The sequence below is a fragment of the Acinonyx jubatus genome, chromosome D1 (genome assembly GCF_027475565.1).
Source record: "Acinonyx jubatus isolate Ajub_Pintada_27869175 chromosome D1, VMU_Ajub_asm_v1.0, whole genome shotgun sequence".
Classification (NCBI taxonomy): Eukaryota; Metazoa; Chordata; class Mammalia; order Carnivora; family Felidae; genus Acinonyx; species Acinonyx jubatus.
Genome location: NC_069390.1, coordinates 95,153,471 through 95,604,926, shown reverse-complemented (window position 1 = coordinate 95,604,926; position 451,456 = coordinate 95,153,471). Strand labels below are relative to the sequence as shown.

The 451,456-nt window shown below is 50.7% G+C and overlaps 1 protein-coding gene across 3 annotated transcripts; it reads left to right on the top strand.

The window, feature by feature from the left end:
* The first annotated feature begins 18,378 nt into the window (after positions 1–18,378).
* On the top strand, positions 18,379–446,575 carry GRIK4 (glutamate ionotropic receptor kainate type subunit 4). Of its 3 annotated transcripts, XM_027036754.2 has the most exons (21): positions 18,380–18,557; positions 143,995–144,100; positions 149,590–149,721; positions 271,106–271,270; positions 282,839–282,936; positions 287,559–287,724; positions 297,650–297,828; positions 302,101–302,154; positions 329,514–329,675; positions 339,770–339,922; positions 340,607–340,711; positions 363,338–363,445; positions 369,773–369,976; positions 401,228–401,341; positions 413,583–413,692; positions 417,634–417,807; positions 421,393–421,558; positions 423,084–423,309; positions 427,212–427,340; positions 441,668–441,786; positions 445,761–446,575. In XM_027036754.2, exons 3-21 carry the CDS (start codon positions 149,640–149,642, stop codon positions 446,115–446,117), a joined length of 2,871 nt encoding a protein of 956 aa, XP_026892555.1. In that variant the 5' UTR covers positions 18,380–18,557; positions 143,995–144,100; positions 149,590–149,639; the 3' UTR covers positions 446,118–446,575. The 3 variants fall into 3 exon arrangements, with proteins under 3 accessions (XP_026892558.1, XP_026892555.1, XP_026892557.1); XM_027036757.2 differs by lacking the exon at positions 369,773–369,976 and having other exon boundaries at positions 18,379–18,557; XM_027036756.2 differs by lacking the exon at positions 271,106–271,270.
* Positions 446,576–451,456: the final 4,881 nt, after the last annotated feature.

Here is a 451,456-nt window from a genome sequence, read left to right as displayed (position 1 = left end):
CATCCCCACTCCTGGATGGCCATCTTCTAAGAAGAGTGGCAAAAATAAAATACTGTCGTTGCATATGAGCAGTTGCTTTCACTTTTTGCTGTCCTCTTCCAAGCTAAATGACTGGCTCACCAAAAGTTTAATACCACTTTGAAAGATAAGAGGGTCTATCTGGATGAATAGTTGCTTTTCAGTTGGACTTGATGGCTTTCTACTATGATGAATGTCCTAAAATATTACAGGTAAATAGCTAGATGTAGGTGTTGCCCATCTCTTTCTCTAACGTGAAGTGTAATTCGTATTACAAACTGCAAGCCCTTGCCTGATCTTAGCCGTCAGGGAGTGGGTTGGTTCTGCCACCTGTTATTAGGGAGACACCATCATTCCCTGAGCGTCAGCCGAGGCCTTGATGTGAGATCATTTAAGGTAGGTAGAGCTCTCTTTCTGTCCCAGTCTTTCCCCCTTATTTGCTTAGGGTGCTTTGGTACCTACCTATAACTTAAGGCTTCTTTTATAGCATTTTATTCCAGGGGATCTCTTTCTTTGTACATGTGACCACGGGGTGGGGCCACCCAGTCAACATTCTGATCAGTAACAATAATGAGGGTGTATCTTGGTAATTTTTTAAAGTTTTTGGAGGAGCATCTGTACAGAGAAATTTTTTCTGCCCTCTATTATTTTAAATAATAAAGGGCAGCCATTCTCAATCTTTTTTTGGGCAGGGGGAGAGTGAACAGGGGAGAGGGGCAAAAAGAGAGAGAGAGAGAATCTTAATTTAAATTTTTTAAATGTTTATTTTTTGAGAGAGACAGAGTGTGAGCAGGGGAGGGGCAGAGAGGGAGACACAGAATCCAAAGCAGGCTCCAGACTCTGAGCTGTCAGCACAGAGCCTGATGCAGCGCTCCCGGAGGATCTGAAGCGGGCTCCATGCTGACAGCAGCTAGCCTGATGCGGGACTCAGACTCACGAATCGTGAGATCATGACCTGAGCCAAGTCAGACCCTCAACCGACTGAGCCACCCAGGCCTCCCTAGTTTTTCAAATGCCTTCAGCCTGTCCTGGTGGAAAACAACCAGATCCCCATTTCTGTTCTTGCATGCAGTCTGGTGTGCCATGTTGTTTTGGTTGAAGTCTATGAAGACAATCCGGCTTCACACATCTATTTTAAAAAGGGGAAAAGTATTTTAATAGCTTTCTTCAGATGATTGTGGATCTTCTTGGATACCACACTGAAACTTCTGACAAGTAGTAGTTTCTTAAAAGAGCTGCAGTGTGGAATCTGAAGCCCCATCAGTAACATTTTTGTCCTTTGTTACACTAAAATCCATCAGTCCATTTCATACTTTAAATGGGTGAAGGATGGAATCTTTTACCTATGCATAATTTTGTAATATCCTGTATCAGTAATTTGGGAAACACTGATTTGCCGAATTATGTAGGCCTTCAAATGTTGACCCTTTTTTTTTTTTAATGTTTATTTTTGAGAGAGAACATGAGCGGGAGAGGGGCAGAAAAGAGTGAGACACAGAATCAAGAGCAGACTCCAGGCTCTGGGCAGACAGCACAGTGCCCGACCCCGGGCTCAAACCCACGAACCTGAGATCATGATCTGAGCTAAAGTTGGACACTTAACCGACTGAGCCACCCAGGCGCCCCCGTTTCTTTATATGGTATCCAAAGCTCACATTTATTGACCTCAATGACTGATCTCATCAGAAAGCTTCATGGTGGTGGACACAAATTTCCAAATCGGTAGTTCAGTGAAAATAGTTATGACTCTTTATGCCCCTGAAAGAGTCTCGGGGACTGCCAGGGGTTTGGAGACCATACTTTGAAAACTGATCGTGTGGTGAAAAGACCCTGAACTAAGACAATCCAGATTCACTTCTGCTTACTTGCTGTGTCACCATAAGCAGGTTCCCTCTAGATTCCATTTCCTCAGCCGTAAATGAGAGTCAGTAATACTTAACGGAGTTGTTGCGAGGAGGGAATGAGAAATTTCCAGGCGTGCGATTGGTGTCTAAAGATGGTGGTGGTGGTGGTGTTTTATTCTAGGAGTTGAATGCGTAAAGCAGGGACGGTGAAAAATGATTAATGAATTTAGAACATGTAAATATCTCTCTTACTAATGCAGCCATATTTCATGTTTTATAATGGTTTTGTATGTCCAAACTCTAGGCTCGTGTGTGTGTGTGTGTGTGTGTGTGTGTGTGTGTGTGTGTGAGAGAGAGAGAGAGAGAGAGAGAGAGAGAGAGAGAAGGAGGAAGGGGAGGAGAGAGTGTATGTTCATTTTTTCAAAATTCGTTGCTAGCCTCTATAATATACTCTTTTAACCTAATTGTTCTTTTAAATGTAAAGAAAGAAAGAAAAAACTTGATTTAGTAAGAACCTTGGTTTTTAAGAAACCTGTATGTTGGATGTGTGCTGCTTTGGTGTTACTGTTATAATGGGACGGAGTGTGGTTGATAGTCGATGTTCCAGAAACTTCAAAATCATGTGTATGCAATGTGCTAGTACTCCTTGGGTTTATCTTCCAGTTAAAGCTAGATCTTGGCTGTTTTGAAACCTCTTTATTTCCTTAAAATATATGAGCTGCTTATATTTTTTTTAACTTTTTTGTTTATTTTTGAGAGAGAGAGCACAAGTGGGGGAAGGGGCAGAGAGAGAGGGAGACACGGAATCCGAAGCAGGCTCCAGGCTCTGAGCTGTCAGCACAGAGCCCAACTCGGGGCTCGAACCCACGAACCATGAGATCATGACCTGAGCCGAAGTTGGATGCTTGACCGACAGAGCCATCCAGGCGTCCTGTGCTGCTTATATTTTTAACTAATGGGAAACTGAGTTATATTGTGGTTATTTAATGAGACTTCGTGTTTTATCTTCCTGAAAATGCATATGTTGCCCATATCTACTGTAGTGAAGACCATAAACAATATTCAAATTCATATGAGTATGAATTTCATATACTTTGAGACCTTTTCTAGAGAACCCAAACCCTGTAGCCCAGACATCGTGGCCTGGAGTCCAATTTGTGGCAGGGTTTCTGGGGTTTCTCCCTGCCTTCTCCTCCAATCCTTAGGGAGAGCCATAATAAGACCAAGGAAGCAAGACCAAAGTAGAGTTCTTTCTACTCTCTGCTCTTATATTATTAGTTCATTGTCTAACCTAGAACAAGTCATTTACCCTATCTGGACCTCTGTTTTCTCATCTTATACTGAGGAAGTTAGATGATTGTTCTCTTAGGTCCCTCCAATGCTGATAGTCCTATGAAATTGATGGGTAGTCTCAGGTAAGCTCTATGCTTTCCTGACCTCATGTGTTTCTCCAAGTAAGAATATAATTTTAACATCACTCACTGAAGTTTGTCCTTAGAAAATTTTTTCTCCCGTTCTTTGGAATCTCTTCTGATAGATGTCTCTAGTTCAGTATTATCTACGGTCTGATGAAGCATTATTTACATTTCTTCTTCTGTCCCAATCTCACTGCCAGTTTGTAAGAATCTTGGGGGCTTTGGTGGAAGCAAATCTGACATTCCTGGTTAGAGGAGACTTTTTGAGCATTGGCTGAGGAGAGACTGACAGATCTTACCTCCGTTCCCGCTCATGTCCTGAGTGATGGCCTCTTCTGAAAGGTTTATGAAATTTGGCAAATTCACAAAAGTTGAGTGCCAGGAACATGAGGTAGCTGGATTGATTATTTAGCAAGCAAATGCACCATCAGAAAAACTGGTCCAGCTAGCAAGAATAAGTCTTAGAGAACTTGGAAGCTTTCATGCAATCAAATGTCTGTGAACTAACAGCTCAAGTGAAACGAAGAGAGACACAACAAAACTGTCCCTATGTCTTGCCACCTATTGAAAGTAAAAGCCTCAAATTTTCTCCACTTTTTTTCTTTTCCTTTTAGAAAGTGGCCTCTTCAAGATAAATTCTAACTCCATTGGGCAGTCAGTGACATTTGGCTCGAAGACACAGAGAGCCTAACGTTTGCTTCTTGTGGGGGTATTTGCACCGTAACAGGAGTATGTAGGGAAGGTTCTGGATCTTTAAATGTGAGTTATGATTGACTGGCTTATATTCTCAACTTTTTTTTTTTCCTGTCTCTTCAGAGAAGTTCTGAGCAGATTGCAGTTAAGACTGGGCACATGTAGGCAGATTAAAATAAGCAGGGATCTTTCTATCTTGGGTCAGAGTATCTTGGCAGCCATGACTTGCGGGTTGACTGATTAATTGGTCAGTTTATTCCTAGCTTTGTTTCATCAAACAAAGAGTTGGAGGAGCAAGGTGTTTGAAATATTTTGGGGGGGAAAATAAAATACGGGCCTTAGAGGAAAGAGGCAAAAGACCAGGATCCTTTACAGCATTTGTCACGAGGGCCTGTGATTTTTTTTTTTTTTTTTTTTTCTCTCAAAGTGCCTTCCTGATTTACCCCTTGCTCTGTTCCCACCACGACCAGGTCATTCCGCTCCTCTGTCTGTCATGCACATGGCTCCCTATCCCGTTTTCCAAAAAGCCGCTAGTCCCCTCGTGTCACTGGCCTGCCCAAGAACCATGATGGCTTTCTGGTGACTGCTGTGTGGAGACTGAACTCTGCTCAGTTTCTGAGACGGTCATAATTTATCTGGGCGACTCGATTTCCCTCTCCCAGCCATTGTGACCCTTCCCCTCCAGGAAGGCTCAGCCTCCTCCCCGCCTCCTTCACCCTGCCTCCCAGGTCCTGCCTCGACCTCGGCTTTTACACCAGCCTGAAACCTACCTGGCCATGTATGTCTTGCTTATGTTTTCGAGCTCACTTTTTTCATTTTTATGCAACTGCCAGTTGCTGTTCGCTTTGCCTCATTTTTTTCTGCAGTTGTGCTTTTCCGCTGCATTCCACCAGACCCCCCCTTTTCCACTTAGCAATACAAGTATAGGCGAGTAGCCACTCTGCAGAGTAGTGTGCTACGTCTTGGGAGGATGAAAAGCAGAAGCTACAGCACACTGTGTGCGAACCACATGTCAGGTCCTACCCCTAAGTGCGTGGCCTTTAATCTCCATGGGCACCCCAAGAGGTAAGGGGTTTTTCTCCCCCCAACTTTTTTTTTTAAATACAAATGGGGTAACTGAAGTTAGTAATGACTCTGATGATCCTCATGGAATAGCTAGAATTCAAGAGAAAGTCTGGCTTCCACCAAAGCCTTGTCTTTACAACCCTGCTGTGGAAGTAGTTTCTTCCCTTAGAGGTGCCTACGGCCGAATAGCGAAGACAGGTGCACGACTGTCACTCCTCTGTCGTTCTCCCTGAGTTAGAAGTCACTTACGCCGGACCAAGGGGCAGAAATTTACATTTCATTTCAGCTGCTTGATCTTGGGACAGGTTTAGACACAGCTGAATTCAAAAAAAAAAAAAAAAAAGGACAATTCCAGCAACTGAGTCAGAGTAGAGTGGAAAGGGGAGAGTTAGTACCTAGGAAGGCTGGCGGAAAGCTGTGGTAATAGCCAACGGGAGGCTCGAAGTCGCTCGGGACGGAGTAGGGGAAAATGGCGTCACTGAGGTACGATTTACAGATGTCGGCACGTAAGTCACCGTGCGGGGGAAGGAGGAGTTAAAAGAAAAGATGGTCTCGTGGACCTGAGAGACTGGTGTTGCCATTAGCAGAAGTGAGGAAGCGTGAAGGAGAGAGGCCGTGGGGAGAAATTAGTTTCATTTGACACGTTGAGTTTAGACAGCAGCCTATCAACAGAGATGTCCCCCAAGAAGCTGCAAGTGGACTTCTGGAGCATCACTGTATTGAGTCATACCTGCTAGTGTCCTGGCTGGATATAGAACCGGAACACCGTGTCCACAAGAGCTCGGGGTGGAAAGTACTTCAGAGTCCCATCAGCTGATGAACAGGTCAAGGAAAGGCGCATCCACACGATGGAATATCATCCGGCCCCGAAAAGGAACGAAGGACGGGCACGTGCTACAACAGGAAGGTCCCTGAAAACTCCGCGCCGAGTGAAGAAGCCGGTTACAAAATACCACAGATTGTAGGATTTGTTTACATGAAGTGTCTAAAATAGGTAATTCCATAGAAACAGAAAGCAGATTACTGGTTGCCAGAGGCCGGGACATGGGAGAATACGAATGGGTATGGAGGGATCAAAATGTTCTGGAATTCGACGGTGGTGATAGTTACACAACCTGGCAAATACACGAGCACTGAATCGTACGCTTTAAAAAGGGTGAGTTCTATGGCATGTGAATCATACCTTTTGAAAACTGGAAGAGAGGGGCGCTCAGTCGGCTGGGCGTCCAACTTCGGCTCGGGTCATGATCTCGCGGTTTGTGGGTTCGAGCCCCGTGTCAGGCTCTGTGCTGACAGCTCACAGCCTGGAGCCTGTTTCACATTCTGTGTCTCCCTCTGTTTCTGCCCCTCCCCTACTCGCGCTCTTTCTCTCTCAAAAATAAATACACATTAAAAAGAAATTTTTTTAAATGGAAGAGAAAACAGTACCTCAAAGATCACATACTTTGTTCCCATACGGGGTGACTCAGCGCCTTCTTCCATCTCCGCTCCCACTCGTTCTCAGTGCTTAAAGAGCTCCTGTCACAGGGACCTGGCTGTCTCACACACCTCATGGGCTTGTGTGGATGAAAACAAAGCAATAAATGAATGTAAAGCGTGTAGTACCCAGCACGTAGTCAACACTTGATAAATGGCAACAATTTTTTCTTGCTTCTCGCCTGCCCTTTACAACACTAAGTACCTAGTAAGAGCTCAATTATCACACGTGTTTGGTCATCGGACGGCCTACAAAGCCTGTTGAAGCAATGACATTATTGGAATAATCTGTGAAAATGTGAAGGTTGGTTAGTGGTTTCATTTTTAAAAAAAAAAGCCACAGGGCTCCTGGGTGGCTTAGGCAGTTGAGCGGCCGACTTTTGCCTCAGGTCAAGATCTCACGGTTTGTGGGTTCGAGCCCCATGTCGGGCTGTGTGCCAACAGCTCAGAGCCTGGAGCCTGCTTCGGATTCTGTCCTCTCTCTGCCCCTCCCCCTCTCACAGTCTCTTTCTCTCAAAAATAAGTGAACATAAAAAAACAAGATTTGAAAGAATCTCGATGGGATCTACCCTGAGGTGCTTTCGGATCTGGACCGCTGCATGACGGCCCAGCAAGATGCCAGGCGGGCTTTGTGTTTAGTTTCAGGCCCTCCCCCAAAGATCCAATGATATTAAGAGCTGGGGGCTGTCTTTGTTTAACCTAGACCCCCAAGCCTTCGTAATATCCCTATGTTTCTTGGTAACTGAAAGATAGGAAGATAGTTTGGAAAGTGAACGAGAGTAATGACGAGTCGTCTCGTAGATTCTTGTCCTAATCTCGGAATTTTTAATCGTGGTTTTGGCTACGGTCGGGCAAGAGCTAGGAAATGATGCGGCGCTAAAATCCTAGACAGGAGACAATCTACGTAGGTTCCACCATCTGGAAGATCTGGTGACCTTTTACAAGCCACTTGGTAACGTTACATTAGTCCAGCGTGGTCCTGTGTTGGCTGGAGATGTCTGGGTGACCTGTTGCATGGCTTCATAAAACACTGTAATAAACCCAAGCAGAGAAGCCTTCAGTAGCTCTGCCCCTGGGGAGCGTCTCTCCCACCTCTCATTTCCTCTGCTTCCTGCTGCCCACCCCGTACCCGCTACCCACACGGGGCGGCTAGAACCTCGAAACACCAATGTGCCTTTCAGGGGCTCAATACAACTGAAATGTCCCCACCTGCTCCCTGAACTGGTTGGTTTGTTTCCAGATGTCGCTGGTGTGAAACATTTCCCCTAATCGATGTCTGAACCTCCTCGAAATTCATTCAGCTAGGTGGCACACACCCTATTCAACGGAACTCCGTGGATGGGAAAGTAAACCTGACTTCTCTCGCCTCTGGAGACAGCATGGTATTTCTTATTATGTGAGGTTATTGTTCTGCTAGGACGTTATTAATGAGCAGAGTCCCTGCTGGAGATGTCATTGCTCCTTCCTTCCTTCAGCTGCCAAACAGTTTGGAAGTAACTTGGAAACCAAACTTAATTTCTTGAGTCATCTCCTCTGGCTTTGCGTCTCTTTCTCCGTTGCATGCCACTGTAGATAATTTGGTGCCCTTATCTGTCCATTTCCTCTGACCCTCGCCACCGATAACATGATTAAACCCTCCACTCTGGTGCTTTCCATTTGCTTCAAATTATTTCTGATTACGTGTGCTGTATTTTCTTTATTTAGACCCAAGGTATAATTAGGGAAGAGAGCTGGACAAAAGAGTCCATTTTTTTCTTTCTCTCACCATGGTGTTGGGGTGAAAAATGCCGTCCGGCACGTCGGGTGAGATCCCAGCTGGCCCATGTCTTTTGTAGCAGCCAGAGGGGGGAAGCTGCCTATCTACACAAATCCAGATGTGCGAAGGTAGCTTGTTTATCTTACTTTGTGTTTAATGAGATTCTTCAGATATTGCTACTTTGAAGTATTGCTTCTATTTTTATTATCTAACATTTATTAAATGGCAACCATGTGCTCTGTTAAACACAAAGAATAGTATGGTTCTGTCTGAATTAAGAATCTAGAATGCATATGAGATCAGTTTCAATGCCGGCGACTAAAAATACACAGAGTGGACAGTGTATGTCGTCCTAGGGTATGTTTTCCAAACATTTTCTGTGCAATTAATAAACATTAGACCCTGCCCCTGGGAGAGACAGATACAAAACAAGGCACAAGATAAGAGAGATATAAATAAAATACACTGGAACTTACTTTAAAAGGAAGATGGATCTAAAAGTAAGATTTAGGGGCACCTGGGTGGCGCAGTCGGTTAAGCATCCGACTTCAGCTCAGGTCGGGATCTCGCAGTTGGTGAGTTCGAGCCCCGCGTCGGGCTCTGTGCTGACAGCTCAGAGTCTGGAGCCTGTTTGGGATTTTGTGTCTCCCTCTCTCTCTGCCCTTCCCCTTCTCTCTCTCTCTCTCTCTCTCTCTCTCTCTCAAAAATAAACATTTAAAATAAAATAAAGATTTAATTTTTGCTCTTGTCTCAAGTGATAGGTTGGTTTTTCTAGCTACTTTGGGTTTTGGTCTTACCAATGTTTTCCATTCTCTCAAGAACGTTTTGATCTTTTCATTTGGCCCAAGGCAAAATTGGCTTGGCTCAGTTACAAGGCAAAAGCCTGGAACTTTAAGGAGCAGGAATTTGGACTGCAGCTCACTTCACCAAGAAGTGGCAGAGATTTGTTCAATTGAACACTTTGTTCCACAGGTTCTGTATGTATTACATCATGGGGGCGCCTGGCTGGCTCAGTCGGTAGAGTGTGTGACTTTTTTTTTTTTTTCATGTTTATTTATTTACTTTGAGAAAGAGAGAGAGTGTGCCAGCTAGAGAGAGAGAGAAAGGGAGAGGGGGAGAAGCCCAAGCAGGCTCCACACTGCCAGTACAGAGCCTGAAGCAGGGCTCGATCCCACAAACCGTGGGATCATGGCCTGAGCTGAAATCAAGAGCTGAACGCTCAACAGACTGAGCCACCTAAGCACCCCACATGTGACTCTTGATCTCAGGGTCATGAATTCAAGCCCCATGGGCGTGGAGCCCACTCAAAATAAAAATTTTAAAACTGAACAAAGAAATTAAAAAAAAAATGTATGTCTTACATCAGGATGTCAGAGTAGCGGAAGGGGAATTTTCTGGTTTAAAATCGGAAAATACAACTTGAAGGCTCATAACTTACTACTAAATGGCTTCCTCTCCCATCTTTGAGATGCGGATGACACCAGTAAGCCCAGGGCCGTGATGAACAACAGATAGGATCGATAGTGCCTTGTGAGAGCCTGTTATAAACTGTGAAGTGTTGTGCTAGTTGTTAGTGCCTGCTGTGTCAGAGCAGGTGGGCCAGGTGCCCACATGATAGAAGCGAAAGGTATTTCTCTTGAGAATGCCTGCTATCTATTTGCATGTATATGTAAGAGATTTATTTTGTTTTTAGTGAGTAGGGTGCATGGGCGGCAGTGTTGAGCTGAGGGCTGAAACTGAAAGGGGCCAACTCCTAAAGAGGGGCCTCTCCATGCCTCTCAGGAGTGAGGGAGCTTCTGGAGGGCAGGGACCACGTCTGCTCATGCGTGCGTCCCCAGCACCTAGGACAGGACCGGCACGGAGCAGCCAGTGAGAAGAAATTGTTCACTAAAGCCAGCTGAACCCTGAACACCACGCCCCGCGGTAACTGTTATTTGACAAACTTTCTCCCCTCTGCCCCCACCCACTTCTTTATCCAACTATGTCACGAAGCAGATCTTATATATGAACATGAAAAAAATAAAAATAAAAAAATCTTGTCTCTGGGGGCTGGGAGAGACTCTCATTCTATTTTGGTTATTAAATGTCTACCCATCTATGTGTAGGTATTTTACGCTCAGGGCTGCTTTTGCCTTTTTTTTTTTTTTTTCTTTCCCCAAGTTCATTTCTCTATTTTTCTTACCCCGCCAAGAATCTTTTTTTTTTTTTATTTGTAATGCTTCTTAACAGAATCTGAAGCGGGCTCCAGGCTGTCAGCACAGAGCCCATCGTGGGGCTCAAACTCACGGACCGTGAGATCATGACCTGAGTGGAAGTCAGACGCTTCACTCCTTAACCGATTGAACCGCCCAGGCGCCCCTTAACCCGCCCAATTTTTAAGTCGACCGTCTCACCTCTACTGCCGGCCTAATTAGCGTTTGAAAAGCAGTGCATTCCATCAGACTGGGGTGGGGGGGAGCGGAGGAGACCACGGAGTCGATTTGTATTCCGAGGAACAAGGTGTTATTGTGCAGGCTAAGATTCGCCAAAGTGCTTAATGCTTGAAAATGCATGAAGAAAACCATCCTTCCTGCAGCAGGTGGTACAGCCTGACTCCAAGGCATAAAGCAGTAGATATGAGATACGTGTTCATTTTCCTCCACTCACTGTTTTCCTTCCTGAGTGTGTATGCATGTGTGCGCATGGTAAGAAGTCATTTAAAAAACAAGCACGACGTTCATCTACTCAGATTGGTCTTATTTTGGAACTGCCGTCCTTTCTTGTAAACAGATTTCCTTTTTTAACAAGGCCATTAATGCTATTTACCTAATAACGCTTGAGTATATCAATCATATTAATTTTGTCGATGAAGCATTTAAGTGATTATTGCATTTCCTAATATTAAGTATCTTCACTACATTTAAAGGAAAGCGCCCATGCATCTAAACAGAAAAACCCAAATGCATACGGCATGTTTTTACTTTTGACAATAGGAGTTACATTTCTCCCAAGATTGAATTTTTTTTTTTTTTTTTTTTTTTTTTTAGCCTTGGGCCAAGGAGACAGACTGAGAATCAAGGAATTTAGAGATGGAGGAAACCTCATTCAACCTCCTAATCCAATGCTGGAATCCCTTCTCTCGCAATCCTGGCAGATGGCCATCCATCTGCTTGTATACTTCCAATGCTGGGGAGCTCATTATCTCCTGAGGCGACTCATAAATTCTTTCTTATTTGAGCTAAAATTGGCCTGTAATTTCTATCCGTTTGTCCTGGTTATGGAGCAAATAGGAAAGGTCTTAAGTGTCACATCTTCCTTTAGTCTCTTTTCAATTAAGGTAACTGGATTCTACTAAATTAAGACTCTTGCCTGGAATCTGGAAGAACAGTAGTGGAAACAGCTGAGGGTTAAGCCATCGCAGAACACAATACTTGTCACAACTGCGGCTAGCTGGTAAGCACCCCCTCTAGGGGCGCCTGGGTGGCTCAGTAGGTTAAGTGTCTGACTTCGGCTCAGGCCATGACCTCACAGTCTGTGAGTTCGAGCCCCATGTTGGGATCTGTGCTGACGGCTTGGAGCCTGGAGCCTGCTTCGGATTCTGTGTCTCCCTCTCTCTCTCTGCCCCTCCCCAGCTCTGTCTCTCTCTCTCTCTCAGAAATAAATAAACATAAAAGAAAAAAGCGCCTCTTCTATATTCAAACTTGGGCAAAGCCCACTACGTAGTACAGTTCTTGGATGTAACTCATCCCTCATTTAGGAGTCGTAAGAAATCTGTCCTGGGTGAAGAGAAATCGTACTCTCTCATTCTTTTTACTATTCTGAATTCCTTCACAGGGCACAGGCTCCTAAAACTCACTATGAGCTAAAATGTAAAGGTTTTCCTTTACAAGGGAAAATTAACGGCACCGGAACATAAATTTTTGAAAGTAGAAACCATGTCCAGTTTTTCTTTCTGTCCCCCTTAGTGCCCGATACCATTCCTGGCAGATAGAAGCTGCTTGCTGATTTATTGGTTTGTTGAGCTCAAAAAGAGAACTGGCCAACCTTATGTTGAAATATACACGTATTTGGGAATGCACATACACATGCATCTATCTATCATGTATCTTCCTACCTACCTATCTGTAGAGAGACACATATATACACATACACATTTTTTTTTTTTTACCTTTATACTATCCTGGGGTCATTTCATAATAGTTCATAGGAAGACTTAATGCCACAGTACAGACAAAACCGTTCTCTGGGTCAACTGCAGACCCTAAACACCTGGGGTAATGTGACATGTGGCATCTTATTCATTTGTTTACTTATCTTGGCATCTTTGTATCCTGCGGTGGCTGGCTTGGGAAGGTAGACCCTCTCCTGTGTGCCCTCCCTTGCTAACGTGCTTGTGCTTTGCCCCCAGGTAGAATGTGCCCCCCTGGGCACCCCTATTCCTCATCTTCCCACCTCTCCCTCCTGCTCAACTGGATTGCCTCTTGTTACTCAAGTTACTCCTGTTATTGGAGATTGAGAAGGACAACAGTGGAAGGGGGAGAGAAAGCATAACTTCTTTTTTCGTATAATTTAAAAATTTTTATGTATTTATTGAGAGAGAGGCAGAGGAAGAGAGATTTTTAATATTTATTTTTAATAACATTTATTTTTTAATATTTTTAAATTTTAATTTTTAATATTTTTATATTTTAATTGTAATTTTAAATTGTAATTTATTTTTTAATATTTTTAATTATTTATTTATTTTTTTTTTCAGCGTTTTATTTATTTTTGGGACAGAGAGAGACAGAGCATGAACGGGGGAGGGGCAGAGAGAGAGGGAGACAGAATCGGAAACAGGCTCCAGGCTCTGAGCCATCAGCCCAGAGCCTGACGCGGGGCTCGAACTCATGGACCGCGAGATCGTGACCTGAGCCGAAGTCGGACGCTCAACCGACTGAGCCACCCAGGCGCCCCTTAATATTTATTTTTTATTTTGGAGAGAGCCAGTGTGAGTGGGGGAGGGGCAGTGAGAGAGGGGGACAGAGGATCCCAGCGGGCTATGCGCTGACAGCAGCAAGCCTGATGCCTTGGTGGGGGGGGGAGGGGAGGGGGGAGGTTGGGGGACTCAAACTCACCAACCGCGAGATGATGACCTGAGTCAGACAGCCGACTGAGCCACCCAGGAGCCCCAAAAGTACAGCTTCTTCAGTCTTTGCCTAGTCTTTACCCAATTTGACTTAGGTGGGCTTACCCCATCCTTCCTCACAGCGATCTTTGTCCGATGTCCTTCACGCAGCTCCCTCCTGGAGCCAGAAGCCCTGAGTTTTAACTCAGCTTTGCTAGATAGAAACCACTTCACTGAATGGTTTCTATCGATACCGTGGTATAATGGAACCTGCCTATACTGAGCGTGAGAGCAAATGAGGAAAGGTGGGTATGGAAGTATAAAGCCCACCGCAAGTAAAATGCATTTTACCCTCCGACCTTGGTACCGGTTACCAGCCTTCATGGTGCAGGTGAATGCCACTGCCCCTTTCCCACACAGGATGCAGGTGCAGTCGAGCGGCGGGCCTCCAGCTGCAGTATAGGTCTATAGAGGCTCCAAGCAGTGCATTCTGGGTGCCACCCAAGCCCGTGTGTGCTGAGGAACCTCGGTCCCGACGCTGGAATTGCCATAAGCCACATGCCCCTGCCGCCACCCCCACCCAGTCTGCCAGCCTAGACTACGACCCTGCACCTGAGTTAACTGTATGGGAAATATACAGAAAACGACCTGGTCTCAGAATTGGGCCATAACCGCTAGAAGGAGATGTACTACCTCTACGAACCCCAAGAGGCCAAGCCCTGGATTCACCTCGTCTTCTATTTCGTCTCCAGTGCCTGGCACGTAATAGGCACCAAAGATTTCCTGAAGAAGAACTGACTGCCATGGCAGCTGATCTCCTCTGCAGAGCAGTAAATGGAAACTGAGACACAGGGTGGGAACGAATCTGGTTCTTACATTAGGATAAGGAGCAGGACCACAGAAGGAGAGGCAGGTTGTATTCTGAGCGAGGAGGATCCAAGTTTTCGCTGAAATTTCAGTGTGAGCAGTATTCTGTATGTCTAGACTAAGCAAATGGAGATAAGAGAGGCTGGGGGAAGGGAGATGCATGATAACATAGTTGTCAAGCGGAGGTGGGGCTTCTTCCCCGTTCGACGGAGTCCTCTGCCGAGCAGGCTTGGGGGCTATGTACGTCGAAACCCACATGCACACAACCCTTGGCCATAATGTCATTATGCAAAACCAACACTCAGCGCATCCTTTAAGGCATGAGTAAAAACTTGAAGTAAAAATCAAAGAACAATTCTCTCTCTAATTTCAATTCTGCTTCTAAACTGGTTCTGTTAGACATTATCCTTCAGGAATGAACCATTCATCCCCCACACAGGTGACGAGAAGGACACAGAATTATTTTCATGTAATCTGGAGTTTGAGCGTAGTATGCTGGCGGGGTTGCTGCATTTTTAACACCGCGTGGCGATAAGGATATTCAGTCAGGCTCTTGCTGGCTTCACCCTCAAGCCCCTCAAGTCGAACCCCACCTTCAGCTTACGTTTGTAAAGGCTTCAAGCTTAGCAGGGACCCGTGGTTTCATACCGCCGGTCAGGTAATCCCATCTGGCTCATTTAGACCAGCGACAGAAGCAAATCTGATTTTCCAGAATGGCAGTCCTCCGTAGCCCTTACTTCATGTTGCTTCATTCATTCAACACAGTTACCAAGCACCTACTATCCCAGGCATTATGCTGTTAATATGGATTTTTTAAGTCCATACTCTCATTATGAACTTGTGATCAACCTTCAAAGGGATCTTTGGAAAAGAGATGGTAAATTTAAGAACAGCTATTCTGCTTTGTGGATATACCTGAGGCTAATACAAAGAAGGGAGAAGCTAAAAATAAATCCAGGAGAACAAGTCTGTAGTCTTTTAGTGAACGAAGACATGAAACAAGTAAGCAACCGTAAGCTCTAATAAGTGCAAGAGAATTCTAGAGAGGGGAGTAATTAATTCTGCTGGGAAGAGACCAGACAGCAGGGTAGGAGAAACTTCTTGTAGGAGGAGATTCCTAAACTGGGTTTTGTGTGTATGTGTGTGTGCATGGGGGTGGGGGTGTCTCCAGGCAGAAATCAATGTGTTAAAGCAGAGAGACATAGAATAGGAGAACCAGAGAACTAACTGTGGGCAGCTTGGCATTGATGGGGTATGAGACGGGCAGTGGTGGACGATGGGCGAGGCCGGATAAGTCAGCAGGGAGCATATATGCCGAGGCGTGTTGGACTCAGTGTTACTCTATAGGTCATAGGGGGTCGTGGAAGGGTTTTGAGCTGGGGGCTCATTTTAGGGCCATCCCTCGGGCAGCCATTTGTGGGGCGTTAGGAAGCCAGTCTAAAGGCGGGGGCATCAGTTCGAGACTGCACTGGTTTCTAAGAGACAGTGACACACTGATGGCATGTCCCATGAAGTCAAGCGTGGACAAGTCACTTGGTCACTGTGGTCCTCAGTTGGCCCTACCGATGCAGTGGGCTCGTTATGCACTAGTGATAAACCTCCAAAGGGACCTTTGGAAAAGGCAGGGTAGGTAAATTTAAGATCGAGTAGTCTTCGTGGATATACCTGAGGCACTTTCAAAGAAGGAAGAAGCTATAAATAAATCCAGGAGCACAGACTCCTTCCTCAGATCCACTAGAACTCCGATTCACTAGACTTCCCCATGATGCCCAGGCTGTGAGGGATGCTTTACTCTGCTTTTTCATTCAAGACATCAGGAGCACCCGGGGGGCTCAGTCGGTTAAGCGTCCGACTCTTGATTTTGGCTCAGGTCATGATCTCACAGTTTGTGAGCTCTAGCCCCGCGTCCAGCTCTGCACTGACGGTGCACAGCCTGTTTGGGATTGTCTCTCTCTAAGTAAATAAATAAACTAAAAAAAAAAAAAAGAGAGAGAGAGAGACAGAGGAGAGCATCCTTGAAGGTAGCTGAGCTGGACCAGCCTCATTCCCCTTTGACATAGCCCTCTGTGGAATCTCCAAAATGGTCTGGGCTAACCTCCCCACCCCATCCCCACCCCCCAGCGGAGCTTGGGAACTTAGCTTGTCCGGAATCAAATTCTGGTGGGCAAGTGGCACTGAGGTCGAGGAGTAAAGGAAGTAGAGAGCAAACTGTGAGTACTCAGCAGCCGGAAGCAGAAAGAAGGCACAGCCGGGGTGGGGCTGGCGCCAGGGTGGGGCTGACCGCCGCTCTCAACCATCTGACTTGGAAAGGGGCAGAGGCCTGAAGGGAAAGAAAGTCAGAATCACCCCTGCAGGGAGGGGAGCGACTGGGGTCCTCATTAGGTCACTGCCCAGGCCACCTCAGACCTGTTAGCAATCTCTCTGACCTTGTCCAAAGCTCCTTCCCGCCTCCTTGGTTAATAGGCTGGAGTTCACCAGGCAAAAGAACATGAAGCATTGCACTTCGTGTTTTTTCTCCCCCACCCGACAGCTTCTATCGTCTTGCTGATCTTGCACCCTTTGGTTTAGGGTCCTGGATCCACGCTTGGCATTTCGGAGTTTGAAGTAACTTTAGAGATTAGTCTGCTTCTCTCCGGTTTAGAGATGTGGAAACGGAAGCCGAGGGACGTGACGTCCCTTGCCCAGGAAGGATCCCAGGGATGCCCCTCTAATGTACTTGCTGCTTAGCCCAGGGCCGTCCTTCTGTCCATTTCGCCAAACGAGGCGCCAGCCCCAGGGACTAGGGCTGGAATTAGAACTGGATTCTGTGTAGCCTGTTCGCCCCCGGCGTGGCTTGTTTGCGGGCTTCCCCCCCTGCGAAGTGGGGTTAGTGTCACCTTGCAAGGTTGAGGCCAAGGTTATCGAAAACGGCACTGTTAAGTGCGGCAGTCACGGCACACAGTAGGTGCTAAATAATGTCTTCCCCGAAGAGCACGCACCACGCCAGCGTGTGGGGTGGGGGATGGGAAGTCAAGTCGGGAGCCACATTCCGGCCTGCGGCCTGGGTGGGTAGGGGAGTGGGAAGAGCAGGACGGCTGGCCTTCCCTGGGGAATGCACTGACCACGAGAGTATCCCGTCCCTTCAAGCCCAACCGGTGGGGCTGGGGACAAGCGGTCCCCGGAGGGTCTGATTAGGCTGTGGGTGTGCGGATAGTGGGTGTGGGGGCCCAGGCCTCCGAAGACGGGAGGGCTCTGCGATCAGTTCGCTTGTCTCCTCCCCAAGGCCGACGTGCGGGGTGGAAAAGAGGAATAACGTTTGAGGAGGTCACGTGGCCTCGGGCCTCCTTCCTCGGGATCGGGGCCCCGGTCCCCAGCCTCCTCCTGAGGGCAGCCGCGCCGTAGTAAAACGCGCACCGCCCGCGTGTCAGACAGTTGGGTTGCCCTCCCGGTCCCCGCCCCTCTCTCCCTTGCTCACTTGGGGCCCCGCGCTCCGGGCTGGACCGTGCGCCTCTCCCAACCTCGGGGTCCTCATCCGTAACCCGAGGAGACGGCTCCTCCCCAGACGCTTGTACTCAGAAAGCAGCGCCCGGGAACTCCTAGACGCACGCTGTGCCTGTCTCTCCAGCCCCCTGGTTACCATTCGCTCTTCTGCCTCCGCAAGCGAAACCTCCCGCTCTCCATCTTCGCCGCCGCGGGGCCGCAGTCTCCGGCCCCCGGGCACGCTCGGCCCCCGTGCGCTTCCCACGCGCCCCACCAGGGGGCGCCCTTCGCCCGCCGAAGCCGGCCGGGCCCTAACTCCGGGGGCCGGAGCGGGCTGCCCCCCTCGCGCCGGGCGGTGCAGGGCGCGGGCCGCGCCGGGGTTCCGCCCTCGAGGTCGCTACACCGCAGCGCCCGCTCCCCCGTCCCGCGGCCGCCCGGCCGCGCGCGCCCCTCGCGCCCGAGCCCCGCGCCTCCCGCTCGGCCTCGGTCTCCCCCCGCCCCCCCGGGGCGGCGGCAAGTTTGCCCGCGGCCGCCCGCTCCTCCTGCGCCTCGGCTTTGGGGCGCGCCGGGCGAGGCTCGGAGCGGGCGCCCGGGGCGTGCGGGCCGCCCGGCCGCCGGGCCCCGAAGGGGCGCCCCCCCGGCCGGCGTGCGCGGGCCGCCGCAGTTCCGGCGCTGGCCGCCGGGCGGCGCCCCGCGCCTCGGCCGCGCTCCTCCCGCGCTGCCCGCTCCCCGCTCGCTCGCGGCCGGACACAGACTGCCTTCAGCTGCCGGCGGATCGCGCTGGGGCCGCCGCGGCTGCTGCGGAAGCAGGGAAAACCGGAAAACAACAGCCCGGCGGCCCGGCCCCAGCTCAACCCCCGGAGTGCGGAGCCGCCCAGGTAAGGGCAGGGCCCTCCGCGGCGTCCCCCCAGCCTGCCCCTTGCGCTGCCCCCCGCGTCCCGGCCGCGCGGGCCCCGCGCGCGCCCCCTCCCGCGCCCGTCCCCCCTACTTCTGACGTCTCCGCCTCTCCGTCCCCCCGGGGCCGCTGCCCCGCACCCTTCCCTGCCCCCCGCCCCCACCGTCTCCCCGGCGCCCTGCCTCCCCTCTCCCGCCTTCAGCCCGCCGGTCCCCTGCGCTCGGATCCCTGCGTCTCCCGGGCTCTGGACCCCCCATCGCTCCGCTCCGTAGTTCCTCCAGTCTCCATCCCCGTTTCCCTCCCTCCGCAGCCCTCCTCCGGGCTCGCGGTGCTCCCGCTCTGGTCCTCCCCTTCCCCTGTGCAACTCCCAGCCCAGCGTCTGCCCCCCTGCAGGGCTGCCCGCCCCTGCCCGCCACCGGCGCGCTCCCCCAGCCCTCGTCACCCCCGCTTCCCTCCCGACCCCAGCTTCACTGCCCCATCCCAGCGCAGCCCCGGAGCCCACGGGCCCCCCCTCCCCCTTTCCTCGCTGCCATCTGCCTCCGCTGCCCCCTGCCCCTGCGCTGGACTCCGGCCACCACCACACCCCCACCCGACACGCCGGCTCGCTTCGGGGGACCGGCGTCCTATCAGGAATGACCCTCTTTTCCCTGGACTAATGAGGCTCCCACCCATCTCACCCTAGTTCACCCGAGTGGGAAGTGAGGGAGAAACTCTGGAGACCTGCATTTGGGCGTGTGATGGGGGAGGGGGCTGGAGGAGGAGGGGGGGAGGGGAGCTGATTGAGATTCTCTCCAGTGAGGACTGGCAGAGCGGTGAGCTGCTCAGACCTGGCCAGGGTGGAGGGCCGGCTTGCGACAGCTGGGACAGGGGTTTCAAGGCACTGAGAGCACCTGTGTCTTTCCCTGGCTCCCTTGAGCTGAAGAAAGTGAGAGAGGAGGAGCTGGAGCCCGGGGAGAGTTGGCCAGCCGGCCTGGGAGGGGGAGGCCGCGGTGGGGGGCTGGGCCAGGGCCCTGGGGCCTGCCTGCCTGGCAGTGGTGGGGCACTGCGGCCGGAGCTTCTCCCCCGCTGGACCTTTGGCTGCACGGCTCTTGGCACCTCTACTTTATGCTGCCATCTTCCTCCTGGTGCTGTTGTCTGGTGATGCCACGAGGTGCCACCTCCCTGCCTCCCTCCAGTGGCTCTCCTGGGCATGTCTCCCAAGGGCCTGGGTTGTCTGGAAAGAGGAGGGGAGCTCTGGGCACGGCTGGGGCCCTTCGAGACCAGACCAAGTGGTCCTGGGACTGGCCAGGAGTACGGAGTCCTGCCAGGAACAAAGAGAAGTACCTTCACTTAAGCTCCCTATGGTCACCTGGGTGACGGGGACACTTCCCGGAGCATCTGCAAACAGCAGGCTGTCCCCTGGGATAGAGGCGGTCTGGGCCGGCAGTGGGCAGCTGAGAGAGCTGGTCCCACTTTGCTCCCTGAGTGTCTGTGCTCGTGTGATCGGGGCGAGGGGTCTGGAGAGGTCAGCCGTGTTCCGCTCCCACCTGGGACGGAAGCCCCAGGAACTCCACCGGGCATCATCAGGCTGGTTGTATTTGCTGAAGCTGCAGCCCATGTCTCATCATTAATCAGGTTTATTATTTTCCACACTGGCTGGATGTGTTCCTCAAGGTCGCGACCCTTTGGAGAGTTAATCTAATATGCACACATTACAGTGTCTGGGTTTGTTTAATTTTCCGTATTTTGTTCATTTCTTTCGGAACGAACCTTCTGCGGGGAGCCATGGCCCGGGCTTGCCCACCAGCTTCCTGCCTGCGTGGCCAGCTCCGTCCCGCAGTCCTCCTGTGGGCCTGCCACCGGAGACCAGAGGCCACGCTGGTCCCCGGAGCTCTTGGCAGTGCTGGGTGGGGAAGAGGTGGGGTGCAGCAGAGGGGTCCTGGGGAGGACATTCTGGTTTCTCTTTGTTTTCCCCCTCCCCACCCCCCACCCCCCCAGGCGTCTTGATCATTGGCTGACATTTTCTCCAGCACCAAAAGTTCTTCGTAGACACTGGGTCTGCATCTTGGTCTGGCTTTCCAGTCTGCTTTTCCCCGGGGATGGAGAGGGAGGGAACTTTGGTGGAGTGGGAGAAAAGTGGGGACCCTGGAGAAGAGGTCCCAGCCGCTGGGCCGCAGGGGCTCCTGGAAAGAGATGGAAGGAAGGGAGAAGGGCGGGAAGACCTGTCCTGGGTGAGGGAGGGTAAAGCTTGCTGGAAAGCAAGAGGAGCAGCAAGTAGGAAGTGGCGGTTGTGTGGCTGGGGTGGGGGGGCAGTGGCAGTGAGCGTGTGGGAAGAAAGCACCTTCTGTTACTTCTGCGTAGTACGAATCCCTTATGCGTGGAACGAGTGCCACGGGTTTCCAAATGCTTCATCTGATCTCTACTAGGGCCCTACAAGCATTTCATCTGTACTGTCACCCTCAAGGAGGTATCGTTGAGCCCCCAGAAACCGAGGCTCGGAGAGGTCAGATGACCTGTCCGACGCCCTGCAGCCACTCCCGAGGCCGCCGGACTCCCGGCCCGGTGCTCTTGTGCCGCAACTTGTCTCTGCTCTTCAGCCCTCTCTCCCCCCAGCCCATGCTTCGGTTCATCTTTACGTTCTCCGCTGTCTGCTCGACATTCTCTCCTCCCCGTGGGGTGGGCCGGTCGTTCGTCCCCACTTCCGCCCCAGGTCTCGGATCTGGCTGATTCTTGGTGCTGCACCCTCAGCCCCTCGCCTGGCTGCTCCAGCACCCCGGATGTCCGGCCATCCCCACCCCAGGCAAGCTCTTCCTCTTGACGCCCTCCTGCAGAGAGTTCCTGCTCCTCACAGGCACTGGTCTGGACACCTCGGACCCCTTGGTTCTGTGTCCTTCTGCCTCCCCCACTCCACTCCTCTGCGCCTCACCCTCTTGGCCCTCGGTTCTAGACAGCGGTGCCCAGCCTGACCTTTCCTTGCCCACTGCCACTGTCCCGCTTGGGGCTAGCAGCTCACCCCTGGGTTATGCTAACACAGCCTCCTCCCTGGGCAGCCTACAGGCTCCGCTTCCCAGCACCTGCTGCCACACCCCCTTTCCTACGAAAGATGGTGCTTGTAACATGTGACCACGTCTCGGGGAGTCTCAGTGCCCCGCCCCACCCCCCAGGTTCCTGGTGTCACTCTCTGAGTGACCTTGAACAAATTGCTTAACCTCTCTGAGCCTCACTGGCCTCACCCATATAATGCTGAGAGCACCTGCAGCTGGGCTCCTCTTAACGCTGCCCTCTTGCCGCGCTGGTTTCGCTCCCAGCTCCTGCCTGCTACTGCTGCTTATCCGTCTCTGTCGCCCACCCAGAAGGCAAGTCCCTTGAGGAGCCAGGCCTTTGCCTCGTGCCTTTTCGGTCCCTGATTCCTCACCGAGCGTGCGCGGTCATTCAACACGCATAGATTGGCCCCTTGCTTAGAGTAGGAACGTCAGAAGTAGTTGTTGGTTGGTTGGAACGTTCGGTTACAGAAAGCAGGGTATGCCTTACGTTTAACACGTCCACCATGAGAAAACAGTTTATGCCACGGTACCGGGCGAGGTGACTCGTGGGAAGGATGGAGGGAATCAGTTTGAACACTGTATTGACCGCACGCTCTGCTCATTTCACGGAGTCGCCCCAGCTCCTGGTGAGTTACACGTGAGCACCTCCAGTTCTACAGATGGGGGAGGGGCGCCCATCGGAGCCACGTCGTAGCTCAGGGAGCGCTCCAGAACCCCACCACTCCCTTCCCCTCTCCCTGGGCCTCAAACTGGGAGGGGGCGGCTCTTTGTGAAAAGATTCGACACAGGTTTTCTTCGGACAGCTCAACGCTTCTGTCATTTACACACCTCCGATAGGCAGGGCCCGGCGAAGCAGGTCTGGGGTTTGGGTGGAGAGCACAGGAGGACACACATGAGGGCTGTGTGGCCGTGCTCGGGCCACCGTGGTAGCTGGCGGCCGCATGGGGCTGGAGCTCGGTGAGGAGGAGGAAGGACTCGGTGGGCAAGGCGGGCTGCCCAGGCAGAGTGGGGGCCGGGGATGTCCTGAGGGCCGGGGAAGAAGGGGCCTGGCTGGGCAGGGGCAGGGCAGAACTGACTCAGAGGTAACCAGCCTTGAGAGCCGGAAGGAAAAGGTTCAGGTTGGTGCATCGGGTTCGCAGAGGAACCCTGGGCGGAGGAGTGAGGGCCCCATCAGGGGTCTGAGGGCTCCGGGGGGGGGGGGGGGGGAGGTGGTGGGAGGAGGGTGCATCTGAGTGGCGTTTCCAAACTACAGCAGAACGCACGGACAGATTGGGAACAGCAGATGAGGGAGGGGCAAGTGTCGCCGAGAACTTTGAGATTTACAGCCCCGGAGGATGGTGATGCCGCATCAGAAATAGGGAAGCCAGAAGGGGAAGCCGGCCTGAGGGAGAGCTGACGAGTGTGTTCCCAGACATGCTGTGAGGCAGGCGGGCGGGAGCATTTGGGGATGGAGCCTGGGTGGCCTGGGGACTCTGAGCAGCCTTGTGCGAGGCGGGCGCCTCCGACCTGGCACCAGGCTGCTGTGCGGGAAATGACTCCTGTGTGTGTCACCCCCGGGGGGGCCCGAGCCCAGCTTCGCTCTGAGCATCGCTCACAGGAGTGTGTCCCCAGTGCCTGGCACTGGGCAGGTGCTACATGAGTATTTGTCTTATTAAGTGGCCCCAAGTCCTGTTTCACAAGTATTGGTTCCAGAGAGAAATTCCTGGTGGAACGCGGTGGGTGAGGAGAGGGGAGGCGGGCCGTGTGGGCCTTGGGCTTCCAGGAGTGGGGTGTGCCGGGGCTCCCCCGGCTGCCTCAGTTTACTCTTTGCGATCTCGGGCACATAACACACCTGATGTCACGGAGCGCCTGACTCCTGATGATCATCCTCTGCTGGCTCTCTGGACGGGGGGAGGTGGAGGGGGCACGACTCCCAGGATGGAGGTGGGGGGGGGGGCACAGCCGGCGGTCTGGGAGAGCGGCTGCGGAGTAAACACAAGTTGAGAATGGGCGTTTAAGGGCCAGAGTTAAAGAGGAGGATTTAATAGAATGAGAAATCAATAGCCCAGAGGAGGCTAAGATGCGAAAGTGAGAGGCTGCCTACAAGGGACACTTAATGAAAAAGAAAGATTTTAAGAAGCCGTGGAGGATGGCGGCACCTGTCGGGGCGGCCGGGGTACTTGCTGTTCTCCAGCCCGGAGGCTCCTGAGCAGGGAGACGGGGTCTCGGGAGTGGACAGTGCTGCCCTCACCTTTTGGGGGCAGCTCTCTGCTGCTCTCGGTCTTTCCGAGACACCCTTTTCCCTGCGCCAGAGGCTGTGTGGTACAGTGGTCGGCCACGCCTGGCCCCGATGGCACGGGATTCAAATCCGGGCCTTTGCAGCTGCAGCGGCGCGCCGTTGGGCGGGAGCGAAGGAGCCTAGGAGCAGCCCAGCAGGTGCCCCGAAGGCCAGCGAAGGGTTGCGGTCGTGGCTGTTACAAGTATGGTTACGTTTCCATCTTTACAGAGTTTCTCATAGCCCGGCTCGGCTCACGAGCCGCCACGGAATCACGTCCCTGGCGAGGCTGGTGACGGGATGGGAGATGGGGCATGGCCCTTTGGGACTTGTTTTTGGTGAAGTCACTTGGTCCAAGTTATAAGGTGGGTAGTGACGGAGCTGGGGTGTCAGCCCAGGGCTCCAGGCTCCCCGGCCTGCGTCCTTTCTGGGGGGCTCTGTGGCCCTCCATACAGGAGCGGGAGGGGAGGCAATGAGCGACATCAGTAAACCATTTGGTCCCATCTTGGCATCCAAACCAAATTGGATTGGCACCAACCAGGGGAATGATCTTAATTCTCGAAGGCTCTTAGATTGTGAACTCCTTGGGGGCAGAGATATGGCCTGTGTTTTTGTCTCTAGCAGAAGGTTCGAGTAGTAGGGACAAAGTGTAATAATAGCTAGTGCTTTTCAAATGCCTATTATATATCAAGCACAATACAAAGCGCTTTCCATATCTTAGTTCATCCTCTTAAGAACTTTAACCTTGAAGATACTCTTTATGGTTCTGTTATTATTTTAGGTACTATTTAGGGTACTGTTATACCCATTTTATAGGTGAGGAGGCTGAGATTCAGTGTAGATGATTAATTAGCCCAAAGTCCCCTAGCTAGTAAGTAGCAGAGTTGGAATTTGTACCCAGACGGTGTGATTTAAAAAAAAAAAAAAAAAGGTGTGTTTTTTTGTTTTTTTTTTTTTTATTAAGTAAACTTTACCCCCAACATGGGGCTCAAACTCACGACCCTGAGATCAACAGTTGCATGTTTTACCAAAGGAGCCAGCCAGGTGCCCCTCAGGTGGTCTGATTTCAAACTAGGTGTCAGAAATCTCTTTGTGCCTGTGTGGGTGCATGCACGTGTATGTGACACATGTACTGGGTTTCCCCTGACCTCCTGGAGTCCCCCTGTGGCTGCTTCACTGTCTTGTCCCCCATCTTGTAGGCAAGGAGGCCAGCTTGGAGGGGCATAAATCTTCCCTATGCTCTGGTGCTTTGCTTGTCTTTCCTTGGCCTGATTTCTTTGACCCCCAAGCGAGAGGTCACGGGCAATGTGGGGGAATCGGTTAAAGACCACCCTCATCAGAGCTCCTGAGTGGGCCCTGAATCCTGTGTCAGTCTCTTCCATCCGGGCGAGGAGGGCCTGGGGTGGAAGCCAGACCAGGGCAGCTCCATGAACCATTGACGAGACTCTCTCGTCGAGATGAGAAGTTTGAGTGTTGATGGAGCTCGGGTGACCCTTGGCTCCTCGAGGTCACAGCCGCCCCACCCTGCCCACACCAACCAGCATCAGTTTACCAACCATCCCCTTTAGGGCCCTGGGGCCCAGCTGGCTGGCGTGGCTACCTGCATCATCAGGAGGGAGGTCTCGCTGGGGTCTTGGACTCTCAGAGACGTGATGGGGTGTCTCTGGAAGAAATCTGATGGAGCACCCCTGTCACACTTGAGCTTGGTGATCTTTCCAGCATCTCCCCTAGCCTAGTTTAGTTCGTCAGATCATGATAGAAGAACGTCCCCGGCAAGATCGAGACAGGGTGGGAATTTGGGCGTCTCTTTCTGGAGGCAGCTACCTCTCTCAGAGGCGGAGAAGACTAGAGGGAGGGCCAGAAGACCCCTGGGGAGTCATTTCCTGGGGGTGGTTGTGGAGCTTCTCCCCAGCTGCTCTCTGCTCCTGGGCTCCTGTCAGACAATCAGCCCTTATGCGGAAGCTGCCAGTGCAACTTCCTGGTGGGGATCCCATAGTCAAAGGCTTCCAGTGTTCTTCTTGGTGATTTCTGCCCCTGCCCCAAGGATCTCTCTCAGAGGTAGATGGGGCACCTAGGGAGTATCGTCCCAGACTCTCCGAATTTCAGTAACTAGCTGAAAACCAGTGTTAATTTGGTGGAGAGGTTGGATCAGATTCCAGGACTCCCGTCCCCCGCTCAGGGCTCTGTCTGCACACCCAGTGCCTTCTGAAGGTCACCTGTGCTCCGTGCAAATAGTGGAGGCAGTGGTCCTTGGGCGCACCTGCTCTGCCCAAGGTTGAGACTATTGCACAGAATCAAGCAGCATTGGTCCAGAAATGCCTATTTTCCTGCTCGGAAAACTGAAACCCAGGGTAATGAAAAATAGAGCCTTGTTCCTGGAAGGAACCTGATCATTTGTTCAGCATCCTACCTGATGCTGTCCTCTCATCTGCAGACGGAACGTCCGCTGGCTAGTTATCCAGCCTCGGCTGCCTCCTTTTCCTCCTGTTCCTCCTGTTCCTCCCCGTCTTCTGAAAGCTGACATTACTGAGCACTTATTATGTTCTAGATGCTTTACGTGTGCTAAGTTGACCTACCAACAACCAACCCTGTGAGTAAACTGAGGCCCAGAGAGATCCTATAGCTTGCTCAAGGTGATATACTAGCGAGTGGTATAAATTTGGCTGTCAGGGCCATGCTCTTGACCACTTGTGCGGCAGCTGGAAACGAGGGGACATGTGAGAACACCCAGCATGCAGTCTGGCATACAGAAGGTGCTCAGGAAATGCTAGTGATTTTCTTCAAAAAATACCAGAAGGTTTTACCTGATACTGAGCCAAATCTACTTCCCATGGGTCCTTGTTCTGCACCCCTCCTGGGAACCCCAGAAGGTACCTCTACCCTTCTTCCTGTTCCAGTCCTCGGGCTGTGAAGATACCTCATGAGCAAGAAGCAAAGCCAGCATTCAGTCTCTTCCTCACTGGGTTGCTTTCCAAGACTCTTTTCCCCACACGGAGTCCCCTTCCTGGGAAGATCAGATGGCTTGGTGAAGCTCAGAGAGATGTCTAAGGCCAGGATGCCTGGGCGGGTAGGTGCCTGACCTTTGGCCACAGGGCTCTGTGGGTAGTTGCCACACATCCATTCCCAGTGATCGTCTCCTGAGCGCCTCTGGTGTGCCGGGCACGGCCACAGAGTGGCACTGACCGGGCATGCCCCAGGACCGGGCCCTTGTGTGACACGTGCACAGACCCCTTCTGAATCTGTCCGATGCTACACTGGGCCTCGTGTCCTGGGGGCAGGTGGCTGAGGACCGAGGTGGCCCCCTGCTCCTTTGAGCTCCTACGAGGCTAGGTGGTGTTGCAGATACCCCGCCCCGTCCCCGAAAGGGCCAAAAAGTTCAGATGACCCAAATCTAGTAGTACAGAGTGGGCAACTAGGTGGAGAAAGCTCGCCAGTTTGAGCTAAAATAGCACCGTCCCATTCTCCTTTGAAAAGTGAGAGTCCTGCCAGAGTCCAAAGTAAATAGGCTGGAACATGCGATCTGCCAGGTGGGGTGCAGATTGGAAGTAACAAGGCCACCGGGCTGTGTGGATAGTGGAGAGTCGGCTGAGAAAGTGCATTTCCATCAGCATGAGGTTGGCCAGGCAGGCGGCTGGCCGGCCGTCCCTCTGACCCTCTGCTCCTCTTTGGAGAGGGGGTTAGCCGAGGGGGATACTTGACCTGGGGCCTCGGGAGCTGGGACGGAGCCTCCCTTTGTCCCATGTTCCTAAGCCGATAACCGCTGCTTATCTTGTTGTGTCTTGTTGTGTCCATTGTCCTGTGTCATCACTGGAGCCCCGGCTGGGCACTGTAGGGGTTATTAGCTCCATCTGACCCAGGAGAGAAGGGGTGCTCCAGGAGCCCGAGTTACTTGCTTGCCTTGGGTCATGCAGCTGAACCACAGCACTGCCCTTTTTCCGCATCCATGGCTTCTCCACGGTGGCCTGTGCTTCTCCAAGGAGCCAGTAGGTGTCTCTGTTCAGCCCTCCAGTCCCCGCAGAGGAGGGACTTCCATTGGAGCAGCTCTGTTAGGGGAGGGTCAGGCCACACTCTGATGCCTCCAGGAGGTCAGCAGGGGTCATGGTCTGTCTGTTCTATGACACGAACTCCTCTGGCCCAGGGCCTGGGTCTGTTTCTCAGCATTGCATCCCCAATAACTAGGACAGTCCCACCATATAGTAGGTGCTCAATAAATATTTGCAGAATGGTCGGCTGCTTTTGTGAGCCCCTTGTCTGCAGAGGCCGTGGATGTGGCATCCCTAAGCTAGTGATGAGCGTTAGTTCTGGAAAGCTTGGATGGGCTGCTTCAACTCAGACTTGTTTAGTTGTGAGGATCTCAAAATACATTTTCTCCTTGCATTGCGGGGTTAGCATGACCCATAACGAACAGAACCAGTACAAACAGCAACTGTGCATGGCGGGGGGGTGGGGGGGGTGCTGGGATGGCTCAGTTGGTTGGGCGTCTAACTTTGGCTCAGGTCATGATCTCGCGGTTTGTGAGTTCGAGCCCCATGTCAGGCTCTGTGCTGACAGCTCAGAGCCTGGAGCCTGCTTCGGATTCTGTGTCTCCCTCTCTCTCTGCCCCTCCCCTTCTCACACTCTGTCCATCTGTCTTTCAAAAATAAATAAGCGTTAAAAAAAAAAAAAAAAAAAAGATCAACCGTGGGTCTTCCTGGACCTTGGCCCTGAGCACTTCATGCCGTCCTTCAACCCAGCCGAGCCTGGCACGAAGGGCTGGGGGGCCTGGACAGGTGTGTCTAGTGAGAACAGAGGTGGCCCATGCATGGGTGAGGGGCTCTGACTTGAGATCAGAGGGGTGGCTCGGGGAGCAGAGGCCTGAGCCCCGTGGATGCTCCTCCAGACACGCAGGGTGAGCTGGGACCGTGTGTGCCCTGAACTTTGTTCACTTGCACGTGGAGTTAGCTGTGTCGGAGGGCGGTGGGCAGGGCGGGGCGTGGCTAGGAAGAGGGACCCAGGATGTAGGGGAAGAGAGGAGGTCCTGCTTGACCTCCCACCCCCTGGATTCTGGGGCGTGATCAGGAGCTACATGTGGAAACGGGCTCAGTGGCTCCGGCCACCTGCTGCTGGCCATGGTCAGCCGTGTCAGCCTGGTTTCCTCCTGTGCCCATTTCTGCTGATGGGTGGTCGTGGGCTGAGAGGGGTCTGGGGCCGGGCCTGGGGTGACTTGTAGCCACTGCAGGGGGTTTAGGGATCAAGGGAGATTTAGGCCGACCATCTCGTTTTACAGTTGAGGGAACTGCTCGCAGAGGGGAGGTGACTTTGCCCAAGGTCACTCGGCTTGCAGAATCGGGGTTCCCCTGACCCCTGGTTTGCTCTTGTCTCGCGCCCCCTCCGACTCACGGGGAGCCTCCTTTCAAGCCAGGGGAGCCAGTGCCCTGCTCCACTGCCCCGCCCCTCCCTGGCCGGGGCCCTCCCCAGCTTCTAGCCATCCATCCTGGACAGGGTGCCGAATGAACCACAGATGCAGGCCCTCCTCTCTGGGAGTTGTCATCCCAAGAGACGTGGGGAGAAGAGGCGGGGAGAGGCATCACACGGACCCACGGCGGGCAGTACCCATGGGCCTGTCGGGTACGTGCCCAGGTTAGCTGTGCGTTGAGATCCAGGGTCCGGGTTGAAACGCACAGAGCAGGACAGGCCGACGACTCTCCTCGGAGCGATCCACAGAAGCTTCTTAGAAGAGGGGACTTCCTGGCAGCATGGGTCCCTGTCTCTATTTACTGTGTAGCCTTAGTCATCTCAGTTACCATATCCGAAGCCTCTGCTCAGCAACAAAATGGTGACAATAAAGAGCCTCTTTTCCTAGGGCTTGGGGAAGAACAAATCAGGTAGCATCTGTGAACGGGCATCTTAAATCATAAGGTGCTTTCAGTACATACTGTGTGACTTTATTTATATAAGATTCAAGAACCGGCAAGGCAATCTTCGGTAATGGAAGTCAGGATAGTAGTTACCCTTGCAAGGGGGTGGGGGGCTGCCTCCAGAGACTGAGACCTGCTCCGTGTCTTGATGTGAGAACTGATCATATGGGAAATTCACATTCACTGAAAAGTATGTGCACTTTTCTGTACATACATTATACTTCTGTCTTATTTTGTTTTATTTTAAATGTTTATTTTTGAGAGAGAGAGAGAGAGAGACACAGAGTGTGAGTGGGGGAGGGGCAGAGAAAGAGGGAGACACAGAATCTGAAGCAGGCTCCAGGCTCCCAGCTGTCAGCACAGAGCCTGATGCGGGGCTCGAACTCACAAACCATGAGATCACGACCTGAGCCGAAGTCGGACGCTTCACCAACTGAGCCAAGTATACGAGCCATATACTTCTGTTTTAAAAGTTTTTAAAAGTGGTTATAATGGCTAAAGTCTGGTCGCTTGAAGAGGAGGCCTGGAATGGCATTAATAGAAATAGAAGGTGATATTTGTTGAACACATTTTAGGCAGGGTGCCGCCCCTGTCCTGTGCATTTTCTCATTTGATCCCTTACAACAAACCCCATTTTGCAAGTGGGGAAACTGAGGCTCGGAGAGGTGACATAAATTGCCCCGTGTCACCCAGCCAGCCCGTGGCGGAGGGGGGCCCAGGTCAGGCGTGACTCCAGGGCCGGCGTTCTCGGCAGAGTGTGAAGGACGGAAGCGTTGCCCTGACCGCCTCCTCCGCTAACCGGGGGCGAGACTCCTGGCCTGTGCTGTCGTCGCAAATCCGACTGTGCCAGGCTCCTGCTGGGCCCGGCAGCTTGTGGTGGAATGTGCGGAGCGGCCACTGTTGCCGTGCTGGTCCCAATCTGGAGACGCCTCTAGAATGCGAGTCAGTGGGAAGCAGGAGCCAGAAGGAGCGCGTTTGTCTGGAGAGGAGCGAGCCGTGCTGAGCTCAGTGCGAGGGTCTCCGGGGTCGCGGTGGGGAGGGGGCGGCGTGGAGCCCTCTGGGGTGGATCCCTGCCAGGTGAGAGAGGGGGAACGCAGTATTTCTCCCAGCAGTCGTAGAAGGAGGAGGGAGCCGCTCTTCCTAATGTATTTGCATCTTCAGAGACACCTTCCTGCTCAGGAGAAGCCAAGGCACACGCTGGCATCTTCCAGTGGGCTGGGGGCTGGGGGGAAGATGGGAAGTCAGGTGCTTTTGTTGCCTGTATTATTTGGCTAAGTAAGTCAGCCAAACTCAGACTAAGCCACCCTGACGTGTGGCCTTGTCTGCCGGGAGAGAGGTGGCATTGTGTTCGTGTTTATATGCAACTGGCAAAACGGATAAAGCCTCATTGTTGTCCAAGGTTTCCAATCAGATGGTGAAGAAGAGGGCCTGGTGGCTTCATTCAGGGTGCCGGAGGGCAGACAGCTTCTTTACCAGATGAGCCTGCTCACCTCCTCTGGGGCGCCTGCCCTGATTTAACCCCTTTCAGCCCTTTCCCGTCACATCCCGGCCCTCAGCAAGGACATATACACTGTGAATAGAGTAAATACATTCAGCAAGTTCTGGTTGTTTATGATTTACTTTGTCTGAAGTCTATCTCTAGGACACTGATCCTGTTACCCCCATTTGACTGGAGGCTGACTGAGGGCAGGGAGTTTGAGGACCCTTCCTTTGAGTCTGTCTTGGGGATTCCATCTACTTACCCATCTGCAGTGCTCACTCTAGCTGCCCAGTGTAGCCTTGGCTCTCTGCCCCAGGATGTTTGCACATGCTGTCTACCCTGCTTGGAACCCCTTCCTCCACCTCCTTTCCTTCTCTTGCTTCACTCCTGTATATGGATTCCTCTTCCAGGCAGCCCTTTCCTGCTGCCTTCTCCAGCCTGAACGAGGTCCGTCTTGTGTGCTCCATAGCCTCCAGCACTCCTTCCCTTTGGAGTCTCCTTGACTGGGCCGTGACCTCTGGGGAACCAGAGATTGGATTGGGCTGTCCTGGCCACTTCTGTGCCCCAGACCCCAACCTAGTGCCTGGCATCTCGCCGCATGTTTGTTGAAAGAGGTGAGACCATAGCGCGCCCAAGAAGGGAGCAGGGTTCCAGAGCTGCTTCTTCGGGAGCCTGGTTGCTGTGCCTGCCTGTGCCGGAAGGCTGCCCTTGTCTGTGACTCCTTCCAGCTGAGTATGAGCCCCCGAAACAGCTGCTAGAGGCAGGGGTCGAAAGCCCAGCCTGGGCGCCAGTGACCGCATCCTTTTTTGCTCAACAATGAATTCCTGGCAGCTGCACACAGGTGTGTGTTCTGTGGCATAACAGTGTTCCACAAATATGCCTCGATAGTGAATGTGTAAGACCCCTGCAGGGAGTGGGGAGGGGACCAGGAAAGGGTCTGGCCATCATTTATCCTTCCATGGAAGCGGGTGGGGGTGGTACCCGTATCCTACACTTCTTGGTAGAGGGAAGCCTTCCTCCCACGTGTCCTCCCCTCGGCCACCATCTCCACTACGGGCGTGCTTGCTTTTGGGTGCTCTCGTATCCAGCTTCTCCATTTGATGCTCCCAGCAACCCCAGGAGGTGAGTGTTACTGACCCATTTCACAGATGAGGAAACGGAAGTTCCGGGTGGTTTCGCAGGCGTGCTTGCACTGTGTCACTTGACTGGTAAGCGGGAGAGCTGGGATCCTGGGATCCAGTTCGTCCGGCAGAACAGCCCTACCATAGCTGCCCTTCCTTCCAGGCAGCTTGGTGCCCTGCTTAGGAATCGGGGAGCCCCAAGGGTGAGTCCTCAGAGCACCTTCCTCTTCTTGCTTGGTGCCCGAGAGTCTGTGACCTTGGAAGGGCCTGTGTCCCAACCACAAAGTGTGGGTGGGAGGGGGAAGTCTGGCTTTGACGAATGGCCCTGTGGTCCCAGGACATGCAGGGCTAATTCAAGTGCAAACAGTGTATTAGTATTTATTACTCATGCTCCACTGCTAATAAAATTTGAGTTTTAAAAATAATGGTGAGCAAATGAATTGGTCGATGGCCTGTGGGAAGAGGATGCAGAGAAGGATATTTCATGGAGCAGAGTGACAGGGGGACCTAGCTCCTGCGGTTCCTTACTGGCTAGGGGATGGGAGGGACCGTTACTGGGGGCAGCTCTCCACTCCTGGTCTGGTTCGGGGAGTCGTTAATCTGCATGTTAACGTTTGTCAGAGAGCATTTGTCAATGGCGGCAGTGCCACCCTCCGGGCTGGGTGGATACCTCCCAGGTATCTATTTCAGTTATCTGTGCTTAAAATGCGTACTTGGGAAAGTCACTTCCTGCGGTGACCCATGCCCGCGATCGGTGGGCACCTCTGCCTTTGGCGCCGGAGTTGGGGCAGCAGGCTGGTTTCTGCCAGGCAGGGCAGGGACCTAAGGAGTTTCTCAGACAAACCGAGGGACAGACCGTAGGCTCCACGGTGTCAGAGTATAGGAAGAGGGAGAGAGGGCCCTGGGGTGTTGCGAGGACTCGGAGCTGGAGAGCATTTTGGGGGTGAGGACAGCTCTGATCGTTAGACCCCTCTCCCCTCTCCCCTGCAGTAGACCGCACCTCTAACCCCTGTAATTCATCGGTCCTGCTTGCGTCTCAGGAGCAGCGTGGGCTGGCAAGAGTATAATTTAAGAAAGACAAGGCCTGCTACTCTGTGACTTTGAGCAAGCCATTGATTGATTGATTGATTGATATTTAATAAATTATTTAATATTTATATATTATTTATTTAATGTTTATTTTTGAGCGAGAGAGTGTGAGCGGGGGAGGGGCAGAGGGAGAGAGGAGACAGAGACTCCAAAGCAGGCTCCAGGCTCTGAGCTGTCAGCACAGAGCCCGATGTGGGGCTTGAACCCACAAACCATAAGATCATGACCTGAGCCAAAGTCGGGCGCTTAACTGACTGAGCCACCCAGGTGCCCCCTGAGCAAGCCATTTAACCTCTTTGTGACTTGGTTTCCTTCATCTATAAAACGGGAATGATGAGACCTGGCTCGTCATAGATCAAGAGGGAAAACGGGGCCGCGTGAGCAGAAGGGAGGTGCCGGGCCTTCCGATATTTGGAGACCGCACTCACACTTTCCTCAAGAAATTGCTTTGCTTCAAGCTGGGCTTCTGGAGGGCTTAGAAAATGGGAGGGGTCTTGGGATTTGTGTGGGTAGGTAGTACTCGAGACAGCTTTCAGCATGTACCTGTTGGGAACAATGGAAGGAGGAAGGGCATCTTCCTCTTCTAGCCCTCCCTGCCCCCACCATGCACTTGCTCCATAATGTTGCCCAAAATAGTGGTCGGACACTGGGCGTCACCACTGTACGCCTGCTGTCCAGCTCTCACCCGGCCTTGAGGTGGGCACCCGTATGATCCCCTCTTCCTGCAGCAGGAAACTGAGGCCCCGAGCTGTGACAGGCCTCCCCAAGGTCACAGTTAGAACTGGGCTCTGACTGGCTCCTTCAGCACCCTGTTGCCTCGAGGTTCCGGCCCAAGGATGTCATGCCCAGGGTCTTGTCAGTGACCTTGGGGTGTCCCCGTGAAGTGGCTGCCCTCCGTTTTCTCCCCTTGACCCCAAAACGGAGGCCTCCGTCCTGCCCTGTGTCTGGATGCCCTGAACGTGAAGAAGGATGTCAGTGCCCCTGGCACGTATGTTGCCTCCGAAGTGCCATGGTTTTCAGGGAGCTGGACTTCCAAAGGCTGAGCCAGGGCCTGTGCCCACTCGCCTGGTTGCTTGATTCTGATTTTGGCCTCTTTGAGTCTGGGCTTATTTCTCCCGAGTCCTCAAGTGAGCTGGCCACCTGCTCTGAACATCCTTGCCCCAGCCCCAGGCCTGGCTCTCTGCATCTGCCCAGGCCTACCCTGTACCCCAGGGTCTCTTGATCTGTGTGTCCCATTGGGGTCTACCTGAGCAGGGGCACAGTGACCCTGCTGGGCTATCGGGGAATGTCCCAACAACTGGGAGGCATTGACTCAAGATCTTCCCTGAGGGGGAAAGGGTATTGTTTAGATGTTGCGTATAAATGAGTAATTTTGTAACTGTTAATTGAATGTCCATTGATTGCCTGTCAGAGGTTTGATTTAATCTGTCCTTCCCTTCTGAGTCTCAGTAGACTGCTTAAACAGTTTGCTTGCTTGGTCCTCATTTTTCTTTCCCTAACGTGGACTCCTCCCCTGCACCCCCCAACCTTGGTTTCATTTCACTGGCTTCATCATGAGCATTTTTTGTTTTCTGGTACCAGCCTTGGCCTCCCTGTAGCCACTAGTCTCTCCCAAGTGGATTCGCATGACTCATTCCCCAACTGGAGTTTTCTAAAGTATCTGGAGACCCAGGTGAGGACAGAGTCGGCCTGGTACATTTCTTTGGGGATTTAGATGCTTTGAGATGTTCTTTGGAAGACAGAGAAAAGGGGTCTGGAAACTTACAGGATGAGGCCTGCTTTTGCTCGTTCGTTTATTCATTCGTTCGTTCATTCATTCATTTGTTCATTCATTATTTTGGGGGCATCAGCTTTATAGCAGGCCCTGTGTTCAACTTTATACCAGGCCCAAATTGCCTGAGAATTTGGCATGATGTCTAGGCGGAGGCCAAGGCAGGGAGCCATGGGGACACAGGGAGGACATTGGAATCAGACATAGGCAACAGGGAAGCCTTCCTGGAGAAGGAACAATACTTGTACTGCAGCTTGAGCGGATTTCAAAGTACCAGTTGGAGTTCGTCTGGCAAAGGAAAGGGCAAAGGCATCCTGGGCAGAGGGAACAACGTGTGGTGGCTGGGCCAGAGCGAGACCGGGGAGAGAGGTGGCCAAGAGTAAGGCAAGGGGCTAATTGTGATTACAACCGAGCACCCACTAAACATCAGGCAGGGGCGAAGGGCTTTCCTTGGATTACCTAGTTCACGCCTATGACAATCCTAGATACAGGTACTATTAGCATCTTTTTAAAAAAAATATTTCTTTTGAGAGAGAGTGTGTGAATGGAGGAGGGGCAGAGAGGGAGAGAGAGAATCCCAAGCAGGCTCCACGCTCTCAGCACAGAGCCCGGGGTGGGGTTCCAGCCCACAAACAATGAGATCATGACCGGAACCAAAATCGAGAGTCAGATGCTTAACCGACTGAGCCACCAGGCGCCCCACCGTTAGCATCTTTAATCACTGAGTTGGCAGAGCTCAGATCCCACATGTCCTTGGTAGAGGACCAGAGATAGGAACTCAGGCAACTGATCCAGGGATGCTGGTTCCTTCAGCACCCCTCTGTCTCATACCTGTTGTCTGGCCCCAGGATGTCGGGCCAAGGGTTGGGTCAGTGACCTTGGGGTATTCCCTGCGGAGCCAGATTATGGAAGGTCTTATGTGTGTGTGCTAAAAAAGTTTAAACTTTATCCTGAAAGTTACAGAGAGCCACTGAGAAATCTTAAATAGAGGAATAGATAGATGAGATTTGCTTTTAGAAATAATTGCTCTAGGGGCACCTGGGTGGTTTAGTTGGTTAAGCGTCTAGCTTAACCAGGTCATGGTCTCACGGTTTGTGAATTCAAGTCCCACATTGGGCTCTATGCTGACAGTGTGGAGACTGCTTGGGATTCTCTCTCCTTTTCTGTTCTCCCCCACCCCCTCTCTCAAAGTAAATAAATAAACTTAGAAAGAAAGAAAGAGAGAGAGAGAGAAAGAAAGAAAGAAAAGAAAGGAAGGAAGAAGGAAAGGAAGGAAGGAAGAAAGAAAAGAAAGGAAGGAAGAATGAAAGGAAGGAAGGAAGGAAGGAAGGAAGGAAGGAAGGAAGAAAGAAAGAAAGAAAAAGAAAAGAAAGAAAGGAAGGAAGGAAGAATGAAAGGAAGGAAGGAAGAAAGAAAGAAAGAAAACCACTCTGGCTGCAGTATGGAGGATGGGTGGGACTTGACCCAGACCAGAGGCATAGAGAGCAGTAACCTAGTTTGGCAATGACCCTGTGCAAAAGCTAGGTATTGACTAAGGCAGGGGGAGCGGGGGCTTTGGCGGCAAGGAGGAGGCAGGACACCTAGGGGTTGACTGCGTATGGGTGAAGGGTGGTGGGTAAAAGTCAAGTGTTTAGATGATTCTCAGATTCTTATTTTAAATTGTTTAAAATTTAATTCATTTTTATTTATTTATTTTTAAATTTTTTTTCAACGTTTTTTATTTATTTTTGGGACAGAGAGAGACAGAGCATGAACGGGGGAGGGGCAGAGAGAGAGGGAGACACAGAATCGGAAACAGGCTCCAGGCTCTGAGCCATCAGCCCAGAGCCTGACGCGGGGCTTGAACTCACGGACCGCGAGATCGTGACCTGGCTAAAGTCGGACGCTTAACCGACTGCGCCACCCAGGCGCCCCTAATTCATTTTTAAAATTTACATCCAAGTTAGTTAGCATATAGTACAACAATGATTTCAGGAGCAGATTCTTTAGTGCTCCTTACCCATTTAGCCCATCCCCCCTCCCACAACCCCTCCAGTAACCCTCTGTTTGTTCTCCGTATGTAAGAATCTCTTATATTTTGTCCCCCTCCCTGTTTTTACATTTTTGCTTCCCTTCCCTTATGTTCATCTGTTTTGTATCTTAAAGTCCTCATATGAGTAAAGTCATATGATATTTGTCTTTCTCTGACTAATTTCACTTAGCATCATACCCTCTAGTTCCATCCACATAGTTGCAAACGACAAGGTTTAATTCTTTTTGATTGCCAAGTAATACTCCATTGTCTATATATACCACATTTTCTTTATTCATTCATCCATCGACGGACATTTGGGCTCTTTCCATACTTTGGCTATTATTGATAGTGCTGCTATAAACATTGGGGTGCATGTGTCCCTTCGAAACAGCACACCTGTATCCCGTGGATAAATGCCTAGTAGTGCAATTGCTGGGTCGTAGGGTAGTTCTAATTTAATTTTTTGAGGAACCTCCATACTGTTTTCCAGAGTGGCTGCACCAGCTTGCATTCCCACCAGCAGTGCAAAAGGGATCCTCTTTCTCCGCGTCCTCGCCAACATCTGTTGTTGCCTGAGTTGTTCATGTTAGCCATTCTGACAAGTGTGAGGTGGTATCTCATTGTGGTTTTGATTTGTATTTCCCTGATGCTGAATGATGTTGAGCATTTTTTCATGTGTTGGTTGGCCACATGGATGTTTTCTTTGGAGAAGTGTCTATTCATGTCTTTTGCCCGTTTCTTCTCTGGATTATTTGGTTTTTGGGCATTGAGTTTGATAAGTTCTTTATAGATTTTGGATACTAACTCTTTATCTGATATGTCGTTTGCAAATATCTTCTCCCATTCCATCGGTTGCCTTTTAGTTTTGCTGATTGTTTCCTTTGCTGTACAGAAGCTTTTTATTTTGATGAGGTCCCAATAGTTCATTTTTGTTTTGGTTTCCTTGCCTCTGGAGATGTGTTAAGAAGTTGCTGCGGCTGAGGTCAAAGAGGTTTTTGCCTGCTTTCTCCTCGAGGATTTTGATGGCTTCCTGTCTTACATTTAGGTCTTTCATCCATTTTGAGTTTATTTTTGTGTCTGGTGTTAAGAAAGTGGTCCGGGTTCATTCTTCTGCATGTCGCTGTCCAGTTTTCCCAGCACCACTTGCTGAAGAGACTGTCTTGATTCCATTGGATATTCTTTCCTGCTCTGTCAAAGATTAGTTGGCCATACGTGTGTGGGTCCATTTCTGGGTTCTCTGTTCTGCTCCATTGGTCTGTTTTTGTGCCACCTTTTTTTAGTTTTTTAGCCAAAGGTTACAAAAATGTATTTTTTGAAAAATACACGGATAAATCTCACCAAAATACAGTCTTGTCAGAAGTCAACTTATCGTTATGATTCCCAAATCAATGAGAAATATCTTTGTTGATCATGGAGAGGCCTTACACTCACATTCCCTAAAAATGAGAAGGGAATGCCTGTAGCTGCTGCAGGCTGGGTCTGCCTGCTGATGAGGAGACTCGCTTACTGCACGGACCTTACACTGAAGACTGTTAGTTGATACAGCATCCACTCACCAGCGTTATTTAATAGCATGTTTCCCCAAACACGGAAAAGATGTGTATCAAAACTCCACAGGGTGAAAAAGAAAGCATTCCTAGTACTTGGTACCATCTAGATGGGACCGCGAGGCTCATTAGCTACAGGATTCCTCACCGCGGTTTCCCCATCCAGGACAGGGTGCTTTCTTCTCCCCAGTTTTACTGAGATACAATTGACGTGTGTGTCTTACTATGTAGGTTTAAGGCGTCCAGCATGATGGTTCGACTTACGTATATTGTGGAATTGATCAATGAATTTAGGTAGCATTCGTCAGCTGGTAGATAGATAAAAAGAGAAAGCAAAAAAGAAAAAGAGAAAGAATTTGCTTCCTTGTGATGAGAACTTAGGATCAGCTCTCTTAATGGCTTTCTTGTGTAGCTTACACCCGTGTTAATGACAGTTGTCACATACACGGCACCCTCTAGGACTTCTATTTATTTTATAATTGGAAGTTTATACCTTTTGACCACCTTCCTCCGATTCCCCCTCTCTCTCCCTGCTCCCCATCCCTGGTGACCGCAAGTCTGATCTCTTTTTCTAGGCGTTTGGATGTTTGCTTTTGGCTTTATTTATTTATTTTTTTTTAGATTCCACATATAAGCAACATCATAGGGTGTCTGCCTTTTTCTGTGTGACTTATTTCACTTAGCATAATGCCCTCGTTCGATCTGCGTTGTTGCAAAGGGCAGGATTTCCTTGTTTTTCGTAGCTGAGTAATATTCCACTTACACCGTTTTCGTGTCTTTTCTGTTGCGAATAAGCCTGCAGCGAACACTGGGGTGCAGATACGGCTCCAGCATCGTGTTTTCATCGTCCTTGGCTGAATACCCCAAAGTGGGATTGCTGGATCATATGGTAGCTCTCGTTTTAATGTTTTGGGGGAGCCTCCATCGTGCTTTCCGCAGCTACACCAGTTTGCATGCCCACCAGCGGTGCACGAGGGTTCCCTTTTCTCCACATCCTCATCAACATTTGTTGTCTCAGACTCTTCTTTTGGGGCAGCTGGGAGTCATTCACCACGGCCGGGCTGGGAGGAGAGGGGAGACCAGGAAAGGCCTCAGGCAGGGGCGCAGGTTCCTCCAGGGGTTCCTCAGCCCGAGAGACCTGAGCCCGGTTTACTGGCTGAGGAAGATCAGCAGAGGTAAAGAGCTGAGGATGCCTTCAGTTGCCAGAACTGAGGGGTTTCCTGGGACCTGGGACTAAACCTGGGATGTTCCTGGGCAAACTGGAACGGTTGGTCATCCTGGGAGAGTTTACTTCCGCTGGCGAGCTGGTCAGTGTTTGACAAGGAGCTCTTCTGGAGGAAGCCCCGATGTGTAGTATTTACCGAATGCCGTGGTGTGAACGCTCTCGCCGTGGTGTGAACGCTCTCGTCACGGTGTGAACGCCCGTGTATGGGGGGAACGGTCTTGCCACAGTCCATGTTAAACCACCAAGATGATGTCGCTGAAGGCAGAGTTGGGAAGAAGTATCACACCTAGTCTTGTGAGCTGGTTTGGGCTTGCTCTAGTTCACATCAGGAGAGAACCAGAGGGAGGGACCTGGGAGACCTGGTCCCTCGATGGGGACCAGAGCGAGGAGGAGGGGCTCTGGGTCACGGTTAATGTAGCGATTGGGCATGGATTTCAGACCAGTCCCGGAAGTGAGACCCCGCTTGGAGGGGGTGTGGTGGGCCAGGGGCCAGGGACCAGGGCCGGGAGAGTGAAGAGATCAGCCTGGGAGGGCGCGTGACCCCCAAGGGCAGATGCGGTCAGGAGTGCAGGTTTCTTCTTTTGGGGAAAGAAGAAACAGTGACCAGGAGCCCTGCAGCCCCGGGGAGCCAGGTTTGGCAGGAGGGAGAAGCCCCATGGGGGCAGCCAAGGGCATATTTGGACGACCATGTCTGTGCTGTGACTTGGCTGCTAAGGGGGGCAGTGGGGAAACCCTCTTACCAAGCGGGCAAGGTTGGGGTGTGGATCAGCAGCACTGGGCGGGCCTGAGGAGTCAGGGGAGACGTTGGTGGGGGCCTACCTGCAGGTTTTGGAGCCTCTTTCCTCAGCCAGGCCCCCCTCATTCTGACTGCAAAACTGAACGCCCAGCCTGGGAGCCGGCCCTCCCCCCAGGACTGTCCAGGCTCCCCGTTTGGAATAAGGCTCAGCTTGGAGAGTCCCTCTCTCTCTGTGCTGTGCTTTGTCTCTGCTCTTGGGCATGTTTTGGGGGTGACCCAGACAACAGGAGCTGGTACAGCTCTAGACTAATGACTTCTGGGGCTTAGGGAGGCAGCATAGTGGCCTCAGCATCGGAAAGACCTGAGTTTAAGTCCCCTCCTCATCATTTAAACTCCAAGAGACCTTAGTCAGGATGTTTAATTTCTCCAGTCCTCAGTTTTCTCCTCCATTAAAGGGGAATAACAGCAGCCCTCACCGTATAGACCTGTGAGGATTCGATGAAATAATCCATGGAAAGCGTTGGGCACCATGTGCCCGTGCGCATAGACATCGCTCAGTTCATGTTAGATGTGATCGCTGTGGACACGTGTCCCTTCCGGCTGTGCCCTCAGATGTTCTTTCGCATCCGCATCTACCTCCTTGGGTGAGTGGGGTGGTTTGACTCCCTGTCTCCACCGCTAGAGGTGGAAGGGAGGCAGCTGAGGGGCCCTGCAGTTTCTCTGAAGCCCTGTCCAAGTTCAGGGTCTTCTTAAAGGAACACCTGCTGGTTGGCATTCTGGTTGGCACCTTCCAGTGGCAGCTGAGAATGAGTCTTGGACTACGATCCAAAGGGAAAACATCCCTGTCTGTCCCTCCTGCTCTCTATTCCCTCCCTTCTGTATTCCTCCCCACAGCACTTCCTATCTGCTAGTATGCTGTATATTTTAATTATTTTGTTCATTGTCTGTTTCCCCTGGCTAGAATGTAAGCTCCGTGAAAGCAGGAATATCTGTGTTGTATTCACTGCTCTATCTCCAGCATCAAAAACAGCCAGGGGCGCCTACGTGGCTCAGTCGGTTGAGTGTCTGACCTCGGCTCAGGTCATGATCTCGCAGTTCGTGAGTTCAAGCCCCGCATCAGGCTTACCGCTGTCAGCACAGAGCCCATTTCAGATTCTCTGTCCCCCCAGTTGCGCTCTCTCTCTCTCAAAAATAAATAAAACATTTAAAAAAAAAAAGGAACAGTCAGTGCCTGGTATACACTAGGTATCAAGTAAATATTTATTGAATGAATTAGTAAGTGAAAGCCCCAGACATCCTGCAGGCTTATCCTTGCTACTTTTGTCAGCTCTTACATCCCCATTCCAGAATCTTCCACTGTTTATAAAGCCTGATCTAGACGGGCTTGCCATAGCGTAGTACAGACAGCTTGCTGGAGGCCCAGGAGGGAGGGAACAAATCATTCTACCTAGGGGGACCCTAGGACACGATTCACAGAGAAGACGGTATTGAACTAGGCTTCGAAGGATGAATAGGGGTTTTCTGAGTGGGCAAGAGGAGAAAGGCTGTTCCAGGCAGAGCCGGTGGTGTGAACAGAGGGCACAGTGGTATAAAACGTGGTTCATGCAGTGGTGTGAATGGCATGTTCACAGAATAGTGGGGGTCTAGATGTAAAGACGCTGAGGTCTAGAGGAGATGAAGTGTAAGGCTTGGGATAGGGTCTTGCCGATGTCTGTAATCATGCCTAGGGGGAGGCAGCCGTCGTTGAGAGCCCAGCGTCTGAGTCCGGGCTGCTTGGGTGCCCATCCCAAGAGAGCTCTCTCCCCCGCTTACAGCTGCAGGCTTCTTCTGTTTGCTGCAAAGCGGGGATAATGGCAGTACTCACCTACAGGACTGTAGTGAGGATTAAGTGTGTTAAATCTATGAAGCACTTAGTACCTGAGCGAAGTGATATAAAATATTAACTATTATTATTACAGCAGGAGCTCAGTGAATACTGAGTTTTTATATCCACACCCTTGCACATATGCTCACATTTGCATTGCCACACCTATTCACCCCTTGCTCGTGCATAACGAGCCGTCCTTAAGATCGGAAAACGAAGCCTTCAAGTCAGCGGGCCTGGTGTTAATTTTTCGGTAGGAGGCACGATTGTATGTGCATCGGGTATTTGTAAACTCAGCGGGCTCCTGCTGGCCGCCTGGCTGCATTTATGCCTCGGTGGGACAAAGCCAGGGTTGCACTGGGAACCAGGACCAACAAGAGGTGACGGTAAACTCATTCTCCGGGGAGCAGTGGGAAATCGTAAAGGCGGTTCTGAAAGCATCGCGCTGAGACATCGTGGAGAGGGTGAGAGGTGCTGGAAGTCTGCAGACAGGCAAATGTTTTCACAAAGAAGGAAAAGGTAGGCTAAAAAATATGATAAGACAATAAGTATGGTGCCCTCTTCCGCCAATATTTTGAAAGAGTCTGTGAAGCAGATGGTTTTGGAGCTCTGGGAAAACAAGAGAGGTACTCACCAGGGCTGGCAGCAGTTCAGGAAGAACACGCCAGGTCAAAGCCCCCTCCCTTTCTTTTTCAAAAGCTTACCACCTTTGAGTATCTTAGTCATGGGTGTCTTAATCTCAGAGGGTCTTAAGCCATGTCTTGATGGTGTCTTTAGGGATAAGATAGAAAGCTGTAAAAAAAAAAAAAAAAGGTGGAAGAGGAAGAGGAGGAGGAGGAGAAGGAAAGAAGGAAGGGAGGAAGGAAGGAAGGAAGGAAGGAAGGGAGGGAGGGAGGGAGGGAAGGCTATAAACTCCCCTGCGGTACAGACAGGTGGATTCATAGCCGGCTGAACAGTCGGACCCAGGGCATTGATTAAGGATGGGGGTAGACCTAGCAAGAGCTCATATTTGTGTGACGAATGTTAACTGAGCCCTTTCTGTAGGTCTCTAGTGCCAAGGGCGTCATCCTTGGGTCCGTCCCGGGTGACATATTTATCGAGGTCTTGGATGGGGAGAGAGAAGGCAGACTGTCGAATTCACACGTGGCACCAGGCCGGCCAGGGAAGGGCTACCCCACTGGCTGACCTAATCAGCGTGTAGAACGATCGATAGGCAGAAAGATGGGCCCAAACCAAAGACAATGGAATTAGCCATGAGCGAATGGGAAGTCTTGCGTATAGATTTTCTAAAAAAATCAATTACATGGTCGCAGGATGGGGAGGCCAGGCCTCGCACATCCTTGGCAGTGGGGCTGACCGCGAGCTCTGGCTGCCCAGTGCGTGCTGAGGACCACCGCGTGCTCAGCCGAGGGGCGTGTTCTCCACCCTGCACCCTCATGAGAGCGTGCTCACGGTGCTCTGTGCTCCGTGCCAAGAGTCTCGCTCTGAGACATGCTGACAAGAGCCGCAGTGCATTCCGGAGCAGGCTGGCAAGGTGGCAAGGGGCTGCAGGAAGGTGGGAGAGAAGATTCTCCGTGGCTGCTTCAGACGTTTGAAGGCTTGCAGTGTGGCTAAAGGAGAGAGCCTAACTTCTCTGTGTCACTGTCCCTTACTCTTTGCCCCACGAGTGGACACATAGGGCTCCTCCTTTTCTTTCCCACAGCTCCGTCATCCTCTCCTTACCTGGCTAATGGATTGTTTAAAAATGAGGGAATGGAAAGCAGGGGGAAATGTGGGTTGTGGTCAGTGGGGAGAGCACCTAGCTGGAGAAGTGTAAAGACACTACGGTCCCAGCTGCATAGCAAGCTTCAGAATAGTCAGGATCACCTGGGTGGCTCAGTCGGTCAAGCGTCCTGCTTGGGCTCGGGTCACGATCTCACGGTGTGTGAGTTCGAGCCCTGCGTCGGGCTCTGTGCTGACGTCAGGGGCCTGGAGCCTGCTTCAGATTCCGTGTTTCCCTCCCTCTCTCTGTTCCTCCCCCCTGCACATGCTCTGTCTCTCTCTTTCTCTCTCAAAAATCAATAAACATTAAACAAATTTTTTTAAACAAAATAGTCACCGTCCTTAATAGGGATATTGCATTGCTACTTATTGGGCACAAAGACAAGGCAGATGCATGTGTATGAATGCGACCTTGGGGACCTCGCCAGAGCAGCTTCTGTACTGCCTAGGGGAGTCCTCCCTGGAAGCAGACGCAAATGCCTCCTGGAAGTTCTTTACAAACCTCCCCCCCCCCCCCGCTGGACAGAATTAAGCCTTCCTTCTCTTCTGGTCTCCAAACACTTTGTACCCACGTCTGCCAGGTGTCTGTGCATGTATACGTTATGGCCGTGCGTTTGCAAAGCTGCCCTCCCACCCCCACCACACCGTGGAACTGCCTTCCCCTCGTTGTCGCTTCCGCCTTGGCCCCGCGCCACGCACAAAGTAGTTGCTCAATAATGAATGAGTGAATCTGTTGTAGAATAAATACACATTCTTCTGTGCACAGGTTGGAACGTATACTCATTTGTTCCTAAAAACCGCCCAAACAAACAAGCCTTTTCCTTGCTAAGAGGATGCAGCCAGGGTGGAGGGCAGGGATGTATAGATATTTGTGTGTCATACAGCAAGGAAAACCACAGAGCAAGTTTGTGATTTATTGCCCAGGCCAGTGTTTAAATAAGAACCTCGTCTTAATTACTTAGCTTTAATAAACAAAAGTGTGTTTTGATGTCACAGCCACCGACTCTCATACATTACACAGCCGTAATGAGGGCAGAAGGCTTTCTTTGGAGACAGGAAGAAACAGGCATCCGACAGCACCCACCGTGTCTGAAGCTCCGCACATCCCTCCGGGTCTGTGCTTGTCTCCAGGTGGGTCTCCTTTCTCAGACGGGTTTGGTACCAGGTCAGTGGGGAGGGGGATGTTTGTGGAGATGCTGTCCCTTCCTGGGAAGGAAAATGGAGCACCACAGTTGGTTACAGGCAGGTGCTTGTATAGGGAGGCAGCCTGTGTCCGGGGTCACCCCTGCCCCCACCCCCGTCCATACCAGGCAGGTGTCTGATTCCCCACCACGAGGTCTGCCTTGCAGAAGCCTCCCTCTCCCAGGGCAGGCACATCCAGCCATTCCAGATCCTTGGGACTTAACATTCCAAGCATATTTCCCCTTTCTTTCTCCGTGAGTTAGAATCCATTTTCACATTAGTAATGAAATTGTCTGTATTGCATTAGCCATTATCATTGGCTTCCTTGCCTCTTAGGGCTGGCCGGGCACACTGCCTCAGGTTCTCCTTCTCCTTCTGAAGTGCCGAGATGGGCCAGGGGCTGGACTTTGCTGCTTGTCTGAGACCTTTAAACAGGCAGCCTACTTGGTCAGTCACCTAGAGCTCATCCTAGCGAAGGAGGAAGTCAGGAGAAAAAGAAGGGGTCGTTTCTCCATGGGCGAGTCAGTGCAATTCATTGACAATTTGAGTCTGCACAGTGACAGTGGTGACTCCAGGCCAGGACTCAGGGCTCCGACTGTATCCCAGGATGGGCGAGGAGCCTCCTGGCAGAGGGGAGGCCAGTGTCCTCGCTGGGCCAGGGGCCAGGTTGGAGGTTTCTTTTCTCCTGACTCTCTGTGCTGGGAAATTCTGTGCAAGGGAAGGGAAGTGGCCCTGACTACCTGCCCCCAAAGCTCCCGGGGAATCCCCAAGGCCAAAGCCACTTCCAGATCAGTTGAGAGGACTCAGGCTCTGGTTGGGAGAGGGCTCCCTAAGGTAGGTGGTTAGCACTGGGGCACTCTGCTGAGGGGAAGGTGCCCTAAGAGGGATCATCTCCCTGTAGGACGAGAGCACAGCCCTCCTTGCTGGGGTGCTGGGGTAGCTTCATGGGATGGTCCCGGGCCTTGCGTCACTATGGTCTTGAAGAGGCTCTAGGTAAGAGGTCCAGAAAATCACAGGGTGGACCCCTGTGGATGAACCGTGAGCATCTTAAACTCGCAGTGGTAATGATCCCTTACCTTCATATCCGTGTCACAATGGGTCACCAAAGGAAGCCGTTTTGCAAACACAGTCTCCTTTGCTTTTTACGACAACACCATGGGAAAGAGTACTATTCGCCCCTCTTTACAGCTGGACTCCCAAGTCCAGTGCTCTGCCTGGGATACACAGTTGCCCCTTGTGGCCATTTACCGTGAGGGAAGCTGGCCAGGGATCTAACTGGAAGTATTTTAGGTCCCACGAATCCTATTTGATCCGGAGCTTAATTCGAGCTGCCATCGGCAAAGTTATTATCATTATCCAAGGTATTTAAAGTGGTTAAATATTCAGAGCCATGTCAGCCTCTCCCAGCTGAACAGGGTCGCCAGACACAGAAGGCAGATGCCTCCACTGGGAGCCGGACAGTGGGTCTCTGCAGAGGGCGTGTGTGCTGGGGTGGTTCAGTGGATCCCTTTGGGGGGTAAGGAGGCAGCCAGGTAAAGGGAACCGGCAGCTGTAGGCTGTTTGGCTCTTGAAGGCCTTCCAAGGTTGCTCACCAAAAGGAATTTAAAAATACTTGAGTTACTGTTGGGGCGGGATGGGGGGTTGGCTATGACTTTGTCACAGGTGCAGAAAGTGTTTGGCAACAGACGGCATAGGGTAGGGCAGATGGGGATGAGAACAGAGTCCGTTGTGAGCTGGCCTGGCCTCGGTTCATTGAGCCCCTGTCCGTGATGGTGACCCCGGGTTTGTCAGAGGGTCTGGCAAGAGATCACCGAGGTCCCACAGAGCTGGGCATCCAGCCGGGAGAGAGCAGGGTGGCTTTATCATGAGAAAGTATGGCATGTTGCTTTAAGGGGGGGAAATAACCCAAACCACACAGTGCAGGCTCTCAGCAAAGGGGTGTGGTCATATTACCAAGTTTCTTCCTGAGGATGCTCACCCGGGGTTTGTAACCTGGGGTTTATTAGCACGTAGGGGTCACTGATAGGGTTCAGGGTTGGGGTACAATGTTGACAGCATTCATCAGGTTCTCAAAGAGGGCTGTAACCTCAAAAATACAAAGAAACGGGGCGCCTGGGTGGCTCGGTCGGTTAAGCGTCCGACTCCGGCTCAGGTCATGATCTCGCGGTCCGTGAGTTTGAGCCCCGCGTCGGGCTCTGTGCTGACAGCTCAGAGCCTGGAGCCTGTTTCAGATTCTGTGTCTCCCTCTCTGTCTGACCCTCCCCCGTTCATGCTCTGTCTCTCCCTGTCTCAAAAATAAATAAACGTTAAAAAAAAACTAAAAAAAAAATACAAAGAACCACTTGTTTGTTTGTTGTATAAGCCCCGCCCCAACTGGCCCTGCCCATCACTTCAGTGTATTCCCCCCCACAACACCCCACTCCCCACCCCCACCGAAGGTTGGGGTCCAGGCACAGGATTTAGATATAATTTCTTCCTTCCTTCCTTCCTTCCTTCCTTCCTTCCTTCCTTCCTTCCTTCCTTCCTTCCTTCCTTCCTTCCTTCCTTTCATGTTTATTTATTTTTAAGAGAGACAGGGAGACACAGAACCCAAAGCAGATTCCAGGCTCCAAGCTGTCAGCATAGAGCCTGATGCAGGGCTTGAACCTGTGAGCTGTGAGATCATGACCTGAGCTGAAGTTGGATGCTTAACTGACTGAGCCACCCAGGCGCCCCTAGGTATAATTTCTTGAATGTGCTGTGCTAGTTCAGGTTTCAGGGACTTTGCTGGCGTTACTCTGTCTTTGCCTTCTTCCCCAGCTACCGAACTCCTACTCATCCTCTAAAACCCAGTGCAAGCCTTTGCTGGGCTGTTCCCTCTGGGCAGAGCTGACTGCCCCGCCTTTGAGCCGCCACTAAACCTTCACCAACTTTCCTGGAGCACCTGTCACTCAGGGTGTTGACACTGTTGATTCCTGGGTCTGTTTCCCCAGATGACTAGGCACTTCCTCAGGGCAGGGCTGTTCCTACTCACTTTTTTTTTTTTTAAGTTTTATTTATTGTGGGATAAAGAATGTGCGCAAGTAGGGAAGGGGCGGAGAGAGAAGGAGACAGAAAGAATTTCCAAGCAGGCTCCACACTGTCTGCGTAGAGCCCGATGCAGGATTTGAACTCACGAACCGTGAGGTCATGACCTGAGCCAAGGTCCGACGCTTAACCGACTGAGCCACCCAGGTGCCCCTGAGAGCACATTTGTGTGATGGGAGTCAATGCGAGCATGGAGCTCTGCTCACTCAAAACCGCCTTGTCTTGTAGTCTTTAGAGTGTTCTTTGGCTGGAACTATATTAAGTCAATGTAATGGAAGGTTATTTTCCTAAGATACTTTGTTTCTAATTATAAGATGATAGATGCTCGTTGAAGATCATTTAAAAATACAGCGAGGCAAATGTGAGAGGGTGGGAGTCTTCAATCATCCTATCATAGAGAGTAAAATTAATAACAGTAATAATGAGTGACACGTGTTGAAGAATTGTGACGTAGTAAGCAACCATTCTGAGGGCTTTAAGACATTATTACTATTAACCCTCATTCATGATTTTTTAGTTTTTACTCAAAAAAAAAATATTTTTTTAGTGTTCATTTATTTTCGAGAGAGAGAGAGAGAGAGAGAGAGACAGAGCATGAGCTGGTGGGGGGGAGGTGCACAGCGAGAGAGGAAGACACAGAATCTGAAGCGGGCTCCAGGCTCTGAGGCGTTCAGCACGGAGCCCGACACGGGGCTCGAACTCACGAACTGCCAGATCGTGACTTGAGCCAAAGTTGGTTGCTTAGCTGACTGAGCCACCTGGCACCCCAACCCTTCTTTATATGTGAGGAAAACAGATTCAGAGATGTTAAGCAACTCAGCCAAGGTCACACAGCCAGAAAATGAGGACATTTTAATGTACACAGTTTGGCTCCAGGACCCCTGCTCTCAGACTCCCTGTCTCTTATACGAAATAGCAACAGGGGCGCCTGGGTGGCTCAGTCGGTTGAGCGTCCGACTTCGGCTCAGGCCATGATCTCGCGGCTCGTGAGTTCGAGCCCCACGTCGGACTCTGTGATGACAGCTCAGAGCCTGGAGCCTGCCTCAGATTCTGTGTCTCCCTCTCTCTCTGCTCCTCCCCCGCTCACACTCTGCCTCTCTCTCTCACAAATAAATAAAAACATTAAAGAAAAAAAATCACTCTCTAAAAAAAAAAAAAAAAAAAAGAAATGGCAACAGCTATGAATTTTGAAAGGGAGGAGTTGAAGCTGTTTACTAGGTTTTAACTACTCAGGACTCCAGAAATCTTGATTATAATTGTCAGGTAGGGACCACCAATTCCAAGAATCTTTAGATAACAACACCTAGAGGTTGTTTAATTCAGGCTTTATGAAGACAGAGCAAGAGTTATTGAGAACCATTGAGCTGCACTCCATAATGAGAAGTTCATTCGGTTGATGCTGTGTGATGAGCCGTGGATGGAACAGGGTCCTTCCCGCCTCAGCGAGGGGCGTGGCTCAGGGCCTGAGTGCTTCACACTTGACCTGTGGGCCCCACATTGTGGTCAGGTGCCCCACAGTGTGGCCTGGGTACCCTCACTTTCTCCCTGAGGCGCCCCTGTGGCCAGCGACCAAGAATCCTTGGTCTTTGTGGTTGGTCCAGGTGTTGGCCCTGAGATACAGTGGGTTCTGTGTCCCCCGTCCCCACCCCCCCAGGGTCCCTTGGGACAACATCCTCCCTCGCTGAAAACCACCCCTTACAGCATTAATTTAGCCATTTCAGACTCGTCGATTCATCCCCCGTTGATGGGGGTTTGCTTGTGGATTTCTCAGGGCTGCACCTCAAGAAAAATGGCCTAGAACTAGATGTGTCCAGAGAAGTGATCAGGGGTGTGTTCCAAGGAGGCGGAAAGAGGGGAGGGAGGGTGAGCCTGTGAGAACAGACCGGACAGTTTGGAACGATTCCCTCTGGAATAGCGAGGGACTTCCTGAGGGACTGTGCCCGCCCGCTTCCTGCCAGGCTGTGGGTGTGTGGCTTCTGCACCTGCTGTTCCAATCGCCCGGTTCCTTCTCCCCAGAGGTCCACTCTGAGAAGGGGGGCTGCAGTCTGGGCCGCAGTGCAGCACCTTGAGGGGGCTGGGCACAGCATGACCCCGTGGGAGTCCTGCCACACAGAGTGTGTGGAAGGCGGAGACTGGAGTCTCTGGTGTGCACAAGCAGGGCGCCTGGGGCCGTGGACACCTCCATGTGTCCCTGCCCCTTCTGAGTCACAGACACCCTCCCATCTACCTCCAGCTCCTTACTGTATGGTTCCTAGGACTAAGGAGGGAATTTGGGGGTGCTTTAGGCCTCCACCGACAGGCTCTAAAACGGAAACATAAGAAGTCTTATATTTCCAAGATTCAGAATCTTGCTGGAGAAACCAATTAGGACTTCGATCTCTAATCCCAGGGTCTGGGACCGAGCACAGCTTCCGAACGGTGAGGGGCCTCTGCCATCGCTTTGGCCATCCAGCTTAAACCTCCTGCGTGCAGAGGCTCCCCCCGGGAACCTCCTCCCCCCCCCCCCCCCCCACCGGGCTCCAGCAGCTTTCCCTCTCCACGCTGGCGCCTGGTCTGCTACAGGCCCTTTCCTGGGCCTCCCCGCTACAGAGTGCTCCCTCCTCTGTCTCCCCTCCTCCCCTCGTCCTCCTCCTCAGGCGCTGGTGCGGTGCTCTCCACCAGGAAGCCTCACTTGGAAGCTTTTCCTAGAAAGCACCCCTCTTCTCTTGCCCCCTCAGCACCCCGGGCAGACCTCCACCGTGGCCTTTAGTGTCTTTGCTAGTTTGTTTTGACATCTCTCTTTGCTGCTAGACCCTGAGTTCCTGGAGGTCCAAGACCTTGCCTTGGGCATCTCTGCGTGTCTAGCTCCTAGCACCCGGGGACCTCAGCGGGTGGCTGGATGGCTGCAGGGACAGACAGACGAATGTGGACTCGCTCCCCAGCAGAGCGGGACTCCCTCAGGCTGGTCACACCGGCGTGAGGTCTCACACACGCTTTCAAGACAGTAATCGGATAAGCAAGGGGAGAAGGTGCCCGGGTGGGGGCTGGAGCTGGTGAGCCCAAAGCACGGAAGACTTCCTCCTGTTTGCAGCCACTCAGAGGTCGTTTTTAGTCCTAACAAAAACACGCGGGTTCTCTGCCTGGAACATCAGAAAATCTTTCTTAGGGAGAGACCAGAAATTACATGAGCTCATCATTATTTTTTAATTAAAAGACAGCAACTGCTTGGTATTTGGTACATTCGGGCCCCTCCCTGTGGGTCCACTAATGCGCTGAATTTATTTTTTATAAGACTCTGTTATGAACCTGCTCGGTGGAGAGAGCCTTGTTAGAGCTTTAAGAAACTTCTCATTAGCGGGATAAATGTGCTGGGTGCAAGGGGAATGTGCAACGCACGGCTGCTGGGCTCCTGCCAGGGTGAGCAGGCTGCCTGGCCTTCTGTCGGGGGGACTCCCGAGTGTTCCTGAAGGCGCACACACCGGGGAAGGACGCCGGGGAGACGCATGCGTAGGCATCCAGCTGAGAGTCTACCTGGTGCCGGGATGCAACTCAGCCTGCCCCTCCTTCGGGCCTGCCAGACTCTCCAGAGGCCCCTGCTCCCCTCCCCTCCGCCCTGCCTGCACCGGGCCTCGGGCCATGTTACAAGTGCTGGCCGTGGCAGGCGTGTAGATAAGTAAAAGACCCAGGACACGGATGTCCAGGTGATGGGCCTTTAATTCTGACTGTGCGGCAGGGGTGGGTGAGGACGCACAGAGGACGTTGAAGCGGAGCCTTGATCGTTAGGTAGAATTGCATGAAGTTGAGGAAAAGGCGTGGAGGCCGGGAAGGGATTCCAAGCAGAGCGAACACCCGAGCCAAGGCATGGTGGCGTGGGAATAGGAGGGGTGGTCAGAGAAGGTCGCACCGTCTCGCTCTGCGGGACGTCAGGCTTGTGGGAGGGAGGAGAGGAGTAGCAGCTGGAGGTGGCGTGGTTCCCGATTGCCTTGCTGGGGGGATCAGAGCGTTCTTTTTGAGGCACGGGGGTCTAAGGGGAACGACGGGACCCTGTTGGGGTTTTGGGAAGGGTATTGTGATGGCAGTATGGAGGGCCAACAGGTGGAGAGTGGGGGTCTCCAGAGAGACCTGAAGGGCACACGCCCTAAAGTGGAGGCACGTCCCTGGGCCGCCTGCCCCAGCCCCGAGACCCCTTATGTTGCATCAGCAAACTTCCTTGGGGTCAGACGGATGTCTTTGTGCGGATGCACAACTGCAGACTCACGTTCTAGGCCAGAGAAGCGTTGCATGTCAGAGCCGGAATAGGCCCGAAGGTCACTCTCCCAGCCCCTTCATTTTACAGACAGGACACCAGAGTCCTGAGGGGTTGAGATTCATCGAAAGTCGCTCAGCAGAGGAGGCGGAATTTGCAGGGGCGAAAGGGCAAAGAACACCTGCGCCCATACGATGCCCCGTCAGACACGCAGGCCCAGGCGCCATACGTGGGCTGTGGTCTTGTGCGGGGCCGGGTCTTCCCTCTTCCCTGCTTCACCGTGGCAGGCAGCTGAGGGATCGTGGGCTCTGAAGGATGCTGTCTTTCCTGGCTGGTCCTCCCGTAAGAGACATGCCCCCTGGAGGCCCAGTTAGTGGCAGTTGTGGACAGATGCAAAGTGTAGCAAAGAAAGAGTGATAACGTCCGGCCAGATGTGAGCGGTAGTAGCAGGTGTTGAAAGGGCTCTTTCCTTTAAAAGGATTTAGAGAAGGAGAGAGCAAGGGGAGGTACAGCCAGCATCCCGGCCCTGAGCCTGGAAAGGTGACATGTCCCGAAATGCCGCTCAGCTCATAGCAGGAGCCTGGGACAAAAAAGAGCGGAGGCTGAGAAGGGCTGGCTTGGGGGCAGCCAGTGGAGCGGGGGGGGGGGAAGGGGGGTCAGTCTCTGAGCGGACAGAGCCCCTTGGGCCTGAGCAACCCCCCCACCCAGCCCCTGACCCCCAGCTGCCCGGGGTGCTATCTGGAAAAGGCACCCGTGGATATCGAGGTATGAAGACGTAAGCTCTGCAACACCTCCAGCCACTCTGCTATCAATAAATTAGCTTTTATCATTTAAGCCAGTTTGAGTTGGGTTTTTTGTCACTTGCGTGGATTTGATTCCAAGTGCAATGAAAAGCCGTTAAAGGATTTCGAGCTGAGGGGTGACAGGATCTGATTTATATTTGAAAAATACCGCTCTGGCAGCCATGGGGAGAAGGGACCATGGTGGGGTGAGAGTGGGAGCTGGAGACCACTCAGGAGGTGGGAGAAGTGGCTTAAACACGGGGGGCTGGTGGTGGCCGAGCGGGCAGATGCCACGGTCACGGTGCACGCTGGCATAAAATCAGCGGGACCGCCACCCGTCAGTGATCTGGAGGGATGTGGGGCGTCTAGGAGGAGGACCAGGCTGCAAAGTGACATCTGACAGGTTTGAGGAGGGAGGGGCTGGGATTTCTCCATCTGAGATGCTGATTATATGACCGAGTACAGAGATAACAGGTCAGCAGTCGGATGTGGGTCTCTTATTCAGGCTAGAGGTCCAGGTTGGGGAGTCGCCAATTATTAGGAGGAAAGACAGTAATGTGCGGAGAAAATAGAGATGCTGAGAAGAGGGGTGGGGACGGAGCCAAGAGGGGTGGGGACGGAGCCCTGGGGGCTGAGAGCCAGGCAGAAGTGGAGAGAGCAGCATGGAGATAGGGAGTGAGGAGGCCAGGGCAGTGTGGTACCCAGCATCTCACGGTGGGGAGGGCCTGGAGAATGGGGAGGGGAGGGAGCAGTCAACGGCGTCCATGGTGGTGAGGGGTCACACAGGAAGGAGACAAGTGCAGAAGTGTCTGCAGGGTTTGGCAATAGGGCGGTCCTTGGGGACCTTGATCAGAAGCCAGACAGGAGCTATGGAAGAGCAGACAGGAGGAGGGGACTGGGGGAAAGAGCGTGGGAAGGTCTTTGAGGGATGCTGTGAGCAGACGCAGGGACAGGAGTAGTGGCTAGGGGTTGGAATGGAAGGTGCCAGTGAGCGCGTTTTATTTTTATTTTTTTATTTCTATTTTTTTTTAAGTTTATTTACTTATTTCGAGAGAGAGAGAGAGAAAGAGAGAGAGAGAGAGAGAGAATCCCAAGCAGGCTCTGCATTATCAGTGCAGAGCCCAATGCGGGGCTTGAACTTCCAAACTATGAAATCGTGACCTGAGCTGAAACCAAGAGTCGGATGCCTAATAACTGACCGAGCCACCCAGGTGCTCTGAGCGCATTGTATTTTTAAAGTCTGGAGACGCCAGAGCGCGTGTGTATAGTGATGGAAATGACAAGGGGTACGGTGACCAAACTGATAATAGGGGAGAGGGGGTGACTTCCAGAATGAAGACCTTGAAAGAGGGAGGGGTTGGAAAACAAATGGTTTGGCGTATAGTTGGACGGATGACAGAGAATGTGACAAAAGACAGAGGCAAGTCTGTAGACCAGGTGGTGGGAAGTTTAGGGGGCTCCCGTTGACTTGTGTTCTCAGTGGACTGGGGGTCAAGGCCATGAGCTACAAGTGATGGGCAAAGGCGTAAAATGCCAGTCTGAGGGAGTTGGGGTCGCTCTCCCAGGGATCTGTGGGGGGAATTGCAGACAGGACAATGATGAGCGCCTATTGGAAGCTTCTGGTTATACACTAAGGTGCTAGTAGCCAGCTGGTCGTGTGGGTTTGTCCTGAAATGTTCAGGTGCTGAGGTGCGGGCATGGAGAAGATGTGTAGTTGAGGGCAGGGGGACTTGGGATTTAGCTAGGTGAGAAAAGGTGGGGAGGAAGGCGCGAAGGATTAGAGGTAATTTGCAAGGGGGATATGCATCATTATAACGCTGTACAATGATGCATATCCCCCAACTCTCTAGATAGAAGAGACACTGGAAGTAAAGATTTGGGGTCATCAGCTAACAGGCAGCAGTGAGGGTTTAGACAGATCGCCACGGGAGAGTGTGGGGTGAGGAGGAGGAAGGTCACTGACCAAACCTGAGAGTCAACACTTATGGGGTGAGTGGGGGAGCCTTTCGGGGAGACTGAGGGAGGAAAACCAGGCCAGGCGGTGCCATGGAAAGCACAAGGGATGCGGAGATGCTGTGGCCAACTGTGTGGCTTGCTTTCAGGCAGTCCCCGAGGCTAGAATTGTTTACGTGGAGGCCACCCGGGAGAGAGGAGAAGGTTTTCAGGAGAGAGGTGGAGGGGCCAGCTGGAGCGGTGAAGGAAGGGGAGGAGGCAGCAACAGGGAGTGGGGTCAGAGGATCAACAGTGTTAGATACGGAGGGAACCAGACCCAGGTCTAGAGAAATGAGAAATCAGTTAATTTTCCAAGAAGCTGTAGGAAAAAGAAGTTATGATCTGAACTCGGGGGTTATATTTGGAACCAGAAAACAGCACTTGTCTTCCTCAGGGCCTGGAGCTGTGAGTGAGAGAGTCCTCTGGGCCTGGAGAGGCGGGGAGAAGTTAAAAGGGGTCAGAGAACAGGCCAGGAGTGAGGACTGGTACTGTTGACTCTGAACAGGCCGAGTAACTGCACGTTGCCTGCCCGTCCGTCACCTGTGCCCCGAGATTTCTCACCCTGTACAGAAGCTGACTGTGGGCTCCCAACAGATTGTGGGCTCTTAACACTGGCAGAGTGGGGGAGGGGCCAGGGGAGGGGCCAGGCCCCAGGGTCAAGGTCAGGCTGTAAACCCAAGAAACCACTTTGGAGGGAGGTGCTGCTGTGATGGGTTCCATGCAGGAACACTTACGTTAAGGCGGATGTTGTAGATTTTGCTCCCCCCCCCCCGCCCCCCTACCTCCACAGCGCCCCCCTGGTACCTGCCCCATGCTATCGGCAGCCACAAAGCTCCCTGAATGAAAGAAAGGTGGATGAATATCTGACGTTAAAAAACTAAGGTCAGGCCCAGACGGGATTAGCAAAAATATCCGTGGATTGCACGAGTGTTTTGAACCCAGGCTATCACTGGCAGGGACAAGTTTCTGCTCTGAATAGTCGGTGGGGGCAATTCATTATTCTTTGCCATGAAAGCCTTTGCATGTGGCCTAGCTTGTTCCGCCCTCTGTTTTGGTGTCAGGGCGTGTCAGGGCGGTGGTCAGATCTCCGTGTGGGACCACAGTGTCTCTCAGTCTTATAGCCCCCCCCCCCAACCCCCGCCCCGCACGGGCTCCTGCCTCCCCCTGGGTTTTCTTTTTCTCCAAGTTTCTCTTCCCTCCTCCCAAGCTGGTGTGTGGCATAAAGTCAAGGGGGGAGGCCCTGATCCCTTCCAGTCTCCTGTGAGGGGCTCGGTTGGAGAGCTCCTGGGCATCTTTTCGCCTCCTGCCAGATGAGGAATGTGCTCAGCTTGGGGGTGTGGGGAGGCCATCCCTGGAGGAGGTGGGGGGAGGAGACTGCAGCCACATTGTAATGCCAGCATCCTGGAAGGGTGGCCCACGGGAGCCCACTGGCGGGGCGGCTGCTCCAGCTGCCTGGGAGACCAGACCACAAGCTGCTGCCCACGCGCCCTCCAGGCTCTGCATGCTTGGGTCAAAGTGCAGGTGTCGCTGTGCCGTTGACCCATCCTTGTCATGACTTCATGCTTCGCTCCCACAAATGGAGACGTGAAGCCCCAGAAAGCACGGTGTTTCTGTGCTCTTCGCAGGCTGGGATTCCGAATGCAGAGCCCAGCTAGCGGCTTCCTGTTTATTCATTAGCTGTGGGAGCTCTCATTACTGAGTGGTGAACCAGAAGCCACGGTGAGGCAGCGGGGCCAGAGGAGGAGTGGAGAAGCATCTCCGCAGCTGACACAGCACTCAGAGGTCTGGCTTTTGTTTCTCTGAGTCGGATTTGCACCGAGGTTGCTAAGAAAGCTTTCTACCGGGTCTGCTATGTGCTCGGCTAGCCTAGCCAGCACTCCCAGACTTGCTCATCTTCCCTCAGTAGAATTCACAGTGGGGCTGAGGCTGCTGCCAGATGCACACAGCGGGCATCCTTCCCTCTCCCGGCCCACCTGCCTTTCCTGACCTACCCACTTCTAGGCAGTTTCTTTGGCAGATAGAATTGAGAAGCGTCCAGTGTCTCCATAGGGAGGTGGGAGGAGGGGCAGAGGCTTTGCCCTCCACCTGCAGTTCTGTTGCCTCCCAGGGGAGCTGTGAGTGGCACGGAGTATGCAAGTTCCTTTTATGTCTGTCCCCAGCCACTCTGTCATCATGAGAGGCCTTGGGGCTTGTTCCCACCGTCACCGTTACAGATGCCCCTGCCCACTGAGAATCGTGGCCGGGCTCAGGCCATTAGTCTCAGGGGCAACAGAAATTGCTTTGCCTTGGATTTGACGATTTAGGCAATGACAGCGTTTATACGGGCCCTTCCTACTTATGTAGAGGTCATATTTCTAGTGGTTTATTTACAAATTGGCTGTTGGCAACTTGAAACCGGTTCTTAGAGAAATACACTTTCAGGTGGTGATGAGGTTTCCATGCCGGCATACAAAGGGCTGTTGAACTTGGACGAAAGCCGGGGATCAGATAGTTGGAAGGGGTGGGTTATAGGTCAAGGTTTAAACTGAAGAGAAGATTGCCAGGGGTGGGGGTAAGCCTGGGTAAGGAAAAGGTTACTGCCCCTGGGTCCACATAATAATGCAGTCAGACTGGGGCATGCATTCATTCATTCATGATTCCTTTCATCTCATACCCATATGCAATTCCTGTTTTCTCCATCCTCAAAACATGCCCCAAATCTAACCCCTTCTGCTGGCTACCACCACCCTAGTCCCATTTGCCTTCCCTCTCCACCTCCCTGCTTCCATTTTCCCCCTCCCCATGCATCCTACCTGCCCCCCCCCCCACACCTATTCTTAATATCACAGCCAGAGTGAGCCGTTTAAAATGCAAGTCAGCTCAAGTCATTTTGCCAGGATGACACAGGGTGCGTCCAGGAGGCAGCACCTACCCCTCCACCCGCTATCCGATCAATTCCGCTTACCTGCTGCCAACGCCACGGAGAGACGGGGATGAGGGTTTCTCTGGCACCTGCTTTCTTTTGGATCTGCCTAGTTTCCTTTCGTCCCTAGGTTCTTGCTTACTTCCTCAACATCCTGGGTGACATCTGTCTTTGGAGCGGGCTTAACACCTAGCCTTTGCTTTAGGACAACAAAAATGGCACCTCTTTCCTCTTACCTACTATGTATGCACACGAGAGGAGAGGAGAACACTTCCTTCCTTCCTTCCTTCCTTCCTTCCTTCCTTCCTTCCTTCCTTCCTTCCTTCCTTCTTTCTTTCTTCCTTTCTCCCTCCCTCCCTCCCTCCTTTCTTTCTTTCTTTCTTTCTTTCTTTCTTTCTTTCTTTCTTTCTTTCTCCCTTCCTTTCTTTCTTTCTTTCTTTCTTTCTTTCTTTCTTTCTCCCTTCCTTCCTTCCTTCCTTTCTTTCTTTTTCTTTCTTTCTTTCTTTCTCCCTTTCTTTCTTTCTTTCTTTCTTTCTCCCTTCCTTCCTTCCTTCCTTTCTTTCTTTCTTTCTTTCTTTCTTTCTTTCTCCCTTTCTTTCTTTCTTTCTTTCTTTCTTTCTCCCTCCCTTCCTTTCTCCCTTTCTTTCTTTCTTTCTTTCTTTCTCCCTCCCTCCCTTCCTTTCTTTCTTTCTTTCTTTCTTTCTTTCTCCCTTCCTTCCTTTCTTTCTTTCTTTCTTTCTTTCTTTCTTTCTTTCTTTCTTTCTTTCTTTCTTTCTTTCTTTCTTTCTTTCTTTCCTTTTTCTTTCTTTTTTTTTCCTGCTGTGCTCCATAGGTTCATAATTGCAGTAATTCATCTCTTCTCCACTCTGTCCTTAATTGTGAGTGGCAGTCACGTTCCCGCCCCTGTGTCAGTCTAGTAGAGCCTCTGATTCCTCCTCCTTAGTCACTCCCCCCTGCTCCATCTGGCCACCCTTCCCTCCTGGGCCTCCAGCCTCCCCTTCCTGGGGTGGGCTGACATCCCCCACTTGGCTGACCCCTCCGGGCAGCCTCCTGCCCCTGGAAGGCACCCGCCTCCCGTTCCCGCTGCAAAGTTGGCCTGATAGGCTTAGATCACCCTGACTCTCGGGCAGGCAGCTGCCTCTTGGAGCTGCCCCGTGCCAGCCTCCGAGGCTGACTGTTTTCTCCTCTGCCTCCATCAGTGCGTTTCTGGGCCCTGTGTGATGACCACATAGAATTAAGGACTGCAGGAGCCCCTGGGGGTCATTTTGCTCTTCCCTTGCCCCCTGCCGCTGGCAAGCACCGAGGACGAACCCTCTTCCCCGGCCAGGGCCTCCCATGTCCAGCTCATCTTCCATTCCTTGCACACCTCTTGCAGGCACCTGTCCTCGCGTTAGGGGAAAGAACGCTCTACCTCCTGCTGCTGGAGTCACCTGCCTCTGATGCTGCACTCCTGCTGTCCCAGCCTCTTCTCTTGACCACTTGTTTACAGTGTCTCAGCCTCTCTGCCGTCTGGGTGACGGGAGCACCCAGCCAAGACAATCTGAATTAATTTTGCAAGTAAAATTTCATCAGACGACCTATCAAGCGCTTCACTAAATCAAGACATATTACATCTCGTGTGTGCCCTGGGCCCATTTATCATGAAAGTCAGCCCCTGAAATGCCAGACGAGCTTAGGCCCGAAAGGAAGAACATTCTTATGTGAAGTGTCTCCAGACCCGTGACCCCAGAGGCCTTTCTCTGCTCTTTTGCCGAGAAGGCATTGTTGGCAGTACTTGGGATTCAGGGTTAGATGGTCCGGAAACAGAACCCCTGCTTTGATGCTTTCTAGCTCTGCGGCTCTGAGCAAGTTGCTCAACCTCTCTGAGCCTCAGTTTTCTTAACGCATAAAATGGCAATAATATCTACCTTAGAGGGCTATTACGAGATTAAATGAGACGAGCCTACGTGAAGTGTCTGTATTAGAGTAAGTGCTCGGGAAATATTAGCTCCTTTCCCCCTTATGAAGTAAGTAAAAAGCCTCGTGGATGTTTTTGGTTCATTCATTCATGCTGACGTAGAGGTATGAACAAGTGAGTCGATGAACAATGAACAAGTGAGTCGATGATGTGCCCGTGACGGTTCAACGAATTCAGTTGACAGAGGGGAGCGAGATGGCTTCAGGGGACGTTTTAGGTTCACATAGAAAGAAAGCAGGCAGACGTTTTCACCTTTCGGACATGGTATGGGTTCCATCGGTGGGTCCCTGTCTTGTGTCTTACTTTTCTTCTTGCTCTGGCTCATCACCTGTGAGTGGGTGGTTTTACAGAGACTTCTGAGGTCCTTGATTGGGCCTCACCATAGTGATGCTGAGGGACGCTCACCTTTTTGCTTTGTTGTTTGGCTTTGTTTTTGTCACCTTTCCAGGCAGCAGTTGACTAGATCTGTTTAGGAGCAGGCAAAGGGAGGTAGAGGCACCTGCTTTCTTATGTGCTGACAACCTACGTTAGGATTCCTTCCAGAGAAGGAATGGTGGTGGTGACTCCGTGGGGGGTAGCAAAGACCCCCTTGGGCCAGGGAGTGGCAATTCTGCTCTAAGCTCGGCCTCCTGGGAGCTGGGAAAGTGAGGTCCTGGGCTCCCCAGGCCTGGTTTTGGAGGGGGCCCGGGCTCCCCAGCTTCCTCTATCTTCTCAGCTGTGCATGCATGAGGCATGTGGGCACCAGCACCCCTGTGAAGGCCGGTCATGTTTCGTTGGGTGCTTACCAGTGCTGCGTCCTGAGCAGAGAGGGCCAGACAGAATCTTTCCACCGGGAGCTCCCAGACCTAGTCAGGCTGTGCTGCTTCACTATAGAATGAGTTACAGGGTATAACTTCCTTCTTTAAGCACCAAAATGTAAAAATATATATATATTTTGGCCACTTTAAACATTCCCATCCAAATGGCCATGAGAGAAGTATCACTAAAGGGCGCCTGGGTGGCTCAGTCAGTTGAGCGTCCGACTTTGGCTCAGGTCGTGATCTCACGGTCCGTGGGTTCGAGCCCCGCGTCAGGCTCTGCACTGACAGCTCAGAGCCTGGAGCCCACTTCGGATCCTGTGTCTCCCTCTCTTTCCGCCCCTCCCCTACTCGTGCTCTGTCTCTCTCTGACTCTCAAAAATGAATAAATGTTAAAAAAAAAAGTTTCACTGACATCTTTTTTTTTCTTAAGTTCACTAACAGACATCTTTTTTTTTCTTAAGTTTATTTATTTATTTTGAGAGAGAGAGGGGAGAGGGACAGAGAGAGAAGGAGAGCGAGAATCCCCAGCAGGTTCGGCACTGTCAGCACAGAGCCCGACGTGGGGCTCGAACTCACACACCGTGAGATCATGACCTAAGTGGAAATCAAGAGGCATTCATTCGCTTAACCGACTGAGCCACCTGGGCGCTCCCTGTACACAGAACACAGTTTGATCATTTTTCTCATTACTCAGGGTCATTATGATAAACATGAGCTATCCCCCGGATATTCTGTGGCCCACATCACGTGGCTCCAAACTGCTAACTTCTTGGGTCCTTTGTCCGTTTCATGATCTTCTTCTCTCTCCTCTTTACCAGTTGCTTCTTGTCGCCCTTGCCAGCCTGCCTGCCTCCCTGGTCTTCATGTCCGTTTTTGCATTTAGTGTGAATAAACTCTATCTGCATTAGGCATAGAGTGGAGTCTGGGAGGGTCTCTTATTTATTTTGAAGTCTTGTTTCTTCTTTGATCTCAGAGTTGAGTCCCCTGGGTAGGTGGTGGTATCAGACTGCCTTGTTTTGTTGCTGCATTGTTTGCACACATGCCCGGTTTGGGTTTTTTTGTTTTTGTTTTTGTTTTGTTTTTTTTTTGTTTGTTTGCATACATGCCCGGTGTTTAAGTTCATTTATTGAGACATAATTGACATGTAGCATGATATTAGTGTCAGGTGCACGACATAATGATTCGATATCTGTATAGATTGTGCAGGGATCGTATATGACTAGTTTTCCAGATGCATTTTTAGATCATGGTAGACAAGAGACCTCACCTTCCATGTGTTATGCTCTCCCCTCAGCAGTGCTCCGTGTGTGACAGGGACCTCAGACATATGTGCACACTGAATTTATCAGTGACTCTACTTAATGAGATAGGAGGTGAAATTGAATATAGCATAGAAGTACTACTTACTAGAAAAAGAGTATTTCTATCATGTGTACAAAAGAGACAGTATGATGGTGGGTAAAGCTCGGTAAAAATTGGGGCTTTAATTTCAGCCCTTCCCTTTACTGGTTGGGTGATTTTAGATTACTCTGTGCCTCAGTTTCCTCATCTCAGAAATGGGATAGTGACAGTGGCTGCCTCATAGAGTTGTGAATTAAATGACAAGATAGCTGTTAAAATCGCTTAGCACGTACCTGGCATGTAGTAACCACTCGGGGATGTTAATAACAACGATAAAAAGCCTAAACGTTTGATTTGGTTTAGGAGAGTGGTGTGAGCTTCGTGGGTGGTTTTCTAGGGGTCATTCCTCTCTGCCCAGGATTTCCCTCTCCTCCTCTTCCCCTCTCCCATGCCTCTGGGAAGATCTTTCTTTGGCCTCGGCGCTAGATGGATATTAATGCAGAAATATGAGGGCTGGAGATTTCCACAGCCTTTGAATAATAGGCATTTGGAAAATTAAATATTTCTGTCAAGTATGCGATCAATCTTGGCTGTTTAGGAAGGTGAGAAATTAAAATTGCAAAACAGCCCGGGAGGGGAGCGAGTTGGCCAGCCCCCTGTGTGTGGTCTCCGTACGAGGGTGGCTCTCAGCGGCAGCAGCTTTGGAACAGGAACGGGAGCATTCTCCGGGGGGTTGAGGCAGGCAGGAGAGGGTAGCTTGCGGCAGACTTTGAAGTTCGGCCGTTTTGATGGAGACTTCCCGCTTTTGTGTTCTAGATCTGCATCTGGGGGCAGCTCCTGCTGGGCTTGAAGCCTCCTTCTCTTCTTTCCCTCCTGCTTTGGCCCTACTGCCCACCCACCAGCCCTGCCCACCCGCCAGCGAGGCCCCCTGCCCTCCTGCCTCGGAGGAAGCGGGGGTGCTGCTGACCAGAGCCCTTCCATTCTGTTAGTTCCTTCTGCTGCTGGAGAGCCACACTGAAAGGGCATGCCGCTCTGGGCGTCCTCTGCCCCGGCAAAGACAAAAGCTGTGAGAGGGTCTTGTGGAGAGGAAGGGCCTCCCAGACCACACAGAGGAGCAGCACACATATTCCCCAGGGGTCAGGATGCAGCAAAGACAAGGAGACGCGGGGGAGGCCTCTTTACATAGGGCACTGTCTGTCTTCCAGAAGAACACGACCATTGCCACAGCTGCTTCTCTCCTCCCCAAGCCCCAGGGTGGCCCAGAGACCCTCCGACTTATCTGTGTTTCTCTTTCCTACTGCTTACCCATCCACGTATCGGGGTTTGACTCTTGTCTACACTGCATACATCTGATGTTAGGAGTGTGAACCAGCCCCCAGGTTTTGTGGACCCACATGAAACAGGCTACCAACAAACCAAAGCCCATCTGGGGGAGAAGGGCCAGGGCTGGTGAAGATACTCTAAGCCACGTGCTGTTCTTCCCTTCATGCAGTCACTTACTCAGCAAGCGTGGATAAGTGGTTGAAACATGCCCTATGTGCTGGATACTGAGGAAATACACGTAGCGGCGAGAACAGACCGCTTACCTTGTGCTGGGCATTGTGCGACATCCTTTAAACACATTAATTCGTTTAGCCCCAAGTCTTACGATAATATTGTTATCATCTGTTTTAGTTGCTTTTTTAATATTTATTTTTGAGAGAGAGAGAGAGAGCATGTGTGCGTGGGAGATGCGGGGGTGGTGGTGAGGAACAGAGGATCCAAAGCGGGCTCTGTGCTGATAGCAGAAAGCCTGATGCGGGGCTTGAACCCACGAACTGTGAGATCATGACCTGAGCCCAAGTCGGAAGCTTAACCAACTGAACCGCCCAGGGGCGCCCCCCCTTGTCCGTTTTAATAAGGAAGCGGTTGTGATTCAGAGAAATGAAATGACCTTCCCAGATGGAAGAGCTGAGAATCAAACCCATATCTGACTTCTGATCACTTTTGATCATTTGTCAGTAAGGCCTTGTTGAAAAGTCAGGAGGGAGCCGGGCTCTGTTCCTGAGAAGCTCAGTCGAGAAGGAGAGCAGGTGAGTATATTTGAGGGGCAAACTCAGGGAGTAGGGAGGGCTTCCTGGAGGAGGTGACACCTAAGCTGAATCTAGAAGGATGTACAGGAGGCAGCCAAGGGAAGAAACAGAGGTGGTGCTGTTATGCCCAGAATTCGTGATCCCCAAAGACCACCAGGGAGCCGAGTCCAATGCAAAAGCAAAAGAGCTTTTATTCGAGCTAGCTCGAGCTCAATCCCCTACCTGCACTGATGCAGTGGTGACATACCGGGGAGAGAGAGCGAGTTTCAAAAGCACAAAGGTTTTATTGGGGTCTAGGGGCAGTTGGTAAGGTAATGGCTTTGGCCTCAGCTGATTGGCTGGGGAAGGGTCGGAGTCCTGTTATGCAGGTCACCAGGTGTGTTTAATTTTTTTTTTCTTAACATTTATTTATTTTGAGACAGAGAGAGACGGAGCATGAACAGGGGAGGGGCAGAGAGAGAGGGAGACACAGAATCCGAAGCAGGCTCCAGGCTCTGAGCCATCAGCCCAGAGCCTGACGCGGGGCTCTAACTCACGGACCGCGAGATTGTGACCTGAGCTGAAGTCGGATGCTCAACCGACTGAGCCACCCAGGCGCCCCACACCGGGCGTGTTTTGATCGGAAAGTTTGACCGGGTGAGCGGGAGGTTACTCAAGGGGAGGAGGCGTGGTCAAGGTGAAGGACACAGAACAAGATGGAGTCGGCCGGCGTAGGCCCGCCCTTTCAGTGCATAGTAAGGCTGAGGGAAGAGCTTCAACAAACACCCAGAATTGAGTGAGAATTTGTGTCTGGGTAACGGCTGGCAGGCTGGAGCCAAGGTGCAAGGGAGAGAGAAGAAGCCAGAGGGGTGGCAGAGATCAGACGTGAAGGGCCTTGTGTCAGGCTAAGGGCACCAGAAAGCCACTGGCAAGGATTTATCCATAAGGGAACAGGTTGAGATCCTCTGGGGATGGTAGGGTGGCTACATGACAGGAAGTGGAAACATCATGAGGCTGCGACAGATATTCACGAGAAATGTAAGCTTAAACTAAGGTCTGCAAGTCGACAAACTTGAGAGATCTCTAGAAGGCAGAATCCACAGGACTTAGTGATTAGATATTGGTCTGTCATGTGGAGAAAAGGGAGAAACTGGGTCTCAGGGACCAGGGTGGGCAGGCTGTCCCCAAAGACGTGTGGCCCACCTGCTTGGTGGCAGTGGGGATCCTCACCACGGACACGAGCCCTGTTCTGGCCTTATGTGGTTGAACTAGATGCATTCTGACCACTGGGCTGTGGGAAGCATGTGATTATTGAGATGTCAGTCATGCAGGCAGGGGCCCAGCTGGCTCAGCGCCTACCCCACCCTCCCCTCCCTGAGGCAAACCCCTTCTTTGTCCCTTACAAACGAAGTAGGCTCTTTCTGTATTGGACATATGGACGGAGTCTATTATTGGCCTCTTTTCCCGTATGGCCTAGGGGGTGCTTGGCCAGTGAGTACTGCGTTTGGACCTAGCTTCTCCTAGGTTACTAACATATGGCCATGGGGAAGGCAGCTGTCGGGAAGCCTTCAGTGCAGGAGAGCCAAGTTCCAAGTTCCCCTATCCCCCAGCCTCTCTGGGCTCTAGGGGACACTTTCTAGGGCCTGGATGAACTAGTGCCCAAGGAAAATCTTGTAAAAAAGAGATAAGACAACTCCTATATGTCCAGGTTCCGGGGAAGAAAGCAGGGTGGGTGGGTGACAACCTGAACTTTCTGGAGTAAAATGTGAACTTCTACGAACTGAGGACCAAAAACTAAGTTCATTCCGAGGCCAAGCTAGGCCAGCGGCTGGCAGGGAGTGGCAGCAGCCATCTTGTGGTTAAGGATGGGATGGGTGCCCTTTGTTCACCATCCAGCAGGCTTCTTCTCTCGGCTTCGCTGAGAGAAGCACTCATGGAACTCTGTCCTTTGGTCCTCCATCCAAGGAAATTCCATGTGGCACTCCTGGTTATTGGCTCTGAATGCCCCGCCACCCTTCCTGGAGCTTCATAGAAGCCCACCTCTTGTTCAGAGAGTTTATGAATCCCCGTCTGCCTGTTCTGGGATCAGTTGTGCCTCCCGGGCCTACCTTGAGCACCAGCCACCAGTCTCGTTGGACTCCTGACTGATGCCCGAGGGCCTGGCACATTATCTGTCCCTCCCGGAGTAAGTGTGCCAGCTGTGTCTCATGAATTCAATACAGACTTCCAGGGAGCCTGTGGAAGCCTTTGGAAGTTGGGGGTTGGCGCGGGGTGGGAGTGCGGGGCGGGGGGAGGGGGTCGTCGTCGCCGTCCTGGTGAGAACGTGTGCAGTGGGGAAGCTGGGGAGTGGGGTTGGTGACGTCCGGGAGGAATGGATTGGTGGCCCGAAGGAAGAGCCCTGGGGCCTGGGCGTGGATGGCACGGTGACCGGCCGAGCCTGGAGCCCCTGCCCGGCTCCCTCTCACCACGTGTGCTCTAGGCTTTCGTTACTCTGGCAACTCGTCCAGTTCAGACGGCGGCAGGCAGCTGAATCCAGCCCCTTGTTAGGGGGGAAAATGCTCTCATTGAAGCGCCCGAGCGGAGCTTCTGCCTTTTATTGCAACCGGCGCCACCGGCTTCCATTTGTAAACTTATTAGTGTGCGCGCGCGGCGAGAGGGCCCGGGAATCCGGGCTGCCGCGCGCGGGGAGACGGAAGGGGGCGACGGCCGCCGCATGCTAATCAGGGGGGCGGGCTGAGCCGCGGGGTGAGCAGGGGCAGCCGGCTGTGAGCGCCCCTGCCCCTGCGTTGCCCTTGGCCCTGTCCGCTCCGATTCTCCGACGTTACGCTACGCCAGGAGTGGGGTCCAAGCGACTCACGGTTGGGAAGGGTCTTAGGACCCAGAGAGGAGACAGGTGCTTCCTGGGGCAGGATCCCCCCCCCCCCCAAAACTCGCCCACCCATCAGACCAAGAGACTGAGAGGCTTCCTGCCCTGGGGGCGGGGGGGGGGGTCCCCAGGCCCTGGGCTCCCTGCAGACGCAGCCCGGGGGCGCTTGCCCACCCCGCATGGGGAGGCAGCCGGCCCCCGGAATGACGATGCGCCCGCGCCTCCTTATTCTGAAAGGGCAGCGGCCCGGCTGCGGTAGCAGGTAATCAGCCGGACAGATGGGGCCGGGCGCGGAAGTAGATGTTCTCAGTGGAGACGGGCGCCCTTCTCCCCGCCTCGCTCCCTGAAGCCTCCCGAGTGGGATGACGAACAAAGCGTGGGCCTTCCGGAAGTCGGCTGCTTTGGACCCATCTCAGGACTTCGCACAAGGGCAGCTCTTTGTTTACAGCGCCTCTCTCCCCACCCCCGCCCCCCCATTTCCTTCTCTCCCACCTCCTCCCCCTTTCCGGTGATCTGCTCCACGCGGGGGCGGGGCGAGGGGGGGGGGCTGTCTGACACCCCCTCCCCCCTTCTCTCCGCCCCAGTCCTGCTTATCCTGCTGGGGACCCTTCACCAGGGAGGTGACACACGCTTGGGGCCGAGGCAGTGATGCTGGGGCAGGCGTGGGAGGACGGACTGCGGAGCCCGCGTCATCCGGCCCGTGGGGAGCGCTGTGCTGCTCTCCTGCCAGCGGGCGGAGGTGCCCGGCCACCACCGCCACCGCGCGCGCGGCTCTGCCGGCTTTGTGGCCACCAGCTGCTGACCTCATTAGGGCTCGTATCATGGAGGAGCGGGTGGTTAAAGGACCATAAGAACCAGAGCTAAGTGGCTGCGAAGATATTGACAGCCTCCCCGGAAACTCGCTTTCCAATGAGCTGCTGTATCCCCTCCTTTAATTAGCAGGAGGGAGCTGGACAAGTTGTTACAACTGCAGGGAAAACGATAAAAGATGGCTTTGTATTAGTGTGGCAAATTGTATTAAACTGAGAGAAAGGGTAACTGAAACATGACAGCCGTGTGTGTACTGCCTCCTGAATTTGTAATAACCCAATCTTGTTCTGAATCATCCCTGCGTTGGCAAACGGAATATAAAGCATTTAACAGATCCAATATTGTAGAAGGTACAACAGAGAACAGCCGAGTGGGGAGGGACAGGTAAGGGAAGAGGGCCTCCAACCCAGGCAGCTTTCACTGGTTAATGAGACCCGGGCAGAAATAGGGGGTCTGGCTCATGGCTTTGTCTCATTAATTACTCCTGCCCCCCTGGCTCTTTCTTACATCTCCGCGTTTCCGCTTATAATTCAGAGGTAATATCTGGCCACAAGAGAAAACTTAACTAATAGCACACTGGTTGGTAGGGAATGGGCAAAGCCATCTTTTCCTAAAGGGAGTAAAGTAAGACAGGAAATCAAGGGGAAAGAGCTGAGCTGTGCGGCTGTTCTGGGCTTGGAGGGTGACTTTGGTACTTAAGCTGGAAGGGGGATGATGCCATGTTTAGTGTGCATTAGCTGTGGTGCCAGTGACTGTCATCTTGATGGACACGTGGGTGAGGCCCAGAGAGGTTAAGTCCTATATCCAGGGTTTAGTAACATGGCAGCTTGGTCTTGACTTTGGGCCTTCAGACTCTAGGTCTCAGATTTTAGCTGAAAAATGAAAAGGGGGAAAAAAGGTATTCGTTGGTAGAGACCCTTCAGTGAGGAATTGTAGTTCTTGAACCCTAGGGGATTTCAGTATCTTCCGGTGGAGGTAAGATATTATTTACTCTACCCTCTGCTCTTTGGGGAAGTGACTGGTCCAGAGATGTTAAGTAAGCAACCTGTTGGAGTTGACTGTGGAGAAAGGAGATCAGATCCCACATTCCTTCCTACTGAATAAGGCCTCAGATGTTGGATAAATCCATGCTTTTTAAAAATAGGGTCTATTTAAGATGATCGAAAGCTACATCTGTAGACTAAGCTTAACAGCTTCTTCCTGCCATTTTCTTCTCTCCTGTCCTCAGTGGAGACAGACGTGCAGATGTGGAGACATGCTTGCTTGTCCCTCTTCCTAGATCTGAAGGCTGGCCTATAAGGCTGACCTCTCCCCTCGCTCAAATTTTTCCTGCCGAAGACTGAGCTAGACCCTCTGAAGGGTTTTGCTTCCCATTCAGGAGTGATTAACATGTCCCTTTTCCCAGCACGGAGAGGAAATGAGCAAAACAGTTCTGTTAAAAAAAAAAAAAAAAAAAAGACAAAAATATGTAATACAACCCCAGGCTCCAGTTTGGGTTTGCAAAGTGGAAAACAAAACAGAACCATTTTCCAGGTACTTTTATGTTATTGCCTCTATAATGTGCCCAAAAATATTTTCCAAGTGATTCATCTACAATCCAATAAGAACAACGGCTGTTGCCATTCGTATGAAAGGAGCCGGAGAGCATTAGTGAGCAATTTTATTTTATGAAGGGGAAGTGGCACAGGTGTTTGGAGCCATTTGCCTCAGGCATCAAGGACTGTGCCCGGGGCGTCTGTAGCTCCAGGCAGGGCAGCTGGCACTGTTGCAGGTTGGATAACAGACCAACCAGACAAGAATACCCCATGGTTAACTTTGGGACAGGGCTCCTCAGTGGTGGAGGCTTTTAACTTCAGTGCTCTGGTCTCCCGCCACTCAAAGATCTCTTTGTAGTCTGCTAATTTTCAAAAAATATTGTTAACAGTAATAATTCACATTTGCGAGGGACTTTGGAGTTCACAGCGCTGCCTTTTATCCATCATCTGATGGGATCTTGAGAACCACCCGGAGATTGAAACAGATACTTTCACCCCCATTTTACAGATGAGAAAACTGAGGCTTCGGAAAGTTTACTACTTTGTCCACAGTAAGAGCCTCCCCTTTTTTGTCCCCCCTTCTCATTTCCATATGTGAGTGTCCCCTCGTAAATTATTGGGGATTTTATGTTGAATTCTAGCTTGGAGCAGGAGGTGTGGGCTTCCGTAAAGGGTAATGCTGCACAGTGGCAGTCACCGGGACAAGAGGAAGGCTCTTAACTAGGAAACACGAATGGTCAAGAGCACGTCAAGGTGGCAGAGGAGAAACTTTGGGCCTTACTCTGGCGAATACAGACTTGGAGGAAGCCGGACTGTCTCCGTACAGATGGGCAGGGGCTAGGAAGGGTAAAGCGAGAGCCCCGGAGAGGGTCTAAGTGGACCGACAAAGGGCAGATTGGGTAGATGAGTGTCCCTCTTGCTCCTTTCCCCTTTGTATTTCTAGGCTGTTAGAAAAGTCTTATCGAATCATTCTAGTCTCATTAGTTGTGCTTTGGGGATTAAGGCAAAGGAACTGTGTCCGCAGCAGAGCATTATTTGAAAGGGATGGTGGCTGTTTTCTGAGACCACCCTGTTGGTGTCTGCAGTAATGAGTGGGACAAGATGCAGCTTAGGGGACAAGGGTAGGGGAAGAAAGAGCCTGCTGTCCGTCTCACTGGAAAGCCTCCCTCTACTGCCAACCGTAGAAGGTCAGGGTTTGAGGATTTTGAAACCTGATTGTACACCATGACACGAATATACTTGGAACTATACTGAACTGCACACTTCAGTGATTGAGATGGTAAACTTCATTTTGGGTATTTTACCAATAAGAAAAATCACTGATTGTAATAATTGCTCATAGTTATAAGTCAAAAGGCTTATAAGGGTTCTAACAACAGCCAGTATTTCTCTGCCTTACCCTTCCCTTACCTCTCAGCCTCCCTCCTTAGAAGCAATGGCTTTCAACTTGGTATGTTTCTTCTGACATTTACATATCTCTATAGGTCTAAATAATATGTATAGTGCGGTTTAATGCATTAATTATATTATCTATTGACTTTCTCTTTATGGTAATGAGGATTTAGTTCTCTTACGTTGCCGTCTCCTCTGATTCTTACCCTCTATATAGAATATTTAAATTTTAGTTAAATCAATACTCAGGATTTACATTGTGCCTATTTGAGTATTATTCACAGCGGACTATTATATTATGGTTGTGTTTCTTTTTGTTTTTTTCTTTCCCTGAAGTTAATAACTGCTTTGTTTGGCTTAATTTTTTTGCTTTCATTTTCTTGGTACTTACCAGTAGCCTCTCAGGAGAATTTTCCTCGGGGCACCTGGATGGCTCAGTCAGTTATGTGTCCACCTCTTGATCTTGGCTCAGGTCATGATCTCACGGTTCATGGGATCGAGACCCACGATGGGCTCTGTGCTGGCAGCACAGAGCCTGCTTGGGAGTCTCCCTCTCTCCCTCTCTCTCTACCCCCACTTGTGCTCTTTCTCTCTCTCGCTCTCTCTTGAAATAAATAAGAAACCTAAAAAAAAAAAAGAAGAAGAAGAAGAATTTTCTTCTAGGTCAGTCTCATCAGACACTTAGCTCCAACCTGCTCCCTGGAGACTTTGCCTCCACCCCGCTGTTGTGGCTGGATGACCAGTAAGGCTGTTATCCTGGGACTTTTCCTCGTCTCTGGTCCCAGGGATTCCCTTTGCCTTCCTGCATACATTCCTTATTTCTAGGGCCTCACATCTTCTTCTTTTTTGGCTTGGAGTTTACTAGGAGTTTTCTCTGGTTCAGAAAGTGTGCAGTGGCCAAAGGCCTGGTGAGGACAGTTCGCAGTGTGGTGCTACGTGCCCTGGGCTGGTGCCTTCCGCACCAGGTGCACAGCACTCTCCTCTCCTCCACCCCCCATTCCCCCGCCCCCCCCCCCAGCCGCCTGGGTAGGATCTCCTGCTTTCTATAGCCCCTGTGACCCTATTTCTTATCCCTTCCCCCTGCTGAAGCATTTTGATTTTTAGGAAGGCAGGGCCCTCAGACATGTCACACTAGTGAGGATCAAACTGTCTTGAACCCACATCCACAGGGTCAAGTCCAGGGCTCTTCTTCCCTCTGAGCTGTGATCTGTACTCCTCCTACCATGACCAGGACCAGTGCTCCCTGGTCCTTGCCACTGATCATCCCTCTGGTCTCACTCAACATCCCTCCCTTCTTCTCCCCTTCCTCCCTAGCCAGTCCCATTGTTGATGTCTGTCTCTCCAACAGTCCCCTGTGCCCTGGCCCGGTCCCTGTCCAGGGCATGGTGTCCCCCGGGGGAAACCCCAGAGTCTGCGAGATGACCCAGCATCTTATCCTTTTCTGGGTGGCCGGTCTGCTTGGTGCCTCCTCCCTTTGTCTGCCACAGAGCCCCGCTCCCTCTGAATTAGCAGGAAGTCAGTGGAGGGGATTCCCTCTACGCCAGGCCTGGTTGCCTTTGCCTGGAAGAATTCGGGTCTGAATCAAGCAAGGGAAGGAGTAGCGCATCGGGGAGAGAGTCAGGCTCCTCTCCATCAAGTCCCTTGTAACTCAGTAGGTAGGCACGTGTTGTGGTGGCAAACAGGGTGGGAGAGGCTGTCTTCTTCACAGGCCGGCTCTGGGAGGACTTGCCTGGCCCTGCTGGAGGAGGCTGCCTCCTATCCTCTCCTTTTTCATCCTCTCCTAAAGCATCACCTTTCCTGGGAAGGTTTCCAGGCAGAGTGGAAGCAAGACGGCCATTCATGCCGGAAGTCCTGCACAAATACCATCCACAGATAATTCCCGCTCTGCCGTAGCTGTTAGTTTTCATCTGCCTCTCCACAAAACCTTTCTCCGAAGTGCTGAAGGGAACATCACTGATTGATTTGTGTCTTTCTCCTTTACATTTCCTCCGCTCCCTCCCTCTCCTTCTGATTGAGCTAGAAATTAGCAATGAAATGACCCAAGTAAGGCCATTAAATATTCTGCAAGGAGAGAGAAAAATCAAGACTGTACACTATTCATTCATTCATTCATTCATTCACTCACTCTATGGTATCTTACTGATCGAAGAAAGCCCTAGGCTCTGGTGTCATAAAAATCACAGCATCTTGCTGTTTGAGGTATTAAGTGTATTTAAAGCAGTGTGACCACTTGTGGACTGTAGTCACCCCAAGGCCATGAGCCCGGTTGGTTTTGCTCACTCGGTATGGGGCCCTCAGGATCCGGCTTGAGCAGCAGGACAGGCAGTTTGCTCAGAGTGAGAGCCCCATAAATGTTTGTTGTTGATGGTGATGCTTGATCAATAAAGCTAATCCTGCCATTGTCATCAGGGGATAAATCAGTACTCGCGTGTGTGAGAATTTCCCCTTGAACGTGTTTCTGAGGGTGCTTAATCAGGCTCTTTATGGTTTCCAAGAGCTGGGGCATGATGAAAAGGGCCTTGGCAATTTGCTGCTATGGAGAAGTTGAGCAGAAAACAGGGACTCAGTGAATCAGTCCGGGCCCCACCGCCCACCCATGCTACCCCACAGCTGCAGGGGACCCTGGGCCTCAGCTCAGCAACCTTCAGCTCAAGCTTGCAGGTTCTTTGATGTCAGCTCAAATCTTGTCGCCCAAGGAGGGGGGAGGAGGAGGTGGATGTCAGGATGGAAAGTTGGAACTGGAGCATTTGGGACTCAGATGGTGGGGAGCCGGTATATGAGAGAGCAGAGTGGGAGGGGGCAGGGGGAGCGGGTGGGGCTAGACTTGCAGTCAGCAGGCTGTGGTCCTGGCCACCACAGACGGTGTGTGCAGGGGCCTGAACCAGGAGCTAGGGAGCCACAGAGGTCCAGGGCTTGGGGTTCAGGACCCGCTGCCAGCCCCTTCTGGGTAGGGGCGGCCTGGACCAACAGCCAAGCCTTTGCTCTCACTCCGGCTCTTCTGTACCTCAGAGGCCTGGACAGAAGGTGGCTGAAGCGTGGCTAATGGCAAGGCCTTGGGACTCCTGCTGACTCCCCTCCACTGGCTCAGTCCTGACAGCCTCTCCTGGCACATCCTCTCGCCTCCGGGACCAACCCAGGGCCTCCAGGACAGACTCCCTGATGTGAGATTTAGCTCTTCATCACGTGCCTTCTCTGCAGCCTTATTGTAGGCTTCCTGAGAGCAAGTTGGGAACCCCTTCCCTAGTCCCAACATGCCCTAGCATGTGTCAGGGTGTGGCAGGGGCTCCATACGTGGTGGGCGAGTGGAGCAGTGGGCCACATGCCATGTGGCTATGCCAGAATGGGCAGGGAACCGGGCAGAGAGCAACTATCCAAGATGGAGTCTCTGGGCAGGATGGACCGCCATGGTTATGGTGTTCCCTCAAGGCGAGAATGATGGCGGGATGGTAATAGTAATGACAGCAGCAAACACTTGAACAGTGCGTGCTCTGCCCCAGGACCTGTTGGAGCACCTTACGCAGGTATTTTTCACTTAATTCATTTTTTTTTTTCCTCGTTGAGTTCTTAGTACAGCCCTATGAGGCAGGTGTTCTTATTACTCCCATTTCACAGATGGGGAAATGAAGGCACCTGGCTTACTCCTTGGCATTCTTCACATCTCTCTCCTTCTGGAAGGCTCTAATGCCCTCCACCTCCCCATCACTGCATTTCTTGCTCCTCCTGGCTGTTGGCTTGTCCCCCTTCCCTAGGACTGACCGTGTCTGGGCAGGGATCAGGCCTGTCTTGCTCATATTGCAGCCCCTAGTGCCTGGCGTGCAATGGATATGGAGTAGATGCCCAGTAAATGGGTTTGAAGGAGTGAATGAGCAGACTGAGAGCATCCTTTGCTGTCTCTCTGCTGAAGCACTCCCCGATCAGTCCACGGGGGGGGGAGCTCTTTCTTCCGTATTTCCCCACATTGCCCACTGAGGGTCCATACTGAGTGACAGGGAAGGGGTCCCTGCCATCGAGAGGTTTCCCACATCTTCTGCAAAAGAATCCCTTCCCTTGAATTTCTCCTGAAGCTCTCTTCTGCTTTTTTGAGTACCCCCCCCCCCCACTTTGCCTTCCGTGAGTTCTAGGAAAGGGCACATGAGGGCTGTTCCCAGTAGCCTTCAGAGGACCCTGCCATACCCGCCCCCACCCCTTCCCTCAGGTAGACAAGCTGAGATGATTCAGTTTTGCACATTTGTGCCACGATCCTTTGCTTGCTCCGTTTGAGGACATGCGTATTTTTGGCAACATCTGCAGCGTGGTAAGTTTTCTGCTCAGCCTGTGGCGGGCCGGGGGTGTCTTTCCATTTGTTGTCTCACGCCTCTCCTCCCCTCTCCTGGCCCAGCCACTGCCTTTTACCTGATTTAGTTTTCGCACCCGATTTGGTGGCTCCTCAAGAAACCCGCCTGCATCACTTCCCTCGGGCGTGTGGGTCTTAGCACCGTCCTCCAAGCCCTCCTGCCCCACCGTGATGTTTTTGCAGGAGATGCCAAGGGTTTCCCGAACGGGGTGTGCTTGTGAGAGTGAGTGTGTTGGGGGCACGTGCCTCACACACTGACCCGGGTACCACTGTATGTACAACTCCTGCTCTTAGCTGGTTCTCTGCCACTTTCCCTCCAGAAACCACCAGCCCCTCTGACCTCCTGCTCGGCATCAGAAAGCTACTGAGGGGGGCCCTGAGCAGACTGGCTCAAAGGGGGTCCAGATGACATTCGGCCACCACTGGAAGATACAGCCCCTTTTGTTTTCTAGGAGGTGACCATAGGAAAACAGTATGAATGGTCATAATTTACTGGGCTCCTGAGTGAATTTGTATATCATTCTGATTATTGAACGTGTTGCCCAATTGTAGCTATAAAAAGGAATGGTCTGTCTTCCCCATGAAAGCCTGGTGCTGGCTAATTGTTGTTTAATTAGTTGATTCCAGTGGTCGAGGGGTGAGTTTGGAATTATAATTACAACTCCTATTATGTCAGGGAGATTGCTGAATTAATTAGTGGGACAATAGGATTCTTCATTGTTGACATCTTAAGAATCCATAATAATAACTTTAAACTGGGTTGCGATAATGGAAGTTGGTAATAGATTTGTCTTCTCTGCTGGGAGAGGCTGGACTTCAGGAGGACCAGGGCCTCCCTTTCTGCCCCCCCACCCAGGAGAGGGATGGGAGTGTGGAGAGGCAGGGGTTCTTGACTTGGTGAGTTTTGACTGGCCACGGGTGGTGGAGGAAGTAGGGAGAGATCACACAACTGTGCTTGGCTTTCTCATGACCTGAGCAGGTGGAGGCCAAAGGTAATGGGAGATGAGAGAGAAGAGGAAGGGAAGGGTCCAGCCAAGAATGTGTAGGGTTTAATTCAAGGGTCGATGAAGAACCTTGCTTGTAGCTCTGGTGATCATGGACAGCCATGCTGGCCAGGAGCAAGTGGCAGTGTCTCTGGAGAGGCAGGCCCAAATGGTGACATGGCCAAGGTCATGCAAGGAGCTGTTGGAGCTGGATGGGTCCTCGTGAGCCTGTGTTCCCAAATCCCCTCTGTGACTACCAGCCTGTGCCGTGCCAGGGACAAGGTTGGCTGCTGTTTGGTTCCAGGTGACCTTCTGCTTAAGATCCGACCGTAGCTCCCGCTGGGCATGCCCATGTGGGGGTGGGGAGCTGGGAGGATTCTGCTCCCTCTTCTCCTAAGCTTTGCCCTCTCCTTCCCTCGTCATTTTCCTCCTCTCCCCAGGAGTCACCAGAAGCATCTTCCATTCTGGATATAAAAGAGAAATACTGCACTGTTGCTTCAGCAAGAGAGGTGATAATGAGAATATAGGAGAAACTGTTTATCCAGGTAGTTAATATATGAATCATCTGAAGGTCACGTGGCATCTTCCTTTCAAAGAGAGATTCTTGTCCCAGCCTCAGCTGCGCACGTGGAGAAGTAGGGTGGGGTACGGTTTTGTCCCAAATTCTGTGTCTTGTGGAGTCGAGCCGTTAAGCAAATGCCTGAGATGGAGGGGGGCCAGGTGGTTTTCTGGGTGGGTGAGCGGGTGGTGGCCTCAGAGTCTGAGTGTGGAAGGGGGTGAAGTCCTGTGGAAAGCACAGGATGGGATGACAGAGATCTCTTGGTTTGGAAGGACCTTCTTCCTTTAGCTTCTGAAGACAGTTGCCCAATGAAAGCTGCATGGGACCCCATTCCAGGCAGCATGTCTTGGGTGCTCATTTTCCCCTTTCCCCCACCTGTGTCCCACTCTGCTCTTCCAGGGCCAGGTATCCACTAAGGGAACAGGGGGCCCTGGGAGCTTCTTGGAAGGCAGATCATGAAGATTTAACGGGACATTTCCTGCCGGACAGGGGGCTCTTAAAATGCAACTAATTTAGATAGCTGGGGATCACAGAGTCGTTTCACCTGTCAGCTAGCAAAGGCCAGACGTGAAATTATGCCAGTCCGTGCTGTTCTGTCTCCAGCCCTGCACAGCCTCACCCCTGGGCTGCAGCTGTGCTGGCCCAAAGCAGCTGCCGGACAGCGTCCCTCCCCCCTGGCGGCCAGGTGTTGCAGCACAGCCACACTGGGGGTAGTTAACAGTGCCGAGAGCTTCATGAGGATCGGTGATGCCGAGCAGGGCCCAGCAGCCACGAGCCCCTGTGCAGTGCACAGACTCCTTGGCTCTAGCCCTGGGGACCACAGCCGCAGCCCAGACATCCTTTTGATCCCCTTGATCCCCTGCAGCGGGTTTTCCAGAGCCTTGATCTGTCAGGATCCTACCCTTTTGGCAGAGTGAGCCAAACAGCTGAAGGGAGTGAGTTAGAGAAGGGGGTGCAGTGTGCGAATGCGTGCATGCGCGTGCATGCGCGTGTGTGAGACAAAGAGTCAGACGGGCAGACAAAGGGAGAGAGACAGGGCAGACCGGGAGAAGGAAAGAAACAAGGCTGGGGGCAGGGAAAGAGTAGGGCGGTGGTTGCCTTCCCCAGAGCAGGGACGTTTGGTCAAGGCTGGTCTCAGCCGTGAGTCTATACCCACAGGAACCTGGAAATAAGAACATGGAGGGGCCCAGGTGGGCACAGTCCACAGTCCTCTGGGGCTCTCTGGTCTGAGTCTCCACTCTTGGGCTGAGAATGTGCTGGATTAAAGACCTCCAAGAAGCCAGGGGGGGGGGTTTAGAGCTGCCCGTAGGCACGCGATGGAACCAGCTGTAGGTGTGGACCCCAGAAGGCTCTGCCACTTACAGTGGGGGCGCCCTCTCTGAGGTCACGTAAAAGTGAGGATGCTGTTGCCAACCGCATGGGGTTGTCACGAGTGTTAATGAGACAACACAGCAAAAACTTCTGGGACATACTGGGCAGCGGGCGAGCCGCTGTTAGCCACCTTCCCTTCCTTCTGTAAATGAGCTGCCTAGTCATACACATGCCTGGCTCTTAGTCCAACACGGTATAATCAGACTCTGGAACCCGAGAACCATTTTGGAGCTGCACAGCAGGATGGGGGAAGGGGGCTGGGCCCCCCCTACAGTGCCCTGTCCTGTATTCCTCCGTCTTGTGTGGCCCACCTCCACAGGTACTCAGAGTGAGAGGTGGAGAGAGTTGCTCATGCCAATAACCCCCCAGCGGCCGGGTTTGAGCCCTGGCTCTGCCCCTCACTGGCTGTTGCAAGTTCTGGGTTAGGTGCTCCCACCCGGGGGTGGGACATCCACTGTGCCTTCCCCGTGCCTGAGTCACGTCTCACCCCAAGGTGAGTGCCCTGGAAGGCTCGGAGGCAGATTCCTTTCTGAAGATACCAGGAAGTCCATGCAGCCTTTGTGCCTGCCCTGGCACCGGGGATTCTGGAGAGGCTAAGGCTGGCATGATGGCATGTAGGGGGAACTGGCGGGGCACCTTTCCAAGGAGGTGACATTTTACTCTTAGACCTGGAAGGTCAGAAGGAACCCCACACACGGAGGTCAGGGCAGAGCCTTCCGGGGGAGGGGGATTAGGCTGCAGCAAAATCCCCCACGTAGGTCATGCTTGGTGTCCTTGAGAGACAGAAAGATGGCCAGAGTGGCTGGCTCGCGGCACACAAAGGGGAGGGTGTGCGGCCAGAGCTCCAGGCGTGGCCTTGGGGGCCCGGAAGGAATTTTGGATTTTGCTCTCAAATGAGATGAGGAGGCAGGGGAGTCTTAAGCAGGGGGTGACATAATCTGATTTATATTTGAAAGTAATTCTGACTGCTCTTTAAGAATAAACTATAGGGAGGAAAAGTCAAAAAGTGACTGAGTAGCGGCTGGCTGAAAGCTGACAGAGGCTTGGGCAGAGGGCGGCCCTGGTAACAACGACACAAGCCTATCGGGCAGGATTCAGATACGTGTGCTTTCCTTTTTTTCTTTTTTCTTTTTTATTAAGGCCCACTTCACATGCACTAAAATTCACCATTTAGCGTGAAGTTCTGTGAATTTTGACAAATGCCCACGTTGTGTGACCACCGCCAGTTGAGATATGCAGCGTTTCCCATCGCCCTGCAGATTCCCCTGGGCCCGTTTCAGCCCCTCCCCTGCCACCACCCCTGCCCCACCCCTGCCAGCCACTTGTCTGGTTTTGTCCCTATGGGTTTGCCTTTTCTTTTTTTTTTATTTAAAAAAAAAATTTTTTTTTAACATTTATTTATTTTTGAGACAGAGAGAGACAGAGCATGAACGGGAGAGGGGCAGAGAGAGAGGGAGACACAGAATCGGAAGCAGGCTCCAGGCTCTGAGCCATCAGCCCAGAGCCTGATGCGGGGCTCGAACTCACGGACCGCGAGATCGTGACCTGAGCTGAAGTCGGACGCTCAACTGACTGAGCCACCCAGTTGCCCCTGGGTTTGCCTTTTCTAAAAAGTCATGCAAACGGAATCATACAGGATGTAGCTTTTGGAGTCTTAGCACCATGCGTTCCTTCACTTAGCGTCACATATTTGAGAGTCAGCCATGCTGCTCATAAATGAATAGTTCACTCCTTTTTACTGCTGGGTAGTATTCCATCTATGAAAGTTCTGGTTTATTCATTCACCACTTAAAGGACATTTGGGCCGTTTTTCATTTTTGGCAGTTTCAAGTAAAGCTGCTGTAAACTATCGCATACAGATTTTTATGTGAACGTAAGCTTTCATTTCACCCGGGTCGATACCAAGAGTGGAAATCCTGGGTCATCTGGTGAGTGCATGTTTAACTAACCACTGACCTGTTTTCCAGAGTGGCTGTGCCGTTTTGCATCCCCGCTAGCGATGTATGAGAGTTCTAGTTGCTCTGAATCCTCGCCAACACTTGGTGGTGTTCTTTTTTTTTTTTTTAAAGTTTATTTATTTTTGAGAGAGAGAGAGAGAAAGAGAGCTGGCGAGCACAAGGCGGGGAGATCATTACTTGAGCCAAAATCTAGAGTCAGACACTTAACCAGCTTAGCCACCCAGTTGTCCTTTTTTGCAAAAAATTTTTTTTTAATTTTAAAAATATCTTCTCTATTCTAATGGATAGGTAGCGATACCTCATTGTGGTTTTAATTAGCTTGTCCCCAGGGACTAATGATGTAAGTATCTTTTCATCTGTTTATTTGCGGTCCGTCTGTCTTCTTGGGTGAGGTGTGTGTTTAAGTCTTTTGCACATTTTTGTATTGCTTGTTAGTTTTCTTATTGTTGAATTTTGAGAGTTCTTTATATATTCTGGATGTAAGTTCTTCATCAGAGATGTGATTTGCACATATTTTCTCCCGGTCTGTGGTTTGTCCTTTTCTGGTCTCCCACACTTACTGTCTCTTGCTCTCTCTTAAATCATAAGACCCCAGGATATTTATGAAAATAGAAGGAAGACTAAAACCTCTGTAATTCTTTTATCACAGCCGACTCCTCTGTTGTCATTCAGACAATGGTTTCAGAAGACAGCCTCTATGAGGCTTTTATCTTGATGGTCCAGATTTTATAGTTTCTTTTTTTTTTATTGTAGTAAAAATAACACAAATTTAGTATCGTGACCATTTTTACCTGTAAAGTACCAGAGCACTAAATACGTGTATACTGTTGTGTAACCAATCTCTAGAACTCTTTTCATCTTTCACACCTGAAATCTTACACCCATTAAGTAACAGCTCACTACTTTCTGCTCCCCCAGCCACTGGCAATGACCGTTCTTTCTGACTGTCTGAATTTGGCTACTCGTTAAGTGGCATCATTCCGTATTTATACTTTAGTGACTGGCTTATTTCACTGAACACCGTGTCCTCAAGGTATATAATCCATGTTATAGTATGGGACAGATTTTCCTTCGTTTTTAAGTCTGAATGATATATTCCATTGTATACATATACTACTCTTCAAATGTCAATGGACATTTGGATTGCTTATACTTTTTGATTATTATGCCTCTATAAAATTGGGTGTAAAAATATCTCTTTGAGACCCTGTTTTCAACTCTTTTGGTTTCTTTTCATATCTCTTAACAGTGCCTTTGGAAGAGCAGAAACTCTTAATTTGATAACATCTAATTTGTCAGTTTTTTTCTTTTATGGATTGTAGTTTGGTATTGTATCTAAGTACTCATTGCCTAATGCAAAGTCACAAATATTTCCTCCTATGTTTTCTCCTAGAAAGTTTATAATTTTAGATTTTTTTGGTTTGGTCCATGATCCATTTTGAACTATTTTTATATATGGTGAGGGGTATGGTATGGGTTAAGGTGTTTTTTTGTTTTTTGTTTTGAATATGTGTGTGTGTGTATGTGTGTGTGTGTGTGTGTGTGTGTGTGTGCAAATGGATATCCACGTGTTTCAGAACCATTTCTGTTTTTTAAAAATTTTTTTTCATGTTTATTTTTGAGAGAGAGAGAGAGAGACAGAACATGAGTGGGGGAGGAGCAGAGAAGAGAGGGAGACACAGAATCTGAAGCAGGCTCCAGGCTCCGAGCTGTTGGCACAGAGCCTGACATGGGGCTTGAACCCACAAATCGCAAGATCATGACCTGAGCCCAAGTTGGACACTTAACCAACTGAGCCATTGGGCCCCCCTCAGAACCATTTCTTGAAAAGATTATCTTTCCTCCACTGAGTTTCTTTTACATTAGATATGTTTTTGAGATGGGATTGTTAGGATTTGTGTTTGGCTGTGGAACACGAGGGAAAAAAGAGAGGAATTAAGAGTGACTGAGTGTTGGCTCAAGCATCAGGTTGGATTATGGTGCGATTTTCTAAGATGGGGGAACATAGGGGAGAACAAGTTTGGGAGCTGGGAGTTTGGAGTGATGTTTTGGAAAAGCCCATGAGGCATAAGAACATTTGGCAAGGAGACAGCTGACAAAGGAGTCTGGAGTTCAGGACAGAGGTAAAGGCTGGAGATATACGTTTTGCAAGTCACTGGTGCATAGAAGCAGGTCAGCCAACACGTAGAGTGCCATGCGCCCAGCACAGCAATAGAGTTGTGTGCAGGGGGTGGTGGGGCTCTGGGGCAAGGCATAAGGTGGGGAGCACGGAAGGACCTTAGGGGAGGTCACATGAGTGGGTCTCAGTGAGTGAGTAGGAGTTTGCCAAGAGAGGACTGGGGAATGGCATTTCAGGGGAGGGATTAGAACGTGCACAGGTGGAGGGGCATAAAGCGTACGTTCTTCATGAAACTACAAAGAGTTTGGAGAAGCCAGAGGAAAGATGCATGGGCAGGAGGATGGGGAGGGGATGAGTCTGGAAGAAGACAAGGCTTATTCAGGAAGAGCCATTATTTAGAGAGCAGAGTTTAAACTTTCTCATGTGGACATTGGGTGAATCAGTGACAAACTTTCTGTGACGTCTTGACCATCCCTCTGTTGTCACATGTTTGTTTCAGGCAAAGAACCAGGGCCATAGGGACCAGGAGACAGGAAGCAGGAAGGTCAGGGAGGAGGAGTTTGTTCACTGTGAGAAGCAGAGTGTCTGCACTTGACAGGGGTTGGAAGGATGGAAAGTTAGAGATGACAGTGAGGACATTTAGGACAAGTACCCTCCTCTTTTAGTGTCCCCTCCTTCCGCCCCACACCAGCAAGACTTACCCTTCTGAGTTGTAGAGTGTGTTTGTCCCTAGGGATCCCTGATTAGCTGAATCTCTCTGTGCTTTGGCCTTCCCCAAACCTGATGTGCAGTTGAAATCAAGACACCTGCTCGTTTCTCCTCTGCCCGGGCATGGCAGTGAGGGGGGGACCAGACAGGCCTTCTGTGGATGGGTGATGGGTCTGATCCTTCATCTGTTGGCCTAATCAGACCCTGTCTGTCCTGACAGGAATACAGATGCGATGCTTCTTCTTCACTCTGTCTGAAATTGCTTTGTAATAACAGTAGGAGTTAGAGAGGCATTTTTATTGATTAAACAATCGAGGCGATTTGTCTTTACAAAACTGAAAATATAGAGGTGTCTCTTTCTCCCTCTGTATACATTACGCATGCTTATTTATTAGAGGCAACAGTCTCTGCTTATAATCAAGCTGATGTTTATGATGGGGCTGCTTTACAATGCCAGGCTGAGATGATATAATGGGAGCTGGGGTGAAAAGAAGCCTCATGTAATGACACTGACAATCAGGGGTGAGAGGCCCCCAGGGAAGGCGGCGCCGGCGGGGATGAGTGGTTGCAGGGAATCGTGGAGCCATTTTGATATGGAAAAAGGATTCTTCTAATGTCGCATGGAGAGAACAACATGGCTCTGGATTGGATGGCTCAAGGTTGGAATCCTAGCCCTGCCGTTTATTGCCTGTGTCACCTGGGAGACGTTACTTACAGTCTGACACCCCAAATAGGGATAAGGACATCTAATAGGATGGCCTATGTGAATCGCTTAGCACCGCATGAGACATAGGGACAGAAGGGAGTTACTCTCTCGATCCCTCCAGAATGGGGTTTCAGGTCGGGGTGGGCGTGTTAAGGTGCTTGGGACGGCAGCTTGTGTACCGGGCAAGTCGGAGCTGCTCAGGATTGAAGTTCGGGCCCAGTGCATTCGTCCCAGATCCTGCTTGCGAGGCCAGCCTGCTGGCTCACGCAGCAGGCACGCCTGGTGTTGGGCTGTCTTGGGCCCTGTTGTTGGGCCCGGATTCCCGGGCCAGGTACCGGTTAGCTGCGGTGCTGGGTGTGTTTTCACGGGGAGGCAGCAGGCGGCTGGAGGTTGGTGAGCTGCCTTTCCCACTGGGTGGGTGGAGCATGGCCTTGTTGGACAAGGATGCCGCTGCTGGAGCAGCCAGCTGCATTATTAAGAGATCTTTCTAATTCCAAACTGATATGGCGTAATTGTTCCAGCCCTGCAGGGCTCTGTATGAAAACCGCTGGCAGTCACTTGGCTCCCGGGTTTGCTAAATCGTATTCATGAATTCAGTTTATCACCCTGGATTGTGAGCCTCGGCCCACAGACAGTGGGCATGCAGACTCATGAGGGCGGGCGGCTGGAGGTGAGCAAGACAGATGTCCGGAGCACTCATCTCTGCTGGTTTGTGGCTAGACCTGGCCTGCCTTTGGGGACGCCCAGAATCCAGAGGGAGGCGAAAGAGCTTAGGTGGGGCTCTCTTCATGCTTCTGTCCTCAGGTTTCGCGGTGCCTGGATTTGGGGTCCGTGGGGGCAGAAGTTTCTTGGAGTATGGTGTTCTTGGTGTTGGAGTGTTAGGGCGAGGTGACCACCCTGCCAGTCAACTCTCCTTCTTACTGCCTGGCAACTGATGAGTAAGTACATATCTGGTACTTACTGTGTGAAAGCACAGAAGGGGATAGGGTTTCAGCGGGAGGAGGAGGCAGCAAGTAATACAAAGTCTTTACTGGCTAATCTCGAGTAGGTTTTCAGAGGGCAGGGAGTTACTGTGAGCTAGATGAGTGAGGAAAGTCTTACAGCAGGAGTGGGGTCTGTAGGATTCAGTTGGTGGGGTGGCCTGAGAGGCATCCCAGGAGTCAAGGGTGTAAGCCAAGGGCAAAGCGTTTGGAATAATGAATGGAAGAGTTTGGTGTCAGGGAATAGTGCGGGACAGTGTTCTCAACATTTTGGGTCAGATGATTCTTTGTTATGGGGGCTGCCCTGGCATTGTAGGATACGAAGCGGCATCTCTGGCCTCTACCCACGAGGTGCCAGTTATATCCAAGCCTTACAGCCCCGAGTTGTGACAACCAACTGTGTCTCTAGACTTGCCAGACATCTGCATGCAGAGTTGTCCCCAGTTGAGAACTGTGGTGTAGGGGATAATCAGAGATAAGAAGAAAGGTTGGCTGGGCCATGTCTGGAAGGGCCTTGGGTTTCACATTAAGAAGGTTGGGACTGTATCTAACCAACAACAGAAAAAAATCAACCTGACTGAAAACTGGGCAAAAGACTTGAACCGGCATTTCTCCAAAGATCAATAAAGGGCCAATGAGCATATGAAAGGATGCTTGATATCATTAATCATCAGAAGTGCAAATCAACATCACAGTGAGATATCACTTCACACTCAATGGGAAGGCTACTACCAAAAAAAAAAAAAGAAATACTAAGTGTCGACAGGGGTATGGAGTTGTGCACCGTTGGTGGGCCACAGTGGAAAACAGTAATATGATTCCCCCAAAAATTAAAAGTACAATTGCTGTATGATCTAGAAATCCCACTTCTGGGTATATAGCCAAAAATAATTGAAAGCAGGATCTGAAGAAATATCTGCACATCCATGTTCATAGTGGCACTATTCACAATAGCCAAGAGGCAGAGACAACCCAGATACCTAGTGATGGATCGGTGGATGAACAAAATGTAGCACATACATAGAATGGAATATTATTCAGCCTTACAAAAGGAAGGGAATTCTATCACAGGCTACACCATGAGGACATTATGCTAAGTGCTATAAGCAGGTCACAAAAGGATGAATATGGTTTGATTTCACTCATACAAGGTATATTGTCAAGTTCATAGATAGATGAAGTAGAATGGTGGTTGCAGAGCTGTGGAGAAGGGACAAAAGGAAATTGTTGTTTAATGGGTATAGTTCACTTCTACAAGAAGAAAAGTTCTGGAGATCTGTTTCACGACAATGTAAATAAACTTAACACTACTGACCTATGTGCCTAAAATGGTTAAGAGGGCAGGTTTTATGATATGTGCTTTTTACTATAATAAAAAAATGAAAAAAAGAAAAGACTTAATTCTGGAAATAATGGGGAGATATGGGCAGGTGATTCAGAGGTACTACTGTGCAGCCATCACCACCATCCATTTCCAGAACTTTTCCAACTTTGCAACCTGAAACTCTGTACCCATTAAATGCTAACTCTCCATTCCTTCCTTCCCCAGCCCCTGGGTCACCATTCTTCTCTTTGTCTCTAGAAATTTGACTACTCTAGCTCTCTCATAGAGAGCCCCTCCCTTTTGTTTTTTGTTTGTCCTTCTTTTAAACATTTATTTATTTTTGAGAGACAGAGCGCAGACAGGGAGGGGCAGAGAGAGAAGCAGACACAGAATCTGAAGCAGTCTCCAGGCTCTGAGCCGTCAGCACTGAGCCCCATGTGGGGCAGGAACCCGTGACCTGCGGAAAACAGTGGAAAGATCATGACCTGAGCTGAAGTTGGATGCTTAACTGACTGAGCCACCCAGGCGCCCCAGAATATTTGTCCTTTTGTATCTGGCTTATTTCACTTAGCTTAATGTCTTCAAGCTCTACCTTTTCATTAAATGTTTTTATTTATTTTTGAGAGAGAGAGAGAGAGAGAGAGAGAGAGCAAGCACAAGTGGGGGCAAGGCAGAGAGAGAGGGAGACACAGAATCTGAAGCAGGCTCCAGGCTCTGAACTGTCAGCACAGAACCTGGCATGGGGCTCGAACTCACAAGCCGTGAGATCATGACCAGAGCTAAAGTAGGACACTTAACCGACTGAGCCACCCAGGCGCCCCACGCTCCACCTTTTTAAAAGCTGAACAATATTCCATTGTGTGTGCATACCCCGTTTGTTTACCCTTTCATTCATCAAAGATTCCCCCCCCTCCCCAGTTCTTTCGTCATCAAGAGGTTTTGCTCAGTTTGGAACTACCTTCTCTGCCAAGGGTCACCAAAGTCAGATGCAGTATGGTACCCGGCTGGCTGGTAACATAAATGTCACAAGCAGGCCAAGTGGAAGGCAGTTGTTCAACAGCTTGTATTGGGCCCAAGAATGACCCCTATCTAGTTATACTAGCTAAGTGGTTCTCAAGTTTTACCGGGCATCCGCATCATGTGGAGAGCTAGTGAAAACACAGATTGCTGGGTCCCACCCCCAGAGTTTCTGAATCAGTAGAGAGTCAGGAATTCTGATGAATAATTCTGATGCTCCCTGTAATTTTGATGCTGCTGGTCTGGGAGAGCCATTCTACTTTGTAATTTTAACTCATTGCCCAGGCCAAACAAGACAGCTTGCAGGCTGTAGGCCTCTTCCTAGCAGAGGTCAACATCCTACCCTGGCCACCTTCTGAATGTTGAAGACCTGCCTTGGGAGGGCTTGACAGTTTGGAGGCTCCTACTTTTGGCCCAAGATAGTGTCAGGAACTCCTCTTGGCTCAGCCACTGGAACCTCCTCCGTGTTGGTTACCCATGTTTCGTTCTACTGGGCCTCTTGAATAAGATGACGCTACTGGGCTGGAGGGCAGAGCTCAGAGTGTTGGGAAAATGCACAAAGACACTGAGCCTTTGACCCTTTAGCTTTGGGAGCATTTCCTGTTTGCACTCTGTGCCTGCCGGTGGGGGGGACTCAGGCAACAAAACATGACCCTTCCCATAGAGGATCCCCTTGGGCCTCTCACCACCCCCTGCCGGCATTGCCCGTCTGTCCATGATAATGGCTGTCCTCGGCAGGGCACATTTGTCTCTTTTAATATATATTTAAAAGGTATTGATAGCCAAAAGGGCCGGGGGGACCCATGCACAGCCCTGCCTTGGCAGCTGGCATTTTCCCATGTAAAGGCTTCTCTCTCCTTCGCTCCCAGAAGGCCAGAACAGGAAAGGGCCTTAAAGGTCATGCGACCCAAACCCTTGAGGCCAGAGAGGGAGGTAAGGGTCACAGGGTCACTACATCAAGCAGGGGCAGAGTCAGCCCTGGGACCCTGGTCTTTCTTACTGGTGCATCTTGCCAATTCAGGGACATACCTATGTATGAGGTACGTGCATAGGTAGAGGTACATACGTACCTGGAGGTCTCAGTACCTTGGCTTTTTCTTCTTTCTCTTTAGTGTTTTCACCTCCACCCCAGCGCCTGCCCCTGATGCTCCCTCTGCTTCCTCTCAGCTGTCCCGCCCTTCCCCCCAGGCCCTCGTGCCTCACTTCTTGAGTTCATTCTGCCTGAGCAGGACATTTCCTCACGGCCTCTGACTCGGTCTTTCCTAGGGCAATAGAGTGAAACTGTCACGCAGGCCCTGACGTCCTACCTGGAACAAACACTTGGCTTTGTGTATCAGCCTGGTGGCCTGGGTCTGTGGTCCCAGACGAATTCTTAGTTATTAATCCCCTGCACCCTGCTCTCCAGCCACCTGCTGCTGGCCTGTTGTCTCCCGCACTGCTGTATCTCTAGGATGTGCACAGGGCCTGAGATGTAATTGGGACTCGGTGCGATTGTGGAGTCATAAGTGGGTGCATAGATATGCTTTGTTCCTTCCCTTGATTTGGATTTGGGTGTCTTCTTGGGACCTCCAAATCCGACCTTACAGGGACTCATGCTTGAGCGAGTGACGCATGTCAGTGGGATCTTAGGCCCTTAGGAGGCAGCCTGTGCCACAGGGTCCCTTTCTCCAGGCCCCACCTAACCTTCATTTGTGGCACACTGACTAATGCCAGGCACCTGCTAAGTGATTCACACCCATTGTTGATTCTCTCAGCAGCCCCTGAGATGGGTAGGGCCATCTTTATTGGTGTGGAGAGGTTGAGGAACTTTTAAGGGTCTTGCCTTAACTAGTCCTCGGCTCCCTCCCTTCCTTGGCTTTCTGGAGGCTGTTCTTGAACTGAGGCTTGAGACAGTCACTTCCTTCTGGTCTGGAGGGGTAAACAGAGGCAAATCACCCCATGTGGAAGGATCTGGCCCTATCTGGGGACTGGGCTGTCTCACCCCTCTTCCCAGGCCTACAGCCGGCCTCTGGCAGGCGGGCCTGGGCATGACGGTGCCCCTGCTTGGCAGGGGAGCGAATCCATCACCAGGGCCATCCTACAACCGCCTTCCCTGAACAAGTCTGTGCAATTCCATGTCACTTCATACTCCTCCTTCTGATGTCTTCTCATCGTAGCCAGAGTTCTCATGTCGTCAGTTTAGCCTAACAGCGTGTTGGAAAGGTGAACCCCAGATGCCTCAGGGTGCACCCCTGCTCCCTTCTGCCCTTCCCACCCTCCCCTCTACTGCCGCCTCTCCTCGGAAACTTCCCTAGGTCAGGGCAGTCACACACAGCTGTCCCCTGTCTTTGTCCGGGGGCTCTGGTGTTTGTTTGAGGCTCTGGATTGATGCTCACAGACCAATGTTTTTGGTGCCAGGGAAGTGCTGATACTTCCGCTTTGCTGAGTTGCACGGTCCTTGTTCCGGGCCCCCCTTCGAGCTCCCCCTTCTCATCTGTGTTTGCCGGCACAGGAGCTCGTGTTCCCATCAGATGAGTCAGGGGAGAGATCTTGGAAGAGTAATTAATTTGAGCAGATGCGTGTCAGTGTCCTAGGAAATACAAGATGTCGGTACAAACCACCTGTGCTTGCTCTGACCGCACAGCTCCAGGAATGCAGGTGGGCCCCTCTTTAGGAAAACCCACTAGGTCAAGGCCGTTTGCATCATCATCAAAAAAAAAAAAAGTCACTTTACAGAAGGATTTGCTGCTAGGTTCCTTAAAATTGGAGCTCTGTTAGTTTATGTAACTGGTTTATAGGTCATTAAGTACTTGACAGAGAGGCTTTAGGGACCGGAAAACTTTATGTTCGAGCTGAAGAACCAGTGCCAATTACAGATTCTTCAGAAATGAAGCATCTCAGAGATTGTGCGTAAGCCCTTGGGGACATGCTGTCTGGCTCGCCAAAACATGGCCGCACTCACCCTTTTAGAGATGGTTGCCGGGGATTCCTACAGAAATGTACCTGCTTTTCTTTAATGATGAACCCTGCGCTACTTTCCTGATTGATCCCCCCCCCCCCCTCAGCGCTACATCCCCTGGAGGCCGTTAGGGGTGGGAATGCCCCGCTGAAAATCAGGGTTCAGTTCCTGACCTTAGAAGATTTTCCTGTAGTCTGCTGCTTCTCTAATAGACTCCCGCTCTGCTCCCCAAGGCTTCCTTGCTTACCTTCTCTCACTTCGGACCTCCCTGCTCCCCTCCCACCCCCCCTCAGGCCGAGCTCAGCATCTCTCCGCAGAGGATGCGGACCAGAGCCTGCTCCAGCCCTGCCCCTCTTCCTGGCCATGAGCGGAGTCGTTGGCACACTAGGCCCAGCTCCCTCACCTCCCAGTCACTCTCCTGCCCGCTTCAGTCTGACCTCTGTCCCCACCTCCCCTCCCCCCTGGGCAGGTCACCGGTAGCTTTCATGTGGCCCGGTCCCACGGACCCTTTGCTCATCTTGGCTTCTCAACAGCATTCGGCACCCTCTTCTGCTTGGAGACACTTTTTCCAGGCTCTGGACACTGCACTCCCCTGGCTCCCTTCCCACCCCCCCTTGTGCTTGTTCCTCCTTTCCTCTTGTCTAGATATCGGATGTCCCAAGTGTCGGCCCCAGGCCGCCTTCTCTTTCGCTTCTGCGCTGTTCTTGCTAGGTGAGCACACCTGTTCCCAGGCACTAAATACCATCTATACAGATGACTTCCAGATTCCTCTCTTGAGCTCTGATCTTGCAGTTCCTTCCGTGTACTTGGATTTCTCATTCAAATGTCCTACAGGTATCGCAAATGTATATATATATATATATATATATATATATATATATATATATATAAAATCCCCCAACAACCCAAATGCTTGATTTCTTTCCCCAAATCTGTTTCTCCTTCAATCTTCCCCTGTCTCACGAAATGGCGTCCAGCAGTTTGCAAGGCCAGAAACATGGGTGTCATCTCTGACTTCTCCCATCTCTCACCTCCCATCCCCTATCCCATCACGTCCAGCTGGGGTACCTCCCGCATGTGTCTCGAATTTATGCCATCTCCCCTAACACCCATCAGTCCAGGCCACCATGTTCTTTCCCGACCTAGGACAGTAGCCTCCTCCTTGGTCTCTCTACTTCCACGTTTGCTTCCTGTCCTTCCCTTAGCACGGCATTTTAAAAACATAGGCCATTTCATGTTACTCCTCTGCTTAAAACCCTTCAGTGGTTTTAAGGATGATGAATAAAATCCTGACTCCTTGCTGTGCCTTATGAGGCTCTGTATGATCTGGCCCATCCTTGTAATTATCCAGCCTCAGCTTGTGCCCTCTTCTTGATTTGGTTGTCCTCCAAACAGCCATTTCCTCTTTCCTCCCATCTTCCGTTGGAGCAGAAGCCTGATTGTGTTCACACAGAGGGGATTTTTTCCATGAAAGTGGTGGTGGTATTTTCAGGGGAGATGAGCCCTTCCCTCCACCTCCGTGCCAGGAGGGTGATCATGGTAAGGCCATGACTTCAGTGCCAGTGATTGGTATCATGGCGGGTGTGTGATTGGTTCTGCGCCTTGGGACTCAGGGAAATGTCTACCGGCAGCTTGTAGGAAAGGTGGGAGCTTTGTGCATGGAGTTGTTGCCTCCATGGCACCCTTCCTGCTTCTCAGATGCTGGGTGAGGATGTGGTCCTGGACACCATGAGGCGAGACACTGCCAATGCCGAAGGGGTACAGATGGGGGTGCAGGTCCTCAAAGACATGATTAAACTGCAGAATCCAGCCTGTAATCAACAGTCTCCTCTTGAGTGGGATAATAAATGTCTTTACGGTTCCGGCCACTTTTCGGAAGGCTTTCTGTTGCTTACAACTGAACCCATCCTCACTGATACTCTTCCTCCACTAGCTGTGTCAGCCCTTGGGCAGGCCACGCTCTTTCCTGCCCCAGGATGTTTGCACATACTGTCCCCTTTGTTTGGATCCTCTCTACCTGGTCGTGGCCAGCGCGTTGGGTCCCACGTTGCCTCCCCATCAAGATTTTCCTGCCCCTGTTGTTTCTTTGTCTCTGCTCTGATGAGTTTCGTTGGTAGCCTCTAGCACATTTTGATAGTATTTCTTGTGTTTTACTCTTTTCTTCCCATCTAGACTGTGAGCTCCATACGGGCGGAGACTGTGTCTCTTGTATACTACTTTGGCCCAGTCGCCATATACAGTGCATCACGGAGAGAAGGTCCTCAGCTCCTGTGTTCACTGATCGCGTGAATGGAGGAACAGTCTGATCCATGCTAACTCTCCCACCTTTGTCCTCTGCTACTCGGTGACATCTCACACTTTGTACCCTAGCTGTACTGCCCTATGATATTATAGTTTCTAGAATGTTCTCTAGTCTCTTTCTCTCTAGACCTCTGCATGTGCCTGGCACAGATCTTTCTACTTCTCACGGATACTCCCAACACTTCCGTAGGTCTTGGCTGAGATGCAACCTCTTCCCAGAGCTTCCCTCCCCAGACCATGTTCTTCCAGGATGTTGTTCTGACCCAGCAGAGCCCTTACTGGACTGTAGCATAGGTCCCTAATTGTCTGCCCCCTCCTCTGACTCTGAGCTCCTTGAGGGGCTGCCTCTTTATCCCTTTGTTATCACTGTACCCCTAACACCCAGCTCATAGTAAGTATTCGAAACTCGGTTGCTGAATTGATTTCCTCTAATGTTTCTGAGTGCTCACTGTGTGTCCTACGTTGTGCTCAGTGTTCGGGATACAAAGATGAATAAGAAATTGTCTCTCTTCTGACATTCTAGAAAGGGACACCACCCTGGTAACCAGTAGACATAATACAATGTGGTGAGTGTGGGCAAAGGGGCTGTGGGGACACGGATGAGGGAACGGTGAATTATGCCTGGATAGTAGGATATGGGGAGCCAGGGAGAGCTTCAGAGATGAAGTAGGGAAACAGCCGGAGTAGGATTCCAGCCCACAAAGTTATTTCCAAAGAGGAAGGATGAATATCTGTATTTATGTATCTTTGTTTAGGTCTGGGTATCTGTGTCTATAGAATGTATAGAAGAAGGGGCCAGGGTAGGGAGGTAAGTGGATGGGCGGGGTGGAGTCTGAAAAGGGGCTTCAGCAGCTAGACATGTGTTCCATCCAGTTTCCTCCTCACCTGGTGCTTCTTTATGTGTAAATACTGGGACGGGGCATCGGAGGGCGGGGGGTGGGGGGGTGGCAGTTGCTTCAGGACCTTGGCTTGGTCAGTGACTACTCTCACACAGCTGAGAACACACCAGCCCCACGCCAGTCCAGCCTCAGGTGACTTTGTTCCTACAGTCCCTGGTCGCCAGAAGCATCTCCATTCACCTTGGAAGGCTGACCTCTTTCCTCCTGGGTTCCAATCTGGTTCTGCTCCTTAGCTGCTGGGTGACAGGGTGCAAAGCCCCTCCCGCTGTGACAGGGTGATGATGCTTCCCAAGTGGGGTTCTTGAGAGGACTCGGGGGGATGCTGAAGCACGCAAAGCACTCTGGGAGCTCCGTGATTGCTAGATCCCTCCTTGCTCATCCCCTTCTTGGCTGGCTCTACCCAACAGGTGTTGCCCTCTCCCCTGCTCTTGCCTCAGCCCTCCAGCTCCCTCAGCTGAACCCCATGGCGGACAGCAGAGTCTTGGTGTAACGTGAAGGCAATTTCTTTCGCTGCTTCTTTTTATTTTTATTTATTTATTTATTTATTTATTTTAATTTTTTTTAATGTTTATTTATTTTTGAGACAGAGAGAGACAGAGCATGAGTGGGGGAGGGTCAGAGAGTGAGGGAGACACAGAATCGGAAGCAGGCTCCAGGCTCTGAGCTGTCAGCACAGAGCCCGACGCGGGGCTCGAACTCACGGACCCTGAGATCATGACCTGAGCTGAAGTCAGACGCCTAACCGACTGCGCCACCCAGGCGCCCCTCGCTGCTTCTTTTTAAACAACAAAAATCAAATTGCCTCTCCGTCGTACTTGGCTGCCTCAGCCGAGCGCCTTGCCAACATTTTACATTAAGGGATCTGCGGGGGTCCTCCAGGTTGTGGGCTGTGTGTGTTGTGCCTATTTGGTGCGGCTCCCACTTTGTCTAATTTCCTGGTACAGTGCAGCATGCTAATTTTTTTCTCCTCAGGTATGAGAGGAAAAGAGAAATTGCGGCTCTGGATGGGTCCCTCCTCAGCGGCCTCCGTGCGATGCCCCCAAAGTCGTGCTGTAGCCCAATTAGAAACCTGCTTGGCTTTTAGGAGCCAGAGTGCCTGCCGACGAAGATTCCTACTCTGGGCCCTAATTACCGCTTGATGGAATGAATAAAGACATTGTGTTTTCTGCATTTTACTTACAGAGTTGCTGATGCAGTGAATGTTGGATGAAACGTCTCTTTCCTCCAAAGAGATTAAAAACCAAGCGCCTCAGCGACTGATCCAAGTGGCTGTCTTGGCGACAGATTCCCTCCTGCCCCTGTGCGGCCCTGCAGTTTAAGCTGATCTGAGGTCAGGGAGCGTGGGTCCTAAGAGGGACCTGTACTTGCTACTCTTGTGTGCATCAAGGTGGAAGGATGCCTTGGCCGTCTAGTGTGGCTGAGTACAAAGGAGACGAGGACTTATGGAGCGTTTGCTGTGTTGTCCAGGGTTTTCCCATCCATTCTGTCATTTCCTTCTCACAACGACATTTTGCAAGAGGTTGCCAGCCCTGTTGTGAGGGTGAGAAGCTCGGAGTCAGGATCCTGCCCGAGGCCACACACAGCTAGCAGGTGGCAGAATGGTAGTTTGAATTCAGCCTTCTGGTGCTGACTTTATGGTCTTTCCTCACTGGCCCCCGGACGCTTCCTGGCCTGCTTGGTCCGTCCGCCTTAACCCTGAGGGAACCAAGCAATTCTTTCTCTGAAGAGTGGATGGCAAAGCGTGGTGGTTAACGTCCGCTGTGTAACAAACCTCCCCCCAATTTAGTGGCTTAATGCAACAAACATGGGGCGCCTGGGAGGCTCGGTGGGTTGAGCGTCCGACTTCAGCTCGGGTCACTATCTCACGGTTCGTGAGTTCGAGCCCCGTGTCGGGCTCTGTGCTGTCCGCTCAGGGCCTGCTTCGGATCCTCTGTCTCCCCAACTCTCTCTGCCCCTCCCTTGCTCATGCTCTCTCTCTCAAAAAATGAACAAGCACTAAAAAACAAACAAACATTGTTTTTCACAGCTCTGTGTTAGCACAGTTGTTCTTTGGGTGTGGACCGACTTGACTAAGGCAGGGTCTGGGATGGCCTCACTCGGTCTCTGCTGGGGCAAACACCATAGGGTCTCCCCCTTTCCCAAAAGGCTATTCTAGGCCTCTTTTTCCATATATATTATAGGTGGATGTAGACAGAGACATCGGTACAGATATCCATCCTACTCTTTGCCCGTAACTGTCAGTGTGAACTCTATATTTACTCGTTCATGTGGCACTAGAAGGTTCCTCGGAGCAGAAGAGGGACATCCTAATGGACAACCACTTTTAGAGCTTCTGTTATTTTATGTCAGCTCATCTCTGGTTGGCCTAAGGAGGTCACACGTCCATGCTCAGATTCAAGAGGTGAAGAGACGCCTCTTTACTGGAAGGGCCAGGGAGCCCCATGACGAAGGGCATGCGTCCAGCGGTGGGAAAGCTGTGAGCATTTTGTGATCTCCCGTAAAGGGTAATGTTCTTCAGGAGGCTGTTTCTCGATTCCTGGTCCTGCAAACTAAGGGCTTGGAGAGGGGGGCCTTATGGACCCTCTGTATCTGGACAGGATGTCACCAAGGCTGTGCCAGACAGGTGTTTCTTTTCTTTTCTTTTTGTAACGTGCAGAGAATGAGAAAACAGCACCTCCCTTTGGTAGTTTTTCCACAGCCTCATAACTGGCCATTATCTTCCATTATTTTTTTCTTTCTCTGGACCAGATGCTGGAGAGTCCATGTTTGGACTTGGTGGTAGGGCCCGTTCCTGCTCCGCGGCTTGTGGCTGCAGGCATGATGGAGGGGACAGCTCTGTGCTCCATGCCTCGTCCTTCCTCTGGGCCTCATGCCTGCTCTCATTTCTCCGTCTGAATTTTACATCTTTCCACCCCCGTGATCTGGGAGATGCAGACCGGAGAGTTTTAGGCTCATTGAGGGAGGGAGAGGTTCAGAGGAATCAGTGCGGTGATCGAGTCTCTATCTAGCTTGCCAGCTCCATCTCAGATCCTGTATTCCTGGCCCACCAGCTCTCTCCTCCAAGGCCTCTAAGGCCGTAGTGACCGGTTTTGTGAGTAGAAACCGCTCTCATCAGAGATTTGTGGCCACCAGTTCCAAGGCAGCCTGCCTTCGGCACTTTTGGGGCGTGGGCTTCATTTCAGGGTTGCTTCTGAAGCTCTCCTTCCAATAGGGAGAGAACAGGGCAGTAGGAGGTATAAGCATCTTGGGCCTTTCCCAAGCTGCACCTTCTTGGGATCTGTTACTCTGAGAGCAAGTCAAAGACAGCAAGGCCCCGAAGGCCTGTGACCCAAAGGTGAAAGGCTTTGGGGCTGCTTAAAACTGTTGTCTGGTTTTTGGTTTTATCCTTTCTGGCCTTGGCTCGAGCACCTAGCACAGGGCCCAGGAGAAAAGCTCCAGAAGGGAACTGGAATTCACCCCTTGACCCCTGTGCAGGTGGCTGAAGCCCTCTGGCAGAAGGTTCTGGGGAGGACGTGTTGGCAGCTCCCATTTAGATGGAAATGTAACTGGTGGAAGGGGGGGGCAGGGAGGTGAGACCCTCAGTGTGGGGGCCCTGAGGCTATCTCACCAAAGGCTACACTGTTTGCTCTCAGAGGAGGCTGCCTCTGGGGAAGGTGGGGGGGGGGGGGGTGGAAGGGGGGTGGGGTGAGGCACTCAGCCCCTCCTGGCCCCAGGCTGACTCCTTAGGCACCTGTACTGTCAGCCTTTATGGGTCGCTCAGAGCCTAGAGAGTTTTGAAAAGGTGTTATGAGGGTGGGTTTTTTTTTTCCCCCTTTGTCTTAAAAAAAAAAAAAAAAAAGATAAAGTGTTTTCCTGCAAATGAAATGTCAGATCAGCTTTGTTGGCCCAAATGGCAGCCTTCCAGAAGCAGTGCCTCAGGCTAACTCGGGGAAGGTGGGGTTCCCACTCTCAGGGCCTCCCCACAAGGCCTGCCTGGTTCTTGTCTGTTCCTTCAAGAGGGCTGAGGAGGGACGTGGGTCTTCATTTTGCTCCTCCCCTCGGGGCTGTGTGGGGATCCCCTTCAGGAACGTTTTGTATTATGTATTGAAAGTGAAATCGGGGGAGGGGTAAATCTGTCGCTTGCTTCACATACCCAGAGAGGTCGGGGACCTGGAAAAAATAAAAAAAAGATCGAGGACTCACGAGAACTCACCCAGCTCCCTCATTTTGGGCCAGAAGGGCCTCGGGCAAGTGACCCGTTTCGAATCACACAGAGCATCCGTGGCATTTTGTTTAAAGATCAGATCCCCATGTTCAAGGGGGAGGGAGGCCATAGCGAGGAGGGGAGGCTTTTTCTCCTTTGCTGGCGATTTGCAAGCAGCTTGTTTCTTAATTGATTGTGTGTGTGGTGGTGCCTTTGTTGTTGTTGTTGCTGTTGTTGGAATCACTCCCAGAAGTAAAGGGGCTGAGATGAGCAAAATAAATAAGGGATAAACAGGCCCATCGCGTGGGGGAAGCGCGTGGGGGAAGCGGAAAGTAAAAAGCCACTGAGAGTTTGGGGTAAAAGTGATTCCAAGCTGAATGGGGCACAACTGAAGCCGGCCCGGATGTGTTCTTCATCCAGAGTTAATGAGACAGAAAAATAGCAGCATAAATGATGCAAACCTAGGGCGCGGTTCCATATTTTGTTTTCTACTACCGTGGGGCTAAGGGGTTGGTGTTTTCTTTAAACGTGGAGCCCCGGGCTTGGGGTGGGCCCCGACTTTTGCAGGCCCCTGCGGGCCCAGAGGACTGAAATGGAACTCTAGCCTTCTGGGCCATTGATCCTCGCCTTTGATTTTGCCTGGGTCCCTGCCACCCAGCTCAGGCACCCGCCAGGTACCCTGGGGCCGGCTTCCGTCTGCTCTCGTCCTTCTCTTTCATCCGGGCATCTCCTTAAATTTCCAGCTTGCACCACTTATGGTATTGATCCCAGAGCTCCTGAGGGCCAGCTCCATGCAGATTGGCCCCTCCTCTTTGGGTGTTACCTTTGACAGGCCGTGGACCCCCCACTTCTGGTTTCTCTGTAATGATGAGGGTGTAGGAAACATCCTTTTGCGATTCTCAACTGGTAAGCATTTTTGCTTCCTGGGGCCAGTCTCCATTTAGTGGATAAAATAGAACTCTGTAGGAATTGATTACCACCCTGCTGACTTCTCACAGGCCGGCAGCCCCATTCAGACACTGCTAGGCCCTTTCTGGGATTGGGTGAATGGCCCTAATGGGGACTGCCTGAAGAGGAAGGAAGGGACCGGCTTGGCATCACAGCCCTTTGGGGCCGGCACCGATAGCCCATTTTGAAGATGAGAAAATAACGGCCCAGAGAAGTGAAGGAGCACACGCCAGTCTTTTTTCTTTTTTTTAATGTTTATTTATTTTTGAGAGAGAGAGACAGAGCACGAGCAGGGGAGGGACAAAGGGAGAGAGAGAGAGAGAGAGAGAGAGAGAGAGAGAGAGAGAATCCCAAGCAGGCTTCGCACTGTCAGCACAGAGCCCAACATGGGGCTCGATCCCACGATCCATGAGATCCTGACCTGAACTGAAACCGAGAGTCAGATGCTCAACCGACTGAGCCACCAAGGCACCCCCTTACTGTGTTTTCATTAGTATTTCGTTAACACTAGAAACATGCCCACTGTGTTCAGTGCTAGCTCTGATAAGAGAGGTTGAAGGCAGAAGAGAAGGAGGAAGAAGGCTGAGGAATGATTTTTGACTGGGGACTCTCCAGAGCTGAGATCACAAATTGGGGGCAGGGGGGTTGGGTCCCATGGGCAGACTTGCTTTGTCCAGAAATGCCGTTCCTTTGAAATGACTTTGAACGTCTTTGGGCAGGGAGGCACTTTCCAGTGAGGCCACAGGCCCACCTTTTCCCGCTGCCACCTGCCTGCCCAGGTCACACTTAACTTTATTGGCTTGGCTGGCTCAAAAGAGTGATTCTACACATCTCTCCCCAATTCCACGTTCAGTGACATCAGGTTGGTAGCTTGAAATTGGCCATTTTGGGCCTACTCACAGCATAGATATCAGCAAACACTACACATCAGAGCTTTTTATTTATTGGTGTTAGTTTATCACTTGAAAGCTGGTGTACCTGCACCCCACTATGGATGGGCTTTCATCACTTGCTCTAAAAACCTTTCCCAATTTGTTCTAGCATGTTCACCTAAGTTAGTTTATTTAATTCGGTCTCATTTTCTTCTCTCAAAAACTCTGCATGGGGGATGTCATTGATCCTATCTTGAAGACAAAGAAATGCATGTAGGGTAGGGCCAGAGCTGGGATTCAAAGATTAGTCCTTTGCCTTCAAGTTCAATGCCCCTTGCCGGCTTAGCTCCTTAGTTCTCAACTGGGGGCAGTTGTGCCCGTCAGGGACATTTGGCGATGTCTGAAGACATTTTCGGTTTTCACAGGTGGAGGTGGCACTCTTGGCATAAGTAGACGGAGCCCAGGGGTGCTGCCGCCCCTGCTACAGTGCACAGGGCAGCCTCCTCAGGAGTCATCCAGCCCCACGTGTCAGTGGGGTCAAGGTCAAGGCACCCTGGCATAGCTGATGGTGCCCCATCGAATATTTCCCTTCTTTTCCTGTCTCAGGGAGAGAGGAACTAAATGAAGGTAACTTTCATTTTGGCCGGGAAGGGGGAGCACTGTCTGGGAAGAGCTGATGGTCCAGCCAAGGCAGATTTCAGAATGGGGCTGGTTCAGCCCTGACTGGTGTAGGCGCAGACCAGGGAGTCCAAATAAGCTCATAGTCACCACCAAGCAGTGGGAGCTGTGCCCTGAATGGAGAGACATGGGAGGATTTCACAAGAAAAAGAAGTAGGGGGAAGGTGATAATAAGCAGAAAGAGTTCCTGTCCCAAGAAGGACAGCCAGCCAGCTGGATTCTGTTAGCCCTAAAATCTGAGCTGGAGAAAAATGTAGTCACAATTCAAATGAGAGGTTTAGAGGGGCCACATTGGTGGTTCCCAAATCTGCCTCATTGTCAGAATAGGCCAGGGAATTTTAATAAGGAAAAAAAGGGGCGCCTGACTGGCTCATTCCGTTAAGTGTCCGACTTCAGCTCAGGTCATAATCTCATGGTCCATGAGTTCGATCCCCGTGTCGGGCTCTGTGCTGATAGCTCAGAGCCTGGAGCCTGCTTCTGATTCTGTGTCTCCCTCTGTCTCAGCCCCTCCCCCACTCATGCTCTGTCTCTCTCTCTCTCTCTCTCTCTCTCTCTCAAAAATAAATGTTAAAAAAAATTTATAAGGAAAAAAAATTTTTTTAAGTTTATTTATTTATTTTGAAAGAGAGAGAGAGAGAGCGCGCGCGCTCACACACGTGGGGGAGGGGCAGAAGAGCGGGGAGAGAATCCCAAGCAGGTTCCGCACTGTCAACACAGAGCCGGATGCGGGATTTGAACCCATGAACTGTGAGATCATGACCTGAACTGAGGTCAAGAGCTAGATTCTTAACCTACTGAGCCACCCAGGTGTGCCATTGTAAGGAAAAAAATTTTACATGGCCAGTCCCCACCCCAGACTTAACTGGAAATACCAAGAGCGAGGCCCAGAACTCATGAGTTTTCAAAAGTTTCCAAAGTGATCGTGATGATCCACCGGGTTGGAGGTCCCCTGGGATAGATGGATGTGAGGGCCACTCAACATCCAAATGAGTATTTGAGGGAGGCTAGGAATCAGTAGTCATTCATGCACCAAATGTTTGAAGACTCGCCCCAGGCAAGGCTCTGGGCTTGCTGCAGGAGGGCACACAAGCCTCCTGTCCTCTAGGTGAGCACAGGATAGTGTTAGGCACGGGTGACAGTCGCTCTGAGCCTTGTTTTTCTCACCCGTTGGACAGGACAGGTACTACTTAGAGCATAGGGTCTCCATGAAGTTGACTTCAAAGAACAATGTGAAAACCATCAGCAAGTTCCTAGCTGAGCCTCTGGGCCGTCGGGGTGTGTCCAGACTGTTCCAGGCGCTGAAGGATATTGAAGTGAGGGAGACCTGGTCTCGATCACCAGAGAGCTTAGAGTGTGGTAGGGAGGTGAGTGTGTAAGTCCCCAGCTGTCACGTACAGAACACCAGGCCGCTCTGTACACAGAGTAACACGTGCCCTGCTTTCCGTGGGTCTGGGGCAAGAGCGTACAAGGCCAGGGGAAGCTGCTTAGAGAGAATTCCCAAGGAAGTTGCCGGATTTTGCAGGATGAATACGGTTCTTTAGACAAGTAAGGTGCAGAGGGCTTGTAGACAGCCAGCGTGGAACGTGCAAAGGGGCAGGGGTTTAAACAAGCTGTGTCCGGGGCCTCTGGATCTCCCCTTCCAGAGTCTCTAGGCCCTTCATTGTTGCCCTCTTTTTCCCTCTTTCTTCCGTCTTTTCCTCCTGGGGAGTGGCACATATCAGGTGCAGACACTCGAAAAAGTTCACCTGCTCGGCGCTTGATTTATTGTTCAAACCTTCGGTAACCGATTTCCAGTCTCATAAAATATTAAATACATCCATATATTGAATATCACATTTTGATATGTTTTCACGCCTCATTTGCCACTGAAGTCAAGGACAGACTCACATTTTTCATGGCATGGGGCCCAGATTTGTCCTCGTACGGTCTTTTATTATATCCCCTTCCCCACCCCTCTGGTGCAGACCCGCATTCCTCGGTGTCTCACTTGAACAGCCACCCTGACAGCCACTTGGCATGGACCTGTGAAGGCCCAGGGCAGGGAGGCCACATATATCATCTCCAGGAAAGGTTATTTACATAGCACTGTAAACATTTGCAGAAGGGCAAGGTCTCTGCCAAGCATCTCCAGATCCCACATCAGACGGTGGCCAGGCCAGTGGCAGAGGGTGAGGGGAAGAGGCTGTATGGTCGTTCTTTCCATCCAGTCCTGCTCTTATGGTTTCAGCCGACATGTAATGAGCACCTCGCGAGTGTCGGGTGCTGAGCTAGGCCTTGGGGATTTTAAGATGCTAAACCATTGGCCTCACCTTCAAAGAGAAAGATATGTACGCCATTCAGGGCACGAGAGTGCCCCAGGGGTCCAGATAGAAGCATAGGGGCTGTGAGTGTGGAGAGGAGGGCATGGAATTCTCTCCTGGGGGGCCCTGGGGGGAGGCTGATGGGCAGCAGGAAAGACTTCATAGAAGGAGTGATCCTTGAGCTCAGGGACTAAGAGTAAGTGTGCAGAAGGAACAGGGAGGATGAGGACGTACCATGAGGGAGTATGTGCTGTGGAGGGGTGTCCGGGCACTTGCCAGGGGCTGCGGGCAGGGAACTGCCAGCATCTGTGCGGTGGGTAAGCGAGAGGGGCATGTGGAGAGTGATTCCCAGGATAACGGGGTGGTGACGCCATTCAGAGAGAGAATTTAGGAGGAATAATCATTTGGGAGCAGAAAGAGGGTTGGCTAGTTCAGCTTGGGCGTGTTGAGTTTGGGGTGCCACAGGGAAGCATCCAGCAATTGATGGGATCTGGAATTTAGGAGAGGGATGTGGGCTCGAGACACAGATTTGAGCTTCATTTGGGTAGAGACGCGGCCAACGCCATGGGCTCAGATGAAGTCAGTTACAGTCATGTAAGGGGTGAGAGGAGCGGGTGACTGAGGAAAGAGCTGGGGAACACGAGAATTTATGGCACAAGCTAAGGAAGAAAAGCCACCTGAGGAGTGACCAGAGAGGACAAACAAAAGCCAAGTGAGACCGCAGGAACCCAGGGAGGCAGTTTCCAGGAAGGAGGCGGGAGGAGGTGACAGGGGCTACCAAGAGACAATAAGATGGGACTGAAAGCATCTGTCGGGCAGTGAGGAGGTCAGTGAGGGCACTCTAGGCTGGGGGCGGGGGGCGTTCTCAGTTGAATGGTGGGAGCAGAAGCTGAGAGCAGAGGCAGTTGTGTGACGTTTATGAGCAAGGAAGTGTCAAGGTCAGTGTGGCATTTCAGAAGATGTTTCTGGAGCTGGCGTGCACGATCGGAGAGAGGAGAGGCAGCGAGGAGGCTGCTTCAGGCATCCCGGGTCCTGGCCTGGAATGTGGCAGTGGGCTTAGAAGAGAGGAGACAGATGGGCGGCAGCTTGTGTGGAAGACTTGATAGGGCTCAGAATCGCTAGGCTAAGCGGGGCGCGTTTATGGTGGCTCTTGGGCCGGCCCCGCTGGTCACACTCTGCTGGGGGCTTTGCAGACTCTGCTGTATCATGAGTGTGTGTGTGTGTGTGTGTGTGTGTGTGTGCAGAGGGGCGGGGGGGGGGATGGTTTCAGGTCTGAACGCTGTTGTCATTGACACACATAGCCGCTGCCCAATCCCTACCGAGAGGGTGACCTTGGCCGCGCTCCTAACCCCTCTGAAGCTTTTCCTCATTGTGGGGAAAACAGTGATGCTCACCTCCCAAGTTGTGAGGCTCCAACGGCTGGTATTTTCAAAGCGCCGCATGGGTTGTGATGACCTGTGTGGGTTTTTAACTATCATCAGGACCCACGTCTTTGGGAGGCCCAGGACGGTACCCGCCGGAGCTGATCCTGCTCTCCTGCCCTGCTTCTCTGCTCGCTGGGCCCCGAGCACCCCCCAGTCGCTCCCTTTTGGAAGCGCCGTCGCGTGCTGACCTTGGATGCTTCCCCCTCAAGGTGGACAGGCCTGGCTGGATGGCAGCCTGTGGACAAAAAAGTGACCTAGCAGCAGAAGCCTTTTCTTCTCTTCCCTCTTCCATTCAGGGCTGGTCGGCAACCCACTAGCAGGGAGCTTATTGAATCTGATTTGCTGAAGTACAATAGCAAATTGATTTTGTAGCCACCAGCGCCTGTAACAAATTCCGAGTGAAGTTTGGATAGCACCATTGTGGGGTAATGACATTTTAATTGCGTGTCATATTTAGTCTGGCTACGTTTTGGAGGCCTGGGGCAGAGGCCCAGCCCCAGCCTCTCCCTCCCCCGCAAGCCCAGTCTGTGTGTCCCCTATCAGAGGTGTTAAACCCCCTTGCCCAGCTGCCTCCTGCCTGGGGGGCTGGGCAGTTGGGGGTGACGCTGGAGACCGCTCTGGGCTCAGATTTCCCCCCCTTTCTCGCTCGTCCTTTGTTCTTCCCTCTCTGCTGCTGCTTTCTCTCCCTCTTTGTACTGTTTTACAGACCTGCCTCCTGCTACTTTGTCCTCCTATTGCCTTTTCCTCTTCCACACTCAGTTTTTCTACCCCTTCTTTTTCTGATCTTCCCTCTAACCTGCTGTGTGATCTTGGGCATGTCACTTACCCTCTCTGAGCCACAGTCCTCTCATTTATGAAACCAGGTGGTTAGGCTCGTTGGTCTTCTGTGATCCTTTGGTGTGGATTCGATTCCTCCATGTCCCTCTCTCCCTCCCCCGTGCCTTTTGCTCCCTCCTTGGATTTCTCCCCCTCGCTTCTTGGCTTCAGTTGTGCTTTTTATGACCAGCCTGCATTTGGGCCAGGCAGGGAGCAGGACCTTCCGCTCTCCATGGTACGGGCCTAGGCTGCCTTTTATGGCCTCTGAGCCATCCACAGGAGACGGATTTAGGAGACAGCCGACTGCTCCCCTCCCCCAGAACAGCCGAGTAATTGAAGAAAACATGAATGTTAATGATGCATTTAGCATTTGGAACTTAGAGGGGTGATTAATATGTTGTAAGTTGTATATTAACACCTTCACTGTGGCATAATGAAGACAAAATATACACTCTGAGATGAGATTGTTTATTCTCTTGTGCAGCACTCCTGGATCCCGGCCCCTTAAGCCTGAGAAAACACCGTGTTGCTGTGTGTGTGCAGGAGGGAGTGGGTGGGAGGGACAGCTTTCTGGCATCATGGGTCCTGCTAGTGAGCTGTCCCTCCCACCTGTCTCTCACCTGGCCCAGGAGCTGGGAGCGGAGGGCGGGGGAGCATGGCAGGTGGAGAGCTGGGGTCAGCGGGGGACCAGATGGTGGAGAACAATGTTCTCCAGAAGCAGCGTGCCCGGAAGACGTTGTGGCATGTTCTTCGTGGCTCGTGGAGCAGACTCTAGGTGTTGGAGCAAACGGGGTGCATCTTCAGACAGCCCCACTTCAGAGAGGGTGAAGTGAGGAAAAACAGGGAGATAGGAACCCCCTTGGGCGTCTTGAACTTCAGGGACTTTGGGGATTCACCCCCCTGCTCTGGGGAGGTCTCCCCTCCTGGATGGGAGGTCCTTGCTAAGTCATAGGCTGGCCCACATGAAACATGTTGATGGGACACTCTGACTACATTCTTTTTCCCTGTTGGTGCCTTGGTCAGGCCTTTTAGACTAGAGCCAGGGGCGCCTGGGTGGCTCAGTTGGTTGAACGCCTGCCTCTTGGTTTCAGTTCAGGTCATGATCTCATGGTTTGTGAGTTCAAGCCCCGCGTTGGGCTCCGTGCTGACAGTGTGGAGCCTCCTTGGGATTCTCTCTCTCCCCCTCTCTCTCTCTGCTCCTCCCCCATTTGTGTGCTCTCTCGCTCTCAAAATGAATAAATAAACTTTAAAAAAAAATAAAAAAAAGACTAGAGCCAGAGTCGGAGAATGTCAGAGCAGGGAGTCTTGAAAGAGCCTGCCATAGTTGATCATTGGAAGTGGGGCACAGCTTGAGGCAGAACCAGGGATGCCAGACCGGAGCGCTAAGGCTGGGGATGGGCCCCCCTCCGCCCCCCGACGGCGTCGCTCCTTTGGCTATGTGGACCTGTGGATGGCTCAGTTGTGCAGGGTGGCCAGGGAGGAATTCACGTGTGACCATCCCCTGCAAGTTCCAAAGTACAGAACAGTAGGTAGTATGGGCGCAGTGGGCACAGATTTGAATCTCAGCGCTGCCGCCTACGGGCTGCACGGCCATGAGAAAGTCATTGCTTTATCCAACGAGGCACTAATACTTAAGATGTAGTGCCACTATGAGGACCGCTTGTATCCCCAAACAGACCTACTCCACCGTGATCCGAAGTGGTGTGTGCGTGTGCGAGGGGGAGTGTGAAATACCAAGCATGGTTTCTGCCACCAAAGGGAGGCACTCCAAAACTGAGGCTACCAGTGGTGCATTGTAATTCTTGTAATTCTTGTATTCTTGTCATCATCGTCTGCTTGTGTGGCTGCAGCCTGCCCACCCACCTCCCGCCTGCCCTTCAGGATTGAACTGATCGCCTCCTCTGGGGCTGCCGCCATACCGCCCCCCGCCTGCGTCTGGATGTCCCCCCTCGTGCCTGAACGTACCAGCTTCTCATTTTCCAAGATTAATCATCAGTTTTTTCACGCTTGGCGGGGAATGCTGTGCTTTTGGGGTTAAGGGTCCCCTCGTAGGGACGGGGAGCCTGAGACCCAGCTTACCTCTTTACAAGGCCAGTGGTACCTTCGGTCCTGCTGCTTCCACAAAACCATCCCTGCTAATTCCATCTTTTCTGCTCATTCTTCTCTTGACTTCCTTGTCATCTTACCTTGTCCACCGCTCACTTGCTTACGTAGCCTATTTCCTGCAGGCTCTTTGGGGATATACCTTTTCTCTATCCCTGTTGGACACCTCTCGCCACTTTGAACTTTCAGGGTATGTCTGTAGTAGACTCTACTATTAATATCGTCTAAATGGTGTTTCATTGAATGAATGAATGAATGAATGAATGATTCCTATATTTCTAGTACAGGAACCTATCAACCTGTTATCTCATTGTTTGTTATGCTAATTTTCTTACTCCTCCAGGGTTCTAAGCTCTCAGAAAGCGAGGATCTTTTGAAATACTTCTGTGTCCTCAGAGTACTGGACAAATAATGTTTGTTTGTGTTTTGTTTTGTTTTCTTATTTTTTTTTTTTAATTTTTGAGAAAGAGAGAGTGAGAACAGGGGAGGGGCAGAGAGAGGGGGAGAATCCCAAGCTGGCTCTGAGTTGTTAGCACAGAGCCCAACATGGGGCTTAAACTCACGAACCATGAGATCACGACCTGAGCCAAAATCAAGAGTCAGATGCTTAACTGACTGAGTCACCCAGGCTCCCTTGGGCAAATAATGTTTAATGGGTAATTAGTTACTCATTGATTTCTTCAAATTCTCTATCCTATTAAGACTTTTGAAGAAAAAAAAAAAAAACCTTATTAGCCTTGCTAAGGGGTGACAGCATTCGAAAGAATTGACTGAGCCTGAGTCCCAGCGATGAAACATATAGCATGTAGGATTCAACATGATGGGTAGAAATCCTAAGAGTTTTTCTGATCATGCCCTGATAGACACCAATTACATTAATGAAGGCAAAAGATTTCAGTTGAAGGGAATTATTAGACTTGACAATAGAAGTTGTAAATGTATCCCTCATTAACAGCTTGGTTAATTGAGCTGCCTCCTGGTGGCTAGTGACTGGCACTGGGGCTTTCTCTGTGACATCTGTGGAAGGAAGAGGGGACCTCTGCTTGCTCTGCTCCAAGCTGAGACCATGCCATGGCTCTGAGCTGCCGTCACGGGTGGAGTCCTGGGTTATGGGCTCTTGTGGGCATGGGGTAGGGAGCATGGGGCAAGGGAAATGACCTCTGAGTCCAGGGAGGCGAGCGGGGCCATGATTACGTGATGTGAACCTGAGTGTGCGTGAAAAAAACACTCCATACAGTCACGCACCTAGGAAGTGTAGAGCTCTGTATGTGGGTGGTGGGGATTCTGGGCTAGACAGTCATTTGAGCCGGAAGGGCCGGCCTCTGCTGGGTCATCTTGGGGTGTGAGGATAATGGGAATGATCACCACTATCTGTATGTAGTTGTGGGTGAGAGAGGATGGGTTCTGGAGGCTGGAGAGACCTATGCTTGCAGCTGAGGCCAGCCACTTCCCAGCTGACTGACCTCGTGTGAGTCACTAAGACCCTTTGTTTCTTCATCTCTTGTGTGGGGTATTCTAGTAACTACCGGCACACCCGTTTTATCGTGCTTCGCTTCACTGCACTTTGCGGATACTGTGCTTTTTACAAATTGAAGGTCTGTGGCAGCCCTGCCTTGAGCAAGTCTGTTGGTGCCGTTTTTTCCAACAGCGTTTGCCCACTTTGTGTCTCCATGTCTCATTTTGGTAACTCTAACAATATTTCAAATTTTTCATGATTACTATGTTTTATTTATGATGATCTGTGTGATCAATGATTACAACTCACTGAAAGCTCAGATGATGGTTAACATTGTTTTAGCAATAAAGTATTTTTGTTACCATTTTATTTTTTTTTATTTTAGAGAGAGAGAGTGAGCAGGGGAGAGGGGCAGAGGAAGAGAGTGTGGAGTCCCACATGGGGCTCAATCCCACGACCCTGGGATCATGACCTGAACTGAAATCAAGAGCCGGATGCTTAGCCGACTGAGCCACCCAGGTGCCACTAAAGTATCTGTTTTCATGTTTATTTATTTTTAAGAAAGAGAGACACAGAGTGCGAGGAGGGAAGGGGGAGAGAGAGAGGGAGACACAGAATCTGAAGGAGGCTCCAGGCTGTGAGCTGTCAGCACAGAGTCTGATGTGGGGCTTGAACCCACAAATGATGAGATCATGACCTGAGCTAAAGTTGGATGCTTAAACAACTGAGCCACCCAGGCGCCTCTAAAGTATTTTTTAACTTAGGGACATACATTGTTTTTTAGACATATTGCTATTGGACACTTAGTAGACTACAGTTATAGTGTAAATATGACTTCTGTATGGACTGGGAAACCAAAAAATTCATTTGACTTGCTTTATTGTGATCCTTGATTTACTGAGCTGGTCTGGAACTGAACCTACAACGTCTCTGAGGCATGCCTGTATTTCTCTGCATCTTGTAGAAGGAGACGTGGCTCCCCAGCTGGGACTAGAACCCGGGTCTTGTTAATTCATGTCTTACACTTTTCCACATGCTACAGCCAAGGGAAAGGGGACCGTGTCTGTTTAATTAGCTAATGTTGGTAAGAGCTTTGGAGATACAAAGCTCTCGATAAGAGCTAATCCTCTTAATTCTGCATAGGGCTAAAGTGTGAATGGAATGTACGAGGCAAATAGCACTGCGGGAATTGGCCAGGAGTGCAGGGCAGTCCAGAAAGAGAGGGAGGGAGAATGCGTTTGTGCATTTGTGTGTGCATACATGTTCCTACGTGTGTCTGTGCGTGTGCACACATTATATATGCTCGCTTTGAGGGTGCTGCGGAAATGATGGAAGGGGAATAATGTATCAGCTCGGATTTGGGGGAGACGCCCTCCATGTCTTTCCATTACAGAAACTGTGTGATTCTATCCTTGGTTGGAAGGTGACCCCAGATTTGGAGACAGGGAAGCTCTTATGTTCTGAATACACATCTATGTGGTCCAAGGGTATGATCTAAGAGCCTGGCACAGGGTGGGCTTTCTGCAAGCCTACCCACTCTTTGTCTCAGGATGTCTGGTAGGATTTAAAAATTGGCCTGATGAATCCTTCTGGCGACGTCAGCAGCCCTGCTGTAACCTGGAATTGGGGAGTGCGTGAACGCTCTGTTCTACTTTGACTCAGTGGTATACGACCTTTTCTCCCAGCGTTCAGTTTTGGTCTTACGGGATTGGTGGGTTCACCCTCTCCTCTGTTCCGTCCTTCTCTCCATAGGAAGGCTCTGCCCACGTCCTTGCCAGTTTCTTTCTTCTTCCCTCCCCCCTGCCCCCCTGCTAGGTGATGAAAGCAGGCCCTCGCCACAGGGCCTGACCCACACCCTGTGTCAGGCTTGCTCCCCAGAGGCCCATCTGGGATGAAGACCCTAAGTGCAGGTGGTTACTCGGGAGGTGATCCCGGGGAACCATCATTTGCCTGAGAAACGAGAGCAAAGAGAAGACAATAGAGCAGGTTCGAGGTTGTCACTGGGGGCAACCAGCACCCAGACCACTGGGGACTGTGAGGGATCCAGCAGTGCAGTGGGCAAGGTATTCCGTTGGCCACTGACTGCACACTGGCACGTCTGCCTGTGTACGTGGGCTGCGTGGGCTGCAGAGACCAGAAAGTTCTCGGGTGAGTCGCAGGTGCCTGCAGCTGGAAGTTCTCGGGTCGCTGAGTGCGAGGGGCGGTGGGCGGGGCCCCCTGGCTTCTCCCGGCCACTCTGACCCGTGCTTGGCCCCCTGGGGTAAGGGGAGCTCCTGCGGCCGTCCCCCGCTCGCGCTCAGATGCCGGCCACCATGTAGGCTTAGGAGCATTTCTAAAATTTGTATTTCCTGAAGAGCCTGGCAGTGGTGATCTGATTTATGAAAACTGCAAACAGGCAATCATTTGTCTAGGGTTTCCTGTGTGCCCAGACAGCGTCCTAAGTGATTTTCCTGCGCACCTCACCTTCGTTCTCGTGCTATTCCGCTAAAACAGGTCTCATTATGCTTAGTTTCCATTTGAGGCGACTGAGAGGCGCGGGGTGCTTAGGTGATTTGCCCTGGTTCATGCAGCTGGTAAGAGGCAGACCTGGGACTCTAACCAGGCCCTTTGACCTGCCCTGCACAGCTCTCCCGCTTTGTCTCAGGCTCTGGGGGCCTGCTTATGCCGGCGAGCATGTCGAGGTGCTGAACGGGGTGGGTGGGCCTCCTTCTGCAATGACACCCATATGAGATAGAGTTGGTCTCAAAGTCCGTTAATTACCCCCTGGATTATGGATTGATTGGTACCTGCACCTGGATGGATGGAAGCCGCCTTTAAACCAGGCTCTGAGGCATGGCCCAGCCTCCGGCCCTTTGATGAATTTGTCTCTGCCTGGCAGGGTCTGGCAGCTGCCCGGGCCCAGCTCTCTCCTCCATTCCAGGAAGCCCGGCTATGCCAGCTCCTGCTTGTCACTCTCTTTGTCCCAGGGAGCCCCTGGAGATCGCTCAGTAACACATTCTACCTGTTGGGCCTGGCTGGCACTCCCCTTGCCCCCAGGGCCTGCTGCAGTCACTTTGTCATCAGGCTTCATGATTGTAGCTCATGGACCGAGGGTCCCAGGGCCCTCTTTAACTGGGTGCTCAGTTTTCATTTTAATCGTACAGCTGAGGAGCCCTGGAGTAGGAGATCTTGATTTAAAAACCACTAATTGCTTGTGTGTCCTTGTACTTCTCTGGGCCCTAGTTTTTTCATGTGATAAGTAATAGAATCCATTATCCCTTGTAGCACTTAGATCCCAGGGGTCAAGGAGATGTAGGATGTGACTGGGTTACACCAAGGGCAACAGGCTAACGACTGATTTCAGACACAAGTCTCCCTTGGGTCCTGGCCATCTGCCAGCCCGCAGTTCAAGCACCCAGGGTTCTTATAACAGTCACAGAGACCTGGGATCCTGCCTGTCCTAGGAGCTTGAAAAAATTGCTGGCCATCGATCTTTTTTTTTTTTTTTTTTTTTTTTAATATTTATTCACTTTTGAGAGAGTATAAGCAGGGAAGGGGCAGAGGGAGGGGGACAAAGGGTGTGAAGGGGGCTCTACACTGACAGGCTGACAGCAGCGAGCCTGATGTGGGGCTCAAACTCACGAACCATGAGATCATGACGTGAGCCAAAGTTGGATGCTCAACCGACTGAGCCACCCAGGCGCCCCACTGCTGGCTATGGATCTTTATGGGGTAAGGGGCAGAGGGAAAATGTGGAGACCCATGCATGCCTAGTGTGGCTGGGGAGAAGGGCTGTGGATGAGGCCAGATTTCAGCCACTGGAGCTTGGGCCAGCCCCGGGAGCTGAGGGGCCAGAGGAACAGACCAAGCCATGATGGATTGTACCCACTGGGCTTTTGGGTCAGTAATCCCTTCACTGAGGGATCCCAAGGTACGGCTTAGCCAGAGCTAAGTCATAAAGATAGCACTGGAGAACAGAGCTTTCATAAGGAGGTCCGGAGGAAGAACCCATTAGATTGTTCTTTCAAATTGGCTATGGCAGACGCCCTCTAGGAGCCATTACGAGCTCTCTCTCTCATCAGATGCAAGCTGGCTACTTTGTTCCAGAAGATTTGACCCTAAGCTGTCCAGCCAGGGTGGATGGAATAGGAGGTTGGCCCTACAGTGCCTCAGCCTGAGCTGGGCTCAGCTAGCATGCCCGAGTGTCTTCAGCCTCCCAGCCAGCCCTCAACCCAGCCCTCTCTGGACACCGTCTCTGCTTTCCCAAAGAAGAAAGCAACATTGACCGAGCCACCTGTTAGATGCCTGGCACTGTGCTAAACTCTAGGGGATTCACCGATGGGCCAGACAGAGACCCTTCCCTCGAGGGGCTTAGCTCCCATGGGCAGAGACAGGACATGTGCGCACGTTCCTGGCATCTGTGGAAGATGAGTACAGAAGAGGAGAGAGTGCCGTGGACTGGGATATAGGTGAAAATTCCCCAGGATTCACCAGTGTGAGGGTGGGGAGGGGGTGGGGTTTCTCTCTAGGACAATGGCATAAGCAAAGGCCTGATGGCAGGTTCGTATCCCGGCCCAGCATGGATGAGCCAGGGGAAATGAGGCTAGATCTGTAACAAGCACCTGGGAACAGTGGGCAGCTGTAGCCCATGTGCAAGAAGGGAGGCAGAGCCTTGCGTGGGCGGTATGAAGCTTGGAGCTGGACAAACACCAGGTGCCAAACCCCTCCCAAGAATGGTCAGAAAACGCAAGGTCAGCAGGTGAAGCCAAGTTGAGCAGACAGGTTGCAGACATGAGACCAGGCTGCTCAGATTTTACCAGGTACCCCTCTGCATCAGGCAATGAACCGATGAGCTTTTCTCGCTCTGAACAAGCCTGTGATACACCATGATGGCCTGTGCGAGTGACGCCAGTCTCCACCCCTCCGCATCAAGCTCTTTTTACCAGGCTCGGGGGTTCCTTGAAGGCCCCCCTCAGCCTCTGCTAGATTGGTCAGAGGGGGTTCCGGGAGTGATAATAGACCAGTGTGGCTGGAGCAAAATTCGCTTAGGACAGAAATTCTCCTTGCCAACCTTTTCTGAGCCCCCTGAATGTTGGTGAAATGTTACACATACGTAGTGATGTGTATTTTTCTGGAAAAGAGTCTGAAACTTTCAATCAGATTCTCAACATGGCCTTTTCCCCTCCACCAGACGGCTAAGATTTAGAACCTCAAGGAGGTCTGTGAGAGCAGCATTCTGTCTGCCTCCCTTTGCATTGTATTCCCGGGTCCAGTCCAGCACCTGACACTTACTCAGTGCCTGCTTCGGCCCCTTGGGCCACTACAACAAAATACCACACACTGGGTGGCTCGGTAACAACAGGCCCTTGTTTCTCACAGTTCTGGAGGCTGACAGTCCAAGGGCATGGCAAGTTCAGTATAACCATCTTTTCACTCTAACCTCACATGGCGGAAGGGGTGAGGGAGCTCTCTGGGGCCTCTATTATGGCCCTGATCCCATTCACGAGGGCTCCACCGCCATGACCTAATCACCTCCAAAGTCTCCCCCTTCCCGATGCCATCACATCGGGGGTGAGGATTTCAACATACGAGTTTGGGGGGCGGGTATATTCAGTTTAAAGCAGTGCTCAATAATTGTTGGATGACTAGATGATTAAAAGGCATAATGGTTCATGTGGATGGGGAAAGCTTTTAATGCAGACGTTTACGGCCCTGTGGAAAACTTCTTGTTCAATTTATTTAATAAGCATTTAGTTAGCGCCTGCCATTTGCCGAGTGTTATAGAACTATTACTGCCTCAGCGACTACCACCACTCTGTCTGTACTTCTTCCAGCCCCTATTTATTAGGCCTGCGTGATGTGCCAGGCATTGTGTTAAGCCCTCTGCAAACACGATCTCATTAATCCTTACAACAGTCCGGTCGAGTACATATCACTACAGACGAGGCTCAGACAACAGCTAAGTCACTTGCCTGAGATCACACAGCCAGGAAGCGGAAAAGCTCTAATTCCACTTCAGATCTGCCTGACCCCAAAACCTGCATCCTCAGGTTAATTTCAGGGCTGGGTGGCTCAGTGCTGAAAACAAGGACTCCTCTAGCCTCGTCTCTGTTGCTGCAGATTGGCTGAGTGATGCCATAGAGCGGTCTACATGGCCTGCCCAGCCCAGAGCCCCTATCAGCTAGGGAAGGAACATCACTCCGAGTCCTGGGTGAGGTCAGGAAAGCTGCCGGGGCTGCACTGAGTCTGGAGGGTTAGCGGGTGACCCCGAGGGTCCTCTCCCCACTCATGCCTTCCTCCCGGTCCATTTTCTTGTCTCTGATCAGCTGGCTGCTTGGAGGTCTGCAGGCCCCTTGCCAGATGGGATCAGGGGATCGGGCACTTGGAGCTGTCAGGGAGAAATATTGGAATCATTTGAACAGGTAATCATAGGATATTGTGAGCTTGTTCGGTGCAAAGAAAGCTCATTGGCGCAGAAAGCCTCTCCCAGATAATCAATGGGCATTGCATCTGGGGGATTTCCTGTGGGTTGGACACAAAGGAGGCTTATGTAGGGCCCTGGGAGTGGGACAAAGGCCTGGGCTGGAAAGAGGCCACCAGGAGTGGTGGCCGTGCTGTCCTAGGGGGAGTTGGAGTTAGCGTGCGCCTTAGACTGGCAGTTGAAAAGACTAAGATCTAGTCCCATCTTGGTTATTTACTAACCACACGACCTTGGCCAAGACATTGTTCTTTGGGCCTCAGTTTCCTCCTCGCTGAAAGGAAGGGGCTTGCTTGCATGATTTTAGTCCATTCCCTCTACACTTCTGTCATCCCTAGATGCTTCTCAGCTGGGGCAGCAAAGGGCCTTTGTAATAATTAACACGGCATGGGGTGTAGTTTGTGCTTGTCTTCGTGTGTCTATTATTATTAGCCACAACAACAAATATGGAACAACTAACGTTCCTTTAGGACGCAGTATACAGGGACTCTGTGGGACAGGAGGCCTAAAGAGGGTAAGTGACTTGCTCCAGGCCACATAGCCTGCAGGGGGCAGAAGTGAGTTTCTTGTCTGCACTTGGACTCCAACGTCCGGGATCTCAGCCGGAGAGATGGACCAGCTTTTCCGTCTTTCTGATGTGATCCAAGAAATACGTTTCAGAGCCCAACCCGGATTACCCACAGATAGTTGTATTATCAAACTGAAATACTATGTCTGTGTGCTGTGATGGTTCCTATCTTCATCGCTCTTGGCTTTGTCTTTTCTGGGTATCGTTATTGTATTAGCGTCTCGTGGCTGCCGTAACAAGTGATCACAAACTGGGTGGCTGAAAACAGCAGATGTTTCTTCCGTCACAGTTCTAGAGGCCGGACGCCCCCAGTCAAGAATTGTGTGTTGTCAGAATTGTGTGCCTTCCAGAGGCTCTAGGGGAGAATCTGTTCCATGCCTCTTCCAGCTGCTGGGGGCTTCAGGCCTTCGTTGGTTTCTGGCTACATCACTCCAGTCTCTGCTGCCTGGCCACACGGTCCCTTGTGTCTCTGTGTCACGTGGATACGTGTGATCCCATTCAGGGCCCACCTGAAAACCCAGGGTAAGCCTTTTCCCCAAGGTCTTCGGCTGAATCAAACCATTTGCCATCTAAGGTAATATTCCCAGGTTCCAAGGATTAGGATGTGGACCTAGCTTTTGAGGGACCACCTTTCATCCCACTACAGTTAGGGACTCGTGTATGTTTCAGTGTTTTTCCATCCGTTACCCTCACTATTCTTGCTCATCAGATAGGACCCCAAACTAATAAACACTGTATGTTAACTATACTGGAATTTGAAAAAAAAAATCAATGAAAAAAATACACAAAATTAAAAAAATATTGGATACGCCCTTGTTAACCTGTGAGCAATTCCTTGCTAACTGGAGCAAGACGTCACAGGCTTACCTGGGCATTCCTTGCCCTTGCCCTGGAACTTGTCCAGGCTGCCCTGATTTCTCTCAGCGGTGAGCACTATTTCTTTGTGATACAGTTCATCCTATGTCATTAAAAACATATACTGGTTGCAGTCTACTTAACTGATTTCAAGGACCCACAGTTTGAAAATTACAGTGCTGGGCTATTCTGCCTTTCCTTGTCCTTCCCACAAATTTCAGGAACTTCTTTCTCCTCTGGCTGTGAAGCACTGGCAAAGGCAGAGCCATAGCTCCATTCGCTGGCCCTCCCTTGGCCCTAGGACCCCTGGCTGACGGCCTCCCCTTTCTGGGCTTCAGCTCTCTCCTCCCTTCCCCTGCTCTCCCCTCCCCCACATCCTCGCCTCCCCATTCTGCCCCTCTACATCACTGTCGGGCCTCCGCTTTGCCATTCTAAGAGGCTAATGTGGAAATTGCTCACAGATGGCACAAACAATATGGAAAAGAGCCTCTCTCTTCATTAGAGCAACACAATATAGTGTTTTTAAATGATTAAATTGTTATCGCAATAATTATGCCAAAATCCAAACATCTCCGTGTACTGCTTCAGCCTCTCATCAAGGGCTCCTGAGGGCCCCCGTGGGGGTCCTCAGGCAGCAACACCTACAGACAACCCAAGGACGGGCTGCCCAGTCCTTTCTGTGGCCTTCAGTGTGGCACCTGTGGACAGAGATCTGGGCTGTGTGGTTGTGCTCACTGCAGCCTCTCACCTGTAACCAGGTGCAAAGGCTGGGCCCCAGGCCAGGCTCTAGCAACTTTTTGCCTTTGGCGGCCTCCCTCCCCCAGCAGTCCCCTCCTGGCCCCCCATCCAGGCTCTGCACTCTAGCCCACAGGTGCTCCTGGAGGTCTCGCCCGCCTCTCTGCACTGGCCACCCCAGAATTCCTGGTTGTCTCAGTACCCTCTGGAGCCAGCTGGCACAGAGGAGGGAAGGCAAACTGAGTGAAGTCCTTCACAGGACAGACCCTTGATCTCTTACCCTTCCCAGAGTATTTTGCATTTTTTGGAATGCCTTGGGAATTGCTGGCATTTCCACCTTCCTTACCCGTTCGTGCGGACCCTCAAGTCTTTCTTCCAGTACTGTGAACAGGCTCCCGCCTCCCCTCCTGCCCTCCAGCCCTGCCCTGCCTGCTGCCCCAGAAAAAAAGCTCAGAAAACCACACCAGAGAGAGACCGCTTCATGCATCTGGTTATCTGATGGGGAGGCCATGGGGTGGAAGAGAGACTTCGGTAAGGTGAAATGCACCCGTGTTAAATAAAAGTAAAGACCAGCAATCATGAGACTTCATTTTAAACAAATATTTAGAAATAGATTTTAATTTCACAGTGCGATCAGCTGGGAAAGAGATCGAGCAGAGGGCAATAAGGAAGGGAATGACCAAGGAGCAGCTGGGAGGGAAAATGGAGCCAGAAAGAGAAATGAGTGAATTTTTTTACGTTTATTTATTTAGAGAGAGAAAGAGAGTAGGGGAGGGGCCGAGAGAGGGAGGGAGAGAGAGAATCCCAAGCAGGTTCTGTGCTGTCAGTGCAGAGCCTGACATGGGGCTCGAACCCACGAACTGTGAGATCATGACCTGAGCTGAAATCAGGATTCGGACGCTTACCAGACTGAGCCACCCAGACGCCTGGGTGAATTATTAACAGACTGCTTCATTTTAGGTTAGGCATTCAGTTACTGCCTCTTGTCATTAACATTGGAAATGACTGATTGGTCAGCTCTTCGGCTGCTCTTTCTCTTTAGATCTTGGAGTCCCCCCCCCCCCCGCCCCTTTTAATAGGGACCGCGCCATCTGTCCAGTAGAGGAAACATTTTGGTCGGGGTTTCAGTGGACAGAAGTTCCATCTGGCCTGTGTTGTCTTATCTATTCATCCCCGGTTCCAAGCAGAGTGCCAGAGATACGGTGTCAGCAGCGGGTCTGGTGGGAGGGGGTGGGTGGACCGGTGAGTCAGCACTTCCAGGTGGAGCTGACACGTCGGGGGACCCACTGGTCAGCAGGGGGAGACGGGCAGATGAGGGTGTGGGGAGGTGTCCGTGGTGGCCACCCCTGCCCCGCCCCAGGCTCTGATGCACAGACACCGCTCCACACCCCTTGCATTCAGATTCTACCTCCGATTAAGGGCCCTGACACAATATCTGAAGAAATATGAAAAGCCAAGTTCATCTGCCAGGCTAGAATTACATTAAGGAGGATGAAATTAAAGGCTTTTCATGGAAAGAGATCTCTAGGATAATTTGATGGAAGACTTTAATTATTTCAGAGTGCCCCCAAAAAAAGATGCTTTAAGAAAGAATTCATTTGGGGGAATCGCATAAAAATGTTATGTATGAGTACCTCTTTGAGTTGTTACAGCTGCTATTGATCTAGGGCCTGTTGGCAGTCCACGAAAGGGGGCCTCAGTTCCCTGCCCATTCCCCTACACGCTGGTGACATGCCCCCCGGACCCTGCCCCCAGGGGAACAGCGACCAAGTCATGGAATGTGGGTTTGAGTTACTCTCATTAGACACCAGGAAGAACTTTGCAGCCATTTTACCGGTTTAATTGACTTGGTGCAGATACTTTTTTGGAAGGAAACTGGTGAGCATCCTGTGCCACCGGAGGAGGAAGCGTGACTTGTGTTGAGTGGGAAGGCAAGCTGTTCAAAAGGTTGTGCTGTCTCAGGACCACACGGGGTTGTGGTTCTAGGACCCTGTATCCGATGGCCTGACCGTCTTTCCACCACCAGACCAATACTGCCTGCACATGAGCTCCCTTCTCAAGCTCATCTTGATCCGGGCTTTCCCCGGGGAGCCCCGAGCCCCGAGAGACCCCCCCAGAGTTCACGCCGTCTATCACTCTGTCTGAACCTCCATTTGGATCCAATCTCAAGGATGGCCAAGCTGCTGTCCACTCCTTGCTCTGTACCTACAAAGTCTGGAAACCCTCTCACTGTTCTGTCAGCCCATGCCTCCTTGTCCAGGGCTTTGCAGGAGGACAGTAGAGTCACCTAGCCAGAATGTTCTAGGGCAGAACACAATAGAATGTTTGCGTGTACCTGATGTGATTGGCAGAGAGCCGGCCTGAGCACTGACCAACACCATGGTCAGCACACCAGTTCCCGAGTGCCACCTGGTGCCTGGAGGCTCAAGGGTCTCTTCTGCCCGAGGCCCCAGGCACACGAGTCAGTGGCACCCAGGAGCAGACCTGGCCATGCTGATCTATTCTTGGGAGCCCCTGGGCCGGTACTGGGGGTACGGGAGGGGGGGTTTGTATGGTTCACTGGCCATCTGCGTCATAGTCCAATTTATTTACTGTGAATCCCCAAGGATAGAACATAGTAGGTGTTTCACTAATATTGGTTGATGAATGAGCATCATGGAGCTTAAGTTACTCCAGATCTTTATTCATAAAAAGTTACACCACTTGCCGTTTACTCGCAGAACTGACATTAGATGGGAGCCTTCGCTCTCTTGGTCTTCCTTCCCCAGAGGAAAAGGCGCACAGCAGGTGCGGGGAGAGCACCAGACTGAGAGCCGTAAAGCAGAGCTCTAGTCCCCGCTCTGCCGGCGTTGGCTGTGAACATGGGCTCTTCACCCAAGTGTCCATCCGTGCTTCTCTCCAGTGGGGTGGGCGGGCTCCGCTCCCTCCCCCCTGGTTCTGGAGTTTTCTCTCCTTCTGTCTTCCCTGCTCCCTCCTGGGCCCCGTGCCTCTGGGAGCGCCAGGCTGGGCAGTGGGATGAGGCCTGCAGGACCAGCTGTTGCCAAGCCCCCGCCCTGTGGTCCTCACCTCCTGCCTGCTTGCCTTGTATGACCGGGGCCTTGCCATCCTTTATCAATCTGCTGCACACACACAACCCCGGGGCTGGCCAGAAGCTCCTGAACTCCCAAGTCACCTCCTGGGGAGAAAGGCCACCTGTCCTGAGGGGCAGGCACTGCAAAGCTGTAAGTACAGCTCTTGGCCCCTGGGCTCCTGGGCCCCAGGCAGCATGAGCACGCGGCCTGGGGGCACCTGCTAGAGCAACGCACAAAGGCCTGACTATCCTTGCCTGGAGCAGCTGAGCCAGACAAGCAGAGAGGAGCCCTTGAGAGAGGCCCCCATCCGTCTGCGCACTCCCCAATTCCAGCAGGATTCTAGCAGAGTGCGAGTTGGGGAGGGGCAGAGAGAGAGGGAGATACAGAATCCAAAGCAAGCTCCAGGCTCTGAACTGTCAGCGCAGAGCCCGACGCGAGGCTCGAACTCACGGACCGTGAGATCATGACCTGAGCCGAAGTCGGCTCATTCTTCAGGTCATAACATATCCCCGGCAGAATAAATGGCGAGGCACACTCCAGGGAAAACTCCTGAGCTCACGTCAAGGTGCTGCCCACAATCACCGTGCCCCTTCATTTCCCTGAGCTTCAGTCTCCCTATCTGCGCAATGGGCGTAGAATGCCCACGATGTGATAAGGGGAGAGCTTGTGACAGTGCTTTGAAAAGCGTAGCCTTGGGGGAGAGGGGGCAGCCTGCGGCAGGGGTGCTAAAGGAAGGCTGGGGGAGGGAGGGAGGCCTGCTCCATGGAGGGGGTGCTACAAGGATGGCTTGGATGCGGGGAGGAACTCCCCACTTGGCCAGCTGGTGGGTAGAGGGAGGGTGAGTGGGCTCCGTCTTTATCCCCTGGGCCTTGATGTGACATCTCTGACCCTGGCTGCTCATGGATTTGAGTGCTGTCTTCTCAGCTTAGAGGAGTTATTTATCTTGCCCTGGAAAAATATCTTCAGTCCCTGGCATCTGGAGACCCCAGCCACCCCTGACACCACTCACTGCTTCTTGGCTGCCCGTTCCCTTGGCAGAAATGAGGATTCTGACTCTTGAAAACCTGTTTATTTGGTGTTCACTGGGCCTCTCTGACTGTCACATGCCCCTTTGGGTGAGAGCATCCCTTGGAGACAGTAGGTTCCTAAAGCCAGGAACTGGGTTCCCAGCATCCCCCGGACAACACATAGCCTGTGCGGAGAGCCAAAGCCCATGAAGCCACAAAGATTGCCAGCTGCATCCCGGCACCGTGCACTGGTCCATGTTATTGTCAGATGGAGGAGGAGAGGGTCTTGTGGGAGCCTGCCCTGTGGGGCCCAGGCGGGCCCTGAGGCCTTGGCAGTCTTGTCAGCTTTTGGGGTGGAAGGTTTCTCCAGAAAGGGTAAGAAACCCCATGCTCAGTTCTCATTTTTTCCCTCCTACACCATGAAAAATAAATGTGAAGTAAAGAGGGTTTCAGGGAAAAATGCATCCCTCTTCCCTCCTTCCCTCCCTCCGTCCTTCCTTAAATATTTATTGAGCAAGCTGTGTATGCCTTACATTATGCTAGGACATCGGGCGTGAGGAGCGTGTCTCCTGCCCTCTCAGGAACTCACAGCCTAGTCCGGAAGATGAAATAACCACCAAACAAGGTAGTCAAAGCAGGCCTGCACGCACGGATAGCAGTGCCATAGCCATTCTGGCCTGGGCCAGCTTGGGGAAGCCCAGTGGAGTCCGGGAGGGCACCATGGAGGAGGTGGCCAGAGTTGGGCCTTGGACGATAGTGGGGGTTTGGAGAGGTGGGAAGCACGTGGTGAGAACGGAACTGGTTCAGGGTGGTGGTTGATGATCCGAGTTTGTATCCTGTCTCTACCACTGGATACCCATGTGGTCTTGGACAAATCACCTTGCTACCTGAGCTTCAGTTTCTTCGCTGCAAGAAATGGGGGCAATACCAGTATCTCCCTCGTCGGGTTGTTTGAGGATTAAGTGAAATAAAATCCCAACCACGTGGGGCCAGGTTGCTCCAAAGTCAGCACACCTTTAAGAAATGGTGATCACTGTTTTTCCCACCGCTGCTGGTGCTGTCTTCTGCCCTTCGCCTTCCAGCTGCTCCCCCTCCATGCTCCTCGTGCTCTCCCAGCCTCCCTGAATCTCTCTTCTGGGCCACACGTGCACCTGGTTATGTGCTCAGGCCTCTGGCCAATCCCCTCTTCCCAAACAGAGGAGGCCAGAGCACCTCTAGCAGGTGTGAATGAAACCCAGCTTCCCTCCTGCTCTCCTCCAATCGTCCTCCCCGGCAGAGAGTTTCCCCGCCAGCCCGCTGTTGTTTGTATTGACAGCTCCAGCCACCTTGGCCTCCCTGGCATCCCCCCCATGCTGGGCAGCTGGGGAGCTGGCCTTTCGCTGGGAGAGGCGGGATGCTCTGCCCTCAGAGGCACTGTCTGCCCACCCCCGCTGGAGCCTGACATTTTGTCTGCACCAGGCCAGAGGCCACCGTGCTGATTGGACCCGGCCCAGCCTTCCTAGTGTTAATCCAATATCGTGAGCCTGCGGTTTGGACTGGCAAAACTCTGGTGCAGAACGCCCGGCCCAGATGTGAAAGGTACTCGGTGTTTGTGCTGGTGGCAGGGGCACAGTGGGCCCAGGGCAGGGAGCACCCCTTCCCGGCTGGGGTCTAGGAGCCCACTGAGCTCGTTCTGCAAGTCAAGTGGCTGGAGAGTTGCCTCTCTTTCCTCCCAGCCCCAGGCTGCATGGCTGTGCCTCTTCCCTGTCCTTCACAGCCTTGGCCCTTGGCCACCTTTCACCTGTCAGTCTCTGGGGTGAACAGAAGGCCCTTCAGCCCAGACGTGCGAGCCGAGCCCCGCGGGAGTGGGCAAGCCAGGCCTCCAGGGGCCTGCTCTTTAGCTCAGACAGAAGGCTGCCAGAATATTATTGTGATAATATTCTGAGAGTGTTTCGGAAACAAACTGAAACATGCTTGAAGGAGAGCAGTGAATCACAATCTTGGGCTGTGTGTGTTCCTGGCAGCCTGCTGGGAGGAGGAGGCAGTCCAGGCTTTGAAGCAATACCTGTGCCGTGGTTCTGAGCTAACAGCCGTCTCCACCCGTCCCTGCGCTGCCAAGAAAACGTGACATCCGAAGAGACGCTAGCTCCTGACTCCTCAGGGTGCCCGGCTGTGTTCTGGGTGGCTGGGACCCTGTCACACGAGCTCCCGGTAAGGGAGAAACTCTTGGGGGTGAGCTTATGTTACGGTTCCTGAGTCCATACCATGTTGAGCTAATGAGGGGCACTTGGGTGGCTCAGTCAGTTAAGCATCTGACTTCAGCTCAGGCCATGATCTCGCGGTTCCTGAGTTCAAGCCCTGCGTCGGGCTCTGTGCGGACAGCTCAGAGCCTGGAGCCTGCTTCGGCTCTGCTCCTCCCCCACTTGCGCTCTGTCTCTCTCAAAAGTAAGTCAATGTTAAAAAAAAAAAAAAAAATTAAAAAAGAGCTAATGATTTAGTTTTGCCGACTTTAAAATTATTCCAGGTCCCTTCGTGCATTACTATCAGGTGCTGAGGAAGGGTGGTGTGGGATGCTGGGAAGTACACCGACCAGGTTCTGGAGTCTTGGCTGTGGGATCTCGGGCAAGGCCCCTTCTCTTGTCAGACCTGTTTCTTCCTCTGTGAGATGAGAACGTGTGCCCAGGTGACGTCTAAGTTCTTGGAGAAGCCCTCTGGCCAAGGAGATAAGAATGTGCAGGGGCCATAGCGTTGGATGGTTTAGGTCCAGGTCCCTGCTTTGTCGTTGACGAGCTGGCTAGCCCATCTCTGCCTCACTTCTGTTGTTTGTAGAATGGGAGTAATCCTAGCACCAGCCCCTCCCGGGCTTTCGTGAGAATTAGTAGAGATGCACAGAAAGCATGGAGTGCAGTGTTTAGCTCGGAGACAGCACCCCAAACATGTCAGCTGTCACATCTCTCATTGCCAGCATCATTATCATCACCATGCCTTCCATTTCTGACAGTGCTGGCTGCCAGGCTGGTTGGGAGTTCCAGAACACTTCTCAAACTTTAATGTGCTCACAAATCACTTGGAGACCTTGTCAGAAGGCAGATTCTGGGGCGCCTGGGTGACTCAGTCGGTTAAGCGTCCAACTTCGGCTCAGGTCATGATCTCGCCATCTGTGAGTTCGAGTCCCTCATCCGGCTCTCTGCTGACAGCTCGGCGCCTGCTTCGGATTCTGTCTCTCTCTCTCTCTCTCTGTGCCTCCCCTGCTAGTGCTCTGTCCCTCTCTCTCTCTCTCTCAAAAATAAATAAACATTAAAAACAAACAAACAAACAAACAAAAAGAAGGCAGTGGAGCCCAAGGTTCCACATTTCTCACAAGCTCCAGGGTGATGCCGCTGCTGAGGTCTCTAGGCCACGCTCTGAGTAGCCAGGGCACAGGTGCACATCTCGGGCATCGAGGCACAGATCGGGTAGACGTGTCATCCAGGGCCAGGCCTCCGAGTGGGATGGGAGCCTCTTGGGGTCCAGGAAGAGATGTGACAAGTCTCATAAGTTCAGAAACCCAGTCATCAGAGGAGAGAGAGAGAGGGTGGAGGCCGGTAGGGGCCATGAGGTCAGGAGAGGTCTTTCCCCGCTGACGTCACGAAAGAGAGTTTGAAGATGATCCTTTCCTTGAACTCTTAATTCTCATAGTTTAGGGCTGATTGTTACGACGGCCCTATGAGTCTTGGGCTTGCCTCTCAAATTACGTTGAAAGCTCTTTGAGGATGAGGGTCTGTGTCCTATCTCTTCTCACCCCAGAGCTCCCCAGAATCTAGCTGGATTTGCAGGAGGCGTGCGGGCCACATCGGCCTGGAGCCCCAGCCTCGGAGCTTGGTGGGGTGCGGGTTGAGGACGTGGGCTTTGGAACCGGGTGGCCCCGGCTGCAGGCCGGCACGGCCACATACTGTCTCACGCAGCAGGCAGGGGCACGCACCCTTCCCTCCGCAGTCTTCCTCATCTGGAAAACTGGGGACAGGAGCAGCCACCTGTGAGATTCATGGGGATTAGGTGACAAAGCATGTGAAGGGCCCAGCTCATGGCGGGGCTTCCGTACCCGGTTGCTCCCTTTCTGTCCTCCTCATCTCCCTTCTTTATCTTCACCTGCATTCTCAAGCTGCAGCATATGCCCTCTTGGCATCCTGGAGCCACTTAGAGCTCTGTGCTCATCTCTAGGGGCTTTGCTGTGCCGGCCAGGCCTGCCTCCACGTTCGCCCTAGGCCGTGAGTCACGAAGGTCTGAAACTTGTCCCGCTTTTCCTGAGTGCCCCTCCCCTTTCTGCCTGCCCCCAGTTCATCTTGCAGAAAACTTTTAGGAACGGTGCTCAGTGCTCGGTGCTCGAGGCGCACTGCCCAGGGAGTCCTGCGGGCGTTGGGGGGAGGGGTGGAGAAGCACCAGCTGAATTGGGGATTCCCAGTCCCCCACAGGTGTCTGCACCCAGAGCCTCCAGAGACCTCTGTGTTCGTGGGTGAACAGGCCTTTCTCCCGGGAACCTGGGCACGTTCGTTCTGTGTGCCAAGAATGGGGACACTAAGGTCCATTTCTCTGCGGGGCGTTGCTTCCTAGGGACACTTGCGTTGGGGGAGTCACTGCTAATGCCTCACCAACCGCCCATGTCTGTCACCCTCCTATTAGAGTTCACACGTGGTTTCCTTCTTCCTCGCTTAGAGCCTGTAAGGCCCGCCACGGCATCATCCTCATTTTACGGACGAGGAGACCTAGTAGTCACCTGGTTCACTGAGGGACACAGATGGCAGCACCTCTGTCACCTGGCTCTAAGTTCATTGCCTCTTGCCTTGGGTAACAGCTGCCCTCGGGGCCACTGGTGCCATGGCGAGGACCGGAGTCAAGCAAGAGCGCTGTCTGTGCGGTGACAGTGATTTCCGAGTCTTCTTGGCCTGAACCTTCATTTAGGATGAAATGCCGTCGGCAGGGTAATTATCATCACCGGCATATATTTAAAGCGCTTAAATATTTGAAGCCATGTGAGGCTCGCGCAGCTCTCTGAATCAGAGAGGCAGCTACTCGGGGGCCCGTCTCCTAGGAATCCCAGCCCTTCCTGATTAGGAGCAGACGGCAGGCCCTCTTGCGTCCAGCAGGCTCCGGCTCGTCTCTGCACCCCCGAGCACGGGTGTGTTCTCATGTATTGATCTTAAAATCTTTTGGCTTAGAAGTTTCCAGCACGTTACCCCGCATCTGAAGTGAGGCTGCTGCACCTGCCGTTGGTGGTGTTCAATTCGGGACCCGAGAAGCTATTCACTGTTACTATTCTATGATAAATTCTAAGCGTGAAAACGGTACCGATGGAGCTTTTTCAAGTAAAGAGGTTAAATGAAGATGAAAAGCTTCCTAGGTGAAAGGGGAAGGGCCGTGTTGGGGCGTGGGGTGGGGGCAGGGCTGGGACAGGGCATGTGAACCCCTCTCCCCTCTGCCGGGTTTTGGTGATGGTCGCCGGGAGGAGCCAAGCAGAGGCAGAAAGAAAGCATGGCTGGGTTGGGAGATTTTCGTGAGAGTAGCATCCCACTCGCAGAACGTCTACCATGAGATGTGCAAAAAAGGCCGCCGCAAACCTCTTAGCTTATGCAGCTGAGTAGCTGTGAGCATGTGGGGGTAGTGTAGCGGTTAGCAGTGTGGACTTTGGGGGGCCAAATGTGGGTTCAAATCCCACATTGCTTCCACTTGAAACTGTGCAATGTCAGAACAGCAGCGGCACCTTGCCGAACCCCATCTCTAAAATGGGGCTCTTTAGACCTGCTTGCACTCTGTGGGAGGATTAAGAGCAATAATGTACGTAAAGTGCTTGGCGTGGTGCCTGACATGTTATAAGTCACCTAATAAATGCCAAGAGGTGGACTGTGGTGCCCTGTGCTTGATGGCACTCTCTTTGTCTCTCTCTGAGGTGGTTAGAGTATTTGTTGTTGAACGTGACAGCTAAGATTCGCTGAGACCCCGCGACATGCCAGGGCCGCGTGTGAGGTCGCACAGCCCATGGAAGGTGCGGGAGGGATTCACGCCTCCTTTCTGTCCGTTGCTGCTGCTTCCCAGGTGGGAGCAGAGGTAGCCCGGAGAGGCCTCCACCTGTTACACACAGTCTTCTGCTCCCTCAGGGGTCCAGCCCTGGTTAGCTCCCTGCAGAGCCTGTCTGTAGGGCCCTGCTCTGGCCTTTCTGGAAGGAGCTCTCCCAGGTGCAAGCCTCCCAAGCTGGCAGCTTGCCTTCCCCTAGAGGCACTTCAGAGAAAGTCTTTGTTCCCCTGGGGATCTATTCAGGGCAGAGTCTGTCAGACGGGGGACCTGTTGCTATGTCTGGAAAACCCACTGATCTGGAGACAGCAGGTTTGGGAACAGAGTTGGGAGACCATAGAGGTTCATCTCCTGAGCTCTCATGAGACCCTCACAGGCAGGAGGGGGACGATTCCCAGCTCCCAGGGGTTTTCTCTCTCTTCTCTCTGCCAGTCTCCTTGTCCAGCTCAGGGAGCCAGCGGGCGTATGACTGCCTGGATGCCGGAGCAGATGGCCAGACCGGGTGGCCTTTATCTCCTCCTTCCCCGGGGAAGCTAGAGGCCACCGTCTCCCCCACCCCCTGCTCAGTTGCGCTCAGTCTTGACAGCCAGGGAGCAAAGCCTGGGAGAAAACGGACCACTGGGACCCCGGGACCTTGAACAGTCATGGGATTTGTTTCCTTCTCTTTTCCCCTTTCTGGACTGAGAAGATGGGAGGACAGTAGAGGGCAGCTAGGTGTGGCCAGAAATCCCTTTGGAGCCTTAGGTCGTGGGTTCCAGCTCTGGCTGCTGTGAATTTTTGTCAGAGGTAATCTGGTTGTGGGGTCACACACCTAGCAATTCCCTCCCGCTCAGGAGCGGGGAAATATTTGGGTAATTCTTAGAAACGACGGAGCTGCCCAAAGCGCGCTGAATCAGCTACGTAAACTAAGAGGCAGAGGTCAAAATCCTGTTTGTTCTTTGCCAGCCTGCAACTGCAGATTCCCTGGCGAGCTGTGCGTGGACACACCCGTGACCCCCGCCAGCTTCCTTCTGCCCTGAGCATTTGTACATTTCTTCGTCTACTCCCTCCAGGGCCCCCTGCAAAAGGTGCCTCCCTCTACCGTGCCCCTTTCTCCAGGAAGAAGCGAGAAACTCAGCATGTCACACGGCCTCCAGGTTGAGCAGTGGCTTCAGGTGCTGTAAAGGGCGCTAGGGAGGTGCCCGCCATTGATGTCTCCTTGTTCCTGCCCAGTAGTAGTTACAATTTTGAGTTCAGGCAAATCCACTTTATCAAAAAGGAAATCCCCCAGGGAGGGGTAGTACTGTTGGACTGCTTGTAGTCATGGACAATTTAGTATGAATTAATCTGATGCTGTCGGTGTGGCTACAGAGAGGGAGGTACAGTGTAGAGTGGAAGGGGCATAAGGTCACTTGGGTGGTAGCAGAGGGATAGTGAAAGAAGGGAGCCAAGGGCATTGAAGATGAACAGGATCTCTACTTTGCCAGCTTATCTCTCATTTGTCTTAATTTTTTTTTTAATTTTTTTAAATGTTTATTTTTGAGAGAGAGACAGGGTACGAGTGGGGGAGGGGCAAAGAGACAGGGAGACACAGAATCCGAAGCAGGCTCCAGGCTCCGAGCTGTCCGCACAGAGCCCGACGTGGGGCTTGAACTCACGAACCACGAGATCGTGACCTGAGCCGAAGTCGGACGCTTAACCGACTGAGCCACCCAGGCGCCCCTTAAAATTTTTTTAATGTAAACTTTTTCATGGAAGTCCGTCAACTGTATAAACAAGTGAAGAAATCATAAGAGTACGGGTTTGAAATTTTACAAGGTGAACACACCTTTATCCAACACCTGGGTTAAGAAACAGCACAGTTGACCCCCCACAGTCGCCCAGCTAGTCCCTGGGACCCCAAGGTCTCCACTGCCCTGACTCCCAGTTTGCCTCTCTTTGAACCGTATGAACTCGGAGCCCTACAATACGCATCTCTTGCATCTGGCTTTCTTTTGTTCAACCTCCTCTTCGTGGGATTCATCCATGTTACGGTTTGTTTTTGTTGCTGTGTTCCATTGTGTGGATATGGTGTAGTTTATTGATTTTGTGCTTGGTCAGCGTTGGGATGTCTAGTTTTTGACTGTCATGAATAATGAGGCCTTGAAGGTTCTTGGACGTGTCTTTCTTGTAAGTTATTTACTTTGAGAGAGAGTGTGCATGCCCGCGTGCACATACACACGAGCAGGGTGGGGACAGAGGGAGGGAGGGAGAGAGAGAGAGAGAGAGAGAGAGAATCCCAAGCAGGCTCAGCTCTATCATCACAGAGCCTGACGTGGGGTTCGAACCCACAAACTTGAGCGGAGCTGAGGTCAGGAGTCAGATGGTTAACCGACCGAGCCACTCAGGTGCCCCAGACATGTCTGTCTGTCTTAGTTCTCTTTTATACCTCAGGGTGGATGGTGTTCTCCTGGGAAGCCTCCTCTGACCTCCATCTCCAGGGGAACTTAGGATCCCCTCCACCCCCCCGCCCGTTGCCCCCTCCATGGCACTCTGTAGTACTCCCCGAGGGCAGGAGTGTTGAACAGCAACATTTTAACTCCTTAGGCCGGTGCATGGCACTGAATAGATGCTCAGAAGTGTTGGTTGAACAAATGAGTGAACAGATTTGCTTAGGGCTGGTCTTTATACCAGCTGGTCTAAGAAAACCAGTTTAGGAAAGCTGTATTGGGTCATCTTGGGGACCGGCCAGGATTCCTCCCTGGAGATGGTGTTGTTCTCTGCGTCCTGAGTCCCTGAGAATGGGACTGGAGTTTAGGACCGTGGTCAGAGATGTCTGGCTGGGCAGGAGCAACCTTTTCTGGAAGTTTCCCAGACACCCGGAGACTCAGCTCATACAAAATGAGCTTCTCCCTCCTTTGTGTCTGAGGACCCCGGTGCCCTGGGCTGCCCTGGACGTAGGCCTTTGGTAGCCGGCTGGGAGGGAGGAGTCGGGAACAACAGAAGAGAAAAAGAAGATGCAGGAAGGAAGGGAAAGCGGGGGGTGGTGGCAAGAGGGAGAGCAGACACGTGAACAAATATTTTTCCTCTCCTTCCCAGAGGCAAGGCTCGGAGCCTGTGATCTCGGGGGAAGCGAGTGACCTCGTGTTTGGACTGTATTGTTTTCACTAGCAAGTGACAAAGTGGAAGCAGGAACATGAGGCTGTAGAAATACAATGTCAGGGTGCCCTCGAGGGATGGGCTCCTTTGCCCACCCCCCCCACCCCCACCCCCTGCCTCAGCGCTTGGCAGACCCCTATCGCAGCCGAGTGAGAAGCTTCTCGGGCTCCCTGGCTGAGCAGTGTTGATTGAGCAGGCTCTTCTTTATTCATACACCTTTTGCTGAGCTGCATAGCAAATACGCTGTAAATTTCAGTGCTTTAGAGAGAGCTTGATACATAAAACAGGACTACCTCCCCTAATATAACGGAGGCTGGTCAAATTCCACATCATACATCAAAGCTATTTGGGGTGCCACTGCTGTGTTTCCGAAGTAAACATTACTTCTCAAAGAGGATCCACACCCAGAATAATTACTTGTTGGAGTGATCTGAGGCTAAAGCTGGTTTAATCTATTCATTTGGCTCAGCCCAGTTTTTTCCCCAGTGAGGAGTGTGCTAGAGCGCTTAAAGCCCACACTGCAGAAGGCTTCTTCCTCCTGAGCCCCTTTGCCTGCAAAACCGCACCTCCCCCGTTCCCCGTTATCTTGTTCCTGGGGATGGCATCTAAATCCCCATGTTATGCATGTATTTTCATTAATTTAGCAATTAGGTCGTGCTCACTATCTGCCAGGCCCTCTTTTAAGCTCTTTAGCAAATACTCACTTCACCTTCACGGCTCTAGGCAAAGGCACCTATCTTGAACCCCATTTTCCAAACAAGGGAAACAAGGCACAGAGAAGTTAAGTAACCTGCACAAGATCGCACAGCTAGTTGGTGGCGGAGTTGCGGTTTGTCCCCAGAGTCCGAGCTCTTCATTACCACGCTCTGCTGTCTCTCAATTATATCTTCTAAAGTGGCCTGATAACCAGGGGCCCACCTTTTTCAGCAGCGAGAAATAGCTTTCTGTGCCTTTCTTAACATCCTTCCTATCCGAGATGGCCCCTTGACCTTAGAAGAGTAGAGGGTCAGCCCCTGGGAAGGAAGTCACACCTGTGCAGGGCTCAGCTGAATCCAGAGCACCACGGACAGGTGCAAGAATGAACTTGGAGCTTAGGCCCAAACGGTCTGAGCTCTGGATGGGAGAATTCCAAGGGCTCGCTTTTAACTGTCTTCCTGGTTGACAGATGTGCCACAGGTGCTCTTGACCGTCCCGGGGTTCGCTGTCCCTTTCTCCTGATGGTTCGTCCCTCTGTTCTTTGGGGGTGGGGTATCATTCTCTCCCTGGCCACCTGAGTTTCTCCTCTGGTGGCACCAGCATCCACACAGTTGTTCATTCTAGAAGCCTGGAACTCCTTCCCATTTCTTCGCGATCCACGACTTATCACCTGGTATGTTAGCTCCACCTCCTAAAAAGGTCTCCGATGCAAACCTGCCTCTCCCTGTTGCTACCTTAGTTCGGGTCACCCTTAGATCTCCCCAAGACCTCGGCTCCCATCCAACCGATCGCCCCAGACTCCAGATTTAACCCTCTAACACTGTTTTCAGATTGCAGTCAGAGTGATTTTTCTAGAAGTAATTAATTCTGATTGTGTCATTGCTTAGTTGTAACCATTCAATGGCTCACATTACCCTTAGGATAACATTCAAATTTCTAAGTGTGGCTGCCAAAGCCTTAGATGGCAGGGTCCTGCCTCCCTCTGGGCATCATTTCTCACTGCTCTCAGATCCCCAAAGATCTCTGTTTCCTCTCCCCTTCAGGTCACTCCCCTTCTCTCTGGCTGACTTTAGCTTAAACATGCTTGCTTCTGAGGAGTCCTCCTGATGCCCTGACTGTGGCATGGGGGACCCCTTCCCAGTGTTGCCATGGCAACCAGGCCACACTTTCTCCATGATAACACTGTGCACCTCGTATTTGAATTTGATGGCCGTCTGTGTGTTTATCTGTTTTCCACATTGTCATGTGTCCTCGGCACCTAGTACGGGGCTGGTTTGTGGAAGATAGTAAAAAAAAAAAAAAAAAAACAAAACATTTTAGGGGCACCTGGGTAGCTCAGTTGGTTGAGTGTCTGACTCTTCATTTCAGCCCCAGGTTGTGAGGCCAGGGTTGTGGGATCGAGTCCCACGTTGGGCTCTGCATTGAGCCTGGAGCCTGCTTGAGACTGACTCTCTCTCTCTCTCTCTCTCTCTCTCTCTCTCTCTCTGTTTCTCTTTCTCTCCCTCTGCCCCTCTCCCCTGCTTGCGTGCGTGTGCTCGCTCTCTCTCTCTCTCTCTCTTTAAAATAAAGGAAAAACAAAACCCCAAAACATTTTAGTAGTACTCACTACGTGAAAAGGGTGTTGATCAAGTCAGGAGACTTGGGTTTTAGAGCCTGCTCTGTCTGGCACCAGTTCTCGACCTTGATCAAGTCATTTACCCTCTCTGAGCCTCAGTTTTGTATCTGTGAGGTGAGGACCGTGTATTAGGTGATTTCCAAGGTCCCTTGCAGCACTGAGATCCTGGGATCTGTCTTCACCAAGAGTTAGCTTTCCTTCACTCTCTTGATTTTCCAGGCTGTGAGGACCTGCCGTCACCCTGCCCTTCTGTCCGTCTTCCTATCCCTTCGAGATGTGCTGATAAGCAGAGCCTGGCTTCCTGGCTTCAGCTGGGCTCTGACACAGCCTTGGGTTCTCCTTGTATCCAGGACGAGAACGCCTTGAAATTCTCTGATGCCCTTCTCACTTCATCTTGTTTGCTGTCAGAACATTGTAAATAGGAAGCTTCTAATGCTGCCTTTGTGTCTGAATTGTCACAGGAATCGATAGGAAGTCCTCGAATCTTCATGCTCCTGAGGCCTCCCTTCCCCCAGCAGAAAGAAATGGGAGACTCCTGGAGGCCACAGCCCCCGCCCCAGAATACACACAGCCTTATCCGCCCTCTGAGGATAGAGTCTTAATACCCACTTACTGCTCACGTGTTTCTCGTATTGCTTCACTACATTTATTGAGCACCTTCTGTATAGTAGGCGTTGCTCTAGGTACATTGGACACATAAAGAACCAAGCAGACAAAATTCTTTGTCTTGGGGAGCTTATTACGTTTTGGAAGGTGTGTGTAGGGGCAACCCGTATACATGAGGAACATAAATAAGGCAGTAAATTACATAATAAGCTAGGAAGTGGTAAATGCTATGGGAAGAAAGGAAAAGTAGAACAGGGAGAGTGAAGGCCTCCTGAGACTGGGATTTGAGTCGGGGTCTAGAAGAAGGCGAGGCCATGTGCCAGTCTTCCGGGGAATGTTCAAGGCAAAGGGCAGAACCCATGCAAAGGCCCTGAGGTGGGACTATGCATGGAGTGCACGAGGAACTTGGGGGACTCAGGGTTACACTTCAGAGCGCAATGCCAGGTGCATAGTAGGCCCGCCACCAGTATTTATGGGAGGTCTAAGCACAGACTGCTGGGCCTGCAGCCAGACGGGCCGCAATTCATCAGACCGGTGCCATGTACTAAATCTTCTCTGGTCCCGTGGGAGAAGCTGGCGGGTCTGAGTCAGACATGCTGTTTGCATCCTGGCCCCTCGCATATTAGCTTTGTGATCCTCGACAAATCGCTTACCCTTTTGCTGAGTTGCTGTTTCTTCGTCTTTGCAGGAGGGTTCTGACGAGGGCCTCAGAGGGGTTTTGTGGGACCGGATAGCGAAAACACGTGGAAGAGGCTTACTCACCTGCACATGCATGGCGCAGAGTGGATGCCCAGTGATGTTAGTCCCCGGGACACCCTCTCCCTAGTCTTTGGGCCAAACGTTTATTTTCTCTGAGCCTCAGTTTCCTCTTCCAGAAACAGTATAGTCATTACCAGGCTGCCTTCTGCCTAGACTCCAAGTCAAAGGACGTAGGTAATAGTACTTCCAACGTAGATGGCCAGTTTCCAGGGGCAGGGGACCGTGTTTATGTGCGTACGCACAAACGTGTGTGCCTATGTGTATAAACATGTGTAAGATTGTGTGTGTGTGTATACTTCTGCGACCCAGGCGGGTTTCTCTTTTATGATTCGTAAATGCTTCAAGGGCGGGGACCCTGCCATTTTATAGAAGACCTTATGCGTCTCACACGCACTAGGTGCTCAGTAAATCCTTATTGAATGAATGAACTTGTGCTAATGGAAATGCTCTTTGCTGGATTAAACGTGTGGACAAAATCAGTAGAGCTGTTTGCTCCCAGGTAGTAGGAATGTGGTGCCGTTGCGAATTAGGTTTGGAATATATTTACTGGGCACTTAACTATGTGCCAGGCACTGTACTGAGCACTTTATATGCATTTCTCGTTTAAAACTGCCAACGGCCCTGTGGGGTAGGTGCTGTTATCGTTGCTGTTTTATAGATGCGACATCCGAGGCTGGGAGGTCAGTGTCTTGACCACAGCTAGTAAATGGGGGAAGCAGGGATTGGAACCCAGCCTTCCGGAGCTTGCACCTGCCTGAAATGTTACTGCCCCTTTTCATGGTCTGATCTCTCAGGAGGAGGAGGAGGAGGAGGAGGAGGAGGAGGAGGAGGAGGAGGAGGAGGAGGAGGAAGGCTGCCCTTGCAGCCAGCCCGGGAGGAAAGTCCCTGCAGTAAAGGCATTTCTCAGGTCATTGGCAAATGACCCTTTGCACTAAAAGGGGAAACGAGGAAGGGGTCAGCTTGCCAGCAGGAGACCATGAACCATGAAGATGGTCAAAGACAAGGCTTGCATTGTGCTGTGTCCCTGAATTTGTCCTTTTCCTTTCAGCTTCAGAGCATGTTAAGAACTTGGTGGAAATATGAGAGCCTTGGGCCTCATGTTTCCCTGTTAGATGCCTAAAACCTGGCTACACGTATATGTAGATGCACACGTGGTGTGCAATGCACGTCTGTATGTGCATGTGTGTGTATCTACAGCCTTCAAGATGGGCGTAATGGTCTGTCTCTACAAAGCCTCCTGAGCTGTGCTTGGATAGCGCTGGAGCTCTCTGCCTTATAGCAGCACTGCTTTGAGCCTTCGCTGAGTGACTGCACAGCCTAGCCTGTGCCCAGTGACCGATGTCTGTGCCTATCTCTCCTTGAAAGAACGTCTGTGTCATATTAGCTTTCCCCCCACTTGCCCCTAACGCCTAATAAATGCATATTGGGTGTATGGATGAGCAGATGAGCGGTCTTCATGCTACCGTGGTCTCCACCAGCTTTGGTGAGCCCGTCCTCTACCCCTGGTCACTCGTGTGGGGGCTGGTATCACGGAGGGTGCCCTCCTGTGGGGCGGAGCCCTTGGCCATGCTGGACATCCTTGGCATCCAAGCTCATGTAGGAGTATCAGGCTGCGTGGAGCTGGATGTTCTTCCCGTGCTCTCGGATCTGTGGAGGTGCTGGCCTGGACAGCCAGCTGTGGTCTACTGGGAGAACTTTCTTTTGCAGTTCTGGAGCGTTCCCCATCTGGCGCCTGCTGGCTTCGCGTCCCCTTGCCCGCTGGCTTCTCCTTGGGTCTGTATGGAGAAGGAAAGTGTTGGGAAGTCGTTCCTCCCCATGTTTAATGTGTTCCCTGCCTGCTGTGTCCCCCTGTGCTCAAGTTCCGGACAATTACCCTCCTGCCGGGTTTTGTTGCTGAGCACAGCAGGTGGGCCTTGTTTGTAATTCACTTGCACCATTAACGCTGGGTTAGCGCCATAAGGGCGACTGATCCACTCAGTGCCCCCCAGCCCCAGATGCCACTTGATAGCAGGATGTTAGATTGGCTTGGGGGTCGAGGCATTTCAAAGCTCAACCTGAGGTGCTTTCTCCAGTGGAGAGCTACGAGAAGCTTGACGTATTGGCAGTCACAGAGCGCTCCCAGTCCTCCACACTAATGGTAAATCTGTACCCAAATACCAGTCCCCTCAAATCACGGTGATCTGGCTCGGGACGATAACAGCAATAGTCACAATAACATAGTAACAGCTCTCAGGAAGCTCGGTACCAACACTACTAAGATCACAGCGAATCTTTGAAAGCCGCCTTAGGAACGTCTCACATCTTCTCCATTTTGTGGGCAGGGAAGATGAGGTTTGGGGGAGGCTACCCACTTTCCCAGGGTCGTTGCTAGTAAGAAACAGAGCCCCGGCTTGGAGAATGGTCTGAAGTGGACACAGAGTTTGTGCTCCTAACCCCTGCCTTGTCCTGCCTTCCTCTGGGAGGAATTATGTAGAGTTTTGTGGATGGAGATGGGGGGCAGGGGGAGATCTCCCAGCTTGCCATCCTAATTATTTTTTTTCCCTAGCATTGTTACTAAGATGAGTCACTGAGTGGAGGGTGGTGGTGGGGGCGGGGGGGGGGAGAGGTGACGGATAGGATTAAAACATCCTCTGTAGGTTCACTTTTATTAATTAATCATACATTCATTGAGCTCTAACTAGGTGGAAAACCTTGTCTTAGGTGTTTTGGAGGAAACAATGGTAAATCATTCATCTGTTCGATCAATCTGAGAGACGGGGAGTCAAGCGTGTATTCTAGAACAAAAGACAGAGAATAAAATGTTGGGGGTGGGGACGGAGGAGGTAAGCAGAAACCAACCAGGGAGATCAGTTTAGAAGGAGATCTTCCCGACTTTCTGATTACGTGTTATGAAAACGTTTTGGGGCCACCCTGTGACATAGGGCATGTCGCACTGTCTGCTCTTTTATGGGACACTGAGGGGCAGAGAGACTTTAGGACCCGGGACACCACGGTCCTGCAGGGAACAGCGGCAAAGGCAGGTTTGAACACGGGCCTCCTGACCCCAGGTCCTCCTGACCCCGGTCGCTCTCATTTGGGCCCTATCCAGTCTCTGCCGAATGTTTGATGTCCCGTGTCCTGCTGAGGCCACAACTCTGGAGCTGCCTCGAGTGAGCTCTGCTTTCCTTGGAGATCCATGAAGTCTACGTTCCTACCCAAAACTCGGTGGCCCAGAAGCTTTGATTTCCAGTTTGTGGGAAAATCTAGTACCCTAATGTTCAGGCAGTGCGGGGTCAGTTCCCTTCAGGGACGACTCGCCCCCCATTCACAGCCCCTCACACGTGGCTCAGTGCCCACTCACCGACCTCCCTGCTGTCCAGGCCACCTGGCACACCTTGGTCACGTTGATTTCCTTAAAGCACAACTCCAGTATTGGCCCTCCCTTGCCCAGAAACTTCCGGTGGTTCATTATTGCCTGGAGGATAAAGTCCAAGCTCCTTAACCTTGGCGTTCAAGGCCTTCTAGAATCTGACCCCAACACTTAACCTTTCTCTGGATAGCGTGCTTCTGCCAAGTTGGTTAGTCACTGTCCTTTGGACACTGTCCTTTGCTTTTCCTGGCACGTGCTGGAAGGTCTCCTTTCCTAAGCAGCGTGTGCCTCAAGGCTCAGCGTGTGCCCACACTGTCCAAGAATCGTGCTCACCTGTCCAGGCCCAGGGATGCTTTCTGCCTCTGTCTTCCCAGCGCTTCCTTCCCATTTGGCGGCGAAGGCTGCCCTGCCTTGGGGAAGCCGCTTCGTTACTGTCCTGCATCCTGCATTCACCAGTGTGTTGCTTATGACCTCATACTTCTCAGTGAGCTCCTTGAGGACAGACCCCACATCCGAGAGGTCCGATGGCCTGTGACTGCCCAGCACATCACTGAGTGTGCGGCGTTTAGCCCCGCCCAGGGGGCAGCCTCATTGGCTGCCTTTCTCTCCCCTTCTGGCAGCTGGAGCTGGGCTCCCCTGGTTATGTGCCTGTTTTACCACGGTCCCTGGGCGGGGGGTATTGAGTGTGGGGACAGCTCCCCTGCTTAGCTAAGGAAGTCATATTTCCCTGAGGCCGCTCTGAGACTGTGTATGCCCCCGGACTTCCAACCCACAGACTTGTGTCGTGTGCCTGGAGATTCCGTGACTTCTTCTAGGTCATGGCACAGGGAAGGTGATGGGACATCGGCAGGCTGAATGAGAGCTGTGCTCTCTTCTGTGGCGTGGGACAAAGGCAGAAGCCCAGGGCAGCCACTGGAGAGGATGCCCTCTGCATTCCTGACCCCCACAGAGACTAGCTGAACACAGCGGCACCCCCAATCAGGGTCTCCTTTCGGGGGAAGGCCCTCCTTTTGCCCAGGGCTTGGGATCCAGCCAAGAACTAGAGCTCGTGCGTGTATGGGGCGCTCAGAGGTGAGCGCTGAGGCTGCAGGTAGACTGGGATGGTGGGCGGTAGCTGGCAGGGGTGGGGGGAGCAGAGGGGAGGTGAGTGTTTGGCCTGGAGTGTGACTGGGACGGCAGTGTGTCCTTGGACCAGGCTCCAGGGCCAGCTCAGAACAGCCACACCTCTTCTGGCAGCTGGTGACAAGTGGCCCAGACAGGCCGCGAGGGACCTGGGCAGGCCCAGCAGTCAGTCACTGAGCACTTGAACCTGAGGTGTTCTTAGCCTCACTGTACAGAGGAGGGGACCCAGGCTCAGGGACGTAAGCAACATGCCCACCTGAGAGCCAGTCATTGAGAAAGTTGGGATTCTTTATTGTTTTTTAAATTATTCACTAGATTTCTTAATTGAAAAAGCAATCCAATCTCTGAACACGCACACAGTAGAGAACACTTCAGAATGAAAAGCAAGTCTCCCTTCCTACCCTGACTGCAGTTCTAGAACCCTCTCCAGGGGGCAACTGGCCAGCAGCCAGTGACTGTTCTCTGCCTCTCACGGAGCCTGGTGCCAGGAGAGGGCCATCAATGCTAACGGAGCTGGAGGGCAAGGAAGGGGTAGATGGATCCTGCACGGGCTGTTAGGTGATTCCCAGAGATTGTGCTCAGCTTGCGTGACACCCACACAATAAGCCCAATTGCTTTGCCTCTTGAAGGGGACACCCCTTACTTTTTGGTGCACCTTTATTTTACAATATCTAGCTTTCTTATCCTCCTCACCCTGACTCCTCCTGTACCCCTGGGAGTATAAGGGGAACGTCCCAGGCTTCCCAAGGAACGAATACACCTAGGGATAGCTGCTTTGTCCCGTTCTGGCTAGGACTTAGGAAAAGACGACAGGACCTTACTTTCTGCCGATGGTGTCAGAGACACCGAAAAGACTGGTATGCACATGACTGTGGACAGGACAGACGCAGGGAGGTCTCTACTTGGGCGTGGTGGGGCCAGGCCAAGGGACAGCTCTGTGTCTGGGACCCAGCAGCTCTCAGGTCCGGGCTTGCTTCTTTGTCACTAACATCAGAGCACTTTCCTCTGGCTTTAACCTCAGTGGAGCTGGGACAGTGTCTGCTTACCATCACCTGTGAGTCTATAATAACCCAGCTCTGGCTTCGGATGGTTAAATTCTGATGCACCTCCCCTCCCCGCGTCAGGCAGCTCCCACCCAGCCTAGCCTTCTCTTCTCCCAGGCTGCACGGCCTGCCCTTTCCAGATCTCAGATCTCCGTATGCAAGGTTGCAGTGCCGACAAGCCTCTCCAGGATAGCCCCTCTCCTCCCAGACACCCAGACAGCAGGAGAGGGAGAGCTGTGTTTATCTGCAGGTAATTAAAATGCTGTCCTGAAAAAGCAGCTTCTCTCTGCAACTGCCTTGTCCCCTGCTCACTCTCTATTCCTCTGTGGACACCCTTGCAAGGTCTCTCTGCTCTAAATGTGTTACCAACGGCTCCGGCTCTGGGCAATTTTATTTCAAAGCCTCGGCTCACGTGGTCTCTGCTAGGAGCTCGTCTCCCCCAGGGCCCAGCCTAGTGGCCTCAGATAAATGCCAGGGACATTTTTCACCATCCAGAGCCAGTCTTGCCCTTCATATCCGACCCCTGGATCCTCTTCCTGGCTCACTAAGGCGGGTGATTAACTCCCCGTCTTCTCCCCGGTAGCCATGTCCTTTGCACCGGGAAAGAGATCCATATGCTGTGGCCTCCTCACCTTGCCTGTGAAGGAAGCTAGGTCCCGTACGAGGTTCATGGAGGCAGCCGGCATTAGATGCAGAGCCATATCCGGGACCTGGGGGCGCCTGATGAGGGAGACTGGACGTAAACACAACAGATACACGGAGATGTTTCTGGTTTCTAGCCTTACGAATCCCCTGCCATTTCCTTTTTTTTTTTTTTTAATTTTTTTTAACGTTTATTCATTTTTGAGACAGAGACAGAGCATGAATGGGGGAGGGTCAGAGAGAGAGGGAGACACAGAATCTGAAACAGGCTCCAAGCTCCGAGCTGTCAGCACAGAGCCTGACGCGGGGCTCGAACTCACGGACCGCGAGATCCTGACCTGAGCCGAAGTCGGCCGCTTAACCGACTGAGCCACCCAGGCACCCCGCCCCTGCCATTTCCCAAACGCACTGCGCTGGCCTCCACCAGCGGTCCGAGTCTCCTCCGTGTCGTTCCTCTGTCTGGGATCTCCTTCTCCCTGCTCCCTCTGTCCCCGTTGAGAGACCTGGCCAACTCAGGTCGAACATCCTGTCCTCAGGGAAGCCTTCCCTTCCTGCCACATGAGGTCCCCCTGTCACACACTCTGTAGCGTCCTGCACTTTTCCTTTATTGTCTGTACTTGTGGCACCTGTGCCCTGGCTGTGGGATTAATATCCCTCCCCTGACTGTAAGCCCCAGGGCCTGGACAAGGCCTGCTGGTAGATACTCAGTGGAAATATTCTGTTGAGTGAATAAAGTATAAATCCTGTAGCGGTATTAAGCGTATTTATACACCTTGGCCAGGCTACCGGAAAGGAGCGATATGCACACCGTTTTGCTTAGAAAGCATTTCACTCACCTGCAAAGTAGCGCTCTGCTCGTTCACTCATTTGGTCCTCTTGGCAACGCTATAAGGGGGGTGGTAGGAGTAGAATTTCCCCACTTTACAGAAGAGAGGTTAAGAGATGGGGCCAAAGTCAGCTCTCCGCCGCCAGTCCCTGATCTTTTTCCTCTGCTAGGCTGAGTCTGAGCGAGGAAGGAAGACTAACTTCTTCAGGAAAAGCTTGTGGTATGGGGTTGGCTTGGAGTAGCATTTGGCAGGTTCTTACCGCCCCCCACGCCCCGCCCCGCAGTGGCAAGAGGCATGGGAGCCCATCTTGTTGGGAGAGGATGCAGGTGTGGTCCCGGGTACCTGTGTACGGGACCGGAGGGAGTCCGGAATGCGGGTGGAGAGAGGAAAGAAAGGAGGTTCACGTTGACTGATGGCAGTACTAGTTCAATAGCTTTTCGGGGGAGGTCCGATTGCCCTTGGTTTACGTTTGTGGAAATGAAGCTCTCAGAGGTTGAGTAACCAGCTTAAGGACACATAGCGGCGTCCGGGAATGGAAGCCAGGGACGTGTGTTCTGGTCCCTGGTAAGAGGCAGTTGTTTAGAAGTGGATTGAGGGCATCAGTCTGATACCTACACAGGAGGCGGCTTAGAGGGGAAAAGAGACTGGTTGTTCACCATGTCTTGCTCATTTGTGTCCAAGAATTGGGGACAGCTGTCCCTTGTCACACGTCCTGAGTACTAGCAGATACCTGGGGGTGCTGTCCTCCCTAAATGTCCTCCCCTGATATCAGGCCTGGGCTGGGCCAGCCACGGCTCTGCATTTTATCTTGTTGAGTCAGGCCAGGTCCAACTCTCAGGGCGACACAAGCCACCTCTGGCTAACCTGGCACAGTCTCATCACAAAATCCTGGGAGCATCTCCTGATGGTAAATGGTAAAAACTGAGGACACCTGGACCAATTGTGTTGCCAAGGGACACACTCAGACTCATTTTTCTGTTGCTTGTGTCCCCTGATTTGAAAAATGTGCAGATGGGCCCTAGATCTCCTTGGATTCGACTCCCCTTCTCCAACATCATGATAATCATTATCATCACTTGCAGTATTTCCTCAAGTATCAACTGTGTGCCAGGTTTGGGATAGGAGAGAAGGCATGTGTAGAGGATGGTAGAACTAGGTCCTGGAGCTGGTGGCCTGGGGCTCCCGTTGGCCAGGCGAGTTACCTTAGTAGATCTCACTCAGCCTCCCCCCTTTGGTTTCCATGTCTGCAGGTGGAGAGGACGAGAGTATCTGCCTCACGGGCTCTTCTGAGGAGCAGTGGATCTGAAATAGTACTTTGCACAGAGGAAGTAAACACTCAGCACGTATTACCACGGAGTATAATTCCTAGAACTGTGGAATGGCACAACTTAAAAGAACTTAGAGATCGTTGACTCCAATTCCCTCATTTTACAGAATGAGAAACTGAGGCCCGGAGAGCTATCTCCCAGAGCCAGTGAGCACCCAGGTCCCTGCCCCCTGGGACAGACCTATGTCCTGGTGTCATGCTACTTGCCAGGGACACAGAATACTTATGCATGCTGCCCAACTGTATCAGGTCTTGAAGGTTGATTCTCCCTTAAGGAGGCCATGGAGCCTGGGGGTGGAGGGGCTCCGCTCCCCTGTCCTGGCCACCCTGCCATCCTGCCTCCCTACACACTCTGTCCACGATGTTGGCTGCTGCTGGGAGTTTCTCCCAGCCAGGGGGTGGGGGTCAGAACAGCAGAGAAACCCACATCCATTTGTCTTGAGGAGCCTGGAGCATCATGAGGAGTAATCAAGATCTTGTTGCCCACACATGAGAGGAAACCTGTAATTAATCTGGCTGCCCCTCTGATTTCCTCTGTCCTCCCTGCCACCAACACCATCTGGTAGCTGTCAGCCTCCTCTCGGACCCACCCTGGAAAATCACGATTAATAGTGTAACCGGCCCGTGAGGACGAGAGACAGACCAGCAGAGGGACTGCTGACAAATCGGGAGAGGAGAGGCCATTTAGCACAACTGGGCCAGGGGGGTCCAGACGGCGTGCTCGCTGCCTGAACACCGTGAGCCATGGGCAGTCTGTGCGGTCCGTGAGTACGAACTGACACTCTTGGGGATCTACAGGCACACCTACTAAGCTCCTCCTCGGTATAGGCAACATGGCAGGTGTGTCAGAAAGATACCCAAAAGGGATGTTCCCTTGCATCCCATCACAGTCTGGTGATGGAGAGAGAGGGCATCAGTAAGCGTAGAGTTAAAGAGCCGCTCGCCCATTCATTCACCCATTTCATGAGGTGTATTTGCAGCCATTGTGCCAGGCGCTGTCCAGGTGCTGGAGGCGTCGCAGTGAATAAGAGGGAGAAGGCGTCGCAGTGAATAAGAGTGTGCATTCAAAATACAAGCATGGGGGCTCCTGGGTAGCTCAGTCGATTAAGCAACCAACTCTTGACGTCGGCTCAGGTCTTGATCTTGCGGCTCCTGAGTTCAAGCCCCGCGTCGGGCTCCCTGCGGACAGTGTGGCGCCTGCTTGGGATTCTCTCTCTCCCTCTCTCTCTCTGCCCCTCTCCCCACTGCTCACCCCTCAAATAAACTTAAAAATTAAAAAAAATATATAAGCATAGGGGGCGCCTGGGTGGCTCGTCGGTTAAGCAGCCGACATCGGCTCAGGTCAGATCTCACGCTCCGTGAGTTCGAGCCCTGCATTGGGCTCTGTGCTGACAGCTCAGAGCCTGGAGCCTGTTTCAGATTCTGTGTCTCCCTCTCTCTGACCCTCCCCCGTTCACGCTCTGTCTCTCTCTGTCTCAAAAATAAACACTTAAAAAATATATATATATAAGTATGGAAGGGGGGCAGTCAGAGATGTCTGGAGACATCAAGGAATCCTCTGGCTTGAGGAAGCCAACCCGTCCTGAGATTCTAAAAAAATGGAAATTAGGTTCTCCTTTCAGAAGAAGTGGTGACGTCTGCTTTTTGGTGTTTGGATGAGGAAACATCTTGGGCGGGTAAATGGTGGAGCAGAGCTGGGGCTGTACATAGCATGTCTTCCCAGCACTCATGGGGCAGTGTGCCTGCCATCAGGCGCTACCTGCCACGGTGGACAGTGAGAGCTGGAGGTTCACGGGGAGCCTGTGCCGTGGAGAAATTGGGTCTAGATTGGGAGTTCCTTGTGGGCAAGGGCTCCAAATGTAAGTCACGAGGGAACACTCCATGCTGACAGAGCCTTTTCCACATGCATTAGCTGACTGGATTCTTTCATTATTTCCACAGGTATTTTTTGAGTGCCTACTATGTGCCAGCCTGTGCGAGGCATTGGAGACACAGGTGGAAAATTCCAACGCGTTCCCTGCTCTCCTGGTGCTCATCACCCTGTGAGGTAGGCATTGCTGCTCCCATGTAAACCGATGAGGAGGTGGGCTTTGAAGGGAGTCAACTACTTGGGAGTGTTCCCTCAGTGAGGTTCAGAGCCAAAACCAGCCTGGCTTCCATCCAGGTGTGGCCCGATGGGCAGACTACCCATGTCTAGAACCGTGCCCTCAGTGACACAGGAAAGGACTTTGTTTAGATTCTCTGCCTTCTAGGTTCCCAAAAGTACCTTAGTGAGGCCCAGCTCTATTCAGGTGAGGACTGTCAGAGACCCTGGGAGATCTGAAGCCATACTTAGATACCTGCTTTGAACTTAAATTCTGCCCGAAAAGAGCAGTAAATGCTTATTTCCCTCCCCATCCTGTGATTACTCTTTGCCCGGATCTATACCGTGATGTCTGCGTAGGTTGTTGGTTTTAACTGCAGCAAGTGTACAAAATGTATGAGTCAAACCGGGAATTTAGTTCATGTTGGTGTAAACTCAGCAAATGCCTTTTTAAAAAATGCCTCCTTTGTTATTATTTTTTTAAGTAAACTGTCGCCAACGTGAGGCTCGAACTCATGGCCCCAAGACCAAGAGTTAGATGCTCTACTGACTGAGCCAGCCAGCCGCCCGCTCCAGCAAATGCCTTTTTGATGTCATCTGTCCATTTATTCATTTGACCAATGTTAGTTGAGCACCTGCTATGTGCCAGGTAGCATGCTAGGTGCTTGTCACAGTCCCTGCCATCACTGCTGCTGGTTCTGTGGGAAGATAGCATCCTCGTAGCAGGTTGTGTGCCCTGATGAGGAATGTTCCAGGCCTGGTGGCAGCATATGGGGAAGGGATCACAGAAAAACGGAGAGGGGAGAGAATGCAGTTTAGCCTATAGAAGCCCAGGCCACCACGGGTTGAGGCCATATCCGGTGTGGAAACTGGCACAGAGGTGACATGTTTGAGAAATCAGGGCTCAGGCTCTTCTAGAGTGTCAGGTGCAGTGGGGGGGGGGTGGGGCGTTAGGGACAGGTGAGCGGGAGCCAGGTCACGAAGGGCTTGCCTGTTGGAGTGAGGAGTTTGCCCTGGATCCCTGAGGCACGTTTTAGTAAGAATCCCCACCCCCAGCCGAATGGGGAGCCACCCAGGGAGGGAAAGACCCGAGGGAAGGAGGCCAGGAAGGCTGCTATTGCCAAGGTCTGGGTCCCTGCCGTAGAATATCCGGATGGGGGGAGCGTGGGAGTCCATGGTGATGCAGAGAAGGTCTCGGAGGCAGAGTTGGGCAAGTAGTGACTGCTCAGAATGGGGTGTGGGGAGGGAGCAATCTGGGGCGTCTCTCAGCTTTCTGGCTTGGGTGATGAGTGGGGTGTGGTGCCGCCTACAAAGAAGGAAGATATAGGAGAAGCAGGTGGTGCGCGTGGTGGAGAGGATACCTTTCGCCTGGGACGGGGAGCGTTTCGAGTGCTCTGCAACACCGGTGAAATTTCAGGAGGCGGCTGTATTGTGCATTCAGCAGAGCGCTGGGCATGGGATGCTGATTTAGAAGCTACGCCACGCAGGTGGTAAGGAGCCACAGGAGGAGGAGAAATTCCCCAGGGAGGGACAGTGTTAGTGGGAAGCGGGCCTTGGTGCAGTATCTCCAGGATCATATCTTTTTTATCCCTAAATTATTTAAATGTTTTTGGGGTGCGTGGGTGGCTCAGTCGGTTGAGCGTCCGACTTCAGCTCAGGTCATGATCTCGCGGTTCGAGAGTCTGAACCCTGCATTGGGCTCTGTGCTAACAAACAGCTTAGAGCCTGGAGCCTGCTTCGGATTCTGTGTCTCCCTCTCTTTCTCTCTCTCCCCCTCCCCTGCTCATGCTCTCTTTCTCTGTCTCTCAAATGTTAAAAAAAAAAAAAAAAAACTACTAAAATATTTTTAGTTGAGGGGGGACTGGGTGGCTCAGTCAGTTGAGCGTCCGATTTTGGCTCGGGTCATGATCTCGCGGTCCATGAGTTTGAGCCCTGCATCGGGCTCTGTGCTGACAGTGCAGAGCCCGGAGTCTGCTTTGGATTCTGTGTCTCCCTCTGTCTCTGCCTCTCCCCTGCTTGCACTCTTTCTCTCTCTCCCTCAAAAATAAATAAACATTTAAAAACGTTTTAAAAATATTTTTAGTTGTTAACGGCTGCCCTCTTTGGTTCTAAGACCAGATTCATCTAAACATTAAAATGAAAACAAGACCTGAAATTTCGTTGTGCTTTTTGGTAAAGAATCTGAAAGCTTCATCTTCTTGTGCTCGTATATAAGTGGTTAGGCTAGACAAGAAAAGCCAGTGGAGTCAGAGACCTGGCCAGCCCTGGCTTTGCCTCATAGCCACCATGTGACCTTGAACTGGGCACTTCACCTTTCTGGGGCTCAGCTTCCTCACCTGTGATAGAGTTTGTCCTGTGTGTTAAATAAGAAAGAGACTGCGGAAAGAAGTTTGCAAACCAGTGAGCGTTACCGTCATGTAACACGATGGCTCTTTTTATTCCTGCAAGGTTTGAGAGGAGATTGTTTTCTCTTCTTTGTGCCCTGGGTTATACAGTCGAGGCTGAAGAGCAGCCTGGGACCTCAGACATTGTGGTCCTCACACGTGGTCTCCAGAATTAGCTAGGCTTCCGCCACGAACGACAGAAGTCAGGCCTGCACGAACTGGGTGTAGTTGTGTCATCAAATAGAATTTACACAGGCTAATCTGACACCTATTTAGCAGTCTGAATAATAATTACCATGTGGCGTGCTGATCGGGCATAAATGGAAGGCATTTGACATAAATGATTATGGTTAGTATTGCTTTTATATAGCCTAACCAGATTTTTACAGTTCTTTTCTCTTTGACCGTTTATTCATTTATCCATTCAACAAATATTTATGGCAGCTGTAATATATGCCGGGCCCTGTTCCGGGCCCTGAGGACAGAGGAACAAGATTTCTGCCCCGTCCCCCGTCCTTTGTTTGAGCTTGCATTGCACTGGGGAGACAATCACCGAACGATCAACTTCATCCATAATGAGTAAGAATGTCAAGCTTTTCTTGAGACGGTATTTGCCGTAATCTGTCATTGCACCAATACCCATGAATTAAAGGACAAAGATTCTGGGCCGGATTGGCCAACAAGCAGAGCTGTCTTTGCCTCTGAACTTTACCTTTATTTCCCTCTGACCCCCAATAGCAGGGTGATTGCTTGAGGCCTTCCATCGGACAAGTACAAACTGTGCGTCTGCTGTGTAAAGTGGACTCTGGGGATATAACAGCACGCTGGCAGCTGTCCTTGCCCTTAAGAAGCCCACACTGATCCCATGTGTGTGCACATAAAGGCAGCAGCAATGGGGAGACGTTCTGTCAAAGCCTCTCTAGGCCGCTGCAGGGGTACGTAGAGAGGGTCGGGATTCTGGCCAGGGGCAGGGGTGCAGGAGAGGAGAATCAGGCAGAGCGAACAAGGTATGCACAGGAAACTGCCAAGTGCTGGGTGTGGCTGGAACATTGAGTGTGTGTGGGGTGGAGGGGGATGTCGGTAAACAGACTTACCCGAGGTCTGTAACACACACACAGAAAAGCGAACGTAATCGTAAGTATAGAGCTCCGTTTTCACAAACTGAACACACTTGTGTAACCACCACCTAGAGTAAGAAACGGGACATCGCCAGCACCCCCAAAAGACCCCACCTGTTCCCATCCGGTCACCGCCCACCCTCAAGGGTAACCACTTGCTGGACCTCTAACAGTTGTACTTAAAAAAAAAAAAAAAAAAGTTTATTTTTGAGAGAGACAGTGCAAGCAGGGGAGGGGCAGAGAGAGGGAGACACAGAATCCGAAGCAGGATCCAGGTTCCGGGCTGTCAGCACAGAGCCCGACGCCGGGCTTGAACTCGTGAATCGTGAGCTCATGACCTGAACCGAAGTCGGATGCTTAACCAACCGAGCCACCCAGGCGCCCCCGTTTTCCTACTTTTTATAAAAAGAATCCTATTGGACGTACTGTGCTGTGCCTGGCTTCTTTTGCTCAAATCACGTTCGTGAGATTCATCCAGACGGTTACATGTGGTTGTTGATTGTTGATTTTCATGTCCACGTTACATTCCATCATGCGAATGTACTCTGTATTTCTCCATTCTGCTACTGGCCATGTGGGTAGTTTCCAGTTTGGAGGAATCCAGAGAGCTCTGCCGTGATCATTCTACTCCATCTCTGGCGAGCATATCCATGCATTTTTGTTGAAAATACACTCCTTGTGGGGCGGCTGGGGCATTAGGGTAAGTGCAAAACTCCGGATTTCAAGAGCATAAAGACCAGTTTTTCTAGAGTCGGATCCACGGGCTCCACATTCCCTGCCAGCATTCCGTGTACTGTCCTTTTTTTCGGTCCTTCCACTGGGTGCATAGTGTTATCTTACTGTGGTTTGAAATTGCATTTCCTGATGCCCAGTGAAGCTGAGCGCCTTTTCAAATGTTAAGAGACATTTGGATGTTGTTATTAGTGGGAGACCTGCTCTAGTCTTTTGCCCATCTATCTATTGGGTTGTCTGTCCAGGGGGTGGAGGAAGAATCATTTAATACTACTTTCCTAACCCAGGGTGACCCGGGATTGGCATAGCCAGGTGTTTCCTGGCCCCACCTTCACCCCACTGATGGGGTGCAGCTGGCAGGCTATCGACTCGGTTCTCAGGGTGTCCGAGAGGTCTCAGGGAGGTCCCCCCCGCCCCAGTCCCCTCTCTAGCTCTGGTTCTGACGTCAGAGGCCTCTGGAGGAAGAGGGGTTGGCGCAAGAAGGATGGGGAGGGGTTGGTTTTCAGCAGGCAGCAAGAGCAGGTGTGGAAACCAGCCGATGACCTGGTGTGCGTGCTTCTGTCCTCAGCATTTGCTGAGAGCAGACCTCTCCCGCGTGTGCCAGGGAGGGACTGTTGTTGTCTAGCCTGGCCGCTTGTCCGGCGTTATCTCGATCTGCAGGACCGCTCTACCACGTGGCTGTTGTCCTGCTGGTCTTACCCGTGAGGACAGGGAGTTGGGTGGCCGAGAGAAGTCCTCAGGAAGGCCACCTAACTAGCGTGTGGAGGAGCAGGACTCGAACGCGGCGCCGTCCCCACTCCACTCCCCAGCGAGCGGTGCGTGTAGTGTGTCCCAGGGCCACGGCGCCGCCTTGCTACCCCTCCCTCCTCTGCTCGCTCATGGCTCCTGCGTAAGAGCGGATGAAGGTTTTCATCCCCAGTTAGAGATTTAAGAACGGTGGAGCCCCACGCATCATTTGGTCACCTTTACACCCGTGTGTCCCCGATCTGATCAGCGGGATGGAGTTAGAACCTGAGGCTTCTGTGGGCCTGGGGACAGGGAGGAAGGACAGAGGCCCGGAGCTGGCCTGGAGCTCTCCCACCGGCGGTTCTGGTGGGGCTTGCGGGCCCTCTCCCCGGGGGCCCTCTGGGCACCAGCTCTAGTCGCTGGGCTGGGTGGGTGGCTACCTAGCAGGGGCACGGGACTCACCTGCTCCCCACCCCTCCCCACTCTCTCGCAGAGTTATGTCATGCCCAGACCAGCAGAGGGCTCCATGAGGATTCATAGAAGATGCCCCGCGTCTCGGCGCCTTTGGTGCTGCTTCCCGCGTGGCTCGTGATGGTCGCCTGCAGTCCACACTCCTTGAGGATCGGTAAGTGCTGCTCATACGGCCCGCTGGGGACAGCCCAGCCCTGGGGGATGCCTCCTCCTGTTAATCCCAGGTGTCCGCCGGGGACATCTGGCCCCACACTGTGCCCTCCTGAGTTTAGCAGGCTAGGAGGAGTGGTGGCAGGGGGGGCAGCCGACAGGCGCACAGCTCCGGTCTGGTCAATGTGCCCAGCCCCCTTGTGAGACTAAGGGTGCCAAGTCCCCAGTTGCAGTGTGTGAAAGGCTCGGCCTGGCGCACGAAGGGGCAGCTGTTAGGGGAAGAAGGAGGTTGGGAGGAGCTGTGGGGATTCCAGATCCAGGGCTGGAGATCAGGGAAGAGATCTCCCTTCCCCTCCCCTCCCCAGAGAGTGTGCCTCAGATCAAGTCAGGGAGTGCTCTTAGTGACCCTGGCCAACTCCTTGGCGGGGCCCTTGACTTGGTGTCTGGCTTGATTCTGGAGAGGGAAGGCAAGGCCCCTTCAGTGACACATGTTCTCTCCCTGGCCTTGCTGCTGCTGGGATGCCCACTCAAGGTGTGGGCAGGCAATGCTGCCACCTGCCCTGTCAGCGACCTCGTCCCTAGAGCGAGGACTGGGAGTGCCTGGGAAATCAAGTGCCTCTTCTTCCCCAGGACCTAGCAAGGCGTGTTAACTGCAGGCTGAGGCGTTGCTGATCTGGGTCCCAGGGACACAGCGTCAGCCTCAGGGACAAGGAGTTGGTTCAGTCTGGCATACACTGTGTGGTCTGATGGCCCAGGACTGACGTGGAGTGTCAGGGATTGGGGAATTGTGTGTGTGTATGGGGAAGGGGGTCAGTGGGGACAGAAGGGGGCACAGCAGTGAGAAGCCCAGGCAGGTGGGTCGTTGGTCCTAGGAAAGCTGGTTTAACAGCAGGACCCCTGGAGCAAGGCTGGGCAACAGCCCTGGAAGGTCTCCGACCTAGTCGAGTTATACAGACGGGTACCGATGCCCCTCTTCCCACACTGAGCTGCGGAGGGGGCGGAAATGGGGTAGTGTCAACAAGGCAGGATCCTAGATCCTAAACCTGAACCTGAAAGCTTTAGAGGCTGATACAGAAGGAAGCTATCATGACGCCGAGTCCCAGGGAATTGGCTTTAAGCTGCAGGATTTCTCTGGCTGCAATCAGGACTGGTCCACAGTCCCAGAGGTTGGCGTGCTGATGGTGGTTGGGATGCCCAGGGTGGGTAGAGGTGAGCCAGAAGCCGAGACCTGGTGAGACCATGCACCACGGGCCAGAGGCCGAACTGCATCTCAGCGAGCTGTCCCGTGTGAACTTGTGGGCTCATTTCGCCATGCATATGCAGCAGCAGCTGATTGGAATCAGACATGCAGACAGGTGACTTAGTTCTTCCCCTCACCCTGCCCTCGACGCGCCACTCTGCATGCGTAGAGAAAAGGAATTAAAAAAACAAAATCTTCCCTCCCTCTTCCCCATTCGTTTCTACCGAAACTTCAAAACCTAATTTAATTCTGCTTAGCAGCAATGCAAAACGGTTCATCTCCTTAAGATGCTTAATTTATAAGATGCCTACAGTTATTCAGCATTTGCTGCGAGGTTTTCTCCCCCTCTCAATGAGTGGATAAAGCGGTAACCCATCAATTTCCATTTGTCGCTAATGGGAAGCGGAAAGGGATTGAGCCAGAAACGGCAGCGCCTCACGGCCTTGGCTCTCCTGACACTTGTTCTCTGGGAGGGAAGCAGAAAGAGGAGCCGACAGAGCCCTCTCTTGGCTGCTGCTCTGACAACGGAGGGCTTCAAAGGGACCCTTCGTGCTCCCATACCCACCCCTGGAGCATCGCTTGTCCAGTTCTGTCAAGACTCTGTTGGCCCTCTGTGTTTTGGTTCACGCCAGGCCACTTGCAGCCGGGTTTCCAGCCAGGCTGGAAGGTCAAACCGGGCCCGATCCCCTGCAGAGGCCAGGAAGCGGAGTTAAGCCAACAAAGAGAAAGAAAAGAAAAGGGAAACCAGAGCCACAGTGCCAGGACCCGTTTTGCCGTCTCCTTGGTTATCCTGGGGGCCGGGAGCTTTTCTAAAAGTCTCCTGAACCTAATGGATGGAAAGGTGCTAATTACTGTGGGCTCCGGAGGGGATCTGGAGTGGGGCAGGGATGGGAAGAGAAGTAGGTCAAGAAAACAAGTAGCTGTGCTTGTCAGCATGCAGCCCTGTGCACAGTGGGCTGGGCCAGCACGGGTGGTGGGGGGTGCAGGAGTCTCCCCCGACCTGCAGAGGGTGCTGTTCATCCCCTTTCCCGCAGGGTCACGTCTCCCTGCATTTGGTGATCTGGGCTCCTTCCAAACCCCTCCGCCTCAGGATAGATAGCTCAGAGGGTGAGGCTGTGTGAAGGGGTGAGGAATCTCAGAGATGAATTGCCCGTCCTGTTCCATCCTCAGCCCTGCTTGTCCGCCAGTGACAATATGGATGTTTGTAAAGAGGCGGCCAGACCCATTACCGTGCCTGGGGACTGCTGCTTTTCATTCAAGTGAGGCACGGGGCGGGAGATACAGCCAAATTGTCTATTACAGTGCCCGGTGTTTACCCCCCGAATGAGGTTTTGGGTAAGAGAAAGGGATTTTATTTATGACTGTGAGGCTGCCTGCATAAATTCCCCAAACTCTCACACATATGTCAGCCCCCTTCAGTCATCTGTCTTCTGAAAATGTCTTTTGATTTTGCTTCTGTCCCTCTGGGTTCTCTGAGTGATGACTGTGGGAGCCACAAGTTAATAAGTGCTCAGAGAAGACCCCACCCCATCTCTACAGCCCGTCATTCCTTCAGAGGTTCACCATCCTATCTTAGAGCCATGAAGGATTCTGAGGATCCCATTCTCTAAGCTGCTCATTTTATCCATGAGGAAGACGGCCTAAAGGGGACATCGCGAGTAGGTGGCCGGGCTGATGGCAGCCAGCACTAGAACCCAGTCTCCTGGACCCCTCTTACACTGCTTTCTTCGCCACCCACTGGCGGGGTCCCCTGGCCACCGGGGAAGCAGATTCACCGTCAACAGGGTTGTCTCTGGTGGTTTTCTCCCATCCTGTTCCTGACATGAGCAAAGGTTACCCTTGCCCAGAACACATTAAGTACTCAACGTACTTAAGTATTGAGTACTTAGCTTTCCAAGTATTCCAATACTCCAAGTATTATTAGCTTTCCAGACTGTCTCCTGTTACTCCTTCCTCGGCCCCTCTTTCAGCCACACTGATTCGCTGTTCCCCAGATATACCAGGAAGGTTGACTCTGGGCTTTCCCCACCGGCCTCGCGTGCCTGGGACCAGCTCTTCCCATTCCGTCTTCTCTGCCTGGGAAACGACCACCACTACTCTTATTTCTCCTCTCTCTCTCCTCCTCTCCCATCACTGCTCTCCCTGGCTTAAGTGGCTCTTCCTCCGCAGAGTCCTTTCTCGCGATTACCCCGTCCCTCCTGGGGAGAAATCATCTCTTACCTGCCATTTTCCCATTCCCTGGTACTTAACGCCTGTTCCAGCACCTACTGGGTTGTAGCTGTTTTGGCCTTTTCCCACCAGACTCTGAACTCCAAGGGCGATCGACCTTGGACACACTTCGCGTATGCAAGTGTATCACTCAGACTCAATGAATGGGATGTGCGATGAGTCCCTGGCCCCTTGCAAGACCTGCTTCCCCAAGAACGTGCTTGGTATTGTCGTTTTCAAGTACCGTCTTCCGATCTTACGTATATATGCTTAAAGGCATAGACCTACTGGAGGACGGGGAAGAGAAAGGAGAGAGAGGAGAAGGAGAAAATGTCCATCTGTCATTGACAATGGAGAAGAGGAGTGGGCTGAGGATCCTGATTGGGTTCCAAAGCAGATTTTGGCTGTGATGATAAGTACGGTGATACAGTTTTCCATTTATTAATTCGCTGGACGGGTGTTTGTTGAGTGCTCTGTGCCAAGCACTGAGGATATGGCGGCAGGATAACAATCACCAGAGTACCTCCCGCTCGGACAGGCTTTACTGTCTGCTGGGCACCTTGCTAGCATTCACAGATTTAGGGCAATCTTCGTGTCAGAATTAACAACCCGGTGTTAAAGATGAAGACACAAAGGCTCAGAGAGTTCAAAGGACTCGTCCAAGGTCACATAGATACTGAAATTTGAACCTGTCCCCAAAGCTGTCTCTTTCTACTCTCCTTCACTGTGGCTGGGACACCCCCGGGGACAGTAGGGATATCCCGTTATCGGAGCGGTCATAACTAACTCTATCGTGTTCTACCTGGTAAAGGATTTGACAGATGGAGCCATTGCTGATGGAGTTCTAGCTTCTCGTCGACTCTTTTACCCGCACATAATCTCCTCTGGGCACAGAGAAAGTCCATCTCACAGATGGGGAAACTGAGGGCTGGGATTTGAGAGCCTTGCTCGTCGTGGCACAGAAGTCCTAAGGAGTGTGGGTGGCATCCAATTGGAGCAATTGGATCTCTTTCTTGTTTAAAGTTTCCCTGGGTGGGAAAGTAGCAAGAGCCTGGATTTATTTGACACTCTGCCTTACTAGGACACCCAGGCACTTTACAACTACCATTTTTTACTTGGTTGGTTTCCCCCAATGAGCTCCAAGTCCTGGAGAGAGAACGTTAAACATAGAACATTCAAATGTTATAAAGATGGAGATAATAAGAGAACTGGGGGAGGTAAGAGGGAAGGCTAAAAAACAGTTTGTTTGTTTTTTTTTTATCCTGTTCTGCTGTGTATTAAATATATGTGACACACGGAGATCCAAATCTGCCAGCTGAATTCTGTGTCTTGCAAAAGATTCACGGGGGGGTGTTTTTGAGGAGGGGGCTCTTTTAATGTTGCCACGTGATGTGATTTATGGAATTTTGATGGGCACGTAACTTTTCATCGCTTTTCCAAATTGAGTCACCCATATAGGCAATCATTTGGTCTTTCACATTAGTGACAAATAGAAATTGATGACTTTCTCCTTCATCTGTCTCCGAGAAAGATTTCTGAGACACCGCTCTCTCCCCTGCCCAGCACCCTAGGGGATTTGTGTCTGCCTTATTACGTCCGTATTCCTGGGTCTAGCACCGTGCCTGCCCCATAGTCATACTTTCTAAATGTTTGCTGGATGCCTGAACTGATGGCAAGTTTTGAAACTTGAGCTGACCTGTCAGATTTCTCCCTCCCCGGATATTGGTCAGTGCTCAAAAAAAGCAAGCAGCTTTATTTAACAATAAGTGTATAACATGTAATTAGAAGAGTAAATATCTTACCAAAAAAGTCTGTGTGTGTGTGTGCACGTGTGTGTGTGTCTACAGCATGTATGCTTGTCCAAGACTGTCTCTCCCTGCCTCCTGACTCACCCCTGCTGCTACAGCTCCAGTGGGGAGCAGGGAGCCTCAGCTGTATCTACGCAGGCACCCAGGCCAGTGTTCTGTGTGGAGTCACTCAGCCCACGATGTCATCACCTGCCTTCACCTGCAGCCTGTCTTCTTCCAAGAGCCTCACACAGGATGCCTTCAGGAAGTTTAAATTCTTAGCCTTTCCAGAACGCTTTTGTGAAGTACAGCTTCCGGCCACGGTCTCTTCTGCTGACAAGTGGGGATTGAATTTGGTACAGACGGGCTTCATTTTACTGATAAGAAAAACCAAGTTCCCAATCAGGTGAAAGAAGTTAGCAAAGGGCCCCTTTGGCAGGTGTCACAACTCCTGACTCCCAGGTGCCTGGTGGCATTTGTGCCGTGATTTGCAGTGTTTAATGTGTTCTTACGTATGAATTCAAGTTCCCCAACAACCTGCAAGGCAGGTGGGAGGGAGCACATCTAATGGAAGAAGATCCTGAGGTTCCCAGAGTTTGTGACTTGCCCAAGCTCATACAGAGGAGAGTGGTGGTTTCAAAGGGAGGAGAGGAGAGGAGAGGGTACAGCCCAGGTGGTGGCTGAGCGGTTCTGGTGAGCAGAGGCAGTATAGACAGCCAAAGTGACAGAGTCTTGAATAGCTTGTTGGCAGTATTCTCTTGATGGGTGGGACCGAGAGCCACCAGAGGCCAGCGTGCCGACACCCAGGACCTCATGAAATCAGGTTGAGCTAAAGGAGATAGGCAAGTAAGTAGGAAATGTTGTGTTTTCTTAAATACATCGTGAGTGATCTCTGGGACAAAACCGGGAAAGGTCCCGGGAGCAGGGCTATCAGAGCGAAGGGATGGTCTGGTGTTCCCGGATTATGGCTAATTTTGTGTGGCTGCCTCTGGTCACTTGTGCTAGAACGGCCTGCTTCCCCCTGGGCTCTCGTTGTGCCCCTCACAGTGGGAGTGAATCGTTAGCAAGCTCTATTTTGGGGGGGGGGTGTGGGGAGAAGGTAGAAATTATGGAAAGAAATTTGGATTTGTTGTAAAGAAACACTTGTTAGATGGACGGAATGACCCGTGCTGGGTACCGAGGCTTGTACAGCTGGAGGTGGCCACAGATAGTTTGGACGGGGATTTCAGCATCCAGGTGGGGGTTGGGCCTGTTACCTCTAAGACCACTTTCAACCTGGGATTCTGGGATAGAATGCTTTGGCCTTTGGTCTGTTCTCCTACTCCCATAAGGAGACAGTCCATTATCATCGTGTTCTCATTAACAGCCATTAATAAGCCTTAGGATGGAGGTGACCATCTATTGAACTTAGGCCATGACCTCATTTGGCCCCAGTTGCATGGGCAAGCCAGATAAGACACAGAGCCCTGCGGATTCTTTTCACTTCGTCAGTGGAAATTTGTCTAGGTGTTTCTTGTCTCCCTGCGGCCGCTGATGGGGGAGTCGGAGAAGCATGGGCACCAGTGGGAGCTGTTGCCAGACCTCAGCCAAGTGCCTGGGTGCGTGCGAGCCCGAGTGGGTGGGAAGCACAGGTGTGCACGAGCAGAGCCCAGACATCCCACTCGCAGCCTTGTGCCTTGGCTCCAGGCAAGACAGCGGCCACACTTACTCTGGCCTGCGGGAGGAGGCATGTGATCCGTACCAGCTTGACGGGGCCTGGGCCTTGGCTGCTGAGGAACGCTGGGCATCGGGAAGGATGCAGACACCTGTCAGGCTGCTCAGCGCCACCCCCCCCCCCCACCCGTGTCGTCTTGTGTGCTTCTTCCCGTGGAGCTGAGTCATGGGGTCCAGCTGTCATGGTGGCTGGGTTGGCGAGGCCCACGAAGCCCACGCCGCCGAAGAGGGCTGTGGAAAGGGAAGAGAGCCCAGACCAGCTGGGGCACAGCATGTGCCTGTGTTGGCATACCCAAGCCCCCGGCCGGGCAGATGGTGCCACTGTGCTAGATTTGGGAGGCGCTACAGCCCTGGCTGGGGCTCTATGGCGTTGAGATTCTCTGTGTGCATTACCCTTCTCGGAGGAGAGGTTCACCATTCTGAAACTCTACCCCGAGGGCAGACATTAGCCACATGCTCTCAGCTCCTCTGGCTCCGTGTGCTCCTACTGAGGAAACCTGCGACTGGGGGGCGAGTGACCGTCTGTGGCAACCCATGACAGGGTCCCTGTGGGTCTCTTTCTCTTCATCCCTTCTGCTAGGGGTCGCCCAGGTGTCTCCCATGGCTATTCCAAGTTTATCCGCAGCTGGCGGGCCAAGGGAGAACGGAGCCAGGTGTGTTGTGGATAGCACTGGGGTTGGCTCTGGAAGGTTCCAGCATCGTGTAGATGTCGATGCCAGAGCGTGGGCTCTAGCCAGACTGCCTGGGTTTGAGTCTGAGCTCCACCCTTTACTGGTTGTGTGACCTTGGGCAAGCACTTGATAACTCAGTGCTTCGATTTCTTCGTCTATAAGGTGGGGCAACAGGAGTCCCACCTCAGGCATTTATGAGAGGCCGGTAAGTTGCCACACAGAAAGCACTCGGAACAGTATGAGGCAGAGGATCCGAAGCCGGCCCTGCGCTGTCTGCAAGCCCGATGTGGGGCTCGAACTCGTGAACCGTGAGATCATGACCTGAGCCAAAGTGGGACGCTCAACTGATTGAGCCAACCCAGGCACCCTTCCCCTTTTCCTTTTAGCAGCGTTTTCTTAAAATTAAAAAAATATATATATTTATTTTTGAAAGAGAGACAGATACAGAGTGTGAGCAGGGGGAGGACAGAGAGAGGGAGACACAGTCTGGAGTAGGCTCCAGGCGCTGAGCTGTCAGCACAGAGCCTGACACGGGGCTCAAACCCACTAACTGTGAGATCATGACCTGAGCCCAAGTCGGATGCTTAACTGATTGAGCCACACAGCACCCGCCCCCCCCAACTTCCCTCTTTCTAAACCCTGCTTTAAATTCATCTCTTTCTCAGAGCTGAGAATCCTCACCTGGTTGGGAAAGCTCTTGCTTCCAGAATCTTCCATGCAAGTTGCACGAATGTTCCCGTGCTTGTGCGTGTGTCATCATTGATGCGTACCCATCTGTCCCTTATTTGAATTCCATCGACCCCACAAGCCGAAGAGCATCCTGATGAGCTCTGTCGTCCCCCCCCCCGCCATCTCTAGGTGGGCTTCCCACGCTGGGATGATGGTGCCAGGTCCTGGCTAAGAGATTTGAAGGCTCTCCCATCTTAAAAACCACCCTAGTCCCACATCCCTCGTCAGCTAAGCCGCTATTTCCCTCCTTCCCTTTACATGGAAACTCTGCAAGAGAATTGCCTGATCAAAGCTGCCTCCATTCCCTCTTCTCTCTTACCGTCTCAGTAGGACTCCCTCCCAGCACGTTGCCCCCACCAGGGATGCCCGCCTGGCTACATCCAGCCATCTGTCCCCAGGCCTCATCTTGCAGCACTGACGTAGCTCCTCACTCCCTCTTCCTCAAAACCTTCTTACTCTTGACTTCTGGCCACACTCCTATCTTGATTCTTGCCCTGCTTTGCCGGCTCTTCCTTCTCAGTGTCCTTTGCCGGTTCCTCCTCAGCTCTCTGACCTCTGAATATGGATGCGCTGTAGGGTTCTAACACAGCTCCCTCCACACCCGTTCTTTAGACACCTCATTCAGTCTCAGGGCTTTACGGGTTTATGGCTCTCTCCTCTCCTGTCCAGCTCCCACTTCTCCCCCAACTCCAGACTCCTGCACCTGCTTACCCTCCCCATGTGGATGGCTAAGAGAAACCCAGACTTGACATATCCAGAATCGGGGTGTGGATTCCTCTCCCCGTGCCTGCTGCTCCTCCCATCTCCGCCATTTCATGAATGGGAGTGCCATTCGATCTGTTTGGGCTCAGACCCCAACCTTTGGAGTCACGCTTGACCCTGTCTTTCTCGGACGTCCTCTCCACCAGATAATCCCATTTGCTCTACTTTCCAACTCTCCCCAGAGCCCAGCCGCTTCTTACCACCTCACAGTTGCTTTCCTGTTCCAAGACGGTATTACCTCTCACCTGGGTCACCGCAAAGGCTTCCTGCTGGTTTCTCTGCTTCCCGCTTTGCCCGGTCACTTTTGTTTCTCAAAATGGCAGCAAGAATGGTTATTTCAGAACGTAAGTTGGATCCTGTCAGTCCTCTGTTGACCTCCCCAGGGCCTTCTCATCTCACGTCAGAGTAAAAGGAAACATCCTTCCGGTGTCCCACAAGGCCCTCCACGATGTGCCCCACCGTTGTGTTACTTTTCCATTTCCATCCCATTCCGCTCCGTCTCTTGCTCACTCCAGACCAACCCCGACCCCACGGGTTTCCTTGCTTCCTCTCAGACGTGCCAGGTATGCTCTCACCTCAGCGCTTTTGCATTTGCTGGGCTCTCTGCCTAGAACTCTCCTCCCTGGATATCTGCATGGTCCTCTGTCATCTCCTGCAGGCCACGCCCTGCCCCACAGTACCCCCTCTCTTGCACGCTCGCTTGATTTTTTCTATGGTGCTTGTCACCACCTGACAAACTGGTCCTACTTGCTTATCGTCTGAGTCTTCCCGTCAGGAAAAGCCCTTTGTTTTGTTCTCTGCTACTTCCCCAGCATGTCAGATAGTGCATGGTGTATAGAAAGTGCTCACTAAATAGCTACTGAACAAATGAATAACGTGGCCCCAAGGGACGCCCCAAAGGAGCTTCAAATTTGCCAGCTATTGGAAACCAGGGACGATGGTACTCTCCCTTGACCCAGAAGCAGTTCTGAACAAGTGCCCCTTTCTAAGTGCTGGTTCCCTGTCCCTGTGTTCTCTGATCCCTGCAGCAAACCCCGGGTCCTGGGGCCAATCTTGATCCCATTCCGAGGAAGCCTAAGCCAGCAGTTTAATGACTCAGCATCACAGTGAATCTTGGCTGCTGGTCTTACTTCGTCCCCTCAGATCCAAACACCAGGCTGGTGACTTACAATCATCCCCCACCTGTGCTGCCACTGTGGTGCTCAAGTTTCTGTCCTGTCATCAAGTCTGAGACCTCACTCTGACGTGTTGCCTGTGCGCAAGCTTCCCTGCGCCTGTGGTTGGGCCTTGCTGGTCTCCGTCTTCTGAGAGCCTGGGACCTGAATCTGGACCCAGCCTCCCGGCTGCGACCCTGCCACCTGCTTCCAGCTCTTTCCTGACGCTTCCGGCGTTGGCCAGGGTACCTGCCTATTGTCTGCCAACAGATTTTCCTGGTGCTGAACTCCGCCTGTCCACTTGTGCTGAGATTCACAAAATCTCGATGGTGGCAGGGACCCCAGTCTAACCCGTTCCACTTTGAGTAGTGCCGACTCTGGGTTTTTCTTTCTCCTGAGCCCACATCTGTCTGTCTGTGCCTTCCGCCTACTGTCCTAGCACTGCCCGTCCCTCAAGAGCATGCAGAGCCGGTCTCTGTTCTTCCCGGTGATGGCATTTCTGAGATCTGTAACACTGTCATTTCACAGCTCCTCCTGTCTCCCTTTTTTCCAGAGATGCATCATCAGTACCTTTGTTCCTTCCTTCTCAGCTTCCTGGTCACCCTCCTCCGAATGGGTTTTCTTTTTCTTCTTCCCAGTTAGCATGTGGCCCCCAAATCACAGGCAGGCCCTCCCCTTAACTGCTTCCAGTCGAACACAAGCACCTGTTCCAGGCTGGTGGGGTCTGGTCTCCAGGTTCAGAGCCCCTGGTGGACCCATTCCCACCAAGCCCTGGCTGACCAGTCTTTGGGCTAAAGGACGTTCATCTAGGTCACACCTATGCCTGTGAAATGTCCCCCCTCTGGCTCTTCACAGGCTAGGCTTTGCTCTCAACACCCAGAGCCGGTGTCACTCCTGCAGCAGGATGCTCCAGTGTCACCTGGGTAAACACACCTGTGTTAGGGAGCCTGGTGCCGGAGGTTTGCTGAGTTGTCACCCCTGTGGCTTCTTCCAAGATCTGCTTTTCCCATCCTTTCTAGTACATGGTCTTTCAAGCAGGGAGTGACATGGGCAGGGGAGGGAATGCCACTTTGCTGGCAACACTCATAAATTCGCCCCAGTGGCAGGGATCTAACAACATGAGACTTTGAGCTTTCAGCTCACAGATGAAAGAACAGGGATTTTCCCCGAGATGACAGAATAAGGGAAACATACAGCCCTGGGGGCCTCAGCAGGAAGCTCTGCTAAGGAGTTGTTCCAAAGAGGCACCAGCCATCAGTTTGTGTGGGAGGAGGATTTCACCGGGTGGCCCCCAACCCCATCCCCCGCCCACCTGCCACCAGCAGCCACCTGGAAGTCTCAGACCAACAGACTTTGGGCAAGTGGGCGAGCTTTGCGAAGATCACCAGTAAGGAATTCTCCTTGCACTTTGTGGAGCTCTTGGGGTTTCTGAACCTAAAGGGACCTTTACCTGGAAATGGTGGTTGAATGCTAATTTCCCCGTCAGAGCCAATTTGGAAAAGCCAGAGAGCCAAAGGAATTAAGATTGTTAAGTGGACATAAGTGGAGTTCGTGGAAATGAGTGAAGGCATCTGTGGATTGCCCCTATTGGAACTCTTCCCGTGTTTAATCAGCTTCTTCCTCATTGGCCCAGAGAGCAATGTTGGCCCCTGGGCAGGCGGGGGCCAAGCTCTCTTGGAGGGCCGCTGCTGTAGGCTTGGGGTGGTAGCCTGGGGTGGGAGGCTCCCTTTTGGGTCATGCGCTAGTGCCTGTCTTACTGGGAAGCCATAAGGGCGGTCCCCTCGGGGAGCTTGGAGTTCACATTTGAGGCTTCATATCCTGGGCACTAGGGAGCCAGTCGGCCTTGGATTAAAAATTCATGGTTATGACTCTCCCTTACTGTCCATATTCCTTTAAGCAAATTACACCACCTTTCCTGCACTCAATTTCCCATCTGTACACAGGAGATAACAGTTTGCCATTGGACGTTATTGCATTAATTGAGAGATGTGCAAAGCGCTGTACCTGGTGTGTGCATCTAGTAATACGTAAGAAGCATCAGTTCATTTGTCTTTCAAAACAGCAACAGTTTGCTCAACGTTGTGGCAGACATCATCTCGGGTCTCGCCATGGGGTAACGGAATGCGGATGGGCTTTACTGACAAAGTCAGAATTGAATTACAGTTTCAGCATGTGACCTTGGACAAATTACTGGGCAGCTGTTTTCTAGTATAAAAGGGGAGTAATATTACTCAACCTGGATGATTGTTGAGGCTTATGTGTGTGATAACACATGCAAAATGGCTAGCATGGTGCCTGATAACTAATAGGTCAATAAATAATAGTTATCAGCAGTTCTATTAATTATTATTACTATAATCGCAATTATTACAACCGTAGTTTTCCTATTGCTGCCATAACAAATTACAATGAATTTAGTGGCTTAACCAAGAAAAATTCATTATCTTCCAGGCTGTAATTCTGCAGTCCAGCATGGCTCTCGCTGGGCTAAAACTAAGATGTCGCCTGAGCTGTATCCTTGTTGGAGGGCTCTAGGGGAAAATCTGTTTCCTGCTCATTTGAGTTCTTGGCAGAATTCAGTGCTTTGCAGTTATAAAATCAAGGTTTCCGTTTTATTGCTGGCTGTCAGCTAAGGCTGCTCCCAGCTTCTGGAGTCTGCCGCATCCCTTGGCTCGTGGCCCCTCTCCTCCATCCTCAGAGCTGGGGGTCAAGTCATTTTCACGTGGCAGCTCAGCCGGGAAAGGCTGTCCGAGTTTAAGAACTCAGGAGATTATATTGAGCCTACTGGGATAACCCAGGATAATCTCCCCATCTCAGGGTCTATAACCTCAATCACATCTGCAACAGTAGATGAAATGTAACACACTGGCAGCTTCCAGGGATTAGGGGGTAGATGTCTTTGGGGGCCATTATTCTGCTCCTCTGTTTGGACAGCCTCCAAGACGGGAGGCTGAGCCCCTGGAAAGCCTTCTCATGAGGAGTGCCTTATTCAGGGGACAGTACCCGCGCTCGGAAACCGTCCCCAAGTCCAGTCCTCGGCCCACGGTGCCTGACTCCTCTCACGATCAGCCATCTCGCAGGAGAACCAGGCAGTTGAGAGCAGCCAAGCCAGTGCATTTCCTTGCTGGGTGGAGGGAGCTCGATAGGACGGCCAGGTGACTGTGACCGAGATTGTACCACATGGGGGGAGAGAGCCGGGAAGAGACTGTGCAACAGGAAGCCCTTCATCATGTTCATTTAACATGTCAGGGTTCTAAAGGAGTAACCTACAAGCTGAATGTCATTCTGAGGCCATGGTAGGTGGGCTCAGCTGGGCTTGGCTGGGAGGGCTGTGTTTATTTCCTGCTACAGGGCCCGGAGAGAATAACATCCCCCAGGGGCTCGCCTGTCATCCTTCCAGAAAGCGACAGATCCTATAGTGCTTTGAGAAACAACATGATGTAGGAGGTACTGCTCTGGGCAAGGAATTTGGAGACCTAGAAGCTGGTCCAACCTGTCTCTCCATCCCCTGGTACTTACTGAATGCTTTATTGAATGCTGACAGCACCCTGCAGTGGGCCAGCCTCTTTGGAAGTGCAGGACAGAAACTGTTTGGTTAATGTTCTAAATAGGAAAAGGCGGGACTCTCAGACATGAAGGAATTCGTAGGGCAGTACAAAACAGGGAGGCATCCAGGGCTAGAGGGTCAGCTCTAGAGTTAAACATGGTGACGGTGGTGGTCCGGGGGCCATGGGCACATAGGCATTTTGGGCTCGTTTTGCCTTTCCATCTCCCGCTTCCCTCCAGAATGGGCTCCATGGGAGGGTGATGGACCAGCCCTTGAGAAGGCCTTGTCACAGGAGATGGAATGACATTCATGTTTACCGAGCCCCTAATATGTGCCCATCACTTTCTATAGATTGCATAATTTAAATTTTGCGAGAGTCTCCAGAGGTAGAGTTGATGATGTCCGGTATTTAGGTATGGAAACCGAGGCTTGGAGAGGCTACGGTCACTCAAACAGAATCTGGAAGACCGTGGGTTTGAACCCGGGTTTTTGGCTGCATCCCTCTATTCTGTCCGCCACACCAGCCATCTCCCTTTCCTGCTCCCTGCTGTGGTGCCCCCCACCCCCCATGGAGCCCCTGGGGGAGGTGCGGGGAGAAGGTGGGCATGAAAAGGTTCACCCAAGACCCCTGGGACACCTCAGTTCTTTAAAGGAGCAGAAGGCAGACACGGTACCTGTGCCCTCCTCCGTGTCCTACCCTTGCAGGCTTCCTGTTCAGACATTTGGGAGAGAGAAATTAACTCCAAATTGAACCATAGGAGTAGCGCTGAAGGCACCTTTAGGCTAAAAATAAGACCAGAGGCTGTACTGCACAGAGGGACGAGTCTGCATGCTGCCTTTATTTATAGCCACTTATTTATTAGATTCCAAATGATGTTTAACCAGGAATCATATGGCAGTGATCTTTGATTACTTATGCGGCTAATGGCTGAACATATATTATTATCGCTATTTATTCAGCCCTGTTAAATGTACCGGGTGCTTCTTTTCCTGGAAGGCACCGAGAAAAAGGGCCTGGAGAATCCTTGAGAAGTAAGATCAGCAGGAGACCCCAGGGGAAGGAGAATAGAGGAGGTGGCTTGGCAGGTGGCCCCACGGAGCAGGCAAGGGGTCTCATCAAGAGTTTATATAGAATGGGGCAATCCGTTGAGGTAGAGGGAGTGGTGATGGGGGTGAGAGGGAGTACTCTAAAAAGGGAGAGAAAAGTTGGGGGTAAGATTTGGGCCTCTGGGGGCCAGAAATGTCTAGGCTTATAATAATAGCAACGTTTATTGAGTATTTATTACATGCGAGGGACTGTGCTTTTCAAAATTATTTAATCTGGGGCACCTGGGTGGCTCAGTGGGTTAAGCATCCGACTCTTGATTTTGGCCCTGGTCATGACCTCACAGTTTGTGAGTTTGAGACCCGCGTCTGGCTCCGCGCTGACAGCATGGAGCCTGCTTGGGATTCTCTCCCTCTCTCTGCTCCTCCCCTGCTCTAACTCTCTGTCTCTCTCTCTCTCTCAAGGTAAATAAATAAAACGTAAAGATTAAAATTATTTAATCCTGTTGTCATATCCATTTTACATAGATGAGAAAGCTGAGGCTCAGAGAAGTTAAATGACTTACCCAAGGTCACACAGCTGGTATGAGGCTGGAGCCCCGTCTGCCTCTGGAGACCATATGCCCGTTATACCAACCTGCCTGACTTCAAAACCAGTGCCCTTCTCCTCTTTTGACCAAGCTTAACTTTCTGAGTAAACAGCTTAGGAAGAGAATGGAAAGCTTCTTGTCTGTGGAGACTGGAGTCCTTGGCTTCCCTGTGCTCTCCTGCGGTGCTTGACAAGCCATTCAGGATGAGACGTCTGCGGTCCCCAGGGTACAGGCCACTTACCTAACATAGACCTGGGGGGGCCCCTTGGGGAGGGGCAGGGAATGTGCCATTCGGGATGCTGAGGAAAGGTGAGAAGATGGGTGGACCCCATCCTGCCTAAACCACGGAGCGTGGCAGCCAAGACCATGGAAAGTGACAGGTGGCGGGGATCCTGGGCACTTCTAGGCCCCAACGCACCAGGATCCAAAGCCAAGGCTTCTCCACCCGGATATTGGAGGAGAGCGGGACCTGCCTCATGGGGAGAACTTGGCTCACTGACCTTCTCAACACCCGCTGCCACCCCTCCCAGCCCCTGGCGCCCTCCCTGTCACCTCACACTTACCCACTCTTTCGTAGTCTTGTCTTTCTAGAGGAAAGTGCAAACTTCTTTTCAGGCTATCTGAAGCCTTTGTAGGCAGGCTGCAGACTTTCCAGATGGTATCACCGTTCGGTACCACGCCTTCCTCCCCATGTCTGCCGCATGACCACTCACTAGTATGCCTCCCACCCGCTAGACACATGGGAGTCTCCAGAACATCCTTGCCTCCCAGGTGTCTGGGCCTTTGCTCCCTCTGACTGGAATGCTCACCCTCTCACCTTGCCGGCCGGTGGGATTTTAGTCATCATTCAACGGCTTGTTGACCCGTGAGCTCCTCCTGTAAGACACCTCCCTTTCCACCCTTTCTAGTTCCAGGACTTTTGCCTCTCCTGTGTACCCATGCCACGGTGTGTGTGACTCAAGAGACACAGCGATGGGAGCTTTTTAGGCATTGGTTTCTCATATTACCTGCACTCCCCAGGCCTTGCTCATAGCAGGTGGTAAATAAACATCGCTGGAATGAATGAGTAAATGAATGACTCATTCTTATCCTGGGCTGCTGTGGAGGAGGAATTTGTTCCACATGGGACCGTATGCCCACTGGCTTTGAAAATGGGGACATTGGGGCAGGAAACAGGGACTAAATGAGCTAAGTTATGCATCTCGAAATAGAACAGCAAAGAGCCTGGAACATTCTGGTTGGGGGAAGGGGAAGCTGTTAACTGGCTGTGTCAGAGTTTGGAAGGGAGGAAGAGACCTGGGAGGGGGATTTCAGGTGCGCCCTCCCCATGCCTCGTCCTATCTATCTGTCACTACAATGTGCTGTCTCCAGCCTTTCTAGTTATAGTGGAAGATGCTGCGTGAAGCATTTGACCTTTAGAGGTTGTGTATGCTTGTGACCTGGCATCCCGTGGGCCCCCTGCCCTGCTTGGCTCCGATGCCCGAGCCCCACCCAGGGAGGTGCCACCCCACAATGGAGTGGGTTGGCCTCAGGCTTTGTCACCCTTTTACATCTTCCCTCAGTGGCCTTCCCTTTGTGCAGACACAGCCAGCGGCTGCCTGGGGGTTTGGCCAGATGCCAGGGGGCCAGGGGACTTGAGCAGAGGAGTCTCACAGGGTCAGATCGGGTTGGAGGGAGGGGTAGAGAGGGGTCGGGGGACAGCCAGGCTGCGGCGGGAACGGTGACTGGAGAAACTCAGGGCTTGGGAGGGAAACCCAGGAGGAGAACGAGTCCCGGGTTGCGGGAACTGCTGACTCTCTGGGCCTCTGTTTCTCCAGCCGTGGTCGCCTCCAGCCTGGGGTTCGGTGTTTCTGTGCAGTTCTCGTCTCTCTCGGGGCTGCAACAGATGCATCGTAACCTCCCCGCTGTCCTCCTCCTCTGCTGTTTTCTCTTCCCTCCCTCTCTTCATTCTGCCCCTCCAAGTATTTACTGTCCACCTGGGTCTGGATTATCCCCTGATTAAGTGCCATTTAGCTGTTGGCTGCCTGTTCACTCAGTTTTATAGACGCATTCAGCGTGGCACAGAGGCCAAGGCCTGATTTTGGAGAGGGAGGGTAATGAGAACAGAGCACAGCGGCGGCCCACTTAGATTGGATTTTAATAAAGTTTCCAGCTAACCTAAATCATCCTCGTCACGGGCCGCTTAGAGACCGCCAACCGTGCCTGTCTGCCCAGTGCTGCCTCCCCAGGCTGGGGCAGGCAGGAGAGTGCAGCACTGGGGCTGGGGGCCTCGAGGTGGGGAACCCTGTCGGAGAGGACGTGCCCGTCCCCAGCAGAGGACCCTCCTTGCCGGCAAGGGTAGGGCTGTGGTAAAGGCTCTCCGAGGGGAAGCCTGTGGCCTTGCTCTTGGAGCAGCTGTTAATTAGTTGCAGATGATGAGATAATTCATAAAAATTAGCAGTGATTTCCTTCATTGTGTTAATATCACCGGGCAATAAAACTGCTGTTAAGGATGACTTTTCTTTGCATCGAGGAGCAGGACGTCGAGGAAAAAAAACAGCCCTCCACAGGGGTGGAGGGGGAAGAAAGGAAAACAGAACCGGGCAGAGAATGGCAGGGGGAGCGATTTCCAAGCTTTGGCTGGAATCATCAGAACGAAGTCAAATTGAAATGCAAATCCTGGTGTCTCTCAGAGCACTGGCTGGGAAGACAATTTGGTGGTGTCACCTTGGCGTTGATGGGCAGACAGTCGGGGCCACGGGGAGGGCTTCCCTGGCTGCCCGGTGGAAGGAAAGATGCCAGCAACCAGAGGCTGTGGCTGCAGCCTCTGCCCCAAGCAGGCCCTTCCAGTTGGCCTGGAAACTTCCAGGAAAATTCTCCAGAGAGGGGACACACTTGCCTTTGAGGCCCATGAGGCATGATCTAGCCTTGACCCCCTCCCTCTCTCCCCTCCCTCTGCCCACACCGACCTGACACCAGTTTCTTCCCTGTGCCAAGAGCCTTCCTGTGTCGGGCTTACACACACACTGTTCTCTCTGTCTAGACCATTATTGTCCTGCAACTCCCCCCCCCCCCCCAATCTGGCCAACTCCTATTCATCCCTCAGGTAAGATATCATTTCTGCAGATAAACCTTTGGACTGTACTTCTAGTTCTGGCCCAGTCCCCACATTGGAGATGGGGAGTGAGGGATAGATGGATAGAGAGTCTTTTCTTGGGTTAAACCCTTCCTTCGTTGCCTGTGACCTCCAGGAGAAGGTCCCAACTCAGGTGCATGTAGTAGCAATTTTATAGCAGGATTCGTTTGCTATGGCCGCCATGACAGAGTGTCACAGACCGGGTGGCCTGCACAACAGAAATTTCTTTTCTCACAGTTCTGGCAGCTGGAAGTCTAAGATCACTGTGCTGGCAAGTTTGGTTTCTCCTGAGCCCTCTGTCCTTGGCTTGCAGATGGTCACCTTGTCACCCTTTCCTCACGTGGTCTTTCCTTCTGTGCAGGTGCACTCCTGGTTTGTCTCCGTGTGTCCAGAATGTCCTCCTCTTATAAGGACACCAGTCAGATCGGATTAGGACCCACCCACCCCAATGAGCTCATTTTAACATTCGTCACCTCTTTAAAGGCCCTCCTTCCAAATACAGTCACACTCTGAGGTATAGGGGGGTAGTTAGGGTTTCAGCATATGAATTTCAGGGGACACAGGTCAGTTCAGAGAGTCCCCCTACTTACCCCCCCCCCCCCCAGTCACATTGCCACCCACTCTCCCAACTCTGGGCTGTGCTTGACACACCCACAACATGCCACAGTTTTCTACCTGCCACCACACCCAGAATGCTTTTGTCCAAAATTCTCTAAAATGCAGTTTAAATGTCACAGTCCCCATGCAGTGTTCCCTGATACATTCTCCCCTCCCTCCTAGTGCTCACACCCTTCCTCAGTGTCATCATGCCTCATAAGTGCCTAGTGTCTAGCAGGTTTGTTTATGGGTCTTTCCTGAGCTTGTCATGCTCTTTTGACTAACATAGAGTGGGCACTCCATAAATTGTCGAGGGAACAAATGAACGAGTGAGTTGAAAGATCAAAAAATAGTTTGGGGGTACCATTTAATAATCCAGGCCAGAGATGATGTTGGCTTACAATCTGGGAACAGTAGAAGAAGTAAATAGTTCTTTTTCAAGTGTCATGATCTCATGGTTCGTGGGTTCAAGTCCCATGTCAGGCTCTGTGCTGAGCTCAGAACCTGGAGCCTGCTTCGGATTCTGTGTCTCCCTCTCTCTCTGTCCCTACCCCCCTTGTGCTCTTTCTCTGTCTCTCAAAAATGAATAAACAACAAAAAAAAATGGAGTAGAATTGACCAGTCTTGGCAGTAGATTGGATGTAGAGCATGAAGGAAAGGTCAAGAATGACCAGGTTTCGGGCTTGAGCAACTAGGTAGCCAGAGGTATCATTTATTAAGAAGGGGAGAATGGAAGAGAGCAAGCCTGGTTGGGGTGGAGGATAAGGGGAGATCAAGGATTCCATCTGGGAATCCACAGACGTCCGAGTGGAGATGCCAGAGTGTCAAATGGAAATAACATGTTAAACTCAGACAGGAAGTCTTGGACAGATATATAAATCGGGGTGTTATTGGGAGTCTTCTAGGGGGAGAACCATGTGGAGGGCCTATGACTGAGCTCAGAGAAGAAAGATGAATCAAGGCTCAGGGGCCACTTTGCAAAATAGACATAGTCTACTGCAAAACTAAAGGACTATGGTACGAATCTTAACCAGCCCAAAATATTTTAACCAGCAAGAAAGAGTGGAAAGTTGTGAATTTTGTGTCTGAGGAGCATATTGGCTGATAATGCTAGGTTAGCCATAGAAAAGAATTGTCTTGAAAAACCAGTATTTCTTTTGATGGGCCAGTTGATACTGTGGTTAGTGCAGCCTCCCATCCTGCCCTGGATAAAGTAAACGTTAGTCTCGGAGCATCTATTTGCCAGGCTGGGAGAAGTTTTCCCTAGTGATGTGTTGTAAGATTCTCAAGGGATACATCATGAATGCAGACTTGCAAATAAGTACAGAACCTTTCCAGACCATTAACAAATTCTGCTAAGCATTCTTCTTTCCTGGAAAGAAAGAGTGAAACAAATGGAATATGCACTTGATTTAATTGATGGCTGATCCGGTCACTCATTCATACTCAGTGTTACGGGCAAACCACAAGTCAAGGTTGAGAGGAAGGATAGTATTTGATTCCTTGACCTCTGAGAGCTTGGGGAGATAATACTAACATGCATGAAAAATTGAATGAGGACGCAAGACAATTTAATAACTGTAGTAAGGCAAAACATTTTAAGTGCCCAGTGGATAGTAGAGACAATATATAGTATAAGAGCCTCGCAGAGGGAGAACTCGCCCTCTATCTCTGTTGAAGTAGTTAAGGGAAGCATTTCTGTGCTCACCCGATCCACTTTGGGAAAGTGAATAAAGGGTGCTCTTTAAGGCATCTAGGAAGTCCAGATGGGATGGGATGGAAATCTAGCCTGTGCTTCTGTCGGAAGATGACGTTTAGATCTGCTGCCATCTGTTGGTGAGTGTGGAAAGGAGCCAGGAGTACGGTCCTCAGGTGGTAAAAACGAAAGCTGCCGAGAGGAGCCAGGTGCTGTTACCTAGCTGTCTGGAATAAGGTAGCCTTGGTCTGGTCCATTGTCATGAAAAATATGGTTCTCAGGCTAGCAGCATTGACATCACCTGGGAATATGTTAAAACGCAGGCTCTCAAGCCCTACCCCAGACCTACAAAACCAGAATCTACAGTGTAGCCAAATCCCCAGGTGATTCTCACGCTCATTCAATTTTGGAAAACACCAATCTAGTCCTGGTGACTTAAGAATCTTCTGGGCTGCTTCCCAGACTCTCCTTTCTGGAAATTCTGATTGGTAGGACTGGGACTAGAGTTGGAAATTCATATATTTGAAAAACATCCCCAGATGATGCCTGCCATTGGGAAAGTTTTGAAATCTCTCAGTTGTGCCCACATCATTGGGTCAGGCCAGCTTTCTCACCATGCATACACCTTGCTGTTGGCTTTCTTCTCTCCACTGAAATCAGAAAGTGCTAAATGGTGCTTTCTTGGTTTTCTTCTCTCCAATGAAATCAGAAAGTGCTAAATGGTGCTTTCTTGGTCTTCCTCCTCCCATCCTCCTCCCATCCTCCTTTACCTCTTGGTGACTGGTGCCATTTTGACTACCCCTTCCTTTTTGATCTCGATTTCCATTCGAATCTCTGTTGGTAATGGTTTCCATCAGACCAGAGTCTTCCTTCTCACTTTTTCTACTCTTGACTCCTTTTTTGTCTCTCTTCGGGTTATTCTTCTTCCTTGAGTTCTTCCTGCTTCCCTCGCCCTTTCTGGGCTGTCTTTTCCACTCTGCGGCTGTAAATACCATCTCTGTGTAAACAACTTCCAGATCATCTGCCACCCTACCCCTCTGTAGCTCCAGCTGTGTGCAGAAGGTCCCACACTTATTGATAGCGCCACTCAGGCCATGGGTCAGTAATGCTACCCTCAGAGGCAGTGAGTGTATGGGCTTTAGAACCAAATCCGGTTGGAATAATTTGTATAAAATGATAATATGTAGCAAATGCTTAATAAATATGAGTTTCTTCTATAAAAAAAGTTATTCATGACTGATAACTCTATCCAACTGAACTCAATTCCTTGTACCCACCCTGCATTTTCTTAGCTCTGTGTCTTTGCTCATCCTCTTTCCTCTGCTGGGATTATTTCCAATTTTGCCGTCTTTCAAGGCCAAACTGTATTGCTACCTTGGCCAAGTCTGTGATCAACTCAATCCCAAATCAGCTTTCACACCAATTCCTGTACTTCTTTAACTGTCACTCCGATGGTACTTGAATCACATTATACCTTGTACGGTCATTACTTGGGTACATGGCATCTTCCCTGGGAGACTGAAATCTCCACTCGGGCCAGCTTATGACCTTATGATAGTTTTATTCTCTAAAAGGCGTAGCACTGTGCCTGTCCATCCCGTGCCAGGGAAGCTCAAATGTCCTACTGGGAGGGGATGGGCTGTGTTGGCTTTACATGTGAAAGTTAATCCATTACTCTCCATTACGTATACTAGCAGAGTGTGGAGAATCAAAATAACAGACTGTCCTGATATTACTGCCGTTGGCTTTGGAAGGCATTGAGGTATTTGTGCTTTAGATTTACCTTGCTGATTATGTTTCATCTGGCATACATTAATATGGGTGTGCATTCCATGAGCATATACCATCTGGAAACCAGAAGGGGATGATCCAGAAGCATGCTGAGCAGGGGGGGAAGCTAGGTTAGGATTTTCAAATGTCCTGTGGGGATAACCCACAGAGTGAATACTCAACCCCAGCATAACTGAGCATTGGCTGTTTTACTGTTATTCCTGTCTTAGCTTTCTCTGGTAAAAACCCTTTATAACACTATGGGCATTAATCAAGGGCATGCGAATTACTTGTCATAAATAGAAAATACTTTAGGTGATGGAGCTGAAACATTTGCTTTTGAATTGATGTCAGACTATTATATAATACGGTACCTTATATTTGTGTAATGATTGGTCATTTATAAAGAGCTTTCGTCTATGTTATTATATCTTCCTGATGCCCTGAGGTAGATAGAGTAGCTCTCTAGCCTGTTTGACAGATGGGGAAACCAGGGTTCAGGGAAGTAAAGTGACTTCCCAGGCTCTCTTAGTTAGATACAAGCAGAACAGGGACCACAAACCTTTGTCTTTTTATTCTTGGGTCCCAATGCTTTTCCCACTTTACCATGTTCCTTTAATGAACTTCCAATTCTTTAAGATGTTTCTTATTATTCACTTGTGACATTTCCAGGTGGTTCCAGGTGTTTCCAATTTTCTGATGAAATTCATTATTTTCATCTATCTTGTACATTGACTTTCCATTTTTTAACAAATTCATCAAAAGCCCTTTTAACTCTGAGATCTGAATCACCCATGGATCTGTTTCTATTATCTGTTGTTGTTGTTGTTGTTGTTTTTTCCCCTCTTGGATTTTGGTCATATGGTTCTATGTCTAGGTATGCCTAATAATTTTTTTTTATTGAATGCTAGGCATTGTATAGGCTATAGACACTGTAATCTTCAAGAGAGAGTTCACTCTTTGCTAGGCAGAGTAAAACTAATGATCTTAATCCAATGAAAGACTGAACTGAGTCCAAACTGCGTTGTGTTTTGATATGGCTTAATCTACGTCTGATTCACCCCTTCCCGAGGGAGTAGCCAGCATTGAGAGCCTGGTGTGTTCGCTGGTTCCCTTCTCTGCTGGGTCCTGATTCTAGTCTTGTCTCTTCAGTACCTTGAAACTACAGGAAAATCTCTGTTTTGATAGATGCTTTGTGCTTAGGTTGTTTGTTTGTTGTTTGTTTTTTGACCTTCTGCTCCATCAGCTTGCGAATTCTGTAAATGACCTCAGGGGACAACTGGCCATGCATTTGAAGTCGTTTAGATTTCTAATTTTCTCTTTCTAGTCCTAACTCTGTTGGAAGCTTTGCTGGCTTTTTTTTTGGGGGGGGTCCCTAGCAGCCACCCGATGCCAGTGCAAAGCCTGGCCTTCCAGCCTCTCATCCTGTGCCCAGAAATGGCAAATCCCGCCAGGTTAGAAGCTACTAGAGAACATCATAGAGAACATCAGCTCAACTCCCCTCACTTTCCTCTCTCTGTCATTGTAGCCTCTCTGATCCTCGTTGCTCCAACAGGTCTATGCTGCCTTAAAGCAGAAGATTATTGTATTTTATTTATCATTTCTTCTTGTTCTCAGTGGAAGTATTGATCTGCCACATGCTATCCCATCCTAGCCGGAAGTAGAAATCAAATGTTTATTATTAACGTCTAAGAGCCACGGAATTTACAAGGGCAATTCTTAGCTGGGAGTCTTGATAGGTGGCCCAGCCTACTGGTGTGAACCTTCCTGGAGGCATTCACTAGAGTGTCTGGGCTGTCCAGCCAGGAAGATGCCGGGAAATGGATGGGTTGTAAGCACGTACCCGGGAGGAAGGCATTCATTAGGCTGAGGAATGAGCTTTCGGCAAGCTCAGGAGGCCTCGCCACTCCATCAGGTTTCTAATGATTTTGTCAGAGTGTTAATCCCCGGGGTGAGCAGCAGCATTTTGATATCAGCAAACAGATTGTGTTTCAGCCCAGATAACCCAATATGGAGTCCTGCATGAGAGCTGAAAATAATTTGTCATATTTTAATGGGGTGGAGAGAGGCTAGGCCAGATAGCTTACAATGGAAGTAGGGCGATGGGGCTCACTGTGAGGGTGGGATGGCCGAGAGGCACTGGACAAGGGACTGGCCCCTGTGTGGACCCCATTGGAGTGTGCTTATGTGTGTGGGTGTGAAAGAAAGAGAAAATGCATGCACAGAGAGTGCTTCCGGGATGTTCCCTTCGATCACAGAACGCTTTATGGGTGCCCAGTCTGGACCAGGTCCCAGGAATACAGAGATAAATAGAAGACCAGAGTCCAACCCTTAAGGACCTCACAGTCTGATGGTAGAGGTTGACAAGTAACCAGATGACTAATAACAGAGGTGCTGGGTTCTGGATGCAAGAATGTCCCTGTGGCATTGGGAGCACAGGGCAGGGACAGGGCTTGGGTGGGCCAGAAAATGCTTGAGCTGACCTCTGAAGTGAGCCGAATGGATGGGGTGCAGAACATTCCAGGCAAAAGGAATGTTCCAGGTTGAGGAAATGTGCTGCTCCAGTATTGCTATAACGTGCCCATAATTTTGCAGAAACAGAATTCCCATGGTCACTGCCATTACCTTGGTCTTTCTGACCTCTTGCCTGGGAGAACATTCTACCTGCCTCCCATCTCCCCTTCTTGAGTCTGTTGTACACCTTGCACCCGTGTTTTCTTTCTAACATGCAGACCTGGCCATTGTTCACAGCTCAAGAACTTCTTAGGGTTTATAAAATAAAGTACATAATAATTGGTGTGGATTAAGCCCTTCTGCCATCTGACCAACACGTACTTCCCTTTTACTGTCCTCTTCTGCACCCTCCCCAATCCTACCCTGGGGCCCTGTTCTCTAGTTTTACTGGGCCACTCACCCTTCCTGCAGACATGCAGCTTTCTCCTGACCCCCTGGCTTCGGCTTTGTTCATGGCATTCCGTATAACTGATGAAATTCTACTCTTTCCTTGACACCCAGATCGTATGTCACCTCCTCTCTGAAAACTTCCCTGATCCTCCCCATCAGAATGATTCATTTCTCCTCTGAGCTACCTGATAGTTTGCTCTTCCCTTAACAGACATCACATTCTGCCTCTCTTACTGTGTTTTGTGCCGTCTATTGGTAGCAGCCCCGACCTGCACCAAGGCAATCTCCTTGAAGGCAGGGAGAATGCCTTTTTCATCTCGTAGCCTCCATCAGCCTCACAATGCCTGTGCGTTCCTGGTGCTCGATAAATATTTATTGATCGAATGAATAAATGAGTATTGAATGGGCTTTCTATGTGTTTTGCTCCAGGTGTCTCTTATTGTAATTAAAGTTTTTTTTTGAGTGAATTTCAGGCAAAAAGCAAGATAAATTTTATGTGAGCTTTGAGAAGCACTGTAAAAATGATTTATGGTTGGGTGGGAGGATCTGTGCAAACAGGTTGGGGAGATGCTCACAGGCAGCGTCGGCCGGAGCTTGTGCAGAGGCACAGCTGCCCTCGGCAGCCATAGCCAAGGCCGGAGGCCCTCAGGCAGAACGCCACGCACCCCCACCCCACCCACCCCCGCCCCAGGCCTGGGAGAAGCTTTAGAGTGTGATGTTCAAGTACTGCATGAAAATGCTCACTCCTGAGAGTGTGTTAGGGTGCTCGTGAGTAGCATTCACATGTAATAATACTCTGCAGCCCCGTGTTTGGGGATGGTCCTTTTGTGTGGGGCTTGTGCTCTCAGGCACATTTGCACCGGTGGGGATAGCTCTTGTCTAGCACGTTCTGTCACTGCAACCCTGGCAAAGCCCACACGGGGCTCAGACTCGTGACCTTGGCCTCCTGGCCTCATGCTCCAGTCGGCCGAACCAACGGCCGCAGCAGGAGCTGGCTGCACCTGTCTCTCTCTGTTTCAAGAGCGAAGCTGACGCTGGGCAGCTGGGCACCGGGAGCCAGGGCCCTGCCCGTCATGAATCGGATGCCTGGAGACAGCAGTTCAGCGTGGAGAGTGAGAACACCTTCTGAGCAGCCGAGATGGGTCCCGAAGGGGCCGTTTCTCCCAAACGGGGACAACAGCCCTGGGACCTGTGGCTTTCACTTTCTGATGACTTGGCATCAGCAGCCAGGTGCCGTCTTGTCCCCTAACCCTCCCCCCCCCCCCACACACACACCAGCCATTGTTCCCAAGGTCCAGATTTAACTTTTTCTTATTTTAGTTTCAGGCCATTTCTTCTTTTAATGGTGTCCCAAGCTGCCTGAAATAATTCTTGCCCTTCTTTTATGTGGCTCTGTCTCGCATATTTATGGGAAGTTATCATGTCCTCGTAGGGCCCAGTTCTCTGGTTTCCACATATTATGTGCCTTTAACCTCCCTTTATAGGTTAAGCCTCCTAATTCCTTTAATCATTTTTATTACCTTCCGTTGTATTCAGTCTCCCTCCTTAGCTTCTTGTAAAAACAAGAGGGCGAAAACTTCAGAGTGTGTTCCAAGAATGACCCAAATGGGGGGCAGTCGGGGACCCCTGTTTTGGAGACTTTTTGCTCCTTTCCCCCCGATGATGCTCTTGTGTATTTCTTATCTTACCTTGGCCTCACTGTTCCCCAGTCATCTACCCTAAACTTCACCTTCCCGTATAATGGGCCTATTCTCAACTGTGACCCAATTCCCCGACTTGGGATGGGGATTAGGAGTCTGTAAGTGTGTAGATGCTAAGGTCGGGAAGATTGAGAGTGGAAGGAGGAGCAAACCAGCAGGTACCAGTGCCTGGGCACTGTGGTGTCACGGGCACAGTGTGAGACTTCCACATGCGTTATCTCCGTGATTCACACGTAAGCATATATGTTGCTGCCTCCTTTTTGCAGTTCAGGAAACTTGAAGCTCAGCATTGTGAAGCTGCTTTCCCTAGAGTATATAGCTAGTGAATGATGCATCTGGGATTTGAACTCAGGCTGTGAGGCGACTCCAAACAAGTCTGTCTTTCCACTCTATGCAGCCTCTTTTAAAGAAAGTGGGAGAGAGGGTTTTGCAAAGGGAGTAGCATTAAGTTGAGGACTCTGTTTCCTTTGTCTTCATTGAACCCAGCTTCTGGGGGCTAGTGGCTTTGTTCTGGCATGGTCTGATAGGAAAAAAAAAATCCAGACAACAAACTCACCTGTTTTAGTCCTTATGCCTGTATCCTGAACTCAGGTTATTTCCCCCCTCTTGTGCAATGGGACGCAGGTGCCTCCAGCTCCCCTGCCCTTTGCCTGAGGGGCACATTGGAGCTACTGTTGTAGTCCCCCATGCACTGTAGAGCTGGATGGAGCACATTCTCTAGCCTAGAGTTTAGGAATTTTCCCTGTAGGTTGACACTGCACCCAACCTTTCACTGCTCCCCTCTGGGGCTGCTGTGAGGGCACCCTCCTCTGTTGTATGCATTGGATTGGCCTGAGCATGGCCTCTCTCTGGGTGGCCTCCCATCCCATCCTTTCTGAGACCAGCCAGGCAACAGAGGGAAGACAGGATGGCCCAGCATGGACAACTAGCCAAGTTTTAGTGGTACCGGCTATAATGGCTACCTTCCTTGTTGCACGGTGGGAGGTAGGGAAGGGTCTACCATACTGGTGTACATGGTGGGATGTAGGAAGGGTCAACTGTGCTCGTGTACTTGGTGGGAGCTAAGGAAGGGGCCACTCTACTGGTGTCCCCACACCCACCCTGTTGTAAGAGTAGACCCACAAGAGCAGTGCCCCGTCAGAAAATGTCACGGGAAAGCCTTGGCTCGTCCATGGTGGAGACACCCGTCTGTTCAGAGCACCCTCAGCTCTGGGGAAGGTTTTTGAGGGGGTCTCAGTTCTCAGAAATAACTGCATGGGGGCACATGCACTCACTTCAAAACCCAACTGTGGTCATCGTGCTGGTCTTTTTGCTGGGCATTGGCGAGACAGATGAGTAAGACACGGGATTGGTGTTCAAGGCGTGTGCAGTCTAGTGGGAGGAATGACACACAGATTATGATAACTCAGTGTGGCAGTTGCAGGGAAGGAGATTTGCACCATGGAACCGGAGGCAAGGTGCCCACCCGCCTAGAACAGGGGTGGCAGAGGCTGGGACGGCTTCTAAGGGAGATGTCCCCTGAGCTGGGTTTAAAAGAAGATAGAAGGATACTCCAAAGGAGAATAAAAAGTAAGACAGTAAGGGAGTCAGGGATGTGAGGCTGGAGAGGAATCCAGGGCCAAGCCATGGAGACTCTGTGTGCCAGAGAACTTTGGGAGTAACAGCGAGCTCTCAGAGAGGGGCTAGGTGAGGAGAGTGCCTTGGAAATTTACATTGTATTTATTTTTTAATTTTTAATGTATATTTATTTTTGAGAGACAGAGAGAAAGAGAGAGTGAGAGACAGAGCATGATCAAGGGAGAGGCAGAGAGAGAGGAGGACACAGAATCTGAAGCGGGCTCCAGGCTCTGAGGTGTTAGCACAGAGCCTGATGCAGCGCCCGAACCCACGACCCATGAGATCATGACCTGAGCTGAAGTCGTATGCTCAACTGACTGAGCCACCCAGGCGCCCTAGAAATTTACATTTTAGACAAGTCATCTCAGCGGTAAGCTGGAAGGCATATTTGAGGGTGATAAAACTTTACTTTTTATGTAATTTTTTAAATGTTTATTTATTTTTGAGAGAGGGAGAGAGGGAGAGGGAGGGAGAGAGAGAACGAGCAGGGGGAGAGGCAGAACGAGAGGGAGACAGAGGATCCAAAGCAGACTCTGCACTGACAGCAGAGAGCCCAATGTGAGGCTTGAACTCATGAACCATGAGATAATGACCTGAGCCAAAGTCAGACTCTTAACTGACTGAGCCACCCAGGCGCCTCAGAGGGTGATAAAAAAGACCAATCAAGAGAAGGTTATAGTAGTCTTTCCTTCCTTCCTTCCTTCCTTCCTTCCTTCCTTCCTTCCTTCCTTCTTTCCATCCATCCGTTCATCCATCCGTCTGTTCATTCATCCTTTGAACAGGTATTTACTGAGTACCCAGTATGCATCTGGTACTTGGAGAGTGTTGAGTATGCAGAAGAAGGTAAGAAAGGCAGAGTCCCTGCCCTCCAAAGCTGATCTAGGAGAGGTGAGGAGACCTGGACCTGTCTTGTAGAGCAAATAGAGGAAGGGCCGTGAAGTAAGGAGTCGTTCTGGAGGTCCACTTAGTAGGATTTGGTCATCGGTTGGGTGGGGAGGTGGTGAACATGAGGGAGGAGGTAAGGATGTCTCCCATTTTCTAATTAGAATGACTGTAGTGGCTGAGTCAGGAGGACATCTCCCATTATATCCCTAGCACCCCAATTAAGTATATAACCTAAGGAAGAGCAGTATGCCTGTCATGCAGACTTAGCTGTGAGACAAGTTCACTAGCACCATTCCCTCTTTTCAGCCCGACCACCTTTTATTCCCAACCATAAAAATCCTGGAGCTGCCCCTGGGGGCCTGGGTGGCCAGATGATCCATCCAATGAGGCAGGCATCCAGCAAGGGGCAGGCAGTGAGCGGCAGATGTGGGGGACTGCAGGTGCCCACGGACATCTAAACAGAGACATATTAAGTACTGGTGCAAACACTGAATACATAGCTCTGGGACATGAAGGAGGGGTCTGGATTTGAAGCATTGCTTTGGCATTGTCAGCCAAAGAAGCTATGAGAGCAGACAGCATGGCTGGGGGGAGAGTGGCGTGGGAAGAAGGACACCGGCCTAAATGTCAAGATACCTTGGCTTGAATCTCCGCTTTGCCATTCATTGGCAGTATGACCTGAGCTCTTCCCCCTTGGAGAGCCTTGGACGCCCTCATCTGTAAAACGAGATGATCAGACCAGGTCAGTGTTTTCCAAACTTGCTTTTAGTGGTTCAACCTTTTGTGCAGATAAAATCACACACAGAATCCCAGTAGGTAAAGATAGAACCGCTGTGGTCAAAGCAGAGCATCAGCGGCTTCGGGATGAGGTTCCCTTCTCCCTACCTCCCAACACCCCACTGTGGCCCCCAAGGGTATTGTGGGGCGCACACTTTGAGAAATGGAAATTAATGAGGTTGTTGAGGTCCCTTCCATCCAGCACCGGCCTCCTGGAGCCTGATTCATAGGTCACTGGGGTGTGGTTAAATAGACCCTTGAATCTCCCGGAGGTCACCGTGGGGCGAACGGGAGGCTAAGGAGAAAGAGGAGGCCTGGAGTCTATTCCCACTCCCCTCCAACAAACTCTGGATAATTTGTATCTTTCTGTAGCCTCATTAAAATCCAAGCCCTTTAATTTGTTTCCCTTAAAAAAAAAAAAAAAAAAAAAGAGAGCGAAGGAAAGAAAAGCAGCACAGACCATAAAACACTGCAGCCTTCCCTAATGTTTCCCCATTCCCTCCTGCGGTTCTTCTTCTTCCTAGTTTATCATCCTCAGGCTTGATCACAGGAACCTTATTATTTCCTTTTCCCCTCCAGAGCATTTAGGAAGGTTAAAAAAAAAAAAAAAAAGAAAAGAAAACTGAAAAAAACGATCCTGAGCTTCAGCTGAGACTACTTCTGCTTCTCACCCCCTGCCCCCCACCCCCCGTCGGAGGCCTGTGCCATCTATGATCACAGTCCCACGGGAGGAGACCCACAGACCCCTGGCTAAGAGCCCTCCTCCCGCTCCTCCAGGCCCAGGAGAAGGTGGGGGGGGGATCCCTCACACAAGCTAAGCTGCACCTGTAGACAGAAATGGGTGACCTGTGTTCCTAGCTGGGAGTTTACAAACTGTTGCGTGACCCCAGAGGGACTGTCGATGGGCCAGTGGCCTTCAGCTCTGGTGGCCCTGGGCTTGTGCTTGGAGGCATTCTGTCTGCCACTACCCACCACCGCCCCCCCCCCCCGGCCCCGCCCTGCCCCAACTTCCAGCCTGTCATGGCGTCAGTCTGTCCTTCCAGAGAGGCCCTGGCTCTCCCTCCAGCCAGGGTGACGGCCATGACCTGCCAGTGAAGGGCCTCCTGCGGCTTGCCTAGGGATTGTTTCCAAGGCACATATTTCACCCAGGCCCCCGTGAGAACGACTCACTCTGTTCTCACTGCGAAGTTGGAGGGAGGTTTCTCTGGCCACATCGAGACGTTAGCTCTTCGGTGCCAAGGGTGCTTCAGGCCGTGCTTGTCAGAAATTTCATTTATGCAGAAGAGGGAGAGAGGTCAGCCTGCGGGATCTGGCCTGGAAGGCAGCCACGGGTGGGGAGGGTGGAGACGGGCAGAGCCATCCCTGCCTCGTTAGCGCAGCCAAAGCCCCGTCTTGAGCTGAAGCGGCAGCAGGCCGACGCCCTTGGTGACCAGGGTGAGTTGCAGTGTCATTAGCAGAGCAGTCTGGCTGGATGTCGATCGGCCCTGTCGAGGCCTGGCGGGTTGGCAGATGGAGTCACCATGCAGACCACTGCCCGTGGACCCAGCTGTGTGCTGCCCCCAAGGAGCCCTCTGACATGAGAGCACTGGCGTGGGCCCGAGGGACCTCGCACCAGTCACGCAAAGCCCTGCTCCGTGGTCTGCCAGGTGGAGCCAAGCACGAAGCTCTCACATGCCTCTCACATGCCTGGGGGCCTGGACACTCTTCTCCTCCTGGGGGACCTCCCTTCGTGCTCTTCCTGAAGCCCCTGTTCCAACAGCAGACCTCCGGCTCTCCCTCTCCAGCAGAGGGATCTGGGCTACCTTCTTCTGCAAGATGGGAGCGCCTCTGTGACTTGTCCTACAAATGACAATAGAGCTAACGAGATCTAATTGGCTATTAAAGGAGAAAGCAGCCCTATGGATGCTGCAGGCTAATTAACCCTGGGAGTGCAGAGCAAGAGGATGAATCTCCGCAGGGGCTGTGTATGAGCATGTCTGTGCCGAAGTGTGTCTGCCCCAGTGGCAGCCAGGGAGAGACACGCACCCACGTGGTATCTTACAGTCCTGCTCGGTGGGCAGGGAGGGACAAGGCCCAGAGCATCAGACCAGAATGGAGCCTCAGAATCAGATCCTATGCACTCAATTCTGCAGATGAGGAAACCGAGGCCCAGGGAGGAGGTGGGACTTCCCAAAGCTACAAAGCCAGCTGGAGCCAAGATTGAACTCGAGGTTTAGGAAGGTCAGTCTTCCCTGCCTCGCGTCTGGGACGATGTGTGCGGGTCCCACACATCTTGAGGTGTTCAGGGTCTAACGAGGGAGGCGGTCTCTACAGATAATTATAACCCAGTACGCACAGCACTGGAGGCACGATCTGAGCTGAGTGGCAAATGCTCTGCTCTGCCCAGGGACACAGGAAGGCCTCCTAGGGAAGGTGAAGTCTAAGCTAAATTTTCAGCAAGGTGGTTCTAGAAAGAAAGATCAGGGGAGGAGCCCAGGAAGCTCAAATTCAGTGAGGCCCAAAGTGAGAGACCTGAGGTCAGAGAGGGGCTTTGAAGCCCTGTGTCCAGCATGGAGTCAAGATGTTATCCTGGGAGCGGTGGGGACTCAGTGTAGGTGGGGGCTTCCTCAGGATTCTATTTGGAAGGGAACCAGGGGCAACCAGATGGACTTGGGATAGCGCTAAGGCAGCACCAGGGAGAGCTGGGATGAAGCCAGTGCTACAGGCCAGGCGAGGGATGTTGAGGCTTTGGCCAACGAAGACAGTGGCAGCAGGGATGGACGTGAGGGGCAGGAAGACGCCTGGGGTGACGCCCAGACCCTGGCACTTTCAGCAGTGACAGCAAGCCTGCTCTGCTCTCTGGACCGTCCTTGCCAATGAACGGACCCCCCCCCCCCCCCGCCCCCCCCAACCCCAGCTCATAGGCTGTCACACCTGAGCAGAGGCCTTTACAGATCTTCTGGTCCAACTCCTTCATGTCTCAGAAGAGAAACAGACCCAGGGAGCAGATAAGACATGTGGAACATCCCCACCTCTGGACCCCTGATGTGGCCCTTGTCCGGTGTCACCGCTGGACTTCACTGGTGTTTGCGTGTTGCCTCTAATGAAAGAAGCTGCCTTCTGCCTCCACCCATCCAAAGTCACCTTTGTCCCCAACTTTTTCTCTTGGCCCCTCTGATTGTGGCCCTCCAGTCCCATCCAGGGCCAGCTCTGCGTTGCAGTTCAACTGGGATTAAGCGGCCAGTTCTATTCTCGAAGGAGGGACCGTTCGAGCCCTTGGTTGGCTGTGCTAGTGAAGGGGGACGACAAAGTACAGCCTGGAGCATCAGCTCACTGCAAATCCTAAATGCCTGACAGCACACTGTCTTCAAACTTGTCTCACAAAAGTCTGACCTTTAGGACAGCGTGCGTTCCTTTAGCGCCTGCCAGCTGCCAGAGGGGAGGGAGCTCCGGGGTTCCAGATGAGCTAGGAGCGAGCTGCAAAGCACACGGGGACAAGTTCGCCGGCCGCAGAATGGCTTTTATGAAGGTGTCAGCAGTACGCTCAGGCATGTGGACCACCGCACAGTCCCAGGGTGGGATTTGTATTGGGGTGGTGTGGGGGTGGGGCCCGTCCCTCTGGGAAGGGCTGGTAGCAGCGAGTGGGGGGGCCCAGAGTGGTGTTGACAGGGGTCTCAGCTCCTGCACTACCCTGTTCTTCTCTTGTTCCAGGGGCCCAGGGGTAGGGGGTGGAGTGATTTGGCCAGAGCCAAAGTGATGCCACTCGCCTCTCTGGCCTTGTGTGGTGTGGCATTTTTTCGCAGTTTCCGCCCAATCCATTTTATAACAAGTCTTTTGTAAAAGGCCACTTTGTCCTAAAATGAAATTTAGAGACAGTATATAACCTTTCTGCACACGTGACTTAAAAACACATAATGTCTTAGATATAAAGGATAAGTTAAAAGGAAGTAACAAAACGGGTTTCAATACATAAATGCCTAGTCATAACTACACATGGAGGGCGAAAATGTGCCCCAAGTTTCCAGAAAGCCTCGTAGGGGTTGCTGTTAAGAACCGCTGGCTTTGGAGTTAGAGGGACCCCCTACTCACATTCTGTCCCTGGCCGCCGATTGCTGCGTGACCTTGGGCCAGTGAACCTCTTTGAGCTCCTCGTCTGTAAATTGCACAGAGCCGTGGCTGCCCCCCCCCCCCGGGTGGATGAGACCTTAACATGGGGCTGACGTCCCCCCTGCTTCTGCTCCAGATGCCCATCTCCGGGCAATATGCATAATATCCTTACCCTCACCTTTGTTCTGTACTTCACCTTGGGAAGCGATCTTGCTTGGTCATGCCAGGACGCCTGGGTTCCCCCGCCCCTCCCCCGCCCCCGCCACTCCTCATCTCTGCGGCTCCCGTCCCACCATCCCAGCGGGCCACTACCTGCTTCTAAGTTGCCCTCCAGCCCCTCAAACCTCCCTGAGCCTCTGATGGTCCTGAGGCTTGTTTGGTTCTGCCACCCTGGGACGGAGGGAGTACAGATCTCAGGAGCCCGTTTACCCCACCCTGAGTTTATGTGTTTTATGTATTGTCAGTGCGTTGTTGTAATCAGGGCAAGTGGGCTCTTGGCTTTCATCTGCCCCCAGTGTGGTGGCGCCCCAGGTAAGAGTTTTTAATTAACACTCCATTACCCTCCTGCTGTATATAATGGGGACAAACCCTGTCTGGCTCAGGGAATTCTTCCTGCGGGCATCACTGGCAGCCCCCAGCACATATTCTGTCTCCCGCTTTATGGTTCCCATCGCCACTAGGTGTTAATAGAACCAGTCGCTTCAGTTCGTATGGCTGCGTGTGGCCCTCTGGCCCCGGGTGGCAAGGTGCTGTCCCACTGCCCTGATCCCTTCTTGGTGGCTCATGCTCTCCAGCCCCATTCCTCCAAAGCCTGCGGCAGACTGCACGTTCTGAGGAAAGATCAGGCTGGCTCCTCCAGGGCTCTTGCCCTGGAGCTTCTGGACTTGGGGCCACTGGTGACCACGGAGGCCTCCATAGCCCCACGAAGTGTAAGGTCTATACCAGGGCCTCTTGGTCCATTCATTCACCAAGCAAATATTTATTTAGTGCCTCCTCTGGACCGAGTACTGTTCTAGGCACTGGGTGTGAAGCGGTGAATTAAAACAGTCATCCCCGCCTCATAAAGAATATAAACGGTGAACTGTGTGCATTGTATGTGCAGGTACAGGTGTGCGTGTATCCAGTCTGTTAGGGGTGAGTATTGAGAAAAATGAAGCAGGGAGGGGGGCTGGGGGGGGTCCGAGGGAAGGGGTGTGAAATTTCAGGGTGGCCGGGGAAAGCCTCACTGAGAAAGTGACATTTGAATAGAGGCTTAAAAGAAGTGGCAGAAGGAGCCATGCGGATGTGAGGGGAAGAGCATGTCAGAGGGGGAACCAAGTCTAAAACCGCAGAGGCCCCCGCCAGGCAGGAGCGGGCCTGGCCCCTTCAGGGCACGGCGCGGGGACCGCGTGGCTGGTTGGCCAGGAGCAGTGGCAGAGCTGCAGGAGGTAAGGTCAGAGATGTGGATGTGAGGCTCCGGGGGAGAGATGTGGGCGGCTGGCACAGGCAGCGGGAACGGGTGGCGTTCGGCACAGATTTTCAAGGTAAACCCAGCAGAATTTCCTGATGGCTTAAATAGGAGATGTGAAAGAAAGAGGGGAGGCAAGAGGGACTCCGGGGCTTTTGGCTTGGCTCCGGACGGATGGAGTTGGCGTTTGCTGAGACGGGGAAGGGACCTGGGCCGGTTTCAGAAGAAGTTGCTGCCTGAGTTCGGTCTTGGGCTCAGTCTGAGAGGCCGGTCGGAGGACTGTCGGCCGGCATTTGGAATGTGAGTCTGGAGTTCAAGGCCTGGACTGTACTGGAGATACAGATTTGAAACTTATCAGCCTACAGATAATGCTCAAAGCCGTGACACTAGGTTTGTGTGGCTAGAGAAGAGGACCAAGGACAAAGCTCTCGGTGCTTTGACAATACGAGATTAAAGAATGGGTGTGCCTGGGTGGCTCAGTCGGCTAAGCCTCTGACTTGATTTTGGCTCAGGTCATGGTCTCATGGTTCGTGAGATCAAGCCCTGCGTTGGACTCTGCCCTGGCAGAGCAGAGCCTGCTTGGAATTCTCTCTCTCTCTTTCTCTCTCTGCTCCTTCCCCCCTTAAAATAAATAAATATTTTTTTTAAAGATGAAAGAAAGAAAGAGAAAGAAAGAAAGGGAAGGAAGGAAGGAAGGAAGGAAGGAAGGAAGGAAGGAAGGAAGGAAGGAAGGAAGGAAAAGAGATTAAAGAGATGGGAAGGTGCAGCCAGGATCTAGCAGCAAGAACCAAACGAGTGTGGTCTTCTGGAAGCCAAGGGAAGAGTGGTCTGCTTTAACAAATGCTCCCAAGAGATCCAGTAACATGCGGACTGAGAGGTGGGGCTCACTCTTATGGGTATTTTTGTTTCACTTTGCTTTTTAATGCTCCCCATTTTCTTCGCTCCATGGGTCACAGTCTGGGAAAGAGTAGCTGAGCCAGGGGTAGGGATGTTTCTGAAGGGCTGAGCCCTGCAGGAAGCAGCTTGGGGGGGAGGCGGGGTAGAGGTCAGGGGAGGAAGACCTATTATATCAAAAGGGAAAGAAGAATACATTAGCACACTTGTGAGTTCGTGATCTTATTTTACTCCCGTGGCAAGTCCTGTTAGGGCAGTATTTGTAGTGTTATTCCCCTTTTCAGATGAAGAAAATAAGGTGCAAAGAGGAAACGCAGCTGCCTTTAGGTCTTAGACTCTTTTTTTTAAGGTTATTTATTTATCTTGAGAAAGACGGAGCGCACATGCGAGTGGGGGAAGGAGCAGAGAGAGAGAGACAGAGAATCCTAAGCAGGCCCCACACTGTCAGTACAGAGCCAGATGCAGGGCTCAAACCCACAAACTGTGAGATCGTGACCTGAGCCGAAGTCAAGACGCTTAACTGATTGAGCCACCCGGGTGGCTGTGGTCTTGGACTTTTAAATCAGTGTTGGCTGATATAACTTTCGGCAATGATGGAAATATTCTATGGATGCTTTGCCTAATATTGGATCTATGGGCTATGGGTGGCCATCAAGCCCTTGAAATGTGTCTAGTACAACTGAGCTGTCTTATCAATTGTGTTTAAGTTAATTTAGATTTAAATTTAAAGAACCACCTGTGGCTAGAGGCCACGTGAACGGGCAGTGCGGTTCTAAGTGGGGAAACCTGGATCTCTGACCCAAGGCCTAGGGTCTTCTCAGTCTGCCCTCTGCTTCCCAAGAAGGTAGTAGAATGTTCCAAAGAGGTAGCCTCGCCTGAGCTGATGGATATGTTTTGAAGAGAGCAGAGGGGGAGAAGGAGATAATATATACAACTTAAGGGCTCACCTAGACTTGTTGTGTTTATTGGTCAGTTTATAGGTTCTCCGGCGTGCCCTGAAGCCTTTAGAGCCTACTGCTCAGCTCAGCCCCAGCTCTGTGGGCTGGGTGAACCGGAGAGGAGCACATACCTACTATTTGTGATCATTTGTAAATCCTGCTGTCCGTCCATTTCCTCTCCTTGTTGCAGCTTTCCTTGTCTCTTGTATCTCCCCAAGCAATTCCTTTGAAATGCTGTTATTTAAGCCTCTTGAGGGGCACTGAGGATGTACCTGGTGTTACTGTCACTGTCTCATTAACGTCTGTGTCCTGCTTTCTGAATCACTAATAGATTCCTGCAGGCAGGTGAATTATGCCAGGTCCTGCTTCCGGGTCAGGGTGGATACAGGATGCTTTGGTATAAAGAGTACTGGTCTCCATCATCATTGTGTCATTAGAGCCTAGAAAGGTGCTTTGAAAATTGGGAGAGCTCTGTGTATCTCTATTTCATAATCGAATGGTTAACCTTAGATTCATACAGTCTCGGTTCAGGTTTCTGGTGTCCATCCGCGAGCTTCGTGGCCAAGTGCAAAATACTGAGCTCTTTGAAACTCGGCCTCCTCACCTATCAAATGTGATAACAGACTTTCTTGTGTTCCCGTGAGGATTGAATGAGGTAATAACTAGAGAAGTTTTTGCATAGTGCCTTGCACCTATCAGGTGCTCATTAAGTGATAGTGTTTTATGGTGATGTGCGTTTGGTTCATTTTTCACTAGACTGGGATCTTCTGCAATGTAGGGACTGTATTTTACTTGCCATTGTCCTCTGTAGCGATGCTGTAACCGTATTAGGATCTTTAAAAGAGCCGTATGATTCACTGCTTGCTAGGCACCTGTGGCCCCCACTCCGGAGATACAGCTGAATGAGACATGGACCAACAAACAGGGAGCATTTAGGTGAGCCCAGGCTTAGGGAATTCATAGCTTCTATCTCAGCTTGGGAGCCTGCTTGTAATTTACAGACAGTCTTACTGCTTCTCCTCCCCAAGGGGCCGTTGAATTTCTTTAGATTGCAGGGCTGTCCTGGATAGTTCACCTACTAGAATGTAAGCTCCATGAGGATATTTTAGTCTGTTTTATACAGTGTTGTATCTAGAGCAACACCTGCTGTATATGGTAATTGCTCAATAAATGTTTGTTGAATGAAGGAATGCCCCACAGGTAGGTATGAGATGCAATATTTTATTTTATTTATTTTTTATTTATTTTTTTAAATTTTTTTTTAACATTTATTTATTTTTTTTGAGACAGAGAGAGACAGAGCATGAACGGGGGAGGGTCAGAGAGAGGGAGACACAGAATCTGAAACAGGCTCCAGGCTCTGAGCTGTCAGCACAGAGCCCGACGCGGGGCTTGAACTCACGGACCATGAGATCATGACCTGAGCCGAAGTCAGACGCTTAACCGACTGAGCCACCCAGGCGCCCCGAGATGCAATATTTTATACAAGGGTCTGTAAACTTTTTTTTTTTTTCCTAAAGGGCCAAATAATAGATGTTTTAGACTTGTGGGTTATGTTGTCTCTGTTGTGATTTACTCAGTTCTTCCATGATAACACACAAGCAGCCATAGACAAATGAGCAGGGCTATGTTCCAGTAAAACTTAATTTACTAAAACAGGTAGCATGTGGTATTCCAGTTGTCCCAGCACCATTTGTTGAAGAGACTTTTCTTTCCCCATTGAATAGTTTTGACACTCTTGTTGAAAATAAGTTGGCCATAGATGTTTGGATTCATTCTGGATTCCCAATTCTATTTCATTGGTTTACCTGTCTATCTTTATGCTAGTACCAGAATATTTTGATTACTGTAGCTTTGTAGGTATTTTTGAAATCAGACAGTGTGAGTCCTCCAACTTTTTTTTTTCCAATATTGCTTCCAATAGTCAGGGTCCCTTGCAATTCTATATGAACTTAAGGATCAGCTTTTCCATTTCTGTAAAAATGCCATTGGAATTTTGATAGGGATTGCATTGAATCTGTAGAATGCTTTGAGGAATATTTCTACCTTAACAGTATTAAGTCTTCCAATCCATGAACATGGGATGTCTTTCCATTTAATTAGATCGTCTTAATTTCTTTCAGGAATGTTTTTTAGCTTTCAGTGTACAAATCTTTCACCTCCTTAGTTTAATTTATTATTAGTTATTTAATGCTTCTTAACATTAACATGAATGGAAATGTTTTCTTAATTTCTTTTTTAGATTATTCATTGCTGATATCTAGAAACACAACTAATTTTTTAAAGTTTACTTATTTCTGAGAAAGAGGGAGAGAGAGAGAGAATGAGCAGGGGAGGGGCAGAGAGAGAGGGGGACACAGGAACCAAACTGGGCCCTGTACTGACAGCAGAGAGCCCAATGTGAGGCTTGAATTCACAAAACATGAGATCATGACCTGAGCCGAAGGCAGACACTTAACCGACTGAGCCACCCAGGCATGCCTAGAAACACAACTAATTTTTTTTATGTTGTTCGTGTACCCTGCCACTTTGCTGAATTTGTTTATTAGCTTTAGTAGTGTTTTGGTGGATTCTTCAGGATTTTCTATGCATAGGAAAAGGTCATCTGCTAAGAATGTGTTTGGGCCCCTACTTCATTCCACATACAGAATTGAACTCAAAGTGGATCAAAACCCTAAGTATAAGGACTGAAACTATAAAACTATTAAAAGAAAACACAGGGGTAGATTTTCAGGACCTTAGATGTGGCAGTGGATTCTTAGATTTTACACCGAAAGCATAAGCAATAAATAAATAAATAAACAAATTAATTAATTAATTGGATTTCATCAAAATCAAAAGCTTCTGTGGAATCAAAGGACATTATCAAGAAAGTAAAAAGACAACTTACAGAATGGGGAAAAATATTTGCAAATCATATATTTGATAAGCATTTAGTATCTGGCATACAAAGAACTCAACGACAAAAAGACAACCTAATTTTAAAATGGGCAGTGGATTTGAATAGCCATTTCTTCAAAGAAGATATACAAATGTCTATCATCGGTGCACGAAAAGATATTAAACTTGACTGGTCATTAAGGAAATGCAAGTCAAAACCTCAGTGACATACTACCTCACACCCACTAGGATGGTTCTACGTAAAAAATAGAGAAGCATTAAAAAACACAGAAAATAACAAGCATTGGCAAGGATGTGGAGAAACGGGAACCTTTGTGTACTGCTGGTGGGAATATAAAATGGCGAAGCCACTGTGGAAACCAGTTCGGCAGTTCCTCAGAAAGTTAGACGTTGAATCGCGACATGGTCCACCAATTCCACTCCCCAGTAGGTACCCAAGAGAAATGAAAACGTATGTCCACACGTGTTTGTATGGAATATCTTGTAGATGATATTCTTGTATCATATGTATATGAATGTCTTGTATATGACTTGTATATGAATATCTATAGCATCAGTAAAAGGTGGAAACCACCTAAATGTCCATCAGCAGATGAACCGATAAGCAAATAGTGGTCTGTCTGTACAATGGAATATTATTCATCCATAAAAAAAGGAATGAAGTCCTGATACATGCTGCAACATGGATGCACCTTAAAAACACTATGTAAAGAGGTCAGTCACAAAGGGACAGATATCTTATGATCCCTTCATGTGAAATATCTGAAATAGGCAAGTCTCTAGAGACAGAAAGCAGGTTAGTAGTTGCCAGGGGATGGGGGGACGTGGGATGAGGGTGATTACCGAAAGGGAATGGGGCATTCTTTTGCGTGATGAAAACGTTTTGAAACTAGAGAGAGATGGCTGCACGACATTGTAAATGCATATGCACCAAATGCCCCTGAGTTTGGTGCACGTGTATGAGGTCCCTTTGAGGCACGTGTCTGAAATCAGATGAACTGTATGAATTTCAAGTAAAAACACGCAGGTGGCAGGATTTGGCCCATGGGCCATCATTAGCCAACCCTTGTTCTAGAGCACTGTTTCCAAACTGCAGGCCAGGACCCATTAGTAGGTTGGGAAATCAATTTAGTGGGTCGCAACCAGTAATTTTAGCAAACTAAAAAAGAATGGACTAGAACACACCAGGGGCATCCTAGACAGTGAAGAGTTATTGTCTCATGAAATAGTCTTTCAGTTTTATACACAGAGGTATGTGGGTCTTGGTTAATGATGTGATAGATATTTTTTTTCCCCGTGGGTCATGGTTAATAAAATTTCAAAGCCACTTTTTACACAGTTCCATGACCTCTTTTTTTTGGGGGGGGGGTGGTGGGGGGGGTTAAGTTCAATGCCAAAGTCCGAAGCCAATCTGCATTTTCCACTCGGCTTCTCCAGAGGCCTAGTGTCTCAGACTACTGTTTGACATCCTCCTGTAGCTGCTGTGAGGCCTCCAGGACCCCCTTACTCCCAGCACTGGGTCCCAGAACTGCTTCCTGCTGTCCAGCCTGGTCTGAGCAGTGCACAGTTCCATGGTCATGGACCGTGACCAGGCCCATTTGGTATCCACTCAGGGGAAGCACAGAAACCTCCTCCTGCCTGTTTATGGAAGTTTGATGATCCACCCTGAAATCCACGCCTCTCCCAGGAAGGGATGGAAGGCCCAAGGTCCGACCCTGACCTACCCCTCTAGGCGCTCTGTGTAGGTTTCTTGTCAACATTCGGACCAGGTTTCTTCTGGTCTCCTGTCTGATTCAGCCCCGTGTTTTGTTCATTTCCTGCTTCCCCACCTCTTTCATTGTGACTGTGTCCGTTGCTGGGGCTCTGAGGGAGTGGGTGTGAATGTGCACGTGGGGATATGCTCATGGGTCTGTACGTGAACCTCTGCTCAAGTCTGCCCTGAGTCCCTCCTCTTCTGCGGAACACGGGAGCACAGAGGCCATTGGATAAGCCACACGGGCGAAGGGACGGCAGCTGGACTCCTGGCTGATAGGCTGTGTGTGGTGGTTTCTGAAGTTTTAGGAGCACAGGGAACCCCTCACAGGTTGATTTCTGGCCCAGGAAATACTCAACCTGCTGGGATCTTAGTCACACCAGACAAACGGGAGCAGGTGGTCTGTCCCATGCCATATCAGAGCACTATGGAAGGTTGAGAGAGGAGGGCTTAAGAGCAAGTCCCTGGGAAGCTGTTGGCTGAATTGATCCCAGCCCCTCTGTGGGCTGCCTGCCCGGGGCGGGGGGGGTCTCCCGATTTCTATTTGGGGGCCTTGTCCCTTACAAGCACTGTTCTTGTGTCATCACCATGTTACCATACCGGATTCTGACACCACATTGCCACGGCCTGACACTATGTCAGGCACCGTGAAAGGAATAAATAGCCAGGGATCCTCTCTGACTCTTGCAAAGATCCTGAGGCTCCTCAGAGTTCTCGTTATAACCAAGCAGGGCTTTTTTGTATTTATCAACATCGAACCCCCCACGCCCAGGCTTGGGTGAACCTGCCAGCACTGGGCTCCTCGGTAGGATGCTGCATCGTGCTGCTCATTTACAGAGACCTGGAGACAAGGAGGGGGGGTGTGTGTGAGAAAGTATGGAGACAAGAGCTAGCTCTAGAGAGCTACAGGGGGACGGGGCTGTGTACATGAGCTAGAACCACATGCCCTGGGAGCTGGAGCTGGCAGCTCTTAATGTATCACTTCACGGGCTGAGACCGCCTGACTTGGCCACCAGCCTGCCAGGCACAGCCCCTCTGCTCAGGGCAAACCGTCGAGGGGAAGCCTGAGGAGGCACCTGTCCAGGAGGGCAGAATCAACTCTGAACTGTCCCCCTGCAGTTACATTTGTCTGTCTTCAAGAATCCGTATGGCTTCAGAACCTCAGAAAGTCCTCTCGGTGACAGACTGGCAAAGGTAAGGGAGAGGGACCGATTGGCGGGACAGGAAGAGTGACTTAATACAACTATAGTCATATATCTCGCTCACGAACCTTCCGTGAGGCAAGGCTCAGTGGGGGTGGGTTCAGAAGGCTCGTCTCTGCTCCATGTTGCATCGACTGGGGTGGCTGAGAGTAGGGTGTATGTGTGTGTGCGTGAGTGTGTGTGTGGACCTAGACCATCCGCTTCAACATGGCTCACTTAGGTGACTGGCAGGTTGTGCTGGTTGGAGACCCAGCCAGAACTGAAGACCAGGGACCTCTCTTCCCCTCCGCACAGACCTCTCCATGTGGGGTCCTCCTCAGGCTGCTTCAGCTTCCTCACAGCACGGCTGTTAGGTCCCAAGACTGAGCAACCCCGGAGAACTGTGTAGAAGCTGTATTGCCTTTTATGGTTGACCTCACAGAATCACATAGCATCACTTCCATCGTAGCCCAACTCCCCCGTCCCCAGACTCCGGAGGAGGGCCACAGACCCCACCTCTCAACGGGAAGTGTGCCAGGGTCTCGTCATGAGACAAGCATACGGAATGGGAGGTGTGACCATTTCTGGAAAATACAGTCTCCCCATGAGCCATGGAGAAGGAATAGTCATTTGGATGTTATCACATGCTCGGAACCCTAGGGGACTTGGTGATGTAGTAATGGGTATAAAGGCGAGGTGCTGAGGAAGTGAATCTTGGCCACAACCCTCATTTCTGCTCTGGGTTGGGAGGGGGGCGCAGGCATGAAGCTTTCGATCTGCTTCTTTGATACATGCGAGAGACCCTTTGTGAGAAAAACGCGAAGTGGGATTTGTGTGTGGTGAGTCTCCCCACCCCCTCCCACCTCTGTCTCAGCTCACCAGAAATCCCTGATGAATAATCCTGATCAGGGAGAAACCAGAAATATCTTCCTACTTAACAGCCAGGCAGAGGCGGGGATGAGTGTGGGGCTCGGAGGTGTAGCCCGGCAGCTGGCAGATTGGCCAGCTTCTGGTTTTTTGGGTTTTTTTTTTTTTTTCCTCCCCTTTTTGAATCTCTGGGCCCTGGAACAGAGCCACATCCAGGGAGATGCCCTGAGCCCGATGCTCCTTGTGGGAATGTGAACAGGCTCCAGAAGACACAGGCAGCTGCTCGTTCCAGAAATGAAGCTGCCCCTCCAAAGGTTAATTGCCCTCAGCTGTGTTGGGCCAGAAACCAGTCGCTGAGCCCCCACTGTCCTTCTGATGTTCTCCTCTCTGGCTGCTGCACAGGCTGAGGCTCTGCTGTGCGGCAGTCCAGTGCTCTGTGGCCGACAGCCGAGGACTGCTGTCCGCAGATGCCCCTTTCCCGTCTCCCACCCCCCACCCTCTCCCTCACTGAGGGAGGTTTGCCTGGGTGTTCCTAGGACTCCAGCAAAGCCAGCTGGCTCCTTGCTAATGGCCCAGAGCCTGAGCAAAGTCTGGGTGGTAACCTTTACCTGCTTGGCCTAGGGATATTTATAAAACCCAAGAGCTTGGGGGCAGACTCTATGGATGGGAGATATATTAATAGCCCTCAGGAGGACTGCCAGCTTGGAAACTCAGAGTCCTTTCCGAGCCGTGTTTTTCAAAGGGCGGGTGGGGGCCGAAGATCACCTATTTAGAATCTTCCCTGGAGAACTTCTTTCAAACGCAGACTTGCAGAATCTTCACATCTGGCATTTGCATTTTAACGAGCACCCCAGTGATTCATGAGAATCCTAAAGTTTGAGACCCAACTGTAGCCCCTCCCCTGAATCTAGAATGCTACCGTGCCCACTCTGTGACTTTGGTTGTGTTAGGTGCCGGAGACGTGAGGGTAATTAAGACATGGTACCGGCCAGGGAAGGGATACTCCAGAAATGGTTCCAGAGATTCCTGGACTAAGTGTTATCATCTGAAAAGGAGGCTTCATTTCCTTGACCCCTTTCATCACCTTCTACCAGGGTTTTGGAATTATTTCCTAAGGGATTCTCTCCAAATGCTAACTAGCTTATAGAAAACAAAAGGTCAGTTTGATAGGCGTCCTGGGGAATTAATGCCATCTGGTTTTGCAATGTGGGATTTTAATAGTAACCATACTTGCCTTTTATATGACACCTTTGGCTATCCCTGCAAATAGACAAATCTAGAAACTGTTTCATACACGGAATGCTTTGGACAGCTGTTCACGCGTTTCCCAAAGCTCCTTCCTTTCCGAGGCTCTTTTAGGTTTTCCGGTTACACCAAAGAGAGTTTTCAGTTTTCCGAAACAAGATAAAACAAAACAAACAAACAGAAAAAAAAAACCAAAAACCCAGAGTCGTGTAGAAGAAAGAACCTTGGGCAGAAAGTAGGATGACCAGGAAGTCCTCCCTTAGCCACTTATGACCCATGGGACATAGAGTGTGCCTTTCTGTCTGCATTTTCCCATCTGCCACACTGATGACCCCCTCTCCCCACCCGCCCTGCCTCCCTCATAGGGATCAGACGGTGCAGTAGTCACGCGCATGCAGCACGCTCTGATAAGTAAAAGGAACTCTGAGTTTTGTTTCAGAGGTGCCTCTGGTCGCGGCTGAATCGTGGCCAGCGAGAGGCAAGACAAAAACAAAATGAAATGACTGACCCCAAATCTTAAATCCTGATGCCATAAAGTACCAGTGTCCTGTGTGCCGATGAATCCTTACCTCAGCGTTGAGCAGTAAGGAGGCCAGATGTTCTCTGTACAGCGAGGAGATTGGACTAGATATTTTCTGGGGCATCTTCCAGCCCTAAAATTAAATAACGCCGTTACTTGTCAGATGAGAAAACTGAGTTGAACTGAGCCGGGGCATGGGGAGGTGAGGAGGTCTGACTGGGACACCCGGCTTGTGAATGACAAAAGTCAGGATGCAGCTGGGGCCTCTTGCCCTCCACCCACGTTCTTCTGGTAGACCGTGCTGTCTCACGCTGACCCCTCACCGGCCAAGCAAATATTGGTTCTGAGTCTGGCCCCAGTTTGGGGTAAACTGGTCCCCGCTTCCGGCTGTGTAAGGCACCAGCTTTGTGGGCCCCTCTCTCCTGATCGCTGCCACTCACCACTCACCGTAGAGCATTTCTTAATCGGTTGGAATGAATGGGGGTTTCTGTGAGCAGGGGGCGCCAGGTACCCCTGGTATTTCTCCCAGGAAGAAAGCGCACCTCCAGACTCTGACTCCCCAGTGGGTGTGACCTGCACAGATGGAGACCTGCACACACACCCCCCGCTCCCCTCCTCTCTCTCAGCCGCTTTGCCAGCTTTGGAAAGCGGGATGAACTGTTGCCGCTTTACTACTTTAAATGTTAATGATTTGTATTATTTTAAAATCTGTTTGTGTGCCCAGAGGCCTCTTTGCCAGAGGCCCAGTGAGTCAGGAAGCAGGTAAATAAATAAACCGGGAGCCTTCAGCAGACTCCAAGACTATCATTCTCTGGAGGGCAGCGCAGAACCTCCCAGCCGTACCCAGGATGCCTGTAGGAGGTGGGGAGGGTGCCCTGGCTGCCGTAGGGCTCAGGGTGGGCCCCGCTAAGTTGTAAGACGCGGTGAGCACCTCTGCGCCAGTGCCTGTTATGTCCAGGAAGCGTGCCTTCCTCGAGAGACATTAAATATTAATAGCAACAGCAGCAAGTAGAGGCAGAGGGTAAACAAAAGTGAGTTATAAAATGTTCATTTTAAGAGCAGCCGTGTTCACTCCTCAGAAGGAGCATTTCAGGCATAGGGCAAAGGCATTTATCTTCTTGGGGCTTCACATTTTCAGTGGGCTGGCCAGGTTGGGGTGGGCATCCTGCATTTTGTCTGTCGGCCCTAGTTAGAGACCTCCTGGGGACCCTCACCTGTCTCTGCCACAAGCCTAGGTCAAGGCGTGCAGGGGGAAGGAGCATATTAACCCTGGTGTGGTTCATGCCTCTGGGCCTGGGGGTGTTGTGGATCCATTTCAAATACTGCCAAGTCACACCCTGGAGTGGGGCGTGCTTTCATTGAAGGGGCATCTCCCAGGATACCCAAGTTCAGGAAGATAGAATCCCAGGGCAGAGATTCCCGTGACAGAAGGGAGACCATCTTTTCTAGTCTCTGGCAAAACCATATCAAACAGATCAGTCTTTACTGTTTCCCGGGAAAGAACTTCCCCAGATGTTGCTGGCAATGGTACTATCCAGTGATAAGGTGTAGCTAGCTAATGCATCTGGAAGCTGCAGGAGTCCTGTTGGCTTGGAGGGGAAAGGCACTTCCTCGCCAGAACTTGAGGTCAGGGCAGAAAAGCCTCAAAGGTGACATACGACCCAGAGGAGACAGGAGGGGTGTTCTGAAGGGCTGAGAAGCCTAGAAGTCCTGGGTCCACCCACACATACTGTACCCTGAGTCCCTTCACTTAGAATCCGGTTCATTCATATACTCATGCATTCAGAAATACTTATTTTGCACCTGCACTGGGCCATGCACGGTGCCAGGTGCCCCAGAGATGGTAACGGACAGACCTGCCAAGGTCCTGCCTTCCTTCAGCCTTCGTGCGGCAGAGACGTTAGATTAGTAGGTGGTAACTGTAAAACGTGTAAGTGCTCCAATACTGAAAATACTTTGTGCTAAGGGAGCTGGGGTACAGGGGCACCCGACCTGCTCTTGTGGATGCTTTCCGGAAGCCTCCTCAGAAGAGCTGTTGGAGACGCGGAGTCCTGATGTCCTGTGGTATGCTGGTTTGGGCGCTGAGCGGAGAGGAGGCAGAAGTGGCAGAAACTGTGTCCCAAGAGGCAGGACTTGAGAGAGAAAAAGGAAGGGTGCCCGGATGGCTCAGTAGGTTTAAGCGTCCGACTCATCATTTTGGCTCAGGTCATGATCTCGCGGTTTTGTGAGTTCAAGCCCCGCATCAGGTTCTGTACTGGCAGCGTGGAGGCTGCTTGGGGTTCTCCGTCTCCCTTTCTCTCTCTGCCCCTTCTGCACTTGCATTGTCTCTGTCTGTTTCGAAAGTAAATAAACTTGAAAAAAAGAGAGAGCGAGGAGAAGGAACTTGGCCTGCTGGTCTCTGGGAGCATCTCAGCCAAAGCTTTCTGTAACCGTTGTTCTGCTCAGTCAGGAACTCTCCAGCACAGTTCTGTGCTTTGCAGAGGCAATATCAGCTGAGGCCACAGATTCTCACATATTTGCTGTCTCCTAAATGCCTCCTCTGCTTACATCCTGCCAGGGACAGGTTGCTTGCTGCCTCTTGAGGGTCGGTTTTTCCTGATGTCGAGCCCAAATCTGAGCCTGTTGCTTCCCTCTGCGAGCCCTGGTTTGGCCCTCACGGGCCTAGGGAAGCGGGCTCTTAATTCTTGATGGTCCTTTACACCCTTGAAGTCGGTCTCCATGCCCCTTCCAGATCTCCTCTTCCCAGGATGAGTATTTCTTGCCCCTTCAGCCACTTGTCACGTGGTTTGATTCCTCTCCGTGTCACTAGCTTGGACTCTGTCCTCATCTAGTTTGTCATTGTCCTTCTGAGAGTGGTGACCACACTGGTCACCGTGTTGAGCATTAATCCAGCTAGAGTCGAGATCAGAGAGGCCGTCCCCTCCCTGACCCACACGCTGTGCTATTAACACAACCCAAATTGTGCCTTTTAAAAAATAAGCGGCAATTCGTCACCGTCGGTCCTTATCACGCTTGTGGTTTTAGTAACAAATGAATGAGGAAAGCCCACCTGTTTCTGTAAAAAACAATTTTTTTTAACACTTATTTGTTTTTGAAAGAGAGACAGAGCGCAAGCAGGGGAGGGGCAGAGAAAGAGAGAGGGAAACACAGAATCTGAAGCAGGCTCCAGTTTTCCAGCTGTGAGTGCAGAGCTTGAGATGGGGCTCGAACCCACAAACCATGAGATCATGACCTGAGCCGAAGTGGGACATTTAACCGACCGAGCCACCCAGGCGCCCCCACATCTTTTTCTTTTAGTAAACCTACCCAAAGTGTCCCCCTGTTTATAGGCCTGCTATTGAATTCTAGGACCCAAATGTAAGACTTGACATTTTCCGCCCGAGATTTTATTTTATCGGGTGCCCTCAGTATTCTTTTCCTCTGGTCCTTCTGAATCTGGGTCCTGTCACCTGACAGGCTGAGTGCACGCCCTCCCAGTTTTGTGCCCTCTGCAGATTTGATCGGCAGGCTCGGGGGGTGGTGCTCCTGTGCCGTGAGCCCCCAGACCCTGGCTGGTAAACTCCGTATGGGCTCAGGAAGAAGGCTGCGTGGGCCCCCCGCCCCTCGTGGCTGACACTGGGCTCCTCAGTCACTGTCATGTGGTAACTGGCAAATGCAAAAGCAGCAGCGTGTTTTGTGCTTCGAGCCCTTTCCCAGGCTAGGTTTAATTGCAGTGGGATTTATGGCCGTGGCTTGTAGAGGGTAATAGATGTGGCTACGTCTCTTTCATCCTCGCTGGCTACAAAGGATTTCTCAGGGAGGAGGGGAGACAATGGGACCAGCTCTGCAAGGTGGCCACAAGTGACTGGATGAGCTGCGGCCGCTAAGGTCGTCCTAGGAGATGTACAACATGAATATTCATGGTTCCGTTTGCCTAGGTGGGACTTCGCTAGCCTTATCTCTTCACAGCAGCCTTGGAGGAGAGAGAGAGGAGGGCTCGAGTCTCCATTTTACAGAACGGGAAAGTGAGTCGAGAAGGGATTTGCTGCCAATTCCGGGTCGCACTGAGAGGAACAGAAGGGAGGCTGGGATCTGGGCCTCGGACCCTGATCGTCGTACCCCAGAGCGCACCGCATGCCCAGCATTACTCACAGCATTGCACTTCTGCTCGTCTCTCACTCCTCTTCCACCTTTTCCGTGTGAGATAACGGGTGTGACGGGCATGCGTTAAACTGACACCTGGCGGTGCTGTCCACAGTGTCCGTCGTTAGGACCGAGAACTTGCTGTGTGCAACACGGTGCCGCACCCCACACGGGATGCCGTGTGCGTGATGCGCTATCCTGGCTTTTCGGTAGGAGGGATGTTTAATGATGTCAGGAATTCACCCGGCCTGGAGGCTCTTCTTGAGTTTAATATCCATAATTTGGGGCTTTGGGAGAAAGGAAAGTGCTGGTGCGTGTGTCTGTTGCAAACAGGAGTAAAGACAAGGGACTCTCAGAAGGAAAAGACTGATATCTTCCCTCCTTCCTCCTTCCTTCCCTCTCTTTCCACCTCCTTCCCTCCCTCCATTCATTTATTCTCCCAGTTATATTGTCTATCAGCAACTATTTATTGAGCACCTATTGTGTATCAGGCACTGAACCACATGCTGTGGACCCAGTGGTGAGCAGGCAGAAGCAGTCTGTGGCCTCTTAGGACTTAGAATCTAGAGGACGATACAGAGGACTAAGCGCTGATTGAAAAGTGTCAAATACGTCCCTCACAGGGGAAAGGATGGGGTACTGAAGGGTCACTTAGCAAGGGCCTGTGACCTGATCAAGCCACCAGAGAAGCCTTCCTAGAAGAAATCTTGACATAAACCGAGAACTGAAGTTTAAATAAAAAGTGGGCATTGGCACGGGTGTAGAGAGCATGGAAAGGCAGGGTCGTCAAAGGGAAAAGCATGCTCACAGGCTTGAGTGAGAGAGTACATGATATTCTCATGAAATGTAGGGGTGGGGGAAGGGCAAAGAGATGGGCCTGGAAGGGTAGATAGGGGCCAGATCATAAAGGGCCTTAGCAATCCTGTTGAGCAGGGTTGGACTTTAGCCTAGTACAGGGGGAAGCTACTAAAGAGTGAGAAGCAGGGAAGAGCGTGATCAGGTTTCTTTTTAGAGACACTGCCCCAGCTGCAGTGAGGAGAGCGAACTGGAGGTGTTCAGTTTGAGTCCTGCCGATTCTGTAGTGCCTCTGGGCTTCCCAGTGGGGCTGTGCCTCCTGTGGGTAACTTCATATGCACGTGGATCTGGAGCTCAGAAGACTGATGCAGCTGCCAATAGGGATTTACCACGTCTGTGCTAGCACAGGGTCACGAGCGCTGGTCCAGACCAGGTGCTGGGAGTCTGCTTTTCAAACTGTAATTGAGGCCATGGGGGTGGATGCTTCCACCAGAATGGAGCAGAGGGCCGGGGACAGAATCCTGAAGAGACAGGATTCCCTGCCTCCCATAGGAGGGCAAGCAGATAATCCAGGAGAAAGAAGCCCTTTTTGGAGTCATAGCCAATGAAAGCTGTGAGTCCTCTCTCAAAACAAACAAAGAGACCAAAAGCTCACGAGCCTCCCAGAGGCTGGCCGGTGAAGTCCATCTGATCAGAAGAACCCGCAGCCCTGGGCACCTCCCAACAGGGGGCACGGATCTCTGCTCCTTCACCCTCCTCTCCCTTTCCCTGATTGTCTGCCCCCGCACCTTCACATTTCCTCTTCTAGACATTCGTTTTCCCCACCGATGACTTTCCAGTCAGGTATGGAGAATGATATTTGCAAAGGGCTCTAGGATTCTTGAATCCCGGCGGCCCCAAGCCACTGGAAAGGAAGCATCACACTCCTACAGCGTTCTCTCTCACGCCAGGCTCCACAGTGACTCGCTGGCTGGCTGCCGTGGGGGCAGTGGACTCGGGCACAGAGAGTCTCACTTTGCAGATAGAACGGGAGAAACTGAAGCAGAAAATATGACACGGCCTCCTCTGGGTTCCAATTTTAATTAAATTCAAATGAATTTAGTCTCCTCTTCCTGAGCCTTTTCTTTGTGGGGAGCACAGTGGATTCCAGGCGTGGGAAATAAACCAAGCAGAGGCACCCAGTCAGTGACAATCTGAGCAGAGAAGGGGCTTTGAGGTCGCTTAAGAACTGGGTGCATGGGAAGTCGCCATGAGGAGAGTGGGGCCAGAGGGTAGGCGGGAGCATGATGGCGGTGATCTTAGATACAAGGAGGGTAAGGGGTCCAGACTGTTCTGTAGGGCAGTAGGGAGCTGGCCACAGTTTCTGAAATGGGAGTGACCGTGTCAGAGCTGAGGCGGAGGAACCAGAGCCTGATTTGCGGAAGCTCAAACCTGGGTTGGTGCAATTACAGAACTCATTAATTTACCCAACATGACTCGAGTGCCTGCTATTTGCAGGCTCAGATCGCAAGCCAAAGGACGCAAAGAAAGGATGCAGTCAGTGCCTTCAAAGAGTTGGCAGGCTGGCTGGGGAAACAGAAACGCAGTGTGACCAGTAGAGAGGGAGGAAGGAAGCTCAGGCCCCTGGCCCGCCCCCACCCCAGCCATCACTCACCCCTCACAGGATCCCTTCCAAGAGGGCGAAGAGAAAGAGAGAATCTTCTCCTCCAGGGGCTCGGAGAGAAAGCATCCCTGAGTAGACCCCTAATGAGGGGTTCACGGGGAAGGGTGGTCTGCTGCATGATAGCTCCCTGAACCACGTTTAGTGGGTTCGGGCCCTGGTACAATGGCCTATTTGCACAACCCTGAGCTGGGATTTTAGCTTGAAGGGTTAGCGATGGAGTCTTGGCAGGGATTAGGGGCCAAATCTTATAAATATTTGCCGTGGGGACCACTTCATACTCACGAGGGGAGGGGATGGTGAGGAAGCAGCCCCCTGGTGCTCAGACTGGCAGTCTGGGGTCCAGCCAGAAGATTGCCACATATGACCGAATGACTTCTAAATGATGGGCGCCTGGGTGGCTCAGTCTGTTAAGCATCCAACCTCAGCTCAGGTCGTGATCTCCCAGCTCGTGGGTTCGAGCCCCGTGTCGGGCTCTGTGCTGACCGCTCAGAGCCTGGAGCCTGCTTTGGATTCTGTGTCTCCCTCTCTCTCTGCCCCTCCCCTGCTCAAGGTCTCGGTCTGTCTCTGTCTCTCTCAAAAATAAATAAACATTAATTTTTTTTTTAACTGGAGGCCAAATGCCCCATGCTTATGGCAGACCTGGCTGCCTTTCTGGAAGCCAGGGGTGGGGGGACTGTCTGGCTGGGCTAAGGCAGCGACAGGCAGGACTGAGGGCAGGGAAGTAGGAAGGGACTGCAAACACGGGTGGTGAGCAGCCCTGCAGGGCAGGAGCAGATGCTTCCAGAAAAGTGCTCTGGGGTCCTGTTGGAAGTGCTCATACTGTCAGCAGGGTGGGGACCCTGCCACCCCTCTGGGTTTCTTCCGCCCTTGTGCAGTCTACTCCTGACTCTGCTCTCAGGTGCTGTGAGCCTGCCAAGGACCCAGCAATGCTAAGGTGGTGCAGAAGGACAGGGTTCGCCTCCCCTCTCTTCCACCCCCATCCCGACCGCCTAGCCTGTTTACAAGGACCGTGTAGGGCCAGGAAATTCGAGCCCCAAAGCCAAAAAACTGGGTTCCAGAGTTTGGTTTGTGTCTGTGGCTATAGCAGCTGACCTCTTCAGTCCCCATTTCCTTGAAAGAAGGGAAGGAAGAATCATCCTGCTTCCTGTCTCACCAAGATGACGTGAGGAGGCTGAACGAGGTGGTTAAAGAGCTCTTCGGTGGAAAGCACCCTCCCTCCCTCCCCCCCACCCCGTGTGTGTATGTGTGTGTGTGTGTGTGTGTGTGTGTGTGTGTGTGTGTGTAGGGGCTTCTAGTGCAGAAACCTAACCCACGGTGACGTTCTGGGTGAATGTGCACGTATGGGGACTGAGCTCCGCGCTGTGCTGGGGCAGAAAATCACCAAGGCGCACCTCTCAGAGCCTCGCTGGTGCCAGCTGTGTCCTCTGAACTGAGACCATCGCCTGCTGCAAGAGGGCTTGGGGAAAGTGCAAACAGAATTAAGTCAGTGCAGCTTTTCCCCCTTAAGTGTCTGTCTAGACACACACATGGTTCCGGGAAAGGAAGGTCATAAGTCATGTGCTTGCTGCTTTGGGTGCTGAGAAGCCTGTGCTCTCCCTTCTCTTTCGATGCCTTCCTGCCTTCTGATGCCTTACCAAGAACAAAGACGGGGCTCAGCGCTGGAGCCACGAGACAGCGGCCCCGAGACTGTCACTGGAGTTCCCAAGGAAGCAGCACGCCATCTCCCAGTGCCTCTGGAAGGCAGTCGGGGCCCCCCGGACCCCTCTCCTCTGCCTTTACCCGGGCATTCTGGAAGGGACTGCAGCGGGGAAACCTCCCTCTTGATAGACTGAGGAGTGATGCGGCTAACGTGTCTAAGTTGCCAAAGCATTCGTATTCAGAAGTGGATGCTGGCCAGTTTTCATTTTCTCCGAGGACTGAGCGAGAAGAAATAGACGTAGACAGCCACAAGCCGGATTTAGGCTGAGGTTAAGAAAGAGCTTGGTGTCGTTGAATAGAGTGATTTGCCCGGCTTCTTGCTCCTGCTTCTCTTTGGTATTCTAAGCTGGGGACACTTAACCTGCCGCTGTAAGTACAGCCTTGTCCCAGCATGAGATTAATCCTGGCCCCAAGACGGAAGAAAGGAGGGAGAGCATCAAGCTCGTATTGAGCGCTGCCTGTAGGAGGAAGCTGAGCATAGTGCTTTTTTACCTCCTGTGCCGTCCTCAGCTTGGACAGAGAGATGGACGTCCAGGGCTGGAGTCTGATGCGCCGGGAAGGTCAGCCCCCCTGCTGATGCCTGTCTCCCAGCACACGGTCCGTCCACCAGCGCCCTGCCTTGACTCAGTCTTGCCTTGACTTGCTCTCTTTGCCTTGGGCCCTTACGTCGAGGCCACAGGAAGCTCCTTACTCTGTCTGCTGCCTGCCTCCCTAGCTGGCTGCCTGGACCTTGTCCCCCTTCCCCGTCATCCTGGCTGGTTTCCCTTTCATGATAACTCTCATCTCCATCGTTCATGACTGGCTGAGTCTAGCTTTAACAAGAGTTGCTAAACCCGCCCCCCCCCCCCCCCACCCGGTCCTTTCTAGAACGAGGTAGAGCTTAAAGAAGGAAAACAACGGGTTTTTTACATACAGAAAGAGTACAGCAACTTGCCGAGACACACATGAGGCAGTGTTTCCTGTCCTCTGGCCTCAGAGGTCGTTGGGCTGGGGGGGGGGGGGGGATTAGTTGCACAGAGGGCCTGCTTCCAGAGACTACCTCGTAGCAGGTGAAGGTTTTAGAGTCAGATCTAAATTCAGATCCCAGCTCAGACACTCCCCTGTCTGTGTGACCTTGGATCCCCTGCCTGACCCCTCGGATCTTGAATGCTGGCTCTTTTGGTAAAGGGAGACTGATAGTGATACCTGTCTCTTAGTTGTGAAGATGGGCTGAGATGTGCAGTCAGGCTCCCAGAGGCCTGGCATCCTCGTACATGTTAGTGCTACCTCCTGCTTGCCCTTCTCGTTTTCCTTCAGGCCTCAGGGGTCCAGAGTTATCTGTAGACACCCCTTCCCATTACTAAAAAGGTGTTTCATTTCAGAACCAGATGCACCTGGCACGGGAGAGCTAGATACGCCCCTCTCCCACCTCATTTTCAAAATCGGAATTTACGAAACAGAAAACTAATGGGCAATGGCTAGACATAGAGCGGAAGGGAACTTCTTTGCAGATGGAGGTTTTAGCTAGATTCCTTCTGCTACACAGCATCCTTGCCCGTGTGACAGAGGCCGAGAGGAGAGGCTGAAAGCAAAAGGCGAAAACATGAGGAAATGTTGGGAACCTTTGTTTCCTACAGATCAGTTAGAGAAAGGGATAAGTAGACCAGAAAAGTCAGATTTGGGGAAACTGAGATTTGATTTATAAAAATTCAAGTTCTTTCAGGAAACAAATTTATGTAAAGCAAAGTGCACCTGAGCTGAGGAACAATACTCTGCTGCCCCATATCTAGAAAGTGGGGCACACTGTGTGCGTGTGTGTGTGTGTGTGTGTGTGTGTGGAGAGAAGAGAGGAGGGCAGGGGGGAGATTGAGAAGCAAGGGCTCCTGCTGGCATGACCATTAAAATGACTTCTCCTGGTCACAGTCATAGCACATTAAGGTCTGCCGAGGCAGGATTGGTCATGAAATTGATCAACACCGTGTTTTGTGTTTGACTCTGGTTTATTGTCGACTGTTGTCTCCAGACATCCTCTGATGTGTCTTTGGCCGTGAGCAAACAAATACAGATTTTCCCACCATACTCCAGGTCTCAAGGCTGAGTCCCCTGCGGTTCTACGGCCATGGGGGGGGGAAGGGGTCATTTGGGGTGGTGCCGGAGAGCGCCCCCCACCCTGATCCCAGGCCTGGACAGTGTGGGGGGCAGGCTGAGTGTGTGTGTGTGCCCTGCCTTGGTCGGGATTCGCTCAGGGAAGGCAGTAAGCTCTCCAATCGGAAGTGATGGTGCATAGCCATGGGTGGTTGGAGGTTGGAGTGGTGGCAGAGTGGGGGAGGGGGGAAGAGGGGAGGAGCCAGCACAAGGATGAGCATTTGGGACTTCATATTTATTTGGGGAGGGCAGAGGCCGGGGAGGGGCAGGGATGGATGTAGACTGAAGATTTTAGTTATGTGTTAAGAATTTTACCGTGGGGGGTGCCATATGCATTGGAGGGGGACATACTGCAATAAAGGAAATGAACAAAGAGGTAACTACTGTGTTTCCGAGCGTGATGGAAGGACAGAGGAGCCAGGAGGCGGTGGAGGAAGAGGAAAGGAAGAGAGAAGAATGGGGGACAGAAGAGAGAGGGGTGAATAGTTGAGGGCTGCTAAGTTATAAAAACTGGATGAGTTTATGTCCTCGTGCAGTCATTCATTCACTCAAGTAATGGTTACTGAGCACGAGGTGTTCGGCTGAGCACCGCAGGGAAGATGCGGCTCAGGCTCTCCTGAGCTTGCTAAGGGCAGGTCCGTAGCCACAAAAATGGGCAATTACAGTCGCTGTGGGAGCACATAGGAGGGGCACCGGTCGGGGAGCTCGGGGAGGTGGTTCAGGAAGGCTTTTTGGAACAGGTGACCTCTAAGTGGTGAGCTAGTCAACCAACCCAGATACTAGAGTAAAGGCAAGAGAAATAATGGACACACACGAGGCCACCCGCTTGGCAATTAAGACATCGTGGGTGACCTTCAGGAGAGCAGTTTGGGGAGAATAAAAGCTATGACAAAGGCAGTGTTTTAAAATACAGTGTGTTACTAGAAAACTTGAGGTATTGGTGAAGCCAACAGATCAGGAGATGACTTACAGTTCCCCCAGAGGCGGGTACATGCCACACCTTGGGGACACGTGGGGAAACACCAGGGCCGGTCTGGAGGCGGGGGAGTGAGGCTAACATGTGGGCAAGATCCGTTGTTGTGGTTTTTGTGGGAAGGGAGGGGTGAGGCAAGGTGAGCAGGCTTCGGATTGGCTGGTTTGAGTCATTCCTGTGGGTTGTGGAGCAGAGGGGCTGTCCCCCCGTTGCCTGGGATGATGAGGGCAGGTGGACGGTGGCCTGGAGTGGAAGAGCCCGATAAAGGAGGTGGTTGGAGGTGCGGGCTCAGGATTGGCTGGTTTGTATTTGAAAAGTAATTATCTACTGTCTTTAGGAATTGGCTGACCCTGAGAGGGGGTCAGTCCATCTGTGGCCTGTAAGGCCCCAGAGGTCCAAGCCTCAATCCAGACAATGACAGACATGGTTAATACAGGCAGTTAAAGGAACCATCATAGATAACATTTTTTTTTTAAGATTTATTTCTTTTTGAGAGAGAGAGAGAGAGAGGGCGCGAACGAGCGCAAGTGAGGGAGGGGCAGAGAGAGCCAGGGACAGAAGACAGCAGCGACCTCAATGCGGGGCTCGAACTCCCGAGCCATGAGATCATGACCTGAGCTGAAGTTGGACGCTCCACCGACTGAGCCACCCAGGCGCCCCATCCTAGATAGTATTTAATGACCCTGTCTGTGTGTCAGGTACTCTTCTCGGTAATTTACAGGTTTCAGCCTGGTTTTCACAGCATCTTTAGGAATGAAATACTAGTTTACAGATGAGGAAACTGAAGTTAGCTTGAGCTAAGGCACCCAGCTAGGAAGTGGCTGGAATCCCACCCAGCACTAGGCTTTCGGGCCAGCTCACCCACTGTGCTATGCCGCCTCCCTAGTGGGTGCCCAGCAGGTTACCGCAGGGCGCAAGTGACATTCAATCAGCCCCAACCATTTTCACTCCAGGGGAGAATTTCTTGCCTTTCTGTGGTGGCATTTTTCTTTTTCAGAACCCTCTACTTGATCCTACCGCTTCCACCGTGATAGAAGTAATGGCATTTTGCAGCTGGATTAGCTGAGGATCAGAAAGATTGTGAGGCTTTGCCGAGGAGGCATCTTGATTCAGTTGGGAGCCAGCCTCCTCACTTTGTCTGAAAGGAACTGGCGATTCCCACCCTGGGAGGCAGGAACAGGCTTCCCCCAAACATTGCCCTTCCTTCATTTGCATGCACACAAAGTGTCTCCAGGCTTCAAGGAATCTTTTGAAGGGGTAAAGACAGTACTGAAGCCTTTGGAGCATTGAGTGAACCCAAATGAGATTTACTTGGTAATTATGTTTTCCTTAAGGAAGTTTAAAGGAGGCGGTAACTAGCAGGGCTTTATTCAGAAACACAGCCTTTGCTCGTCAGTAAATGGCGCCTCAGTAGCAGAACCGTAAACAAAAGATTTTGAAGGGTTCAAATTCTGAAAGGCTGCGGTGAGCTGAAGAGGGAGAAAGGAAATAGTGAGGACTGGAGTATAGGTTTCCATTTCTGATAACTGGCCTGCCTTCCTGTTTGGGTGGCTAAGGCCCCAGGGTCTGTAACACTCTTCAGTTAGTATTGGCTCTTCTTGAAGGTACCCTAAGGGTTTCGTTTAGAAGCTGGAGCTCAGGCCCCAGCCTGGGAAGACCCTCTAGAGGTCTACGGTGTGAAGTGTCTTCCTTTACCCCTTAAAGGTGATTAGACAGGCAGCCTTCAGGAAAGACTGAGCCGTAAGTGTTCTGTAAATGGGGCAGCAGAGTAAGATGGGGGAGAGGTGGCGGAGGGGGGTGGGAAATAGCCCCTGAGAATCCCTGTACTTCTGGTCATCAAAGAGGACCTCAAAGGACCTTGTGGTCCTTAAAGAGGACCTTGTCAAAGTCAGGACAGTTCGCAGCAAGAATGGCCTTGATTTCTGATTTTGTCACAAAGTTGCCTTGCCCAGACTTGCCTGCCACCTTCTGGGCTTCCTATCCCACATGCAAATAGGCACTTGCCTCCAATACCCTTTGCCGGCGATTTCCACCCATTGCTGTGCTTGGGCTTTGTCCCCATCCCCTGGCTTTTGTGCTGACCCTCGGCAGGAGGGGACAGCTGCTGGGTCTCCCTTGTGCATGGCCTGTGAGAAGTCTCCTCGTTATTAGCACAGAGAAGGTAATGGGTAACAATCAGGTCAGGACTTCGAAGCCTGTCATTAACCAGCCTTTAACGAGCCCTACAGCCTAGGGCAAATCATTGAATCAGAGAGTGTCAGGACTCACAGGCCACTGAGGTTCGAGGAGAAATGTTCTTGCCCTGGGTCACACAAATATACCCAAGTGGTCAATTTCAGGTTTTGGAACCAGATCATCAACCTAAATGTTGGTTTTCCCATATAAAGTCCCATATAGTTTCCCACGTGCTCTCCTGCTTATTTCCAGAACTGGGTCAGTGAGTCTTGCCCAGCCTTCCTCACAGTGGGCAGGGCATCTGAAAATGCTTTGAAGCTAAGAAGCTCTGTACCAGTGGTTCTCAGTGGGGGTGGTACCGATTTTTTTTTAATACTTTAATAATTTGAGGTATAATTACATATAGTAAAATTCACTTCTTATAGTGTACAATTCTGTGAGTTTTGACAAACACATATGAGCATTTAACCCCCCACTGCAATCAAGATATAGACCAGTGACATCACCCCCTAGAAACTCCCTTGTGTCATTTTGTTGTCAGACCTTCTCCCCACCCTAGCTCCTGACAGCTACTAAACTGTTTTCTAGCTCTATAGTTTTTTTGTTTGTTGTTTCATTTTGTTTTTTGCCTTTTCCAAAAGATCATAGAAGTGGAATCAGGCAGTGCTATAGACTGGTAGATGGTTAGGTTCCTGAGGCTGGAGCCCTCATGAATGGGATTAGTTCCCTTATAAAAGAGGCCCCAGAGAACTCCCTCTCCCCTTCCACCATGCTAGGACATAGAGAAGACACGGCCGTCTGTGAACCAGGAAGTGAGCCCTCCCCAGAAACTGAATCTGCTGGTGCCTTGATCTTGGACTTTCCCGCCTCCAGAACTATGAGATACAAATTTCTGTTGTTTATAAGCCATTTAGTCTATGGTATTCTAAGACCTACAGTAGTATAGCCTTTTTTTCAGTCTGGCTTTTTTTCACTTAGCATAATGCATTTGAGAGTCATTTGTGTTGTTGCCTGTAACAGAAGTGTATTTCTCTTTATTGCTACATAGTATTCCATTGTATGGATGGGCCACAGCACGTCTGTCTATCCGTTCACCAGCTGAAGGACTTTGGGGTTGTTTCCAGTTTTTGTGACCACGAGCAAGGCTGGTATTTTACAGTAATGTTAACAGAGGAGGCATTTTGTAACCGTGTTGGGTCACTTCTGGCTTCACAATGATTGAGGAGGGAGCATTACGGGTGTTTAATGGGCCAGCACTCTGCAAGGTTCAGGAGAGTCCACAATGAAGACGTATCCTGCTTCCTGCAAGACTTAGGTGTTGTACTGGACATGTTTGTAAGTGATAAACTTACTGACCTGTAAATACCTGAACCTAGACACGAAGTACATTTTATTTATAAATACAGAATATTTTTTTGGAAAAGCTGAGTATGCATTGAATTTTCCACTAATGTAACTACTAAGTAATTTTGTTGTGTTCTGAACTTTACCAAAACTTGTTCAACCTTTTGGAAAATTCCATCACTCTTCATTAGTGTAGCCAACTCAGCATGTGGCCTTTGAGTTGCTAACACAACGTTCCCTGCTGGTCTGAATTTATAGTTGCTGTGCTCACGGTGATTCTGCATAAGGTGCAAACATCTACTTCATCGTGTCTTACGGGTTAGTCATACTCAAGTGTTTGCATAATAAAATAGTTCATTATAAATTACCTGTGAAATTATTTCTTTGTATTATACAGAATTATGTGGATTTTCAAACACAAGGAGATAGATGTGTGCGGTTATATAAAAATTTTATTTCGGAATAGAAAAGGTGTGTTATAAAATGCTGGTTTTAGAAAGGGAGTGTTGGTTCTAACAGAGTTCATGACTCTTTACAGGAATTAGGTGGTCCAGACACTTTATCCAGAAGCCTAGGCAGGGCCTTGTCCTGAGTGAAAGGTTTACGCTGGCAGCTGGCAATTTTAGGAAAATATTCATGTTCTAGAGTTTGCTGTGGCAGAGGGCTTGGTTCCCTTGGCCACATCCAGAGGTATATGGAAAAATAATTCACTAATATTCATTGAGCACCTAATATGTACCAGGTGGTATCACCATCCACAAGGAGAATTTTCACGGTGGTGGTGGGAGATATACATGCTGACAACATTTATATATACAAATGAATGAAAAAGTGCTAAGATAAAGTAGTGAACAGTTTTGCCTAGGGTATGAATTCAGACCTATATGATGAGGAGAAGGCAGTGTTAGCAAAAGCATAGGGGAATAGCATTCCAACCAGAGGGAATAGCAGGGGTAAAGGCCCTGAGATGAGACGCATATGGGGCTCTTTGGGGGACAAAAAAAAAAACAAAACAAACAAAAAAAAAACAAACCAAGAGCAGGTGTCTGGAACAGAGAGAATATAGAGAAAGTGGAAAGAGATGGAATCCAAGGAAATGCTATGCTCCAAATTATGCAGGGTCTTATGGGCCATGGTGAGGTGTTGGAATTTGGCGATCTGCAGTGGGAAACCTTTGGGTTGCGTTAAACAAGGGAATGACATAATGTGAGTTATGCTTTAGAAAGACCACCCTATGGGGCGCCTGGGTGGCTCAGTCGGTTGAGCGTCCGACTTCAGCTTAGGTCATGATCTCGTGGTCCGCGAGTTCGAGCCCTGCGTCGGGCTCTGGGCTGATGGCTCAGAGCCTGGAGCCTGCTTCTGATTCTGTGTCCCCTCTCTCTCTGCCCCTCCCCCGTTCATGCTGTGTCTCTCTCTGTCTCAAAAATAAATAAATGTTAAAAAAAATTTTTTTTTTAAAAAGAAAGACCACCCTGGCTGCCCTGAAGGGAGAGTGGAGGCAGGGAGGCCAGGAAGCTAGTGCAGAAGTCTAGAAGAGGAGGCCTTGACCAGGGCAAAGCATGGAGGCGGGACCTAGTAATTGAATCAGGGATGTGTTCTGGAGGGAGAATGGCCAGGGCTGATGGAGATGGTGAATTTGGGGTGTGAGGGTAAGAGGTTTTTGGCTTGAGCAATTGGTGGGAGGGTGGGGGGTAGGAAGTGGTACCATTTATTGAGCGGGGGAAGACTGCTAGAGATGTTTGGCCAGGTTAAGTTTGAGGCACCTAGTAGACTTCCATGTGGACATATGGATTAGTAGTTGGGGTAGATGAGGTCAGGACAGAGATGCGGCCGGGAGATAATATGTGAAAGTTAGCAGGAGAGATTTTGGTGAGATAGTGGTGGCACAGTTTTTGGACCTTCCCAAATCCCCACGTAAAGGAGACGGAACAATGGGAGAGCAAAGCCAAAACCCTGTAGGCAACAGTGACAATGAAACTAGGTGATAGGGTTTCCCATGGAGTCCCAAGTTACAATAAGATGGGGAGGACCCATGAAACAAATATAAGACTTGTTGGTTATTGATGTCCATACCTGATGAGCAGGGAGGATAGAGGAGAGATGGACCTGAGATCAGGAGAACCTCCAAGTAGCAACGCATGTTCAGTGGAGATTCTGGTGGGGCACTTTGAGAGGAGCAGCTGAAATTGGGGGGCCGCCTTGGTTCTGCTCCCTACAGTAGTAGGTGAGGGCAGGGAGCCCACCAGGCAGGCTGAAGGGGCTGGGATGGTTCCTGCATGTTCTTGAACCTGACCTGCCAGGGCTCCCTGCCAGAGTCCCCACTGGAGAGCAACTGCAGGGGTTGGAATCAAAACCCAAAGCGTTGGGTAAATTATAATAAAGTCCAGGTAAGAGATGGGGGAAGAGAACAGGACCAGGAGATCTCAGCAAGCAAGCCTCTGTGTTTTTAACATTACATGAACCGTACAAGAGGGAGCTCTGTGGAGTGAGAAAAGGCACCTGCACGAAGCTTCTTTATAAAAGTTCAGGAAAACTCATTTCACACAAAAATGAAATGGTTGTATGCAAACCCCATAAAAGTTCCTGTAAGAGAGAATGAGAGTAATATCCCTGCAGGCAGTGAAAGCAGGTGTGTCCAAAGCAGGAAGACCTGCTCCAAAACAAAACAAAACAAAACAAAGCAAAACACAACAACCCACTAACATGCTGTTTCCACAATGAGCTTAAATTTAGCAGTGATATCAGACATGAAACCTAACACAAATCGGGATTAGAAAAACTTAGAAATTTAGCGATAGAATTTAAGAATTCAGGGCACCTGGATGGCTTAGTTGGTTAATCATCCAACTTTGACTCAGGTCATGATCTCCTAGTTCATGCATTCGAGCCCTGCATTGGGCTCTTTGCCCCGATTCTGTGTCTCCCTCTCTCTCTGTTCCTCCCCTGCTTGCATTCTGTCTCTCTCTCTCAAAAATAAATAAAGACGAAAAAACTTAAAAAAATAGAATTAGAAATAAGAGAAAAAATATTGTTTTACAGATAAAGACTAAATGACAAAGAACATGAAAGCAAATAAACATTGTCAGTAATGCCTTACGACAAATAAAAGACGTAAAGGAGGAAAAAAAATTAAAACCAAAAAGAAATCAAGAGGTAACCATGGTTTGAAAGAAAGTGACAAATATTGAAGAAGGCAAAGAAGATTCAATACGTGGGTGATGGGTATCCCTGAAGAAAAAAACAGAAACAAAAAAATTATAGTGAGATAATGAAACAAATCCTAAAAATTAGAATTCAGGAAAAAAATCTCCTGAAATTAAAAAAAAATATGTATTTAAAGCAGCACATGGGAAAAGCACACTGTACACTTGAAAATACTGACCCAGAAGGACCAAGACATATTCTAGTGAAATTCTTGAGCTTTAAAGGAAAAGAAAAAAAAAATCCTTAGGGCATCTAAGCAGAAAAGTAAGTGACTGATACGGGGAAGAAAATGATACTGTCATCAGACTTTTCTGCAGCCACATGTTATGACAGAAGAAAATGGAGTGACATATTAAAGGTGCTCCAGAAAGAAAATGTGAATGTGAGAGCCAAGGATTTTATACTCCACAAGATTGACCTTCAAGTATTAAGAGCACAAACTATTGTCAGAATAGCATGTAAGAACTCAGAGAATTTTGTTCCCACAAGTCCTTCCTCAGGAACCTGCTAGAGAATGAGTTCCGATAACCAAATGACCAGAGACACATTGACATGAGCCCGGGAGTAAGCATTAAACACGCAGTTCCTTGTATCACCAGAACTATGTGAGGGTTGGAAGGGCTATAGTATACGATGCAATGTCAACATGATCTGACAGTATGGACATAGTATTAAGAGAGGCAGGGGGCACCTTGGTGGCCCAGTCGGTTAAACGTCTGACTTCGGCTCAGGTCATGATCTCGCCATTTGTGAGTTCACGCCCCATGTTGGGCTTTGTGGTGACATCTCGGAGCCTGGAGCCTGCTTCACATGCTCTGTCTCCCTCTCTGTCTGCCTCTCCCTGTCTCCTTCTCTGTCTGCCTCTCCCCTACCTGGGCTCTCTCTCTGTCTCACTCAAAAATAAATAAACGTTAAAAAAAAAAAAAGGTGGAAATAGAGATAACATTTCCAAAAACATTCTAAGACTTTTTAATAATCATAATTGCACATAGTAGTGTTCGTATTGATACTATTAGTCTGAGACTGTTGTATGTATGGTGTGGGATAAAGCAAATGAGTCATTCTGGGTTGTTCTAATTCCATCATTGCTGTCTCCTTGTGAGCCAGGATTGTCAGTGTAAAAAGAATGGAAATACAGATCATCAGTAGTATAGAAGGGGCTGATAGTATAGTATAGAAGTAGTAGAGAAGGTAAAAACCCTGTTGACCTGAACTGCATTTTTTATTTTATAAATTTTGCGTGCATGTTTTATAGACATTGTATTTATATGTCATACATAATATATGCAATATCATAGCTCTATTTTATTTTGCCGCCCCTGGCTCCGTCCACTGAAAAAGGCATAGAAACTGACCAAAAGATGCAACCAGATTATGGTCTTGCTGCACCATTTCCCACTAAAAAACCAGGGCTGCCCGGAGAAATGGCAGATTCCCCAGGTCTGGGCAGGAAATATACAAAATAAGACTGGAACAGGTCATGTCAAGGGCCAGCTTAAAGAGATTCCCGTTGGTCAAAGATGACAATTTGAGCTTTAATAAAGATAATAATTGCAGTGAATTGAAACCCATGTTTAAGCACGGGCTTAATATGTGTATATCCATGAGTCCATAATGACATTTTTTAGGTTTATTTTTGTTAGTAATCTTTATACCCAACGTGAGGCTCGGAGCTGTGACCCTGAGATCAAGAGTCACATGCTCCACCGATTGAACCAGCCAGGTGCCCCCCTCATAATGACATTTAAAAACTTACCTAATTGGTAATTATCTGAGGATGACAGGGAGCTAATCTGTTACCTTGAAAACCAGGTAAAATGGGGCGCCTGGGTGGCGCAGTCGGTTAAGCGTCCGACTTCAGCCAGGTCACGATCTCGCGGTCCGTGAGTTTGAGCCCCGTGTCGGGCTCTGGGCTGATGGCTCAGAGCCTGGAGCCTGTTTCCGATTCTGTGTCTCCCTCTCTCTCTGCACCTCCCCCGTTCATGCTCTGTCTCTCTCTGTCCCAAAAATAAATAAACGTTGAAAAAAAAATTTTTTTTAAGAAAACCAGGTAAATAAAAGGCAATGAGCACATATGCTATCTTTCCTATATGAACTGTGACCCTGGGTAACCAACTACTATAGCGTCTCTGTGTAAAATGATCCAGACTGATACATGAAAACTAAAGGAAATATGAATTAATGGATCTAGGTTTAGATTTCAGACACTGAGCAACAACAGTTGCTAATACTGAAAAAAGAATAAAAGGCAGACATTATATGCCTCGTGATGAAAGAACATAGCAGCATTGCTTATAGTCTTGGCTAAAGGTTTGGACTTGAGCTTGATGCAGCCTCTGGATGAGAACACAGACAGTTGCATGCTGAATTGCATTAGGAGTGTGCAGCCTTCAGATTCCAGACTGTGGGAAACCCCACGGGCAGACGAACGGGTAGGTTGTAAAGAAAAGGAGGAGATGAAGGAGAAATTCTGTAAGTTGAAGAATATTGAAAGAATTTCGAGAAATGGGCAAGACTAAACTACAGTGTCACGTGGGCGACAAAACCATAAAAGAAAAAAAGGAACCCAAGAGATTACTATAAAAGTCAGGAAAGCGGCTATGCTCAGAGGAGAGGATGGGGCTCTGGTTAGGTTGGAGACCAGCAGGCCTTCTGGATGGCTAAGAGAGTTCTAGATCTTCACCTGTGTAGTTATTATGAGGGCATCCACCTTGTAATAACTCACCAAGCTGTTTACTTGTTTTGTGTGCTTTTCTGTGTTTCTCTTTTATTTTACAATAAGCAGGTAGAACAATATATTTTTAATGTTTGTTCATTTATTTTGAGAGGGAGAGAATCCCAAGCAGGCTCTGTGCTGTTAGCATGGAGCCCGATGAGGGGCTCAAATTCATGAACCATGAGACCATGGCCTGAGCCAAAACCAAGAGTCAGACACCCAGGCGCCCCAGCACAATATTTTTAAGTCATGAATCTGTAAGTGGAATTTAAAGCCACGGGAATGGTGAGGTCACCTGAGAGAGTGTAGAGAGGAAAGACAACCCAGGGCTGAATCTTGGGGGCACCCCAATATTTGGAAGTCTGGGATGAAGGAGGGATTGAGAGGGAACAGCCATTGAGGCAGGAAAGCAAAACCACAGCTAAGAAGAAACAGATGAGTGAGCTATCAGGGAAGCTTCAGGAAGAAGGTATTTCACTGATGGATGTATCTGAGAGGCTAAGCAGAGTGATTACCCATGGGCTTCAGCGCGATGGAGGTGATCGGTGACTTTGGCCAGGGCCATCTCAGAGTGGAGGAGATGAGCCCAGAGGGGTGTGTTGAGGTGAGAATGGAAAGTGAGATGGAGACTATGAAGACCACAGTTTCAAGGGCGCATTGTGTGATATAGAAGAGGGGCTGAGGGATGGGTCAGCAAAGCCCTTGAACAACCTTAGTGCCAGGCAGCAAGGGCATCCTACCCAATTCCATGCCATGGGCATTCTGCCCAGAAGATGAGCTACATGGCATATTCTTCTGCCAGAGTCCATCACCTTCCATCCCACACCCCACCCCACACCCTGCCCCAGCCAGTGACCTGGAGCAAGGGGGCCAGCTGGTGTTTTCCATGCTGGGCAAGCGGGGCCTGAAGGGCAGGAGGAACCACGCTTGTTGGCAACAACAGACAACTGTCGGGAGGATGCTACTTGGCTCAACGAGCCATCGGCCCGGATTTCTGATCTCTGGTACCACCTGCTTTGGCAAAGCTGAGAGAGCCGGTTCTCCCCGCGTCTTGTTCATGCCTTCCTTCCAAAGCTCAGCAGTGGCCCTTTCTCATCTCGATGAGACAGGAGGGCCTGGCGCCTGATGACAAGGCAGGCGTGGAGCGGGGGTCTGCTGTTGGAGACACAGCCAGTGGGGAGCCGGCTCTGACTTGTCCAAATAGAGAAGCACAGTAGCCCTTTGTTCGTTGAGAGATCAGAGCCAAAAAGTTGGGGCGGAGAAACTTTAACAGCATGTCTGGATGCCTTCTTCAGAGCAGCCTGGCAGTTTAAAAGGAGCATGGTAGCCCTTGATCCACACCTGTCCCTCAGACCTCCACTGCCCAGTTTGATAACCCCGCCCATCCTGTAGCCACACACCCTCAATGGTCAGGGGCACTCGAGCAGGATGGCATAGTGATACAGAGCCAGACTTGGGGTTCCTCATCCGTATGGAGATAGTATGGAATACCCACCTCAGAGAATTACTGTAGGAGTGAAATGGGTTGCTGTCTCAAAAGTACTTAGGACGCAGCTTGCCACACAGGGGGGCCAGCTTAGCTGATCTGGCCCCATAAGCTTTCCATGGGTGGTCTGGCCATTTCTGCGGTGCCTCCCCGGCAAGCCTTGCTGCACCTCCCAGAGCTCTCACGGGGCTGCAAATCTGCACATTCGGCCTGCTCACTGCCCCTGGGAGTCGTAAGGTGCAAGGGCGCCAGAGGAAGGTTTCTGTAAATGAGAAAACTGAGGCCCATAGGAGAGAAATCCTCCTTTTCTCTTTTGCTTCTAGAGTTTTCTCTCCAATTCTGATTTTCTGGGAGACAAAATGTTTCCCTATCTCCTCTAAATACATTGGAGCCAGAATCGTACACTGCTTTGTGGATAGATAGCCTTTCGATCCTCAGGTGACAATGCTCAGCATTAGTTCTACATAATACAGTTGTTGTCTCGTACTTGTGGTGAGTTTACACGGAACTGGCCCAGTCCCTGCCTGTCTAATATCTAAAGGGCAGGCCTAGGCTAAAGGTGACTCTTGTGGCTGTAAACAGAATTGCACTAACAGGACCACACGCCCACCAAACCCATTGCCCGTGTCGGAGGACTGTGCTCCAGCCAGCAGACCTCACATGTGCTCCAAGCTTGTCCACCAGAAAAGCCCATCTGGTGGCCAGAGTCTGTATTTGGTAAATGCAGATGGCTGGTTTGCATGACATTGAACAGCTTGGGATCTGGACTCCATGGGCAGTTGGCTGAGCCTGTGCAGATCCAACCAGATGTCTGGCATCACATAGGTCTAGCTTGCTCTCTCTCACACCACCCCCCCTCCCCTTCTGAGCCCACTCTCAGCCTCCGGGAATTTTAATAAAATGCCTGAGCCTGGCGGGACTCTAGAATCTACAATCTGTTATACCTGCGCATAGCAGTGGGTTGTAGTTAGGCCACTAGGACAGTCACATGCTGCCCAGGCAGCTGCTTTTGATCTGAAGATCAAGGGGACTGAGGACAATCACAGCTGGTGTCTCACAGAGGCAGTGGCTCTCAGCCCCAGACTCCCCACCTTCACACGAAGGGCAGAGACTCCAGCTAGAGTAAGGGTGAGGGCTGGGGCATCCGCTCGGGAACCTGCCGACCCCACATCATCCACGGCTGCCCCCTGGCCCTGTCTCAGCCGGGCCTCTGAGCATCACGACCTGCCGTGCACCCCACCCATAGAGAGTGAGCCCCAGCAGGCAGAGGGCGGGGGAGCTGCCAGGGAAGCGATCCAACATTGCCTGGTGACCTGGGTAGCTATCTCGGGTATCTGCCTGAGATCCTGGCTTTCCCGGGTTCCCTGCCACTGTGTTCCCACGGAGCGGGAGGGACTTTTCTCCTCCTTGTGAGCCGGTCCCCTTCCTTGTGAGTGCCTTCGTTAATGCATCTATAAAGTGCGGTGGCCTCCCTCAGCCTTCTCCTGGCCACGTGCGTTGCAAAACGCTCTGATTATGGGCCATCTCCTGTGTCTCTTCCACCTCTCCTGTGCACCTTCACCTTACCAGGGAGACAGCGTCTTCCTTTGGTTTTATATGAACCCAAGGGCTGAGACTGCTTTGAGGAACCCGACCCTCCCCACCCTCCCCATATCTCTGGGTCTTCCAGCTGGGCCAGGGACCCAGCCGTTGGAGGGAGACGGGGCCTCAGAGCCATGGGCTGTGTGTAGGGTATGTCCTCAAGCACGTGCCCTGGGGCAGACCTCAGAGCCTCACTGCCATCCTCTCCTCCTCCTCCGTATAATTGCTAGCACCGAGCATTTCCCAGATTCCAGGTGTTGTTCTGAGCATCGGCATACATTGACTCATTTCCTGTTCACAGCATCCCCCATTTTACAGCTGAGGAATTGGGGGTCTGGGGGGTTTAAGAAGCTGGCCCCAGCTTTCACAGCTAAAAGGCGGTAGAATAGGTAGTGTCCTTGTCACCATTGTGTAATCCTGCCTGTCCTCAAAGCACAAGCATGCAGATTTGCCTTCTTGGGAGGTTTTCCGTTCCTGTGAATGAATGCCCCGGAGGGGATCTGACCCTTCCAGGTCAGACGTAAAATGCCTCTGTTCTCCTGGGTATCCGACACATGCACATGCCCACGTATGCAAATACTCACACATATATATGCATCACAATCATTGTCTTTCCCTTCCTTCCTCCCTTCCTTCCTTCCTTCCTTCCTTCCTTCCTTCCTTCCTTCCTTCCTTCCTTCCCGCCCGCCTGCAACCAGAACCTGTTGAGTGCCACTGAGCCTTGTGGTAGATGCTGGGGCTTGAGAGAGGAGGAGTAAGATGAGTCCCTGCCTGCCCTGGGGGAGTGGTCAGGCTGAGAGAAGAGACCTGGAAACACCCAATGGCCCCAAGCAGGTGCAGCAGTAGAGATGTAGAGGAATGCACCTGATCTGGGAATCTGGAGATGGGGATCTCGTTCAGGAACTGAGGAAAGGTTGGGTATCATCGGATCTTAGAGTTAGCATAAGGACGGTCCTAGCCCTGCCAATTACTGTGGAGTTGTTGCATAGATGATGTCTAAGGAGGCAACACAGGGTTTAACATGGACGAAGTCTCACACATGTTTTTTTGATTTATATTTTTTGACTTACTAGCTTTATGCCCTTGACCAAGTTAGCTAATCTCCTTGAGCCTCAATTGTCCCATTTATAAAATGGGACGAATCTTATCTGCCTTTAAAGATTATGGTCAGGACAAAATGGTTTACTGCAAATGAAAGAGCTTCAGGGTGTGAACTGGCCCCTTCACTGGAACAAACGGCATGGCACTGTGTGGAGGGAAGTCGGGATCTGGGTTTGCTGCAGGGAATGACAGGTTTGGTCCTTTTAGGTGCTCTGCGGAAGGACTCTCGCGACTGCGACTTCAGGAGTGTGATTCTCCCGGCCCCTGGTCTCTCCCATGCAATGGCTGTAAAGCACTTTGCAGTGACAGAGCCTTTCATGAATACTTCCTAATAAATACTTCCTGATAACAACAACCTATTTCCAGAGGGAGTGGGGCTGGAGGGAGCATTAAAGAAACTGTTGGGTGTCTGTTAAAGCCAGGCTCCATCAGACTCCGCGTGGACTTGGGAATGTTCAAGAAGCTGTGTGGGGCTTAAGCCGCCTCCTTTCCCCCCACCAGGCCTGGACATGGGACCGAACCCAGGACACCACCGTCCTCAGCTTAGGTCACTCAGCATGACTTTTGGTTGTTTATGCATTTTGCTTTGGGGTTTTAATTAGTACCAAACGGGCGGGGGAACAAAATGCTGAAAGCCTTGTTCTCTGGCTGGTGCGGGGAGTAGGGCTGCAAATGGTGACAATAATAATGTCAGCCACCATTTACTCGGCGCTGGGTCTCTGGCAAGACAGGTGGCGGCCTCATACCAGCTCCTGACTGACCACCCAGGGGATGGAGTGTTGTTTCTCCAGCGTGGAGGAAGCAGGAAGAGAGATAGGCGGAGGGAGTGGGGCGGTACAGGGTGGAGGGAATGGTGTTTGTAAAAATAAAGACTCATGAGGAGATGTATGTGGAAGGTAGTGCTGGAAAAAGCAACCGTTCTAAGTGGAATATTAATGGAATCCATTTTCTTGCCGTCTCCTGCAGGGACGCTTTGGAAGTGCAAGGGAAAAAATCACTTTGCAGTAATAACTGTTATTTATATAAGAGAACAGCATTGGATAGATCAAAATGTGAGGTTTCAAGGTAATAACTGGCCCCTCACAATCATCATTATCCATTTAAAAGGCAATTTCTGGGCTAGAACATTGATAGAAATAAATGGCCCAATCCTACCATGGTGGTAAATAAATTTGTGTTTCACTTTTATGATTTGATTTTATTCTGAATTGGATGGGCCTTGGGGGCTGAGGGAGTTGGGTAGGGGTGTAACTAGGAATGACCTTGGCCCGAAGCATCTATACTGATGCCCGAATATGACTGTTGGGGAGAAGCCTCGAGATTCTATCTTAGTCCCAGCTGGAGGGCAAACCGTGGAAACACGAGCAATTCCTGCCAGAGTCGACTGGAATCTTCTAGAAAGTTTACTCCCAGCCCCTGTGGTTTCCCTTCCCCACCTGCCAGCTTAACCACCATGGAGGAACATTCCTCCAGATTGTTTCCTATTCATACTAAATCTATATACTTTTCTTCTTTCCAAAACAAATGGGGAATCGTCCTCTACGTATTGTATCGCAATTGGCCTTTCCCACTATATTGCGAACAGCTTTCTATTCAGTTTATATAAATGTACCTACTTCACTTTAAAAGTTACATGCTCTTCCTTTTTATGAATATTCTGTTGTTTAAGTAACATTCCCCTTTTGATGGACATGTGGGTTGTTTCCATCCTTGTACTCGAGTCTTTGTACACTTACGGGAGCTTTTCTGGAAAGTAATTCTTTGAAGTGAAAGATTGGGGTCAGAGGGTATGAGCATTTTAAATTAGAATCAACTAGAGCATTACTGACCTTGAAACATGAGATCAGACAACCTCTGTCCCATACGTCAAAGGGATTCTTGTGATGTCAGACAGGTGGGCAAAATTGTGAAAGATCTTTCTGGAAATTGGTGCTTTTGCTTATTTAGGGGTCAGGACAAAGGTTGAGAGGGAGACGAAGCTGGGTTTGGAGTACAGGATGTCGAGCCCCATCCCCAGTGATGATGTCAGTGATGTGACCTGGGAGGGATTCGAGGGTAATGGGAGCCCCTTGTGCTACTTCACCTGGTGACAATATTACCTGCCACTGAACGCTAAGCCTGAATGAAGCCCTCAGGAGTCGCCATCCAGCACCAGCACTGGGATTCTAATGATGCTATTAACTCACGATTTTGAGTGTGGTTTTTAACCCCTCCCTTGGTGAGATGGACACCATCATACACACAACTCACAGAGTTATTATATGGATTAAATATTATTTTTTTCTTGTAATATTGCTTTGTAAAGTAGAAAGCGCTCCTTAAATGTCAGTGTCTTTATTGATAACGCATCTGGAGTTGATTTAAAGCGGACCAGTGTTCTCCCTCCTCCTCCAGCCTCCACCACAGTGCCGAGTGTCCTAGGACCTAAAGAGCAAGGATGTCTTTTTGTTCCTCTGCTCGCTGACCTTGGGGAAGTTATCAAACTTCTCTAAGCCAGAATGTCATGTCTCCTTCTGAAAACTTGAAGGAAACACAGTCGTTTAAGGAGCTCAAACTTGTGATCCGTAGCGTCTTTTGCCAGAGAACATCCATCTAGTTTGGTACGTGTAAGCAGAGGTGCTCTGCTGACTAGAGTGTGGGTTAGATAGGTAAGGAGGTAGGACAGGTAGGGAGGGAGGACAGGCAGATAAGTAGATAAGACAGAACAGTCAGGTAGGACGAGTAGGGAGGTAGATACATAAGTCATGGGAGCAAGATGAGCCGTGCTAACTGCTGCTTCCTCCAAACCCCTCTTCTGTCCTGCCTAGAGGGGAGGGCTCTGTGCCCTCAGAGACCAAGGACTCCGAACGTGGAGTGCTGGCAGAGAAGACACCCTAGGAGCCAAGGAACTGTCCAGGGTAGCAGACTGGCAGTAGCTTGCACACATCCCAAAATGTGGAATGCAGTTGCCATTTGTAATCAGCCTTGCTGTGGGGGAAATCAAGAAATATGCAGGAGTTGCAGGCATCAGATGGAAAGGTCTCTTCCGTCATCATCAGGAAACCCAGATTCCTCAGAAGAGAGGCGGTAGAGCTCAGGCTTTCTCACCTTTTCTTAGCGTATCACTCAGTAGAATTTCAAACACAGACAACTCTTGAATTTATGAAGACAGGATGTATGAAGGCAGGTGTTGGAAGAAGGGGACAGTTCAACCGCGTGGTTGAGGCTCTGGAGTTGGAATTCCTGCTGTACCACTGGTAGGCTGTGTGACCTTATGTAAATCACTTAACCTCTCTGAGCCAGGGTTCCCGCATTTCTAAAACAAGGGATAATAATACCTTCCTAGCAGGCTTGCTGAGAGAATTAAATGAAGTAAAATGCCTGGAACCTAGCAAGCTCTCAGTACCGGTGGCTCTGTGAGGTAGAGCACCCCTGAAGTAACAGCTATGTGTGTGCTGTTGCCCAACTCCCAACAACCAATTAAGGTCCACAAACTCAAGCCTTCCCCAATAGCAGCAGGCACTGCCTTGATGTGCTAACAACCCCTAATGAGTACCATGATCATCAGTTACACAAACAAGCAATTAGTGGGCGAGCGGAAGGCGCTTCTTCAGCATATCCTTTTCATCTGCTGGTCGTTAGCTCACATTAGCCGGAAGCTGTTTAACTAACTGCATGTCCTAACAGGCGCCGGGCGACTCAGTTCTGAGCAAGACCTGGGCATCCCCAGCCTGTCTCAACACGCCGCAGTCCTGTCCCCTCTGACGGTTTGTGGCAAACCGAGTCTATGTTAGGGGTGGTGAAGGTGTCTGGAAGGAGGCCAGGGAGTGATGGAAAAAATCCAAAACCCCCATAAACGGATTACCCTAGATGTAAAGTCAGGAGTGTTAAGGTGGTTTGAGGCTCATGAGAAAGTCAGACAAATAGCTAAGGCTTTAGAAATTGCTTTAGAAATATTCAGAAGAGTCCGGAGGTGTGTGTGAGCGGGGAGAGGAGGCATACAGGCTTCTAGGACTCCTGGTTCCATATGCCATTTGCCATACTTGAGCTTAATGACCTCTTGTGAGCACAGCCCAGTATTACTGTTAATATGTTTTGTATTGTGGTTAATATTGTGCACACTATTGTCAGATAATTTAATCGGAATTTTAACATGGTTTCTAGAAATGGGCACAGGGCCTGGCACAAAATCTTCGTGTGCAGACACATTCACAGACACACACACACACACACACACACACACACACCCACCCCAATTCTGAAGGCTCACCCTCTCCAAGTATGCTTTTCAAATAAGACCCAAGGTGAGGGCCATGTGGGTTTGAATCCTTAACATGATGTGTGAACTTGACTGTTTGCAGCCCAAGCCCGTGATCCAGTAACTCAATGGTTTAATTAAGCTTATCACTGCTAACCCCGAGCCAGGCGCCTCTGTGGATTAATGTAGCTAATTCAGTATCCTCTCTAAGAAGCACCATCCGGAATGTGATTCTGTTCTGAGAACCAGCCTTCAGCCTCTCCATTCACCACCAAACCCTGGTTGGGGGGTTTGTGGTCATTTCCGAAGGTGGTCTCAAGAAGCCTGCGGACAGGTGAACCCCCCCCCCCCCGCCCCCTCTGTGGCCCTCCTCAAGCACTTGGCTGCTGAGGCCACCAGACACATTCCTAGCCTCCTCCTTCCTTCCATCTCCGTCCGCCCCTGCTGAGCGCTTTTAATTTGCTTGAAATAATTGATTCTGTCTTCTTCTTGTACCTCATTTTCTGCTCGCTTTTTTTTTTCTTTTATCACTTTTAAACCTGTCCTTGATATAAGCAGGCCCCCATGTCTGCAGGGAGAAGAGAGAGTTGGGTATGTGTCCTGGGCTGCTGTGTGGCAAACAGATGCTGTAATGTTCCTCTAGCACTGAAATCCACCATTTCCACTTCCCCAGTTCTCCACTATGCACTCGTGACTGCATGGCTGTGACCCCGGTTTCTTGAAAGCACCCAGCACATGAGAGAGTAATGACTAGCTGGAGAGAATGATGAATGAATGAATGAATGGAACGTGCCTTGTCTTTTTCTGGCTCTAGTCTTTGTACCTGGCTCTCATCTGATGCTGAATGCCCCCCTCACTCCTACTCATCATTCACACTAGGACTCCAAACCTACTTCCTCTGCTGACCATTGGATGTCATCTCGTTCCAAACTCTCATTTCGAGAAAGAGTAAAGTGACCCCCCCCACCCCCACCCTAGAGTCACCTTTCCAGGATTATCTCACAGCACACCTAGGGCAAGACTTCAGATCCTGAGACTCCTCTGGAGCTCCCTGCCTCTCTCTTCTGGCAACTCGCCACTTGTTTTCTGTCTTTACTGGTTATTTTCCCCCTACAATTATTTAAGGAGTGGCTGGGGGATTGGCATCAGGTTATTGTTCTTTGAGACCCTTCACAAGATAGATGGCAGTGTTCGCTACCCAGTATTGAGCCCTCCATTAATATTTGTCCGTGCTTATGAGGATGATATTAATATCTTGCCTCTGAGAATTTCGGTGTCTCATAGATGTGCTGTAGCATTTTGCATGTGGAAGATAAGGTTTCTATTGAAACCACTGGACAGTGAATCACCCAGGGTCCTTTGGGAGCAAGAGAGGCTGGGCAAGCTTCAGCCTTCCATCTGCCTAGGATTATTGTAGAAATCTGCTTCTCTTCCCCGGCACCTCTTACAAACCATCCCTGTCTTTCTCGGGACAGTGGTAATGCCTTTTAGCCAAATTCCACACAGTCCATGTCATTGGTATGTGTGTCAGGAGTGGGGCTGGGGAATTGAGCCCAGAAGAGCTTGAGAACCTCTTAATCCAATCAGCCTCCTATGTCTGCTGACCATCCATTGCCTGGATTGAAAACTTCATGGGTATCTGTTTCTAACTCACTGGCTTGGGCTCAGGGGCTGTTCTTGAGTTTTTTAAGCCACCCTCTCCTCTTTCGTCTTATTGCCCCCCGAGCCTTCAGCCTAGGGTGGGTATATTTAAGCAGGAGTGAGAGCTGCATGGGTTTGGGGTTTTGTAGGCAGAGTCACAACTGTACTCGCCCCCCACCCCCCCCCCCCCCCTTGTACTGGTTTGTGCTCCTCGTGAGTTCTGCAAATGCTTCCTCCCTCTTCTCCCTGCCCGTCACAGTCTTCTGCTGATCTGGTGTGGCTGGGGAGGACACAGAGCCCTCCCGAACTCCAGAGTAGCTGCCCTGTGGACCCGGACAGCCGTGGTGCCAGCTAGAAGAGAGCCCCCCCTCACTCCTGTGGCCCTGGGTGCTGTGGGCATGACTTGGGGGAGGGGCTGCAGCACGACCAGTGGGCTTCTCTTTGCCCAACTCTCATATGGTGATGAGAAGCTCCAGAGAAGCGAACAGCCCTGCCATTGTCCCCGTGTACCCCCATTTGTGGAAACCATGCTGCCGTGTGGATCAGATCAACCTGCTGTGAGCTTTCCAGGCAGCAAAACAGAGCAGAGGAACTCCCCAAAAAGAGTCAGACCCCAAAGGTCTGGGTTTGCTCAGCTGAGACTCGGAGGCTTAGCCAAGTGCAGTTAGCACAGCCCCACAAAGGAGAGGCAGCCAAGAGACGGGAAATACCCACCGCCACTCTGCAGAAGGGCGGTCTCACTGAGGCAGCCGCGACATGACTCCCCGGGGGAGGGCTAATGGGCTCTGGCGGGGTGGCGAAAAGTTTCGGAATTACTTGAAAATTTGCTTTTATTATTTTGTTTTGCTGACGGATGAGAAAGAGAAATCAATCTGGCAGTAGGTCCCAAGTTTGATGTTGTGCTGTGTGTGCGAGAGCCATTTGTTAAGGGGCTTTCTTGGCAGTGCAGGGGGAGCCGAGGGGAGGCCAAAGTCTGGCGTAGAGTGTCCTGAGGTGTTCGCTCTACGCGGAGCCTCAGAGGTCCTGGTGTGACCTCCGGGTCTTAGAGGTGGAGAAAGTGAGGCAGAGAGAGGCAGTGACTTGCTGGAGTTGACATAGCTACTTTGTAGCAGAGTTGAGACCAGGACCTGAGGCTGTCCCCCTCCCCCCCCCCCCAGCTGATACCACTCTGTGGAGAGACGAGGGATAAGCTACTGAGCACAAAGATGGAACCTCTTTGTCTCTCCCATGACCACGGTCATTAAAAACATGTTATTGAGGGGCACCTGGGTGGCTCAGTCTGTTGACTGTCTGACTTTCGATTTTGGCTCAGGCCATGATCTCACGGTTTGTGAGTTCAAGCCCCGCATTGGGGTGCGCCCTGACGGTGCAGAGCCTGCTTGGGATTCTGTCTCTCCCTCTCTCTCTGTTCCTCCCTCCCTCGTTCTCGTTCTCGTTCTCGAACACAGGCTCCTCAAAGTGAGATCTTCCATGTGCCATTTTTTTGAAATGGTATAAGAGTCTACTGATGAGCTCTTCTGTACTGAGTACTTTAGATAAATTATTCCACGTGATCTTCACCAAGTCAGGAGGTAGGCATTATTATCCTCATCACCGATGAGGGGATGGAAGTTCAGAGAAATGAAGTCATTTGCTCAGAGTCCCGTGGCTGGCTTGTGGTTGTGTTAGGATTTGAACCCGGCTCTGCAAGGCTCAAAGAAACACATGGGCAGTCAAGCCGGGTTGCAACGACGAAAGCTAAGCAAGGAGAAGTCTCCTTGCAACAATGTTTGCATCAGATTTGACTAGTGCAGAGGAGGCGGGGCGGGGGAAGACTCCAGCAGGAGAATCTCAGGGGGAGAGGAAGCTATGCTTTCACCTTGACAAGACCCCCTCTGGGCTTGCTCACGACCCAGGCCCCCTCCTCAAGCGCAGTGAACCGGCTCTCCCAAGCACAGAACCCATGCCTGGCAGGAGGGAGCAGAGCCCTGCCCGTGGCTGCCAGCAGGAAGCACATGGCAAGGAGGCTGCTGAGTGGAGGGCAGAGGACCAGGCAGGGGGTGCTGCAGTGCTATTACAATTAAAAAAGAAAAAAAAAAACAAAAAAAAGGAGGGGGGGGGTAAGAAAAAAAACCCTTGGTGGTTCTTTGGCTTGGAATCCCAATTTGCATCTCATCTGGGAGTCATTTGCATAGGAAGCCCTATCGGTAGCTTTATGAAATAAAATAAATAAAATGAATGGGCTGGTGAAGCTGGCAGGCAGACTCCCAAAGCTTGTGCTCTGAGAGGGGAGTTATTGCTTTGTTGGGCTCTCCTTAGAGTTCCCAGGAGCCCTTGCTGCAAGGCTCTTTGTGGGGGCGGGGGCGGGGCCGGATACAGCTTTGAGGGAGCAGGCAGGTCAGGGTCATGGTAGGGCAGCCACCTGGACCCGGTAAGAGCAGCCCCGCTGTTCCAGCAGAACACAGGTCTGCAGGTTGCTCCCGGGCCCTGCCCCTCCCTTCCCAGCTCTGCGGCCTTCCGGGCTGGGCTCTGTGCTTTGAGAACATCGCTTCTGCAAGACAAGGGAGCCCAATAGTCCTCGGCAAGCTTGTCGAAACGAAGGTCCCCTGGTCCCAGCCCAGGGACTGACGTGGTGTGTCAGGAGTGGGGCCCAGGGATCTATCTGTACCTCCAGCACATAGCTGGGGGCAGGGAGCTCACCGTTTGAGGACCCCTGCTCCCAGGCACTGGGGTGGGCTCTGATAAGACACCCAGTGTTCCCCACCGGGTGACAGCATCCTCATACCAAGCCCTGCCCTCACAACCTGAGAAGAAGAGATGACTGATGAGGAAAAGACCCTCCCCAGATGGGCCAGGATGTGCCCAGGGCCACTCAGCCAGGGAGCAGGAGAGTTTGATTGACGATCTTGTTCTTGAGGGGCGCCTGGGGGGCTCAGCCGGTTAAGTGTCGGCTCTTGATGTCGGCTTAGGTCATGGCCTCATGGTTCGCGGGATCGAGCCCCGCCTCGGGCTCTGTGCTGGCAGCGTGGAGCCTGCTTGCGATTCAGTCTCTCCCTCTCTCTGCCCCTCCCCTGCTTGTGCCCTGTCTCTGTCTCAAAAGAGATAAATAAATATGAAAACAAACCCTTAAGGTGTCCTTCCTGAGACTTCAAATCCAGCTCTGTCTTAGTAGAAGTCCTTGAAAATGAGGTGGCGGCTCTCCTGGTGGTGGTCCGTGGTCACGAGTGGGGAACAGAGGGCGTCACTGTGCAAGGGGAGTCATCCTCAGCATGGTGGCCCCCTCCCATATTGCCGAATGCTCAGCCTGCCGGGGTGGGGCCAGCCCATTATCGAGGAGTGGCTCAAAGACCAAAGGAATCCCAGTGGGATGGGGAGTGGGGGTCTCTGCTCCCCTCTTGAGTTCTGCGGCTTCTTCTCATGCTCCTGGGTAGTCTTACAAAGCTGGCCTTTGAATGAGTCCTAAAAGGTCATCGGTTTAAATTTGTGTTTCCCTTTTATTTTTTTAAAAATTTTTTTTTAACGTTTTATTTCTTTTTGAGACAGAGAGAGACAGAGCATGAACGGGGGAGGGGCAGAGAGAGAGGGAGACACAGAATCCGAAACAGGCTCCAGGCTCTGAGCCATCAGCCCAGAGCCCGACGCGGGGCTCGAACTCACGGACCGCGAGATCGTGACCTGAGCTGAAGTCGGACGCTTAACCGACTGAGCCACCCAGGCGCCCCTGTTTCCCTTTTAAAGGCACCCCACTTTTGTAGATTGACTGTGTCTCATGGCCCCCTCTATGGCAGCCAGGTGGCGGGGAGCTCATAGCTTCGCTGAGGGGCCAGGCTCCCGTTCAGAGATCTCCTCGTGGGTGCTTCTCTTCTGTTCTGCTCTCTGGTCCTGAAAGCAGGGGAAAGGGCCACCTGTTGCCATTGTTTGTGCAGCCAAGGCGCAGAATGTGGCCAAGAATGTGACACAGAGCAGGTTTCGGGGCCCGTTTGCCTTCTCTGCGCAGTGCGGTCAGAGGAGCCCCTGTTCCATCCTGGCTCAGAGGCCGCAGGGATGCCGGAATTGGCTGGAAGATGCCCTTTGGGTGCCCCCTCCTGGGCGTGCCCCCCCCCACACCCTCTCCATCTTGCAGCCTCCAGGGAAGTCATCCTGAGAGTGTGGGTTGCTCCTCTTACCATGTCCTTGGCGGGGGGTGGGGGGGATGGGGGGAGGCTGAGTGAAGGATGGGTGATTTGGCGACAACAAGAAAGCTCTGGAGCTTTGCCTGGCTTTCCCCAGAGCAGAACAGAGCTGCTTTGCCTGAGCCCTGCTCTGCATTCAGCCTGTCTAGGTGAATCTGAGAGGTCTCGAGGGCGTCCGGCCAGAGGCTGGGGAACAGAGGCAGATACCGAACCCTGGGCCAGCAGACAGCAGTGTGGGCTGTGTGTGTGCGTGTCTGCCTGCCTGCCTGCTGGGAGAGACAGAGCGAGAGAGAGAAAATTAGGGTGGCTCTGCCTAGCGATGGGAATAGTAGACAGGCCATCAATACCGGAATCTGTTTGTACCATTGTCATTCACCAACTACAGCCTCGGACAGGCGTTTAGTTTCAGTGGCCCTCTGTTAGTTTCAGTGGCCCTCTGTTTCCTCTTCTGCACAATAGAGATCATAGCCGTTTTAGCCAGTTGTGGTTACACAAAAGTAAAATAGGTAAGCGCGTCCCCTCTAGATGCCAGGAGATCATGACCCTGATGATACTGAATTCAAACGAGAGTCTCCATACCCCGTTTTCATGTTGGGCTGAAATAGTCATGACTTTCAACGCAACGAAGATGTACTGGGTATTGTTCCACACCCAGCCCTGTTTTAGATGCTGGAGGGGATTGGAGAGGGAAGAGACAGCTCAAACCCTTGTTTTCCAGAGTTAAGAGTCTTAAGAGTGAGATGTCAGAAAAATGAAATCGTCCGAATCTGTTTTGTCTTGTTATCTGGAGCCGCTTTGCTGAGATAGGATTCACATACCCTGCAACTCATCACTTAAAGGAAACCACCCCGTGGTTTTTAGCATGTGTGCAGATGGGTGCACCCATTAACAGCATCACTTCTGGAACATTTGCGTCACCTCAAGAAAGAAACCTGGTAACTTCTTTTTTTTTTTTTTTTTAATTAAAAAAAAAAATTTTTTTTTAATTTACTTTTGAGACAGAGAGCATGAATGGGGGAGGGGCAGAGAGAGAGGGAGACACAGAATCAGAAGCAGGCTCCAAGCACAGGGCCCGACACGGGGCTCGAACTCGCGGACCGTGAGATCATGACCTGAGCCAAAGTTGGATGCTTAACCAGCTGAGCCACCCAGCTGCCCCTAAACCTGGTACCTTCTTAGCAGTCATTCCTCAACCCCCTCATCCCTCCCAGCCCCTGGAAACCACCCGTCTAGTTTCCGTTTCTGTGGATTTACCCGTTCCGGATATTTCACGTGAACAGTCTCCTACAGAATGTGGCCTTTTGTGTCTGGCTTCTAACGTGTCATGTTTTCAAGACTCACCCTTGTAGCATGTGCGAGGACTTCATTCTTTTTATGGCTGAATAATATTCCATGGTGTGGATGTTCCACGTTTTATTTATCCATTCGTCTTAATGGACATTGGGTTGTTTTTTTTTTTTCCTGCCTTGTGGCTAACGTGAATAACACTGCTCTGAACGTCAGTGTCTAAGTTTTGGGGTGGACATATGTTTTCGTTTCTCTTGGGCCTATTTCTTGGAGTAGCGTTTCTGGGTTATGTGGTAATTCTGTGTTTAACTTTTTGAGGAATTGCCAAACTTTTTTTGAAGGGGCTACACCATTTTACATTCCTGCCAGGATGTGTTTGTCCTCGTCCTGTCTCATGTGGTTTTGATTTGCATTTCCCTAATGGCTAAGGATGTTGAACATCTTTTCATGTGCAGGTGGGCCATTTGTATATCTTCTTTGGAGAAATATCTATCCAGATCTTTAGCCCATTTTTAATTGGGTGATTTGTCTTTTCATTAAATTATAGGAGTCCTTTATATATTCTAGACACAAGTCCCTTACCGTACATATGATTTACAAATCTCCTCTCCTTTTGTGTGGATTGTCTCTTCACGTTTTCAGTGGTGTCCTTTGAAGCAAGATATCAATCTGAATTGCAAAAAACGTGTCCATGTTAATTACATTGAAACCCCATTACTTTGGGCTCTGGTAATTTGGAATTAGTCAGGGCAGAGGTTCAAAGTCCATTTGTTCAACAGACAGTGATTGAGATGGTCTCTGGTCAAGGCCTGGGCTGGGCACGGAGGATAGAGGGGCAAATGGGGTGAATAGGGTAGCGCCTGCCTTCGCAGTCCACAGTCTGTAGTGAGGAGAACATTCACGCATTATCCAGCCAGTGGGCTGAGCCCTGATGGCAGAGCCCCGGGGAAGGAGGAGCTACCTCTGCTATTCAGAAAAGGTTTGCTAAGCAAATGAGCAGTGAAAACCATTTAGGAAAACAAAGTGCTTTTGGAGAGCCCCTCAATCCCCGTAATGGCTTTCATCGAGATGCTAACAGAAGACACAGTTGGCCTTGTCCTCCTGTCCTGGGAGGCATCTTGGCTTGGTTGCTTCTGCTGCGTCTTGTGAGGTCCCAGACATTCTATCATCTTGAATCCTTACGATGACCTGGCGGGTAAACTGTTATTGTCTCTGTTTACAGAGGAGGGAACTTACTTGGGGAGGTTAAGTGGCTTGCCCAGGGTGGCGGAGGTTAATTGTTGGGGTTGAGTGCTGGACGTGTGCTTCCCCCAGCGGCATCTGTTTACGGGATTCCAGACCCCACCCGTGGTGCCTTCCCTAAGACAGGAGTGATGCTTCCCGGCCTGATGGTAAAGCTGGTCCCCGGCACCACCCGAAACTGATGGATGGCATTGCTCTTGCAATGGGGTGCTCTTGCCACGCCAGGCTGAGGAATAACAGTTTAGCTTAGGCGCCCTCTCTGTATCGTGCCTCACACTCCAGCAAATGGCTGGAGCCCGCCCTCAGATCCTCTGTGGGCCCCAGTGGCTCCTGGCACGTCTCTGACTCCTGACCCTAAAGTCCTCTGTGGTGTCCTAATGTGGAGGAAATGTGTCCCCCTCTGCTGCACAGGGAAGGAAACCGCACTGGCTTCTCTGCTCAGTATCCTAAAGAAAACCTGTCTCTTGTTTTCGCTTGTTCTTCACTGCATGCCCTCTAGGATTTGACTCAAAGCGTAGGGTGATATCCATGAGCAATGCTGGACCCCAGATCGTTTCTCTCCCTGCCAGTTCTTAAACGCTTAAACCAAGCTTACCATCACTCTCTCTCTCTCTCAGGGGGAATTTCCTCTCTTGTGTCTTCTCAGTCCCTCATGCAAAATGATCCCAGGAGTCCCACCCTGTAGATCTTCCAGATTTGCCATTGACCTGATGTGAGCACACAGCTCGGATTCTGGCCCCTGGGCGGCTTCGTTTCTCCAGAGGCAGGAAGCAGGTTTAGGGGAGCGTTCAGGCCTGCCACACCCGGAGGCTGCGACCCGGGTACCTTCTCTGCGGACTTGATGCAGCCTGGATAACTCCGCTCCCCTTCCACTTTGCCTCCCCCTGTGCAAGGCACCTGCAGCCAGACATCCCAGCCTATGCTCAGCTCATTTCCTGCCTGAAGAACACAGTTCAGTGGAGCTGATTTTTCTGCTCTTGAAGGAGGTACAGAATTCCACCCTTGAGTGAGCCCCGTGTACTTGCTCATCAGCTCAATGGCCCGTGAGTGTCTCATTGGTGGCACGGCAGCAGCATCAGGTGGGGCTGCCCCCTCTCCCGGCAGGGGAGAGCCTCCAAGAGTGGACCCAAGAGGCCACTGGTGGCGTGTCCTTGGCCATCAGGAGCCACCAGCCCTGCAGACACCAGCAGACTCCCTGAAAGCAGCCTTTGGGGAGACAGCTGCTAGGCTGGGCCTGGCGTGTGTTGTGTACTGGGCCATGATACTTGTCTTGGGCCTTTCTGGAAGGTAGGGTGACCTACTGGAAGGAGAATGGGCTTCTTGCCAAATCCTGGCTTGACTTTTCTCAGGCTATGTCTTTGGGTAAGTCTCCTAACTTCTCTGAGCCTCAGGTGCCTTATCTGCGAAACGTGGATGATGATACTCTCTGTCTCCCAGGGGGTTAGGAGGCAGAACTATGTAACGTATGGAACATTCCAGTGGCCCAGGGAGGCCTCAGTAACCATTAGCCTCTCTCTATCCATAATCAGTCTACCTCCTTAGCTATAAAAGGGAGAAAAATTGTGGGGTCAGGGGGCAGCAGTGAAACCTCAATCCCCCAGCCCTCTCTGTTTTATTTTGGGGGTTCCAAAGTAAGACTTGGTCTCCAAAAAGGGGGAGGGCTACATTCAAACACTGGTTTTCCTTCTCGGGCGTGGAGCCACTGGTCTGCAGTGATCAGAGAGCTGTGACCATGTCTCACGTGTCTGTGGAGGAGAGACTGGATGAGGGGAAATGCTGATTCCATGCGGGTCCTGCCCTCTGGGCTTCTGGGGGTGGGCTTTCCGCACTCCCGGCACTGGATGCTGTCAGAAAACAAGAAGGGAACCCGAAGCCTCGGGCTGTTCCCCTGGACCTCTTCTCGGCAATACCTTAATGAAAGACTTTGCAGATCCCTTGCAGTTGAGAAAACCGACAGTAGTAGCCAGCAGTGGGGAACCATGCAGAATAACTGGCCCCCACTTCACCAGAGAGAGGAATTCTTTCCAGGACCAACAATCCAAGTGTCAGGGATGGTGTTAGCTCCCCGTGCAGGATAAAGGTCGGGCTGAGCTGTGAGCCAGGGGATTGTCCTTGGCCTCTATGGGACCCCTGAGGACCCATTTGCCTGGACATCCCTTACTCTCAATGAAACACAATCTGTGCCCCTTAACAGTACACTGGGAGCAGGGGCGGCTCGTGGTTCAGCAATAGGACACAACGTGGGTGCAGGACCTCCCCTGCACCACACCCCTGCCTTTAGCTATCTGCCTCGCTTTTCCCATTCTGAGGACCTAGGGGGCCCTGTGCCTAACATCCATGTTTCCGGAGTGTTTTTGCAGACTAGCTGCTTTATTCTGGAGACTTCTGAGGACCTCTTAGTGCTTTGCCTCTATATTTGTCTTTTCCCCAAAGGCTATAAACCAGCATTCCACAAACTTTAGGTTTAGTCTAGTAAGGTATGACTTGCCTTTTTTTTTTTTTTTTATAATGTTTTATTTATTTTTGAGACAGAGACAGAGCATAAGCAGGGGAGGGGCAGAGAGAGAGGGAGACACAGAATCCGAAGCAGGCTCCAGGCTCTGAGCTGTGAGCCCAGAGCCCGACGCGGGGCTTGAACTCACCAACCTTGAGATCATGATCTGAGCCGAAGTCAGAGGCTCAACCGACTGAGCCACCCAGGCACTCCATGGGTATGACTTGCTTTAGAGAAAAGGGTACCATTGGCAGATAAGTTTGGAAAATGGCGCATGTTACATTCCACTCTTAGCAGCGCCGAATCAGGGCCTCAGCGATGCCCAGCACTGTAACGAGGTCTCTGAGAAATCCTGCGGTGAAGACAATGGCTTAGTTTTGTTCCTTGGAATTATTTAAATCTCAGACCTTGCACACTTAATAACAGTTGAGTGTCTCTTGAATATATAGGTCGTATATGACACGGAGTGAAACATTGCAGAAGACAAAAGGGAGTAGCTGAAGATAATCACCGGATGTTAATTGGTCTACATAGGCACGAATAAATGAGAATGTCTCGGGTGTCTCACCTAATGACATCTCACGGGACACTGCCATTCCACAAAATATAGGCAGGGAAATGCTGCTTGTATGCCGTTTAGATAACACCTAGTTACCAGGCACTGCGTTGGGCACTTAGGACACAGTGGAGAACAAGACAAACATGGTCTGGGCTATAACGGAGCGAGAAGACTAGCAAGGAGGCAGGGACAAACACTTAATGGTAGATACATGGTGTGTGTTACAGAAGGGTGAGTCCAGGGCACTGTGGATGGGGACAGTGTATAGCCCTGGGACATTACCTAGTCTAGGACGTCACAGATGGCCTTCCTAAGATATTGTCATTTATCGTGAAACTCGAAGGATGAGCAGGGCTGACTGGACAAGGGACAGGGAGAGGAGAACCTTCTGGACAAAGGGAATAGCATGTGCAAATGGCCAGAAGATTGAGGGTTGCTTTAGTTTGCAAGTAGCAGAAAACCAAACCCAGTGCAGCTTAACGGATAAGATAATGAATGGGCTTCCACAGCAGGAAGTGGATGGGGGGGGGGGGGCGGGCGGGAGCCATTGTTGTTTGTTTCTGGTGATTCAGTGATGGCAGCAGGGATTTGGGTTGCTACCACCTCTTGACTGCGCTGGCCGTGGCATTGGCTTTATCCTGAGATTGGCTCCCCCTGATACTGTGGGCTTTCAGTAGCAATGTTTTCAGGTCTAGCACGAGAATGAGCACCAGACAGAGTTCTCTCTCCACGAGTCTTAATGGGCCAATTTGGAGCAAGCTAACCACCCTGAACCAATTATTGTCATGGGGGAATGCCTGGCTCTGAATGGCTTAGTCTGGGTTCTTACAAGAGAAACACTAGTAAGAGAGTACTGTGATTGACTTAGACCAGGAATCACCAAACCTTTTCCATAAAGGGCTGCATAGTAAATATTTTAGGCTCTGTGGGCCATACAGTCTTTGCATATGGTGCTTTGTAGCACAAAAAGCCACAAAGACAGAAGCACATGAACATAGCTGTGCTCCAATGAAACTTTATTTATGGATATTGATATTTTAATATCGCATCATTTTCACGTGTCATGAAATAGTCTTCTTTTGGGTTTTTTTTTCCCCAACCATTTAAAAATGTCACAGTTCTCAGCCTGCAGGCCGTCCAAAAACCCTCACAAAAGATGGGTGGCAGGCTAGATTCGGCTCACGGGCCACATAGCACGCTGACTTCTAATTTAAACTAATCCCAGAGCAGGGTTCAGTCCCTAAACCGTGTTGCTGTCACACAGTGTGTGAGGCGGGTAGAATGGATGGGGAGACAACCTCAGTGTCCTTCACTGGGACTCTTGAGGGGCTGCGGGAAGTGGCTTGACTGTGAATATGGGACATTATAACATCTGGGCAGTGCTTCGTGGTGCACAAAGCCTTCGTCAACAGTGCACGGGCAGCTCTTCCCCTTCTCCCTGCCTGGGTACTGCCATGACACCCTCCCAGCTTAACTAACATACCATTTAAAGCATGAGTTTTGGAAATCGGTGGCTGGGCCGTCTCCCTGACATTTCCCAGTAACATCAAAATCCGTGCATGTTAGCAGGGCCTTCGTGAGTGCAGGACCCCCACTTTTGTTGCCAGACCCTAAGGAGCACCTGCAATTAGTCAGTAAGAAGTCACCGAAAGACTCACCAGGTTTGCAGCCCCCCTGGGTGCAGTCGGGGAAGCAGGAAGGTTGAATGATTCTCCTTTATAGCGAAGGCGTGGCGTACAAAACAAACACACACAAATCTTTCCAAACTCTGCGGTGCAGAGCCACTCGGGTGACAGTGGCATGATAAAACGACCTCAACTCCCAGCATCTGTTTATGCCACACAGTGAAAGTTAATGAGGGCTGACCCTCAGCAAAACTGGGAAGTCAACCAAAGTGCAGTTTCTGACTCCAGCTAGCCTTTCTGAAGATGCGTTCCCGCCGTCAGAGGCAAACTCTTCCCCAGCCCCATCACCCCATCAGGCTCTGTGTCCTCTCTGACCTTGCTCTGTCCTTTATAAAGAAGGATCTGCCACTGGCCAGTCCCACTGGAGACTGGCTGGCAGGGTGTGCTTTGTTTTGAATGAATTTCAGGGGTTTTTTTTCCTCACCCTGTGTATACATTTTGGTATTTTAGGCTTAATTTTGTATTTCATGCGATGAGACTTTGTCTCTGGGGCAGATAATTTCTGGCCAAAGCAAGCACGTGGTGGGGATGGATGTTGGGAGAGAAAGGGCAGACGTCACAGCAACATCCGAGAATGTTTGGGTTTTACTCTATTGTTTACAGAGTGCGTATGCATGCCTGCACGCACACCCACTCTTTCTCACAAAACTCTGGGAGATTGTAAGGCGATGATAGTGTTGTTACCATTATGCCCATTTTATAGGTGAAGAAACTGAGGTTCAGAGAGACTAGAAGCCCAGAGTTGCTCCATAGCTAGTGTATTGGTGGGACAGAGAGTTGAACCTAGAAGTTCAGACTGTGTCAAAATGTGTGAGATGCCGCTTCTTTCCTAGCCCCTGGCCATCATTTCTTCCAGGCCTGTTCATCAGGACAGCCATAAAGATAAATCTAATTAGGAACTTTCACAGCTAATGGAGTCACCTAGCTAATCCCAAGGCTGATGGGGCTGCAGCTATTGAAGGTTCATCCGTCCTTCCTCCTTCCCTTTTTCTTTTTTCTCTTTTAGCTCATGGGAGTAGGAATAATAAATATTATGTCACCATAGGGCACCTGGGTGACTCAGTTGGTTAAGCGTCTGACTCTTGGTTTCAGCTCATGTCATAATCTCACGGTTTCGTGAGTTCAACCCCCGTTTCGGGCTCTGTGCTGGCAGCAAGGAGCCTGTTTGGGATTCTCTCTGTTTCCCTCTGTCTCTGCCCCTCCCCCACTCACACTATCTCTGTATCTCTCTCAAAGTAAACAAATAAACTTAAAAAACTTTTTGCAAAAATATTGTGTCATCACTGGCTTGTAGTCATTCATTTATTGTGTCAGCATTTATTGGGCACCTGCCACATGCTGGGCTCTGTGCTGGGCACTGGGGATGCCAAGAGGAGAGCTGTATGCCCTAGCCTCTAGCGTATGGACAATTACCATGCCGTGCTTAAGCATTAGGATGGAAATTCGGGCAGGGAACAGTGGCTCATGGGGAAGGACATCTGCCCCAGGCTCAGAAGGTCAAGAAAGGAGTTGGTCCTGAAGCTGAATTTGGTGAATAGCCAAGGATATGCAATGAAGAGACCTCTAGTCAAAGAAAGTGTGTGTGTGTGTGTGTGTGTGTGTGTGTGTGTGTGTGGTGTATGTGCGTTTTACATGGGACAAATGAGAGCGTGTCATATTCTAAGGGGAAAGAGGGGTGGGAAGGTGGAGTTAGGAGACAAAGCATGTGAAAAGGTGCAGAAGGGCAGGAGCTAAGATATTGCTGGAAGTCTTGGTCTTACACAGGTGAGGGGTGTCTCTTCCCCTGGGACGGTGAAGAGAATATGCATAAATATTGATGCATTCATTCACTCATATCATCATATTAACTCATCAAATATGTATTTGCTGTGATGGGCCAGCATTACTAGGCTAGGTAATGAGGATATAAAGTTGAAAATAATGAATTCAATACATATTTGCTGAGCCTCTATGTGCTGTGTGCTACCCTGACAATAATAGCAATATGTATTAAGTGTTCTGGTTTTCATTTGAAGATTTTCGCATGTGTTCATTTAATCATCAACACAGTAGATGCTAATGTTATTACTGTTTTTAGATGGCTAAACTGAGGCATAGAGATTAGGCGACCTGCCCAGTGTTATATAGTTGTAGATGGCAAGAATAGGCTTTGACCCCCGTCAGCCGGTGCTCTGAAGCCCATGCTTGTAACCACTGAGAGTACCGTCTCGAGGAGCTTGCAGACCCGGGGGGGGCGGGTAGACAGATGTTCAGGCAAACAATTAAAGTACGGCAGATGTTTATTTCTGGCAATATGGCTGGCTAGATAAACCGAAAACCCCTCTCCTAGAAAATACCAAGAAATGCTGGATAAAATACAGTAACAAACCTTTGAACGCTAACAGAACAAGAAGGAAAGTAAGAAACCCACCAGGGACCAAAAATGAAGAGAAAGCAGAAAAGTGAAGTGGTAAGCATGTAAATTGATGCTGTGGCAGCCTGGAAAGGGGAAGTAGGGGCATTGCTAGGATTCAAGAAGTTTGGATTTCATTGGCCATGAAGAGGTAAGAGGCAAGACCTTGGAACTGTGTAAGACAGAGTGTTAGAATTGAGAATCCCACATAAAGACGCCCTCAGTGAAATGGGACTTATAAAATAGTCCACTCCTAAGCACAGGGTGATAACTTGGGCACTGGGTGAGAATAAATAGTCTCTCTGAGACTTTATAACCAGGGGCTACCCTTAATGGGCTTGAGGTTTGAATTTATACTGCCGGCCCAAGAATTAGCAAGTTGCAACATCAGTATAAAAAGTGGCAGCAGGCTGGTAATGATCCCAAAGCTCCTGACCGCAAAGCAGAGCCCCATAAGTGGATAAATCTCTCAGCCCTGGCTGCAAAGGATTTCCACAGATAAAGCCCAGGAACGAGAGTTCGCAAGTGTAGCAGACATCAGGATCAGACCCTCAAGAAGTACAACTTGAAAACATTGGACTTCAACGATACATTAGACCAGGTTGACTTAATAGACATAGAACAGTCCATCCAGCAGCAACAGAATACACATTCTTCTAAAGTGCGCAGAGGACATTCCCCAGGATAGATCACATGTCAAGCTCAAAACAAGTCTTAATAAATTTGAGAAGATCGAAGTCCTATCAAGCATATTTTTTTAACCCATAATGGTATGAAACTAGAAATCAATTACAAGAACAAAACTGGAAAATTCACGAATATGTGGAGGTGAAACAACATACTACTAGATGACAAATGGGGCAAAGAAGAACATTAAAGAGAAATTCAATATCTTGGGACAAAGAAAACTGGAAATACAACATACTAAAACCTATAGGGTGCAGCAAAAGCAGCTCAAAGAGGAAAGTTTATAGTGATAAACCCCTACATTGAGAAAAAAGAAAGATCTCAAATAAACAATCAAATTTAACAACTCAAGGAACTAGAAAAAGAGGAACCGACTGAGCCCAAAGTTAGTAGAAGGAAGGAAATAAAGATCAGAGCAGAAGTCAGTGAAATAGAGACTAAAAAGACAACCGAGAAGAAATGAATAAATTCTTAGAAACATACAACTTACAAGATTGAATCATGGAGAACTAGAAACCGAACAGACCAAGTACTACTAAGGAGGTTGAATCCGTAATCAAAACCCTCCCAGTAAGCAAATGCCAGGACCAGATGGCTTCACTGGTAAATTTTCCCAAACCTTTAAAGAATTAATACCAACCCTTCATAAAGTTTTCTAAAAAGTAGAAGAGCAGGGAACACTTCCAATCTCATTTTATGAGACTTTACTTCTTTACCTGAGATCAAAATCGGACAAGCACACTACAAGAAAAAAAAAATATTACAGGCCAATATCCCTAATTAACATAGATGCAAAAATCTTCAACAGAATAGTAACAAACCAAATTCAGCAGGACATTAAAAGGTTTATACATCACGATTAAGTCGGATTTATTCCAGGGATGCAAGGATGATTCAACATTAGCAAATTAGTCACTATGATACATCACATTACTACAATGAAAGGCTGAAAATCATAAGATCATTTCAGTAGATGCAGACATCCTTTCATGATTAAAAACTCTCTGAGTATAGAGGAAACATACCTCAACACAATAAAACTGCATGAGACAAACCCACAGCTAACATCATACTCATTGGTAAAAAGCTGGAAGCTTTTCTTCTAAGATCAGGAATAAGACACGTATGCCCACTACTCTTATTCAACGTGGTACAGAAGTCCTAGCCAGAGCGATTAGGCAAGAAAAAGAAAAGAATATCCAAATCAGAGAGGAAGAAATAAAATTGTCTCTCTTTTCAGATGACAAGATATTATATACTGAAAACCCTAAAGACTTCACCAAAAAACTGTTAAAACTACAAACAAATTCAGTAAAGTTGAAGCATACAAAATCAGCATACAGAAACTGGTTACATTTCTATACACTAACAGTGAACTATCAAAAAGCAAAACTAAGAAAACAATTTCCTTTATAATAGTATCCGAGAGAATAAAATACGTAGAAATAAATTTAGCAAAGGTGGTGAAAAATCTGTACACTGAAAACTATAATTTATGAGAGGAATTAAGGCAAATGGAAAGATATTCTGAGCTTGTGGATTGGAGGGATTAATATTGGTGTAAATCCATACTACCCAAAGCAATCTATAGATTCAGTTAATCTCTATCAAAATTCCTTGCCAATTTTTACAAAAATAGAAAAAAAAAAAACCCTAGAATTTGTATGCAACTAAAAAAGACCCCTACTAGCCAAAGTAAAAGCTGGAGGCATCATACTTTTGATTGCAAACTGTATCACAAAGCTAGAGTAGCCAAAACAGTGTGGTACTGACTTAAAAACAGCCACATAGATCAATGGAACATCATAGTCCAAAAATAAACCCGTGTGTATATGGTCAATTAATTTATGAGAAAGGAGCCAAGAATATAGAATAGAGAAAAGAAGGTCTGTTCAAGAAATGGTGTTGAGCAAACGACAGCCACATGCAAAAGAATGAATCTGGACTTCTGTATTACACCGTACATAAAATTAAGTCAAAATGGATTAAAGACTTAAATTTAAGCATTGGAACTGTAAAACTCTTAGAAGAAAAAAATCGAGGGTAAGTTCCTTGACATCGATCTTGGAAGTAATTTTTTGGGTATGAGACCCAAAGCAAAGGCAACAAAAATAAGATAAGTGGGACTATATCCAACTAAAAACCTTCTGCACAGCAAAGGAAACAAAAGGAAAAGACAACCTATGGAATGGGAGAAAATATTTTCAAATTATATATGAAACATATGAAATCATATGTGAAACAAAAAACAAAAGAACTCAATCTGAGGAAAGTCGGGCAGAGGAACTGAATAAACATCTTTCCAAAGAGGTCATACAAATGGCCAACAAGCAGTCTGAAGGCAGAATTTCTTCTTCCTTGGGAATCTTAGCCTTTTTCTTTTCTTTTTTTAAGTTTATTTGTTTAAGAGAGCAAACAGGAGCAGGGGAAGGGCAGAGAGCGAGGGAGAGAGAATCCCACACGGGCTCCACACTGTCAGCGTGCAGAGCCCGATGTGGGGCTCGAACTCACAAACTGCAAGGTCATGACCTGAGCCGAAATTGTAAGTTAGACGCTTAATCGACTGAGCCACCCAGGCACCCCTTTAGTTTTTTTCTTATAAAGCCTTCAACTGATTGGATGAGACCCATCCACATGATGGAGAGTAGTCTGCTTTATTCACGGTCTACTGATTTAAATGGAAATCACATCCTAGAAAATGCTTTCACAGTGACATTGACTTGTATTCGACCATGTATCTGGGTACCATCACCAGCCTGACACACAGAATTAACCATGACAAAGTGGGACCTGATAGCCTGTGTTCTCTCTGTCATCTGTAAGGCAAGGTAGGAGAGTGGGGGGTCAGAGATACAATGGTAGGACCATGGCATGGGGTTGCTGAGCCATGTGGTGGCCCAGCTGAGGGTAGGTGAATGAGGGAATGGATGAATGAATGGATGAAAATCTAAGTGACCCCGGAAGGACTAGATGATGCATGTGTGGCCCCTCTGCCACTGAGGTGGGACAGGAGATAAAGACAGAGGTAGGTGCAGCTAGGTGTTGGGGGTGGGGAGGAAAATGAGGGAGCCCAGCATTTCTTTCTTCCCACCCCTTTCTCTGCCCTGGGCACCCTCGGTTGCTTTATGATTTCAATACTTTTAGCTTCATTTGAGTTGGTATTGGATGAGAGCCTTGTGACATGGCACACCTTATCCCATGTTCTGGAACGCCCCTGGGCCTCTGCCTGTTCTGCACCTGGTCTGTTGACAAGCCTGGGGCCCCAGCTTCCCAGAATGTGGTGTGGATTGAAGAATCGGGACTCTCACGTGTGAAACCGCATGCAAGCCACACAAGAGGAACCCCTAAGGGGGAAAGGCTGGGGATGTGCATAGAGGTGCGACAGGGGTTAGGTGGCTAAGAGGCCTGGAAGTTAGTCCCCACTTTTCCTTTTGCCACCTGTTTGACTTGTGCAGACCTAGGCTACCAATCCTGGCCCATTAGACCTCAGCAGGTTATCTAAGGATCTAACGAGGTCACTTCGCAAATTATAAAACATGACAGCAGTGACAGGAACTGTTTGCGGATATTTCATGGGTGCATGGAGCGCAGAAAAGGGGAATTTCCAGTGTGTTGGTGGAGTGGCATGGGGTAGAATAGGTCTCTGACTTATCATCTGGGAGAAGACCTTTACCATGCACCTGCTGTATTCCAGACCCCATGGGGGGCGCTTGATATGTGGCTTATTTAAACCGCATGGAGGCTCTAATGGCAAACCCTTGGGTCAGACAAACCACGCGCATTGCCCAAGGGCCAACACGAAATGGTAGAATGGAAAGTGGAGTTTGAGAGTACGTGACTGTCTCCCCATCACACAGTGCACCCCTCTTGGTTGTTTGCGAGGTATTTTTATTATTGTCGTTAGGGCTTGGAGATGTAATGCACAGCATAGTGATTATAGTCAACAATACTATACTGTAAACTTCAGAGTTGCTAAGAGACTGGATTTTCATTGTTCTCACCACAGAAAGAAATGTTAAGTGATCCTAATGTTAAGCTCAGTGGTAATCATATTGCAGTACATAAATGTATTACACCAGCGTGCCTACACCTGAAAGTAACACAGTGTTATATAGTAATGATATCTCAAAAACAAAGAAAATAAAATATGGTCACTGGGGTCAGGCCGAGCCTCTTTTGCCACTCGGTGGTCCCTAGGTAGACAGTGGACCCTGTGGTGCCATGGCAGGCTGGGAGACTTCCCTGAAAAAGCATCTGGCATGGCTGAGAACCTGGGCATCGAAGCCTTCTTATCAAGAGTATTAACGAGGGGGCACCTGGGCGGCTCAGTCGGCTGAGCGTCTGACTCTTGGTTTAAGCTCAGATCATGATCTCACAGTTCACGAGTTTGAGCCCCAGGTCAGGCTCTATACTGACAGCACAGAGCATGCTTAGAATTCTCTCTCTCCCTCTGTCTCTGCCTCTCACTTTCTCTCTCTCTCTTTCAACGTAAAATAAACTTAAAAGAAAAAAGGGGGGGTGGTGGTGTTAACGACGCTTAATAGACCTGTCAGAGAAAGGCCAGCCTCTGAGCCAAGTCTGATCTGCCCTGAATCATCTGCTCTGTTACTGTCATGCAGATGCTACTTAACGGTGCCCTCTGACGAGTTCATGAATTAAATGTTGTGGGATGGCAGTAAAACAGCCCCGTGCTGTTCTCTCTTCCAGCACCTCTGGCATCCATGTGGGCCACAGCGGCAGGTGGCCAGCGCCCCAGAGTCCTGGTGCATCAGGGGGCCAGGCATTCTCCCACCCCCTGGGCTTTGCATCCCCTTCCTCTTTGCCTGACCTCATTAGGAATCTCGGATTGGTGGCCTTTACAGAAGGGACAGCCTCCATCTCTACTCCAGTCCCCAAGGCATGGGGCGGGGGGTGGGGGGAGGGTTGGTGGTCACTGGATGTTCTTGAACAGGAATTAGGCTCTACTAGTGATCTGCCACTGCATAACAAATCATCCCAAAACTTAGCGACGGAAGGAGTGTTTATCGTCTCATGCGGTTCTTGGGGTCAGGAATCCAGGGGCTGCTTACCTGGGTGGATGGGCTCAGGGTCTCTCACAAGGCTGCAGCTGTGCTGTTGACCATGGCTGCTGTCAACTCTAAGCTCACACACGTGGCTGTTGGCAGACCTAGGTTCCTCACTGGCTATTGGCTGGAGGCTTCAGCACCTGACCTTATGGGTCTCTCCATAGGGTTGGTCGATGCACAGCAGCTTGCTGTCCCCAGAGCAGAGCCTGGGTGGTGGTGGTGGGGGGGGGGGTGTGTCCCTAAGATGGAACACGGTGTCAGAAGTGATATCCCATCACTCCTATTGTCTGCTGCAGGGCAGACCAACCCTGGTAAGGTGTGAGGGCTGTGAATTTCAGGAGGCTGAGGTCATAGGGGCCACCTTGGGGGCTGACTAGCACGCAGCCTAGCAGAGACCTGTACTGGGACAGCAGCTAGGGACCTAGAAACTTCGCCTGGAGGTCTGCCCCAGGTACTGTTAACAGGTTGCTCAACTAGCACCTTTGAGATAAAGTTCAGATTCCTTCATTCATTTAAAAAAATTTTTTTTGTTTATTTTATTTTTGAGAGAGAGAGAGAGAGTGAGAGACAGAGCGTGGGTGGGGGAGGGTTAAAAAGAGAGGAAGATCCAGAATCGAAAACAGGCTCCAGGCTCCCAGAGTCCTATGCGGGGCTCAAACTCAGGAACCGTGAGATCATGACCTGAGCCAAAGTCGGCGCTTGACCAACTGAGCCACCCAGGCGCCCCGAGTTCAGATCCCTTTAAATGGCTTAAAAGGTCCTTCACAGCCCACCCCCCTCACCACCACCACCGCCAGCTTCGTTTTCTCCCTTCTCTCCATTTACCCCCAGTCCCTGCTGGATGAACGGGGTGCTTTCATGTCTCTGCCTGTGGACTAGGCAACTTCCCTTCCCCAGGCAGGAAATGTATATTTCACGACCCGGTGTAACTGCCTCCTGCTCTGTGAAACCTTCCTGGGTGACCCCCCATGGAAAGTGGAGGTCTCTCCCCAGCACCCCAGAATCCCTGTACATGTACCTCTACTACAGCATCGACTCCTTCCTCACCGACAAGTATGGCTCCAGTGTCTGCTGTGTGTCCACTGCTCTGCCGGGGCTGGAGACCTAGCGGGAAACACAACAGACAAAATCCCCGCCCCTCCCACAACCCTCTGCCCACAGGTTTACGTGGCAGTGGGGACCAGCCCGCCACATATAAGGAAACGCATGGTGTGCCGGATGTTGATAAGTGCTGGGGACAAAACTGATGCATAGCAGGGTGAGGGGAAGCGTGGGGGACAGTGGAGACAAGGGGCTATTTCCTACTCGGTGCTCTACTGCCACATGAAGCAGAGACCCGAAGGAAGTGAGGATTGACTTGGGGAGATAGCTGGAGAAAGAGTGTTCTGAACCTGTCACGTTGGAAAACATGCTTTCATTTAATTTCTGGATGCTCCTCGATGGCAGGGACCAGGAGCACGTCGACTCGGCATCCCCACTGCTTAGCACATTGTTGCCTTGTAGAAGCTTGAGGAACAATGAGTGTCCTTTTGATGAGTGGGGGGCTGAAAAGTGTGAGAGACGGGATCAGACACCCAGCGAACTCCCACAGACTCCAGGACGACTGATGTGGGGAGAAAACTGAGCGAGAGAAATTTGTTTTGAGGATTGAGGGCTTGCTCCGTGTACATCCCTATGTTTTATAGACAGAGGTGAAATGAACGTGAATTTAAATAAAGACTTTAGTCTGTATTTAATGATGCAGTTATTAGACTGCATTTGGCAATGCGTCCCCTGACATAAAGTTTTAAAATCAGCCTTTTCAAACACTAAATTACCCTTTGGGTCTGCCAGCTCTAATGATAAATAAAAGCGCAAGTCGACCTCATTACCCTCAGATTCATGGAGTGGGTTAACGTTTGGGAGATTAACCAGTTCTGGGTGCTGAGGAAGGAAAGTACTAAATGATAGATTCTGATGGCGAGTCAGGGGCTGGAGCCACATTTGCAACCAAGTTCATTACACAGAGGTCGATGAGCCTTTGTTTCTAATCAGTGGGAACTCAGATCCCTCCACATTCTTGTAACAGAGTGGCCTGTGGATGCCTTTGGCTCAGGCAGCTTGGTATAGCAGACTACTTGGAGGCAAGGGTGGGAGAAAGCACTGACTCAGAAGAGGTGGTCTGAGATGTTTTTGTGAGTCCAGAGAGCGGGTTCCCTGGGAACCTGTCCAGCCTTGGATGGGACACACCCCTGCTGCTCATCTGTCAGCCTGGGGAGGGGTGAGTGCTGGCTCAGTAGAAGAGGTGCATCAGAACCAATTGTACCTTCCTTCAGGAGGGAGGGGAAGGTCTTTGAGAAAGGCGTGGTTGGCTGGGTGTGATTCTTCTCTGCCCCCTGTGAAGTCCCTGGGAGGTGTGTGTCCAGTGACGCAGAGGAGGGACCAATGGCTGTTGGAGGAGATGGTATGTAGGCCTGTGTGGGCCAGGAGGAAAGCAGAGGAGAAGAGAAGCTCCCATAGGCCCTATCTTTCCTCATCCTGAAGCCTAGACAGAGTGGGTGGTCAGGATGGGGCAAAATACAGCTGGTGGGTGAGTCCATGAGGAGGGGAGAAAATTTCAGGAAAGCGTCCCCTTTCAGTTCGAGTTACTCTGGTGGGTGGGTGGTGAAGGAAGAGAGAGAGGTGGGTTGATTGCCAGCCAAAGGCAAGGAGACATGGATGCCTCATGCTGGCAACCAAACATTCTAGAACATTCTAGAACTCTGTGTCTCCTGGGAGTGAGAGCCTGAGCCCAGAGTCACACAGATCTGGATTCAAAGTCATAGTGAAAGAGGTCAGACCCCTGATTTCAGGGGTCTCTTTTCTTTATCATCATCTGTAAAATGATAACCGTAATGCCCACCATATAGGGTTGTGGTATGTGAAAGTTAAGAGGAAAAACGTATACAAACTTCCGGGCACGTGGTAACATCCAGGAAATAGTGATTTTTTCCCCCTTTCCCTAAATCATGAGAGAAGAAGCCTCCTCAAGCCAAATAATTCTTTCTGTCCCCTCCTCCCTTCCCTGCCTTCTTTCCTTCCTCTCAACTAGCCAGCTACTATTTATGCATCACTTAGCACATTAAAGGTGATTTACTACACAGAACATTCTAGGAGAAGCATTGTGATATACTGGGCAGCGTATTGTAGTGGGGCAGAGGATCTGATGTTTGCTTCTAATCCCTCGACGCGTCAGCTACGTGTTCTTGAGTGGGCTTAATCTTTCTGGGCTTCTGCGTACTCATCTATGAAAGGGGGACTGGTGGGATTTTACTGTTATCTCCTGGATTAGCACAAGATAGATACACGTGAGATTTGATGGCTGAAAGTGCTTTATAAGCTATAAAAGAAAACACAATTTTTTTGTGTTTTTTAAAAAAATCATTTTTAGGTGTGGTAACATATACACAACACAAAACCGTCTTCATCATTTGTATGTGCGCAGTTTGGTGGTATTACGTCCATTCACACTGTTTTGCAACCATTGCCACCAGCCAGTCTCCAGAACTCTCTTCATCTTGCAAAACTCCGTACCCATGAAATAATAACTCCTCATTCCCCGCATCCTCCAGCCTCTGGCAACTACCTTTCTACTTTCTGTCTTTATGAAGTTGAACACTGTTAGGTATCTCATATCGTGGAATGGTACAGTATTTGTCTTTGTGTGTCTGGCTTTTCACTTAGCATAATGTGCTCGGGGTTCATCCATATCGTCGCATGTGTCAGAATTTCACTCCTTTTTAAGGGTGAATAATATTCCATTATATTTATCTGCCACATTCTGTTTATCCAGCCATCTATTGATGGATACTTGGATTGCTTCCATGTTTTGGCAATTGTGAGTAATGCTGCTATAAACATGGCTGTACAAACATCTCTTTGATATACACCCATATACATCAAACTCTTTTGGATATATACCCAGAGGTGGAATTGCTGGGTCACATGGTAATTCTGTTTTTAATTTTTTTGAGGAAACCCTGTACTGTTTTCCCTAGCGGCTGTACTGTTTTACGTTGCCGCCAATGGTGCACCAAGGGATCCACTTTCTCCACATCCTCACCAGTACCTGTTGTTTTCAGGTTTTTTGTTTTGTTTTATTTTTTGTTGTTGTTGTTGTTGTTTTTTATAATAGGCATCCGAATGGGTGCGAGGTGGAAAGAGGACACGATATTAGTCATTCCTATAAGCAATAGATTTAATTGTAACTTACCTCCTTCAAAACAGAAAATAGAGAGGGATTGGAAACAGATTGATGAAGATGGGGTCCCTCCCTGGTTAGAGGTCATGGTCTAGAAGGGATCTGAGATTCTCTGATGAGTGTGTATATTACAGGTCACTTGTAAACAAAATCTGCATGATGGCTGGGCAGTGGGGAGTGGCCCCTTTGCCTGGGGTGACCACTGAAGGTACGTGTGAGAGTTCGTTTTTGAGCCAGACCTTGAGAACAACCCGGTTTTCAATGCATTGAGATTGCAGAGGAGGGATGCAGTGGTGCATAGTCTCCAAATGGAAATGGCGTGGATCGAAGACGTATCTCGGAAAAGAGTCAGGTTTGTTCAGGGTGTGGTCCCTGGAGTAGCGATGTCTGCAGCTCCTGGTAAGCTGTTAGAAATGAAGATGCAGGGGTGCTTCCCACACCGATACTGAATCAGAAACTCTGGGAGCAGGACCTGGCAGTCTTTGCTTTCATACCCCTCCAGGGGCTCCTAATGCAAAGCTCAAGTTTGTACAGAGGAGTAGAAGCAGATGAAGCTGGGCGTGGGTTAGAGGCTAGTTTATGAAGCATAGAGCTGGGCCAGGGAGTTCTGGCTCTGCTTATAACCCTCCAGTGCCTGCCCATTGCAGCCAGAATACGATTCAACTTCTCACCATGGCCCATGAGGCAATATGATCCCCTCTGTGTCCCTCTTCACCTTCTTCCATTCTCCCCCTCATTCACTAAGCCACTGAGCACCAGCACCTGCTGAGGCCTTTCTTGTCGGGCTCCTTTGGCTCGGAATGCCCTCTTCCCCATGGATGGCTTCCTCCTCCTCCTCATTTACCTCTCAGCTCAGGTGACGCCTTTTCAGAGATGTTCCTTCCCTGACCCCTTCCATCGTGGTGTACCCTTCCTGCTCTCTGCAGTTATTCTGTACGTCTTTCTTTACATGCTCGTTGTCTGCTTTCTCCAACAAGGGCGTGACATCTTGAGTCTGGGTCTCAGTCTAGCTCACCGGTCTCTTTCACAACCTGGCACCGAGTGGATATCCAGTATTATTTTCTTCATTCCGTAGACGCTGGGATGCTTTTAGGTGCTTCTGAATAGTGAAGGTGACACCCTCAAAGTGCTGGCTGGGGGTGTGGAGCAGGAAGGGAGGGGAGCTGTTGAGGCTAGAGTGGAGTTGTGAGGTGACAGGGGTCTAAGCTGGTGGTTCTCCCCGGGGGGCAGCCTGCCTCCCCCTGCCCCAGGCCAACGGCAGTATCCAGAGGCGTTGGGTGGGGGAGGGGGGGCTGTGACAACTGGGGAAGGTGTTACTGTCATCTAGTCCTGGTGGCCAGGGGTGCTGTTAAACTTACTACGTGCCCCCCCCACCCCCGGAAACCCCCTATAGCAAGAACATTCCTGGTCCAGGTATCAGCAGTGCTGAGGCTGAGAAACCCCGCTCTAAGCGGGTTGGTGGTTGCAGGAGTAGAAAGAAAAAAAAAAAAGTGAATATTTTCTATTCAACAGGAAACGATTTTGTCCTCACCTGTGCCTGCGGTTGTGACTTTACGTCTTTCTGGCAACAGAATCAGCAGACCCCAAGCACAGAAAATTCCCCTGGGAACGTGCGTGTGTCATGCTTTCACCCTGTTTGACTTGGCGCCTGTCTCACGCTCTTGCTGATCCCGCTTTTCCCCTTCTTGTCCTCCTCCTCTTCCTTCTCTCCCTTCCTCCTCCCTTCCTCTTCCCTTCACCCTTTCTCTTTCCTCTTGCCTTTTTCTTCCTTCCTCTCTCTGCTTCTTTCTTCTCTCTCTCTCACTTAACTGCTCATTATGAAGATTCGGAGTTTACTGGGTTTATGGTCTCAGTCCTTAATTTTTAAGGCAGGTAATTGCATAGTCTATACTAAATTAAATTTACTAGCTTTTTCCTTCTGTGGCATATGGCATCTGAATGGGGGCTGCTTTTTATCTCCTGCAGGTTAGTGCTATTTCTTTTCCCTTGTCCCTCTGTGCGTTTGAATATTCTGATGACGGCCACAGCATTGTCTTCAGGAAACTCAGCCAGTCAGGCATGAGGTGGCCAAGATCCAGACGTGGTCTGCCGAGCCCCGCCACAGAACCTGGGCAGATGCCCCTGTCAGCGTGTCTCACTCCCGCATCTTGGGCTGCTCGTCCAGACCCTAGGTGGCAAAGGCTGTTGATCTCCCCTGACGGGGCCACCCAGCCCCTCCTCACCATCCCCTCCACCAAGCACTGCCTCCACGATTCCCCAGGGGTACCCTGAGGTGCCCAGGGACACCAGCTAAAACGGAAGTTAGTCTCAAGGAGAAATATGGCACACGTAATGAGTTTTTGAGGGAGGATAGACCTGAGAGGTATTTGTTCTGGTGAGGTGCTACGGAAGATGTTTGAGACGTCAGTGGACTATGTGGGAGGTGCCAGCCTCTGGGAGGCTGATGGGGAGTGAGACAGAGTTCCTACCTACGTTCTAGACGGAGGCTCCACGGGAACATTGCTTTCCAGCACAGCGAACAGTGACTGTCCTCCCCAATCACAAACAGGAATTACAATGTGAGTTAGAAGTTTGACACATTTTGTTGATATGAGGCTCCTCTCTTCCCACATTAGGAAGAAGGCAACAGAGCAGATAACATTATCTGAATTTTTTTTTTTTTTTGAATGAATGAGCAAATGAACATTCTGTTCTTCTCCCTTTGTGAGGCCCTAGCTTACTCTCTCAACCCCAATGTCCTCCTGGACAAATGTTCCCTGTCCGGGTCTCACTCCCAGGGGGGATGAGGACAATGAATAGGATCCATTATTTGTGCTTTGACCTCCTGGGAAAAGAGACAGGTAACCATAAGGCGGAAACAGTCAAAGTCATGGCCTTTTGGATTTTTCTGGCCATATTCTCGCAGAGAACTCAAAGCTGTTCTAATCGGTCATTATCTCTTACTTGCCCTCTTTGAGTGGAGAGAGAGACGTCAGCATCATCCACAGGTGCCAGACTTCTAGTTCCCCTTGTAATTGTCATTTCTGATTGGAGGTGACGAGGTCCTGCGCTATAAGCTATAGGAGGCATGGCCCTCCTTTCTTCACACTCTTGGGGAAAATGCAGAGACAAACACAAGAGCTCCTCAGTCCTCTAATGGCTTAGGGTCTCTCCATAGACTCAGGGAGGGGCATGAGGTAATGATGATGTAACCAGATGAAGACTGATGGGGGAGGGTCACAGACCACGTGGAGCGCCGGTGACTCAGAGGTGGAGGGATTCTGGGGGTGGCACCTGCCCGCTTCCCCGCCGAGCTCACCTGGCAGAGTCTGCCTGGCACACTGCCTGTGCTGTCTGCCTCACTCCCCACTTTTGTCTCCCCAACTAGTCCTGAGTCTTGGAGATCAGGGGCCCGTGTTGCTTCGTGTCTCCACCTCCTGTGTTCTCAACTGCATCTGCTCTGCTAGCTCATCGACTTGAACTCCCCCAGACAGTGAAGCTGACCCGGGCTCAGCGTCCTCTGGACGCAAGGCAGACCTCCCTGGCATCCTTGGATGCGCTAGACCCGTGAGGGCTCCCACCAGCCCCCATCACTCCCTGAGCCTCTGTCTTCCTTCTGCTTTAGCCCATAACTCGGCCAGAAGGCTGTCACCGGCAGCTATTAGAAAAGACAAACAGGCAACTCCAGCACCCACTAATTCTCTCCCCTGCCTGGCTCTGTGCGCAGGGAGCCTTGAGCGTGGGTATGCCAGGCACTGCCCTGCCACCATCGTGCGTCTGGTCCAGCCAAAGCCGGCCAGGGGAGCTGCCACGGGCGAAGCCGGTGGCTCCCTCTGTGACCATGAGAACACTTGGGGACTGTCCTCCCCCAGAGAAAACCCAGAGGGAGACGGCACAATCCAGAGGGAGAAAGGAACAGCTTCGGGTTAACTGGGAATATCAATGGGGCATGCAGAGACCTTACAGAGTGGCCGTATTAATAAGGCACTAAATGCAGATGTAATTGCTGGTTATGGCAGGGACTTTATTCATAAATTTTTTCTCAGGGGTCATGTCCTTTTGTTAACTATGGGAGCATGAAGGATTAAGGGATGAAGCTAAAGGTGAACCGTGCTGTGAAAGTCCAACAGTCAACACACATCAGGCCCAGGTCTCTTGACAAGTCTGGAAGGCACGCGTGTTTCGTGTCTGCCTGGATCTGTGCTGAGTCCGGTGGAGGACACGGGAGACGATGGGACGTGGTTCCTGTGCTCGAGGTGTTCACTGTCCAGAGAGCCACTCGTGGCGCCAGGAAATGGCACTGTGCCCCCCTCTCATGTGCTGGCCCCACCGCCCGTCCTCCCTGGGCTCACTTCCCCCCGCTGCTCTGTGCTTTCTCCCCAGTTCGTACCCCCTCTCCGGACCTCCCTGTGGGCCCTCTTCAGCTTGGCACGGAGCTCCATTCTGTGGGGAACCCAAATCTGTCCCATGGAATGCTTCCCTTTCACCTGTTTCCGGGGACAGCTGTTCACCCGAGAGCGTGGCAGATGTATTTCCCTGCTTCCCAGTGCAGCCCACAGACATCCCGCCCGTCCTGCGGTGTCCCCCAGGATGTGTCTCCATTCACCTCGCACCTGCCGTTGTCGTGCACGGCTGTGATCCCTGGCTCACCGCCTCCTCTCTTCTCTACCTCTCTGTTCTCGCTGGATCATCTGTGTCCATGAGTCCATCCCTCTGGTCCCATTACCTTGAGGATACTTAAGGGACACCTCCAGCGGCCTTCTCCTGTCCACATCACTGTCTAATCCACCCTCTGGATTATGGCAACGCTTGACCCTCTTCTGCCTCCAAAACCCTAAATTTCAAACCCCACAGTCTTCCTATACTCCCCCCTTTTCCATCTTGCTCCCACTGGTAACGCTCTTGCCATATCCACATGTCCAAGTCCTATGCAGCCTCTCAGCCCCGCAGGGTCTGTTCATTTGGATAACCTTTTGTGGGTTTCACCAAACCCTTTCCTGGTAGTGCCTTCACCTCCTTTGTGCCCTCGTCCTGCCCTCCCACCCAGTAACTCCCACTGTTGATACTTCTGGCATCTACCTGCCCTGAGGCTGCTTGCAGAGAGACACCAACTTCTCTGCCTTTCCACCTGGCCGACACAAAGACATTTATTTACACGTTGGAGCGCCTCTTCTAAGCTTGAGCCTGAAACCGTCTCCCCCATCTTTGCCATGACTGCTCAGAAGGTGACAGTCTTGCCTCTTTTCAGAGAAAATAAAGCTCCCAAGCTCAGTCTGTCTCAACCCCCCTTCCCCCAAATAGTTATTGAGAGTCGTATCGATTAGTATTACGTTTGCATGGTCTAGGATGAGAGCCACTATCTCTTGAGCGCTTGAAATGCGGCTTGTCTGAATTCAGATGTACTGTTGGGTACAAAAGATACATTGGATTTTAAAGTTTTAGTATGAAAACAGTACAAAATATCTCAACGATTTTATACGTCTGTATATATTCAATGTTATTTATGTGTTTTGAGAGAGGCGTGAGTCGGTGGGGGAGGGGCAGAGAGAAAGGGAGAGAGAGAATCCCAAGCAGGCTTCATGCTGTCAGTGCAGAGCCCAACGTGGGGCTCGAACTCCCACATGGTGAGATCGTGACCCGAGCCGAAATCAAGAGTCGGATGCTTAACCGACTGAGCCACCCAGGTGCCCCTCAACAATTTTATATTGATTAGATGTAGAAATAGTAATACTTGGAAATTTTGGTTAAATAAAATGTATTACTTAATTTCATAATTTCACCTGTTTATTTTTAGGGTTTTTTTTTTTTTTTTTTAGTTTTTATTTCTTTCTTTAATTTATATCCAAGTTAGTTAGCATATAGCGCAACAGTGATTTCAGGAGTAGATTCCTTAATGCCCCTGACCCATTTAGCCCATCCCCCCTCCCGCAACCCCTCAAGTAATCCTCTGTTTGTTCTCCATATTTAAGAGTCTCTTATGTTTTTGCCCCCCTCCCTGTTTTTATATTATTTTTGCTTCCCTTCCCTTAAATATCTTTTTGCTTTTTTTAAATGTGGCTCCTAGAAAACCTAAAGTTACAAACATAGCTTGCGTTGTATTTCTGTGGGACAGCACTGAGCTGGAGCATAGGCTAAGCTTCAGTAGCAAAGAGACCGAACGTGTCGAATTTCAAAGATCGAAGGGTATGGCTCATGAGTGTGAGTGAGTCTATAGGTCAGTCATGATTCAGGGCTGGCCGGAGGGGAACCAAGAAGCCGTGTTGCCATTATCAGTCTATGGTTCCCCTCCACTCCATTCCTGGAGTGTCACCATTTCCAGTTGGCAAAAAAAAAAAAAAAAAAAAAAAAGGGAAGGAGCGTCTAGGGCATGGGGATGGCCCGATGGTCCGTGGTTACTTCGACTCAAACTCACGGGCCCACTTCAGCTCCAGACCTCCCCCAGCTGCAGAGGACACTGGGAAGTGTGGTTTGTAGCTGGGCAATCACGTGTCCAGGTAACACCGAGGGTGTTTTATTGTTAAAAGGAAGAGAAAAAAGGAACCCCTGGTGGCCAGCGAGCAGTCTCTGCCATGGCTTTTCCCTTCCCGCAGCCTGCATGAACCTGTACCCTGTGCTCTAGACTCTTTCTTACTGGCCTTTTTGCAGGACTTGCTTCCAAAAGTGCCCCCTTGCTGCTGACATTATCCGCTTCTCCCTCCGCTCGGGCTCCTTCTTCTGAGCCCCTGTCCTCTGAATTTATAGCCCCTTCCCTTGGGCAATGTGACTCACTCCACCTCCGCCCTAATCACACTCTTTCCCCAGAAGAGAGCTATACCTGACTCGTTGGCCTTCTTAGCCCCTTCTCAAGCAGCTGGGTCTGCGTGCTGCCCCCACCCCTCCCCTCAAATGGCTCTCACTGGGGCCCCTGGTGACCTCCTAGTTGCCAAATCTCATGGAAAATTCCCAGTCCTTATTTCGTTTGACTTCCAGCCGGCCTCACCACTGCGTCCAGCCTCTTGCATCAGATTCCCTTTTTCCACATTCTCCCCAGGTGTCGAGTCCCCAGGGTCTTTGACTCAACCCTCCTCTCTCCTCACTGGCAGATCCAAATTGTCACTGCCAGCCTCGCCCTGCGCTCTCCCGGGTCTGCGTGTCCAGCCTGGATGGTTCTCTGGGAGCCAGGCCAGTGACTGTCCGCTGCTGAACGGTGTGCCCCAAACTTAAACAAGTACCACCCCAATCTCATCATCTGCGCCCTTCTCCGGAAGCAAAACAGAGCAGCCTTCGTCTTTACCCCGCTGTGTTCTTGATGTTGGTCAGTGACATCACCATCTAAGCAGTCAGGCCAGAAGCCCTTTGTATCTCCCCCCACCCCTCCACAGCCAGCCACCCTTGCCTTACGCCTCGTGAATCTTGCTCGGCTCTGCCCCCCTTTTCTGATCCCCATTGTCCTGCCCCTCAGTACCTGCCTCACCTCTTTTTCCTGGGCTATTAAAGTCATCCCCAAACTCACCGTCCCTATTCAAATTTCAGTTACCACCTCCCTGTATCTTCAGTTCTGTGAGTGATGGCGCTAAAATGCAAATCTGATGATGTCACCGTCTGTCACAGGCCCTTCTGTTGTTAACCTTCCGGGTCCCTGGCAGGACAAAAATCCTTCCTGCTCAGGCTTCTGTCCTCCCTTCCAGCCGGTCCCACATCCACTTGAACCAGTCACGCCTTTGGGGGCTCTGCACACTGGAACACGCTTCAGTTCCCCGCCTTTCTAGGGAGCTCACAGGCCTACTTCGAGGCTGCCTCTTCTGTGAAGCCTGGTGCGTAGGAGGCACTGAACACGTGTGTGCGTGAGGCCTTCCCTAAAACGTCTCTCTCTTTCCCAGAAAAGCTGGGGGCTTTGTGATTTTTCTCCGTTACACCACTGAGCGTCTCCACCCCTTCCCGGAAATGTCTTTGACAGCCAAAGACCCAGTCATAGTTTTCTGCCATTTCCCAGTGCACCTGGATGGCTCACGGATGGAGCATAACGGGGTTCTGTCCTATTACTTACCATATTGGGTTGTGGCCATTTGATTTGATGGCCCTACCTGGACGCTTTGAAAGCAGAAATACATCTTACCCGTCTCTGTGTACATAGTGCCCTGCTTAAGATTGATGTTGAATAGGTATTTGATGAATTAATAAACAAAGGAATGATTAAGTAGATGGATGCATTGCCTCTATCACTTACAAAGCACCGGGTTAAGTGCTCAATGAATGGCACGGGCCGTGAGCACGTTAGGGGATTGGAAGAGGGCAGAATCCGCATAGGCCAGAGCAGTCCAGCACGTGCCTGGGTCAGGGCGCCGGACTGTGGAGGACGGGGGCACCAGGCAGGTGAATCTGCAATGCGGAGACGCTGGGTTAGTGCAGGAGAGCCTGGAGGCGGGAAACAGGTAAGGGGTATTGCGGGAGAGAGGCGGGGCTGGTGGCAGGGGAGGCAGAAAGAGAGCAGGGGTCCTCGGTGAGCAAGTGGAGTGGCCAAAGGGCCAGAGAGAGTGCAGGACGGCTGTGCCATGGACCACGTGTAAGAGAAGGGCCATTCATTGAAACTGGGAAGGCAGAAGGAGCCCCCCATTCTCTGAAAAGATAATGGGTTACCTTTGGGACATGGAGTTTGGCGGGACCTCCAAGGAGACATTTCCCTTTAGCACCCAGAGATAGGAGTCTGGCGTGGAGATTGGGCAGCGGGGCAGGGGAGGGGTCTTGGAATTACCTACCTGCGTAGAGCTGTTAGTTGAGAATGAATCCTTCAAGGGAGAAAGTACACAATGAAGAAAATGTGGACCGAGGACTGAATGCGGAGTGTGAGGTCTGGGGAACACTGCCAGCTAGGGCTGTATGAAAGAGGGAGGAGGGGCGCCTGGGTGGCTCAGTCAGGTAAGCATCTGACTCTTGCTTTCGGCTCAGGTCATGATGTCGTGGTTTCGTGGGTTCGAGCCCCGCGGCGGGCTCTGTGCTGGTAACACGAAGCCTGCTTGGGATTCTTTCTCTCTCTCTCTCTCTCTCTCTCTCTCTCTCTCTCTCTCTCTGCCCCTCCCCACTTGCACTGTCTCTGTCTCTCTCTGTCTCTCTCAAAAGCAAATACATACTTAAATAAATGAATGAATGAATGAATGAATGAATGAGGGAAGGGAGTTGGAGGCAGAGCAGGGTTGGAGCAAAGGTGACCAGAATGAAAATCAGACTAGTGTCATAGCATGGATGTTAAAACACGGCAACCCAAAAAAACCCTCCAGTCGCATATGACTCAGAGCCTCAAAACCCTAAAAGACCACAGAAAGACCTTTGGATCTGGAAGGAAGGAGAACCTTGGTGATTTCTGGGAATGAATTCAGCGATGGCAGAGGCTCAGGACAGAGAAGATGCAGAGGAATTGGAGGCAGTAGGTATAGACCACAGAGTTTAAAATGTCTCATTTGCTGAGGGTGAGGAGAGAGGGTGGGGAGAAAGTGGGAAGGAGCCACAAGAGTAGTAACTTTTTTCTCATCACGGCATTTTTTTTAAGTTGAAGTATAATTTGCCTACAATAAACTGCCTGTATTTTGAAGTATACAATTTGATAAGTTTTGCCATATGTACACCCTTCACACCATCACCACAGTCAAAGTAGTGAAAGTTTTCCATTTTTAAATGTTTGTTTATTTTGAGAGGGACAGAGAACAGGGGAGGGGCAGAGAGAGAGAATCCCAAGTAGGCTCCATGCTGTCAGCACGGAGCCCCTGTCTGGCTTCCTAAATTCCGTTTTGTCACTGAGTAGTCTTTTGTTGTATGGATATACCACAGTGTATTTATTCACTTCCCTCTTGATGCTTGTTTCCATCTTTGGCTATCACAGAGCCAGCTGCTGTGAACATTTACGTACAAGTTTCTGTTTAAACCCAAGCTTTCCTTTCTTTTGGATAAATACCTAGGAGTGGAATGGCTGCGTCGTATGGTTGGGGCATGTTTCACTTCTTAACAAACGATCAAACTGTTGGGGCTTCTGGGTGGCTCAGTCGGTGGAGCGTCCCACTTCAGTTGATGTCATGATCTCACAGTTTATGAGTTCAAGCCCTGCGTCGGGCTCTCTGCTGACAGCTTAGAGCCTGGAACCTGCTCCGGATTCTGTGTCTCCCCTTCTCTCTCTGCCCCTCCCCCACTCACACTCTGTCTCTCTCTCAAAAATAAGTAATAAAAATAAAAATAAATGATCAAAGTGTTTTCCAAGTGGTTATACCATTTTACATTCCCGCCCGTAGCTTATGAAAGTTCCAATTCTTCCACATCGTCGCCAGCTTGATGTGGTTGAGCTTTTTAATTTTAGCCATTCTAAAAAGATTTATGGTGAGATCTTGTTATGACTCATGATGTGGAGCAGCATATCTTTATATGTTATTCACCACCCATGTAACTTCTTTGGTGAACTGTCTATTCAAATCTTTGCCCGTGTTTTAAAAAATTGGATTGTTTGATTTCTTATTATTGAGTTTTTGAGAGTTCTTTGTATATACTGGATGTAAGTCCTTCATCACATATATACTTTCTGTATAATATTTTCTCCAAGTCTGTGGCTTGTCTTTCCTCCCATTCATGGTGTCTTTGGGAGAGCAGACATTTTAAATTGTGATGAATTCCAGTTTGTCAGTTTTTTATTTTATGGGTTTTGCTCTTGGTGTCATGTCTAAGAAGTCTTTTCTAATTAAAAGCCACAAAATTTTCTTCTAGAAGTTTTATAGCATTAGGTTTTACATTTAGGTCTAGGATCCATTCTGTGTTAATTTTTATACATAGCACAAGACAGGGTTGGGAGTTCTTTTTTTTTTTCTTTAATTTTTAAACGTATGGATATCCAACTGTTCCAGTACAATTTGTTGAAAATACCATTTTTTTCTAACTGCGCTTTTGTCAACATCAGCTGGCCATATACGTATGGGTCAGAGTAGTAATTTTGAAGGAAGGATTAGAAGTTGGCATAACATCCCTCAAAAGCCAAGACAGATTTGGCTTAAACATTTACGGAGTGCCTCCTGTTGTCAGGCAGGATGCCAGGCACTGGGGATAGAAAAGATTCAAGAGGGGAAGTTAAAGATGAAACTGATCATTGAAATAGAGTATAAGATGCATGGGATTCTATGGGGATACATGCTTGACGCTCTTGATCAACTTCTGTGTTCAGGGAAAGCTTCTGGAAGGAGGGGGCGTCTGAGTGGAGGACTCATTCTGAATAAGAGTGATCCATGAGCAAAGGTGGGAAGTCAGAAGGAAGAGCCTGAGTAAAAACGTGCAGGCACTCAACGGCATGTGTGTGGGTTTAGGTGGTGCTAGGGTAGTTTGGTATTTCCAGAAGGTAGAGAGGGATGAGCAGAGAAGCGGAACATAAGGTTCGAGAAGGAGAGCCAGGTCTTGTCTGCCATGCCAGGGAGTTCCATTTATTTTGAGACTCAAAGCTAAAAGCAGGGGTTTGCACCTTCGAGTGACGGGCAGCTGTGTGTGGGCATGATGGGGGACTGCCAGGTGGTGGCGGCAAGTTTGGTGGGAAAACCAGAGTCAAGAGGTTGCAGTTGAGTAGCCGACGTGAAAGGACTGAACTTGGACCGTGGTGTTGAGATGGAGAGCAGGGGACTGATTCGGGATACAGTGAGGGGCAAAGCTGGGGCCTTTGGAGGTAAGGATTTGGGGTGAGGCCATGATGCTTGTGTGGCTGGTGCTGCCATTAGCTAAACCCAAAGAGAACATAAGAGGGAAGAGGATGAGTTTGCCTTGAGTCTTAATAAATTTGAGATGCTTATCAGACATTTACGTGGAGATGTCATCAGGCAGGTGACCTAGGACACCCTCCTGGAGGGGGCTGTGAACAAGATCACTTAGGAAGCTTCTGAGGGAGGCAACAAGAAGGCTCTGCACAAACCCTGGGGCCTCACCAGTTTTAAAGGGTAGGCAAGAGACTGTGGACGTTGAGAGAATGGTCAGAGGAGCAGCAAGAAACCCCAGGGACTTCTTGTCATGGAAGCCAAGGAAATTGAGGGTTTCAGACAAAAGACTCAGAACTTGTCACTCGAACACTCAGCACCCTCAGGTTCAGAGGAAACTGAGACGCAGCTTAACCAAGTGGTCTGGCAGCTCACAAGCTGTGGACCCAGACTGCCATTAAGAGCTGTGTGACCTCGGGCAAGTTGTTTCCACCTGCCCCTGTCTCTGTTTTCTCACCTGTAAAATGGGACAGTAAGCTGCGGGGTTGTGTGGAACTAAACGGAACAATCATACGATGTCCTTGGAACAGCACCCGTCAGATAGTAAACAATACTGCCAGCTAGTGATGCGGTTAGACGGAGAATCAAAAGCGTCCCCTGGCTTTGCACACATGGTTGTTGACAGTGACTTTGTGCGTACAGTCTGAGTGGGGTGGTGGGGGCACAAGGCGGATTACAGCAGTTTAAGGGAAAATGAGATGAAGTGAAGTTAGCAACAGTTGAGTAATCACTTGAGAAGTCTGGCTTGAATCGGAGGTAAGATGGAAGGGACAGCCAGAGGGTCACACATGGTCACTGTGGTCCATGGAGGGTCCCTGTGGGAGGGGAGGGCCTGAGCACGTTTTAGCAAAAGGGAATGAGCTGGTCTGGGGAGAGACTGAAGGTAAAGGAGGGAAGGGAAGTGTGGTGAGAGGCAGAGGGTCAGGAGAGGACAGCTGGGCATGGTGAGGTGGCAAGGCGGGGCGTAGGGAGTGGGGCGTGGGGAGGCTCTCCTAGAACCAGAGACCTTATTATCTGAGCCTATTGGAAAGGGGCACCTGGCTGGCTCAATTGGAAGAGCATGTGACTCTTGATCCCGGTGTCATGAGTTCAAGCCCCACATTGGGTGTAGAGATTACTTACTTTCTCACATACTTACATGGAAAAAAAAAAAGAGGTGGGGGCACAGAGTGAAGGCAGTTCCAGAAAGTGGCCTCGGATTAATCTCTCTGAGGACTGGGAGAGGGGGTGGGAGCTGGGCAATGGCTGGAGGTGAAGGTCCAAGTTATGGGCTCACTAGTGTGCCCCCCCCCCATTCATATGCCTCCTTTTTTTTTAATGTTTCTTTATTTTGGAGAGAGAGACCGAGTGTGAGCAGGGGAGGGGCAGAGAGAGAGGGAGACACAGAATCTGAAGCAGGCTCCAGGTTCCGAGCTGTCAGCACAGAGCCCGATGCGGGGCTCGAACCCAAGAATCCTCAGGTCATGACCTGAGCCCAAGTCCAACATACTTCAAGACTGACCCGCCCCCCTGCAATTCATATGTTAAAGTCCTAACTAAGAGACTGCATTTGGAGATGATGTCTTTGAAGAGGTAATTAAATTAAAATGAAGTCATTAGGGTGGGCCCTAATCCAGAATGACAAGTGTCCTCATAAGAAGAGGAGATTAGGATACAGATACAGCTGTGGAAAGACCACGTGAGGACACAGGGAGATGAACTGAGGAGAGAAGCCTCCGAAGAAGCCAGTTCTGCTGACATCTTGATCCTGGACTCCTAGCTTGCAGAACCGTGAGAAAAGAAATTTCTGTTATTTAAGCCCCCACCCCCACCCCACCCCCCAAGTTTGCCCCAGGAAACAAATACAGTCCAGAATGTGAGGGGGAGCTGGCCGGGCGAGGCCAGGGGCAGATGGCAGTCCTGTGTTGCACCCCAGGTGAGGAAGAAGGGTGTGGGTTTCTGGTGGAGCGACCCACACAGCGATGTGACCTCCTCCAACAGGAAGGATGACAGGGACCATCAGGGGTAAGAAGAGAGGCGCGAGAAGTCAGAGGTGAGCATGGGAAGCTGGTGTCAGGTGAATGGTGATCCTGGGGCTGGGGCTCGGCCTGGGAGCAAAGCTGACTGGTTCCCTGGAGGCTCCAAGCATCTCTTTCTCTGAGCATAGGGCTCTCACAGCTGTGGGCGGTGTTACAGATACTGCCTGTAAAGGCTCTCCCATAATTCTCTGCAACACCCGCCCCCCCCCCCCCCCCCCCGACCTTACAGAGATAAGTTATCAAAGTGCTTGGAAATCTTGAGTAGAGAGATTCTAGAAGACCCAAGGGATGAAAGGAGGCTGATTTTTCCAACCTGAGGGGTGATTTCCAGGCTGTTGAGAATTCGAGGAGGGAGAGCCCTGTTCCAGTTCGCACAGGTGGGCCGGCCCCCAGGTGCCCTAGAGGCCCCCACGCGGGCCCTGCACCCTGCAGTGCTGGTTCCGAGGGACTGTTCTCAGTCTGAGCGATATCTCATGCTTCTGCACCCCCTCCTATTATTCACTCACTCAATAACCATTCATTAAGGGCCTCCGGCATACGTGTCTGGAATCGTGAGGGTACAGAGATGAATTTGGCTTGGCCCTCACCCTCAAGGAGCCGGCCGCCTCCGGGAGAGAAGACGGATAAACAGATAGGCATAATAAAAAAGTCAAAAGTGATGAGTGTCTCATGAACGGTACAGAGAAATTTCTGTGGGAGTTTTAAGGAAGAGGGAATTAATTTGGGACGGGGAACCTGGGAGTTTCAAAGGAAGGAGATCACTCTGAGCTTTTAAGTTTCAATCTAGTTGAGGGAAGTTACAGAAAGACCTCGATGTTAAGGTATTACAGAAAGACCTCGATGTTAAGGTAAGCACCCTTCCAGGGCAATGAGTGGTCGCTGGGGAAATGTCAGGAGAGTACTGGGCTGGGGAAGTCAAGGAGGGCTTCTTGGAAGAGGTGGGTCTGAGGAGGAAGAAGGAGGGTCCTTGTAAGGAAAGGAGGAAGAGGGGCGGGGCCAGTGTCAGCAGAGGCAATGGAGGAAGGAACGTAGGCCAGTCCTGGTCCTGATATAGGGGCGCTGTCGCTATGGGGGTGAAAGGGAGTGCTCTGTGGAAGCCAGAGTGCAGAGGCCCCAATGCCATCTTAGAGACTCAAATGGGACCAACCATTGGATAATGGGGAGGCCTGAGAACTTTGAGCAGGTCAGTGATAATCATGGCCACACTCATTGGGTGAACCAGAAGGGAGTAGAGTGGGCAGAGCCAGGCCAGCCAGCCCCAGGGGAGGTGTCCTCTCTGGAGTAGACCTCGGTCTGGGTCTGGAACATGGAGGAGACCTTGGAGGGGAGGTGGGCACAGAGTCGGGAGGCCACCCTTTCCTTCGCATGAGCCTGAAAGGAACTCTGAGAGAACTGGGCAGAGGTAAAGTTCTTGGCTTGTGGGAAGAAAGGCCCAATGTAAGGGGTCACCAGCTCCCTGGGCATGAAAGAGGCATGTTGAGGGCTTATTGTGGAAGAGTCCCTGGGCACAGAGTCCCCATGGCCGGAAGCATGAGAAAGACCCTGGCCCCTGATTGCGTCTCTCCATCTCAGCCTTGTCCTTGCTGTAGCCCCTGACCTCCCAGCCTTACTATGCTTCCTCGTTGACTTCTCTGAAGAACCATCCCCGGGGCTGGACGATGTGCCAGATTATACTGTTCTTCCTTAGGCAGGCGGCTAGGAACTCTGAGCAGCATCCTGGCGTAACCGGACAGCCAGGCCTGGGGGACAGGAGCGTCAGCTGCGCACTCAGTCCTGAGTACGCTGCTCTCCAGACACACACGGGGCCCCTCGCCAGGGACTGCCAAACAGCAAGCCTGCTCTTGGTGACTACCTGTTGGGGACATGTTCCTCTGGTGTCCTAAGAGCCTGAGCCTGTACCTCATCGTTTGTGCCCACAGCCCTGGAATCTGGGTTCTGACCTCAATATGGCCGAGGCCAACCAGCCACCCAGTTGAGGCTGTTCCCAGACAGGAGTTGATCATTGTCAAAAACCTAAACCCTGAATTGAAAAGTGGTGCCCAGAACAGCATGGAGGTTGGAGAGAGTTGCAGAGTCCCTTCGTTGAACCCAGTGGGGAGGAAAAGAAGAAAGAGGTGCTCAGGGGACCTCATATGCCCCTTAATATAACATTGCCACATTCCCTCTTCCCCACCTGGTCATGATCCCTCTGTCTCCGGGTGTGTCCAGTGATGCTCTGTGAGTTGATTATGTGGTATTCCATGGCTGGCGGCTGTCCTGTACATCTGGGTTGGTGTTGGCACATTTTCCTTGTCATCTCGGGCCACCATAATGGAACACCACAGAGTGGGTGGCGTCCACAAGGGACATTTATTTCTGACAGTTCTGGAGGCCAGACGTCCAAGGTCAAGGTGCCAACAGACTCATTTTCTGGGGGGAGCCTGCTCCCTGGCTTGCCTTCCTGCCACACCCTCACACCGGGGGGAGAGAAAGAGCTCTCTGGTGTCCCTCCTTGCAGGGACACTAATCCTCTCAGAGCAGGGACTTAGCCTCATGACTTCATTTAGCTTTCATTACCTCTGAAAGGCCCTGTCTCTAAACACAGTCACCTTGGAAGCTGAGGGTTCAACATGTGAATGTAGTGGGGGGACACATTCAGTTCCCAGCATGTGTCCTGAAGGTGTGCTGTCGAGAAGAGAACCCACAACCCCAGAACAGACGATCGTATGTGTGTTGCCTCCTGTCGGTCCAGGTGGGATTGTGCCCTTCGTGTACTGACGTGACAGACAAGTGAGGCGTCGGTAGCATGAGCCTGATCCAAACATCGCTGAGGGAGCTCCCCCCCGCCCCCCGCCACCCTAGAGGGCTGAGCTCCTTCCCAGACTTACAGGGGACGTGGGCATTTTCCGAGAGATTGTTTTATTAATTTACTTGGTTACAAGTGATTTACTAATATTTACAAGGTGATCGATGGAAAAGTTGGGGAGAGTGAGGTCATATGGCCCAAAGAGAAAAAGGCTCCCAGTTTTAGAAATTTACTGGGGGTTGGGAGTGTTAGCTAGGGGAATTTCCAGAGGCCCAGGGTCCTGTCTATTAGTGTTTCAGAGTTGATTTGCCTTGATGAGACTTTCTTTTTTTAATGTTTTTTTTTTAAACTTATATTTTGAGAGACAGTGGGAGCAGGGGAGGGGCAGAGGGAGAAGAGGACAGAGGATCCAGAGCAGGCTCCATGCTGTCAGCCTGTCAGCAGCAAGACAGCAGCGAGCCCGATGCAGGGCTCGAACTCATGAACCTCGAGATCTTGACCTAAGCCGAGGTCGGACACTCAACCGACTGAACCACCCAGGGGCCCCAAGACTTCCTTTATGGTGTGTGAAAGGCTCGTGCGCCCTGTTGCGATGGACTGAATTGTGTCCTCCCGAAACGCACGTGTTAAATCCTAACCCCCAAGATGATGGTATTAGGAGGTGGGAACTTGGGGAGGGGATTCGATTTTGATGAGGTCACAAGGGTGGGGGGACTTCCGTGATGGGATTAGTGCCCTTCTGAGAAGAGTCCAGAGAACGTTGTCCCTCCCTCTCTGCCATCTGAGGACCATGTAAGAAGGCAGGTGTCTGCAATAGATCCCAACCATGCTAGCTGATCTCAGATCCCCCACCTCCACGACTGTGAGGAAAAAATGTTTGCTGGATAAGCCACCTAGTCTGTGGTTGTTTGTGACAGCAGCCTGAGCTGATTGAGGCGCACCTACCTAGTACACCCCCTTCTCGGCAGCAAATTCCCCTGAAGACGAATTGCACCGAAGGAAATGAGCCTTGGTTCAGGGTCCAGGGTCCACGTGAGGTTGACCTGGGGTTACCTTCTACCTCTACTGCTCACCAGCCCTGTGAATTGGGGCAGGTCCCTCGACCTCTCTGACCTGTGTTTTCTCATCCTCAAATGAGGATAACACACAGAACACACACTTCTCACAGAGTTGTTGCAGAGATTGAGTGAGATCGTGTCCACTAAGCACTTACGCTAATGTTGTCACTGAATAAATGCGTGCCTGCTAACGTAAAGCTCGCGTGCCATGGACCTAGTGCCTCTTTCCCGTGACTTGTGTGGGATGGCTCTGCCCATTCCTGGCATTTCAGATGTCTCTTTTCTATGCTTTAAGGCTAGACTAGTGATTTCTAATTCTATTTTATTTTACTGTATTTTATTTTATTTTTATTTTATTTTATCTTATTTTACTTTATTTTATATTACTGTGTTTTATTTTATTTTTTTAAATGTTTACTTATTTTTAAGAGAGAGAGAGAGAGCATGAGAAGGGTAGGGGCAGAGAGAGAGGAAGACAGAGGTTCTAAAGCAGGCTCTACGCTGTTAGCCCTGAGCCCGATGCGGGGCTCGAACCCACAACCTGTGACATCATGACCTGAGTGCCCCCTATTTTGTTTTTAATGGTGCAACTTTTTTTTTCCTTATCGAGTCTTACGTGGAACCCCAAATATCCAAAGCTGATGGGGAGGTGTGCTGGTTGAAGCTGGCGTGGGCTGGAGACCTCCATGTGGCCTCCCCCTCTGCTTCCTAATGGGACCCAGGGCCCTCCAAGGAACACCATTTGAGAATCATTTCTATAGGTTGCCCTTCTTTTCTCTTCCCAGGGTCCTCCTCCTGGGCCAGCCCCGTACAGTCGTTTAGATTTTTGCTTCCCAAGTAGTATTCTCATCCTGGTCTCACTTTTCTGAGGCCACCTGGGCAGGTGTTGTGGGTGTCCTCAGGCTCTTCAGACACACCTTTCTAGCCCTTTGGCCATTCAGGCAGGTGGTGATCACGCCAGGTGTGTGAGGACTTTGCTACTTAATTCACGGAAGCCCACTTAAATGCCTATGTCTTTGGACGCACCTCCATTGCCCAATGTATGGCCCAACCTGTGTCAATGAATCTGATTTTCATCCTTCAACAAGGCAATGCGTATAAATACATCCACAAATCAGAAAAAGAAAAAAGGCTTTGTAATATTCTGTGTCCTGATTTTTGGTTTGGAAAATGGGTCACAGTAGGTATGGGAGCAGGATCCAGAAAAGACAGCATGGGACCTGGGTCTCTTCAGTCCACACCAGCCACAGAGATTCAAGGGCCACGAGTCGGTGAAATCTATTTGGCGTGATTCCCCGTGATGCTTTTCTGAGCCTTCAAACCTCTGAAAGATAAACTTCATATTTCTCCTTTTTTTTTTTCTGTAACAGCTTTATTAAAATATAATTCAGATACCACACGATTCACCCACTAAAAGTATACGACTCAGTGGTTTTTAGTATAGTCACAGCATCATGCATCTATCACCATAGTCAATTTTAGAACATTTTCATCACCCCGAAAAGAAACGTTGTGTGTGCATTAGCAATTACTCCCCCATGCCATCCAGCTTTTCCACCACGGCCGCTAGGCAACCACTAATCTACCTTCCACCTCTGTGGATTTACCTATTCTGGAAATTCCATATAAACGAATCATCCAATGTGCAGTATTTTGCGTCTGGCTTCTTTCACTTAGCATCATGCTTGCGAGGGTCATGCATGTTGTGGCATGTGTGAGAACCTCCTTCCTTTTTATTGTCACGTACTGTTCCATTGCGTGGATATACCGCATTTAGCTTATTCGCTCATCAGTTGATGGGCATTTGGAGTTTTCCACTTTGGGGTTATTATGAATAGTGCTGCTCTGAGCATTCACATACAAGCTTTGTAGAGATGCTCGATTTTGTAACTTCCTCTGCCAAGAGAATGAACGATATCCCGAGCTCGATTTGTTGAGTGTTTATACCATGTGCCAGGTACTATGTTGAGCACTTTGCATACACTGTTCACGTAATCTTCACAGAAGCCCAAGGACTGGGCGCTCTCCCCATTTTCCAAGTGAGGAAACTGAGGTCTCGTAGCTAATTCAGGGTGGAGCTGGGATTCGAACCTAGGCCTCTGTGCTACCTGAATAGTGCTTCCGGAAGTTGGGCAGCTATCAGTACCACCTCCCTCCAACCATTCCTATTAAATCACGCCGATGAAATCCGTGTGATGTGTCACCCACGTACGTTATCTTACTGAAGTCACACACCAACCCCCGGAGGTTCTCTTACTACTCATAACACTCAGTGAGGAAAGGAAGTTCAGAGAAACTGCCTCGCTCACCGGCTGCCATGGTTCGTCAGTGTCTGAGCCGGGAGCACCCGGGTTCGGCAGGACCCTGACCCTGCTCCTTCGTGCCACAGCTCTCCCTCTCATGCCTGGCTTCCCTTAACCCTCTCATCTCAGGGCGAGTTTCGCAGAGGCCCAGAATGCCATTTTCACAGGACAGCCACTGTCTCCCTTTGCACACGCGGGCCGGTGTGCACATGTACATCCAAGCGTATCGCCACGCCTGGGTCTCAGGACCTCGTACACATTGGCCCCCGGGGCCCTGCTATGACATGATGGGGTTCCTGAGGTAGAGATGCACATTAGAATTCATGGCTGCGCCTGGCTATGAACCACGACCCTTAGCATGTAGAGAGCTGGCTTTGGGAATAGTTCCGAGGACGGCAGGGTGGAGGGGGACGTGGGGAGCTGCCTGGAAGAGGAAGGTGGCAGTGGGGGGAGACTGGAGAAAGAGGAGGGTGACGGGAGAGGGTACCAACTGTCTCCGTGTGGTTGCCTGCCCACAGCTGCTATCTTGGATGACCCCATGGAGTGCAGCAGAGGGGAGCGGCTCTCCATCACCCTGGCCAAGAACCGCATCAACCGCGCTCCTGAGAGGCTGGGCAAGGCCAAGGTCGAAGTGGACATCTTTGAGCTTCTCAGAGACAGCGAGTACGAGACTGCAGAAACCAGTACGTAGCATGGGCAGGGCTGCCCTCTGCTTTCCTTGCTGGCAGAGGAGGGGCTGATAGTGTGAGCTGTACCCAACACCAGGCCTGCGATCGGCCGTTCCCAAGAGAGGGAGAGAAACACACACCAGGAGGCCCCACAGGGCTTAGTCTGGATGAGGTCCCCAGGTTTCGTTGCCAGTTATGTGTGGAGTAGAATTAAGACAGGATACTCATTAATGCATTCACCCACCCATTCATTCCTTCGTCTATTGATTCATCCAACTCCTGGACGTATCGTACGCAAACCGCTGAATGAAACCTTGTGTGTGATTAAGAGAGGTATGGCCAGCTTAATCCGGGCACATCTGATCACCCGTCTTGCAATTTTGTGGTGAGGGCAGCACTGTGGGACTTGGGATGGAGTTTGGTTGTTGTGTGGGCGACCTTGGACAAGTTACTTTTCCCGTTTAACTCAGTTTCTTCATCTGCAAAATGTGAGTGCTAGCCTCTACTTTGCAAATCTTGCAGGTTGGTGTGAGATTTAAGTCACTTAAAATAACACACAACCCTCTGTAACAGGTCACTCGAGTCACATGCGTGGAGCCCCTACTATGTGCTAGGCACTGATTTTGACGCTACTACCCCGAGAGCTAGGTGTTATTGGCCCCACTTTATAAGAGAAACAGAGGCTCAACGTTGAGTATCTTAACGTTGAATATCTTGCCCATCCACAGAGCTAGCTGAGGGCTGAGCGGGTCCGGAAGCCTGCATTCACGTGGTCACCCTGCAAGGCCGGCGCCCGGTCTGCTATGCCCTCCCTGGAATTCTCTGGTGTGTTGCTGGTATCCCCTTGACGACTTTACAGGATGAGCTTCCCACTCGGTGCGCTGGTGCTCGTAGCTGAGCTGGAAATGAACAACCCCAGTGCAGAGGGAAGGAGAGGAGCCTCTCAGCCCAGAGAGGTGATAACGTCTCTTCCCCAAGACTTTGCCCCGTCTCCTCCCTTTGTAACACACGTCAGCCTTTGGTTACACTCACTGGCAAAACCAGACTAAAATAAAAGAGCCACCTGCTCAGGTGTACATGTGACACACCTGGTCTTCTGTGTGTGGACCCAGCACTGCTCTGATCTGGACCATTAGTATTGCAAGAGAAGAGACACATCACACTGGCCCACGTGTGGTAGGTAGGATGTTGTGTGGCTCCAGAGAGGGCAGGAAGGGAGGAAGCCTAGGATCTTTGTCTCATAGCTCCTTTATGGCTCTTGTGATATCGAATCTGTGCTGTTCCCTCTCTGGCTTATTGCTTTCCCTGGCTCATTCATCATGCACCTGTTCCATAATGGCCATGCAGGCCCAATGTCTGTTTATTCAGGAAACTTTTAGTGAGCATTTACTCTATTTCAGGCATGATTCGGAATATCATGCATTGGGAACGATGCAGAAAACAAGGTAGGCGCGGTCCCTGCCATCAGGGGGTTTACAGTCTCCGCTCAGCGTGCACATCAGTGGCAACTTCCCTCAGCCCCTCTTGGTTTGAATTTGCAAGGTAGAGGATCTGATGGGTCCAGCTCATCTTGCCATGGCAGATGTCACAAGTGACAGGTGTTGGCCAGATGGCCTGGTAACGACCCTTGGGGAGAGTGAACACTCTTAGGGACCATACAGAACAGGACTGTTGAGTCCAGCAGGATCTATTGACACAGATTCCTGCGGACAGGGGAATGAGGAAACAGGTACCGGAAATAGTCCTTTGCTCATTCATTAGTTCAGTCAATAAATATTTAGTGAGTGCCTCTTGGACTCTCTTCTCGGCAATGGGGATCCGGCAAGGAGCAGGTGGAAATCCTAGCTGTCAAAGAGATGAAATTCTGGTACAATGAAAGGAAGATTCCAATGTCTCTACACCTTCTGAATGAAATCAGAAATACCAGCAACGTCTTGCGAGATCTCCTAGTCCAGTCTGTTGTGGATCTTTGTCTAGGAGGATGGGTCCCCGACAAGGATCTAGGTTCCTAAATAGCTTTGCAGTGCGTACTTTGAAAAGCCAGCTCCTCCCTCCTTCCCTTGGGTTTCTTGGGGGCAGAACAGAGAGCACAGATTGCCCATTGTGGTTGGGGGTCATTAGCAGATGTAAATTTCCTCTCCCGGTGACCCATGCAGCCTGTCTTAGTAAAGTCAATACATCTAAAATATTTAGCCAGATGAATCAGGGGAATGAAGGAAACGGATACTTTTATTCCACGTTACAGAGCTTTGGGGCGTCTTTTTCATGCCCTTCTTTTAGGCGCCAAGTATTTTATTAGCTAGTAACCCATGGTTCAGCTTTTACATCTCACTGTGTTTGAGGCATGATTAGCATTTGTTAGAAACAGGGTTTCTGGATCTTTCTACCCCAAAGGCCTTTCATCTGAAGCCAGAGCTGCTTCCCCACAATGGATTTTAAACACCACCCAGATAGTTCATAGGAATGTTCCAGCCCAGCTGTTTCCCTCCCGAAGTAAGGGAGAGAATAGGCGGTGGGTTAGCGCTCTCGGCTGATTCCAGGCAGGGACTGGACTTCAGTGGCCATGTTGGGGGAAGGAGATAGGAGGGAGATGGGGTCCCCGGATCAAGGAGGGACGATAGATCTGCAATCCCTACTTTGGGGAGTCTGTGTTATAGAGAGTGAAACGTGGATATTAGAATCAGACCGGTCAGTTTTAAATCCTGGCTCTACTGTTTATTAGCTATGTGTGCATAGGATGTACTATAGTTTCCTTGTTTTTTGTGTTTTTTTTTTTAAGTTTATTTTGAGAGAGAACATGAGCAGGGGAGGGACAGAGAGAGAGAGGGAGAAGAGGAGAATCCCCAGCAGGCACCGCAATGATGTGGGGCTCAAACTCATAAACCAGGAAATCATCACCTGAGTAGAAATCAAGAGTCAGATGCTTAACTGCCTGAACCACCCAGTCACCTCTACAGTTTCCTCGTTTGTAAAATGAGGGTGATGGTAATATCACCTCTTAGGGTCGCTCAGGGCACAGCAGAGACGGTGGAGGTGAGATGCTTAGTACTGTGCGTGTTACTGGCACTCGGTAAATGGCCCCTGTGGACTTTGTTGTTGGCTTTCTTTGCTCGTCTCCTTTGAGCAGGCTTCCTTCCTGTCTTATCATCCTCTCCCTCTCTCCTGTGTTCAGAGTCCAGCCACCTGGAGGTGACAGCACCGTCTGCCTCCCAGCTCTTCTCGAGTGGCCTGTCTTAATGTCAGCACGCCTCACGGGGCGTCCGCCGTAACTGGACATTCCCTTTCCCTTTCCAGTTTTCCGGACTTGATGCACCTGACAGCGTGGAGCCTTTGGAAGTTGTGATGGGCCACCCAAAGCCAGCGGCTGCTCAGTGTCATGGGCTGTGTTTTCCCCAGGCTGGTGGCCCAGGGCTAATTTGCATGATTAACTGAAAACTAGCTGAGTCAGTCTGGGGCCCTGAGCAATGCCCCCAGACTCACACCTGTCACCCACGGCCAGGAGCTCTGTTCCAAGGGGACGAAGGAGACGCCAGCGGTTCTTGGTGGTGGAAAGCGGAGGCCAGCTCTAAGTTTGCGGTAGCAATCCAGCAACGTACCATGGTGTCCACTTTCAGTAGCAATAGGTGGGTTTCAGAAAGTTCTGGATAGATCACGCTTTAATGAATTATGTTCGGGGCGGGACTATCCGTCGAGGAGAACAATGACTCTTGCAAGAATCTAAGATCCCAAAGTGTCAAGAAACCGAAGATGCTGACGTCCAGGGTTCCACTTCCTCATCTGATGGTTGAAAACCAGGCTGGGAGATGGGAAGGACCAGACGGGGCATTAATTAACAACAACCCCGGACACTGAAAAGTTACAAGTGCAAAATCACCTCCTCTTGTCTCTGGTTCACTTAGATTTTCAGATAGTGGGTTTATTTAAAGTGAGGGTCGCCCGTAAGGCTTCCTCAAGCCCACGTGGGGTTCCCTTCACCCTACCCTGTCACCGTCATTGCCTCGGGCTTCTTGATGTTTGGCTTCCCGACTCCCTCCGTGCAGCCCGCAGATCTGAAATGAGAGGGATGGACGAGACCTGCTAGGTCATCTCTTTCCCGCCTGGCCCTTTCCCTCCCTGCTTCTGTATCTTATCTGCACCTCAGCCTTTCTCGTGCAGGGAGGTTCCCACAGGCCTTGCCCGGCTCTGTTCCACAGATCAGCGTGTCTCCCGCGGCTGCCCTGAGCGCCCGCCCCCTTATCACCCAGACGCCCGGAGGCACTGTCCCTGCTGCTGCCAGAGCCAGTTTGAAGTTTAATTTACTGCAGAGCCAGAAGCAGGGGCCTCCCTGTCAACCCCTCGCCTCTGCCTTGGCTTGTCTCTGTGAGGCCAAGCGTGCTATCAGCTGTCCACACTGTTTCCCCTGGAGACCCAGAGGCGCACTGGTTATCCGGCCCCACGCGGCCCCTGTGCCTGTGGAGAGGAGCACGGCGTGGGGTGCTCGGGCCGCAGGGTTTTACTCTTCCTCCATGAGCTCCCGAGCTCCTCACAGGCTCCAGCGGCATGACCTCGGGTGATGCAAAGCTGCCTCCAGTAAGTGAGGGCAAGCGTTTCTCTCATCAGTTCAGTAGACCAAATCCAAGTCCGCGTCAGGGGAGAAAGTGAGAAGCCAAGAGAGAGCCATATGAACGGCGATGAGTCACTCAACAAACATCCCTCGCTGCCCCCTCTCTGAGCTCCCCACATCCCATGTACGTAACGTGGACTCAGAAACGCATTGAAATCATCTGGTCCAACCTCCTCATGGTTGGGGGGCAGGTGGGGAGACGGAGGCTCACAGTCTTTCCCAGGAGGCAGTTAAAACCCAAAAATGTCTGACACGTGACATGAAGTTCAGTAGCTGTGCCGCGTGGCTCAGACGTGGGCAGAGGGCGGGTGGAAATACGTAACGTTAGCTGCAGCTGGTGGTCAGATCGTGCCTCTGGGCTGGACTTTGGAATGTTTGGTGGGCAAAGAGAAGAGAAGGCACCCATGCAGACTGCGTGGTGGCATGGGCCAGCGCTGGAGGCAGGAAGCCACACTGGCTGGGGGCACAGTGACAGTTGGGCGTGGCTAAAGCAGAGAGTTTCTGTGGGGCAGTGGTGAGGGCCGGGGTTGGAGAGCGGTGTAGACTCGGGGTCAGGTTCTGGAGTCGGACGGGCCAGGATCCTAATCCTGGGCTCTGCCAGCACCTTGGGCTTAGTTCCTGTGCCTCAGATTCCTCGCCTATAAAATGAGGATAATAAAAGTTCTTACTTTAAGAGGGGTTTTGTGTGTGTGTGTGTGTGTGTGTGTGTGTGTGTGTGTATTAAATGAGGCGATGGGCTGACAAGACTGAGAGCAGTGCCCAATATAGGGTGAACTCTCGATAAATTTTACAAAGCAGCAGCAGCAATAGGAGAAGTAGGAGTAGGAGTAGAAGGAGAATTCGTATACCAACTTCTCCCTCGCAGGGTGACTGTAAGAATTCAGGGCGCCGGCCCGTCTGCCAGCCCGACGCCTGGCACATGGAATGTCCCAGTAAATGGTGGTGCTGTTCAGGACCAGGCTGAGGGCTTTCAAGAGATGCCCTGGGTGGGGGGAGCCAGCGGCACTTCTGAGTTCTCTGGCCAGGGAGAACCCTCCCCCCACAGCACAGGACAGTTCAGAGGCCTGGTGCTGTCACCCTCACGTGCCCCCTTCGTCGGCTCGGGGGTCAGCAAGGCCCCCCATTCAGCCCTTGTCCGCTCTCGGAGGGTTAAGGATGGAGCACACTCCCGCAGGCTCTGGCACAGGCTGGTTCTTCTAGGGTGTTGGAGGCCGTTGTTTGCTTTGCTCCGGGACAGTCAGGCTTCGCTTTGCACTGGGTTTGCCGTGTAACCAGACCCAGAGGCCCTGTCCTCCCGCCCGACTTGGGCTTTAGCATCGCGAAGTGTTTTGATGGGAAGGGGGCTCAGAGTTCTCCCAACCCCCCGCTGGTCCACCTCACTGTCATCTCCCCGTGGCCAGGCCTGTTCACCAAAGGGCTCAGGGAGCCACTGAGTGACTCATCGAGTGCCAGGCTGTGAGTGAGGAGGACCCTGCCCCACCCAGGAAGCTGCCCCTGCCCTGGAGGGCCTTGTAATCAGCGATGCCTACCTTTAACCCCTCTTATGCCGTCTGCATCACAGACAGACCCTTCCTCTCCCTGTGAAGACTCAAGAGAAGGACTCAGGGTCAAGGCCAGAACTGGCATCTTGAGGGGAAGAACCACCCCCTTCCCCCACTTACAACACCCCATCATGGTCTTTTATTCCAGCAGCTTCTCTGACCCTGGTCTTCCGATGCCTCTGCTGGCTGGGAAACTTTGTTGCCATGGCAATGTCATTCACGTCTCCATTCCCTCTCTTCCCTGCCCCCCTGGGAGGCAGAGGTAAGGTGCACCTCCCTCCCCAGCGGTCCCTGTCACAAACTGCCCAGGGCTGTCATGCAGCTGGCCCAGGCCCATGGAGTCAGCGTTCCAGAGGTTTCAGAGCTGAGGCCCTTTATAAAGTTTCCATTTTTCTTGAGCAAGGCATCCTTCATAAGGAACGAAAGAATGATTCCCAGACCCCAGGAGGTCCCCAGGCCTTGGGGATTATTGGATCATTTTGGATCATTTCAATTCAGTTGAGCAAACATCTTTTGAACAGTTCCTTTTTGTCAGAACTGAACTAATGTGACCCAAGCCCTCAAGGGATTCCCAGTCTATTGTGGGAGATGGACAATGGATGGTCGGAACGTCACAGGTCCACAGACCTCTAAGGCTGGATGTTTTTAGAATCTAGAACTTTCCAGCTACGGGAAAAGTCATGAGGTGCACGCACCATGCATCAAGTAACCTCTCTAGCGGGGCTTCGGGCAGAACCCCAGACTCAAATAAATGCATAATTACGTTCAAATATTCGCATACTATAAATAACCTTACATCTGTCTGTTTCGATCAGATTTTGCCACCAAATGAGCTTGATGAAAACCATCCAGTTTCAGAGCCTTTCGGATTTTTGGAATTGGGAATAAGGGATTGTAGCCTTCTAAAAGAATTTATTTTTAGGAGAAGCTTCTCTCTATTGAGGCCCAACATAATGAACCAGCTTGGGGCAGAAGCTGGCCAGGAATTCAGAGAACAGGGAAGGATCTGTCTCCGCAGCTCCAGGGCAGGACTGACTCAGAGCCACAGTGTGATGTGGTAGAAGGAGGGGGAAGTGTGTTCTTGCCTGGGGGCAAGGTCTGAGCTGGGCACTGGAGGATCAGTAGGAGTTTGCCAAGCCGAAGGGCAAGAGAGGGCCTAGACCACGGTCACCTGGGGGTGCAAATAGTGCTAATGGACTCCTTCTCAGAGAAGTGTTTTTAAATGAATAAGATAGAAAGGATGACCAAGGAAACCAGTTATATGGCAATGAGTTAAAATATTTGTATAACGATATATTAGCAAGTGTGCTTCTTCATTAAGGTATTAAATGGCCAAACCTAGCAACAGGTGCAACTGCTGACCTGATTTTGAAATAATGATATAAATGTTATCTTGAGATTATCTGAAGCACTGCAACGTGGTAGGAAAAGATTTGGGGTGTCCGTTGGTGACAAAGTCACACGTACTGTTAAGATACCGTGGTTATCGCCTATGTTCACAATTGGAGGAGATGCCAAGTTTTACTTAGGAGAGAAATTAATGATGTCGCTTTCCCCCCCAAAGTGTTCACAGACCACTGACTTCTACCCCCCAGATCTGAGGCAGCAGGTTAAGAATCCCAGGTCCGGTCAGGGAGAAGTACTTGGGACCAGGCTCGAGTAGGAAAATTGGGAGTATGTTCCTGGTGGGCTGGTGTGGAATAGTCCGTTGTGCGATGGGAGGAAGGGCTGGGAAGGTAGTATCCTTTTTTTTTTTTTTTTTTTTTTAATGTTTATTTCTGAGAGACAGAGTGTAAGCAGGAGCAGGGGCAGAGAGAGAGGGAGACACAGAATCCAAAGCAGGCTCCAGGCTCTGAGCTGTCAGCACAGAGCCTGATGTGGGGCTCGAACTCACAACCTGAGATCGTGACCTGAGCTGAAGTCGGACGCTTAACCGCCTGAGCCACCCAGGCGCCCCAGGAAAGGTAGTATCTTGAGGAAATCACACACATTTGAATTTTACTTCCTCCTTGGAAGAAACTTTTTTTTTTTATGCCTTCTGTATTTTATAATGACGTGTTATAAAATGAGTAGATGCTCATTATAGAAAGTAAGAGAAAAGAAGAGGGGGAAGAAAATCATGCAATGTCGAACTGGCCAAAGCGATCCCCATTAACGTCCCAGTTAATCACCGTGGGACGGTGGGAGGCTGCAGGGTGCCAAGGTGAGGGTGCCGACCTGGGGTCAGGGACTGAGGGTGTGAATCCCGACTCTGCCCTTTAATTTTTCTGTCCCACTCTCTCATCTGTAAAATGAAGTTGACAGTCACAGTTCCTATCTCATCGGGTCGTTATGAGACTTAAATACGTCCGTTCATATAAAGTGCATAATTAGCTCTCAGTAAATGCGGGCTTTTATAACATCTTCTTACAGGTGTTCCTGAGCGCCTGTTTTTTGTATTTGCTTGGTTGTAGCCTTCATGTAGATATATGTATAATTTCATATCCTGCTTCTCTCTCTTAATATTATTTCATAAATATTTTTAATACCGTCATAAACTGTTCCTAAGCATTTTAAATACCTAAATAATACTCCATGTGGGTATATGACCGACATTTAAGGTAAGTGTTCCCTTATGACTGGACCTGTAGCTTATTTCCAGTTTTCCATGCAAAGTGTTGAGCAGGCATCAGGGTGGTTCAGCAACTATTTATTGCGCACATAACTATGAAGCACAGGCCCTGTGTTAAGTATGGAGGATACAGAGGTAAATAAGACAGGCTTTCCTCTCTGCCATGGACATGATGGGTACGTGATACCAGAGCGAAGTCCCCGTGGCAATGTCTGGCAGGTGGTTGGAACTTGACCTTTAACCCAGGACATAGGTCGGAGTACAGGATCATCTGGGCAGGGAGGAGAGTAGAGGTCAAGGCAAGGGTGAGATTGCCCGGGGAGAGGGAGGCACAGATCAAACCTGGATTTAGCAGGTGGAGAAAGGAAGAGGAATCAGCAAAGGAAGTGAAGAAGACTGACCAGAATCAGGGTTGGACGGTTATGAAATTCAAAAGAACACAGCAGTCAGCAGCATCAGGTGCTGCAGAGAGAGAATGGGATGGGAAAACTGGTAAGAGGTCACTGGTGACCTCAGGAAGCAGATTCAGTAGAAAGAGATGGGATGGGGGTCTGGACCGGAGGGGTGGGTAGGGAGGGGTGGGGTGGCTGCAGGGAGCTGGGGGGGCTTCGAGATAGCAAAACGGGCACCAGACAGGATGGGGTCAACACACTTGAATTCCGGTCCTGGCTCTGACTTTTGTTAGGTGCCTGACTGCGCTAAGGAGGAGTCACTGAACATCCCTCGGGTGGTGTTTCCTTATCGGTAAAATCAGGAACTAAGACCCACTAAGGTTCAGGAGTCTGATGGCCGACGAACTTAGAGCGTCTAGTGGCCAGTAAGAGTTAAGCTGGCTGAGATCACATGGCCTAACTTACATGCCAACTGCTTCAACTTGGAAGAGCAGTCTTCAGAGATGAAGCCGGCTTGTGGCTACTTTGTCACTGGGAATGTTTCAGACACAGTACAGATGAGCTCCGCTCGGGTACCCACGGCCCGCAGCCTCTTGGCCAGCTGAGATCCCCGGTGTGGCGGGATCCCTGTGTGAGCCTCAGGCTGGGAGGACAGCCTGTGGTTTGTGTGTGAAACGGCAACACTGGGATTTGGGCTCTGGTGCTCCCCCCGTGAGGGCCCATGAGGGCCATCACGTGGCTGTGTGGACCAATGTTTAGGACCCTACCCTAGGAGAAAGAACATCTAGGTTGCAGGTGTGGCTTTGCAGCCGCCTCCTCAGTAAGGAACCTTGGACTGATCCCTTAACCTCAGTTTACTGGCCTTGGAAATGGCTCAGCCTGACTCTTGACGTGAGTAGGAAGAAAATGTGTCCAGAGTCAAGTTCCGAGTTTTGCAGTGAAGAATGCCTTGCAGTGTGTCCGGGAACCTCGGTGCATATTCCAGCGGGCGACTCTTGGGTTCTGATACCACGGTCAAGTTCTCTCTGTCACCTCCTTTTTCTCCCATCCTTTGGTGCTCAGTCTGTAGCGTTTTAAAATCTGAGATCCTCTCCTCCTCTTCTGATTGCGTAGTCATCCATCCCTCCACTCATTCGTTCAATGACTGTGAGCTGGGCACCTAGAAAACCTTGTGCTGGACACTGAGGAGGTGAGAAGCGGGGTCTTAGAGACAAGTATGGCTCAGCTGCTGCCCTTACGGGGTTTGAAATCTAGTGAGAGCAGAAAGACATCTAAGCAACAAGCTAAATTCGGCACATTTACAAGCGTCTCAGTACAGGGGGACACAGCAGGGGCCTCAGGGGCCCTGGGGGAGATGGGGAAGATTAATTCCACATAAAGGAGCCGGGGAGGGCGTAAGGAGGAGGGCATTTGAGGTGCTCTTTGACAGGGTGAGTGTCCAGAGTAGAGGAAGGAAGGGCTCCTTCTCCGTGGGGAAGCCCAAGATCACAAAGTGCCCAACACACTCAGGGAAGCAGGTGCACCAAGCTGGGGTCTAGGTGAGCAAGAGTGACAGAGGATGCCATCGAGACATGAGACTCCTCCTTGCCTTTCTCTCTCTCTCTCCCTCTTGTTTTCTCTTTCTGCTTATCTCCCTCCTGTTCCCTTGGCTTTAGCTGAGTCTGATTTCGTCTCTCTGCGTCCTCTCTACCACCCTTTGTCCCACTGCTTGTCTGCCTTTCTTCCTCCCCTTCCTCTTTAAATTTTTTTTTTTAACGTTTATTTATTTTTGAGACAGAGAGAGACACAGCATGAGCAGGGGAGGGGCAGAGAGAGAGGGAGACACAGAATCTGAAACAGGCTCCAGGCTCTGAGCAGTCAGCACAGAGCCCGACGCGGGGCTCGAACCCACGGACCGTGAGATCATGACCTGAGCCGAAGTCGGACGCTTAACCGACCGAGCCACCCAGGCGCCCCTCCCCTTCCTCTTTAGATTTGAGGGGCTAACAGACTGCACGACAGGTGACCGTTCTGTGAGCTGGGCCCTCAGCCCCCCAGGCAGCCATGCTGAGGCTCCCAGCACCCTCGCTGCAGGTCTGGCAGGATGGAATCCGCAGGTTTCCGCCGTTAGCCCCCGTCCTTCAGTGACAGCCAAGACAATTTACACACCCTGTTGGCTGTGGCCGTGTGTTGTCATAACCTGGGTCATTTCCTCATTTAATACCTTCCATAAACTCCAATAAAGCTGTCCCGGAGCCCCATAGTCCAGAAGAGGAGAGGCACTGAGTTTGGAAAGGTGGGAGGAGGCTGGGGGGAGAGTGGCGGAAGGTGAGGGTCCTGCAGGTGAAGGTTGGGCGTGAGCCTGAACCCCAGGCAGGGGAGCCGGCCCCCATCCCGCCTGATGAGTGCCTTGTTTCCTTTCCTGCTGCCCACGCTCCGTCCTGTTGCTGGCCGCAGTGTGTCAGATCCTCCCCAAGGGGGTGGTCGCCGTCCTGGGACCCTCCTCCAGTCCGGCCTCCAGCTCTATCATCAGCAACATCTGTGGGGAGAAGGAGGTGAGTGCTACGCCAGCCTGGGGACTGTCTCTGGGCTGGCAACCTGTGCCCTGGGCCCAAAGATGTCATGGATTCTCAAGGTCTGGAGGAGCCCATTGGGGCCTGGTTGGTGTTACCAACAACAACATCAAAACAGTGAGAAGAAGTGGTCCTTTGTTGGGTACTCACTTTTCTCCAGGCTGTTTGGGTGGAGGGGACACGGAGGGGAGATTTCACAACAGGACTTTTAAACTGAGCTGCTCTGGGTCTTTGCGTCCCAGGGTGGGGTGTTGCGGGGGCGGGGGGGGGGGGCCCTTGGAGGTGATGGGTGGAGGGAGAGGCTGTGGACACCAAGAAGACAGAAGTCTGAGCTCCCCAGGAATTGCTTCATGATTCTCTGTTCAGATACGGCGATTCTGGCAAAGAATGCCTTTGCGGGGGAGGCACTGCTACATTTTATTGCTAAAATAAAGTTTGAAACTCTTGCTGTCTAAGTTCTCTAGGAAAAGGTTGTCTTTGGTTTTCTTCCCCATTCACCAATTCCAGTGTTGACTTCTTCAATCAGTGAATTCTTCCTCAGGTGTCACCTCGAACTTGAGCTTCCGTCGTTTCAGTGTTGAGATCATTTCCACTGCTTCCAGTTCCATGGGGGATAAAGACAGTTGGGGATGAGTTTCTGAGTAATAGCCTGCTCTCTGTTCCATCAACTGTCTCCCTCCTTTTCCCCTGGAGAAAACAAACTCGAAACTTTGTTGTTTCGCTTATTGCTGGAACCCTTCCTAGTTTCTCCAGGAATCCGTCAGTCTTCCCTTTCACATACATCCCTGGGAGACAGTGGCAAAGTACCCCCTCAGCCCTTCTCTGCCCTGAAGAGCCTTCTAGCCAGGGTCCTTCGAGAACAGACAGAGCTTGGTGACGGGAGGTGCAAGGTCAGGAGCCGGGGAGAGGGCAGGGCAGAGGGACAGGGGAAGGAAGGATCAGTCTTGCACCTTTTCTGGGGCCTGGAGGCTCAGCCTTCCAGGAGCAGTAGCTTTGGGAGGATCTGATTCTAGAAATAGGAGAAAACCCACCACGGGACAGATACTGCCTCAGCAAGCCGCCCCTGCTGCCTATCCTCCATCCTCTGGAGCCTAACCCCCTGCCCCCGGTCCCCTGGAGCCTACCACCACCCCCCTACAGTCCCCTGGAGTCTACCCCCTTAATGTCACCCACTTTTCTCACGGTCAGAAGAAGGCCTGACGAATCCCTGAGTCTTTGCCCAGATATCTATCTTGCCTCTTCATGAACCCACTCTCAGAATTGTTACCTGCACTTTATTTTTTTTATTAATTTTTTAAATTTAGTTTTGAGAGAGAGCATGTACAAGCGGGGGAGGTGCAGAGAGAGTGGGACAGAGGATCCAAAGCGGGCTCCACGCTGACAGCTGAGGGCCCGATGTGGGGCTCCAACTCGCAAGATCCACGATCATGACCTGAGCCGAAGTTGGACGCTTAACCGACTGAGCCACCCAGGTGCCCCGTTACCTGCACTTTAAAGTGCTTTGCCGTCCTAGCTCTAGTCCTGTGGCTGGTCTTGTCCCCCCCACCCCTGCCTCCCCAGCCCTGGGCCACTGCCCTATAGGCTAAGCCCTCTGAGCCTTCTTGCCACAGGCCAGGTCTCTGCGGAGAGCTCCCATCCCTACCCCCTCAGATGTCCTGAAAGATGACTCTTGACTCATCCTAGGCCAAAAAAGGTGCTTCTGTCTTCACTGCATTCCCCCGCCACCCCTCTACTCAGCCCCCCCCCCCCCCATCTGACAGGCCTTGGCCCCAGGAAGTTAGAGCTGATGTTTAATTTAAATCTTTCTTGCCGTGCTCCAAGTAACAGCTCAGATCTCTGGCAGGCTGTTATTCCAGCAGTCCCTGTGATCTTCACCAAGTGAGGTTGCCAAGACTTCAGCTCCCCGTTTCCTCTTCTCTCCTCTCACCCCCCTCCCCATCGCACTGCCTCACTGTCCCTTACAGTCACCCCCCAACCCCCACTCCAAAATGGCCTCCTCGTGGGGTTCAGTGGATTTTTTTTTTCCCTCCGCTAACACATATCCCTTAACCCTGTTTGGCATTTCAGGCCAGAGGCAGAGACCCTGCTTTATAACCGTGTTCCCCACCCTGCCACCCTGGCCCCCGTGCCACTGACCAGCCAGCCAGGTTGTGCTGCCCAGGGAACAGCCAGCCGGTTACCCCTCCTTTGTCTGGTCATGTCCCTTCCAGAGCATCCTTTCCTTTCCATTCAGATTATGCATTTCTTTTCATATTTTATGAGGCTGAACTGCCTCACATTGATTCCCCTCCGCTCCAGGGAAAAGAAATGGAGTTCTCACGGAGGAGTTCATTCCTTTAAATGCTGCTACCCTCTCTGTAGCCCTGTGGCTGGTCGCTTTCTGCCTCACCTCTCCTTCCCCCACACACCTCCACAATGACTTGCTGGGATGCATTTGCAATTGCAAATCAATTACAGATTGATCTTTGTCCTAGAGAGAGAATCAGCTGGATTGGCCTGGGCCATCCCTGCCTGGGCCCCTCAGAGCAGCTGGCTGGCTTTCCAGCCGCCTGCAAGATGGCCGGGCTGTGCGGGAGACTTCCCACCGACTCCACTTCCTGGGGAGGCCCCTCCAGCCTCACTCCCGCACAGAAGAGTTTCAAGAGCTTTTTCAGGAACCCCTAGATTTGGGGAGAAAAGAGGAAGGGAAGCAAGTAGGCATTACTGGAACACTTACTACATGTTAGGTACTGGGCCATTGTGTCCTTCATACACAGGCTCTCATTTCATCCTCCCCAAAATCCTAGAGGCACATATCATTCTCTCCATCCTAAGGGAGCATAGAAAGGTTACGTAGTTTGCCCCGAATCACACAGCAGAACCTGGCTGCAAACCCAAGTCTATAACCTGGAAAACCCATTTGTCCTTCACTTCCTTGAATATCCGGAGTATTTTTCCTCATCCATCGCTAGGGTCTGTGGATTCAAGAGTGTCTCTAAGGTTCCACTCTGTTGGGGGTGAGTTAGCTGGAACCGTGTAGGCTGGGTGGCCACACAGGAAGCGGCTAGCCAGCCTGACCACCCTGCCCCTGCCTGGCCTTGGCCTCCATCTTGCTCCTTTGTGAACGGTTTCTCCTTTTAAGGTGCATTTGTTCTTTTTAGGCAGATTGTATGGGATGCAAAATACAAGCTGGGAAGAAGGACCCCTTGTGACACCCCTTAGATCCACCTCACTCTTCTGAGTCTTGTCTCCTAACTCGCCAGGGTTTCTCCAGATGTGCATTTTTCAGTCTCTGCTAGAAAATATTGGGTGCCCTCTCTGTGGTTCAAGGGCTAATCCTAGCTGAATTCAGGAGTTTCCTTATTTCTGCTAAATCTTCGCTCTCCCCTGCCCCCAGTTGCAGAGGAGCTCTGGTCTCTGGCTGACTTCTCCCAGAATCTTAAAAGGACAAGGTGGCAGACCCCTATAAACACCATCTCAACATTATCCCAGACTTCGGACTGGCCCAGGCAAAGAAAACGTCTGCAGTCATTTCTGAATAACCCACTCTAGGAGCCGGTGAACTCACCACCAGGAAGTCCTTTCTGCTGTCTACCCCCAGTCCCGCTTGCTTTAACATCATTCCAAACCATGCTGGCTGTACCTTGGCCCTCCCATAGTGCACGGGTCCTAAGGAAAGACAGGGGTTGAGGTTTCCTGAGTCCATCTCTGATAGACGCAAGTAGCCTTCAGCTCTCCTGGCTCTGGCTACCAGGGATGAGGGTGACAAAACCAAATCAAGGTGGATGGCAGCTTATTACGCTTTAACTTTCCTATTACCCACCCAATAGCCTAAGCTGCCAATGAAGCAGCATCACAGCCTGTTAATATCTCTTCCCGGGAGAAGAGAGGCAGCAGGCAGGGGCAGTGCCTGCCGGAAAGATCAGTAATAGACGCGGAGAGAAGCTGACACGGTCCTAATGAAGCCAGAGCAGGTTTTTATTTACCTGGCTCTGTTCAGAGGCTCTCTGGATGGCTCCTTAGCCTGCGGCAGGCGCTCCCTACTCCGTGTGTATGTCTGTGGAGGCACCCGGTCCAGGCTGTCACAGAGGAAGTTTGTTGGGAGCTGGTTTATACACTTGTCGGCCAGGCTGGTCTGATGGGGCTCCTTGCTTAGTCCCCAGGGCAGTGTTTTTCTCTTTCTGTCGTCTCTGCTCTGATTTATTAACTACAAATAAAATATCATAAGGATTACGCCTCCACGAGCCTTTTGTCTGGCTGCCTTGCAGTGGGCAGTTGTTCTGAGAATAAAGACCTATTGTTTTGGCCTCTCAGGGCCACAGACCCCAGCTCCAAGGCCCACAGTATGTTTATACGGGTCTCCGGGGGAAGGGGTTCTCATCCTGGGTGGTCCTGTTTTAAGCACTGTCAAGTGCAACATCAAGGATGCCATCTTGTCTTCTTCCTCTGGTGAGGGTCCCGAATCCCGCAAGCTGCACCTCCACCGACGTGTGTCAAAGGTCTTCCGTAGACCTTCTTCTTACACGGAAGAATCCACCGTCCACAGCCTCGCCTCACTCAGGCTTGCTGGCTTTTTCACTCATCCTGGATCCTCCCTGCTGCCTATTTTTTGCTCCTCCTCCCAGGTCCCCCATTTCAAAGTGGCCCCAGAGGAATTTATCAAGTTCCAGTCCCAGAGATTCACAACCCTGAACCTCCACCCCAGCAACACCGACATCAGCGTGGCTGTAGCTGGGATCCTGAACTTCTTCAACTGCACCACCGCCTGCCTCATCTGTGCCAAAGCAGAATGTAAGTTTCCCCAGCTGGGCTCCACCCCACACAGTCCTGGCTTGTGGATTTCAGCCTGATGGATTTGCCCCTGGCTGGGAGTAAGCCAGGTTGGGGAGGGCTCCCTCAGATGGTGGGGATGATTCCCATGCGTCCTTGGCTGTTTGTCTATATGGTGGCGGGGAGGGAGAGAGAGAGAGAGAAATCCAGGAACACCCTTTGCCAGGCATGGGCGGAACAGAGAGAACTGGGTTACAGGGAGACTGGCCAACCTCCAAGCCTTTTTGCATCCACAGACTCAATTCCCACATTTTCGGCCTCATTGTTAAGGAGCTACAAAAAAGAGAGAGAGAGGGAAAATATAAAATTGGATGCATTTTGTACTTGATGGGTTGAAAAGCTTCTTCCCCTGGAGAGCGGGTTTTGCTGATGGAACGAGGTCCAAGGGCAATTCCTGATAAAGCATTTTTTTGCAAATGCAGGTTTTAGAAATACGGGGTCTCTGACTGTCAGACGATTTGTAACATAAATTTAGTGTTTATGAGATTTAGCTAATTTAAGCCAGCACTTTGCAGCAAATCTGTGCATCTGTGTGCTCCCAGTGACAGCTGTGTACCCACATGTGGTCAGGCAGGTGCTGGCCACTACCTGCCCCTGGGGCCCAGTGCCCGCCGAGCCCCAGGCATCTGTGTCCTGTGCACCTCGCCTATGTAGGCCTCACCCTGCAGGGCTGGGTGGGCTCTGTTGGCAAAGGTTTGTCACCTCCCATCGTGGCTCCTTTTTTTTTTTTTATGGGTTCCCCAGACTGCTCTGCATGCTTAAGTCTTTTCTCTACCCCGAATCGCTACAGCATCTGTAAACAAAGGTCCTTTCCCTGTCAAGGGTCAAAAACACCTTCTTTACCAGGCACTTGCACCCCACGGCCTCCCCGTGATGTGTATTCATTCCCTTATTTGCATAAACACAGATGTATGATTTACTGGGTGCTACCCAAGAAACAAAGTAACAGTCCCAACCCTGTGTGCGTTCTATATAGTTTCTTTAATTATTACAAGGACCCAGTGGGCGTGGAGGTCTTGGAATTCCCCCACGTGGAAGGTAAATAAAACTCAAAATCCAGTTCCTCAGTCTCATTGGCCACCTGTGGACAATGCAGACACAGAACATGCCCGGCATCCCAGAGAGCTCTATCGGACAGCACTGCTTTAGATGAGAAGTGTTTTGTGGCCAAAATAAAAAATGAAAAGGAGAAACGTTTGGATAAACACTTCATTCTGTTTCCCCCTCATGGAGATTCACAGCACACATTAGCACGGATGCTCTGAGTTGTCCTGTGGCCAAAGCAACCACTTACCTCTTCCCTTCCAAATAGTTTTGACCATGAGTCCCAAAAGGCTGCTGATAGAAAAGCCCACCGGATGCTAGTAGTTGATAGAAGGGAGTTGGGCAACGTCGCATTCCACCAGCTGGCCCTCCTCGTACGGCATCCTCGAATCGCTGAATGGTGTCGCAAACTCAAGGATTCTCCCCTAGAAATGTTTGCCAGAAACCCGCTCGGGCAGGACCGAACTGGTGCCCTCCACGCACATGGCAGGAATGTTAAGAGACAAAGGACAGGCCGTAAATCTCTCCTGGCAGAGATCTTCCTGCAGCTCTTCCCTAGTGCCGAGTCCAATGTCTCACCAGCCTGATGGGAAGTTCTTTCTTATGTCTAGCCTCAGTCCTTCTTGTGCGTAGGGTGAACCCTGCTCTCTCCGCTTCAGCTCTTCCTGGGAAGGAAGTTACTCCTCTGTCAGTTAAGCACCTACTGTGCACTGAGCACTGTGCTAGAGTCTGTTGCCTCCTAGACCAGGGCTCTTTCCCTTAGAATCACAATATTCCTTGACATTCATACGAGTCCTTGCAGATGGCAAAGCACTTTCAATTACGATTTTGCCATTCCATTTCCCTCCTCCCCGGTCGTTCCAGAGCCAAGAAAACAGAGTCTTGAAGCTGCTCGGGGACCTGCTTGAGGTCGCACAGCTGGTGCGAGACTCTAACTCAGGTCCTCTGACTCTGGGCCGGAATGTCCTCCTCCACGGCCCCTCCCGCCCTCCTGGTCTGCACAGACAGACTCTGAGTCCCAGCTCAGGGTGGGCACGTTGTCCTTTGAGGGGCAGAGCTCTCTCTGGAGCAGCGTGTCCCCTCGCTCCCTTGAGCGGGATGCAGGATGGCCCTGCCCAGAGCCCGTCCTGAAAAGGATGAGCCTGCCCAAGTCCCAGAGAGGCCGGGCCACAGCCCAGGAGGGACTCATCGACCACACAGTGCTGCCTCTGCTTGAAGAACTCATCCATTGAGGCTTGCTGAGTGACTCCGGTCCGACCCACCAGGGCCCAGGGAAGGGCGGGCAGCACAGGAGAAGTTCAAGGGCAAGGAGGATTAAAATGTAATCAAAGGGTGAAGAAATCAGGGACTGAAGGGAAATGTAGCTCAGAGCTTTGGAGGAGAAACTCTGCTATCCTTCCTTATTAATGCAGGTCCAGGAGACACTGCAATTTGAATTAGGAACAGGCATCTAATTCTTCCAGCCATCAGAATTAGGCATAACAGAGATCATTCCATGGGGAATCATACCACTTACTCTCCTTCTCTCCAAAAGTAGATTTTTAATAAGCGGGTTTTGGACCAAGTAGAGTTGTAGTGTGTTTTACATTATTTTTTTTTTTTCTTGAATCGGGGGAGAAAGATCAGAACACCCACAAGTGCTTAGTTGTAATGAGGCTGGGGGAGAGGCAAAGGGCCTAGGCATGCCGTATTGGTCATCACCATTGAGCGTAGGGGACGTGGCTGTTTGGGGGCTTCCAAGGAGAGTTGGGGTTCCCACCATGGCCCCTGAGGCCTCGTTGGTGAGATCCCCCAGCCTTGACACACAGTAAGCTTTTGAGACGCTCAGGATGGACCCAGAGCCTTAGACTCCCTTTGGTCACAAGCATTACGTATTTTCCTGGTACCTTTGTGTGAAGTTCAAATCACATGTATATATCTTACGTTCGCCTTGGCGTTCTTTCTAAGTATTTACGCTCTCTGTGGCCATGTCCTGTGCCGCTATGCCTTCTGCCACCTGTTTACTTCCTGTGTGACCTTGGGAAGGTGACTTAGGAACTCCCTAGCCTCCTGTTGTCTTGTCTATAAAGTGGGGACAACGATACCTCCCTGGAAGGATGGCCGAGGGCATTCAATAGGATGACATACACCGAGCATGACACGGCAGCCGCACTTAGGAAACAAGAGGCACACGCCAGTTTTTCTTCCCTTCCTTCTTGGAGCCCGTTTTTTTTTTTTTTTTTTTTCTAATGTTTGTTTGTTTTTGAGAGAGAGACTGAGTGTGTGCACGGGAGGGGCAGAGAGCAAGGGAGACAAAGAATCTGAAGCAGGCTCCAGGCTCTGAGCTGTCAGCACAGAGCCCGATGCGGGGCTTGAACCCGCGAGCTGTGAGGTCGTGACCTGAGCCGAAGTGGGACGCTTAACCGACTGAGCTGCCCGGGTGCCCCCGTTGGAGCCCTTGTGAACAACGCCAAGTCAGGACCTGGAGCACAGCGACCAGAGTTCAGCTCTGTCCTCCTACTGTCCCTGTGCTTGCAAAACTCAGTCCAGGTGGTGGGAGAGGAGCAGACTCCGACCCCAGGGAGGAGGCACAGCTGGAGAGAAGTGCAGAATGTGCGGTAAAAGGGAACCGTCTTTGGAGTCAAACCAAGCTGCTCTGCCACTCAGGAGCTGTGTGATATCACGCACATCACTGTACCTCTCTGAGCCTTAGTTCCCTCCTGTGTAAAGTGGGAATAATACTGCTTTTCAGGGCATTCGGGTGGAAGGTATGGGGGCCCAGAACATAATAAACACTTACTCACTGTTACTTTATCCTCTAATTGAGGTCATGGCAGCAAGGGGTGGAGGAGACCCAGGGCCCCTTGTGAAAATACTGGGGCACTAGTGGACCTCTCCATGCCAGCCCCAGGAGGCACTCACTGTGGGAGGCCTTATCCTCATAGTGAGAAAAAATTAACCATTTGTTGAGCACTCACTATGTGCCCAAAACCCTGCTAAGGCTTTTTAAATTATCTCATTTAAACCTCACAATAATGGGGGCGCCTGGGTGGCTCAGTGGGTTAAACATTCAACTTCGGCTCGGTCACGATCTCACGGTTCGTGGGTTTGAGCCCCGCCAGGCTGTGTGCTAACAGCTCAGAGCCTGGAGCCTGCTTTGGATTCTGTGTCTCCCTCTCTCTCTGCCCCTCCCCTGCTCACACACTCTCTCTCAAAAATACATAAACATTGAAAATAAATAAACAAACTTCGTGATAACCATAGAAGATGAACTCCATAAACATTCCTATTAGATGCATGAGGAAAAGAGAGATTAAGTGTTTTAACACACATGGTTCTTATTACCTCTTCCCCCTGCTTCTCCAGATACTGTGGAAAAGGCAGAAGAGAGAGACCTTTTCTTTCCTCCTTCCAGGAGACAGCAGGAGCGCAGAGGCCAGGCTCTTCCCACACGCACCCTTACCATCAGAGAAGATGGCCCACAGGGCCAGGCAAGGCAGAGGACAGCCCTCCTGTGAGCAGGAAGCCTCACCTCGTCCCCCAGGCCCTGTCTCTCTCCTCCTCTGGCTCCTGTAGCCTGGTCTGCCCTGCCTGGCCTCAGGGCCAAGCCCAGCTGTGGGATGAGACAAAAACCAAGAAGCAGGTGCAATGCACCATTCAGGCCCTTGAACTTGTTCTGTGCCTTTTCCCTACTGGCGACACCGTAGACTCTCATTCCCATCTCTCCATCAGGATCTGCTGCCGAGGAAAGGTCTGAAAACTGAAAATGACACACCCTGAGGCCTGTGCGGCCCGCACGGGGAGATGGGAAATGGAGCCTTTCCAGGTTCAGGGCAGTGAGTGCAATGGTGAACCATGTTATCTCCCTAAATCCTTGCTACAGACCTCTGAGGTCACTATTACGTCAGCTGCCTCCCACAAGATGTCAAAGTGCTGTCTGTTCTGGGAGTATTAGTATTTTTCTAGAACCAAAGCCCGTAGCCAAGGAATCAGCCTGTGGAGAGAGGGATCCAGTCGAAATGGGTGTTTATTCTTTTTTTTTTTTTTTTTTTTTTTTTTGATACAAGGGTCCTCTGTGCCCCTGTAGACCCATCACTTGGTATTTGTGTCCTGGTCCTACGGCCCTGTCCAACCCCGGCTGTGCCTTTCACAGCTCTTCTCTCCTCCTCCCGCCCTGCCTGGCCCCCTGCCTTCCGGTTGCAGAAGCCAGCCTCCCTCCTCCTTCCCAGAACAGCCGGCCTGCTGAGGCTCTCATCGATCCATCCCGTTGCATCTTGAGCGAGACTAATGGGTTCCCCAGGTCCCTCTCAGCCCTGGACTTGGCAGGCAGACCTGCTGCTGGGCCAAGGGCCCCGCAGGAGAAGAGGGCTGGGGTAGAGGTGGAGGGGAAGCTGGGAAGAGAATAGCTCTTAACCCCTCTGGTGGCAGCAGCAGCCTTCGGCGAATCCCTTAGTGCCATTAAACAGATCGAGGAGAAGAGAATGACGATTGGAAAATGCCACACTGCGCTGAAAAACTCCTAATGTTCCTAATGTAACTAAACCACACTTTCCCTTCTGCAAATTCCTTCCACTGCCCAGAATAAAAAAAATAAATAAATAAATAAATAAAAGGATCCCTTTCTGATTCATAGAACTGAAGAATCCCTAGGCTGGAAAAACATCAGTGTTCTTCTAGAGCAACTTACCATTCCCTGGGTTAATTCACTCTCTGACAGTCATCAAGAGGGGCTTCAGGCTTTCCTTGATTACCTCCAGTGACGGGGAACTCACTACCTTATGATGCAGCCCACTGCATCTTTAGACAGCTCAGACAGAGGTTCTTCCTTAGGTTAAGCTAAGTCTATCTCCCTGTGACCTCCACCCACCCTGTTCTAGGGTGTCGTCCTTCAGGCTGCCAAGAGCAAGTCTGTCTCTTCTTGAGCCAGGCACCCCCTTCCTTCAGCTGCTCCCCAAGTGGCATGGTGTCTGTTCCCCACTTGGCACCGCTGCTCCCCTGCTCTATTGAGACATAGGGTCTCTCTCTGCCCCCCCCTCCGCCACAGTCTCCCAGGGAGACTTCCTTGGGAGTCTCTAGTTCAGCCCACCAGCCAGCACTGTGCCCCCTGCCTCACACTGGGTGTGTGCAGAAGAGTTTGAAGTGGGATTCCTACCCAACACCATGAAATACTGAGTGCTTATGCATATACTATAATGTATATCCATATATGCATGCATATACGCTACCAAGTATGTTACATGGTTTCTAACCGAGAGCCGTATTTTGCGGATTGGATAATAAATCTGGGAAGAGGAGGAGATGGGATGAAAGGACAGTTAGGATGTGAATGGGTGGGGGAGGGGTCGAATGGAAACCAGATTTGTGAAGCATCTTCTAGGGGACGGACACTGCTCTGCTTTACTTGACATCCTCTTACTAACCCTGTAAGGTAGTTGTTATCCTTACTTTACAGGTAAGGACACTGAGGTGCTGGGGAGGGGTGGGGGCGGAGGGAGCCACCAGAACTAACCAATCCCAGCAGCACTGGAGCCGGAACTCACCTGCCACCCTGTTCCCTGTCTGCTGCTTCCAGCCTGGGAAAGGGGTGACGGATCAGAGATCCTGGGTGGGATGCAGAGCCCTCCGAGCACTCGCTGCCCTTCTCCCCTCCCTGTCCCCACCCTGCTTCTCACTCAGCATGTACACAGTATGCTGGAGGAGATGGGGGGGTGGGGGGTGCTGCTTCCTTGTTGAAAGGGCAGCAAAGCACCCCAGGGGCAGTCGGGTGAGGCACACTGGGTATTAATTGAAGCAGGGTCCCCAGTCTATCTCATGTCTAGGAGGTCTTCCCTGGAAGCTCAGGGCACCTGCCAGTTTTAAAGGGATGAACTGCCCCTATGCTGCCCTGGCCAAGCGTCTCCATGCTGTGCCTAATCCCCGTGGCATCCTCCAAGCTTCCCCGTCTCATCCCGCTGAACTGCGCCGCCACTCCGAGGAATCCCAGGGGATTTGGCCTCTTTCCCAGCCAGACTCTAGAGACCCTCCCTGCTACATCCCAGGACCGGTGGCCTTGCCCTCTGCCTCCACTCCCTTACTCACCCCTCCAGCTGCCCTCTCCCCCATAGCATGCCCAGACAGATATTTGCTTGAGCCAAAGAGATGGCCAGCATTCCAGGAGCACTGGCTGTGGCCTCTCCTGCCCCCCTTGTATAGGGTCTTTGGGGTCAGGTGCTCCGACCTTTGTGCAGGTGAGGTTTTGCTTTTCACAACCTCTGAGGAAGGCGTGGTGAATATTCTCTCCATTTTACACACAGAACTAAAAGAGGCTGCCCCGTGGAAACCCAGATGATTTAGCCCATCAAACAAAATATGGGTATGGTGGGAACCTTGTTATAGACTTAGTTGCAAGTCCCTGCGCTCTAAGCTCCCGGAGGGCAGGGTTTGTGTGATACCTCTTCTCTGCAGACGTCCTATGGGCCCAGTGCCTGGCTTCTTGGGACGCACAGATGTTGGTTGAACAGGCTTGGACTTTAGTCCCTTTTTATTCTGACTCAGTGAGCCACACCTGCCTTTGAGCTGTTGTGGGGATGAGTAAATGCGGAAGGAACAGTGAAACCACACATTCCAGCATCTCAGTGAGTTCTCCCCTGTTACACCCATTTTGCAGATGAGGAACGGAGCCTCAGAGAGGTTAGACGACTTCTCAAGATCACACAGCTGGTGAGGGTCAAGCCCCTCCTGATGGGGGTGGTGGTGAGGGGCTGCAGGGGGCACAGACAGCAGTGGGAGTGGAGGTTCACAAGTCTCCTTCGAGACCCTGTGGGGGAAGGAAGCAGAGGCCCACTGGTTCTGGAGCCTCTTTTTTTTTTTTTTTAATTTTTTTTTTAACGTTTATTTCTTTTTGAGACAGAGAGAGACAGAGCATGAACGGGGGAGGGGCAGAGAGAGAGGGAGACACAGAATCGGAAGCAGGCTCCAGGCTCTGAGCCATCAGCCCAGAGCCCGACGTGGGGCTCAAACTCGCGGACCGCGAGATCGTGACCTGAGCTGAAGTTGGACGCTTAACCGACTGAGCCACCCAGGCGCCCCATGGAGCCTCTTTTGAATGACCGCCCCTCCCAGGGTTTTCCCTTCCTGCTGCAGCTGCCAGCTTGCCGGACCGCCTTGTTGGGACCCATGGTGGGAGGATGGGGGTTGGCACTACTTTCCCAGAGCCCCTGGCTTCATCGCCGGGCCCTCGGGCTCCACCCTGCCACCTCATCCTTGTCAGATAACATGCCCGGTGTGGGGCTTTCGTCCCCGAGTCCAGAGATGTAAGACACACGCCCCCGAGCCCCTCCTAGGTTCTGTGTGTGCTGCTTCTTATGCGTGTGTCCTGAGAGGCACCCGGTCTCATGGGAAGAGGGCTGGCTGGAGATGACAAAGTGGGGACTCTGGTCCCAGCTGCGTCCCTGTGTGACTAGGCAAGTTTCATCATCTCTACAAATCAAGGGAGGTCGAAGAGATGCCCTTCAGAGCCCTCCCCGCCCCCCCCCCCTCCTGGTCTCTCTCTCACCTTTCGATCTTTGAGGGTCAGGAGGGTGAGGAATATGCACCGGGGGAGTCGGGTCACGTTCAAGACAGGCCTGCAATGAACATCCTGTAGCTGGGGCAGAGAGCAGAGTCCGGGGGGCTTTGGTTAGAAAGCCAGTCCTTCCTTGCCATCCAGGGTATGGAGCCGGGTCCAAGAGCCTCATGTTTCCCTCTGTGTGTGGGATTAAAGCGCATCGTAGGATTGTGGTGAGGACTTAGAAAAGCCATGTAGAACATTTAGCCCATTTTCTGGAACAGAATAGAAACAGAATCAGGATCCAATAAATGTTACTCTTGTCGTTGCTTTTGAGAACGAATGCCTTTGCTTCTCTTTCCATTGGAGTTGAGACCACTGTCTTCCCGGGAGACCCCACCCTCCACCCCTCACACACACCTTCTTCCTGGCCTGCCTGTTCAGAGGCAACGCTGAATTGAGACCCTTGTGTCCCAGTGATAACATTCCAGAAACCCTCCTCCCACCCCTGCTCCTAGACAGCAGACAGCTGGGGGGAGGGGGGGAGGTGGTGGTGGGGAGAGTCCTTCGCTCACAATCCCGTATTTTCGCTTTGTTCTGGGCCCACGTTATTGCCTGCTGGAGTGCAGTTCAAAGCCTGTCCTCTTATCATCATAATGATACCTGGTCTTAATGCAGCCACCCTGCTCTGAGGAATTCAAAGGGTCTTGTTAGGCCTGTTAACTGGGCCTTGTGATCTTGAGGAAACGGCTCCCCCACATCTACATGAAAACAAAGGCTGGGCTCTTGTAGGGCTAGATGGAACATCTGTGAACATCCATGGGCGTTCATGATGGGTGAGGCGTGGGCCTAAGCACTTTACAGATTATCTCAGTTAGTCCTCGCCACTGTCCTGGGAGCCGGCTGCTGTTCCTTTCGTTTTTCAGATGAGGAAACTGAGGCCAAGAGCCCCGGCCACATGAAAAGGTCACTTCATGAGTGGGTGGCCAAGTGAGGGGGAGAAACCAAGCCTGCTGGTCTCTGAACCCTGGTCTTGGCCGCTCCCGAGCGCTGTGGGAAGGAGAGTGGGCCCTCAACCCACTCGAGGGACCTCCGTCTCTCTTTAGAAGAGCCTTGCTGAGGGCTTTGGGGGAGGCCATAGGGGCTCGGGAGCATTCTTTTTACTTTAGAAGGGACCGTCGAAGCCCACAGAGGTTGAGACACCTGCTCAGCACCAGCAGTAGGGCCGGACCCACGACCCCGCCTCCAGCCCCGGTCTTTGCTTGTCTCGCTTTTGCTCCAGTGTCTCCCTAGGCAGCACAGCGGACCCTCAGGGGCTTCATCCTCTCTCCCCTCCAGGCCTTTTAAACCTGGAGAGGCTGCTGCGGCAATTCCTTATCTCCAAGGACACACTCTCCGTCCGGATGCTGGATGACACCCGGGACCCCACCCCGCTCCTCAAGGAGATCCGGGACGACAAGACAGCCACCATCATCATCCATGCCAACGCCTCCATGTCCCACACCATCCTCCTGAAGGTGGGAGCCGGGCCGGGTGAGGTGGGCGGGGAGCATCCTTCTCCCTCCTCCCTCTCTCCTCCTGAGCTGGTGCCCTGCTCCCTCTTTGCCTTGGGTGTTCTCCCTGGGTCGTGGCCTCCGAACCCTGGCAGACTTCCCTGTGCTTCACTTGCAATGGATGGCTCCTGCAAGCTGAAAGAAAAAGCAGAATGAGGATGATGTTATAAAAATATTAACTCCTGGTGCAGCCGGGCGGGCAGCCCCCAGCTAAGACCCTGCCAGGGTTGGTGGGTTCCCGGGAGGGGCCGGGGCAGTGGGGGCAGGGCACTTGGGGCAGAGGCTATGTGCCAAGTGGTTCAAAAGCATTTCCATATTTTGACAAGCTGGGCAGTCCCGTGAGTGTGTACCGTCCTCTGTAATCCCCGTACGGTGTACTAGTTTGCAGACTGCTGCTGTGTAATATCCCAGCATAATCCTCTCAATGACTATGTGGGGCCGGTATCCTGTCTTCCCTCGACAGATGAAGACACTGAGACTCTGGGAGAGGAACGGCTTTGTCCGAGGCTCCACCAGTGAGGAGCAGAGCCGGGCCGGTACCCATTGTCTCTGACAGCTAATCAGCAGTTTCTTCTACCTACCCCTCCTCAGAATACAAGGGGCAGGGTGGCAGTCCCTGGATCAGAACTCACAGTAAGAGAAACTGGAGCTCTGAGAGTGAGGCCCATCTGAGAACGAGAGAGAGACAGAGGAAGACCAAGAGAGAAGTCAGGTGCCCGGGGAACAGCTGGAAACATCTGGGCAGCCTCAGAGTCCCCTGCCACCAGTTCCTGGGCTGGTGGCTGGGCTAGCCATGTAACCCCAGACAGACAGACCCTGCTGTGGGCTCCCCTGTGGCTCCCAGCAGCTCCCCCAGGCACACTGGCCTCTTCCAGTGCCGCTCTAATTGCACATTTAAACTCAGCCTGCCATCTTCCACTGGGGGAGCGAGTCTCCTTGTTAACCTCTGCCAAGCTGTGAGGAGCCCGCCAGACACTCAGCTGATTGTCTCTTCCTCCCCTTCCCCCTCTCCCTCTCCTACCCACCCCGCCTCAGCTAGTTTTGGTCTCAGAGTTAATAAGAGATTTGAATGAGTTCTCTGAGTACTGAGGGCTGTCCCTTCAGCCCGTTGCTATAGTAATTTTGCACAGCTCCAAACCCACGTCTGTCTGAGAGCATATACTCCAACTCTCACACATGCATACACACACACACACACTCAAACAGAATCTTTTTCTGTATTTCTTTTCTTATGTCTGGGCCGATGATCAATGAAGTTATCAAGGATGGAAAAAATCCTCTAGGTTTTAGGGGAAGCTGGGGGCAGGGAGTAAGATAATTGTCCCCTCCCTTGCAGAGGGCAGTCAGGACAATGCACAGTCCCCACTGCAGTAGCCAGAGCCCATCCCTGGACAGCCTCCAGGCTGAAGCCTTTTGGGGGCATCCCTTATAATAATAGTGTAATAACCTCCGGAATGCTTTATGGCTCCCAGCATGCGTGATCGGGCTCTTTTATTTTCTAATAATATGTCTATCGTTGAAATTTTAGAAAGTACAGAAAAGCACATAGAAGCAAATAGAAATCATCATAGCTGCTTCTTTCTTTCTTGAAGCCTTGACTTTGAGGTCTGATAGAAAAATCTTACAGGGACACATGGAAAAGTTAAGACATTCCGTCACCCAGAGACAGCCACTGTGAAATTTTGTGGTCTATCCTATCTACCTTTGTAGACACATTTGTTTGTTTTCAAAATGATCGTCACACGGCCCATGTACTTCTGTAACCTGCTTTTTTCCCCGCTCAATGATATGCCATGTGATTTGCTTTGTGTCGTTACATATTTGTCTGCAAATGTTTTAATGGCACATCATTTCTTATCATGTGGGCATACCATAATTTATTTAACCATCCCTTTATTGTTGGAGATACAGGTTGTTTTCAATCTTTTGCTGTAATAAACAATGTGGGATGCGCATCTTTGTACATAAATCTTTATGCACGTTCACGAATATTTTCTTAGCATAAATTTCCAGAAGTGAAATTACCGAGTTAAAGATATGCATGCTTTTAAGGGTTTTGATATGATTTGCCAGATTGCCTTTTAAAAAGGCCATAACAATTTATACTCCCATAAGTGTATAGGTATCTTATGGTACTCTTGCCAATACTGGGTATTTTCATTAACAACACTTTTTTTTTCAATGGCTGTGCTTTTGAAGAAAACTCTCCCCGTAATGACGATTATTGGCAAAGGGTTCTGCTGGGTGACCAGTGGCAGGCTTTCCTGGGACCGCTTGTTGCCCTCAGCCCTTGTGACCTTAGAACCAAGCCCGTCAATGACGAGCGAGGCTCCGGAAACCAGTTCCCTTTGTTTCCGTTTGACTTCCTAGTGCCCCCAGCAGGGATGCCCTGCATCGGGTCTGGGCTGGGGCTGCAGGCAGCTCCTCTCCAGGGTTATAGCACAGCCCTGGGGGCTGGGGGGTGGGGCTCCATGAAGGATGGATTCAGTGTGGGAAGCAGTGTGAGCAGAGAGCACAGGGAGCTTCCGGAAGGCTCGGTGTGCACATGCAAGCCTGGCCCTGGAGCTTGGCAACACTCTGCTTGCTGTCTCTCGATTTCAGAACGATTTGCAGAGTAATCCCCTACTTTATTGAGCAGCTGTTCCGGCAACAAACTTCGTGTTTACCCAGAATTCAGGTCTTAAAAACCAAGGATCTCTTGTCTTTTATCTTTGGGTAGCAGACTTCACAAATGGGTTTTAACTATCTGACAGTGCCCCCTCCCCAGCCCCTGGCCCCTGCCCAGCCCTGCAACCAGGGGGCTCCCACCCATCTAGGCAGTGATGAACCGGCAATGGCACTTTTATATGGACTGTTGGGGGTGGGGGGGAATGGGCATCAGGCCATACCAGCCTCTTGGAAGTTGAGGAGGAAGCAAGGCCTCGAGCCCCATGTGACTGACCCCAGCACCGTCTTGCCCTGGCGTAGAGCCCTTCTGTACTTCGGTCTCCAGTGGAATCGTGGCAATAGAAGGACTCCAGCCTGCTCTTAAAGGAGTCTGTGGGGTCTCCTATAAGAACAAAGTTACCAGAGTTCCTCAAGAGAAAAACACTTTGTAAGAGGAAAATGTAATCACCCTGGCCCTTGTTTTCCCCTCACGTACCTCCATAGTCACGACAGAAGCGGTTTCCCAGTGGCCCTGGGGCTGCAAGATACATGATGAAAATCTGACTGTCAGAAGGCATGAGGACCCTGGGGAGAGCCGGGCTCATTATTTACCTGATCTACTTGTCGGCTTCTGTGGCACCTGTCATGCTCAAAGCCGGGCACACTGACGGGGGAGGTTGGTGTGGGGGACCTGTGATGGCTACAAAGATCAGACAAAAGGGAGGCTGTTCAGGAGTCGCAGCCTCCCAACTCTGGGACGATGACACGCGGGTGTGCTCTGATCAAGGGTGAGGCATGTCACAGGCAGCTTGTTCCTTACTACTAATAAAGGACCAAAGTTTGCAAATGATTCACTTGTTTCCTACATTACTGCAGATTCAAAGACTCTTAGGAGCCTGGCTCGCTCGCATTTATCGGGTTGAGTTAATTTGAGAATTGCCTACAACCCACAGACTGTCCTGACTCTGCCTCGGCCCCTGAGAGTTGTCAGTACCTCCATCAATATCACGGTCCTCTGGGGGAGAGTATAGTTTGGTTAAAAGGACTGAAATTAGTCTGCCTGGCTTTAATTTCATCTTTTTCCACATATGAGATGTATGATCTCGTACCAGTTCCATAGCCCCTTGGTGTTTTGATGTCCCTGGCTGTCAACGTGGGGGGTGGGAGAGGAGTCATAGTGCCTACCTCATCGACTTAACCCAAGCGAAATGCTTTCTAGTGCTTGGCCCATACTAAGGAGTGGGTACATGTTAGCCATTGTTATTGCTAATAGTTTAGGAGATAATTATTTTAGTCTGTTTTATTATTTGCTTCATTTCCCTTAAAGTCATTTTGGTTTCCATAATATCTGGTTATATCCATGGGAATGTGTTGTGCATGAGAACATCAGCTGCTATGAGTGTCACTGCAGGGGTGGAGAGCAGGGTGGCAGGGGAGAGACCCTCCACCAAGTCATCCTCCAAGTCAAGGGCAATGTAAGAACCGAAGGGAAGGGGGTCAGACAAATGGCAGACACTTGGAGCCCCTACTGCTCATTCACTTCTAGTGGGTTTTTGTTTTCTCTCTAATCTCCTTCTCTTCCCTTTGCAGGCAGCTGAACTCGGGATGGTGTCGGCCTATTACACATACATCTTCACTAATCTGGTAAGACATTTTCACAGCTCACCTCCTTGGCACAGAGTATCAATAATTAGAGTCAGCGGGGTGTGACGGAATGAAGCCCAGGAGATGGGGAGTGGGGGAAATTAAAGCAGAGGAACAGAAGCCAACCAGAGAGGCAGGGCATTCTAGAAACATGGAAGTCCAGGAGCTACTGGGATTCTCATCTCAACAACTCTTAGCCTTGGGAGGGTGGGGATTGGGGGAGTCTAATGCCTCCATCCAAATGCCACCAGCTACCTAGCATTGAGTCCTCTGATGGATGTGTCTTCTCTGTAGGTCCAGTTACTGGCCTGCAGTCCAACCATGGATTGTCAGACCCTTAATGCTAACTCAGAGGTAGGACAGCCGGGCCACAAAAGTACACATCGTACGAGGTTAGAACCGGATGCACCTACAGAGGCTGCCTTTGCCGAATCCCCTTATTTTGCAGATGAGAAAACAGGTCTGTAGAAATTTTATTGAGTCAGGTTGGAGAACCAGCTTTGCCACACACTGTGTGCTCTTCAACAAGCATGGAGCCTTGGTTTCCTTATCTGTAAAATGGGGATAGGAACAGATATGTCATAGAGTGGCATGATTCAATCTACACGGAGGCATTTTGAAACTGTAAAATACTAAGAAATATGCAAGGTTGTGGTGAAGGATGGACACTCAGTAGAAGGAACCTCAGAGAACTGGTTTTTTAAAAAATGTTATAACTTTACTTTGAAATGATTATAGATTCACAAGAGTTGCAAAGATAGTACAGAGAGGTACCATGTACCTTCGACTGAGTTTCCTCTAGTGGTTACATCTGACATAATTGTGGTATGATATCAAAACCAGGATATCAAAATATCCAGTCTATCAAACCTGTGTAGATATATGTAAATCCCACTGTAACCAAAACGACCCCATCTCATCACCCAAAGATCTCCCTCATGCCGCCATTTTGTCTCACCCGCCACCCTCCCTCCCACCATCTCTAACCCTTCACAACCCCTAATCTGTTCTCCATTTCTACAGTTCTATAATTTTGAGAGTGTTACATAAATGGAATCATGCAGCGTATGACCTTTCTCACTTAGAGTGATGCCCTTGAGACCATCCAAGTTGCATGAATCAATAGTTCGTTCCTTTTTATTGCTGAATCGCATTTCTCGGTGTAGACGTACCACGGTTTGCTTAACCATCCACCTACTGAGAGACATTTTGGTTGTTTCCACTTTCTGACTGTTACAAACAGAGCTGTCATAAACAATCATTCAGAGAAGAGGTTTATTTTATTTTATAAATGCGTGGATGTCAAGATCACTTAGCTCGGTGGCCCCTTCATGCAGACGTGCTTTTGACCACCTCTTGTGTAACAGGGACCGGGCCAGGCATTAGGGAGGAAAATGAGAATAAGAAACCAAGCCTGCCTTGGGAAAACTCGAAGTACCTACTGCAGTGCAAAGGGGTAACTTCTAGTAGATGTGTAGACAAAGCACTCTAGATCCTGGAACAGGGGCCACTTGCTCAATGTGGGACAGGCAGGACATGCTTCACCGAAGAAGAGGCCTTTAGGCTATGCCTTAAAGGGGGTTAAGGGTTTTTTCTAGATTAAAAAAGGAAGAGCGTTCTGCCTAAGAAACAGCATATCCACGTCTCTGGAGATTTGAAAGGACATGGCAAGTCCAGGAAACAGTGAGTCACTTCAGACTTACTGCCTGCTCCAGGATGGGCATGTTACTGTTCATTTATCTATTTACATCCATCCTTGAAAGTTACTTATTGAGAGGATTTAAGGCAGATGTCAATGAATTTTAAGATCCCTGCTAGGTTGGGGAGCAGAACACGACATCTACAGGTTTGACTCTTAAATCTTAAAGTGAGAAAGGCTCTGGAGAAGTTACAACCTTCTCAGCCAACATATGTGATAGGCGATCTAGGGGATCGTGCAGTGTCCCTCCTGGATTTAGGGACCTGCTTTCCTGAAATGTCCTGCACGGTTGAGGAGATGCCTGCTCACAGAGACAGGCTGGGACTCTGTGATCTGTATTCTTTTCCAGCTGTATGTAGGTTCTTATGAAGAGCCCTTTCTTGGGGCTGCTGTGGAATTGCTATCCCTGAAGCATGCTGAGGCCTTTGCTCTCAGAGTCGAGACATTTTGGAGGAATCGAGTGTGGCTTCTTTTCTGGTATAGGGACTCCCTCAACACAGGCTTGCCAGAAAGCCATTCAGCGTTTCCCAGTTCAGCACCCCCACCAAACTGCCTACTCTGTTGTTGGAATTTTTTTTTTCAATGCTTAATTCTTTATTTAAAGAGAGAGCACAGTGGGGGAGGGACAGACAGAGAGACGGAGACTCAGAATCCGAAACAGGCTCCAGGCTCTGAGCTGTCAGCTCAGGGCCTGACGCAGGGCTCGAACTCTCGAACCGCAAGATCTTGACCAAAACCAAAGTGGGACGCTTAACTGACAGAGCCACCCAGGCGCCCCCTGTGGTTGGAATTTTTAATGGAGTCCTAGCATACGTATCGAGACCACACAAATCATAGGTGCACAGATTAGTGAATGTTTTTCAGGTGAGTGCACCTGTGTAAGCAGCACCCAGATCCAGCATTAGAACACGACCAGCACCCCAGTCCCTCTCATGCCCCCTCCCAGTGACTACCGGGCAAAATGTAGAACAGAAAGAATTTCTTTGTTTGCTTATTTATTTTTTTCCTATCCAGCACTGCTGCTGTAAATCACGGCATTAACATGTAAAAAGGGAGAAAAGGATTAGACTATTCCCAGAGCAATGCAGAAGCATTTGCTTAAAGTAAGGAGGCATCTGGGGGAGCCCAGGGAAATTGGCAGCAGAGTAAAGGGAGATGAAAGTACAATCGGGTTCCATCTGGGGAGCTGGGAAATGGAGGGAAGAAGAGGGAAGAGGCAAGCCAGGGGCTGCCTCATGCACCCCAGCCAGGGGGGCCCCCCACATTAGGCAGCCACGTCAGCAAAGGAGGACAAAATTAAGTAGCAAGTCATAGCCGTGACTTAGCAGATGGAAGGAGGCCAGTCATTTGGAATATGAGTTCCCAGGACAGTCACCAGAACAAGGTGGAGTTGCTTGGCTTGGAGATTTTTAAGAACGCGTCACCCACGCTATGTACTGCCCCTGCCTCTTTTCAGGACTGATAATAATGAGTGTGACGATTTATCTAGTGGAAAAAAAGCACGGGCCTGTGAAGTCAGGAGACCCAGGTCTGTGCCCCACTCTGCTTTATACACTGTGTGGCTTTGGGGGGGAGTCACGCTGACTCTCTGAGCCCGTTTTCTCCTTTGTAAAAAAAGGGATGATAAAACCTCACAAGTTTGTTGTGAGGATAAGTCAAAACTGCATTGTAAATTGAAAAGTACTGTGTGTTTTTAAGGCATTGTATTTGTTTTATATATAACACTGTGATACTTGCAGCTTTCAAAGAGCTTTCTTTTCTTCGGGGGGCCCGAAACTGAATGTGATGAGCTCTGGGAACATGCCTCAGTCAGAGAGTTCTTTGAACCTGGAATTAACAGGACTCACACCGTTTGTAAGTTTGCAAGGAAAAATTAAAAAAAATTATATCTGTATGAATGATGATGGCTGAATAACATTCAAGAAAATAGGAGCAGAGCCATTGCAAGAATCAGTGGGAGAATATTCTGGAAGCCTCTCGTTAGTGCTTTGGCTTTCTAGAAAGGACAGGCCCCTATTAAGAGTAAAGAAACTATTTGTAAGTCCATTCTTCCTGCCTAGTTGCAGTTGAAGCCTTGGAACAGAGAGGGAGGGGCTTTGTACAGAGGGAATGAGTTCCCTCCATGTTTCTCACATCCCTTTCCCCCACATACACATGCCGCCTGGACTTTAATACTTCTGTATTCCTTCTCTGAATTCCTCGGGGATAACCATCATGGCCCAGCTCTCTGAATTCTGCCACAGTGATGCAGCAGGTGCTCAGATTAGCTTTTTGAAAGCTACCACCATGAGCTGGAAAAGCATGGGCCTTGACATTAGGCAGATGTGATTTAGCACTCTAGTTTGACCAGCTACCGGCTGTGTGATCCTGTGCAGGTAACTTAACCTTTCTGAGCCTCAGACACCTCATCTGTAAGTGGACGCTCATAATACCTGCCTCTGGAGATGATAACCACATAGCAACCGCCTCACAATACAAGTTGCGTAAAGAGAAGGTATTATTTTTAGAAGTCCTATTTATGGTTCCCATGTGTTAAAAAGAACAGGAGATACTTATCTGCTACCCAGCCTCTAATGGCCTGTAATAGTGACTCCTGTAATGCCATCTTATTTATTTACAAGGGATGAATAGAACTAGGTTAGTTATTATACATGGCTGAACTGACCAGAGTAGGGTTTGTTTGTGTTGGTAATTACTGAGTAATTGATCAGGTTGTCATACTTCATTCCCTTCTAGGCATTAAGAAAGCTGATGGATACTTCCATTTTTAGTTTTTTGAGGAACTGCCATACTGTTTTGCAGATGGCTACACCAGTTACGTTCCCGCCAACAGTGCGTGAGGGTTCCAATTTCTCCATATCCTCACCACCACTTGTTATTTCTTATCTTTTTTTGTTTCTAGCCATTCTGACAGGTGTGAGTTGGTACCTCATTGTGGTTCTGCTTTCGCATTTCCCTGGTGATCAGTGATGATTGAGCATCTTTTCATGTGTCTGTTGCCTATCTAAATACCGTATGGTGCAATAATTCCACTTTTGTCCATATTTACCCAACAAAAGTGAAAACTCCAGTTCAAAAAGATATACACACCCTCTATGTTTATTGCAGCATTATTCCCAACAGCTAAGATATGGAAGTAACCCAGTGTCCATCGATGGATAAATAAAGAAGAGTGTGTGTGTGTGCGTGTGTGTGTGTGTGTGTGTGAGAGAGAGAGAGAGAGAGAAAGTGATGGAATATTACTCAGCCATAAAAATGATGAGGTCTTGCCATTTGTGAGAACACAGATAGGCCTAGAGGGTATGATGCTAAGTGAAAATAAGTCAGACAGAAACAAATACTACATGATTTTATTCATATGTGGAATCTAAAAAACAAATCAACAACAACAAAAGCAGAGACTCAGATATAGAGCAGAAACTCATGGTTGCCAGAGGAGACAAGGGTGGGGGGATGGGTGAAATGTGTGAAGGGGATTAAGAGGTACAAACTTCCAGTTACGAAAAAAATTTACATCATAGGGATGAAAAGTACAGCATGGGGAATATAGTCAATAATATTATAATAACTTTTTATGGTGACAGATGGTGACTACCCTTCTCGTGGTGAGCATTTCATAAAATATATTATTGTCAAATCACTGTGCTATACACTTGAAACTAATGTAATATTATATGTCAACTACATTTCCATGAAAAAATAAATGAAAATTAAAATTTTTTTTAATTTAAAAAAAGAAGGCTGGTTGATTTAGGGCATCTGTAATAAAATGAGTTCGATTGACTGCTCTAGATTTGATCAGTTGATTACCCATCATAAGAGCTGGGAGAAAAATATCCATCATGAATCAAACTTCTAAACCATCAATTTAGTTGACCCTATAGAAAGCCGTTTTTTCTCTCTGTTGGGGTCTGAGCAGCAGGAGAGTGAGTGTGCCAGTCCCGAGCTTTGGGGGCCAGGGGTGACTGACACAGGGAAGGAAGTGAGTCAGAGCTAGCTGGCCAGGAGGACCATGCAGCTACCATGGACAGAGCCAGGGAGGCCTGGACAGGTCCAGGGAAGAGCCAGGTCTGGTGGTACAGCAGAGGCCGAGGCTCAGTGAAGGAGTGACAATGAGATGTCAGGCAATGAGAGAGACACTTCAGCGAGATGGGAGAGACCAGGGTATAGGGGCAGACCCTCTCCTGAACAGAGGAGGGTGTCATTGGTGGGAAATTTATAGATGTTAGAGGCACACAGTTGTAGCAAACAGCAAAACAGATGTCCAGGGCTTTTATTTACACATCTATTTCAGAGTGAGATTTGGGATAGTTTGTACTGGGGTCAGAGGTTTGGTGAAACAGCTTCTTGCCCTGGTTCTGGTTCTGATGGATCGCGATTTAGTCCCAACAAAGCAAATCTCTAATGAACAGGTGGGAACAGGCCTCTGCAGGTACCTGGCTAACGTGGGAGCCCAGGGCAGAGGAGTGGTAACTTCATAACTTTAAAACTTTAATGGAAAACTACGAGCCAGGATGTTCATTTGGCCAGAGATCAGGACGGGAACCAGAAGGAAGCACGTCCTGGCAGGCAGACCAAAAGGAGGGTGAGAGTCCAGACCCAAACAGGGAACAGAGCAGGGCAAACAAGAAAATTACTTGGCATTAATTACATTCACAATGTCATACAACCATCATCACTGTTTCTAAAACTTTTTTTTTTTTATCACCCCAGACAGGAACTCTGTACCCATTGTGTAGTAACTTTTCATCCCCCTCCCCCCAGCCCCGGGTAACCTCTTACAGGTTCTCTGTCTCTGTGCCTTAGCCTTTCCTCGATATTTCATACAAGTGGAATCATACAATATTTGTCCTTTTGTGTCTGGCTCATTTCACCAGCACACTGTTTTCTAGGTTCATCCATGTTATGGCAGGCATCACAGCTTTATTTTTTTTACTTTTTTTATGTGGGAAAATACACAAAACATAAAATTTACCATTTTAGCCCCTTTTAAGTATACCACTTAGTAGAAATAAGTACACTCACATTGACGTCGTCACTATCTGTCTCCAGAACTATTTTCAGCTTCCTGAACTGAAAGTTCACGCACCTACTAAACAATGACTCCCCATCCTTTCTTCCCCCCACCACCCTGCCCTGACCACTGGCAACCATTGTTCTTTCTGTTGCTATGGATGTGCCTGTTCTAAGTACCTCTCCAAGTGGAATTATACAATATTTGTCCTTTTGTGTATGACTTACTTCACTTGGTGTAACGTCTTCAAGGTTCATTCATGTGTCAGAATTTCCTTCCTTTTTAAGACTGAATAACGTTCCATTGTATGTGTAGACCATTCTGTTGATCCATTCATCCATCAGCCGATACTAGGGTTCCTCAATTTTCTGGCTGTTGGAGATAATACTGCTATGAACGTCAGTATATAAATATCTGTTTGAGTCCCCGCATCCAGTCGTGTTGGGTATAAGCCGAGGAATGGAATTGCCAGATCAAATGGAAATTCTATGCTTCATTTTTGAGGAGCCCCCAAATATTTTCCAGAGTGGCTGCACCATTTTTCATCCCTACCAGCAATGTGTGAGAGTTCCAGTTCCTCCACATCCTTACCAACACTTGTTATTTATTTATTTACTTATTTATTTATTTATTTACTTACTTACTTACTTTTTAATCACCATCCTCATGGGTGTGAAGTGGTCAGATGTGTTTCTTATTTCTCTCTGGAGTTTGCAAATCAAAAGAAGCAAGGCTTCTTTGTTGAAGAATGGCTGAAGTTGAGAGTCCTACTGATTAAGAAGCTTTGTGAGGAGAGAAAGTAGCCAATGTGTTAAGAACCCAGTCAGAACTGGTGAAAACCCCCAGGTCGGGAGCTTCCTGGCTGTGTGCCCCCTGAAGCTCTTGGGGACCTCAGTTTCTTCATGTGTAAAGCGGGAATAATAATATCCATCTCAAAAATTTCGGGTGAGATTAAAAATCAGCTATTGATAACACTTTGCATCTGGTAGGTCATACCAACTGCCATAACAGATAAACCCTTAAATCTCCTGGCTTTACACAACGGAACTATATTTCTCATTCAACTCAAGCCCCCAGAGGGTGTTCCTAATAAGTGGGCAGCCTTCCATAATGTTGTTTGAGGGCCTAGGCTTCTTCCGGCTTGTAAAAATGTCCTCCTAGTGGCCCGGAATGGGAGAAAAACATGGCGGATCAGACACAGGAGGCTGTGAGAGCGACACACAGTATTTCTCCTCATGATTCCATTGGCTAGCACCCAGTCACATGCCTGCATCTACCTGCCTACCTGCCAGCAGGGTACTGTGCACCCAAGCAGATGAGGAAACGGGTTTGGTGATCCGTTAGCCACACCGCCACATTATTAAATTATTAATCATTGTCACACATCTCTTTCACGTGTGCTGGAAAAACGATTAGCATGCGAAGCCCTGGCAAGTCTGTTTACGGGACAACTGATCGTGCACGTGGAAGTCTGACTAGCACCTAGTCATAAGGGTGTCAGCTCCCTTAGAACTAAAAGGGTCGGCCCCTGGAGCGCGTGTCCAGGATGGCGGTCCTGTCTGGCACCTCCAGGTGGGGGCACGCTCAGGACTGTTACGGATTCTCCGAGCTCGTTCCCCTCTGGAGTCTGGAAGGAGTCTCTGTCCTCCACTCGGCCTCGGGCTTTGGCAGAGGAACCACTGTTCGGCAAGACTGATGGAAATTCGGACAGAGGACGCGAGGAATTAAGGGCCTTTGGGCAAAGCCCAGTTGGCCGCTGAGACAGCAGAGATGCCGTCTGAAGAGAGGAGGTGAAGGAGGAGACACTGTTTGAGCTAATAAATCTGGAGGGATTACCAGCTACTAATGAACCCAGGGAGATTTGCAATCACCGCCTAATAGAAAAGATAAAATCACCCTAATCTGTTGCCAGAGACTACAGATGGGCCCGGTGCCAAAGGAAGGAGCTGCAGCCTCTGGGGAGAAGCATAGAGAGTTAAGGTTAAGGGTCACAAGTGGTGAAATGTCAGTGAAAGGCAGGAAATAATTGGGCCCTGGGCTGGCAGGTGTCGGTGGCATGGCTAGCTGGGTGCCATGATCACCGATGCACTGTGGTGCCCCAGGACGGGCCTACACCTTGGTGCTCCTGGTCCCACCATTGTGCCGGAGAGCAGACTGCCATTTGTGGGGTGTAGAGAGAGGCCACGGCCACCGCAGAGTTCTTCCCTTGGGGAATCTAGAGAGAAGGGGCTGGGTGCTGGCCGTGCCATGTTGGGAGACACGGGGAGGGTTTGCAGCGGCAGGAGCCTTGACGTCAGATAGAGGACAGGCCAGAGAAGCAGCTATGACTTCTAGTTATAGCCCTGCTGTGAACTAGCTGAGTGACACAGCAGTAATGATGGTTGACTTAGTGAATACCTTCCACACTCAAGGCTCTGTCATTAGTGCTTCTCAGTTATTCTCTCACGTAAACCTCAAGACCATTCAAGTGGAAGGCACCGCTTTATTCCCATTTTACGGATGAGCTAGCGGAGGCTCCTAAAACTCGAGGTAGTGGAGCCAGGTCATGATCCCAGGTGGTTCTAGCTCTTAACCACTTCATTCTATCACATTTGTGCCCCCGTCGGGCTTCACTTCCTCATCTATAAAATGATGAGGTTGTGAGCACCTGGGTGGCTCCGTGGTTGAGCGGCCGACTTCGGCTCAGGTCATGACCTCACAGTTGGTGGGTTCGAGCCCCGTGTCGGGCTCTGTGCTGACAGCTGGGAGCCTGGAGCCTGCTTTGGATTCTGTGTCTCCCTCTCTCTCTGCCCCTTCCCCACTCACACTCTGTCTCTCAACATAAATAAGTAAACAAACATTAAAAAACATTTGTTTTTTAATGATGAAGTTGTATTAGGTGATCTCTCGGGGTCTTTCCAGCTCTGAACTTGTTTTATCCTACACCCTGCCAGGGGCATTCCACATCACAGCACCCTCAGATTGAGGATGTTTCCTGGAGGTGAGGGAGAATGACCATGAACTTGGAGGGCCCGCATGGCCCACGAGAGCAGTTTCTGTTCCGCCAACAGCTCCTCAGCTTCCCAAAGAGTAGCCAGGTCCCAATGAGTCCTTGCAAGGAATAACCCTTCTAAGCCCCTGTGTCTGTCTTGTTTGGGCAGAATGAATATATGCAGCCAGTTTTTCTCCTCCGAGTTCATTTTTACTGTCAAGCAGACCAAGCCTATGTTTATTCTTCTAAAGGTCTATCAGAGAGATTAAGGAATTGGAATTGCTGAAATGATTACAGAAAGGGGAGCCAGGGCAGACAGGGAGGAAGAAAACCACTGATTCGAGAGGAAGTGCTCACCGTCCGTCCCTTCCGATCCTTGCCTTGGTGAGCCAACCCTCCCTGTCTTTTTTCAGATCTTACTTAAATGTCACTTCCTCGGGGGGGGGTCTCCCCTGATACCTTCCCAGCACCCTGTGTTCTGTTCACAGAACTCGTCAGCGGGCTGCCAGTAAACATTATTCCCTTCCCTTCCTTCTTTCCCGCTTCTCTGTTGGGTATGTCCATCCTTAAACCTCAGTTTCCCAACTTATTGCCTCTAGTTTTATCAGAGCTAATATCAGAAACATTTCACAATTGGCTTCTCACCTGGTTAGAATGACAGTTCCCACGGTGCTCAAACGTCTTCTGTATCTTTAGTCTTTTACCAAAAGCACACACCATACAGGTGCACACACATGCACACACACATGCACACACAGAGCTAGCCAGCAGCTAACAATCCATCAGTCCGACAACTTTCTAGTGGCAGAACAATTGATTCTAAAGTGTAGTTCATTGTAAAATTATTAAGTCAATCTACATACTTCACCTTTATTGAGCCTTCTAGAAGAACTACCCTGCATAATACAGTACACCTTGGTGAATAAATATGTTTTTGGTGTAACTAGGAAAAGAGTAATGGAGTGGAAGCTCCCCATGTGTCTGTCTGAACCTCCGTGGTACCACCCCCATCCAAGGCCAACCCTATGACGTAGCGGGTCCAGCAGTATCGAATGTCTCCTGGGCACACACGTGGGTATGCCAGCGTCTTAAGGAGAAGCTCAACTCCAAAATTGTGCTCTCTGGCTGCTGACCCCCCCCCCATGCCTGCGCTCTGAGCTAGGTCGCTGGTACGGAGGGGGTGTATTCAGAAAGAGGAATGGCAGGGAGAATTGGAAGGAGATTTAGGAGGTATTGACTGAAGAATTATTCGTTGCAATTGCACTTGGGGAGACTGTGGCTGACTGCTGGAAGCCCCTTGGCCCGAGTTATAGGATTATAAAGTGGTTAGTCAGCCGTGATTTAGCAACTTACCTTTGGAAAATGCTAAAATCGACTATACTTATTCGGCAGAGATTTATTAAGTGCCTACTGTATGCTGGGGAATCCAAGCAGCCGCGTGGTGGGGCTTGAAGAGCTCTGTTTGTAAGTGCAAGTGCGAGGTATGGAAGGCCAGAGGAAGGAGCATTTGGTGCTTCTTCGGGAGCGTGAAGAAAGGTTTACAGATATGGCTTCCTTTCATCGTGTTTTAAAGGATGGTGAATTCGGAATGAGAATGGTTGAGGGATACGTAGGCAGAGGTAAGGCATGAGTCTGAGCAAGGGCATGGTGGCAGCAATGTGGCTGGAGCGAGGGAGTGGGGTGGAGACAGATGGAACCAGAGCCAGCAAAGCCAGGTTTGGGTCAGATGACGTCCCATCTGCCCCGCAGAGTTGATGGACTTTTTAGCATTGGCGTTGGCATTGGCAGGCCCAGGATCTTGTCTTGGCTGTCCCACCAACTGACCATGCGTGTACCCTTGAACAAGTCCTTCCTCCCCTGGCAGTAAACTAGAGGGTCTCCAGAGATCTCTCAACTCTGAAATGCTGTTGACTTCATGGATTGGACTCCATTTATATGATAATGGCTGAGTGACTTCTCCTGGCCAACATGTTTACCACGTGAAGTAGGTGATTTTCCTCCACACGGCTTTTCAGTGTCTCTGTCCACCTTGCATCTCTCTCCCGTGGCCTCCACAGGCCAGGTCCCCACAGTGGGACCGAGCACCCCTGACTCTTGAGCTGTGCGGCTCTCTTACTTCCCCTCGCCCGGAAGTAGCCATCCTGTCCCCTGTGCCCAGCCTGCTTCCCCCAATGGATGACGGGCCTCCCGGTCTCAAAACTCAGTTTGTGCCAATATGGTCATGGATGAGGATAGCATCAAATTTGGGGACCTTTGAGAGCATCTAGCTAAATCTTGTCATTTCACAGTTGGGGACATAACTGAGGAGGGAGTTATGACTCACCTGAGTTCTCCTAGTGAGAGCCAGGAGTAGGGACCGGAGGTCCCCCGGCCCGCAGGCCCACACGTTCACTGGATCAGCACTGACGGAGGACTCACTGTGTCAGGGATGCAATAATGAATAAAGTTCCGTTGTCGAGGGGGTCACACTAGATGGGGAGATAAACCCAAGTAAATTATTGTAAGTTAACAGGTTAAATAAAGTGAGGAAGATATTCCCAGGGCGTTATGGGACCATCAAACAAGGCGCCCTTGGCCTAGCCCGACAGGTTCAGGGAAAGCTTCCTGGAGGAGGCTGCACCCCAGGGGCCTTTAAAGAATCTCTGGGGATTAGCCAGGTGGAGAAGGGGGATGGGCAGGACGTTCTATCTAAATGAAGGATACACACAGTTTAATGCCTTAGACAACATTTGCTTTTTAACCAAGGCCTTAACCAAGGAAGCAGATAATGTGGAAAATTGTGAAGTTGGTGAGGAAGGTATTTTGGGGTGGGGAGAACCTTTCAGAGCCTTCATTCCTCACACAGGCAGCCAGCTTTGCTGTCCTGTGTAAGGCGGGCGGAGAGGGGAGGTTGAATCCCAAGTGGACCCGAGTTAACACCTCGAGTGTGGACGTAGCTTGTCACACATGCCTGAGACACTTGAGGCTCACGTGGATAGCTGTCAACAGTTGTCCCCCTGCAAGGTGATGTCCCCCCCGCTGACCTAAGGAGAGAAGTGAAGCCAGGGCTGCCTGGGGAAAAGTAGGGAGATTGGGCCGGTCCTATAGTGGGGTGGCCCTGATGTGCTCAAGAAGCCAGCTACTAATAAGTATCCGATGGACAAACAATTCTGCCCCGTTCCTTATCGTGAAGCAGACTCAGCCTGGACTGGCAGAGTGGCCTGTCTTCTGCTCTTCTTTATTGGCAGACCTTCAAAGCCCGAGGCCTGGGGAAGGAAAGCCACAGGCGGCTGTGGTGGCCGTCAAGGGGGCAGATGACAGAAGGCACGGGTCCAGACCCGACTCAAGGTACCAGGTGGTGTAGATTAACTTCAGCTGGAGCTCCAGCAGCCCTGGGCCGGCAGGACTCGTGTCTAATACTCAGTCCTCCCGTGTTACTGCTGCTCTTCAGATGGCCACCCCTGCCTCGGAGCTTCTGAAACTTCCTCTCTCCTCACTCTTGACCATATCCGGTAGGGGGCTACAGACCAGGAGGCGTTTGAATCGAGCCACGGCCTGCCTGGGCAGGCAGATGTGTGGCTACGCTCACCGAGTCATGTTGGGCGAGGACCTTCCCCTTGGCCAGCCCGGGTGACCGAGAGAGTCATCCCGAGCTGCCTACGAGGCGTCTCCAAGAACTACTGTATTTGAGATATGCCGCTCGTGTTTCTTCATCTGCTGTCTACCCAAAGCAAGAGTTGGTCTCAGCCGGGGCTGATTAATCAGTATATCTGAGGGGGCGGTGGGGGAATGAGGCACTGTGGTCAATTATCCTGGAAGAACCAGGCACCGGGAGCAGGGATGCGGGATCATTGAAACTGGAAATGACCCAGTTAGGCCTTTATCCCAGAGCTTGGGTTGGGAGGAGCCCGGCATCTGGGCTTCGCGCTGGGCTCTGGTTTTTAAAGCTGAGTCAGGAGCTTCCAGATGCACTTGAATCCTTACCACGTGGGGCAGGGGATGCAAGAGTGGAATGAATATTGCCAGGAAAATCGATGGAAACTGGAGAAGCATTCGATAGGGGGTTTTGAGACCCTAGCGGAGGCGGAAAAAACTGCTTCGCATCGGAGGAGCCAATTATCAGACAACCCCTTTGCTGATGTTTGACAAACAGCATGACAGTGAACGTGGGTCCCGCGGGGCTCCCAGAACTAAGGTTGAGATATTTGTGTATCATCCGTTTAATAGTAATTGAAAGTTGTTCCCTCTATCTGCCCCAACACGCATACCCACACACGCGCACACGCTCATCTACGGCTGTGTGTGTCGCCGACTGGGTGCACCAGACTGTGCATATGAAATCAATCAAATTGAAATAGGAAGTAGACCCTGGGGACTCCTCTGGTTTAGAATCTCTGGAAGTGTAATGGAAATGGACCCCTGTGACTGCCCAGGCCTTCTGTGCAATAGAGCTTTGGGAGAAAGGAAGACTTGCCTTGCCCTCTGTCACAAATTTGTTAACGATTCCGAAGTGCCATTAATTCAGTGAGAGAGGAATTGGCCTCCCCTTCTGTCCGGTGACCCAGTAGTCCCCGGTCATGTCCAATCACGGGTCTGATCATAAAAATCTACCCATTTACAGGGCGGCCTGGGTGGCTCAGTCGGTTACGCATCCAACTCTGGATATTGGCTCAGGTCATGATGTCACGTGGTTGTGACATGGAACCCTGAGTCGATCTGTGCACTGACAGCGGGGAGCCTGCTTGGGATTCTCTCTTTGCCGCTTCCCCCCCCCCTCACGCACAGGCACTTTCTCTCTCTCTCTCTCAAAATAAGTAAATATTTAAAAAAAAAAAATCTACCCACTTCCATAGCTGGCAATGGAATAGTGATCGCTTCCTGATTCTGAGTACCACCCCTGTGCAGACACTGTTCTAAGCATTACGTCCAGGATCTTGAGTCCTCAGAATATCACCACCAGATGGGTGTTCCAGTTCTACGAAGCAGGAAAGTGAGAACCAGAGAAGTTTGAGAGCCCGGTCTGGGGCCCTTCAGTCAACATGTGCTGAGCTTGCGGAGCTGAGAATTTGCCCGTGACCTCCCAGCCCACACCCTGTCCTTATCACACTGATCTTTATTGCTTTTTCTGTGCTGTATTAATTTTCTGTTGCTGTGCAACAAATAACTACAAAGCAGCTTAAAATAACCCCGGTTATTAGCTCACAGTTCTGTAGGTCACATGTCCAGCATGGCGTGGCTGGGCTCTCTGCTCGGGCTGAAATCGAGGTGGTGGCTGGCCGTTTTCTCATCCGCAGTTCGAGGGCCTCTTCCAGGCTCATTTCTGTTGTCAGGATTCATGTCCTTGTGGCTACAGGACTGAAATCTGTTTTCTTCCCAGCTCTTGGCTGGGGATTGCTCTCCGCATTCAGAGGCCACTCTCTGGTCCTCTGCGACATCCCGATCTCATCTCACTAACAGAACCTCCTTCTATGTCAGCCCTTCTCACACTTGGAATCTCTGTGACTTCCTCATCCGTAACCAGCCAGAGAAAACTGTTTTTAAAGCGCTCAAGTGCTTAGGTCAGAACCGCCTGGATAATCTGTGCCTTATAACATAACATAATCATGGAAGTAGAAACCATCATAGCCCCAGTCCTGACGACAGAGAGAAAGAGAGAGAGAGAGAGAGAGAGAGAGAGTTGTGGGATGGGGGGGACTCTTGGGGGGCCACCTTCGAATCCTCCCTACCACGCTGCCAACCTTGTATGTTGGTTTATTTCTTTGGCCATCTGTCCCCGCCATTACCTGCTGAAAGGATAGACAAGAGATACAGCCATGGAACCAGGAAGAAGGGGCTGGAGAGTCTTGGGACAGGAAATGACATATGTCCTGAGAGGTGATACAGCCAGGTTCTCCTTGCTGGCCCGCTGCAGGGCTCTGGGCAGGGAGCACCCCAGTTCCTGCTGGTGGTCCATAAACCGGCCCCAGAGAGAAGATTGAGAGCCGGAGTACAGAGGGAAACTGAGGCCCCTTGGCACTGCATTCACTACCACAGAAGCTCCTGGTCCTGAGGAATTTGGGCCCTGCTGAGACGAATGTTTGGGGTTTACTGAATGTTTGGAAAGCATAGGGAGTCTGAGAATAAAAGACATTATGGCAAATTGTATTATTATTATTATTACATTATAAGTGCTATTGTATTACAAGCACCATTAGGAGTATCAAGTAGTGTTATTATTAAGCAATCCAGCTTCTCTGTCACCAGCATCAGGCTCCACTCAGTGTCAGAGGCATCAGCAGCTCAATTAATCACCATCCGAGGCTCCCCTCAGCCCCGTCTTTGCGGTCCTGACACCTCACGTTCCCAGCCCAGCAGTGAACGTGACATCTGCCCAACCGGGTGAAGCCTCCGGCAATAACCCCCACGGATTTCAAAACTGGATTTATCTTGCCCAGGAGTTAAGATCTTCTGGAAACCATTCCAGATGCTCTCTCTTGCTTGGAATCCTTCAGTGGTTCCCCATTCCCCTCAGGATAAAGTCCAAAGCAGCCTCTTACGAACCTCCCTCTCTGGGCTTTACCCTGCCCTGTTCCCCACCACCCATAGCCCGCCCCAGCCAGACTGAGAGACGTACGGTTCCCTGAATTTATCACACACCCTCGCTCCTGGGGCTCCGGGCTCCTCCCACCTCTCCCTCCGGGTGGCTTCTGCTCTTCTGTCAGGCCTTGTCTTGCAACCAGCCCTCAGCTTAGGAAAATCCACAGAAATTCTGATACAAGGGACCCCCTTGATCCGTACCCCTAGCACTTGTACTGGCCAACTGTCTGGGACTCGCCTCCGGCTTGACACCGAGTAGGTATATATGGACCTTGAAGACAGCGACAGGCTTTGTTGTATATCTAGTGCCTAATGGGATGTGTCATCTATAGGAGATGCTCATATCTTTTGTGCAACGAATGAGGTAAAAATGGCCAAGATCTGAAAGTCGCCTGGTATTGCAGTTCCCTCCCCTGTGGGAAACAGTCTGAGAGCCCAGTGGCCTGGGTTCTGGTCCTGCCTTAGTCACATTCATCCTGACTGATCTTGAGCATGTCAGAGACAGCGAGAGTCCCAGCCGCTGCGGGAGCCTATCGTTTTGGTCCTGCTGCAGAGATGCCGATGGGCAGAGTCAGTAGGAGGCCAGGGCTACGGATTGACCGCATCACTCACCTTCCTCAGAATCTCCTTATGTCCCTTGTGAAAGGGATGCCTCGAGTCTCTACGTGCCTGAGGCTAATGAGTTGGGACCTGGGAAGAGGGAGGTTTAGCGCCTGAGGTGGAGACGGGAGGCCTGATCAATGGATCCTGAGTGCAGGGGACCTCAGAAGTAAGGAATCGATGTCTGATAAAGGAAGCAGACCTGCAGAGAAGCAGCAGCAATCCCCAGCCTAAGGGGAGAGCACAGCGTCCACTATTTCTCACGTCAGTTTGACCCACGGAGGTTTCAGCTTCACAGTTGATAACCGCTTATTGAGTCCCAGAGGCACAGAACAGATTTCTAAGTGCAAAATGAAGGCGGTCACAGCTGCTGGGGTGGAAATAGGAAGGTCTTTCCCCCTTGCCTCTGCCTTCCTCTTCCTGGGAGCAAATGACCAAAGGCTTTGGAAAGGTGATCCCACCCTGACGGGTGTTTACAGGTGAACGTTAATTCATTTAACGAGTGTATATTGAGCATTTGCTCAGCGCAGGCATGGGGTCAGGTACAGGGAACAGATCAATGAACGAGACGGAATAGGGTCTGCATTTGAAGTCCTGTTTGTGGATTCGCGTTGGGAAAGAGAAGCAGAGAAGGGACTGGGTCCCTGGGAGGAACAGATACGCGTGTTTAGGTCACGGGGAGAAATGAATAGGAGGCATGTAGGGCGAAGAATCCAGGAGATCTGGGGGCTGAGAGGTTTAGGACCAAATCTCCCATTAAATGGAATTCACTGACAGGTATGAATTAGCCTCCCAGCTGCTACTTTCTTCAAAGCCCTAGTCCACAAAAGCGATTGCCCAGCCTGCAGAGAGCAGAGGCTTTGATGCAGATTAACAGACAGACAGAAACCGGGTGTGGGGAGGGAGGGGATGCACGGGTACCCAGCGCTCTGGACTCCTCATGGCCGGAACCATCAGGGCTTTCCTGAGACAGGCTGAGAGGGCACTTATGAGACAGGGGTCTGGGACCTGGCCTCCGCCATTCCTTGGGTCCCCAGAAAAAATGAATGGATATAGCCATAAAGAAGAGCCTTGGGAAGTTGAAAGGTCCATGCTGTCCATGGGGTAAGGTGAGGGACAAGCAGCCAGGCACTCTCTTCTTAGGTTCATTCAGCCAAAAGTGTTGACTTCTTTCTCTATGTCGTGCACCAGTGTAAGTGCTGGTGATATGAGTGCATTTGTCTCCAGAGCACCCAGTCCTTGGAAGGCAGCTTTGGACAAACTCACATGATATAAAGTTCTGATGATAGGTATATCTACAGTGGTGGCCCGGTTGAGGCAAGGACTCGTCCCGCCTGTCTTGGGGGATGGAGGAGGTCAAGGTGAAGAATGAACAGAGGAGTAGACAGGGTTCACAGCATGAAAAGACATGTGTGTAAACCTAAGTTTGTTTTTGCCCTGTTTGCGGTCAAGAGCATTGGGAAGTAGAAGGGGACTCGTGATCAAATGTATAGTTTAGGAAGATCCTTCCAGCAGTAGCCCCGAGAAGGAGCTCGGAGAGATGTAAATGGCTTAGTTGGTAGTCCAAGAACAAGCTGGTGAAGATCTGAATTGAGGCAGAGGTGGTGGGGATGGTGGGCAGGCGAAAGATTCAAGAGATGTGGAGGATGTAAAATGTTCTCCAATGACTAGGAATGAATGCATGCACAACTGAATGAGATGGGGAACGTGAGAGAATGGAAGAAACGGAGAAGGAGTTACAAATTCTAAACTGAACGGCAGGTGGATGATGGTCACGTTCACAAGTAGGCAACCAAGGGTAGGAATCAGATGGGGGAGGAAGGATCAGGAGTTCAAGTATGGGAATGATAAAGTCTTAAGGATATCTTGCATTAGTCCAGCTTCATAATAACAGCCTAAGAAGTTGGAATCTTTTGGTGTTCTCAGTACTCCTGGGGTGAGAACATAAAAGGCTGTCAGTCATGGGGGCACCTGGGTGGCTCAGTCAGCTGAGCTTCCGATTTCGGCTCAGGTCATGATCTCGTGGTTTGGGAGTTGGAGCCCCGTGTCGGGCTCTGTGCTGACAGCTCGGAGCCTGGAGCCTGCTTCAGATTCTGTGTCTCCCTCTCTCTCTGCCCCTTCTCTATTTGTGATCTCTCTCTCTCAAAAATAAAACATAAAAAAAGTTCTTAAAAAAAGGTTGTCAATCATGAGCAACTTCAGGGAAGGGCACATGTATTTAGTTTATCCTGTGCCTCTTAGTGACCTGGTTCTGGGTGCACAGTCGGGAGAAATGGGATAATAAGCACTGATCTTCTGTGCCAGTACCCGGGTCTTAATCCTGTGTCTGTCTTTTGGGTAAGACACTTAACTCCCAGGCACCTTGGTTTCTTCTTCCCGCAAATGGGAATATGAATGTCCTTGTGGGGACCAGAAGTGATCTATGGAAGTGCCTTGTGAGCTATGCAGAGCCGTGATGACAGAAGCAGTGAATGTTATTAACTCAGTAATAAATAGATGTTTAATAAATGACTTGGGCTTTAGGTGAGGTAGGCTGCTGGCCTCCCCTCTCAGGCAGTGAGAGGCCAGGGCTGGGCATGGAGGTGAAGGGATCAAAGGCAGAGTCTTGGACGAAAGCAGCCACAAAGCAAGGGTGTGTTTGAAGACACCACTGTTAAGAATAGAAACCAGGGGCGCCTGGGTGGCTCAGTCGGTTAAGCGGCTGACTTCAGCTCAGATCACGATCTCATGGTCTGTGAGTTCGAGCCCCGCGTCAGGCTCTGTGCTTACAGCTCAGAGCCTGGAGCCTGTTTCAGATTCTGTGTCTCCCTCTCTCTGACCTTCTCCTGTTCACGCTCTGTCTCTCCCTGTCTCAAAAATAAATAAAACATTAAAAAAAAATTAAAAAAAAAAAAGAATAGAAACCAAAGAAAGACAGAACCCAACTAGGTCTGGGTGGCAGAATTCAGGGAGATTCCAGAGGCCGTCAGGCATCAGAAGGGCACGTTTTAGGGGTTGTCCGTGGGCGTGGCAGGAAGGGAGCTATTCAGGTTCTTGGGCCACTGCCACGGGCCACCAGGAGCTGAGGGTTTCACGCAGGAACAGAGAGGCTCGCCTTTGTGGCACAATCTGGGAGCCTCCGCCCCATGCTGCCTCCTCGCTGCCTGTTAACGATGCCTGAAAGTGCACGCAAAATGCATTCCTTGAGTGATTTTATTGTTACTATTACTAGTGCTAATCACTCAAGGAGTTCGTATCGTCCTTTGAGTTTGTATAGTGCTTTTCCTGTACACGATCTCTTTTAAGCCTCACTGTGAAGTGTTTTTTTCCCCTCACTTTGTAACGAGAAAACTTGTCTAATTAAAAGAGATAAAAATAAAGAGATTAAAAAATGTAAAAAGCAAAGATTGGTTTCGGAATATGGGATTTCAGTGAGGAAAATCGAGGACAAAGTACCAATAGAGAGTATGTGCCTTAAAACGTTATAACTCTACATTTATGCCTGCTCTGTCCAGGACAATTATTCTCCTAATCGTTTAATTAAACCAATGAGGCAGCTTTGGCTTTCACTGCCTTTCTCTAGGCACTAGGGACGCAGCAATGAGTGAGAGAGCCGACAAGCCAGCAGGGAAGCGTTTGTGGCGCAAACGATGATGACCGCAGAGACGTCTTAGGGATGGCTAAGGGTCCTGAGCAACTCACGCAAGACGGCCAAGCTCACGAAGCTGCGTTCACTGCCCACTTCTCGATGCACCTCGGCCACACACATCTTCAATCATACTGCCTTTATTTCCACTTCCTTCCCACCTGCTGCACCCTGGGGTCCGCTCACTTTCCTTCTCTGGGCTCTTCATGCTGAGCATATGTAGTGTGGCACAAACCTTGGCTCGCCCGTGCTCTCGAGGTCATCGTTTAGTTGCTCGGTCTGGGACCCCCACCAAGCCCCAGACCCCTTCCCTTTGTGATGACAATCCTTCTCGTGTCGAGATTTAGTTGATGTGTGGCAATCCCTTTACTCAGTCTATCAGGGTCCGTTTTGTAGCTGCAAATCTCATCGGTCTTACGAGTCGTGTGTTCTGAAATCAGTTTTAACTCCGTTTTGCCGGGAATTCTACCGGTGAACTCGTAGCACCCCTGACCCTTGGTGGCTCTCCCCACCGCGGCCGCACAGTGGTGAGTAGTAGGTGGAATGAGAACACGGAGCCCTGGCTTTGAAGTCAGCTGGGCCTGGGTTTGAATCCAAACCCCTTTGTTGACAGCTGTGTGGCCTCAGAAGAGCCACATCACGACTCTGGGCCTCAGCCTCTTCAGCTACATGATGACCGTGGCAGCTTCTATGTCATGGGGCTGCTGTCAGGATGGATTGAAATCCTGCGTGTGAAGTGCTTAATTCGGCCAGGCACATAGTAGGTGCTCAATAAATTGTAGCGGTTGTTATTATCGTGAATATTGCTTTGTTGTCATTATTTATGGCTGGAAGATCTGGAATGCCAAGCCTTCTGTCTTGACACAAATAGCCACACCAAGCAATTAACACCTTATGGCAACTTATTTAGCAAAACTTTTCTCATTTGACGAGTAGCTAAGAAAAGCTTCCTGAAGAGTGAGGGGAAAGAGAAGGAGAGAGGAGAAAGCCCCAAGCCTGATATTTCCCTTTGTCAGGATCCAGCTGTAGCGTGGGGAGCAGGAAGAGGAAAGAGAAGGGGGCAGCGTGGAGGAGGGGCGGCATTTGGAGGGAAGAGAACTCACATGTTACGAATGCCTACTCTGTGCCAGCCGCTTGCCATGGATTATCCCCGCAGGGCAGGTGTTCTCTGCATTTTACAGGTGACCAGGCAGAAATTCAGAGACGTTGCTGACCTGCCCGAGATCACTCAACTAGTTTGTGGCCAATCAGGATTAGAACCCAGGATTGTCTTATTTCAAACCCTGTGCTCTTTCTGCCGCACCCTAATGTTTCCCGATGGGACTGCCACACGGCAGAACTCCAGGGGCCACCCCTCACACTGCCATCGATGTAAATGGCGCCTGGGGGTTGTGCAGTGGAGTGGCCATGTCTCCTGAGATCGGACGTGTGGCCTTGGTTAACAGGCTGTTGGAAAGGGGAAACGATGAAGGCCTGATGTGGTGTGATTGGAAAGGGAGGGATGGGGGCGCCTGGTGACTCTTGATCTCAGGGTTGTGAGTTGGAGCCCTACATTGGGTGTAGAGATTATTTAAAGGTACAGTTTTTGGGGTGCCTGGGTGGCTCAGTTGGTTTAGCGTCCAACCCTTGTTTTTGGTTCGGGTCGTGATCTCACGGTTCGTGAGTTCGAGCCCCGTGTCGGGCTCTGAGCTGACAGTGCAGAGTCTGCTTGGGATTCTCTGTCTCCCTGTCTCTCTGCCCCTCCTCTTCTCTTACTCTCTCCCTCAAGATGAAAAATAAATAAATAAATAAAAGAACTTAAAAAAATAAAATCTTTAAAAAAAAATGGGAATGGAGAGACAGACTTAGAGACATTCGAGGGACGTTCAAGAGACAGATTTGACAAAGTTGGCAACGGACTGGATGTGGAGTTAAAAGATGAAGGAAAATTTGGAATTTCTAGCTTACGTAGCTGGGGGAAGAGTAATATGCTACGGGGTTAGAAATACAAGGGAGAAGGGGCTGTAGGGCAAATAGAACATCATAGAATGCCATCTCTGCTACTTCCCCGTTTGACGCGGGCCCAGGCCCAGGTGATGTAGGGTGAGGTAATGGACTGCACCCGGGGGCCTCTGTTTGGCTTTCTGCATTTCTCCTTAGAGTCAAGCACAAGAACTGAATCTGGACCATTCAAACCTCTTGTGCTTTGCGCTCTAGTCGCCCGACCTTGTCCCCGGGCTCACAGCCTGCCCTTGCTCCAAGCTTGGCGGCTGGAGAGCCATGAAGTCTCTGCAGCTGGCACGTGGGCAGATGCCCATTGGTAGACCAGGACCCTGGAAACATCCCACCTGCTGGAGAAAGTGAGGGGACACTCAGACGGGTTGTGCCACTCATGATGATGACCTCTCCATGGTGTTCTCAAACCCTTCTCCACGCCTGTTCAAAATACCCCTCATCCAAGGGTAACCCCTGAATTCGTTCACGACATGACCTTTGGCTGTAGCTATCGAGTTCCCTGCAAATCATCGCATACTCAAGAATTCGCACGCACGCACTCACCCGTACGTGCGTGCATGCGTACACATTTAAGAATGTCCTGATGCGAAAGCCAAGTGGTAAGAAAACGAGCTGTCAGGAATGTGTCTTTTGAAGTACGATAACGCGACGTCCAGAGGACAGGCGGGGGGTGGCGCAAATTTTACTCGTGTTCTTACGCCTGCTTTAGGAGCAAGACTGTGGATTAGTGGTAAGAGTTAGGCGCGCTGAGGACCCCAGGGTCCTCAGTCAATGAGAAACATCTTCAATCAACAGTCCTCAGCCAACATTTACCAAAGAGCCTCTGGGTATCAGGCCCTGCTCTAGGTGCAGTACAGAGCCTGTCACAAATTCATTCAGACTTGGAGTAACGGAAGATTTGGTCTTGACGTCCTCTGCCATTCGGCTTTACCATTTGCTCTTCCCCCTGCTTTCCCGCGGTGTCACAACGATGGAATCCACTCCCATTGGGAGTGGGGACCCTTAGGATTTCCCTTCCTGAAGCACTTACAAGAAGAGAATGAAGGCTCCTGTAAGAATCTGTCCCACCCCACGGCTTCCAGTCCTTCCTCTCCTTTCAAGTAAGGTTGCAGCCAGCCAGGCTGTGTGGTTAGGGGAACATAGGGAACCCAAGGGAGCCAGGTGTGCATTCTTAGAGCTTGTGGTGGGCAGCAGGAACCAGATGGCTTTTAATCCCCTCCAATCCTCAAATGTGTTAACTTTAGGAAATATCCCTCTCAGCAAAATGTTTCCACCGCTTGATTTGGGGTTTATAAGCCATGTTTCCTTGAATGCATTTAGAGTAGCGTTTCCCTGAGTACATTTTGTAGAGCACTACTGTGAGACGCTCAGGTTTTGGAGGGGAAAAGCGTTCCATGGTCAACACGTTTGGAAGGTTCTGGGTTGAACAGAACGTAAACGAGCTGCTTTGCTGGAGGACGTCTTTAAGCCTCTAACATGCTAGCGTGTGTTACGAATCGTGAAAAGGCAGGTGTCATAAGCAGTCTGTTCTTACCGTAACGTGGAACCTTGCTGTTGTGCAATTCCTGTTAACATCCTGGAAAAGCTAGTGTCCTGAGGAACACACTTTGGGAAATGCTGGCTTAGAAGACGTTCATTGTATAGAAACTGGCGGTTTTGCATGTTCATTTAGAAATCAGCCTTCAACGGCGGCAGGAGAGGCCAGGTTTAGACATAAAGAGGCACTTCCTAACTGAGAGGGCACTCAGGGAGCAGAGTCTAAGAGTGTCCCGGGAAATTTTGATAAGAGAACACACCGCCCCCTTTCTTGTCCTTCCACAAGCTCTCCCGTGAGTCATTATAAATAGACTGAGTTATCAAGGAAGCTGCTGGATCTTTTTATCTTAAGGGGGCCTTTGAAAAAGGATATAATTGAGGGATGAGAAGGTAGGAATTAAAAGCAAAAAGACACCCTGGCTGACTTCTGGAGGGGCTGTCTCTAAGTGTTGGTAATTAACTCATTCATTCTTCCTCTGCCCAGAACACAGAGTTGAAGGAAACGCCTTTCCAACTCAGGTTTCCACAGCAAGTGGAACTCAGGTAGAGGGTCAGAAGCTGCCTGAGATCTCAGGGTCAGATTTTGGTCACTGTCATACGTTGAGCGCTTCTGTGTGCCCAAGATGATGCCAAGCCTTTTGCACGCATTTGCGGAACCTGGATTTGAACACCAAAGCCCTATTCACTCTATGCTCTTATGGCCTCTGTGAGTCTGCAGACACCTGAGACGTCAGGGCTCCCTTGAGATGAGCCTCCTTCTGTCAGCCTGCGTGGGGGAGAGGAGGAAGTGGGGGAGAGATGATCTGTGGCCACATTGACAAGGAAACCAAGGGAGAGGGGACATCTTCCAGCTGGTGAGGCCCCTCAGTTGCCTGACAGCAGCCTGGTTCTTTGTCCCGCCACACCCCTCCCCTACCAGATGCATATCTTCTTCTTAGCCACCTGTGCCTTGTGCTGCTGGGAGCCCACGGTGCATGGACAGCTGCCCTGTTTGAGAGCCCGGAGATCGTATCAGTTTATGAATCAATACGTTCTCTGACGTGTCTGTGTTCCCCTAACGGGACCGTGGCAGGATCTAACATCTACCTAATCCTCATCCGACTCCACGCTGTCAGGGGTGAGAGGCTCCAAAGGAATCTTTGTAGCTTCGGTCTGTAAGCTGCAGTTTATCAGGCTAGACCCTGGGCACGGGAGATCAGGCCTGTGGCCTTGGCAGTGGCTCTAGATGTGAGGGGACAGGCCAGGGGCCTGGAGGAGCTAAGTCTTAAGGAAGGGAGTCTGCCTGAAGGAAAGCAATGTTTCTGCCCAGCCAGAAAGTAAGCCCCAGGCACCTCCCATCTGTCATGTCAGGCAGAGTGGCCGATGGGTTAGTCCTGGGGTCCGTAACTACTGTGTGCCCACGGGGTGTGGAGCCGTGTGTGAGGTACTCAGAGCGAACGTGTGACGAACGTGACTTCAGTGGGTGAAAGTGACCTGACTTGCGTTCGGAGAATTCTTCCAGGAGCAGGATTGGTGAGCTAAACCAATCCACACCCTCTTGCCTGGTTTCCTTGCCTAGAGCCTTAGAGGTCCTGGACGCTGAGCTCAGCCCTGCCTGCGGAGGGCGATTCTTCTCCCTCTGACACGGACTAGCCTTGATGGGACTCATGCCCGCAGGTTCTAGCTTGCTGAGGGATCCGGTGGCTCCGGCCCAGGGATTGCAAGAGGGCCACGGGTCCTGGGAGAATTCCCTTGAGTTTCTAAACGTCACTGCTGCGCATGGGGTTTCTCTGACTGCCTCTTCTAAAGTAGCAGCACCCCCCCCCCCACTACGGCCTCCCATAGATGACCAAAATTATATCTATTTGTTTACGGGCTTACAATCTGCCTCTTCCATTAGCCCACAGGCTCCTTGAGGGCAAGACACGTGCCTCTCTTGTTCGTATCTTCTGTACCCAGAACATCCTTTGTGCCTGTGTCTAGCTCATGATAAACACTTGAATGTCTGTTAAATGAATGGAAAAAAATATAGTAACAAGTGAAGGCACAACCCTCTGTGCAGACCGGCAGGTTGAGATTCTTCCACAGCAGACTTGGTTTGGCCACTCTTCTGTTGACAGTCGCCTCGGGTCCCATCACCTACAGGAAAAAGCCCCTGTGCTCTGGCCTCTCTGACCTCTCCGGCCTTATTTCTCACCATCCCCCACGCCCCTGCATCCGACGTGCTCACCCAGTGACTCCCAAACATCGGTGTGCAAACAGCCTTGGCACCTGCTAAAAACGTAGACTCCTGGGCCTCAGCTCAGATGATTCAGATGGTGTTGGGTGGGGCCCAGGGATTGTCACTTTTTTTTTTCTTTACCGTTACCCGGGAGGGGTGCCTGGGTGGCTCAGTCAGTTAAGCATCTGACTTCAGCTCAGGTCACGATCTCACGGTTCGTGGGTTCGAGCCCCGCGTCGGGCATAGTGCTGACAGCTCACAGCCTGACACCTGCTTCAGATTCTGTGTCTCCCTCTCTCTCTGCCCCTCCCCCGCTCACACTCCATGTCTCTCTCCTTCAAAAAGTAAACAAACATGAAAAAAAGTTTAAAATAAATAGTTACCCGCGAGACTGGGGCACCTGGGTGGCTCAGCTGGTTAAGCATCCAACTCTTGATTTCCGCTCAGGTCATGATCTCATGGTTCGCGAGTTTGAGCCCCACATCATCGCACTCTGTGCTGACAGCACTGGGCCTGCCTGGGATTTTCTGTCTCCCTCCGCTGCTCATGCTCTCTCTCGCTCGATTTCAAAACTAAATAAATAAACAAACCGAAAAAAAAGACAGCCGGGAGAATTCCGATGGCAGGTGCTCTGGAGACCACACTTTGAGGAGCCATGCCCTGTCAAAGTACATCGCAGGCAGCTGGCTGAGGGGGGGGTCACACTTCCCCACCTCCATGCCTTTGTATCACGGCCACTTCTGTGTGGCATCGCTTTTGCCCATCTACATCCCCCACCCAGAAAATGCCTCTGCCTCCTTCAAGACTCAGCTCAGGGGTCGCGTCTTCTTTGGACACAGCCCTGCTCCCACCAGGCACGTTAGTTTTGTTGTTTTCTTTACTCTCTCCGTACAGCACGTGTCGCACTCACCTCTCCTAGAGATCATTCCGCTTTTCTCGCTTCTTTTCTCCTCCCCTCGCTCAACACCGTGAGCCCTCTGAGAACAACCCGTGGTTCTCTCTGGACCCTGAGTACCGAGCAGGGTGCCCGCCCGCAAGTGTCCGTTGGACCGGAGGTCCTTCTGGTGCCCCAGACGTGCCCCCCAGATGCGCCCCAGCCAAGTGCGTCCCCATGCCTCTTCCCTGGCTGACCCAACCCTCTTCTCTGACTGCCCGGTCTTCCAGGAGTTCTCACTCCAGAGAATGGACAGCCTCGTGGATGATCGTGTCAACATCCTGGGATTTTCCATTTTCAACCAGTCGCATGCTTTCTTCCAAGAGTTCGCCCAGAGCCTCAACCAGTCCTGGCAGGAAAACTGTGACCACGTGCCCTTCACTGGCCCTGCGGTAAGTACCTGCCGGAGCCCCCGCTACCCCCGGTGCCCCTTTACCTGCACACACACACCCTCCCTCCTAGAGCCCTGCCCCGCCCGGCCCCACCCAGCTCAAAGAGAGGTGTGTACGGGTGCTGGGAAGTGGTTACGAGAGAGGTTTGACGGGGATGAGCTGTAAACGGAGAGCTTGGTGGAGGGGAGCAGGCCGACCGCGCTGCAGGGCCACGGAGCCGTCGTTTAGTGATGTCTGCACATCCCCTGTGGCCAGACTCCTGGTCGTGCCGTTGCTGGGGCCTGCCTGAGTTTAGGATCCAAGAATCCTCTGACTGTGGGCACCTGGGTGGCTCAGTCGGTTAGGCGGCCGACTCTTGATTTTGACTCACGTCATGGTCTCGTGGTTTGTGAGATCGAGCCCCATGTCAGGCTCTTTGCTGACAGTGTGGAGGCTGCGTGGGATTCTCTCTCTCCTTCTCTCTCTGCCCCTCCCCTGATCGTGGGCGCTCGCTCCCTCTCAATAAATAAACGTTAAAAACAAGCAAAAAAAAGAATCCTCTGAGTGGAAAGCACTTTTAGTTCATCTGCTTCCTCATTTTTCAGTAAAGGAAACTGAAGCCCAGACTGGGAGTGGGGGTAAGGGTGGGGCCGTGGAGGTCTTGTTCAAAGTCTAACGCCAGGGCTTTTGCAGGGCAAAATTCGATTTGGAGACTCCTGATTCCGGGTCCACGGTTCTCTCCATCACACTGGACCACCGCCCTGAGTAGGTCCTCATCCGGGGAGGCTTCCTTTATGCCCTCACCCACACTCTTCCTCTCTGTACTCCCTTCCCCTGTGGTGTATGTGATGGAAGGGAAGTCGTCCCTGGCATACTCCGTTGGGTTTGATGTCCTTACTCTGTGAGGACAGGTCAAGTATGTGTGCTTGTGTCCGTCTGGTAAAAGGCAAGTTCTCAGGGGACTGGGATTGCCTGGCTTTCTAGGTCCCGTCCCAGCCGTGTGACACGTCAGCCCCGCGAAGCCCCATAAGACAGCTCAGGTGATGCTCACGTAACTTTCTGAAGGAGCTGCCGTCAGTATCTCCACTTCGCAGCTGATGAAACTGAGGCCCAGAAAGGTTACGTGAACGGCCCAGGGTCACACGGCTAGTGAACAAAGGAACTAGCATCAGAACCCAGTTCAGAGTTTTAACTCCTCGGCCATCTTACCTCTTTCTAGGGCCATCATTCTCTTGCCTCTGTCAGTCGGCCTGGCCAAGTGAAAGGAGTTAGTGGGTATTTGTCATATGAGTGAGTAAGTGAGGCAGGTGGAACAGTGAGCTAGAGAAAGAAAGAACCGGAAAAGAAGTAGGCCTGAGAGATGCAGGGGAATTGGGCACCCCACTGGAACGGGACATTCTGTGGCTTTTAAAATGGGAGCCATATGGGGCACCTGGGTGTCTCAGTCAGTTGAGCATCCAACTCTTGATTTCGGCTCAGGTCATGATCTCACGGTTTGTGGGATCGATCCCCATGTTGGGCTCTATGCTGACAGCATGGAGCCTGCTTGGGAGTCTGTCTGTCCATCTCTCCTTCCCTGTCTCTCTCTCTGCCCCTCCCCCACTTGTGCACATACTCTCTCTCTGAAAATAAGTAAAAAATATAAAAAACATGTAAAAAATAGGGGCACGCCTGCCTCTGATACACGTCCGGGGCAAGGACATTTCTGAACATCTGCACAATGGACACCTAAGTGGTTGGCCAAGGCGGTCATCCAGTGGTAGACTTGCTGAAGGCAGGGGCATGGACAGAGTGACCTCCCAGCAAACACTGTACTTCTTTGATTGCATAGCCCGGTAGAAATCTTAGGGAGGAGGAAGTAACTAAAGGGTCAGGGCTCATGCAAAGCTCAGGGGGCTTTGATCAAGGAGCCAGGTGGCAGAAGGGCACTTGAGAACTGAGTTTCAGGAAAGGCTTAAGGAGCACATCCCAACAACGTATTTTAGACCCAAAAGAAGTGAGAATCCGTAGAAAGGAGTTGGCAGGGGTGAAACATCTGAAGAAGGGGGATTCTCACTGTCAGTAGATGCGTTAGGGACAGCGCGGGATGTCTTCAAGCACAGTGTCACGGTAGGACCAGGTGCATCCCTCCCAGCCGGATGCAGGCCTGTCTTCCCGGTCCTGCCACCGTGGCTCCGGTATTTGAATGAGGCTGGCGGACCGGAAAGACTCACAGCAGAACATCAGGAAAGGAAACTGCTGCCTGCTCTCCAACCCAGGCTGTCCCACATTTGGCATCTGGCCCTCGTGAAATAAAAGTTCCGTGTGACGTATTTCCAGTTACTCTCTGAGGGTCTCAGCCCTTCCATCAGCACTCACGTTGAGCACAAGCAGGCAGGTGAGAGGCCTTCCCTGGGACCCAGTGGGGGAATTTGTAAGGACCCAACGAGGAAGCCAGCCCGTGCCTCTCACGGGTCTCTAGGGCTGGCCGTGCTCACACGTGCCGAAGAGAGTACTGGCCTCGGAGGCACAGGACCCGGATTTAAATACCAGCCTTGCCGTTTTCTTGCTCTGTGATCTTGGGTCACAGTTTTGTAACGCTTCAGGGCCTCAGATTCTTCTTCATCTGTAATTTGGGGCTGATTATGCTAGGCCACTTTAGGAGATTCTCGGGAAGATAAAATGGGCTATAATGCTGTCTTCAAGTGACAGTTCTTCATTGAATGGGCTTATTCAACATGCTATCTTCCAGCCACTGGGATAGGCATTAGTAAATACATCAGGTAGCTTTTGCTAGAAATGCTGTGTAACGACCAGCCCCTAAATCTCACTAAGCATGTAACGCGAAGCATTTGTGCCACTCGTGCATCGGAGCACCTGGGGGGAGGGGGGGGGAGGGATTAGCTCCGGATTCCTAATCTGGCTGGGGATCAGCTCGTCTAAACAACTCATTCAGCGAATCTGGGCTAGGGCAGTTCTGCTCCACATTATCTCTCCTGCTTCCCCTGGCCCAGCAGGGAGGCCAGCCTGGCATAGTCTCGTGGTAGTGGTGGCAGGACAGTAACAGATCAAGTGGCAACACACCAGACCTCTTAATCAGTTTCCCAGCATGTCCCCTGAGAGGGATGCTGCTCCCCCTGTGGAAGCAGAGTGAAGCCCCTCAGTTGGCCTGGAATGATCAGGGAGGGCGTCCCAGAGGAGGAGGAAGCCAAGACCGCCCTGCTGCTCACTTAGTGTGTGAGACGCTGTGCCGGATGGAGCCGGGGCCGCGTGTCCTGTCACATGGAAGCAACCCTCCTGACCTCATTTTTCTCCTTCCCAATCCCAGTCTCAGGCCTCCCGAAGCCTCAGCACCTTATGTTCCTCAAGAATGTTGGGGGGCATTCAGGGAGGGGGGTGTCTCCAGAGGCTCCCTCCATGCTGGGGGGCGGAGAGCAAGAGTACAAGCCTATTTCAGAGGGGAGGTGTGAGGAGCTTAAGGGCAAGCCTGAGACCTAGCCCCGGTCACCGGGAGGGGACAGCCGGTCCTGGGTCCCAGATTGTGGTTGTACCTCAGTCGGCTTTCTCTTGGCCAAACCCTGTGGTTTTCTTGCCAGCAAAATCGAGACATGTGTTCTTTCTAGCTTAGGGGACCGGGGCGCTCCCTTCCGTTTGTTTCATCCGTGCACAGAGCTGAAGACTACGGCAGCACTTCCCACGAAAGTATCCCACCCCCACCTCTTTTTCCTCCTTACGACATCCCAATAGCCAGCGAGAGTGGTCACACACCCCTCCGTGGCAAATGAGGAAACTGAGGCACGGAAGAGTGAGATTAGAGCCTAAGTCTGCCTCTCGGTGCCAGGAGCCTTGCACCCATGGTCTCGGTGCCACCCCTCCCACCCCCCAGAGAGGGAAGGGAAAGTGTTACAGAAACCCCTCACCTGAAAGAATGTGGAAAGAAAGGGTGAACAGCTTCAAACAGCAACAAATCCTTCTCAAGGATTCTCACTTAGCAACTGCCTTTTGAAAAGCGGTGCTTCTTCCTGTCTCTTTGGGGGCCGAAATTCCCAGCACAAACAGCCCAGCCCTTTCATTTGCCGGGGAGCTGGAAGGCGAGAAGTAATCATGTTCCAGGAAGGCACAGGCTGGTTCTATCTCCCCTTCGAGCTTTCTAAAAAGGCTGCAGCCAGCAATTCCATGGGGACCTGCTCTCTGCTGCCTCCAGGGCCCCCTTCTTTCCCCCCTTCTCCTCGGCCCTCAGTCTCAGTTCCAATCTCTCTTCCTTTTCGTGTCTTCTCCCGCAACTCTTCCCTTCCCCCGCTTGACATCCCCCATGACCCCTCTCCCTCCCTTTCTCTTCCGCCGCCTCCCCTACGCCCGCCCCCGTGTGCCTCCTGCACTCGTCGCATTTCCGAGCTGCTGGACTCAGGGGTTCAAGCTGAGTGTGGCCCCCCGGGCCCGGGCGGCACCACCAGCTGGCTGACCGCAAGCCGCACCCGTGCCCCCTGCCCAGCACTGTGCAAGCTGCAGGCGGGAGAGCCGAGGATGGAGACACAGAACCGCCACTTCCCCACGCCGGCCCCGTTAATCACGCTGCAAAGAACAAAAATTGCAGAAAATCATTAAAATTACAGATGGCTAGGTTAAGTAATTAGAATTTAGGCTCCAACAGATGTTTGTCATTAAGTGTTTATTTCATTGAATAAAACCCAGATTGTACGGACTGCTCGATGAGATTTTAATGGTTCCTGTCCTGGTCTGATATTGCGGGGTAGAGATTAAGCTGCAGAGGTTCAGAGACAAACGGGTGTCCAAGAAAATGGGCATCGGGAGAACCAGGGCGAGAACATCGGGGGAGGTGAGGGTTACAGGTGTGTGCTTGGGAGATACTCTTAGTTTTTCCTTCAGGGGAAGGGGAAGAAACTCAAGCCACAACTCCCTGAGTCGGATTGATTCATCTTAATTTGTACTAAGCCTTTCACTCCCCTAAACAATTTACAAACAGCTCAAAAGAAAATAACAATGAAGAACCAAATAAAAATATTAAAAAGCAAGAGAATCGAGAGTTCCTTGCCAAGCACCATTTTGGTGCCAAGAAAGAGGAGAGGATTTTAAACAAGGATTGAGCCGTTTGGGGGATTTAATATTTAGAAGACACAGGGACAGGGAAGAGCCGAGACAAGGCAAGAGAGACACGCTCGCGGATGGGGCACGGAAGCCACAGGAAGAGGCCGGGCGGTGGAGGGAAGGGTGGTGAATGGGGTGGAAGAGAGAAGGAGCGAAGACAGAGGGGACTGGGGCCTCAGAGTGGAGCATTGGACAGAGTGCTGTTTTGGTACCAGAGCCGCTTGTCCCCCAACCGCAATCCCAAATGCTTGCCAGAGCTAAATTAGTAAATAATAGCAGAGGGAGGAAACAAGCAGAAGAGCAGCGAGCGGCTTGGGGATGGAGATCCGCGGCGCGATGGGACAGTTGATGAGGCAGACATTACAGGCTGTCGCGCCGGAGGTGAAATGGGCTGAGTGGAGGAGATTGGCATCTGGGGGCAGATGAGCAGGAGGAGTTCAGGATGGGCGGCCGGGGCTCAGAGCAGCCACTGGAAGATCCAGGTGAGAGACCAGGGCGGGCTGCCAGGAGCCTGCGAGAGAGGGGCGGTCTGGTTCTGTACGGAGCGCCCTGAGGAGACGGGAATCTGGAGGGATGGTGTTCGGGGCTTGGGAGGTCTTCAGCTCAGATCGGCCCAGGCTGAGCCGCGGAGAGGACCGTGAAGCCCCGAGCGCACTGGGGACTGTCACCGTGTCGCCTCTCTGAAGGAAGTATGCAGATGGAGAGGAGACAGGAGCCTTGAGGCTGACCCTTCCACCGGCCCCTGCCCCCAGCATCCCCCTCTGGGGTGTCATTACTAGAAGCCCTGGAAGAATCTTGAAGGCCCCAGAGACATCAAGGAACACGGCAAACAGCCACACGCCAGTCTCCCGGCATCCGGATCATTTGCTAATAAGAGGACATCAGCCAAGAAAACCGCATCCCAGACGAGTGGGAACAACAGCAAGCATGTGGCAGGAAGGAGCGTGGGGCCTGGTGGGAGGGTGTGAGAAATGGCGTGGTGAGCTGCGTCTGCTGGTCTGTGGGGACTGGGGTCTCTCGGGGACCAGCATGCCGCCTCCTGAGAAGAAGGGCCTCTGGAGGGGTGCGGCCCAGGCCTCTCTGGGGGGCCTGGGGCAGCTGTGTCCTGGGAGGAAGAGTATCCCTGTGGCCTCGGTACTGGTTAAAGTACATCCAGCTTCCAGCAGGGAGAATCCTGCATTAAATTGCCTTATGCAGAGAAAGGAAATGTGTCACCTCAAGTCACAGCAAGTCGAGAGTCGAGACTCGGGACTGATATGTTTGGAAATCGGGTTTCCTTCCGTTCCCCTTGGTGTCAACTCCATCCTCAGGCTGGAGCTAGGCTGGCTGCTATCGGCCCAGGCATCACGTCCCAACACAGTAATGCCCAGTGGAGGAAGAAGGGCTGCCTCTGTCAGAGACAGGAAGTTCTTCTGAGGAGGGACCTCTTGCTCTGGGCCTCAGTTCATGTCTCCTTGGACAGAATTGGGCCACTTTCCCGGCCCTGAATCACTTATTGGTAGGGGGATGGGATGACTCTAGGACCATTCAGCGTCACTGGAGGGCTGGGGCTGGGTCAGCCACCCCTGAAGCACATGGCTGCTTGGGGGATGGAGCGTCCCGCGACAAAATGGGGGTTCTGATAGGAAAAAGGGGACTAGGGCGCTATCTAAGCAACTGATAGTAACCTTCCACTGCCCCTCTGTCCTGCTTATAAGTCCTGTCCCAACAGAATTTCCAGATGGCTCTTAATGGAGAGGCTAGCGTGAAAACAAACAACCCATCAGAACAGGAGGCGCAGTGGGTGATGGCCGAACCCAGGACAAGAGAGAGGCCTGCCCACTCTCCTTCCCTGCCGACTCTCTGGCCCAAGAGTCTCTCCTGTCTGCTGTTGAGAAGGTGACCACATCTAGAAGATTGCCCATGTAGTCCCGTGAGGCCGGGCACAAGAATGAATCTGACAGAGTGAGGATGCAGCACCAGCTTCTCAAGAGGAGACCGGGGGTGGGGGGGGTGGTGGTGGTGGCAGGGAGCAGGGTGGAAAGACCATGCTACAGACACAGGAGGAAATACCAGACTGAGGAGAGGATCCCGGGCATCTGGTCCTGGTCCTGCCACTGCCTTGCTTGGTGACTTTGGGCAGGAGATGATTTCTTTGAGCCTCGGTTTTGTCATCGGTAAAAGGAGAGAGTTGGACTATTTGATTTCTAGGATCCTTTCCAACCTAACCGGCTGAGATTTTGAGATTTTGCGGACGGAGAGATTAGCTGGGAGACAAAGGAGAAGGCCGGACAGAAATTAGCCTACCGTACCATTTAAATAGCCAAACAGAAAGGTCTAGGGGCCAATGTCAGTAGGAGTAGCCAACCCCCCCTCACCTCGGGTCAACGTTTGTCTAAGCTGGAAGGGGAGCGTCTGTGGCATTGATCATTTCCATATGTCCTCTTGGCAAGGAAATGTGAGAGGTCCATTAATAAAGGAGCCACATGTGCGCAGGGGAAAATGAATTATGTGCAAAGGACAAGGACAGTTGTAGGCTTGCTGCGAAGCCTCAAGTGCCAGCAGGTGACCCTCGAATCAATGAAGAAGGAGCTGAGCTGCAGAGGGGAAGGGCAGCGGCTAGAGGGGAGAGAGCGGAAGGTGACCGGTGGGAGGGACTCTCGGGGGAGGTGGCTGGTCACCAGGACTGCAGAGGATTCTATTGGTCCTGGCCACAGGGTGCTTTGGGACCAGGGGACAGAAAAGATGGCACTGAGAGGGAAGAAGGCCCAGTGCAGACACTGGGGACCCGGTGCTGCTGCCTGTGTGGATGTCTCAGAGGAGAATGGGAGATGTTGAGGTCTACAGTGCTGCCAGATGGTAGAAGCTGAATAAATGTGGGAAGAAAGAAAAGAAGGAGCGGGGGGGGGGGGGGGGGGGGGGGCTAAGAAGGGGGAGGAATGAATACACGCGCAAGGCAGTTTTACAGTACAAGTGAGCTTGGATCAGGGCAGAGAAACTCTATTGGGCTGTTCTCCCCTGTTAATTGCCTTTTAGAAAGATTATCCCGAGTCAGCCTCCCCAGCTGCCGTCACAGGCAGGTAGCAGAAGTGCAAAGGGAATAAGTCATTCTTCCCAGCCTGTTTCCTGCCTCGCAGCTCCCCGTTCTTGCTACTCCCCATAGCCTTAGTTCAGCCAGCACCTGCTCCCTCAGCTGACACCTGCTCGCGCCTGGGGGTGCGCGGCCCCCGCCCTCAGGAACGGTGGCACCTGACCTTTGCAGTTTGCAGAGCACCTTGTGGATCTGGGAGGCAGGATGCTGCCAGTCGTTTACAGAAACCGTTGTTCTCTCCAGGGTTCCACAAGCGTGTTTGGGATCGCTCAGCACCTGCGCGAGGGCTGGGATCCAGACTCTGGGTTTAGTCTTCCCGCTTCCAAGCTCTTTCTCTTGTACCTCCGGCCTCAAGATGCTTACACTCTGTCTTGAGAGCTTGAAAAAGATCCCAGCGGTCCCAAGGTGGCCTCCCTGCCCCCGCCCCCCCCCTCGGAGGGGTGTCTCTACCAGGGCCTGGCCAGGTAGGAGGAGGCTGTAAGAAGTCACAGCAGGGGACCGTCCAGGGGGACAGTATTGAATTGCCCATGGCAATGTCACTCTTCAGTGGAGGGGCTTGCTTGGTAATCGGATGGTGTGTGGGCTTCCGGACCCCAATCTCACTGCTCCCCCGGGGCCTCCCCTCAGGGCTCCTGTATGGTTTGACGCTATCATCATTTACTCCCCGTAGGTTATTCTTGTCAGGGACACTGTGTGCACAGCGTGGTGTCATTGCCTCCTGAGAGGGCCCACCCCTCAGGGACGGGCATCTTCTGTTTTTCTGCACCTCCCCAAAGCTGCGGCCATCCAAGTGAACTCATCGAGTAGTGCTCTGGCTGAGTCTTGTGGGCAGATTTCACTCCCAAGCTTCATTCAGTTCAAGAAACATGTCTTGGGGGGTCCTACCACATACCAGGTCCTGGTGCTAGATGCTGTGAGGGATACAGAGTTATGACCTCGGTTGGTCCTGCCCGAAGAGCTTGCAATTTAATAGGGAGATGATAATATGAACAGACTGCACTAGCTTCTTCCTCCCGCTCTAATTCCCTCTGCAGCGCGACCCCTGTCTGCATTTCTGGTTTATTGCTTCTTCCCCTCCCACCTCTCCTGCCCCCCAAGTGCACACCACACCCTCCACCCCTCCATTTTCTGGAGTGCCTTTCTCCCTTTCCCAGCCGCTCCCCCTCCCAGATCCCATGACAGCCCTACCAAAATCCTTCAGCGCTCAGTTCCAACGCCATGTCCTCCGAGAAACATTTTCTTCATCACCCCACGGGATCCTCCTCTATGGACCCCACAGACCTTTGTGCGCCCCCTCACTCAGTTTCACGTTACTCTTATTTGGGTCCCGCCTCCCCACACGCCTCCTCCATCCTGCTGTAATCTGTCACAAGAATAGGGTCCTACTCATCTTCGGGCTTTGAACTCAACCCTGTGCTTCAACAGTACCCGTTACACGGAGTAGCACAAAGTAGACTGAGGGTAGGATGGTATCTCCAGGAAGAAAGGACATCGTGGGGTCTTCTAGGGGTCAGGGACCTTCCGCTGAGTGTTGTGGCACAGGCATATCCGAACGTAGTGTCCCGGTTCCTTCCCTGTCCTGAGGTAGGCAGCTCCATCACCTTCTTGGGGATTCTGAGAGCAATGGAAGTTGCTACACCCCTGGAGCGGAGAGAGAAAGGGATAGCCTTGAAATCGTTTGGGGTCCAAAGGGATAGCTTGATGATCTAATCCCAGAGAAGCCTTTGCCATCCCTGTCTGCCTTGGGCAAGCACCTGGACTCGTAGGTGAAGAGCAGAGTGGATCCAGACACAGGAGGTGAGCCAAGGGCGACAAAGAAGTGCCCTTATTTCTTCTGTTTCTCTTTTCCCTTGTCTTCCTCTCCTCTTTTCTTCCTCCTTTCCCTTCCCTCCCCCTCCCCCTTTACACCCATCCCTTCCTCTCTCTCTGCCCCCCCGGCCCGCTGTCCGCCCTCTCCCAGCTCTCCTCGGCCCTGCTGTTTGACGCCGTCTATGCTGTGGTGACTGCGGTGCAGGAGCTGAACCGGAGCCAGGAGATCGGCGTGAAGCCCCTGTCCTGCGGCTCGGCCCAGATCTGGCAGCACGGCACGAGCCTCATGAACTACCTGCGCATGGTGAGGGGTGGCCGGGGCCCTGCAGGGCGTGGGGGGGGATCCCCTGTTCGAGGCCCTGCTCCTCTGGGCCTCTGCCGTACATCACAGTCCCAGATACGACAGCCATCTGCGGTGACCCCGTTAGGTGCACCGCGGATCACATTTGTCCTCTGACCCCGGAAGTCCCACCCAGGGGGCCGGGCTTGGTGCTGTGCTGCCCACGTGTCCTCTAGCGGGATGGAAATGGATCTCTAGCCCACGAAGAAGACCTCTCCCGGCAGAGAAGCCTGGTGCACCGTAGCTTGCGTTTTGCGTTGAGAGTCAGGTCTCCCTGACTTCTTACAGGCCTGAAGGTGGGCGTCCTCCAAAGAGGACAGATCCTACTGGCAGCCAACAGCCTGGAGGAGGGACACGGGAGGATCTGAGTTCAGGCTCCCGTCTCGGCATTGTGTTGGTTTATACGGCAGCTGCGAGGTCCCTGGGTGTGGGGCGTCTTTCTCCTCCTCCAGCCCCAACCAAGTCTGAATTGGTTCCAGAGACATCGCATTTGTAGTCACCAGCTCCTGTGGCTGAGAGACAGGTGGGAGAATGGACCTTGATGGCCTCATTTCTCTTGGGCATCCTGAACAGCACACGGGTGGAATGCTTGGAGCCAAGTGGCACACGGGGCCTGTTTGGTGCTGTAACTCACTCTCTCTTGGACAGGTAGAATTGGAAGGTCTCACCGGCCACATCGAATTCAACAGCAAAGGCCAGAGGTCCAACTATGCCTTGAAAATCTTACAGTTCACCAGGAATGGTTTTCGGCAGGTAAGTCCTGGTCTGCCGCCACGGTGGCACGTCTTTCCTCGTTGTTCCTTTCCGTGTCCCCAGCCTTCCCATTTCTCCCCTGTCATCAGGATGGCCCCTGCTCTCACTTGTCCCCAGGAGCTACAGGCCGCATCCTGGGCACAGATGCTGGCATGCACAGGCCTCCCCGCTTCCCGCCACCGCATCCGCTGGCGTGAGTCAGGGACTGCTGTTCTAGCAGAGTGGCTAGAGGGAGCAGTCAGTCATGCTCTGTAGGGGACAGCGGGTGGGGTGGGGGGATGAGAGGGAAATCACATAAGGAAGGAATTCCCAGGCCTGGCCCGCTATTTTGGGTTCCTCTACTCCCTGAATTTCGCCCTAACCCTGAAGTAGTGTCAGGCTCCAGAGCTTGCGGGGAAGGAACCGACTGGATCCCTTCAGCAGCGGAGTGGATGGCCGGTCCTCTTCCGCCAGCTCTTTCCAGACTGACCCACGCCCGGCTGATGCTGGTCACAGCCCTCCTCTCCCATCTGCTACCTGTCTTCTCCCGTCTGCCCAGGACGTCTCCGGCCTCCGAGGCCCCTTCCAACTCCCCACTCCTTTCCGCATTCTCTTCCATCAACTCGTTCTCCCTTTCTCCCGTCCTCTCGCACCAGAGGAAACAGGGATTCTGACAGCCATTCCAGGTGCCTCTGAAGGTCTCCCAGCCTCCCCATCGCCCGGATAATCAACCCTCTATTCTTAGGCTAGCCCTTCTCCAACCTTAGAAAAGCCAGAGAAATAGGAAATGATGCACTGATTAGAGCAGGAAGCAGACGTACTGGAGAACATCCGGCTGTCAGAGTAGCTGAACAGGGCCTCTGAAGGGTCTCACCTTTCCGGGAGATCATGAAGATTCTTCTTCCAATTCCTCCTCCTCCTCCTCTCCCGCCTCCTCTTCCCTTCTTTTTCTCTTTCTCTTTCGCTCCTTCTCCTCCATCGTCACCGTCATCACATAGCAGCTTTCATTTCTTAAGTTCTTCCCACAGGCCATACACCATGCTAGGTGTGCCATAGGTATTTTCTCATTTAGCCTTACAAACTAAGTACATTCAGTTTCTTTGTATTTGTATTTGTATTTGTATTCTGTCACCTGCGCATAGAGACGATCTTATTTCTTCCTTTCCAATCTGGATGCCATGGATTCCCTTTTCTTGCCTTATTCAGTGGCTAGAACCTCAACGTTAATACTGTTAAGTTGTTTCCGACCTTAGGGGGAATGCATTCAGCCTTTCACCGTGAAACTTAAAAACACACTGCTAGTTGTAGGTGATTTGTAGATGTTCTTTATCAAGTTGGGGGTGTTCCCTTTCCTAACTTCTCGAGAATTTTTACCATGAATGGGTGTTGAATTTTGTCAAGTGCTTTGTCTGGGTCAACAGATATAATCATATTTTTTTCTTCTTTAGCTGGATCATATGGTGGATTATATTAATTGATTTTCAAATGTTTAACCAACCTCACACACCTGGAATAAATCCCACTTGGACATAGTGTATAATTTTTAGACATGCTGGATTTGGTTTGCTAATATTTTGTTGAGGATTTAGCATCTAACTTCTGAGTGATACTGGCCTACCGTGAGCATAGGGGGGTTTTTGCTTTGTTTTTACCCGCTTTGTGTGGTGTAGGTAACAGGGTAATACTGGCTTCACAAAATGAAGAGGGAAGTTTTCCTTTCTCTTCTGTTTTCTGGAAAAAGTTGTATATAAATGCTGTTAATTCTTGTCTAAATGTCTGGTAAAAGACTCCAGGGAAGCCATCTGGGCCTGGGGATTTCTTTTTCGGGGACTCATAAATTACAAATTCAATTTCTTTAATGGTTATAGGACTATTCAGGTTATTTGTCTCATCCTCATTAGGGTTTGTTCGTCTTAGCTGGTAGTTTGTGATAGGTACTTTTATTAATCCCCATTTTATAAGTGAAGAAACCCAGGCTCAAGGAGATGGACTGACCTGGTCTTGAATGGTTGGTAATGGCAGTTAGTTTGGAACCCAGAGATCTCTGACTCTGACGCTGAAGTTCTTAGCCATTATGACAGACAAATCATGCATCAAAATCACCTGGGTAATACAGATTTTTAGACTCCACCCTATAAAGGTCTGATTGGGTAAGCCTTGATTAGGACCCAGGAACTGATATGGTCATTGAGCACCCAAGGTGGTCCCAATGAAACCCTAGGCTACGCTGTGAAGTCCCTGCCACATCTGTGTCCCACCATCCTGTCCCCATGTCTGAGAGGCTGCAGTTCAGCCCTTCTCATGACATTGAATGCAGTGCCTTCCAGAAGGACAACGATTATGCTAGGCCACAAGGCAAGGTCACCCTTCTTGGAAAACAAGATAAAAGAGTCCAGGTTTAGGTAGATAGCCAGAAACTCTGGGATAGAATATTACCAAATGGTCATCGCATTTGGCTAACCAATAAATGAGTATGTGCTATGTGTCAGGCACTGTGCTGGGCACAGAGGGAACCAGGCTGCAGAAGGCACAGTCCCTGAACTGAGAAAGAGCTCACAGTCTGGTGACACAGGGCCAAAATAAGTGCAATTTGGGGTTATTAAGCTCAGATCTTGCCCTTGAGCTCATAATTCCCTGGACAAATGAAGCCTCCAGCCTGGAGGGAAATTGCTAGGTCGACTCTTCCGTGAGCCCCCACTGTGCTCAGGGATGTGAAGTGAAGAACACTCATTCATTTTTTCAATAAATACCTGTTGAGTGCCTACGATGTTCCAGACTTTTTTCTAAGCACAGGTTTTAAAAAATGGGCAAAGTGTCTGCTTTTGTGGGGCCTATATCGTAGTATGGGACAAACACTAGGCAAGCAAATACATGAATAATATAGCATCAGTAGTGATAAGTGCTATAGAAAGAAAAATTAAATAGCATAAGGAAATGGAGTGTGTGGAGATAATCATGGTGGGGAAGCAGTAGTTAGAAGAACATAACGTTCATGCCAAGCCCCAGACTTACTCCATAGAAAGCCCAATTCTAGGCTCTGAAAAACTCCCCGTTAGACCTCAGGCCTGCTTTCTGCCCCCCGGAAAGAGCCCCCTTCCATCACCCAAGCAACACCTGCGGTGGCAGTTGGCTGGTGACCCTGATCCCACCCTCTGCTTGAATGACAGCTGATTAGGCTCAAAGGACCTCTTCTTAACTCTGCTTCTCTAGCAGCTGCCACTCAGCCTGGCTTTTCCCAGCTGCCAGGCTGCAGGACTGCCTGGGTCATTAAGAAACAGCATCACCAGCCCCCGGCCCCGAGGTCCTAGCCCAGCCCAGTAAAGGGTTCTGCTCTGGGACATCCCAACCAGCAGCTACTGGTCCTTCTTCGGCGGCACATGCTGTCGGTGTAGATAGGGCATCTCCAACCTAGATGCGCACAGGAGTGACCAACGGTGTTTGCTACAATTGTGCATTCCCAAGCCCCACAGCTATAAATTCTGAGTCAACAAAACTGAGTGCCTTTCAGGAATCCGCATATTCTTGATAGTGCCCAGATAGATGATTACAGTGCAGGTGGGCCACAGGCTGTGTTTTGACAAATAGTGTTCTCTGTGCATAGAATTTCCTCTTGACCTCCCCACGTCCCATCCCATCTTTCTGAGCCAGTGTGACCGTCAAGGAGGATGGTATTTTTGACCTTCGGCTCTGCTAAGTTTTTAAGTTTTTATATTAATTCCAGTTGTTTAACATAAAGTGTTATATTCGTTTCAGGGGTACAATATAGTGACTCAACCCTTCCATACATCACCCGGTGCTCATCACAAGTGCCCTCCTTAATCCCCATCACCTATTTAACCCTCTTCCTCTGGTAACCATCCGTTTGCTCCCTGTAGTTGAGTGTCTGTTTCTTGATTTGTCTTTCTCTCTCTTTTTCCCTTTGCTCCCATTTATTTTGTTTCTTAAATTCCACATCATATGTGAAATCATTTGGTATTTGTCTTTCTCTGACTGACTTATTTCACTTAGCATTATACTCTCTAGATCCATCCTGTTATTGCAAATGACAAGATTTCATTCTTTTTTTTTAAGATTTATTTTATTTTGAGAGAGAGAGAGAGAGTATACGCGGGGGAAGAGGGAGAGAGAGAGAGAGAGAGAGAGAGAGAGAGAGAGAGAATCTTAAGCAGGTTCCATGCTCAGCGCAGAGCCCAACACAGGGCTCGATCCCACGCCCCTGGGATCATGACCTGAGCCGAAATCAAGAGTTGGATGTTCAACCGACTAAGTCACCCAGGCGGCCCAATTTCATTCTTTTTTATGGCTGAGTAATATTCCATTATATATGTATATATCTTACACCTTTATCCATTCATCAGTCGACGGACACGGGCTGCTTCCATGTCTTGCCTATTGTAGATGATGCTGCAATAAACATTGGGGTGCATGTATCCCTTTGAATTCGTGTTTTTGTATTCTTTGGGTGAATACCCAGTAGTACGATTGTTGGAGCACAGGGTAGTTCTCTTTTTAACTTTTTTGAGGCACCTCCACACTGTCTTCCCGAGTGGCTGCACCAGTTTGCGTTCCCACCAGCAGTGCAACAGGGTTCCTTTTTCTCCAGGGACACAACTCTAGACTGGATTTATTAAGTGGATTGTGATAATCCTCTTTTATTACCCATTTTTCTTCAACGGATCTAGTGACTGTCCTGCTGCTTTCCTGTCTAGCTCAGGTTCTGTGAATATCAGTGAATACCGTATCATGGGCATGGAGGCAGCTTTGCAGTTCTGGTCCCCAGGTCCCATCTCAATCACCAGCTGAATCTTTGCCTCTTGATAGGTGTCCTTCCCCTGATTATTATAGGATGAAGAAGTGGTTTGGGGAGTGATGATTAATTGGGTTTCTTTTCCAGGGTGGGAGGAATGTCAGTATCTCTGCTCTAATATTCTTCCAATGCCATCCAAGGTGGTGCTGGCAGAGGAAGGGAGAGTGACCAGGAACAAGGGAATTAACATCTCTTGAGGACCTGTCGTGTACCAGACATCACGCAGACACTTTGCACAGATCACTTCTGACCTGGCGGACAGCCCTTGAAGGCAGATAAACTCCCACTTCACAAATGAGGAACCTGAGGCTCAGGAAAGACCAGGAACTTGACCAAAGCCCACTATTAGCAAGCATTTCGGGCAGAGCTGAAATTCACGCTCAGGCCTGTCCAGCTCCAAAGCCCATGTTCCTGGCTTTCCCTCACTTCCCTGGAATCAATCCCTAAGTCCCCAAATCAAAACACTGTACCCAGGCCTGTGGCTTGTCTGCCACCTGCTCCCAGTGACCTGCTGGGCTGGGCTTTCTTCAGTAATGGTGTCTTCTCATCGGGCTTTGGTTTCGTTCTTTCTCTTCCTGTCTGGGCGAGTGACTATTAAGAGCTGGTTTTGATTATTTAGAAAGCACCACACAGGGACCCAGTGGGTTGTAATTGGTAAAATGTCTGAACCAAATGCCATATTCCCTGCTGGTGGCTGATTAAGGGATTATCACCATTTTAAAAATAGTCTTTCAGAATCCAGGGTTATTTTTCTTTACCATTTAAAAAAAATTACTATTTTGATTCTGTTTAGAGAGTGTTTTCCATCTTGGAATTCTGTCGGGGGGGGGGGGGGAATGTTCCCCAGAGTATCCTATAAGTGACATTTCTGAACCTGGACCAGCTCCATATTGCTTATTTATGGCCATAGAGGTCAAGGCAATTGCTTCTAGGTTCCCTAAGCCCATCCTCCCGTTCTGCCGATGTGAGATCTCCCTTCTCCATCCCATAGTCTCCCTTCTCATTTCCCAGAAGATGCCCTGGATGGCATTGGAATAGTATAATCTCCCTACTTCATTCGGGATAAATCAGATTTGAAAGAGACAAGGGGAAAATAGAAGTACAGCATTAGCGGGCCCTTGATTTCCTTCATTTAACTTAGTCTAACGATCAGAGATTCTGAGCAGCCCCCAAGTGACTTTGGGAGGGCTGTAATAAGATGAGCACACCTTTCATCTAAGGATCGGAAGTGACTTAACAGGCTCTAATTAAGCCTTTGGGAGAGGGAGGCCTAAGACATGGGGGCCGGACCTCCCTAGCCAAAGATGCAGATCTCACTTTTCCTGTTAGACTGTATTATCATCAGAGGAGTACCTCCATTTTCTTCCTCTGTGGGATGTGGATGATTTGGCCCCTCGACGTTTGTCCTCGTTAAACCCAAGGATGATTGACACTAGATTTGCTTGGCACTGTCTTCTGCTTGCCTACGGTTGGGTAGACTGACGTATGACAGTATTAGCTCACGGTATTATTGGGTGTCTCCTTCATGGCACCCCATACTGGGTGGTGTACAGAGATGTTTAAGATCTCTCATCTTGTATCAGCCGTACCTGAAGGCTGCTCTCTGTCTTGCAGGTGAAGAAACTGAGACAGAGAGAGATAAAGTCATGTGTCCACATCCGCACAGCTAGTACGTTCCAGGCTTAACTGAGTCCAGGTCTAGCTATCTTCAACGTCCACATCTTTCTACGTTGCAGCTTGGCCCCAGAATGTGTTGGGGGAGACCTCCAAGGCTTCTAGTCTAATGTCCCATCCCAAAGCAAGAATGTTTTCTGTGGAGACCCCGAGAGAAGTAGCCACCTAGCTTCTCCTTGAGTCTGTCCTGGGCTGGGGGACTCACTACCTCCCCAGGGACACATTCCCAAGTCTTCCAGGTACTAGATCAAAGTCTGCCTCTTCATTCTGCCCTCAGAAGCAGCTGGAATGGCTTGCTTTCTCTTTCTCCCTCTCTTTTTTTCTTTCTTCCTTCCTTCCTTCCTTCCTTCCTTCCTTCCTTTCTACCAACTCTTCATATATTTGAAGATAGTTCGATTTCTCTTCATTCATTCTCTTCTTCCTAAAATTTAGCATTAACACTGTTTGAGCACCTACTCTGTGTCAAGGGCTGGGAATGCAAGATAAAGGAGTCATGGTTTCTTCAAGGGCTCATGGTCTTTGGGGAAAGGCAGAAATTGTGGTCAACAATTACTGTAGAGGCCTCTCTGATTTCTTTCCTTCAGCAAACAGTGGCCCATAACCGTTCCCAATGCAACGTGGCTTCCAAATCTGGTGCCACTGACGCTTCTGGGTTTGTTTGGGTCTCTCTTAAAACACGAGGCCCCAATTGAGGACCACACTCCAGATGGGGCCAAATGGCACAGAGCTGAGAGCACCACCCTCACAAACACTAACTTTCCATTCCCTGCATTAGCTTCCTTCCCGGAATTAGCCTTGGAATTTTTGATTCACTTAGAAATCGGGACCTTGGGGTCAATTCATTGTTCCACGTGCCCCCCTCCCCCCAAAATACCCGGGGTTATTTTCACATGAACTTTTCATAGAAACCATCCCTGAGCCACCCTTTCCTTGGACCACTTATTTACTTAAGTCTGTTCCTATGGAGATGGAGAGATTTGCAGATCTGGCCAAGAGTGGGCGAGTAAAAAGCCTTGGGAACTGATGGCCATGTTTCGTTTTCCAAAGCTGATATAAACTCAGCTTTTTGAGGGGCTGGTTCTCTGGAATGACTTGCGTGTAGTTCCAACGAGGCAGGAGGATGGGCCAGATGGCTTTTGTGCGTCACCCTTGCAAACCAAGAACTCAGGGGTCCCGTGTCCTCCAGAAGCTTCAGGCTATCCAGCCCCAGCTTCCTGAGTCCCTACAGGTCCCACCGCTTGCTAGGAGGACAGGCCGCCTCTCTTGACTTTCCTCTCCTGCTGCCTTCCCTGCAGGCCCACACACAGGCACGCCTGCCCCTTTGGCGGGGACGTCTGGGACGGTCCAGTGTTTGTGGCTTGTTTTGATGGCACCCCTGAGTCATGTAAAGGCAGCCAGCCACATTTCTTATCATGGCCGGGGACGCGGGAAATATCTTCCGCTGCTTCGATGGCAGTTTTAACAGACCTGCCGGTGGCATCCCCCCCACCCCGTCCCCACCTCCAGACCCGCTCCCCATTTCATAAGCAAACAAACCAGGAACACCAGAAACCCCTAAAAATACCGTGTCAGATGAGAGCCTACGCTACCATTGTAGCCCTGGGAGAAGAGTGAGGGCCGGGATGGGGGGGTGGGGGGTCTCCTGTCCATGCGGGAGGCGCTGCCCCACATCTGTGCCCTTTCCCCCGGCCCCTGCCTCACGAGCCTAGGTGACAGCCCTGGTCCCATCTGCGCTAACGAGAGCAGCCATCGCGGCTCAGACAGGTCGCCAGGGGGAGACGCTGCTCGGAGAGTGTCATGCCTGCTACCGTCTAATACATTTTCAGTCTGGGGAAGGAGTTTACCATAAATATGCAGATCCTTTGAAGCTGCCTGTGCGGAACCTGGCTCAGAGCGCTGGAGCGGGGGTTTGATTGCTGGAAATCAGCGGCCTCGTGTGCCAGCTCCCCGGCTGGGGGACAGACCTGAAAAGAGTGGGCCGGCTGGGGAGGCCACTCGGCGGGCCGTTCCCCGCGAGCCAGCGACGTTGCCTTTGATGAGGAAATTCTGAGGCGGCCTGTCTCGGGGAGAGAGGGGGGCCTGCTTTGAAGGTTACTCAGAAGTCACTTACGGCTTCCTTTTAGTTAAGGAGTCAGGAGAAGGGAATTGGCGTGAGGTTTGAAATAGCCGACGTCTCCTAGAACATCATAAATTCTTAGAGCTGGCGGAGACCCGAAAGGCCATCTGGTCCAGCTTTCCCGCCGGAGAATGTGGATGGGCCTGTGTGTCGCCTGGGGCTTCAGACCCCTCAGTGGCCCCGTTGGCTCTCAGAGCAAAATGGCCGCTCCCCAGCGAGGCGGTCACACCCTGGGCCCGGCTCACCTTGAGCCCCCCCTGGTGCCACGCCCCCCAGACGCTCTGCCTCTCCTGTGGTGTTCTCGGTCACCCACCAGGGCTGGGCACCCCTTCAGGGCAGACCCGGCCCTCCCCTGCCGAGAGTGGGGCTCTCAGCACAGGCCTGGAGAAAGGGATGAGCCAGCGACCGGGGGTCTGGTGTGTGCCAGGGTCCGGGGACTGTGTGGGGAACATTCGGGATGTGCCGTTTGGCTCTGAGGAGCCCTCCCATCCCGTAGGGACGCCAGAGCCCTGGGGACCTAGGATGCTGTCACGAGAGCTCTCTAAAGCTACTGTTCCCCAGTCTGTTCAGAGTTCATATGACAAGCCTCCCCGCTGACAGCTGGAATTCGAAGCCGTGACATGAAAAGGCCTGCAAATCACCATCCATGTGTCCTTTCTCATTTCATTCGATGCCCCCAGAGCGGCACCTCTCTAGTTAATTAAAGGGCTCTTCAGTACCTCCTCCTGTGAGGGCATCTGGCTTTCCCGGCCACCCCCAGATGACAGCCAAGGGGCAGATGAGCTGGCTTTGGAAGGCCGTGACCTGAAGGGCCCTCTCTTCCCCCTGTCTCCCTGGCCCACATACATCTGGTTCTTTCTCCCAGAGCCCTGGCACTTCCTGCTTATCAGCTTTGATGGGAAATTCACTGACTGCAGAAGCTTATTCACACATCAGCCGGCAAACAAATTAGAGCTACTTAAATTTTCAAACGGGGGGCCGCGTTTGGGCAGACGAGCGGGGCTTCAAAGTGCCGCAGTTTAAATATATTTCTTGTACTGTGCCCCATCACGCGTCCCGCCTGAGCCCAGCCTGGGGAAGTTTGCCAGTACAGAGTGACTCTTTTCTGCGCCTCTTCAGCCAGCTCATGCCTGGGAGAGCTGGAAGAGGCTGACTGCTAATTTGGTCTCATGAAGCAGCCCGCGTCATCCGCTCTGATGCGAGATGGGCACGCCACAGACCAGAGGTGTGGGGAGTGAAGGCAGGGGGTGGGGAAGGAAAACCCAGGGAGGTGAGGGGGAGCCGTGTGCAGGGGCCCCGGCTCTCACGGTCCCCAGAGTTCTGTTCCTCAGCGGCTCCCCCGGTAAAATAGGCTTGATGGTCGTAATAATATCTGCTTGGCGGGCTTTATAGAATTACTGTGAGAACAAAATGAGATGCTGTTTATAGATGTGTTTGGGGGATTCTCCTTTACGGTGCAAAATTGAGTCCTGTCATCTCTCATGAAGATGTCTGTGTAGATAGGTCTCTGGATCTTGGAACGCGGCATTCCCGGACCCTTGCTTGTCGGCTGGTTCATGGCAGAGAGAAGGGCAAAGCAGGGCTGAGCCATGTGCCCTCATCACTCCCGCTGCAAGTCCAGAGCTTGCAAGCATGCTGCGAAGGCCGGCCCGTGCTGGAGGGAAATAAGCTCTGCCGTCCAGCCCTCCCTCCCTCCTTCAGGGTAGGCTCCTCACTGCCTTCCTCTCCCCTTCTCTTCTTCTCCATCCCTGACCTCTGTCCTTCCTCTGCTCCTTAATGTGACAGCATCCCATGTACCACCACTTTGCAGTGGCTCTGGGAGGGGCGAAGACAAGAGCCAGAAGTCAAGGCTCCATTCCCTGGGGGAAATCTGGACCGTCTAGGGCCTCTCTAACACCACACTGCTTAGATAAGAGCCCACGCTAGAAACTCCCCATCTGCCCGGAGTACAGTGAGGCCCAGCCACCGCCCTGTGGGCCCACATCCCTCCCGGGGCAGCGATGGGCCATTCTCAGCCCTTCCCTGAGAGCTGAGCATTTTACCAGGTCTTGAAGGACAGGGAACAACCAGCCTCCTTCAAGCGCAGACACTTCATTAGAACCATTAGCTCAATTGGCATCTGCCGCTCAGAGCCCAGAGTTGTGTGTTATTAGTACAACTGGTTTCCCAAGACACTTCTCCACCTGGTGAGTTTAACAAATGAAGCCAGGCTCTCTCCTTGCCCTGACTGTGGCATGTTCATTGGCAGTAATTTCCTTGGAAGATGAAAAATCTCAAGCATTCCTGAGCTCCCTGATAAATTCTCTCCTTGGCGGCTAATTTGCAATACCTTCCACCTTCTGGGAGGTGAGAGAGGGATGTGCGGCTGGGCCTTCATATTTACAGGCTCTGCCATGCACCCACCCCGTGCCAGTCTGAGCCAGACCAGTTTGGTCATCCCCCCCAGACGTTTGGAAGAGAGTCTGTGAGATGTTTGACCACACAAGGGAAAAGGAGGGCCTGATAAAATTATTCAACTCCCAAAGCACTTCTGTCCAACAAAGAGAAACAAAACCACAAAAATGAAAGGCAGTCTGGGCACTGTCACTGCCCTGAGTAGGGAAATTTAACTTCTGGAGTCCTGAGCTGGTCAGAGAGCCTAGTAAGTCCCCGAGTGCATCTTTGGAGGGTGGCGTTTTTAGTCCGAGCTGCTGTGCACTGAGCTCCGCTTCTGTCCTGGATGGTATTTATCTGTCGCTAGAGTCCCTGAAAATGGCCGCTGTGGGTCTGTTCTGTTGGGCGGAAGTGGTGAGGGCCGGGGCAAACGCCACTTCGCATCCCAAAGGTTCGGGATTTGGGATGGAGGTCTGGGCACATCTTGGCAAAAACCCAACGTTTGAGCACACACAGAGTGCATCCGATCCTCATTATTGGTGGATTCCATTTCTGCAAACCTGTCCACTCCCTAAAATGTACCTTATCCCAGAGTCTGGGCTCATGGTGCTTCCTCAGACGGGCAAAGAACAGTGAGGGGGCGCCTGGGTGGCTCAGTCGGTCAAGAGTCCCACTTTTGCTCAGGTCATGATCTCGCGGTCCGTGAGTTCGAGCCCTGCATCGGGCTCCGTGCTGACAGCTCAGAGCCTGGAGCCTGCTTCCGATTCTGTGACTCCCTCTCCCTGCCCCTCCCCTGCTCACTCTGTCTCTCAAAAATAAACAAACATTTAAAAAAAAAAAAAAAAAAACGTGCAAAGAACAGTGAAAAATGTGAGTCAGCCGACAGGCACGTTCCCAGCTGAGGTCAAACAGGCAGTGTCTGCCTTCTTGTTTCAGCCCTGGTATGGTAAACACGTGGCCTTTCTTGTGGCCTACTTAGTGTCATGTCTTTCACACCAGTGTGTTTTTTCCTGGTCACTTTGCTGTTGCAAATGACCCCCCAGCTTAGTGCAGACATGCTGTCTCGTGGAGCTAAGCTCAAGAAAGATGTGATGTGCCTTACAGACAAAATACAGGTTTCCAGAAAGCATCATTCAGGTGTGAGTTATAGTCTGTTGTTTAATATTAATGAACTGACAATATATATTCAATAAGGTGGTGGTAAGCAGAAACACGCATAAAGCGAGGCTATGTGTGGTCTGGTTGATGAAAATGTTGTAAACAGAGGCTCCTAGGAACCTAATCCCGCATCTCCCTAGGAGCAGTGAATCCGTATTCCCTAGTTCAGTGTTTGTGGCAACTTAAGTGAATGTCATTCAGTGCAAATGATGAGAATCGACTGTGATCAGATCCAGCCAGGAGAGAAGACCAGGAATGTGTGAACTTGTCCTACGGGTGGCCTTTTCTCTCTGTATTCACCACCCCAGACCCCTCCTCTCTTGTTATCATGCCAGAGGGCCTCATCTGCTCCTTGATGCCCTGGCCTTTCTTCTGGTTCCCTTGATATAGGAAGTAGAATCTAGAGCTTACAATCCTGGGGCCAAAAAGGAATCATAAAGGTCTTCTAGACCAATACTCTCATCAGATGTTGGGGTTCTTGCAAATGTGTTTTCCTGAAATAGAGTGTGTGCTTGAATGCCCCCAGTGTCGCGGAACTCACTGCCTATAGAAAGTAGAAAGCTCTTGTTAGAAAGATTTTCTGTCTATGGGGCAGAATTACTTCTTTCTGCAGCCTCTTCCTTTTGTCCTTATTTCTGTTTCCTGGGTCCACACATGTATCCCTCCCATGTCTGCCTTTCCTTTTTCCTTATATAATGCGATTTTAATATCTTTACCTGCCCGCTCCGTTTCCTTGGGAAACACTCAGTAGTGTGTTCCACTTAAAGAAGGTGCTCCACTTAAGCTCCACTTAAAGAGGGTGCCTGGAACAACAGTATGCAGTTTTTCAGGTGTGGTCTGAGTAGAAGACTACTTTCTTCCCTCGCATCAAACCAGCCATCCTTTCGTAAATGGTATCCACAAGGGAGAAATGCTAACACTTCCAATTTATTTTCATGTTAACCAAACACAGGGTCTTAGCCCCAAGACCAAGCTCTAATGGAGAAATGCCAGGCATCCGCCATGGGGCTCAGAGAGAGCTACTTCATGGCAGGAGGGAAAGGGCCCTTCCTCACACCCTTTTCTTGATGGCCACCTTCATGGTGCTTCTTCTATGTGCCTGGGTAGCCGAGCTTCCAGTCACCTGCCCGAGGCCTCTGTGTTGTCCCTCTCGGGGCTCTCTCTCCCTGGCTTTGCCCCCAAGGCACTGAGAAACACTATACCACATCATAAAATATACCCAGCATTTTTAGGAATTCAGGTTAGAGCTGGATAGGACTAGACAATATCTTTCTTTTATAGGCTAAAAAAGAAGTGACTTTCCCAAAGGAATTTCATAATGCAATTAATCAGATCTTTATCGAGCACCCGTTATACGTTATGGGCCAAGCACTGTCCTGGGAGCTAGAACTACGAAGAAGAATTTACTAATGCAATCACCAACTACTTACTAAGCCCTGATTCCATGCTAGGCATGAGGGATATGATAGGGAACGAGACAGGGCCTCATCATTCATAGAGTGTATTGTCTAGTAGGGGAGATGGGCTTGAAACAAATAATACCTAAAATAATTGTGTGATTACAAGTGTGATGCATGCTGCAAAGGAGAGGTTCGGGGCACTCTGCGTGAGTCTTTGTGATGGGGACTTGACTGAGTTGGGGGTGGGGGGCATCCCCAAGTAAAGGGGAGTGTGACCAGCCCAAACAAGGGCCTCCCAGAGCGGGTAGTCTGGTGCGGGCCTCTGAGACCAGAGCCGGTTGATGGCACAGCCAGGTTGGGAGGCTAGAATTCTGAAGCTTCCATTCCTCGAGTTTTATTTAAATATCTTCTTCTAGGTTGGAATCAAAGAGAGGGAAAAGCAAAGGCTGACTTCAGGGATGCAGACTCTCAGGAACCTTACGGCAAATACCAGTGGATAAAGAATAGCAATTCAGATGTCCCCTGTTTAACTACACATCCACAGCCCAGGAGAATTAATATGTTGGGGACAGTGTAGTCCCGTGGACCTGCCCGGGTCTGACTCTGTCCTAACTGTGGAACTTTAGGCGAGAAACCTAATCTTCCCGAGCCTGAGCCTCAGTTTTCTAGTCTGTAAAACGGGATGATAGAAGCATCCACCCTAGTCATGTGGTGGGGAAGATTAAGTTAATGAATATAAAGCATTTAGTCCAGTATCTGGCATGCAGTAAATAAAGGTTCAAAAGCAATAGCTTGTATGATTTTCCTATAGTCTTTATAAGTGACTATGACTAGGAGTTTATTGAGGTCAAAAAAGTATTTATTGAGCATCAGCTTTGTTCCAGGGACTCTGCTAGGGGCTGATGATAGTGAACAGGCAAGGTATCCGATACTTTTTCCTCCTTTCGGAGCACGAACTGCATGTAGGCTGCGATCCAAGATGCACGTTAACAGCACGGCTGCGCATAATCGAAACAAAAGCTTATGGAACAATGGTTGCCCCGTCACGCGTGTTGTGCTCTGATATAGTCCGGATATATATTTCACTTTTAAGGTTCAGGTCTTGACCCCACCAAATTGATTTCATAGCCCACTAATGGGGGGCAGCCACAATTGAACAAAACACTGCTTTAGACCAACTGAGTCGTGGCTTCATAGAAATTACCTGTGAAATTCCTTTGATATACCACGTCTTCCCGGTTTCCTCCGGGCTTGTTTCTGATCTCTTACCTTTGGCATTTGCTATTGTGGTCCTTTGATCCTGAATTTTCACAGCATTCTGCATGGAAACACATATTTTGTATTGAAAGAATATTTTGGCTAAGGGAATGGGGTCTTTGGCCGACATCAGCAACACCCTTCGTTCCCCAAATCACCCCTCAGGCAATCAACTGGGTCCTTAGTTCTGACCCAGTCTCCCACCTCCCACTGAAACTAAACAAGTCATGCTGTGCCATATGGACAAGTGGGTTCATTTATTTCCATTTTACGGATGAAAAAGATTTAGGGAGGTTAAGTGACTTGCCCAAGACCACACAGCTTAGGCATGACAGACTAGGACAGAAAATGTGGATCTTCCGGGACATCCTTCCCCCCGCCCCCCGCCCGAACCCTGCATTCCCTTGTGTCAAGTCCCTAAGCAAGCACCCTGCACCTTGACCAGGATCACTTTTGTGGGGTCTGTAGCAGACTTTCTTCAGGGTTGTATTCACCAACGAACTAGTTTAGAGTGATCAGTGAGGTATGTGGGAAGACCCAGGTCTTAAGGTCAAGATGGCCTACACCTGCCCCCACTTGACCAGACAGTAGAGTAGTAAATAGAACATGGGCTCAAATCCCAGTTTAACCTTCTGATAACTGGAACCCACAGCAAGTTGCCTGACGTCTCTGAGTCTCGGTTTCTTTTCGTCTTTCACTAATTTGCTCATTTATCCAATAATAAGTTGTATGAAGTGCCTGTGTTAAGCATTATTATTGTCGTCTGAAGTGTCTACATCTCTCAGGTGGGAAGAATAACAGGGCTGTTATGCAGAATTTGGGAAATTTATGGAAGCCAACCAGTGGCTGAGTGCCCAGCACACAAGGGTGATCGATAAGTATTTGCAAACTCTGACTGTGGAGCAAAAGGACTCACCTGGCCTTGGAGTTATGTCAGCTTCTGTAGAAGCTGGATCCCGACAGCGCTAAGTGCAAAGAACAATCATCTAAATGTCCATCAAGTATTAAATGTTGCAGAGTGCACACGCACAGACACAAGCAGGGATGTGAGGAAATCCCTCAGGGCTTTCACAGCGAATCCCTATTTTACCTACTTGGGACAGAGCAAATGGGCAAAATGACAGCCCGGAGTGATTCTAGGCGGGAGGGAGAGGGCTGTGAGGGAGAGGCAGGTGTGGCTGCTCCGGGCAGGACCACCCTCCTCAGGTGACAGCAGAGGGCTCTCCCTTGATGGCGGAGCAAAAGAAGACAAGCAGTGAGCAATGGTCTCGTTGCTAAGTGCACAATTACAGCCTAGCCAAATGTTCTGAAAGGAAAGAGAATATGGTTTGGGGACAAGTTTGACTTTGGGAGAAAGGAAAGGCTTTCTGGGGGGTGGGGGGTGGGGGGTGGGGAGTGACTCTCAAACTGAGGCCTGAAGGATTAACTGTTAGGAACTAGGTCTGGGTTTGGAAAACGTCTACAAAGGTCCAGATAGCAAATATTTAGACTTTGTGGGCACCTGGGTGGCTCAGTCGGTTGAGTGTCCAACTCTTGATTTCAGCCCACAGTTCAGGGGCTCAAGCCCTGCGCCAGGGCTTTGAGCTGACAGCGTGGGGCCTGCTTGGGATTCTCTCTCTCTGCCCCTTCCCCACTCACGCTGTCTCTCAAAATTAATAAATAGACATTTAAAAAACATATATTTAGACTTCGCAACTTTACCCTTGTAGATGAAAGCAATCATTAGTAGTTAGCTGTGTTCTAATAAAACTTTACTTCCTAAAACAGGCAATGGACCGGATCTAGCCTGTGGGCTGATTTGCCAACCCCCGAAGAGCTGAGAGAAGGCTAGGGGTCAGGGGTGGTATGCAGCAAAGAAAGTTCTAGAGGGGTCTGCGTGCACACAGACCCTGGCAACAGGAGCTTGTTATACTTGAACACGTAGGTGTGGCCGGAACACAGAGAAAGCTAGAGCGAATCGTGTGAGGTGAGCGTGGAGAGTGGGCAGAGGCCCGCTTTGCAGGGCCTGCTGGGCCGTGTGAAGGATCTCTGTCCTTAAAAAGCAAAAGGGGGACAACTGAAAGGTTTTAAGCAGGGGCTAATGTGATCATATTTGAGATTTTGTAGGGATGACCGCCCACGGCTATGTGGAGAGCAGAACAGAGGCCCAGAGTGTAACCTCGTCCAGGGGAAATTCCATGGGGACCAGGACTAGAGTGGAGGCCAGGGAAGGGGGAGAGTCCGGGAAGTTTGCCCACTTGCTCGGGGCCACCAGGCCCTGTGGTTACAGTGCTAGATGCTAATGCGGGACTCCAGACTCCACGTGACACGCTACCAGCTCTTTCAGGAAGCAGCAGGGGACCCCTGTGGTCATGGCCCTGGATAGGCATTTCCCGAGGCATATTGCTGAAGGACTGAACAGCTTGCTTACACTGCCCCAGGGTCACACACCAATTAAATGTCGGTCCCAGACACTCATTCAGTTGTACAGCCAGTGGCCTTCCCAAAGGACTGTGGGTATTCTGTATCGATGCCACGGATTCCATTCACCAGAGCCCCGGCGCCCCGGCCAGCCTTATCTGTGTTCTCCTTACCACGGTTCCTTCCAGCCTGGTCCCTTGGTTGCTCGCCCTGGGGTCAAAGGCAGCTGTCCCGACAGCACTACCAAGTGACAGTTCTTAAGGAGAGCAGACGCTGTGAAAAGTGGACAAATTAACTTCTCAAAGCACAGAAATGAAGTGGCCATCTACATTTCAGCAATCCATAGCAACGTTATCTCACAGCACAGTGTAATAATAACTGGCTTTGTAACAATGACACCGTACCAAGGTCAAGACGCTCACTCTGTTTAAGAGGACAGTGGAAAGTATAATTCTCTTTCACAGAATTTTTGGAAACAGTGCCTTCGGATAAATAATTGAAACCTCCAAACTGTTCGTGCTTAAGGAGCAAGATGCTAATTAATGTATATGGACCCAAATTAGCGTAAGTCGTGTGTCCTTTAGGAATGTTGGGGAAATGATACTTTCTGTGCCCGTGCAAACACATCCTGTATCATTTATTTTCAGAAATGCTCATATTCGACTGAACACTCCAATCATGAGATATTTCTTGTAGGAGCAGCAGAATGGGTTGTGAGACAAAGTACACATTCATTTTCAAAATTATGATCTCCATTAAGCAGCACATTGGCCTTGTTTTGAATCCTGTTTTTTTCTACTCACCAGCTCTGTGACTTGGGTTGGTTATGATCTTACGTGGACTTTCCTTTCCTTCCTTCCTTTTTTTTTTTTTTAATTTATTTATTTTGAGAGAGAGAGAGAGAATGAATGGGGGACAGGCAGAGAAAGGGACAGATGATCCAAAGCGGGCTGTGTGCTGACAGCATAGAGCCCAATGTGGGGCTCAAACTCACAAACCATGAGATCGTGACCGAGCCAAAATCGGACACTTAACCAACGGAGCCACCCAGGCGCCCCTACTTTCCTTCCTAATAAAGTGAAGTGGCAATGAGAGTCATAAGCATCTACTTCGAGCATCCAACACAGAGCCTGTGAGGACAGGTGGGCCTCAGTGTGGTGATGGAGCCAGCTTGCCCCAGCTAGCGAGGGCTGCTAAACACATCTCTTCCCGACTCTGTTCCGTGACATCACGTTGGTAGCCTGCACTCAACCTTAGCCGGGAGTGTTTACTCCCCAGCGTTACAAATCGGAGCCTTTTTTTCCTGCAGAGCTGGATTTTAAACATTTCCTGGCCCACCACCGAATCCCTGTTAACCTCTACACCTTCGCCTTTCCCCGTCATCATGCTTGTTGTCTGAGCTGCTCTTCCTGTGATGCTCTCCTTCATCCTGCATCGCAATCCCCTGGAGGGCCTGCTACGACGCACATGGCTGGACCCTTCTCCTAAGTCAGAATTTCTGACTTAGTCAGTCTGGAGTGGGGCCGAGGAATTTGTACTTCTGTCCCTGGTACTGCTGATCCCGGAATCAGACTTTGAGACGCTGGTCTCATCAGTCTAACAAACTCAAGTCCACGGTGCAAAGCCCTCTGGGGGGCACAGAAGAGATCCACCTGCTGCCTCAGACCACGGCGTTAAAAATTAATGAACGCTTGCATAGTACTTGCACATACACTGTCTCATTTAATCTCCCTAAGTACTCTATGAAGTAATAATCACTATTTTAACCCCCACTTGGTAGATGGAGGAAGCAGGCTCAGAGGGACTGAGTAACTTACCCAAGGCCACACAGCTCATAAGCAGAGAAACCAAGTTCAACTCAGGTCCTCCCACTCCGGGGCCACTGCATTCGTGAGGCACACAGCGTAGCGCTCCAGGGCGAGCAGAGGCTGAAATCCGGCCTGCCCAGCTGTGCACCTGCAGGGCGGGGCCACATCAGCCCAGGAGGAGGGTGCCTTTTCCTTACCTGCATTAAGGCTCCGTATAGGCTAACGGTGTTGTCCGAGTCCGCGGACATGGAGGAAAGGCAGAACAAGTGGCAGAGACAGAAAGTGCAGAGGGAGGCCCGTGGAAAGACATTATTTGAACATAATCAGGCCCACACATGTGGGCATGTGGAAGAGGCTTACAAAACAGCTGTTCCTGCAGGAGGTTTTGAGGGCAGGCGTCAGCACGGTGGAGCGAGGGAATCTGGCTGGAGGCAGAGTCACAGATTGTCAGCGATGAGAGCCGGATCTCCTGCCCACCGCTGGCATGTGTGTGGCATGGAAGGTGCCCGGTGGGTGGGGCAATTAGCCTGTATCCCAGGGCGCCTGGCTCTGTCTCTCGCTTTCCCTCCCACCGCCTTTCTGCAATTAGATTGCTCTGAGGAATCACTGCCAAGCCGCTTTGTTGCATCTGACGAGTTTATTAATTTCTTGGGGGCTAATGGGAGGGTGGGTGGGAGACGCCATTTCCTGACTAGCGCTTAGGGGCTAATTAGTCTCTTTGCTGTGTCCCCAGAGGTGGGGGGTGGGGGCAGTACACTGCTCAGGCTTGTCAGATCTGGCTCCGGGTAAATCATTTCTATCCCTGGCTTTTGTGGGAACTTATCTCGTGGCTTGGGTAAGATCGGGGAGTCCGGGGCCGGGGCAGGCGGTTCGTGAAGATTGGGTCCCCTGAGCACAGCCGAGGTGGGAAGGTGAGGCTGGGGGGAGCTGTGTCTCGCGGGCCCTTCGGTGACTATAGATAGGACTCTGAGAAGTTCACTCCTGTGTCAGACATCCAAATGCTGACATCCAGCCCAAGTGTTCTTTATGTCCTTCTGTCTAAATCTGGCCCTTCCCACCCTCAGAGACCATGGGGAACCATTTCTCGCCATTTTGCAGACGGGCCGGATCTATCTTCAAACGAGCCTCCTCCGAGAGGATAGTCGTTTCCGCCTGACTTTGTGCAGGGTCCAAACCCAGGAGAGAAAAGCTCTGTCCGGGGTTCTTGCCCAATGGCTGAGGCTCCTTTCTCTGGTTTGCTGGGCCCGCTTTCATGAAGCACGTCTCGGCATCCCTACCCAGGGCCCAGCAGCAGAGACAGGAAAGTCTTGTTCTGGGTGTTGGACAGCTCTGGGTTCAAGCCCGGGTACCACTACCGAGTGGATGAGCTTCGGCGAGGCACTAAACCTCTCCAAGCCCCAGTTTCCTTATAAATCAAAACACCACCACTATCCTCAAAGTTGCGAGGAGAGTTCAGAGAGATGGTAGAACACATCTAGCGCAGCAGGTGTCTGGTCTCTGTTTTTCCCCTTCCCCTTTGTGCTTGAAAAGCCAGAAGCTCATCCCTCATTCTCCCCACCCATTTCGCCTGCAGAGAGAGGCAGAAGGGGAGCGCAGCAAGAACCTGATGTGGCTGGTCCCTTTGAGAGGCAGTTAGGTGCTCCAGAGACCCAGACGAGGCTCCCTTGCCTTCTGTCCATGTTTCACCAGCAGCAGCAACCTGCTGACATGAGATGATGGCTTCCCCTGCTTCCAAGTACCAGCCCCTAAGCGAGGTGCTGGGGCGTGAGCGTAAACTGGCCAAGCCCCACATGGGCTGGTGGGGAAGACAGGCAAGCAGAAACGTGCAGTAGGGCATTGGAAGAGCCAGGCAGGACGGCCACGGAGGCTTCCTTGGGAAGACATGCCTGGGGCTGAAGCTCAGGCCTCTCACCCAGTGGGTGAGGTGGCCCCAGGACAAGTTGGAGAGGCTCTTTTATTTCAATGTCAGTTTCTTTATCTGTCAAATGGGACCTCCCGTGTGGACGTGCACGAGACGCTGCTTGTAAACTAGAAATGAATATGCGTATGTCCAGGACCCTTCTGCCCGCGCGGAGGCGGAGAAAGCTGCCCACCCCCTCTTCGAGTGGCATCCTCACAGAGTCTCGGAGAGGAGTTTTGGGGTCATCTGGGTCATCTCCCCTTCGGCAGGTGAAAGGCTCACCCGTGGACACCATCGGTCCTGTGGCTTGGCCTTCCCCTCTTCAAGCTCCAGGCCAGGATGTCAGAGGGGTGATTACTGTTCCCCAAGACCCTCAACCCTCTGGCCCTATGGAGTGGGAGGGGGTGGGGACCAAGGGTGAGATGCATCTTCATTGTTGTTCAGTTTTCCCCAAGAGGAACCCAGAGCCCAGCTCTGGTGAACAGAGCCACATGGCATCCATGGAACTTGTGACGGTTTTCCAGGGAAGCTGCTGCTGGTGCCTGGAGGTGCCTGGCAGAGACGGATGTGTGCGTTTCATTGGGTTTCCAGCCAGCTGTCAGCCACATCTCCTGGCTGCCCACTTCAGACACTCGGCAACAGACATGATTTGCCAGGGGCTTCAGCTAGTAGAAACATATTGGTATTTACACACATGCGTGCGCACACACGCACACATACGTATTTATAAAAAGGGTTCCTCTGAGAAAACAAGCCATCTGAAAACCCAATGATGTTGAGCTTAGGTGTAGAGGACTTTCTAGAACGGAGAGCTGGGTAAGTTGCGTACTTTCCCCCCTAGAAGTGAAGGCAGCGGGAAAGAGGGAGGAAAATAGCGTCAGGCTAAATACATTCTGATTATGACCCAGGGAAGGTTTGCTGTTATTCGCGTTTTGTAGATGAGGAGACATGCTCAGAGAGGTTCAGTAATTTTGGGGGGAGGTTACGCATTTGAGGTGCATGCTCCTGGGCCTGGCTGAATAACCTAGCCTCAAAGCGGAGCATCCGTGGTCTTGGTAGGCTCGGAGAAGAAGGCAAGGCACACATTACCACCCCCGTTGATAGCTGGGGAAACTGAGGCTCAGAAAGATCTAAGTAGCTTGCCTGGGTTCTCACAGCCAGCAAGTGAACCGACCAGGGCGAGAACCCAGCTCGTTCCTCTTCGGGTTCGCTCACTCGTTGAACCCTCAGCGACGTTCACTGAAGGACCTAGTGCGATGCCACTTCTGTCCGGTGTGCCATTCTGATTCTTATCTGGGTAATCAGAATCACTGAAGGCAGGCTGAAGCGCAGGAGCTTTGTGGCTCATGTCTGCCACAAGATAATGTGATCCACTTGTTCCCTTCCCTTCTGTGTGAGAGAATGTCGCCGAACTGCATTCGGTTCCTGATTTGTTTCTCTGCTTTCCTCCTCTACCTCTCCTAGGTCTTTGCCCCATCTTCCTGTCCCCTCTCAGATCCCTCCTCCACCTTCCCTGACCCCCTCAACCCTATGGAACAGTAACCCTGCCCTAATCCCGTCCCTCTTGTCCATGCTCCATATCCCTGCCTCCTTCTGTGCCTTACATATAGCCCAGCCGAAGGCAGGGGACTGGCCTCTCTGCTGCTTCTCAGCGCTTTCCAACCCAGGAGGCCTGCGTGAACTCAGCAACCCCGCTCTCCCCAGCCGCCTCCTTTCCCCATTTCTTCCCAGCCCTCTCCCCTTTGTCTCCTCAGATTGGCCGGTGGCACGTGGCTGATGGCCTCAGCATGGACAGCCGCCTCTACGCCTCCAACATCTCCGACAGTCTCTTCAACACCACCCTGGTTGTCACCACCATCCTGGTAAGCGGGGTGGTCCTGGGCCTCCCAGCTGCAGCTCCCCACGGTGCCTCCAGGAGCTCCTGGGGTCCCAGTGAACACAAGACGGGCGCTCCAATCACAGCACCAAGGCCAATTTATGACAGTGTAATTAAACTCGAGTTGCTGTTTCATATGGAAATGATATTTGATGAGTTCCAGAGCAGCTGGGGAAGAGCGATGGGGTGAAGAGACACCACAGTTTGTGCATTACCTCTTCCAGGGGCACCCTGACAGCCAGGGTGCTGTGCATGGCCCAAGGAAGGGAACCGTATGACAGAGAAGCCCAGCAGGGGGCTGGATCTGGTCCACCGGGGTGGCCCCTACTCTTTCACGGCAGCCTACGTTGCTTGGTGCCTACTGTGCACCAGATGCCCCCCTGCAGTGGACATCTGAATTCCAGTGGGTTTTTATGGCCTGTTTCTTCATTTCCAGATGGTCAAAAGAAAGTTCTCAATCTATAGAGCAAGGGACCATCTGCCTTTTTTATTTGATTCAATTCTCCTCAACAATTACCAAACCCTTCTCCCCATGGATCAGGCACCGTGTTCATTCCTGGAGACACGAAGATGAAGAAGACTCGATCTCTAGCCTCACAGAGGTCATAATTTAGTAGGTGGCCTGGGTCAAGTGCATTCACGGCCAAGGTCGGCTTCTTCCCCTGTGACGATCTCGTGTTTTAAAAGATGTATCCGTTAAACCAACTGCATATATTAAGCAATAATTAGTTTGTTTCTCTCCCCTCACTCTCCCCTTTTGACTAATCAAAAGCGTATTTCCCTGCCTGGCACACTATCTTATCAGCAGGAGATAACCAATGCTGCCACACTGATGTAAGTCCAGCCCAAAGCAGAGACTCGATGCGCTGAGTAGTCTGCTCAGCCTTATCACTGCTACATGCGCAAGGTCTGCAAATGCGTGTTTCTTTAGGCTTTTTGAGATAAGGAAACAGCTCAGGGACCTCCATCACTTCATTCATGAACTCCTGGGCCACAGGAACCCCAGACTAGAATTCTTGATCTGCGGGCAGACTGGGGTAAAAGTCAGGAAAAAGGTGCACAGCTAGCCCTATGGGGGTTGAAGGAGGAAGGGGTTCCCATGCCTTCAGGAAGGTTAGCAAAGCCTCCCGGAGAAGAAGGGACACAGAAGACAGGCTCTAAAAGACAGGGAGAGATGGGGAGGGAGAGGTGAATGAAGGACAGCATTGTGGGCATTTAGGAAGTGCTGAAAAGGGCCGGCTTTCCAGGAAATGGGCATTGGTGGAGGGGGGAACAGGAGGCCAGAAAAGCAGGCTACGGTGCTTAGGAACTTGAATGCCACACTGTTGAGTGTTCCCTTCATGTGAGAAACGGAGTCACTGAATATCTTCATTCGCTTTTTCAGTGAATATTTGGGGGACACTACTGTATGCTGGGTGCTGTTGTGGGTACCCAGGAATAGACAGAGCTGAGATCACAGGCGTCAGCTTGGACCCATTGAGCCAGGGAAATCTGAGCCGAGACCTGACGGGGAGAGGTGAGAGCCAGGTGGCTGTCCGAGAAGGAACATTCCAGGCGGAAGGAGGAAACGATTGGAGCGAAGGTTGGAGAGAGCAGTTGCAGCGCCCAGACTATTGGTCACTCCCCGCTGTCAGCTCCAGCTTTAGCCTCTCTGAACCAACCTGGAAATGCCAGGAAGATTGGAGAGCGCTGGTATCACCACAGCCCCTGAGGGCTCCTAGAGCCTGGCTGAGCTGGGCAGTGGTGAGCTGCGGTCCTGGCCAAGCGGGGGCGGGGGGGTCAGCACACAGCATCACTGTTGGCACCTCCCGCCCGCAGGCTTCTGGAGTCCCATGCTGTCCGTCCCCAAAGCCCGTGCTCTCACTGAGGCCCATTTACCTCTTTCACCTGAGCACGACCTCCTGAGAGGCTCCCTTTCTCAATTTCTCAGTCTACCCCCCATACTCCCTACCCCTCCGTCAGCGTGGTCTTTCTGAAATCAGAATTATCCTGTTATTTCGTCACTTACAATCCTTCAGCACTGCCCAGGACCCTCCACCCCGGCACTCGGAGTAGAAACCCCTCATACTCAAGCCCAGCCTGCCCTACCTGCTTCCTCTCCACACAACTTGGGATCTAGCAGTACAAGACTGCACGACACTTCCTCACTGTATCATGCCCTTCCCTGCCTCTGCACCTGCTGTTCCCTCAGCCCAGAATACCCTTCGCCCGCAATCCCATTTCCAACTGGAAATGCCCCTGCACCCACGCTTCAGACCTCTCTCCAGATGTCACTTCCTCCGTGAAACCTTCCCTAACCTGACTCCTGCCCTCCCCTGTCTCTAGCATTTTGCCCACACCTCCGTGGGGGCATTTCTTCTGTCAGACGTTGTTGTTTCCACTCTATATCCCCTTCTAGAATGGGAACTCTCAAAGATTGGGATTCCTGACGCAAAGTAGGAGCTCGGCGATTAGAATTTGAATAAAGGAGTTCCTTCCTACAGGGTAGAAGGATGCCCCTTAAAAGCCATCGCGAGTTTGAGAGGGAGATGGGGACATTGCTGGGTTGTACTTCCTGCCTCTCAGGGGCTGGAATTGGACGGTGCCGAGAGCTTTGGCACAGACCCACGGGGACACGGAGACCACAGGGGTGTGTTTCCAGATGGGGAAAGTCAATCTGACTCTGTGTGCACGCATGTGGTTCACATATGCACACGTGTGTTCATCAACTGTGACAGCAGGGCACTTTGGTGTCGGGTGACGTGTAACAACATGGTAAGCCTGATCCGGACACACATCTTTTCTTGTGCCTGTGTGTCTAAGATGGCTGCTACAACTCTCACGGGGAACGATTATCTTAATTTAGTCCCCGGTGACCATTTGTGGGTTATCCTTGGCAAACAGTAATCCTGAATGACTCACCCCTTAACGCTCAGCACATATCCCTGTCGTCTCCTGTTCCTGTCCGGGTACACTTGGGACGTGTGAATGATTTATTGGTTAATAGCAAACACACAGAATTAGCCGTAGCTCTTAACTCCTTGAGCGCTTACCCCGAGTTGAACATTTTGCCTGTGTTCCCCTTTCCCTTTTCCCAACACTCATGCCAGCACAGAGGGGCTCTGGCTCCAAGCCGGCACTCGGCCCCCACATTTTTCAAAGTGCTGGGGAGCCCCAACCTTCCTGACAGTTTGGCTTTCCCACGTTTCCTCCCTCCAAGATCGGCTTTTTTTTTTTTTTTTGGATGTTTATTTTGTTTTCAAGAGAGAGTGCGCGCAAGCAGGGGAGGGACAGAGAGAGAAAGAAGGAAAGACAGAATCCCAAGTAGGATCTGCACCCTCTGTGTAGAGCCCAATGCAGGGCTCGAACTCACAAACCATGAGATCATGACCTGAGCTGAAGTTGGATGCTTAACTGACTGAGCCCTCCAGGCGCCCCCAAGATTGGCCTTTTGTATGTTTACTATGAACGTGCCCGTGAGGGTTAAGTTAATTTGAGAGTAGAATGTTTCTGGGAAAAGAATTTCATGATACTCCCTGGGATAAGTAAAGGTAGCCTGGGATGTTGCCAACCCAGGGCTGCAACCCCCAGCCAAGCCCTGTCCTGGCATTGTGCATTCACTCAGTCCACAAGGGCCTGGTGCCGGAGCCAGATAGGGGCACCAGAGAAGGGGAAGAGTCCGTCCAGGCCCCACTTACATTTTACCTGGGAGCATGGCCTAGAGGATGACTGGGCCATGTGAAGCAGTGAGAGCTCCGAGAAATGAGTTGGCATCAGAGGAGGCGATGGGACCCCCAAGGACAGAGGTGAGTTAGGTTAGGCGGGAGAAAGGGAGGGAGAGCAGCTGGGGCAGAGAGAAACCCTTGAGTGGAGGACAGCAGGTGTGGAAGACAGGAGACTGGCCCACCTCATGGACATGGCAGTGAACTTGGCCATGAAACAGAACCAGGCCACCTTCGGCACAGAGCTCCCTCTCCCTGACAAACAGCCTTCTGCCTTCTTCTCTCCTACTTCACACTCACAAAATCACCCTCCTGTACCCTCCCCTCATGACTTCTGGGCTGTCTGACTCTCAGTCCTCCCCAACCCTGAAGCCCCTTCTGACTTGAGCTCAACAAACCAGTGTCTCAGCACTTGTGTCTCTTAGCTTCTAGCACGATCTCCACCTTGATGCTCAGCCATCTCATCTTGTGCGGGTCCCAAGCCCGGTCGTCCTCACCATCCCCACTCACGGCTACCCATCAACGGTCAGCCTCCCGACTTCCTCTGGGCCTTGGTACTCCCTGGGCCCACGTCTTACCCCTTCCTTGTCATATCCCCTGAGCAGTTCTGCTAAGCCCTTTGCACATCAAGCCTTCAGTCCCGCCCCCAGCGTGACTCTGGGGCCTGGCACGGATTCCCTCACCTCAGTCCCTTCCCCTCCTCTCTCTGTCCACGTCCATGTCTCCACCTCACCTACAGGCTTCCTTCCCAGCTTCTTTGTCGCCTTGGCCCTGTCTCTTTCCACTTGGCCCTAGGACCCCACTGCACCAGCTAGCTCCTCTCTTCCTTCTCTGATCTCTCCTTCTCATGGGATTCTTCCTTTCTACCTGCAAATACACCCTGGTCTCTCCCATCCTCAGATACCATCGCCACCCCCTTGCCCACACCCTGCTACCCCTCCAGCTGCCTCCAGCTTGGGGGATTGTAAGTCGTGGTGTTGGTGGGCCCTCGGGGAATCCTCCAGCCCAGTGGTTTGCAGATGGGGCAACCGAGGCTGGAGGAGAGACGAGGCCAGTAGAAGGTGGGTGGAGAGGCCGTGTGCCTGCCTGCCTTTATCTCCTGACTTCTCAAAGTTCTGGTACCTTCTTTCTCATGCACCTTGCATTCACTCCCCATTTCTGTGGAGTCCTGCCGCCCCGCTGCACCTGCCATGGGAGGGTTGCCAGCAACACCTGGCCAGGGGCCCCCTTCACAGCCCTGCTTCATCTCTGTAGGGGAACGTGTGCCCCCTCCTTCCTGAACCTCCTTGCTCCTTGGCTCTCGTGGCCCCATTCTCCTGATTTTCAACTTTTCTGGTTGCTTCTGCTTTATCTTCTATGGCTGCTCTTCATTTTCCCACTGTCTAAGATCAGGGCCTTGTCCTCTTGTCCCCCTTCTGTCCTCCCTCATTTCTTCCCCCGCCGATGGCCTCACATTTCCTTCAGCTTCAGCCGTCCATTCTGTACAGAGGCCTCCCAGTCCCTGCCCCGGTCTTGCCCTCAGTCCACATTTTAAGCATTCGGTCAGGGGTTTCCTCTGGGATAGCCTGCCAGCACCCCAAATTCAACACATCCCCAATCGTCTTCCCTTCCAGACCATCCATGCCCGTGATGACACCTTCCTCTGGACATACACCCAGGCTCCAACAGTCTGAGGACCCCTACCCTCTGTACCCCACACCCCACCTGCCCTCAAGCCTGGCCCTCTCTGTGTTTCTTCCAGCTCTCTGCGCTCTATCCTGAGCCAAACTATGGCTCAGGACTCAGTATCTCACATCAGGAGAGAGTCTGCCCTAGCCTCAAGATGCTCTCTCTTATTATTTAATATTCTTAATCCTTAAGTCTTTCAAACCGTCCATGTTCCCCTACTATGTATGTAGGCTGTGTACCTACCTTGCCCTGGCACCCAAGGCCCCTCTGACCCTAATTTATCCTCCGGGCACACAAGCCATGCTCCAACTGAAGGTAGGGTCCATTGTCCCCTAAAGAGGCCATGCTCCTTCGCACTCAAGATTATGCCCTTGATCTTGCCTTTCCCCTGCCTCTGATGCCTTTCATTAACACCACTCCATCTGTATTCCATCCCCCTCTGGAACCCAGCTTGGGTTTTACCTCCCCCATGGAAACTTCTCTGGAAGTTTTCACCAGAGGGACCCACCCCTCTTCCCAGAGCCCTCGTGGCTGGACCTGCTCTGCCTTGGGTTGCATTTGGTCAGTACATGTTCTTACCTCACCCGCTATATTGTCAGTATCCTAGTATCTCATAATGCCCTGTGACAGGTCCATGTGGAATAAACAAACAGAAGGGAAAGAAAGAAGGGATGGGAAGGGGGTGAGGTCAAATGATGACCTGGCACCAGAGGGAGGAGCTTCAGCTTGACTCTCTGTGCATTGAGACCCATGTGTTCCTGGTAAGAGAGGTGTCTTGAGGTCAGGAGGGGAGCTAATTGCCACCTCCAGAGCAGCCCATCGCCCCAGTCACTTCCGTCCCTCTTACCTCGTCTCCTCCCCGACCTCTGCCCCGGCACCCCCATCCCTCGTGGCTGAGACACCAGGGCTAAGATGAGAATGACAGCTGCCCAGTTTTGCTGCAGGAAAACCCGTATTTAATGCTGAAGGGGAACCACCAGGAGATGGAAGGCAATGACCGCTACGAGGGCTTCTGTGTGGACATGCTCAAGGAGCTGGCAGAGATCCTCCGGTTCAACTACAAGATCCGCCTGGTCGGGGATGGTGTGTACGGTGTTCCTGAGGCCAATGGCACCTGGACGGGAATGGTCGGGGAGCTGATCGCTAGGGTAAGAAAAGAACAGGTGGTCTAGACTTGGGGGTGGGCTGGGGAGGGGGAATTGAAGGGCATGAGGTTTGCTGAATGCTCATGAACCATCCACGTATTCAGGCAGTCATGCCTTTTTCGTGTATTTGTCCATTTTTTTGCACAAATCTTTTCCGTGCCGGCACTGAGCCAGGCACTGGTGGTAAATGTTAGTGATACAGACCGCCATGATCCCTGCCCTGTGGCTCTCCCAGTTCAGCACCTGTAACAGGTAATGGAGGTCTTGACCCATTAATGTGGATTTGAGGTTTGGGTTTGGGGTCCGTTTTCTGGATACGCCTGGTGCTTTCTGTTCGTTCCGATGATTTTACGGCTCGGTAGCACCCCCGGGCAGAGCTTGGGTGGGCCCGGGAGAATGGAACACACCACATCAGTTGACTTTGACACTGGAGAAGTGCCGGTCAAGGGAGACATGGTAAAATAACAGGGGGAAAAGGTTCAGCCGTCAGAGGAGATGGTCACAGTTACGGCTATTTTGTTATTACTTCTCGTACTACTCTCTGCTGTCGTTAACGTGCTTCTACAGACCCGAGCCAAGGTGCACTTGGACAGGCTGTAGATTTTCAGGGTGAATGTGGGGAGTTGGTTAAAATGCAGGTGAGCATCGTAGGATGTCAGTCATCTGTTTGGTTAGAGCAAGGATATAGAAAGTTCTTCCTGGGGGACATCTCTTGTTTTCTTGGCACACAGTATTAACAGCTGTACAAATTAATTAAGCCGTTACTGTTTCACGGCCCCTATTTCCATAACCGAGTTTTTGTGGCCGGGTCCTGGTGATGGGCACTCAGTGCAGAGAGCACAGACCTGGGTTCCTAGCACGACCTTGAACCAAGCCCTTTCCCTCTCTGAGCTTTCCACGTGCAGAAGGAGCCCCTGCAGCCTCCCAGTGAATGCCAACGTGCAAGGGCTTTACATACATTATCTTGAATCCTCTTTAAACATACCCTTTAGCTCGATGTTATCCTCACTTTACAAACGAGCCATCTGAAGCTCAGAGGGCTTGAATGACTTGTCTGAAGCCACATAGTTAGTATGAGACAGGGCTGGGATTTGAACCCAGATCTGTGTAACAGCCGGGCCTGCGCTGTTCTCACTGCCGCACCCCACTGCAGCCGGACTTTGATGTCACCAAGCAAGGCACCCTTCCAACTGGGCCCCGCCTTCTCTCCTTCCTTTTCATGCTCCTTCCCTCCACACTTCTCTTCCCTTCTGCCGGACTTTCTTTTTTTCTTCCCTTCCTTCTTTTCTCTCTGCCCTTTATCTCTTGAGTTAATACGATTTTAACCCTTTATATGTACCAGGCTTGGGGTACGAGACACATTTTTGCCGTGATCGTCTTCAAGGATAAAAATATCTGTTGGGTATTAAATAAGCAGTCTTTGATGCCTCATGGTGAAATGGCTTGTATAGACAGGAGCACGAAAAGCTATTTAAGAGCTGAGGAGAAGGGGTGCTTAGGAGATTGCCTGGCTGTATAGACAGCATTTGCAGTGACCCGGCAGGATACATAGCAAGACTCTGAACCCTCCAGTGTGAGCTGTTTCAGGAGTGAGGCCTTGCTGGCAAGGAGAGGCTCTCATACAGAGGACTGACCAATCAACAGAAGGCCACAGAAGGCCTAGGGAGCCCAGGGAGCATTTCACAGGGGCAGGGCATAGGGGTGAAGATTTCCTCAGAGAGCTGTCTGCTATCTTGATTTTTTTTTTAATGTTTTTATTTAGTTTTGAGAGAGAGACAGACAGAGTGTGAGCGGGAAAGGGGCAGAGAGAGAGGGAGACACAGAATCCGAAGCAGGCTCCAGGCTCTGAGCTGTCGGCACAGAGCCTAACACGGGGCTCGAACTCACACGCCGTGAGATCATGACCTGAGCTGAAGTTGGATGCTTAACCGACTGAGCCACCAAGGTGACCATGTCTGCTGTCTTTGAGATTCAAGCCCACCCTGCTGATGGTGCCCATGCTTCAACCCCCCCATCCCCCCCCAAAAAAAAACCCCAGATTTTTTATTTGCATTTCACCGCAGAGGTGGAGCCCAGTGGTTAAACCCCAGGAAGCTGAACTGCCATGACTTTTCCTTCTCTTACGGGCAAACTTGGTCACCTTGAGTCCGTTTCTTCAGCCCTCTTTGGCCTGCCTGCCTGGTGACTGGTAGGGCGACTTCAGGGATGTCAGAGTTAGTGTATAGCCAGTCCCCTTATCAGCCCCCTAATGAGCTATGACATGGACTGGCAGGGAGAGGAGAGGAGCCTGGGACTCAAGGACACGCGGCTACACGCTGAATGACTTAGGCAATCAGCCAGGGATCTTCAGCTTCACCCCAGATTGGCTTTCAAGCCCAAACCCTTGCTGCTTTGGTCTCATCTAGACATAGCTACTCATATCAACTAATTAATTACTGAAACCATTAATTCAATAAATATTTGTTGAATGCCTTCTGCTATTCCAGATGTTGGAGATACAGTGGGGGGGGGGGCCCATAAACGCAGACACTGCCTTCATGAAACTTACCAGCGAGAGACATGTTAATGAAGGATCACATGCATATAGAATTTCAAACCGTTAGCGCAAGGGAGGAAAAGTAGAAGGAGCCGTGAGGACGTATCAGAGGGCAGTGGGATCCAGTCTCGAGAGGCAAGAGGGCAGGGGAGGGAAGTCTTCCCTCGGGAAGTGACATTGGAGCTGGTATCTGAAGAATGGGAAGAGCATTCCAGCCCAGAGGCTGTCTGGATGCCACTGGGATTGATTCTGGGCTGGAACGGGTGATGCTGGGACCACCACCTTCCCCAGGTTCAACAATTAGATGTGTCTGCCAAGATGTTCCCTAGGTTTCCATTAGTCCTAAAGCCAAGATCCATCCTGTCATACAGAAACATTGCAGAGGCTGGAATGGCAGGGCCTTGAATGTCCCAACCGAAGGAAACCTCAGAGCTCACCACATCTAAATCTGTCACTTTTGCAGACGAAGCAAGGAAGGGTCAGAGAGGTCAAGTAACCTGCCAGAGATCACATAGCTAATAAGTACCGAGTCCACATTAAAGCCCTGGGCTCTCTGGCTTCAGCGCTCATGGTCTGAGAGAGCACAGATCCCGATGTTAGACCTAAGCTAAAGTTTCAGTCCACGCGCTTACTGGCTGTGTGTTCTTTGGCAAGTTATGTTATCCTTTCTGTCCCTTCTGCAAGCCTTCAGTGTTCATTGGGAAGAATTTTAAGGATTTAAAATAACACACACACACGGGGGCGCCTGGGATGGCTCAGCCAGTTAAGCGTCTGACTCTTGATTTCAGCTCAGGTCATGAGCTCACGGTTCGTGGGTTCGAGCCCCGTGTCGGGCTCTGTGTTGTGTTGAGCCTGCTTGAGATTCTCTCTCTTTCCCTCTCTCTCTGCCCCTCCCCTGCTCAGTCTCTCTCTCAAAAAGTAAATAAACTAAAAATAATAATAAAATAACACACACATACAGAGGGTTTGACATACAGGAGGCATAGGAGTTGCCTTAAGTCAGGGCTCCCTAGAAAACTGAGCCCAAGGGGGAAGTTCCCATGCTAATTGAGGGAGTGCACTTCCAAGGCAGCAGAAGTGAGGGGGAGGGGAGGGGAGTGGCAGGCCAAGAGGACATCTGTCCGTCCTTATAAAGGAGTACGTCCCTGGGCTGGCCATAGCTCTGCTCCAAGCCCAGCTGAGTGTTCGCTCTTCAGAGAGACCCAGGAAAGTGCCGCCTCACCGGACAGCCCGTAGCAATGGGGAGGAGAATGCACCTGCTGAGTCTCCTCGGCTGAGGTTCACCCCGCAGGGTGTCACCTCCCCATGTGCCCCAAACCCCGTGGCCGCCTTCAGACAAGTCAGATCCTGAATCAACAGTGACAGCTCCCCTAATTCAAGCCGCAGCCGATGGGTGTGAGCAGCTGACCCCCTTCCTGCCTGCGGCCTTGTCCAGTGACAGAATGTGCTGCGGATTGTTAGGACACAGCTGCTGTCGCGCCATCCGTCCAGGGGCCACGGGTAAAACTGAGCATGACTCCGTCCCCCTCCTCGCTGGGGGAGCCCGGAGGCGAGCCTTAGCTGGTTTGGACCAGGAGTGATTTTTTTTTTTTTTTTTTTTTTTTAAGTAAGCTCAAAGCCCATCGTGGGGCTTGAACTCACGACCCTGAGATCAAGAGTCACATGCTCTACGGACTGAGGCAGCCAGGCATCCCTCAGGAATGATTATTATTAGGCTCCTGGAGGTACACCAGGTTGTGTCTCCGTGACCCCCTCTTGTTCAAGGAGAATGCCTTCCCCCATAGGAAAAAAAAAGGAAACTAAGCCCGTCATCTGTTAACAGCTGCAAGTGAAAACAGTTGTTCACAACATCACACTGGGGTAAGCCTGAGATTCCACGTTGGGGGCGCAGCGGTCCTGGGCCAGTGCATCCGCGCGCACTGTCCACGCCTGTGGCTTTGGGGGCTGCTCACCCACGTGGCACACGTGACATCTGGGGGAAGAGACCGTGTAAAGGGTGAGGCCCCCGGGGTGTGCATGGACAAGGCTACCCACCCGCTTCCCCTGGACAGCCAGCAAGATGAGGCCTGGTTGGCCTGCAGTAAGAGAGACGGAGGCTAGATATAAAGGGGAATCACACCCCACACACAAGGGGCCGATAGCCCTTGGCTAAGGAATCTCTTTCTGTAGACAGTCTGAAGAGCACAACAGCTTCCCGCATGTCTGAGTGACACGGAGTGAAGTACAGAGGCGTGGGCCATCTCCACTGGGTGTTCGAGAGCCTCAGAGTTCACGTCCATTATCACCCGCTTATCCAAGGCTCTCGGGCTTGGACACATGGCCTGTTAGTTGTAGAAGAGCATTCAAGCATGTGTTCTGCATCTGTTTGGAAATCATCGGAATATGTCTTTTGGCACAAATCCCATTACAGGTGGGAATGTGCTTGGAGTGACAAGTAGATTCACATAGACTGGACCAGGTGGGTGGCCTCTCCCCCTGGTCCTGTGGTTGAGCCGCAGAGGTGAGCGGGATGAATCTATTTGGGGAGGCTCTCGGATCTGGATTCGTTTGGCCCCAGTCAGATCCTTCCCGGATGAGCCCGTAGCAGGCCTGCCCACAGTGATGGTTTGTCTTGATGGAGGTGAACTTGGAGGGGAAGGGGTGGATTGAAGTAGTGTGAAGAAGGAGGTACCCCAGGAACAGTCTCAGGGATCCTCTTGTTTCACTCCAGTAAACTTACTTACAGTGTTAATTGAAATTGTTCAAGGTATTCAGATACAAAGATGAGTGGATGGTTCCCAGGTCTCTCTTTGATGGGAGATAGTTGGGTAAAAGTTGGGTAAAAGTGAGAAAGGCATTGATGGGGAAGAGCAGGGTATGGACCGAGGGCTGAAGGACTGGCTCCTGATTCTGCTGGTGACGTGTAGGAGAGACACCTGCAGGAGGTCATGTTTGACCAGAGTCTTTAAGGACGAAGAGAGGTTGGCCAGGCACAGGAAGGACATGGAGAGCAAAGAGCGTGCCGGGAGGGAAGGAGCATGAGCTCCCAGGCTGAAGATGCATGGATATTTCCATTTTAGGTTAAGATGCCTGAAACGGAGCATGGTGGGAAATGAGGCTAGGAAGCAGGCAGCGGTCATTGATGAAGGTCCCACGTGATGAAGGGCCCCCAGTGTGGAGTGTGGACGGCTGGAGGAGTGGGACAAGACAGAGGCAGGGAAGCCTGCCTGTGCAACAAAGGTCTTGGCTTTCTTAGACTCATTTCAGGAGTAAACTTTTGGATCGTGGGGCTGCCTCCTTTATGCCTTGTCTGGATGCCCCTTGCTTCTTTGGTTAAGCCATTAAAAGGCTTATTGGTTTGAGTTGCTATTAATAGATCCTACTTGTCAGTGGTCAGATGGTGAATCCTTTAAATTGGCTTTTTTTTAAATAATTTTACTTTAGAGAGCAAGAGAGCACGCACAAGTGGGGGAGGCGGCAGGGGGGAGGGGGGGGGGAGAGAGAGAGAGAGAGAGAGAGAGAGAGAGAGAGAGAGGGAGAGAGAGAGAGAATATCTAAAGCAGGCTCCAAGCTCAGTGCAGAGTCCAGTGCGGGGCTCGATCCCACAACCCCGGGATCATGACCTGAGCCAAAATCAAGAGTCGGATATTCAACTGATTGAGTCACAGGTGCCCCTTCCCTTCTGATTTCTTAATGAACATGTATTTTACACAAGTGAAAATGGGGTCATAGTATATGTTAATACAGAAGTCACCAGGACACAGGGACCAAATGAGAGTGGACCACGAGAGACAGGTATTTCAGTAAGAAGACTCCTAGATTTCTAACTTGGACATCGGGGTGGATGGTAATGCCAGTCGTTGAGGTGGAAAATTCAAGAGGAAATCAGGTCTGCGAGGAAAAGGGAGGACGAAGTTAGCTTCTGAATAGGGAACTGTGAAATGCCTTTCGGACATCTAGGTAGAGGCATTCAGCAGGGAGTTGGCTACAGTGGGCTCGGCACACTGATGCTGTGGGTGCTAGGGTGCACGGTGAATCGGAGGTGGTTGCTGAAGCCACGAGTGGGGAAGGAATCACCCAGGAGGAAAACACAGGCTCGGGAGGCTGCCGAAGGCCCCGGGAAAAAAATGGGTAAAGACGTTTTCCACCCCTTGAAAGGAAGTACAGAAAGTTAGCGATACAGAAGTCACTGGCAAGAGCGGTTTTGTGGGTGGCCAGATTGAGATAAGATGGCAATGGTCGAACCTGGGAGGAATGAATGGTCTGTAAAGAAGCCTTGCTTTTATGGGAAAGCAGGAGAAGGGGTTGTCGCTAGAGGGAGCTGTGGAGCAGAAAGGTTGGCTGTTGTTCAAAATGAACTCCCTATGGACAAGAGCTGCCCAGAGTTGAGAATGGCGGTGGGGGGGACGCAGAGCCCGCCACGTGGCTAGAGCAGTGTCAGGGTTGGGTGACCGTCAGGACCGGGCCGAGCACGGGGTGGGGGGTGGAGCATTTGTGAAAGGGTTTTGGAGTCCTGGCCAAGACGCGAGAACTTCTTCCCAAGGCGGATAACTGGGAAGCAGCGCCATCAGGGGCATATCCGTCCGGGCCGTTGACTCCGTAACGCTTCACAAGATTCTGCAGTGATTTCCCATCCGAAACCACTTTCACCAGTATTTACTCCTTACCCATTTCACAACAGCGCCGTGAAGTAGATGTCGTTATCCCCATCATAGAGATAAGCCACCGGAGACTTAGAAGTACAAAATGATTCTCCCAGTGTCCCACAGCCAGCAAGCGGAGAAGCAGGGTCAAGCCCAGGCACTAGTCCACGGCAGGACACGATCTCACCTGCTGCAATGGCAGCCTCGGGTCCCCGCAGCCACCATTGGCATTCACTTTGGAGATGTCCTCCTAGGCAGAGGATTTGGAGGGTGCCCAGGACTTGGTACCCAGATCTGGCTCTGGCCTATGAAGGGTTTGCACTCCATCTGTGAAGGGCAAGAGCTGGGCAGATGGCTTCTGTGACCCCTTCCTCTCTCCCCCAGTGTGGGTGAGGCGTTCTTGTCAGTTAAGCCCCGAGGACTGGTAACCAGGAAGGGGAGAGACTGCATTTCACATCCTCGGGACCCAGCTGCAAATCACATTCGGGAAGAGGAAGAGTCCTCCTCTGGCTTCAAAGTTCAGAACCAACCACCCTGTTGGCATTCAACACCGTGTTGGCAGAATGGCACATTTAGGTTCAAAGAGAAAAGGGCTTTGGAAGGCTTAGAACCAAGGCTCGTAAGCCTTTGACATCAAATCGCTCTTTCCAGTGACATTTTGATGAGTTAAGTGTAAATGAAGCTGAAATGCCTCCTTCCATTTCCCCTGCCGGGCCCCTTTGAGAGAGGATTGGGGAGCGAGTTTGCCAGAGGCCTGGTATTGTGGGCTGTCCGTGGCCTCAATCCACTTGGGAAGGTTGTCCAGAGACATTTTGCTGAACTAAAAAAATACGACAACTAGTCCCCCTGGGATTACTTTTCACCATGAAGCCAGACTATTTTAACTGCAAATAGGTCAGAGAATTCTATTCTTTAAAAGAAAGATACCAATCCAGGGGCTAAAACTGAGTGTTCAGCGCATTCCCCCATGTGATATCCAAGCTCAGGGAGAATTTTACTCTATCTTCCCCTTGGTTTCTGAATTTACTCAAATCAGGAAGAGATGGGGTTCAGTGATCGCTCATTCATTCATCCAAGTACCCACTCCCTGACAAGCACTATTTGGAAGTGAGGAATGGCCAGTAAGGAGTCCAGGGTCTACTCTAAGAGCCAGAAAGGTAAAGGAAGAATTACAGTGCCATGTGATATGCGCTGTATTAATAGTGATAATAATCATGGCTGACATATATTGAGTGTTTCCTATGAGACAGGTGCTGTTCTAGGCACTTGACTGTATTAACTCATTTAGTCCACACAGCGATCAAATGTTGCAGATGAGGAACCTGTTCACGGTCAGGTGGGTAGTGAGGGGCAAGGACAGGTCTGGCAGAAGGACAGGCAAGGTGGTACAGGTGTGAACGGGGAAGGGCTTACCAAGGAAAGGGAAGTATTGAGGATGGAGAAGGATCCTCTTGGTAGATGAGAATACTCTAGATGCGGCAAACGCCAAGATACGTGCTGAGCAGCGTGAGTGGTTCTGTGTGGCTGAAGTCAGACATGGGAAGGAGCAGAGGAGAGTAGGGCTGTAGGCAGGGGCCCGTTGTGATAGGACTCGTGTGTTTGGATATTTAAACTCTGTCCGGAAGGCTCACGGGGAGCTGTTGAAGAGCAAGATGGTCTGTTTTGTTGGAAGAAGGGAGCGGCATTATTGGCTCTGGCTTGGTCGCCAAGGTTCCTCTGGCAGGAGAGAGGGGAATGGACTGGATTTGGGGAGACCAGATGCAGGCGTATTCACTAGACAGATGTCCCAGGATCCAGGTGGATGGGATGGGCCTCGAATCAAGGCAGTGGCGGTGAAGGTGCCCAGAAAAAGATGGCGACATGTGGGGATCTCACCATTTACTTCTAGGGCCCATTGAGTGGGGTGAACGTCCCTTTTGTGTAAGGCTTTAAGTGTGGGTTTGGGCACCTGCCTCTCAGGGAAAGAGGGATGGCTGTTTGACTCTGGGAATGGCCCTTTCTAGAAGAGCATCGTGAGGGACGCAGGTCAAGTCGCAGTGCTGGCCTGCGACTCCCCGAGACCCGGACGGGAGAAAATCCATCCTGTCTGGCTCATTATTCACAGACCATTGTCCTTGAGAAGAAAAGGGCCAGAGCCCTGGACTGCATGTTGGGCCACGGCCGCCTCCGCCCTCCCTCTCAGCAGTCCCTGCCTTTACACGACTCTGTCTCATTTCTAGTTCTCAAAGCTTCTGTTCTGCCACGCACCTCCTTTTACCTACCTGATAAAAAGCCAATAAAAGCAGGGTTGAGACTGCAGCCACACTCCCATTCTTCTGAGATGACTGTGACAGCGGCCACCAATACAGCTGGGCTGTCCCGTCTACCTCTGGGGACTGCTTCCCTCTCCCCATCCAGAGGCGACCTGCGCGCACCCCGCAAGATTGGGACGAGCCCCCAGATCCACCAGAGGGTTCTGCTAAGGCCTTCAGGTTTTTTTTTTTTCTTCCTCTTATTTCCCTTGGCTTTGTGGTGAATCAGGATGGGGGTCTCCTGTGCTCCAGACATTTGGTCACGTCTCTCCTGAGTTCCAAGCTGAGCCCCCAGGAAAGCGCGTAGGAGGGGAGGGGACTGATCACTCCTGACAAGGGCCAGGCACTTTATAGGAGCTCCACGCGTGGCATTTCATCTAACCCTCATATGACCCGAGAGGCAGGAATGCTTGTTCCAGCGTGCACAGATGAGGATATGGAGGCTCAGAGTTGAGTGATTCACGCAAGCGTAGATACACCCCGGGTGGCCAGAGCCCGGACTCCTGCCCCCTCCAGACCCCAATCTTGCACTCTCCTCACTGCGCTGCAAAGAGCACATGTGAACTGCTGACTGGCACACAGAACGCTTGCGGCCGAACCTTCCCGACCTGCTGGAATAACGGGGAGGAAGGAATAGGCTGCAGGTGGCTCTGAGTGGCCGGCTTGAGAGGGACACCTGGATGACACTTCTGTCCTCCCTGCCGTTAATCCTGGGGGTGGGGGCTTTTGTAACTGCTTCCTTCTTAGAGGCTAAGAAGGCACAGCCCCCGAGAGGCCAACACCTGGAAGTGCTCGGATTTGAACCCAGGTTCCTTCCCTCTAGGAGCCCTCCAGCTAGAAGGGCAGGCAGACAAGCAGAAATTTCTAGAACACAGCAAAGCATTAAGAAACAGTTCCTTCGAATCCTATGGAACGAGGCGCCATACAATAAGCGTTCTTTGCATAAACTTAGAAAGGTCACCCATCAGCGAGTTTATGTCAATGCAGATGTCAACCCAAGGCTTAGAAAACCAGGCTATCAATTGAATAATCAATCAGCAGAAGGTAATTTAACACGTACTATGTGTAGGTCACTGTGCCCTTTTACCCTCGGTGGGGGTAAGAGGACAGATCAGATTCGGTTCTGCCTTTGAAAGGTTACAGACGAGGTGGTGTGGAGGTAGGGGGAGTACGGACCCATCAGAGAAATGTTTGCTCCGGTGTGGCCACGGCGGATGTGAGTTGAGCCCTGAGCAAGGCGGGGCCAAGTAAGGGCATTGTGCATCACCTGTGAAGGTACACAACCTCAATCCTTATTTCCCTTAAAGTGGCCTTGTAGAGTGTGAGGTCCAGAGAAGGTCGGCCCAGATTCAGGAAAAGACCTCGACAGGAATTGACATGGGACTCGCGGGGGGATTGGGCTTCAGTCGTGTTCAGAGTTATATCAGCAGCTTCAGACTGGGAATTCCTCCAAACCCCATGGGCGTCTAGAAGCAGGCTGGGAAATTGTCAGAGGCTCACTTCTTGGGAATTATTTCCTCCTTCCCCACTGAGTGCCAGCTGTTAAGGGGAGCGAGGGGTCTGCAAAAGAAATGGAAATGTATTAATTAAGGCATCTGAAAGCCTTCTAAGAGATTGGCTTTCTGTTCAACAGAAGAGACAGGCAGTAAGGAATTGACGTGGGGCAGGGGTGGGGAAGGAAGCTATAGAAAATGGTATGTTAATATCTTCTAAGGGTACTCTGGTCCTGATTGCCCACCCCATATGGCAGAGGTAAGATGTTATCTGCAGGCTCATTCATATTCTGGGCTCTAAGAGCTCTTTCTCGAACTCCAGTTCAACACCTGGGCACTTAACCTCTGTCTCAGTCCCCAAAGTACGTTCTTGTTCACCACCTAGTTTTAGCAATTCAGCCCCTGATTATTCCTCAAGCCTGAGTCTAACCCTGGTCCTTGGGCTCCCTTTCTCCACAGGAGTAAGGATCCTACCCCTGCACTTGAGGCCAGAGCCCTAACTAACCCTGCTGATGTATTTCCCATCCTCAGCCAATATTACTTGCCCGTGGGTACATTGATTCAACATCAGTTGTGGATTCAGGTAGATAAGACACGGTTCTTACTTGCACTGAACTCGCAGGCTATATACATAGAACCTCCAAAAACAGTTGTACAGGTAGTATATTGTACAAGGAGTGAATAGGGCCTGAAGCCTAACACTCGCACTGCTCACCAAGCATGTGCAGTGGTGGGGGCATGTATCCACCTGTAGATTCTCTTCCTACAGAGAAGCCTTTAGTTTGCCAAACCATGTGCCCACTACGCCTGCTGAGAGGATCAATTTTTTATAAGTCCTACAATGGCCCCAGCTATACTTGGAATGAGGTCTAATGTGTCAAAATAATGAGACCATAGTATGTGATATACGCAAAATGGAATCATACAAAACTTTGTGGGAACACAGAGGAAACAGGAAACTGTCCGTCTCCAGGAAGCCAGGCAGAACTTTCGAACAGAGCTAATGATAATAATAGCTATTGTTTATTGACTACCTCCTACCTGTCAGACATTTATCATACATCATTTCCTCTCCAACAGCAATCTTAGAAGATAACTATTATGATTCACATTTTATAATGAAGACGCTGAGGTTAACCCCAGCCTAACAGAGAGGCTAATTCAAGGTCACACGGCTAACAAGGGATTGATCTGGAATTCAAAGCCAAGCCTGGCTGACATCAAAGTCCACAGCCCTTCTAACACACTATGATGCCTGAAAGGGAGGTACAGTCAAGTTGGACCTTGATGGACAAGTAGGAAGTGGACAAGCTCCAGTGGGGGAAAGAGTTGCAGGCCGGGAACTGTGTGGGCAGACGCAGAGTCTGAAATATTTGACAGCCTTAAGGAACGTGAGTAGTGCGATGTAGGCTCATTACAGGTTGAAGGGAGGTCAGTAGCTTGAGGTGATGCGGGAAAGGCATGGCTAGGCCAGGTGGTGAGGATCACTGTAAGCAGTTTGGGCCTGATTTTATTTTTTTAAGATTTTTTTTTTTTTTTTTGAGAGGTGGGGAAGGGGCAGAGAGAGAGGGATCCAGAGGATCTCCTGTCTGCACAGAGCCTGATGCGAGGCTCGAACCCATGAACTCTGAGACCATGACCCGAGCCCAAGTTGGATGCTTAACCAACTGAGCCACCCAGGTGCCGCAGGAGTTTGGGCTCGATTTTAAAGATTTCAAAGATAGTAGGGAGTTTCTGGGTTGTTTGTTTGTTTGCTTGTTTGTTTGTTTTTTAAGCAGAGGACTGACCTGAGTAGGTCCTTGGTGTAGAAACAGACCCCAAGGAAGTGGTTCTCAAATTGTGTACCTTGAACCAGCAGCATCAGCATCACCCGGGACTCGTGCAAAATCCAAACTCGGGGGCCCCATCCCGGCCTACTGAATCAGAAACTCTGGAGTGGGGCCCAGCAGTTTGCATGTTAACAGGTTTTTCAGGTGGTTGTGATGCACATTCAAGTTCAAGAGCACTGGTTGGTGCCCATGATCTCCAGTTCAGGAACCGCTGGTGCCTATGCCTCTCGACTTTGAGAACCGCTGGTGCCCGTGCAGTTCAGTAGATGGATAGAGTGGGAAGGAACTGGAAGCAAGGAGACCAGTGCAGAGACTACTGAATAATTCAAATGAAGACTTGAATGATGGCAGCAGCAGTGAGAGTCGAGTTGCGGTAATGGATTAAGCAGGCATTGCAGGAGTAAAATGGATGGGGCTTGGTTATTGAATGGGGAGAGAGCAAGGAAGGGAGGGCGAGGGCAGACTCCGGGCTGACTCCTGCTCTCTGTTTTGGATGACAGGTGGCTGGTAAAGTCATGAACTGAGAAATAGTACATGGAAAAAGAGTAGCTTTAGGAGACGAAGACGTACACGGAGTACATGACATGGGTCTGAAGTGCCAGCAGGACTCTGAGGGCGAGAAGGACAGGAGGTCGTGGGTGAGGGAGGCCAGCGGGAGGGCAGGGCTGGGCCTGCTCTCCAGTTGGGAGTGATCAGGATACACGCGGTGCAGAAATGGAAGGAGTGGCCGTACTCACCCCTGTCCCCACACCCCGCCCCCTGGGCCACCTGTGCAGATCTCTGCTCTTCCAGGTGAAAGCTGTGAGGGCAAGTCACCCAGTGTTTCTGACCCCTGGGTCTTCATTCTCCAAATGGAAATAATGGCAGCCACCTCCGGGTTAGAAATCAGTGAACTACAGTCTCCATAGTGTGCCTGTCATGTGGTAACTCGCAGGGAGTGCGAGCCCTCTCCTGTCCCTGTCGCCTGTTACCCCTCTCTCTCTGCAGGAGGCTGTCCTTGTACTTCGTCTCTGGGCCTAAAGCTCAGGTCCTCAGCCTCCCTGCCATCCATCCCCCTCTACACACACACACACTCAGGAGTGTGCACCTGCTCCCTTGAGATGTAGGCACCCGGGGCTGGTCCTTCCCTCTCCCAGGCTGACCTGGGTTGATTCCTCTTTGCCACACCATGCCTGGACACTACCTAAGTTTACCAGATCAATAGAGCAAGCAGCCCATGACCAGTCCTGCTCTCACAGTGGGGAGGTCCAGCAGCTTTCCAGATACTACATGCAATAGTGGTGGCCTGCTGTACTGTTCTGAGCCCCCCTCTTTTCTTGTGGGAAAAGGGGGCACAAGGAGCAGAATTGGAGGGAAGGTTCTCCGGGCCATCTCTTGGGGGAAGAGGCACCCATGTAAGGTGACAATGTCACCCGTGTAAGGTGACAGGCACCCGTGTAAGGTGACAATGTCCTCTTAGGCTTAGAGAAGAATACCTTGAGTTGCAAGTCAAGGTCTGTCCCTGAATCGTAAATTAGCAGCTGAATCTTCCTGGGCTACTGTTGCTCACATGTTAAATGAGCATATCTCTTCCCCCTGTGCCCTGTTTTGCATCAGCCACAATTTCACCAATATTCCTAGGATCTGAAGGACTGATCAAGAGGCCCCAGGGCCCTGTTATCTCCCGTCACTTGGCTCTCGCTCTCTCTGCTGCATCACTACTGGCCTTGCCTTGGTTCCTTGGACACAGCATGCTTCATGCCAACATACAACCCGTACATTTGCTCTTCGTTCTACCAAAAGTCTGTTTTCCCCAAGTCTCCAATCTACTATTTCCCTCTCATTATTTAGGTCTAAGCCAGGTGTCACCTCCTCCAAGATACATTCTTTCTCTGCCACCCTAAGGAACCCCCATCCTTTCTCTTAGTTACACTCTACCACATTACCTTGTTGTGTTATCTTCAAAGAGATCATCACCATCTGAAATCCTCTTGCTTATAATGGGACTATTTGATTCTTGTGCATCTCCCTTCACTAGAATGTGAGTTCTCTGAGATCAGGGACTACATCGGTCTTATTTGTGTACTGGTAGCATCTGGAACAGGCCCAGCATACACTAGCACTCAGCAATTATGGGATGGATGGACAGATGAATGGATGGATAGATGGATGGATGGATGGATAGATGGATGAGTGGATGGGTGGGTGGGTGGATGGATGGATGGACAGAGGGATAGATGGATGGACAGATGGATAGATGGATGGATGGGATGCTGTGAAGGCATGTGCAAAAGAACGGACCATTACACCCCCTGGCCCCAAGAAAGTTCAAGCCTGGACAGAACAGCCCGATGCTAAGAACCAGCTACAAGTTTTCAGATGATCCCTTTGACTAGCAACAGGGAAAGCACACAATTGGCCTAGATATGCTGGTGCGTTCAGCAGGTTGGTGCTGTAGGAGTTGATGTCTTCTCTGGGGCTGCCCTTTCACAGCAGCCATCGGGCCTACACAGGCTTCCTATAAATCTCTGCCTTCCCCAACAATGCACAGCTGGGCCTCCAGCTCACCCCCCTGCATAAGCAACCTCACCCCTCTGTCCTCTCGCCAAGGTATGGGAATGTCCAGGGCTGGTTGTCTGGCTTTAAATTGACCCCCCCCCCCCACCGACCCCCATCTCCTAATTTGTTCCCCGAATCACAGCTCACCTCTGTCCACTCTTGCATCTTCAGTTAGTCTAACTGGGTATCCTCTCAGCCCCCATCACATACATTTATCTTCCAACTGCCTTTGGAGTAAACGTTGTCCCGTTGTACTTGCTGGCTTTGTTTCCTGAGTCTGTGTGTTGAGGGGTAGCAGTGGCCTGAGCATCATGGAGCAGGCTCCCGGATCACCTGCCCGGACGTCTGAGTCACCTCACCTGAGACTCATGTGCCGTGCTCAAGCCCTTGTGGCTCCCTGTGCTGACCTTCTGCCTGTCCCTTGGCTGGAAAGTACTCTAAAGATAATTAACAGGCGCTTTTGACCGAGCACTCACTACGTACTAACAATCGCTTTACAAATATTATCTCATCTAATCGTTAAAGAACCTTCCAAGGCAATGTCTTCTTACCCCCGTCTTGTAGATCCGCAAACAGGCCCTGAGGTGAACTCATCCAAGCCACGTGGTGGCTGCAAAGTGGCGGACTCCAAGCTCAGATGGGTCCACAGTGTGTTCTTTTAATTACCGTGCAGAGCCGCCCCGAACACATACCAGGCTTTGCTTACCTAGCGGTACCTCAGTCATCAGATCCTGCTGCTGTGGCTCCCTGCCCTGCCCCAGCAGGCAGGCCCTGCTCATCTCTTGTCTTCCTGTGAATAAATAGGCCTGCTTCAAAGAATCTGAATGTGACAGCTCCCTCTGTCCTCTGGCCATCTCTCACTCACAGAAATGAATTTGCACCAGAAGGTCTTGTGGTGTTCAACTTGCTTGTTGCCATGGCTTGGCCTCCCCGTCTCACAGTTCTCGGCCAGAATCGTTATGTGCTTTGAGGGGCTTGTTCACAGACTATTTTTCTTGCCATCCCATAGCTTGTCAGGAGCAGCTGACATCCCGCCATTTGTCAGCATGAGAACCAGGCCTGTCTTGATCGTGCCAATGGTGGTGTTTTGGCAGCTCTCGAAGCAGCCGGGAGCCCTGTTCTGCTCCACCCTTTCTAGAACCTGTGGAATGATTCCTTATCTTCTGCAGCCCTCAGATATGCTCCCCTGCTTGGTGACACATTCCTGCTCCAACTGCGTCCACATTTGCAATTGAGGCAACAGAACAAAGGCCCACCTCTTTTAAAATGGCAGCCTGGGGTCCATTCAATGAATTTGGACTGCTCGGAAAGATGCTGTTGACTCTTGCCAAATGGATCCCCTATCCAAATCCGGGAGACACCCTGAGCAGACCCACCACATCCTGCATGGCAGTGGAACAGTGGACTGGGGCCCTGGCTGGCAGCTGGGGAGTGGCGAACAGTGGGGCCACAGGCAAGAGATCAAAACAAGGTGGATGGCGTCAGGTAACAGCACGCATGCACGTTGGTGTCATTCGAAAGCAAAGGGGACTCACATAGGAGCAAATCAGGTAGAAGGGCTTAGCCTTCAGAGGACCCACCCCCCTGCCCTGCCCCAGGCAGGATGGCACAGCCCAGAGTAGAGGCCAGGTCCTGGGGGCTTCAAAGAGAACAGACAGGATAGAGGCAGGATGCCAGGATCAGGAACAGCGTGACAATGGCAGTGAGCATTTGTTGATCAATGAACATTTCCTCTGCATCAGGCCCTGTACATTAGCTCATTTTACCCTCACAGCCCAGTGAAACAGAAGCTGTTACCCTTCCTACTTTGCTCATGAGACAAGTTAAGAGAGGCTAAGTGAGTTGCCCAAGGTCACACAGCTACCAAGAGGCAGACTTAAACCCGGGGCCCTCTGACAACTCTCTGTCACAAAGCACTACGAGAGCATTGCTGTTGAATCTGTGACAGGCTGAATTTCCCCTCTCCTCTAGGTTTCAAGACCCACCTAGAATGGGAAGCACTCAGTGCTGGAGGGTGATTGCAGCTCCCAGCAGGCTTCCCCAGGGGAAGGCCAGGCTTCCCTGGGGCTTTGCCCGGTGTTCATTGGACAAAGAGTTGGCTCGTCCAGAAGTTTCAGTCTGTTCAGCTGTTTGGACCAGACTAGGGAGCTAGACTTTTCTCCTTCCAGATGCGAATGCAAATCGCGTTAAAACATCCAGCTGTTCCTTCCCGTCCTTCTTGAATTAGCCATCACTCGGGCGTTTAAACAGAGATCCACAGTAGTGTCCCTTTCTTGGGTGTGTGAAATTCCCAGACTGTGGCACAGTTAACGCAGCCGCTGCAGCCCCTGTGGGTTTCGGAGTCAGCAAGGTGCTCAGTGTCAGGCGTGAAGGCAGCCATTCATTCTTCTACTTGGGCAAATCACTTAACTTTTTGAAAAACATTTTAATTTAAATACACGTATAGAAAAGCACATAAATCTTAAGTGCCAGCTTGATGAATTGTCACCAAGGGGACATACTTATGGAATCACCATCCGGGTCAAGAAATAACACCATGACCAGCACGCTGAGGGCCCCTTGTCCCCACCCCGCCAACACGCCTCCTTTCTCTCTATACACCCCTCCTTCCCAAAGGCAACCATTACCGCCAATGTAATACCACATAACTCTGCTGAGCCTCATTCCCCAGTCTCTAAACTGGCTACTGCTGACCTTGTAGTTGTTGTGGAGCCAAATGCGGCCTTGTGAAAAGCACTTTGAGGATGTTATTATTGGTAGGCACATGAGCCATATGAACAAGGTGGGACACCTTTCTGAAGTCGACCAGATGGACTTTGCCACCCGAGAAGAGTGGCCAGAGGTTTATGACGACGTCTCTAGCTCTCTCCTCAAAAAACTACAGGGATCCCTGAGAAAACGCCCTCCCCTCCTGCCTTTTGCAACGGTTCTGACTTGTGCCTATATCGATAAGAGACGAGAACAAAGCCGGGGCTACCCAGTTCTTGGATCTGACTGGTCAGATCACTGCTCACCCTTGCTCGTGCCATGGGGCAGCTCAGTGGCCAGTCTGAAGCAGAGCTGGGGGCTCCCTCCTGTCCAACAGGACAGTGAGGGGTGAGTGAGACAGTGGAGGGGACTTGTCGGCTTGGAGTAGAGACGGGGGAGGAGGGGAAGCTTCTGTAACTTCAGCAATGCTTCCAACATCTGGTGCTACTTGATTTCATCGCACTGAAACAGTCCTAATAACAGGCCTGTGAGTGACACCATTTTTCATTACAAGACTGACAGGTGGGAAGGGAAATAAAAGAAAGACAGCATCGTGGGCTAGTGGTGCTGTCAGATTCCTCCAGCAGCAGAAGCCACTTGCCTGAGCCTGTCTGAACCTGAACGTGCTCTCACAGCGTAGGCCCGGAACCTTGTAGAGCTGGCGTGGTCAGTGCAAGCCCCCTGCTTATGAAGTCAGGGCTGCGAGTTTGATCCCCCCATGGGCCAGTTAGCCGCGCTCAGTGGCGGGGCCCCACGCTGTGCCCCAGATCCCACCTGGCTTTTTTGGCAGCTGGCAGGAGTGGGAGACGGGCAGAAGTATGAAAACTTGCCAGTAGGGATCTAGTGCCTCTTAACACACGGCCTGCTGATGACTTTATTGTCACGTGGCCTGGGGGATTTATCAGTTTGGGGGAAATGGGGTATTCATAAGGCTGTAGCAAAAAAACACATTACAGGCTCCTGCCTCCTGGAGCTTGCATTCTAGACAATAAACAGCGAAATGAATGCATAAATAAGACAGCTTTGCATTGTAATGTTTGCTGTGAAGAAGACACAACAGGACAATAAGACAGAGTGTCAGAGAGAGGGGTCCGTTAGATGGGCACACAAGGAAAACCACTTGGAGATCTGAACGGTGGGAAGAAGCCAGCCTAGCCAAGGCCAAGGCCAAGGCAGAGCCCTGCAGCCGGAGAAGAACGTAGATGTGAAGATGCAAATGAACTTGCCCTGTTGGAGGAGCAAGACGAAGGCCAGCATGGCCGGAGTGTGGTGAGTAGGCTGCGGGCCCTGACGCCCGTGGGCCGTGGTCAACGATTACAGCTGACCCTTGATCAACTTGGGTTTGAATGGCCTGGATCCACTTAGACACAGATTTATTTTCTATAAATACAGTACAGTAGTGTAATACAGTACAATGTATTTTCTGAATAGCATTTTCTTTACTCGCTTCATTGTGAGAATATGATATTTAATGCATATGACCTACAAAATACGAATTAATCAACTGTTTGTTATCGGTTAGGCTTCCGGTCAACAGTAGGCTATTAGTAGTTAAGTTTTGGGTGAGCCAAACGTTTTACGTAGATTTTCGACTGGGCAGGGGGTCAGCACCCCTCCCCCTGCATTGTTCAAGGGTCAGCCTGTACTGTTTGTAAGCTGAGAAGTTTCTGTGGGTTCTTTGCCTGTCCGCCCAAAGATCTGAGGATAGATAGCATCAGGAGAGTCCATAAACTTAGAAGAGAAAAATTTACATCTATTTGGTTTCTAAATTTAAACTGAAATGTGTTATTTCCTTTAATTATGAATGTGGGCAGCAAAGCATACTGGTATGAACTATACCTGTGACTTTGTCACTAGTCGTGTCAGTATAGTGCTGGTCTTAGACCTACCTGTAGCTCCAAGGTCACTGTAGCACAAAGATGTAAAAATATTTTACAACTGGATTTCTTTTTTTTCCCCCCAGTGCTTATTTATTTTTGAGAAAGAGTGCACAAGCAAGGGAGGGGCAGAGAGAGAGAGGGAGACACAGAATCCGAAGCAGGCTCCATCCAGGCTCCAAGCTGTCAGCATGGAGCCCGATGCTGGGCTCAAACCCACGAACCGTGAGATCATGACCTAAGCCAAAGTCACACGCTAAAGTGACTGAGCCACCCAGACAGCCTGACAACTGTATTTCTGTGTAATACAGTTATGCAATACAGTAAATAGAATAATCATTTTTTAATTTTTTTTATTTTATTTACTTTTGAGAGAAAGAGACTGAGTGCTAACGGGGGAGGGGCAGAGAAAGAGGGGGGACACAGAAGTCAAAGCAGGCTCCAGGCTCCAAGCTACCAGCACAGAGCCGGACGTGGGGCTCGAACCCACAAACCGTGAGATCATGACCTGAGCCAAAGTCGGACGCCTAACTGACTGAGCCACCCAGGCAGAATAATCATTTTTAAACATTTCTAAAGAAGGGGTTCACAGACCTCACCAGAGTGCTGAAAGGGGCCACAGGCATAAAAAAGATTAAGTCAATACAGACTAGAACAGCATAATCTGCTTTAGTTTTCAAGAGACCCTTGAAAAACTACATTTGGAAGAGGGGAGAGGAAGAGGCGGGACCACACCTGAGCTCCGTTTACATAGGTTATTACATTTAATCCTCACAGCAAACATAAAAGACATTATTTCACCCATTTTAGAGAGGAGGAGACTGAAGCCCGGACTGGAGGTAATTTGCTCAGCTGGCGAATGGCAGGGCTGGGATTTAAACAGACATCTGTCTAACCCCAAAAGGCAAGAAGGCCCATGGCCGGTGAACGGGAGACTATGACAAGAGGTCAACGGTCAACATTTGCTCAGACCCTCCGGTGGCTGACCTGCCAACCCCTTCTTACCTTCAGCCTGGTTCTTAACTGAAATCTGCCCGCATAGGCCAATAATACAGCCCTGAGCTGAGCCAACTAAATATTTCATGGGGATTTTAATTTAAGTCTAAAGAAATTCATCCAACCCTGAGAGCAGACTGTCACCTCGAGAAATAGCACCGGGGAGCCCTCGGACCTGCGAATGACATCGCCGCTTCCCCAGGAATACTAACGCTGCTCTGGCCCTCTGCTCCCCGAGCATTACTGAGGATGGGCCCAGCCCAGTGAGCACGGATAAATCCCACCCATTTGGGCTCAGACCGGTTCGCGAAAGCTCCGATCAGAGCCTCCCCCTCGATAGGGGCGGGCAGCCTCGGGGGCCCGGGTGCTGGCTGGTCGGTGCGTGCGTGCGTGCGTGCGTGCTAACTGGGTGCTCTTGTCTTTGCCCTTACCCCTGTTCCCGTGTCCTGAAAGCAGAAGGGGTGGGGCTGGCATCCAGTGTCCCCAGTGGACGAGGACGCCGGACGTGGTGCAGATGGCATGTGAGCCCTGAGAGTGAGTTCATGCTCGGCCCCAGTGCCCACGGGGAGGAGGGGGAAGACAGCCTGCCTCCTGTGGGAGGAGAGCAGATGTGCGCCCTTCTCAGGCATGTTATTAGGAAGGCCTAAATGATGACTTCTGCCGAAGCTCGCGCCAGGAGTGGGAGTGAGCTTCCCCCGTCTCCTTCAGAATCCACTGCCGCTCTGCCTGGTGACCTCAGTGAGTCATCGCAGGTCCCTGGGCATCTCACTAGGCGGGGGGTGGCGGGGAGGGGGGTGGAGGAAGACACCTAGCAGGTAAATCGATCAAAAGACAGGAAGTAAGCAGATAATCTAATTTCAAATGGGCTGAGCTGCAGATGTTAATCTGTTCCACTGCACAGCAGGGACTGAGGGCCGGCCAGAGTCTAGAAACTGGCTCCATGGAGCCAGCCCTTCCTCTTCTCTCCGGCCACCGGGCCCAGCGAGGACGTGACTGTCCTCACCATCCCTAGACTTTCCTGGGGGGAGAACGAACACCTCTCCCCTGACAGCCGCCTGTAAGCACAGAGCCTGGGCAAGCTCTCTCCTGAGCGGGCTTACGGGGGGACCGGGCCTGGGAGGGTATAAGGGGAAAAGGGAGCCCTCTGGCCGGGATCCAGGGCCCCGAACCTGCCTTAGGCTGGAGGATGAGGATTGTATCTGACCGCATCCGGGTCATGACCTGAATCCGGTTGTAACATTCTGACTTCCTGATAAAATCCCCCCTGCTTACAGGCACGTGTCAGACATCTGCCTGATTCTGCTGTCAGCGCGAAGGGACTCGAGGGCAGGCCACGTTTGGTGGCTTGTCCTCCCGTGTCCTGCACCGTGGGCCGTCCTGGTTGTTCATTAGGGACTCGCCGTGTGCCCACTTTGGGAAAATCACTGTGCCCAGTGCAGCCATCAGAAAGCCACATAAATGGTCCTAATACTCCATATGGGTCTGAAGCTCACTTTCTCCTTGTCCTAGCTCTGTGTACTTGAGCAAATTACTAACCTCTCTGGGCCTCGGTTTCTTTGTAAAATGAGACCAATGGCAACTTTGAAATGCTATATGCATTAAACATTTTAAAATCCTTGTCCCTGCTTCTTATAATCCAATGGGGAGCTAAGATATGAATGTCTACAACGACACTAAGAATAATTAGAAAGGCTAATATCTTCTGAGTTATTCTGTGCCAGGCAGAGGCTTTGCACGGCTTCCTCATTTAATTCCCACAGAGGCCCCATGAAGGTAGGAACTGCTGTTATGCCCACTTGATGGAAGAAGAAACTGAGGCACAGAGAAGGTAAGTCCTTTCCCAAGGTCACACAGCTAGTAAGTACAGAGTTCGAGTACGAGCCCTGGCCCCCTGTTCGAATCCAGGGCATTATATGGCCTATGCCACGTGAGTGGTATAAACAGTGTCTTATCACCTTTGGTGATATGAGGACGGGCTCATTCCTGGGGAGGCGATAGAAGTTTTTGCAGAGGAGGTAAGCTGTGAATGGGCTTGGAGGGTAGGTGGCGATGTGGGTTGGACATTCTAGGTGGAGGAAGCAACACCTTGGGAGCCACTGCTGTCAGGAAGTACAAGGTGTTTGGAGTCAGCCGAGCCAGACTGGTGCAGGGTGGGGGAGCCCAAAGGGTCCTGGGAAGTGAGGCTGAAGTCACAGGAGTTCATGAGGGCGGACTTCAGGGGAGTGAGGATCGTGGATAATTTTTTAAGAGGGAGAAAGGGTAGAGTTGTCGTGGTGTCAAAGTTCATCTTTTTAGAAAAAGAATATTAATAGCCACTATGTATTGAGCATCTGTATATGCCGGGCCCCGTGCTTTGTGCGTTACATGTCATTTGTCCTCCCAACAGCCCTGAGCTGGTGATTATCATCTCCACTTACAGAAGCGAAAAGTGAGTTTGGAGGGGATGTAAAACCTACCCACTGTCACACAGTCGGTGACTGGCAGGGCTGGAACGTGAGCCCGATTTGGCCTGGTGCCGGTGATGCGTGGCAATGGAGTCAGAGACGTGGAGGGAGGGCTGTGTGTCCTTGACATTGACCTCATTCAGGAGGGCCGGGCAAGGGACTGAGAAGAATGGCTGGCTAGGAGGTTCAGCAAGATAAGGGCTGGAAAGCATCTCTGGGACGTGGTACCATGTCCAGCTGGCTGATGTTGATGGAGTGGGGGCATGGACATCAGGTTGCCCTGTGTGGAGTGGTATAAATGGCACACAAGCGGGGCGCCTGGGTGGCTCGGTCGGTTAAGCGTCCGACCTCGGCTCAGGTCATGATCTCGCACTCCTCGAGTTTGAGCCCCACATCGGGCTCTGTGCTGACAGCTCAGACCCTGGAGCCTGCTTTGGATTCTGTCTCCCTCTGTCTCTGCCCCTCCCCCACTCATGCTCAGCCTCTCTCTGGTTCTCAAAAATGAATAAATGTTAAAAAAAAATTTTTTTAAATAGCGAACATGGGGAGATAATAATGAAGATGGTCCTTTCTTGCCTCTCTTTAATCTTTTTTCTTCACTAGAGCCAATTGAATTTGGTGCAGATTCACGATACAGCCTCTGAAATGAAACTGCCCAAGTTGGAATCCTGGCTCTGCCTTTTATTTGCTGTGCAACCTTGGGCAAGTTCCTTAACCTCTCTATGCCTCACTGTGCCCTGTAAAATGGGGATAATAATAGTAACTTACCTCCTAGGGGTTTTGTGAGCAGTAAGTGAGATGACACACATAATGTGCTCAGTCCAGCTCCTGACACACAGGAAGGGCTATAGGTGTTAGCGAGGTTAGTATTCCAAACTGTATCTTGTAGGCCATCCACTGCTTAAAATACTCAGGGCCATCCAAGTTCTTTTCAAGCTGTCGCCTCTTCTGCCTGCCTCTCCAGCCTCATCTTATAGCAGGCTTCTCAGTCCTGTGTCCTCCAGCCACTCTGGCTTTCTTCCAATCTCTGGAATGCACCAAGTCCCTTTCTGCCTCGGGGCCTTGGCACATGCTGTCCTTCCACTGGGCGTGCTCACCCCAGGCCTTCTCACAGGTAGCTCCTATTCAGGCAACTGCATCTCCTCTGGGGGAAGCCCCCATAGACCTCCCAGACTCTGTCAAACCCCTTCTTGTACCTTCTCATAGTGCCTTATATGACCCTTTTATAAAACCTGTTGCAGCTGTAACTTTACAAATAGTTCGACCGTCTCATGACTGTCCACCTCCCCTCCGGACTGCGAGCCCTCTGCCGCACGGGGCCACGCCTGTATCTCAGCACCTTGCACGCTGCCTACAGCAAGGTGGAGAGTCCGTAAAGAGGGGTGAGGGAATGCTGAGCATTGCAGAGGAGGAGGGGACAGTGGGGGCTGTGCAGGCTGTTGCTGCCTACCCCGAGAGCCCACACTCAAGGGGGGAACCCGGGACACAGCGCCTGCTCAGTGGCCCCATATCATCCTCAGCCAGGGCCTAATGTGTGTTAGTTATCCTTCCCTGGCAAGCCTCCCTGATGGACTCAGACAGAGCTCCTCCCTATCTGGGTATTTATATGCGTTATGCCCGCTCCCATCTTGCAGCCTCAGACCGGCCTTGCTTGGAATTCTGTAAGCCTCTTCGATATACAAGGGATCTCCAGACACCATTACCTTGGAGTGAAGGTTTCCAGGAATGCTCAGTACAACCTCATTCTGTGTAGCATTTTCTCATTCCAACTGTAGCCTCCCAAAGCTTTCCAGAGTTAAGTAACACAATTACAGAGTTAAATAAATGGCAGCAAAGAATGGGAGGCACTATGGGGCCTGAGTAGCAGGTGAAATAAGGGATGTACAGATGTGACTGGCAAAGGGGCGGAAAGCGGCTGGCATGGAAAAACAGCCGGGCCCCCCGCCGCCCAGGGGGCAGGAAACTGAGGACTTGGGGGTGGGGGGGGGCAGGGGGACCCGGTAAAAAAAAAGCCAGAGAAAAAAGATCTAGAAGCCCATCAGAGATAGCACAGCGGATCCGAGAATTCAAAGGAAGCTGGGGAGGTCATTTCATCTGCTGTCCCCAGAGGAGGATCACATAACAAGGAAGACACTGTGGGAAATGACTGAGTTTGGTTTCCAAGCTGAGTGTCCATTTTTTCCCTGAGTTTTCTAAGCGTGGGGACAGCATGAGGCCTCAGAGGGTCCTTAGGTGAACCTTCAGAGACAGGCAGCCACACCAGAGAAGCACGTCCTGTCAGCACAGCTCTGTGCATGTCCCAGGTCACCCGGGAAAGACCACCAGGGGCCAAGTGTCCAGAGGCCACTGCCCTACCTGGAAGTAGAACAGCCTGGCTGCCCCCGGCACCCCCGCCCAGACGTTCCTACTCATCCCGGGTTAAGATATCTCATCCCGGGTTAAGATACCGTCTCCAGAGGCCCTTGTTGAGATTATCATCCTAAAGGCAAACATTTACCGAGTACTTACTTTGAACCATTCGCTTTCTCAGCAATTCTAGGAGGTAGGCACTGTGATGACCCCCACTTTGCATATGAGCAGACTGGGGCTTAGAGAGGTTCAGTGTGTCGCCTAAAGTCACAGAGCAAACAAGTGCGTACTAACAGAGTCGAGACAGGTCTGCCCCACACAGAAGGCTGAGTCTTAGCCCTGTGTCAACGGCCACTCCAGACATAGGCCCAGCATCTCTCTGGACTCTCCCAGGCATTGCCCACACTGTATAGCCCGGTAAAATGAGTCCCAGAGAGGCCGAGTTGCTCTGGGCACATGGCCTTCCGCCCTGTCCCACCTCTCTTTAGCTTGGTTCTCTGGGAGGTGGGAGGGGGAGGCTGGGCTGAGGCCACCGGAGGCCATCGGCCAGTGCTGCTGGGGCACTGCTGAGGGGATGGGAGCGCATGTTGCCCGAAAGAGGGCAGCAGCTCTCTGAAAGAGGAGAAGGACACAGAAGAGTGTTCCCTTCGGGCTGTCCGGGATCTGCGGCCATCAGACGCCTTCCCGCCTTCCCGGCGGTAGTGGTGTTCTCAGGGAGGCGCAGGGTGGCGGCAGCAGGTTCAGGCGACCCGGGAGCCCTGCTGGGAACCTGCCGCCTTCTTCCCAGCCAAGCCCCAGCTCCCGCGAGGAGAGCGGCAGCCACACTGGGCCTCCAGGCTTTGATAGCAATGGAGGCAGTTGCATGACCCCTATTAAACTCCACGAGGCAAAGGATAGTCTGTTTTGGAAGTCACCTCCAGGCTGGCTCCAGCCTGCCCTCCCCTTGTAAATTCTACAAACATCCAGGAGATAAAAGAGGGGGATCTCTCAGAGGCAGAACATTAAGCTCTTCAAAGAACACTTTCAATTGAAAATGGGGAGGAGAGCGGGTTTTCGGAGGGAATGTATTTATACGCCCCTGTGTGCCGGCGCGTGCGCGCGCGCGCGCGCACACACACACACACACACACACACACACACACACACACTCTTAACACCCCGAGACCAGGACCACCATGCTGCATACAGAACTCTCTACCAGTTCTCTTTTGTCAGCTCTCCCTCTCTTCCTCTGGCTCTGGGGGTCCCAGCCTTTTCTGGTTTCCCTGCCCGTGGGACCGCTCCCGGACCTGCTCTCCAGATGGTGGTGCACTTTCCTGACCTCTCTGGATTTCCTTCCCCTGCCTGGGGTCCCTGTCGGCTGCTGCTCTTTGCCGACACGTCTGGCAGTTTCCTCCTCTGAGCTCATTCTCCCCAACTGCTCCACAGCATCCGATTCTGCCGACCGCCGTCATCTCCTTGAGCAAAAGGAGTCCGTTAAACTAAGCTCCGCCTCTTCTAGCAAAGCGAAATGCCAAGCGTGAGGTCTGGGAGCTGGAAGAAGAGTTTAGAGGGCATTTGGTTGAACCCTTTCATTTTACAGTGGCTACAGCTTTGGCCCAGAAAAGGGAATGACTTGCCCACGGGCACCGTGAGTTTGTGGCCCAGCTGCAGCAACAGCCGGGTCTTGAGATGTCCTGCCCTCTGCTTTTTCCACGGGAGAGCACAGCCCTCCTGCTGTGAGCAGCCAAGAGACCCGGCAGGGCTGGCCTGGGCTATCGGCATGCCCGTACTTCCTTCCTTCCCCCACATTGACAGTTGCTAACAGTTTAACATTCCCACCTCACTTTGACCGTCCATTTGGTTTCGTGGCATATCATCTCATCGAAGATGGCTGTATAGCATAATGTCTTTTTTTTAAGGTTTACTTATTTATTTTGAGAGAGACAGAGGTGGCGTGAGTGGGGGAAGGGCGGAGAGAGAGAGAGAGGAAGAGAGAATCCCAAGCAGGCTCTGTGCTCACAACGCAGAGCCCGATGCGGGGCTCCAACACAAGGGAGTGTGAGATGGTGACTTAAGCCGAAACCAAGAGTAAGACACTTAACCGACTGAGCCACCCAGGTGCTCCTGTAGCAGAATGTCTTTTTAACTAAGACGAAATAAAATGCAGGCACATCTTTTGGAATAACCTGACCCTGAGAGGTTGTTGCTGATACTTCAGGATGCATGGAAGCCAGGGTAGACAATTACTATTCTATACTAAGTTGATTAAGTGTAAGAAACAGCCACGAGCACACCTCCATGGTTTCTTCTGGCTTTTTCCCACCCCACCCCTCCTTTCCTGCCTCCCCTGCCCCCAACTAGTTTGGGAAGCGTCTCTTTGTGAGTGGGCAGAAATGCCCTGTCTGAGCCTGGGGCACACACCCCCTCTGGGTATGTGGTAGTTCTTCTGTAAGCACCCAGGAAAGTATCACTCCTGTGACACCGTCCATTTCCACCTTTCTCTCCATATGGAATTGTTTTACCATAATGTCATTGTTGGCCAACGTTTATAAACGTGTGCCATGATTTCCAAATTTCAATTCAAAGTTTGCCCTTTTTGGAGGAAAGCTGTGTGAGGAAAAGAAACTTGGGGATAGAGGGGCGCCTAGGTGGCTCGGCGGCTGAGCGTCCGACTTTGGCTCGGGTCATGATCTCACAGTCCGTAGGTTCAAGTCCTGCATCGGGCTCTGTGCTGACAGCTTGGAGCCTGGAGCCTGTTTCAGATTCTGTCTCCCTCTCTCTCTGCCCCTCCCCCACTCATGCTCGCTCTCTCTCTCTCTCTCTCTTTCTCTCAAAAATAAACAAACATCAAAAAATTAAGAAACTTGGGGATAGAGTTGTTGAATTTGGTGAATTTGGGGGGTGGATGGAATATGTGCTCTTAAATAATCAGAGGAGGGACCAGAAACTGTGTACCTTTGCCCGTTTTATGAGTTTTGGTTTTCCTGATCTTTTCTTCAGTTCCTTCAATCCAACCCACTTAACTCGTCTCCTCCAAAGGTTCATGCAGGGCTTGGGCTGCCAATTGGCTGGAAACCCACACTCATGAGTCTGACATCGCACCTGCTGGGCCTTTGTGCTTGGTTGATTTCTGTTGCTGTACCCCTGTGCTCTCGAGTGGGCCTCCAGCCAGTGCCGCTGTCATCGGGGAGCTGAGGTTCTGAAAGGCCCCAGCAGCCCTCCAAAGTGTCCCAAATGAAGGTGTTAACAATCTTCTCATCAAACTTCATTTTTTAGTCTCAAGGATTGATTCACTTGATAGCAGCGATCAGCGCTCTCTTGGAGAAACGCAGAATGAGCACAATGAGGCATTCACATGTTTATTTTTTATTAAAAATCTCTTACGTCTTCACCCTTGTTTCTTTTATTTAAGCCCGAACTCACTTTATAAGGCCCTGAGTTTGTTAACCTATGCCAGGATCACGTGACCGCTCTGGCAGACAGAACACGGACCAGGAGTGGAGACTCAAGGTTGAAATGCAGAAGAGACTGACCTTTGCCAATGGATTTATCCTTCTTGTACACAAATCTCAGATTCCCTTGTGTGCACAATGAGGGCCAGCGTGTCTATCTCTCTATTCTCTTTGCAGTGATTTAGGAAGAATCATGTACGTGCGTGTGTGTGTGTGTGTGTATATGTGTGTGCACTCGTTCAGAACAGCCCGGCCTGTTTGTAGATGGCCGGACACTTCCCTTTCTTATTTCTCTCTACCTCTTCTCCATCAGCTGATCCACCAGAATTAGAAGAAGGAGTTAAGCTGAAATGGAAACCAGTGGAGGCCAGTCTGAGATACACGCCCCGGTTATAAAACATGGCTCTTCAATATTAGTGGTAGTCAGGATCACGTGGGCAACTTGTTACAAATACAGATGCTGGTGACCCGCCAGCACAGTCTGATTCAGGGGGTCTGGGATATGACTCAGAAATTTGCATTTTAAGGGCACCTGGGTGGCTCAGTTGGTTAACTATCTGACTTCGACTCAGGTCATGATCTCACGGTTCATGAGCTCAAGCCCCATATCAGGTTTTCTGCTGTCAGCACAGAGCCCACTTCAGATCCTCTGCCCCCTCCCCATCTCTCTCTCAAAAAAAATAAACATTTAAAAAAATCTCTCTGCCCCCCCACCCCCTCAAAAATAAATAAATATTAAGAAAATTTAGAAATTCGCATTTTTGTAAGGCCTGCAGGTGATTCTGATGCTGGTGGTCAGAGACTAGATGTGGAGAATCCCTGTTAGAGAATTTCTGGGAAGGGTCCTCGCCCTGTCTTCACCTCACATCCTTGGCTTAAGGATGAGGTCAAGGACATCTAGAGACATGAAGCGACTAGGCTAAGTTAGTTGATGAGGGCAGCACACAGACCAGAACTGTGTACAGTTCTGGGCTTGTCCCCTCCTTACCATGTGCAAAGGGAGCCGACCCAATAGGAAGAAATTGAATTTGCTTTGCCACAGGATGGGTTTCAGTTAGGTTCAAGGAAGGACTTTCTGGCCAAGAGGAGCATCGAGGAAGCCTATAGCATCTCCTTACCCAGAGGGCTTGAATTCAGGACAGACTGTTGTCCAAATTGGGCACCTGAGGTGCAAGTAGAAGCAGGAAGGAAGGAAGGAAGGAAGGAAGGAAGGAAGGAAGGAAGGAAGGAAGGAAGGAAGGAAAAGAAAGAAAAGAAAGAAAGAAAGAAAGAAAGAAAGAAAGAAAGAGAAGAAAAGAAAAGGAAGGGAGGAAGGAAAGGAACGAAGGAAGGAAGGAAAGAAAGAAAGAAAAGAAAGAAAAGAAAAAAGAAAAGAAAAGAAAAGAAAGGAAGAAAGGAAAGAAATGTCCTTGGAACAGATTCTGGTGGTTTTGCATGAAGGGCCAGAGACCCTTCTTTTAGTTCTATGGCACCTGAATTTTAACCTTAACAGCAACGTAAGTGGCCAGTGGTCCCGGAGGCCCCGGGTCCAGCCCCAGCTCTGACAAGGACAGACTCTGTGACGTCAGGCCACCAGCTCAATTTGAGCCTCCGTGTCCTCACCGTGAAATGAGTGGGGTTGCATTAGATTGTTTCTCATTTCCGTGGTTACATCATTTTTGTTTTTCACTGTAACTGCCTCCCACCACGCGTCCTCTACAACCTGGCAACTCCATCAAGTTCTGTTGACAGAGCAAATTAAGAAGTTGAATTTAAAAACTACTTGATGTTGAGAATCCAGCAGCCTATGTGCCAGTTTTCCCTTGCCTAGGGCGTTTCGAGACTATCTCTGAACAGTCTGTAGTGATGCCCCCGGCTTTTTATACTTACTGATGTATTTAGAGGGGTCTGACCTCAAATGACCATAAGTTATAGCTTCAATACCCATGTCCTGTTATGTTCAGGCCTGGAATGTACTGTGACTATCTAGAGTCACTTCCCACACAGAGAAACCAGACTAGAGTGACATCTCCCCAGTAGTGATGACCTCTGGTCACAAGTCCCCATACCTGCATCTAACAAGGCCACCCCACTGATGGGCTTTCTCTGTCCTTTCAGAAAGCAGACCTGGCTGTGGCAGGCCTCACCATTACTGCTGAACGGGAGAAGGTGATTGATTTCTCCAAGCCATTCATGACTCTGGGAATTAGCATTCTTTACCGAGTTCATATGGTAAGAGACTTATTTTATAAGCATTTATGTCATTAAAGTTATTTGCATGCAAACACTGAGTTATATGGTAATAATGAATGACTCACGGAAATATTTAGATTTCAAGACTTAAATGCAAATGAGCTGGGCTATTTTTTCCCCCATCAGCTGCACGGACTTGCAAACAGGAAGAATGGAAAAGTCACACTTGTGGGCTTTCCAGTAAAAATTGCTTCTGCCTCACTGAATAGAGATGACCAAGAGTGATTGCTCATCCCTTGGTGTACAGGGTGTGGGACCACAGAGTGGTCACTCTGCTTCTGCCTGGGGACAGGGTCCCCAGTCCCGATAAGTTATCCCAGCCTTTTCAAGGATCTCACCGACTCCCCGGTGCACCTTGGTTCACGCCAAGCATTGCGTCTGGTGAGGGAATGTAGACTCTTTCCTCTCTGGGTTATCCATACTGGTGAATAGATAACATCGCTTATCTCTGGTCTGTCCCCTCTTCTGTATCCTCGAAAAAAAAAGAAAAACAAAAGAAAAGAAAGGCTTCTCTGGTTAGGTTGGCTGGCATGAGTACAGTGAGCATCTACAGGAGTTTGTGAAAGCACACCAATGGGCAGTGGAGGACGGGCCTGCCAGGGTACCCTGGCTGTACCCCATCCACAAAGTGGATAATAGTTACGTTGCCTGTGCAGAGTTGACTTTCTGTAGTTTTCTTACTGAACTAGAAGAAACTTGTTCTCATCCTTTCATCCAAACTGTCTCTAAGCGCACAGCTGTTACGTGGATCCCCCCCAGTACTCGAGTCATTATAGGTGCCCAAGGTCACGTTAACATGATGTCTTCCAGTGTGTTACCTGGCACCACCAAAGGCTGCCCTACAGGGGAGGGATCAAGAGCTCATCCCACGGGCCAGCTGAAGAAGTGACCCTCTGGCTTCTGACTCCTTCTCAGGCCCCAAATCCCAGCCCTGCAGAAAGGGGATTGCCTGTATTCACAGTCCCAGCCTGGGCGCACAGAGCTGGTAGCTGCTACGGCCCATTTCTGCAGGAGGAAAGGTCCCCTCATCACAGAGCCCATTCAAGCAGCTCGGAAGAGCGCTGTCTTGTGCTGGGCCTCAGCATCCATCACGATCACGGATCACGGCCCGTCTTAGGAAAGGAGGCCAATCCTCTGAGAGGGGAGGCAGCATCGAAATCCCAAGCCCTCTAGGCTAAAACAGAAAAAATGTGAGCAGTTGGTCACTGTAGACGCTGTCACTGATGTGTGTGTCTCGTGAATTAAGGGGGATTCTGATTCCCTCTCCTCTTTTTCACGACGAAGAGAACTCCGGTTCATGGAGCACCTCCCATGTGCCAGACACCTGTGATGTTAGGCACTCTTGTTATGGGTTGAATTGTATCCCCTCAAAAGACATGTTGAAGTCCTAAGCCCCAGGACCTGTGACTGTGACCTTATTTAGAAACAGGGTCTCTGCAGATACAATCAAGTTAAGATGAGGTCTTACTGGATTAGGGTGAGTCCTAATCCAATGAGAGGTGTCTGTATAAAAAGAGAGAAATGGGGACACAGGGGAGAAGACCATGTGAATTTGGAGACAGGTTGGGATGATGTATCTACAAGCCAAGAAACGCCAAGGGCCACCTGAAGTTTCAGGTGACAAGGAGGGAGTCCTCCCCTAAAGCCTAAGGGGCGCCTGGGTGGCTCAGTCGGTAGAGCGTCCGACTTTGGCTCAGGTCATGATCTCACAGTTTGTGAGTTCCAGCCCCGCGTCGGGCTCTGGGCTGACAGCTCAGAGCCTGGAGCCTGCTTCAATTCTGTGTCTCCCTCTCTCTCTGCCCCTACCCTGTTTGTGCTCTCTGTCTCTCGTAAATGAATAAACGTTTTAAAAAAATTTTTATAAAGCCTTCAGAGGGAGCACGGCCCCACTGACACCTTGATTTTGAACCTCTAGCCTCCAAACTCTGAGACAGTGCATTTCTGTTTTTTTTAAGCCACCCAATTTTTGACACTTTGTCATAGCAGGCCCTAGGACACCAGTATACTCGGGTTATTCTTATAACAGTGCAAGAGCAGAGTTCAAACCCAGGAATGGTGTGATTCGAGCTTGCTCTCTCTGTGACACCAGGCTTGCCACCCCCTCATCTGTGTGATCTTTTTTGGATAACGTGTTCTGGAAAGCATTCTTGTGTGCCTTCTCTCATTCGGTCCTTCGGACTGTTCTTTGAGAAAAGAGGGAAGGTATTGTAATTCCAAAGTGACAGGTGAGGAAGCTAAAGTCACATTTGGAACTAAATACAGGGCTGGGCCTGGAAGCCAAGTCTCCTAATTCTGGGGACAGTGTTCTTGTCACCCTTACACCTGTCACTACTCCCTCAGCTATTGTCCTGCCAGCACAGTCTCTTGAACCCACCCCACCCCATCCCAATCTTGCTACCGAGCCCTGAGGGAGCATCCCAAAGTAATGGGGACATAGAAGCTTTCTCCACGCCACATTGCTGTGGCCAGGCTGTACAACTAGGCTCTGGCCTTGATCTCTTGATGAATGCCAAGGATTCTAGAGCCTCGCTCATGACCCGATGGACTGTGTGGGCGAAGGCACCTGACACCAAGTGTTTCCACTCACTGCCTGGGGACATCTGCTGTTAGGCTGCCCTCACCACCCAGGCCACCACCGCCTGGAATATCAGCTCCGGCCAGAACAAAATTCCCATTCACCAACCCTCCGGACACCCTTAATTGGATTGTTGGCCAAGTGTTTCCTACCACCACAAACCCATGACCGCATTAGTTCTTGGGTTGTGAAGTTTTATGTGTCAGCTTGCCTTGGCTGTGATGCCTAGATTTCTGTGAAGGTATTTTGTAGAGGTGATTAACCGCTATCATCAGTAGAGGAGATTACCCTTGCTAAGGTGGGTGGGCCTCATCCAATCAGTTGAAGGCCTTAAGCGCAAAAACAGGTTTCCTGAAGCGGAAGGAATTCTGCCTCAAGACTGTCGCTTAGAAATCCTGCCTGAATTTCCAGCCTGCCTTATATATTTGGGCTTAACTGCTCCCACAATGGCATAAACCAATTCCTTAAAGTAAATCTCTTTACACACACACACACACACACACACACACACACACACACATATCCTGTTGGTTCTGTCTCTCTGGAGAACCCTAACTGATACGGTTCCCCTTTCTGTTCAGGACCCCTCCCCTCTTCCAGCCTAGTACGCCACATGGCTGCTTAGATCTGATTTATCACGGGGGGCCGAGCTGGGTAAAAACTGAGTACTGGCATGAACAGCTTACCCTAAGCAGAACTGACAGTTTATGCATTCATTCAACAAATATTTATTGAATGCATTCTGTGTGTGAGGCAGTTTGCTCAGAAAGTACCAGAAAGTCAGCTGGGGAGAGAACAATCCTGAATCAATGAAACCAGAGGAGACCTGGTGAGAACAAATTGGAGGTGAACTTGGCCGCATCTGAAACATCTGTACCCTGAACTGGCAGAAACAGCGGATGCCGAAGGATAGCCCAGCCGAGTTCACCACAAAAGCCTAGATCTAAAATTACACAGAGAAGCTATCTTTCATAAAATTGTGTTAAGTTAACAAAATTAAAGTTGAATACTGAGTATTTATTATTTTGTGAATTTTCTCTAATCGATAGTTGCCTGTGAACAACTATATGGTAATTTAATTTCACTTATAATCTATTCATGACCTAGAATCTCTATCTTTATTCTATGTCTGAGGTCACCTGAGTCATGAGTGATTATTACCAAAAAGTGAGCATCTGGTGATAGTCGAACCTGTGTGCAAAGGTTAAAATAATTAACCCAGAGTATAAATGCCTATTTAGAATATATCGCAGAACCCTCCAAAATAATAAGGATGGCAGGAATGTCTGTGAAGTTGAAAGGCAATCAGAAATAATTCGGGAATTTCCGACAATCTGAGATTACCTAGGGTTTTTCTTGAACATGGAATCACCAAGAGGTAATTATGTGGTCCTCTCCTTCTTCTCACTGTTGGGGTATAACGTCTGTTTCTGCCCAGGCATCTCTAGGACCAAAATCAGAAGAATGTTTCGCTCTCTGGACCACCTACTCCCTGCCGCTCAGAGGCCAGCTGAGCATTCTGGCTTTGGCATTTGTTGTTGTTGATCCCTCCCCCGCTTTTGAACACTCTCTCCATTCCTGGGATCCAGGTCACAGTTTCTTCCTGCTGTTCTGATCGTTGCCTCTCCTGCATTTCTGTGGACCCCTCTTTCTCTGTCTGTCTACTCCATGAATGTCCCTGACCCATTTTCCTTCTCACTCTGACAACTCTCTGCTTGGGTAATCTCACCCACTACCAAATCTGTAAATCTGGCCCTGACCGCCCCCCTGAATTCTAGAAGCGTATTCTGAACACATGACTAGACATCACCTAGATGTCTCACGGGCCCCTGGATGTCTCACGGGCACCTCAAAAACAGTGTCAGAAGCTGTATTCAGTCTGGTTCTGCCTGCTTCTCCTCTGTCCCATCTCAGATCATCGCATCTCCGCCCAGTGAGCTGAGCTGCCCTTCACTTCTCTTACCCCTCCACCTTCACTTGGTCAGGTCACCTCCTAAACAGTTCTCAAGTATGCTCTCCACCCCCCCCCCCCCCCCCACTGACTCCACCTGGTTCAGGCTCTCTCTGTCTCTAACCTGCTGCTGCCATTATGGTGGCTTGTGTTCTCCTTGAGGGTAGAGTGTTTCTTATGCAGTACAGTATCTTCATCAAAGGAGCCCAGAGGCGCCTGGGTGGCTCAGTCAGTTAAGTGTCTGACTTTGGCTCAGGTCATGATCTCGCGGTCCGTGAGTTCGAGCCCCACGTTGGACTCTGTGCTGACAGCTTAGAGCCTGGAGTCTGCTTCAGATTCTGGGTCTCCCTCTCTCTCTGCCTCTTCCCCACTCATGCTCTGTCTCTGTCTCTCTCTGTCAAAAATAAATAAACATTAAAAAAAATTTTTTTAAAGGGGGGTCAAGGGCATTGCCAGCACAGTGGAGTGAAAGTCCTGGAACCAGATCAAACACGTACGAGCTGCATATCACCCGTGTCTCAGTTTTTTCATCTGCGAAAATGGGTTGTCATGCAAATTTGATGAGGATACAGCAGTACATAAGTAATGCACTTACAGCAGTGCCCGACATATACACAAGAAAGTGTTAGCTGTTACATTTCGTAAATGTATGTGACTTGCTGAGGATTGTAGTTTTTTAGTTTACCGTTATTTTTTTTAAATAAATGGAATCGTATCAGCCTCCTACTTCAAATCATTCACTGGCTGCCCATCATTTGCAAGACAAAGTCCATCCTTCTCAGCCTGGAGAGTAAAGCTGATTTTTCCTGTTCCGCGCCTCACCGCAGGCATCTGTACCGCATACTGCTCGCCGCTTCACCATCAAGCTGGCCTCTTCCTGTCCCCTACCTGGGTTCATGCCCATCTGCTTGCCTCTCATCCATGTAACAGACTCCTCCCTAGCCTTCAATACCCAGCTCAAATGGCACTTGCTCTTCAGCGTGAGTCCCCCGGATGGAGCCGATTGCTTCTTTCCCCGAGCAGCTGCCCCCTGCCCACACCTCTAGTATAGCATTCATATGCTGTGTTGCACTATTCTTCATCTCTCCTCAAGTGGATCCTAGTGGGAGATACATTGAGGAGAAGGTACCCTCTTGTCAGGCCATACATTTCTATGATCTGATTTCTGGTATGGAAACGTGATCATCCCAAACAGGCAATATTAGCTTCGTAACTATGGAGAGAAGAAAGGCAGGAAGGAGGATGAGGGAAGTACCCTGTGGTCCTGTGGGCAGTGAGCACCACCTTCCTTTGTGGCTCCTGATGGCGCCGTACAGAGCCCTAGGAGCCTGACTTCCGTTAGGAGGCCTAGTATCCCAAGCAGCAGAACGAATGCCCTAAATAGATTTCTTTTTTTTTTTTTTTCTCCCTGACCTTGAGTCCGGTGGTCTTGAGAACAGGAAGAGATGGGAGGCAGATATCACGGGCATCCTAGGGGCATCTTCTGCTCCAGGCCTACATGGCTGCCACCAGGACTCACTTCTCCCTCCCGCCCTGAGCCCGCGTATCCTACATGCAGCATCGTACCCACCTGACGGGGCATCGGAATCCCTGGCCGGGGCCAGATGATCTCCCAAGCCATACATACGGGGTCCAGCCATTAGAATCTGAGGTGTCCCCTGGTACTCTACGGATGGGAATCAAGTGACAGGACATCTGAAGTTCAAGGCTGTCTCGATTTCCTTGGCATATCGGCTCCTTCATTCTTACTGAGAAGTTCTGCATATACTGTAACAGTAGAACCCCTAGGCCATCTGCAGTGCCAGGTTTAATGAAATTGACGCACACCATAAGCTCTCAAAGATCTGTGTGAATGGAGGGGAGAAGAGCCCAGAAAAACGAACACATTCCTATTTAACATTAGAGCGTCTCATGCAGTTTCTGCTCTCTTTCTGCAGCAGTAATTTGCCTAATGATGTTTTGCTCAGATTAATATTAAAGTAAGTTTGTATTCCTCAAGCACGCACCGACTGTTGTAGCAAGGCATCATCAGAGCGTGCCGGAAGCCAACCTGAGATTTGACATTTGGCATAGATAGCCCCCAGATGCATAATTACATTTAAAAAATTCAGAGTTGACATATTCAGCGAGGTTGGGTGTACGTCCAGGATACTTGTGTGTTGACTAACATCTGCCTGGCATCTCTTTATTTATGGAGCTCGTTCGCCTATAGTCTCTGGTTTCATACAGCAATCCCCTGAGGCAGGTAGTGGGATTCCCGTTTTACACGGAAGGACTCTAAGGCTAGCGGTGGCTGGCGGTGCCATGGAAAGAGGAAGGAGCACAACGGTGGAAGTTGTATTGATCCGAGTTTCTGGTCTGCAAGTTCATACACTCCCAACTACCCATCTTTATGGTATAGTTGGGTGTATTTCTCTGCGTCAAGGCCTTGTGTCAGCGGAATTTTCAAACTCCTTTCTTTTTCGACTTAGAAAAAGGAGGGAGGCACCTGGGCGGGGGGGGCTCAGTTGGTTAAGCGTCTGACTTTGGCTTAGGTCATGATCTCATGGTTCATGGGTTCGAGCCCCATGTGGAGTTCTGTGCTGACAGCTCAGAGCCTGGAGCCTGCTTCGGTTTCTGTGTTGCCCTCTCTCTCTGCCCCTTCCCCACTCATGCTCTGTCTCTCTCCCTCTCTCTCTCTCAAAAATAAACAAACATTAAAAAAAGGGGGGGGGGGTTTGGAAGTTCTCCATGTCCAGTGTGGAGCTCAGTGAGGGGCCTGAGCTCATGACCCTGAGATCAAGAGTCAGGCACTTAACCAACTGAGCCACCTAGGCTACCCTCAAAATCCTTTCTAATCTGAGGATACTATCTATACTATACCATACTATACTATGCTATATACTATATCGTACTCTATTATCCCATATAGTGTCCCAAGCCAGCCAGAGCACCTTGGACTACCTTGAAAACGTAACTTTACTGTTTTCTCCCTGTACTGTCCCGCTCTACCTCCGATTAACAAATGGGGAAGTTTTATACTCTGTTCTTTTCCCTTAACTCCTAGCTAGAGTCTTCTCTGTCAAGAAAAGTAAAAAAAAAAAAAAAAAAAAAAAAAAGACAGTAATTAAAAAGCGAGAGAGAAATAAATGCCAACATTAAATTAATGCCCAGCATTTTCGCTGGATATATTACCCATGTTTTCAAGAAGGTCGGTTTCATTTTGGAAAGACTGTCTAGAAAAATGGAGAACAATGCTAAGTAAACCAGTGAGTCATTTCTAATACTGCTTAATACGCTGCTGTAAGAAAACAGAAAATGAATCGAGTTCTGTTCCTTAAAGCTAAGCAACATGATAGCCCATATAATGGAAATGTGGTTTCCTGAGCATATGATCATTTTAACATGGGTTATTTATTGAGCGTTCCTATCCCAAGAAGCTCAAGGTGTTTTATCAACATTGCTGTAGTAATTCTCACATTCCCCCTTCATGTTGATTGTTGGGTCCCATCTTCTGGAAGAAGGAAATCGCACCCAGAGATGTTGAGCAGCTTGTGTAGAATCACTCAGCAAGTCAAGGTCAGTGCCAGGATTAGAACTCAGGTCTCCTCATACTAGACTTCCAATCAGCAGAGTGAAAATAGATAAGCTGGTATGTGGGTTACATAGGCAGCAAACCCATGTGGGTAGTTTTTGTGAGGAGGGATTAATTGCTTGCTTTTGTTTCTTTTCTTCTTGGCTTCAGGGGTGGGAAGTGCGTGGTAGGCCCAACTATGATCAAGGCAGCCCATTGCAGACACACTGAGGAAAGCTGTCCATGGGTTCCCAGGGTGGGACAAGAGGAAATCATCTTCTTCTGCCTCTTCCAGGAGACATGGAGACTTTGTTCTTTTATCGCTTCAGCCCTAAAGAGTTTTTATTGCCCGCTGACCACGGCCAGTAGTTGAAAGAAGACTCTGAATATGCTGCCATTTAGTTCTAAAGACTGGCAAAACCACATGGAGGGCATGGGGAGAGCAGAGGGGGGCAGGAAGAGAGTCAGCGTCACTAATTTGTGTGATGTCACCACTAAGGAAATGGTGACTAGGATACACAGCCCTTCCAGAAACACGGAAGAACCCGCCACACATCTGACCCACTCTGTGACTTTGGCGGAAAGGCTGAGGCGGAACTGAGTTCCAAAGGTTGGAATCACTGGCTTCTAAAAGCCATGTTTCCAGAAGAGAGCCTGGTATTGCGCTAATGGCTTCCCTGGAGAGCCCTGGCGAGTCCTCACGATTCATGTATCATAACACACAGGAATGCTAGTAGGAGTTATGGAAAGTGACTGTGGCCACGTGGCATTCTCCCCCCAAGCATCTTTAGCGTGTGTCACTACAAGACAGAAAAAGGGATTTCTTGTCCGCTGAGCAAGAATCAATATAAAGAGAAGTTCCATCCTTTGTCACTTACTGCCTCCTCCCTCCCCCTTCCCTCATGGCTACCATTAGAGGGAAGCCAACACGTATGTAGCCCTTACTGTGTGTTAACTCATCTAGCTCTCAAAACCACCCCCTGAGGTAGGTTTTATTGTTACCTTCATGCTACAAAAGAGGAAATGGAGGCCCAGAGAGGTTAAGTCACCTGTCCAGGGTCACTCGATTGTAAGTGGCAAAGCTGGGATTCAGTCCTGGGCAAGCTAGCTCCAGAGTCTGTGTCTCAATTCACTGCCTGTCCTGAGTCACCTGGCTCTGGTGTCCTTACGCATCTGGCTCCGGACCCTGGGAGAGCAGCAGCATTCTGACTATAATTCATTTCTTCTAGTACGCATAGAATTCAGTATCACTCATCAGGTTGTTTTTGTGGATAAGAGGGATTTTCTTTATTTTTAAAATTATTTTTTTAATGTTTTTATTTATTTTTGAGACAGAGAGAGACCAAGCATGAACAGGGGAGGGGCAGAGAGAGAGAGGGAGACACAGAATCCGAAGCAGGCTCCAGGCCCCGAGCTGTCAGCACAGAGCCCGACGCGGGGCTCGAACTCGTGGACTGCAAGATCATGACCTGAGCCAAAGTCGGATGCTCAACCGACTGAGCCACCCAGGCGCCCCGATAAGAGGGATTTTCAACATGCAAGGGGAGTTTAGGGCCACTTTGCAGGTCCTGTGCTAACATTCAAAGGGCCTTACCATGCTGGGATTGCCATCATTTGGTGACCAGCCCCTTGAATCTTTCCCACCATCAGACAGCATCATGAGTGCTGGCGCTGGTGTGGTCAGTCTGAAGTACGGTACAAACGTCAAGGAACTAGTTAAATTTTGGTGCCATCTGATCTTCAGCTCCGTCCGTGGGGCTTGGCCTGTCCTAGATGGTTGGGGCATAGACTGGATATAATCAGTTATCTGCCTCCAAAGTGGCTATCGTCCCCAGAAGCAACCGGCCCAACTCGCAGTCAACAGAGACAGATATAAATCAATACAAATGCCTATCAATGTGACAGAGTCAAAATAAATGATGACGGGTATAAATAAATAATGTGTAAGCGCACTTTAAGGGGTTGAGATGGAGTAGGTTGGGATCCTGCTGGCATTGGGGAGCAGGCGTGAGATTAATTAGGGAGTTTATTGGAGCAAGTTGCAAAGATAAAGGAGGAAGAGGGAGACACGGTACAGCTGCCATCTGAACGAAAGAGAAGTGGCATCTCTATGGCGCAGCTTGACGAACGAGCACCGGAGAAATTGAAGGCATCACCACTGATTTGAGCAAGGCACTTAACCTCCCCGGGTCTCAGTTCTTCCATCTGTCAATATAGAGGACTGGGTATTGAAATCAAGGGAACATTGCGAAACATTTTGAGTTCTCCAGGAGGAAAGTATCACCATCATATATCTCTGGGTTAAGGAAAAGCTGTTATTCGGAAGAAATGCCCGTGGCATATAACACCTGATTTGCCCCCAAGCACCAGTAACTCAGATGTCTTTGGGGAAGGAAGTGTTCTGATGCATCCGCACAGAAAAAATAAATAAATAATAGCAGGTGTTCAGAGCCTGCAAGGAACGTACTTCTCTTTGGCATCACCTAAACAGCTTGGGCTCAGCCCCGACCAAGGCGGTAGACACCCAGACCCAAATCTCAAATAACTGCCCCCTCCTTGCTCTTTTGGTTGGCGTCAGTCAATCGCAAGAAGAATCAGATGTTCCCTTGCCAGCATGACTGATACATTTCCAGTGGAGCTATGTTTATGTCTTGATCCTCGTTTGTGTGGTGTTCTGTGTTTTATAACTTGAGTCTCCAGGAGTTTTTCCCATGACTGTGTGTCATTCCTTATCACCCATAACCAAATATGGCAGCTTTAAATAGTGCTGTCATTTTTCTCGATTCACTCGTTGTGATATAATCAGGTATAGATTTCTGACACGGAGCATCTAATGGGGTTTCAGATTCAGAAAGCAACAATGAAAGATTTTTCCCCCCTGGGTATTTCTCAATTGAGAGACACAGAAGGAAGTAGTCATGAGCGACAGGGCACTAGAATTCATGTCTGTTTGCCCAGAGAAACCGCAGCAGTATGGAAGGACAGAGAGAAAGACGAGCTGGAGAGAGCAGGCCATATGTAGAGGGGGCAACCACCACTGAGCTCCAGCCAGTTGACAAGGTGGGCCCAGTGTTTCTAGAAAGCCCCATTTTGCTGGAAAAAAAAAAAACAAAAAACAAAGAAAGAAAAAGCCGGAAACCTGGATTTTTACATGACATCTCCCAATCATGTAATGTTAGCAACGGATACAGAATAGGTAAACATTGCAGGGTAGACAGATTAGGGGAGGGCTGTCTGTAGTAAGCCACCAGTGTGTCACCTTTGGTTTAAGGTACCTCCAACCAAGACTTGAGAAAGGTGTGCACTCGTCCAAGACCACACAGCTGCAGACAGCTCATTCCAGTTTGCTCTCCTCCAGAAAAATGTCTGGGAGCTTGGTGGCCAGGTGTCCGTTCCTGGCTCCATCCACTGTCGCCTCTGACTCTGGCCAGGCACATCCCTGGGCTGGGGACAGCCCACATTTCCCCACAGCATTATGCTAAGAGCCCTGAGCTGTGTGTCAGAAGGCATGCATTTGAGACTCCACTCTTCCACTCCTCAGCTGTGTAACCTTGGACACATCTCTTGACTGCCCTTGGCTTTTGGTTTCTTCGCTAGTAAAATGAACATAATAATCTGCCTCATGGCACCGTCCTGAGGTTTACAGGAGAAATCTCACTCGGTGTGAGATCAGCCCGCAAACAAAAACATCAAGGCGCCTGTCATGTTAGCATCCTCATGAGAAAGACGTGAGTGTCCGAGAGGGGTGCTGTTGTACTCCACCACAGACACCAGTGGCTCTAAGGTGCCCCTGAGCCCGCCATGCCATCCCCGGGGGCGGGGGCGGGGAGGACACAGGGCAGTAGGTAGGGGGCGCTGAGCGCTGTTCCACTTGCCCAGCACAAAGCCTTTCTCAACCTAGGAAGTGACATGCCTCCAGCTGTTCCTTTGTTTCATCTGCTGAGGTCAGGGCTGAATAGGTCTTGGAGCAGCCCCTCTGCACCTTGGGTCCCAGTGCCATTGAAACCGGTCACCCAGAACCCGACGCAATGCCATCTGGGGCCAGACCCACACTCCCCATACCCTCCGCCCTGCCCTGCCCTGCCAAGGGCCATCCTGACTGAATGTGTATGGTGAATCTTGGTTTTGTCTCCATTTCCAGGGGCGCAAACCTGGCTATTTCTCCTTCCTGGACCCATTTTCTCCAGGCGTCTGGCTCTTCATGCTTCTAGCCTATCTGGCCGTCAGCTGCGTCCTCTTCCTGGTGGCTCGGTAACGCTCCTCTCCCCGTCCCTGTCCTCACACCGCCACCTCGCGTCCGCTGCAGAGAACTGCATGGGAGGGGTGGGGAGCAGGACACCTTGGCACCACACAGGAGGGGGTAGGAGAGGGACTGAGGACCCCACCTGTCCTCTGCCCTGCTGTCCACCTGGCACTACCCGTTCCCCCACCTACATGCACATGTTCCCTAATGTGCATGGTGAAGACAGGTGAGCTTGTCTGAATTTGCTTCTGCATCCCTCCTCTTCCCCTTCCTCTTCCCCCCCATCTCTGGGCCCCCTGCTTGTGGTGGGGGGGGGGGGGGTTGGGGAGAGAGAGTGGTGGGGAGGAGGGAGACAGGATTGATCACTATGCATTTGGCTGTCCTGGCATCAGACCTCACCAGGATCTGCTGCAGAGTGCTAAGTGACAAGAAACAGAGCTTGTGAATCCAGAGTGAGGGGACCAGAGGCCTCGTGGCATGGGCAAAGGAGGAGGTTCCCTCTGGAGAGGGTCTGGCCCATCCCCTAGCCTAGATCTGCCAGTGAAAACACAGCTGCCTTGGTGAATGGGAGCCATGGAGGGTGGTACACGACAGGAGGACGGGTTGGAGAGAGGCATTTGCAAGTTGTGTTGAGTTGAGACAATTGGTCCAGATCAGGGGTTGGTGACAATTAATCCCTCCCCTCTCGCTAGAAATAGAAACTATTCCTGGGCCTACAGAAGAACCTGAGAGCATCCCGTGGCTAAGACCGCCCATGAATGTGCACAGAGAGGGTTGTTTCTCTCTGGGGCTGGGCCGTTGGATCAGCCTGGGCTTGAGGAGAGCCAGCTTACCTATCCGGAAACAGAATAAGCCCTTGTGGTTCACAGGTCACTCATTCAGAATCCCAGCTCCCTGCTCAGTGCTCAGCTGACCATAGTGGGGGACCAGAAAGGGCTGTTACCTAGGAGCAGAGAACCACAGAATGAGCTTCAAGGGAACTGGCAGTGACTCTGTTCCAGCTGCCTCCATAGCAGTCTCCTTTGCCTCAGGGCCACAGTGGCGGGGCCAGATGATTCTAGTGTATGTCCCAACTCTGCCTGGCAGGGTCTTCCCCAAGGGCATGTCTGCTCAGTGGCTCAGGGAGAGCATGTGCTCTCTCCAGTTGGAACACGGAGCCCCAAGGGACAGCGGAGTGCTTAACCCCCAGGGCAGCCCCCAGCCTGCCCAGGGAGTATTCTATCACCCAGCCTGTGCCTCTTCCAGTGGAGATCAAAGCCAAGTTGAGGAAAGTCATCCTGAACCCGTGAGATCCAGCCAGACAGAGGAAGGCCTTGCTTACAAGCCAGTAGTCTTCAAAGGCTGCTGTGTACCACTCATCTACCCTCTTGGGCCTGTAGGCATTGCCACTATCAAGGATCTGTTGTCAGTGACAACGGACGAGACACGCAGGAGGTTGGCACGCCGCGTGACACTTTCCCTCTCCACTCCACCGCACTGTGTGCTGCAGCTTTTAGGAAGCTGTCTGCCTGAGCCCTGGCTCCACCTCTCTGAAATACACTCTTGCCCCCTTCAATTGAGCCCCTGCGGGTAGCCAGCCACAGCTCTCGAGGGACCCCGAAGGCCCTGGAAATAGTCTTAGGGCTTGGTTCCTAGATATACAGACATATAAGCCCGTTTCCCCATGCCCACTGCAGCCTAAAGCTTTTCAACTAGCCCCAGGGGCTTCAACAACCCTTCTTCCCTGCCCTAGACGCGCACGCACGCACACACGCGTGCACACACACACACAAACTCTCACTCACTACCCCCAGGATCCAGCATTAACAAACAGATTAACCAAAAAAATGTACTAAAGGTCTGATTATACCACCTTGTGTGTGTGTGTGTGTGTGTGTGTGTGTGTGTGTGTGTGTGTAGGATAATTTTCAAATAGGGTTCCATAGGGCAGGAAGGCTCTTGGAAGGCACCAGAGACTCTAGAGGTGAGAAGAAGCCTGAGCTCTGGAACCTCAACTCCTGTTCATCCAAACCAGTTCTGCTTTTATCTCTTGAGCTACTGTACTGCTGGGTAAGATTTTAGAGGTGAAAAGAAATGTTTGGAAACCACTGATCTAAGGCAGCCGTTCCCAAGCCAGCTGATATCCGAGTCAGACAGGGAGCTTTTAAAAAGTTTGATTCCCAGGTCCAATCATCTCAGCACCTCTAGGGACAGGGCTGGGGAATCTGTATTTTTGAAGCTCACTTCCAGTGGCCTGTAGGCTTGGGAACCACCGGGCGCAAGCCAGCTCCGTAGGCCACAGAGAGAAGGAGCACATGTCAGGACGCAGGCCAATGATGACACGCTGGCATCATATTCAGGAACAAGAGGCGGCAGTGGAAATGTGGGCGAGCCACTGTAGAGTGAGTGCCGACAAGGCTGGGGGAGGGACAGGAAGACCAGTGATGCGAATAGTACCCTGTGAGCACACACTGCCTGCCCTGCTCGGCACACGCCCAGACACATCTCTCTCGTCAGAGCTGGGATGCTTTGCGTGGGCGACCGGCCAGGGCCACTGAGCAGAGGAGGGAAGGCGTGCGTCTGGTGGGCAGGAAGACGGGGTGTTCTGGGCATCAGGGAGGGAAGGTGGGGGCAGGGAGCTTAGAGCAGCCCTTCTCAACCCCGTGTGCCCATCACACTGACCTGGGGGGCTTTAAAAAATACTGATGCTCAGGCTCCACCTGGACAAAGCAAATCAGAACCTCTGGGAGCAGAATCTCGTCTTTGACATTTCTTTCAATGCCCCCAGGTGAGTCTGAAACAGAAACAGGGTGGAGACCCTCGGCCCAAGGGACGGTCTAGGCCAGTGTTTCTCAGCGTGGTCCCTGGATCAGTGGCATCTACATCACGGAAGAACTTGCATATTCTTAGGCCTCACCCAGACTTACTGAATCAGGAGCATCAGGGGCCCAGCCCAGCAGTCTGTGTTTGTTTGTTTTTGTTTTTAAATTTTTTTTTAATGTTTGTTTATTTATGAGACAGAGACAGAGCATGAGTGGGGGAGGGGCAAAGAGAGAGGGGGACGCAGAATCCGAAGCAGTCTCCAGGCTCTGAGCTGCCAGCACAGAGCCCGACGCGGGGCTCGAACTCACAGACCGCGAGATCATGACCTGAGCCGAAGCCAGACTCTCAACCAACTGAGCCACCCAGGCACCCCATCAGCAGTCTGAGTTTTAACAAGCCTTCTCGGTGATTGCAATGTAGGCTAAAGTTCAAGAACTTTAAAGTTCAAGAACAAGTTCGAGAACTTGTTCAAGAACAAGCTGTTCTAGGCTGAGAGTTTTCTTTTTTTTTTTTAATTTTTTTTTTTAACATTTATTTATTTTTGAGACAGAGAGAGACAGAGCATGAACGGGGGAGGGTCAGAGAGAGGGAGACACAGAATCTGAAATAGGCTTCAGGCTCTGAGCTGTCAGCACAGAGCCCGACGCGGGGCTCGAACTCACGGACCGCGAGATCATGACCTGAGCCGAAGTCGGCCGCTTAACCGACTGAGCCACCCAGGCGCTCCTAGGCTGAGAGTTTTCTAACTGGCTCTGTAGGGCCCTGGGATCCCTCTGTGACCACTTTGGGGACTAGGGCGTGCAGAAAACGGAGCCTCCCCGCTGTCCACCCCAGACACTCCCAGCTTCCAGTCACTTTATTCTAGATTTGGAGTTCCACATCATAATTTATTTGGGGGGAAAAAAAACCTTTTTTTTTTTTTTTATGAAAGAAAAACAGTTTGAAAACTGCCAACATACTCCAACCCCCTCAATTTGGGGGTTGGGAAAATCCAGGTCCAGCAGAGGGAAGTGGCTTACCCAAGGCCACAGGCCAGGTCCTGAAGCACAGAGGCGAGGCCGGAAAGGAGAGCCACTCCCACTGACTCCAGCACTTTCCATCATGCCCACCCTCCGTGGCACTAGTCTATGTTCCTTTTCTCCCACAGGTTGACCCCCTACGAGTGGTACAGCCCCCACCCCTGTGCCCAAGGCCGGTGCAACCTCCTGGTGAATCAGTACTCCCTTGGCAACAGCCTCTGGTTTCCTGTTGGGGGATTCATGCAGCAGGGGTCCACCATCGCCCCCCGAGCCTTATCCACCCGCTGTGTCAGTGGCGTCTGGTAAGATCCGGGGCAGAGAAGGGGCCAGGCCCAGTGGGGTGGGGACACCAAGGGAGTCCTCAGATAAGCCCTGCTCTGGCTGCGGGTAGGCAGGAACCTCACAGAGAGCTCTGCCTTTCAAAACAGATTAGCAGGGAGCTGGGTTGCATTCTGCCAGCTCAGAAGGCCTGGGAGCACTGGGTTGGGCACACTTTGTGCCATCTTATCTGGTTCCTCTTTCCCTCTGCCTCAGAGGTCTGGATACAGAGGGGAACCAGGGCAGGAAAGGAGATGCAGAAAACAGCCTTGTAAGGCCCACGGCAAAGCGATTGTAACTTGCTGACCTGAAAATGACCTGAGGTTGGGTGGCTGGGCCTGCCAAGGCATATGCAGATTTATGCAAATGTCAGTGTGAAACAGGGCTTGGCTGCTGGAAGAATTCAAACCTGGCTGTCACATCTCTCCTCCTCTACCAGCTTTCTCCAACTTTGTCCCTCTGCGCCCGGCTCTGGGGCCTTGCCTGACCTGTCCACCTCGGCAGGTGTGGGGAAAGGCAAATTCTTAGTGGCTCAGAGCCGGACGGGACCTCAGGAGCCGTCCACATGGGCAGTCCGCCAGCCTCAGCCTGAAACTCCCTTCTCCTCTTGGCTCGTTCAGGGCAAAAAGAATACAGTCGAATGATTCGATGCATGGAAATGCAATTTGCAAACTTGAAAATGATACATAAATGTGTGGACTCATAGCTGCTATTTGAGCATTATGGGGGGAAATGAAACAGACATACGTGTGTGTGTGTGTGTGTGTGCGTGTGCGTGTGTGTGCGCGCGCGCACGTGCACGCGCGCGTGTGTGCGTGTAGCACAGAGAGGCACATTTGCAGAGTACCGGTTCCCCACCCTCACATAAAAACCCGCTGTCGGGTTTGGCTGTCACAGCCTATAGGACTTCCAACCCTGGTTCTCTCCCCTCCTTCTCAGCCTGTGTAAACCAAAGGAAAAGTGGCGTTTTTCACCCTTGGACACCAGTGCCTGGACATTTACCAGAACCACTGGACTAGAGCTGATGGAGAGGTGAAAACGCAGCTGGGATTTTTGTTTTCTCTGCTAAATGATAAATACAGTAGGATTTAAAACATCTGGGCAAGATGCTCACCCATTACCAGATTGTGCCCAGAAATCACCAAGTGGATCAACGGGGACAACCCGGTTTAACATTCCACTGGGAAAAAGGGGTGGTCTTGGCAGGGAAAATCACAGAGTTCCCTCAAAATCCTGGAAATCTGGACAGAAGCCCTGCAGACAACAGAAGTCAGCTGCAGACTCTGATCTCTTTCTACCTGGGGCTTTGCCTTCCAGAGGGGGGTGTTCCCATGCACTGCACGTAGGGCCCCATTGTCAGGTTCATCCACCTGTCAGATCCCTGACCCCCAGGACTTCCCTCCTGCAGACAACGTCTGCCTGAGCGCTTGGGAGGGCCACCAGTCTTGCAGGCTGTGCCGTGCTGGCCCACAGGGTCGCCAGTACTTTAAATAGCTGTCCTAGGGGAGCTCCATTACGCCACTCCTGAGGGTGTGTGGGAAGAGGGGGGGTGCCTGAGTTGTTAGGGAGCCCCTCTGCCTCTCAGAGTTCTGAGTTATCAAATCAAGGTCTCAGTTTGGTCAGTTCCCTGCAGGAGTGTGAGGTCAGAAGACAGGGCCATCACAGCCTCCCTTAGAGTCCTCACCCAGAGCAAGTGACGGAAAATACCACGTTGCTAACAAGAATGCCAACTTTGCAACCAGTGATGCCCCTTTCACACGGGAGCAGGGGTCCCCTGACCGCTCTGGAGAGAGTGTGTGATTTGCTTCCTCAGCAGAGAAGATAGGCTTGCCCTGAGCGACTTTGTTCTCTGACCCATTCCCTTGTGACCAGTGGCATAAAGAGACACATGGCCATCCAGGGTGGAACAGACGCTGGACTGTAGCCGTGGGGCTGAGGGAACTTCCCCAGCCAACTCTGAGGTCAAGGCCACACCCAGGGCTCACTAACTCATGGCACTAGCCAGGGCACAAACAGCGTCAGAATGCTAGCCTCCACCTAGGCATGGATCACCCCACCTCCCTGGCCTCCTCTGGGGGATGGTCATGAGAAAGAACTTCCAGCAGCGTGTATGAGCTGAGGCAGCAACAAGGAAGGCAGGTCTTAGGAATGGATGGACGCCGGGCACTTATAGGTCACAAATAGGGACGTTGACCAGATGGTCGTCATCCCATGTTCGGTGTAACAGTCTATCCCTGCATTTCTCTGTATCTCACATTCATCTGGTCCTTTACAGATTATTAGTCACCAATCGTTTGATCTCACAGTTCTCCAAAGACACGCAGAGCAGGCATTATTCTCCCTGAGTGGGCAAGCTCAGAGGAGGAATGTGGCTTTTCCCCTAAGGTCTCACGGGGGAGGGGAACAAGGCCAGAACTAAACCAGCTCACCTCACTGGTGGTCTGGCATACGGATGCACCCACTGAGTCGGCAGATGCCCGTCACTTCACATCTGGGAGGCCGCCAGCAGGGGTCCTTGGACACAGAGGCCAAGGAGACAATGGGACTTCCCACTCTTAAAAGTCTCCTGGAAGCTGCTGGCCTCTGAATCCTGTGGCAAACGCTACGCTTTAGTTGGCAATGTCTTCATAATGACTAAAGCCTCATTAATTCAGACTCCACTAATTCCGAATTTGTGATTATCCAGCCTCACTTGTGCTTGGATATGTCTTTGAAGTCCCATAAACAAATGGATTGGGATGCAGATCCACACTGCTGACCAGATGGCAGAGGGCTTATTTAACCTACCTAAGTGAACAAACTAGTTTTAACGCCTTTAACATGTATACCGCCTGACTTGCAAAATTATTCTAATTTTAAATGAGTTTGCTCTACCCAATAAAACACTCTTCTGTTTTGAAATAGCTTGCCCATTGTAAGGGTAGTTTCTAATTCCAGCTTCTTAGCACTTCAAAGGTGCCTGTCACCAGTTAACCTCAAAGGGTTTCTGGTTTTGTAGGACTGGTTTTAAAATATGGATGTATCACTGTGTTACTTGGCAAGTTTCTCATCAGCAAAATTGGGATAAGAATTTTGCCTCCCTTCGTTGTAGGGGGTACATGAGATCGTGTCTGTGGCTCAGGGCAGGTGCTCAGTACATGGTTGATGCTCATCTGATGGTTGACCGCATCATGAGAGGACAGGGGCAGCCGACCAAGCTTGGGTTCTAAACAGAGCCCCCAGAGCCGGCACCCTTAGCTCATTCCCTATCTCATTTCTCACGGTCTTCCGGACGGTCTCATGTGCATGGACACACCTCTTTTGAATAGCAACCCAAGAACCACCTCCTTTTGGAAATAAGAAAAAAAAAAAATTAATGGTCTCCCAAGCAACCTCACACACCCAATTCATTTCTGTTGACATCATATGCCCTGCCTCTTTTCTCTTCCCCCACCGACCCCGACTGAGCTGGGAGCTCCTTCCAAAGAGGGACACCTGGTCTCTCCTATGTCGCAGCAGGACTGGGGACGGGGGCTAAGACTCCTGGGTGTGCCTGGGCAACGATGACTTCCTGGTCTTTTCCTACATAGGTGGGCATTCACGCTGATCATCATCTCATCCTACACGGCCAACCTAGCAGCCTTCCTGACTGTGCAACGCATGGATGTGCCCATTGAGTCAGTGGATGACCTGGCTGACCAGACCGCCATTGAGTATGGCACAATTCACGGAGGCTCCAGCATGACCTTCTTCCAAGTAAACCCATTTGGTTGCTCACCAACATGGGGAATTGGGCAGGATAAAGTTGAGATGTTTGTCCTCTGGAGATAAAAACATCAATCCTCATCCCATTATCTCTTTTGAACATCTAGTTTGGAGATTCACTTGGGGCTCGTTTTTCCCCCCCTTCTGCAAAATACCCCTGGAATGAGGTCCCCAAAGCACTTTGGGGTTAATTTCAGCCTCCCAAAGTGTTGTGCAAGAACCGTTAGTGGGAGTCGAGATGCTTTTAAGCATAACGTGTTGAAACTATCTTTGAATGGCAATAGTTTCGTATTTGTTTTAGTGGAGATTAGAAAAATACCCGTAAATGCAGCGAATCTAACCTGTACTTTTATTTCTACTACTGCATAGGTTGAGGCTAATGTATACATTTAAGTTTGGTTAAGTGGGTTAAATTTTATCGGCAATACTTACATAAAGCAAGTTTAGAACACTACACGAATGTCTGAAGTATAAGGAACACGAAGATGAGTATGAACTGATTGCATATATCCCAAACTAGACAGGTGTCAGATCGGGACCCTGTTGGCTTTGAGGTTTCCTTGCAAGGCTCTGGAGAAGACCTTGCCACAGTTGTGTATTAGCCAACAAACCAAGTGACTGATCACCAAGACTGGCAGATCTGGGCCAGACAAGAGGAGCAGTTTTCATATGCTTCGGGATCTCTAAGAAAGCAGACTTACCCTGCAGTTAATAGGTGTCTAACCAACCTACCGCCCAAGAAGTCCATTTTCACAGGACACAGGTCCAAGGCCTCCAGTTTTCTGTTTCCTAGACAGCCTCAGTGTCTATTGGCCCCATAACCACTGAAGGCATCATGCAAACCCAGGTGTGGATAGACCCCCAGAATTCTCTCGACCTTGTTCTTATTTGTAAAAGAGAAGCCAGTCCTGGATATGTGATTGACAAGTTGGTTTAGGATCAACAGAAAATAGCCGGCACTCTTCCTTCAGATGGTGTCTTTAGACGTCCTGATGAACCTGAATCCACCACCTCCAGCCTGAAGGACAGCAAAGGATAGTTCCAGAATTTCCGTTCTTAATTCTATCAGAACATGGAGGTTGGCAGTGGTAGACCTCTCAAGGGTAGATGGGGCAAAACCAATGATCAAACCAGTAGACAGAGTTTATAGTGCCTTAGGACCCTGTTCTTTCCTTGCTTTTCTGTAAAAGTTTATCGTAGGCACAATCCCCGCCTCCTGCCATGATGCGGTGGCAGTTGAGAGATGAAAAGGGAAAAGGTTATTGAATATAATGAGGGGGTTGAGTAATAAAGGGGCCAGGATTTTAAGGTCTACTTTGATTCCCTCCCTTTTAAAACCACCATTTCCTGGGGTGACTGGGTGGCTCAGGTGGTCGAGTGTCCAACTCTGGATTTTGGCTCAGGTCATGATCTCCCAGTTTGTGAGCACGAGCCCCACATCAGGCTCCACGCTGACAACGTGCCCAAGATTTCCTTCCTCTTTTCCTAAGCCTGCTTCCGTGTGTTCTTTTCCCAGAATTCCCGCTATCAGACCTACCAGCGTATGTGGAATTACATGTATTCTAAGCAGCCAAGCGTGTTTGTGAAGAGCACAGAGGAGGGGATCGCCAGGGTGTTGAATTCCAACTACGCCTTCCTTCTGGAATCTACCATGAATGAGTACTACCGGCAGCGAAACTGCAACCTCACTCAGATTGGGGGCCTGCTGGACACCAAGGGCTATGGGATTGGCATGCCAGTCGGTATGCGGGAGAGGACCAGCCTCTTTGGGTAGCTCCATCCAGGCAGGGTCAGAGTAGCTAGGACCACTGAATGCAACATTGAATTTGACAGCCCCGTTCTAGAACCACTTAACAGGGACTTTAGGTGGGCATTTTCCAGGTTAAAAAAATAATAAGCAAACCCCCATACTTCCACTAATCAGTGGAATCTTTAGTTATTGAAGGGCTAGTTATCGATTTGTTAGTAGTTGATGAATTACTAAAGGGCAGGTTGATGCCCTCGGTGGATTCTTTAGGGCTTTTCTTCTCCCTCCTCCTGCTTCCTGCCCTTTGGCCATATCCCTTTTGATGGTCTCTCTACTAGCAGTGGGAAGGAGAAGGAAGAAATGGTGAAGCTCCATGAATTTTGCTGCTAGTGTCTCTGGTGAAAGGCTTATTACAGAAGGAGACTGACATGATAGATGGAGTAGCTTCCAAATCATTTGTGGGTCTCGTGGACCCATCTACTCTAAATCAGCGTAGGTAATTGAGAATAGGTAGTGGAACTCTGTATTTAGCTGTGTACCTTCCAGTGTTTTATACCAAGGTAGGGATGTTTGGCTTCCAGAAAGGTATCCCAGCTGTGTTTTCTAAAGGATATTCACGCCTTGATAGTACCTCAACCGGAAGATGAGAGGGAACACGTTGACCGGCTTTTTGGATTGAAGAGGGAATCTGAAAATGTTCCCCAGATGCTTGGGACATGGACCCTTCCCCACCTACCGCTGAAAGCCATGCTGTATAGGGCTGTCCTCGCCCAACACTCTTCTTATAGGAGGTTGTCCTGTACAAGGCAGCAGAGGGAAAGGCAGGAACTGAGGCCGTCAGACCAATGTGGGGAGATCAATATACAGTATACACAACTTTGCTGTTACCTTACATATGCCTTCTCTTGATCTTTACCTAACTCAGAACTCTGTGGGCTTCACTATATACCTGTGGAGTGTGAAAAGCATGGTTTTGGAGTCAGGCAGACCTGGGAATGCACCTGGCTCCGGCCTGTGGGACCTCAGATAGGTTATTTAAGCTCTCTGAATCTCAGTTACTCTGTAAACTGGGGCAACTGAGGGATAAGCCTAATAATCCAGTCAAGTGCCTTACTACAGTGTCTCATACTTAGCCTGTTCAGGAGGAACACTGGTGCCCTCCCCATTTTTTCCATAGTCCCTTGTGTTATTTGATAAAAGCAGATGACTCCTTAAACACTGATCAGAAACCACACCAGTGACCGTAGGCAATGATACAGTTCATCTTCGAACTCTGTGAATTCTGATACTACGAATTCTATAAACTAGACGCCTCACTCGGGGCCCTTGAAAACCCACGTACTCCCTTCTTACCATCATATTTCATTGATGTTCATTAATATGCAAATTACGGGCCCCTTTGAGAAATGTATTGGCTTACATTTTATTTCAAGATGGTGGAGTAAACCACAAAACAAATGTAAGATGCACCTTGATAATACTCCAGCAATTTAAGAAATTTAGCTGAAATGTCAAATGCTTCCAAAGTTTTCGTGGAACACACCTATTAGAGAGTCGACCTAAAGCGGACCAACTCTAGAAATTTTTATCAATGACGAAGGAAAAAGGGAAGGAAACGCATTTATTCTATGTCTGACGTGATGCTATTTTCTTTTTTTTCTTTTTATTTATTTTTATTATTATTATTTTTTAATGTTTATTGACTTCTTGAGAGACAGAGACAGAGTGTGAGCAGGACAGGGGCAGAGACTGAGGGAGACACAGAATCTAAAGCAGGCTCCCGGCTCTTGAGTTGCCAGCACAGAGCCCGATGCGGGACTTGAACTCACAAACCTTGAAATCATGACCTGAGCCGACGTCGGATGCTTAACCGACTGAGCCACCCAAGCGCCCCTAACGTGATGCTATTTTCACACGTCATCCCACCTGTGAGTTAGATGTGGTCCTTCCCACTCTAGAGGAGAGAACTGAGATTCAGAGCTGGCAAGTTTCTTGTCCAAGGTCACAGAGTCAGGAGAGGAGCTGGGTTTGAGCCTGTCTCCAAATTCAGTGCTTCGCTTACTGGACCATGTTGCCGGAGGGGTCCCACCAGCTCGACAAGACGGGATAGGTGGGGAAGTGAGGTACGGGCTTGTCCGGGTTCTCAGATCAGGCTGAGAAGGGCACCGCACCACCCACTGATGAGCCAGAACTTATCTGAGTTGAGGTCACGTCCAAGAAAGCATGTGTGTCATTCTTACGCGGGAGGTAAGGGCATAACCAGAGAATAAGCAATGTGGTGGGACCGAGGGAAATGAAACAGTACAAGGAATGAGATGGACAATTAGTCAAATGGTTTAGGAGCAAAGTAGGCAAATGTGGAATAAACAGAATAATCCTTTCTCAAGGCCCCTGGTGTGCCACTGAGGTTGGGTTGGAAATGCTAGAAATGCCTGGCTGGGCTGGACAGTCATCTGCAAACCTGGAATGTTCATTAGTCTCACCACCTAGCACCATCTGTTAGTTCGAGTAGCCATCCACTGCACGAGTGTGTTAAGTACCTACTGTACGTGGGCGCTCTCGATGCTTGCCCACATAAGTTGCATAGACATGTTCTGTGCTGCAGGCTTGGGGTTTACCTGCCCAAGCGTGGTTGTATCTCCAGTAGGGAAGGTTCCATCTGTGGTGTCATGGGCTGTCAGAGTCCAAAGAGATCTGGGAGCTGATCTAGTTCCTTGCCTGTCAAAGCGCGGTCTGTGGCCCAGCAGCGGGGCATCCCCTTGGAGCTTGTTAGGAATGCGCAATCTCAGGCCCCACCCCAGACCCACAGAATGAGAGTCGGCGGGTCAGTCAGATCCCCAGGTCATTCCTGTGCCTGTGACGGTTTGAGAGCACAAATCTACTTGTTCTGAGCTTTTGCCTCCATCCTTCATCATAGCCCTCCCCCACCACCCCCCGCCCCGAGGCCTCTGTCCACATCAGGCCTTCACAGAGCTTGAGCAAGAAAACTGAGCAGCTTAGTTGGTTTCCAGCCTCTTGGCAGCCTTTTCTCTATGATCTCCAGCCTCAGCTTGTGCTGGGACATTGAGCTTTCCACGGTCTCATTTAAGCCTATTTTTGTGATTAAAGCCAAATTCCAGAACCAAAGCTCCTTGACCATATTCCATTTGAAAAATTAAAAAGGAATTGCACTGAACAGAAGCCTTCTGTTTGAGGACAGAGGGAGGAGCGGTGTGCACAGAGTGATGGATGGGGACGGGGGGTTGTCAGCCACTCAGCAGGCAGGTGGGAAGTTTGGGGTGGCTGGTGACCGGATTCTGCACACAGATGAGAGGTGGCTTCCGTCACACTCTGGGGTGATGCTTCTCTCACTGGAGGCTGCTCTGGGTAAACAGTTGTCAGGGGTAATGTAGCAAGAGTTGCAAGTGCCTGAGAAATTAATGTAGATAAAGTAGAAGACAGGCAACTGACCAAGGGAGAGGTTTATGGCACAGATTTCCCACCTGGAGGAGGCAGACGGGATGCCTTGCAGCCAGCTTCCTGAGTGTCAGTGGGCAGGCTGGGTAACCTTAGTGGAAAGTGGTGGGTGAGTAGGGCCACACCGCTGTCTGAAAAGCTGCAACTTGACCCACACTGGGTTCTTGGCCATGGGCTGAACAGGCCAGTCAGCATAGAGAGAAGGAAAGTAGGAAGGCCCAAGTGCCCTGCATGAAGCCGGAACTCCCTCCTCTGCACGGAGGGTCCTCAGAACAAGCAGAGGGGAGAGCCATGCTCCTGCAGGGACCCCCACCACCTCTGTTTCTCTTCTCCTGATGTTAGGTGGGAAAACCGGTAAGGAGGTCTACTGGGGAAAGGAGCAGAGTGATGCCTGAGAGGGCACTCACGCCCTGTGTTCTGGGCTCTCCTGTGACCCCACAGGTTCGGTTTTCCGGGATGAGTTCGACCTGGCCATTCTCCAGCTGCAGGAGAACAACCGCCTAGAAATTCTGAAGCGTAAATGGTGGGAAGGCGGCAAGTGCCCCAAGGAGGAAGATCACAGAGCCAAAGGTGAGTGCGTTCAGCAGCTTCCCCCTCCTGTTCTAGAGGAGCGCTTGTTCCTTGTTTCTGGTGTCCGAAGTCCAGGTGATGATTGCTGGAACACACGGACAACAAGCCTTGCAAGGAATGGAGGGCTGGGCTGGGCTGGGCTGAGGGCCAGTCCTGGCCCAGAGTCTGGGCTGGTTGGAGGCATCCAGTGCCCATCGGCTCGCTATTCCCAGAGACCCCATCTTTACCATGCTTCCCGAGTGCAGCCAGCTCCTACCCCGGCCCGTGCCCCCCTCACCTCTCCACCATCGACTGCTGGTCTCCCTTTCCCATTCTTGCCCCTCGACAGCATCTTCTCCACCAGTAATCAGAGTGAGTCTTTTCATGATGCGAGGAAATCCCAGCATTCCCCTGCACAAACCTTCCCTTCTCAGAATAAAACACAAGCCTTCCGTGGCCTCCTCCTGGCCTCCCTGGGGAGGGTCCCCGAGAGAGGTCTTCCCTCCCCTCCCCACACATCCCTCCCATCACGTGAGCTCTGCTTTGGTTTTCTTTTCAGACCTCATCACTCCCTCATATTCTGTTCTCTATGCATTTCTTTGTTTACTGTCCACCTCTTCTACTGGAATGCAAATTTCGTGAGGACAAGGACTGTCTTCTTCATAGGGTACCCGGTCCACAGGGCCTGGCAGGTGGATATTTGAATGAATGAATGAATGAATGAATGAATGAATGAAGTTTAAATCACGCTGGATAGAAAGCAGTCGCTGACTGATATGTGTGGTTGAGGAGTTTGAGGGTCCCTGAGCATCCGGGATATTCTGTAGGGGGGTTGCCCAGGATAGTCCCATGCTACATCTGTTATAGATCAGTTAATGCCTATTAGTTATCTTTAGAACTCCCTTTAAGTCTCACAATGTCCTGGTTGGGGCAATAAATCCTATGGTCACCCTCGCAATCTCCTGCAGCCTTGCTAAAATATGCAACAAATTTACCTCTACACGCTGTCCCCCAGGAAGGCAGCTCAGGAATAAAATGAATAATACCATGTGCTTCCATCTCTGCTCAGAGTGAATGATTATCCGTGATGAGACAGTGAATGAGTGACTTTGTGTTTCCAAGTGTCTGTCTGTGGATCTCTCTCCTGCAAGGAAAGAGCTCAGGAATACGGACCTAGGGGGGCAGGCCCTTTGTAATTTAGACACTCTGCCCCTCCCCTCACAGGAACCCACTGAGACCACACATGTCTTGGCTCTCCACTTCCCAAAGATCAAGTGGGGAGGAGGCTATAACTCTGTTCAGAAGGAAAAAAGGAAGAAAGAAATGAGGGTGGTACAGAGAGAAGTTTCCAGAAACTTTTGTGGATTTGATAGAATGAAGTATGTGTTGAAGATACTCAGGACCTGAACAGGGAGGGAGGGGCGGAGGGGGTACTGCAGGCAATAAGCACCCCGAGGAGAGACACAGCAGCTGAAATTTGTGCTGTGGGCGAGGGCTCTGTGTGCTGCACGTGGAACAGAGCCAGAGTCCCACAAGTAGCTCGGAGGTGGACAGCGAGTCTGCCCTTAGGGAAGACAGGGTAGCAAAATGCTCCTGCACCACCCCCTCCCCATCCAAAGACACATGGACTGAAAATAATCTAAAGCAGTCTGGGCTTGGAATAGTCAAAATAAAAGGAGATCCTTGATAAGCTAACTTATGCCAACGTTGTTCTGTGTAACAATGAACTTCAGAGTGGTAGCGAAGGGCCCTGTCTTACCAAGCAGATGGAGGGAAACAGTCGTGGCTTTTGGTCTGGAGTAATGTGAAGTAGAAACAGAGAGGTAGATCTGGGACCCAGAGCAGAAAGATTTTGAGTTCTTCCCCTGCCTGATGAGTGAAACCGGAGAAATGTCCAGATATGTCTCTTCCTGGAAGCCCTTGGTCGCCCTCCACCCCCTACCTCCCACAGGGGGTTGGGCGCTTCTGTGACTTTGGACAGAGAACTCAACACTCTGCATTGCAGCTCTCGATCTCCTCTGCTTGGTAGACGGCACCTTAGATGTGGACCCAGTCTTGTTTGTTCCTGTGTCCCTAGCACCCCCTACAGAGCCTGGCACATAGTAGGTACCCAATACATATTTGTGAGATGTGTGATTAAAGCCACCGGCTGCTAGTTGTCCAAAGCTACCAGTGCCCTTGTTCTCCTTGGTCACGTTAGTAAAGCAACCAATGAAATGGTGCCTCAGTGACTTCCCCGAGCAACCTTCAGACCCAGAGCTGTCCCCTAGGTCCAGTCCTTCCTGCCTCTGAGCAGCCAACCAAACTTACGGGTTAACGCAGAGACACTCTCGATGAGGGAGGCTAGAACACAATGGGAGGTGGCCAGGAGCAAGGGCTCAGAGCAGTGCAGGGACCCCCACAGAATCCTGCATGCCCCCGCACCCCCCGCTCCCTTGCCACCCAGGCCTGTACTGGCTCTTCCAACACCAGATCTCCCTCCCCTCCTGCTTCCCACTAGTTAGTTTCAGGCTTCCCCAGCTCCCCTGCCTTTTTAAACCTGACCCCCATTTGATCTACATGTCCCCTTGAGGCTCACCGCTGAGCCGACCCCATGTCTCCAGTTTCCCTTTTCATCCCTGACCCCTGAACTCAGCCACCGGTCCTTCCCTTTTGTGCACATATTTCTTTGTTTGTGTTTATTTATGCATCCTGCTAATCCTACAGAGGAACAGTTGGAAGGCAGCAAAATTGGCAAGTATAGGAATGATGACACAGGATCTGGGTGCCTTAGAGTTGTCACTCACAGTCCCCAGTCTGGATCATCTCTCTCCCTCTCTAGGTATTACCTAAAGTCTAGTGGACTTTCCCCAACCCTCCTTCTGATGAGTAAAAGTTCATCAGATCCTTCTGATGAGTAAAAGCTCATCAGACTTTTACTCTCCTGCTTACCTGTTGGTTCTACTGTCTGCACGAGGCTAGGTCTCTTCCCTCAGGCAGTTTTCATAAGGGTTCAGGATCATGGACATTGGGTCAAGTGGACTCCACTCCATAAAAGGCCTTGTTATAATCACTATGAAACATCTTTGAGCCTCAGTTTCCTTCTCTAGAAAATAGGGATGATAATAATAATGTCACTTCCCGGGGCTGTTGTGAAGAGTGAATGACACAAATCATGTTAAACCCTCCACAAAACCGACTGTCACAAAGGAAATGAGAACTAATTTTATCCCAAAATCTAGGCCTAAGGGAGCAATTAAGGCACAGTGAGAGGTCTGAACAGTGTCCACAGCCACAAGTACGGCTGTGCTCCTCGAGGCTAGATAGCTCTTCTAAAATCAACACTTGTGACATCTATTTTGTCTCCATTGACATTTGTCCCCCATGGAGTATGAAAAACTCAAAGGCAGGGACTGTGTCTTATTTATTTTTGTATCTCAGTGACCAGCATGATCATCTGACATCAGTATATGATGAAAGGATGAACAATGAATGAATGAATGAATATGAATGAATATGAATAAATGAATATGAGTGAATGAGTGAATATGAGTGAATGAATGAATGAATGGGTGGGCAATCATCTCATGGACCTCCAGACTGGTACCACTTCCTATGTCTGTTGGCTCCCAAACAGGAACCTTGACACCCCAGGTGTCGGCATAGAAAGTGTTCACATAGCCCCCACTGCATCCAACACACATCGTAAACCACGGCACATCAGGCACTGTGCTAGGCTCTGAGATTATGAAAAGGAGTAAGACATGGCCCTGTCCTCAAGAGGTTTGAAACCTAGAGAGAGGCACAGATGATCACTCTAATGGTTGCACTGTAGGAATGCTTTACGAGAACTATAAAAAAAAAAAAAAAAAAGTGTTTATGAAGCCCAGAGGAGGAAGTGATTAATTCTGAGCAATGGTCAGGGAAGGCTTTAGGGACATTTGGCCTGAACCTTGCAGCACCTATCAGGAGTCACTGCTTTCGGAATGTTGTAGAGCACAGTCACCACACTCAGAAGTTGGTTTCGATAAGTAAGATGGGGTTGGAGTTAAGAGAGCATTGAAAACTAGATAAAGGCATTTGGACTGCAAACCAGCATGTCCCAGGATTTTCCATGGAAGGAATTGGTAGCAGCAGAGACTGAACATAACACTCTGGGGGGCTGGGGCCATAGTCTAAAACGGCTCACCATGCTTGGGATATCCTGAGTCCTGTGTTTTATCCTAAAAACATACAGGAATTCTGCAACTTACAACAAAACATAGGCACGTTTATTTAATGTAAAAATGCTTTTTGTACCTCAACTCTGAGTGAAATTAGTGTTCCAGGGCGATGCCCCATAAACATCCTGAGCATTGCTTATGCCTTGGCACGCCAATAGCACACTGGACTGGGTTTGAGAGTGTTAGTTACGGATCTCAGAGGTGCTGGGGTAAGATGTGGCATGAGGAAAGCAGGTGCTGTGGGGTGGAATTCTGAGCTCTCGGTGGCATACATGGTCTCAGGGGACAGTCATTGCCTCGGGAGGAAGAAAGAATCAACTTACTGACTTTAAGTTCCAACAGTTCTTGCAACTCGGCAGAGACACTGTTCTTGGAAGTCAAGGTTTTTGATTTGCCAGAAGAATATTTTGCAATACAGAAGGCTAATAACTAAAGGAAGCTTGGCATGAAGTTAGTGGAAAAATAATAGAAAACCCAGGCCACCCAGTCTGCAAACCAGACAGAAAACACCCTGGCCGGGACAGGGAGCTTCTGAGCAGGAAAAGGATATTTTAGAATCGGGAGGGTCCCTGAGAAGGAGCCTTGTGCCCTGCTGGGACACAAGACAGTAGTAGATGGAACTAGTTGGGGATTCTAAGAGGTAAACAGATTTTTGCTTACTTCTGGAGTTTGGAAAGCCCCAGAAATATGTGTCATGCCACGGTGAGGAAGGGACATGAGGGATGGGACATGGGGACCTAGGGCAGGGAGGGTCCTGTGGCAGGCTTGCATTTTCCTAGGCTCCAAAGATACTAGAAATCTAAGTGGAATGCTGCGTTAAGACCAGATACCTAAACCCACCCCCATGGCACATCACCTCCTTCTTATCCTCGGACCTGAAATAAATTTGGGGTGAAGCGGGAACAGAGACAACACTGCCTTTAGCTAAATTTAAACCTGGAATGACTGAGAAATCTACATTTGTGGCAATCAGGTGGAAATGGGGGCTTGAGGTAGACATCCGGTAACTTAGAGAAAACTTACGTTAGAATTTTTGCCGAGTGACTAGCTTTGGAAATCCTTCCCCAGTCCACAGAGGTTGAGGAGGACCGATCTGACAGCAGAGTTCAGGAGGGTTGGAGAAGGGAGGCAGACAGGGAGATCGGGCTCCCAGGGAAGGTAGGACATAGTGACAGGAGGCTCCCAGCTGCACTTGGGGACCAAATGTTCTCTGGCACAGAGAAGAGAATGGAATAGATGAAAAGGAGAAATAAATAGCACAAGTCTTCCTGCCCGGGTCCCAAATGCCCCAGAAGATGCTAGGGTTCTATCAACTGGCCGGGGTTAACTTGCTTCTGTGCCGCCGTCCTTTGGAAGAAAAGGATGTGAGCTGTATTAATACACAGTCTTGTCCAAAGGATGCTGTCTGGGAGACGCTGTGCAAATCATCCTAAGAGCTGGGGCTTCGGCTCCCTTCCCAGCCACGGCAGCTAGTGCCCATTTAATGCAGCGGCCCCATTTCTGCCATGGCTGAAGCCCAGGCAAACGTTACTCAGTGAGGCGACAAGGCTTCCTAAGCCAAGCGAAAGTCCGTGTGACCTCCTCCAAGCCAAGCAAGAAGCACCAGCCTGGAACGGAAGGCACCATTGCATTGCTTGGCCTCTCTCTGGCAAATTAGCCATCAGGCTTATGGAATATAAGCTACTGCTCAAGGGAGCCCCTCCTGCGGCAGAAGAACAGGACCAGTGTAACCCGAAGGATCTCTTCCTTTAAGTCTTTAAGTGGTTGCCCGGAGTGGAGCCACAGGAACATTTTTTTTTTCCCCTTGTGTCTCAGTCTGAACAAAGGGCAGTCGCTTTAATTTGCTTTCCAGAGTAGCTCGTAGGTGATCTTTCTTTTCGTGATGTGAGTCAGTGGGCTCTCACGTGTGCCTAAGGGAAGGGGGAGAACGTGGAGCACGCAGACAGGGACGGCAATGAAGTGAACTGTGAAGAAGGTCCTTTTTGCAGAGACTTCTGAAGCTGACAGTGGCTGTGGGCACTTTGCTTTCAAGTACAGACGGTCCCTGACTTACGATGGTTTGACAATGTTTCGATTTTACGATGGTGCATAAGCTATACACGTTTTAATGTACCGCGTGCTTGGAGGTTTGAATTTGGATCTTTTCCCAGGCTAGCGATATACAGGGTGATTCCTCTCCTGTGACGCTGGACAGCAGCTCCCCGTCACCCCGAGATCACCCCGGTCAGCAGTCGATACACCGACCACCCGCCGGTGCCCGTTCAGTCGTTCTAGTTTTCGCTTTGGTCAGCACTTTGTTACAGAACAGGCTTTGTGTGAGATGATGTTGCCCAACCATAGGCTAACGTTCTGAGCCCGTCTCAGGTAGGCTAGGCTAAGCCATCCTGTTGGGTAGGTTAGGTGTATTAAATGCACTTTCCACTTAACGATACTTTCAACTTACAATGGGTTTTTACCGGGGACGTGACGCCGTCGTAAGTCGAGGACGATCTGCAGAAGGTAGCAGGCAGCGTGTAGTAGCTGATGTAATCCGTCTCCACTTCATCATCCTATTAAAATGCGAGCAATTTCAAAGAAAAGGATCTGGTGCTACCCTGCTTCTAATCCAATATTACAGTTCAAACGTCGCTGCCAAATTTCGGAGAAGAACCCTAACATTGGGATGGAGCCACTGTTCCTGAGTCTTTTTGCCAGGCCTCCCTTGGCTCTGGTGGCAACCACAACATTACCCCTTCGCTTCACCTCCCCAATTTCCTTCCCTGCCTATGGCTCAGTGACCATGTGCCTTCATCTACAGCTGAAAAATGAAATGGTGGCGCATGTGGAAGGCTACATGGGAATTTACAAAAAGCAGCAGGCTTCATTCCAAGCTCTTGCATTTTCTTCCGCCTTTTCTTTTCGACAACGCTTGTTTATTCTCTCACTCCGCCCCTGTAAAAAGAAATCTCGTTAGCCACTCACAGAATGCCGGCACCCCAATTCAAGGGGATCGGGTTACTGAAGGCTTTGCAGAACAATTGTCAGACAAAAAGGTAGTCGGTAAATTCCAAGGAAATTAAATACCTTTATCTTGAAAAACACAGGCTCACAATTGGGCTTCAAAGGAACATAAATACACCACCAGGCTGTGAAAATCAGGGTCCCCTTTCAAGGATGGAAAAGAGGCCAGTGGTATAGACTCACAAAATCCTTAGAGAGCAGGAAGTTTGCTGTCTGGCACAGCGGGAATGAAAGTATGAGACATCTTAGCGAGAGGGGGGTAAGGGGTGGGTGGGGGATGGGTCCTGGGGCTGTTATCCTCTCTGTCTCTTCTCAGGGGGCCCAGCCTGATTATCCCGGTTCTCTGGTTTCTCTGGAGAGAGCCAAGACGGGAAATCTGAATATGGGAGTTTAGATAGTGTCTCAGAGAGATGCTTGCAGAGGAAGCCTCTCCCTCATCCAATCAGATTGATTGCTGAGAGACGGAGAAACTCCCGGGGGGTGCCAGAAAGCACGATCAGGAACAGAGGTAGACGGTGGTCCAGTGCATCTGCATCCGAGGAGGTCAGCCACTCCGAAGGCTGCAGCCCAACTTTGGATACTGAGCCAAGGTTAAGTCGATAAAGCATCGATTCAAACATTCGATGGAACGTTGTCAAGGAGAGAAGGGAATTTTATAAGCGGAACGAATAGGACCCTCTTTCTGGTCACTCTAGGTTGGGGGAGGGGTCCCAGGAATGAATTCAGTCATCAAAGTGTCAGGGTGAGTTCTGTATCCCTCTCCCTGTAGCATCAGGAACCCTGGTTCCAGGGAGAGGCAGTGTGGGCTGGGGGTAAGGGCTCAGGCTCTGGCTTCAGTTTGGATCTGACACTTCCTACTGGCCACAGGACCACGGACAAGTTAGCTGACTCCAGTACCTGACTTGCCTTGTCGGAAAAATGGACGTAAACACAGTGCCAGTTTCACAGGGCAACTGTTAGGATGAAATTAGAATGTTTAGCCTGGTCACCTTGCTCATAGTAAACAGTCATGAAGGTCGGCCCTATTTTTATAAAGAACATTATCTGGGTAGTCAGATTTATGTAGATTTCACACCTCTGCCCTGAAAACGTGGGCCACTTCGCTTAAGTTCCTTGAATTCCTGTTTCTTTAACTGGAAAATGCCGACAGTGAGCCTTCTTCACAGCGTTTTTAATGATAATTGAATGAGATAGCACATGTTTTTTAAAACCGAGGCGCTTGCGCTCATATTTTGATAAATTGTAAAGTGCCTCCCCCAGGCTTATGTTTTGATAAATTGCAAAATTTATCAGATGCCTCTGCCATCCCTCTTCTATCTCGTGTCCATTCGCCTGCTCTCCTTCCATCACTGTCTCCAGACTCAGCCAGTTCTAGTCAATGAATGTCACAGTAAGAGTAAGTGGCATGCCTGCTGTCTCACAGTCCTCAGTCGTGCAAACCTGACGAATTGTTCTATGTTTTGTGGGAAGGTCATACAGGTCAGCTCCCACATGGACTGGTGAAGTTGCTATTTACAATCAATAAGTCCGTGGAGATGAGACCATGGAAGCTATTTGCATGGATGTAGGTGAAGGTGATTCTGAAATAGAAAGTGCTGGAAAGTCATATTGGTCAAGGAATTCATGTTCTCGTCAAGCGTTTTCAGTGTGGAACTTTGCACAGCACTTCAGCACACAGCGTAGGGCTCAGGTCAGGGAGGTTTCGCAAGAAAGATATGTTGACTGTTGTTCAAGAGTAATTATACTCTCCCTTGCTGGGATGCTGATGCTAGTCTCTCTTTGTACCTACCTCTGTGGCTCTTGTGGCCTCTGCCTTCTTGCCTCCCAGGCTAGCCCTGCCCCTTCCTTGTTCAAAAGGAACTTCCCTGCGTCTCAGTCGCAAATTTCCCCGGTGCCATCTGGAGGTATTAGAGGGTGTTAAGGCCTGAGACGCATGTGCCCCTGAATCCAAAAGGTGATTATTTCCAGGTCAGAACTGATGGCAGAGCAGTTGGGTGGAGATTCCAGTCTATCACCGGTACTCCCTTCTAGGTTGCCATTTCCCTCTGTTAGTTCTAGAGACACGGAATGCTGTTTGTTGGCATTTGCCAACTGTAATTTGTATTTGTGGACAAGCTATGAGCGACACCGGTGTTAGGATTGAATCAACCAAGACTTTGCAGGGGGAGTTCGATTCTATGTCAGTTAATGCAGTCTCGTGGCTGGGGCATAGCTGAGGCTCCGAGACTTACGTGTCAAGAGAGGCTCTGTCTGAAAGCCATCTGTCTAGGTGGCGTCTGTGTGGGCCATCTGAAGAAGGGAAGGGAGGGGTGATTAGCGGGCCGTCCCCTTGCAAGGGCCGAGGCGGCTACGAGCACGAGGGCCTGTGGTCAGACTGGAGGGTGCCCATGCCAGCGTAGAGGCTGTGTGCTGCGGAAGGCATTTGACTTTAGCAGAATGACTGATGACAGTATTAAATGGAACCACTGTGTTCTCCTAGAGCTCGCTGCCTGCTCCCGCTCCATCTGTTTCTCAACTCAGGCTCTGCCAACAATCTATTCTTGCTTCCACTTTCCAGTAAGTTCCTAAAGGCACCGGTGGTATACAAGCCTCGCTCCTGGGTGGGGAGGCCGCTAAGCCAGGAATCGGCACTCTTGAGCCAACAGCCATGATTGACATGCTGGCCCTGAAACACGAGAAGCTGAGAAAGAAGGACCGTGGGGTGTGTTGGGGACTCATGCTTTCTACCCGAATCCTGTTAAAACCTCAGCTCCTCCAAGAGGCTTTCCCTAACCTGATCAGACTTCTCCCAGCACAGATCACCTTTCTGTTTATAACCCTCCCCAGTTCCCTTGCATCTGCCTGGGACCCGGTATCATTGGTCCACGTGGTAGGTTCACCGTCAAGTGTTCAGTCCCACCTTGGCCAGCCACTCTGTGCAGTCTGGGCCTTCTGCCTCTGTGATCAGGCTGCGAGCACGCGACAAGGGCTGTCGCACTTTACTATTATTTCAAACTAAAATGAATTAGGAATGAATACATTTCACAGTATGGATCCAAAGCTTTTGATGATGCAGGATTCCACATATGAGACGTCTTTATCCTCTTGCTTTCTGTTCATTCTTTCTGCAGACATTTATTGGGCTCTTATTATGGGCCAGGCCCCATGATGGTAGAGTTACAGAGTTGATCCAGACCTGGATCATCCCCTTATGGAACTCACAGTCTAGCGGGAAATCCAGATTTATCAGGTTAAACGAGGGTATTATTTTATGCAACGTTAGAATGATTCACGATGCATTGTCAATGAAACACCAAAGCGGTATAACTCACAGAGCCAGGTAAGATGAGCTAAGTCTTGAAGGAAAGGTTAAGGTTGGCCTGGTGCGTGTCTGGGGGCTGGGGGGGTAGGCTCCAGGGAGAGGTGCCAGTGGGAGTAAAGGTACAGAAGGTAGGGTGCTGGGAACAGAATGCTGTGCGCTGGGAACTGGGAACAGTTACTAGAGATGTTATTGCGGTTGGATTTTAGCATCTTGGAAAGATCACTCAGGCAAACTTAGTGGAGGGTAGAGTTGAGTTATATGACTACAAGCAGGGAATCATTTTGGAGGCCTCATGCAACAGTCCCAGCAAGAAACAGTGGGAGCCTGAGCTAGGGAAGTATTAGCAGGGTAAGAAGTTGAAAAGCATGTAGGAGGTAAAATCACCAGGACTTGGTATGAGCCAGTGCAGGAAGGAGAGACAAGAGACCAAATTCAGGAAAATGAGAGAATGTGCCTCAGAGCAAGCGGAGGCACCGAGGAGGTTGCAAGAGAGCGATGTCCTTATAAAAAGCCAAGAAGGGAGAGTGCTTGGCAATCCCAAGTGCCCCAAGAGGTCACTTAAGATCAGGACTGGAAAACTTCCAGTATGTTCGTTGGTGACCTTGGTGGGGGTGGTTTTGGTGATGCGAGACAAAATCACATGGGGTGATGAGTGAACAGGAAAAACAAAAAGTGAATTCAGAACAGAACCACTTTCTTCTTCAGATGCCCAGGGCCTAAAAGCTTTTCAAGAATCCAAAATTATGTTTGAGGTCTGAAAAAATGTATTAGCTCTAACACGCAAAAAGAAACGGCAAAATTAAATTAAGACATGTTTAATTAAATATCCCCAAAATGTAACATTGTTTCGACTTCATTAATTTTTAAATTTAATATTCATAAAAACTCCATTACATTTAAAAACAATTTTTTTGCTTAGATTTTTTTTTTCTAGTTTTGCAAACATTCCCTGGTATGCGCGATGATTGCTGAGAAATCACAGGCCATTATAAATTAACTGTTGCCTGCTACTCAGCCATGTCACGAGCAAAATTTTTAAAAGGCATTGAACAGGAGATGTGGGTGCATTTTCTTCTTCTCGCTTTTATGTGAGACGGGGCCTCCAAAGGTACGCGGTTTTAAGGGCTTGAAAATGTCTTAAAACAGTTCTGATATAGACAGCTGTTTCAGAAAGCTTGGCCAGGGAAGGAAGGAGAGAGAATGGGTGTTCACTAGACGGAGTTGGAAGGGGAAGAAAGGCTTCTTATTTTTCTTTGGGGATTTTTCCTGTATCAGGCAGAACTATCGCAAAGTGATCAGAGAGTCTTCTAGTACCTCAATGGTCGCTTGGGGACTCCGTTTACCTGAACAGGTGGATACCCTTGGGATCACTGTGGTCACCTTCCCCTTCACCGAGGCCCTCATCCGGCCTTCTCCACAGGGACCAGCTGGAGGCTCTGGTTCATCCATGAGGCTCAGATGCACATCTGAACACCCGGCTCTCACCACCCCTTAACCTGCTGCTGGAGCATGTGCCAGAACGCCCCGGCCAGGCCCCTCTGTGCCCTCTTTCTCAAGTGTCCCCCCGTGTCTGCACCGTTCACCTGGATCCTCATGTTCCCATGGTCAAAAACTTTCTGCCCAGATGGTCCCAGTAACCTGGGGCTGGTGTTCAAAGGAACCCCAAGCATCTTCCTGCTGGAAAGTAGAAATCTACTCCAAACCCTCTATGCCTTCCCTTATAATTGATTTTTTAACTACCCCGCTGTTTTTGATTATTCGAAATAGAGGATTCATATCTGCACTGGTTTCCAAAAGTCAGCTGCGTAGACCTGCAGACCAAAGCATAGAGTCCTTGCGATGCATTCGTGGTGTAAGCCGTGGTAGCAAATTATCAGTGTAGGCGGGCACTGCACCCAGCCGGGCTGTTGTAAAAACAAAACAAAAAAAGCAACACTTGAGGCTTCGTGAGAGGAAAGCCAGGGAGTCTTGAAATGACTAGGTGGGGCTATTTTTCCAGCTTTCCAAGGTGCAGAAGGTAGCGTCGGATTTCTGCTCCTGAACTAGGCTCATTTCTTAGTGTTGCAATGAGGCTGGCTTTCCCTGACACTGACATAGCTCCCTATCCCCTTACTGATTAAACAAACACTCAAACATGCAAGCATTCTAGACCAGCCCAGGGTGTAAGCTACCCTCCTGGCATTTTCCTGGATAAAAAGTGCTTTTTGATTTATGAATGTGGCCCCTGGGGAATCGGGGTCTCATGTGCTTATGACACTGCCCCTAAGGTTTGGGTTTCTCTGAGACCAAGCAAAGCATCCAGTTACGTAGCTAAACGCAGTGTTTGACACTGTTGGAAATGAAACAACCTACAAATATTTACTGAGTACGCGCTGTGTATCATGCTAGGCAGCGAGGAGGCAACTGGGAACTGCCTGACTTCAAGGAACTTAGTCATGTACATTGCTTCTGAAAATACCAATCTGCACACTCATTTTAGGCCTGGCTAGAAACGAGTCACTGGTGAAATGTATTTTAAAATGCAGATGCCGGGGCTCCTGGGTGGCTCAGTCGGTGGCGTGTCTGGCTTCCGCTCAGGTCATGATCTTGCGGTTTGTGGGTTCAAGCCCCACGTTGGGCTCTATGCTAACAGCTCAGAGCCTGGAACCTGCTTTGGATTCCGCAGCTCCCTTTCGCTCTGCCCCTCCCCCACTCATGCTCGCTCGCGCGCGCGCTCTCTCTCTCTCTCTCTCAAAAATGAGTAAAAACATTTAAAACATTTAAAATGCAGATTCCTAGGCCCCATCTTCAGAGACATGGATTCCATAGGTCTGGTGTAAGGACTAGAAATCTCTATTTTGAACAAGCTTCCCAGGTGGTCCTGTTGGGTCGCCCAGTTTGACAAACACTGGTCTGGAGGGATAAAAAGTTTTACTGTCTAACTAAGTAACATGTTGACGCAGATAATGTAAACGGAATTTTTTCTACCCACAGTTCAGTTAAAACAACTGCTTTATATCCAATAAACCCAGTGTTACAGAGATTCACTAAATTTTTTATGAAGCGTCTAGACTTTATAGGTATTTTGCTATCATGTCTCTGTAGGCTAAATCAAATTTTCACTAATCCGTTTTGTTTTCTTTTCATAAAAAAAATTTTTTTTAATGTTTTTTTAAATTTTTTTTTAAATGTTTATTTTTGGGAGACAGACAGAGTGTGGGTGGAGGAGGGGCAGAGAGAGAGAGGGAGACCGAGGATCTGAAGCAGGCTCCAGGCTCAGAGCTGTCAGCACAGAGCCTGACACGGGGCTTGAACTCAAAGACCATGAGATCATGACCTGAGCTGAAGTCTTGAGCTGCCCAGGGCACACCCCTCATGTTTATTTATTTTTAAGAGAGAGAGAGAGAGAGCAGGAGCCGGGGAGGGTCAGAGAGCGAGGACCAGACAGAGGATCTGAAGAGGGCTCTACACTGCCGGCCAGATGCAGGGCTCAAACTCACGAACCATGAGATCATGACCTGAGCTGAAGTCAGTCGCTTAACCGACTGAACCACCTAGGTGCCCCTCAATGACCCTTTTCTGAAAATGACCTTCCCTTCCCACCCCCAGATGGCTTTTTGAAGGCTTCTCTCTAGTCTCCTCTTTTTGCAACCAGATCCCTTCTCCCGTCTTTTACTCCATCAATGCCGCTCCTTTGTTTGTTTGTTTGTTTGTTTCAAAAGAATAACTCTATCAAGGAATATGTGTGTAAAGTATCTACAAGACTCAAGTTCTGGCTCTGTAAATGACCTTCAGCATCTTTGGTAGAACAATAATGTCTTTCAGCCCTCTTACGTTACTTTTCGTTTGTTCTCACTTTCTTACAGGACTGGGAATGGAGAATATTGGTGGAATCTTTGTGGTTCTTATTTGTGGCTTAATCGTGGCCATTTTTATGGCTATGTTGGAGTTTTTATGGACTCTCCGACACTCGGAAGCTACTGAGGTAAACCTTCAAAGGGGTACGACCTGTAGTGTTGGCGGACGGGCTCGGGCATGTACAAAAATCATTTTTTGAGACCCCATAAAAGGGTGGAGTGCCCACGAGACAGTGCAGGGGAAAGAATCTCAATCCTGAGGGCAAGAGATCTGGGTTCATGCTTTATCACTTACTAATGATGCAGCCACAGAAAGCGCACTTAACCTCTGAGCTGCAGATTCTTTTCCGAAACGGCCCGGCAAATACATATGGGATGAATGTTTTATGCACAACGAAGCCTTCTACAACTACAATTTAAGACGTAGTATGGCAGAGAAAACCAGGCAAAAGTACCAGGCTGCCAGTGGAAACCGTTGACGTTAGTTCTTGGATCTTTAGGATGTTTTTAACTTCCCGGCAAAGGTGTTTAGAGATACCCCAATTTACGTGAGCCCAAGAATTGCGTCTTTTTTCCCCGGGGATTTTGAGTAACTTTAATTCCCGAACCTGTGGCTTCGCAACTGGGCTAATGTAGATTTCCCACAGACTGAAGGGTTTGGTTAGAAGGAAGAAGACTGTGTCCTTTTCTGCCTCAGAGAAGGGGCACAAATCCTTATGTGCTGATGGCATCATTCGGCTTTTAAAGTACAGTAGCTTCTCTCTCGGTTTCTCAACCCTGGATCTCCCTGAACCTCCTGGCTTCACTGATGCTGGAGAAACAGCTCCTAGCAGGACATGAGTGTACGTGTGCCCGTCCATCAGTGGAGTCCAGCCTCAGGCGGGGGTGGGGGTGGGGGGAAGGCTGTCAGTACAGCACTGCCTGCCGGTCCTTTTACTTTTCTGTGCTCAGCCTCTTTCCCATACCCACTACTACTTCCAAACCGTCGCCCACTCCTCACATCCCTTGGCCCCTCCGTGCACAGAGGTTGATTTTATCTCCCAATCTTCCCAGGAAATCAGGAGTGGGCAGCCCCAAGTATACAACTCCCGCTTAAAACGCTACCCACAGCTAAAACCACCCCTGCGGCCCACCGCAGATGCTCCCGGGCATCCCTCTCTCTCTCCCTTGATCCCATCTTTCCTTGGCTATTCTAGGGTCCTCCTCGTTCTCCCCGTTATTTTTGCTGCCTGCTGACTCCCCAAAATCTAAACTTATGCGCAAGTTTATCCTCTGTTTTAAAATAATAACAGGATCACTGTTGGTCTTGCGCTGTCTTTTCCCTCTGGCCAACCAAGGTGATCCGACTATCTCAGTCTCCATTTCCGGACCTCCCAGCCAGTCCTTAATGCAAGGCAGTCTGGCTCCTCCCCATCCCTGCACTGAAAGGTCATTGCTAAGAGGTCTAACCCCTCCCAGTGGGCAAAACCAGAGAACCCATTGGGCCTTATTGGACCTCAGTGTGCCCCTTGATGAAGTGGACAGTTCCTTCCAGGAGCTCTCTCCTCCCTTGCCTTTCCCGGCACCAAGCTTTATTGGTTCCCCTCCTGTCTCTCCCTCCAGCTTTTCCTGCCTTTCTCTCTTTGTCCACAACTAAAATGGTGGTGCTACTTACTTGGTAAGACTTAGTTCAACCTAAGTGTTCTTCTCCCTGGGAAGCTTTTTCTCGTGCCTTCTGCCCTGGACGAGAGGAGCTGATCATTTCTCCTCCTTTCCATCACCACTCTAACGTGTGCACTGAGCACTCCTACACTGTGTTGCAATTATTTTTGGATCTGCCTTCCTAGTAAACACTGCCTGAAAGAAAGCACTGTGTCCTCTGTCTCTACATTTCCCCCCAAAGCACAGTGCTTGATACGTAATTGGCATCCAACAAATGAGTGTCTCACCACATATAATAGAGTAGGCAGGTGGTATTGTTTTAGGTGTTACAGTCATTATTAGAAGCACAGAGATGTTAAGGGGCTTGCCCAGAATCTCTGATATTTAGTAACAGTAGGAGGTCCAGAACCCAGGTCTTCATTCTTGATGCTGGCCATATCCCATCAGGTGATACTACTTCTCTGTAGCTGCTTTAAGTAGAGGATCTGTGCACATTTGGTTATTCTCCCAAGAGTTCACCCATGGTCTGGATGTACCTTAAAAAATTCAGCGAGGACTTCCGAGAACCAAAATGAAGAGTAAAGTCTCCGTTAGCTATCTGGCCATGGTAGAACAACTGTCCTGTTGATAGAACTGGAAGATTGGAAGAAAGACCATGAAAGAGCAGGTTTCTTCTTCCATCAGAGTCCAGGAAAGCATCCCTTCCAGCACAGAGTAGAGAACTAAACTGAGCATACATGTGCTTTGGAGTAGGTGGGTTTAGGTTCAAAATCTGGGTCAGCCATCGATGAGTCAAGTAATTTTTCACAAGGTAAATAACTTCTCGGAGCCTCTGTTTCCACATCTGTGAAATGGGTATCATAGACGTAGCAGCGGGAGTAGTAGACGTAGAAGTGTAGCAGCAGTAACACGGGCTTGTGATTCTTCACCCACAATTCTGCAGCCTAAAAAGCTTAGAAAGTGCCAAGTTCTTTTTATAAATTTGATGCAAAATGCATTTGGCGACAACATTCGAACCAGTGCGAGGCTAATGTTAGTATTTATGGTCTTTATCTCACTCGGTGTAAGGTACATAGGCTTTGCTACATAAATAACTAACGTGCTTTTTCCAGTTTTATGGCCAAATAATTGACATACATCATTGTGTAAGTTTCAGGCATACAGGATAATGATTTGATTTCCACCTATTGTGAAATGATTACCACAATGGGTTCGGCTAACATGTGTCATCTCACAAAGATACAAGAAGAAGAAAAGGAAAAAAGGAAAACCAGTTTTCTCCTTATGATGAGAACTCTCAGACTTTACTCTCTTAACAACTTAAAAAAATTTTTTTTCTTAACATTTGTTTATTATTGAGAGACAGAGAGAGACAAAGCATGAGCATGGGGGGGGGGGGGGGGGCGGCGCAGAGAGAGGAGGAGACACAGAATCCGAAGCAGGCTCCAGGCTCTGAGCTGTCAGCACAGAGCCGGACCCGGGGCTCGAACCCACAAACAGCGAGATCATGACCTGAGCCCAAGTCAGACTCTCGACTGAGCCACCCAGGCGCCCCACTCTTAACAACTTTTAATGTGCTTGAATATATAGAGTCTGCCCTAGACCCCACGGGGTATGACGCGCAATATATTCTATGTATGCTTTGTTACCTCTCTAAAATCTAAATCATTCTTTTTTTTTTTTTTTAATGTTTATTTATTTGTTTTCAGCGGGGGATGGGCAGAGAGAAAGGAGAGAGAGAATCCCAAGTAGAATGCAACGTGGGGCTCGATCCCACCAATTGTCAGATCATGACCTGAGCCGAAATCAAGCGTCAGTCGCTTAACCCACTGAGCCACCCAGGCGCCCCTAAAATCTAAAACGTTCCGAAACATAGATGGACCAAGGGTTTCCTATCAGGAGACTATGAACCTGGAGAGGTGGTGATTGTTGTTGCTTTTGTTACAGTGATTATCATCTCCAGCTATACCCAGTTGATCAAAAGAATGAGTCTTTAGCTTGAGAACAGAGCGTTCCTGGAGACATGGCTTTTTTCAAATACTTGACAGACCTGCAGAAGAGGGGATGTTTATTTATTAGGCTTCAAGTTACAAATTTAATTGGGATCGATGGACGACAATTTCACGCAGAGGGATTGTGAGCTCAGTAGAAGGAAACACCATTTCACGGGCTATCTCCCAACATGGTGAGGACGTTATCTTTGCAGGCCTCCGAACAAAGACAGGACAACCAGCTGGCAGGGCTGTTGACCTCTAGGGTATGGAGGGTGTTGGAATGTTTAGTGGCAGGTGGACTGAGGGGGTGGGTTGCCAGGCCTTCATGTTATCTTCATCCCTAGGATCATGTGATTCTGAGACAGGGCCCCCCAGTCCCCCTCCTGCAGAGACACGCAGGGGACGCTCAAGAGACCCCCAGGGGCTCTTTCTAAGAGGTTAGGCTGTGACCTCCTCCTTCCCTCCAGGTGTCCGTCTGCCAGGAGATGGTGACCGAGCTCCGCAGCATCATCCTGTGTCAGGACAGTGTCCACCCCCGCCGGCGGCGCGCTGGGGTGCCTCCGCCCCGGCCCCCCGTTCCCGAGGAGCGCCGGCCGCGGGGCACCGCCACGCTCAGCAACGGCAAGCTGTGCGGGGCCGGAGAGCCGGACCAGCTGGCGCAGAGACTGGCCCAGGAGGCCGCCCTGGTGGCCCGCGGCTGCACACACATCCGCGTCTGCCCCGAGTGCCGCAGGTTCCAGGGCCTGCGGGCGCGTCCTTCGCCTGCCCGCAGCGAGGAGAGCCTGGAGTGGGAAAAGACCACCAACAGCAGCGAGCCCGAGTAGCCTCGGGGGGCACCGGACACGCGGAGGCCAGGTGGGGAGGCGGGAGGGCTGGGGGGCAAATGCTGCGCTCCGCAGGGAGCCCGGACTTGTACAGCGTCCACGCTTCTCTCCGGAGCCTGGATCCAGGAACTTGACACACAGATCGGAGAGCCTGACGCCCCAGCCAGAGCCAGCGCCCTGGTCCGGGAGCTGGGTCCACCCAGAGACGTTGCACCCCGAGTGGGAGGGGACGCCCGCCCTCCCGACCGCAAGGACCCACCTTCTCCCAGTGGGCCTTTCCCTCCCGCCAAAATTACAGAGTCTGGGGTGGGGGGCCTTGCCCAGACCTGTCCAATGAATTGGGGGAACCATCAGTGGAATTCTCCCCTAGGAAGGGGCCATTGTACCTTGGGTCTAGTTCTTACAGGAAAACAAACAAATTAAACTAAACAGGGAAGTTTTTCTTTTCTGGATTTGTATATTTTTGTTAATGCTCTCTTATTTTCCTTTTCTTTCCCCTCCCTTGCACCGCGCCTCACCCCCCCCCCCCACCCCCCCCCCCCCCCCCCCCCCGCCTTTCCTTCTTTGTTGTCTTCTCCGTTCTATTCATTTGTTTGGGATTTTTTTTTGTTTTTGTTTTTGGAGGGGGAGGCTGGGTTAGGGAATGGAATTCTAAATAATCCCTGTTTCTTTTTCCTAAATTTTAGGATTTGGAGCGGCCAAGTGCGTCTGATTTCAGGTGCTGACCTCTCTCTTCTGAGTGGGGATTGGGGATAATGGGGAGTATAGGAGAAGAGTCTTGGGAAGAAGGAGGTGGAGAGTCTCAAAGTCCATTAAAGTAATTTTTTAAATGCCAAAATCCAACCCACTCATAGTTTACTCAGAGAGACCTTGAAATGCCTGGGATTTCAGGGGTTAATATGTCTTCTCTTTCTCTTTCTGACTTTCACTATGACCGGTTCGATTTGGTCTTTTGTCAATGTGATCTCTAAAGAAGAGAGACAGGGGAGGAGAGCAGAATGTACAAGGTGTCCTGGGGCCTTGCTTAAGGAGCAGGGGCAGGTGATACACTTTTCCCACACCCTGGCCTTGGCTTCCCCCGGAGCGTGCTGTTCACAGGGAAGGAAGCATGGGGCTGCCCTGTCGGTATGGTGCACACTCTGTCAACACTATCTCTTTAACCAAACCCAGTAGCTGCCTGTGAAGCCAGATCCCCTAGGCTGTCACGGATCGGGTGATTTCTTAGATGTGAGACCTGGGTGCAAATGTGTGTGTGTGTGTGTGTGTGTGTGTGTGTGTGTGCGCGCGCGCGTGCGCGCTGTGTGTGTATTAAATGGAAAGACCTTAAGTAATCAAGAATTTGCCAGCTTCTTCGGAGACAGGTGGGGTCTCACAGCTCATACACCGGCCTGGGAACTCTTGAGTTCTACCCTCAGCTTGGGCAAAAGTCCCCTTGCGTGACTTTAAGTAAAGCATTTAACTTCTCTTCCATCTGCAAGATCTGAGTTACCGATGCTTTCCAGGCTAGCAGATGGCTGCTAGTTACTGCTGTACTGTGAGATGTTCGCAGGGTACGTACAGAGCGCTCATCTGATGGGCGGGGTGAGGCTCCCCAGCCGCTGCTTCACCTTGACCTTGACCTTGACCTTTGCTTGGCTTCACCAGTTGGGAGTTTCATGCAGAGAGTCTTCACTTTCTGATGGAAAACAAATTCTATGCAATTTCTGATTGTCAACTTCGAAAATCCAGAGGGAGAGAGAAGTAATCAGCCGCTCCCAGCCCCACCCCCCCCACCACCGCCACCACCTTGAATCAAACTGTCCTCACATTTCTGTTCTGAATGTACTAAAATAAAGACATCTTTGGAAGATGATGAGCTTAATTCCATGGTTTTTTTTTGTTGTTTTTTTTTTGTTTGTTTGTTTTACCATTTGGGTAGGTTGACATCCACCCAACCTTGGGGGGAGGAGAGGGGGCACAAATGGTCTCCTGGTTATTCCTGTAAGGGATGCCAGTGTTGTCCTAGGCTGACCTTCTCTGTCATGAATCTCAATTTTTTTTCCTTTTCCTCTTTAACCATCAAATAAGGACAAGCTACAAGAGGACACGAGTATTTTTTTCCACCTTGCCTCAAGTCCCACGGATTTGGTGGGGAGGACACGCAGGCCCCCTGACCGCAGACCCCAATGGTGCCATACTGCTCCAACCCACAGCTTCATCGCTTGCTTCTCACAATGTGGTCCCTACTGTTAGATCACATTTGGGGCAGGAAGGGTTGGGTATTTTTTCTTTTTTAAACAACAACAAAAGAACCAACCTCATTTTTATGAGCAGGATATCTTGATCAATAGCAAACGTTTTTTAATGGATTAGGGAAATAAATGTCCCCATGAATCATTTATAAAGTCTGTTGCTTTCACTGTGTGGAATAAAGATAAGACTGACAGCGCTAGACAGTTTCTATTAGCTGCTGGACTATCGCTGCACCTCACTCCAGCTGGTGAGTGAACCTGCACCCAACTAGTTGTCTTCCTTGGTATGTCTCCGCTTTTTATCTGTTCGTCGTTGGCTTTCTTTTCCATTCTGTATTTTCTATCTGACTCTGTATACTGTACAAAGCAGTTTTTTTCTTGTCTGTTTATCTTTCTTCAACTGGAATATTTACAATAAAACAGAAACAAACCCTGAAGTGCTAGTGATGGATGAAAGCTGTTTGGGTTTGGGGAGAACAGTTTGGTGTGTCTGACATCCAGGTACCCTAAAAGCAAATAAAAATATAAACCCACTTGGTGTCTTCCCCTCCACCTGCCCTTCTCTATCTCTCTTTCTATCTCTCTCTCTTCCTCCCCTTCTCCCCTCTCCACTCCCCCACCCCCTTGAGCTCTTTGTTCAGATCCCAGGAAAGTCTAGGTGGCTTCTTTCAATTTGTAGTCCTGGGAGTCTGAGCCAACCACTGCCCCCCCCCCCCCACAACGGATACACATGTTAATGAAGTTCAGGATTCATAGGGTTTTGTCTTCCTAAATGCACTTTCACAGAATAGGTATCTATTGATACCTAGGGTAACTCTAGTCAGATATCACCCCAGATTCCACTGGGAGCTTGAAGATTACATCATTTAAAATATAATACTTTGCTTTATTTCTTTTAATTGCCTTGCAGGGCCCCAACCGTCACAAGATCTCTACCCCAGAACCCAGGTGGGGTGTAAATTGAGCGTGTAGATGGCCGAAAATCTTTTGGCTTCCTCTAATCCAATGCTCATATGAGAATATTCATCCTGGGAACTTGCCAGCCGGCCGTCTTATTGGCTAGGTGAGACTGACATATCATGATAACCAATCCACCTGGGGCCACTCTGTGAAAGTTTATTAGTTTTGGATTCCAAGGAGTTGAATTTTCTTTTGGAATCCAAGGGGGACTTCCCCATGGTGTAGGAGTCAAATACATGAGGCCAGAAAGGGCTGGGGCATTTCAGACACGGCAGATTGGTGGTTGGAGTGAGCTTGAGAGAACCATTTGTGCCTTTCCCGCCAATGGGGTGTGAGCAGCAAGGTAAAATAGTCTGGAAACGATAAGGGAGATTTAATTCCCTGACTGGTTGTTCACTCTCTTGGGGGAGTAACAAAGAGGCCTGTTTGGAAAATTCAGAGAAGGAATCCTTTCATAAAGATTTTGCTTAAAGCTGGTGCTTCCTATGGGGCCTTCTGAAGACAGAAATTAAACCTTTAGTTGCCTTGAGCTATGAGTTATTCCCAGCCTTTCTACGAAAGGGGACTTTCTCCCCACAGACAAGTCCCCACCATTACCCAAAGAGTGTCCCCAGGGTCTGTTGATCTGGTCATCCAACAGTGTCCCTCAAAGATTGGTGATGTCATACCTTCAAAAAGCTCTTCTCCTAGAGAAAAAATAAATATTTTACTTTATTAAAATATCTTTTTATATAAATATGAATGTAAATTTATATGTATCTCTATATAAAAACATATAGGTATATTTCACAACTTGGTGTGGCTTCCAGAGGAAAAAAAGGCTCCCAAGTTTTAGAACTAAAGGGGTCAACAAACCTGTTATATATTAAGGACAACCAGGCACGAGAGGTTGTCACTCTGGATAGAACGTAATTGTTCAAATTTTTATTAATGTCTTACTCCTCAATCAAAAATGAATGAGGGGCACCTGGGTGGCTCAGTCAGTTAAGCGTCTAACTACGGCTCAGGTCATGATCTCACAGTTTGCCAGTTCAAGCCCTGTGTTGGGCACTGTGCTGACAGCTCAGAGCCTGGAGCCTGGTTTGGAATCTGTGTCTCCCTCTGTCTCTGGCCTCCCCCCACTCACGCTCTCTCTCTCTCAAAAATAAATAAACATTAAAAATTTTTTTAATGAGTGAAAGAATACTAATTTTACCATGACACAAATAGCATTGGTGTCAAGAGAGAAAGAAGTCTACAAAGGCAATAAAGTAGAAAACCACCTCTCTGGTTGGAAATGGCAGGCTTGAGGCCCTAAGAAGGAAAGGGCATAAAGCAATTGAGCATATAAGCTGTCCTGATATTAGCTAAGAGCATGCATATAAATATTTCCCTGGCTGGAATGTACTGAAGCGTGTGAGGGAATCAATGCCTTGTGACTGCGGTTGTGTCTGGGGATTTGACGCTAGTAGTGGGTTAGAGTGTGTAGAGCTCATATCATGGAGGATGAAGATCAAACACGTAAGCGCAATGATCTGCTAGAGAATTAGCTGAAAGATGCTGCCAGCTTTCATATTCTTGTGCCTAATCTGATGTTCTCTTTTGACTATGCCAGAGAAGTCAGAGGGACCAAAGGACCTCTCATCCTGCTGGCCCTTTTTCAGGTTGGGGAGTGATCTTGAGAGGGTATATCTTTAACACACAGTGCCACATTCGATTCTGTGGCCAAGTAGTGAAGAAGTGGAAGAAATTATCTGTACTCTGCCTGGATAGACAAAACTCACCTAGGAAGTAAAGCATGAAATATCAAAGTGATTTGGACTATAAACCATGTAGAAATTCAGAAGGGCTAAGGACTCTGGGTAGTTGAGATGGGCTTAGTGGAGGAAGCAGGAGTGTTTGTGACTTGGGGGGTGTTGAAAACCTTTCTGATGGCTAGCAAAATGAGACTGTGCTTCATCTCGCTTGGAGTGCAATATGGTTAATTCATGTTGACGAATGGGGCGCTCTTGTGATAAGAGATAGCTTGTCGTTGCTATTGTTTTGTTTGTCACCCACGGTGTTCCTTTTGGTGAGATTCCAGCTCTCCTATTATGTTTCTTCGTGTTTGCTGCCGACACTGTGACACTGTTTAGAGATCTTTTACCTCTATCTCATTCCAGGGCTTCT

Bases quoted from the DNA above. Each gene is read 5' to 3' on its own strand.
- GRIK4 (XM_027036754.2), top strand. From the start codon at position 149,640: ATGCCCCGCGTCTCGGCGCCTTTGGTGCTGCTTCCCGCGTGGCTCGTG. The intron at 427,341-441,667 runs GTGAGTGCGTTC...ACTTTCTTACAG, and splicing joins GGAAGATCACAGAGCCAAAG to GACTGGGAATGGAGAATATT. The intron at 441,787-445,760 runs GTAAACCTTCAA...CCTTCCCTCCAG, and splicing joins GACACTCGGAAGCTACTGAG to GTGTCCGTCTGCCAGGAGAT.